This window comes from Leptosomus discolor, chromosome 1 (assembly GCF_034619465.1).
Source record: "Leptosomus discolor isolate bLepDis1 chromosome 1, bLepDis1.hap2, whole genome shotgun sequence".
Lineage (NCBI taxonomy): Eukaryota > Metazoa > Chordata > Aves > Leptosomiformes > Leptosomidae > Leptosomus > Leptosomus discolor.
Genome location: NC_141391.1, coordinates 175,773,642 through 176,350,357, shown reverse-complemented (window position 1 = coordinate 176,350,357; position 576,716 = coordinate 175,773,642). Strand labels below are relative to the sequence as shown.

Here is a 576,716-nt window from a genome sequence, read left to right as displayed (position 1 = left end):
AAAAAGTGTCATTTAAGCATGAAAATGAAAATGCTGCCCATTTAAGGTAACGTTTTCCTTCTTTACATTGTCAAAGATGACTGCAGATGCTGTGCCAACACACCTTCAAGGTGCAGCAGTAGTACTCTGAAATTTGACAGGTTGAAGTTTTGAATTGAATTATAGTGACAACCTTGGCCCTTTATATCTCCCTTTAAGGTAGCAAGCCAGAAAAAGGTATCCTGTTAATAATAATAGTGTGTGTTGGCATAATGTATATGCCTGAGAGGAAGCGAATAGAGCTGAAATGTCTTAAATGAGTATGAAATGAACTAGCAGAAATTGTCTGCTTAATAGACGTGGTTTTTAAACTACAGGTCAAACATAACCATCCTGAAAACCTTAAGGATACTTCAAAGTGGTCTCTTAAGATGATAGGCTGCCTATTAGGTGTGGTGATGTGAGCAATTTCAGCACATAAATGATCTGTTACCTAGGTTCCTGTCTTTCAAAGGATCCGGTCAATTGAAGGTCTCATTATGTTGCTATGTGGAAAAGCAAGATGCTAGGTAAGCTGCTTTTAATTTGTGGGTTTTGTTTGGTTTTATGTTGTTTTGTTGGGGTGGTTTGTTTGTTTGTTTTCTATTCAGAAAACCTTTATCGGGCTAAAGAGGAGGACTGACCATGTTTGGGGAATGTGATCAGTGGCAAAAGAAAATGAGAAATCAGTAAATGTTGCAGAAAAACTGAGTAAAAACTTCCAAGCTGTTGAAAGAATAGCAGGTTTGGACTTTTAGGGTTGTGGGTTGTTGGTTTTTTGTTTGTAGTCCTTTAGAATATATTCAATTTATGCCTTTGTATTTTTTTTTCTTTCCTTAAACTATGAGATCTGGAAATTTCCTTTTTAAGTGGAAGTTTCGGTGTTAACCGAATATTAGATAATATTAGAATTAAAATAGTAGTCAGTGTCACTCAAATTATGTTGTCTAGCTTAATCTCAGCTCCATTTATTTGACCAGACTTCCTAGCATCTGTTTTGTGTTGGGCCTGAAATGCTTGAGATGGCTTTTATTCTGCAGCGAGTAAACTCTGTGCGTGGAGAACCGGTGGGTAATATGATCCTATAGATCCAGATGCGGGGGTGCTTTTATGAAGGCAGCAAACGTGGCTTAGTCTTGTCGTGTACTTTTAACAAGACATGTCACCTGATAACTTTCAGATGTAAATCCCTAGGCCAGCCCAAGGTCTCAAGAGGCTGCTCTGACTTGCATGAGGTGTCACTCTGCCAGCCAGGAGCATCTGGAAAAGGAGGGTCATGCACTGCTTTTCATTAAGACTCTCTGGGGCTGCAGGACAGGTGAGATGAAGGGTGCAAAAGTGAAAAGTACAGGGCTGAGGAAGCAGCTGGATGCAAACTAACTTAAAATTGTATCAAACTAGTCATAAAAAGCTCTGCTTCATATAATAGGTGGTGCTTTTAATCTAGTTTTCCATGTAAACCTATGTGCTTAATTCCAAACATGATGCAGATGTGATCAGAAATTTCATAAGGCCATCTGCTTGGGTTTCACTCTAGAGTATCACCCGTGTGATAATTGTTTTTTTATTAAGCTTTCTAGTAAGCTTTATTCTTCCTAAAGATAAAGCAGCACTGGAAGAACAGCAGGTAGACTTTGTTTGTTGTAAAACTGCCTGTCTTAGCAGGGAGTTTCCTTCTATTCTGGTGGAGTGGCAATTCTGCCATGCTCTAAATAGCTTTTCATTGTCGCTTAATACCTGTACACAAAACAGTGTGAAAAGTGTGCTTGTTTTCATGCTTTTTGTCACAGTTATAAACCTGTTCTGTTTATATAAAGGTTTGTTATTCTGAACATGTAGTATACTTGAGGTCAATCTTGGCAGCATTATGGGTTTTTCTGCTTTTCTTGCTCCTACTGAATTTGAAGGAAGAAAGTTCAGGTTCTTTAAAATCTGTAACAGTGGATGTTTGCTGAGTGGTTAAGGATATTTCTGCTTGTTTTTTCTAAGTGTGGAGAACTTACATGTAGAAAGGCAGAAAGAAGATCATAGAGTCATAGAATCATTAGGTTGGAAAAAACCTCTAAGATCATCAAGTCCAACTGTCAACTTAACACCACCATGCCCACTAAGCCATGTCCCGAAGTGCGAGACCTACAGGTTTTTTTGAACACCTTCAGGGATGGTGACTCCACCAGTTCCCTGGAAAGCCTATTTCAGTGTCTGACTAGTCTTTCAGTAAAGAAATTTTTCCTAATGTCCAATCTAAACTTCTTCTGGAGCAACTTAAGCCCATTTCCTCTTGTCCTAAAATGGAAAAATTCTGGTCAGAAGTCTTGCTCTCAAGCTGAGAGACAAAAAGTTTAAAAATGGTCCTATTTCTTCCTCCTAGCAGATATTCTTTGTTTAACTATATCTTAGTACTGCCTTTCCTTTCCCCTGTTGCCCATGAGAGTGCAGGAAAAACTGAGATAAAAGTAGCTTTGGAGTGTCACAGATCTGAGGTCCCTGAGTGAAATCCAGATTTGCCTCTGAAGGTCCCTAAGCCCTCAGGTGGATGGGTCCAGGGGGATCATCTGTATTGCTACTTCAGTTTAGTACATCTGTGTTGCTATGAAATCATCCATAGGCAGCATTTAGATTGCTTTTCTCAGGTGCTGATGCTTGTCAGGGGACAGAGGCTGTTGGAATTAGCTCAGCTGCCTCTCTACTGATGCAGTCCTGAGGCAGTAGTATGGACATTGTCCTGCCCTATTGCTTCCTCTCTGAGCCTCTTTCACTTGGAGGAGATTACTCAAGTGAACCACCCAAAAATATTGTCTGTGCTGCATTAGGCTGTTGTGTTCAGGAGTAAAAGTCAGAGATGCCCTGGTTCCGCTGGAAGTGGCTCCATGGTGATCCCTATGGGTTTTGTCTCACTCATGCCTGGGTTCCAGGGAACAGTGCTGGACAGGCATGGTCCCTCTTTGTGTTTTTTTTCTCTCTCACTTTTGTTGGAGAACCCGTGGCACAGTTTTTTGTCTGGGCTAGGGAAGTAATTTCTGGGTTTAACGCAAGCTCCTCACACAAAATTTTCTCTTTTCTTAGAAGATTTAGAGTTAGTATGTTTTGTTATATTTTGCATTATATACTACACAGTACTGACTTGGTAGAGAATTGCCAAGCAGGACTTGCTATTGTGATTTTGATTTCACAGTTTGATGTATGATTTTTGAGTGTCTCTGTTCACTAGATGAAGAACTGTATATGAGTAAATTTTGTGCCTTTTTTGTTTGTTTGTTTTTTTTCCCTCCTGATACTATTGCTTTCTGACGATAAACCACAGTATGTGGGATTTCTGGTCATTCAGCGACCACGGCTCATCAGATAATCTTTGAACGTACCAGTAGCTGATGAGACAGGTACTTCACAGGCAATTTCATGACTCTATACAACACAAGATTTAAACTTCTTCAAACAACAAAAATGACTTGAACAATTTCAACGCTGAAGAAAGGCCATAGTGGCTGCTGAGCTGATTGAAAGAAAAAACATAAACTGACTTTTTGGTGAATGTGGGTGCAGTGTTGAAATTGTCAGTTGTACTGTGATAAAAAAGACTCAGACCTTGCAAAAATCAAAATCCTGGAAGAAATGCTTAAATATAGTGTTTAGAGTACAGTAAGGGGTACATACATCTTTCCTGAAAAGGATTACATCATATTTGTATGAATTAGCTGCTGATACGTGGTACAAATGTAAACAATTTTAAGCATCATAAATGGGAATACCCATTTTCCAACCCTTTCTATTGGAAGACAGTTACATTGCATTATCATGTCTTAAGTTGCCTGAAACTTTCCTGAATAGTAAACTTTTTTTTTGGCTAGAAATTTTCTATGGCTCATGTATGTTTCGAAAGATCTTTGAGGGAAAGAGGATTATATGAAAATTATAGCAAAAGCAATTCTGCTGTTTCTCAGAGCAAGTCTCTGAAAAGCGAGTTGTTTTGCCTGTGTTAGACTCCCATAGGAACATTGTTGAGAGACTTGAGCATAGCTGTTCTCTGATGGAAGTGCTTTTTGAAATTTCTGTCAAGTCGTATATCTTTTTGCCATTTTGTGAGTGTTTTTTTTTTTTTTTTTTAGGGTGTGGGTGTCATTTTTAACAGTAGCTCAAATCTGATTATGAACCTCTGGAATCTGTTTTCACAGCTACTTACTCACAATATTACAGCTGGATGAAACTTGGCATGCCTGTTTTCAATGAAATGCCAACACTGAATTTTCCCCTTTTGAACAAGGATGAAAACAAACATTAATTTGTCCATAAAACTGATTTTTCAAAAAAAACATTATTTCAGCTTCATTGAAGCACTATTTTAAGGAAATCAAAACATTGTGTTCGGCTTTTGACTCCTCTAATTGTTCCATGTAATAAGAAATAACGTTCTAAATGATATGTCTTTGAATGAAGCATGGCTTTTTAGAATGAAAAAATGATAGAACTCAAAACATCAATTTGTGTTATTCTACTTCTATTCTTTAATTGAAATCCTGAGAAGGAATTATCAAAATTTCAGAGAAAGAGCTGGAAAACTAGAAATGGGAAAGGAGTGTCTGGGTTAAAGTATGAAGTAGACTAACTGGAAATTAAAGAAGAGACAATTGGATGAGTTAGGGATGAGGAGTTGTGCTGCAATGTCACTGGGCGCCCTGGGTTCGGCCACCATCCTGCCACCGGCAAGAATTACAAATGTCACTGAGAAAGCGTGCATTGCTTCCCATTTGTGGCTCCTGGAGAGGACTATTTTGGCCAACTCAATGTGTAGAGTTTGGTAAAGTGGATCTAGCTATTGTCTCTGCTCACGTTCTGCCTTCGGGGAGGTAAGTAAGAAGCAGGTATTTCACTATTTGAAAGGCTGAGGGAACTGGGTCTCTTTAGCTTGGAGATGAGGAGACTGAGGGGTGACCTCATTAGTGTTTATAAATACGTAAAGGGCGAGTGTCAGGAGGATGGAGCTGGGCTCTTCTCGATGATGTCCAATGACAGGACAAGGGGCAACGGGTGCAAGCTGGAGCACAGGAGGTCACACATTAACATAAGGAAAAACTTTTTCCCTGTGAGGGTGACAGAGCACTGGAACAGGCTGCCCAGAGAGGTTGTGGAGTCTCCTTCTCTGGAGACATTCAAAACCCGCCTGGACGTGTTCCTGTGTGACCTACTCTAGGTGGTCCTGCTCTGGCAGGGGGTTGGACTAGGTGATCTTTCAAGGTCCCTTCCAACCCTGAACATTCTGTGATTCTGTGAACTACATGGAAACTACGCAGCAGTAAAATTTCAAGCAAATGAAAAGCAAACCTGCCCTACATAACACAGTGTAGAATTTGTTGCCGGAGGATATTTTAAAGGCCAAAACTACAAAGGATTTGAAAGGGACCAAAGCAATTTAATAGGAATGGAGGATCTCAATACAGTGTGGCTCAAAAAACTCCCGAAGTTACAAGTTATTTGAAGCTGTAGGGCTGCCAAGGAAACAGTCATTCAGCAGATGCTCTGCTGCTGTTTAGCTCCCTAAACTGTGAGTACTTGTGGAGTTGGGGTGCTGAGGTTGATGCATCTTTGGCCTTATCAGAAATGACTGGTCTTAGTTTTGTACAATGGGGTTTTTTTCTTTATGCTTTTTTTAAGGACCCAAAAAGTTTTTTAAAAAAAACACAAACAAACAAACAAACAAAACCAAAAAAAAGGCATTAAGAGTATTGAGTCAGCAAGCTGATGTCATAAGTAATGGAAAGTCATACTTGGAACTGCCTGTAAAGAGTGAATTGTCTCATCCGGTGGTTCTGCTTACGGACAGGGTCAGAAAAAATAGCATGAATTCACAAAATAGCATAATACTTGCATGAGAGATACTAACTAAAATCAAATGCTTGTCTTTGTAACATAGCTTTGTTTGCTGTTCTCTGATTTTCTTTTTAAAAAAGAAACGTGAATTTCAGTTGAATTTTCCTCGTCTGATGGTTTCAAAGTTTACATTTCAGTATTGCAAGCGTGGATCTTTGACATTTAATCTATAGTATGTACTGACAAGAGCAAATTGAAATTAAGGGCAATCATTTTGTTCTTAAGCTCCAGACTCTTTCTTAGCCTGACACAGAGTCAGGGAAACTGCCTAGTGCTCTTGTACCCTTGCTCTAGCAGCTGAGAAGAGGTGCCAGTGTAAGGGGTCCTTCCAAGGATACTCAATGGATGAGGACGGTGAGTATGGTCTTCTGCCCTTATAGCTCCATGTTAATGGCTCTGTGGTCCTCCCAGTGTCAAAGGTGATAACAGGAGGGTGCTTACAACCAGTTTAGTGGGAACCTTAGCACTCCTGCCTTTGCTTCTTATTTGGGCACTGTGAATACTCCCTTGAATGTGAAAACTGATTTCCCGCCCCTGCTGTTATTTGTTTCTTAGCTACACAGGAATGCAGTTTAATGGGGTGCAGACAGCTGCCTGTTGAATTTTGGAGATTTGTTGTGGGCCACTGAGATGTTAGGGTCTTTCTGGAAAGGTCACAAGGATCCTTTTGAAAATAATGTGTTTGACAGCCCAGATGCAAGGGCTATATTCCTCTTGTACTACAGACTTCAGTCCCACAGGACTTCTGGATTTGATAATTTTTTAAAAATGAAAGTGTCTCTGTTTTGCACACTTGAGTAGTGGTCATGACTAGATTGCTGATTCATTTTTTTTAATTTGTTCCTCAAGTTTGCTACTAAATTCGTTGTTATTTTGTCAGTAATGTTGATAGTGACTTGCATTATGTTTTCCAGAGTGCTCTTAGAACTAATGTTAAACTCAAAGCTTTAATCAAGAATGTTTGAATATAGGGTATTTGTTAAATGCAAAACTACTTCTTTGCTTTTCTCAAAATGATGTTTGCATTTACCTTCTCAAGCTGAAGGAAAAAGGGATTCATTTTCTATTATATAAATATGGCTTTGCTTTGCCAAATTCACCCTTTCTTCTACAAGAAACCCACAGGAGAGATCTAGGGAGACAGTAGCATTCCTGTGATTGACTTAAATTTCCTGCAGTGTATGTGATGAGAGATGTGTGAGTGTGGGACAGTGTGGTCCCACAGCCCTGCTTGTCTAAAGGACTTTTGGACAAGGGATTCCCTGGGTACCTAGAGGCTTTGAGGAAGGAAGTAGTGACATCCACAGAGCCAACTGCCTTTCTGAGCTGCAGCCTGGCCTTTCTTTTCCTCCGTAGCTATCTCACTCTTCAAATACGTACTCTTGTTGTCTGGATCCATTGGTAAAAGCTGCAGAAGGGATTCAGTTGCTGTTCCTGGAGGGATGTAAGCAGTGGCAGTCATTGCCTGTATTCCATAAACAACAGAAATAAAGTAAATTTCTCATTTACCTTTCCCCAAAGCTGTTGAAAATAATTTAGAGGAAAGAGAGGTAAAAATTATGTGCAAGACAGAATTAAAGCTTGTTGGAATATAATTCAAAATCCTCTATCTCATTAGTATTGAGAGACAAGTTACAGCCACAAATTGGTTATCTAAATGAAACTACAAATGAGGCTAATAATAAAATTTAGCATGGTAGTAAGATAAGAACTAAATACAAGATCACTATGTCAGTGGTAGGTTGTAGATATATTTTCTGACTTGAATTCATGTTTGCAGCTAGGAGTTTTAAAGGGCAAAATGGTGGTTTTCTACAGTGAAGCTGCACTAACTTTGTTCGAGGGGTGCTGAAATAATCTCTCGGAAGTAAACCTTGAACTACACTGAGGTCTAGAATCATTATACCCTGGGCTATTTTTAATTAAGATTTATCAGCATTTTTCAACTGGATTATGAAGTGTAAAGCTCCTAGGCACGCTTATGAACAATGCATGGTAAATATGCTGCAAAAGAGTTTTCTGTTCCCTTCTTCAAACCCTTCAACTCTTCAAGTCGAAAAATAGCTTTTTCTACATGTACTAGCTAACCCTTTGTTATTTAAATATATGGTGGTTAGGGTTCTATTTTTCTATTGCTTGCATGTGAAGTAGCTTCCATTTCCATGGAATTTGAATGCAACTTGTCATTATTCTCCTACTTAGCAGCTGGTGCACATCTCTGGATGCTGGCCAGAAGGAAAGGTGGGAGAAGGGGTATAAGCTTCTGAAGGGAGAGTATTGTGTAGTTTAAGCACCAGGCAACCACCTCTCCTTTCCCTTTTCCTTGTCACGTCCTAATCTTGGAAGATGAGGGCTCAAATTCGTATGTTTCAGGGCTGATTGCCGTTTGAGACTGGTATCTGAATTTAAACATTTATCATTAGCTCTTACATGTGAATTAGGTGTCTAACTCCCATTATGATCAGTGAAGATCTAGACAATTATTCAATTTCCTGAATAGGCAGTTAGTGCCTGTTCAGATAACTTTGGCATCCCTCGTGGCCTCCCACTGTTAGTCCAGAGGCACATGAGTCTTCCATCAGCCCCATCTGGTATCTGCCATCCCTTGGGCACTTTAAATGACATGAAACACTGATGTTAAGGCAACTGCACTGAGCTCCAAGTTGGGACAGGCTACAGGCTCCTAGGGAGTGATTCAGCTTTCCCTGGAGCAGACACTTAAGTCCTTTGCCTTGAGTAGTGACTATAACAGGAGCTTGAACTCTTTTCAGAGACCCTTAAATGTGGATGTTTTAATCTTGGATAGATCCCAGTCAGGGCAATTACCTTGCCTCTGACAACAGCTTGGGATTTTGGCGGCCTTAGCTGTTAATTTACATTATGAGAACTTAATTTTGTTACAACAGCAGTTTTCACAAATAACAAACCTTTAATAAGCTTTTCTAGTTTAGTGCTGTCCTTCTTTATTATTTACTAAATAATGTTGTGGCTAGAAAGCCTATATATGAATGTGAATACATAGCTTGAGAATACTTAGTTCAGTACTTGTTTGAGCTGAAAGTGGCTTGCTGGGAATAATTTGTACACAGGCATGCATCTACTCTCCCCATGCACATACTCACCATGAGCAGGTTTCTTAAACCATCTGATTTAATTTCAAATTATTCAAACAGCACTTTGCATTATTTTACAGTGTTTCCACAGAATAAGTTATATTGAAAACTCTTTATTGATGACTTCTTATTTGGTCTTCGTTAAAATAGTACATGTAACAGTAGAAATCCATCCAGGAATACCCTCTTAATCACTCTGACTTCTGAGAAACAGCCCATAACACTTTACTGGTTCCTAGGCTGGATATCACGTATTGCCTGGATTGTTGTGAATCAATACATTCCTATTTTGTCTCAAACAGTAACGTTATAAAAACCAAAGAAACAACAACAAAAATCCCACTTTGTTTCCTGTTTATGTTATTCCAATGCAGTAATATGGAAAAAAATAACTTTGACACGTTGAGTCCATTTTGCAGAAAGACTGTGGGTAAATTGTCAGTCATGGTACTCGACCAAAAGGTTGTGATTTAAAACTGTAACAACAGTATCTGGAAACCTCTTAATTCAGGGTGTTTGGATGTATGTTCACTATCAAATGACTGAAATCAGGTTTGTGAAGAGAGGCAGGAGAAAAATTTTATATAGATACAATTTAGATGTACAGCCCTAACAAAGGGGACTTTAATCTTTCCCTGTATATTACAGTGATGCAGGCTGAAATACTTTTGCTGATGACTAGCAAAGGGAGAGGGAAGGATTGGACTCGAGTAGAGCACTAAGGTTTCCTTCTGATATTCGTAAAACTTGATTTTGAAACGAGCACAAAATAATTAGGAGAACTGGCAGAATAAACTAATTCTGTAGTGGTGAAGTTGAGTAAGATATTCAAACATATGCTCAGCTTTAAACATGCAATATATTTTTGGGCTAGATCCACCAAGAAAGGAAGTATCTTCCTTCTACCTAAATTCAAAATTTAAAATTTCAGATTGTTTGCTCAGTTACCACCTAACCTGGAGGGAAGAGAAGTTTATTTGCAGAAAACTTGAATATGTTCCATGGGCTTCAAATATTTCTTATGAGAATGAGATAATTCACTGGCAGAATGGTATGAATTTTAAGATGATTTTGCGTTTTTGGCTTTTCTTACTGTTTAGCTTTGGAAGGTCCTACTCAATGTGACAGCATTTATGGATCCTGTTGGGGTCTAACTACCCCATTGCACTGAATGGGAGAGTTCAGGCTTTTAAATTAAAGTTTATGGATTAGACTGTACAGCTACCTGCTACTAAGCTGACCTTTCTTTCACCAAAGTGTAAGGCAATTAACACCTCATAAGTTGTTGGGGTGTTAATTTGGGTTTGAAGATGGGTGTTTTGTTTGTTTTCTACTGTTTGAAATAATTACCTGTAAGGTAGCTTTATTTTTTTAGACTTGGTGCAGTGAGTGCTTTGTTTACATTTAGATGATTTTTGTGATCTTCTAGTGGGAAAGTTATGTTTCTGTATAAGGATACAAGGCAAAACATGACAAAGAATGAAAGACTGATAGTGGAAAACTGATCCAGTGTAAGGAAAGCTGTAAGGAAAAATGCTGAGCTATTTCCTTTACAAAACATTCCTCGTTATCACACTCAATGATGAAACAGCAAGTAGGAAGGTAACAGTTATCACAACCTGGGTCATTCATTCAGCTTCTGCATGTCGAACTGGTATTTCTGGACTTTCTGAGGTTGAACTCACACAAGGTGCTATCTCTGGCTGTAGATTTCCAAGCAAGAGTCAGGGCTCAGGCTGTGGCTGAGGTTATCATGGCTCAGCTGGTCCACCGTAATCTGTGAAGTGCAACATGCGTGCTTAGTCTGTAGTCAGTACAGGGCAACTGTACTTGGTATAACCGCGTTTCATTGTGGGCTAAGTGAAGTCATGTCCTTAGCCCACACCAAATACAAGGTAGCATGTGCAGAGATAGTTGTTGGTCTGATGAGCATTGAGCTAGTAAACTGCAGTAACTTGTTTCTTCATTTTGAACCCTCTTTGGAGAGCTGAGAACTTGTGGTCTCATCAGTGATGCCCTGTGACCACTGCTGGCTTCTCCTTGAGCTACTTATGAGTTCAGAGATGATCCAGAAAAGAGTGTGCTGACAGGGCATCCCTTTAGGATCACTCAGCGAGGAAAGAAAACAGATGTATTTGCTGCAAAGGGTTCATCACTTCTCGTTTTAGAAAGTACTAGTTGTTTATTCCATCCTCACCTCTCTGAAGGGCTCTTTAGAAACTGGGCCAGGGTCTTTTAAGATCTTCTCCCTAGAACTTTATTTTTGAAAGTCTGGTTTCTGCAGATTGGTCTCTTCTTTCCTGTAGCTGACTTCTCTTACCTTGGTTGTTTCGTGTCGAATCTTTCCTATGTCCATCCTTTTTCCAAGTCTCTCCTGCTGTGCGATTTTTTTTTTTTTTTTTTTATTTTTTTAAATTTATTTTTTCCTCCTCTTCTCCAAAATTCAGTACATATAAGGGTATGGTTCTGCTTAGGAGAAATACCTACTTCAAATTTTTGCTGACTTTTCATTCCCACAAGAAAGGTGGCTATCCTAGATTTTACCAGCGCATTGTTTAAAATTGTGTTCACATGGGTGCTAATTAAAGTTTGTGATCTGTTGTCTGTCATGCCCCGTCATGCCTTGATTGCTGGTCAGAGCAGCTCTATCAGAGCGGGCATGTTGATCAATGTTGAGCCCTAAACGTGAAAGGAATGGGATGCTCTGGGAATCATACGTGCCATGTGCATTTCTTGGCAAAGGCTGTAACTAGAAGCACAGCCTAACTGCACTACAGATATTTGGTAACTAAATGATTCGATGATATGATACTGTGATAGGCTATGGATAGTGTATTAATTTGACACATCTTTAGTGTTTCATGTTGTGGCCTGTCTGACTCCGATGCCAATGTTGGCCCATATTTTCATTGTTTTTATACAGATTGCACTTGCAATCTTTTAACCTCTTCAAGGTTTATTGTCTCAGATAAATTAGTTGTCCAGCTTGTTTCTGGAGCCGGGTTTATGCCTGGCCAATTCACGATCAGAAAACCTCTCCCTCGCTCATTTCTGCCCAAGTTCTGTTCTCTTTTGCCTTTGACATCTCAGTAAATGGTGATTTGATGGGGGGAAAAAACCCAACAACAACACAAGAAGAAACAAACCAGCAAACAGACAGTAAAAGAAAAAAAACAACAGAATTTTCCAAAGGTGGTGCAGAAATCAAGGATGACAAACTGCCAGCTAGACTTTGCTTATAAATCAGGTTGTCTTTATTTTCATGCTTAGCAATTATAACCAGATGCTTCTATGTTTCCTGCAGGAATCGTCTCTGATATTTGGATTCTGGGGTTAGTATGGTACACTCGTGCTGTACCTCCATAATGATGGGCTTAGGGAGGCAGGGTGCTGCAAAGGCCCTAATTGCTCAGAAATGACACGCTAATTACCGATGTGGTGACTTTGTGCCACCGGACTCATTGTCACAGTCTTCAGTGGTGGGTCAGTGACATTGACCATGTAGGATACGTGTTCTGCCTGACAAGTTCCAGTACTGAGGAAGAAATATGTGGAGGACAGTTTCATCATCAGATCTTGTTAAACTGCTACATATCACTCTGGTCTTGGTTGTAACATTTTAATTTGTCTGGGTGAATAACGTCTGAGACTTCTATGAGTAGCGTTGCTTGCAATCTGTGGATTTGGACACATGTATGGTAGGATGCACATTTCCTTCTTTATAACCACTGATAACGAAAGACAGGCATCATCAGTTCTAGAAATGTTCTGAACAAAGGCTTGGTTTTTTTTTTTTTCATGGTCCACCTCTGTTGTGCACTGGGCTGCACAGTGTATGAACATACAAGATCACAGGTACTTGGCTGTGGGCTCCTTCAGCTGAGGCCTGTTAATTCCATCAAATAGACCACTTCTGCCCTTAGGAGAATATTAATCATAACTTTCCACTGTTCTTGGTTACATTAGAGCTAGCCACGTGGACGTGTTTTTGAGTATCTTTCAATACAGATGGACTTGGGAAAAGCTAGGCTCTTTCAATACCCCTCTCTTCCAGTCAGTCAACAATAGCAGGGTAAAGATAAAGCCACCTAGTTTTATATAAACATTAGAGCCCAGATGTCCCACATGAGTCACAAAGAAAATTCTCTGTGTTGGTTCACCAAAAATACTGTTTTTACTTTAACTCCAAGAAATTTCAATCTGTGCAGAACTTATAAAACTCTTAAAATTCAGCATAGCATAGGAGAATTACATCATGTCACACATGCTCTCAAAAATAGCATCTTGTTGATGGTGTTCAAGTAACAGTATTTAATTGTGCATTTTTTCACACTTTTTCAAGATGTTTGATGGAATTTTATATATAACAAGAAAGCTAAAGCCTTTTATATTCTGTATGCTGCAGGAGGTAGACTGCAGCCCAAGGACCTGGGAGAGGACAAAGCATTTCATTTTGCCCTCAAAACTTTATCTGCTTTATTTTAATTGGCACAGCTGTGTCCAATCTCCATTTCCCTGCCTCTCTTTGAAGCCCTCTGGATGGTAGAAAGCATTTCAGCTTGGAAGTGTTGCCCCTCAGAGCCAGAGAGCACATCAACCAGTATCCGCAATGGCTAAAATTACCACTTTTGAATGGAGGATACTGCTGCAAGTACAGATTTTTCTCTGACGAGAGCCAGGTTTTACACAGTGGGAATATGTTGCAACTTTAACTCTTCAAATAGCTCCGGGTCACTGGAGTAGGATGTTTCAGTAACAAATTTCTGTCGTAGAGGGGAGAACCAATATGTTCTTTGTTCACTCTAAGCATGTTACTCCCAACGCAGGACAGAAAACAGTTGAGACCAAGGCTTGGCATTGACAGATGTGTGCTAGCAGGAAATCTCCGGGAAGAGGGTTTTGGCTGGTGAAGTTTGGCAGGATAAGAGCCTCTTTTTGCTATCTCAGTTGGTGTGAAAAGACGATTCATGCTTGGGAATCTGTCCCCATGTCTTTCTATGCATGTGTAGTCACAGAGCAGGTGGCATATAGATTGTACCATGTAGAGATCAACACATGTAAATTAGAATGAACTTAAATACAGGGTGACTCAAGATGGAGGTGACGTGTACCACAGACTCTGGAGATGATATTGTTTCTTGTGGTTCTGATCTGCATGCTGTCACTCTATTCCTAAACAGACATGCACAATTATCCTTAGACTTGGGAAGCAATTGAGCCATCAACTCTGGTGTATTTGGAAAAGATTATAAACTCATATGAACCAGGAAATTTGACCCTTGCCTGGATTTGGAATGTAGATATGTTCTGAACATCTACTGGTTTGAACAGTAGATATGTTCTTCTATTCCCTCATTAAATTACCTAATCAACAAGAGAGATAGTTCTAAAGAACAGGAGACAGGCTTTTGATCTTGGGACCTGTGTTGATAGCCTCAATATGGCAAAATCCATATTGTAGCATTTGTCTATGTTGGTGTTTGAGCTTGGATTATGGATACATTTTTGAAGTCAGTATTTCTGTTTTGGTTCATAGAGCAGTATTGGGCCACTCCCTCGAGGATGAAACTAAACCAGATGAAGTGCTCCAGTCGCCAGTGTGTATCCATGGAGTTATTTAGAAACAGAAATATCAGACAGGAGTTATTTAGAAATAGCCACCTTCCCACACACTCTATGTGTACTGTGGATGTCATGTCCTCAACACAAGCTGTTTCACACTACAAGTCCCCTAATGGTCTGTACTGCTTCCTGATACAGCCCTAAAGCTCTGTGGGCAGGAACAAGGACGGGTGCTCCAACTTGGAGCACCGTAGCCAGGGGGAAGTCTCATCTAGGAGATACAACTGGGTTCCACTTTGGGGTCTAAACTAATAAAACATGCCTCTCCTTGTAAAGGTACAGGGCTTGCTTTGTGATCGGTGGAAGAGATAATCACAGAGTGCCTACAAAATCTGCATTTAATACACTCTGTCAATATCAAAAACATCTTGTGAAAGCCATCACCTAAGGTCAGAATCTTATAGGGTTGTGCTTTGGCAACTTAGAAATCTTTTTGCCTTAAACTGCTTTATGCAAATATGTTCCTATATATTAGTAAAATTACATCCACACATTCAATAAACGTAAAAGAGAAGCACTTTTAAGACCTGTGGCTCACAATGCATCTGGTCCTTTTGTCTCAGTGTTTCAGAGAAAAAGCTCAGTGTTAAGTACTTGGCTAATTTGGCCCTGCAGGCTTGAGAACCTGGCAAGGCTTTCATTTATGTTCAGGTAGATAATAATTTGGTTTCAAAATTGCACAGCTGTTTTGAGGATATTTTCATTATGTTTGTGCATATCCAGTTGAGTTCACCTTTCCATGCATACGTCTGACTCACCAGTGTGTCGTGCAAAATTGTGTACGTGTGCTGCTCTCTTTGTGTACTTAAATTAATAATTACTTGTCAAGAGAAAACAATGATGGTAACGGATCCCTAAGTAAGGCAACTTTTGTACAGTTATAGGAAACTGGACTCCTCGATGAGCCTGCAAATTTGCACTTGTTGGTCCTTCTTTCTACTGGCATGTTTCTTAAGCTCAAGATGGGGTGTGTTTTCCTCGCACTACCACTGTTGAGAACTACTGTGATTAAAAAACATTTATTTTTATTATCATCATCACTACTTTGAAAATGCTAGGGCCATGTATCTCCTGACTCTGAGGAAGTCTTGTCTGCAGTTGACAGGATGGCAGCTTTGGACCAACCACACCACTGTGGCTCCACAGTCCCACTCCCACAATGACCTCTTCCCGTCTTTCATACTTCAGTGCCTCTGCTCACATGTGAAACGGAGCAGATGCATGAAAATGCTCGGATAACTTCTGAAGACTTTCTGGCACACCCGTGCATTGCTTGTGCCTCCAACCATGCCTACAAGCACCCTGGCTGTTAATCCAGGGAGCTGCTGTTGAGTTGTGCTCTCACCCGTGTGAATGCCATATGAACGAGGTGCGTGCAGCCTGCCAGGATAGGCAGAGCAGGGGAAGAGGAGCTTGTTTGTACTGCCTGCTCCCCCTCTTCTTGCCTTGTTGATGCTCTAGTCTGTACTGCATCCAGTAGCAAACGCTTGATCGTTATTGGATTTTTTGAGGCTCTCTGAAAGTGGTATTTCTACTACTAATGTAGAAATAACATTGATCAATTCAAAGCCTTGCTCATTTTTCTTCAACAGAAGGAAAATTCTTTATGTAATTGTGCATTACTTTTGCTTTTCTGTCTGGTAATGGATTTTTTGTAAATAATACTGTTCATTGCTGCCACTGTTAACCCCCCTATTCTGTCACCCATTTTACTTGTCACATTACAATGGGTTTATTGAATCTTGTCTCAACTTGCACTTTAAGTACTGTAAGCCCAGTCCCTTGTTAACTCCACAAAATCTTGATCAGATTGGAACCTCTGTCTATTACCATAATGAAAATATTAAACAGTAATTTCCTCCTGAGATAGTAATAGATGTAGCATTACTGGGACTCTCAAACTGCTTATCAAATAAAAATTTTAACACCTGTAGCTGAAATGAAGTGAAATACTCAGTAGCTGCTGTGCTAATGTTTCCATGAAGGAGATAAAACTGAAAATGTATGCAAAACCAGTGACAATGCTTAGTGTAAATGTTTATTCAAACTTTATGAAAGGGTGAGGGGTAAATATTATGTTGATGTATAGTTTGATATTGAAGGGTTTTTATAGAGATACGATTTTTCTTAACGCTTTGTTAAAGAAAGAAACTCTCAAGCCCTCCATGCATGTTTCAGCTGTGGGTGTTACAAGATACTATGATACTTCCCTCCCTCCCTCTTTTGCCACTCTACAAGAGTTTGATTCTTTGATCTCTGTCAGTGCGGGAAAGCTAAATGCTGTCTGCAGTGCTGTTGGATTATTCCCAAACTAGCTTCTTCCATTGAGAATACTATTTTAAAATACGTTATGGACTCTGACCAGTGTTGAAATATCTTTTGAAACTAGAGCCATATTTCTGCCTTTACTAGCAAAGACACTGATGATGCTTCAAGTTTGCAGTCTTGCTCAGGTCTAAGAAACTTAATTCATTGTGTCCAGTGGAAGCAGTCCAATAGGATAGTCATTGAACAGTTGCTTCTTCATGATTACTCACCTATTCCAGAGAGTTATGCATTGTCTACAACAGCTCTTAATTTTAATTCTCCCGTGGTATGGAAATGAGCTACTATACTATTATAGTTTGATTCATGTTTTCCCTGTCATATTATAGAATAGTATTTATGGTGCTGTAGCAAGAACATCTTTTATGAGTATCCATTGCTCTGACTGTGTCTCGGTGTTTAATCACTCTACCGTGAGCAATATCCTTGAAAGGGTAACAGGATGTGAACGTCCTGGTTCATGAAGAACATATGCAACAAGATTATTAAACAATTAGTCTCCATAGATCATGTTTTCTTGGTATATTAATACATGTTTCAAGCAGTTTGGGAGGTATGAGACCACAGTAATAGATTTATTGGAACAGAAGCGTGGAACCTATGTCTTTAATAGCAAGGAAACAGGTTTAGTAAATACAGTTAATCTCTGTCTTTTGCCATGTTCTGTGAATCACAGTGATTGACAGGAAGTTCACCAGAATGATAGAATTGTAGAATCATTTAGATTGGAAAAGACCCTTAAGATCATTGAGTCAAACTGTTAAGCTAGCACGGCCGTGTCCACCACTAAACCAAAGAGCCACATCTACACGTCTTTTAAATACCTCCAGGGATGGTGACACGACCGCTTCCCTGGGCAGCATGTTCTAGTGCTTGATAACCCTTTCAGTGAAGACATTTTTCCTAATATCCAATCTAACCCTCCCCTGGCACAACTTGAGGCTGTTTCCTCTTATCCTAACACTTTTACTTGGGAGAAGGGACTGATACCCACCTCTCTACCACCCACTTTCACGTAGTTGTAGAGAGCAATAAGGTCTCCCCTCAGGCTCCTTTTCTCCAGGCTAAAGAACTGCAGTTCTCTCAGCTGCTCCTCATAAGACCTGTTCTCCAGACCCTTCACCAGCTTCATTGCCCTTCTCTGGACACACTCCAGCACCTCAATGTCCTTCTTGTAGTGAGGGACCCAAAACTGCACGCAGTATTTGAGGTGCGGCCTCACCAGTGCTGAGTACAGGGGCACGATCACTTCCCTGGTCCTGCTGGCCACACTGTTTCTGATACAGGCCAGGATGCTGTTGGCCTTCTTGGCCACCTGGGCACACTGCCGGCTCATGTTCAGCCAGCTGTCAACCAGCACCCCCAGGTCCTTTTCTGCTGGGCAGCTTTCCAGCCACTCATCTCCAAGCCTGTAACGCTGCATGGGGTTGTTGTGACCAAAGTGTAGGACCTGGCACTTGGCCTTGTTAAACGTCATACAGTCGTCCTTGGCCCATTGATCGAGCCTGTCCAGATCCCTCTGCAGAGCCTTCCTACCCTTGAGCAGATCAGCACTGACCCCAGTTTGGTGGTGTGACCTTACTCAATCAAAAGATCTTATATGTGTCAAAGCAAAATTTGCCAAGAAGTCAGGTTATTTGTGGGAGATCTTTTTAAAGTTTCAGTAATTTTTCTCCACATTTAACAATCAAAGAAAAGATTGCCATTGATTTCAGTGGTAGCTTGGTATAGAATGGTGGATTACACTTAGTAAAGAAATGGTTGCAGTACTTTTTCTTCCTTCCCCACTTCCTCCCTTATATATATGTAACTGAATGGTGTTCTGTCTGAGCCCTCTAGAGTTTTCCAATGGAGAAGAGGTAGAGCTGAACTCATTTTATGAGAAATATTGTACCATCCTGAAATCCTCATAACTTGAAAGAATGACAAGCTTCTTAAGTCTATTTTTCTAAAAAAATCAAGTTGGGTAGCTTTAATAGGAAATAGTATTACAATTCCGTTATTTTAAAATGATAAAAGTTCAGTTATCATTAATTGTCATAGACCTTAAGTGAACAATTCTAATCTAGACATCCATATCAATGTATCATTTATTATTAAAGCTAATTATTTGTTTAATTATTCACAGCACTGTCATGAATTGATTTCTCTGAGGTCTGGGGCTAGAATTTGATTCAAATTTTAAAATAAATTAGAGAAATGTTTCATACAATTTTTCTATTTGCAGCATATGTAATTGAAAACGTCACTTGTTTTTCCCTTAAATCATTTTTGTTTACTTGTTAATAACAATCTAAATCTCAAATGTAAAGAACATAGTCATTCCTATTTATGGATTGACTCTGAAGTTTTAAGTTGACATATTGCCTGGTATTAAAAGATAGTTAAAGGAAGATTATAGGACTTTGAATTAACTTCTACATTTACTGCTTCTGAAGGATAATATTAAGGTAACTTGACAGCCACAGTAAATGTAGACTGAGGGGAAAAGTTGAAATATATTAAAGATGGGAATCCTGCTTCTCTCCCTCAGTTTGTGTGTATACTTATTTCTGAGGCTGTACTATCTTGCTTCAGCTCTTTTGGTATCAGACATCAAACGTTGAGGACTATGCTTCTTTAAATTGTAGTATATTAGCTATCACTGAACTAATCCAGAGAAACAGGGATGGCAAGAGACCTGGCCATATGAGCAGCTTAAGTTGCTCCACAACAATGTCTGGAAGTTTTTTTTTGAGCGGATCGGGAATGACAGCACTTCTGCTGTTCACTTAGGACACTTATCCCAGTTTTATCCTTACTCCTAGAAAAACTTGCTGGAGGTTGCATGTGTTTGTGGACTGTGTCTGTTCACTTTTCTCTTTTTGAGTATCCTGTTTTATTCAGCGTTTTCTCATGAGTCCTGCTTTCTAGACCTCTGAGTATCTTCATGGTCATTTACAAAGCTTGCTCTGGAGTGTTCATATCTTTGTTGAAATGCAGCGCTATGTAAGGCTGGGCGCTGAAGACAGCAGGATTACTTCACATCTTGCGTAACTTTTGTGTTTCAAAGCACTGGCTAGCTTCTCTCAACTTGATATGGGTTCTGCATTTAGTAAGTAGCCTGACCCTACCTATATTAAAGAAGGAATCGAACAGTGCGATGCCTAGGATGCATTATGATAATCCTCACTCTATAGGTGATGTGTTCAGTCAAGGCTGTGTAAGGAAGGTATGCTTTTATTGTGCACCCCTCTAGCTTTTCCTCAATTTACAGGCTTCATGAACCAAGGTAGTGTCTGAACTTTATTGGATGCTGAGTTTTAATCAACAAGCTTCCCTAAAAGCTTTTTGGATCTATTTTACACTTCTAACATATGCCACATCATGTGTCACTATATTTATTTGGTCTGGAAAGAGTACATTTTTGGTTGGGTTTTTTTTTCAGACTTCTGCTTGCTAATTTAATTTTTACACTTCATGTCTCATTAGAATTAGAGACTGTTATGTTCTGTTTACCTCTCTAGATCATTCTCGATTGTGCACAATTTTATGTCAATTTTGTTGTCTTCTCTCCCACACTCAGACCAAACAGTGCTATTGTGTAATCCTTCTAATACAAAAGTCTTTTCCATTAATTTGTTGACTCCCTTTATTTGTAGTCCGAAGCTTCTGTGATGATAGTTAAAGACACCAGAACTCCATGCAATGTGCAAGCTGTGGGCATGTGACATGTATATATAATTTGTTCTACAAATTTTTTACTAATAAATCTTATTATTTTGCATTTAAGTTGCCAGAATTTTGAGGTGTACTATTTGCATGTGACTTCCATGACCAGTAGCTGACTTATGTTGTCTTATCAAACAGACAAACAAGGTGATTACTCTGTGGGGTTTTTTTGGTACTTCTGTTGGGTTTTTTGTTTGTTTTTGTTTTGTTTTGTTTTCCTCATTCCAGACCCTTGTCTTTGATCCCTCCTTTTGTTACAGAACATGAGTAGAAGAATTAGCCCTTCTCCAGCACTCCTGGAAAGATCATCTAAACGTGTTGTGAGGTGCCACCTCTACATCCAGCAGGCACACCACAGTGCGAGCTTCACCGGCATCGCTGACCCATCTGTCCGCTTACATGAGATATGCGTGTTACAGGGCAGATAGCTTCAAGCATCATATGTAATATAGCAAGCCAGAAAATGTGTAAGCTCTGTCTGGACTTGTATTTGTGTTTGCTTTCACCAGTAGATTCTGAAGTTCTCTTTGTTTTTTTTCTGTTTGTTCATCCCCCTTCTTCCCTTTTTCTTCTAGCAGAGTGCAGCCCTCCTCCCCTGTGCTAGTCTATGGGTGTGTGGTTTTGTTTGGGTTTTTGCTCAAGTTAAGAGGTGGAGGTACAATTAGTAGATGCCCAATTTCATCTGCTTACTTGGGAAAGTCTTGGCATACAATGCCTTTTGCTTCTGAATGCTAACAAAAACTAAGGCTTTATTATGCAAGTCTTTTTAAGAAGCTCCATGTTCTTCATAGTTGTTTTGTTGCTTTACCAGAAAGCTTTGGGGAAGAAAGTAAGAATTCAGTTTGTATAAGTGTTTAGATGAGTAGGTAGAAGTTAGAAAAGCAAGTCACCTTGGAGGTTCACAGCTTTCATGTCATTGCAAAACAAACAAACAAATAACATCTTATATAAGGGGATACATGCATGTTGGGTGCTTTGGGAATATTGGACGATGCTTGGAAAGGTAAGGAGTGAAAACATGACAGGATTAATACTCATGAAAGTATAAGTAGGATGTAGTTCTTCACATCGCAAATTACATTAATAAAATACAGCGCTGCGGTAGGCTCTTGTGGAGCTGCTGGGAGCAATTGCAGAACCATTGCAGAGAAGTCCCGTTGAGGCCAGGCTGGAGCCAGGACACATGCAGTCCTTGAGGATTTCAGTTGCCTACTCTTAGGAAGTCTTTGAGCATACATGGACCGAGACTCTCGGGAGCCCAGCCCTTCTGCTTGATGCAGATTTTCAGAGATGAGGAAGGCATGGTCTAGACAGCAGAGCAGCCACCTGGCCATTTTGCATCCTATGCCTCTCAAACAGTGGTTCCCAGCTTGGTGCTGCTGTTGGCTATATGTCTACACAGGTTCTCCACCCCATGCAGACTGCCCACCCACGCATGCAAGTTTCCTGCCAGAAGTCTGTGTCTTGTCTCACCTGAGGAGTGTCCAGACCAGAGTGACTGTGATATAGCACAATCTCACAGTGTGTTCCTGGTTATGCCCCATCCTGGCTGGTCCTCAGGATTTTCTCATCTCCACTCCTCCTGAGGATGTCCATCCAACATCTAACCAGCTGGTGGGGCTGATGCTCTGGGACCCTGGGGAAAAGAATGGATATGGATCGGCTCTGCAGACAGAGGAGTCTCTCTGGCTGGCAGAGGTGCCTAGGAAATCAGAGGGAGTCTTCCTCAGTTGCACAGAGCATTCTCCTCCCTGCTCTAATGCAATAAAAATGCTAAAGCTTCTCAGCCAAACCACTGCCAGCTCATTTATTTGCTTTTAGCATGGGTTAAGTAGTGGAATTATTAAATCTGAGAAGTATTTGGAACTCTCTACTAAAATGGTACATGTAAAATTAATGCATCTTAAAGTAGGTGCCCCAACTAGAATATTGCAGTTGAAATGGTTCAGATTGTGAAAGGTATAATTGACCAAAACCATCTTATAACAGATTGTACAATTAATTGCAAGTGGTGCTTGCAGCCTCACCTGTGTGTATATGTAGGTATATCTGAACACTTCTTTAAAAATAGTAGTATATTACTACTCCATAACTCCTCATTCTAGAGGCTCAGATAACTTTATATTCCTGGATGAATGGCTCTTCAAAGCCCTTGTGAACTGGACAACTATTGAGCTAATTTTATGGCATATAGAAGTTGCCTGCCTTTTCATCATCTGGCTGAGTGTTTCACTACAGTTATATTTTTATTAGTAATGTTGCTATTAATGAAAGTGCCAAGTTGTTACCATGTTCTGTGGCAGTGTTTCGTGGACATCATTTGAGAAAAGTGGAATTCAAACAGCTTATTGGCTGGAGAAAGATGTGTGTTTAGCGTATTAATAATTTGGAGAATATATTTATATCTAATAAAGGGCTTAATTAAAATATCCTACAGTCCTCTGAGACATTCAGATGCTCAGAACAATATATTTGGGGTTAAATAATAAAAAAAAAAACCCCAAAGACAATTGGGAGTATACAGTAATAAAATGTGAATGTATCCTATTTTATCGTTCAATTGCTATTAAACACGTGTTATGGAAGTGAAGTTCAATAGTACATACTGTCTTGTGAGCCAACTAAAATGTATTTTATATGTCGTTAGTTTTTTAATCCTCATAGTTTCTGTAAAGCTATCAGCCCTTTTTTCTCTAATTTGTCAGGAGAGTCCTAAGAAAAAAATGAAAATGTACCTTTAGCTGAGAGGATAAATGTGCTTTGGTTCTGAACTGAAACATGACTATAAAATTTGCACCTTTCCACCCAGGAGATCTGATCTCTATATTTTTAGTCTGTTTCATTCATTAATTTTAATGACTAAAAAGTCTTCTTTCACTGGTTTTTATCCCAGTTGGTTAGTAGACTGTCATGTAGCAAAAAATAGATATTATTTTGCTTTATACTTAATCACTGAAGTTGATAATTAATCCCCAGCTGTAGGGCCAAATTTTTCCAAGTTTGGTCAGTCAAGTTCTGTAGTATAAATGATTTTAAATGTTGAAGAATTGCATTTGTATAACTGCAAGGGTTTGTTTTTTTTTTTTTTTCTTGGTGAAAGTTTCTCTATTGATAACCCTACCGGGACAGAGAATAAATTAGCTTGTCCTTCAAAACCCTCTAGGCTGAGTTTTCCAGCTGCTAGGTCTGGACTCCTACAAAGAAACTGTTTATAAATTAAGGTGATCTGGTCAAAATAATTGAGTTACTCTCACAAGCATCTTCAAGAATGGAAGCTAAGGAGAGACTTCTTGAGGTGGGACCAATGCCTGGGACTTCAGTGGGATTTGGATCATGGTTACGAATACAGCCTTTACTAGTTATTAACGTCATAAGTAAATTTGCCACATAGCTGTTGCTTTCTTGGGGTTTTCTAGGGGATGGGGATATGGGAAGGGTTGGCATATTCTTAATTCGTGTTAAAATCAGATAAATAGTTTCTTATGTCTACTGCTGTTTTGACCACAAATGAGAAAATACTATAAATTAAAACCTACACTTGTGTTTTTCATTTATTTTTAATTTAGGCTTTCAAAGCTTTGCTTTTTGCCTAATTTCCTGCTTCTGCTGACCTATTTTGCTAATATACTTACCATCCTGTTTGCTCATTAAAATGAAGGCCCGCTAAATTTACTTTTATTTTCTGTTTATTCAAAGTCTTAGGGAAAGAAGCCGTTCTGTTTTCTCACAATGCCCCTAAAGGACTATTCAGACATGGTTCCAGCAATGTATGTTATGGAGGAATTTATACATGCAGGTGAACTGAATGAATAACATTTGGACTACGCTGTTGTAGTTATAACTACAGTCATTCTCCATAGTCTGTATGGAGGGAATGTGGGTAGAACTTAAAACTACCTGTGCATTTGCTGCCTTGACACAGATGTATTACTGTGGAAGGCAGTTACAGTCTGGAAGTGAGATCTACCCTGAAATATCAGGGATCTGCCTTAGTGTTTGACATGCTTTTCTGGAAGAGGGTATTCCTAGGTCTGTGGTGCAGATGTAGAAGGGGGACAAACCAAGAAGCTGTAGTCTATCGGCTCCCATTGCAGCGCATGATGGACACGTGGTGCCTCCAGCCTGCTGCCCCTTGCAGACCTCTGGCAGTTCCTGAACATCTGGCTGGGTGGTGACAGATATGCTGAAGAGCAGGAGCATGTGACAGAGGATGGGACTGCTGGGAGAGCCCAAAGGGTACCTGAGGATGCTCCTGTCTCTTGGAGATCCTGAGTGGTGCCCTGAGACTCATGTTGGCCAACGCTTCAAAGTTAATAAGTGACTTTGCTCCCTGCCCCCTGTTCACCAAATGCAAACTGGTTTCCCTTCCAGTGTGAGAGGTTCTGAAAAGTGAGGTGAAGGGGTGCGGAAGGAATCCAACATTTAATTTGATCCGTTCAGGAGACATTATTTCTGTTGCCTGGCTTGAAACATTGAAAGGTCTCTCTGAGATGGAGTACTGGGAAATGTTTCGTCTGTTCCTTATTCGTATTTGGATTACGGAAAAAGGGCAGACCTTAAATTTGATATTTCTATTCTGTGTCTTGTAAAGGTCATCTGTGCACGAATTTACAAAAAGATCTTATTGATTCCTTCTGTAGTATTCTTATGCTGGATAGGGAACTTCTAACACAGAAAAATGAAGCTGTTCCTGGGAGTTATTTCCATTTATTGGCCTGCAGAAGGGAGAGTTTAGTAAGATAATTTGTGAGCATGTATGTAGTTAAAAGACGTGATCAGTTTAATTTGTCTCAAGTAATATGTGCATGTGATAAATGTAACTTATACGACTATACAAAATAGAATAGCTGGTCAATTAATACATTTTTTTCTATGTCAAAGCCTGATTCAAATACAAAACTAATGTCTAGATGTAAGTACCCAAAGGAAGAAGTTACCACTTTGACGTACAGAGATTAGCTTCACTACATCATTGTCTAGCAGCTGAATGCTAGAAAAAATGTTTCAGTAGCAGGGTTGAGCATTGGGGAGTAATTAAGGACAAAATTTGCTTTCAGTTATTTCCATTAACTTCAAAATAGCTCAAACATGTTTTATGGAATTGCAGGGATGTGATTTATGGCCCCAAATACTCTTTTGTGTTCTCTTTAACTAGTAGAGATCTATTTCAGGTCTGTGTTTGCCTTTTGAGGCCCTACAGTAGCTTCCAATGTGAAATTTTTGGAGACTGCATTAATTCTAGGCCTGCTTTTCTGGTCTTGGCAGATGAGAGATGCTGATGCTCCAAGGCTGAGGTGGCCCCCGTATGGCTGCAGCAGGGATGTTCCTGTGTCTGTCCGGCCCTGCCTATGGGCAGAGCCTTACCATGGTTTGTCAGCCGGTGCATCATTTCTGAGTTGGTGTGGGAGCCAGGAAAAGAACTAGATTAATTAAATTCAGCTTCTTCCAACAGCTTGCAGAGAGGTGGGTAGGAAGAAATCATTGGGGATTCAGAGGGTAGGTTTCTGAAGGGTATTAGAACTTGACAAGTAAGGGGTAAACTTGGTTTGGTAACTCTGTTTAACGAATGAAAGCGGATACATTTGCTCTCTGGAATTAAGTGATAGCATCCTCAGTTTCCAGCAAAACAACAGCTGTTATCTAAAGCATTTTTACTAGTGTGGAGAAAGCTTGGTGACAGGATTATCATTCCTATTTTAATACCAAAAAAATTAGATTGCTTAGTTATTAAAGCAGCAGTTTCACCAAATCGTGAAGACAGCTACCTTATGCTTATGAATGCATGTACTGGAACTCCATACTGAGATCAAATATTCTGGTCAGCTTCAACTGATTTACTTAACTTGCTAATTTAAGCAGCAGCTGTGCTCCTATAGCACATCAGCGAAGGAACTCCATAGGAACCTGGCTTTGTTTGCACTGTCTAAGGAAGACGTGGTGGACTAGATCCGTTCCTGCTACATATAGAGCTACCCTGTATCATGCAGCTATAGGAGTTGTTTCTGTTTGTCAAGCTTGATATATCTAGATGTCTGGAGAATGGTTCTGATAAAACTCCCTAAGAATGCCCATATGTAATTTTGTTGCAAAAACCTAATGCTGTCTGTAAGGCATAACAGCAAATGCTGTGGGCATAGGGTGTCATGCAAAACGTATCCACACGCAGAATGTGATACAAAAGGAAGACTCTGGTAGCTGATTTGTACGTAAGGGAAGGAGTTGTATCAGAGGAAAGCGAGTGTAGGTTGGCTGTAGCTGGGAAGTGACAGGAGCAGTGGTGCCTGCAGTGGGGGCTGCAGGATAGAGACAGGAGGGCCCAGCCAGGGGCATTGGAGGAGCCTGGGCTTTGCTTCCCATGGGCTTCCTTGTCCAAAGCTCTCCCAGGAACTAGGGCTGCAGTTTTTGAAATCAGAGAAATGGAAATCATGCTGCCTCGTTTCTACCTGTTGTGCTCTACCTGTTACTTTTGGCTCCACACATTTTCTGTAATTTGCCTCTAATCTTTTTGCATTTTGGCTTTTAGTACAGAGAATAAGAGGTGAAGGAAGTCCCCAGATGCTTCAGGTCAAAATAAAGTGTGCCAGGTGAATCATTTTGTCATCCCTTTAAATGTACAGTTTTGTTCATGCAAAATGATTCACTACATTTAATTTGAATTTGTGAATAGTTTTGACCATCTTAATGGTATTTTTCAGTGAATGAAAATTTCGGTGGAAACATTCTATCTATATAAGTGACTTCCGAGATTCTAACAAAATTAGAATGATAGATGGTTCTGTGGAAAGAAATGCTCAGTGGTTATTATCTGGCAAATGCCCCAGATACTTCCAAGTTCTCTACAGGCAGTTTGACAAAGTACTTGGTTTTCCCACTGTAATTCTGTATTACTGAATTCTGCATAATTCAGCATTAGCTTTCTTAATCTGTTTTGATATGTCTTATTGTAATAGCAAGGCAGTAAAAGCAAGACTTGAACCATAAGCATTTGGTTCCACTTGTCAGAGGTTTTTTTTTTTTAATTTTTATTTTAAAAGAAGAGATGTGTAAAATGGGGAGGGTTTAAAAATAAATTCCTTCTTAAGGGGCAGGACCTGGAATCTGGGTTTGCTCAGTAGTTGCACTGTTTCAGAGATAGTATAAGCCTTACAGTTTTGTAAGCAGATTGGTTTGAATGCTTGCAGGTGATTTGGGTCTGCTTTCAGGCATTATCTTTTCATCCACGAGATGATCCTGTGGATGAACTGTGAAGGTCCAAGTTTCCTCTCCTCAGGCTGGTTGCAGTTCTGCCTGGGAGTGGCCCCAGTATGGGACATGGACTTCCGCTTAGTCTTTTCACAAGGATGCAAATGAATGCCGCTCAGTTAAGGTTTAAGGGAGTTAAGTTTTAAGGTGATTTATTTTGGTTTCTGTCATTTTGTGGGTGACTTGAACTGACAGAGAAAGTGGAGTACGTTCTATTCAAATGGGCTCTACCTGATATTTGATGCATATACTTGCAGGGGAAAGGATTAACGTCTATGTACCGTAAAGATCACAAGGTATCAGTTTTCCTCCATCTTGTTCACAAACTCAAGTTGTACCTTCTGAAATCCAAAGTAGCTGCACCTGGTTTTTAAAGGTTAGGGCAACCTTTAGAACGATGGTAGAAGACGTAGAGTTTGGTTTCCTCATGGCCGGTTTGGGCCCGGCAGCTACTCGCTCAGCAGGGAGGCATATCTGGAGCAGTCTGGCATTTCCCTGTATTTCCAGTTAGAGTGCTGGCAGTGTCCTGGAAGGCTCACCCAGTTCTGCCTTGTCCCCTCCTTGCCCCCTGCTCTTATCGTTGTGTCTGTAATGCTGGGTCCTTGCAGTATGTGGCTACTTTGATTCCTCACTGGTTAAGTCCTCTAAAAGCCCTCAGAGTTAAATGTGGCTTAGGCAGTATGCAACTCCATCTCAGTGATTTTTGACTGCTGTTAAGATTTCTTTTAAGAGAAGATCAGGTTTGCTGTTTAATACAAATTATGTACTGTATCCTAGAATCACTATCCAATTTTATCCATTCCTATCACATCTCTCTGTTGGAGGCAGTTTCTGTAAAGAGTTAATTTGCCGTTATTATCCTTAGTCAAGATCTGCTATAAATAGTATTTCCATGCTGAGTCTATAAAAGCCTTTGCCTTGGGTTTGCTATCTTCATTCTTTGTTGTAGCTTTTTTTTTTTTTATTTCTCTGAATGTCAAAATAACTTTTTCAGCAGTGGAATACCAATGTTCCACAGAGAAAGGAAATACTGGTAAAAAAGGATCCTTGTTAATTTCATAGAACACATTTTTTTATAAGCCAGTCAAATAGGCAATAATTAAAATTGAACATAAGAATAATCTACAAAACAAAAAGGGCCTGCATCCTTTAAAGGTGGTAGATATTGCTTTTATTAGCAGTGCATGTATCGGCAAACTTTCTAATTCAGATTGGCAGGATCAGTAGCAAAGCTGGTTGTTGCATCTGTGATAAACACCGGTATCTGGACTGACATGGGTCGCTCTGAGGAGGCAGCACCCTGGGTGCTCCCTGTGCCATGTCTATATCTGGAGTATGAAGGAAATGGTAAGAGAGTGTTAAAGCAACTCTGGAGTTGTGGCTTGTTTTTATTTATGTGTGCACCTGCCTAGTCAAACCACCAGAGCAGAAGCCATCTTTACGTTCAGTTTTGCCTCAGCTCAGCAAAAGCCCTGGATGAGAATAATTTTAAATATATAAGGGACTATGCTTAAAATTAGAACATTTCAATTGTCAGGCTGTAATGCTGGGGAAACTATGTTTTATTTAAATTTTATGAATATTGATGCAGACACCTAAGTTAATGTAGGATTATGGCTGAGAATTTAAATGCAAGGAGAAATAATAATAATAAAAAAGTCAGGAAATTCAAAGTGATGGTTACCAGAGCAACTATGATTCTTCTCCACATGTACTCCAGTAGTGCTGTACGCTTCTCAGTACCACTGAGCTCTGATGTGTTAATACGTACATGCAGTGTAGCTGAACCAAAGTTGTTTTAGATGCAAATCCTTTGTAGAGTACCAGAGATGATGGAGGGTTTTGCTTTTGGTTTAGTATTCGCTTTTTTGTAATGATCATAAAACAAGAGTCACTAAAGACAAATAATGGAAAATGAGGACATATAACCCTAACAGAAAGCAAAAGGCATGCAGGTCGTCTAGCTTAGCAGTCAGACAAAAGCACGGGGTAGGAGGAGAGGAACAGATTTTTCACATGGCAGGATATGATTATTTTCTTGCTCCTGGGAGAGGAAGTAAATTAAAAGGTTAGATTTAAACCTATAAATTAAAAATTGTGGTTATAGGAAATGGGAAAAGCTTTAAAGATAAGGGGCTAGCTGGAAGAGTAACACGCCCTTCCCACCAACACCGGGCTTGCCAAAGCATGGCATGAGGATGGACAAAGCAGGAGTTGGCTGAACTCTTCTGGTAGGCAAAAACACCACTCCTGACCAGTTTCTTCTCCTACATGGTGCAGTGAGAGCTCCCCCTCCTGTTTTCAGCCTTATCTGAGCTTCTAGATAGTATCGGTAATACTCATTAGCATTTTAAGAGTATTTTAAAAATCTGTGAGGCACTATGAAGCCTCTGGCTAACACTTCTGCATAGCTGAGCTTGGGGTCACCAAAGCAGGTGCTTATGAGTAAACATAAGACTTGCAGTGGCATTTGATGGAGCAGTTAATTGTTATTTTTTGCACAAATACAAAGTTCCTGTGGCCGAAGGGAAGTTCTTTATGTTTTATAACCAGAGCACCTTTGCTTTTTCAGGCCACTTGCATTTTCAAGCCTTCCCCAGTCAACAATCAGCCAGATACTGTAAGTGACCATCTGTTTACTAAGTCTTGCAAAGAAGACTTAATAAATACCTGTGGGAAAAGGGATGCTGTGGTGACATGAATAAAATCAGGAAGTTTGCAAGACAAGGTATTATGCCAGCCTCCTTGTATCTCAAACCTTTTAGTGGCAATTGTAATCAAGCAGTTGCATTTCTGTTATGTTAGTCAGAAAATACGATTGGGGTTTATTCTAGCTTCATAGTTTTTATGCCGGATACAGTACTTGACAAAGTGAGAGTATTACAGATAAGGTGATACTTTATCTAGTGTAAAGCAGCTGTACAAGTTGAACTGTCAGAATTGTTTGAGCTTAGATTAGATCAGTGATTTGTGTCTTGCAGTTTGGGTCCAGACATTAAAGTTGGATTTTCTATCCTGTCAAATTGAAGTTTCGGAACAGTCATGACAGAAAATAGGCAACTTAAACTTCCAGGATGAGCCAGTGTTTCCACACCTTTGCAACTCAATTTTTGGTAGGCTAAAAAATAGGATAGTATTCATCTAGTGTTCTGTGTACCCATCATAAAGATGACAGGTTTCATTAAATGTTGAAATTATTCTTTCCTGCTAATAATCCGGAATTTGTATACTTTAATTTGTTGACTTCACCTATAGAAATATAGTTCTATTAAGAAGTAGCAGTTAGACACACAACCACACAGCCAGCATCAACCTTGCCTTTCCATCTGGATCTGGGACTCCTCAACAGAATCAGAAAAAGCAATATTGAAGTTGTGGATGCCAACTAAGATCTAAGATATTCATCACTCCTTCGAGTTATTACTGGAAGTAGGTATCTGATCAACACCATTTGCTTATTTGACCATGGTAAGTAGATTGCAATAGTCTGGGAAAGGTAACAAGCCTTGTAGCTGTGCTGGTAAGGTAGGAAGTGGTTCATTGTCAGTACGTAAGTGAATTTGCTACAGGATTCTTCATTCAAGTGACATAATCGCCTTACACTTCTTGAGTCAGCTTGGGATATCTTCTTCAGAGCTGCTCTTCATGCAAAGTGGATCACCCGTTGCTATCCACATTTAGAAAAATATTTGAATAACAGTTGTTTGCTGCCTTGTGACAGGTTTCCCTCCTCTTGATTTATTTTTGGGCACAGCCTCATTCTGTTTCTCCTTGAGCAGCGCAATAGAATTAATTCCATAAATAACTTAGCACTTTTGTGTAGCATATCTAGCAGACAGATTTTTTTTTTTTCAGTGGATGTATTCTTGTGTAGGTTGCCACTGCTTTTTTTTTTGTGTGACTTTTGAGTGAAGCCACCATAATCTGATGTTAATTTAAATGTCAATTTAAGAATGCATCTATTGGAGTCGAGGATCCTACTCCAGCTAATTATTCACTAAGGGGTCTGCATTCTATGTTAATGAGGTAAAACACGCAAAAGACCAAATTGCTGAACATCAAAGCTGCTATAAGTGAACATGCAAGAGATTTGAAACTAAAAAAGCCCTGTACAGCACTTTCTCAACATGTGTAGATAAAAAGGGAGGTACTTAGATGGCTCAAAGCAATAATAAAATATGAATTCAAATCCCTAAATGTCAGTGCAGTGAGGAAAGACTTCAGCTATCCACAAATCAGTGGATAGCACATGGCTATGACAGCACAGCCATAAAACTGATGGAGCTATGCAAATGTGGAGGTGCAATGTAGTATTATCAATTTCTGAAGAGGGATAGGTCAGTCTTCTGAATGGGTGTGAAATTTAGACAACCTTGATGTACATTAGGGAAACCTGCACCAAAACTGCTGTAAGAATCCTCATTTTCATTTTAGTATTTGGGTTGGCAGTATTTTGGATAATGACTGTAACAAGGACTGAGCATCTTTCATCTGCCTAAACCGGTAAGTTAAACACTGTTGTCTGTTCGGCAGGTTGACCTTACTTTGGTCCTGCATGCATGTCTGCCACCTCGCAGTCGTGCTGATCTGATGTGTTAGGTAAGGGCAACAGTTTCCCAGTGGTCTCAAGCAAAGTCTGCCAAAAGCAGCAGCTTGGGGAGTTGTGCTGGCAACCTGCATGTTTGAGTAAGATCCTTGTTGTTTCTTGCCATCTGAAAGCTATGAATGGTTTGGGGTTTGGTTAAGAGGGACAGTATCTAGCCTGTTTCTGATAGCGTTAGCAAAGACGAGACTGCTTTTTGTAATGGTGAACAAGGGCAGGCAGTTTTTGCGGCGTTTTTGTGAAAGACTCTCTAAAATCACCGGTAAGGGTACGGGAGTGTTTATGTTCCTCTGGTGTTTTATTTGGTCTGTAGACCATTATAGAATTGTTTAGTGAGTACTGAGCAATTCTGTTTATTGCAATGATATTGTTAAGATTGTGAAATTGGCTGTTGCGAAGGATTCTAGAGCACAGAAAAGGTCCCTTTGGAATGGCTGACATCTCCTATAAATCTAAAGAAATAATAAAAATAGAAAATTTGTGTTGTGCCCAGAATACACGGACAGTAACTATTCACCTGGGAAATACTTTCTCACTGATTAACAGATTGGCAAATGGCTGATGGGATCAGAGAATAGTCAGGAAACGGTGGTGTAGAAAAGGAGTTTTCCTTCTTTGAACTCTTAAGTATTTGTCCTTTAGGGCCAGTTAGAAGATTTATCATGAATCAGAAGTGGATGCTTTTGTGTTTGTTTTGTGAAAAATGCAATAGACAAAGAACATTTATTTTTTGATTTGTTATGAAAATTCCCTTCTCTATTATATTAATCAGTCTTTATAGTAAAGTGTATTACCTTTATTTATGTGTATATATATTAGTTCACATTATATGCTATAATGTAATGAGGTAATAGAATTTTACTGGAGACTCTGGTATTGTTCATGCTTAAGTAAAGCAAACTAAAGAAACAGCCCAGCCCTGGAAATAAGGGCTTTGCTTCATGGAAGCTTAGAGCTGCCCATGAAGGATAAAAGATACCTCTGGACAACCAAGATAATGCCAGCATCCTAGCCCTGCTAACATGACTTTGAAAGCCTCCCAAGCATTGTGTATCATCATAGATAAGTACCTACAGCAAGACTGACATCCAGATCAATAGAGAAGTATAGAGAATGCTGCAGAAATGTAGTTGCTTTGCAAAGTTTTACTATAATTAGTAATCAGTAGTGTGGGTGCTAGTGATTAGTCAAATTGTGTTGCACCTGAAAATTTGAAGGGTATGACTACCCTGTGTAGAACCACATTCAGGGTGCCCCAATTTGCCTGGGACACCTCATGCACATTAATAAATATTTACTCTTGTAATTCTTTACTTTGCATCCTAACCTCTCTCCTCGGTCGGCGTGGACCACCTGTGAATTTTCATGACTGTTTACACTTATCACACCCTATACTTTTTCTCACCTTGTCCTTTCTTCTGTCTTTCAGTGCTTGGTGTTCTCACATCAGTTCTCTTTTTCCGCCCCTCCATTTGTTCTTCATCACTCCTGCATTGCATTCTCCTTTCACAGTCTCCAGTGATTTTTAATCCTTCTTTTCCCTTCAACCCCTTCTTAATCACTTCTTTCTTTGTTTTATCATAGCTTTTAAAATGTTGTTGTCCTTCCACCTTCTTCTTGCCTTCACTCTCCTTGTCAAGATGTTTACCTCTTCTCCCTGTATCCAATATTCCCTCTCCCCTCTCCAGGAACATTTCTATTTTGCCTTTCTTACCTGGGGTTACAACCTTCAAATATGCTTCCACACACATCTAAGAGAGGAAAAAAAAAAAATTCAGTTCTCTCAGTGCTGATTATGAACCCTCCGGCACCAGCCCTCTCCACCCTTCTAGTAGTAGGTGCTTTGTGCATGCACATAAAGTTGCACTGAGCAACAAGGACGGCTAATAATATTCCTGTGCACATTCTGATTCAAACAGTAGATCAGATATGCATTTAGGATCGGAAGGTTGAGAGGGATAATATTAGGGTCCTTTTTCCACCTCCTACTTTGAAATAACGTCTAACCTTTCTGGCCTACTCTGGTAATATGTTCTTTAATAAACCAAACCAAAGGAAAAAGGGTTAGAAGAGGGAGTGAGGTTGGATAGATATTGCACAAAAGAATGAAAAAATCCTGTTGTTTGCTACTGAAACAATATTGGATCCATGATTAGTTTAAGTGTTTTACTAGCCATGTGAGCTGCTATGAATGAGCCAGACTTTCAGATATTCCATACGCATATATTGTGCATGATTGTGACTTCGAGTTATACTTAGCAATGTACCTGTCCTCTTGATGATTTATCAACATTGCAAGTCAGTGAGTGTGGAAGGAGAGGGTTTTTTCTATTTTATTTTTTTCCTTTTTGTATGGTTATATTTTAGTCTGTGTATTTACATAGTCTAAATATATGTCCATTTAACATCTGTTACAAAGATCTGAAAAAACATATGAGACGCAAAGCTAGGCTGTTGAACGAAAATCTGTGATTTTTATTATGAACTTTTAGGAACCAATACTTGAGGAATTAGTTGCCCCAGAATGGTGAGCAGATCAGAAGCATAAATGCCGTCAAGGGAGTTTAGACATGCTAACAGATGTTTACAATAGATACTGATAGCACTGATTCAAATGTAACCCTAGTCTCGGAGGTCTCATGAAGACTGCTTGAAGCTGGCAGGGCTCATTGGATTGCCTTGTGCTTATAGTGATCTTTATTCAGTGAATGTCTGCTGTTTGATTTTGCCCCTCAAACAATGCAGACTGAATTTTGATGAACTCTTCTTCAACCATTGCATGCAGCATTTCTGATGATTAATATGTATTGACAAACCTGTGTTTATAGTCTACAAGTTGATGTAGGAGCTTTCATTTCCATACCTGTAGTGTTTGGAGTGTCTCTGAGATTGGCTAAATCCTGTCATAGTTCATGGGATTTAGGAAGAATCATAGAGTTGGCAGCACTGGGTAATATGTGGTGAGTCTGACTTTCCAGAAATATGAGCATTTATATGATTGGTTTTCTAAAACCACAGTATTTCCTGTTCCATGGCAGTGCTGGAGAGCATGAGCTAGAGGTTGCACAGGATGTTTTTCTCACGTGCCCCTGCCTGCCTTTCAAACTGACGGAAAACAGCTTGTGCTTGTATTGATCACGATATGCTTTCCCTTCTTCACAGAGGGAGTTTTGTACACAGAGCTTCTGTGAGGTGAGCTTTCTGTAATTTTGGGTGTAGTTACAGTTGTTTGAAAATGACTAAAATATATTTTTTCAAACATCTATTTCTCTGTAAGGGTTGTGTTGCCTGATGTTGATCATGCTTGTTTCCTAGTGCTTCTGAAGAAAGGTGAGGGTAGATCTCTTCTTATCAACCCCAACACACCGAACTGCAGCTCTTCAGCCTTGCTTACGAGCGAAGGAATTGCGAGATGGTCCATAGGATGGGAGACATCAGTATTGCTGCCCTAGGTCCTCAACAATCCAATTTAGATCCCGTTACAAAGCTTTTATGCACAGGCTTCAGCTGAGCTGAGCGCACTGTCACCTCTAAGCATGTGTTTAAATTGCCAGGACTGTGTGCTCTGATAGTGACCTTGAGTGAGGGTAACATCTCCTGCAGTATACCTGTCCAGGGATGTGTTGCAGCCCACGAGTGGATCTGCCACAGCCTCTGCTATGATTGGTTGATGCTGTGAAGCATGAAACAGCATTTTCTTTCTGTGCTACAGGTATCAGATGATATGCCCTTCTTATTGATCCAGTCATATGATAAACAACTGTATTTCATAAACTGGCGTTTCCAAAGGGGTCTCATTTGTTGAACTGAAGCTAATTAACACAAAGTTTAACTAGCAATGGCATGTAAAACTCTAAAGCTAATTAGTTCTAATGGTGAAAACCTAGCTTAAGGATGATTTGATGTCTGGAGCATTAATGTATCACATGCTTTAGTTTCATTTTCTGAAGCCCTGCTTACCCTAGAGAATACCAAATGTTGACCTTTATTTAAAATGATATTGCTTAAAGGTTACCATTAGTTAAACACAGGCTATATAAGAGATAGAGTTAGAAAACCATTTCTTGAGTAAGATGGGAAGAACTGAGGGTCTGTAATAGTTGGAAGATGCACCCATAAGCAAATAAGAAAAAGCAATGAAACTTAGTTTTCAGTTGTCTGATTTTAAGAGAAGCATATTTTAATAGTGTAGGAAGAAATAGGAGATTGTCTCCAATTCTGGCAAAGAAATATTTACAATGAGCTTACTTTTCAAGAGACAAAATCTTGGACCAAATCCTCAACACTGAGCAAACTTTCGAGTACTTTTTTGTGGGATTCCATCACTATGGTTTGAGTGACACTTGGTACTTGGTTCCCTGCCTTTTGGAAAATTTTCTTTTGAATTAAAAATTACTTCCTTGGTTTTGCTCAGGCAGTAAGTCCCTTAAGGGAATTTCATCGGCAACCAACCTTATCTTTTTCTGGAAGAAGTAATTACCCGTTGTCAAATACAGGTAACACATGACAACTCGAGTATCTAATATATGCGCTGTACGTGCTTGGCTTTGGAGAAAGACTACGTTTGTTTCAGCATAGAAATCCCGTAACAATAAAATCTTATGATCTATTCACATAGAATAATCTGTTTACATAGATTGCATTGGGTTCAGATTTTGTCAGTTGCTTTCTTTGCTAATTTTCTCCCAGCTTTACTCATGTTTTTCCTAGAGTGAATCAATTATGTAAGTTACAGTGAATATTCACCAAATTATTTACCTTTTAATATTAAAGTAATATACAGTGTGATAACTTCTTAGCTTAATAAGTTTCTGTAGTTTGAATGCCTCCAAGTTTTCCTTTTTATATGGCATAAGGCTTCTCAAGATGATTACATTAATAATACATTACTATAAAAATTAAAGTGCATCACAGAGAACATGCTAATAGGTTTCATTGATTTAAACTTGTAAATGGGTGCTAGCAATCAGAATCCAGGTGCAAATCTGACTTAAAATGAACTGATAGCGATAACAGTGCCAAAATCATCGGCAAGATTCATAGTTCTGGCGTTGAGGGGAAAAAAATGTTAAGTATAAGGAAGTTACTTAGAATTAAGCTTGAAGAAAAATGTGAAGTACATGCACTGGACTTTTGCACAGATGATTTTTTTTTTTTGCTGTTATGAATTTAAACCTCAATTTAGTAGTTTCACGCTTTCCTATTTAATTTCTTCTTGAATTTGGTTTCATATTTTAAGACTTAAAAATAGTTGTGGGGTAATATTGGTTTTATCCCATGAAGATGGTGGAATTAATTTTCATAAGAATGAATTTAGATTTCAGGGCCTCAGAAAAGCAGTGAATATTTAGCACCGCTTAAATACAGTAGCCTGCCATTAGATATTGTTAGCCTTACCACTTCTAGTTGCAGATAACAGTCCTGCTCTCTAAAAACAGGGGGGAAATGGTAACATCCTTCATCTTCCCAAAGAAAACAGAGCAAGCAAACAGAAAGCCTGGCTGTTATTGATATTCAAGGATTATTTTCTTTTGTTTACATATAGAAATGAATTCTGCTTTGTAGAGATCTGGAGTCATGTTCTTATCTGGGTCACTCCTGATTTACAGGTGCACTTTAAGGTGATTTCACACTTGAAAGTGACTTTGAACTTTCTAACTTGTGTATGTGCTGTTGTTAAAATTTGGTCTCGGAGACAATCTTTTTAAGTCTATTAATGTTGAATATTCAAATGTAAAGTTCACTGCTGCATATGAGAATTCCTTAAGAGTTTGCTCCTGTCCAGAGTGGACCATGTTCAATTTTGTGTAAGAAAAGTGGAAGCCTGAAAATGAGGATATTGTCAAGTGTTATCTGGTTGCTTCAGATGCTGTGATTTGGATGACTTTTGTTGTTGCTCTTTCGTCTTTTCTTGCAGACCCCTCTTACAGCTTTAGTATCATATCAACAACTTCAAGAAACCTACTTTTGCTTATGTTATCCTTTGTTTTGGATTTTTTTTCATAGTTTTGTTTTTTTTTTTTAAATACTGTTCCTGTCTCTGTCATAGCATAGCCCTTCAGAAAGCTTATCTGGAATCTCTGCAGGATGCAGGGGACTGTTGATACCTTAAGTGTACAAACCCGAAGATAGAAATGGAGGCTTGTGGAAAATCACAGAGGAAACTACTATCAGATCTGGAAATTGAATCCAGATTTTAGCACATAACTGTAACAACATACATCAGCTGGCTACTATCCATGTCCTTATTTCCTGTAAATTTAAATGTTAGGCAGGGAGCTTTGGAGACACTGGGCAAGATCAGACTATTGAGATTCTTGTGGCTTTTTGTAGAGAACTTTAAGTCTATAATATACCACTCTTCCTTTTTACAAGAGGTGGTTTGAATCTGTATGAAGGTCTACCCTGTGAACTTGCCAAGTAGCTGAACCAGATGTGTCTTGCTACACAGAGATAAAGCAAGAACCTCTTTGAAGAAAATGAGAGAAAAAAATGAAAATAGTAAGAGAATCCAGCGAAAGCAAATGTCGGAATGTGCATATTAAATGTGTCTTGAAATATGGTAGTTCATGAATTACTTGTTTGTTTTTTTAGCAAGGACGTGGAAAAGGATAGGAAAAAAAAAGACAGGTGTCACATATGGAATGGAGTTAGCATGGGACTTCATTGCTTATTTTGTGTATTGGATATGGGTATTCCCAGGGTCAAATCCGTATGTGTTGCTGTTTAGGTAGTAGACTAATAGTGAAGAGTTACTGGGCACTGTCCCTTGCTGGTGGGAAAGGGCTGCTGCTCAGCCATCCACCCCTCCCTCACACCTGATACATGCTCCTGCAGATTGCCAGCACAAATGTAAGCTTAAAAACTATAAGAATAGCTTGTGCCTGTTTTTCTGCTGCCAGAGGATTGTTTATCTCTGGGGTATTTTTGTGTCACTCGGATTCTACCATTTTAAATTTTTTTTTCTATGGGTGTGTGCTTTGGAAATATCCAATAGACATCTAACACGTCCTGTATTGTTAGCTTGGTAATATTTTATAAATTTAACTGCCTTGTAAAATTTGACAAAAGAATAAATGCAAATTACTTGGCTTGGCCACCTGCTTAGCTTGGGCTTTGTGAGCTGTCTGGAAGGCTGTATGCATGTGGGGGGAACTGCGGATTGATAGTAAAGAGGGTGGACCTTCAGAAACTGGCAATGAATGTCAGGACAATATATTAGGTCTGAAGTTCTTTAGTCTTAGTTAAATCATTCACTGGTAAAGGAATAAGTCTCTATTAAAGTGTCATGGGCTAGATAGTTATTTAATTCCTTTGTTTGCTCTCTCGCCTATGGTGGGGCTGCAGGGAAGAAGGCAGCTGCCTGCTTGCCTTGTCCTGCCTGCTGTGTGCCAGGTTCTATGAAGGCTGTGGAAGGAGGGTGATGGCTTGTTCCTAGGTGGGGAGAAAAGTGAATGTGCAGGAGGATGGGAATTCCTGGGAGCAGCAAGGAGAAAACGCATGGGAGGCTGCTGGAGTGACTTTCTACATGGTCCTTTTGGGTCTTAAGAGTCTGGAGGGGGGCAGTGGGTAAGAAGCATCTGAGAGAGTGAAAGCCTGAACAAAAGGATCCTTTTGGAAAAGGCAGGCTGAGCAGAGGGGAGATGGGTTTGCAAGTCTCTCTTACTGCTATCCCATCTTACCCACCAGAAAGGGGTTGCTCCTATTTTAAAAGGCCCTAGCTTATATTCTAATAAAACCCAGCACGGGAGACTCAAAGCCCTTTTTGTTTTCTTTGGGGTGCTGAGTATAAGAAAAGATGTAGTTGAGGTTGTCTGAAAGGTCATGGCTTAGTCAGGGACACATTGGGCAAAGATTCCCTGTTTTTGAGACCTGAGCGCATAAAACCACCATATTTCAACTAGTTCGAGTCAGTCCCAAAACACTGCAAATGGTAGTGACATAAGTACCTATAACTACCATATGTTATTAGTGAAAAGTTGATTTAAATTGTATTTTGTTCCTGCATTATTTATTTCTCTAGAAATGCACTCAAAATTCAGATCAGGAAGCAACTTTTTCTTTTTCTTAATCTTGTCCTGGAATGGGTTTTCAGATTTTCTTCTTACATAACTGAGGCTTGGCTAAACATGAAAAAAATAAAAGGTGTTTGAGAGTTCATATTAGAAAGCTGTGTGTGTAAAGGGAGATAAGCTGAGGTTTGAAAAAATACAACAGTTAATTACACTTGAGGAGGCGGTGGTGGTGGGAGACTATAGAGGGCTGGTGTGTTTACCTACAGTCTCCTGTTCTGTTGTCTACAATACACAAGGGAAAGAAAACAGGAAAAATGTTCCATGAGCATCATTTTTTTTTTGACTCAGAAGCATGTCTGATTAATTTCTAATACAGTAGTGGCAGTCGCATTATATATGCTCCACATGTCTCACTTGTCCTCTTTGCCTACTGATGTTCAAATAAGAATTGGTAAGTCAGTCATATTACTTTTTTTTTTTTAACACAAGATGTTCGTTGAAAGGAAGTTCAAAAACATGAATGCTAGTCATGAATTCATTATTATCAGATTATTCTCTTGTGCATTCTGTTTATGGCACTGACAGCACTGAATAATATTACTGGCCTTCTTAAGCAGCACCATATTATTATTATTATTATTGCCTGGTGTATTTAATTGTAATGTTCATTACAGATTTTATGAGGTGTGGATTAAAGGTAAAAATCTCTGGAGCTGAACTGCCAATAGTCATGCTGTGGGTTTCAATTATAGAATAATTCCTCCAATTATTCTGCTTAATTTTAGGAAGCAAGGGTCACAGGAATAAATTTTCTTTGTGCGAATAAACACTGGGGAAATTATTGAGGACCTAACTATTATCATCTGAGGTGACAGTCCATTCTGTCAATCTAGGTACATGCCGGTCACAGTGATGACAAAGCAGTGCAGTTTTATTAGCAATGACACTAATAGTCAGAAATTTTAAGGGAGCCTTTGAAAATACTCCCTATGTGGTTGGCTGCTCCAGTAAAGCCACTGCAGGATCCATAGGCTTTGCTAGAAACACAAGTAGGTCAACACTGAGCATTTTGGTGAATTTCATCTTTTTTTTTTTTTTTTTTTTTAATACTATGGGAAGGACTACAGTAGTGAATGTTACAGATATGTGGAAGCTCCTATAGCTCCTTTGCGGTCTCCTGTGTAAGACTGCATCAGTAGTTTTACTCATCCTTGATTTAAGAATTAAGATATTTTACTACTAGAAAAGATGGGGAGGGTTGATTGATGCTTTTAGATTTTTCAAGAGCCTCCAAGGGATGGCTATAATACAGGAATAGCACAGAATTTTACTATATTTTAGTATTTTAATCACAAGATCATGAGAAATGACTTCTTTGTGTCTAGTGATCCTCCTCTGCTTCACTTGAATGTTAAACAATCATGTAGACATTGTACTTACTACCTGTAATTTCCACAGCCATTAATCACATAAATGTAATATGTAGAGTGCAACGATGTCAGGACACTCTTCAGATGCTCTCTTCAGATACTGTCATTCAATTCCTCAGGAACTGGAGGCTGCTGCAGAGCACTAGCATGTCTGAGCTTGGTGCAGGTGGCCTGGGGAGGTTGGGGTGCCCTTGGAGGCCTTTGGAACACAACTTGGCAGGACCTGAGCAGCCTGGTCTGACTTTGAAGTTAGCTTTGCTTTATGCAGGGCGTTGGTCTAGGTGACCTGCAAAGGTCCTTTCCAGTCTAAGTCTTTTCATAATCATATGCCTTGGCCTAAAATATGCTTTTCTCCACTTCTCCCTGCCCTCTGTTCTATCTTCCTATGTGTTTCTTATCATATTTGCTTTGCTGAGAAAAGTATACATGTCGGAACCACCAGACTGTAACTAAAAGTGTCCATTGTCTCAATTAGTTTTGCTGTGAATGCTATCTGAGCATTGTGGACACGCATACGGAGATGTTCGTAATGGCTAATGGAATACAGCTGAGTGAAAATACATGATGTTATACAAAGACTGATACTTGGGAACATGGGAAAGGATAAGAAAAGATAAAAGGCATCCAGTTTTTCAGAAGAAAAGCTGTAATGGAGATCTGTCAAGAGGAGACCTTTGGATGGGAAATGAAGAACAGTTTTATTTCTGCGTATAAATAGAATTCACAGCCCCAGACACAGTGAAATAAAAAAAAGCAAAGAGATTTGTCACTTGGATATAAAGGAAATGTGGGTGATTTATGTCCCTACACTAAAAAATCTCATATATATAAGCCAGCCAACCATTTAGTTTTGTCAAATGAGAGGGGAATAATTATTCATTCTGGTTGATGTTCTATAAAGGAATGTGCTTATTCAAACTAGATGCATCTGATAGAAAATGAAAAGCTTTGCCTTTTTTGCCTATATAAAAATCTGGTTCCTGTCTTTATGGTGACATTTAAAAGGAAGGAAAAAAAAAAAAGTTAGTAAGGCTTATCCTAAAAAAAAACCAATCAAAAACCCCCAAACCAAAACTTTATTCAGAGAAAAAAAAAAAAAATAATCATTTTATTTCATTTTAACGTGTTTAACATGAAAATAAAACCCCCTAGGGAATAAGAATTGTAAGTGAAACCTCACTAGAGGTTTACAAGATGAAATGATTTGGGATATGCTGTGGGTCACCAACAAATTGAGATGGAGATCTTCATCTTTGGGAAATGTTATTTTAATTTTTCTCTGAATTATTCAAATGTGAACATATTTACACATACCTGGGACAGGAAAAATTCTTATGAGAATCTTATGAAAGATGGGCTGTGTACCAGAAGCAGAGGTGGTGGCTTGACTCTAACAGGTGCTCTAAAGTAACTGCATGTGGAGCCAGGGTTGGGGTCCAAGCAACCTGGTGAGAACCTAGGAAAGGAATTTTTAAAATGTGAGACTGCTGCTTTCCCTTATTTTTCAGAAATTTTAATGGGATGCCAATCCTTAGGTTTTCCTTGCTGGTCATGTTCAATTCACATCTCACTTATACAGTGTTTGGTGGAAGAGAAAGGCTGCTGTTGCCAAACTTATGCATAGGAGCATATTAGTCTCTCTGCAAAAAGATTTCTGTGTTTATGGGTCCTCCTGTCACTATCAGAGCCTCTGTATTTTCATATTGCTGAAGCATAATTTTCATACTTTTGGGATTTACATAACTGCTTTTTGATTGCGGCCGAAAAGTTGGTTCTAGGTGGCTTTCCTAGCAAATTAACTGTGTAGTTCATTATGATTTTGTGTCATGTACGAGTTGTTAGAGAGGAGATTACTTTTTATCAAAAAATTGTCGAATTTTTCCCCTTCTGCTTATACTTTCAAAATTGGAGTATGTGAAAATGAGTATTTTTCAAGGTTTCATAGAGGTGATGCTTTTATGCATTTCTTTCCTCATTGAGGTGATGACATACACTACGTATGTAAGGAGAGCTTGGCTATTACTGAGCATTATAAGGACATTGCATCTTGTTGTAAATATTGCTTATCCCTCATGACACGGGCTGAGGTCAGATTGCATTTCTTTCTTCTGTACTACTTGAGTGTGGGCCTCGCTGTGCAAATGAAATCTATGAATCAGTAAATAAGTAGCCTTGAAACTGTTTATAAGTGGAAGGCATCAAACAAGTTGCTAATAACTGTATTTAATATGTAATGTGTATTAAAGTGTCCTTATCGTGTGTGAGGTTAGCTGCGCTTTGGTGCATGCTGGGCAAAGTCCACCTCATGCATATAAGAAACTGTAATGAGATTAGTGGTGAATTAAGTTAAAAGAGTGAACCTCTTCAATTTGAAGGAGACATGTAAGGCTTCCTGTGACAGTGGGAAGCTCTAATAGAAACCTTTCAGAGATCCTTGTGATCTGGGGAAAGGAAAGAAGGAGGTGGGGGGTAAATATCTGTGAGAAACTGGTAAAAATCTCTTTACGGATTTTCTAAATAAATCCTGTCATGTCTCCAGAAATAATTTTATCAACTAGTTCCAACATGTTTTCTGACAGGATGTATCTGAAACCTGGAAATATTCTTTTATACTTTTAAAAGTCATGCTGACTTTGTTAAAATATAATAATGCCTTTTTTTTTTTTTTAATGGCATTGACATTCTAATAGTCTATTTCTCAAACTTTAGCTTTTTCTTAGTAATAATTCTGAACAATTTTTAAAAAGTACTGAACTTTCTTACTGTTTTGAAATACACAATAAACATAGTTAGCATTGCACATACAACATGATACTTCAACCATTAGCAGCTTTGAGACTCCATAATAAATGAGTAGAAAGAATCATAGCTACAGTTCAGTGTCAGAGCCTTAAAAAAAGGAGAAAATTTATATATAAAACCTTATCTCAACTGTGTTTTATTTCTGGTAAGTAATGAAAGTTGAATTCAAATGGCTAGAAATCTTTACCTAGGAGGGGTGAGTTAAACGGGTAATATGTGACAAACATTTATGAAATGTCTTCTTCTTGTGCTTCTCTTGAAAAGTCATGTGCTGTCATTTTCATGGCTGTTGTGATCACTGTTATAGGAAGTATTTCAACAATCTCACACTTCAAAATGTTTCCATGAATCTGACAGTTGGTACCCAAATAAAGTCATCACCTAAAGCAGCAGCAGAGAAGAGAATGTGCTGCTATTATTACTTTTGAGGAAAAGACTTATTTTTAAACTCTGCTCAGCCTGCTATTATGTGCATGCTGTTTTTACCTCGTTATTAAAATATCATAACAGAGATCAAATTCAGCTGTGATGAAGAATATGCCATCTGTATGTGATTCTATTGCTTAAAAGTATGGTATGGTAATAGTCACGTGTAGGAAAAAAAAAATCACCACTCTCCAAGAATTTATTCAGCTTGTACAAAGACCAGGGAGGGCTTAAATATTCATAGTAATTCCTTTTGGTATCATTAAGAGATAGAATGGAAATGCAAGTATTTAGCTGAAGTTTTCAGGTGTATGTGAAATGTACTAAATGCAAGTGGTTTAGGAATGTATTTTACCCCTAAACACGGGGCAAAGAGGGATTTGGTTAGCTCTCACACAGCTTGGGGTGGCTGAAGGCAGCTCTGGTTGATGCTAATAGTGACAGCCCTCTCAGGATGACTTGCTGTTCCATATATGTTTCTGAAGTATGAAAAAAGGACAGAATAAAATTCCATTACTTTGTCCTGTCTCCATGCTATTCTCTTATTCTCTTGTGTTACACAGATTTATGTTTCACTAAGCTCCGCTGAAACATGGAAGTTATCTAAGTTGCCGTTTCATAACCCAGGAAAAGACCGTTTCCTTCAGAGCAGGCTATGGGTGTGAGAGATGGCAGGAGGTGAGGAGGGAGGTGAAGCTTCAGTTCCCCGATGTTCTTGCAAGTGGCGTAGGAATAGCTGTGGTAATACCATAAGCAAAGCAATCTAATAGTTCTTCTGTGTCACTGGCTATTGCACTGGCTTGCTTTCTTTGTAATGAGCCAGCAGTAATGCAAAATTGTAGAAACTTGATTAAGATACTTCATAGCTGTTTAGCACCTTTTTAGGAGTAAAGTGGGAGGTTTTTGTTTTTGACAGAAGATATAGCAGATGTACCAATAATTGCTGACGCATGATTGCCTTAGTCTTCAGGAATTGCATTTGTGTGGGGGAAAATGTACATCTCGGCCAAATATTCCTTCACTCTCCCTCATTGCATGGTCACGCATAAATGTCCTGGTGAACTGGGACGAATGGGAAGGCCTATGGTAGAAGAACTTTGATCCGGCTCTCTGTGAAGTCTGTGGAAAGAGTCCAACCAACTTTCTTGCAAATTCGAAAGTGGATGAAATATGCAGTCCATGGGAAGCAAAGATACTGCATTTTCCTTTTCAGACTTAACTGAGACTGATTAAGCTTTTCTGTGCTCCAGTTTTCTTCAGAGAGCAATAACTTTTTTCACCTTCCTCCCCTCTCCTGCCTACAGAAAATCTGGATTTGCTGGTGTATCTTGTTTGGCTGGTTTTCTTAAATGCAAGTATGATGATACAACATATACCTGTCTTATTTGAGGGGTGATTGTGTTATCTGTTCAGATGAAATGGCCTTATTCAAGTCGTTACATAGAAGAAAATGTTAGAATAATCTGTATTTTTCTCTAGATAGTTTATTCCAGTGGCTTAAGACTAGATTGGAAGCTGTTAGTTCTAACTTTGTTGAAGAAGTGTGTAACCATTCATTCCATGGGATAACAGAACGGTAGCTGAGAGGACTGTAGATAATGCTTATTGTCTGAAAACACATTTTGTGCTTGCATGTAATAAAGTTAGGAGCAAATAAAAGAATGCGTTGCCTAGAATATGACACCTTGTGCAGTGGACACAAAACCAGTTTGATCTTCCTAGTTAAGCAAGGCAGGCCTGAAAACAGTGTGGACTGCTGGCTGAATATCTCTTTCAAGTGCATGCTCGTGCTGCTTTAAAATGCAGAGATTTAACATCTCTGAGGTGAGGGCTGAAGGTGGAGCAGGTTGAATGCTTGTATGTATTGGGCTAGACACAGACTGACCACTCTTGATCTACTTTGTCAAGAAGCTGTTGAGCCATTCCCAGATACTGTTACCCGAAGAGGCAGGAAGGGAGTACGTAAGTCAGAAGAGTGTAGTTGTTCTTCTTGGCTTTACATTCTCTTGCTGTGACTAGTACGTTCCTGGAGAGAGCAGTGAGGATGAAAGGAGGTACAAGGTGTGCTGTTGTTAGTAGGCTAGTGCCACGTGGGTACGTGTTGAAAGCTCTCAGCCTTAGAGTAAGAAGTCTGGCATTGTTGTTAGTACTTGTATTTGTTAGGGAGTATTGCTGGGCAACTCTGTGAAGAAGACAGTGCTTGGAAGTTCTTGTTTTGTGTGTAAGGGTGTTTAGTGAGCCTTTCCCTTACTTAGTTTTCTTTTTAAGGGCTGGGTATTTCTTTTTGCTTCAAGGAAAAGTTACAATCCAGAATACATAATATTATGAGGTGTTAGCTCATTGAGTTACCACTAATACAGCTTCTTATTATTTGACTTACATATTGAGGGGAAGGCGAGCAGCTGTGAAAAGGTCAGTCTTGGCAAATTTATCGTGATTAACTTAGCTGTGATGTGTTGACTAGCAAATGTTCCTGTCACCTGGAGACCAGGGTGCATTGGGAACAAATGATAAATATGAAGTGACAGAATAAAATGATCTGATAGGGCCTGACAACAGATTTGTTAAATAACCTTCCCTGTAAAGATTTTGCTTCTGTTTATCTGACTTTATTTCCAAGTGTCTAGATAAAACACAGCAGTGAACTTGGGAAGGGGACAATTTTTTAACTTCTTTTTCAAGTGCATCTCTCACGTGAGATATAAAGGTCAGCAAAAACTGCATGCAAAAGACGTTGTGGGAGAAATAAATAATACACATTTCCTATGAATCTTGTCTTGAAGTTCCTGGGCAGCTCCACCAACTGGATTTCTGGTTGGTGGCCTGGCTCTTACAAGGGCTTTGTCAAAGTCTTCCCTAGGTTTCTCCAAGTGGTTTTACAGCAAGTTTGGAAGTTCTTCAAGGCTCGAGCAAGTTACCCTTGGAGCCATTGATTAGGGTAAAATCCAACATCTAGCTTAAAGCAAAACCCCACCCATTTCTTAGTATTAAGTCAGGTAAAATCACTTGTTCTCCAGTATGCTTAAGTTCCTGTTAACCTCAAAATATCTGACAAGTTCTGCTATAGTTGATATGACGGGGGGGGGGGGGGGGGGGGGGGGGGGGGCGGAAATCTGATGTCTGTGAACAAAGCTATAGGATACTTTCTCAGGTACAAAAAGCAACATTCAAAATATGAGAATATGGGAGTAGCTTAGCTACGGGATATGACATCTGAGGGCATGGTACCCCAGCTGCTGAAAGGCAGAGGCCAGTTATCGCCTGCACTGTGAAAATGTTTGTCAGGTCTTTTCACAATATTCAAGTTTGTCTCCTGTGGAAAGAACTTAGTGGCCGTTTGCTTCAAGGCCACTTAAGAGGAGGTGAAATAGTGTATTTGGCAGCCAATGAAAGAAGGTACGGTGAGAAAAGCAACAGCTTGAACTGTGCAGAAGTTATAGTCAGTGCTGTTTGTAGTCTCTTTAAGTTCAAAGCTTCTGTTTCCAAGGAGCGCTGGAAGAGATTAATGATGTTGCACAACACAGCCAGATGTAACTGCAAGTGCTCGAAGCTGAGAGTCCCAAAAAGCTTCTATTGTTCTTGTAGTGGGTACAAATGTGTGGCTTTATTCCTTCTCCAATAAGATGGTGGTATTAACTTCGCATGCACTATAATGTTAATTTGATTATAATATTTCTAATTGTGATGCTTTTCTTGACAATGATAATGGGTATGAGGAGGACTTGATCTTTGTTTCAGATCATATAATGGCAATACAGAAGTGTATTTAAAATGACTGATGTCTTACTTATCAGGAAGCAACTAAACTGATGGGGTTTAGAGGCTGTTTCATTAAACTAGGTTATATAAATTAAATTATTTTCATGTTTTCCTTTATCTTGTACATAGAATTCACCTGCATTTAAGTGGAATGTAACCTCTGCTTAAAAACATTTAATAGAAATATTCAGAATTTGCAGGAAGAAAAGATATTTGATTGAGTGAAATCTGCAGGTTCGTAGATGACCTTACCCAAAGTAAACAAAGGTTTCATTACCAATTTCAATTTATCTTTATTTTCACAGTGGACTTACACCTCAAATTCTGTTTGAACTGAGGCTTCAGGGATTTCTTAAATGCAGTGCTTTGAATGACTTTCAAAAAGTTAGTTAAACTGGTGAGAAAAGAGCCAAAACCTAAATGTTTACATTCACTCCTACTTTTTATATCAAATTTCTCCTACCATATAAAAGTGAATTTTAGTAAGTGATAATGCCTACCGTAGGGTTGTGGGTTTGTTTTTTTTTTTTTTAAAAATTAAGAGTAATTTGCCTTCCATTCTTCTTAATATATTTTCAGAAACATGTAGTAACATGCTTATTTATAATATATTAGGGATGAGGAGAAGGAAATGAATAGGATAAACTTTCAAGCACTTGCATCTTGCTCAGACTCCTTGTATTTAAAAGTGTGAAAGCAAGGGTTTTATTTCCAGTCTGAATTGAACTCTATGCATAATGCCTGTTTATCCTGAAACCACTTACCATATGTGCTTGGGTCCCAAATAGTTATTAACAATTAAGCAGTATTTGGATATAGAGCAGATTTTAGGGAATTTCCCTGAACAGTGAGATATGCAGGTTAAGTAGCACAGGAGGATCTCTGGTTTTGATGATGAGGCCATTTAAAGAAGTTTCTGCTTGTCCTGGGCCACTTCTGCACAGAAGTTTAACATTTGTTCACTGTAGGAGTATTTATGGAGCTGCACTGTAAATGAGCTCCGTGGCAAAAAGCTGGGTAAAAAGTGGCACAAAAGGAAAAGGATCTCCCCATTTTCATATACTTGAACACAGTTACATTGGTTTAACAAAGCACGTTGGCTTAAGCAAGTGGGATGGAAGAGTTTCCTTTCATAGTATTGTACACTGATTTTTGACTTTAATGTTAGTGGAAGTACATAGTAAAACTGTCATACACAGTTTCATAAAATCAGTTGGTTTTAATGAGCTGCTATGTTAATTTAAAACATATTCACCATGACAAAGACATGCCATGTAATTGTTGAATCTCTTTTGTGATTCTTATAATTGAATATTTAATTATAATTAAAAAGATAATATAATTAGCATAATTTATTTGAGAAATCCATATTACTGTCCTTAATTACATTATTTCTAACAATACCACACATTAAAGATAGTCTGATAAGGGTTCACATGCTTCTATTCTTTGGTGCTTGCCCTCTAGACATGTGATAGTAATCCTTACATTTCTGAGGAAAAAAATCTATCATTTCAACATTATGGAAATGCATGTAGTCTGGCAAATCAATCCCATTAACCTCTGTTACCCCAATGGTTTTGGTTATTCAAAGCTTTTTGCATGAAACTGTAAAAGCATAAAACTAACACTAATGCAGGTTTAAATCCTTGCAATCTGTTCTGCTTTCAGGATGTTTGTATCACTGCAGATGTTCTGAAAGAATGTAATCCAAGTACAGTTTATATTGGATTGTTCACTTTTAAAGACTCATCTTTAAAGAAATATCTGTTCAGTGGTATAAACTTCTCGTCGAGCCAGATGTCAGAAACCTAAAAGCAAACTGGAGTCCCCCTACAGCCATCCTATTTATATCTTGTGTAAACTGGAAATATTTGGGGTATAAACATACCAGGAAACACTGACGGTATTCTTGAGGGAACTGAGGATGTGTTAGCTCTGTCACTCACAAAGGGACTGTCTGTGATGGAGCTGGAGTCGAATAGCCCACTCTCATGCTGGCTTTTGGGGCATGGGAGCCTGGCTCCGTGCACCAGCTCGCTCTCAGCAAGGGTTGCGTTGGGAGCAAGCAGCTTGCTTGCAGCCCTCCCACGGCCTCCAGCTCATGTAGGCAAAAACGATACCCCGTGAACTGTTTGCTCAGACATGGGATCTGGCACGTGAATGCCCTGGTGTTGCCTGTCCATGGCTCCCTGACTAAAAGTGGAGAGTCTTTGCTGCCTAATTAAAGCCATTGGTGCCAAGGAAGTGGACAGAGCTCTTCTGTGTCTATAAAAGATGTCTATATGTAAAATCTTTATTACAATTAAAAAAACAAATGCTCTTTTGTCTCATTGAACTGTTGTCTGTGTTCTCTCTGCATCTTTTTTTCTGTTTTTCATTCAAACAGAAGCTATATTTAGGGACAAATATCAGTAAAGTCTAAAGGAATGCATCAAGTTGTCTTTGGAGTGTAATAAACTTGGCTGTGGTAGGACTCAGACTGTCTGTGTCTGGTGATGCAGGCTGTCTAATCCAAATGTGATTGTGAGATAAAAATGGTTCTACCCTTACAAATAGCTAGTAACTTTAACTCAACGTGAGGCATTAACACCCCCCCCCCCCCCGCCCTTTTTCTCTGTGCTTCTACAACCCAGTAGGAAGGAAGCTTTTTTCTATTTTGTGTACTGCTACAGATGGAGGTTCATCAGAGCTCAATAGGGAGATAGTATAGCTTAACTACACTACATGCATGCGTACAAGCCATTGGAACAAGTCTTTTATGCTTCTGATTTGTGTATTTTGGTACGCTTTGTGATTATCATTGATTTTCTTTGTTACAACATACAAGGCAACAGCTCAAAGTACTCAGCTAAAGTCTAAGCATTAAACATTAATTAAATAGGAAAAAAAAAAAAAAAGGCCTGAAATATATTTTGAGAAAATAAGATTAGGAGTAAACCAAGAAAAGAACAAGGTTTTTTGGACAGAAAAAGAATTGGTAATCCTATGCACTAAAGAGGATAAGGTGAGAAGTACAAGGGAAGAGGTAATGAGAGTGTGGAAAATGGCTTGTTTAGGTACAGAAAGACCCAGGTTGTATGCAGAGGTGGCAAATGAGGGATTAGAGGGTAAAATAAGCCAGTTACTGGATCAAATGTTGAGGAATCTGGTTCAGTACAAAAGGGTGAAAATCTAGGCTGCTTGGGAAAGGATTAGTATTGAAAAGTGATAATTGCAGTTGAAAAGGAAGACAATAAGGCTTGCACAAGAGGGGAAAAGAAGGATAAAAATGAATCTGAAAAAGCAAAGTAAAAAAGCAGGATTTAGTGAAGCAAAAGTCTGCCATGTAATAGAAGCCTCTCATTTAATCCAGGAGGGGATGATGATGACACAAATGAATAATCAATTTGATTTCAGTTTTCCTCACATGGCGTGTGCCTCAGAATCTTTACTAGAGGACAGAGGCAAGGAGGTCATGGTTGTGATTACATGAAATGGATTTGGAGCACTTACCATTTTGAGCTGCTGCCAGGTATGCTCCAAGGTGTAAACTTTCAAAACCATAATCAGAAGACGTGCGTACAAAAGCTTGGGGTTTGTTTGGATGAAAATGGATTTGAGATGCATCTCTTTTCCATTGAGTTTGCATCCCTAAATCTGCCAAGAGACCTCCCATTCTTCCTCTGAGATACGTATTTGTTTACTTTTGTATATGTATTTGGACAGTGCTAGGGAATTTTTATGCAGCCAGTGTGAATTTTGGGTGTTTTTTTTCTTGAGTAGGAAGTTACGGTGCAAGAGTAATTTTAGTTGCTAATAATAACACAGAGTTTGGAGAAATTTTGGCATTTTTTACATGTAATTCAGTGAAGCAATAATGAACAGAGTTAGTCCAACACTAATAAAATATGTTTAAATCATTCTCTGACTGATTGGAGGAGTTATCATTGAATGAATTATTCATGAGGTATTTTTCAGACATAGATTAATGCTAAATGTATTCACACTTTATTTGAAGCAATATTGGAGATTTTAAGATATGATTGCAATTAATAATTTGAATGTGGGTAGGCATTGTTCATGATGATGATTGCTTCCTACAGTACGTAAGATATGAAAAAGAGTAAGTCAGATATAGTGATCCAAAATGAAAATGTCTGCTTACCCTGCAGAGCTGAGCTCTTCCAAGAGGAAGAAATCACTGAGTCCCTTTAGAAATGTCCTATAGCATTTTTATTCCGGTGTCCGAAGTTGATAATGCTGTTGGTTGAATGCACCTGCGTCTTTGTGTATTCTGAGGGTATGGGCAAGACAGCCCAAGATTTCTCATAGCAAATACCATCTTCTCATTTTGCTTCACAAAAAATGCATTTGTTTTAGGACAATAGTTTCCCAAAGTTTCTTATATTTCTTTTCACTGCCTGAAGACTGAATTCTTATGACTTCTGCATTTTATTTAAATTTTGCCCTTGTCAATGAAGTAGACCATGGAACTCAAGTGAATATCCATGTCTGTGTGTCTTGAAAGGATCAAGGTTGAATACATTTTTTAAAAGTCTGTGCTGGTCTGTCATAAGTCCTTGGTTGCATTCCCAGATCAACTGTGGTGGCTGGCTTATGTTATATGGGCCACTATACAGTAAGCCAGGCTAGGGGACCTGGTCTGGCCTTTCCCAGCCCTGAATTATATGAAACTTGGTAAATACTATCTGTCCAATGTGAAACAGGGGCACAGGATAGGCTGTTATTTTCAAATAATACGTATTACTCAGTAGAAGGTGGCCTTCATCTCTTAACAATTAGTTTATAATCATTAGAGGGCTCCAACTGTAATTGCTCACATTTTAAACTTTTGGCTATGATGCAGTAAAAGGCCCATGTACTAGCATAAGATCTTGGGATACTCTGCCACTCCACATCACAACTCTCCTTTGCGTGAAGACAAAGAAGCAGCTGAATACTTTGACATGTAATGCTCGTAGCATTTTCCTTGTAACCTACTGCAGTTTAGACTTTGCACACTGCTATCTGATGGAAAAACAACTGAGAGTTAAAGATGCCCAAAGAAAAGGATGCCTGCTGTGGTTTTTATTTCCCAAGAGACTACTTCTTACAAGCTTATTGCCTTATCTAGAAATTTTGTAAAACATTGTAATTTAATAAATGCCTGTAAGTCACCTTTCAGTGCCTACCCATATACTAATTCATCAAATAAAGAGCCAGGGAAGGAATAGCTGCTTGGCGTAGAAAATCATGTTCAGCTTTGACATGTTTGACTGCAAGACTGGAAAAGTATTTTGAAATAACTCTTCAGGATTCTTGACGTGTCACATTTGTAACCAATCTCCTTACTTTGCAATGTCAATCTGAATTTTTATAAAAATAATTCTTTTTCTAGTCTGTTTTTTTTCCCTTCCCTGAGGGGTCACTTGCTTTGATAAGGGTGACTTTGATTTCTGCTTCCTGAATAGGACATAACAGGTCTTTAATAGTCTTATTAGGCACATTTATTCAGAAATAAATATATTATTATCACAGGAGTACTTTTCATGCTGTTGTCAGAAAGGTGAAGGATGTATTAAGGGTTACTTGAAATGAGGAGGTGGACAAGTTTTGTCTTTATCAAAACAAGATGTGAAACCTTAAGTATATGCCAAGGAGCTGATTAGGAACAGCGAAGGTTGTTTTGGTCAGCAGAACTACAAAATTTCCATACTTGCATGTACTTTGGAGTAATCTTTTTCTCTTCCAAAACTCTGTATTGAGTGAAATTGATATTAGAGAAATTATCTGCAAGCAAGTTAGTTTTCTTTGAACAGTTGTTCGTGGTATATCATGATATATTCTTCTTATGAAAGCCACTCTACTCCCCTGGGCTGGAGATGAGAACCTTTGGGGTGATGCTGCCTTTGTCTATCTCCACTCCAGAATCGGAGTGTGATACAAAACTCAGCAAGAGGTGCGACTGGATATTTCCTTCTTCACTGCATGAGAGGTCTTGCACAGTCTCTTTAGAATTTGCCACAGACTTTAGTTGTCGAACGTTATATTCAGGCTTCTTTTTCACCTTGGCATTGTTATAGTTATTGGCTGTAGCATCATTTTTACTTTCACTACCCGATAGTTAAAGAGCATTCTATAAACTTCAGAAAAATTCCTGAGTTATTCAATCATCTGTTGACTGTGATCCATGACATTAACTATTTTCTTTACCTCTGTTAAGAAGAATTGTGGTGTCTGATGTGGGGTAAGGGCAAGTTCTTCAACCCTTGATAAAATGTGTGTTTTCAGAATTAAGTGTAGTTGGAAAGAAATGTGAATGGGCAGAACAAATATGATCTGGGTGCTGTTATATACAGTGAATAAAGTTCAACTTAATTTGTGACTTAATGACTCACTGGACTACATACCAACTTCAAAATTTAAAGCAATGCAGATGTTTTGAGGACACAAGATTCCATTTCTTAGGTTTCATGTAAACTATAGAAGATCAATTAAGCAGAAGATTTTATTTAAATAAAAAAATATGTTCCATGATCAGTGTCTTTCAAATGCCAGATATTCCTGCTGTACACTTGATTGCAAAATATTCAAAAGCTGTGTGAGAGATCTTAACAGAGAGTTGCAATATAATGTACTTCTGCATCTTGTGCATGGAAGTAGTGATGGATTGAAATACTGGCCTAGTTGACTGTGGTAACAAAAAAATTCACCCATGTAACTTTTGTTGCTTGTGTTTTCACATTAATATAGAGTTACTGTATTTTTAAATATTCCCTTTAATATTGCAAGTGAGATAATGCATATAGATCTATCACTTACAGCACAGATGCTCACCATTGAAATCCTGCAAAAAGGGTTACTTATCACAGTAATATCCCAAGCATTTTAATTAAATTAATAGTAAACTATCATGTCAAAGTTTGAAGCTAAATGAAAAAAAAGATTCAGCAGCCACTGGTTATTAAATCTTTATAGATTGGTGTATTGAACTATGTCTTATCTTTACATAAATGGGAATTCTCTTTAGATTAAATTATTAAATGTACATGCAGTCCGCACTTTCAGGGATTTAAAATTTGTTTGACTTTCTTCCTTCTCCATGGTCTTCTGATTTTACTTAAAGCAAAACGAAACACCCCGCCATCAAACTAACCCCCACCCCCAACAAACACCACCCCACCCCCCATTTCAACCTAGGACCGCAGATTCATCAAAACCCTCTTAGTATAGATATCTGAGTTCTAGTCACTATTTCTGCTGTTGAAGGAATAGAAAATACTGAAGGCTTAATATGAGATGCTCTTCCCCCCCAATCTTCCCTGCCCCCCCCCAATTATATGATGTTACATTAATACAATCACTATGAACTTTAGATGAGAGTACGGCATTGCCTTTAAAAAGTGCCAAATAGATTATCTTCATGATTTATTTTAACCTATGACAATAGAGTTAAGGGACAGCAAAAGATTATTTATCCATTTAAAAGTTTATCGAAATTAAATTTCCAAACATATCCCCGTGCTCTGGAAATACCTATAAGTTTACATGTTGTTAGTATAAGATAAAGGTCACTCTACTCAAGGCAAGTTCGTTCTGAAAATATTCTTATTGTAAATATATGTATTTTAAAGAACTTGTGTCTGTCCTTTGGGTCTAAATTCACACCTAACAATGACAGCTGGTAATTCTACAGCAATATTTGCCTTTGGGGAATTTCAGTGAGTATATACTGGATAGTTCTGATGGTCCCTCCTTTATTTACTTTGTTGTTTGACAGTCTCCATCACTAACTGCATAACTTGCTGAAGAAAAGCAACAACCTTGCTTTTCCCTATTAGGTAATAGAATTGCCTTTCATAAACCACTTTCCTTCTTATTGTAGAAAAGTCTGTTGAGGGTCTGGATTTGGTTGGCAGATGATCTGCCCTGGCTTTTCAGTGCCTTTGCAGAAGTAAGATCAGGTGAGGAGGGCAGGTCACAAAGCATGCATTTGCTCATCCAGTGCATCTGTTTTAAGCAGTGAGGCACACAGATGTCTGCAGGTGAAATGTGTACCTACAAGAATACCTGTTATGGGACTTTTCTGTTTTAATAACAATTGCAGCTACCAAGATGAAATACATTGGCAGAAATCAAAATCCTTTTTTTTTGTGCCCTGTAATTCATATTAGAAATGCTTGCCTGTTTTCAGACTTCTGGGGTTGAGGGTCTGGTATTTTTTTATGTATAATTCATTTTTCTAATTACATTGCATTTATTTCCTGTAACTAAATGTCAGGCTTCTTAAGATTTTAAACACTCAGGGGAAAAAAAAGTAACAAACACAAATGGGAAATTAACAGATATTCCTGTCAGCATGTGATTAATTTGATTTATGTGGAATTACAAATGTTTATGTAGCAAACATTTGGTCCACATGTTGTAAGCTAAACTCGTGTGACTGAAACCTTTGTCTGCATTTTTGCTTTTGAACATAATATGGTTACAGGTTCCAGTATGGTTAAAATGAACAATTGTTCTTAGCTACTCTTTTTCATGGCATTTGCCAGGTCCACCAAATAACCCCGAGTACCTATTGCTGTAAAGGTTATATTGTTCTTTGGTTCCTCATGGTAAGGAAATGATAAAGCTCAGCTGGCACTGGGTATGCCTCGGTTGGCTTTGTAGCCTATTTTGGGTTGAATACCTAACCACTAGAAAAACAAGTAAACAAAATTAAAAGCAAGGATTGTTTATGACTTAAAAAAAAAACCCAAACCACAACTCAAAACCAACAAAACCCAAAAGAAGTAAACAAATGAACAAAAACCACCTAAAGGTAAGATTTGTTCTAGTTTGGATGTAATTAGTCAGCACATGAATGTAAATCATCTGAAACACTTCCATCTGGGGAGATGTTTTTATTAGGAATGAATGCTATTTTCCCTTTATTTCACATTTCCTTGGTTTTGTTTCCAGCTTAAATGATTTAGCTGTTGAATATCACAAGGATAGGTTTCTTAAAAAAAAATAAAATTCTTTTTGAATTTTGGGCAATTCAGGTATTAATTTAGTGTTGTTCGGCACCATTTCAAAACCAGGAATTTTCGTCACTGTTATAATCTTCAAGCTGCCACAGTAAGGTGTGACTTCTCTGTGATCTCATTAATGGGATAGAAATTAGGACTTGGAGTGACTGAAATTAATTTCTTTTGCTGCTGCTTGGGACTGTGGAGAAGCGGAGTGAGAGCCTGCCTCCTCACATCCAGGGAGAGAAGGAAAATCCAGTTCCAGCAGAAGAACCTTTTGCAGGATGCTCACAACGGGAGGAAAATTGCAGTCAAAGCTGGAAACCTAAATCTGGGCTTTATCATTGTGTCAGATAAACAAACCGACACACAAGCGGGAGGTAAATAGACAGCACACGGAAAGGAGAGATGAAATGGGAGCGGACGTGATGGCCAAGAGTCTGTCTGTAGGCTGCTGAAGGAAATGGAAACAGAGCCCTGAAGAGATGATCGCCCACTACCATCGCCCCCGTGCCTTGCAGAAAGGCTTTCAGGTGAAAACATCACCTCTCATTCTCTTCTCCTGTTGTCAGGCATACTTGGGTATTCACCTTTTTTATTTTGCTGCAGAAGTCCTTCAGGGGGCTGGTGGTGGCATGGAGGGGAAGATGCAATTTTGCAAGGGAAGCGCATTATCCTGTTGCTTGTCCTTCCCCTGCTGAGTAGCAGCAGGCGACAGTCAGGTCTCTCCTCCACCCGATGCACCTTCAGCACCCAGTTGTTCCTCAAAAGCTGAGTCTCCTAAAGCAGCAGCCAAAGACTAGAGCGTGGCAAGCTGACATGGCGGATGTGGGGCACAAGGTGAATCGGGCTGCTTACAGGCCTGGGAGCTCGGCCAGGACTTGAGGCCTGGATAGGGCTGCCTTGGGCAATGGCTGCCCAGGCAGGCTCTGGCGCTGCTGCCTTCCCTCGTCGCCCTCGATGATCCTTGGGGACTGGTGGGGCCGTCGCTGCTGCTGCAGCCGCACTCAGGTATGGTGGGCCCAGGCTGCCCAGGAGCCCACCTGGCTCGACCCCTGCTGTCCTGGAGCACTTTTGGCCTGTGTCTTGCCAGGTATTGGTATGAATATGACTGCTTTCAAATTTGTCTTTATTAATGACAATGTCTATTGTGTCTGTCTATACCATAACACACAGTTCCTCCCCTCAGCAAGTTATGGAGATGTTGTGTGGAGAACTTTCAGGAGAGGCGTGGTGGTCCCACCGGTCATCTCCGTAGTTTCCTGGGGAGCGTGTGCCGGTTGGACTGCTCTCCATGAAGACAGCTCTGTTGCATGAAATGGCGACAGGCTTGAGTTTCTTCTTCATTTTACAACCCATACTTTTTGTCTCATCTTGTAACTTGCTGCTGCAATTTTGCAATTTGAAGTAAAAAAAAAAAAAAAAAGAAAGGTTAGTCCCAACCTTTTTATACATAAGTCATGAATCCACATGAATCCACATTGTGGACTGTTAATTAGTTAGCTTGTGCACCTTATCTACCTCATTTATCCAAATCAGGTTTTATTTTTTTTATCTATTTCTAAATATTTAAAAACTGAGGGTCATTTTTGATGTCGACATGTAAATAACTTGTTGCTGTTACCTTACATGCTGTTTGTCATAGCTGAGTGCTCGCGTACCTGCTCTTGCCTGGCAGCAAATGCAGGGAAATTTGAGGTAGTTATTCTGCCCAATCAAACATATTTTTATTATTTGAGATTTTCACAGTGTCATTTCTGAGCTGTTGAATCTGGTTCAGATGGTGTTATAATTAGGGAAACTATTTCTTCTCACTTAATTCAAAATGGATCTGCATCTGAAACAGAGGGAATCCAGTAAAATTTTATATTTATTCTTGTTGCATGTGGACAGCAATGCTGTAAGGAAAGGAAATTAGTTTCTCATCAGAGGTATGGAAAAAGGAAAAGTAGATCTTCCTAGCAATGCACTGCGGTTAAAAGAAAACATATTTAGTGGCTTGCTTTGCTAAAATTACGTGACTACAGAAAAAGATCTTTGAAAACCGAACATTTTCTTCCTTCTTTTCAGATGCCTCCCATATTACAAAATACGAGAGCTGTGTTGTTAGCCTCTAGCTTTAGGAAGTATTTTTTGAAACAATCCGTGAGAGCTTACGGACTTGTGTTTTAAATTTGGGGTTGTCTTGGATCTGGGTAAATGCAGTATTTCAGAGTAACTTATCTGTTCATGTCAAGTTTATTTTGGAGACTACGGCCATATGTTAAAAAAGAAGCTATGAGGTCATAAGACTTTCATGAACTAGGCCATTGACGGAAAAAGCTTAGGATGAAGCAGCTTTGATGTAGGCAGTGTTGGGAGTGGATTTTGGCACAGAAGCAGCACCCACAGCGACTGTGAAGATCAGCGTTTGTCTTCCATTTCGCTGTCTTGGAGCACTGCTTGGTAAGGAGATACCAGCTGGCAGTAATCAGGTACTGACACTTCTAAGATTCATGGATTTCTGGTACTGAGAGCTTAAAAAATATAGGGCTTTAGTTCTTGCCTTCCATTAAAAGGAATCTTATCAGAAGTGGTTACATTGTGTGTTCTCCTATGTTCTTTATTATTTCTCTCTGTTAGCGGTAGTAATATTTCATTTATTTGTTGAATCCAGTCTGACAACAGCAAATTATGATTGTGAGAGAGTCACACAGTAGTCTGTTACTAGTGTCAGTCATGTGAGTAGTGACTGTGGAAGGACATCGGGACATCTTCTAAGTATCCTGCATTCGTGTTTTGAGTGGTGTACTGGCTTGTGTTGAGGACTGTCAGGTTTCAGTGTAGATGAATGGCTGTTATCTGAGACACAGGACTGAAGTACTCCAATATGGTGCTACTTAAGGAAAAAAAAAAAAAAAGAAGAGTAAGATTTCTAGAAAATTGTTTTAAAAAACTCTTTGCTTGCTTATGTACAAGCCTTTTTTTTTTTTTGATGTAAAATTTATTGGCAGTTTAACTTTCTCCCCTTGCCTCACCTTTCTTCCTGGGTCTCTCTATCTGCTTTGGTTAATGTGATAGCTGTTTTCTCCTGTCTTCTAGTTCTCCTGCAAAGCCTTGGTGGGGTTAAGTCTGTACTTGCCAAAATCAATCTGTACGATTTACTCGGTTGTTCTATTTTTAGATTGCTTCCTGCTCTGTGGGAGATGCAACAAGCAGAACCCTCATTTCTATGCACAGTCATAAATTCTGTAGCATTTCCAGTGCATATGCTCGAAGTCAGGCAGAATAGGGAGTTGTACCTTTGCCCACTAGATCCAAGCTGAAAATTGGGCTCAGCAGGACACAGACATATGCTTTCATTATTTCCCCCAGCTACCTTTGGACATAGGTGTCAGATGAATAAGACCTGCTTCAGACTCGGAAGTGTTGGGACTTAGCTGTCTTCTGAGCACTTCCTTCAGAACTGGGGCTACCTTAGAGAGATGTTTTAGATTTTTTGGATCCTGATAGGGCTAGAAATTGTGAATACGTGGAAGGCTTTGCAACCTTTGACACAGGAAAACTGAAATGCTCTGGAGACTTGAGCACTAACAGGGCAGGATGTGCACAGAAACTTGGACAAAGTGTTTAGTGTGATTAAATACTAAATACTGAAAGTCTCTGCAAATCTGGGTCTGCCTGTAAGTGAATATCTTAAGTATCCTGAGGTGATGAATAGGAACATGAATAAGATTCCCACACATTGAGTGGATTTCTCCATGACTTACTGAATACTGCTATAATTCTCGGGAAAGGGACTTTGCTCTTTGTTAGGTAGCACTTAGCACAGGAAATTATGGTCTTGGCTAGAGTTTCATGGTGGTACCACAGAATAAATATAGAATAACTCTCAACCAAAGAAGCATTGTACTAGATGCTTTCCAGACCACTGGAGAAAGTGATATCCCAGAAGGAAGCAGAGAATTTCTGGTGATTCCAATAGGAGCCATTTCTTGCCAATGCCATTGAGAACTGCAGACTTACAACTTCTTTGAATCAAGCTGCATAAATACAGTTATAATTTACATTAATGGGAACTACTTGCACACCAGCACCTGTAAAACTGTTGGACAGCAATTTATCTTTTGGTTCTTGATGTGGCTGATAAAAGGAATAGCTGCTTAAGCTTCCAGAGTATTTATCAGTCTTGAACCTCTGAGCTATAGGAAGAAGTTTTGAAAGGGCCCAAATAATTAGGGAACTAACACTAATTGTTGTGAAATATCCTTCACACCACAAGTTATTCTCAAATTTGGGCACTAGCTTAATCTGTTGGAGAAATGGGTTTGGTTTTCTCAGCCAGTGTTGCCCTTAGTGAATAATATGGTCCATGATTCAGATCCTGCATTCTAAAATGCGACTGTGGTTCTCAATTACCATACAACCTATTGTGAAGGGAAGCCCTGGAAGCTTGTGCCTTGAAAAAGTACGCTTTGTAGGTTTGTATTTCAAGCACTCATGAAAATATTGTCCGAGTATCTGACAGCATGAATTTACGATTGGAGGTACCTGTTTTTATGGTATTCTAGACCTTGGTCGTATTCAGGTAAGTCTTCTGTACTTTTGATTATGCCTCTCTTGTACCTTTTCCATTATTAATAATCTAGCCTATGTAGATAATGGTAATTTGAAAGAGGGTTCCAGGTTTGGTTTTTGCTGGTATTGTAGTGATAAAGCTCTTGGCACCTGCCTGCTTCTAGTTAGACTTGTTCTAGACCTTTGTTTGCTTCTCTTCCGTATGGGTAACCAAAACTAGAATAAGAATAATGCTTGCTAGAAGCAGAAGATAGTTCTGTGATTTCCCTGAAAAAATAAGATTGGTTTAGTGCTCCATGTGATATTCTGTTTATGGCTAATCTATAAAACACATTCAAAGAGAATTAGCAATATTTTGGAGAGCTTTTCTCCTATTTTCTTTTTGATGGATTATTTCATTTAGAAATGAAGCTCTGTAGTAAGTTAAGTGCAGTTTGTTTTCTGACTATGCTGCTTCATGATCCTGTTCCAGTTTGGAACCTGATTTGAAAGAAGAGCTGTATTTTCCTCAGTTGTCTTGTGTTAATTCAAGTGTCTGTTTAAGGAAGCAGCTCCATAGCACAGAAAGGATTGGACTTTTTGATGGGAAGGGTGAATGAGCAAACCTGAAGTTATCTGCAATAATAATTACGATCAATTTCTGTGCCTGCGAAAATGACAGAGGTTAGATAAGCGTTGGGTTCTGCCAGAAATTGAGGCTTTGCAAGAAGGCTTAGTAATGTGTGTGTGTATGTGTCTATCACAGCATTTGATACATGTCAGGCTCTTGCATAATCTTTTCCTTGAATAAATAGGGCACTTCAAAATGTGCCAGAGTGAATAGGTACTCTGCACACAGCCAGAGTGATGGACTTGATGATTTATTAGACTCTTTCTGTTGCTGGTTTTATTAGACTATGATTTGCCTTATATATACATAGCTTTACTGTCAAAATAAGCCACCATAATATGCTGGCCCAAGAAAAATGATTTATGAGAGAAGGAATCCTTTTGTAGCTGTCTGCATTTCAACAAAGATCATTATAAAATACTGCTATTTGGCTTTGCAACTTTTTTTTTCCAGTTACTAGACTGTATTTTCATTTCTTAATATATTTTCTTTCTTTTTGAACAATAATTCTGATTTTAAATTTCCATTGTTGTAGTTCCCATGCAATTGAAATTGAGTGACTTAATAATATCTCTGTACAAAAGCTGTTTGTCTTCCCTGCTCCATAAAAGGAAACTTTCAAACTAGATTGAAACTGTTTTCTTACATACAAGAACATGTCCAGTTGACTTTAACACATGCTTAGTTTTAAACAAGTTTCTGTTTGCAGGTGTCACAATGCTTCAGTCCTGTGAAACAGTGTTTTGCTGGCTACAAAGTCCACTAAGACTGGTTGCTTAAGGCTTTTTCTCGCTCTACAAGTAACGTTCCTTTTTGTAAGGAATCAAAAGGACTTGCAGATCAATTCATCTAAGTGACACAGTAACAAACCTTCATCTCCTAATTATAGTTCTATCAGATGAAGGGGTGATTTTTGAGAAGGGTAGGATGCAAGTGATGGACCCTATTGTGTGCAGAGCCACCATCATGAGCTTTTATGTTTGTGCAATTGTAGTGTTTATGTATTTGTGTATCTGCTCATATCTGTATGTAGAAACAGATCGGTTGCATTTTCTGTGGGTTTTTTTTTTTTTTTCTTTTAAATACAGGGCTCCAACATGAATCATATTTTATGGATGAAGTTCATTTGCATTAGGTTTAATTTTTGTTCATTTACCCACAATTATCATTGCAATTTCCTGAAAATTATAGTTTAGTCAAGAGGGACTTCAGGATGAATAATAAAGGGTTGAATGAATGCAGCATGTATGTTGCAGTTCTAGCCATCTGCTACATGTTTATCCTGGGAGTTTCTACTCTGATTGAATCAGTACAGGCAACTTTGTGATCCCATACATCTCTGACTACAGAAATACAGAGAGAATTTCTGCTTTTGCATATACCTCTGCTTTTTTCGGGTTAGGTAGCTTTGGTGTCAAGTGGAATAGCACTTTGAGCTCCAAAGTTACCCTACCATTATGTCTGTCTTTGACTGTGGGCATTTTCTTTTAAATGAGCTTTTCAGATTTCACTGTTGATTCATGTCTTTGCTAAGGTTTGACAGTAGGCTACTGTGCCCTTCAGAAAAAGAAATCTCCTGATATAATAGAGAAGAAACCGGCTTTGAACTCTGCTTGTGTCAGGGCACACCAGGAAACTGCTATCTGTTCTGATGCTCCTCAGCTTGTTTGGAGGAAAAGTCTTGTAGCTGAACAAAATATGGAATTGCTTATGAATGCCGTATTCGCTGCAATAGTGGCATGCATTTTTACAAGGAATAATTGCTAGGGAACTTTTGCCAGCAATATTATGTCAACAGATTCTTTTATTCTCTGCTAGTGGTTTTGCAGAAACTGAAGTCACACATCACAGTTGAGGTGAAAGTCTGGTCTCTTGCAAGCAGCTTCCATCCCTAAAAGAGGGAGGAAAAAGAAATTCAGCCATAATAGCATTATCCTAAGGAGTAGAAGGGAAGTCCCTCAAAAGGAGCAAGCCTGTAAATACACCTAAAACTCTGTAAATATTGATCATTTAAAGTCAGAGTCAAAAAGTATGTAATTATGTTTTGGATTGTGAGCTCATCTCTAAAGTTAGTTGTCTAGCTGCCACATATTTAGAAGTTGGTTATTTTCCTGTCACATTCATTGAGAAGTGTGCTTTGTAATTTATTGGTTTTAGTCTAGTGAAAGTTAACATGGAACGCAAACACAATGAAGCTGACTTCACGCATCACAATAGTGCGGGGCTTTGCTGCTGATTACTGTTACGGCTTTCCCGGTTTTATGGCTGTGTAGAATTTACTCATTTCTTCTCATGAAGCCTTTTCTTTTCTCCCAAATTATTGGTGTTTTGTTAATGTAGTTAAATGCTTTCAAAGTCTTATAATGGAATTGTATTATAATAGAAAATTAACTTGGTTAAAATACCTGATCAAATCATGTTCTTGGTCTTCCAGTGTGTCTGACTTTTCACTTCTACAGACTTTCATGAATTTCTAGATTCTCTTTTGGTATGTAAACACTTCTTTTGCATTTGGTTCAGAAGCTGTAGGTAATATAACAGTAAGTGTGAAAGCAAATACATATTTTGCAGTGAAATGTAATATTTTATAGCTTTTAATTAGAAGAAAAAAGCAAATAGTCTCTTTTATATGTACATGAAAAAAGATGTGGAGTGTTTCAGCTTCTTATTCTTAAGTGTCATTTGCCAAATGGGGCTTGGTTTACTTTTAGTTTCATAATAAAAGCAAGATCATATGCTATTTTCTTAATACTTTAATATGACTTGTGAATGGTGCAGCTGGTTTTGTTTGCTTCTATACAAATCCTTGCTGCTTCTAGCAAATAAACAATTGATTCCAAATAAATGCTGTCATAAAATGAATGACATGATCAAGTACATAAAAAATCTAGGTGGCCAAGAAAGCATCAAGTCAACAAAGAAATGATTTTCTAAACCTTGAAACAAAAGCATACCAACCAATTATCAGATCTTTGCTTGAATACTCACCAAATTGCTTAGTTCCACATTGCTTAAAGTAAGAATTCAGTCTTAATGGGTTTTTCACTATTTTCTAAAATTCAACTTACTTTTAATGGCTTTTTTCCAAATTCCCATTCATTTAAGTAGTTCACCATTGTGAAGCACTTAGAATTGTCTTGTTTCAGATCTTCTGCTGGTGAAGTACAGGTGCAGAGTAACGATTCAAGCCCAAGTTAAGAACTGTTGACCCCTGTTAACAGTAATTAATTCTCGTGTTGACTAAATGATTTTCTTTTAGTGGGCTCACGAATGAGAGCACTAATATAGCTTCAGGGAAAGCTTTATTAGTGTGAGTACAGAGATATATACTAGTATAAGATTCAGGGACTTTTAAGTAATTTCCTAGTATGAAGAGTATTCTTTAATCAGCAGAAATACATGCTGAGATACGCATGTATGCCTTCTTTTTAGCCCACTTTCCTGATTTTTGCCTTAAGGGATCCTAAGAAGCATTCTTCCATTTCATGCAGACTAAAAGTTTCTGTGCAGAAATAATCTTTCTTTTTTCTGTCTGTCTCCTTGGCAGCTTTTTTTTAAAAAAGTAAATATATAATTAAAATAAAAAGTTGAAGGGGAAAATAACATAAAGCCTCAGAAAAATTATTAATAACAAATCTACTGCTATACAGCATGAAGTTACAGAAACCAAGTAGGATGTGTAATCTGTCTGGAGAGAGGTTTTATTTCTTGCTTTAGCCTGACTCCTGATTGGTATCTTCAAACTCTTGCATACTTTAGACCAGAAAAGACCCTGGCTCTATCACAGGGGCTGTTGGTCTGCATCCTTGTTTAGGGGGAATGGGACAACTCTGCACAGATAACTCTCTGTGGGGACAACTCTCTGCATGGACAACTCTGTGTGGGTCTGAAGATTCCACCAGTCCTCCCTGCAGCACTGTGCCAGTCCTTCCCACTGTGCCGGTCCTTGGCGCTGCACTGCACCGCACCGGTCCTCCCCGGCAAGCAGCGAGCTCTGTGAAGTCCTTGAACATCGGTGAGGCCTCTGCATGGTGCTGTAGGGAGCCCCAAGTGCCTGGCGGTGGGTGGTCTCTCACAGAAGGTGAAGAGGGGACGGCCCGTGAGCTCGTTCCTGCCATGCCTGCAGTGTACGTTACATTAGGGGGAGTAGGAGGAGGTGCGCAGGCAGGGGGGTGAGTGGCAGGGGAGGCAGGGGTGAAGCGGCGAGGGGAAGCAGCTCTGGGCACAGGGGGGAAGCTGGCCGCCTGACCACTGCTGAGCTGAAATGTCCCAGACCTGTTTCTACTCATGTATATTAGTTGAAATTTGGAAATGTTAAAAAAATGCAATACTAAGTGTAAGAGGTAAGGAGTTACACAATTAGCTAGCTGATTGATCACATGTCTTCATTGTGCTTGAACATCAGAGTTGTACACTTTGCTCTGAAACTGTTTTCAATGAGTCATTAATAAAGTAATATTTAAATTAACGATGAGATAAAGGCAACTAAATCAAACATAAAATAAAAAAAAAGTTTGACTGGCATAAGCAGTGCCAGCTAATGTGCAGGGCAGGTGGGGAGAGCTACAGGAGGGTTTTGCTCAGGAAGCTGGGGAGCAGGTGGCTGCTCCCGCTGCCTCCGACCACGCTCCAAGCCCCGTGGGCCGCTGGCACGGCTGTGCGCGCTGTGCAGATGGGGAAGCGCCGCAGCAGTGGGGATTGTTGACTCCCCATTTTCCCAGTTGCCTGTGGCTGAGGAGGATGTTGGGGTGGTGGGATGCCATGCCTGTAAGTCTCTCAATTTAAAAAACACTACCACCACCTCAAAAAAAAGAGGAAAAAAACCCCCAAACCAAGGCTGACAAAATGACAGGGTCTTCTGCCAGGCATTGCTCAGGTGGCCAGCTTCCCTCCCCCATGCCTGGAGCTGTGCCCGGAGCTGCTCACTCCACTGCTTCCCCACCACCCTGACTCCCCCACCACTCACCCCCTTGCCTACGTGCTGCCTCCTTCTCCCCCTAATGCAATGCACGCTGCAGGCATGGCAGGAGTGAGCTTGCGGGCGGTCCCCTCTACGCCTCCTGTGAGAGGCCACTTGCTGCAGGCACTTGGGGCTCCCCGCAGCGCTGCACAGAGCCCCCACCGGTGTTCAAGAACTTGGCAGAGTTCACCATGCGGTGGGAAGGACCGGTGCGGTGCCATGCAGCACAGGGGACTTGTGGTTTCTGTAGACCTGTGGAGAGTTGTCCCCACACAGAGTTGGCTGTGCAGAGTCATCCTAGACCCTTGTTTAGGACTGTCTGTGCAATCTGCAGGTCTCTTTTTTTCAGGTCATTTTGAGGATGATCTTCGGATGGGACAGATTGAGCTGGTGGCAGCAGGAGCCCCTCACAAGCATTGTCTTCCTGAGGAGCTTCAGTCTCCACAGCTATTGCAATGCTGTGCTCAGTGAATTCAGTGCAGTATTTTGTTCTGCACGTGCAGGTTAAAAGCTAGCCAATCTGTTGCGTGAATGGTAAACTGTTAGGTGGGGTGGGATGGTTTGCACTGCTGCTCTGGGCTTTACAGAAGATCTCGAGAGGTGCATCTTTCCTTGAGTCTTCAGGAATAAGGCTGTTAAAGCTCCTTTCCCATGTTCATTTGACAACAGTGAATCGCTGGTCTGTCTGGCAAGTCTGAAAAGCAGATGTAACTCAGCAGTGTGGTCTATCGAACACTTCTTCAGATAACTGGTTTGCAGGCAGAGAAAAATCTCTTCTGCCCATTTTCCTTGCTCGTTTGGCTTTGTCCGGTGATCAGTGTCTTGCCAGCTGCAAAGGTTACAGTAACGCCTTCTTGGTGAGGAGAAGCTGTAGCTGTTGAGTGATGCCATCCTGCCAGTTCCGCTTCGTTGCTACTCTCTTCTCCACCATGCTTTTCCTGTTAATTTATGTATTTCTGGGTATGTGATGTTGAAAACTACCTCAGACTCCTGTCCTTTCCCCCAGACAGGTACTCTGTTATGAAGAGGTGTTAACACTTTCTACAGCCCTTTCTGGTAATCTTCCTTTCTACAAAATGAATCTTGCATTATGAGATTTGAGTTTATTTGTCCAAGACACTTGTTGGTTTACCGCTATTCTTTTTGTGGGGATTTTCCCTTCCTAAAATAAGAAGCAGTGCCTTGGCTTTGCAAAAGCCTGAGAGCTCCAAAGCTGAGAGCAGTCCAGGCTCACACAAGTTTGTTTTATGGCAGAGAACAGCAGTTAGTTTCCTGCTTAGCAGCCCACTAATCTGTGCTCATGTTTGCAGTCTTCAGTGTAATCTGACCAATGTCAGATTAAAACTGAGTTCCATTTAAGTGTTCCAAAGTAAAATGAATTCTTAAAGAAATCTATAAATATTAAAAGTGGAAGAAAAAAAAAATCTCCTGTGTTAACATGCGTGCTTACTTTTTGTATTTCTGTTGCTTAATATTGCTCTTCTTAAGTGGATGTTTACTTTATCACTTAAGTTTACATTTATATCCTAGCTTTATTACATGAATGAGGCCACTGCAATTTCACTGTTTATTTTTGCTTCTAACAGTGTTATTTTGAATGCTGCAGTTTCTTCTTATTTTTCATCCTCAGCAGTATTGTTAGGTACTCAAATACGCTTTACTTAAACCTGTAAGAGTTCTTTGATTATTTAACATAAAGTTGTGGGTATTTGTATAAAAGATTTGCAGCCTTCTAGTATGGACCATTATACTTCTCAATTTTTTAACTGCTATTGGGTATTAATCATGACTTTTTTGTACAACTGATTTAGGTATATTAGCAGATTTTTATAAGTTTCCAGATTACCAGGTAGTACTGTTTCTTCTTTTTCACTCATTGAAAATGTCACTACATGTGCCAGCAGTCAGTCTGACAAGATTGAATTAATCTGTTTTGCTTGAGGTTTTTTGTGTGATAAGGTGTTTGTTGTTTGTTTTTTTTTTTAGTTTTAGTGGTCAGTTGCACGTATTTTGGAAAGTTTGCATACTGATGTTATGTGATTTCTTGAATTTAGTTTGTTTGCTTATAATGACTTTGGAATAAATGTACAGCTGTGGAAACTTGTCTTCATAATTAGATACTCATGGTATGTGTGGAGGTTGTTTATTTGTGTGGTTTTCTTTTTTTTTTAAAAACAACCAGACAAGGTAGACTTCCGTAAATAGTCTGTCCAAAAAATGCACAAACTGTTTTCTGGAACTTCATACAAAATTCATTAACTTCTCTTTCATATGGCATTGTATTTAATTGTCAGTTAATGAGAAGAAATTTCAGTTCTGAGGAGAAGCTGCTACTCTGTCTCTCTCCTGAGCGCTAATGAGAAATATACTCTCTTTCCACTTGACTGTTACATATTTATATATGCCTGTATATTTGCAAGTGCTAATTTACATGTTAAACCTGTATGGGTTCTGTTCTCACTTCAGAACGTATGCATTTAATTATGGGTCTGTCTCTTTTTGGAGCTACTTAGTCCTGGAACTGTCTCTTTCTAATGCTTCCAAAACCCTTAAACAAAAGCAATTCTGTAATATTTCAAAAAAAGAGAATGTTTTTGTGCTTAAACAAAATTAATAGATTAAAAATTGGCCTTTTTTTCCCCAGAGCTATACGATTTTTCATTAAATTTTTATTTTTTACGGGGGTTGACTCTACAACTGTTATAATATATGAAAGTTTTGAATGTTTTAAAGAAACTGTCATACAGTGGGGCATTATAGATATATGAAAAGCAGAAGAATGTGGAAGTTGGTTTACGCTCTTATTTTCAGCTGATTGTTGGACCTGTTGGTTTTCATGCCCCATATCCCATGTGAACTGTAAAAGGAGTCCTCCCAAAGCACCAACTGCCATTTCTCTTTCCAGAAATACATGTGAGAACATGTAATGACTTTTTTTTTTTTCTGAATGACAGAGCAATTACTTCTGACAGTAATTGCTGCATATGCTTATTTATAAAAGTATAAGAAATAAGTCCTCAGATCCTCAGTTTATGTGCTTAATTATAAAGAAGTAAAATTATGAAAAGTGTAGTTTTTCAAGTTGTAGTTTGTTATGGACTCCTATAGTTGATAGGGAAATACAGCAATAGCTACAAGCAATGTGTTATTAATAAATCTGAAGACATTCTTGCAAACAAATCAATTTCTGTTGTGAATTTTGTTTTCCTTTTTGTTCTTGGATTCTTCTCTAGTAGACATCATGTGAAAATGCACTGGTTTACCCTGGTATGAAAATCGCTCTGAGTACATAAATATAGCTTTATGTTTTTCTGAAATGAAAAGAACAGCTCAGCATTATGCTCAGATAGTTCACTGCACAATTACTATGAATTTTTAAACTATTAATGTCTTACTTGTAAGAATATAAACAGATATTCTTCTCCTTTGGAGCTATCAAGCATCATCCAGCCAGTGTGTAATGGACAGTAAATGAATAACCTCTTTGTCAGCCTACAGGATGATGCTGTTATTAACAACTTTGTCATGTCGTACATGTTTCTTGATTCCCAAGTAAGCTGTCACAGGCTGCCTCTGAAAAATTACTCGGTGCCTATTACATGAATGTACTTTATCAGAAGACACAACTCTATCCTGGCAACACATGACTTCATTGCTAGCAGTAATTTTCTGGACATTGTGACAATATAGAGCTGTCATCTTCTTTGTTTTCTGTTATTTTTGTTTGAGAAGCTTCTGATAATAGTAGTGTGTGCTTTATACTTTATATCACTGTAGCTAGTGAAGAATAAACTGCTCCATGATGATAGTCTCAAAACTATCAACATCTGGGGTGCTGCATCACATCTGACTTTTCTTGAAAATTTTTTTCTTTAATTTTATCGTATTTCCCCAGTGGAGGTGGGGGAGGAGGAGGGAGGGAACTATCCAGATTGAAATTCAGCAAGTCTCAGCATGGAAAAGGACAGATTTTAATTAATTTCCCAAGAGAATGATATTGCAAAAAGGATGGAAGAGAAATGCTGCTAATAGCCGTAGTTGTGACTCAGGGGAATGCAGTGCTGAACTTAGAACCTGCAAACAAAGTGCTGGCCTTTTGGTAGGAATGCACTACTTTTTGGTAACTGAATTTTGAGTTTCCTAGAACCAGGATCCCAAATGGACAAACCCTCCTCATTGCGTCTTGGAGCTGGCTAATCTGTCAAAAAAGCTGATTCACTCCATACCTGGAGCAGCTAGTGGCCAAGCAGTAGAGATTTTGAACAGAATGAGAAGAGAACCTACTATCCATCAGCGTAGTCATGGGACTAGTGCAAGCAGCAAAGAACAATCCTTGGATGACCTCACGGGGAGAAAAAAGTGGAGACAGTCTTGACCGTGCAGAGTTGTGTCAGGTAGACAGTTGTGCTGCTACCTTTGCTGCCTCTAGTCATGTTGCATAGTTTGATTTTCTGTTTTTCTGCTTGGGTTTTTTTATCCTTAGAGGAATAAACATGTTAAAACAACTTGATTCATCTTTGCATGTAACTGCACTCAGAGAGACAATATGAATCATGTATGATTTAGTCAAGACTAAATGACAACAATTGCTCAGGCTGTATGTTGTGCATTTTGCTGCTTAATTTTTCAGCTATATGAATACTTCAGTCACTTACAGCTAAAATGACTGGTTTTCCTTCCTCCTGTGACCTTAACATTCTTAGTCACATTAAGTCTTCCAAGATGGTTTTGTCAAATTTGTCTAGATGTTGGAGTCTCCAGGATGTTTATCTTCAGCAGGCTGTTCAGGAAAACACCGTTGTTGTCATGTCTAACATTAAACACTGTGAGAAGAGTCATTCATAAAATTAGAAGTCTCCAAGAAGGAAAAGGATAAATATGCCATAGTCCAGGCTGGCAGCATGGGCTGTTGAAGGACAGAAGTTGGGGGGGAGTATATGGAAAGACTCACCTCACACAGAGCCTTTGAGGTATAGGGTGGTTATGTATGCTCTTGTGTAGCAGAGGTTAGGCTGAGCTTTGAAGGACATTCTGATAAGGCTCAGCATCAACTGAAAACAAAGTAATTTTACATATTTTCTTAAAGAAGGCTTTTGGCTGTATCAAGGAAAAAAAATATCATTGTGACAGGAAAATATATGGGGTATTGGAAGAAACACTCATCTTTTTCTATGGGTACTTGGTTTTGGAATCTTCTTTCTGCTGAGATGGACTCTAGTCCTCAGTTTTCAGTAAATGAATGAGGACCATGAGAAGCTCTACCAGAGCTTTCCTGAAACATGGGGAGACTGATTGCCAGGCAGGACATCACGGATTATCTCCAGATGTACTGTGACAGTAGCACTGTGCGCTTGGGTATACAAATCAAATGCATGTCATTAAGTAGTGGCAGTAGCAGTTTGGTGATGTGAAAAGAAATTTGTGTGCTTTAAAATGATCAATCTTGTGCTAACGTCATACACTGTATGACCTGGTAAGAGACTGGTATAAAGCAATTGAAGCAGTAACTCAAACTAAAATCTGATGGGTGAAGAGTTCGGTATTTTTCTTCTGAACATTTCTTGAATGGTGTCCTATCCTCAGGTGTCTGCATTGACACAGGCAAATAGGTTGATGGGTCTTTATGCGTGTTTAGGCCTTTAAAAATACATGTTTATTAGTATTCAGCAAGCATACCTGCATGATGAAAATAAAATGGCTTCAGGACAGATGGATGGCACCAGAGAGTTACTGAGTCAAAACAAAAAGCTGGAAAAGTAATCTGTTCTGTGCACGTGAATAGGGCTCTAGTGACGAAATGATGCAGAAGAAACTGAGATGCTCAGATTCAGATGAAAAACTGGATATGAGCCAGCAATGTGTGCTCACAGCCCAGAAAACCAATGGCTTCCCGGGCTGCATCAAAAGAAGTGTGGCCAGCAGGTTGAGGGAGGTGATTCTGCCCCTCTACTCTGCTCTGGTGAGACCCCACCTGGAGTGCTGTGTCTAGCTCTGGGGCTAGCGCAAGAAAGACTTGGATTTGCTTGAAGAGGTCCAGAGGAGGCCCACGAAGATGATCAGGGAGCTGGAGCACCTCCCCTATGAGGACAGGCTGAGAGAGTTGGGGTTGTTCAGCCTGGAGAAGAGAAGGCTCCAGGGAGACCTTACAGCGGCCTTCCAGTACTTAAAGAGGGCCCACAGGAAAGGTGGGGAGGGACTCTTGATCAGAGAGTGCTGCAGTGACAGGATGAGGGGTAATGGTTTCAAACTAAGAGAGGGTCAATTTAGATTAGATATTAGGAAGGAGTTCTTTACTATGAGGGTGGTGAGGCACTGGAAGAGGTTTCTCAGAGAAGCTGTGGCTGCCCCCTCCCTGGAAGCATTCAAGGCCAGTTTGGATGGGGCTTTGAGCCCATGGAAGGAGTTTGGAACTAGATGATCTTTAAGGTCCCTTCCAACCCAAACCATTCTGTGATTCTATGAAGTATGGAGCAGGGAAAAGAATGGGAAAAACTTGTTTCTCAGGGACAGACTGCAACTCATGAAGTCAGGGTTGATTAGTTTTCCATGCAGCAATAAACGTGACTGTCAAATCATCATAATAGTGTGTTTTCTCACCTTTTCTGAAGAAGCAAAATCTGAGACTGAAACAAAGTATATTTAATAGGCACATACGATTTATATGTAGCATGGGATCCTAAATTTGTAATACAAGACACTAGTCAAAGAATCACAGTCTTCTGCTGTCTCTAATTCTCTTGATTTTGTGTGGTTTGGTACACTCATTACTTCACTGTCAGAAGCTGTATTATCTTATTTTCCTTTCAGTGATTTGTGTTTCTTTTGGCCTTTATATGTTAACTCAGTTCTGCTCCATTTGCTCTCTTTAGAGCTGAAAATTTAGCAATTCAGAGGCAGGTTGTTATTAATTAACAATCTTTGTCAAAATAACCTATAGAATCTATACTTAAAGCAACATTGCAAGCCTGATGGTCATAGATGTACTAATTAAGAATTCTAAACCTAATTCTGGTAATTCTTACTTACATTCTAACTCAGACTTTATGGTGTTGTGCTAGTAGAAGTTTATAATAATTCAGCAAATGGTGATTCAGTTGATTTAGTGGAAACCCAGGCTAGCTATGTTAAAAGACACTTCTAAAGGCAGTAAAAGAAAGGATGTCCAGTAGTGAAGAGCTGGAGCTTTTGGTTTGACATGCTTTGCTGTAACTAATTTTTTGTCCTTGTAGTTTTTTTTTTGTTGGTTTTGATTTTGGTTTTGGGTTTGGGTTTTTTTTTTTTTTTTTGTGTATGCTGTTTTACTAGATGGCTCTGTTCTTGATCTTTTATCTCTGCTGGTATAACTTGTTTGTTTTCTTCTCTTGGGAAGTTTCTGATGTACTGAAGTTTTATTTAGCTGTTGCAGCCTGCTTTGATGCAATTTCTTCAACATTCTATTAGATAGTGAAAACTTTCTGGTCTTAAAACAGCTCTTGCCCTGTCTATTTTCACTACAGAGCAGTCCAAAAATAGCTCAGTGCAAGTATATTTACAGTAATGCTACCTTATTTTTGTAGTCAGAGGTTAGCATTCTTTTGGGTTTCATTCTTCCTGTTAACAGTATTTAAAAATTACTTGTATATTCTCAATCACCAGTATTCAGTTTAGTCATTATTAAGTTAGTCAGTACAATTTATCACCTAAAGAAACATAGTTCCAAGAGACTTCTACCTGATAATAAATATTTCGGATGTAGAGCGTTATGTATCATAGCATACAGTTAGTTGCAAGCCCAGTTCTGCTCTGCTTCTGAGAAATGGGAGCTCCCTCAGGATTTTTTTGTAGCTCTATCTCATCTCTAGTCAGGTCATGATTTTGAGAGAAATTTTCACAGAATGGGACTTCTGGCCTGACTATACTTATACTTTCCAGTTCCTTGACTGATAGGCAGGCTTCTTTGAATTGCATGGAGTTGAGTGTAAGTTAAAACAGCCTCTAGACTGCTTTAATTTTCAGGAAGGATCTGTTGTGGCCAATGCACTGAGTGTAAATGTGACTTTTACCCCTTTTCCTCTGCTTGTGCTGGACTAGGTTGGAAGCTTTAGTCTCTACTTTAGAGATGCCAGAATTTTGAGCATCTGTTTTGAAGTGACCATAGTTTTGAAAGGGCCATTTTCCGTATTGCAATCTGGCCAACAGGGTTGCGATATTTTAAGTCAATTTCTGAATTTGCAATGTAACTCCACAAAACACAGATTGTTAAGTGCAATGGTGCTGCTGAGTGAATATAAAGACAAATTAAACCAGCTATTATGGTGCTCAGAAAACATCTGCTGAAGAAAGCCAACAGTAAAGATAAAACGGTTGAGTTCTCTTTTCAGTTGGTGACCCAGCTATTAAAGAGCTGTCAGAGTGACCTGTCCCTTAGTAGCCAATTTATGAGCCTTTCAGAAAACAATTTTCTGAGTCTTTAGTAATAATTTCCAGACAGCTTTCTAATCACCCTTTACTTATTTATCTTCTTGCAAATATTATGTTATAAAACCTGTCTGACATTTGATGGCCTGGCTGGAGCACGGGAGTGCATTACAGAGATTTTGTCTCCGTGGCTGAGTTTCAGTAGGCAGAACTAAGTGGAATGTAAACGTCATAGATCTGGCTCTTCAGTTTACATCTTTCATTATCAAAGGGCAGATTGAATGCCAAAAGACAATATGGAAGAAGTCATAAGAAGAGGGTTACAGCATTCTCAGTGATGGATCTGCAGATTTTGTTGCAGAAAGAGGGAAAGTCTCTCTCAGTAATTCACAACAGTGTGGAGTGTAGTTGTGTTCTCCTTAAGCAGAAGTGTAACAAAATACAGACATTCAAAAATTTGTTTAGTCAACACCCACCACCACCACCACCACCACCACCACCTTAGGAGTGTGAGATTTATGAATTTTCTGATAGTATGTGGTAGAAATGAAATGAATTTATAGAAGAGAAAGGAACTGTAAACAGAACTGATGAATAGGCACTGAGTGTGTTTAGTTTATTTATTTGTTTTTTATGGTCCATGAGAAAACTACAGGGACAGTTTGAATCATCTAATCCTTCATTTTAGTAATTTTACCTCATTTTTGGTAGCGTTAACCTTACTCGTAGAACATTCACTCTACAAGATAAAAACACAGGGGGTAAGGCTGATAAGGCCATGAGCAGATTAATTGGCTCATGTATTTGGGAAATAAATCACATTTGTCCAATGAGATCATTAAATGAAGCAGCGTAAGGGAGTTTGATGGTAAAGTAGGGGAAGGCTAGGTTGAGATGAAACCAAAGAAGGGGACCTGTTGAAACAAAGCAATTATGTACATGTGCATATTTTTTCATTTAGTTGCTTCTTTCTAGATTTAGAAACCTGTTTTCAGGCTTGTGAATGAAGTTTCTGTGGGTTATGTTTCTTTTTGCTAAATTTTGTGTTGAGGAAAGAGGAGGAAGGCAGCATGATATCAGATTGATGGACTACTTTATATGCATGGGTTTGTTGTTGCTTGCTGTGATTGAATACAGCAATGCTGAGATACCAATATAATGATACTGTCTTCATCCAAAGCCCACTGAGATCAACAGGGGAAAAACCCCAGAGAATTATGGTCTTTTGGTGAGGCCAAAATACTGTCGCTTGTAAGCTTGAAACATGGATATTTTTACACTGACCTAGTGCGAATAGATCTGTCATTACAATATCTCAACTCCAATTACAGGGCTTGTTGGAAGTATTATTGCTCTGTTTCTACCACGTGTATTATTATCTTATGTCAATTGTGGTGTAATCCCCATCCTCATGCATCGTCCAGTACACCATGGTGATCTTTGTGATGTGGGTTAATTGAAGGGAGACAAAGTCCTGGGAATCAGTGGTAATAGGCATTAGCAGATTATAATGTTTTATTGGCTCCTCATTACACAAGCTTTGAAATCTAAGGAAGACTTCTTTCCAAAGGCAGGCGAGTGGGAAGGAGGATCTGCATTTCATATCAGCTGCTACCCTCAGGCTATCATATTTGCTCTTTCATTTTTTGCATGTGTTCGGTATCTCTGTCTTAAAATCTAACCAGTTAATTTCTTTTTGAGTTGTAGCACAATTAATTTTTGCCTTTTGGAATAGTTTGAATACCAAGTGTTTTAAAGTAAGGCAATGAGACCCTGGTTTTATTTTGGGTAAAAATTCTTACTGTTGGAGGATGCTGGAAGAAAGGACGTAGTGTAAAAGATTTAGGATGCATCATTTAGAGCAACTGACATGTATCTTAATAACCCTTTGCTCTGATCAGCATTTTAATTAAAGATGAGCTTTTAATTGGTTATTTTACCAATTTAACTTGGTTATTAGCATCAGCTACTCCTTCCATTACTGATAATTCATCTATGCAATCTCCATACCCATACTAGACACTTTCAAATAGTATTTTGCTGTTCTGAAGAGTCTGAAATCCTTTTCTGCTGCTCCTTCAGTGTGCTTCCTGGTGCTTATGCTAAGGTCTGCAGTGTTTACCATTTAAAAAAGTAGACTTAGTGTATCATAATATCTCAGATGAACAAGAAAAAAAATCTTAATAGCAAATACCTATAAATTAATTATCATTGTTGGTACATTAAGCTTTTAAAATGCAAACCAACTGTGCAATATTACTTACGGTCTACCTGCCAGGTATTGTTTGGTTATGCATTTTTCAGACATTTGAAATATAGTCTTACAATTTTTTCCTTCATTATTCTTACTCTATCCTGGTTTTGTATGTGATCTTAATTTCATATTTTGAATTTTACATTAAGGAAAATAGAAAACATATTGCTAAGTCTGCGATGTAGTAATAGGTTACCCTTCTAGAAAGTAGGAAAGTACCAAATATTCATGGGGAACAAAGAAAACATAAGTACAGTGCACAACCTTCAAAAAAACCTCAAACAACCAAAAGAACAAGGATGGGGCAAAGGTATGTGCTTAGTAGGGTTTAATAAAACTGAGATTTTTGTTTTCTCTTTGGAAGAAAGAGCTTTGGGTTCATTAGGAAAGCTAGAATCTTCAAAGAACCCCATGGGAGCCCAGCTGGGGCCTTGAATGGGGCTTTGAAAATCTGAGCTTAAGAAAACTTACCCTCAGCAGCTTTAAGTTCTCCATTATTATGTTTTGCTCTTTAGGATGCTGTCACATTGTGCCACAAAGGATAGAAGTGTGGGTGAAATGATTGTCTCTATTCTTGGAATGCTTTATAGGAACCTTTTGAGAGCTAATATTAACCACTTAAAAATTGCCTGTTGAAAGCCGTGATATAAATGGAATATATGAAAAAAGTTATTTATCACGAAAACAGTGAGCTATTTTTAAGTAGTTGTGCAACAGAACCTTGGGCTCCTCTGAGATGCCAGATTGACAGTACTGCCTGATTTGTTACCCACAGAACATATGCACCGTGGGCAGCAGTACTGCAGGTTATCCTGCCCGTGCCTCTGCCCTGTCCTAGATGGCTTGCCTCCAGCTTCCAGCTCGCCTCTTGGCTCTGCTAAAACTGCCAGCTAATACTTGCTTTTGTGACAGTAGCTTTTTTTTTACTGTGGATGCCTGCCTGCTGTGAATGGGATGGAGACTATCTTTCCCCATTTCATTTTTCATTCTGTACTAATGAAGAACATGGTGTCAAATGGTTTATCCAGCTCAACAACAATTTTTGTGTAAAGGAAAGAGCGAGCTGACAAACCAAGGTGATGAAACGTGAATCTCATGGTCACCAACATTAATTCTTCACTGTTTCAGGTGGAGACAGAAAATTGCATTCTCATAAGTGCAAATGTCTGCTAAGATGCTTCTTACCCTGATTATAGAAGCGGGAACAGGAAGTGGTTTGCTTACAAAACATTGGCATTATTTTGATTATGTTTTGTTCTTGAAAATATTATGCGGAGAAATGTCACTGTAAGTACTTAATGAAAACAATTTCGGATCATAAATTATAATATTGGTCTCTGCATTTTGACTTTGTTATGCTACTAATATCTGCGTTAAACTACACAGATAAGGTATCTTTGTTACGACTGCTACTTTTATGAGGTGATCATGAAAATGGGTTGTGTTTATCTGTTTCAACTCATTTCATTAATGAATAAGAATAAAAAGGGATGGAGGAGAGGAGTTATGACAGTTTTTTTCTTTGCTTTTACGAATGTATAAGCATGTTCAGGAAAAACAGGTGCATTCATAACAAAGAGACCGTAGCAGTTTAACCAGATTTTTAAAAATTATTCTAAGCACGACTCTTGGGGTTTTTTTGGGTTTTGGTTGTTTTGTTTTGTTTTGTTTTGTTTTTTTACTTGTGAATAACAGTGACTTTTGTGGCTTATGAGGAGAGAGCCTGATATTGCTCTCAGTGATGTTTGCTTGGTGTATTAGTTCAGCTAAAGTAAAAGCAGAAGGTAACTGTTCCAGTGGAAGTATTGGTGTTTTGCCTGGGTGTCCAGCATTGCACTGGAGTGCTAATAGCATCTAATGCAGTATAGCTAAAACTTGAGTGAATTAATGCCTATCTTATAGCAATAAATATCAGTTCCTCCAGACTGCAAATACTAGACTACAGTTTGAACTTATTGCCAGTATTGAGAAATTATCCATAGAAATATCTAGCTGAGGTAATTGGGGCTGTTTTTTTCCTGAAAATTTGTTTACAGTCCAGAGGACTATGTTTTATTGCTTACAAAACTTGCTTACCCATCCCTTTCTCAAGCTCTTATAAAGCACAAAGCCTTTTGCTTGCTTCAGTTACGTTGACTGACCAGGTCATGAATTTTCATGATGATTCTTGTGCAAAAGACTGTGTTCTGCTACCTATTATCTGGGAATGTTGTGTGCGCAAATGCGTAGTTGCTGAGTTAGGCTGTCTTGCTTTCTGCTCTTGTTTTGGAGAAAGCTTATTCAAGTGCTTCTGTAACCCCAAATATTTCACAGCTTTCCCTTTTATTTCTGTACTCAGGGGTTCAATATTAGAGATCCACCTTCTATCGGAGGACGTCTCTGCAAAATAGTCTCGCGTCGAATCAATGCCACTACTAATCTGGCAGGATAAAGCTGTGTATTCCCTCCCGCTCCAGGGGGGCTGCCTTCGCTGCCTGTGCAGCTCCCCACCACCTGCCAAGAAAAGACCAGACTTGGCTTTGTGATACAGTGGTATGGGGAATTAGGCAGTGGGCTGCCAGGCTAGTAAAGGCAAACAAGCTCAAATTAAACAGAGATGTTCTCAATTTGTGTTGCTGAGAAATATGAGAAAGGTCTCTTTGTGTGAATTGCAGGATCTGAGCTAGCTTGGTAGGCTGCATGGTAATACTTGTTTCTGATGACAGCAGGCATGTAATGTGCCATAGGTTTAACGCTCTCAGGCAGTGTGCTTTCCTCCTGATACTGGTTTCTGGGAAGGATGAGCTGTCACCACTCTTGATGTGTGTAGAGAACAGAGGTCTCCTGAGATAAGGTTGTTCATTATGCTTCCTGAAGAACCATTAAATTTCTATCAGTGCAATGTGATCTACTCCTTGGGTAGAGGCATTGTTTTCTGAGCCTTTTCTTCTAACCTCCACTTCTGTGATTTTTTAAAAATTATTATTATTATTTTCTAAATCTACAAACAGCAAGAATGTAGAAATACGTAAGTCATAATAATGCAGTATTTTCATGCAGAATCTCACAGTGACAAGATGAAAAATTATGCATTCTTACTGCATTATCCGGTATGTATAAGCCTTTATAAAATGAGACGTCATTCGTATCTTGCTGCTTTGGACAAATTTGCTGGATTTTGGCTGCAGTGCTCTATTTGTAAAAACACATCAATATTGTGCCAGTATTTCAAGGTGGTTGTTAGTATTATAGGTAATAACTGTAGCAATCTTGATTTTGGTTGAGGTTTAGGCTGCTTCATCTGAACAATTAGAAGTTTGGGTTAGTTATGGAAAGGCAATTGAAGTAAATACAAACGATATATCTATCTGGGATCTGTGTGCATGCTATGTAATACCAGTCATTGAATGTGTGAGTTTGTATAAAATAAAAATTGGAGTAATTTTGCAAATAACAATAATATTCTGTGTATATTGGCTATATTTTTAGATGCAGTTAATATGTTCAGAATTAGCCTTTTACTCTGAAATGTTGTTGGCTGTTGAAAATTAACAGGACTGGGACATCTTTTTAGGGTGCAACTTTTTAATATTTGAGATAATTATATAATGCAAATAATTGCAGAAAGTTCTTCAGGTAGGTGTTGTTTCTGTCGTAGAGTACATAGTATATTTTACAGAATTATTTCAATCTTTTTGCCAGTCTGAGCATCTGGTGAACAAATTAATTAAATTTGCGTCTATAATTTCAGCAACCAGATTTTCTTAAAACACATACTCAGCCCAGCTGTTAAATCTCTCTTTCTGAGTTATTTCACACATGCTTTGTGATTAATAGTAATGCTAATGGTAAATTTAGATTATTATACAGATGAGATGCAGATATTATCCAGCTAAACACTGTTCACAGTCCTTAATAGACTCTATCTGCATGTGTTTGATCACATGAAGTAGCTGTGCTTATTTTGTCAATGCAGATGATCTCTGACCTTCACATTTGTTTATCTTTTGAATGATACATGTTCTGTGTCGTGATTACCAATTGCATCTGGGAGACTGACAATATTTAGATGTAAATACAGCAGTGCAAGTAGTGCACGTTTGTGGTCTAATTTAGCAAAGTGTTTGTGACATGAGTCACATTTTAATAATCGGAAGGGCAAATTACATGACAGCTGTCTCAACAGAGAAAATACGAATTGTTTGCATTGTTAATTAGCTCTTCTTTTTTCTTTAATTACCGCACGTTTCAAACATAGTTGGTTAATTTTTTGGCACTTTTCGAAGGGCTGGAACATGTGTTTGTTTAAAAAGAGGAACACGCTCTCTGGTAAGCTTTCAGACCAGGTGAGTTGTAGATCAGCATTACATGTGTAGCCATTGTGGTACCAAGCTGGAAGAGAGATTTAGCAGTATTGTTATCTGAGTTATTGGACTCCTTGAGGAAAGGCTGTTAAGGGTAATATTTGTTGCTCTGTACATGTGAGTGCTTATCTCTCTAAATATTGTTATAGTCTTAGGGCTAAATTAGTAATTTGTTAATCTGAGAATTCTGTAATGGCAATGCAAGGACAGGCTGTTTGTGATACTTTTAAGGGAGGATAAAAATATTATTCCTAGAACGCTGAACATTAGTGAAGCCAATGGGTAGTTTGAAATAGCCAGTCTATAGACTGTGTAAGTGTATTTCCTGAAATCCAAAATTATGCCCAGGTCTTTATCAGATTTGTGTTGTCTAGGCTTTATAGGCAAGCTAAACTTATCATCAGTGATATGGAGGTCTGCTACTTCTTTTCACAGGGTGAATTTTGCCCTAAAATAATGTCTGATGTAAATGAAAATAGTTGCACTAGTGAGGCAAAAAACAGTGTCCTTTTTTACAGGTGTTCTAGCTTTTAAGAACAATCTAAAAAATCAAGTTTCAAGTTTGGCCATATCCTTTTCAGCGACAAAAAGTAGAGAAATTAATAATTTCTAAATAATAGATCCTATAATTTGCTTGGATGAAGGTGGATTAACAAGGAGCAATTCACTGCTACGGCTTCACTTTCAAGATCTGAGGAAAATGTGTGGTGCTATATGTTTGCATGAAGTTAAAAAGTGCTTAGAAATGAGGAAAAAATAAAGTGCTACAGACAACACTAATGTAATTTATGCAGTAAGTAGTAGAAGATACTACAAAAGGTATTATAAAACATGTTGCAAACGGAGCCTTTGATTTAAATTTCTTTAATCTCACTGTGTGACAAAAAATCCTGGAACCTCTAAATATAAACACAGGATATGGGTGAGAAGAGAACTTGTAGCTAGGTCAGGGATCCATATTACTGAGACATAAGGAGTGGTATTTACACAGATAGAAATCATAGGATTGTCACAGTTGTTACTGCTGTTTTTCAGCGCAGGTAGATTGTTTGATGAAAAAAGATGATCTTCACAGTGTTATGTTACAGAAATAGGACAAGCTACATCTACCAAGAAAAGACTGTGTCAAAAAATATTTTGCATATTAAGAGGCAAAACAACTCTCAAAACTGTTCCCAAGGTTTAAAAGGCAATAGTGAAAGGCCTATTTTTTTTTTTGCCTTCACAAGGTTTTCATTGATTTGAATAGCTATACAATAAATTTTCTTTAACATAAATAAATAAAAAACAGGATAGTGTTTCGAGTACTTAAGAGTTGTATGTGTGCCTTTCACACTGAAAAGGAATCAGATAAGTTTTTGTGACACTCTTGAAAATCTCTTTGCCAAGTCAAAATTCAACTTTTGAGGAAGAAGAGGAACAGCTCTCAGTGAAGGGATTGTTCTAGGCAACTTTTTGTGAAAGGAGCAGATCCGTAGTTCCTCAAGACTAGCTCACTTTTTGGAGCAACCAAAATGTTCAGCTGTGACAAAGCAGAAAAGATCAGATGTTCCTGTGTTAAGATACCACTCTCCACTTTGAATGAAGAAATGCTAATGGCTGATAGATTACTTGTACGGAATGATTTCAGTAGGACTTGATCAGATGTATTAGTGTGTTTAGGTTTCTTATTTTTTTTTCTGTTACTTTTTATGATTTCCTAACATTTGTTTGAATAAATCAACCTCATGTATTCTGTCCCTTAAGAAATGTGATCTGAAGGAAGAGATTGCTCTCACTTGATTTCATACGTCAGTTGTCAAAGGTCTGTGCCTTACATAGTCACCATGTTGTCGTTCTGCAGTCAGTGGAAAGAGGTAGGGATTTTTAGGTCATGGTTCATCTGAGCTATTTTGGATGAATCCCATTCTAAAAATGCCTATTTATTTATTCAAACTACAGAAAGACCACTGAGCCATAGCTCAGACTTGTGCATATTCTTTTGCTCAGATGAATCCTGCTCAAGATGTCTCACAGACACTTTGTTCTTCCTGGAGATGCAAATCTGTTTACAAGTGGAGTGTGACATTGTACTTTGAGTACCTTACTGTCTTGACAACAGTAATTTTGGGACATTTGAGTGGACATATGCTCTGTTCTAAGTAGGCACAAAGTCATATACCTCCCATAGTGACAAGGAGCTAGTGTAGTTCGTGGTAATCATATGCCAGACAGCTATATAAACTTTTATTTCCAATGTCTTACCTCAAACCTTGTAGTTCTACATTTTCAGTAAAGCTTAGGGCTGTCTAGGTATTCCTGTATTTCTAGTCCCGTCTTATTTTATTTGAAGTTCTTTTAATGTAAGGTTGAATGGACTTTCAGCTTTGAGGTTCTTGGGAACAATTGAGAAAGTGCTTTGACATCTTGAAATGCAGTGGTACATTTGATATTCTCAAGGTCTATTGGAGCTTTACTTGAATGAATTGAGAATTAGATAAGCCAAACTTGAACCTAAATAAAAATTTTCTTAGATACGTTAACAGAAGAAACCTTTGAATTTGTTCAAAACTGTGAGGATACAACCAGTATGTAAAAAATATATGGAGTGAGCAATTGCCTGTGTTGGCAAAGACTGATACAGAATGCTTGAGGAATGTAAAATTCAGCTTAAAATTTAACTTCGTATACTTAGCCTTTAAGAAACTTCCTAGAGCATTCAGATCTATTGGGCTGTTTAATATTCTCCCATGAGAAACACTGTAAGCTGTGTCACTTGGGAATTTAAAGTAATGCCAGAATAAAGCATTAGAAAATACACTGAGGTAATTTATTCGACACTGGCAGAATCAGGAAGCTAACTTACGTAGAAGGGCTTTCCCAACTCAAATTTAAACCAGTTTTCGTGATCCTATGACTGTGAAATTGAATATACTTCTGCCATTAAAGGTCATCTTTTTACTTTATGGTTAAGATGCACGAGCTACTCTGCTTTTTGCCTTCAAACATTTTAATATTTTTTGTCACTTGAATCTGTTTCTGGAAAAAATATTTGTAATCCTTTTGCATCCCCCTTCCCCGCACCCCCCAGCTGTCTCATTTGGTCAGCTATCTCTCTGCTCTGCAGTGTCTGGGTGCTCTTTGTTGTTTCGGCCACATATTTGTTTGAATCAATTGAAGTAATTGCAAGACAGTAGTCTGGACATGGATAGAATACTGAGGCACCAGGCATAGTGGAGCATTGCTTGCAGTGTTTAATCAGCACCCATACGTAATTTCTTGGGATAAGTATGGGGTTCACCTGAAAAGGCTGCAACTAAACAAATATTGAAATAATTAGTTGGCAACTTTTAAAGCACCCGTGAAATTGTCAGAGACATGTTCTGCGAAGATAGGTATGATTTTTTGCTCTATCACTTGTAACAGGCATAGAGTTAAAAATGTTCTAAAAAAGCAGCTGGCTCTTTGATCCAATGTACTTATTTAGCCAGTCATGGTAGACCAAGAAAGATTGTGTGATTTAGTGGTATTTTTAAGATTTAAGGATTTAGATTTATCAAAGTGGGCAGTATAAGTCCTCATTTCCAGTAAGGTAGGGGAAGCGTATTTAACTGTTTCATGTAAGAGTAACTGGTGAATCTTCAGTATGCTGCTTCTGTGTCTGGATGTATAAATTGCTCAAAACAGCAACATATGTGAAACTAGTCTATGCTCCTGTTTCTCTTACTTGTAGCCTATGAACCAGAGAGAACACAACTCCCATTCATGGAGTGGTAGCAAAGTTTTAACATATGTGGGATATTGAGAAATACGATATATTAGTCTCCACAGAGCTACCATATATCTAGGTATTTCTCAAAGCACGTTGCCTTTTTCTTCCTGGAAATTTTATAAAGTGGACAAAAAGAGGTGTTTAGTAATTTGTCAGGGTTTTCTGGTGTCTTGGCAATCTGGATAGAGCAATAGCTGTAGATGATTGAAAGTCCCAGAAGAATGGCCACTGCTCAGGTACAGATCAGCTGCATCTTTTTTTCAGCCTGCAAATCAAAACTTAAAAGCAACAGAAAGGAAGGCTTAATAGCTCCCTAGGAAACAAAATTTCAAAGGTATGCAAGCTCTCTACTATTTTCAATTAGCCTTATTCTTTTTCGTAAGCCTCATAAATTTCTCTGTCCCATTAACTGAAACAGTCTCCTTCTGTAAGAAAACTATTTAAGGTCTGTATATGTGTACTTACGTTGTTTTTGTTTTTTTTTTTTGTTTTTTTTTATTAAATTGTATTTTTTGTCCACTCTTTCCATAGCATACCTAGAATATGAGAATATGCTTTGTATCTTCCCCTTTATTTCCATCTCGGTGCTGCCTTTTTTCTTATATCCCATCTGGCTTATTGGTAGGTTCTGCATAGTATGTGCCTTTTTTGTTTTTCAAGGTAGCTCTTTTGTTGCACATGCAGTGTTATAAATAATAATACAAATAAGGGAAACTATTTAACATGTGCACAAATGAGAAATAGTCATTCTTTCTATTGGTTCCCAAACATTATAAATGGAAAAATTACGCCATAGTATTTTCATGAGGAAACATCGTATCTATTTCAGCAGTACAGAGGAACATTCAAAATAACTTTGGACAACAATGGAGCAATATCCCAGTGAAATGAGAGGTGGAATTGAAATAACTATTCAAGCTGGAATTTGTCCAGTGCAGCACCTCTGCAGAAGTGCTGTAAGGTGCATTGAAATATAGACATTTTATGTATTTCTCAAAAGATTGCATATGTAGCAGGACAGTGCTGGGTAAGATAATCAAATTTCATTTAAGTCTGATGCTCCGTTATGTATCCTGGCACAGAGTACTGTGCATGCAACAGAACTGTCATCCCTCACATCAAATCTTTAGGAGAGACCGTAGCAAAAGGCTGGACTGGGCTATCTCTTAAAAATACGCTTTGTATTCCCTTTCTTATGCGTATCTTTGTCTCTGATGCTCAATGGCCAAATAATTGGATGATGGAGGAGAGAAGGCATTCCTGTCTGGTACTAGTTCCAAGTTTGAAATAAAATAGACACGTAATAGCAGCTCTAAATTCTGTACATAGCATTCAGCATGTTTGATGGAGGTTGCTGTAAAAATAAAAAGGATTTGAGAAAGCCAAAAGGATTTGAGTTGCTGTTCCAGTTACAGCAATGGTTTCTGAGCATATCAGGATCTGGAACAGTCTCCTGTATATACATTATATACATATATATATATACACAATTTTTAAAAATTATTTTTAACTTGCTAAATTGCTGTGTGAACCAGTGCTATCTTGTGCATTCGGTCTGATGATGTAGAGGCAATCAGCATCGTGTTTTGCAAAAGAGTGTTACAAGAATGTAAAGTATTACATTTCCCTTTTTTTTTTCTTTAATGTCTACAAATCTGAAAATAAATATTTTAATTTGCAGTGGCTAGACCCAGGAACAACACAAAAAATTATAATTCTATCCTGACTGATAATGCGATGAAGCCGAGTTTTGCACTATGAAGAAATGCAGAGGATACGATGACATCACTTACAGAAATAATACAATATATTTCAGCCACACATGCACTTAACAAAGGAAGTATCATTTTAGGACTTGTCTTTATGTGGTCACTTTTAATCTGAGTAAACACCTTTGCATTGATTAGAAAGAGCTGTATACACTGCAGTATTACTGTGTTGCTGTGGAGTGTATTTGGACCAGTTTTACTGCTGTTTGGACCAGTATTAATTTTGTAGCAGAAGAAATAATTCTGTAGGCACGCCTCACTGCTTAGAGATATTTTGTTGGCTTACCAGCTGCCTTCCCAGGCTGCTTTTATCTGGTGCGGGCAAGCCTTTCTATGGCACTTCTATCATATGGATTTGCAGAGAACAGATACTGGCTCTGCATTCTGAATGCTGGCTAGAAGCAGTGTTCTTTGGCATTGCTCTCAAATCCTCCAAGAGTCAACATCATCTTCTTTTCCTGATAACTGTTTGTGTGCCTGGTCATTATGTTTGCAGTTAGAACCATACAGGGACCCTAAATGCTTTATCCCTGTGGGAAAAGACCACAAAGAGAGCTAAGAAGCTTTGATAATTAGAGGTAAGCTTTTTTGAGGTCATTATGAAGCTATTGGTATGCGTAAGCTATTAGAGCCAGACTGGGGTGCCACGTCACCTAGAGGTTTCATAGGAGCATGTCAAGGACGGAAGTTACATCTCTGGTATCCCTGAACTGTCTGTCTTCGATGTGGAGGTGAATAACTTTGCAAAACTTTGTAAAATGTTAGTGATGGGCCTTGTTTTTATTGCAATAGCCTGAAGAATCAACCTCAAGGACAGTGGGGCAGAGGATGCCTTGCACAAGAGTGTGCCCTACTGCTCATTTCAAGGGAGTCATGGGGCCTTGATCTTCTCCTACCTCTTCTCGCAGACATGTTGCCATTCCTGGCAACACTGATGGGCAGGAATGAAGGTTGATTGTATCTTGCATTGGCTTTAGCTGTATATTGAGAATTACAGCTGACACTTGCTTTTAGTCCTGACATAGACACTATCGTTTTTGAAAGAGGTGAACAGTTATTGTGTTCAATTTCTGCTCCCTCCCAGCCCCCAAAGTCTGCTTCATCATTATAACTACATGTAAAGTGAAAACTCCATTCTAATAATGGGGTATTAACACTGAAAATTGATATGCTTTCCCTCTAAAATTTGCATGGCCTTTGCTGTCAGCATACCCAGAAAATAATTTCTATATCAATATTTCCAGAAATATGTTAATAAAACCATAACTCTCAAATGTTCTAAACCATAAAACCCTATCAGTGCAGCTGATAATACCCAGGATACAGCTCAGTAGGCTTATCATATACACAAAGAAGAAAAACTGAAAAGCACAAGTTGCAACCACAATTTCATATCTGCACCTGCCTCAAGCTCTACAAAGTCGCTTTAATGGTGTGGTAGAAGTTGAGATTGTTGATATGGGCAAAATAAGGTTCTGGAAAAGAGAGTAATCTGTGGGGGCTCTAAAGTACCCCTTATCCCCATCATTACTGAGGATAACTGCCACAGAGCAGTGTCTTGATGCAACCTCCTAGGTAGCCATCAGAATGCACATTATGAAGTCATGGAGTTTTAATACATTAGAAGGCCACTGACAATGGGAGGAAACCCAGCAAAAAAACCTTGTTACCTAGGTTTTTCCTAAAGTTGTAGAGCAACTTTTTCTTTGTAGAACCATGAAAACTGACAAAGACAAAGGAATTGCTTACAACTCCCCCTCCCTGCTCCTGCTCCCCAAACAAGCTGACTTGTGACATCCAGACTCTCTAAAGATAGTTGTATTAACTTCCAGCAAATATTTAGTGAATGTACCACTTAAGGGAAAATAATAATAACAATAATAATAAAAAAAAAATGGAAGATGCCTTCAGAGTGCTTGAAGATGCTGGTTGCTTCCTGAAAATTCTGTCATTGTAAACTTTTCAAGAACTACCTATGTTGATAATAAGGGTAGTATAGAAAGGATAACTTTGATTAATTCTTAGTGTATAATCTGAAGTTGTTCTCCACTAGTCTATGAGTAACCTGTAGCTCATAGTGAAGTAAACCAAGTTCTTTCAGGCACATTTCACCTGAATGAAATCCACCTGAATTTAGGCAGGTGATTGAGGTACCTAAACCAAAAGCTTCATCACCCTGAATGCCTTCCATAGTGCATCTCTAGAGGAGGAAGTCACTAACCCCCAACCAGAAATACTTCTGCAAAATATTTTCCTCCTTGTGTTGTTTAACAAGAAAGTGTAAGGGTGCTCCTAGCTTGAATAGCTTGCTCTCCTCCTTTAGGCCTGTGTTTGCAGTGCTAAATGCTTAATCTGCCAGACTATTTTATTATGAGTATCTGTAAATGATTAGAGGTTATTATTGAATGACTGTTATGTGTCTGTTAAGGGAATAAAATTGTGAAAAAGCTCTGATATATCTTGCCTCCTTTTACCCAGTAAAATCTATGTTGTTTAGTGTGTGATCATTAGGGTTTTTAGGACTCTGAGTATTTTATGCTGTGATTGTGTGTATGTCAAATATCGGTGTAAAACGTTGAATAATAAATTGGATGCCACTGTAAAAAAAAAAAAAAAAAAAAAAATCAAAAAAAAATCACGAATTTCCAGCCAAGAGCATTTAATTACAGCTGTTTGTGTTGAAAAAGCTGGAGACCATGGAACAGTATGCCGAATGGAAAGAACAAGAATTCCCACCCTGTGCTTTGCATGTTAAAAATAATGAGGGCAGTCCAAACAAAATTATTTGCATTCTGTCCAACTTTGGCTTGAAAACACCATACAGTTCCACAGAATAGCTTAATTGCCTGCTATAGCATAATTGCCAGGCATGGAGAGTAATATAATTTCCATGTCTGACCATGCAGTGAACCAGGGAAACTGCTGGGTTTTAACAGCTTGATTTTGACTTATCTGAGCTTTAAAGTTCTTATAAGTGTATATTCAAATGTTGACCGCTGCAGAGGTACCTGCATCATCTTCCTGCATCCCGGTGTTATGGACTTGGGGATTTTTTGGATCCCTGAAACCATAGAACAGGGCGAATTGCAGATTGCGCCTTTGAGGCCCTGGGTAGAGGTAGGGACAGTCTGTACCTGATAGCAATGTCTCGCTTCATCCTGCTGTACCTCAGCCTCTGTGGAAACAGGGTGAGAAAAGCTGTGTGTGCTTGGGGAGGTTATAGCACACTGCTGAAGCTGACACACTAGAATAAAAATTCTAAGTTACAGAAATTTTTAACAGTGTGGTTTTTAAAAGCTACTTTCTATTTTCTGGGCAGTTAACATGCATTACAGTCCTGTTATTTATTTCACTGACTTCCCTGGGATGCTCCAAATAATTAATAGAAAGATGCTGTGCAAGCATTTGAGTCTACTTTGATGAGTGTATTTGTAATACAACACTTATCTGCGTCATTTGCAGAAGAAGGTGATCCTCAAAAATTAGAATAGCAAACAAAATTGGTTATATGCTTAGGTGGGACATATCAGGGTAAACCTGTGTTTGGGAACAAGCTTCTGTCTCAGCATGTGTTCTCTCATGTAGTAGCTTCATGTACAAGTTTATATTCCTACGATTTCACAAGGCAGATGCATCTTCTGTTTGCTTCTGTTTTTGGAACAGACTTGTCATTATTGCATGATTAGTCCTTGTTGGTATCATGTTCAAATGTATGCGAAAGTAAATAGGGAAGAGAAATAGGTGCCTCACATTGTAGTGTTGGGAGTAACTACAGTTTTACTCATTGTTGGAACGCTGTTTGGTCTGAAGGCGAAACCGTCTCTCATACGGTAACGTGCTGTTAGTGTTTCTTTGTATCAATATTGAGCCCTTGATTTTGTCTTACTGTTGGGTTTGTCCCAGCCTTGTGGAATCACCCAACATGTGGAACAGCTGAAGTTCTCCTGTTCATAATGGATCATAAAAAGAAAGCTTGCTATTTTAGTGATGGTACTAGGCATCCTTGAGGTGTTTTTGTTTGTTTTTCATTCAATGTTATCAAAAAAGGTAGACCCTCCATGGACCACAGCATGTTTGGCTTTAAGTCCTGATGAAGAATGCAAATGTGGGAATACTCAGAGAAATCCAAGATACCGTTGACAACCAAGCCAAGAACTAAGCGGTGTGAGTTGTTTGGCATAGTATGAGCCTAGTGGCATCTTCTGTTAAAAAACATAAGTAGCTTCCGTTGCAGAGGGTTAGTTCAGATTGTCCTAGAAACAGCTGTCAGACTTGACTGTCATTTCACAGTCCTTGTTTCTGAACCTCAGGTTTAGGCAACTAGGGGAAAAAAACCCAAAACCATACATGCCTAAATACAGATTTCTTTCTTTAGAAGCAAACTTCAGCCAACGGGTTTACAATTTTTGGCCTAAGTATAAATCAGTTACGGTAGAGTAACACTTGCACCTTAGGTCTGATTAAAAGACAGTTTAAGATAATAGTAATATTGGTAATGACTCCACTGAATTTTGGTTTTATTTATTTTGTGAAGAGAAAATAACCTTTTCAATGTCATTTTATTAGAGACAGACTAATGACCTAGCATGTACCATTCAATACACTATCTAGACATATTTCTTATTCCATATGCATTAGTGAAGGCATGTTGTGAACATTATGCATTTAAAATGAACTGAAATGACATTCAAATTATTTTTTTACGTGGGCTTCATCTAGTCAGTTAATTTAGTTTAAACAAAATTGGCTTTCAATTACACTGAAGGCATGAATATTCTACGATTTTTATTCTCAAAAATGACAGAAGAGACACTGGCTCATTCTCTTGCTGTTAGCAGAACTTTAGCTTTCTGGCAAATAAACCATGTTTGTAGGTTTTTTTGTTTTGTTTTGTTCCCCCCTGCCATTTGCAGCCTTCAAGAGATCTTTTGCGGGGAGATGTTCTTTTTTTTTTTAATTTGTGACATTGGCTGGGATTTAGTATGCTGACTACAGGTTTTCCCTGTCTGAAACTGTCAGTGTTATACCGGCTATTAATTTTTGAAGGCATTGAGTAGGAAGTATATGATGATGATGAAAAATTTTTCATCTATTCTGCCTTTAGTCAAATAGCTTTTTTCTCTTCTCTTTCCTTTAACTTTTTCTTGATGTCTATAGCTTGAATTCACCTGCCGCCCTTGATGAATACTCTGTGTGCTCACTGTGATGAGTGGGATCATGTATAGGTTCATCTTGCCAAGTATTAAATCAAAAATGAGTATTAATCACTTAAAAATAAAATAAAATAAAAAAATAAACCTCCAAGACAAATGAACAAACAACCCCCCCCCCCACATACCTGAGGAGGACAGGTAGTCAGATACAAAGAGTGACAGCAAATTGCAAATCAATCGTGATGATTGTTTTTTTTTTTTTTCTCAACAGGTTCACAGTCAGGATGTAACCTTCTGTAAAATGGAAACGTGTGAAGAAAGATACAGATAGCAGCCAGAGTTAAAAGTAGCAGATGAATATTTCTCTTCTCAAACATCAGCTTTTTAAAACGCTATGGTGATTTGGAAAGTCCAAAGAGTGAACTGCAAAGTTTTCCTCAGCTCAATCGATGGGTTTCTTAGTCATTTCTGCAAGTCATTGATGTTCAGAGATGGTGTGTGATGGAAAAAACACCATGTCTCTGTTTTTGTAGCCCCTGTTTTTTGGATTAGTTTGCTGTATTGCTGAACCAATTTCATTTCGAAGGGCAAGGAGTGAATGTGATGGATTTATCTTCAGAGATGAACAAACATGGAAGGAATCCAGTAAGTCATAAATTAGAAGATCAAAAGAAGGTAAGATTATTTTTAATAATACTTAATTATATTTTAATCATTTTCAAACTCTTTGATGATTTTTAGTAAACTGGAAATCAATGTGCTTTTGAAGATAAAGTAGTCTGCTATGCTCACACACTATTGCGGTACAGTGAACAGCTGTTATGGGACACAATTTCTTCATCCCTAGTAATTTTCTTTCTAATACTCCTTGATTGCCTGGTAATTTTGTGTCAGAAGCTCCCTGAATTTGTCTAGCACATTGTTTGGCAAAACCTTTACTCACTGTCAGTGCTGAGTTCATGGCAGGCACACTGATCTGAAGTATCTGACTGTTTGAGGTCTTTGTCTTTTACAGTGGATGTGTGGATAGACCCTTCCCATTGTATCCTACTAGTAGTTCTGTATAATTTGTTTTTCTAATAATTTCTTGTTGCTCAAGTTTAACCCTTCATTACCCAAGGCAGTTTGAACATGTACATTCACACTTCCACAATATGGGAAATCTTTTTGGAAATCCCACTTCTGCAACAGACTGTCCCAAAAGGTTCACCTTTCCAGTTCATCTCCTTTATTTATTCATAATATGGTCACGAAATTTTTCTAATGCTTATTTCATGAACCTCAATTTGATGCTTTTTAATGTCTTTGGGTCCTCCTTCTATTTTCCCATGCTTTGTTGGTCTTTCAATATTACATTAATAGACTTTTCCTGAAAAAAAGTTTTGGGGTTTGTGGGTTTTTTTTCTTTTTGTTTGGGGTTTGTTTTGGTTTGTTTTGTTTTTAATCTCCAGTTTATTAATAAAGTTCAAGACTCTGTAATACTTTTCATGACTGGGCTCTAATGTAAGGTCTGCAACAAATGGCAGCCAGCAAAGAGTGTATTCTGGTGTAGCATTCTGTGGCTGTGGAACGCTTCATACTAGGCCTTAAAATGAGACTTGCTGGCCTCTTTGAATTGCTGCCTAGGTTCAGTGGGGCTGTTAATGTACAAGTCAGGTATCAGAGTGTAGTTTATGGACTTTATTATCATACAGTTTTATTATAATAAATGCTGCTGGGTTGGATCTTTTTTTGAATTTTGGTATGAAAGATGATGGTTAATATTTTAAATAATTTTGATCTTGTTTGGGGAAAATACAAATTGGGGAAATTTATGAGCAACATAAATGAAACAATTTTAATATCTACAAAATCAAATACTTGGGTTTAGTGCCTCTGAGATTTACATGTGTTAATCTAAATCATTCGGTCACAGCCAATAGCCCTTTAAAGTGCGGAGAATTGTAGGAAATATACCATGATAAAACATGTGACGAAATTATTGTGAAAATACAGTCAGCCTTTGAGTGGGTTCTTCGTAATGGAAAAGACACAGAGGTATGCAATAGGAGATAACTGGTTTAGAGCATGACTTGTTTAGAGCATGGGACTTTCTCCAACTCATAATTCCCACTCTTATGTGGCACAAAATAAAAGCTGAGAGATGTTAGCATTAATCTCACCATCTGGTGAACTGTTTTCTGAACCATTATTATCTGATCTGGAATCTAGTATGCTTGAGTTCCCTCTTCCCTCAACCTCCCTCTTATTTCAAAAGAATTTTTTTCCCTTCATGTCTAATACCTGTAGATTCACTTCTAGAGACTGACTCTTCAGATTGCTTAGGAGGAGGAAGTTTGTTTCAAAGAGGATCTGTTGTACCTCAAGGTCAAATGCTTTCTTTGAGCCAGCCTGTGGATATTTTATCCAGCTGCAGAACTATGCAACGACCGCTGAAGGCTCTGCAGCTGCTAAAAGACTCTGCTCCTGTGGTGTAGTTGATGCTGAAGACAGAAATGTGATGATAATAAACAGAAGCCTGGTTAATTTTCATTGCATTCAGGGATCCTTACTAGTAATTTAATATAATTGATATGCTGGTATCGAGTTCATTATAGAAGGCTAATATTTTAATAAAATAAGACTTTAAAAGTGATGGGGAAACAAAGGAAGTAATAGTAATTTGGCTGTCTTTCTATGCTGCATTGTTTGTAAAGCAAGTTTTGAAATATGTTAGGCAGAAAAGGCTGAAATAAAAAGGACCACTTTAGGAGATGTTGGCTGACTCACTGGCTGACATGGATACCTTAACAGTGCTGTACCTGGATCAGACCAGGCAGAAGTTAAGCTGAATCTCTTGGATAGCTTATGTTCTATAAAAAAACGAAAAATTTTGTGTTCTGGGAAGACTAAACTCTTCTGTTGCTGAAGAATGTATTGTCACTTGACTGTATTCTGCATGGAGAATTTAAAAAAAAAAATCAAATGGAGAAAAAATTTCCATGTTATGGAAGTTTTAAAAATGCAAACTGTGCTTTGGCATTTAGCTTTTCTAATAATTTCATAGCTGTACTATAAACATGCTATATAGTTGCAGAACTGTCAAGCTCCTTAGCCTTTCTGTAGCTGCAAGACGCAATGACAGTTTTATTGATTTCTGGCCATAGTCTCTTTATGTTTGTGGGACTGGTGCATGTCTCTGGGCTGGTACTTGGGTATTTGACCCTCTTCAGGACAAAATGAGGCTCAGGCATGAAGTGAGAGCTTTTGTTAGCTGTGTGGAAGCAGTACTCCAATTTCTGTGTCTGAAGCATTGGGGAAAGGAAGGAGACAGGCTAACAGAAGGCAGTGCAGAGAGGAAAAAGGTTTGGAAAGATCACTGTAATCAATTAATTTGACCTCCGTCAGAAAACAGGCATTGGTCTTCCCTCTACAAATTCTTCTAGCTGGGTGCAAAGCCTCAGTAAATTGGTAATGAGCTGGAATGAGCAGTGCTGGGATGTCCATGAGCTTCATTTACTTGAGGACTGTGTGTCCATGGTATCTCTGTCCAAAATGTGTCCTTCCTTCCTCTGTGCTGTGTGTTCCAGGCATACAGCCTCATCCGTGTAGAGATTTCAGGTTAAATGCTGTACTTCTGCATCTATTTGCCATTTTCACAGTGTACTGTAATTTCTTATTTTAAAAGGGTGATAATATTCAAGGCTTTAGGACATAAACACCAGTAAGTAGCAAATGCATGTATCACTGTTTGCAGTATGGTGTGAGGGTTCATGATTTTAGCACATGATAAATGGCAGAGAGAGCTATGAACTGGCAGTTTGAATAACAGGTTTCTATAGGCAACTTGCTGCAAATAACCATTTTAAACCCCAGAAATGTCTGCCTTGTCTATTTGTGTCATCATTCAGCAGGATTCTTCTGTTTTCCAAATCAACATAAAAATTTGTAATCTGCTGCCGCATGCGTGATTTATACTAGTCAAATCTGTAACACACATATCCAAAATTTCCTAGCTACTCCTGTCATTTAATTTTAATGTTTCCCTCCCACAAGAAAGTCCTATTGTGGCTGCTTCTTTGACAGACTATCCAGGTTAGTTGGTATCTTCGAAAAACACATGCTTGTTTCAGGCAGGCAAAGCCTAGCCTTTGAACGATGCTGCATCTGTGGCCTTGTTAGAGTCTGGAGACTGGGGGTGTGAGTCTGAGAGTGTACTTCACCGTGGGCATTACGGATGTGTGTGAGGTGACATGTAGGTAAATAACACAGGTTTTAATACCCTCAAGTGTCATTTATGTACTTGACCCTGTGTAAACCTGTAAAATTGTTTCAGAACTGTTGTAACATACAAAATGCTTCCCAGTAACAATAGCACTCCATCGCTTAAAGGTTTGACGTAGCTGCGTTGTCTACTAACTAATTTACTGCTTTCTGTTCCACAATGTCTAGGGTGTTTCAGACAAGCCCACTGAGTCCCTATCCTGACTCACACCAAAAGATGTGCGCCTAGATTTGAGATCCATTATGCAGAATACGGTAGTAATGATATTCTTGCAGAATTGCTAGTTTCCAAAGGAGGAACCTTTGCACCTCCACTGACACCACTGACATATGGCTTGGAGTTCTGCACACCCAGAATGCTTGCTATGGTCACAGGGATAGTTTTTCATCACATTTTCTTTTAAAGTCTCTCAATCAAACTCGGTCCTTCTGTTTACGGACTGATCCAAACCAAATGAAAATGAAGGAAAGTTTTTAGTACGTCACCACCACCACCCCAAGTACATGCTTTGAAGATAAATATGAGAAAGTGCGAGGATCTCAGTTGCTTTCAGAACAAATTGCATTGTTTCATTCAGTCTTTCTTTTTGTGGGCAGATCAGCCTCTGAACTCAGAGATTTTTGATAGACACCAAGATGCTATTACTGGGTAATAATTAATAAGCAGCAATACCAAATAAGCTTTGTCTACTGTCAAATGTTTTGCTGGTCTCCCCAGTAGCCATTTGAATATTAACTAAATGTCCAATAATCAGTCAGTTTTTGCCTGATAGGGTAATATAGTAGTTTACTGTCAAAAGCATCATGCAGTCTTGTCATGCAATCCTTTAAAAATCAAGTCAAGAGAGGAGGTTTAGAAGGGACAGATGAAATGAGGGTAATCAGCATGTACATCACACTTTTCCTCCATCCCTGCCTGCTTCATTTTAGTCGATATTCAGCACACAGAACAACATTTCAGGAAAATCAGATGTTGTCACCATGAGGCAGTTGGGCCAGGCGCACAATTTGTCCTCGTGAACATGCTCATACTACTGTGTTTGTGCTCTCCATTTTCATGTTTCAGTTCTCATTTTCTGACTAACGCTGTAGCCACCCAACTGTTTTTAAAAATAATGGCATTAAATATTGGGTAGGCCAGGGTGGTTGCTATTCTTTTTTAAACGCTCATTTTCATTTGGGGACCTAGGATCTGGATGATCTTGCTTGTTATCTCAACAAAAATGTTCATTTCTCCCACCCAGAATTTACTTCTGCCTTTGAGGCAGCTCTAACTGAGCTTTCTCTCCCTCTCCTCACCTCAGTCCGTCCTCACATATGTACATATATATATATATATATGTATGTATGTATGTTCTGTGTGTTTTTGTCCATCTGCCCATCTGTGTCTCTGTCAGGGGATGCTTTGCAGACAACTGGAGGTCCGAAGATCTAGTGAAGAGTCAGAGCCTCCTTAAGCTCAATGTTCACTATTATCCCTTATCTCACAACAGCTGGCAGGTTTTTTTTTTTTTCAGGACATATATTCAGTGTTTTAACCAAAAATAGCGAGATGAGGGGATAGTGAGGAGTCTTCAGGGCTGAGGAGAGGGTTTGTTCTCTTTTTGTTTTCCTGTTGTTTTTTCATTGCTACCTTTGAATTAGACAGAGATAGGACGAGCCCACCCAGTTGATAAGAAGAAATAGGCTATGGGAATAAAACTACAGTTGCTTTTGAAATTCTTTACTGTATCAGCCTGTCATATATTACCTCTGTATTTCCCTTAAGCTGTCTTGCTCCATACTCTATGGGTTTTCTGTTTCAAAATTTATGCTAGAAAGACTTGAATTATTTCCCTCTTTGTCAAACCTCCCTGGGGCCCCACCACCTGACTCTTCTCGCTCGCTGAAATTGTTCTGTGCCCTCTGCTAGTGCAGTTGTTCCAATTTAGAAAAACCAATCTTTACAGGCTCAATAAATGGTGTTAAATATCACTTTATGAAATATGAAACCCATATTTAATAATTCATAAAGTAAATTCATGTCCTCTGCTGCATGTTTACAGGGTTTTTTCCCCTCCTATTGGAGAACCGTGATGTAAATAAGATAGTACACATTTCTTTTCTATGCTTTTTCATTGCCTTCCCAAAGCCACTATCTGCAACAAAGTCTCAATTACACTGCAGTGTTTTGACCCGGTGCTGTACCAAAACAGCTGAGAAATTAAATACGGATTAATTAATTATTTTCTTTAAAAGATACTGGCTGGCTGTACCTTTTATATTATGATATTTCAGTATCATGCCGTGGTTTCTCAGCTGGTTGCTTTTCTTCACACTCCATGTTATCTTTAACCTGCTGCTGTTAATGTGTGCCTGAAAACTGAATAAAACTTGTTTAAGAATACCAGGTAAAAGCTGTACAGGATGTCATCAGTGCCTGGTTGGAAGGAGCTCAGCTGCTTTGCAGTTGTTTGTGCTGGCAGATTTTTGCGTAATCAGATAGCTGAAATGAATACCACTGTACATACACATACAACATGATTTTGGATATGTACTACAGACTAGAGTGAGAAGAAGAAGGTGGCTTTTCACTTGGGTTGGTTACCCTCCCCCCGCCACTCCCGCAAAAAAAAACCCCAAAACATACTATTACTTACTGGCCTTGGTCTTCACTTACTTCTAAAGGCATTGGATTTCTACCAATCACATTGCTATTAGTACATATGCAAAGGTAGATTTAGGCATCTTGTCTCAAATGGTCTTATCTAATTTGGAATAAGATACAATGGCTGAGAAGCAGAAAACAGTGAAATTTGTGGAGGTAATATCTCACGATTATACAGTTTGCTCTAGGCACCTTGATGGTTACAAACTATCTATAAGGTTTCCATGTCAAGTATAAAAGAAAAAAAAGGCTAGAGGCTTTCTACCATAAATCCTGTTTTTTGATTGCTGTTGCTCCTAGCTTTTTCAAAGACAGCTCTTGTTAGCCTCAGGACAAAGAACAATTTAAGTGATAATAAATAGCTAAACTAGTAGATAAAATCATATGACTTTCTTCTTTGTTGTTTCTCTGCAGTGGCATTGCAAAATAAGGAAATCACTGTAATTGTACTTTTAATTAATAATAATAAATTAAATAAGAAATAATTTAATTAATTAATAATACATTAAGGTTTTTTTTTTTAGAAGTGCTACAGAGTAATATTGGTTTATCTACATTTGTATTGAACTCATTATTGGGAAAAACTGCTGTACTTTGAGGATCAAATGCAGATTAGGAAGGGGTTGGGCTCCTGAAATAGTATGTAATCATGTCCTGTCTTTTCCCTTCTAAGAGTCACAAGCTTGAGAAGCAGTTGCACAGAGCACTGTACAGTGGAGAATCTGAACGGAGGCTTCTAGGTGATCTTGCACTGTGAGATTGTTTTCGGATTTTATCACCCAGCTTCATGAAGACCAATACCTTTGAAAAGGCCTTTTGAGGTTTTTGCAGTTTGAAATCTGATCTTTGAAACAGGGATGGTCCCATAATGACTTCATTAGGAGACCACCTATTTTCTTGTCTCCCTTCCCGTGAATTTTGAACTTTCCATGGGATTTTTTTCCACTTTGAACAGGTTGTGGGCAATAAACACTACAAAATATATAGCCAGGATTCCTCTCAAAATGTTGACAAAGGTGAGCAAAAATGATGCAAACCTCCTGCCTACTTCAGTTCTGGACTAAAGCTGATTGTCTGAAAGACTAAAACATGACTAGTCCAGTTTTAATATAGATGCAACTAAAGACATTTTTCTCTGCTTTGATGAAAATTCTACTTTTATGTTAAGTGAAAGGCACTGCTGTGCTTACGAACCATTTGGAAGATGCTTTGTTGTTGGTTTTACTACATTGGTCTTGGGCTGGTTTCTCTAAATCTTTCTGTATTGTTACCTTGAGATTTTAACTGGATCCTAAACTTGGGTCAAGCACTGTGCATCTTCCTGGTTATCTCTGCATTCTTGCAGTACAAGTAAAGTAATACAAATGCTGTTGAATCCCTGTGTTGCTTCTCTAATTCCCCTGGAAGCCTGAATAGTTGAATTTGGAAGGAGAAGCATCTGCTGCTGCTGCATCAGAAGACATAAACCAGTAATGAACTGCACTGCAGTGTGTCTTTGTAGGAGGGATATAAAGACCTTTTTAAGACTGCATCTTGAATATGTTAAAGCAAGAAGTCTCTTGTGAGACTGTGTTGTGTGCCTGCTTATAAAGCAGAATTAATAACCTTTTAAACTCATTCTAGATAGGTCTAACCTTAAGCAACATATGAGGGGACAACCCTGTCTGGTACTGTGGCTTTTAGCTTCTGAATAGAAACATCTGATGGAATCACTTAGTGATTACCAACAACAATTAATAGTCCTAAATAAAACCAGATCTTGTTTTCCTGGATACAGTATGTAAATATGCATTCTGAATAAAGAGATTGAGAAAGGTTTGACAATACTTCATACAAATGCAGAAATGATGCACAGGAAAGTTTAAAGCCTTGTTTCTATGACTGACTTTTCTAGGATTTTTACATGCTTACTAAAGGAAATACACGTGGAAGAAAAAAAAAGCCAAAACTGTAGAATTACAGTCAAGGTATATTGCTGGAGTTGCATTAGTTTATTACATTAGTTTCATGATGCAGGCAACCCTTAAACGTGTCTCTTGAGTCTGGGTATTTTACCAGAACAGAACTCTATTTTTTGTTACATCTTAAACTGAAGTGTCAGGGTGCATTCATGCTGCATCCCAATAAAAGAATACTGCTGGGAGATGCTTAATTTATTTTTCTAAATGCATAGGTACTGGTATTAGCTTTTCTCCAATGCTGAGGTACAAAAGAATGTAAAGACAGGGAAGAATTCTGGAAATGGTTATCATTTTCCTTTTAGGGCAAACTTCCTTTCTTTCACAGTTGGTTATCGGCGAGTCCGTGCATATCCATTTTGATTTGAATATAAGTATATGTATATACACGAACTAACATAGTTACGCTGTATGTTTTCTGCAGGTAAATGAGTAAAGCTTCTTTGCTGGAAGAGAACAAAATTTGGTAGAGCTGAGTTTAATACCACTATATTTCCTCTGCTTCTCAGCTATATTTTTTGTTTGGTTTTGTCTTGGGTTTTTTGGGGTTTTTTTAGTGTTAGTGAAATGAATGTTCGAATATTGTAATTTATTTGTGTGGATTTTTTTTTAGTGTGTTCAGATGTGATAAAATTGTATCTCAGTAGGCACTGCCTTATGCAAAACCCATACATTTTTTCATATTAAAATTCCTTGATGTCTTCTAGAATAGTCAGTATCAAGCACAACTATTTCCCTTAATAGAACTTTTACCTGAGCGTTCGAATGTAGGTTTTGCCAGGGAAAAGGGTAGCTCCTGGCATCCAGGGCTCTATCTGAAGGTATGTAGCAAAGCAGCTGCTGTTCCAGTTTAACGTTTATTATTCTTGAAGGAAAAATAAACCTGTAGTTGAAATGCAAGCCAGCAGGCTGTCTTCATCAGTTGGGCTCTTGGTATTTCTTTTTTTTTGTGTTCTCCTCCTTTCTTTTTATTGTTGTTGCTGTTTTCTCCTTTCATGGTCAGGTGTCTTCTCCTTTACTGTCATGTTCCCTCTATCCTTGCCACATGTTTGTTGCCCTCTATATGTTTGTTCTGCCTTACTCAGATTAACTCAGCTTATCATTTTTTTTCCAGTATATGTGCATATACAAACATGCGGATAATTGTGTGTGTGAATATGCTTATCTACACATATACTTGTGTGTACAAGTATTTTGAGTGGGTGCTTGCGTATAAATATGTAATATGGACAACGATGCAGAGGACAGTGTCTAGTGTAGTCACATGCTCACATGTTTTGCTTTTCCATTTGTTTGTTTATTTTTGTGGAAAAGCACATCCTTAGCTTAGGATCTTTGTGACTCCGTGCATGTGTATGCACGTTTCTACAGTGCTTAGAACAGGAGTCACCTGTCTGTAACTAGGGCCCTTAAGTCTTTTAAAACAATGGTAGTAGTAATTATATGATTTAAAATATTTATTTTGTTTATATTGTGACGTTTGCTACATTTTAAAGTCTGCATTTCTTAAATTTTGTTGATGAGAAATTTGTGTGTTCACTTGTTTCCTCTTGTAGAGCCTGTCAGTGTTCTCCAGGTCAGTCAGAAACGTGGCAGTTGCTCTTAGTTCCTGATAGAAGAGGCAGCCTTAAAGTATCATCAGTCCCTATGTCATGACTGACACGGAGCAGGGGGAGCAAACATCCCTCTCTATCTGAGTCCCTAAATTAATGCCAGTAATAAGTTGCATGGTAACTCCATGACAGAGGGTGTAGTTATTTGTAAGTATGGTGGAGGCATTGTACCAATAAAAAAACGACTAGGGGGCAGCTGCCAATAATCTCTCTCTTTTTTTTTTTTTTTTTGTTTTTTTGTTTTGTTTCTTTCTTAAATTGCCTGATGTAAACACTGTGTCCATGATTTGTCATTTGGAAGGGATAATTTCCAGCAGGTGTTCTTTTTGGCTTGATTGCAGAGGTCAGATGACTTTGGATTTATTGTCAGCATCGTAAATGAGAACCAAAGGACGCTACGAGACACAAATACACAGTGATTCAACATCATAACCTCTAGAACTCTAGCAAGTACCCGTAAAGCACTAATACATGTGGCCCCCCAATAGTGGGCATCATTTAAAACCAGCTTTTACCTGTGGTAACTACAAAATATGCTCTGATATCTTGAAGATATTTCCTACTTACTTGATGTGTAGTGATTGGGATACATATTGAGTTCTTGATGGTGATCTCTCTTTTTTTTTTTTTTTTAAATACGTTGACTTCTTAAACAAAAATTACTTTAGACTCCTGTCATTTTTAATGCTGTTGAGGTAGGAGTTCAATATTAGAGCCAAAATTCTGGAAGGTGTTTATTTAGTTTGCTTGAACCCACTCTGTATTCAGAGTGGAACAGTTACTGCTTTGTGAAACACCACCTGTATCAGTAAGTAGCTTATTAACAATATAATCTGCCTATTGCTATATTACAGTTGCTGCTGTATCACTTTTAGGAAGGATGATGTATGTACAGGTTGGGGCAGAAAGGCTAAAGGTCTGTTTCTCTTCTAGCTTTATTAATTTTCTCTGTACCCTCAGGGAAGTTGCTTAAAATCAGTTTTATCCACCTGTAAAATTAAAGGATCTTTGGAAACATTGATTTCTCTCAGAGCATTAAGATTGTCAGATTGAAGGTCAAATATATTTGCCTAGTGTTTAAAATAAATATGCTGCACTCATGGCTATTCATTTGCATTGCTGCAAAGGACAGGAGTTGGAGTCATGAATGATACAGTTGTGCTGCTGCTGTAGGAACACGGTAAAAAAGACTCTGTCTGTCTTAAAGACCTTACAGTTTGCTTGTCATTTCCCCTGATTCCACTTCTGTATTCAGTCCCTAAGAGTGGGATGCACCTTTTTCTTAGTAGAACGTGATCTCCTATACGAACCACCCGTCACTTAGGAACTAAGTTGTACTGTGTGTGAGAGAGGAGGGAGAACTTTGTGCACACAAAGGAAGGAACAGGCAAGTTTTTTCTTTCTGTCTTGCTGACCAAAACCTTATAATGCCTTAGGTGCCTGCATTGTAAATATATTTTCTCCTAATTTCCTGATATTTCTTCATCATACTTAGTAATCTAAACATGCTCTTGGGATTACAGCAGCCCATTTGGCTGTGTGTTAGCCAAGGGAATATATTCTTAATCTGTTTTCTTTAGGTGGTAGATAAAGTAGATGACACTTCCATGTCGTTGTCAGCTGCCACATAACTACTTCTTACAATGCCACTTACTCTTTCTATGTATTTCCAAATAGTCATTTAAAGAAATCATTGCAAGAGGAGCAAATGGATCAGTCAGGGAAATGGAAGAAAGAGATAATAGAAGAAAATTAAAGAATTTTCCAGATGTTTTCCTATGCAAGTTCAGATAACTGGGATTTTGTTCTTTTCTGAAAGCAGATGGAGCCGGTTACAATGTGCTCTGGAGTAGCATCAGTCCTGCTGTAAAATGAGCTTTCTGGCTCAAAATCCAAAGGAGCTCCCTTCTTAAAAAATGTACCAGTAATGCAAGCTGATTTGTAGAATTTCTGTACACACAAAAATTAATAAAATTATTCATAAAAACAACACTAATAATTCAAAGCTGTCTGTCAGGAGTTAACATTATATCCAGATTTAATTTACATGTCTTGCAGAAAGAGACTTCAATATTCCGTGCTATGTCATGTTCAACAGTAATGAGCTAAAATGGTATGTAAAGATTATAAACAAAGATGATCCCAAGAGCAAAATTCCTAAGTGGATCTGTAGTTTAAAAGTGCCAAAGAGTGTGGAGACCTCAGAGTTGGTTTTAGCCCATCATAAGCAGAAATAGTGTGTGTCTTCTCCTTTGCTTGCCCCTCCACTCCCTTAGTGTTTTTGTTCACTTTTGGGTTAGTATGCTATAAACAGTTAGGCATAAAAAGACGTGCAAAATACCTTTAACAGAAGTTAGCCTTTTTCTTGCCCTTTACTTATCTGTATATGTCAATCAAATGATAAAAGCAAACAAAATAATTCCTCCAAAATGTGTGTCTAATGATTGTGGCCAATGCAAATTTGATCTGTCAAAAATCTTGTGTTATGTTGATATGTCAGTTCACGGCACAGCTAGAAAGAAAGGCGGAGTTGTCATTTGTAAGCAGAACAGCTGGCATAACAGACTGGAAGTTGTGTTCTCCAGGAATTAATTTCTTACCAAGGTAAGTTCAATTGTGGATTTTAAACAGTTAAATTTGCACCTCAGGCTGTGCCGCTTGCCTGGGTAACAATAGAATTTCAGAGGAGATAAAAGGGAAACTGTGGAACATATGTTTGGGGGGGTGCTGGTCTTAATTTTTATTTTCCTCCCCTGTAAAGGAGGTTTCTGTGACTGAGGCTGATTGTTCTGACAGCTGCCCAGGGAAACCAGAGACTCTCCTGTGCGGGAGTCAGAACATGTATGCTATATAATTGTTTATTTTGTATCTTTTTTTGTTCTCTTTCTTAGCAGGATTTTTCTTAATAAAACCACAACTGAAACCTCATTAAGGGGAAGAAACGAACCCATTACTGCTATTTAATATTTTCAAGAAGTGCTTGTTTCTCCTTGTTATGAGATACTGATTAAGACAACGTATTTTGAGTATGTTGAACTCCATTTTTTCTTTCTTTCTTTACTGCAGCATATATTTAGGAATGCTATGGACACAATATTGCTAGAAGTATACCAATTGATTCAGGAGGGTTTCAGATAAAGAAGTGGAATGAAGGATAGAGAGTTTTTCATGGCAAAAAAATCTTTTTAAACTTGAATATTTATTTCTCTGTGTGTTTTCAATGATTAAAATTTTTAGCCTTTAATACCATACATGGAGATTGAAGGGACAGGGAAGCATTTGTTGCATTTGGAAGATGCTCTGTGACTGTCTTGGTGCTGTATCTACAAATGCATCCTGGTAAGTGCTCTAGGCACGTGCCATGAGTGTTCGTAACATCATGTTTCTTCTAGTAAATTATGCTATGAAACAGTTCTCAAAACCAAGTAAGTAGCTGCACAGGGATTTTTTTAAAGAGGTGTAGTATTGATGACAATTTCATGGTTAAAGTTGTGTTTAGATTTACACTAAAATACTTCACAGTTGTACTCTAAAGGTGTAATTACCCAGACCTCTTAGATAACAGTGGGAATCTTTCCAGTGATTTTTGGCAGGCTTTCTGTAGAGCCTTTCAATTTTTGATGTAACATCTTTTTGCAAAAAGGCCTTATAAAATTTTAAAGAAAAATCAATTAATATTGGTCTATTTCCTTTTTTTTTTTTTTTTTCTTGTTTTGAAAAATACCCCCCAACGAACAGACCCAAGTGTGGCTACTCACAGCAGGTGAGAATTACAGTCGCCATCAGCTGTCAGTTTATCCGTGTGCATGCAGACTGTGACAAAACTTGGGCCCTGGGGCTGCCTTTGAGAATTTAAAACTAAAGATATCTGTAGCTGTTGACCTTGTTGAGAACATCCTAAAGTCAGTTTGTCAGACAAAGCCATGTCAATTTGCCAAAGCTGCTGCAGGCCCATAGAAGTGCACACTTTTTTGTGTCGCCTCATGGAGACCATTAGTTAACTTGAGTGGAAAAAAAGTCCTAGTAATGAATCAAAAAATTCAACCATCCAAAAACTACAAAGGGAGCTCCTTCATGGCTTTGTTTTTAAGGCAACAGTGCGATTTGTTTTTAAAGACTGAAACTCTTCCAAGTCATGGCTTTTTTGAATGAGACCCCTAAATGAGACTGACTCTTCAGACAAGGATTGAATGGCCTCTAATATTGTTTGGATTGAACACTTACTGCCTCTTTCAGAGGAAACATTTTTAATGTCCCTTAAAATTCTTCATTGAATGTAGCTTGGTTTTAGATTTGTTTAACAGAAGGGCCAGAAAACAGAAGCTGAGCTGGTACCTAAGACGCAGAATATTTGGGTTTTACTTAAGCATTATTTCTCATCCAGTCACTTTGATTCTAGAAATTTGACAGATTTCTCCGTGTCTACTGTCTGTTGTTCCCAGAGTTTCCCATCTTATGTTTTAGAGAGAGACTGCACTGTTTCTGCACACAGTACACCCAACCTGCCTTCTTATAAAAGAAAAACCTACTAATTATACTGAGGAGGTTGACATGGGTTGGGGTGTTACAAAGGTTCTTCCAGTGCTGTGAGCTAGGGGAAGGGACTGCTTGCAAGTTACCTGTGCTTTGTATGCTCTGGGGTCCCCTAATCAGTGGCTACCCTACAGCCCATCTATCTGGTCCTATGTCTTGGGGAGTAAAGACTAAAGTCTTAAGGAGAGTGTAAATGACAGCAAGATATAAGAGGAGCAGCTTTCTCAGTCATTCTTCCTCTTATAAACTCCATCATTTTTTCATAGTCAAAGGTAGCTGAGCTATTAGGTGGAGGATGAGGAAGATGGATGAGAAATTTATGCAGGTGAAGTTTTTATTTGGTTTTAGAATTTGTGTAGAAAGACTGTTGGAAAGGTGCTCGTACAAAGTTTGGGTAGCATAATGAGACTTGTGTCCTTAGAGACAACTATAATTGTTGCTAGTTTTCTCAATATCTGGTCAAACTTTATTTATACAGTATTTTTATTTCATTCCTACTCTGTGATGCTTAAATTTTTGTGCTTGTTTTATATCACATATATTAGCTTTTAATAAAAGTATCAGCTTTTAACAGTTCAAGCCACCAATATAGTATCAGCTGCTGCCGTATTTTTCACATGCACATACATTAAATACTAGTTTTGAAAACCCAACTGCAGTAAACCTCAGAGCTTTGGTACTATAGATTACTCTGCATGAAAATACAAGGGCATATTAATATTTCTGTCAATTTCAGATACATGCAGATGTTAGGTTAATTTTTTTCTACTTTCATGGAGTTCAAGTTTGGGATTTTATTTTGTGGGTTGTAAGTGTCCAGGTTTCCATTCATATGGAAATAATTGCAGAAGATGAGAATATTTGTTCTACAGTCTCATGAGGCTGACTTCTAGGGAGGATTAAATTGGACTCTTCAGATGATGTGGCTCTAAAGGCCACTGAAAAGAAAATTAAACAGTAGATTATCAGGGAAAAAGAACAGATTGTCTTTCTTAAATGAAAAACTGTCATTTAACATGTATTTCATGTCTTTATCGACAACCTGGAATTTTCAGATGAGCTTTTACTTTTTATTATATTCTCAGCACAAATAAAGAAGCATTTGATTATCTGGTTTGAGTAAGGTTTAAAAAAGTGGGTTATGAAAAGAAAATTTATTCTATTAAGAGGAAATGGATACTTGCCTTTCCTTGCGGGTTACTGTGTTTTTGAATAGTAGATGCCTGTAAATGGTCTTGCAGTGCTAATTTTGATCAGTAATGCTGGTAGTCTTACATTATTTATGTGGTATCCAATATCCCCATTGTCAGTATTTTGACTGATGATAATTTGACAAATAAAAGGTTTGCTTTTCATACATGATGAGAAGAAATATATAATAGGGAGAGAGGGAGATTGTGTACTCATAGAATCGAGGAATGGATGAATGAAAAATTAGAATACTAGGGATAAAAACAGCACCTCTGAGTCTATGCAGTGCAGTACCTTGTATGACTGAGGACACTGACTAAATGAGGAAAACTGGCAATGCTCGTATGCTTCCAACATAGCACAAACTCCTTGAAATTGCTGTAATTATGATAACAGTTGTGACTAGGGTTGTCAAACATTCAGCTGACTATTGCTTATCTCAGGAGTATTAGTCTCTTTCTTACTGCATTCTGTTTTCTTTCTATGTTTTTTTTCTTTTTTCTTCTTTTTCCTCTTAGGCCCTCCTCCCGTGGCATGTCTATGCAGTGCTTGGTTAAACTAAGCCTTCAACCTAATGTTTCAATTTTAGCTTAGTTACCTTAATGTTTAGAAAATATGATTTTTATTTTTTGTTTTTAGTGCTGTTAAGACAATACAGATGAATCTGGCTCATTCATTATTGTAACACAGGATGGAGATCCATCTATTTTAGTGCTGTCATTTTGCAGGTAGGCACCCGCTGGATGTTTGTGCGCCACATGCAAATACCTGTCTTTGGCTTGGCCTTGACGGAAGCTGCCCCAGGGAAGAATAAGTAATTACTAGCATTATTGTTATTTCATAGTAATTTATATTCAGGAAGCTCTTTGGAGTTATAGTCAGGGCCAGGAAGTCCCATGGTGGTACATACTCCTTGTATACATACAAATCACAGGTTGAATTGAAAAACTGGCAGTCTAAACAAAGGTAAGCAGCATATTTTAAGCAGCTAGTCTACTTTAAGAGATTTCCAATACCAGCCACCTTCTTTTTACTTGAAATGACACATACTCCAAGTATATATAGATACATATGCTTGTAAATGTTGTGAATAAAGTGTAATATTTGAAGGCTATAAATCTTTCCATAAACTGCATATGTTCTAGCATATTTTTAGTGTAGATCCATTTGACAATTAAAATTATGTCAGTTATTTAGAGTGCTACAGAATGACACGATTTGTTGGTGGTTGTTGCATGTATAGCTGTACATTCATTTAGAGACATGGTCAAAGTAATGTGGTAGAAATGTCAGCTTTCTCTGGGGAAGATGCCATGTTCAAGACAGGCACTTACCAGATTAATTTTCACTGATATGGCTATTCCAAAGGCTTACCTCAATGTTTTTAGCATTTCCTGTACTTTATTTCATAAAATAAAACAAGTAGCTTAATTAAAGTGTCAGTTAATGTTTGTTCTTTCTTTCGTTCTTTCTTTCTTTCACTTTTTTCAGAAAAACTCCTTAGCCTCTGCTTTTCCTTTTTGTTTTATGTTGCACAAATAGTTGATAGCATTTCATGTGAGGGTTCAACATTAACCCTTTCAATCACAGAATAGATTTTTGTTGTTGTTTCCAAAGAAATAAATGTACTTTAGAGGATATTTATTTAGATGAGACGTGACACGTTTCATGTTTAACTGTAGTGTTGTTAATTAATGCTGAGATGCCATAAAAATATTTTTTTCTCTTCCTCTTTTCCTGATTTAATTGAGGATAGGTGTTGAAGACAATTAGACAGGAATAGAGTTTTCGAAGGAGAAAATGGTAATACACAGAAAGACTTAACTACCTTTTTGGGGTTTTGCATTACTCCAGCAGTGTTTGTGTTACAGTAATATGTAGCAGCCTCAATCTGAAGCCAGACCACATTGTGCTTGTTACCATACAAAATTATATGGATAAATTATTTCTGCACTAAAATCAGTGTACCAGCCAAAATCTATGGGAGCAGATGGGGAAGTTATAGGTAATGCCTATGATTCCTCAGTATCTTTGCATTTTTTTCAATGAATGGATTGTCTCAGTCATGATGCAAAGGGGTGGTTGTAGTTGGAGTCTGTCTGAGAAATGGCGATGCAGGGGACTTGAGGCATTACTGACTTTGAAACAAGTAACCGTGAGATACTTGATCTAGCAGGGAGGGGAGGAGGGAAGGAAAACTTTCAGATACTGTGAAGAGACAGCATATTTGAATCTACTGAAAAGGACCTTTTAATTTATCTGCTAGAGTACAGGATATGGTTTGTTGGCTGTCCTGTATTCTCATGACATTTAGCCACAATTAAAGTGACATCTGCTAGAATATCAACAGGTTTGGTGAACTTCTCTCTGCAAGAATAGATAGCTCTTGTGTTTGAAGGGAGACAACCCCTGAATTAAAAGCACATATAGAAGTTTCTCAAGAAATTCAAGTGAAACAGAGATTTTTGTAATTAATAGGAAAATGTAGTATGTTGTTATGTGTTCTCGGTTAGCCTAAGAGTCTCTCTAAAGCAAGAGAGAATTGTCTTGACATCTATTATATTACTATCTTGTAGGTGTTTCTAATGAAGGTTTCTTATTTCTCCTGTGATTCGTTTATGGAACATGTAGTCTCAAAAGCCTTAATTCAATTTCCTATAAGGAAGCATTTTGGTGGCTTGGGACTTGCACAGTAAATTCTGTCAATAAATGTTTCTTACCTCATTCTTCCCATGTTTTCTTCTCAGTGTTCTGAAGGCTGGGAGAGAAAGTCATAATGTTGAATAACAAACCATGTGAAGTTGAATTTGGAAAAGGTCAGCACTGAGGAGAATGAAAAAAGCTTCTGTGGGTTAGATCACAGTACAGTTTTGATGTTCAACTGCTTGCAAGAGAATCTGCCCTGATAACAGAAGACAGAGGTGCCATTATTACCCTTGTATGCAAGCATCTGCATCTTTGCTACTATACAGTTTTTGTGATTATTTATGGTTTTACAAATACAAATGAAATCATCTTTAGTGTTCTGGCCTAAGCGTTACTATACAGTGGCTCCTAAATCAATGTACTCTGAAGAATTGTTGGTACGGCTTTGAGAAAACTTTGCCTTTAGCTAAATCTGTGCGATTGCACTGGAAGATAAGAGCCTGTTGTCTGAGAACAGCTGAAGTCAAAATGTAAAGACCTTTAAGTCACGCATATGCCACTGAGAGTAAAATTTGATCTGCAGAAGTTATTTACTGCAGTTGGTGTTACACAAGCTGGAAACAAAAAATCCTTGATTTTCAGTTTCAAGATGGGGTGTAAAACCTCCCCCCCCGCCCCCCCGCCCCGGGTGCATTTGATGTGGATGTCATGGGAGAAGTCCGAAACATTTTACATTACATTTTGCTTTCAAAAGTGTTAGCAAGCACCATTATTGAATGCAGCAGTGGAAACATGCAGTATTTAGTATTTCTAGCCCTTCCAAGCATATGTGGTCGGCCGCTTTGTGCTGTTACCGTAACTGAACACATCAGCATCGCTGATTACAGACCCTGTCCGTGATCATATGAAAGTTCGAAGAGAGGACATATTTAAAGGACCTTTTGGGTTGTTCTGCGTTTTTCGTGCTATCTTCGCCCTCTCCCCTCCTCCTTAGTCAAGAAAGTATATACACATGTATGTATAAAGATTGCTTATTATCATTTATCTAAATGGCTACTGATTTAAATGTACTTTTTATAGTTCCCCTGACTCCCATCCCAAGAAAGGAGAGAACAAAAAGGAAATGAGAACTTTAAACACGCTTCTAGTCTAGGCTTCTAGCATTTAGAGTAGTGTTTTTGACCTTTGAGCAAAAGAACCAGGGTATTAATATCTACGCACACTTGACTATTTTAATAGGATTTGCTTCTGATCCTAATGAATTTATGAAATAGCGGTGAGAGTGGGTTCCATGTATTCAAAGTAAAATTTTACTTGGTATTTTTAAGCTAGAGATGTTATTTTCATCTTCAGAAAATTCAGTCTTTTGATTTAGAAGAGTTTTATGTTCTCAGTTTATTTTTTCCCTAGGGCTTGATAGCTACAGTCCAAATTGTCCTTTATTAAATGAATTTAACTATCAATTTTCAATTTTCCATGCTTTACACTATATTTGAACTCATCTGTATTTTCAATGATCATTAATCTGGAATGTCTCTTTCTAACAAAGATATGATGTTAACAATCTCTTTGCCATACTCCTAATCTATTTATGTGTGGCTGGAGTCTCAATGAAAAAAAAAAAGATTGTTGTCTTCTGTTTTTGGTTTTTGCTGACAGTCTTTTTGATCTAGTATTTTAAACTTTACTATTAGCTTAAGGATGAGATAAACATTGAAATAGAGATTATATTTCAGCCATATGAATATTAATTTAATTTTTCTGGAAAATTCATTTATAGATTTAAAATGCTTTGTAAATGCAGTAATTACTACAGTACTGGCCAAATAATTCATCAAAATTATAATAAGGATACCAATTGAACATTAGCAGGTTTGTGATAACCATTTGTTGTCTTACTGTGTTACCAGTGTGCATATATATGTTTATGTATATATACACTTAGATTTGTGTGTTCTTTCTTTACTACTACAGTAAGATATAGAGGTCAGACAAAGTCTTTCAGCATGACTGTGCTACCGTTGGTGGTGGTGGGTGTGCTTAATATAGTACAAGTTTTTTTGATCTAATTTAAATGTACTCTTTGGAAACAACTCTATCATCAGACCTGAAAAATAAATAGATGCATATAAAAACCAAGAATTGACAGGAAAAGAGACATTTGGAAGGCACTGAAGGAGATCGACTCAATTTGCTTATGCATTACTGCTATTCTGCTCTTGTTTTTTTTTAATGACTTTCAAGCAGGTAGCTGATACAGTAGGAAATTCATACAGGCATATCACATTAGGCCTATTCACAATGTACTCATAAAATTCATAAATATAAGATTCCAGAATTATGCCATTCAGACAGTATACTGTATTTTAATAGACATGCAAATAGGATTAGAGATGTTCAAGATCATTACTGTTTAACATCCGTGAGCCGCTGTCAATAGTGGAAGCATCCTTGGCTGCTCTAAGGTTGTCAGACTGTCTCCTACTGCCTCAAGTCATGTGGAGAAAGGCCATACTGGCATGAATCACAGCGTTGTTCATGATGCTTCTCTGAATGTCTCTGTGATGGAAAGAGGATGAGGGATCTCATGTACTAAAACACCTGTAATTTATCTTACTCAGTACTAGACATAACTGGACAATTTCTTCCACCCAACAGAGGTCTGTCTCTAAAATACTTACGGGCATGGTCTTGTATGAGTAGCTGTAACAGTCCAGGAGGAGGACACCCTGCAGGTTTTATCACCTTTGACAGTAAACAAAAAGGGTAACATTGGCTAAGATATTTCTGAGAAAGTTATAACAATTTAATTCTTATTTTAACTGTTCAACTGATGTGTTTCGGTTTTGAGCTTATGTCCTGCAAGTGCTTATGGCCAGACCCACCATTCAGACACAAATTCAGTCACCTGCCTCAGTAAAGAATCCAAAAGTACAACACAAAACTACGTTAATATATAAATGTTTCCACTCTAAAACACAAATGTGAAGCATCACTTGTGCCCTCTCTTGTCAAGGTCTCCACTAAAAAGAAATTCATCTTCCAACCTATCCTGAAAGGCAACAAATCAAATTTGAGCCGTTGGATCCAGTAAAGGGGTAGATTATAAAGCTGCTGGTTTCTCAAAGTGAAAATTCTGTGGAGACTTTCCTTTGTTTGTTTTTAACTGAGAGATGTTCAGTTTTGTCAGTACAGATTGCGAAGAGAATTAGAAAGGGGCTGAGGAGCCCTAAACGAAGGGAAATTTTGTAGCTGATCCTTACACCTTTAAACACCAGATATGAATGCTCAAGTAAATTGGGTTATTTTGTTCCAGCCTTGTTTTTCAAATAACTGTAGGCACTGTAGGGAATGGGTTGTGTCAGGGTAACGTGCATTCTGGATCATGGTGACTTTTCTCTGAAAAAATGGTTGCAATCAAGGAGCAAGAGGTAGAAATCAGAACTCTTTAACTGGGCACTCAGTGTCTGAGGAAGATCGAATCAAACCAATGTAGAAGTGCCATGATTTCTAGAACAGCTGATATGATACTCTGATGTACTGACTCTTTTCCTAGGCTGGAAAAAAAATATTTCTCCGGTTTAAGTTACTCTGTTTAAGATTGTTCAACATTTTTGTTGCAAATAATTTTCAGAAGTGAATGAACCTTCATATAAATTTATTCTAAACTAGGGTTTGGCAGACTTGTCCTTGAATGGGTGTTTGACCAGAGAGAATTTTTTGAGTCAGGGATTGCTGATAACAGTGTAATTAAATCCTAGGTTTGCCGTTTAATTACTAAAAGTAACTACTTTTTCATTATCAAGTGACAAATACGTATACAAGCATATGAAGTGGTGTAAAATATCCTTACCTGCAAAAGTGTATGATTTCATATACATTACTTTCAGCACAATCAGCTTAGATGAGTGGAATTTACACATCAAGAGTATGTGATTTCATTTACTTTTGAACTTTCTAATATTTCTAAAAGGTTACCTTTGACTGCATTGATCTTATCTCATATTTGTTCCTCTTATTTAGATAGAAGTTCTCACATTCTTCATTCTGTTTCTCTTTGTCCCTGCATCTGTGCCACTGTATTTCAATGCTTATGCTGCAAGAAGTCCCTCAGTTGGGCCTGGGCAAATAACATTGGTCCAGGCCCTTTATTATTGTTGTTGCTGTAGCAAGGCATTACAGTCTGCTGTCAGCACTGTGTACCTGAGTGAAACCAAGAAGTTTTCACATACAAATTTCAAGATCTTCAGCTGTTAAGGACAGTGTCACCTATCGATGCTGGCAGCTCGTTGATGTCTACAGCCACACACACAGCTGTGCTGCGGTCAGTTGCACAGCTTCCCTGTGTTTTTTTGGAGACAGCTTTCTGAGGCTTAGCTACATTTCTGTTTTGTTTTTGTCTATGCTTTGATCTGGCAAGATACAGCTCAGGATTAGCACGGCACTGTGCCTGTGTGATTATGTCCTGCAGGTATGACTAGGCTCCTAAATGCCATCTGGCAGTGCTAAAGGGCCAAATTATATCAGAGCATACAGACAATGAAATGGAAAAGGTTTTATAGCAAACTTGCTTCGCGTGGTTTTATATGCAGACACCAAATAGATTGTCTAACATGAATATAAGCATTACAAATAAGGGCATGGTGAGCTCCTTAGCCAGCTGATGTAACCTTTCTCAATTCTGTGGTGATATTCATAATTTAATGTTGCAGGCACATGGATTTATGTGTTTAATTTTTTTCTTAAAGTACTGCCTGCCTGAAGACCTAAAACCTCCAGTCTCTGCTGAAGCTGGTATGTTAAGATTCGTCTAAAACCTGAGCCATGGCATGTGCTTTTTGAAGTCTTTGAACTGAATATAGCTTTAGTTTGAGCTCTGTCTACTTCAGAGGGAAGAGAAGCACTTTCCTATTCTGCTCACAGACAGCCTGTGCTTTAGGGCTGCTGCCTCTCTTCTCACAATGACTGCAGCAGCTAATCATGTGTAATCCCTGTGTTACTGCTCACAAAGAAAATCTGTGGGCATCAGAAAAACATAAATCGGTGGATATACACATTTTACATGGGTAGATGATAGTATTTTATTTTATAAGCCATATCCTTTTGGATCTGCCATTATTCTGCTTTTTTATGTGGCAGATGTCATGATTTAATTTGTACCGCCTTGCTGTCGTAGGTTCCTAAGACACCTGTCTTGTAATGTTTGATGAGGTATAATGCTTTTTCTTTCTCTTTAATGAGATCCAGATATTTTGGGGGAGTTTTCACTTTCATTCTTTAAGATAAAATGCTGAACTGTTATAAACTGTTCAATAAAAGAGATGTTATATGTCTAGGTCTTCCAGGCATGTCTTTTTTTCCTTATGCAAATGCTGTTCCTGGATATGTCTTTGCTAGGCTGCCAAACATCTGGAAGCCTTGGACAAACAGCCATTGCAAATGGATTGACTGATTTTTTCTATTGCAGTGAGTCCAACTCATCAGAGTTTGTCAGAGTTGCTGCATATGAGTTATGCAATATATGTTTCCACCTTAATATCCAGCATTTGCCAGATAGAATTGTGAGTCCTGTTGAGTGTGATGGATTGCACTTTAACTTATAACATCAAGGAACTGGACGGTTTTATGCTCCTAAGCAAATGTGGGTGCAAATTTTCAACATTTTCAGATGGTGGTTTAGATGAGATAGCGTGTTTCCATAATTTTATTCCAAATTGGACAGAGCACACTTTTTTTTTCTTGATTGCTTGATAATTTAACTCACTGATGTTATCAAAACACTAGCTATGAGTTGGCATTTAGGCATACAACCTTGCTCCCTGCAGGAAACTGTAAAACAGGTTTTATCACAAAGATGCAGGGAATTTTTTTGCTTAAGTGTTTTGGGATTTGTTTTGGGATTATTATTCTTTTTTTTTTTTTTTTTTTTTTTTTTTAACTGATCCACTACTCTGCTGTTGAATTTTAGTCTGTCCTTTTGCTGTTGCATACAGTCAGGTTTGTCAAGAGTGTCCTAAGAATTCCAAGTAGGTTATTAAAGGATTCATAGCTCTTTCTGAGACATAGATATTCACAGAAAGATACTTAGATCCTGTACCAAAAAATACAAGACTATATACATTCCGAATAAGTATTATGTTTGAGTGTTGTGGACATTAACAATAAAGGCCCATCTGTGCATGCAGTTGTGTACGCGTGCTGCTCTTCAGGAGCAAGATGGGAGTGCCACCAACTTGTTGTTCATTATTGCTGCCGTTTATGAATACTCCAATAGGTCTAATTTTTCTCCTCCATGAAATCTGTCAATTGCCTTTGTAGTCACATGTATTTTTTAAACAAGGGGCAGCAAAATGGTGATTAAATCTTTCTATCCTCTTCTCTTCAAAGCAGTTAAAAGTTGATGGCTTTTCTGTTCTACAAGCACTCTTATGCCAATTCAGGATTTAAATTTTCACCTCTTCTAATGACAACATTAGGTCAAGCATGTTTCTACCCTATAATTACATCTGTAAAACAATTCTTGGAAGGGTTTTGGGTATAGCTGAGAGTGTTTCAGTCCAAACTTCCTTTTGCCAAAAGCAGACTTCACTGAATACGGGTTTTCTATTATCTGAGTGAAATTAAGGCAAAGGTGAAGATTGTTTCAGCTTTAGTCTACATCACATAGAAGTGTTTTTGACAGGTGAACAGAGTATTTGTAAATGACAGAAGAGTTAGGTTTCTTCTCCTGAAAGATTTTTACCAACCACTTTCAATAAGCAGAGTAATTTATAAGTCATAATGAATACTCCCCATATTTTTTCTAAAATAGATGCTTTAAATATGTCCTTAGTTGTACCTTATCTGTAAGGGTGACCTTTTCTTCCAGATCAGACTTTACAATGTTTGTCTCAATCTTTGTCACAGCCAGATTGGATTATGATGTTCTAGCCTGAGTTTAGCAACATCTAAAGGCCATTCAGAAATCTTGTTACTCAAGAATAAGTCATCTTTCTTGCTTAATCATGTCTCATATAGATCTGTGCTCTGTAGATAATGTAGCTGATAATTCATTCACAGCCTTATGAATCTCCTAGTAAAAGAGAGAGAAATCGGGTCTGCTGAGATTCATTGTAACAGCAAGTAAAACCACTGAAAAGAAAATAAAAATGAAAAGTACACTTGGCATGTATTTATTTACAGTCAAGTCTGATATTCGTAATAAATGAGGTGGGATAAAGAAGATAAAGCAAACCCACAAATTTAAAACATATGTTAAATAGCTGCAAGAGCATTCTGTACATAATTTATATTTAAACATGAAATGAAGATATGGAGTGAGGTTAAGAATGAAAAGGAAAAAGTTTAGGGTCTTTTCTGCATGTATTATGGTTAGTCTGAAACCTAGATAGTTTTTCCATGAGTAACTGAAAATTGGCTGTATTTCACATCTGTTTTGGCTTAACTAAAATACGCCAACTACTACTTGCACTCAGCGCACAAGTTATTTGTATCTTGTTCAAAGGTGTACTTCACCTATGCCATATTTGTTACATTCTGTAGATTGGAGTCCAGGCCCACATTCTTTCTCCTTTTCTTTAGCTATAATGCATAACCAAAATGATTGTTATAACTGCTGTCTTTAACCCATGTTCCTATTTTTGAATTCTAGAGTTCTGATATCTGTTATAAGGTACTAAAGGAATTATGTTTTTCCTATAAAGGCTGTCTTTATAGTACAAACAGACTGTTGTGAACACTGGTAAGGAAAACTGATCATCTTTAGTTTGCATTACCAGGCAGATCATGCAAGTTGATTTTATTAATTTACTCCTATCCTTTAAAAATCACTCATTGTCTACTTGTTCTTTAGATACTAAAAATAATGGAAAACTGAAACATAAAGTATCATAAAGATTTAGACTAGGATGTTTTGCATTATATTCTTGACATGATCTAATTCGATTTGCGCTTTTCAGATGTTTCAATCATAGTCACAATTAACTTGTGTTATTGTTTGCTGTTCATCCAAGATATACTCACTTTGTAATACAAAATTCAAACTGTTCTGTAGATGCTCTTCAGAATATACAGAGTAAACTTCAGATTTAAAAAAAAAAAAAAAAAAGGAAAATTAGTTTTGGGGGATAATTTAGGGTGAATTTCAGTTCTATTTTAGCAAGAGCCTTATGCTTTATGTGAAGCTTCAGAATTTGCAGAAAAGAAACAATCCACAAATCCAATTCTGCCGCATGTACTAAGGGGAGAGGTGCAGTGCCACATTTTGCAGTGTGGGCACTGTTGTCAGGAAAGGTCGTGGAGGAGATGGAGGAATCATTGACTGGTTAGGGGATGACATCATGGGTTTCCAACTGCTGAGTCCAATTAAAACTGTAATTGATCTACTTAAATATTTCTTGCTGAGTTGTTGTTTAGGTGTATTAATCAACTTCAATATTTAACTGTATTCATGACTTTTTCTGAACTTTGATATAGTTACCTGGTATTCCATCAAGCTGTGGTAGCTTCTTTGCTTATTGAACACCATTTGCCAGAAACAATCCAATCTCTGCTTGCTAGGGAGCATGTCCATGCGTGCATATACATGTCTGTGACTTCAAGCTAACTCTGTGGGGAAATGTGAAGTAACTGTCTAAATTAATCATCTCTCAGCAACTGTTCTATCATCTCAGACAGATAAAATGTTTCTGAAAAGGTCTGGAGGAAGGAGGCGGGGGGAGATTCAGACACTAATTGCCTTGAAATAACACCTTTAAGTAAGGTGCAAAATCAGCATCTGTACTCCAAATCCACTTCAAAGAATAAAGGACTACTGCAGTTCATGGCTGCTTCAAGGTCAGGAAAGAAAAAAAATAGAATCTCAGTTTAGAAGCAAAAAATTAAGAGAAAGTCGGTGGTCTCTTGTTTTCCCCTTCAGTTCTCTTGTGCTCTCAGACTGAGCACAGCCAGACCCACCATGCCCAGAACATGTACCTTCCTCTCCAGATCCTCACCCCCCAGGCAGGGCACAGGAGCACTTAAGCCTGGGGTGCAGCAGGCGCCTTTCCAACGAACTGCACCTGGACAATCTGGCTGTATCACAGACTGAAATCGGCAGTGGGACAAGACAGTGGAGAGCTAAAGATGTTGTTCTTCCCCACCACCTTTGCAACATGGCGTGACTCGTGGGTGAATGAAATGCACAGCCCTGTACTCCCAAAGATGTGTCAGTGTCCCTCTCATTTTGGGTGCAAAGAGCCTCATGCTCATTTGCCTCTCCTCCCATAAGGTACTGGTTCAGCCCCATCCCCTTCCTGTTACGACTGTGCTGTCCCTCATCACCGCTGGGACCTCTGAAGTGGTCTGTATATGCTTCCCTCTATAATCCAGACCTTTATTCAAAACACACAGTGAAGAAAAAGATGAAGTTGCACGCAGGTTTCAGCATTTGTAGGTGTGTAAAATATTAGGAACTCTCAGACAGAAATAGCTGTGCCATAGTCTGAGTTTCTACCAAACACAGGAATAGTCAATCAGCTGTCAGTTGTGAAAACCATGTTAAAGGTCTTCATGGATCAGAACAATGGAAATAAAAAAGTCTCATCAAAACCTTAGTTCTTCATTTCTACTCTTGATGCTAGACTATGTCTTTGATTCAGTCTGACCTCACTGGAATTATTAATGTGCCTCTGTTATGCTGCATGTAGAGCTTAAGTGATACCTTATACGAGAGCGGCCCTGCTTTTTGTAACAGTGATTTTTGCAGTATGTTTTAATTCTGTCCCAAATAAGCGATACTACAGAAACCTATTAATTTCCTTAACTGGCCACCAGCAAATCACAACAATGGCATTTGATCTTTGCATTTACAGATGTAAAGTCTTTTTTAATATGTTTGAAATCCATAGAAATTATTGTTCTGCGCATTGCTTAATCCATATGAACTTGTGCAAAGACTGTGCAGCTGCAATTTTCAGACAAGAATTAAATCTAGACAGCTTAATATTTCTGAATTTAGGAGGTGCTACTGAAATAATTGCCTAGTTTTAGATTGGAAAGATAGTATGTTTCAATAAAAAGAATATGTTAGTTGGGCAATCTGTAAATTTTTCAGCTATTGTTCTATGCTATTGGAGCCACTATTTTTGCCACATGCAAATCTGTTCAGAAAAAAGTTCTCTGACTAGAACAGAGCTGAAGAAGTATTAATCTTTAGAATCTTAAAACAGCTTTTCTGCTTTTATTTAAAAATAACCCTTTCTGTTCAAGTAACAAACCTGTCTATACAGTCAGTAGTTATTTCCAGATTAAGCTTTTGTAAAGTTTATGTTAGGGCCTTTCTGATGTTGCCTCAGTGAAGAGAAGCAGAAGTCACTTTGTGCAGGTGGGTGTATATTCAGCTGTATACCCTACATAAGCAGAAAAAAATTGTGTTTGTAAGCACCCAAGGTGCTTTTTTCCATCCAGCAGTAAATTTAGATGGCCAGAGACACAGCTGAATCTGAGTACTCTACCGTTTGGGAAGTTCATGCTGTTTGGAAACTTGGACATCACACCAGTGCAAAAATTAATGCAAATATGTTTTAATTCAGTCAACTCTATATGCAGTACTGACACTAGCACTGCAAATATGTTTTCTTTCTAGTTAAAATTGTTCTGACTGATGAAAAGGGAACAATTTATTTATTTATTTTCTTCAGAAATCCCACTGAGATTAGATGCTCAGGGAAACTGGTTTATAGTTCTCTTAATAATGCAGACAACAGTTTTGTAGAAAGCCAAGGTTATTCACAGTCCTGGAACTTGCCAGGAGGAATTCCAGCATGGAAACTGGACCACAACACCAGCTGAAATAGCACAAGAGAAAATGGCATTTTGCAAGTGACAGCTGGAAGAAATCCAGGATGCAGAGTCAACAGCTGTCTTCACTTGTCCCAGTACTATATTTCATCACTGCTTCAGAGTGAGACTTGCAATTTTTGCCAGTCTTTCTTAGTTTGGGAGAAAATAGCTATTTGTAGGAATGCTATAGCTGGACATTTTTGGATCCTAGGGAAAATCTTAGAATGAGAGTAGATTTTTGGCAAGGTATTTGATGATGTCTCAGACAACATTCTTGTGTGAGGGTATTTGTGGTCTGGTTTGTGGTCTGAAGGAACAAAAAATTAGTTTGGATCATTTGGTCCAGCGAACAAGATTAATGTGTCATACTTTGCCTGGAGGCTAGTAGCAAGTGGAGTACTACAGCAGTCTATTCTGGTTGTTTCAATATCTTCATCAATGACTTGGAGGAGGGAACTAAGTGCTTGCTCATACGGTTTGCATCAAATTGGGTGAGGTGACCAGTCAGTACAGTCAAGGACAGGGCTGCAATCCAGGGGGACCTAAAGGGGCTGGAGGGATAGGCTAAGAAGAGCTTTATGAAAATCAGCAAGGACAAACGCAAAGCCTTGCTCCTGGGAAGGAACAATCCCCAGCAAAGACACAGTTTGAGGACTGCCTGGAAAAAACACTGGGGCTGTGGTAGGTAGCAAGCTGAGCATGGGCTAGCAGTATCTGCTTGGCAGCAAAGGTGGCCAATAGCCTCCTCAGCTGTGTGAACTGGCACATAACCTTAGATCAAGTGAAATGATTACCCTCTTTGCTCAGCACTCCTTATATCCGACATAAATTATTGCTTGCGGTTTTGGATCCCTCTGTGCAGGAAAGGTGTCAATAAACTGTAGTGAGTTCAGCAGAGTTCTACCATAATGGTAGATGCTGGGACCACTTACCCTGTGATGAGAGGCCAAGGAGCCAGGGCCTGTTCAGTCTGGAGAAGGGATGGTTTTGGGAGGACTTAACGGCAGTTCCTCAGCACCTACCAGGAGGTCATCAAGGACGATGGAACCAGGCTCTTTGCCTTTCATTTTCCCGCCATGTTCAACAGGAGTAAATTGAGAAAAGAGAAGTTGTGCTGATGCAAGGAAAAGCTTTTTCACCATGAGGATAGTACAAGCACTGGAAACGATAGCGACTGCTCAAGCTGTGCAGGCAGTCCTTGGAGATTTTCCAGACCCATCTAGGAACAACCATGAGCAACCCGATCTGAGCAGACCCTGCTTGGAGAAGGAGATTGGACTAGAGCTCTCTTGAGGTCTCTTCCAGCCTGAATTATTCTGTGATTATCCAGAGGGGACACTTTATGAAACAAATGGAACAGCTGTGTCCTGTTCTCACCATTTAGAAACAAAACAACAAAAAACCCAACCAAAAAACCCCCACAAAAATCCCCCATGGAAAGGCAGGGGCATGAATAGACCTATACATCCCCAGAACAGAATGAAGAGCCCATTCCCCCTCAAGGGTAGCTCTCCATCCTGTTTCCAGCCATGCAAAATGAGAAACAAACATAGAAGAGCTCTGTTTGCAGCATCTGAAGAAACTCTTAACAGAGGCTTCTCCCTCACTCCACTGTTCCTCAGGCAAAGCCCTTGCTCTGCAAAGGTTTTTGTGTTGTTTGTTTTGGTTTGGTTTTTTTTTGCTTTGGTTTGGACTCTTGATTGTTTTGGGTTTTTTTTAATAACTTTGATCACTACCATTCGATCTGACAGGAGTTCTCCCAGAGCCTTTTCCAGGACCATGATAGTGTATTAATGTCGGCCATAAGGAAGAAGGAAATTAGCGTGTATCTGTGTATATGTATATATTTCCTGACTGGGGCTCTGCAAGTAAGGGACAAGGAACAGGATGTAGTTACTGTAGAGTCCTGCATCTGTGAAGAAAACAGACACAGAGTGTGAAGGAAGTCTGTCACAGGCACTAAAGATGCATGTTCAGTCTCATCTCATCGCAAAAGAATGTTAAATGAAGGTGACCGTAAGAGAAGACAAACGATGCCACAGAAATCAAGATCCAGCTCTTTGTGAAGCATATTGGGAATGCTGATCTCATATGCAGTCGTATGTTATTGAACTAGCGTTCCCATGCAGCTTCCTGATCTTCCTGATACCCCTTAAAGCTTTGTCTCTGTTGGCAAGGTCAGGGTCCCATCATCTATACTCGTGGCCTGGTAAATGCGAACCTGGAAGCTCCATTTATTAGTGAATGAGAAAAGTAATTTGTCTGTCAGAAACTAGCTGTACATAGTGGAGCTGGGTGATAAAGGTGGTAACAAACTTTTGTTGCAGGGGCAGAATAGTAGTTAGAGCGAGCAATGCATGTGATGATTTCTGCAATGGGGAACAGTCATTTTTAAGAGTTGCATCTTTGACCTGGTGATGACAGTTAAGAGACATAAATATTAGTAATGTGGAAGGGGTATGATCAGACTTTCCAAATTAAAACCCCCCAGGCAATTCTTGCCTGGATAGAACTGGGTTCCTTATTGTGGTTCTTTGTTCATCAGCTATTTGATGAACACAAATACCTACACATTGGATTGCAATGGAATCTGCACCTGGAATTTTCCTCCTTTCATCATAAGTCATTTTTATAGTTTCTTGCCATATGGCATGACAATAGAGTACCTTATGGCCTTCTCCAGCTATCAGCACTGAGAATACAAATTGATCAATCATCTCTCATGAAGCTGCTTTCAGGTTCTTCCTATTGTTATATACATTTTCTGCCTATGTACATTTTTCAGTGATTTCTAGCAGCATACAGAAGATAGAGAGAATACAAATGACACTTTCAGGCCTTTTCACATTACTGGGGAGAGCTGCTGTTGCCAAACACATTCAAAACAAAGTGGCTACTGCTTCGTGAACTGTAAGAAGAAATTAACCACTGAGATTTATTTTTTTTTCCTTGACTTGAAGCAATGTTGACTTTCCATCAGGTAATTTCCTGGTGTGAAAGCCAAAATGGTCATGTTTTTACAATACAGTATTAAAATAATCAAAGAAGAAATATAGCGTTATCTGCTAGATATTTCTGTAGTATCTACCCCAATTCCAGCTTTCCAGTCTCACAGAGAACAACCTTTGAACCTGTATTATTGTACTCCCTGCCTTATTCTGGAGACAAATGTGGTGACACTATTCATTGATTGCAGCTGCTCTCTGATAGTACCAACTCCAGTCAGACGAGATTGTTTAACTGGGAATTTTTTGCAGGTTAGGTCCAATGTTATGCCATCAGTTCAACAAAGCAGATCTTGCCATAGATGGAGGTCACTTACCAAGATAAATTTAATGCATATTTTTCTTTTTCTAAGGTATGAGTCCTCTTTCTAGAAGTATTGTCAATATCAAAGTGAAAAAGTCACGTCTCCTGAATGAGATCATAGAATCATAGAACAGAATCATAGAATAGTTTGGGCTGGAAGGGACCGTTAAAAGTCACCTAGTCCATGCCCCTTGCAGTGAGCAGGGACATCTTAGGTAGACCAGGTTGCTCAGAGCCCCGTCCAGCCTGACCTTGAATGTTTCCAGGGATGGGGCTTCTACCAAGCTCTCTGAGCAAACTATTCCAGTGTTTCTCCACTATCATTGTAAAAAATTTCTTCCTTATATCTAGTCTAAATCTACTCTTTTTTAGTTTGAAACCATCACTCCTTGTGCTATTGCAACAAGCCCTGCTAAAAAGATTGCCCCGTATTTCTTATAGGTCCCCTTTAAGTACTGAAAGGCCACAGTAAGGTCTCCCCAGAGCCTTCTCTCTCAGCCTTTCCTCATAGGAGAGGTGCTCCGGCCCCCTGATCATTTTCATGGCCCTCCTCTGGACTCGCTCCAACAGGTCCATGTCTTTCTTGTGCTGAGGACTCCAGAGGTGGACACAGTGCTCCAGGTGGGGTCTCACCAGGGCAGAGCAGAGGTGCAGAATCACCTCCCTTGACCTGCTGGCCACGCTTCTTTTGATGCAGCCCAGGACACAGTTGGCCTTCTGGGCTGCGAACGCACGTTGCCAGCTCATTTTCAGCTTTTCATCCACTCACCCCCCCAAGTTCTTCTCAGCGGGGCTGCTCTCAATCCCTTCATTCCCCAGCCTGTGTTGATATCGGGGGTTGTCCCAACCCAGGTGCAGGACCTTGCACTTGGCCTTGTTGAACCTCATGATGGTCACATGGGCCCACTTCTCCAGCTTGTCCAAGACCCTCTGGATGGCATCCTGTCCCTCAGGCATGTCAGCCACACCACTCAGCTTGGTATCATCTGCAAACTTGCTGAGAGTGCACTTAATCCCACCATCTCTGTCATTGGTGAAGATATTAAACAGCACTGGTCCCAGTACAGACCCCTGAGGGACACCAGTCATCACTGATCTCCATCCGGACATCGAGCCATTGACCACTGCTTTCTGGATGAGACCATCCAACCAATTCCTCACCACCGAACAGACCACCCATCAAACCCACATCTCTCCAATTTAGAGAGAAGGATGTTGTGGGGTACCACGTCAAAGGCCTCACAGAAGTCCAGATAGATGACATCTGTAGCTCTTCCCTTGTCCCCTGATGTAGTCACTCCATCGTAGAAGGCCAGTTTGGTCAGGCAGGACTTGCCTTTTGTGAAGCCATACTGTCTGTCTTGAACCACCTCACTGTCCTCCATGTGCCTTAGTATAGCTTCTAGGAGGATCTGTTCCATGATCTTCTCAGGCACAGAGGTGAGGCTGACAGGTCAATAGTTCCCAGGGTCCTCCTTTCTACCCTTTTTAAATATAGGTGCAATATTTCCCTTTTTCCAGGCACCAGGGACTTCACCTGACTGCCATGACTTCTCAAATATTATGAAGAGTGGCTTGGCAACTACATCAGCCCGTTCCCTCAGGCCTGTGGGATGTATCTCATCAGGTCCCATAGATATATGTATGTTCAGGTTCCTCAGGACATCACGAGCCTGATCTCCTATTAAAGTGGAAGGGACTTTGCTCCGCCAGTTTGCAGCCCATCCACTCAAGAGGTTTGGGAAGTGAGGTTGTCATCTCATCAGGTCCCATGGACTTATATATGTTCAGGTTACTCAGGTGGTCACAAACCTGATCTGCTCTTACAATGGAAGGGACTTTGCTCCCCCAGTTCCCACCTTGCAGCCCATCCACTCAAGAGGCTTGGGAAGAGAGGTTGCCAATGAAGAGAAGACTGAGGCAAAAAAGTTCTTGAGTGCCCCCACCTTTTCCTCATCCATTGTTACAAGTTTGCCAGGCTTGCTCATCAGGGGAATATGCTTTCTTTAACCTTCCTTTTCTGGTTGACATACCTTGTCAACCTGCTTGGCTTAACCATAAGTCCTTATTATTCTTTACATTCCTTGCCAAACTCAACCAGCTGTGCCTTGGTCTTCCTGACCCCATCCCTACACAACCGGGCAGCATCCCTATACTCTTCCCAGGATACCTGTCCCAGGTTCGCTGCCTGTGCATTTCCTTCTTGCCCTTTGATGGCCCAGCAGGTCTAGACTCAGCCATGCAGGTCTCTTGCCTTGCTTTCCCAATTTCATTCACCTGGGCATTGAGAGCTCCTGAGCTCTGTGGAAAGCATCTTTAAAGATATACCAGCTCTGTTCTGCACTCTTGTTGCTGAGGGCGGTTTCCCAGGGGGTGCTATTGACTAACTCCTTGAAGAGCTGGAATTTTGCTTTCCTAAAATTCAGGGTCCTTGCTTTACCCTTTGCCTGACCTATATCCCCCAGGACTGTGAACTCCACCAGCACATGGTCGCTGCAGCCCAGGCTGCCTCCGATCTTGATGTCACCGTTTAACTCACTTGCATTTGTGATCATCACGTCATGTATCACATCCCCTCTGGTTGGGCTGTCTGTTACCTGGCTTAAGAAGTTATCCTCGATGCACTCTAGAAGTCTTCTGGATTGCCTACAGCTCGTCGTGACACTTTTCCAGCAATGTCAGGGTGATTGAAGTACCTCAGCAGGATGAGAGCCTGTGAGCATGAAGCCTCCTGTAGCTGGAGTAAGACTTCATCCATAGACCCTACTTGATTGGGTGGCCTGTAGTAGACCCCAATCACAAGTTGCCTTTGTTGCCTTGATCTCTAATTCTTACCTGTAAGTTTTCAATTTTCTCAAGGCTATTCTTCACACTCTATCAATTTCTTGATGTAGAGGGCAACCCTTCTTCCCCTCCTTCCTTGCCTGTCTCTTCTGACCATCCTGTAACCATCAATAGCTGCACTCCAGTCATGGGTTTCATCCCACCAAGTTTAAGTAGTGGCAATCAGGTCATAGCTTTCTAGCAGCATGGTGGCTTCCAGCTCCTCCTGTTTGTTGCCTATCCTGTGTGCATTGGTGTAGAGGCATTTCAGCTGGGCTGTCGGCTGTGTCACCTTCTTAGAGGAATACCCCTGAATTCCTTTGAGGGATTTCGCTTGTGTTGCCCTGTTGACTCATATTACCTCAGGAGCCCCTTGTTTACCTCCGTAAGACTTCAGGCATGCTGCAGTGTACCCATCACTCCTCAGACCGACAAGGTGAGGGCCCTTGCTAGCACCCTGTCCTCTAATCATGGCATGTTATCCCACACGTTGTCACAGGCAAGCCTGATGTTATCGCCACCCCTCTTCAAGTCTAGTTTGTAGCTCTGTCAATGAGCCCTGCAAGCTCCTGCAAGATCCTACTAACTGGTTCTTAGCCACTCACATAAATTCATCAAAATCTCCTATAGGTCCCCTGATACCAATTCATATGCACTGTTTGTGGCAAACACCTTTTCTGTTTCTTATTATTGGTGTTTTGGGTATCTCATTTGGACTCTGATTTTGTTTTCCAATTGAGAAATGCACAGCTATTCAAGCCCCATTGTAACAATTCTCCAGACCATAGCCTGACGAATGGTGTATTATATCTTAACTTTACTTCTTTGAGTGGTAAAGCCCACTGATATGGCCAACCCCTATAACAAAATCTTTATTATCAATTGATACCCAAGTAATTAGTTTGTTTGGTTAAACAAATTGTATTCTGCAGCAGGAGGGAATTGTTTGAAATGGATTACTATGTACTAGAAACAGCACGGTATTTACCAAACAGTGAAAAAAAAAATCTTTCAACTGAAAGAAATTTTATATACATCAAGTCATTCCTATTTGCCATTGACAGACTGATTGCTATCCCCAGGGCTCAAGGAGACCAATGGGTCCTCTGTAATTTATGTCTAGAGTTTGTAGCCTGAGGAAAGAATTTTCAGGCATTCATATATAAATATTGCTGTTCTGTCTGTATGTAAACTTCAAAAATATCTGGTTTATTAAAAAAAAAAAAAAACAAAACAAACGAGCAAGCAAAAGCTTTGTTTTTACTGCTTTCATATTTTTTTTAAATTATGAATATTTTTTGTGTTTGTCTGGATTGCTGTGGTATTTGCGTTACAAATACATCATTAGCCACAAACCCCTAATCAGAACATGAAAGGAACATTTTGCCTCCTGTATTATTTTTTGTACTGTATTTCCCAAGGCTTCTATTGATTTTATTGGGTTTTTAAAATGTAAATATCTTTAAAGGATTTCATTTTAGTTGTTGCAAAGCTATTACCTTTAGTTTGAAAGGGTTTAATTGTGATTTTTCTTGAACACTCTATTGGAATTTCTTCTAGTAGTTTATAATGATTCTGTTTTAAATGAATTAATTATGTGTGCTTAAAAATATTGAAAGGTTTTTATTAGATATTATTTTTTTAAAAAAAAAATATTACCAGGGTTATACTAGGACTGTGTGAAGACTCCCAAAGTGTCAACTGCTTTTTGATGAAAGTTTTAACAGATGTGTTTCAGATGTACTGATATTTTTGCTTCCAAACACACTCTTATAAACAAATTTATTGATAATAATAGTAATTAACATTAAGTAGTCTGAGGATAAAGACTACGAATATATGTTTAACAATATGGGGATGTGGATTTAAACTATTTTTTTTTTTAAATGTATCAATTTTCATAGACTTCTAAGACAACTGGTCATATCTTGCAGCCATATGGAGAAGCGCATAGTGCCTGAATTATAGGGTGATATTTTATAACTACTGGTTTTAATGGTATGAGTATGTTTTAAAGTTGTATGGAAAGCTTTCATTGCCCCTGTATAAGGATCACGTTTCTTCACCAATTTATGTTCGAGTTACTATGGGATGTTTTCACCTGAGTGCTCCCCTTTGCCTTTTCAGCTAGATCTAATTCTTTCAAATTACAGAATCCTCATTCCTACAGGGTAAGAAAGCATGGACTTCATGTAGGACACCAGAGAGTTTTAAAGCTGTTCACTTATGGTTGCATAGTCTGAATATTATCAAATAAAACTCTCCTATGTTTTAGGTATTTCAGATTTTTCTGGGTGATTTACCCCTGAAATAAGGTATCACCTTATAGTAAAAAAAATTATTGAAATGCATTCTGCCATATTGAGAAAATACTTATAGGACTTATTTCTTTTCATGTACCCAAGTCATCAGTCACACCCCTGTCTAGTGTTGAGTGTCTTTCAATCTTATACAGGCTAAGGAAGCATGGTGATTATTGCAAGTGGCAGGATGAAGCCATGCGGTACGCAGACAGGGTGCCTATCCTGTGCAAAGAGCAAAGCTGTACTGGTGAATGAGCAGCACAAGCAGAATGCATAGCAACAATGGCCTGGCATCAGCTGCTGTAGTCCGCAGTCAGTGTGTCAGCTCTTGGCAGAGTCTGTGCCACTGGCCGCTGGGGTGGGGACCAGGCAGCCCAAATGCAAACCCATGGGCTGTGCTCTGCTGCCCCAGGTAGAAGGATGGTTATCTTGTAGCAGGTATAGCACTGATAGCTGAAAGCTCCCAGATCTGAGATTGCCTCAAGTGTACATGCTTCTTTTGATAACCGCTCAATCGATATCAATATCTCTGCCCTACATTCAGCTTTCTCAGATGAGGCACCAGGGACAGGCAAACTTGAATAGACAGACTACAGATACTTGGGACTGTATCCAGAGCCAATGAAACATGGAAATCTCTAGTAAATGGTTGAGGTGGGAGAAGAGCACCTAAGGTGACACTACTGTGGGATAGAAGCAGATGACCCAGTCTTCTTCCACCCCACATCCCTCCCAAATACTAGGGTTTTATCTGGGTAGGAGAGTGAAGGGCTTTGAACTTTGTTGCATCCCTTATCCATAACGCAATTGTGGATTAAAAAGAAAGTATCTAAGATAGTGCAATACATGTCCTTTCTCTTCAGAAGTATTGTTGTTCTTTAGTGACCATGAGTAACCAAGGCCTTGTTTTATGGCTCACTGTGGAAACAGCATACACTGGTATAGTGCTCTGTAGTAACATTCTTGGAGTACTGGCTCATTCTGGATTTGCAGTCAAGAGTATAACCTGCAAAATTGCCAGTGTCAGTCCCAGGGCACTCTAGATTTCTCCTGAAGTGTCTTGCAGCCCAGTACTGCCTAAATTCTGTCTTGTTTTTTCACCAAACTTTTTTTCACAGATTCCCACAGCACCTCTGACTGCCTGACCTTTTCAAATGCCAGAAGCAGCAGTAAGGTATAGGGCACGGGTATGGGATTATTTGTGTGAATTGCAAAGACACCCTGGTAAGGCTTCCTAGACTGGCCTGGAGATCCCCTGTGCTGAATCAGACATGGACAGTGAAGAAATGCAGCTCTCCCAGCGTTATCAGTCAGGGAATTCTGTGTAAGGGACAGGGAAAATTTCCAGTGCAAAGATCCTTTTGTGGGCAGAGGCAGTGGTGCTGCTCCCCCAGTCTGCTTCAGCAGCAAGCAGCCGCTCAGATGCTGAATCAGAGCTCCAGGATAGACCCTCTCTACTCTAGTTGAAGGCTGGAAATCTAAGGTATGCTTTATTTCTGCCTGCCCTGTTACAGCTATTGTTTTGGGAGGGAGGCATTGGTCTTCTACTACAGGTTTGGAGTCAAGACTCCAGGGATCCCAGTCTTTGTGCTTGGTCCTGTTTCTCTCTGTCCTTCCCTTTACCGTCACCTACTCAACCTCTTCCTCCTAAACATCCTTCCTTAAAAGGTGGCTGAAAGGTACTGTGCTAAACCACACAGTCCTTTTGGGGAGCTATGTCCTGTCCCTGTATACATTCAGGGACAACTTTCTCAGAGCAAGGTGTTTAATCTCACCGATTGGAGGGGGAATAATGGGGGACTTTTTTTATTTTTTACATAACAAAAGCTCTCCAAATAGTTTTCTCTGAGCATTTGCATCCTTGGTGAAGCAACTGTCCTTCTTTAAAACCACTTTTCCTTCAAGGCTATGACTTTTATTTTTTTAAGAGCTTTTGTCACACTTTGCCAGCCATTTCCATTCTCCTGTGTTTAGAGCCTTTGACAATATCAGTGGACTCAATGTTGTTTCAAAGGCAGCATATTAAGGCAAACAGCATCTTACTGTTTCTGGAAAGTGAGCTACTATGCTATCTGTAGCTACTATTTACTTTCATTTTGAAGTGACCTCATGTTCTTGTACAACAATCTCCTTGACAAGAACCAAATGCATAGCACGTATGGGATTTATGGATTCCTACAGAGCAGGACCACATCTCTCAAACAAATAACCCCCTCCTTCACTGAATGCAAGCAAGGAAAGAATGAAAATTCTACTGCCTCTTCAGCTTGTTACGGTATTTGTCTTCTTCCAAGTATAGTATACGACTGTGGAACTGTAAGAACTTAAAGAGCTCTGCAGCTGACCTCTTGATCCCAGAGAGGCTGTTTTTTTTTTTTTTTTTCCTCCCATGCATATCCTTAGTATGAAAGTGAAATGTAGGTATAGGACAATCTCAAAACTTTTAGGAAACCTCTGGGATGCAGAGCATTAGTGAAGATATTTGCTCCTACGTTAGAAAAGCTATTATTTCTCTTTTGTTTATATTCATGGTATTGTTTATGCTTTATGAAATATGGTATTTAGTGGATTTTAGTTTTTTTAAGTTGTGTGCATGTGTCAGCATCAGTAAGTTAAACTCCTGTTGCATCTTGTGCTGCATATGATGATAATGATACCCTGGAGAGAGGATAACAAGTTCTTTCCTTTTCTTCTGTAGGCTTTTACTCTGCAGTCTCTCCACTGATAGTATTTAACTTTGTCTTAGTACTTAGAGAGATTCAGTTCCTAGGAGATGGACTTGCTGTAATACAGGTATGCTGTGGCCATTTGCTTGGTCTATGGGCTTTTGCCTACCTGTAGCTCTGATAAGTACCCTTACTTAAACTCATTGGGTTTTTGTTTGTTATGTAAATAAAACTACACACAGATATGTAAATGTCTCGACTGTGACCACTACACACATCCTACATTGTGGCAAGATAGTATGTGTATTTTGGCACAAAACTGTCCATGATATTTAAGTAAAGCATGAGAATAAGTGTGTTTGGCGTTTCTAAGTTCACAATTCCGTTTTTTTTTTTTTTTTTCTTCAAGATTTAAGATATTATATCATATGAACATGGGATTTTCAGAAGTGCTTGCTTTGGCATAAACTTTGCTTCTGTCGAAATACTACCTGTGAGTTTAAAAACCATCCATGTTGTTGCTCAATATTGTTTAATGGTTTAAACTTCAGGAAAAAAAGAACACACAAAAGAAGCAGAGAGGTAAATTCGACAAGGTTTGCATTAGAAAAAAAATAGAAATTTGCACCAATATTAGCCAGTTTCTACCAAGGGAGAGACAGTTCTGTAGAAAGTAAAGAATATTTCTGCTGACTTCTAAGCCCATGTGAATGCAACAAAAATTTGTTAATACAAATTTGTTTCCCACTACTCTATCCCAAAAATCAAAAATCATTTGTCACTGAATGGTGATTCTTCCTCTACTGCCCTCTCTGCTTTTGGCTTTTGAATAGATGCTTACAGCATCTTTAGAGGTGTACATTTCCGTTAGCCTAGAATAAATTCTGGGGGACCTGGACAATTGTCTGTGTGTCCTAGTTTTAGGAACTGTTGAGAAAGTGGGGACTGAATGTTCTTCAATGACAAATGCCTTGTTTATAGCCAGATGGATTAAGTCAGCCTTAGTTCAAGCCTTGTTGAGGTAAAATGCAAGAAACCTGGGTTTTTAGAACATCAGAACAGATAATCAGACTAAAATATTTGATCCAGATATGAAGAAATTAAGGAAAACAAACCTTTATGAATCCATACGCATCAGTATACTCTAAGACCATGTAAAGAGGGCACTTTAGATTAGGCGTGGGTGTGCATTGCTTTTGTTTCAAATGAGCATAAGTAGACAATATGGATTCCATCTTATTTGTGCTAGTCTCACATTAAGAGTAAGGATGTGACGTTTGCCTGTCAGAACCCTTCCAGGGACTTTCACAGAAACAGTTTAGCGAAGTTACGAAAATAGATAGTTTATTAAGGCAACAGATCTAACGGAACTGTTGTTGATAATGCACTTACTGCAATAGCGCTAATATGCTATAATAATGCTGGCCAAATTTTACTGCAATAGCGCTAATATGCTATAATAATGCTGGCCAAGTTTCCCTGGGTATTCTTCACCAGGGCTGAAGGCGCAGTTCTTACCAAGAAGGCATCCCTTTCTTGGGTGGAGGAAGAGGAGCACACTCATCTCCCTTCTCTTCTAGATCTTCAGTCCGTTTCTCCCAGTTTTTACCCCGTATTCTCCTCTTTTTATTTCTAATTCTTTGTTTCCACTCTCACAGGTCACCTGTAGCATGATTTAGACAGAGAGTTGAGTAACATAGTCATATATGTATAGCATGGTCTCTATAATTCTCGTTAACCTAAGCAGGGGTGTTAACTGTACTATTAATTTTCTAGATAATTAAGCAAAGGTTTCACTCTGGGCATTGTGGCCTTCAAAGTTTTGTGCTGAAACTGTTTTTCTGCCTGGTTTCTTACTCTTTAGCCAATCAGAGCTGTCTTGCCACCACAAGGCTCCCTCTTTCAGCTGTTTTCTCCCCTCACAAGGTTTGTAGAAGGGAGAAGCAGATACCAGCATTATTACCCTTTTGATGCTTTTTTTTTGCCAGATGAGCAAGTTACTCAGCTCTCATCTTAGCTGTATCCAGGGCATGATAAACACATTGCTTTACTTTGCTTAAGTAGAACCTTACAAGCCTGGCATTTCTCCACAGCTAGTTATGGGAGGACAGACAGTACCTGGTTTGATTAAACTCCACTGTAGAAAGCTGTAAGTTCACACAGAGTTTTTACGCATGTCAGTAGCTATACCAAAAAGTGAATTTCAAGATTACGCAGACACAAATCTGGTTTTGGGCACCCTCTTCCTCTCCCCTCCTCCTGTAAATGAAGTCCTGACCGCCATGTGACTCTTTTTTCTTTCACAATGCAATTCCTGTTCAAAGTAACAAAATTATTCACAGAAATTTAGGTGAGACACTGACAGTAAATTTGGTCAGAATAATTGCAAGTGGCAGTTGATTAATAATTTTTGTTCATAGCTATACCATCATTTTGTAGCCAGCTGTGCTCTTTAAATGGACTTTTTTTAAAAAATAAAATCTTTAATGAAGATTTATGAAGAAAGTAAATTCTTAAATCGTTTGCTCACAATTTATGTGCAGAAAAAATGCAGTACAAAAACCTTTCCTTGTGTAAATAAATATACTTCTCTGTGTTTAGCAAGAAAAATGCTATCAGTGATTTTTCTCTTAAAGTGTTTAGATAATTTATTTTATGCAGGCTGTCTGGATTTGATAGATAGCAGCTGTATCATAATTTCTCAGAGGAGTAATGGAAGGTCTCTCGCATCTGGGATGTTTGCTTTGGGAGTAAGTTTTGGGAGGTCACTATGAAGAGAGATTTTATAAATCATGTGTGACTAACTGTGTTTTGGTGAAACTCTGGTAAATATTTGGAACTGGTCTGTGATTTAGTAAAATCGTTTATGTGAGAAAAACATATATTTGTGCTATTAGAAAAAAAATCCACCAACAGTATGGTCTACCACTTGTCATATGTTAGGGTGAGAAAAGCATGAAGACTATACAAGTCAGTAGCTAACTTAAGATCATTTGTTTAAGAGTGGTAAAACCTGAATGCTGCATCTCTGAAAGATCAGAATGTAAAAATTTTGCCATTCTTCATAAAAGTACTGAGATAAAGCTATCTTCAATTTTATGAAGGGAATGAAGTGTAAAATATAGTTATACACTGAGAGATAATTAGAACTTAATCTGGCTACTACTGTAAAAGACAATAAAAATGTTTCTATAAATACATTAGCAACAAAAGGAGGGCTGAGGAGAATCTCCATCCTTTATTAGATGCAGGGGGAAACATAGTGACAAAGGGTGAGGAAAAGGCTGAGGTACTTAATGCCTTCTTTATCTCAGTCTTTAAGAGTGAGACCAATTGTTCTCCCTCTGAGCTGGAAGACAGGGAGCAGAACAAAGACCCCATAATCCAAGCAGAAATGATTAGCGAACTTCTATACCACTTAGACACACGCAGGTCTATGGGCTCAGATGGGACCCACCCAAGGGTACTGAGGGAACTGGTGGAAGTGCTCACCAAGCCACTTTCCACTATTTACCAGTAGTCCTGTCTAACCCAGTTGACTAGAGGTTAACAAATGTGATGCCCATCTACAAGAACCAACAGGAAGGCCTGGGGCACTACAGGCCTGTCAGTCTGACTTTGGTGCTGGGGAAGGTTATGGAGCAGATCATCCTGAGTGCTATCACGTGACACATGCAGGACCACCAGGTGATCAGGCCCACTTAGGATGGGTTTATGAAAGGCAGGTCCTGCTTGACTGACCTGACCTCCTTCTAGGACAAGGTGACCTGCTTAGTGGATGAGGGAAAAGTTGTGGATGACATCTACCTAGACTTCAGTAAAGCCTTTGACACCATTTCCCACAGCATCCTCCTGGAGAAACTGATTGCTCATGGCTTGGACATACTCTTCATTGAGTAAAAAACTGGCTGGATGTCTGGGCCAAAAGAGTTGTGACGAATCGAATTAACTCCAGTTAGCAGCAGGTCACAAGCAGTGTTCCCCAGGGCTCAGTACTGGGGCCAGTTCTGTTTAATTTCTTTATCAATGATCTGGACTAGGGGACCAAGTACACCCTTAGTAAGTTTGTGGATGACAGCAAGTTGGGTGGCAGTGTGGATCTGCTTGAGGGTAGGGAGGCTTTACGGAGGGACCTGGATGGGCCGGATCAATGGACTGAGGCCAATTTTATGGGGTTTAACAAGGCCGAGTGCCGGGTCCTGCACTTTGGTCACAACCACCCCATGCAGCGCTACAGGCTTTGGGATGAGTGGCTGGAAAGCTGCCCAGCAGAAAAGAACCTGGGGGTGCTGGTTGACAGCTGGCTGAACGTGAGCCGGCAGTGTGCCCAGGTGGCCAAGAAGGCCAACAGCATCCTGACCTGTATCAGAAATAGTGTGGCCAGCAGGAGCAGGGAAGTGATCGTGCCCCTGTACTCAGCACTGGTGAGGCCGCACCTCGAATAGTGTGTGTGGTTTTGGGCCCCTCACTACAAGAGAGATGTTGAGGTGCTGGAGCATGTCCAGAGAAGGGCAATGAAGCTGGTAAAGTATCTGGAGAACAGGTCTTACAAGGAGCAGCTGAGGGAACTGCTTTTCTTTAGCCTGGAGAAAAGGAGGCTGAGGGGAGACCTTGTTGCTCTCTACAGCCACGTGAAAGGTAGTGAGGTGAGTGTCGGTCTCTTCTCCCAAGTAACGAGGGATAGGGCAAGCGGAAATGGCCTTGAGTCAGGTGAGGCTGAGATTGGATATTAGGAAAAATTTCTTTACTGAAAGAATTGTCAAGCATTGGGACAGGCTGCCCGTGGGAGCAGTTAAGTCACAATCCGTGTGGTATTCAAAAGTCATGTAGATATGGTGCTTAGGGACATGGTTTAGTGGTGGACTTGGCAGTGCTAGGTTAACAGTTGGACTTGATGATCTCAAGAATCTTTTCCAACCTAAACAATTGTATGATTTCATGGAGGAAGAAACGGGTGACTTTTTGCATTTTTATTTTAATGTCTTTCTTGATTATTTACAAAATGCTGCTTATGCTCTACATTGGAATTCAACTCATCTCATCTGCCTTTCTGAGTGTCTTTGATTTAATCATTAAATACACAGAAGAACAGGAATGAACTATTATAATTTGCCTGAGGAAGGAGTCTACAATGAAGAGTGTTTAGAGCCAAAAACTGCGTCTCCGCTGACATCATGGGAATTGCAGTTTAGGCTAGAAAATGCCATTGATCACAAGGTCACATAATAGAGATTACTCATCTGAAATGTAGTCCTTAAATCTCCTTAAGTCCCAAGACAGTTTTAGGACTGCAAATTACTTTATGTTGCTTTAAAATCTGAAGAAAAAGTTTTCCTGCAAGCCTGCAGATAAAAATTTTGGGTGAGGACAAAAGAGCAGCTGCAGCTAAGCTCTACTTAATTAATCTAACAAGTCCAGGTTAAATGGAAAATCATCTTTGGATATACAGTTGTATATATACAGAACTCAACTTGATAAGAATGTTTAGTAAACTGGATATTGCAGAAATTCAGGAAATGTGTTTATCTCTGACTACCTGATCATGGTGCTGGTTTGTTTTTTTGTCCCCCAGCCTGTCAAGATATAGCAAATAAAACTAATTTCTCCTTCTCTCACACCCCACACTTACCAGCCTCCACACCTTATACTGTCTAGAAGCTTATTATTTTATGGCAACATATGAAGAGTAAAATAGTGCACTAAAATCAGTCTGTTCTTCATCGACTTTCTAACTGTTACTGTTTTACAGTAGCGGACATAGCAGGTGATGGTTGCTTCCATTCAGTCTTACTAATTTTTTGGTAGCTCCTTGCTCTCTTATTGCTTTTAATATTGCTTATCACTCAAGCATTTTCCTTGTTTCTTCAGATTCTCCTGCTTTTTACCTATATTTTTTAGAACCCTGATGTTCCTGTAGGACAAGAATTCTCAATTCAGTCTCTTGAGGCTGTTTTAAGAGTGGGAGTCTGTAAAGTTAGAAAAACAATTACATGCACGCTTTATGGTCTGTCACACCCATGAGAGGCAGATCTGCTTGTTGGTACAGCAGTGGCTGTAAAGTTAGGTCAGGACTGCACTAAGTTTCAACTTCAAATGTCTGTCTTTGAATTTGTGCCTCTATTATCATCCCTAAGCTCCTGATGAGGAAATTTAGGATGTAATCACGCAGATTCATAATTTTAAAGATGTGCTATATGTTCAGGCTTTGAGTACTTTGATGATAGGCCCTTCAAAAATTCTTTAAATAATCACACCTTAATTTTCTCTAGAGACAGAAGGCAGGTTACACTACTAAGCTTATTTAAGCTGTAAGACATACCATATAACAGTCACTGGCAGTTTCAGTGGATGGCAGTCTGTTCTTTCAGGCTATTTTAGATAAAAATGTGAGCTGCTGTACTCAGCACCAGTGAAAATAGGGGCAGTTTCAAATTATCTGCTGACATGTTGATAACGGTTAAAAGAGCAGGTCTCCAGGCTCCCAGAGCTCAAAGGGGAGTCAAATCAACAGTGGAAGGTGGAGAGTTTAAATGTGAACTTAACACATTAACTTAAATATTTCGGTTTCTAAATTATGCATGGAGTAAATAAAATGAAAAATTACAGAGATCATATGATCACGACTTTCTCAATATTTAATTTTTGAATATCAGTCCAGCTATATTCTGCTTGTCTCTGTCCCTTTAAATACAAGAAACGTTATTAGGGCAGTCTGACCTTCTAAGAAGGGAAAGCAAGTGTACAAAGGGTTTTGGCAATAACACTGACAGTGCATTTTGCTGTAATATAGAATACTATCTGTTGCAACCCTAATGAGAAAGGTAGACATTGTATGTTTTTTATGACTATTTGGGCTTCATGATGTGAAGGTAATCTTAATTTCAGATTGAAAGCAAAATTGAGACACATGTTTTTTTCACCCTATGAATTGCACCTGATGCACCTTACTGTTGAACTCAGGATTGTAGTTTCGTAATGTCATTATAAACTTGTCAGTGTTGTTTGTAAATACGTAAGTCCTATGGGCTTTGCTCAGTGGCGTATTCTGACTTGCTTTTAGTATGAGATCAGGTCATACTCATTTTAGTTGTTTTTTGTTCCACAAATCCATTCATTAGCTAAACTAAACATTGAAAAGATACCATATACAAAAGGGAAAATACCATTTGCTTGGTGATAATTACTAGTGTTCAGTTTCTCACTTAAGTGATAGGGCACATGACACTGTTGCCATAGCAACCCTGATTCTGTCCCATTAACTGCCTAATGTGAATTTATGAATGCAAGTTTCAACGTGTGGAAAGTGGCTCAAAATAGAGAGTGATTCATCATGTACAGCACAGACAGCTGAGTTGCAGGCTAGGACAGGGCTGTCTGCTTTGGTTTTCAGTGTTAAAGTGGTATGCTGTGATGTAGGTATCCAATTAAAGATGAATGAATTTGATACTTAGCAAGATTTAAAACAAAGGTTGAATAGCTGTTTTAATTTTGGAATGTTCTGTGCTGCATTACAATAATAAAAAATATGATCTTTTTAATGAAAATTGGGGAAGATACTGGCTCTTTCATTTGACTGAGATTTTAGATGTTTCAAAGGTGAATCCCATTTCAAGTTACGTTGCTAATGCTGAATATGCCCTTGGATCCAGTGCTGTAATCAGAGTGTTTACTCTGACACTTTAGTTAGTATTTCTCCTCATTTACACCTCAAGAAAATAAGCCTGTGAGTAAGGAACTGGAAAGAGCTCTGGGTTCAAATCTCGACTGTCCCATAGACTTTTTGTGTGATTTTGAGGTACATGTTTAAGTTTGTTTCTCTGTGTGCTTTTCTCCATTAAAATGGCGGGTGAAAAAAAAAAAAATCAGAAAAAAACCCCTTCCTAGTGTTTCTCCTGTATGTCATAGCTATTTAGATTTGATTCCTGTGCTTATTTGCAATTTTCACACTTGTGATAAGTCTTAATAGATGTATTGGCAGTTGTAGGAGTAGTCTTCTATCTAAAATAGAAGTTGTGTCTCTACTTACAGTCTGTCTGCTCAGTGCCCAGCATCTTGTGGTCGCACCATTAATTAGCTGGGTTCAGTTCTGAGGGCTGTTATGAAATGGATAGTATTGAATGAAGAAAAATTGCATTAAGGAAATGGTATCATGAATATGATGCAAATCATTTAGAGACGGAATTAAGGTAACTCATGCAATTTTATTTTGCCCCTGTGCATCTGCGTGATGGTACAGCCCCTTATTACATGATTATATACTATTTTTAGCAAGTTTGTTGGAGTTAAAGATGTGCTGTAAGACTTTCTCTGAAAAGTATGTTAGACTACTCATTGGCAAGTGTAAAGGGATAAGAATAAGTGTTTAAGGTTACTGGGAATAAAAGAAATACACTTCCTTTTACATTCGCTACCTTTCAGGATTAAACTCATACTACAGGAGTATATGGTCAATCTTTTTTACACAGCACAGACATGGAGTCAGACTACAGACTTCATTTTCATGCTTTGCTTTTCTGTGTGTTATAACATTACACTGAATCATTCAGTTCCAGAGGAAGGTTTCTGCTTTATTGTAGTCGAGAGGTTTGCCTTTCGGGGTTGTTCTGTGTGGAAGTGAAAGACACATTATCTCTGCTGTCATGTCACTAATACATTTGGTCAAACACAACTTGCTCCCTTCCTCTTGCCATTTTTCGTGGCAAATTTCCATTGTTGTTGCACTGCTCCTGAATGTACCTAGTCAGGTCTTCCAGTCACCATTTGCTACTGATAGCACCATCTAGCAAGGACAATCCCCCCAACATTACTAGTCTTTCAGCCAGAAAAAAACGATTTTGCTTCTAAGTCCTTAAACACAAACTTTATTTTGAAGTTAGCAGTATCTGCATCAGCAAGAATGAAGGATTAAAGACAGTTTGGGAACCGATGATGACATATGGTTTCATAAATATGCAGCGTTCTCATTAAAGAAAAATAAAACAAAACCAAAAACCAAACTAACCTTTTAAAATCAATATCTCAAGTGTTTACATGGAGATTAAACACTTGACCAATACAATCATTAAAAGACTGATGTGAAATATGCTTGTAAATTACTAAATCCCAGCAGTAGTAGATTTTTATCAGAATAGATATCCACCCCATACAACTTTCTTAATAAATGTGAGAAAAGTAATTCTAACTACAAAACTTCATCTGCTTACGTAAAAAAGTAGGCTGTGACAACTGTTGACTGATGTCCAGCTCCATGCAGAAAGGAATCTGGAAGAGATGAAAATCCATCTTTCTAGTGTTAACCTCTTCTACTGAAACTTGAGTATGTGCATTTTGTGTATTTGAAAAAACAACAATGCAGATCTCCAGCTGATCTGGTAATTATTTTTCTGTCTTGAAAGATAATGGTCTATGGGTCTTTTGTTCATTCCAGTCAGAACCTGTAAATTGAAAAACGACATTTCTTTTTAAGGAAAAATTTGACAGAGAAAGAGAAGAAAGCAAAGCTACTTTGAAAACTATACTAGCAATAATCTATTAGGAAAACCCCTAAGTTGTTTCTCTTCGCTGGTCAACCGAGGCTAGCAAAACAGTCATCAAGTTGTCAGAAAATATAAAAATGGACATATGAAAATGATTCTCTGAATTGATAAAGGAGGGAAGAGCATGTTAATAGTGAAAAGATACTGTTTCTTTATCCACAGTACCACTTTACGGTGCAATTGGATGTGAGACTTCCCACTTCCACGTATGATGCAGGATGGAGTCTCCCAAATCCCACAGAAGAAGAGGATGTCGGGATGTTGGTCTGGGTTCTGAGAACCTGGAAAGTTGTATTAAACAGGGAGATGCTTTGGGTTTACAAATTACTTTCTAAGAATGAAATAATGCATTCTGGGATGGTCTGATAACTGACACCCTCACAGTGCTTTATAGGTGGAGCTGCGTGACATTTCAGTGAGTAGTAAGTTAACAGAAAACTGAAATTTCATAGATGCTGAAGCTACGTATGGATCTGGTTGGGATTTTGGTCAAAATTTTGAAGTTTATAAAGAGGACTATTTTTTAATTTACTCATTCTGAAAGTCAAACTAAAGCATTTCATTTCAGAAATGCCAGAACAGATCGTACTGTTTTACTTTTAACAAGGGTTTTAAAGTTGGTTTTGGAAGTACAGTTCTGCTAACAGAATTAAGAGGATTAGTTAGTTCCAAGTCGTCATAGAATTAGACACCCCTAGTTTTTGGGTTTTCCATTTTGCAGCAATATAAGCACAGATGCATACCCATTTTGAAGAAACCCCAGCTGAAATCAGTTTGACAGATCCTTTTTAATCTCTTATTTACTGGTTCAACCACTGAATGAAAACAAGATCTGTATTTTGCTCTGCCCTTTATGTCAACATCCTGAATCATCCAGAGCTTTGATGCAGATGTTCTTAGACCTTCTACGGTGAATACCTAAAGGATGGGAGAAAAAGACGTTTTAATAGAATATAAATTAAAGAAAATGTAGCTTTTAGACTAGAGTCCAAAGTGAGTGTGTCATAGAATTGAAATGGAAAAAAAAACAAAACAAAACCAAAACCAACCCAAAAATTTTGGTCATTTTGTTTTTCTAGGCTTCAGCTTCCAAACTTGTTTTCAACTTGCTTTGTGCCTTTTTGAGATTAAGCAAACTCAGTCCAGTTCTCTGTGGGTGCATGAGCTTTCTTCCCCATCTCTGAAGCCCACATGGCTGCTCATGGCAGCTCTTACTTTTGCAGCTTCTCACTTCAGCTGTGATATTTTTCTGTGTTTACACCTGTATCTTCGTGAAATACATGCCTTGATGTGTATCACAAGGAAACAATCTTCACAAATCACAAACTATTATCTCAAAGGCACAATTTACGAATGTACAAATATACAATTTCCATCTGTCATATCACCTTATACCTCCTGATCAGCTTTTGGGAGTATACAGTAGGCAGCATCGACAGAAAGGATTTCTGAAGGATTTTTTCCCTGGTGATACAAGGGGTGGGGAGGATTGTTTGAGAACAGAAGCAATCGTGGCAAGTTTGGCTCATTTCAATTGTGGTGTCTTGGGAAGCTTTTTTTCAGTTATGTAGGAAAGGTCTCGCTTTCTTTAACTCCTGAACGAGGAATTGCAGCAAGTGCTTTGAAAGCTCTTGGTCAGCGTATGCAGTGAAAATGTGTCACTACTTAAAGGATTAGAAAGTCATGTAGTCTTAGGTGGCTGTTCAGATCTCCAGATGATAGTTAGGAAGAGATATTTATCTCTTTGGTAACTTGCTGTACAAAAGCCATGATATTATTGGAACACAAACGTGTATGCCATGTTTAGGCATATACCTTTACATGTGTAGTCATGTATGTACGTGATTGCTGATACAGGGGGTTTATGGTCATCACTTTTTAACAAATAAAAATAAATTAATTTATGTCAATTTATTGGCTTCTTTGGAGTGTGAAATGTTGAAGTTTAATCCCAGAACACAGATGGACATTCAAAATATTTCAAAGGTTAACAAAGACATTAAAGGGAAACCCACTATTTATGCAAAGAAAACGTATCCGTTTGCTGCTAACTGGGTGGCCTTCTGCAATGTGTTGACCTCATAGCTAACATCTTGACTGCAGACAGTTCACAGTGCAGCAACACAAGGAGTTGTTGAAAGTATATTGGAGTTGAAAAGTTAAGAGGGGAAGGAAGTAGGGCACATTGTAAGAAATGCCAGAGAATTTCCTGCATTTCCGTTACTAGAAATTTTGTAGGGTTGGTTAACAAGTATGTCTGCCAAGGATATATGCTTGATGTGGCTTTTATTCATTTTTAATTATTGGAATTGACATCAGGAAAAAAAGTTTAAATGTTTAAAGACTGGCCGATGAATTGATAGGTTTTAAAGAGCACATTTTCTACTAGATGCTGCTGTATGCATATATGCGATGTGAAAATTCATGAAAGGTATTGCAGTTGACTAACAAACATTTAGCAAATGATTTATGGCATAGGGAAAACTTGACAGCAGGTTTTCTACATGACTTGCATGATTAAGAATTTGAAGTTTGATGTTTGGGGCCCAGAATTACTAATAACATAAGTATACTTAAGCCTCAAGTACTTAATGCAACCTAAAAATATTTTAAAACTTAAAGATATATTAAATACTGAGTACCTAAATATTCTGCTTGTCAAGATTATAATAATTTTTCACTAGTTGTTATCAAATTTATCTTAGAGACACACCAAGTAAAAGAAAAAACAAACGTTCTTCTTCACGTTGAAAAATACATCTGTGTTTACAACTGCTTGTACTTTAAAAGTACTAAGAATACTAATTAATAAGGGAGACAGTTACAAATTCATAGGTTGAACTGTGTTTTACATTTGATTCATATCCTATTCAGCATAACTTTTACAGGCAAATAGTGTTTCATTTGCTGTACATGCTTGCTCTTTGACAAAAGATGAGTATTTATAAAGTTTTCTATTTAATGCTGTGATTTAAAATCAATATTTATTTCTGTATCTTAAAAAAAAGTTAAGAAAAAATAAATGTGGACATGTTTTGTTCCAAATACTCTTAATGGTAGAATGACACATATCACTATACTCCCATTGATTTCTCTTACTGAAATCTAACGAAGTCTTTACACTTATATAATTTTTATGAGGATTATTTTCTTGCCTGTTCTTCTTCATAACATAAATATTTTTTTCAGTAGGAATTAAACAAGATTCTTCCACAAGCTTGCACAGTCAAAACCATGACCACTTTTGAGGACTGTTCTCATCAGTCTGTGTGTTCATCGGATTTAGGTCATCTTCAGGAAGCATAACAGTGCCTTGCAAAACGGCCATTATTTATTATGAAAATTATTCCAAATTACCTTAATGTTCATCGGGAACATTTGCAACTTTCCACAATTTTAAATGAAGTGTTTGTCTGTAGTTTTTTCAATAGCACAGTATTTTTCTCCTGTTCTTGAACAACGTGTTTTCTGTTATCCATAAAAATGACTGAAGATACTCTGCAATGAATTCTAAGCATTTCAAAACTATCTATTGTGAATGGTCTGCTTGCTGGTATCCAGAAGAATGAAGAGAGCAGGTGAGCAGAAGCAAGACAGGAAAATACAGAGGCTGAGATGGGGAGGTGGAGTAAGACAGCAAGGGACTGGATGTTTATTTTTTGTGAAAGGTTCAAAAAACACTTTTCACTTAATCCAGTATATTACATACTCAAAATTATGTTTAAGGACTAATCCTGAAGGTTTTTATATGAGGTAGCAATAATGGTACCCCACCAATACCCACTCTGAGGAATGTTAAATCTGAAGTCTAAGACTTGGTGAACATGGGGTTGCAAAGGAGGAAAGTGCCAATAGATTATTAACACTGAAGCTGTGAAACCTTATGAACACCTCCTCCGTCAGCCAGCTCTCACAATTCTTCCCTGGCTGCCTTTTCCGCTTACACCTGTGTTTAGAGCTGCTTAATTAAAGGGAATACTTGATTTTAAAGCAAACTTATTTCTGAGATCAGTTGACACTAAAAATATTTAAAAGTCATGGATTGCTTGGGAGGTTATGCTAAAATATGTGGATAGATCCCAGTGCTTGCAGAGACCAGGAACATAAGCTCAGCATTAGACTTGCTTTCCAAGGAAGCTGAGTTGAAGTTATACCCAGGCAAGATATGCTTGAAAGGGAGCATACATATGAGTCATCTCCGTATTCAGTGTTTGCTACAGGGCTCTACAGAGCAAGTACACAGCTGTTCAATTGTGTTCATCTCTCCTAATGCCTCTTCTGTAAGCCTTTGATGCTAATACGATGCTGTTACGAGAGATCTGTGTGGCAACAGGAGTCCCTTATTTTCGGGTTCAAACTGAAACTTGAGAGGAGCCTGTACTTTTAAAAAAATCAATGTACTAGGAAGTAGCCATGTGTTCTACAGATAATTATCTTTATTGAAAAGATTGTACAGCAATTTTAAATTACATTTAGTAAATAAAAGGTTTTCACAGATAATGGGTTTCCTTTGATAAACCAAGGAGAACCTTTGTCTTGCTTCTTTTTCAGCTTTTGCCAAGTTTATTTGTGTAGTATAGTGTAACATAGGCTAAGATCTCCTTAGGGGTTTATTCAGCTAGTGACTGTTAATTGAAAAACTCATTTCAGATAATCCCTGTGAGTGAAATTAACCTCTTGGTTTCGATGAAGTCATACATGACCGATTTCATTAAGAAAATATATTTTACATTTATTTTTAAATGTCAGGTTTGGAAGCTTATTTTTTCGTTAGCTATTATGACGTTATGTTCTTCATACTTTAAAAAAGAATACTGCTATTGTTTCTTCAAAATAAAAAGCACAATGTGGTTCTTTACGCTCTTACTGCATCACAAGCTTTGCAAAGACTGTAACTGCCTTTGCTTATTTTCTATCCCAGCAAAACTGTTCCTGAAACTGAATGACATAGCTCTCAATCTGTTTTAATCTCAATATAAATTACATTTTTCCACAAATAAATATTTAGAGTTAAATCTAGAGAGACATCTTTAACAATTCCAGCAGAGGATAGAGTGAGGTACTTAGGAGGATCCCCCTAAAATCTGTACGGAGAGCTGGTATCCTGAAGCAGTTCAATGGCATGTAATTATTTTGTAAAAATGAGCAGCAGTGCTTTCTTCTTCTCCTGCCGTGTTTTTAAATGTGTTAAATGCTGTACTGTATGCTTTCTCCAGTACTGTATGTATGGATTTGGTATCCAGGGTGGTGTTAGATGACTGCTGTTCAGTACCTTGCAGGTAAGAGACCACAAAACCTCACTCTTAGGACTACATGTTATAGATAAACCAGTAGCATTCTAGCTACCATACAATTTTTATACAAAATCATATGCTTACACAAATGTTGTCATATTAAAAGACCGTTGTCAAAATAGCGTTATCGTATAATCAGATGTTAGCAAAGATAGTGGTTAAAGCTACTGATTCCTCTGAAAGGCTTCCATGCGCCAGGCTGTGCTCTCCGGGAACCTGGTTACACACTGTTTTCCTCAGTGTCTGTATCACCCAAGGCACAGAATGAAATTACTACTTTTCTTGCGACTTATTGTCTGGTATTTGTCATTACAGCATGTATATTTGCCCTTGCAACCTACCTCCATAATAGTCTAGTGAGGGGGTGGGGTTTTTTGTTTCTTTGTTTTTAATATTTTATGGAGTAGTACCTTAGGGGCTCTAAGGTCAGTGTTTGCTAATTTTAGAAATCCAATTTGAGATGCTTTCACCCTGTTTTTTCTTAATATTTCTTAGTATTATATAGGACTTGCTACATGCAGATCACAGACCTTACTATTTTCCACTGCAGCTCTGCTAGCTCAGCACTTCTGCAGACCAGACCTTAGGATATGCACCCAGGCAAAGGATTTGGCTTATCTTATGTGACTACCAACATACAGGAACTTTGTAACACAGAGAGGAATAAAAGCCAGCTCTCCAGACGACCCTGAACTCATGTAACCATGACACCAGCTTCCAATTTAGTTGTCAGATGATGCTGGGGAAAGTGAAAATCAGTTTATCTCAGAGCCCATGTGTGCTGTGCACTTCATACTTGCCCGTACATTCAGCAATTTCCATCCTGTCTTGGTACTTGCTTTTCTTGGAGCTCCCACACACTGCAGTCATCATTAATTAATTTGTATGTAGCAGCTTATTAAGATATGAAAGTACAACGCTTTTTCCCTCATGTTCTTCACCATCTACCTAAGTGCTGATTTCAGTGGAGAGTCAATTTTAACCTCTTCTCTTTTTGAGAAGGCAGTGTGCCATTTTCTTTTGTGTTGGTGTTATGTGAAAGTAGATTTTAGAAAGAGTGATATGGTCCAAAAAGGCCGAGAGGTCAGGAGAATATTTTTGTGTAATATTTAGATCTCTCAAGGCATGCGGCTTCTCAGCGAGAATGCAGTCTTGGAGAGTGGTACCAGCAATGTCAGAATTATTTCTAGTGTGCAAAATCTGATTTACCTCATTGACTTTGAATAACAAATTTGGGCAAATTTTCACACAGAGAACAGAAAATGTGCCAGCTTCTACATTAATGCTCAAAATTATGAATACTATGGAGATCTTTCTGTAAATGAGATTTTTCCTAAATGACACCCCAAATTATTCTAATTGGGAAAACTGACCCAATCACTTACTGCAGAAACTAGCAAGGAAATTTTCAAGCTAAACAGCTGAATTTTGGCAAAAGTGCACACTATTAAAATACAGATTTTATAAAAAAATCCAGGCAATGTTAATACACTGTGCTGCCATCCTTATGGTTTGTTTCAAGTGCACTTTCAACCACAAACTCCTGTCAGCAAGATCATATAAGAAAAAAGAATTAATGAAGCTAGTTTGGGTAATTTTACCCAAACGTTATATTAACGAAAATGTCATGCAGTGCCCTTTGAATCAGAGGCAGAAGGACTGATCCTCAATCAGGCCCTTACAGTTGAGTGCTACCACCTGAACAGAAGCATCTAGATATCAGAATTTCCACCTGAATTCGTGTACTACTATGCATCAACATGGTCACAGGATATAGAGATGATATGGTTTGACACTGTAGACTGATGATGTGATTCATAGATACAATTGTACAGAAACTGTCCTTTTAATTTTATGATGTTCTTGGAGAGAAGAGGCTGAAATAGGAGTGGACACTATGGTCTCTCTGGAAATATTTTATCTGTATGTATGTTGGAATAGGAGGCAGTTTTGCTTATGTATAAACACATTATGACCCCCTAGCAAGGAAGATTTGGACCAGAAGCAAATTTAATAAAATATTATCAAGTAGATTACTGTTGTGGTGAGTTGTGCTTGGCTGGACACTAGGTGCCCACAGAAGCCATTCTATCACTCCCCTCCTCAGCTGGACAGGGGAGAGAAAATATAATGAAAGGCTTGTGCATCAAGATGAGGATAGGGAGATCACTCACTAGTTACCGTCATGGGCAAAACAGACTCGAGTTGGGGAAATTAATTTATTTTATTACCAATCAAATCTTAAAAAACACCTTCCCCCCACCCCTCCTTTCCTCCTAGTCTTAAATTTTTTCCCAATTTCTCTACCTCCTCTCCCTGAGCAGTGCAGGGGGCTGGGGAATCAGGGCTGCAGTCGGTTCATCACATATTGTCTCTGTCACTCCTTCCTTCTTAGGGGCAGGACTCATCACACTCTTCCCCTGCTCCAGCGTGGTGTCACTCCCATAGGAGACAGTCCTCCATGATTCTCCAGCGTGAGTCCTTCCCACGGGCTACAGTTCTTCATGAACTGCTCCAGCTTGGGCCTCCTTCATGGGGTGCAGTCCTTCAGGAACTGACTGCTCCAGTGTGGGTCCCCCACAGGGTCACAAGTCCTGCCAGGACCCTGCTCCAGTGCAGGCTTCCCACAGAGTCACAGCCTCCTTCAGGCATCCACCTGCTCCGACATGGGGTCCTCCATGAGCTGCAGGCAGTCATATGCTCCACCATGGACCTTCATGGGCTGCAGTAGGACAGCCTGCCTCACCATGGTCTTCACCACAGGCTGCAGGGGAATTGCTGCTCTGGCCCCTGGACCACCTCCTCCCTCTCCTTCTTTACTGACCTTGGGGTCTGCAGAGTTGTTTCTCTTACATATTCTCACTCCTCTCTCTGGCTGCAATTGCTCCCTGCGCAGTAACTTTTCCCCCTTCTTAAATACATTATCCCAGAGATATTACCACCATCACTAATGGGCTCAGCCTTGGCCAGCAGCTGGTTAGTCTTGACTGAGCTGGCTGGCATTGGCTCTATTGGAATAGGAGAAACTTCTAGAAGCTTCTCACAGAAGCCACCCCTGTAGCCCCCCTGCAACCAAAACCTTGTCACACAAACCTGTTACATATACATCTGACTTACCTAGGTCTTACCTTCCATAACTTCAAGGCTTGTAGATACGTTGAACTGTAGTAACTACCCTTCATGAATGAATGGATGGAGTGAGCGATATGCTCCTGACTCATAATTGTTTTGGTTATGTGGGGAGAAAGGAAGACATCTCATTTCCTTTCACTGCAGAAGATTGTGGCATTCCCGACCTGCTAGTGCTGAGAAGACAATATAGGCCCCTAGTCCATAAACCTAATTAGAGAGCTATTCCGCTCCCCTATCAACTGCAACTGCGAGAGGCAATCTCATTAGTGTGTGGCCTGCTGAATGCAGACAATGTTTGTGCCTTTTCAAGCTGTAATGCATTTTTGCTGATAACATACTCTTAGCAATTATCCTTTTCTCCATCAATTTTGTGAGTGTCTAGGGCTTTGGAATATTAGCTCTTCTTTATATGTGTCACTGTTAAAAACATTTTAAAGAAATATAGCATGCCAGCCTTTGGCTCATATGCAGCTGATGGCAAATTCACTGTCACTATCTAGTCCGTCTGGGAGGGCAGTACAAATACTTCCTACATTGATAAATGCAGTGTAGGTGTGTGTAAAAGTTTTTCAGTGTTTAGCACCAAATGAAAATGTTGTGAACTCCCTCCTGCAGCTTGTTTTTGGACGCCTGAGATAGGAGTATGATCTTAGAATCACGGCACGCCTGTGACTGCTATTGAAATCTGTGACATTTATTTATAATTTTAACTTCAGAAGTAATAGGTAGCATTTGTTGAAAGTATCTGACTTCATAAAAAACCCCACAACCACAAAAAAACTTCAACCAAACAAAAACAAAATGCCAAAAACCACTAGAAAAATCATTGGGTTTAGACACTTTTTAACTTTCCTTTAGTACTAAAATGGAGCTATTTTTAAAATTGTACCACGTTGTTGACGTGGCAAGAGTATCTGCTTGCAAAAAGAAAAAAAGGAGAAAATACAAATTCATCTCCTAATATTAGCTATTCTAAGCTCTTCCCAGTGTGCATGTTATTTTTTTTGTGAGTGAGACTATAAATTCTTTTGTTTCTATTATTTGATTTAGTGTGTTCTTTACTGAAGTGACAGAAACTGGTATTTACAGACCTAATTCAATTAAATAATAAGTGCTTCTTAGTGGATTAGAGAAATGCAGAAATTTGAGGATTTCAGAGGACAAAAAGGAAATAAAATGCTATTAGTGTCATAAGTAATGCATAAACCAAAGCCAATCTTATAAAAAATATTTGTAATTATAAAAGCCATATGTAATTTCACTACAAGCAGCAAAAATCAGTTTCTTCTTCTGAAACCTGTTTTCATAGTACCAGTAGTCCTTTTGTCTGAGCTAATGGAGGACCCACTTTGGTAATAAGGTGCCTCCAGAGATTCCTCCCTTGTAGCGTACAAGACTGCAAGTGTGCTAAATTTGCTCTTTTTTTTTTCTCCTACAATCGAAACTTATTAGTAGCTTAAAACAGTTACACACTAAAAAGAAAAACTAAAACCGGGGAGTTTCAGAACCGATTTTTACCTGCTAATGCTTTTCTCTGGTCTGATAATTTATTTTTAAACATACATTTTTGAGGCAAATAGCCTTTAAATTTCCAATGAAAACCTAGATTATAATTTAAAACCTTGTTAATATGCCAATATTGCTGTTGGTTGTCAGTGATAATGAAAGAAATAATAGCAGTTTTGATCTCCTTAATTAAACCAAATTCTTTTATAAAATTAATTTTTATAGATATATCAGTGGGCTTTTTATTGCATGGTGGAGAACAGTCCTCTTAAACCTTAAGTTCCTTCAGGTTTATTGTATTTTAGGTGGGTTTATTATTATTAATTACTAAACATATTAGTAATTAACTTTAATAATATGTTTGTTGTACTTAGGTGGAGACATAGATAACCTAAGCTTAGCTGTGTAAAAGTCAGGCTTCTAGTCTGTATTTGATGTCTAGCATCTCTGCATGGCAAACACAAAAAGATGGAAACCCCTCAGGGGGTGAGTCATTCCATCTCCCTCTTTCCATTAATTGTAAGAAAAGCTCAAGCATAGATGCTAAATTTTTGGGTGGCTGAAATTTGATAAAATGATGCTGTCATTAGTGCTGGGCTCTCCATGTTGATATTTTCTGCTTTTCCTGCTCAGCATGCATAAACACGGAGTAGAAGTAACACAGTTTTCTTTATCTTACCAGAACAGGCTGCTTCCCTTGATGTTTTCAGGGCAGTCAAACACAGCAGTTCCTGAGTTCAGTTTTCAGACTTTCTTGTGATGCTGAGTCTTCTTTCAAATTTTGCCTGGTCTGTTTTGGCTTGTGTAGTGGAGCTGATGGTATACGCTGTGATGGTTTACAGGCTGCACTTTTCCTCTTTCTCTATTCAGAATCAATTTGAACACCACTAAAAAAACCCCACAAAAAACCCCTGCAGGTTATTAAAATAATTTTAAACAACACTTTTGGCTCAACAAGAGCAAGAAAATAGTACCTGAGGATTCTGACTTTTTCACTAAATTTTCGATGGAAAAATAATACTTAGGTTCAAGCAGATTTGCTTGAGAGTGCCATTTATAAAAAATAAGCTTGTTGCTTTGCTGTTGTATCTCACAGTGGATCGTAAAGCTGGTTTTATACTGCTTTACCCATTGTGGAGCTTGTTGTTCATAAACATAACAAGATAACCACACATTTTTTAAGGAAGTAAGTGAAGACTGTATTAAAATACAGGACCAAGCTTATTTTTGAGAATATAGGCTTTACCTTTCTTGTCTCACCATTCTTGGTTCAAAATGTTACCCAGCAGTGTATTGCACTTGCTGAATAGAGGACATGTTCTACGCTAGGGTCACTCAGACCCCAAAAGGGGGAAGCTTTAGGGTGGCCTGATGATTAGTTTCAGAAGCTTTTTAATGAGCATGTCTTCTGAAAAATCATTAGTGAGACCTAAGTTATTTCTGAGAAAATATTCCTCTTGCTCTTTAGGAGGGACAAGTCAACTCCCTGAAAAGACACCTTGTCTCAAGCAGTTGGTGGGATTTTGCTGAGTACCGCCTGATACTTCTGCCTCCTTTCCGGGATGCAGAGAGCAATCCCTGAAGGTAACACTGCCACCTTGGGCTCCAGCACTGTAAAAACACGAGTAGGAAGTTCTGCCAAGAAAACTGTTTTCTAACACTTGGAGAGCTGCTTGTTACCCTAAGGCAGGGAGACACAAACCCTGATGTTTCTTCTCAAGCGTAGAGATGTATCCCTTCTCACAGACAGTTAAACAATGACTCATTACAATGAGATTTTCTTGCTCTTACTTTAATGCTTTCTTCTGGATGCTTTCTGGTGCCATTAAGAATTTTTTCCTCAGTGGATGCCTACAAAGAAGTTCTAATAGCTGTTTCATTTCCAGTGTCTCTGTAATTTAAGTGAGGTTTGTTTTTTTTTTTTTTTCCCTGTACCTTCTATATTTTCATGTTTATGGATGAAAAAACATATTTATCTTTTTTTGTTCTTGTAGCACCTAGGCAGCTTATTTGGCTTCAGCACGAAATGATGTTACAGCAAATGGTATGTGTGCAGGCAGAGATTTGTGAGGTTCTGCTTTCTAAAACTTTCACCATATGAAAAAAATCTCTTTTTGAGGTGAATTGTCCAATGTATACTTTGGGCGATATATTTCCATGTTCATCCCATAAAGTATGAAGAAAGAAAAAACAAGCTAGCGCATCAAGATTCCAGGATTTTTGTAGACTCTGAATTATGTCTCATTAAACTAATCCAATAGCTAAGGATACATCTACCATATCGCCAATTATTAAGAAGATATGGGGAAAAGGAAGGATAAGCACCTCCCTCTTACTCTGCCAACCTCCCTCCACATGTATGACTAAGGTGGAAAGGGGTGCACCACCTCAACTCCATGTTGAAGATGTTGAAGCATCAAATCAACCTCACTAGCATAATTCCTCTAAATTTTGCATGTGCATTATCTTACCACTTGCTGTTTGCACTGTTCTGGTTGTGATTTGTAGCTGTGAATGGTCAAGGACAAAAGATGAGCTGTCTGCAGGGGAAAGTAATTAGGGGGGGCTGCACCTGATGCAGTTGGGGGAAAGAAAGACAATTTTAAAGGTCAGGTATCTAATTAAAGATACTAATTACCTCTACAAAATGGGGGAAAACCACCTTTCCTCTGCATAGTAAAGCATTCTCTTTAACTGCTTTGGGAAAAATGAACATAAATTAATTCCTTTCATAAAATAAGTATGGTTTTCATATGTTGTATATAAATGATCTCTGGAAATTGCCTCATTTTATTTAAAAGGGTATATGAATAACTTCTGTATTTAGTTGAGGCATACTTATAATCTATATTCATGTTCTACAGAAATAAATAATACAATATAAATAGTATAAAAAAATTCCTGTACAAATGTTCCAAAATCTGTTTGATGGGATGATTATGCCTAATTGCATGCTTGTAAAGAAAGTGAGCTTCCCCGTCATAGCTAGTGTGATACAATAAGAATAGATATCAGAAACAAGAGATCTTAAATCTATTTTGAACAATGGAATAAGAAAAAGATAAGCATTTGTTGTCCTATAATTTGGGACAACTACGAGAAAAATTGTGAATTAGTAGTGGGGAGTTTTGACTGATAGCTTGCAAAGCACTCACGAGGGAGTTAATAAACCATTAACGTGATGTTCATTTTTCTTATGCTGGTCATCTTTTCACTTGAGTGCCCGAGACAGTCTGTCCCTATGTCACTTAAATAAGCCATATGTTTTATTCATTCTCTTAAAGAACAGGCATTACGGTTACTCTCATATTGAAAGAGAGTGGTGGAGTGGTGACATGTAAACAGTTTTTTACGAAGATGGAGATGTTTAGTTACATTTACATGATTAGGCAGATACTACAAGACATCCATCCTATAGCTTGAGACAAGTTATGTTCATGTCTGGAATAGCAAGTTGCAGCTGTCATTTTAATTGGCTTCACTTACTTTTATTTATGGGATATCATTGCAGAATTCTTATTCATTTTTACTGTTTTAGAGGACATTGATCTATAGTTATGGCTCTTGATTTTGTTTACCAAATGGAAGAACTACCTTCCTGCCCAAATGTGTGTGTACAATCTAGTGCCTGCATGTTACCTCAAATTTAATCTTGCCCACTGCTTAAAAAAATGATTAGCTGAATTGCAAATACAAGAACTAATCCTCTCTCCTTTGAAAAGCTGCTGTAAACTGGCTTTGAGCATGGCTTTGCTTTGCGGATAAAGCAAAAAGAGTGCTCCCCAATGCGTCTGCAGCAAGGAAATCTGCTCTTTAGTTGCTATTATGCTCCAGGAGCTTCTGCACCCCTTGCTGTGGCCTCAGGTCAGCCAGGAATGCTTATATCTAGTTTCAGCAAGTCATTTAATTGTGTGCTTAACATTAAATTCAGCAAGACTTATACATGTACTTAACTTCAACACTTGCTTGCCATTATCGGGAAAAGTGGTTTGCTCAATTGGGATTACAGGAAGGAAAGAAAGATTATCCTGGTGAGGTAGATATCCGTGGATGCCTGCGTCTATACCAACATCAAAGAGATCTTTTTTTCAGTTCAGAAGCACTTAGATCAAAACCACAATGATTCCTTTCCAATGATGTGGTTAGCAGAGGAAAGAAAGTGGCTCTTGCCTCTCTCTAAAAACAGCCCTTATCACTCCGCATCCTGGCTGTTCCATCAGGACAAGGGAGGGCACTTCGGAGTTGCCTTTCTCCCCCTACCTGATTTCTTCCATTGAGAAATGATCTTTCCCATATTGCCATACGCCTTCTTCCCCTTGATGTTGCCAAAGACGAGTGGGGAGGGAAGGGTTACAGCTGTGGAGAGAAGGCTGTAGTGACCCACCAGTCCTGCTGTACGATTTACTGTATTTCTGTTCTTCCTTCGGAAAATGTCAGGTCACAACGCTGTACCTGGCTCTTCTCTGCACCATTGCAACTTTGCAGATGCTCACTCAGTGCCTGTCCATTACTGTGCTTGGCATTTGTAGGATAGAGCCTACTGCTTCATTTATTAACTCAAAATCCAAATTAATGATGGCAAACCTGCATTGACTTTCAGTCTAATGCTGCTCCCAGCTCAACTACCACATTTTCCCTTGGGATCCACCTGAGATACTGCTTCAGTCAGCCCGCTGCAGAGCATGGGAGACCATAGCCATATAGATTTCTGACAAGGTATTTCATTAAAGGCTTCAAAAGAAGGTGAGTTATAAGGAATGCAGGAAAGATTAACAATTGGGATGGAAGCATATGGTCATTTTTTATGATAAACACAGGCCTGCAAATGATTCTTTTAAGGATCTGTGCTGATCATGTGTAAGTTAGGTCTGTAAAAGGGAATTAGCATTTAGTTGACAGAAGTCTGTATGTGGTACAGCGTTATATACTGTGAGTCATTGCTGTCAACTTGTTTTCTTCTTTTTATTTACTATCGAAGTAAATGGAACATTTAAATGCATCAGGTGTATTCTTACTAGGCAATAATGTTAGCCTTTCTGACCTGTAGATGTCCTTTATCGGTATTAATTCAACTGAATCCTGGAAAAGCCTCGTATTCTTTAATTAGAGAGTTTATGCATCAGAATTCAAATGTAAGTTACAGTCCATGTTTTGATGGCCAGTTATTTAGAAACGATAACCAGCCTAACATTTTTCCCGCTCGATCATACTGTATTACTACACACAGATCTCAGGAGCAAATTGTCCTTTCATTTTGCTGTGCTGCGAGAAGGAGGTTTGAATCCTGGGCAAGCTGGCACCAGAAAGTTGGCAGGAATTCAGAGAAATCCATCAATGATGATTAAAGATTCAGATTTCATGAAGATATATTAAAAACTAATTATATAGAATTTGTCTAAATGATGAAATAACAATATGCTGGTGCAAAATTATTCTCAGAGGAGAAAGCTGAGAGTTGCTAATGAAGAGAGGATCAATTTCCATTCCTCAAAAAAACCCTGTGTATTAGACCATTGCTTTGCTAGTCTACAGAAATTGCTTGCTAGAGGGCAGTATGATTTGCAGCAGGCAGTGCCCTTGTCTACATTACTTTGTATAACCAACTTAATGTTACTTAATTTATAGTTGTACTCTCATGCCAATTGCTGTCTCACACTTCTCTCATCTCACAAATTCAGAGTGAAATTCATGGTAGATTAGCCAGTCAGTGTGCACTCTGCCCACTGCATACTTTAGAAGCACGAAATGACTAGACACTTGATTTAGTACAGTTTTAAGCAATCAGTTGGAAGGTGGAGGCTGGAGTCCCTCAAACCTTGCAACTCTCAATCAGGAAAAAAAAATAAAATTACTCTGTGCAGTTGTTAAAAGACCTCCAGCATAATAGTGTTTCATTCTGATTAGGTGCCTGAGCACTCAGATAAAGTACCGAGTGTTTCTGGTTTGTTTTTTTTTTGTGGATTAGCCCAAGTACGGAGGATCTTGAAAATCATAGTGTAACCACAAGCTCGCTAAATAACAGAATAATGTTTGGTTTTGACAAAAAGAGCCTACAGAGAATAGATGGAAGGTTTTGCTTTTACAAATCAAGCTCCCCAGTGACATCCTGTGCTCCTAATCTAGGGCTTTTCCAACCTGCAGATGAAGTGTACGATGGAGGGGTTCTCCATCAGTATTTCAAGATATACCTGTGGCCCCAGTCAGCACATAAGTAGTTTTTTCTAGTCTACTTAATGAAAACTGAAGTCCTTGAGTTTGTTTTAAATTCTAAGAAGTTTTTTGTTTCATTTTCAGAGTGGATGGCTTGCATTGTAATATCTCAGAACTACGGAAAAACTTGCACAGTTCTGCCTGTGCGAAAGCTCATTCCATTTTATGCATATGCATATCCACTTCCCAAGGGATAACTCTTTTTAATATTCATATAGCAGTGTTGATCACAAGCCCTAGTCAGGATCCTGTTTGGGTTTTTTTTTCCTCTTTTTAAGAAGATGGTCTCAGGGAACTTAGCAAATGAAAGATAGGTGATAAAAATGGATAATTAGCCTAGGTGTCTCCGCTGATGTGAGATTTGACCAAAAAGAAAAAAAAAGTCTTAGGTTTGGAAAGGTAGTGTCTTACACTGTTGATAACAGCTGGCATTGAAAATGAAGACAGCACATCTTTGTGTGCAGTAAGAAAGATTTACAAGTTTCCACTCTGGGTTGTGTTACATCCTCCTCCAATGGTCATATTAGGAATGCGTATCTTCATTTCTTCTTTTTAAACTTGTTAAATGTGAAGCAAGTTCTGTAAGAAACTGATAATCAAACATCATGGGAAAGCAAGAAATCTAAACTTTGAACTTGATCATAGAACAAAAAATTATTTACAAAGGGGAAAATGCAATAAGGAAAGAACACAGTAACAAGCTTCCTAGCTGTTCTACAGTCATTCTCAGAAGCATGTTAGGAGTAGCTTAACTCCTGCACACACGTACTAAATTCCCTCTTGAGCACCATGTAGATGCCCATGAAAACAGGCATGACTGAAAAACAAAAGGCAATGAAGGGCTACAAAGGGAGCATGGAACAATCCAGTTTTTACTAGTTAAGTGAGTTAAAGCATGAAAGAGGGAGCTGAAACTATAATAATGTGAAAGACGTGCATGAAATAGCAAGGAATATTTTAGAATGCTAACAGTGATGAGTGGGCTGAATGTTTAAATAATTCAAGAAACAAAAGAAATAACCTTTAAAACTCCACCTGTTTAGCTTGGTTTGCTGTAATTTTTTAATCTGACCAAATAATCCACTCAGAAAGTGCTCATCAAATTACAGTTAATGTCAAAGACCATTTGAATAAAAAGCTTGAGTCATGATGGTTTTGACATTTTATGCTATAGAAATGCAATGAGATACTTTGAATTTCGGATTTTCTGGCTGTCATGATAGTCACTCGTGCCACCAGTAACTCTGGAAATTCATCAATTTTTTACTCAAATTATATAGTTCTTCAGAAAGAGGGTTTGTTGCAAGCAACATTTGGCAATATGTAGTTATACAAAACCAGCATGCCGTGATTTGAAGTAACATTGTTCAGGAAAGATGAATCAAAAATCGTAAATCACACTTAATATTGCTTCTGTTTGCTCTCTTACAATTTTCCAAAGACAAAGAAGCACCCTCCACCAAGCCAAACAATCCAGTTGCACTGACTAAACATGTGATTAAAACCTTAATATCTAATTCACTTTGTGAGAGAGGGAGAAACTAACAAATAAGCCTGGTTTCTAAGTCTTTAGATCTCCAGATCAGTGCTTAGCTGTCAATGTGAGCTGCATCTTAAATAGACAGGGACAACTTGATATATCTACAGTGTCTGCTTTGTATGATAAAAGAGATCATTTGACCTAGCTAGAATGTGTTCCTGAGCCACAGAAGATGAATATTGTTTTAATGGCCTTCAAATTTAAAAATTAAATACAAGTGATGTGAAAAGTACTATCATCTTTGCTGTAAGTAAGCTTTCAGTATCGTTACATCTTTACTTAAAAAAGAAGGGAATACTTCTCTGGGAAGCTAATGTCACAACAACAGTGAGGGAATTTACAAGTCCAACATCTGATTGTGGAGATCATAACTACAGCATTTGAAGGTTTAGTTGGCAGTGCAGGCTAATGAAAGGGCTGTTCTTCAGAGACTTAAAACACTAAATAGCAGGAATGACGAGTGGACGTTTTGTGCAGTGCCTGTTGTGTCCTCTGGAAAAGTCACCGTGTGGGGTTTAGGATAAAATCATTGAGCTTTATATGTGAAATATTTTAAAAACTTGGAGATCGGATCACCTTTCCTCTGACCATCTCCATGGACAATAATCTCTCTTGTGCTGGAAAATGGGCACAGGGAAGTTCTGGATTTTCCCTCTGCACCATGTTTCTGCTGCCTTGTTCTTCGAGGGAGATGACTTCTCACCCTCCTTCCAGGACTGACAGCAGATTCTTTAAAGAAAGATGTGCAGAGGTGTGGTGCCTCTCAGCCACTTACAGCCCTCACAGACCTTTAAGTATACCATTCTTGTGTCAGTCTTTCTCTTGTCTCAAATTCATTTACCAGAAGTATAGTCCCTAAACATAGGGACCCCAATACAAATGGGTTTCCTGGCATGGGTAGTGACATGCGAGATGTTCCAATACTTTATATTTGTGCTTCTTAGCCTACGTCTTGCCTTGCTGATTCAGAATTGTTTGTATTTCAGTGCAATGCATAGTGGGATGTGGTATTCTGATATACTTTGGTCACTAAAGAACTTCAATGATAGGATGTGCTTGACAGATGTGGAAATAATGCTTAGATCTGTTAGATCTGTTCAACTTATGATTAATTTTAAATGCTTGCTCTCTCTGAAGAATTTGCTTTTTTATCATGTACGCACTGTATTTTACTTTCACAGTTGCTCCCTTTTTCCACCTCTGCTGTATATTGATAACTCCGTATTTATATTTTCCTGCCCTTTATTTTCCCTGTTTGCTCGTTCTGTCCCCTTATATTTAAAGAAGACGACAATTCCAGCAACTCAGAACATAACTGCAGGCACCATATTTGGATGTTTAAAATATGACAGAGCTTCTGGGAACTGGCTTATTTTTAGCTCCCTCCTTCATTCATTAATTTATATTAGAACACTTGATTTGGTAGTCTTCACTTTTCTGTTTCTTCTTCTTGTATCTTGTCCCAACATCTGCCATGGTCTACGATCATGATGGGTCCTCCTTCTTCTAAGGCATGGACTGATGGTCAGTGGTCTCCATGTTCAGTTTCTTCCACTGCATAAGTTTGTGCAGTCTCTCACTGTTGTCTAGTGCCTTAATGTGAAAGATAGGAGATAATCTATGTGATGTTTTTATTGATACTGTTGATTGGTCCTGATCTCAAACTACAAGCCAACAGTGTTGAATGTTGTAGCAGCAGGAGGATATATCCTCTTGTGAGAATATATCTTCAAGATAGCTTAAGAACAGATTACAAGCAAACAAAAATGGCTTTTGCCTTTTCTTTTACCTAAGTTATTCTTGGCTAGTGTTCTCTGGCATATTATTGTTCTTCACATATCATTCCTGTTGTTCTTTTGAGTACTGTAAAATTCGAAGTGATACACATTTTCACTCTAAAATGTCTGTCAGTGCTAGAAGCCTGTCATTTACTGTGTACCAGTTGCTAATCTGTAGTATTGATTGAATTGGAGGGAATTATTGGTTAATTTATGGATGCAAATGCTGTAGTTTGACCTGATGACTATAAAATTCTGAGTCCAGTGTCAGACGTATTACTAATGAGATAAAATGCCCCAAGGAAGACTTTGATGATAGTCACAATTTATTATGCTATTGCAAATAAATTCTTAGACTGTGGAGTAATTAACTTGTCAATGTATAAGCCTTTACGTTTGCTGCTTAGAGTATTATCTGGAATTATGAAATAAAATCCTATTAGTCTAGGGCAGGAATCCTGCATATTGGAGGTATTGCCTAGGTGGATTCAACATCTTATGACTTTGAAGTACAACATTGTAAGGCCACAAACAAATTCAACAACTCAAGTGTAACCTCAGGTTTAAAAAAAGGAATAGAATGCTAAGGCCAAGAAATTTAGTAGCATGTAACTTCCTTTCTTTTTATTCTAATTTAAGATGTCTTAACCAGTCAGATATGACCAACTTAGAAAGTATGCTGAATTTTTTTTCTGTCTTTCAGGGACATCCCCATTAAATAATGATAATTCGCCTGTATATTAAATATGCCTGTAATAGCAATACTTTGTTATACACTAAGACTAAAAAAAAATCTAAATAGTTGGTAGTAAATTAAATATACATGTACTCTGTAATGGTCTCTGTAGCGTAACATAATGTTTCCCCTCACACAAGTTTGAGAAACTCAGTTTCTACCTGAAGATGTCTTCATATTTAAATGAAATGCAATATATTTTTCTATATGCAGATGGATTTCTTTCTGGATTGCATTCTGTAAGCAATATCTAATCATGAAAACATGTTCGCTAGCTTACTTGTGTCTCAATTTTCTCTCGCCCTCTTGGTTTGTTTTACTCCTTCCCACCCCTCCTCCCCCAAATTGTAAAAATAAATAAAGGATGAGCTTCTGGTGTTTTCTGGTGTTTTCTATAGAAAGTTAAGCTTCACTGACATTGAGTAATTTGTTTTACAGCTCACATGCAGTTTGCATTTAAAATTTAATCTGTTCAAATCAGCTTGCATTACCAGGGAATTGTGCTTAGCATGTTCCATGAATGATTCAGTAGATCTTAATAGCTACCTTAGTAATTTCTTATGAATCATTGAAAGAGATCACATTAGTAAACATTAGTGCTAAGTACTAAGCACATTTTTCATGAAATTGTACTTCTTGAGTACTGTTGATTCCAAAGTCTGTTGTGTAGGTAGGTGTCATATGAGGAATTGTATGTTGCATCTTAGATTTATAGTGTTTGAAGAAAAGGCTACTTGATTTCTTTTTTTTTTTTTTTTTTAACTCTGCAACTGATATGAACTGTGCGCCAGCACAACCACCATGGCACAATCCAGTGTGGTTACCAGCTCACACAGAGTGTTATACTCCATGGACCAACTGTAAAAGTGATATAAATGTACCTCTGGCTTCCACATAAAGCCTTTCTTATATTGTACTCACTTATCGCATACACTACTTCTGAATTTCTAGGAAGACAAGTGTTATTAGCAACTGGAGGAAACAAAATAGCTCATGGAAGTAATAATTATTAAGGGAGGCCGATGTTTCATAAACTTTATGTCCCAAGGATTTTGAAGTAGCTCTTAATTCAGCAGTAAGAAAGTGGAGTGCTTTTGCTTAATTATGGTTCCCTTGAATATTTAAATTATGAATGAAGAATGGCATTGTTCCTTGAAAGATGGTAATATTTATTTCAATTCAGTTCCATTAAAAAAAAAAAGAAGAAAGAAAAAATATCTTCACATTCAAGAACTTCATTAAACTGTATAGTTGTAGTTACTATCTATTACTTGTGCTTACAGTCTTCCCTTCTGTTTCGAATTTATGAAAATCCTAATACAGGAATTTTTTTAAAGTTTTGTTGTATTTAAGAAAGGTATATGCCACTAAGAAAGAATCTGTAGGCTTAATATCATCTAGTGTTTTGATGTTTTCAGTGAACTGTTTCAAGTGTGATTGTTATTTTAACATTATTATTACTGTAACTGAATACATAGACCATAAAGCTACAAGAACAAAGAGTGGATAATTATAAATTTAAACTCAGGAGTGTCAGTGTACCTACTTATTTTTTGCACATTTTTTACTCAGAATAATTGCAGTACAAATGAAGTAAAAATAAACCAGGCACGTTTCCCTTTGAAGTGTAAGATGGAGGGACAGTAATTCCTAACTCGTCAGTTGAGGAAGGAGCTCAGGAGGGCATCTGCTGGGCACTTGGAATTACATATGGTCAGCAGTGAGCAGGATCGGAAGATTGCTACAGAGCACATTGAACCTTTCCCTACTGTATACAGTAGCAACAATATATATGAATATATATAGCTGGTTTTGCAGTTGCATAAATATCCACCCTTCATACAATCCTATTTTGCATTTTTATAGTTCTTTTCATTTTGTGGCATCCCAGAATGCGATGCAAACAATGTGTGCAGAAACGGGTGCATAAATGATTCCGACACATACACACCTTTCGTATACAACAACCTGCACAAATATGAAGAAGAAAGACAATCTGGCAAGCAGTTCTCCTAAACTTCCAAAGAAACAGCAGGGAGAGCATGCAGATATGTTGTGAAGTGAGATTCCCTCCTTCTCCATGTGGAAAGTTGCTCTGTGGGTAAAGACTATAGAGTTTTGTGGTTGTCCTGTTCCACGTGACTGTCACTGAAATTTCACTTGTTAAAAGTACTGGGTTTGTCCTTGGGATAATGCATGTGTTTTGTTTTGTTTGTGGGACTTGTTTGTGGGACTACATTCTGGTAATAGGTACTGTGCCTATGGATTATGGTTTGGAAGGTTTTTCTCTAATGCATGACGATGCATTAACAACTAAGAGCACACATAAGCAAGGTGAATTAAGACAGGACAAAAAGGCATAATTCTGAGATTTCATAAAACTTTTAGTGTTTGGCTTTGCAACTACAATACTTTTTATGAGTTGGGCCTTTGGCATGTCATATTATGAATAACGTAAAGCAAAAAAAAATCTTTGGAAATGTTTGAAAGCTGTTAGAAGACACTTCTGTATGTCAGGCGTAAACTTTCCTCATTATTGGGAGCTCAAAGTAAATTACGAGAATCAAATTTGGCCTTAATTTTGAGATATAGGTAGCAATTTGAGTAAAATGAACCATGTGCCAGTTGACATTCAAGCAAGGCCTGTCCTTTACTATAACAGCTCCATTGTACTTAGCTTGAGAACAGGTGCTATATTTCATCTTTATTCAGGAATTTCCTGATTTTTTAGTTTCTATCATAATTCCAGTATTAATAAAAATAGCGTGATTCTCAAGAAAAATTTATCATGTGGCTATGTAAACAAGATTATATTTAACTTTTCTTTGGAAGGCTTATGTTGGAGACCATTGATTTATATAAGCATAATAAAGGTTAATGTAAGCAGCAATAAGATTTATCTCTGACCATAAGGAGTCATCACTTTTTTAAATGATACAATATACTCCCATATTGTTGACACAGTAATAAATCAAAGACTTCAGCAAGGATTGGGTTGGAAGGGAGAACTGTACTGGAGTGCAAAATTTGGAGGAAGATACATGAAAATATATAGGTACAAAATAATGCGTGACCACATCTTTTGTCTTCTGTTCCTATTTCCTTAGCCATTGCACGAGAGTTTCTGTATAGAAGAGTATAAATTACGAGTGTTCTGGTGTGGAGGCTGTAACGATGAAAAAGAGTCTGTCATTTATTTTAGTTCAACAAAACTGATCTCAATTCAATAATATTTTCTACAGCTTTTTTTAAAAAATGGGTCAATACTGAAATGAAAATCCCCTTTCGAAACAAAAGGTTGAAAAACTTTGTTTAGAAAATTGCTTCTAAAAAGTCAAAAAAGCTGTCTCAGGATTTTCATCTAGCCAGAATTCTTTGCCAAATCTGGCTTGAAACTGGGGGTAATTTGGCCATGTCCAAAAAGGGCGTTTTTAGTCAGATTTAACCTCAGCCAATAAAGTGGTTATTGTCAGCTCTGTCATTGTGTCCAGCTGTTAGCAGAATGAAGACCTTTAAAGCCAAGAAAAATGTGTCTTTCTATACTCTTCTAGGCCACTTAAAACATGCGTGGCACCACAGCCTACAAAAATAATAATGTTGTTTAAGGAACAGTTACAATTAGTTTTGATTACTGTATATAAAACTAATCAGAAGTAGAGCCAAGTGAGAGCTTATACATACATAAACCTTTTCAGTGTTTCAAATATGCTAAAGTAGGTGTGAAAAGCAGGAAAGATAAAGGAGAATTTGGGGCATTTTAAAACCACGTTAATCTTCAGAACAGATGCAGGGGCTTTCTGTTTGTTTTACTGAAGATGTTTCATCTACAATAAAAGAGCTGATTTTGCAAATGGCATTTTTGCAGGTAATTAGTCTGTGATATTTCTATAGTTCTTGTTGATATTTTGGAAATATATTGAAATAATTCAGCATTTCTTGTTTTCGAAGAGCTAATTGTAGGAGTTTTTTCTGCATTTATTTCACAATAATTTACATGTGTTACATTATCAGCATATAAAATCTGATTCATTTAGTTGGGATGCTTACAAACAGTGCACCTGCTAATTTTTCTCTTTCACACTCCATTGCATGTGCACTCATAATTTGCACATTGTTACAATTCATTGTCCATAATATCAGGAGTAACCAGTACCTTAAACTGCTCCTAAATTTTCAGAGCAGACTGCCGTGTTGTGTGCTATGAGTAGAGGATAAGAGTGCTACAGACTTGTGGTGACTGAAATGTCGTGGTAGTAGGAATTGAACAGAAGGGATACATGTAATGCTTGTTTCTTGTTATCCCGGCCTGTTACCCAAATACTTCATTACAGCCAGTGTGGTTCCTGCGCTGCTTGGAGGCGAGTTGGAGTCATGTCCCGCTGCCTGCACCTGCACTTGTGGTATTTTTCAGATTGTAGGGTGCCAGAGAAGCATGAGGGATGTCTAAGTGTACAGACCACATGTCACCAGTGCATTTCTGCATGTACTTGTACTTGTCTTTTTAAATTGAGCAGAATGAGAGTTTTTCTGTCCACTGATGCCTTGAGTCATAATCCCTTCATCTTCAAGCTCCTAATGATATGGGGAGAGCCTACATTGCCCTGAGGAGCAGTGATGCAGGAGTAGCTCCTTCTCATGGTGTGTGTGGTGTCAAGCCCCTCAGTGCTTGGCTTCCGTGGTGGGTGCTTGAGTCACATAATGCTGGCAACCAGAACGTGTCTTTAACATTTTTATCATGAATTTTTATCATCTAGCCTGTGTTTTACTTCCCCTTTTCAGTCAGATAGCTTGAGGATTACTCTAGCAAGAGCTGCAGCACATGATATTTCGATTAATTTCTTTCTTTTAAAGAGGTGTGTATGCAGCTATCAGCCTGAGCTGCAGTTTGGTGGAAAATATTACACAGAAACTGACCTTGGGAAAGTATTTTTTCACATGTTGTGTCTGATACTGATGTTGCTTAATAGGTAATGAGCTGTGCTGCATTTTCAAAGATAACTCTCACTGTAGACATTTACTTAAAACATCTTACATGTCATTCCCTTCCCAGCTCACAAGAGTTCAGAAATAGAGAGTGGGTGTAAGCCTCAGAGAACTGTAATTGTCATCTTCTCCCTTCTTGTTGGGAGGAACACCAAGCTTTTAGCAATTGAAAATTAGTTATTATCTTGCAAACTGTTTATTGTATGTGAAATAAGTTAGCAGTTGTGCTTCAGTTCTCAGTGGCCAGGTATCGCTACAACACAGACCACAATGCCAGTTGGTACGGACTGTCAATATAGTTTGGACTTTCAGTGAGGAGAAAACATAGGGAAAGAACTGACCTAGGCAGAAAATAATGGGTTTGTCATCTCTATTCGGCACAGAAGCTACAAGATGCTGTTGAGGAATACTAAGCCATTGTTGTCTTTTGGTCTCTTTGAACTCATCAACGAAGAGCTTCTTAGTTTTCGTAATTTCTTAAATAATTTTGATTATATTCCTTGACAACTCCTATTTATTCAAAAAGTGTTTTTTGCTTGCAAGAGTAGATGTTTATGAAATGTCAGTTCCCCAGAAAACACTACGCTACTTTGTTGCTGGGCTAATTATTTACAGGCATGTTGAAAATAAGGAGTCTTACTTATTAAAAATAAATGAGGTTTATCATTGACTTCTGTTTGCTGAGCAAAGAGATCATATCATTGTATTTTTCACCAAGGAAAACACATGCTTTATTCAAACTTGACTTTTATTAGCCTGTAGCAGCTAAGAAACATCAAAAGCTCCATTCCTGAAACTAGAAAAGTTGTTTCTTTAAAAAATAGTTTTATGTAGGTCTGAAAGAATATTTGGAAGCAAAAAGAAGGAAAAGAAAAAGATTCAGACAATTATTTTTAGTCCTCCAGTTGAAAAACCCTTAGGCTTAAGCAAGTCTAATGTATTTTACTCTTTCATCACCTGTACCCGCAACAGTTTTTCCGTTTCATAAATAGATTAATAGGTGAGCTTCCACAGAGTAGCACATAATTTTTCATTTCAAGTCCTGTTAAGAGTTACGGATTTTGTATTCTGATACATAAAAGTAGATCTTTGAAGAGTCTTGATGAAGATGGTATTAGAAACCTAACTCATAATCTGATCTATGCAAATTCATAGATTAAAGAGCAATTTTGCTCTGGAGGACAACAGGCTCAGTAGGGTACTTTAAACTGGAATAATTGGATTAGTGTAAATAGCAGCCATAAACTACTTTAGCTGAAAAAAGTAAAAAACCTGTTTTCTTAGTACTGATTAGTTAGATGTTTTTTCCTCAAGAATAATTTTGCTTAATTTAATATAGGCTAAGAAACATTGGAAGATGTGTTCCTTTGTTACAGAGTTTGATATTTAGATACATAGCCAGAAGTTCAGGATTCAAAAGTGCTTTTGGAAGGTTCTAAAATACAGAAAGAGGGACCTCCTTCTGTCTTTACAGTTGTGAATATGGACAGGTGGTACGGAGAGTCAAGTGGGATTTGAGAATTATGAAGACTGATCACACAAGGACATTAAAAACTCAATTAATGTCGTGAGTCATGGCTGGACAATTTAGTTGCAGTCTGTGACCTTCCACTCTTAATTACTTCTGCCCATGTTAGCAGAGTCTACATCTCCAGCTATTAAAAAAAAGTTGTATTTCCATTTTAAATGGAAAAAAATTGTGACAAACATCCTGTTTTAGCACATTCCATAAGATTCTATACCTATTTTTAAAGAGACAGCTGCATAAAATATTGAAGATAATCTTAACACTTATCTACCCTTGGAAGTAAGTGAATTTATAATTTGAATTAAATGTCAAAGTTTTTTCTTAACAATCTCAGTGTTCATTATGCTTTTATAAATGTTACAAAGTCCTAAAAATAGATATCAGGTTTTATAAAATCATTATAATGTCAAATATTTTTTTACTTAACTAAATGCTTCTTTGATACCAAGAAGGCACATGATGAATTGTGACTTGTACTGAAAGCAGTTCTGTATCAAGACAATACAAGAAAAATAGTTTCTGTTTTTTGAAACAAGTTTTAGGTTTGCCTTTCAGCTTTGCGTGGTAATTGCTTTGAGATTCTTCAGTATTTTACATAATTAAGAATTATATGTGAGGGCATGTTAAATATTATCAGTATTTTTCAGGCCTTTCTGCATTTGTGTAATTTCACTGTATTGCATGTGACACATGCCACCTTCTGGACTTTGTCAGAATTGCCAGTTCAAATGGAAAATGGTTTCATCCCCCATATATCTGTTACAGAAATGAGTACAGCTGATATATCCATGAACAGGTTAACGTATCAGAGAAAGTAGTTCACAATTCTCAGTCAGCCACTTTAGTGGTGTACAGCAGTTTTAGTCTGAGGCCTCGTTAAGTCTTAAGCCATGTTTCCATGTCCTGCATATTTCTAACAAATTGATTATTGCTCTAAAATAGTTATACATTTTGACCTGGCAGTGAAAAGCTACACTGGAAATAAAAGCAGGAAGCTTTCAAAAAAAAAAAAAAAAAAAAAAAAAAGATTGAGGAACATACACAGAGCTGTTCAGATGGGAGTAACATGCCCATGTTACAGAAGAATTGGAGATGTGGGGTGAAATCTTTTCAAAGTTAGGTAGTTGCAAGCAGCTAAATATTCTGGAAAGAATTCTCAGGTTTTATGTGCAGCTGGTGGTAAAAAAGGAAGTGGCGTTTGATTCACTGAGTCTAAAAATGAGTTAGAGTGCCTTGTCAAGGCTCAATAATTTCAGTGCCCTTTAGTCCCTGTCACAATTCAGTCTTTCTTCTACATGTATTAATTTGCAATAACCTTTTCCCAAATAGAAATACGCTCAGGTTTGTACACTGCCCTTCACTTCACAGTCCTCTGTTGGCATTGGAGGGGTCTTGCTACTCTTGTTCTACCTCACAGTCTCATGTGTACAAAATGACCACATGCTGCCTTGTTGGCTTAAAATGACAAACAGGAATGATTTCTTATGTTAAAGAATACTTGGATCTGGTTTCGAAATTAAGCTGCTACCTAATTACAGCTTGCAGTTTAGAAAATTAAAATTCCAGCTTTCTTAGTCTACCGGACTCTGTCAATACTTCATTTGACATAAATGAGATCTCTTGTTACTTCAGATTTTTTGCTTATTTTCATTTGTTGTTCTTAACAGGCTTAATTTTGTCTTTTGTCTGTTTTCCATCATGAGCTGTTCTCTTTAATAAGATTTGAGTTCTAAATAGGATTTTAGATTTTACACATGAATTATATACAAGCTTAAAGGTAATTGGAAGATGAGCTTCTTCAGGTCTGATGGGTAGCAAGGAGGCAGTCTGGAGCTTATAGGAAAGCTTGCAGCTTGACATGACACAGCAGAAATTGCAAGTGGAAATGTCTGAGAACAATATCAAATCTCAAAGCCGTCCCTTCAGATATTCTTTCTCCAACTGCTGTTGCTCTTCAAGAGATACTCTGTGCAGGCTGTCAAAGTCCTCATGGCAGCCAGCAATTACTTCTTTTAAATCTTTTCCAAAATATGTCTTCCCTGGGGAATTTCAGCTTCCAGTTCAGATAGTCAAAATGTTGTGTTGTTTTTTTTTTCTCAGTTCCCTAGTGGCAGTATGCTGCCTGATGAGCTGAAGGATTTTTACGCCCTATTAACTGCAAAAGAAGGGAAAAAAGCTTTGCCCTTGAGATTTGCTTAGGTGAACTCAGTTTAATTTTTTTTTTAAATGCGAAATGGGAAGCTAATGAAAGAGCCAGTGCCTTAAAGCCAAGCTATGTGTGTCTTTGTTAGTTCAACCTTTTAAAGCTTCAAGACGTACATTCTGAATGAAGCGTGAGTGGGAAGGAGAAAGATAAAAAAATGTATTATAAAGAATAGTAGCTTTAAAATGATTGGTGTGTAATTGGAGCAGAACAAGTAAACTCTATGAAAAAGCTATACTCAGTACTCAGCAGTTCATTTCAGGCCATGCAGTCAGAGTTACTGCACTTGGAGAGATTCTAACCTGAGACTACAAGAAAATTAAGCACTCTTCCGTGAATATGGAATTGAAGTAAATATCATAAGGCAAAACTATTCAGGTCAGATTACAAAGCACATCCTAGACCAAATATCCCTGAAAGTTTCTGCAGTACAACTCAAGCATTTGCTCCCTAGAGAAGATCTTCCCTCCTCGTTCTTTAAAGTTCTTTAAGCTAAATAGAAGGTAAAAGACCCTTACTCAACTGTACAGAAAAATCTGCAGCAAATCCCTACTTTCTAACATGCAATTCATTTACATGGTGGCTTCTCAAATGCAACAGTTCGTTTGAGTGTGTGTTTTCCGGGAGGTTCGGTTGCATTCTTCACTCAAATGCAAAACAGAATTCATCCCAAAACATTGTTAGCCAAGAGATACACAACCATGAAATGTAAACAGTTTAAAACACAGAAGTTAGGGGGAGAAACAAACAACATGTCAATTCCCAAACCACATAAATAGTCTTCCCATCTCAAGGGGGTGAAACAGTCACAAAGAGTTGTATTTTGAAATCCTCTGGAATAAAAAAGCAACTTCAGAAAAAAACAAAAACACACCCCAAAACCTGTTCTCAGAGGAGTAGCCAGTAAATATATTTTTATATACAGTCAACTCACTTGCCATTAACACTTTTGATGTACCACATGAAAGCAAGCATATGGAATTGGGTTCACTTTTATGTTATATTTAAATGGTATTTGCTTTAATGGGAATGTTTTCCCTCTTACCCTGTCAAAGTTAAAGGAGTCCGTACTTGTTTCCAGTTTAACTCTTTCTCCATGTTGCAAGCAACAGATACAATGACTAAGAGAGGTTTAATTCATACCCCAATATCACATAATAAATCATTTACAATTAACTTTTTTGTTGATACACTGCAAATTGTTCTTATTTAATGGCTTGATGGAAGGGACTCATGTGATATTTTTCTTTGGAAATGGGCACTGGGAGAGGAATTAATGACAAGGCACAGAACTCTATTGCTGATGGAGCGCAAGCATTAGTTGCTAAAACTTGCTGTTTGGTTTTGCTTCATCTGAATTAGATGCAGCATCAGAGGAATAGATTGTATCTGTTGTAGCTCAGATGAAAATATCAAGGTAATGTCAACTGAAATTTGTTTATGTAATAAGCATGGTACATGCACAATTACCAGTTATACAAGCTTAGATTCATTCACAGAAATAGGTCCCCACTGTGGATTGACTGAAACACTGGCTTAGGTATGAATACTAAGAGGAGCTTTAAAATGAAGTGAGGGAAAGAACTCAGGTAGTCTCCTTACCTATTTTTAATAAGTAGGAAGGTGATGAAAGAGCAGTAAGTTTGACAGAAAGCAGCAGCAAAGGTAAAGAAAACAAACATTTAATGGGGTTTTACAGGGTAATGATACAGATAATGAAAGGACTACAGTTAACACGGCCTGGAACTGGCTGTGCTCCACAAATCACGGCTCAAAGGTTTGTGCCTAAATGTGAAAAAATGTGAATTACTCTGCACTTTGAAACCAGGTATTATTGGTTTAAAAGAAATATGGTTGAGTAACTAATACAACTGGCACAAATACTGAAGTGTTCAGTATATACTAATTATGTTATAGACAGCAAAGGGTGTAGATAAAACAATTTTATTTGGATCAATATCACTTACATGAAAGAGTTTCAAATGGGATAGTGCCAAGATACAGATTTCAATATAGAATGTGGTACTTGAAAATTGTTAGAGAGAAAAGTACTTCTGAAATGTAGGTCATTATGGAAGATCAGTCCCTAGTTACAAATTTGAGAACAAACGTTACTAACAAAGGTAGAGCCCATTTTCTCAGAAATGAGAGCAGTGTTTTTTCACCGCAGTGCCACTGAACCAGCAAGAGGAGATTTTTTACATTTGGTTTTGGTAAGTTGGAAGTTGTTATAGGAGAACTGTTAGCAGAACAGATCCTTGGCTAATGTGGTCACATATTGATGCAATATAAATGAACTGTAGATTTATAGCAGCTTTCGTTTTTAAAGTAGCAAATTCTAAGGAATTAAGCAAGCTTCCTAGCAAGGTCAGCTAGACTTGAGGGTTGGAGAACTTGGGATTTCTTTAAGTCAAAAGTACAAAAGGATTTAGAACTTTACCCCCCACCCCCCCCCCAAAAAAAAAAAAAGAAGAAGAAAAAAGCTTTATGTCTTAACTGAGTAATTTGATAGTTCAGAAGGGATGTCTAGATGTGCAGAGAGCTTAGCGTTGAGTAGGCAGTAATGAAAGTCTATTTTAAAAGTCAGGAAGTACTGTGAAAAAGTCAGCTTCCTAAAGTGAAGCCGGGTTAAGCTTTTTCAGGAACTTATGAGAAATTGTGGTAGCTTATTTAGTCACATGAAAAGAGAGAGGAGAAAGATGAGAGATCATTACACCTTGACTGTAACATCAAGATTAAAGATAAAGTCAGGGTGACCTCACAACTAAATGAATACTTTGTCAGTTTTCAGTAAGGATACTGATGTTGAACATGGGGCCAAAGGCTAGGTGACTAAATAACTAGAATGAGTGCATACAATGGAAATCACCATATCCAAGAGGCAAGGAGGACTGTATTCTTGGTAAATGGACCAGAATTTTGTGATCATAAGGTATAGGATAGGGAAAAAAGAAGTCTGGCATATATGAAACTACAGGCCATGAGTTTTACTGACTATCAAACTAGGGATGTTACTGGATGGACAGAGAGTAGCAAGTGTTTTACAAATATTTAAAGAAAAAATTAACCCAAGGAACTTTAAAACTTTATAAAATGTTTTATGATATACTTCAGAAGAAAGAATGTGAAGGTAAATTAATGAGACAGAAGGTGACATGGATTTACCAAAGGTAGGTTATACCTTCTTGTCTTGACAAGACAGTTGTTCCTCTTGCTGAAGAAATATAATAGGTCACCAAAAGTTAGTAATATTCAACTGAGAAAGTATTTATTAAGTCAGAGAAAGTGGGAATTGGTATGTGATTAGAAAGATGTGAAAGGAACATGAATGAGGAAATCCCAAACTAGGGTTGGAAACAAGCTGCTTGTAGACTTGCTCTAGGGTAGGTTTCGGGGTGGATCTTGTTTAACTCTCATTAACAACTGTGGCACAACAAGGTTTTTGCCGGTGGCATTTGCAGATCACAAAGTTGAGATGCATCATCAAAGGAGAATCAAAACATCATGAAAGAGTATCTCTGAGGTCCATGAAGTAACATAAATTGGGGAAAAGATGTAAGTCAGCTTGCTTAGAGACTCTGTATTTATAATATATGAGATGCTTCATCTGAAAATAACAGAAGAGAAAATGATACCTGTTGATCATAAGATGAATATGAGCTCTAAGTGGGATGAAAAGCCAAAAGTGATCCTAGAGTTGCTGGACAAAGTATGTTGAATGGAGACAGTTGCATGAAAACTTCCCTCTCTGTGGTGTTGGTAAGGTGTTGTCCAGAATATTGTTCTCAGTTCTGGCGTTTCTAGTACAGAAAGATGAATATAAGCGTACTGTAATACAAATAGAGAGTTGTTAGGATGGTCAGGAAAATGATTGATTTCTCTTATGTGTTACATGAGAGCTTGTCCAGCCAAGTGAATCAGAAGTTGAGAGGGGATATAATTTCTTTTAATGAATGCATTGTGTAAGAGTGGAGGAATGAGCATTAGGGAAGAAGAAAAGCTGAATGACTGTCACAAGAAAAGAAAAAAATCCACATAAAATGATCCTGAAAAACATCATGGATGGAAATTAGAACCATCAAAGAAGTGAAGTTGTGGAACAGCTTTCAAATTCCAGTGCTTGGGGAAAAAATGATTTATTTCAAAATGGAGTATGGTAGAAACCTATGAAAAGGATGATGTGATTTACTGTGCTAGCAGAAGACTGAATATCATGACCTAGGTCTAATATACCATCCTCCTAACAGAATAGGAAATAAAATGTTGATTCTCTTAAATCATTGTTAGATACACTTCCAAAAAAAAGTTCTGTTATTCACTTTTCTTTCAGTAGGATTCTACTTATACCAACACACCCAGTCTTTTTTTTGCTACTCCTTCTATAAATGAGCTTCTGCTTGAAATATTAAAATGTTGTCAGCTTTTCCGAAAGTTGCTTTCTGTTTCTGTAATCCTACATATGTCCGTAATCCTGTTTGTTTCTGGAAGCTTTGAGTGTTTATAACTTCAGTTGTTATAACTCAGGAACTGGGTTATTGTGAACTCTGACACTGAAGAAAGGTGTAAGCACCAAGGAGAGAATGGAGCTATTTTATGTTTCCCTAGGAGAAAGCTGATAATAATAGGATAAAACTATGCAAAGCAAGAGAGGTGAATACCAGGAAGCTGAGAAATGCCCATCACAGAGCCATGTAAAACCCTGCTGGAAAAATCCCTAACATAAAATGTGGAGAAGAAAGATTTAGTCCTGTGGAAATAAAAAGTAACACTATATGATTTTTTAGTCTAATCTTGATTTTTTTTTTCCATAGTATTCTCTTCCTTTTTCTTATCAATGCATTGTTATGGTATTACAGTGTACATTTCCACATGGTGTGTGTTCATAACAGTGTAAGCACTGAGATGACTCAACTGATTCATAACAAAATGTGGCAGGAAGAAGGGAATCACAATGTAAGGTCATCAGTTAAGCTACAAGCAGACTTACTGTTTCGACCACCCTGTTGCTGCTGATACATATTTGAGGCATTAGGCCGAGCTATAAATTAAACAGATATTTCCCTTCAAAATCTTAGAGTAAACGGGTCCAATAAAAAGTTATCAGTTGGTTGTTTTGCCCCTAAACCTTCATTACTTGTTTTTCTGAGCCATTACTACTGCATTCCAGGGCTACTGTATGTCACTGTACTTTGTGCCTATTACTGTCCTGCTCTTCCACTCTGCTTTATTTCCTTTCCTGACCTAATTCAGAATGAATGGATGAACCTAAGCTTAGCGGATTTTTGTTTTGTATTGATGTGGATTCTTCTGGCAGCTACTTCCATCTTATTTGAAATATCTTGGCTTCACTTTTATTTGGATTTTCTGTCTTGGCATGAATATTATGCTATTATACTGGTTAGTTGATTTCCAAATCAAATGGCTTATGAAATAACCAAAGTAAAGTACTCTTATAATGCTGAACAACTTTGTACTGCACAATGAAATTTGGAATGAGCATAATTACCATTTCTGGAGACTCCTTTGTTTCATGAGTAATTGTTTTTTTCACTATAATTATTACAAAGCAAAGTAAAATTGTTGGAATGCTGGACACTTTTAACTAAGCTTTGGCTACCAAAAAGAAACTTGCATGGCAGCAGCCTCATCTTCCTGGGGTTATTTTGGTTTGGAACATAAACTCTGGTATCCAGATTTCACTGGCATGCCCAATAAGACTGTTTCTGAAGATCCTAGGAGTAGTCAGTGGTCTTTGCACCTAACTATGTTATTAATATCTGAGTATTACTGCTTCTTAACAATTTAAGCACCAAGCTGAGGACAGCCAGCACTAACCATTTGGTTCCATCTTAGCACTCATCCAAATCCCAGCAGGAGAAACTATAGAGTTTCTGTAGAGACAAAAAGTCTCTAAGTATAGAGACAAGAAAAAGCCTGAACAAACCCGTGCAGACAGGGCATTTAGAGGAGGCGCAAGAAATACTCAGAACGCTGGTCTTTGCTCTCTGGGCTTTTTTGATGTTACCATCTGATGGAAGTCTCATGTAAAATGCATGCAGTTCACAGGGAGCTGGGTCTGTCATCTCACAGCTCAGTGTCCTAATCCCGGGGTCAGGTTTTATTTGATCTGCTCTTCAGCTGACTACACAGTTTTTGACTGCACAGAAGCACAGGTGGGCTGAAGAATAGAGAGTGCTGTCAGCTAGTACATCTGCTGGTGGCCTAGTAGTTTAGGATAGTCCTGTGTTACAGGGGATCTAATTTTATTGCTATGCAAACTGTGTGCTTCTAAAGCCTAGAGCTTTCTACTTCAGGGGTGAGTTCTTTAGCCACAGTCTTGACCTTATCTGTTTTGGAGAGATCTTTCTGAGTGATTGGAATGCAACTCATGTACTTGTCTGGGTGAGCCTTGACAGGAAGAAAGCGAAGGTTGGAGTGAGACACTTGTCCTGTCAGGACAGATACTCTTGAGAATGAGCAGGTGTACACAGGGAAGTATGGTTACAGGATGGAGAGTTTCCACTTCAGTAAGTAGTCCCTTAAAACAGGAGGTTGCTGTAGGACTAGATAGGTTTTAGGTCCCTAAACCATAAGGTAGGCCTTAGAATCCACTTCTTGTCCCTACAACTGGCCTAAACTGTTGCTATGATTCCTTTTGCCCCCACCCTCTCCAAGATTAGGAAATAATGTCATGCTACACTCTCATGGCTAGTGAACAGAGATGTCCTGCCACTAAAATTCACTTTGACCATTTTCCTCCCGACAAAAATGAAAGACTGCCTTGTAGTTTAATTGAAATTTTAAAGGTGAATAAGTAAATTTTTTCCTCTCCTTGTCCACAATTAATTGGCTAATGCAACACAGCATTTTATGCCTTAAGTATATGCATACTTTGAAGACAGAGAAACTACTAGTATCTTTAATGTTAAGTAAATACTGTGTAGAATGCATCCAGGCTGGCCAACACCTAACAAACCGAGGTCTGTATCCCTAAGGGTATCTGGATTTGACATAAAATTAAATTGGTCTTATTAAAAAAGAACAACCCTATGAATAGCTATTACTATACCAATTTGTACAACTTTAAAAAAGCCATTTTGCCTTAAAATTGGTGTATTTTAATATACACAGCTATTTTAGAGTATCATATGACTTTCTTAAAGAGCACTATGGGATTAGTGCCAGTGGAGGATAACAATAAAAGTTAAAATGTGACAATTATGATACAATTCTTTCATATGTTTGCATTTTACCTCTGTGCTGTTTTTTAAAAAATTCTGGTTTCATAAAAACATAGTTCTTTTTAATGCTCAGTGCTGCAGGTGGTTGTGAGTTCAGTGACATTTATGTTTTCGTCAGATATTTTTCTCCTTCATGTTGTTTATGTTTCTCTGTGGGAAAGGCAAAAAAAAAGTCTGGCAGAAAAAGAAAGGAAATGTGCCCTGAAAGCTTCACCAAGTATGGTATTAGTTTAGAAGTCTCAAATAACATAATCTTTTGGCTTGAAATATGGCGTAGAATCAGCTGTATTCTTCTTTTCTAGAACAGAGCTTGTGTGATTTTCCTGAAACCTGTTGACTGATGCTTTTGTCACTGTACTGTGGGTTAGTACACTCTGGGACGAATACAGAATGGCCGTATGTCTCATGATTTGTCACCTGCACCTGCTTGCAATAATCCATATTTACTGTTAATGAGTGTTAGTAAGAGAGGGTGTGAAATCAAGACAGTGACTATCATTTTAGTAGTAATCAAAGGCAACAGATGCAATTAGTCATCACAAAAGAATAACTATCAACTTGAATTATTTTTTGCCAGTCATCTACAATGAGACAGGAAAAGAGCAAAAAGATATTAAAGCAGAGGTGTAGCCATTCTATGATATTTCCCTTGATGTAAATAATCACATATGGCATAATGAATTTCAAAAAAAAGAAAAGCATAGCAATGATTTATGTTAAAATTATCCTGTCACAACAGCAAGCATGAATGAAAATGGCATAACTGAAAATAAAAAAAAACCCGCAACCCTCCTTCCCCCCCTTCCCTTGTAGCAAGGTGTGTATGAATGTATCAACACATTATAGGTCTTGAAAAAACCCTACTTCTCTGTTTAGCTTAGTTAAAACTCATGAACACGTTAACAAATATGACCTGTTGTCGTGGAAGCATCACAACTGTTGATCATGAACTGAATAACTGACTATAATGAGTCATTACTTGTTTCCTTAATAAAAGGAAAAGAAATAGGATTATTAAAGGAGAAAAAAAGGAAATATAAAAGTAGGAATATTTTAATAAATGAAATAAAACTTGCTATTGCCAGGAAAAGGTGTGGTGTTTTTTGTTTTTTTTTGTTTAAATATGCAAATTATTGATCAATGACATTAATTTTTCCATTTGCTTTTCTTAATATTCCTCAGGGTATATCATTAACTAAACTCAGAACATATGGTCTGAATATCCCATATTTGCTGACATGGTTATATTAATTTCAAGTATTTTTGTTAACAGCCATGTGCCAGTTCTGCTGAGAATGAAGAACTGGATTATGATAAAGTTCAATCGTTGTTACTGGAGGCTTCAGCTTGTTTACATCCTGGCAATGTACAGTTATGCCAAACAACATTTGTTTTACAGGGCCTATTTCAATCCCTATAAAACAGAGTATCAGTAAGAAAACAGTGCAAAGTTTAGGAAGGGAGAATAAAGTTAATGTACAAGACCTAAGTGCAACAAGTATTTATAGTGTTGTATAGTACAACTTTAGGATGCTGATTATAAACTCTTTACATTTTGAAACACTTGACACTTTTCAGTGGTGTTACAAACCTCTGCATAATATATTTATCTTACTTTTCTTTGTTGCCCCTTTAAGGCCCTGTAGAATTAAGGCAGAGTTCCCCTGAGTTTCATGGACTTACTGTTGAAAGCCACTGCTTAGAAAACTAAGCCAAATCATTTAAAAAGAAAAAGATGTCTGCCAGCAACTAAAGCCATTCTCTGTGCTATAAACAATGGTAATGTCAGTATTTATATAATTATAAAAAGAAGATAAGGTTTTAGTCCCAGTTTACATGGTCACATCAAAATATTGAAGCTTATAAAAGTGATTTTAAAGTGACCTGCATTATTATGGCTAGATCAAATCTCAAACACTGAATGATTTAGCGCTTGCAAAAGTGTGTCAATATGTTAAAAAAAGAATATCAGTCTTCTCTCAGGCAATTAATTCAGAGACAGATGGGGCCTCTTGCTTTGTTGAATCTCAGTGGTTCCACAACTGTCTGCAAGACCAAGTTACGCATTAACTACAGGTGAATAAATTAGCAAGTATGGGAAAACCTGGTCGAAAACTCATAAATAACACATCACAAAACATATTTTGTTCGCATTGTTTGAAAAGTGTGATAAGTTGTTTGTTTATGTGAGGATTTCAAACCATGGTACTGAACAACCTGTAGTCAGATGGGATGAAGTCTTTGTGGAATGACCTCTGCATATAAATCTTGTACTGAGAAATGGTTGACTGAGAAACATGGTGAGAAACTCACGATTTTTGTGCTGTTTACCAATAGTGGGATTAACAAAATAATAACTCTTTTTTAAATGGTCATAAAATTTATGGAGAAGATACTACTTTTACATTCTCTAGCTCTCGAGAGTTTCAGTGATGCCAATACAGTTTGGGAAGAGTTGGAGGGTAAATTGCTCAGAAATAAGATATGTTTTCCTGTAGATATACTTTCCATTGCTTTCAGATACAAATGAGATGGAACCTCCATGAGGAAATTATATCACAACTAATCTGTGACCTCACCTATATGAATGCTGTCGTGTTTTAGTAATTACTCCTGTTAGTACAATTGATATGTGACTGGACTATAAAAAACTAGATGCCTCTAATTAATGGAACTTACCTGAGGAGATACAGGAATCTGATATGACAGTCTGTAACAAACTTTTGCTGATTATACTAAATAGATAAATATCTTAAATATACTTCATATTAATGATATATTACATTAGGTTTTGATTAGACTTAAAGAGATTTACTTCATGTCTGCAACAGTGCTCAAATTACATCAAAAATTACAGAAATGGAATAAAATGAAAATATTCTCCTTCAATTTGGTTGAAATGGCCTTAATTTATATTATTATGCAGCCCATTGAGTTCTTTGAAGAACATCCAAGATGTTTCCACACTTACTTTTATAGGGATATGGTTTAAATAAAAGAACTATCAGAACTGTTCTTGTATTCAGCCACATACATTGTCATTACTGGCAGGATATCATCCCATTCCTTTGAAATGAGAAATGTTTGTCAGATATCACAGGTTTCAGCCACATTTCTCCGTGAATTCTAATTAACATGTTATGTTTAATGAGCTGCCCTGAAGTTTTTGCATTTTTATACTGAATATTTCCACTACCTGTTTTAGGATTCAAAGCCATCATATAGAGGTTTTGCTAAAATCTTTCTGATTTTTCTGCATCAGCCCTCACTTTTTTCTATTTTTGTTTGGCATTGCAGTGACATATGAAGCTCCAGCTGATCAGTGCCCCTCGTGCAAGATACAGTTTAGTCCAATGGAGAGAAAATTGTAGCCCAGTCTTCTCTATAGAAACAGAACAGAAAAGAAAAAAAAATGCACACAAAATCCCAGCAAAACGCAGCAGACAAGCAGTAGGCAAATATTAATGCCTGGAGTCCCATGGCAGTCTAACCGCAAAATCAGTGAGTCTCTGCTCTCCTGACTTGCAGATTGGATCCAGCTCACTGGGATGTGTTTTTGGAGAGGCCCCCCAGGCACTGGCAGGGGCCAAGCTCTCAGCATGCTGGTTGTGGTTCTGGTGTCCCAACTTCTTTTCCAATCGCATTGTCTTTTCATTTCACACAATTAAATTCCTCCCCCCACCGACTCTTGACCGGGGTGTCTGTTTTGATACCGTAACTGGACATAAAAGCAGTCTCCGGTCCCTGGCTGACACTTTTTTGTCAGAGAAGAGGAGTTGTTTGTGCTGAGTTGCCTGACAGATGCACACCCAAGGTACAATGGTGAAAGGAATGTAATACCTTAGAACTGGGTCTTGGACACACTGGTCCTAAAGGAATCTAGTGCTTCATGGGCCAAGAAACAGTCCTTTCAAGGACTCTTCCAGGCAGCAACTTTAAGGTTGCTGTAATATATGGATCGGGCTGGAAGGGTTGTTTAAATTCTCTTCTCACTTCAATTACACAGTGCTCTTTATAACTTGTACACCCCTGATATGTAATTGGGGGGTGAGTTTCTCTGTCTAAGAGAAGTTACTTGAAGGGACCTTTTCCATTCAAATTAATTTGGATTTTGGTTTATTTCTTCAAAATACAGCTTGAATATACCTTTCATGCACTTATATTGCGTTTTAACTGAAAAGCTGATATAAAACTACATTTCTTATAGTAACATCAAATGTTTTCAGCAACAAACGCATTCCTCTTACAATTCTGCCTTAAATTAAACCATGTTTTTAGCCTTGAAAGCTTTTGTAAAGAAAATGTTTTCATCAGCTTTCCCTGCATACAGAAATTTCTGAACAACAGAGTGTGGTTTAGTCTGAAAGGAACATCTGCATCCATATGGAGTATGGCAACCTGTGAGTCCATGTTGGCACTGATTTAGCCAGCACACTGGGGAAGATGACAGATGTGCCAAGTTGTTAACAGGAATATGTTGATTCAATTGCCTGCTAAGGGGCAACAGCCACTATTTCTGTCCACAGCCAGCAAAAGACTGAACTGAAGCTGTGGCCTTTTGGTTAATTATAGACCAATTACTTCATCTTGGGTTAGGGAAAGATTCATTTCAGCCACAATATATTCCTTGGATGTTAACAAAATACCAGCCTCTTGTTTTATTTGTATCAGCATTCAGTTAAGATTCATTTCCTAAGCTAGAATCATTAAATATTCTTTTTTAAAATTCATGGGCTCATAGATTTTGTTGCTGTTATGACATGTAGTAACTTAACTTCTATAAAGACTAGAATGAAGCCAGGGAAGTTCACGGAACTGATACAGCAATTCTGCTCATAGCAAAGAGGGAACTATTGCCAACGTGGTACTGTTGGATTTTTGCTGCTATAAAGCAAACCCTGGTCCATTAAACATAACAAAATTTATTCACAAATTCTTTATTCTCATGGGTATTATCCAAGTCCAAAAGATTATTTGCTGTAATAGCATTGGCTGTGTGTAACTATTCTATCTTAAGATACGACTACTGTTTTTACATTGTCCAATAATTATCTGCAATTTTGCTGTCTTAAGAGTCTTCTTTTATGGTAGATATGATGAAGTACACATCGATGTGACCAATAACCAATTCAAAATGTGATCAATAACCACTACAGCTTTCATCATTTATACATCTTTTAATTCCATTGAAATATAAAGTAACATGTTATACTGTGAGAACGGTCAAGCACTGGAGCAGGTTACCTAGAGAGGTTTTGGAGTCACCATCCTTGGATATATTTGAAGTTGACTGTACATGGGCCTGAGCAACCTGCTCTGGGTGACCTTGCTTTGGGCAGGAGGTTGGACTAGATGATCTCCAGATGTCCCTTCCTACCTCAATCATTCAGTGATTCTGTGAAATTTTGTAACAACTGTAGGCCATTTCCTTTTTCATTTCCATTCATTCACCAATATGATACTTCATTATGAAAGCTCTACAAAGTTTGATAAGGAACAGGATAAAAGCCATGCATTTCTCAGCTTAGTAATTTCATGCACTATCTCCTCCTCATGGCAGTCTCAGCATGTTTAGTCAGTTCAACTTAATTTTTGAATAGCTTGATTTATTACCTGGTGCTAAAGCATAGCAGCTTTCTGTTCCCTGCTTTCTACTTGTCTGTCTAGATATTCATCCCAAGGTGGAAATTCACATAAATGTTTGGGAGAATGGAACTGGTTTTAAATTATATTTATAGATATTGAATTATTAGTCTTTCAGTATATTAATATAGTCAAATGTGAAGTCCTGTAGGAAACAGGTAATACTCCATGTCCTTCTTCTGCGATTTTTTTTTTTTTAATAGAGGATCTCATTTGCCCTTTCTGTTACCTATAATCTGAATGATGCATGTATATTTTAGATAAACCAAATGTCCAGGCCTTAATTTTCAAGTTTTGTTAATGTGAATGATAAATTCTTTTGTAAATTGCAAGACTTCTGTTGTTAGACAGGTGATGTTGGTGTTCTTCCCTTGGAGCTATTGCTACTAGACAGACATTGATAAATGAATGTGTGAAACTAGCAAAATATCTTTACATACCTGCTTAGAACATAATAGCTGGTTCTACATGTTTCCTGCTGATGACAGCATATCTTCTCTTTTGAACTTTTAAAAAGTCGAATAGGGGAAAAGAGGAAAAAGTGACAAATACCAAAGGCAGAATATTCCTTATTAGAGCAATGAGGGAGACAGCAGTATGTGTTTTCAAGCCACCAGATATCCAGGTACTCAGGGAACACTGAAGTACTACTAAGGTCGAACTTGGCCAAATTGTGCTTAATTTGATTAAATTTTGCCTGCTGATCTTCTGTCCTAAGCTGTTTTTGAAAGTTTCAGTCAAGACAGCTCATGTGTTTAGAAGAAACATGGAAAAAACATTGGTGTTTGTACTGTTGAAATGAGTTTGGTGGTTTCATTTTAAGTAATTTAAAATATGGTAGCCATGTGACCTTTGTGTCAAACACATGACATTTTCATCGTTGCGAAAACCTGTCCAGGTCTGGGAGATTAATAAACCTTTGAAGATTATCATCCATCAGGCATGTTCAGTAAAGGCTTCTGTGTCTATCTCCTTTGCTGGTACATGTTGTTCTCTGAAAGACTTGCATGTGTCCCAGCTGCACATGGACTGTTTGCCAGAGTGACTGTAGGCAGGTAAAGTAGGATTTTCCTGTAACTTCAGTGTTTTGTGGGGGCCAGCAAGGATAAAGCACTATTAAAGACCAGGCAACCCATCATGCCTGAATTCTCTGCAATGGTGCCATTCCTTCCTCTGCTAAAGGAGGAGTTTGCTTTAGGTAGAAGGCTGGATGGGGCTAAGATGAGACAGCAGGCTTGGGTTGGGAACAGAAGGGACTGGGGCTGGAAGACTAGACAATAGGAGGAAAACAAACTGTGCCACGAAATTGTGAGGGGGAAGTTTTGAAATCAGAAGAGACTGGTAGAGTTTGGAGTGGTTATGAGCAGGAAGGAGGGAGCTGTGAGCCAGCCACTGGTGAGAGACATGGAAATCAGACAAGCCTAGAGGAAGGGAAGCAGAGATGGGCTAGACAAACAGGCAGAGGTAATGAAGTTAGCTATACTTGAAATACTCCTTTACAGAAATAATGTTTTTCTTTCTTACTCCCTGTACATTGCATACATACATACATCCCCAAGGGAAATTGTAGGTACCAAAGATACCTTTCCTTCCTTTGCATTGCACATGTACATTTATAGTGTCTTGTTTTCGGAATTGCAGCATGCTTTTGTTCTCATTGTTTGCTTAATAGACAGCAATGTTAGGTTAAAAATATATATATATATTTTTATACAGGGTGAAATCATTAAAAATGAAGCAAAAAAGAAAATAATTCTAAGTTCCTTGTGCCATTTACAGCTTTTTCAGGTCTCTATGTATTCTTGCCTTTAGAGAAAAGTCTACCAATATTTCTGCAAGATGAGATTTGTACGTTTGCTGTGATTTTTATGGACACTTATTTTCCTGTTGCATCTTTGAAATGTCATTGCTTTGCAGAGGCAACCACTGCCCTTTTAAATAGTTCTACGAAAATATATTTTAGTTCCCCTGCAGCTTTCTCAAACAAATCCCAGCAATAACAAATTAAGCCCCCTTAATGAATGATTGACTCGGTAGACCTACCATTCAACATAACAGATTTTTTTTCTGTTTTTCTTTCTGTTTTTACAACAAAAGTAAATACCTGTCTTGTTTTTTCTTATTCCAGAGGAGTAAATTTTAAATGAAATGGAAATAGGTAATGTCATCAAAGAGATTGCCTTAGTACTAGCTTTATGTACAGGAACCTTTTTTTGTTTCCAGTAAGTTATGGTGATGGCAATGAGAGTCAGAATCTGATGTGATTGAAAAAAGGAGCTTTAACAACAGCTTTATTCATTGTTCTGCATCATTAGTATGTAGGATTACTTGTAATTACTTGTATTGCTTCCCTTTCTACTCCATGAACAGTAGTTATTCTGAGAAAATGCGTAAGGAAGCCATCCTTCTCTAAAGTCAGGGAATTTTAAGAGCTGAGAAAGGTCTCTGAAACGTTCTGGTCTCTTAGAAGATCTGTTATTTCCTTTTTATTTTTTTTTGGATACTGGTAAAAACAAATGGAATTTGGTTGGATTCCTATCATATGAAAATCAATATAATTGAAGACAAAACCAATATTTTTTTAATAGCTGTTGACATTAATAGAAGCATAGCATGAATTTTTCCAGAAAATCTGTATTCAATTTCCTTTTCCTTATTAAAAAAAAAACAAACCAAACCAAAACAAAACCCGAGAAAAGCTTGGTTTCAGATGGTTGATGATGCCTGGTTATGAACAGAAAGTATAGAAAATTTTACACCCTTAAAATCAGAACGTTAACCAAAGTAGTCAGATTAATTTTGGTATTTTTTCATGTAATCTTAGTTTAGTAAGTTATTTATTTGTGCGGCTTTAAACAAATGAACAATCTAATTTCATTTCTTAAACAGCTAACCAACACCTTTGCTGGGACAAGTACCAATATGTGCACATATGTGTACATATGTGTAAATACTGATCTGAATACAAAGTTTAGTGCTTTTCTTGACTCAAATGGTTAACTGCAGAAAGTGAAATAAATTTGGCATGAAATTTCAATAGTCTTACTTAAAATATTGTTGGAAGAAATATAATGGCACCAAACAGCATATCCTTTATTTAGATGCAAGTGAAACTCACACAAGACATCAAGCATAACTTTTTTTTTTTTTTTTTTTCTCCAAAATGATTGTATATTTGAGTACTTATTAATTTTGGATAAATATTAGGGAAAGGCATTCCAGCAAAATGTGTAAGAATTAAAAGTCTTCAGGTGTTCTCTTCTTTCTTTGTAACACTGAATTTAGATTTAAGGTTTGAGCAGAAATTGTAGCTAATTATGGTCATAGTATAAGGATGATTACAAAGCTACTCATTCACCTGCTAAAAACATCATTTCTTTCATCCTTGTTCCAACAGCTTTTTGATGTCTATTACAGACTTCTAAATGATTTTCTTAACATATTACAAATCACTTCATGTCCCTTTGCACTTAAGAAAGCTTTAGCAGTGTTGTGTGGCTGCAGAGAAGATTCAAATTTCTCTTTTTAGTCCATGCTTATATTTACTTAAAACTAAGGTGTTAATGCCAATATTTTGAAAGGAAAAATATTGGCTTAGCTGAATCCTGCCTTTGCTTATGCTTGTGCATGAGACAAATCTGACTCCATCTGGTAAACGTCAAGGCTGTCATGGAGTAGTGACAATTCAAACGAGAGTGAAAGAAGCAGCCACGCTCCCTCTCCCTGCAATTCTAATAGCATGTCTGCCTGTCCTTGTATTTTAAGCATCTCCCTCAAGGTTGACATAACAGGAATGTTGTTTCCACCTTATCCACCTTCATAAAAACATACTGTTGGGTTGGTCTTTTTTTAAAACAACATTTCTGTCATGGGAAGGATATAAACACTTTAAACTCAGCTGCATCTGTTAACTCTTACTGCACTGCCTAGATCCCAGTGGGAGGAGCTGATGAAAAACAGAGAGAAAATTGGCAATGAATTTACAAGCCAAATGTGATGAAGGATATATAAGCATACTATATCACACGAGATGAGTTGGGCATGGCAGGCTGCCCATTATACTGTTCTTCCTCCTCCCTTCTCCCACCTCTGTTTTAATGATCAGTGGAGGCTTGAGACTGAACTTTTGGATTCTGTCATCTGTGAAACAGGCTGTTTGAAGACCAAAGTGCCTTCTCTCTGTATCTCTTGAAACTCAACACTGTCTATACAAAGACAGAAGAATATAGCTGGAGAAGGCAGAAAGTCACTACTTTATTTGGTAGTCTGCATAGAAAAGAACTACTTCTTCCCCACCTCTTTTTACTATAGACCTTTATTCCTTTATTGAATATGAATCCAGCTGTGTATTCTGAATGAGCTTACTGCAAGAACGTGCACAGGCCTTTGAGACCTTAAATGGTAACAGCCATTTTGATGAAGGCCTGCTGCTACAGTTGCTGCAGCATGTGTCTGTGTAAGCACCTTTTTCCTTTCTGTACAATAACTCAGAAAAATATTTCAATACAATATCTTGTAAGACGGAACTCAGTGGCGGATGCTGTGTATCTCATGTCTGCTTTACTCTCACAGGACTTTGCTGTTTGAATATTGCACTCATTGCCAAAAGTAGATGTCTTATTACATGTGCTTTCGATGGCAAGATTGAGAGAGATCTGTAACTCCAAGATCCAGTCATTTTTCTTTATATAGAAGATGTTTACTCTTGCTCAATTAACTTAAACCTGGAATAGCTCTGTGTGGTGATAAACTGTCCCAACCTCTAGTGCAGCGAGTTAGAGTCCATAGAGCAGTGTATAGAATGAGAGTGTGATATATAGCAGTAAAAAAAAAAAATTAAAAAAAAATTCAAGAGCTCCTCTGTTTATCAGTGTAATATTCTTTGTTTATAGAGACTGTTAGCATGGAAGAATGGAATATTTTCACCAAAAGTTTATTTTTCTACTGCTAGCAAAACCCGTTTCTTTCTGTCAATATTATTGATAGTAGCCTTGTGACATTTAGCTGTTTAATGTGTACACTTGTTGAAATTGTAAAATATTACCTGAAATAAATTCTTAAATTTCAATTCAGAGAGGAAGGCAATAGTGTGATGCATACACTGGAGCTGACCCCCACTATGTCCTGCTGGTGCTGTCAGAAAGGTTAAAAATATAAGGGTACACAGCAACACAGATGACCCTTCTTCCTAGGCTATTGCCTTTGGTAGGAGCAATTCTTACCCTCAGTTTGCACTTCTGCAATGAGTGGGCCAAGTACGTAGGCATATAATCCTCAGAAGAGTGTATAAGCTATCTGCACATGAAATTCAGTAGAGAAGAGGGCAAAATGGGAGTTTCCTTCTGCCTGATATCCTCTTCTGGCATTAGGCACCGTTTTTCTTGTCTCAGAATGTAAAAGCAAATGCCCCAGAATAGTCAGCAGCCTTAAGGAAGACAGTCGAGGTTGGGGTTGCACTACTTTGCCTAACTAGGATTTTTAAACCATTTAACTATCAGACAGGTAGGCCTCTTCCTTCTGCTATTGCTTTCCTGATTTGTAGCCATAATTCAAAGTTCATGGGACCCAGGACATGAGAAGAGTGACTGTAGTCCAGAAATGAATGTAAAATTATTTCTTCAAACTGAAGCACATCCTAGAAGAGAAAGCGGGAGAATTTCCACAAGTTCCTGGATGCATATTGTATAATCTCTACGTCAGTTACCTAATACAAACTTAGCTGCCTTTTGTCTTAGATGTGCTCTGGAACAGAGCCATCTGACAGTGTAGAAGGAGAGCTTTTACCTTGGATATAGGCTTGACTAATAACTCTTTGTATATACTTTTTTTTGTGGAAATACGTTGGAGATTAGGCTATTTTCTACATATCCTCAGGTAAAACACAAAGTTAGCTATCTCAAAGGGCACTGGGCTTGGATGCTTAATTATCTGTCAGGAGCTGAGTTCATTATATACCCAGTGTAAAATCTTGAGCCATTTTTATAATAAATTAACTTTAGAGCTCTGCCAGAGAGTAACTGAGCCTCCACTATGGGCTGCAGCTTTGAGGCAGCCCTGCACTGACATTTTGCTCAGCAGTAAATGGATATAGTTGGACACAAATATTTGCAAAATGGGTTACCATAATCACAGATGTTGGGTCATTGAGGCTTGAACAGACATCAGACTGCTCTTTTTCATAGCTATAAGCTGCCTATTTAAAGCCAAATGAAGTCAGTGCACGTGATCAGGCTGATATTTAACTGTAAAAGTAAGAGCTATGGTGTGCTCATACTGTGAGGTCCCAGCTCAGGCTGGGCTTGAACAGGCTGTCTTCTAGGAACTTCCCTTTGACTATCCTGACCCTTAAAGATGCGGTACTTCCTTTCTTCCTGTATTTACTAAAAATAAACTTGACAAAATACTTTATACACTAGTGCTTATAATTACAATGCCATCTTAATGCTTGGCAGGATCCTTAAATATAACCTAATAGGAGCAAGACTTAAACTGAGAATGAATTAATACAGATGACTATGATAATTTTCTATCTCCAAAAATAATTTGTGGATTATAATAAAAATAGACATCATGGAATATCTTCTTCAAAATATATTTAGTAGTCTGTATTTTGTCAACTTAATTTGTTTACCGACATCTCCTGTTTGGGCAGGTGGTTGTATGTTGATTTGACTGGGAGATTTTCATACTCATGTTTCTTCTTCTCCAATGTGTGAATTGGTGGTGGCTCTGCAACCCAGCAGCGAATGCTTCTGCTGAACGAAGTGATATAAGAAGGCAGGTAACAAACTGGATGAGCGCAGCAAAATGGGGCTCTGGGGATCAGCGCCCCAGTGGGTGACATGTCTCCATGGACATTCCAGCACCTAGCCAATTCCTCATGTGGCTCAGCAGATTAAAGGTGCCCCCGATCAGCAGAGCAGTCCACAAACCAGGCAGGCCATGATACCAACATGACACTGTTGCATTTAGAGAATGAAAAGAAAATAACTCTTTTTTTTTTTTTTTTTTTTTTCCTTTTTTTTTTCATCTCTCTCTTTCTTCCCCCTCTTCCCAAGTTCTGGAAATGCAAGTGTTCATGTCTAGGCTTTTTAAAAAATCTTTCAGCCTTTTTTCTCCTAAGCTATTCCAAACTATGTAGGACTTGATACTTATTTTTTTCTGTCCTGCTTTCTTGCTACAGCAGTGAGAGAGAACTTTGATGTATGAATGTTCACTGCACTGTACAAAAATTTTATGAATCATTGCATTTATTTCTGCCTCCTAGAGTACAAAGATCTTACTCAGCCTATTTCATACCAAAATATACTATTACTCATACGTTCAGCTAAGACCTACAGTCTCAGCTAATATGAATCATAGTTCCCTTACTAAAAGGTGACAGAGCTTCTGTCACAAGCAAGTTTTAAATGGGTTTATAAAGTTTCTCTATTTCATTTGGTAGCTGTGTGTGTTATTTAATTGCATTTTTCCACTCCACTGTAAAATACATTTAGTGTTATTTCTCTGTGTGATGGTGAATGGGAAGACGTGATTTGTTAGCGTCTAGAAAAAACATGGAGATGAAATTCCTTTACCTATATATGTGCTATTTGCAGATAAATCCTGCCTGCTTTTTTTACACCTTTGCAGAATCACCATGACTTCTCAGCATTTTGGTGAAATACAGCACTAACATATCACTAGATGAGTACAAGTTTATTTAAGAGAGTCTTAACTTAAATATACAGCAATATTTTTCACAGCATTTTGTACTTCAGCTCTAAATATAGCCCAGTGAGAGGAATCTTCCAGATCAGTAGACTTTTGTAGGTAGCCTCGAGTTTACTGGGGAGAGGAGAGCATAGAAATTGTGAATAAGGATCAGACATCGTCTAATATTTGCATTGTTTGAAACAAAAAATCAGCTGAGTTTTAAAGTGTTTATTCCCCCATCAAAACTCATCCAGCATACACTTTAAAGTATTGTTCAACCTTTTACAACGACAAAATTCCAAAGTAACACGCTTAGGTTTACTTTTTCTCTTGTGTAGGGAGGGAAGGCTTGGGAGTCTTCTCCTGAAAGGAAAAGTGACATTACTGAACACGTAGGGACCTGACTCATGAGGAATTAGTTACGGAAGTAATATTTATTATCCTCTTTCATTTCAAATGGACATAATATCCTTCTGTCCCTAAAGGCATTACTGTGCTTATAGCAGAGCTGTGAAAAACTATTGTGGTTTTGCCCATGAGCCATTGGAATTCATTGCCCCCTTTCGTTTATGGTTCATCTGCTGCATTTATGGTTCATCTGCTGCACTTATCTGTGAAGTAGGGTAGCTGAGATGCAGGTGCACATTTGTTTCTGCCAGTTCTCCCACAGGTGTGATAACCTCTGGCAAAAGGATGAGGAAGACAATAATAAGACAATGGGGGTTATGTATTTGGGAATACATAAAAATAAATTATTACAAGATCTGCTAGGGCTTTCGAACTTGTAAACACTTTTCAGAGGTGTGAGGCAGGATGTGTTGGTGCTCAGCTGTTTCACTTCTCCTGACCCAGTGTACGGTATCTTCTTACAATTGGATTTGATGTGATTACACTCCTTCCAGACAAATGAATAATAGTGTTTATAAATGGCACCTTATGGGCAAAACAAGCCAGGAAGAAAATCTTCCAGAAGAAAAGTAAGAAAAGTGAAAGCAGGCATAGATCTTTTAAATTGTCTGGGGAAAAAAAATGTTTAGAATTATTGTTACCTTCCTAAGAAGAAATTCAGTATTTAACATACTTAGAGCTTATTAGGAATTTTCCCTTTTTCTTTCTTTCACTCTTTCTCTTTTTTCTTTCTCTTTCATTTCTTTCTCTTCCTTTCCACTTTCTTTCCTTTTTCTTCTTCCTTCCCTCCTTCCCTCCCTCTCTTTCCCACTCACTCACTTTTTCTGTATATTCTAATCATTCAATCTAATATGCATATTGCAGCTCAAGGCCAGCCATTTTCCTACTGTTCACAAAGCAGTCAGCTATTCCATGACATCAACTATTTTAAATGATCCTTCTGCTTGATTATTTGGTTGGTTATTTGGGGGTAATATTGGAAATATTAGACTTCTTTGAGAATATAAATCATATACTGCCAGACAGATGGAAGTTTGCCTTGTCCAAAAATATAAAATATATGACTCATTTTTATCTTTGGTTTTCCACTGTAAAGAATGAGTGTCAGCTTCCTGTGTAATTTTGATTTGTTTATCCAGCAGTTTTGTTTGTCCATGCAGTTTTCTTTTTGCCAGTTGTGGTCTATATTTGGTTTCCATAAAAGGTATGTTTTCTTTGAGGTTAGCTTTTTTTTTCGCCACTGCCAAACCCACAAGTGATGCACCATTACTTGGAGTTTTGTTCTTAATTTAAACTTGGCATAGTGTCTCCCTCTGGTGTAAAACATGAAACAAAATCCATTCCGACATAAAAGCCAGGAGGTAACTCCTTCATTTGAGATTGAGTGTGGGTTCTGTTGTAGGGAGTGAGCTTTTCTACTTTCCTTGTATTGGGAAGGGAGGAGATAAGAGATGAGGCTAGCTAGAAGATTTACCAGATGGCCGAATATTTACTGAGGTCAGTCCATCTTACGGAGTATACTGGGAAGTCTGCCATCAGGAATACAAAAGTTAAAAGTTGGGGAAGCAGCAGTTTATTTTAAAGAGGGTGTTCAATCAGAAAGTTGTACCAACCTTTTCTTGCTGCTTTTCCTAATCTGAATGACTTTGGTGTCTTGGAGAAAACTGGAAATATGTGAAAGTGGAAAAAGTCAGTTCCAGTTGCTAAAACATAATCGCATGCAGGTCTGCCCAGTAGCAATGATAATAACAAGTTCTGATGTAAAATACTCATTAGATTAAGATGACAGCAGTTGAAGAGGTTTTTTTTCCTTTCTCCCCTTTTTCTTTTTCCTTCCTTCCTTCCTCCCTTCCTCCCTCCCTTCCTTCCCTTCCTTTCTTTACTTCTCTCTAAGAACAAACTTGAGATGCCAAATCAGTATGAAGCATAACAGATTTGGAAGAGTGGATCACAGGGAACTGATAGACTTGGAGGCACAAAAGCTCACCATTTCACCTTGTATTGTAAATGTAATTTATTTATTTATTCACCCTGGAGATAAAGGAAATTACAATGTCATATTTTACCTTATGCAGTCTTAGCCAATGATATACAAAGCAGTTTGTGAGGAAATTATACAAACATTCTGTGGATGAAACTGTGAGCTTACTTGCCTCCCGCAGGCCATGGGGACCTGTTATCTGGTCATGGCTGTGTAGGCTGTTTGCAGTGGGTGTCACTGCAATCTCGGACAGCATTTGCTGCAATCTCAACCAGCTGAGAAACCAACATCCTTTGGCTTTTCACAGCCCTTCAGCACTACCGATGTCAGGATGAGTTCACTGTCTGTTCATTGCATTATAGATTGCCACAAGCTAGTCTTTAATCACTTACCTTTCTCTTTCTTCCCTGTATTTAATAATTTTTGTCCTGGGGGAAGTAGTAGCAAGGTATAGGCAGCACAAGGCTGTTGTTTTTTTACCTTGTGTTGTCTTAGCCACACGGAGGTAAATTGCTATGTTTGAGCTCTTCAGTGGCACCTGTATCTCGGCGTGGATGAGAGAAGTAGAATGTGGAGACTGGAGGCTTAGGTTCTGCAGTCTGTCCTGCTCTGTCACAGAGCCTCTTCCTTTCTTTGCCTGGTTCTGAGGTGGAAAATGTTGTTATCTCTGTATTCAGACAGGGGGAGAAAGCACAGAGAGCCCACCTTTCTATTTGTTAGAGCATCTGAATTTAGATAGTAATGGTGTCAGCTTGGGATTTAAGGCAGATGGTTCTATATTTTGTAAATAAAAAAGGTATTTCAGTCTAACAATTTGAACAACTAACCTAAAGCCCGCTAAGAGGTAGATCAAGTAGTCTGCTACTTGGCCTTGACATATAAATGTGGGTCTCCAGGTGCCTCTTTATCCTTGCTGTTGTGATGCTTGATGATGAAAGTCATTCTAATTTCATTCCTGCTGACACTTTGAACTAGTGCTTTTCTGAAATTTTTGAAGCAAAACGCACAAGAGGTTCTAGTACTAGCTGTACTAGATTTAATATCTGGACCTGAGTATAACAGCAGGATTGGATCTGTTGGAAAAGCAAAACTTCATTTTGTAGTGTACAAATTTTTTCCTATTTTTATCAGTATTTTCAGTTAGCTAGAGTCTGCACTACAAATTAAAGGAAAGAGGTTTCCCATTTAGGTAAGAACACAGCAAAATAGTGCTTTTGACATGCAGGGTATGATTTTCCAGTGTTGGAGTAGGGGTGATAAAGAATACAGGCATACAGTTCAAAATCCTCATTTCTGTGCAGCGCAACCGAGAGGAGCATGCCTGAAAAGCCTGAGGAAAGAGACCCAGAAGGCAGCGCTCTGTTAATTATTGCTCTGGCTGTGGAAGTTTCACATTTTGTATCAGTAATTTCCGTTGCTTTAGAGTTTTCAACTGTGAAAGTGGTGGTTTATTGCCTGCATCACAAAATACTGAAATGGCTAACTTTTGCAATGATACCCAGCAGTAAAAGGATACTAATACAAAATGTTATTATTTTAATGTTAAGATGGAGTGTAACATAAATGAAATAGTAATTTAGGTGTTTTTTTTTTTTTTTTTTTCAACAAAAAGGCCCACAAATGCTTTGCCACTTGGATTTCTTCAGGACTACCACGTATAGTTCATTGCAAAAATCACATATAAACCATGGTTGTGTACTATAACTTAATAAAGCGTTTCCTTTTTTGACATATCCATTTCTGTAAGGTTTCCGTATATGACCTAGATAGCAGATTTATGACAGCCACATTATATCACTAGGTGCTTTCATCATCACTGACAAGAATAAGAAAATTGAATTTTGCTTAACAAGGAACAATTAATAAAATAAAGAGGATAAGACTTTAAGCACAAGTCAGATGATGCTGAAGTCAAGTGAACTTCCCAATGTATTTCACATCTGCTTTGTTGCTCTCAAGTTCCTTGATTTTTTTCCTTTTAATCCCATCCAAGATGCTCTTCAACTATATAAAATGAACTTTTGTTTTTATGCTGTTCTTAGGGCTTAGTTGAGAAACAGGAGTGCAGCTGTGATGGCCTTGGCCATAGACTCTTTTTTCACTGAGACACATTCCTTTCTCCTTGCCTGCATCACTGGGCTCTTGTCCAAAACCAACTAGATTGTGTTTATATTGTGTCCTCCTTTGCTTTAGCCTTCGTTAGGATCCTGTCATGCTCAGCCCTCACACTATGTCACATTCATTATGGTGACTCCTTTATTCCCCTTTCCCCAGACTTTGTCGTGAGAACTGTGTCACATTACTTTGCGCTGAGCACATTTAACATTTTTTTTGTTAGAAAAAGGACAGAAAAATGGTTCCGGGGATACCATGAGATCAAAATGTCTTCATCAGCCAAAATTCTTAATACTCTTGGTAATTTTAGTCTCAGCTTGATTTTCTAAGAATGCTCAAGTTCTGTCAGTCAGAATTTCTGAAAGATATAAAGCATCAAATGCCAGACTGTCATACGAGTCTTTTCATTCTGATTGCTCAGTGCCATTTTCCACTCTTTTGCTTTTGATGTTGCAGCCCCTCAGTTCAGTGTTCTTCAGATTAAGCCATTTGTTTCTTACTCTCAGCAAGAAGTATATGGTTGCTAATGCAAAGGCTTTTTCTTGGCCCAGCAGATTAGTGAATACAAATCTACAGGCAATTCCAAATTCAGGTGCCCTTGAAAATATTCTTAGACACTTTATCCTTACAATGAAAGATAATTTCTGAAAGAACTGCACAGAACTGTCTAATCAATTGTCAAGATATGGAATTGGTGCCAATGTGTCTTGCTTCAAAAAATGAAGTTAGATTCATTTTCATAAAAAATTGACTCTTTCTTGGATGATTCACTTTTGAATTAACATTGCAGTTCAGTTTTTTAGTACTGTGAAAACTAAATGTTTTCTATATGCAAAACCGGATAAAACAGAATGGCTGAAAGTTATTGGAAGAAATTAATATAATTTCCACAGCCCTACCATTTAGTAAGGGAATGGTTATGTGCAGAGGATTGAATTAAGTGTTTGATCCTTTCCTTCCCTTTCCCATCCCCTTCCTTCTCTTCCATTTTCTTTCCTTTTGATAAATGAAAAGTACTGAAATACATTAAAATCTAAGTCTCCTTAGAGTATTGGGTCACATTTTGCCATGAAACCATGAAAGCCGATGATACGCTGAAGAGATACAAGGATCTCCCTGAGGCCCCATGTTGCAATTTTGTATCCAGTGTTTATCAGAGTGATTTATTTGACTGTTATGCAGTTGTCCATCTCTAGATGCTACAAGTATCCTTCCCACAGCTGACATGTCTCTTGGCTCATAAAATTTTCTCTAAATGAAAAATATTGCCAAAATAGCAGGAAAAGAATTTCACAGTGTAGGTTATCCATAAACAAGTTATCCACCACGTCTTCCATCAAGTAACACAAACGGAGCAGTGCATTATCCTATCTAGATATTCTGTGTGTTTTGTCAGCAGCATAAAAATACAGCCAAATGCAACTTAATGAACTATCTCTTTTTTTATTTTTAGTTAGGAAAGAAAAATATTTCTTCCAGTCTCTTGCCAATGATAAATCATAAAACATGGGAGAATTTTTTTTTTTTTCGTGTAGGGGAAGAAGAGCATCTAATGTCGAAATTTCAGTGACACATCATGGCAAGTGTATTTACAAGAGTTTTTTTATAATATATGTGTCTCTACACATATATATCTTTTTTTTTTTAAAAAAAAAAAAAAAAAAGCTTGAGATACTTTTAAGTCCCAACATTTGTATCAGGCTATAAGCTTTTAAGTAAGTTCACCTGAAGGTTTTTGCAACTAGAGGGAAGATTTTTAAAAGTACAGATAGCAGGTAGGTACAGGTAACTGTGTAAAAGTCCCTGTGGAAATCATCTACAATGTACTCTGCCTAGATGATCAAGCCACTTCAAGCCAGTTGTGTGGGTGTGTCTCTGCAGACCCAATTGCATGATTTAGACGAATGTGATTAATCCAAGCTCAGTCTGTTTATCAACACTCAGGAAATTTGAATGGAGGGTTGAGTTTTTACAATGAGAATTAGACAAAGTAGGATATCGTTTAGTGAAGAGCCAGATCTGGTAGGCAGCACTATTCCTGGTCCTTTTCTATGTCCTTTACTATGACCCCTATGTCACTCAATTAGTTTCACTAACAAACTGAGTGAAATCTCAGGTTCTCCTGCGTACAATTCTACCTCTCCTGTTCGCGTGACTTCTGCTTCCCATTCCAGCCGTATATGATGATACAGTCATCTATTAAAGCAGGCTTTTAGCACTTCTAAGCTGGCATCCTTATGGGGGTTTGCAAGATGGAAATTAAAGAGAGAGGCAGTGAAGAGAGTAAAGCTTGAATGAGATATTTTGGAAAGCGGAGTCTGAGTCCCTGAAAATTTATCCTGGGCAACAATTTATACAAGCTGCTATAAACCACTGTTGGGGAGCACCTGGCCGTAAGCAGCTTGCCTGATTAAATACAGATTTCTGTTAAATATTACACTTACTTAGATATTTTCTTGGTAATTGCATGGAAGGCACAAATGTGGACCATCCTTCCTTTCTTCCCATTGGAGAAATACTACTGGGCCTACTGATAGCCACAGCATGTGGTCACTAGGTGAGACATCATTCACAGAGCGAGGAAGGTCAAGACTCAGGGTAGGGTATAACAGGAATTTCCAGTCTCCTAGATTTAAACTTTAGGCATGGGATTACAGCTACCTGTAGAGGCCAGTTTGTAATACATGTTATTTGAATAAAACTGAAGTAATACTCAGGAGTTCCTGTAACTGCCTTTTGCACATAAACAGTGCTCAGAGCCCTCTGCATCCATACATACACATATACACACATTTTTATGTGTGTTCATGTGCATGGAGTAGCACAATTTTCCAGGAAATTCCCAGCTGAGAAATGACTTCAGGCTGCAGATCATGCTTCTGATCTTTCTTCTCATGAATTTTAAACCTGCAGGAGATGCATTCTGATACAGCTGAGGGCACAGAAGTAATTATACATTTTCTTTGCTTTGGACACACTTATTTCTCTGGGGGTTGCTTTCCTAAACATGGAGTGTAAGAACCGCCTAAATAAACCAGGTGTCAGAAATTGATTCGCATAATCGTTTTTATAGTGAACTGAGCAGCTGAGCCTTCTAGACTCCTGAACTCTGCTAAAGCCATAAGGATTCTCCTGTGTAAAATTAGGATATAAAGCATTTAGCATCTAAAAATCTTTTTTTCATGAAGTTAGGCCCAAGCATTTCAGGGTAAGTTCAAGTGTGTTAGGAAAAATGTTGTTTCTACTCGCTGTGATTATGTAGATGAATGAAACATTTATTTTTCATTTTACCTACTTTGCTGACAGTAAGTAATTAGATGTTCAGGTGGAGTTTTTTTCATTAATGCACAATTGCTGAAGTTCTACCCTCAGTAGTATCAGTTTTTTGGTATCATAAGTATGAAAAAAAATGCAAAAGATCTCTGGGCCATGCCAGAAAGCACTCCATCATCCTTATCCCATGAGATAGCTGCTGTCTAATCAAAAACCAGTATATTGCATTTTACACATAAATGGCTATATTAAAGGACTAAGATGACCCTTACATGCATTTTGAACAATGCTATACTTACATACGTACAGACTTATCCTGCTGCTTTTGAGAGCAGTGGGACTGTCACTTGGACTTGGAAAAGTAATTTAGGGTCCTTTTGACTCTTTCATGGATATTATTTCCATTATTACCCATAAAAGAGAGAACCTTGATATAAAATACCCCTTCACTGAGGTGATGTCTCACGTTGAAATAAATAGCTAAAAAATGCTAAAAAGCAGACAAAACAATTTTCACTTTTTTTTTTTTTTATAGTTTGAATGGGTGTTTTAGAGTAGAGGACTTTCTTGCCAAAAGCAGACTGCTGGGAACAGAGGTAATAGGGTGAGTGGGTGGGCAGGACCGGAACTGGTTTTTGGGATACATTTCTTAATTTCCAGTCTGCTCCTCTGAAAGAAGACTCTCATCCTTCAAGTCCATCCTGTTTTTCCCACTACAGGGTAGCAGTGATCACCCTGAAACATGTAACATCAAACTGCTGGGTGATACTTGCTGCTTTACAAGAAGATTAACATAGCAACACACAATTATGGCACACTTAAAAGCATTTTCATTTCTTATTTATTAAAATCTACATAGAAATCCTACACTTGCCAGCAAGAGCTGGCAAAAATGTCCCAGTGTTATTACCACTGGTTCAGTTTCCTTGCTAGAAGCAGCGCTGAATCCCAGTGTAGATCTGGTGTGGTACCACATTAATGTAACCTGTGCTGGCTACATGCTTATAACATTTGTTGATGAAAAGGCGTTGAAGCTCCAAGGACTAAAAGTGTTTGTGGATCAAAGCAGTTCAAAACATTTCACTCTTGCTCTCGGAACAGTGGTGCTATTGGCAATTTTATTTTTCCTGAAATGATTTGTTGCTTAAGCAGGGTGAATGTTGTATTAAGTATTAGACTTTTTAAAATTACCATATAAAATAGTTTAATGTAAATATAGTTATGGGTAATAAATTCTTCCCTCTGTCTTGTACAGTGTTGGTGTTAGATTTTCTAAGAGGTACTCTAAGAACTATGAAAGGATGCTGATTTTCTGAACTTTTACTTTCTACTAAAAGCTCCGTTGAGTCCACAATGCTTCTTCTTATTAAAAAACCATTGTATAGTGCATTCAGCAAGTTTTAGCCTTAGATGTAGGACATCAAATATTTCTCTATTATTAGAAACTTTTTTATTATTTAAGAAGCAGGATTAGCACACTCTTATCGTAAATTATGCATGAGAGTTAAAAAATTCCTAGGTGACTCGGGGTACAAATCCAATTAAAAGCTCACACTGTTGAGGTGATTTGAACATCTCATCTTAAATGAAGTACAGAAACCAGTGATGATCTTGTCGTAAGGATCATTAAATAAGCTGCAGGGCTTTGACATTTCTGGCTCTGCCATAAGGTGTCACGTTTGATTTCAGAGAAACAGTTTTCTCTGTACCCAAGTTCCACATCTCTAAAGTGGGAATAGCACTGCAGAGACAGGCAATGATGATAAATCAATTGGATTTTAAAGACAGTTCCTGTTCTGAATGCCATATTAGAAAATTATGAAAAGTCTTATAAAAAAAAAAAACAGTACGATATCTCATTATCTCTCTTTTTATTATTGGTCTTGACATAATGCTGCTGTATGTTGGCTTTAATTTGTTGGTTTTTTTTTTTAAATCTCCTTGGCACATACCAAATGCCTGATTGCCAAGAACAATCAATTTATAAAGAAACAAATGGCTTCCAGAACTGTTGATATTAAATGATGTCTTAAACTTTTTCTGTAAAAACATATTTTGGTTATGTTTGAATGCGTGAATTCTGACTGCTACAATCATTCCTTCAAAGAATTATTTAGTAATGTAAAACTTCTCTTTCTTAGTTCTTTCACTCTCTATTGAATGGGTGTTTTAGAGTAGAGGACTTTCTTGCCAAAAGCAGACTGCTGGGAACAGAGGTAATAGGGTGAGTGGGTGGGCAGGACCGGAACTGGTTTTTGGGATACATTTCTTAATCCAATTCCAGTTCTTAATTCAAATCCAGTTCTCATTAGCAGGAGCGTTAGTGCAACTGTTTTTGACAACTTCAGTGGAGGTCAGTGAGGACTCTAACTTAAAAAAAATTGCTAAACTGCAAATATGAAATCACTGTACTTAACTGTTTGGCAAAAATCAATAAAATGTGTGAAACTTCCAGCAATCCCTCCAGGCAAGATCCTCACAATTGTCAGGGCCTTCTGTTTCCCTCTTTCTGTGGCAGTTATACACCTTAATGTTTTTGAGAATTTGGGTTTAACTGATATCTCTAAAGCTCCAATTTACAAATCAAGGCTAGATTTTCAAGATGTCTTATCATGCAAATAGGAATTAATGGAGTTTTTCTTTGAAGGTCAGTACACAGGCACTTTTGAAAATACCTTTAAGCACTTAGCAGCATTTTAGGCAAGAAATGCCTTTAAAAACTAGACAGAAGTGACTTCAAAACTGGGATTAAACCCAGATGTTCAAAATTACTGACTTGACTCACTCCCGTTTATGTCAGTGGGAGTTAAGTGCTTAAGTACCTTTGCAGATTTGGTCATTGGGACATAAGAGTGCTTTACACTTCCGAGTCTGGATCAATGTCCCTGCATGCAGTCATCTAATTATCCATCCCTAAGGGTGGATACATGCTTCATCCCATGTGTATTCAGTGGATTCCTATGGGTTGAATTTTAAACTGCATTTAAATTGCAAGCTTCCAGTACTTTTTGTGGGAATTAGATACCAAAATACATCTGAAACCTTTAATGTTGTTCATGCTGGATTGCAGCTTGTCTCAGAGATAAATGAGCCATTCAGGTAAAGGAGCTATGTAGTTAAGGTATCTGGATCTGACAAGCTGTTACTTTGCTTTGCCAAATATGTTAACCCTTAGAAAGAGCCATACTGCTCTGGATCACTTTGGGCTGCTGCAGTCTCTTTTGAAAGAAAGATCTCAGTGCTTCCAAATTCTTTCTCTGTTTCTTGTATTTGTTTGCGCACCACAGTAACGAATGTTGTGTCAATATTGATGTGTTAGACATGTAGTAGAATGGCTCCAGTTTTACACCCTTGCAAATCGTGGTAACGTTATTTGTCATTCCTGGCGTAGCTAAAAGGATAGGCTCAGTCAATATTCTGGCTAAAAGGAAAAGAAGTGGGCATACAGCATCTGTAACTGTGTCACTGAGGGTACAAGCTAAAATGATGGAGATTCCTCCTAAAAAAATAGAAATATGAAGAGAAAACTATTACTATGCCATTAAGGGAAAATATTTGGTGTTCTGAACAAAGATCCTTCTATTTCAGGAGCCAAAACCCCCCCCAACACTACACAAAGGATATAAAATAAAAAGTAATACTAAAAAATAAGGAATCGATATTGCTCCAGAACTTCTTACTTAGGAAAACATTGGTATAAAAAAAAAGACGTAAATCATGAAATCGTGCCTTGCTTAAGACAGTATAAATCTATTAGAGGGTCCTGATTCTGCATATATTTATACATAAACTTAACTTAATGCAAGTGAAGAGTCCCTTTGGGTTTAATGGATTTACAAGTGAGTTTTAGGCTTCTAGAGCATAGATACTTGAACTATGGGGTAGAAGAAATTTCTGCTCTTGGAAAAGAGCTAATGAAAGCAGTATCAAGAAATACTCCAGAGAATCACTAGGACTATGTATGTGAGTGAATGTACGAAGACTTGTAGGATAAGGACATGGAAAAGTAAATGATGTGGCTCTCCAGTATCTTTACGTAGAGTCAATTTTTATATGAAGTTTTTTTGTTTTTCTTGGCCCTTCACAAATCCTTGCTTTGTTTTTGATTGGGTTTTGAGTGTATTTATTTTGGTTTTAAGGGCAGTAGTTGAAAGTGGAGAAAAAAAGTAATTGTCTTTTCTTTTTTGCTTAACATTTTAAGTATACAAAATAAAAACCATAATTACTCAGTTGGCTAATTGTATATTTTTTCTGGCTCATCGTTATGGGTGGACAATAATTTGTTGTCATAGATGGTCTGTTGGGAAAGAGATTTAGTCTAGTCCAATGGTGATAGAAGAGATGGGAAACTCTGAATTACTGAATTATTTCAGAGCATGTTTCTTGACTGGCTTAAAGCTTCCATACTTGTTTCCCCACTCTGTGGAATGGCAAATAGTGCTCCATGGGTAAAGTCAGTGAGAAATTGTCCTTCAGTAGAGCCAGGTTTTACTCCTGAGATTTACTCACAGTGAATTTGTGGCAACAAACTTAATATCCCTGAAAATCCTTCTTTCTAAATAGAAAGTATGATATAGTTTTTGTATATTGATTAGAATATCTGTTGTTCAGAGAACTTCATACTTTGAACATTTTATGCGACAGTGTGCAATTGTCACAGATGAGGGATTTTCATTCTGTGGTCTTGGGTTTCTTGGGGTGGCCTCCAATATACTATAGAGTGTTTGAAGAAGCGCTTCCAGGTTGTCCATACAGAGGCCTTCCCTGCTAGCAAAGTAGCAATGCTCAAATCTCTTATGGTTCCATTCATAATGCTTTAGATTCCAAAACTATTTTGGGAGATTACATTTTTAAATATGAATATTTCTTTGCTCCCTGTTCAATTTCTTCCATATTAGGACTATTTCATTAGTGTTAACTGCAGTCGCACTTTTTTGGAAAAGTCAGGAGAGGACAAGAAAAGAAGTGGTGGGTCTGTAAATGATGATGCGAGTGTTAAAATAAAATCCCATAGCCAGGGCAGGAAAAGTAAACATTATGAATACAAGAAAGAAAGACGGGTCATAACCGAGAAGTGTCACCACACATTAATACAAGCCTATTGCATCTAGCTCCCTTCACACCATTCTAATACTATTTCTGATGCAATCAAGCATGCAAGTTTCCAAAGGAAAATGTGTGTTGTGTGGCTCCAGGATAGGTGGCTGTAGGATATCTCTTTTGTAAAAAATGGTCTGCTATGTGACCACAGCTGAAAAGCAGTTTTACAGATTATATTTGGCTAGACATTGAGTTCAATTTAAACAAGTAAGAAAATAAATATATCTGCGTTAAAAATATGGAGAAAGGACTGAGTCTTGTCTAGATCCCAGGTGGTTAGTGGTCTTAGGTGATCCTGTAATGCAAGAGCGTGAGAACCATGAATCTACTCCATCTTTTGAAAGCCAACAAGGGATTCTTCATTTTACTTCACTAGTTTTTTGGGTTTGAGCACAGAAGGGCTAACCCAAGGGTTTCTGTGCCTCTTATTTCATGTTTTGAGGGCTTAAGTGGGACCTAAGTAGAGACTACATCTTCCACTGACCTTCTGTGCTGGAGTGAATTTCACACTAAATGCCTGTTTCAGAATGAACAGCTTTTATTGCCTTAAGTAAAAACAAAATTGCTTCTGATTTGTTGAAACCAAATAAAAGCATCCAAATCCATTCAGTTCTGTTTGTTTTGGGTTCTGAAGAAAGCCTTCCTCCCAGTTGGGTTCATTCTGCAATTTATTTTATGAAGACTTTTTACATTAGGGAGAAGAAAGGGGATGTGGAAGGGGGAGATAACTATGTTAATTCAGAAGCAGCTCTTTTTAGAATAGAGTTGAGAGTTCCTTTTTCCATAATTAGCACAAGTTTTAAACTGCTGACAGGGCTGCACTGCTGCTTATTATGAATAAAAGCTGGACATGGGCAAAGTTGGGTTGAAATCTTGCCAGGAAGGTTTTGAAAGCAGAACTATATTTTATGTTCAAATGTTATATTTTTATCTTAATTTTCTGTCCCATTTGACTACTATTATGAGATTAAAGTTAGATGGATAAAGTCATTTGAGAAGCTGGGTTAAAGTTAAATTGCCTGAGTCAGTTCAAACAACCAGAAACAAAGCTGCATTCTTCCTGGGTTTTAAGGATTACTGTTGATGGCTAAAATGGTCTTTTGTGACATTGAGATTAAGCAACGTTATATGATAGCCCTCAGTCTTGACTCTCTTCCTTCGACTGGAGTATTCCTCTTTCCTACCAGCTGTTACTTTCATCAATTCATCATTTCCAGGTTGGGTCTAAGAATCTTCTCTCATAAAAGAAACCTCAAATCGATCCTTCTGGGCATTTCAGCAGTAGCAAAATGTCTAATAATTTAATCAGTGTCATAATAGAGAATGTTTTTCTGTAGTCTGGCTAAACATGATAATAAACAGAAAGACTGTAACCATATGGTGCTGTTAGTCAAGCTTGGCATATGGTGGCATGGGGATGACGTGTGCATGATTTTTATCTGAATGCTAGTGGTAGCAGCAGCAAAAAACCATCTGGCAGTCTTTAAAGCTTGGTTCTACTCTTTGCGTCTTTACATCACTTACCTGCAATTTGAGGACTGAGGTAATTTGTTTTTTGTTCTCTAAAGACATATGCTATTTAATCAAGAATTGTTATTATCAGTGTTCAGGTGTTCAGTCAACATTATGTATTTTTTTTCCTTTTTAAGTCACAAAGGTCAAAAATTTTATTGCTATGTCATGAGCAAAATGCATGGGAGATGTGGAAGACTTGACTGAACATCTGAGAAAGTATTGCAATACTTCCACACAGACGCATACTCTGGTCTTCACATTAGTTCACCGGAAGTCTCTCTAGTGAGAGAAGGTATAATAAAAAGTTCACTTCCAGATGGAAGTGTAAGAAATACTTTGTCATCCCAATGGGTCTTTATGTGTAGTCTCTGCAGACACCTGCTAGGAGTGGTAAACCTGGGAGACAAAAGCAAAAAAGAATCCTTCGATCAGTACCAAGCCAAGGAAAAAGTGGGTGTCCACGAGGAAACTGAGACACTCTTAGTGACCAGAAAGTGAACGCTGAGGAACATGTTTCTCAGCTAGAATAAAAAGAGTATTAGGACAACATGGGAACCATAGCAGGACTTCAGCATTCAGGATTTCAGCCCTTTCAAAATTGATGGAGGTTTTGTCACTGACTCATCTAGTGCCAGAATTTCAACCCAAAAGTTGTTAGACCTGGTTGCTTACATAAATGTTTCTTAGCAGCAGGAGATAGTGGGAAACCATCTTCCTCATAAGTGATCATGAACAGTCCAGTGGGAAGCTGCAGAAGGGGAAACAGATGGGCAGCAATGTGTGCAAGTATTGGGAATATCCGAGAAAAAAAGGGCACCATGCAACGTTGCCCATTGGCCTGGTTTTCTGCCGGCACCGTGCCATGCTGCCTGGGGAACATGCCTGCCTGAGCCCTGAGCTCAGCTCACAGGAGTACACCGCAGCTCTCTTCACTGCTGAGAAGTCAAACCCTAGAAAACATGGCTAATGTTTGAAGCAGCATAGGTTCATATGTAAAATACCAAGCTGCGGCAGAGGAGGATGTAATTAATTTAAAATCATGGCAGGAATCTGGGCCTGTCTCAGCAGCTCACATTGCTGACCTCCCCTGCAGTGGAAGCATGGACTTCTGGCATTTTGGTTTGCTGTTGGTCAATAACAAAAGTGCTGCCAGGTCAATACAGGACGTTGCTGATGAGAGTCGAAATCCTGAACTTCTTGATGTCAATAAGAGTTTTATTGGTGTCCCTGATTCTGGGATTTCTGGCCAAAAGATGTCTTGATTACTCATACAGAGATAGCATAGAAATGCACTGAGGAAAAAACCCTAGCTAAAAAAGGGAAGTGCAGGAAACTCAGTGTTTTAAGGTTTCTTTTATTCTTTATTTGTTTCTATAACTATCTTTTCACTCCATCTGTGTTTTCTTGGTTTGGGGTCTGTGTTTTCATTCTTTCCCCCCTCATTGCTCTTGATAACCTTTTTTCTGACTCTCTCATTTTGTGTTTATGGGAGCAATACTGTTTCATTGCCAATTGTACATTTTAGTCCAGATGACATACAGTTTCTTCCTGTACATTTTCTGTGATGCTGAGGACAGATGTCATAAGCAGTTATTTGCAGTGGTTAGCTTAGACAAGTCCTTAGAGCTATGTCCCCTATGTCTTATGCATAACAGTGTCTCAGTGTATGCTCTTAATTGTCCTTTAGTAGGTCATCTGTCTAAAACGTGGGAGAACTGTATTCTTGGCTGTCTTTGGAATGAAAGAATTTCTTTCATGTACGTAACACAGAGACAACTTAAAGGGAATGCTCTTTTATTTCATTGTAAATCTTAGCAAAAGAAATATAGTTTTGTACAGTTGGGCAGTGCATCATCAGCAATGTAGTTCAAACAATGAAGATAATTTCTTTAATGTTTTGAGGTTGCCTTTACTGAGCAGCATTCTGGGTGAAAGGCAAACATCTTAATGGGAACAATTTATTCATATGAATCCCAAGTCTTTGCTGCAATTGTTGGTAAACATTCCAAACTGCCATTTTTCACGTTCTTCCAGATGATAAAATAAACACTTTTTTTCTATATTAGTTGTTCAGTATCTCAGAGGTTTCAATGGGGATATCACAAAATGGAAGCACTCTCAGGGATTAGTGTGTAACTGGTAGTTCCCTATGTCTAGCAGACGTCAGTCTGAGTAAAAACCCAAAGCATCTTTACTGTTTGATTGGAACACTTTTCTCAGTGGCCTTTATATGCCTAATCAGGAATATTTCACCAAAGTCTTCCTCCATGTATTTGATTTTGGTTTTGGTTTTGGTTTCACTTTTGCTTTTGTTTTGGTGTTTTCTTTTGTTTTGGTTTTTTTATTTATTTTAAATTATATAGCTTTCCAGGTGCAACTGGCAGTGTTCAGGACTCACGAGACAGATTTCTGCTTCGAAGAAACTGGTTAGATGACATGCAGTACGAAAACAACCCTTTTGCAGATTAGCCTGTGCATTTTTTGAGTAAAGCGTCTTCTCCTACAGGCATTGAAAAGTCAGTAACAAACATCGATGGGAGCAGGCTGGATAAATGGAGTTAGAGGATGTCATCAAGGGTGGCAGGTTATCAAGCTTTGCTAAGTCTGCTTCTAGCAACTTATGACATGTCAAGTCTAATTGCAGATGTTGGGGGAGGTTGTTTTTGTCTCTTAGAATACCTTAGTATTACAGTTTTATGGCAGGTTTTAGTTTTTGTTGGTATTTCTACACATATTCTGTGATGTTTTGCTTATTTCATTAATAATGAAAGTTCTTTACTAGAGCTAATGAGTTAGGAATGGGTGGCCTGTAATAAATATCCAGAAGTATATTTTAATGATAATGTGAAATAAAAAAATGAATTTTTGGGCTTGTTTATATGTGTAGATGTGAGGACTGCACACTTTGATTTGGAAGTGTCAAAAGTGCATTCTCATTTTTGTAATAGAAGCATCATATATCACTGTAAAGACAACAAAATGTTCCCTGTTGGTTTTTTGATCCAAAGGCTTGCTTTCAGCTCTGTATTGTAATGCTCTTTGTTGTAAGAGAGCTTGTCAGAGGGCAAAACCTCTTGTCTTCAAGCCAGATTCCCAGAAGGAATACAGTTTCCACGGTGTGATCAGAAGTGTAGGTGAAATTTAGCTTTCTGCACCTAGGATAAGACACCGTGTTTTCTTGCTAGGAACATACACACCGCGCTGGTACAGCTCATTGGCAGCCTTGCCATGGCCAACTTTTACAGCGGTTGTTTTACTGCTTCCCTCCAACTCCCAGATCACTTCATCTCACCAGCTGCCTCTTCTGCCCATGCATAAGTACGGCGCTGATGCACGTGCTCTGTGTGCCACGTCGCAGGAGATGCAGCACTGTAGCAAGCTGTGCCTTGTGCGAAAGTAACAGTTCGACCTAGTTCACTCACTGCGTAACAGGCTTGGGAAGTGCTGCTTAATGGGATTTTGGAGTGATTTGAAGCAAGACGTTGAGGTCACATTTCAACGCACTAGAGCTGAACCAGAGAAAACCAGCAATATTTTCTTTCCATTTCATTGCGGAGTACATTTCTAATGATCAAAGCCGCACTGTTCCATGGAAAGTTGAAATTTTGGGGAGCATACCTTCCGAGAATCATTTGGACAGAGTGCTCCCAACTGGAAAAATTTTTGGCATGTCCCTAAATTCTGCATCTCCATAAGAAAATAATGGGAAAAAAAGGTATTTTTGTAACACATGAGTAAGCTCCTGCATGAATTCTAAAATAGAAACTAATTTTATTTTTGTTCTACCATGCTGCAATTGATCTAATTTGTGTTCCTAGAAGAATAGAAGCCTAAAATGAAAAAAAAAAAAAAAAAAAAAAAAATTGGGTGTTGTTCAGTATTCCATTAATAGTTTCTGATTAGGAGAAAATTAAAGAACAATACAGTAGGGATAAATTATCCCAAGAGTGGCTGAAGCTTGTGCATATACTCATGGAAAATCAGGGACATAACTATGGTAGTTCAGATTGAAAAGAATTAATTATTTACTGGTCTTCCATCAGGGTCAGTGTGCTGCGGGAAAGAAAGAAATTCACATGCTTGGAGAGGAAAGACGTAGTTTATAGAGTCTAAGAAATATTTGTGACAGGATAAATTTATGTACTCTTATTCCCCAAATGGGACTTAAGTGAGACATAAGAAGTACACAAGTCTTGTGCCAGCGCTCTGCAGAGGGGTGAATTTAAACCAGAATGAATGAGTCTTTTACTTATTTTGTTTATTTTCTGCAGTCACTCTGCTCAGTTCCTAACAGTGTGTTTTTCAGACTGTTTTCGGACAGCAGTGCACCACATTTAAGTCAAGTACTGAGGGCAGGTTTTTTAGGAAAGTTAATATATTGCTTGAATTTAAATCAATATGTTACTTTTATGGATTACGCAAACGTTAAGAAGTCTACTGTTAATTTTTAAATGCTATAGTTTAGAGCAAGTGTTTAATATTTATGAACTAAACCACACGAAAAAAGAGAAATATTTGTTAATAACTGGAACAGAACTGGATTTTTCCTCATCAGCTGTGTAGTTTGTGGTCCAGCACCTGACAATTACTGGCCTTATTTGTTTCATGAGAGCATTTTGTAAGTGTAATATCCTGTTCAGTGCACCTTGTGGCTGCAGATTTTGCCACTGTTCCACCATTAACCTTATTTGTGAACTGTGATTTCAGCATGCTGAACTGTCAGTTCAACCTTTTAAACATGTGAAGTATCAGATTTTGAAATGTTAATAGGTTTCTTTTTAATACAACTGTTATAAATAGTGCTTACATAGCTAAATTCTCTTTTAATACTGGGGTTTTTTTTAATGCTTCCTTACTAATTTAGAGCCTGTGAAAAACATCTGTGTTCTTCAAAGGTAATTTGCCTTTTCATCAACAATTTTTTAGGTCTAGTGCAAGTAAAGTAGCTTACACTAAGGACCTAGGAGGCAAGTTTGGATTTCTGTGTTTGAAATAATTTGTTCATTATTATTATCAAGAGAAATATAATGGCCTTCAGTAACACAGTTGGATCATAATATATTTGTTTTCACATATTTTTCTTTTTGGATATTTCTTATGTTCAGCTAACAACTACTGGTTTTAATTGCTTATCTTTGTATGTGTGTGTGTGCTTGCATTTGTAATTTGTCTTTCTTTTCAAATGTAATTTATTGGTAGATATGCTTTCATAAAGATAGATGTGTACATGGGATTGGAATTCTTTTCAATATACCAGTAGGTGCAAAGACCACGAATCTTTGTAATGTAGGTCTTGTTTTCATTTTGGCCTCAGACATTTATTAATATTTCAGTAAATATTAACTGAGATTAATTCTTTGGTAGATGCTTAAAGCCAGATTCAGACATTGTTTCAATATATGCAATTTGTACAGATTGCAGAGGGGGGGGAGGAATAGCAATATTAAAACGATCTTGTTTGTTTATATGCAAGCAATCTTACCGCTCTGAAGATCAGGTCTGTAGTTTTACAAGGGCATTCTCATACAGGAGGTGGAGGTATGCATCTGCTTTTTTTTTTTTTTTTAAATGTCCAAAAGCATCCTGACTTTATGGAAGTTAGAAATCTTACTGTAAACATTTATCTAAGCAATGGTAAACTTTGCCTCAAGTGTTTTTTCAAAGCAAGTTATTTTCATCCTACAAGGATACCATACATTAAAAAAAAAGCCCATACAGCTGTTTGTCAGTGGGACTGTATTCAGGGAGACATTTTGTGGCATTAAGAAACTTAGCTTTGGGGCTTCTTTCAACTCACCTCAATGCAAAAAGTAGTGCAAATGTTTTCCTTTCTTTCTGTACTTTAGAAACAATACCTAAAATATTGGTATGTGGGTATGAAATACACACTTGTCTTCAGGCTTCTTCATGGAGATTGAAATGGCCCTGAAAAAGCCATGAACTTTGGGTATTAGACTATCATGTGCACATAATAAATAAGAAGTTACAGCTGCAGTCTTGTAATGCATGTTTTTTGCGATTCTTTATGCTTTTGCAGGAAAGTGTGCAGTGCCTCTTATGGTAACAGTAGCTGAGCCAATATCTGTGATACATGCAACGCAATCCCTTACACTTTAAATTGAGGGTCTCTTAAACCACTTTATTTTGTAACAGTAGCTCTTTCTTGTCAGTGTGTTTTTCAGGCTCATGTAATGGCCAATTTAATGACACAGATTAATGTTTCAGAAGGTGCTATTTTGCTCAACCATAATAATCTGTCTGCCAGGGTTTCTGGACAAGTTATAAACTTCTGGATGCAGGAATTTAAAACAAGAGCACTGATAAGTCCTTAACGACAATGGTCTCTGTCATGGGGCAGCTGTGCCATGGTAGTGCTCAGCAGTGTGCAGTTACTCATCAGTGACCCTTTAATAATCTGTTCTTCCTTGTGATCACACATGGCACCATTTTCCTTTGGTGATTTTACATCAAAGTTAGTGTTGGGAATAAACTAGGTAAGTACAAGCTAAAGTAAAGGGAAGTAATATGCATGTTACCCCTCACAGTAGAAAATGTGGCTGCTGAAATGCCAGGTTTCACATGAGGTCAAAGAAAGTTTTATGATACATAAACTCTTAAGCAATCTTGGAGTGTCAGTTCTCTCTCCTTCTCTCACCACTTCCATCTCCCTCATCTCTTAAAACCCCTGTAAATTACCTCTCATCAGACCATGCAAATGCACAATTTTTTTCTCCTTTCAGAAAACATACAGTCAAACCTGCCAGATTTGATGGCATTAGCAGGAAACTGGAGCCGTCACAAGGGCTAACGTTTACTCAGCTAGTGACCCACGCAGTGCTATAATGGTGGTGCTTGTCAGCCCCCAGCATTTCACAGGAATCCCAAAAAGATCTGTCAATAGCCTAATACAGTTTTTCTAATAAACTTCATAGGACGTAGGGAATATTTTCTTCTCAGTGTTACTATACTCCCTCTTTAAGGAAAACCTATGGAGACAGGTGTGAAGCTGTAATGGTACTCCTGGTGTCAATCTCCTCTTCCTTCAGTTGCACAGGGTAACCTGGTGTGACTCAGACTCCTTTGGAGGTGGTGGGGTCGTGCTCTGCTACTAGGAATCAAATTCATACCACTAACAAGGGGGAGCAAGGTGGACTCGTACCAGATGGGAATTGAGTCCCTCCCTGTACAGCCTGCAGGAAGATGAATTTGCCACAGGATCACACTCGTTACACATCATATTTTTCACACATTTTAATATGTGAGTGACTTGGGTCCAAGTAAAGCATCTGAAACAGTGCTGTTAATACACAGTATTTCCTGGTGTTCCTGGAAAAATAGGTCTTTGTGGCCTGGTGTCAATCTGCACTAAGAGTACTTTGCCCTTCAAACGCTTGCGTTTGGAGGGGGAGAAGATATTGTCACGATGCCTTCATTCCTCTGGCAGCATGCTCCTAACCTCGACTTGCCTGCGGCCAGGCTGTAACTAGCTCAAAGCATACAGAAACGGGCCAGACAAATCAAAGCAGACAGTCAAGTGTCAGCCTGGCTTCCTTTTTAACATATTTTCATTTGTTACATCTCTTTCTTTTGCTTCCACTATAATGGACATCTGCAGTCTTGGTACTTTTTAGCTTTTTTTTTTCCGTGAGATCTCATCAAGATGTTGAATGCCCAGCACTTGGTTCTTTTCAGCTTTCTGAATTCAACATTTGCCTTTGTCAGAGTGAAAACGGTGCACAGATATTTCATCTTCCATTGATGAAAGGAGAGCTTATGGTTTGTAGGGAGATGTGGTATCTTTTATTATAACTGCTGATACAGCTGAAGGAAAAGGCAAGCTTTTGGGCACACAGACCTAGTCAAAGACAAGCTTGTGAGAAAAAACTTTTAGTTACTGCTTGATCCACATTAAATAAAATGTGGATGAGTACAAGCTAGGAAAATCTCTAAGCAACAGCAGCTGCTCAGTCTTTTGCAGTAATTCAATACATAAATGTTATTTCAGCCCAAAGTCCCCACTTTTAACAGATAACATGAGAAGTGGTAATCTTGCTGTGTTCACTTGGAAAACAAGTCATCTCCCTTCCACTTCTAGAAATTTGCCAGTAAACTTCTATGTCAAAACATTAAAATGTTCTAGCGATATGTGTTTCAGATTGTTGGAGACAGGAATGTGTATAGAGATGTTCAAATGCTGTATTTATGACAGCCGTCTTCGACATTTAGAAAAAACAGCCTCCTCAGGCAAATATCTTCCATGCATGAGCAGATTGGTCTTGCCATAGGTTAATAAAACTACCACTGAGTCCTGGGATGGAAGTCAGTCCTGTGGCAGCTCTAGCCGTGCTGCAAATACCCAAAAATCTCTTTAAAGCAGAAATAGCCCTTCCCTGAATCAATCCATTTCTCCTCTGTGTTCAAAGCTGGAGCTGGATATTATTCCTTTCCTATCTACCTCCAGTCAACCAGGACACTGAGTCGCCAACTCAGGGTGTTCTCTACCCTGTTCAGAGGACTAAGAACAGAAAGTACATATTTTTGAGGGGAGGAATGCCTGTCTTTATTTCCATTCTGTGGTAGTCTAGGGAAATATTTCAATAGCTTGCGTCTGTGTGTGTTATATCAACTGCCTTTTTCTCTTGCTGTTAGAAAACAGAGGCTGTGTTTGAGTTCAGAAAGGTGTGCACTGTCAGAAATATGCTGCATGCACACCTAGCTCTCAATCTCTCTCCTTTACATTTATATCTGCTGATTGGCTCTATAATTGTTTCCTTTCTAAAACTGAGGTTACCTGACTCATTAGATGATGTGAATAATTTGTGAATATCTGATCTGGATTTCTAAGTCAGTCTGCAATAATTGTAGCTGAACTGTGGTCTAACTTATAGGGAAAGATTTAGTGTTACAGAAAAAAAAAATCCAGTGATGGACAAATCACCACAACCATTGATTGTTACACTGTTTTATTGATCAATTATTCTTACAATAAAGAAAAGTATATCTAATTTCTAGTCTTAATTTGTGAAGCTTCATCTTTCAGCCCTGCTGCACCTACAGCTGTTTACAGAAGACCTTGTGTGGTATTTGCAGTAGCTCACTTATCTGAATTATGTTGTGATAAATCTGGCCTAGGGAAAAGGATTTTTCCCCTCTTTGTGGATTAATCTGATTACAGCATTCATATAACAGGTGGAGAACCCCTCTCTCCTTTTCTTTTTTTTTCTCTGTTGAATAAAGAAAATAAATCAATCCACTCAAAGTATATATTACTTTAGGAGTGATAAAAGTCATGACATTAAGAAAAAAAGAAGTAGTTTTCTTAGGCTCACTATATGTTGGAAATGGCAGTTATGGTGATCTAGAGTTTAATATTGGGGAAAATTGGCTTATTTTTGAGATTTGGTTTGCTTTGATCTCTTATTTCCTAGGGATTTTCCACAGCTTCTGTGTCATAAAAGCTGCTTTGCCTCTTGACCTTAGTAGAAGTCATATAGCAGGCTGTTTCCTTGTGTTTGCATAGCCTGAAGTTTCTCTCTTTCCTGCAATTTTTGTTAGGTAATCCTTAACTACTTCTACTCTTAAATAAAAATTTTCCAACTATCCATCCTAAAGATCTACCTCAAAGGAATAAGACCTGCCTTGTCTTCTTTCTTCTTCACTAGACTCGCAGTGTCAGTTCTATGTGCTGTCAGTGGAGTAAGGTTTTTGCCAGAGGACAGAAGACAAGATATTAGGCAGAATTCTGTCCTTTTTAAACCTGTCTGGAACATATGCAAGCACCAAATCCATGTAATTTTTTTTGGACTGATTCCTCAAGTTTTAAACAACACATTTCAGACTATGCTGTTTCAGACAGTTCATTGCTTTCTTTGCTTCTCTAAATCTTGCTGGAGATAACATACAACCTCTTTTTATCTTTTATGATGGCATATGGTGATTCTGTTGTCTTTGAAATAAATTTCACATTATTTCTTCTTCTGTATATTTTAGTGTTTTTCCATGTCTTAATTAAAAGAAAAGAGATTCTTATAGCTTCTACTTCCCTTCCTGTATAAATAACACAAACATAGAAGAGAAAAATCTCAATACTCCGGAAGCAGGTGACCCCACATTACTCTTTGTGTTAATAATAGTTCTGAATGTACGCCAAATAGTTTTTAGTAATGTTTGACACATATAAAAAAGAAAAAATAAAAAAGAGATTTGGACATGTATATGCTTTTGGAAAAATACAAACATCCTGGATGAGATAACCAAGGAGGTCATTTTGTAGTCTGCTGGAAACTCTTGAAATGAAATGCAGCAGTTTTGACCCACTGCTGGCATGTTTATAGAAACAAAACATTCCTCATGAAAAAATGTGCCAAGGTAGCCCCAAAATGTGTCTCCTGTGTGGGGCGTCTGTGCGAATACTTCAACAAAGATTTCAGGAACCACTTTACTCCTTTGCCCAGGTAGCATTCTGAAAAAAAGTTCTAGGTAGATACCATGGCTGTGTAGGAATTTACAGTTTAAAGAAGGGGTGAAATTTCTTTTTCCCCCCTTTCTTGTGCCTGGATTTTTGCTCTCCTGAGCCTGAGTGTGTTACATTCTTTTGCTTATGAAATAAACTAAATCCAAATCAAACAAAGCTTCTTTGCTCTCAGTTCTTTCATTTTCTTCACTTTTTTTTTTTTTTTTTTTTCTTTTTTTTTTTTTCCCCCTCTCTTCTTTTCTTTTTGGACTCGATTGCCCAAATTGGGTTGAAATGCTCAGTCCCATTTTATAGCAAAACCACAGTTTTGTAGCTTTTTCCATGGTGAATTACAGATCAGTTTTGCTTTCAAGGATGACAGACATGGACTTGGTTAGATTGTTGTATCTGTCTTAACTTGGGTTCCTTATGTTCCAGTCTAGCAAAAAAATGACTTGCCAAATATTTTTATTGGCTTGTCACCTTTACTGTTATAAAGACATTAAATTGAGAATCTATTAAAACCAGATTTTTAAATGCCTGAAAAACTTAAATATGGATGGCAGTAATGTGTATGGGGTAATTTTAGTAAATATCTGATTTTTCTTTTTTTTTTTTTTTTAATTCTGAAAATCAACTTGCTTAATTTAAGATTCCTTAGGCACTACAAATGCTCCCTTTCACTGTTTCACGAGGGAATGGATAATTAGTCTGAAGTCTGTGAAAAGTTTCAGCTAAATTTTCTCTCTGAAACATCAGGGGAGGACGTGCTAGGAACTGCTCTTGGAGCAAGATGATCAGCAGTGTCACACGGAAGGCAATGCGTCTGGCAGAAAGTCTCCAGGAGACGCTAGCTCAAAATTTCAGAATGGGAAAAAAATTGCAGGGAGCAGCAAAATCCAACCCATTTGAACTGAAATGGAAATTGCTGAAATAAAAGTAAAATGAAGTGCAAATTTACAAGACCTCTTTGAATTTTGTCTGGTTTATGGGCCGGGATACTTCCTAAAGTTATGGTGGACTTATTCCTATATATAATAACTTGCCGAAATGTTAGAGACACATGAAGTTTATTAAAACTGAGCCTTTGTATAATACAGGTGAATTTTGATTTGCAGTATTCTCCTGAAAAGCATTTTGTAATGAGGGATATGATTAAATGGGATATCCTGTTATTATAACAGAGGTGTTTTAGTAGTGTTTTTTCTTCCTTCCTGCCACAGAGCTGTCTGTAGGCCTCCAGTGCCTTTCTACATGTATTTACTATAAAGGAACTGACCACCTTTGACCTGCAGTTACCTTTTATTGCTTCATACATGTCTTTTTTTCTTCTGTTATAATGACTTTATACAGTCTTCGATTGAAACTCAATAAGGTGTCCTGATAATCATTTCATGACATCACATGCATGCACTTCTGTTTGTAATGTATTTGGTGTCCAAGATGTTGCGTCTGGAAATGTCTACTGCTTTGGAGCAGGGAATGGGGAAGGATCTTTATCTCCTCTTATTTAAAAAAACCCAGTTGTTATAAACTAACAATTCCCCCTGTGCTCAGGTCTGCCAGGAGCTGCAGGGTACAATGAGGGCCAGTCTTGCCTTGTGTGAAACCAGTGATTAATCTATTTGAGATACTAAGACATGCAAATGTTTGACAGTATTAAGCTGCCAGGGCTACAAATAAAGTAATTATATTCTTAAAATAATTTTTAAAGTGTTAACCAAGGCTCTGAGCTCTGAAACATTTAAAAATAATCAGCAATTTATATGTACTGTTATTTAGTAATCATGGAAGTTTACTTTTTTTATTGCAGAAACCCTACATCGCTATATAAAACAGATGCAACTGAATCTCAAAACAGTAGCCTCATCAATTTATTCTTTTTTCTTTGACACGATCCTGTAGGAGAAATTCAAAGAGAATTTTAAGAGCCTTCAAAAAGGTTTAGTTGCACACTTCCCACTAATTAATTCATGCTGCTAAAACTTGCCACTTAAATTATAAAAGAGTTAAATATACAAATAAAGATTCACAAAATCAGGGACTTTATTTTTAAAATGTATTAATATTTTAAAGTATTTGTATTTGGACCATCTCTTGCTTTATTATATTTAAAACATTTTTGTTTGCTTTTCCTGTATATTGGTAAATTATTTGTTGAAAGAAAGAATATAGCAACATTGTATGAAAAGGAAATTTATTAATAGTAATCGAATTTGTTCCCACTCTGGCCTGAAATCCTGTGGAAAAAATTCAGTGCGAGATGTGATAAAATCAGTAGCCAAGGATTTAGACTTTTCAAAAATTATGATAGTGACAGAATAAAATTTGACTAAACTTACTGAGGTGTTGCCCACAAGAAAGATTTTAGGGCAACTTCCCAAGTTACAAAACCAACAATCCTGATACTTCCTGCTGCCAAAGGCCACCCCTGTACACTGACTCCCTTGTCATCCAAACCTCTCCTGAGCCAGAATACATGCTGGTACCAAAACAACGGGTGCTGGGAAAAGCTTTCTAAATGCTTTGAAGGTAAAGTACTGGAACAGGTTGCTTAGCAAAGCTGTATAATCCCCTTGGTGGAAGATGGTGATGAAATGCTCAGGCAGTGATCTGATGTGTGTGGCCCATGTACTTAATCCCCCTCCATGCTTGAGGGTCAACCGGATACCCGCTGGAGAGCCCTTCTTAGGCACATTTCTAGGATTTTTGTGATGGTAAACGGATAAAATCAGCATTGATATTCCTTATATTATTGGTGTCGCTGGAGTTGAACCAGTACTTGGGTTAAGTGGGAAATTTCCCTAAAGCCCTTAGCATAGACCCAGTTTGACTTATAAATCAATAAATGTTCCAGTTAAGGCTATACACAGTCCTGTGGTCCTCAAACACATGGAATGACAGGAAGGGGAATTGTCCTTCTAGCTAGAGAAAGTAATTTCAGTCCTTTGGCTAGACAAAAATACACATATCCTATCAGCAGGTTTTGCCATCAGTCATGTCAAGCCAGCTGAGGTCATATGAATTGCAGTCATAGTGTAACAAATATTCCAGGTAGCTCTGCGCTACTTCTGGGGTGATATTCTTGGAGCTGTTGTACCTTGAGCGCAGGAAATAAATAAAAGAGAGGAAATTTAGAGTGAATTTGCACCTTTGTGCCTAAATATACTGTAAGGACCAACCCCAAACAACAACGCTGAAGGATATATGTGTGGGAAGAGACTTGGTAGTATCATCCTATATGCCTGCTTAGGCAACCATTTTTAAGGAGTGAGTGTGTGCATAAAGAATTAAATGGATAAAGCAAAACCACAAGTGGAAAAACAGTCATTTGATTGACTATTATTTTTTTTTTCCCTGCTAAATACATACAAGCTATTCCCAAGACAAAAAAAATCCTTCTGTTTTTTATATATAAATACCCTTTGAAGTGCTTTAACGAAGTTTTCCTATAACTAGGTGTCCTTCAGCCGCATAAATTGTGAAATACATTGATGTAATTCTGCTGTAATAGTCTGGAGCTGAAGTACCCTAAATAAATCTTAAAGGTTCAACAGATTCTTTAAATACAAATAGCGATTGTTGTTGTTTGTCTAAGTACAGCTATTCCTTTTGCTACCTTATTACTACTTGAAATGCTAAAAGAGTTTTGCGTGTGCATACGTTGTTACTATGTGGCTAGCAGTAAGTGGTCAACAGCATTAGTGTTGGATTGGAAGCACTTGGGGAACAATTTTCTGTATGAATGAAGACAAGAATTGGAGATGATTTCAATTCATGTACAGGTGTTTTGTGTTGCATGTAAAATTGTTAGTCGTCAGTGAAAGGTGAGAGCTTGTTGTAAGGCTATGGCTTTAAGCTGCAGTGGCACCAATTATTTACTTGCCAAAACCTGTGGGTATATAGAAAAGTTGTTGAGACTCGATACTGATTTTACACTCTGAGACTAATTTTTCCTTCACAGGAATTTTGTGATAGAATGATTCTGTTATCCACTACTATTATTTCTAACGGTATTCACCACTTGAATGATCCCATATAGATGGTGAAGAATGAAATCCTAGCATTGTCTTTTTATTGCTGTTTGGTCTTAGTATTGTGCTTAAGTTAAACAGGTCTCATTGTGCTACCTGATGCAGAACTGTAGTTCTCAGATTATCACACAGGTTACAGCAAGGCCAGCATTATGTCCAGCACTGGTCTGTAATATTTGTATCATGTCTGATTCTTAGTTTCATAATGACGGTACATGGAAATCTGCAGCAGTATTGTAGGCTAAGAATTATCCAGTCAGTTTGGGAGCCATCAGTTTAGAGATACAGAATATGAGGTATTGACCCAAAGAACTTACAGTTCAAGTGTATGCAAAGGATCTTCTGTCTGTGGCAAGTGGGACCAATTGCTCCCGTCTCAGCTGGCTTTGGGTGGAACGTAGTCACTGTTTGTACATCTGGGACTGGTGCACAGTCCTAATCTCAGAAGACATCTTTAATGACTAGTGATGTTGGATGCTTCTGACCATGGTACCAACGTTTGGGATGTGTCTGATAATTGGAGTATAACATGAAGCTCATGTTATTGAGCTTGTAATTGTTTTAGATTGACCAGCATATACTGTCAGTCTTTTTTTGCCTGTGCAAGCAAATGAAAAAGAAGAAAAAAAAAAAAGTGGGGAAAAAATGGTTTAACTTTCAGAAATACACAGTCCCGGGAGTGCAAGACATTTGGTTTTGACATAGATAAGTAAATCAAATAAACAAAAATATTATTAAGTTCACCAAGCTGGCAGTGGCATAGGGACTTTTATTTAGACAGAACACAGGGCTTGGGCTATTTGTCCTGGTTCTGGCTGGTTCAAGTTTAATTCTAGCTTCTACAAGACATGATCTGAAGTCATATCTTCGATTCTTCACAAAAAGTTATGGGCTATGCTGAAGTCAGATTAGGCAATTTATTCAACCCTTAAAAAACCCACAAACCCTCAGGAAAAAAAAAAGCTTGTTTTTTGGTTTTTTTTTTTTTTTTTTTTTAAAGGGATCCATTCAATTCATAAACATGATTGGCACTGCCAAGGGGCAGAGGGCTGTGGCATGGAAGTGGGAATGATGTTGAGGGCAGGAGGACAAAGGCATGAATAGTTTAATTCAGTGTTTCTGCGACATTATTTGTAACTTGAAACTGTAACCTTGAGTGTCTGAAATCCAGTCATATCTAAGGGAGACTCACAGTATGATCAGTGGAAGGAAACAGGCATCTCAGGAGGTTGATTAGTCTCATTCTTGAACCAGACTCTAGTTTTTGTCTGTTAAGCATAATTACAGCTGGGGCTGACTTGCTCAGACTTAGATCTATAAAGGTGCATGAGATGAAACCCTGCATGTGTGTGTCCTAGAATAGGCAAAATCCCTTCTACTCCTTTGATCTTCTTACTCCCTGGAGCGATTCCTTTCTCTCTGTGCAGACCAGGTCTTAATTGGGACTTCTGCTGGTCTTCTCTACTGCTCCCTTGCCATGTTCAGTTGTCTCTCCAGTCCTACTGTCTCCCTGCCTAAAATTAAATAACTCTTCCATGGGCTAATGTGGGTCAAACAGTTGAAGAAGTAAGTAGGCTTCAAATTGCAGCCTCGATGGTTTTTCAATGTTATTTTTCCACTAAGATGTCAAGCATCTTTTGCAGGAAGGGCAGCTGTCTGATAAGTAATTTGATAGGTTTGCTTTGGGCAAGTTCAGACATGTGTTCTAACACAATACAAAATGTAGTTCATAATTTGATAGAGACATCTTCCTTTCTGTAACGGATACAACAGACAGATGGGGGAGCACAAGTTTCAAGAGAGACAATTATGATTCGTTTGCAAAACATGTGTGTTGCACAACAGCTGCTTGCCAACATCAGCTATTCTTCTTTTGCCCTACAGCTGTGCAAATCTATTTTAAAAATTTTAAATTGTTATAGAGAGAGAAAAATATTTTGTTTGATCTAGTATGTTTTAAATGTTGTTTTGTTTTTTTTTTTTTGCATCCTGAAAGAAAACATCTGGAATGTTTTGAAATGAAACACTTTCAGAATTAAGAGTTAAATATTTGGAAGAAATGTAGTGAAAACATAAGTTTTTCAGTGCTTTTTCGGCTGTGATTAATCACTCAAATTGATCACTGCCTAATTTAAACAGGTCCATTTGAAAGAAGAATTTTGAAAGAGAACAGATTAGTTTACTGACAAGAATCATAGAATCACAGAATGGTTTGGGTTGGAAGGGACCTTACACACCATCTAGTTCCAACCCCCTGCCGTGGGCAGGAGCACCTTCCACTAGACCAGGCTGCTCAAAGCCCCATCCAGCCTGGCCTTGAACACTTCTCTGGGCGACCTGCTCCAGTCTCACCACCCTCACAGTAAAGTACTTCTTCGTAATATCTAATCAAAATCTACCCTTTTTCAGTTTGAAAGTAGGAGTAAAACTAGTTTTAAAAGTAAAGAAAGAGTAATTTGCCTTTAAGAGTTTTCAGGATGAAATGTGGATTTTCTAAACATACTTTATCTGTTTTTTATTGAAACTTGTCCTTTGTTGCCATCTTTCTCCTTATATTTTTACAAATTATCTTTGTCAAGTCCCACTCTAAGTGTAAAACTATGATGTCTGTATGGCTTCAGAGTTGGAGGAATATCTAAATTAATTCCCTAATGAAATTTTGTTATCTGAAATACAATAACCTGTGCTTTTACAGTTATCTATTAAGTCCTCAATATGCATTGTATTGCCCAGTGGATAACAACCAAACTTACTCTGCTGTTGGAAAGTGGAAACTTTATTCCTTCTATGACAATTTTTCTGGCTTTCTTGGAGAACCAACTAACATATATACATTATAGTAGTAGTTTTTAATTTTTTCAGAACGTTTCTGGAAACGTGGGATGATTTAGTATTTCATGTGGTTTCCTTTCCTGCTTTTGTGCTTCAAAGGATGGTGAACAAATTAGCAAAAACCTCAGAACCAGCTACTGTCCTATATCTGCACAACTCCCACCCGCTTCAACTTGCAAGGTCTCCTTAATGGCTTGAAATGGACACTTCTGTATAGCCTGCATCTGATGATTGAACTCCTGATGGCAAGGAGAACTGAGTATGTGGTAGACCTACAGGATCAAACCTTTATTCTAGTGTACAGCTGAAGACTACTTGTATGTCTTAGCTTATTTCACTGTAATTGAACTCATGTATTGTAATCTATAACCCATCAACTTTGACTTAATGTGAGAAAGAAAATTAAAAATACCTCATTAAGTACAGTAATTTATGCATATATCTAACAAACTCTGCAAACACACTGATTGTGCTACAACCAGAAAAAATATCCGGTGACTTTCAGTTCTCCTTTTAAGAGCTGCTTGTTAATAAAACTTTGGATTTAGTATAGAATCTTTAAAGTAAAAAAAATGATGGCAAGTAAGGAATTTTTTAAAAGGGGAAGGAAAACCAAGTATTAGTTTCAATCTGGGCACATAATAGTTACAGGGTACATTTTCAAATCCATATAATTAAGGGCTTTAGAAGGATTAGAAGGCAGCTTAAGTCATAGGATTTTTAACTAAGATGTAGTCATGGGCTGTGCATAATAATCTAGATTTTTTCCTACACTGATCAGCTGTAGGACAGTAGAATGGGTAATGATGAAACTGTCACAGAATCCAAGTCATGACTCATAAATACCCCTTACTATAAGCATAAGAATACAGTAATACTGTTTGCTTGTTCAATACACAGGTATATTAACAAAACGATCATGAAAATAATGAATGGACAGGGTCTTATAATGTTTTTGACATACATGGATGGATGGATGGATGGATGGATGGATGGATAGACAGACAGATAGATAATATACCATCTTTTCCTATAAGTAGATACTTTTTCTGCATATCTACTCTGGTCCATCTGCATTCTACTGGCTGAAAGATCATAATCACTCACAGTAATCTTTGCATCATAGCTGTGATGGCTTACTGGTCTTCTCCTGTTTCATAGTTCAGATAGACTGGCATATTAGGCAAGTGTGAGGAATAACCAGCAAAATCCAGATGACATCTCTCACCACTGCTATTCCCTAGGGGATGACAGGCTCTCTTTTGTTCTCTGTGCAGCTCTTTATGACTCTTATCTACTACAGAAACACACAGAAAAAAGAGTATTCAGGTTTGCTACTGTTTTCCATTGCCATTATAGTGCAGTCTTACCTATACAAAGTCAATATCTATAAGAAGATTTCTAATAGACTTCAGAATGACTCTAGGACTCTTACCTTTAGGGTCAAAACTCTGGGACATGGGAGTTGGAAGTTGTAAGACATTTGGAAATAGTTTTGCTCATATTGTGAGTATCATGGCAAAACCCCCATGGCTTCTCTCATTGATATTCAGCAAAAGGAGAAAACCAACATGTTTATATTGATTCAAAGTAATATAAAAAGCATCTGAGGCTTTCAGGTTTTAAATCTTTTCCTGATTTCTCAGACTGGCACTTCCAATGTAATGTTCACAGATTTAGGTATGGACAAAAAGTCTCAGCCTTTACATAACACTCTGCTATTCAAATGATATTTTTCCATTCACAGATGCGTTTTGACTTCAACTTGGCTGCTAGTAGAATAAGAGAATTTGAATATATAAATTTTTAAAACCGTCCTTGATATTTTTTTTAATCAGGTCAGAAGAGCTTCTGCTTAAGCCAAATTTGTTTCAAAGAGTTCATAGAAGTGATGCTGAATAGTTTGGCCTGCCAATTTAAGCAAATCTTGTAACGGTCCTAAACTTTCTACCATTCTCACTAATTCCTACATTTTCTTTGAACTGATTTACATAAATGAATAATATAATCCCAGCCTCAGAGTCCTTGAGTGAGAACTGTTGAGCACATGTGGCCATTGAAGTCTATGGAAAGATTTCTGTCTGTAGAAAGATTTTTGTGGAAATTGGGCTTGGTTCGTAGGTTGCCTGAGACCACTGCAATTGAGGATGGATTTTTTCCCCTCTCTTTCATTTAGATTAGTGAGAATTGATTACTCGGAGACCTTTAAAATTCTAGCCTTTCAACAGCCTCGCTTGAAGCTGTGTTAAGGAATAGTCTGTCTGAAAAATTTTGCTTTCATTTGTACTACGTAAATCTAGATATAATTAATGAGAACTTGAGGTTGCCTAAACTGAAGTCTGAAATGAGCGGGGGTATTCACCATGCTGCTAGTATGGTCCAAAAGGTATGGTGCTAAAGTCTGGCTCACTTTAACTCTGTTTCCTGCTGGGAAGGCCTCCTGTTGAATGTTTTTATTTTTTTTAATTGAAAACAACTGTCTTTCATCAAAAGGGGCGGGGGAAAATGTTGGACTCTTGAAATCCCAGATCAAAGAAAAGTAATTCTCTAGTCCCAGTTGGACAATGTTGAAATTTCTGCGCTCCAGGTACTGTGGTGTTACATGGACAAACAGGGTGGGTAGAAGCCACTGGCATGCACAGGCATGTCTGTATGACCCTGCTGGCTTCTGTGGACAGCAAACAAAGGGTGATTTTATCAGCAAAATTATTTCAAATAAAAACCGACTGGGATAAATTTTTAAACAGAAGTTATGACACAAGAAGGATTCATATTTTGTTAAATATACCAAATTGTTGGCATATAATATATACAATAAATTCTTTCCTGCTGGAGGAAAACTCACTGGAATTAACTTATACCAGGGATAAAGAGTAGAAAGTACATTTCATTGAAATGATTTTTGTTTTAATGTACAAAATAGTTGTATAAGAGTTTTAAAAATATTGATTCAGAGAGCTTTTTGAGCTGCCTGCTAATCGAACTCACAGCAGTCTAGAAATTAATAAACAATAATAATAAAAAGTACTGCAGACTTGAAAATGAGATGGACAGTCATGCCTGTTGCCTGTGTCAGTGCTGAAAAATGCTTTTTCTGTATTGTTCTTAAAGATTTTCCCTGGAAAAAAAAGCTTCTCTCGATGTTTGCATTCTCAGTAGTTACATTTTGCCTAGATTTGAAAGTAAAATATTTCCAAATATGATTTGTGTTGAAAATTCCAAATATTTATGATGTCAACTTCTAGGATAGCCTAAAGGAAAGAAAAAGGTTAGTGTAAAGAACTGGAATGTTCACAAGTGTGTTGGAGGATAGAAATCTTAAACAGTGTAATATTTATGAGTAACCAAGAGGCTACATTCTGCTCTCAATTACTCTGGCATAAATCTAGAATTACTCATTGGAAGTTCAAAGTTTTTGCTGCAGATTTACACCCATATAATGAGTAACAGAGTTCAGTTCTGTAAGGGTGGGAAAGTCAATTTGGCCAGAATGTAACTAGCTTGGAACTCAAATTCTAATCACATAAAGAAACCTATTCCAGGTTAGATAGCAGACTGCACATTGTGTGTCTGCCTTTTTTTCTTCTTTCTTCTTTTTTTTTTTTTTTTCCCCACCTTCTTTAGCTAATATATCGAAGCAAGTACACAGCCTTTTTGCTTGCAGTAGCATCCCATGGCATGAGGCATTGGGCTGCTTCAGTTTTATCATGTAAGGCAGAATGAAAGTGCTCGGATATGGTAGAGTCAAGAAGCTCCACAGAAAGCCAAAAGAAAGCAGGGCGATATAAGCAAATGTTGCTAGATTATGTTTTGAGGGAATAAAGTGTAGAAGCTTGCAAAGGGCAGTGCGAGGGCTCAAGGAACCACAGGAGAACAGTAAGAGGGAAAAGAGGGTCAGAATCAAAATCCCATATTGTGGGAATCTGGGAAAAGGAGAGGTCTTTCCTAGATGAAAGTAGGTTTCAGAAAAGACCAGAATCTTTTGATGAGTTATCAGAGTGGACTTTTGAATACCCTACTAGTTACAGATCCCCATGTTGCTCAGGTGGTTTGTACTGAAGAAATTGTAAAGCTGTGCTATGATGGTTTCTGAAAAGAAAATAAAAATACTGCTTGCACATCTTGTTCTTATTCCGGAGAAGATTCTCTCACTGGGTGCAGGGAAAGGAATGGAATGAAAAATAAGACTTTCAAAGACAGCAAAGGAAAACAATAAAGGAATAAAGAGGAATAATGTGTGGAATCTAATTATACCTTTTCTAAACGTAGAGAGTGAGACTGTACTAGTATGTCTTAGACTTGGCTGACAAAAGTAGCTGGAATTAGGCAATTTTGTAGCAGCTGAAAATCTTTGTGGGTCTATCAACAAAGTTATTGAACTGTTGGCTGTGATGCTACATGAACTTCTAGTGAAGATGTTTTCTGTAAATAATGGTCTCTGATGTTGTCACCAGTGAAGGTGTGCATGCCGCTGCTGATATTTTCACTAGTGGATGTTGACTTAGTATTTGCTGATTTTCAGCTAACAGTAACTATTTAGCTGTATGCTCCAGCTAAGTAACCAGCTTAGTCTCCCTTCTGGTTTTGATAAAACTGTGCTTTCTTCATAGCTCATCCTAGGGTTATTGTAGGTGGAACAAAATTATTTTGGCTTTCTATTTTATTTTTTAATTTGTGAATGCTGATGTTGCTTTTATGGCTGCCATATGCTTATTACATATGTCAGTTCTAAAAGCCCCACTGATGAATGAAAGCTGGGAGAGGAGTTTTATCATTTGTCTCCCATCTAGTACTTTTCTTGCACTTGAAGGTAAGTCCAATATAACAAATAATCATAGCTGCCTTCCTTTTTTAACATGCTACATCTGTAAGGTAATATTTCTCCCCAGTATGCTGAGAAGCAGGAAGGAAGTATCTAACATCTGCAGGATTTGAAGTTATTTTTGACAGCTGTGTGCTATTGAGTGTTTCTCCTTTTTTTCTTTTTTTTTGTGAAAGATAAAACAACCCAGGTGAATTGCTCAAAGGGCATTAATGGCTGTCAGACATGTTAAACATGTGTACTTATATGTAGACAAAGATACACACAAAAGATAGTCATGCATCTATAGACAGAATGGTGGTAAGAAAATATAGTTTGCTGACCTGAAAAACAGCTATTGTAATGTACTACTAGATTTCTGTTAAGATGGCGCCAGGTATATGGCGTAATATAGATGGGAGGTGTTTGGTAATGAGAAACAGCAGTTCATCCTTGACACCTATTGATCAAAAAACTGGAAGGTTTGGTCTAGTGACATACAGAATCCATTTCAGCAGTTGGCCTGGACTATGCTCTGATCACAGCAGAATGGAGCAAGGCACAAGCTGTCAAGGCTAACTGTAGGAAATGTTCACATATGGCCAACAGGAGACAGAGGCAGATGGTTCAGATTTTTAATATGTGCATTAGGCCAATTTTTATTTGAAAGAGAAAAGCACCCACTTACAGCTAAATTGTACATGGTCAAGGTTTTTCATTCATTGACGTACAAGGCCGGTCTGCTTAATATTTTGCAGGTAGAGATGAGTGACCATCTCTGCTGGAGCTCTAAGCTGGCCAAGCACAAGTCAAGGGCAGGAAGCCACAGTGAGTGTGGCCATAAGCCCTGGTAAAGAAACACTGCTAAAAAATGTGGGCTTTGTGTAGTGTTATCACAACTCCTCAATCACAGCAGGCAAATAGCAAAACAACGTGGGCAGAAAGAGCATGTCTGTTTATCAAAACAGAACAAAAATGCTAATGTGACTTCAAGGTACTTTATACTATCTGTTCTTCATCTAAGAACTTGAGATCCAATATGTCAGTACCGGTCAGAGCAAGGACCCATCACTCGGTATTCTGCTTCTGACCATTGGCAGTAGGACATGTGCAAGGAAAATGTATGGAAGTGAGGTATATAGAATCATTTAGGTTGGAAAAGACACTTAAGATCATCGAGTCCAACTGTAAACCTAACACTGCTATGGGGCGTAATGCTTTCCCCAGTGCACCTGATCAGCATCAGAGTATGGTAAATGCCAGATTTTCCAATGGGAATTGCAGCAGGGAAGGTGATGTAATGGTGATCTTGTAAATCTTCACCAAGAACTACAATGTTTGTCCATACTTTATGATGAGATGTTAGGTTTGCCATAGGAAATCTTGCCTTTAAAGATGCCTGTCGGTATATCTGATCTAATAGAGTTATTGCAAGTCACAGGAAATGTAGGATAAATATGTGGTTAAAGAAAATTAAAATAATGATGTGGGTATTGTAGGAAGGCTTACTTGATAACAAAATTAGTTACAATGACTATATCTGCAAAGACCAACAGGAAACCGAAAACATAGCTTGGATCATTCACCTATGCTGATAAGCAGTGAGGAATAACAGGCAATATTATGCAATACTTGTGACTTAGATCAAGGTAGGGGGAAGTTGATGGGTAGAGGTGGTATAGCTAGCACAGTAGATATTGTAAATTGTGGATGATGCAAGCCAGCATTGAATGACTACAGTCTCAAAGCAAGAAGGAATCAGATAGTAGATTGTGAGTCAGAAGTGCTCCTCCAGCTGCAGTGCAGCTTACACTTGTTTAAGGTCAAATATCAAAGCTAGTCCCTGAAAATCTATCCATCTTTGTTTTCATGAAGTATTCTTTAAGTATTAATGTACTCCTTATTTTTGTTTGAAACACCTATTGCTAACCTTTCACTCCTAACCATTTTCCTGATTATTAAAAAAATTGTTCTTTTCTTCACTGCCAACTATATGTGCTTTTGGCAGAGCAAGTTTTTTTCATATCTCCCAAACTCTCTGTGCAGTAATTTCCATTGACTGCAGGGGTATCTGCTGGTGATAGCAAAGCTGATTGACTTCAAAGTCTCATACTGTTGTTGCCGCACTTGGCCAAGAGTCTGCTCATGACTGTAGCAGATGTTTCTAAGCTTTTTTTTAAAAAAAGTTGCTTTTTTTTTTTTTAATAGACCAATGGGAACCTTATGGAGCAGTTTTTCGCTACAATCCTGAAGTGAATGCCAGCATCGCTATGGTTTTGAAACTCTCTGTCAGATCCACAGTGCTCATAAGAGGGAAGTTTCCCTTTCCAGCAGATGAAAGCAGAGATTTGCCACTCTGCCAGCTACCTGATGGCAGATAATCAGCAGATTCCTGCTTAGTCTCAGGTGGTTTTTTTTATCTTAATGAGTTATTTTTTACAGTTCATCAGAAAATTTCATAGTAAGTTTATTCTCTGAAGAAATTTTGGATGAAAGGTCGGAACAGTTCATACTTAGTATCAAGAGTCCAGCTTTGATTAAGCCACAAGTATTGCCAACATCGTTCTTCTCTAATTAGAACTTATAAATGTCTCCTTAGCATTGTAAAATATTCTAGCAGGATTTTAGGGTGTATGTGCATTGGGAGAATTTTATTCGAGGAGGATCTGTCTTGAGAGCAGTAGTGATTGGAAAGAATTTATGAGGACCATTATTTTGGGGGAACAAAAGAGAATTTAAACCCTGGTCAAAATTTCAGATGGAGCAAAGCTGCTTCCATTAATAATATTAATAAAAACAGGCCAGGAATTCTGTTCCTTGCCACTTCCAGTGAAAGTAATGTTATTACTTGAGAACTTATTCATACATTCTAGAAATGTCTGTTTTTGTGGTGTCTACTTTAGACATTTCTCCAGTAACTCTAGAGAGAGCTGGAACACTCTTAAATGCCCTGAGAAGTGAGGGAAATATTCCCTTGGCAATGCAGCATTGCAGTCATGTACCTGTAATGTGTTCTAAGACAGAAAGATATAGGGCAAACAGGAGTTGAAATCAGTAACTCACCGTGGGCCACCATGGCGATACAAAGCCAGAAATCCTTTGAGAGATAGAAAGTGCAGAGAGCAGAGATGCAAGAGGGAGAAGGTACCTGCCAGTGGCCACAAGGATGCTGGAGAAGCCAGTGTGTCTGCTATCGCACACTGTGCCTTGGGGAGGGTTTGCAAATGGGGAATTGAGGAAACAAGGAAGAAAGAAAAGAAGAGCTTGCACTTCTATCCTTAGAATGAGTATAATATTTCAGAGCAGTTTATGCAGATTGAAATAACTTGGGGGGGGGGGGGGGGGCAAGTTCCTCGTTAGCTGCAGTTAACAGCAGCTTTGAGAGTCTTCAGCATTTGTTGTTTGCTTCATTTACTTAGAAAGGAACAAATGGATTATCCAAATTTTTTTTTTTTTTTCTTTTCCTCTTCCACCTCCCAAAGAGAAAAGCTGATGCTTTCATTAAGCTTTACCAGCTGGCTGTATGGTCTAGTCAGTAGGTCAGTATGTAAATACTTACATAGTGTGTTCAGTTGCTATTAGGCCTTTATTATCCTTACAAAATTTTTGTTTACATTTCCCAATCCTATAGTATTTAAGCTTGATTCCTTTGAGCCAAATACTTCATGATTAAATACAGTGCATAACAAAGAGAAATAATTATAAATTTTAACCCACACAGAAGTATAAACTAAAAAAATCCCTACTTGAAAAAGAGAGTACTGAGGTCCCGTATAGACTTGGGAAGGTCATTTAGCCTCGTGGTTCCGCTTGACTGTATTTGAATGTATCTTATGTACTTCACAAGGAGATATGGTACTAAATTATGCATAAAGGTTTGAAACTATCTGACGGAAGATGCTGCAAGTAAATGAATAAATATTATAAAAGAACTGGTCACTTCTATCAGTTCATGCATTCAAAACCATAAAGTCCTTGCTGAGCTTTGAAGGGCCAAATTGTTCAGAGGATAAAACGATATCCTTATTTAAAAGTTGTCCTCTTTGAAAAACTTCCCCAAACATTTAGTCAAAGCAGAAGGATTTCCTTTAGGAAGCCGGATGCACCTTTTTCTGTGACTGTAACTGGCCTTTGGATTATATATCTTTGGGAATTCCAAACTGTTAAGAAAAACAATAGCAGCTTACTCAGTAGCATTACATACTTGCAGATAGGATTAAATATGTGATACATGTCTTACCTTGAGACTAATGGATTCACCTGACTTTTGTAACAACAAAAATAGTGTCAGTAGAATTATGCTGTGAGCATGAGTCAGAGCTGAACAATTTGTCTTGTCATTATCTGTCAATTGAACTTATTTTATTACACCAAACAGGCACACGGTGTGCCTCTTACTTGTATTATAAAAATTTAAACCTAGCTTACCTGGATTTATTAAAAGCCATTTCAGGTGCCTTCAGTATTTTAGTATTGTTGGTGGCTTTTTCAAGGGTTCTCTGTCCCCAGCTGAGGAAAACTTTCTGCTCAACCTGAAATCAGTGTGCACAAAATCGTGTGATTGTATCAGCACATTCAAGCTCATTGAGAAGTTGGCCTGCCTCACATAAGCTATAGACACAGCTGTTACACCAGCGGGATGAAGTAGGGAAACAGCTCAGAAGAGACCTCTGCGGTCTCTGCACCCCTGACATTTCCTGTTTGACCCTGGACACATGCAACAGCTTCCTTGTCGAAGATCATAGACCAGAAGGAGCAAACAAATCTCTTGGCTCCATTTTTGAGGCAGGTGTCCCCTCTCTTGATATTTCCTGCGGTCTGGGAGACACTGCCAGCTGTCTGCTCGGTTCACGCGAGCAGTTTGTCTGAGAGCTGGGGTTTCAGAAGGGGAGCAGTCTTCATGGGACTCATTCTGCTATCAGATGCAATGAAAGAAAGGAATTTTATGTAGAGGTGTTGTGCTGTGAATAGTTATTCCTGTTAAGAACAAAAATTCACCTTAATATTACAACTGACAGATTCCTTCTTTTATGAAGTGGCTTGGATTTCAGTTGTGTTTACTCTTGTTACATGAAATAAATACTATAGCTTTTTCTGGGATGTGGGGATTATTATACTGAATGCACACGTACCGTCTTACTTTGAGGTACAGATCATTCATCTAACTCATAATTTCTGTAAAAACATTGATGGCTTGATGCTTTCACAGTCATGCTTTATAGCCAGATTATCATCATTTTTAATTGGCATTAGCTAAAAAAAATGGTCGTGCCTTCAACATTTCACTAGAACTGCCACTACTGTTGACAAGATTACTAAGAATTGTGTTTTGACCTTTGCTCTGTTTTCCCATTTTTTGGTCTCTCTTTCCGCTTTTATCTCCTTATCTAACATCCCACTTGATATGTTGCCCTCTGTTTTTTTCCACAGCTCAGTTGTCTTCTAGCTTCCTCATAACTCTGTAAACTTTCCTCCACAACTTCATCATTTCCCTTGTGTCAGGGCTACAGTCATGGTCTATGTTCATCGTCCTGCATCCCGAATCCAAATGGTGTCCTGTACCTGCTTGGCTTGAGTATGTCTAGGCTGATAAATATCTAGGCAGGTAAATTAGAAACCTACAGGTCCTCTTTCTGTATGATATTTAGCCTGACCTATTTCTTTGCAATCCCTTTCTAGATATGTCTCTATCAGCTTCATGTAACCAAGTGAAGAGATGTGTCCTTTGTTTGTGTCAGCCGTATCTTTTTACTCACTACGTTCTCTATCCCGCCAACAATACATGCCATCCTCGTGCCAGGCAGTCTGGTGTTGTCTTTGATTTCAATTGACCCCAGGTTATAGCCACTGCTTGCAACTTCTCCGCCCCTGGTTTCTCACAGATATGCCTTCTTTCTGTTTGCACACCGTTCACACATATTTAAATCATCCTCCTTCTGTCTTTGGATTCTCCCTGGCAGCCCTGCTTGATGGTCACTTAGCTCAGCACCCCAGAGCTACCGAGGAGAAGCCCACCAAACTCACGTTGCCAGTGTTATGCCTAACAAAGCACCCTTCTTTGCAGCTTCCAGCTTTGCCCTTTCCCCACAGTCACGCCCTGTTCCTCCCTTTACAGAATCCTTGTGGGCCCAGACACCTTCTACCGTAGGTGCCATCCCCTGCTTGTCCAGCTCCACCACCAGCACCTGCGTCTGGTGCCAGTTCATGCATATTGTCCGCAGATGCTTTACCCTGTGGCTTTCCTGTTTGCGTGGAAAACACTACTGAAGCTTAGCTGTTAAATATGCTTTTCCCCTGACACTCTCCATGAAATGCACATTCATCATGAGGTATACAAATGCTTTTCAAGAAAAAATGTGGCTAAGTGATTTGGAAGGATAGCAGATGTTTGTTTATTTGTCTTTTGCTTAAAATTAGAGAAAACAAAAAAGGAGGACCAGACTTGCAGCCAGGCTGGTAACCACATTCTTACCCGTGGAGTATTATTACTGTTTTCCTCCACCACCTTTCTCAATTCCTGCAAATAATCTTGTAGATTCTTCTTTGTATCTTTGGTAGACCAGAAACATTTCTGGGGTTTATCATTGTGAAATTCTAGCTAAGTCTGGTTCTGAAGTTGGTGGACCTGACCTGGTACTAGTTTAGAAGTTGTAATATAATTAATAATTATTTTGAAAGAGTAACACCAGCTTCACATCATTGTTTCCAAACCCTGTCGGTTATGTATTACAAATGACCCTCTCCTAGTCAGCTTGCTTACTTATTACTTTTAGGGTTTCTGTGCTGGGAAAATGGGTTGCAAAAGAGACTGTGGGTATCATGACCTCATCATTCGTATTCAAAAGTAGAACTGCAAGATTACCATAATGCATTACTTTGTAAAATTATAACCCTGAGAAGTAACAAGATTCAATTACATTTTTTTGGCAAAGTTCTTTTTAAAAAAGTATCTGTCTTATGACTCTAATTTATTCTTTGACTTGATCATTGATTAACAGTCCTCATGAGGATTTTTCATCTCCTCAAACCTTGCAAGAGATAAATCCCTCTTTTCCTGTGGTCCGCTTCAGCCTTTGCATATGTGCACTTTCTAAAGCGTTAACTGTTAACAGTTGTGTCTAAGAAACCTAAATTCCTTACACAGCCGCAGTACTTTATGATGCTGAAGAACAAATGCGGACCGCACAAGGAGCTTGCTTCCCCTTTGCTCTGCACAAGACCTGAAATGTCACACCAAACGAGAGTATTCCACTTATTGGAGTGGAGTGGTAGGTCCTGTGGGCTGAACTTGTGTAAAAGGCAGAGCAGTTACCTCTGTGCAGTCTTGTGTAAAGCCCATTGTGGCTACTGTTAATGGTGGCAAAACCAAAGAGAAGGTAAGCAGAGGGTGCTGGAATGGGTTTGCTGATCCTCTGTACACACACTTCAAAATTCAAGAGATTCCTAAACCAGGTGAGATTCGCGCCTACAAACTATGAACAAGAATGGAATAGTTGTTAGTCAATATAGAGAGCTGATTTTTTAACTGTTGTGTCACTGTGATCTTTGTAAACAAAATGTGGAGAATAATACTGTGTACTACAGTTTTATTCTGCAAAATAATTTCGGAGAGTGATTTAAGAGGATCCTTTTAATCTGCTTCTCATCTGCTCTGTTTTATTTTCAATGCTTTTTCTAACTCTTGCCATCCTTAATTTGACAATTTAAACGTCCAGAAGTCACTTATTTTCTCTTGGGCTTATGTCTATAGTGTTAATAGTACATACTATTCAGGGAAGGCATAGTTAGTACCGTGTAGGATGTCAGTGGCAGAATAGGGTTCAGGTCATCCTATCTCTCTATATTTTATTTCAGAAGAGATAACAAGAAAAACATGTGAAGCATTTTTGTTCGTAATGCTGGGTGATAAAATCCCATAGGAGTTTAATGATGTGGCATTTCTGCACATTTTTTTCCTCACATCGTAGCTGAAAATGGGTTCCCCTGCTAGAGGCTCTCAAAGGAATTTACAATTGTCCATTTAAGTAAGCGTTTATGCTGCTCAGCAATTTGGACTGTCCATCGTGACTCATTTTCTAGCCTGCTCTGCTTGCCTATCTGTCTTGTATTTCCATGTACAAGGATTTGAGGTTGCCAGCAAGAATATTTCTATGAGCCACAAGCTGAAATGATGCTTTGGTCATGGACTTCACGGAGCTTTCAGTGTTTTTAGAAAGGGAAGTGTTAACATTGAATAGATGACGTTAGCACCACCACCAAGAAAGAAAGAAAGAAAAAAAAAGCTCTGAAAAGCTGTATTGACTAAATCTTCTAACAATGCTCGTGATTTTCCTATATCCTGCTCTGTGTTTTTGTATGGATTTCTCATAGCACAGACAGACGTTACCCACACTGTGATTCAGCGTCTGTTCCTAGCCACGCTCTTGCACGATTTTAACCTGATTTCACGGGAAGAACAGGGAATGAAACACCGTAGCTCATGGTTGTCAGCAGTGAAAAATAGCCAGGAATCAGACAAACAGCTTCATTGCTGAGATTATTTCCGGGATAAAAACTCTTCCAACAGCTGTTTGCTTTGGCCACTACTCAGGTCCTTTTTTTTTTTTTTTAAATCAGGAAAAAAAAGAGGTTTGTTTTTTTTTAAGATGTGGGTTGGTTATTTATGTAGTCAGGAAGAGGTCTCTGCTTCCAGTGTTGTGGTCTCGGAGCTGTTTTGACAGTTGGAGTACAGGGAGGTTTCATCTCTTCCCTCCCTCCTTTTCTCCCGTCCTTCATTCACTTAATGCACAGACCTGGAATGCTGTAGGAAGAAGAGAAAGCAAATTTATGAGTTCTTTAATCCCAGACAGGCAGCTCTGTGGCAGTTACCTTCAAGAAAAGTTCACGCCCCAAAGGAGTGTTTAGTCTTACAGAGCCACTGACTCACTGAGCAGCGCATGTGAGTGGCTGCGAGGGAGAAGGGGAGAGATGAAGGAAAAGTTTTGCTTCCTTGTGAAACTTGTAATATTATTGTTTTAAGACATTTTTGAAAAGATGACTGCTACTTTTGTTTAAAGTATTTGTTCTGGAATTGCTGAAGCTGGAGTCTACCAGACTGAGGTCAGGAGCATTTTCTTTGGCAGAAAGAAGATACTTTTATAGAAGCCATGCCTGTACTTGGGGTTGCCTCCAAGCTAAGACAGCCAGCCGTAGGGTCAAAGCCTGTTCACACTGCCCTCCCGATACCCAACCTTGGCCCCGCCGGCTCGCAGCAGTACTCACCAAAGTCTTTGGAGCTTACTGGGGCAGAGAGCTCGATGCTTTCTTGTCAGCTTACGTTAAAGTCAACCTGTGATTTTGGAGAGAGAAGAGCGCTTCAAGGAAAAACCCAGGAGATCGAAGACAGCAAGGTTAGTTGTAAACTTTACCTGCAGATCTCAGTTCTCAGAAAATGTTGATTTGCTCAGACAAAAATCCGATAGAAACCTACTGCATGCAGAACTCGGGGGTAGCTGGGTAAATAGACTTTTGCTGTCCTCAGTGAACTTGCATAGCAGCCTTGGAAATTTGTTTTGCTCAGTGTTGCTGTTTGAATAAATAATCAGTTTTTAAATGTTAGTGTTAGATGCTTCACAGATGCATTTTGATAAGGATCAGTAGAATCACAAGTAGAGAAAAATCATTCCAGCACCCTGTAAGCAGTGCAATGACATGACAGTACTTTAAAAAAAAAAAAAAATCTTGGCTGCTTCATGTTATATTATGAAGTTTTAAAAGAGCTCTCACGCCCACACCTATTCCCACAGGGAGGCTCTTTTAAAATAAAAACAAGTAATTTATTTTATTTTCACTTTTCAAATGATCTGGCTACTCTTGCTGCAGAACTGCTGAACCAGAAAAACAGCTTCTCAGTGAAAAGTACCTGTGTTTTTCTCTTGTGCAAAATAGCTTCTTCCTAGCCCCTATCTAGCTCTGATTCATTGTGCTTTTTTTTTAACAAAGTTTGTCTGAAGTAGGGTGCCACAATGTTTTCTAGACTGCTTAGGGTTTTTTCTTTTGTAAGGGGGCTCTTTTTGAGTCTTAATTAACAATTAAAAAGCTTCTACTTGATTTTCTACTAGTCTTTGTTTTGTAGTTGAAATAATTTCTCATGCTTTGAACACAAGTATTGAGTCCATTCTTGTCAGTAGCATATATTCCTGTAGATCTTTCAGTCAGTATATGACGGCTGCATGTGTGGTTTAACAGCTTCAGCAAGCAGTGTTATGTGAGGTTATTTCCCCTTGCTTTTCTAGTACTTTTGGTTTGTGGAACTGATTACCACACTGGGATTAAACATATATTTGTAGTTGCTTCTTATTTAGTTTGAGGACACTTGGGTGTCATCAGAGTTGTTAAAGTGGCAAGATACACGCAACATATGTACATGGTTTTCTTTTGTTTTTAGTTACTGGGTTAATTCAATATTAGTGAAGAAAGTTGGTTTTGTGGTTAAAGCATGGGGTTGGGATTCTGAACATTTGGTTTCCTTTTTAATCCCTACCACTTATTTCCCCATGAAATTTTGTTCATATCACTTATTTTTTCCCTTGGAGTTTTTTGTATCACCTCTCCCTGCCTTCCAAAGGTCATGCATTGGTGGACTCTGACATGCTATATAGAAATATAAAGAAGGAGCAGACTGTTCATCTCTTCATTACCAGAAGTGATGAATAGACATTTTCTATGACATGAGTGTGACATGGAGATAATACAAGTTTTCAACAAATGTGATTCCTGCTTGCTTGCTTATTTTTAATAGAAAATATTCTTTGTGTTTCCTCTTTAGTATTATCCTTTAATTGATATTGCTAGAAAAGTAAATCAGGTTGGCAAGTACAATTTTCAGAAAAAAACGAATATGGTTACATTGCCTTTGCAGAGATATTTCCTAGTTCTTTAAAAAAGTGTGGAGAAAGATGTAAAGCATCTTGCCTTCAGTGTTTAAAACACTTGGGAATTATTAGTGATTAGCATAAGACCTAATGGGAGTTATATCCTTCCAAGGCATCTGGTCCTGAGCACTGCTGAAGTACTAGTGAGTAAAGTAACAGTCTAGATGGACCCAAACTGTGATCCCAATTTGCCATTTCATGTGTCATGGGTTTGACAATACTTGTAATCTTAGAGACTGTTTTTTAAAGAAAAAGGTACAAAACAAACCAACCTCCAAAGAACAAGCTACCAGCCATTAGATCTCACTCACTCCCTTTCTGTTCTCAAGGGAGGCAGTTGAGCATGTTTAAAAGATGATCCTTAAAGAGTAAGGCAAATTTGGGCACATGATGGTCTGAAAACCTCCTCTGGGCACCTGGGTTTACAGAAGTGCTTAGCATTCAAGAAGTTACTAATTTCTGCCGACTTTCTGTGTTCCCCCCTTACATGTCCAACATTCCCAGTAAAGCCTATTTGCAGCCCTTTGCCCAGTTTTCTTCCAAGCACGTTTTTTTGGAAGGATGCTCTTTTTTATTCACCTTTTAAGCAAGTTTCATGAAATCTCTTTGCCAAAGTGGTTTGGGCTAAAAGGTAGGTGGTTATGATGAAGAAATTATTTTTAGGCTCTTCTTACTACTAAACTTCAAAGTATCAGCCTAAAAGTATTAAATGCTGTTTTTCTTCATCAGTGATGGAGATCCATGCCACCCTGTTTCCCAGTGCCTGGTAGCCTCAGCAGTATGTCCAGCTTATCTAAGCAGCGGTTCTAAGCACAAATTTGAGGGAGTTGTTAGGGTTAGTGTCTCCTCAGGTTTGCTGAGCGGATGCAGGTTCTCCATTACAGATTGTGTTGTCCCAAAGCTTAACTATTTGTGAGTGCTGTTTCCAATAGACCTTTGATTGACTTCTTTTAGCAAACATGTTAATCAAACACGTGATATTCCTACCGTGGTTCTGTGGTATACAATTCTGTACATTGGGAATGTTTCATTATAACAGTGATCAGATGAAAGGTCTTTCAATCAAAATTTAATTAATACCTAGCCTGAGTTTTCAACCTCGAGTAAAATCTGCCTATATAGCATACTGCTTGTATCATTGAGTATAAGGCAGCACTGCTTTTGGGGGGAAAAATAATGGATATCTATTTGCAAAAGACAATGGAACATATGAATTAATCATCTGGTTAACTTTTGCCCTTGGCTGTTGGATTGCAGCCTTTAGTATTGCTTTCTGTGGTATTTTACATATGCTGCACTGTGGGTCACCAGCTTTCTCATCCTGTCTGGAAGGCACTTAGATTGACACATGTAGTCACTGTGACATATCCTGTTGCTATCTATAAGTGCTAAGGATTCCAAGATAAATTTGGGTTATACATGTCAATACAGTAGGTCATTGCCACCCAGCTGTTTCCTTTATGGCCTTCAGTCTTACCACACCTGATTGTTTGAGACTTTTGACACTTGTGTTGGCTTTCTCACACAACTGCCTTGCCAAGACTGGTTAGGAATACAGCTGCAAACATCAGTTCTCTTTTCCCTAGGCATCTCTCCCATCTCACATGGTTTTGCTGCACTTGCACATGTAATCTTGGTTGTTTTCTTTTTTGTGGACATGATGCAGCTTGAAGTTTAATAAAAGTGATATTATTATTTTAGTAAAAACTGTGGTAGAAGTTTGAGGTGATTATGTTCAACTTCTTTCTTAATTGGCTAGAGCACAGTTAAGCCTAGGAAAGCAAATAGTAAGTTGCTAATGATTTAAATTATTCTGTGTGTACTTTATTCAACTACTCTTTTGTTCAAGATTTTCATAATTTGCGCTTTGGTACCTAAGTCACATACAGGTCCATCTGTCCATCTGCTTTCTTGCTAAACCACTAAAGTTTAAACTCACTGCATGAACACTTATGATGTGAATAGTCATGCAAGATATTTGAACACAAGCATTCAGAGCACATTCTTTTTCCCTGAGTATCATATAGACAAAAGTTTATTCCTATATATGTACACAGGAAAGGATTCCAGCTGCTGGATTCATGAGGTGAAATGCTGGCTGTCTTTGAAGCAGATGGAGTTTTGCTGTTCAATTGGACCATAGAGTGTCTTTTTGCAAACCCATTGTCTGAAAACACCAGTATCTTGTAATGTTTTTCTAAATGAGGGTACAGTATTATTTGTATTTCTGTGCCACCACTTTTACACTGCTTGCTAAATTGATGCGACCAAAATTATCAGATCATGCTAGGCTGACTTGTGATACTGTTCTATCTGTAGAATGGGCTGTTAAACGGTAACAAAAGTGAGAAAATATCAAGCGATATTGTAGAAAGGTAAATGAAGCAGCGGCATAAGACTAAAGGAACAAAGAAAGAGTTTCTTTGCAAAACCAACTTAATTTGCTCACTAAATGCACTCTGCACTATATTGACCCAATGGCAATAAAGTTTTACTCCAGGTCACCATGATTGATTTCAGCTGCCCTCATACATTTGATGGTGCAGTCGCAAGGACATTGCCCCGAATCCTCTCTGGCACAAAGCTGAGCAGCTTCTGGGAGTCAGCACCCCTGCCAGGCACACTGATCTTCTGCCCTGGCTTCCTGGGGCTGCTCCTTGCAGTGCTCTGCTTTATGCTCCTGTTGTTTGCCTCCCATCATCAAACTTCCTTTTTTCAAGAGCACTGCACCATGCAAACTGAATTTTCTATAGGCTGAATCTGATATATTAATTGTAGTTTTGGTTATATGACTTGGATGATAAGATTTTAGCCTTCTTTCCTAAGTTAGTTCATTCCTTTACTGTCATATGATCTTCTTTCTTTTTTTTTTTCTTCTTGTTTTCAGTTTCTCTTTATCCATGCTATCTGTCTGCTGCTGTCTGCTTTATCTGCTTTTTCCTTCCTTTTGGCAGACAACTTTACAGGCTTTTGCATATGACTTATTTTTCTCTGTATCCACTAATCAGGTCTTCCTGTCATGACTGTAGCATTTTTCATATCACTGTTCATTATTGGAAACTGCTAGTCAGGCTTTCCAGCCCCACCAAGTTAATCATTAAACAACCTAACTTTGATACAGGAAGAACTCAAGAAACAAATCTGCTGCAAAGCCTTCTGGAGGAAATGACAAAGAATATGATGTGTCCACCTGAGGAAAGAGACACAACTGGCTTCTTCTGTAGAACACAGAAATCTGAGCAGTTGGGCTGGGGAAACAGTCTGTAAATCTGCAGAACAGAGAATAGATGTGTTCTACCTGGGGAGCATGGCCAACAAAGAATGGGGTCTGAAACACTTACCTCTGTACCACTGTATCAAGTGAACATCTCTAAAGTAGTCTAAAATGAATGTCCATGTCACAAAACAAAGCTAAATACTTTGATATGGTAGGAAAACCATGTACTTCTGCTATTAAAGTGACTCTGAGGTCAATTTCATTTAGTATCACACTATTGCATCCCATTCTTGGTCTGAGGGCTTCCAGTGTCATTTAGCTAGCCCTTTTGCAGTAGGACATTGGAATAAGGATGGAAGCCTGCCATTTTTTCCTCATCAATTGTAAGAAGTTTGTTGGTGATATGGTAACTCCTGCCTGTCACCAGACACCAGACTTGGACGATGGCTAGGCTCCTCTATCCAGACAGATCTCAAGACAAATATTTTTGCTTTCTGTACATGGGTGGAGCTCATGCTTACGCCAACGGGAGTACTGTGCACATTGGAAAACCAGATGTGTGCCATGAATGACTTCCATAACTCCGTCTTCCCTCAGCTGACCTTTCCACACCATTTACTTAGGTTCTGTGCAACCCTTTCCCACCATTCCCCAGATCTCACCCGAGCAGAGCATCTGTTGCAATCCCACATCTCTTTGACCTTTCAATTTCTTGGATACCTTTTTGTCTGGTCTCTCAGGGCCAAGCTCCACTGAGTTTCTTGACATACTGAATCTAGGGAACATAAATAGATGAGTTTATTTCACCATTTTGTCATACCCTTCCTTTTCGCAGTGCTAGTACATTGGAGATGTCTGCCTTGTGGGTTGGCAAGAAAGGAAACTGCTCATTGTGCCGAGCGTTTCACTTACAGCACTATGGCCAAGGCAACAAAAAGGGCAGCAGAAGCAGCCAGAGACCGCCTATCTTCTCCCCATAGTGACCGCTAGTGATGGGAAGCCAGCACTGTTTCAAAAGCACTGAACTAGCTGCCAGAGATTTCAGTCGGCACTGCTGACACCTGGGACTATGTGTGTTTCAAATTCACACAGCCCCAGTGAAGCCAGGACAGTTGGCAGGAGTTCAGATTGTCAGCAGTTTCAGCTTCTTGCCTTGTGCTCTGAATTATTTCTTTATCAAACAGATAACAGCGTCTTTAATGTGCTTTATGTATCCAGCACCATCTGTCTACGCTATATTGTAATAGATTTAAGAGCCTCATGCTGTATGAGCTTGGAAGCAACTTCACTGTTACATGTTTATTTTTTAATCATCTGTACCAAGCACGCTTTCATGCAGTTGAGGTAAGTGTAGAGTAGCACAACATATAACTCTCAAAGCTTTTGTATTTATGAGCAAATTGTATTGAGTGTAGGTTGAAAGTTGCTTTTTGTTTGTAATTTGTAATTTGGATCATGGATAGGAGGGTATTTACCAACCTGAGCTTAAGACCTCTGCCTACATTTCTACTGCTTTTGTTTTATTTCTCTCACAAAATGGTAACGTAGAACTCAATTTCTTTCATATCAATTTCTGTGTTGTGAGCTGGTAGTAGACATCAGCAGAAAACAATTGTTCTTACTCTTTTGTATTGCATCTGTGCCTAGGGAAGCTGCTCGAGGATTTCCTGACTAAACAACTTTTCATTATAAAATCCTCTTTCCTTGAAAATGTGAGTATGCCTGAGTGTGGATTCACAGATCCCAGTATGTGTGAAAACCAGCAGAGCTCCAGAACCTGAAGCAACTCAACAGCATTTGCTCGGTGCAACACCAGAGCTAATAAATGCAGCGTCTTGGGGTAATCTCTTCTCCATGACCATAAATGGAAATAAGTGGTCTCCATCTGTAGATAAAAATAATGGGCTTATACTATACCCCAGGAGGTTTTAGTTAGGCTTTAGTAAAACTTCCCAGGAGTAACAGTAGTTAAACAGAGGAACGCTTTGCGTGCAGAAGGTATACTATCTCCATCACTGGAGAACATTAAAAAACAAGCACGTGTGCACCTGCCACTTGTAGCATTACCAGCACTGATCCTTCCTCATGCAAAGGACTTGATGGCCATCCTGGTGGTCTTCTCATTCTCATTTGCTATTAGCTGATTCGGCTGAGTGCAGGTCTGTGGTAATGAAACCATGTTACTCCGGGAACCTGAGCTGACAGGCCTGTGGCCCGCTGGAGACAACTTTGCTACCTTAGAAAAAATGCTGTTGTACAGTATGGCTGTTTCCAGAAGCATTTCACTGAAGTATTGCAGTTCCAGTTAAGTTTCCCAAAAGCACAGATAGGGTATCATTGGAGACCAGCCAGCTAGTTGCTTGCTTGGAAACACCAATTTCCCTGGCATATAGGATATCAATATTGGAGTGCCCTCATGCCTCAAGATCCTGTGAGGTCTGGCAGTGGAGTGACTCTCAGGGACATGGTGCTTTGCTCTGTAACAAGGAATATAGTAGCCCTGTGAACCCAGTTCAGTTTATGGCTCGGAGATCCTTTAAAAATTCCTTGAGGAGCACTGCAATGAATATTTCAGCCGGCTGCAATTCATAGGGACTACATAGTCTGCTCCTTAGAAGACAGAAGTACCCCAATGCACCCAGCAGATTGAGGGGTACCACCAAGACTAGGAAGTTCAGTTCAGCTGAAAAACGTTTATTCCCTCAAGTAAAAACATATGAGAATGTCCTTTCTGTAGATTTTTTCTGAGTCTCAACTAGACCTCGATCCCAGAATTTTTTACTAGGATGATGTCTTATCATGGCATGTAGTGTGCGTGCGCACAGCAGACGTTAGTTGCAGCCCTATAAAATGTGTGGCTGAATTATACAGAGTGTGGGAGAAAAGGAAAAATATTATCCCCGCAGTGCAGAGGGAGAGGAGAAATTAAAGGGGAAATGGATGATTTTCCCACACTCAGGCTGGGACTTTGTGGCAGAACTAGGAATTTCAAGTCATATGTATCTTGAGTCCCAGTCCACATAACCACAGGCCCATCCTTGGTCTTTTCTAAGGGATCAGTTAAGAATAAACCATCCAGATAATGAGTTATTTTTCCTGCTTGCTTCATAAGGACAGTTTTGGCTTCTTCTTCATTTCAGTGTCAGTGGCTAGCATCAGTGTGGGCCCAGCTCCGAGCTGGAGGTGGAATCTTACTCCAGGAGCCACATTCTTTGATTTTCGTATATCCAATCAACACAGACTCTGGCACGATTTATTAGAGATGCAGAATATGTTGTGCCCTTTGTGGAGCAGTATAACACTCATCACAAGTCCTGTGTGCAAATTGTTGATAAGCTTTTCACTTATTAAGTATGATGTGAAAAGTATAAATAGTTATGGAATAAAAGCAGGCCTTTTCTAAGGAGAAATGACCATTTTGATCCTAGTTTCTGCCTTTGAATACACTGTCTAGCTTCTTTGTTTCAGAAACTCTTGTGTTTAGTAAATAATAAGGCACCAATTGCAACCCAGAGCTGCTAATCTTTTTAACTATGTGTTCATTCTGGTCTAGGTCCACTGTCTTTTTTTCCTCTAGTACACTAATTTTTTAAGTGGCATAGTTTTTCTTGCACTTGCATACAGGGCACGCAAAGAGGAGTTCATTTAAAGCAGCTCTGTGTTTCACTTTGACCTGATTCACAGGATGTGGTCTTGGAGGAAACCCATGCCTTAACAATAGCCTTTTGACAGCAAGGGTGTTTGGGGATTAAGCTGGAAGAGAAGGAAGTATCTATCTATTCTCAAACCTACTAGTGGAATATTTTGTGCGAATCTTCACTTGCCCATGATGTTTTTAAGGTCACAAACCTCTCTTTTTTTTTTTTTGTTTTGGTTTTTGTTTGTTTGTTTGTTTGTTTTTACTGGCCAGAGGATGTTGGCTGAAAGATAGCATAACTTACTTAAAATTCAGAAAAGGAATGCAGAGTGTTTTGTCTGGTAAATGCAAAGGGATAATTCCCCTGTGTAAGATGTGCAGATTTCTGATGGCTCTTGTATATGTTCTGTGTAAACCAAGCTGAGAGAAATTGGAAAATAAGCAAATCAAAGGGAAGCATAATTTTAAAGTGGTTAGGGCAGGATCGTAGTATTTCTGGATATATAAACTGAGAAGGTGCCAGCCACTAAACATCTGTACTAACTCTGCATAAAACATGAGAGAAGTTAACCAAGTATAATATTAGTATTGTCCTAACCTACTTTCAGCATGACATTTGGTCTGACTTATCTTTTTAATTGTGTTTATTTTCCTATAAACCTTCCTTTACTGCTCTGCCCCTCTGATCTTAATACAGCAGAAAGCATTTTATCCTTCCATGTATCTCTCAACAGTAGCTCAAAATATTTTATTCAGGTGAAACTCCAATTAGTGAATTGTAGCAAAATTGAAAAGCTAGAACAAAAGTAGATGTTGAGCTCTGTCTTGTGTTTTCCATTTCAAAATATCTCCCTTCGACAATTTTAACACCTGGCTGTGTAGCATGTTGATGCAGTGTTAAACTCCAAAGTATTTTGCAACAAAAACTTCCTGTTGTGCCTCAGGATTTCATTTACAGGGCATGTGTAAAACCATCACAGCTTAGTAATCAGAGTGGTCATGCACAGAGAGATGACTTCCTAGCAAGTGTTGTAAAACATTTGACCACTTTCATTAATCAGGAAAGGCTACATGGCTCATACATGATTTAGGGTGAGTAAGACATAAGTCAGGGTGCAAAACTTTTACTCACCACTACAACAATGGGATTTCCTGGCAACACATCTATGCAGCAAAGCTTTTGGGGGTGTTTTTTTTGTTTAGGTTTGGGTTTTGGTGTGTGTGTGGGGGTGTTGGGTTTTTTTTATAAGCTCATAAGTTGTTTTGTTTTGTTTTTTTATAAGCTGTCTCTGTAGTGGAAATAAATAGGCATTAAATAAGAATGTGAAATAACAAATAAAAGTTCAAAAGGAGTTTAGAAATTTCCTCAGCTGATCAGCCTGTCTGCTTTAGTCATTGCTGGCCAGCTCACCAGCCAGAGACAGAGTGCTGGAAGGAAGAGCTGAAAGAATCTGTTTCTCATGAAGGAGCAACACAAATCTGAAAGCTTAAGAGCTGCAGGTTCAGATTTGCTTTTGAAATGCTTCTGAGAGGGAGAAAGGCCTAGCAACCCACATGGGAAGCCACAATCTAGCTTCACTTCTGTTTTCTATCGAGTACCTCCTTGAACTCAGCTCTTATGTGAAACAGCAATAATGACAGTATTTTTAGAGTTGTTTGGTGGCTAAGTACTATTTAATTTTGGATTTCTTTTTAATACTGAAGAAATCATCTAGTTAGCTGCTTTAAAAAATGTTACTGAAGTTACTTTGAATGACCTTAGAAAAACTGGTGTTTTTTACCTAATCAGTTACTTACTGATGTTAACATCTTCCTGTCTGTCAATTTAATAATGCATCCATTCTTTGTTCTTGTTTGTAATAAGAAGATGAAAGTAAAAGGCATTTTATATACAACATACATTTTTTTCCTGTGTAAATTTGCAATTCTGACAAAGGTAAGGAGAGAATGACAATGTCTTTGCTGTTTTCTTTACCTCACTGCAGTGTCACACTGAAGACTGGTACGGTTCTGTATTATTATCTGAAACCTAAGGAGTAGGTTGCTCCACAGAGGAATTATGTGTAGTGATTGACAGTCAAATGCTCTGTTCATAGGTGATGCCAGCTCCAGGAACGTTTTTTTAAATACAGTCTAATTTGCAAAACTTTCAGATACAGACTGCTCTTAAGCAAGAACAAGGTTTCTTCAGCTGGGTGTCTGGAATGGGTTGGTGGTTGTGTCACTGATGAGTAAGGTCAAAGAAGCCCTCTCAATCTAAGACATGCATGTCAGCCACAGCCTTAAGAGTTTTGGTTTATAAGATATGTTATTAGCACAAGGGAATGGGGAAAAAAAGTAGAATGTGTGGAAATGAAAACAAGGCTTTCTTCCCAGGGCCCCACCATGTCAGTGCATGATTTTTCTGGGTTATTCTGCCTTGTTTGTGGACATGATGCAGAGAAGATGTAGAGTCATGAGGAAAGCTGAAAAAGCCAATCAAATTAAGTTTCAGAGAAGTGAGCGCACAAAACTGAGCATATTGGGAACCGGTGTGTCGGACTAAACACTGTCATGAAAAAAAAATACTTAAAAGGGTTTGGCAACAGCAAAAGAATGTAATACAGGAGATTTAGGTCAGCAAAAAAGATACTGGAGAACTCAAGTCCCTAAAAGCAAGAGGATTAGGGACATATTTGCATCTATGGAAAATCTGATCCCTTTTCTCCTGAACATTGGAGGTGATCTCATTTAATTTGAGGGAAGCTGTAAGATCTCATTGTGAAATACTGATATAAATGCCAGCAAAGGCAGTGTGATAGTGGTCACATTTCAGTCTAAAGGGACAAAAGTTTCCTTCACTTCCCATTAAAAATTTCAGCTTTGATGACAATAAATTCAGTTATTTTCAACAGTAATTTTCACTCAGATGTACACATGTCCTTAAGGATCTCAGTGACCTTTGCACAGAATAAGCCAAGATTCACAACACAGTTCTGACATAAACAAGTTATTTTGTCCTAATTGGTTACATAGAAATATTATGTATCGTGATCAAGCCATAAATCAGTGGCGTAGCCAAGAATTGGACTTTTGGAAGGTGAATATTGGTTCCTGTTGTATTAGCAAACCTATATTTGTAGTTCACTCTGCATGGATGCAGTAGTTAACCTGAACTGCAGGCTGAGTGGAGGCTTACAATGTATACATATTGCCACCATTTCAGAGCAACAAAATACTTCGGGTCTTTTGGAAAAAATTGGGATGTTTCTTCATGTAGTTCCATTATGAGGCAAAGCATAAGAAATTGGTAATTCCTGAGATGGTATCCTTCTCTTCCTATGACTTATGTGGTTCTGTCGTTGGCTGCAGTCATTATACAACTATTTTTTTAGTGTTGAAACATTTTAACAGAAATAAACAAGTAGACACTGGTTACAAAATAAGAAACTCTAAGTGCAACAGCAGTCTTCTACATCTACCTTTGGTTATCTTAATTAAACTTGGGGAATGGTGATATTTTAACTAATACTTGATACATTCCAAGTGGAGATTTAAAGACTGTGTAAGGCAACACTGCTTCACAGTGCTTTTCCATTTGTCAGATCGACCAATGTCTTCGTTTGAGTGCAGTTTGGGGTTTTTGTCCTTAAGAGTTAGTTAAACTCTTCAGAAGAGCTATGTAACTTGTAATTTTTTTGCTCATCTACTTAATTCCGTTCTGCAGGGTTTTTTTAGGATACTTGCAGATGTGTTACAGTGTGACATGCATTGGTGAGCGCTAATGTTTTCAGAGCAGCAGGACTCTGATTGGAGTGGAGATGACTGGAAATGTTGAGACAGCAAATCATTGAGTTGATTACTACAGCTCCTCTAAAGCCACTGAGAGATTTAATTTTTATAGCAGAGGCAATAAATATAGGTTTAGCATTCTGGCACCAGTAGTGCATCCTATGTAGAATGAAACCACTGCAAATACTTAGTTTATGGTGCATATTAAAGATAGGGATGCATATGCATGCTCATATACAGGTACCTGTTGGCATTTATCTGCGTATTTACAAAAGTTTGAAGTACACCCAATAAAATATTTTTTAAATATTGTGGAAGGTGATTTAGAGACTTATTTAAGTGTTACACACTTTAATCATTTTTTATTGATACACATGTACCATAAGTCACATATGTTACATATCTGTATTAATGCATATAATAAATGTGTACTTATATATACATGTACACGTCACATATGTCATGTATGTTATCTTTTTGATGCAGACTTAGAAAGAGTAGAATTGCTGCTCATAGTAGTAAAACTGAGATGTACAACACTTTTTTTTTTTTGCTCTTTGTTACTTGTAGCATTAGTTGACTAATTGATATGTACAACACCGAAACAGGCAAAACCAACAGAAGCACTTAGCCTTGCGTGGTTTAGACCACACATTTCAGTCAGTGCATCCACAGCACTCTTAGCAGCAGCTCAGCAGCCCAAATTCCCAGTGGCAGGCCAGGGACAGTGAGGCAGCTCTGCGGTCTGTCCCTCCTCTGTCCCTCTCCCAGGCTACATTGCCTCCTCCGGTTCCTCTGGGGTGTGAAGCTGCTTCAGCAATGGTGAAGAGACTGATGCAGAGACAGCAAATGAAATGTTTAAGTTTTGAGGAGTCGGTTTCCACACAGACTAGAATTTGTTGCCCTGTATTTGTATGCTTCTGCAGCTCTCTACTTTTATCATGTCCCTGATGTCCTTCAGGGACATGTCTGGTTTTTGCTCCATCACTTTAAATACTTCATTTTACAAACAGGGCAAAATCAGCCTTCTGAAATCAGAACTTGCTGTGTTCTTGTTGAAATCAGTGGGAGTTTCTCCATTTACTCACTGGAGTAAGACTATCATCCTATTTCATTGTGGTTAGACAATTTGTAACCTCTTACATTATCACAAGGTAGTTTTTCAAGCCATACAGGTCATTACTTCTTCCACAAAATGGCACGGTGTTTTTTTTAAAAAAACAAACAACTGCATCCTGTCGTGAAGGGTGTTATGTCTGTAACTTGTTCTTATCACTCTGGTGTATTAAAGCGTACCTAATTGCATTATCAAGTAGGCAAGTAAAAAAAAAAAAAAAAAGTGAAGAAGTATATTCTGTTATCATGAAAAATACGAAATATCTTGGTTCAAATTTTCACATTTTTAAATGCTTCATAGACACGTGTTTGTTCTTGGAGTATTCCAGCCTCAATCAAGACCCCTAAATTCCAATAAGATATGTGCTTAAAATCTCTATGCTCAGTTTTCTTCATAACACAAGAAATCCATCCAGTAGTTGGTTAACTATCAGGCATGGCCTCAGTGTGAAGTTGCTTTTTGAGAAATTTATCTCAATTTATCTCTCTATGGATGTATTGATGTACTATTCCCTATTTGCTTGAGTCACATAAGTTGTAAATCCATTATTTTATGGGTGCCTTGCTGGTCATGTGCAGAACTACAGTCTGTGTCAGGGTCCCTAGCACTGTATGGGGAAAGAGATTCTCAAAATAAAATGCAGTGCATTGTAGGTCCAGGAGAAAGGTCTCATTTTGGGGAATGTTAGGCTGTGTTTTATGCCAGATGACTGGTATTTTCTGATAATCAGGTAATCTGAGACTTTTATTTGTGGAAATTATGGATTTAAAGAGAAGAAAAAGAAGTTTTTGTGCACTGAAAACAATCAGAATGAATTGTTTTATGAAAGCTGAGCTTCTTACAGAAAAAATAAAACTCTTCCCATCTCTATTTTTTCTTATATTCTGTCTGTTAAGATGACCTATGGAATATGGCTAATTAAAAAATACCTAAATATTTAGATTATGCTTGCTGCTGAAGTATTTGGAAATATAGATTTTTATTATGAGTGAAACAATATTGTGTTTTTGAACAAAAATTTAATAACCATGATTGACATGTCACTGCCTGTAATTTCCTTGTATGGTACAGTATGCAGTTCATGTCCATTTCATGCACTGTATAGCCAAACTTGAGTATGCACAAACAGTATGAGGAAAGGGTAATCAATCTAACTGTGTGAAAACTCTGAGGAAATACTGATAAGTAAAACAGCTCATAAATTCTGCACAGAGAATTGTTCACATTCATGGCTCCAAAGATTAAAATTGAGGCTCCTTATGTCCCACCCGTAAATGACTTTTGGCAGTGCTCAGTAAAAATCCGCTCACAATCCTTATTGCCAATTCATATCTGCCTTTCCTGTCTTATTCTATGTACTGTCCAGTCCAGTCTGCATAGACCATTGCTCTGAAATGTTTTATTTCTCTAATGAAATATTTTTTTCCAGTTTAGTAATATTAGGTCCTGATATCTGAATGCTGTTGTTAAGTCAGGATTAAGTGCATATGATAAATAGTCAGCATGAATAGAAGATGTGGAACAGGGGACAGGCTGTTCGGGACTGCTTTTTCCTGTCTGCAAATAACTTGGGACCAATGGAAAATATCAGGAAAGTTCCAGAGAGTCCTAGCTCTTTTTCCTGCATCACAGATCAGTGAAGTCCAGCATCAGCATAGAGTGGGGAGCACACAACAAGAACTGTTTGAGGAAAACTTGTTAATGCTCTCTGGTAATTTTTGCATTTATTGCAAACTGAAGCAATATTAGTTATATCTGTCAGACTAAGAAAGGGTGGAGGACTCTGCTGGAGGCTGAGAACAGACAGCACACAGGCAAGAAGTTAGTGTCCAGATATGTTCAGAGACCATATTGAGGCTCCAATCACAATGGAATTTATCTTGCCTCATTATAGCCAGTGAAAAAGTTGGTGTCTAGTCTGAGCTAGTTGCTTGGCCAGATAGTAGAGATAAACACTTCTCAAGGGCAATTCCTTTCACTTTTCGGAGATATTTATGTAAAGGTAGAATGACTCACCCTCTGGAGGTATGTGCATCTATTGCTTAATTAAGGGGAGATGAACCATCTAGTTTGCGTTGAACACCCAATTTTTGGTGTCTAAAACTAGTTGAGATTAATCTTACCCATAGTCCAGCACTTCTATTTAGGAAGATACTTTGTTTTCATGTAACTAATGTTATCATTATTATTACAGATTGTACATCTGTGTTCCAAAGTATGTTATTTAAATCTTTCAAGGCTACTATGAAAGCTAGCATAAATATAGCCTGATAAGGATGAGACATATGGGCATGCTTTTATCAGAGGAACATCCTTTTTCTGATTTTTAAAACAGATCGGTGATGTAAAGTTATGGAAAGTCCCTGAGAAGTGCTGAGGAGGAGTGACGGACAAGCAAAGATAGTGCTAAGATGAGCCAGTTGCATAGGAAATGGAGATATCTCTGTGAAGGAGACATGTTTCACTTTGATATATTCTCATAGCTTTCTGCTTAGTGCTACAGAGATAGTAGAGATAGTGAAATGGATCACTACTCAGAACTACTATAATGAATTAGTTTACTGAATATATGGCAATGCAGCTGTGTCTATACACATGTAGGCCTTATATGTATACCCAAGGAGAAATACATAATGAGCTGATGGGCAATTGGTGTATTTCACATGTATCAGAAGTTTAATTTCCTATCTCAGTAGCATCTCACTACAGATTACACAGTGCTTGCCTTCAGCTGCCAGCACTAGACTCCCTCCTTCTCCACTTGCTGTAACAGCATTTCTGAAGAGAAGGGTGACATCAACCTAGACACTACTCAGATACTTAATGAAACAAGATAGGAAAACAAATAATTCAGCCAGTATGAAAAAAGGATGTTCATTAAAGTGTTCTCACACTTTTGCAAAATACTGCATATATTGTTTTAGGAAAGGTTTTCTTAAGGATTACCACCTCCCTCACGTGAGTTATTTTCTTCTTGATAGGAACAGAACCACATCACTGTGACGTCCACAGCCATTGTTTATAGGGAAGGATAGCATTAAGGAATTGCAGTTGCTGCTTGACAACTTGAAATAAATAGGAAGGCTTACAGCAAGTGACAGGGCTACACGCAGCCTTAATCAAGTTGGATGTGTACTCTGCAAAGGGTGCTGCTCCTTGGCTGTAGTCACTGTAATCTCTCTGGTAAATCCCTTCTTGAGCTGTAAGCTACTTTGCTTGGCAAACTATCTTGAAGTAGAAATGTTTGGAAAGCACTGGAACTGTCACCTGCATAACCAGTCTGATTATTTTCACTTTGGAGGTTGTGCTTACTGTCTTAGCTAGCGGGGATCTGCAGATTGCTCTGAGCATTCCCCGCAGATGTGTGTTGGTGCTGACAATTTGGTTGCCACCATTAGTATTTCAAATTAAGCTGCCCCAAGAACACAGTTGTAGAGCCTTATACCACAGTAAGAATGAGAAGACTTCAGGCAAATTAGAACAATATCCTGGAAAACAGAGGGCAAAAGGTAGCTAAACGCCTGCCGTCCAAAAATATTAACACATAATGTTACAGGCATATGGGAAGTAGGCCTATTAAAGGCATGACTGATTTGTGCATTAAATTTCAATTGTATATTGAGAGAACCTGTGGTAATTTAGTTCCCAGGCTGACATGTACAGTTAGGTGCAAAGAATATGGGGCTTTGCTCTTAAACAGGGGATTTACTTCTAGCAGCTCACTCAGCTCACCCTGTTAATCTCTTTTTTTTAAGGATTATTTACATTTCCATTCAGTGCAATCAAACTCTTGCTGAACAGTCCAGTCTGAAATGTCTTACAAAAATCAGTTAATTTAGGAGTAGTTTGTATGCCCAAAGAACTTATGATAGTTCCAAGGAAATAATCTATAAGGCTTTTTAATGTCAATAATTTTAATAACTTACCCAGCCTGTAGGTCAGTGGAGGTTAGTCACCATTTGTACCTGACATGTTGTTCCTCTTGTCACTTCTTAATCACACAAAACACTATTGATCACCCTAAAGAAAGTGTGTAATACTATGTTATTTTCTCTTGTCTTTCACATTACATTAGAAGCGAGAATAAAACAGCTTAACTGAGAGAAAAACAAATCGCCAAGTTGTTAATATTTTCATGTTCTTTGGAATCAGTTTTAAACCACAAACTTAATTTAAATCATAGCAGGCTGCACTCAGTCCTTCTTAACAGTTCCTCTGAAATTTGTTGGTTGCTTGCATGAAACCAGTGGGTTTTAACTTCCTGTCCACTGTGGCAGCTGTGGTAGAGCTATTGTGCAGCATGGCTTCTTCTTAAAGAACTCCATTTCTTGCATTAAGTGTTCTGTGTACCTGTTTTCAGGGTTTTTCTTAATAGTTCTTCCAAATGAACTTTTTAAGGTTAAAGAACCCATATTTTTTATTATTTATGATAATAAATTTGACAATGTCTCAGATAAAAATGTAGCATACTGTAGACAGCAGTTTGGTTAAAAAGAAACTTGCATGTTCCACCATCTTAAGACTTACCAACTGTTAAATTGAAGTACTCAAACAAGGATCAGTGATGCTAGATGCTGTGCAAGTGGGATAGTGATCTAGATTTCATTCTAACCCACTTGTGATGTAAAAAGAGCCTCAAATAAGTGAGGAGAGAGGGAAGCAGCTCACAGATACATATAAATTTTTATCTATGTTTATGTTAGAACATAAATGTTTAGATGTTGAACTTCTTTTGGCCTTGCTGTAGTATGCTAACTTATTTCTTGTCAGATACTGCAGCAGAAATTGCTCTTCAGAAGGGGCAATGAGAGCCCTATAGACTTTCAGTGCCCTAAGGATGGGGTGAAGAAAGCGTGTATGTTTGGGAGAGGAGTGGATGAGTGAGGAGCGAGGCCCTGTGATTGCTCTGTGGACAGTGGAGCAGTGTTAGTTGTTGATGGATGTGTGAGGGCTGTGTGTGTTTGAAAGAGCTTGAAGTTAAAGGCTAGAAATTTGCACTCAACTCAAGTGAATCAAAGGAAGGATGTTCAGAGAAATGGACAAAAAAATCTTCACAGCCGTCTCTTCTATTTGGCATGCCCTAATTGCTAGGATTGTTTTTCATGAAGTGCTTTGATGATTAGGGGAATCTTTTCCAAACAAAGTACACATTGAGGCTGATACTGCAAAGTTATCTGGAACTGTTTGTATGAAAATGGCTGCAACACAAATGCCACAGTCACTGCATTCACTTGCTTGTCTAGGCAGCCAACAATTTTACTTTCTCATTGAAAGAGACCTTTTCTTCCTAACTCCACAGGAGGGAAGAAGCAGAGAAAGCATAAAATTAGTACAAATTCTCTTATCTTATTCTGTGCTGTGTCTGCCAGCCACTATGCTTACAACTAGCATGTCCTTCCCGAAGATTTCGTTGACAACTTGTAAGACTCAAACTATTAAAAAGGCTGCTAAGAAGGGGTGTGCAGGGAGGGAGGATGGGGCCCCTGAGGAGACAGGGTGAATCACATCTACAAAGGACAGGGCTGTGCATCCCAGCGCGCAACAGAAAAGCTTCACTCGCACAGTCTGTGCCATGACAGTGTTCATAGACACAGTTCAGCAACTTTTCTAGTGACTCCATATGCATGTAAGATCCCACCCTTTCTATATTACTAGTTACAGGCCTTATGATGTTAATCCTGAAAAATGCAGTGTAGATATTTGAAAAGGAAATTAGAGCAGAGACTCTTATCTGATTGTGTACCGGAGTAATTCCACTCATCTGTTGGAATGTTTTACACTTGTATAACTGACCTAATTAGAGTCATGATTTAACTAAACAATGAGGTAAATATAATACCTTTTGCTGATTCTGCTCCTCCTCTGTTTCTTAAAAAACTCTGATCAAAAGTTGTCTCAGAAATGTACTATGAACCATCTGTCAAAATTTACCAGCAAAAGAATGAAAAAAGAACTTTTTTCTTTTACTTTTCCGTTGGCTGGTGTTTATATGAAATGGTGAAAACTTGGTAAATTCTTAACAAGTTAAGGAAAGGTATTTTAACATGCAAAGTAATGAAACCTTAGCTCATGGTCTACATAACAGCACTGGAGCCAGCCAGTCTATTCTTTGTAGGAGGATGTCCTTTCTGACTCCTCATTTATCCTTGCACGAAATACCTAGATTGTGGTCCCATCTTTACTGCTCTGGAAAAGCTAGATAGGGCGGTTTCTGAAGCACATCAGTGAGCTGTTGGTTCGGTTGGCAAGGATGAGTTGGGAACAGCACCAGATGAGTCATCTTCCCTCCCTGCCTTCAGGAGCTGAACATTTTCCTTACCCTGCACTTCCAGACCTTGTCAGGCTGCTCCTAACAAGTCAGGCTGTGGGAAGCATTGCTGGCATGGGCTTCTCCATGAGAGGCTCTGTCTCTGGATCTTCTGTAGCACTAAGAATGTTGTCAGTTAGAACACATTTCTTTTCCTGAGGCTAGTGAAAATTTCTCCAGCAGTATAATCTGTATCTTTGGAGTCCTTTACACATGGGAAGGTGACTGACCCCAGTCTTTGCAGTTTGAGTCATACCTGACTGGTACGTAAGCACTCATTGGTGCTCTGCTAGATACTGCGGTAGTGGCATCAGTGGTATTCTGTTTTCAAAGCAGTAATAAGAGAATATAGTTTCCACGTACGGTTTTAAAATAAGAGTTTTCAGCTATGGACTTATCTGAGGATAGTTAAACCAGCAGGAGTTTGACATCCTACAAAGCTCATGAAGTATGTATGATGTTTATAAAGCTATTTATCACCTTTTTCCCGTTACTCATTCCTATTACTTCAAATGGTCATAGACCCTGTAATAGTGATACGTTTTTATGTAGCATATTGCTCATGAAAACTGTGGGGAAGTCTGGTTTCCTAGTATTTTGTGCCTTTTGGTGATCACTTGTTCAGATAAAGTGTAGCCAGGAGTGAGTTCACACTGCAGTCTTCATTGACAGTCCTTTTTTGCCTGGTTGCCTATTTCCATTTGTAAGGGGGAAAAACAAAACAAAACAAAACAAAACAAAGTAAGAATGTAAAAATCTTTGAGAACTCTCAGTTTCCTTCAGATTTCATTCAAATTAGCCAGCATGTTCAAAAGCTGTTAAGTATGTACATGAATGGAATACAATACCATAATACTATTTGCATTAGGAAATCAATTTAAAATCTAGTGTCAGAGTAGTATATATGTAAGGAGAAAAAAATCCACTCTATTTTCCTTCTCCCCCATTTTAGGCCATCTTGTCTGTATACAGTATCCACACTGTATATGGAGATGTGTATGTATCTGTATAACCGTATATATATTATACATATATATAGTCTCTACATCTTTTACAGTTCCGATTTTTTCTATCCTCCTCTCAGCTGCTTTGCTATTTATCAAATTTCCTGAAAATGTCTTTCAACATTTTTCTGCATTTTCTTACTTATATGCTTGTCATAGAGCGAATTTTATTTTTGGTGTGAATCTTGAAGATCTTAGAATTTGTTGAGGGAAAACTCACACTCTAAATCTGGCTAGACTTCATTAAAGTTAACAAAGTATCTGGCTTGTGGAAAGTCACGTATTTTCCAGAGCAGTAACAAGTGAAAACTCTTATCTGCAAAGTTTATATCATTAACCTACAAACCTCGTTCTTTCTGTTATATTTGTCCAAATCAACAGAAATTCCTTAAGCAATGTGAAACCCAGACAGAACAAGTGAAACAAAAAAAAAGCTAGGCAAAACTGTTTGACTTCTCTTTCCTGTAGCAGTATAAACCTTAAATCAAGGTAGGCATTTTATTTTTGGCTTTTCAAACCCAGATATATACTTTTTGAGTATTCATTATTTTGCCTGTATATGGTAAAAGCTGTACATAATGCCAACATGAACAATGCTTAGCTAAATAGGCAAAGAACTGCTTTTAGGGACAACTATTCAATTTTGAATCTAGAAATACAAGTTTTAGTTGTTCAGTTGCACAGTTCCTGTGTTTGAATACGGCGGTATTATGCAAGAGGCCAAAAAAACAAAACAACATTAACTGTTTGGCATACTTCATAGCAATTCAGTTGGAGAGGAAGAAGAGAATTTAACGGTCAAAATATTAGAAGCAGCTGTGGATACCTCAAGCAGGTTTAAAACTTTAAGAGACGTGCATATGGCTTTAAAAGCGAACAGGGAGGAGTGCTGGCATTGGCTCATACAGTTTTTGAATGGCAAGGAACATAATATTTCAGTAAGTCTTAGTCAAGCTGTTTTAATTAGCCTACAAAAGAAAAGAGATCTTATGAACTGAAAACATCTTGCACTGAGTGGGTAAACTTGATCAGTTTAGTCTGAATTATTTGGCTTCGGCCTACATGTCTCATTTGATGTTTGTTGGCCTTTGTACAACTGCAGAAGAGTCATGTAGGAGAGAGGGATTGGAAGCTCTGTAGACTGTTCTTTTCAGAGACATTTGTCCCTCAAATTTGTGTACTTGAGCCAGAGAGTTCAGGGTAATGCTTTGAAAAATAGTGCTTCTTGAAGCACAGCCATATTTATTTGGCATGAATTCATATACAGTGGATACAACACTGGCACACTTACAAAAAATGAACTGATTATAAAAGTGTATGGAGTGGTGGTTTTAATAGGGTCATGGTTTATTAAAATCATAGCAAGCAGAAAAGGAAAACTCTTTAGAAAATTTTATCTTTATTTCTCCTCCCTCCAACCTTCCTCCTATTTATCTATTAACCTATAACTATCTATATTTTTTTAAATTTTAAATCCAAAGAGGAAAAAAAATATAGGAGATCTTTAAACATTTCACCTTTATCAGGCACTTGGCAAACAACTATTCTTATGAGGGCCAAAGTGATGAATATCAAAGTTCTGGAATATTAAAATTAATAGTCTGTGAAACGCTATCAATTGTCCTTCCTCAGAATAGCATACATCAGACAGCATTCACTGCATATGTAAAATCTGCGGATACTCTGAAAGTTACCTACTAGTCCCAGCTTTTCTAGCTTTTTAGGGCCTAATTTAAATTATTAGTGAACTGAGGCCGAAAGTCCAATGTATATATATACATACATGTATGTACCTCTGAGTTAGAGAAGACTTTGGATGTCTGCAAGTACACAGAGACCATCTGACTTGAACTCTCCTGACATTAGCCACCTGCTGCATAAGCTATAGCACTAGTAAAATGCAGTTACAGCAGCATCCTGTTCTTTTTGCTTTCCATACAGAAAAGCACTGCAGCCAATTTTTGAAAACTGAGCGGGAAACAGAAAGGAGGCAAAAAGAAAAACCCTCTAGAGATTTGAAGTGTTTTTCCTCATGGTTGTTTACAGTACTGTCAAAAGGTATAATTGTGCTCTTATAGAATAGAGTAGAACTACATTCCTCCAAGGCATTAGAAAAATTGTTACTTGGACATGGTCCAAAAATCTATTGTAAATTACGGGTGGACCAGTTTTATCAGCTGATCAAAGGGGCAACTGGGCTTGAAGTTATTTTAAAGTAAATCTCTCATACTTCAAATCATAAAGTAATTCACTCTTAATTCCCAAATACATTTATATGAATTAAAGATTCTTTTTTTTCCTTTCTTCTTCTTTTCCCTTCTTTCTGCTGTTTTCTCAGAAGAGATTTGGTATTCTTGCAGGTTTTTCTAAGCTTGGCTTTCTGTAACTCTTAAGGGGCTTCTCCAGATGTTGAATGCTCATTAAAATGAATTCTGTTCCAATTCAAAAGTCTTTGGAGAAGCACCGAGTAAGGCAACAGTCCATTGATTCCCTCATATTAGACTCAGTGTTGGGTTCATTTCATGGACTTAAGTTCAACAAGTAAAAATGTGCAGCTGTTAACTCATTTCTCAACAGTGCTTTTGGCCAAGGAAGACTTTTATGTACAATTGCAACTACTTACAGTTTTTTTGTGGTAAAGATAAAGGATGCTCTTTGCTTCCTTCAATCATTGTTGTCTGAATCTGATGCACCAATGATGAATTGCTCTTAAATCCACACTGACAAAATTGAGTTTTCTGCCATTGGTGAAAGAAGTTCAAAACAACAACATGACCAGACTTTGCTGAGTCTGCTGAGTAATTTCAGCATGTTTATATTGGCTTGTTTTTATGTTTGGGAGAAGGAAAAAAGAGAACAAGAGTCAACTTGAAAATTCATTTTAAGAGCAGGGTAATCCCACATAAAGTAAGAACATGTTACAATGGAAGGAAGTAAATTCAAGAACACAAAGGTTATATCCTACTTCCTTTGCTTTTTACACCGGCACATAGTAATTTAATAGACTGTGCTAAAGAAGTGGATAGGGGAAAAGTCTTTTTTTTTTCCTAGGGAAGACATACAATTATTTTTTCAGATTTTATTGCTAACTGCAACCTTATTTTTTACCTAATGCATGCATAGTTAATCAGGTGTGTAATTTTGCGGTTACTAGATTGTTCACTCCAGTAAATTGCTTTATTTCTAACCTAAATGCTTTTTCCATCTACCAAAACAAAGTGATTCCTGTTATCTTGGTGAGATCATGATAATGCCAAGGGAATTGTCCTTTTCAAAACACTGCATGTTAAACAAGCTTTTAGAGTGTAGAGATAAACATGACACATTTATAATTGATACTCAGATATTTTTAATGCCATTTTTAAGTAATCCCCATGCAAAAATTACAGATTGTTGATTTGCATGTGGATTTTATTTTAATCTTGCTGCTTCACGACCATCAAAAGAAAAACCTGGTTCATGTTAGAGCTGTTTCCATCAAATGGAAATAGTAATGAAAGAAGGCTTCCTTTTTTCCTAATAGCTGAATTTTACCAGGACTGCTCATGTGTCCTTTACTCACTAATGCATCACTATTGTAACCTTTGTAAGCTGTGTAGTGTAACAATCAGCGTATCTTATCTGTTAAATCTTTGTGCGCTAAACTGTATTGCATTGTTCTTTAATTTTGGCCTGCTTTCATTGAAATGAGAACCTTTGGATTTTCTTATTGGGAAAGAATACAAATTCCCTTGGTGTAAAATATACAAGACGCTTCTGGCTGGCTGACTACAAGCAGCATTTGAGGACACTGTTAAAGGCCTATTTGGCATGAAGAAAGTTGGAATGTGTACAGAAGGAAAAGAAGTTATTGAAATGAAAACACTTATATTTAAAACAACACACAAAGACAGTATGACAAAGCCACCTAAAATTAAGACATTTGGCTTTAAGGTTGAAAATGTAGTTTGAAAATAACTTTCCTGTAGCTTACTCCATTTTCATGGTTTACTGGGAAAAGTATTTGATTGCTCAGTGAAATCTATGATAAATTCCTAAGGCATTGCTACAGATAAGGCCAGTATTCATTAGTCCTGAAAGAATCTAAACATTTATCTACATGAATAAATTATGACAATGCTAATTGCCACTAGTCCAAGGGTTCAGATTTACACTTCTTTGCTGCACTGTGGTCACTCTGTATGCACGTCTTTCATTCTAACATAAATGCAAGGAACATTAACCACCAGCTAACTTCACAGTAACTGGTTCTTCTTCCCAACCTTAATTACAATTACTTTGGTTTTACCGGGGCACACAGAGTGGATAGGAACCACTGTTACTCTATGTAACTGTCATTAATATCAAAGGCATTTTTCCAGCGACTTCAGGGGGCCCTGGATTACAGCAGATGTGAGATGGGGCAAAATTCACACCACACCTGACATCACTTTGGGCTGAGTATTTTATCTGTGAGTACATCTGGGAGCCATGCATGTCGAAGGACAGAATCTGGTCCTTTAACTCTTTGCCAGAAGGTAAGGATTTGAAAGTCCCAGTGGCCTTATGGTTGTTATTCATTCTAATGAAACTATCCTAGCACTTAGAGAATTTATTTATAACACATATTAGGAGCTGTCTTTTTACTTCAAGAAGGCCGCACATGTGCACAGCAGCAGTCTTATGGTGGTTGGCAGGTATCCTTGCCTCACTCAAGCATCAAACTGTTGTTTTTTTTGCCTGAAATTCCTGCACAGGGAAAGATTATACTCATGGTTGCCATCTGGTTGGCCACGTTCTTTTATTTTCAGACGGCAGGGAAAATCTATATCAACTGGATAAGGAAAGTTTTTGAAACCTGATTTGACTGTACTGCTTGTTGTGTGTAGTTCTGTGTTTCAAATCATTATAGTGTTTTTTTAAAAGTATACTACTTTAAAAAGTATACTACTACTTGCATTTCAAAATAGTTTTTCTTGGAAAACTTTCTTTTCTGCTTTGGACAAGGAATTTTTTTTCTGATAAATATTAGGATAAAATCTTTGTATTGTTCCCCTATACATCTTGTACTGTCTCTTTCAGTGACACCTGTATTTTCCGCACTTCAGCAGAGCCTTACAGTGAAATTTTTCCTCCTCAGGTGTTCTTTGTCAGCAGTAAGGGCACGATCTTTGAATCAGCGCGCAACTTCCATTAGCCAAATGTGTGTTCTTTATGGCAGCTGTTATTCTGTAGCAAATACAATTGAAACTAGTTATGTCATGTCTTCTTAAGGTTTCTTTCCATGACTTTACCTCTCAGATTGACTTCAGTTTGTTAAAAAGATATTTTCATTTCCTTTCGTGTGAATGTATGGCCTCTACTTCGAGGATAGGATATGATTCAACTGACTGCTGTGCCATGGATGTCTGTACTTCACCATGACTCTCTATCTCAGTCTTATGAAGAGAGTGTTGGAACATGTCTTTGCATGCATGACCTCTATGTGTACATCAGGATGCCAGAAAACGCAGGTCTCCATGTGTTAAATGGCACCCTGTAAAAGCCAAGGCCTTGGTGTACACGATCAGGGTACTGCAAATTTTGTACGCTTAATAATTCATAATTCTACCTAAAAGACTTCGGAGCCAAGTCTTTTTCCATTCCTCGGCCAAAGAATAAAATTCTATTCCTAACAATTTTTGCATGCCTTCCTCCTGAACAGAAGGAAAACTGCAAGTTTCACAGAGATTGCCATTGCAGCAAATCAGAAGGGCTGATGGACTTTGATCCCTATAGTAGCCTTGGGAGGGAGCAGTAATTCAGTTTCTCATTACTTTGGGCCAAGTTAAAAGACAGTCTGCCTCACCTTGCTGCAGATGGGAAGATGGATGACCTTAGCAGGCATCAGCCCTTTCAGAGTTCCTGTATGCTGGTGACATGATTCCCTCTTCTCTACCACCCACTCACATCTGTTTAAAGATTTGGTGTAATTTCATCTATCAGCAGAACTCCAGAGACAGCTCAGAGCTTCCCTTCATGGTGTCTTGTGAGCTAGAAGGAGTTGCTTTGGCACCTTCTATACTTGCTCCCCACTCAACAGGAAATAAAAGAGGCCTCAATAAAGGTGTTGGCTGCTTTTCTGGTTTTTGTCTATCCCCTACTGAGAGCCTCTGGGGAAGCTGGCGTTGATCTTGGAATGGAAGCTAGTTGTTTGGGTCACTAACCCTAATTTAGACTTTCTAAAGCAGACTTCCTGAAAGACAGCATGAGGCATCATTTTGTATTATAAACAGCATGGCAATGTTATCTAAAACAAGCAAGCTGGTATGCTTTGGGTTGAGTCTAGGTGTCTCTCTTCATCTTAAGTATTTCCTCTTAGATCAATAAAGTAGTGTTTCAACTTCATATATTTTTATTTTATTTTTTTCTTTCGTTTACATGGGAGAGGATAGAACTCTGACCTTTGCAGAAATGCACTACAAACACTCATTGTTGATTTTTTCAGATGTCATTTAGCCAAAGCATAATCCATTTAAAGTGCGACAGAGATGAAACACAGCTCAGATATTAAATGGGACAAAGAAAACATGATTATTAATTCTGAATTCTGAATTTCCTTGTTCCAGTTTTCTTTTTTTTTTGCTATCAATAACAATGAATCATGAACAGTTTACTCTTTCTGAATTATTATGGCCTTCATTCTCCTGAGTGGGCAGGTGAAAAAGATGGTGTAATAGACACCAACTGGTTATGCTAAATCTTCCATTAGCATCTATCATTATAGTATTTGTTCAGATGTAACAGCTGAGGAATGTATGGGTTTGACCATTTTGGTCAACTGGCATTTTCTGGCTGATACGTACTGCTTCTGTCATGGTGCTGTTAGATATAGAAAAAGGAGGCTTATAGACTGGCCTCATCTGTCCATTTGAGAACATTACTGCTAGTTCTAGTTACAGGGTTTTACATAGAAAACCACTCAGGCATGATCTTATTTTTAAAAGTGAAAGGCCCATTTGATTTTAACAAGATTGTGTGATGCCCAAGAAATTTCATCAAGCAACATCCTAAAATGTTTTTTTATCCCCACAGGGGTTTTATACCTTACAAGTCTCACTGAAGTCAATGTCAGGTTCTCTTCAGCACCCATGAAAATTGGGAAGGCAGGTACTGAAGATTAAAATTTTGGATTAAGAGCTACCCTTGACAACATATCCATATCTTTTAAACAGATTGAAGTGTCAGTGCCTCTTTACAAAAGCTGCCTATCATTAAAAAAATGGTTTTATAAATGTGAATTTAGGAAATACCCTGGCAATCACTGAAACTCTGTGGCTTGTTATGTCTTTTAACTACGAGATCCTGCTGGATATATAGTGTGTGTAGTCAAAGTTACCAAGAAAGAGCAACATGGTTTTATTTCTAAAATTCAAATGGTGCTGTCTTCAGTAACATTTATTTCAAATGTACATGTTGACCAAATAGTTTCACGATCAGCCTACGACCTACACATCTCTCAAAGACTACCTAGCATCCACATGCTACTTTGAATATATGCTGAAGTCATGTGCAATGCATAAGGTACCTGCATTTTCTAGGTAGTGATTAACCTCCAGTCCTGCTTTTGCAAACACTTAAACGTGGCTGTTATTCTGCCTTTGACTCCTCTTACCCTCAGTCTTGCATTAGCACAAGTATATGACTAGTCATGTAGACAAATAGATCAGAATTCATAGACTTATACCAGCAGCTAAATAAAACATATGACACAATCTGGATCTGTTCTCTGGTACTGTTCACAGACCCTTGTAACAGGAGATGAAGGGAGGAGTAAGTGGTGGGTGCAGGAAATGGATGGGACTTCTGAACCAGTTGTCAGTTTATATCATTTTAAAACATTCCTTAGGCTAAGACTCAATAGCCTTAGATTAAAAATAAAACCACCAAAGATAAATAGGGGAGGCTTTTTGTGACTGTATTTATGTCTCTGATGGATAAGAAACTACTTTTTGGAAGCACTGAGTAGACATTAAATCACTTTACTGTTATTTCCTAAATTTATCTAGAATCGTTGAAAGATCCTCTGCTAATCAGTCTGAATTTGAATATCCTTGATTTGATAATTAAGCATTAGATTTATACAAAATAAAGCCATGGAAGAAGAAAATCATATGTAAGAATTAAATAAGAAAGGAATTCTACTGATGATGAAGGATACTGAACATTTCAAGCTTTTCATAAACTGACTGCCAGACAAAATTACATCTCTAAAAGGTCAAGAGTTTATTCTATCTGTGCTGGTTTACCTATTGGCATAACTAAATGACCAAAGCCAACTTCGTATGACTTTTCCAGGGATGGTAAATGTATTTCTATATGTCAACATATACACACCACACATATTTCTTACATATATACTAGTGACTGGCCTGATGTAGGTAGTAGGAACAAGACTGACAGAGTTTTTAGCAGGGCCTGTAGTGATAAGACAATGGGTAATGGTTTTAAACTAAAAGAGAGAAGATTCAGGCTAGGTATAATGAAGAAATTTTTCATGATGAGGCTGGTGAAACACTGGAACAGACTGCCCGGAGAGGTGGTAGAAGCCCCATCCCTGGAAATGTTTAAAGTCAGGTTGGATGGGGCTCTGAGCAACCTGATCTAGCTGAACATGTCCCTGCTCACTGCAGGGGGGTTGGACTAGATGGCCTTTAAAGGTCCCTTCCAATGCAAGCTATTCTATGATTCTGTGATAATTCTAAAACTTCCTCCCACCTGCTGACGCTGTATAGTCAACTGTATGAAAAGATGTAGCTGTTGCAACCAATAAATGCCAAAACTCGTGCCTAAGGTTGTAAATGGATGTGATGTATACACATAAAACTGAGAGAAGAAAATAATGTAGATGAGAATTACACCAATTACCTCTGCAGCAAAACTACCACCCTCTGTTTGTTTGTGCATACGTTCATGGTCATGGAAGCACTTTGGGATGATTAACAGATAAACAGCTCAGATCATCAATATACATCATATTTGAAGAACGGCATTTATGCCTTCATTTGAAGCAATGCAGGTAGTTTGTTTCTTAGAATGTGTTTCTAGGGTTTTTTAATGGCCTTTATAATTGCTGTACAAGCATATCTGACACATATGAATGTAAAAACATTCTGAAAGAGTAAGATGGTATTATAACCTTCATTTACTGAATTCTCACCTTGTGCCAGTTGCCCTCAGAACTGTCATTCCTTTTCTTTGTTTCACCAAAAAGGCATCCTCTCTGTTAATTAATTTATCTTCCAGCAGCCTCTAAGTTTGCTTTAAATGTCTTCTGTCCCTCTAGTTTCAAACTCTCTTTTGTCTAAGGTCCAGTGACACTACGGACTTTAAGACTGCATAACTTTAAAAGAAATTTGTCACAAAACAGCCAAGGAGAAAGGGGGGGCGAAATACAGATTCCTAAAGATTTTCTTCCCACAGCATGCAAATTGTTTAAGTGACTGCAGAGTCCGTCCATGAGACGCAACTTATTTAAGATCAGGACTTCAAAATGTAACCATGAGAGCTAGAATGAGCAGAGCTGATGAACACGAGATTCATAATGTCTCAAATATTAGGCACAAAGATTAAGAAGCTATTTATAGTATGCTAATACAGATGACTTATAACGTATATAGATGGATAATGAATGAAAGAGGCCTAATAACAATTTTTTTCTTCTTTTACAACAAACTAGACTTAAGCCCGTGCTAAGTCTCAAATATTAAGGATAAATTTTCATATGGAACTGACATATTTAAACTAGCGATATTACATTCATACAGTTTTGTAGAAAGCTATGTAAAGAAAGGAGGAATGTTAAATCCTGCTTTAAATAAGAAACATAGTGATGCTTCCAAGGAAAAACACACACGTATTTAGAAGGAAGGAAATATTTTAATTGCCTGACAATGTCTCTTTTAAATTAGCCTCAAAGAGAATGAAAAACAGGTATGTGCTTTTATTTAGGAAACATGAAGGGAGCTATTTCTGATCAATAAGAACAGGTCAGCAATTTCCTTGGCTGATCAAATTTATGTCTTTTATTATTATTCATTTTATGAGAATTATTAAGGAGATTCATGAAACAAATAATTATTTTGAACTTTTATTGCTAAATCAAGTTGAGATTTCTCCAAAGACAATATCATCCCTATTATTGTTAATATTAGGGATTTTTTATTATCTGACCAGAGATCAGCTTATTTTCTTCTGCTCTACCCCAGGTTTCTCTTTTTATTGTCCATATGATGATTTCCTCAGAAATTCTCACCTTTTTCAATTCACTTGACTGTTCATTCATTCAATACCTCTCTTTCTTGCCTCCTGAGATCCTCTGTTGCTTCTGAAACAATCCTTGTATACGCTCTTTATCACATCTATTACATGACCGTTTTTTTTAGTCCTCTCACAAATCTCACCTTCTCCTCCACTTTTATGGTGTGTCTGAGCGACGAAGAAAGATGGAGGGTTTTTTATGGACATGTGCTTTTGAGGGGGAAAGAGTATTTCTGATTCTGTAAGAGCTTTAATATTTTTCAAGCATGTCAGTCATAAGTGGAGAATTATATGATCTTGGAAGTAATTTTTAAAATAGAAGACAGAAAAAGAGAGAGAGTATTGTGGACTTTGGCTTGTTCAGATTTTTCCCCATTGAGTTTGTTTGGAGGCTCCTGGACTTGCCGGTTGGCATGTGCTAACTTTTTGTCCAATTAATTGAAATATTCCGCTCTTCATCACAAACAGAAACTACATGACAAATACCTTATACAACAGAACAGTTTTCACTTAAAAATGTGACTCTTACAAGCATAAGAGAGTTTTGAACTGCCAAATAATGTTTATGGTCTGTAATGCTCATACATATGTAAAGAATATGCACTGTGAAGAGGAAATATCACTAAATTATGATATCAACATAACTTTCTGAATGCATATATTTGTTTAGACTGTGGTAAAACTAATGCAAAAACCCTGTGTGAGGATTGGGCACAGAATGAGGTTGCTTTATTTTATTAGAGATATGATTAGAAATCCCAGAAGGGAGCGAAGAAAAGGCTTGAAGAGGAACTGAATAAATTAAAGAGTAAGTCAAATGCAGAAGTTTTTTTCCAGGAGGCAGATGAGACACTATGGAAGGCAAATTAATCCCATTCAGTGGCAAGACAAAGAGAGGTATTGGAAAAAGAAGACATCTGTTGGTGAAGTAGAACATAGATTGGCAAGAGATGAAGTGGGACAACTGAAGGAAAACTTTTTTAACATCTCAGAGGAACATATTTTAAATTGTATTTTGGAATGGAACAGACTGAGGATTGCAATGCATTTTGATCTGAATATGGAAAGATGATCCAGATTAGGAAAAATTTGACTTTCTGGAGTGGAATTTAATATTAAGGAATGAATATATTCTAGATGAACAGTGGAAAAGGTTTGGTTTTTTTTTCAGAGTTAGGCACGTGGTTGTGAAAGTGAAAACTAAGCAAGATTATGGATTGAAGATAAAGGTCAATGTTCTGAGCCCCAGGTATAGAAGTTAGGTGTGACTTCAGGAATCATAGAATCATAGATCAGTTTGGGTGGGAAGGGACCTTAAAGATCTAGTTTCAACTCCCCTGCCATGGGCAGGGACATCTTCCACTAGACCAGGTTGCTCAAAGCCCCATCCAGCCTGGCCTTGAACACTGCCAAGGAGGGAACAGACACAGCTTCTCTGGGAAACCTCTTCTGGTTTCTCACCACCCTTACAGTAAAGAATTTCTTCTTAATATCTAACCTAAATTTACCCTCTTTCAGTTTGAAACTGTTACCCTCGTCCTATCACTAAACTCCCTTATAAAAAGTCCCTCCCCACCTTTCCTGTAGGCCCCCTTTAAGTACTGGAAGGCCACTATAAGGTATTCCCAGAGCCTTCTCTTCTCCAGGCTGAAAAACCTCAACTGTCTCAGCCTGTCTTCACAGGGGAGGTGCTTCAGCCCCCTGATCATCTTCATGGCCCTCCTCTGGACTCGCTCAAGCAGGTCCATGCCTCTCTTATGTTGGGGTCCCCAGAGCTGAACACAGCACTCTAGGTAGGGTATCACAAGAGCAGAGCAGAAGGGGAGAATCACCTCCCTCGACCTGCTGGACATACTTCTTTTGATGCAGGCCAGGATGCAATTGGCTTTCTGGGCTGCAAGTGCGCATTGCTGGCTTATAGTTAGTTTTTCATCCACCAGCAGCCCTGAGTCCTTCTCTGCAGGGCTGCTCTCAATCCACTCATTGCCCAGTCTGTATCTGTGCTTGGGATTGCCCTGACACAGGGGCAGGACCTTGCACTTGGATTTGTTGAACTTCATGAGGTTTGCACAGGCCCACCTCTCCAGCCTGTCAAGGTCCTTCTGAATGGCATCTTCCCGTGAATGTGTCGTCCACACCACACAGCTTGGCATTGTCAAGAAACTTGCTGAGGATGCACTTGAACCCACTGTCCATGTCACCAACAAAGATAAACAGCACTGGTCCCAATACTGACCCATGAGGAAGGCCACTCGTTGCTGGTCTCCACTCGGACATCGAGCCATTGACCGCAAGTCTTTGAGTGCGACCATCCAGCCAATTCCTTGTCCATCAAGTGGTCCATCTGTCAAATCTATTATCTCTCCAATTTATAGACAAGGATTTCATGTGGGACAGTGTCAAATGTTTTGCACAAGTCCAGGTAGATGACGTCTGTTGTTCTTCCCTTGTTCACCAATGCTGTAACCTTGTTGTAGAAACCCACCAAATTTGTCAGGCACAGTTTGCCCTTAGTGAAGCCATGTTGGTTGTTACCAATGTCCTCCTTACTTTCTCCTTGATTAACAATGTTGATTAACAGTGGCCTAATTTCTAGCTGGTGGGACAATGATTTTTGATAGGTTAAGAAGTTGTGAAGTGATCCATCTTGACATGAGGAAATGCTTATACAGTAAAGGTGTGTGTTTACTACCTGTTTGAGATGCTAATCCTTTAAACAGAGGACTTCACCTTAAGAGCAGTCTTCAAAAAATGTCTAGGGGTAGAAACAAAGGACGAAGTAGTTAAAGCTGAAAGGTACTATATAAACACTGAAATCACAAATTGCATCACCCCCCAGGGATTTAAGAAAACAATCCAAACAATTTTACCTCACTTTGTAGCCAGTGACAGGTGAACTTCAGTTTTTCCTCCAAGATGTACTTAAGTGAAAAGTTCTGCAACTGTGGATGCCTCAAAGTGGTTCCTGCTGGTTGAACTGAATAGCTACGTCCCTGTTTTCTTCTTGGGGCTTTCAGGGATTTGCTAGTCCCCAGAACGCTTTAGTTCTTTGCCTAAGCTCCAAACACATCTCACAGCACACTGACCACAGTGACTTCAACATTTAGCTATATTTTCTTTTTTCATGCTATGACAGAATGAGGACATCTACTTTTTGCTTAATAGTTGAATGTTGTGCTTAAATTTTGTACTTACACCAAGAACCTGCAGACATTAGTTTTAGACTGCACAGGGCCCAACTTCCTTGAAGAGTGCACCAGCCATGCTGCTTTGACTGGGAATATCCATCAGTCTCTCTGTTGAAGTGCAGTGGATCAAGGAGCAGAGGTTACTGGGAACATCCTTCTGACTGCATTCAGAGAATTTTTTTTTTTTTTCTATTTTGTGAGTGAATAAGAACAATTTTTTTTTTTTTTTGTAAGCTCAACCTGTAGGAACAAGTGTAAGGTAAACTGGATTTTATTAAATTGCTGGGTGAGAAATGTTAACAAAAGGAAAAGACAAGTCTCCCACCAGGCTGCATCTGCTGGCCTGAGCAAGATGGCAGCTGCAACTTGCAGAGCATAGACCACGCAGCACATAGCTCCTTCCCGTCATGGGGGACTACTCAATGCACAGCTTATGTGGAGAGGGGTTTGGTGACTAATTAAAAGGTAAAGAAACCCCATTCCCTTTATATCTGCTCCCTGCAATATGGAGAGGGGAAATCGGTGTATTTGAATTTCAGTGTAGGCGGTATGATCCCTAAGTTCCTATGTAATTTTAATAGATACTTCTACAGAGGATGAAATGTTCCTATTGACTGAATATATTAAAAAAGTCCTCGGTATAACAAATGTGTCTGTGGAGGAATAGGTGCCTGACAGCCAGATATACAAAATAACAGGATAAGAGCCCATAAATACTTCTCCTTTTGAAAGCTGGCTTTGCACGGTAAAAGTGAAGGGGTAGACCACCAATGAAGAACTTGAGAAGATTTATAGCAAACATTACTCCTGCAGGATTAGATGACGTGACAGTTTTTATAATACTCTGAACTTTGTAAGAAAGAATAGAAAGGGACAGCTTTCTTTGTGAGAACAGAAATTTCCACAACCAATCCCTCAGTTTTCTCTTTTGTTTTCCAATAGGGCAAAATGGATTTAATATTAGAAATATGTTCTCTCTGGATCCAATTTCAATCTCAGCCACAGTCCTTAAATAAGAATCTATAATCCAACTGACCGCTCTTGCAAAGTTCCCTCTAATATATCTGTAAACGAAAATATGTGTGCGAGCACAGACTGCATGAGTTTAACTAAATTGGCTTGAAACACACATATTTTAGCTAAGCGAGTGCAGGATTTTGTGCAGACAATGTCTATATCACCTGCCTATGTGTTCTGTTTTAGTTAGGAAATATCGGAATGGAATGTCTGTGAGGGGAGGAGAAAATTCAGTTATAATCAGTTATTAGAGGGTTTTTAATGCAAACCATATTATGAAGAGAATAACTACCATTCTTCAACTGGTTAGCGTGAAGGCTACTAAAAGTCTGGGACTTTGGGAAAAACAAAACAAAACCCCTTCTTGCTGGGAAATAATTTTCCATCTTAATAGGGGAAAATAAAGAAATATCCATAGAGATTAAGAGAAAATAATCTTTGAATTTTTAACACTATAATTTATAGCATTTCAAGAAAAAAGAACCAAAATCTGCTCATGATTATACATGACTTTCAATGAGTCAAAAGGGTTATCACACACACATCCAAAGGATAGAATTTGGCTCATGGACATAAGGAAGAGACTTAAGAAGTGCAAGGTGTATATTACCATCATCATCATTATTGTAATAACACACGTGGTTGAATTTTAGAAAGTGTTTGCAAATGTGGTGACAAATGGTAAATAAATTAGAAAAAGTGACAGAAAATACGGCTGAAGATTATTGCTGTTCAGTTAACAGGTACAGTTCAGGGTCCTGCAAATTTACATGAGGGACATCTTTTGAATTTACTCCTTCCAAAATATGTGGCAGTTTCCATTGAGGTATTGATGTGGTTTTTCTAAATTACATGTTATAAATATATTTAACTCATAAGTTTTACAATAAAATCTTATTTAAAATGTCAAACTTTACAATCACTTAAAAGTGTGAATTTGTGCACGAAGAACTGTCATTGTATAATCAAAAGAACTGTGAATTCCTTTAAATACCATATCTTTGTAATTCATACTGCACCTGTGTAATTTCCGATTGAGAAGACACTGCTGTGTCTGTGTCTGGTTGTGCTTATGACGCCTTAAATGACCAAGTGTCCATGTTGATAATTACCAAGCCATAGTGAACTGGTCTAAGAGCTGTTGGCAGAACTGTTCTACTTCCTTCCACCACCTGCAAATGCAGAACACAAGAGAGAGCTAAAGTGAAATAAAAAGCAGCTGTTCTTTTCCCTGCTTGATAAGTTGGTCTTATACCAGAAATCTCCATGAGAGTTCAAAGTATTGGAGACAGGAAGATAGGAAGGCGTCATGAGCTGTGTTAACTTGAACATAGTTCATAGAAAGGGTCATGTGAACAGAAGGACTGTTGATGACTAAAATCTTGCAATCTGGTTTTGTGGCCCTTAGGGGAAATTATGGTAGTTCATCTTCCTGGAATAAGGCTGGGTACTTTATAGCAATGTTTGGTAACTAAATACACTGTGTGGTTGTTATTAACTTTTAGATAACAAAAAAGATCAGCTAGATTATAAAGAATTGTATTTTACAATTCTTATGAAAATCAATACTGTCTTGCTTTAAAAGTACAGACGCATCTGTTTAAATTCGCTTCCCATAGAAATGCAAAACTGGACAGTTCCATAAAGCTATGGTGAAGATTTGTAATCTTTTGGGTTTTCCACTGTAATGCAAAAGTTAGTCCTTCTCTTCAATAAATTGTGAATTCCTTTTTAATGTAAATATATGTGAAAATTGTCTGCATATGCGTATTTAGAATTTCAGACTTGTCAAGCAGTATTAAAATTGTTATTCTGAAAACAACAGAAAGTGAAATTAATATTTAAAAGATGTGTTCAGGATTCACTGCCCACAAATATATAACATATCTTCCAACACTCTGTGTTTTATGCTACTCAGATTATACACTTTATAAAACAAAGACAAGATCTGAATTATAAATATTCTATAGTCCTCCAGTGAAAGTATGCTAATTGATTCTGAGGATTATAACCTATATCTCAGACTAGTTCCTTACTGAGAAAAAAAAATTGTGCTGAAGAGAGAGCTTCTCCAGAGGCTGATTGTCTGTCCAGCTCAGTGCCCAATAAATCTCAAGATCAATCCTCATCTCAGCTGCATTCACTGAAATCCTGAATATTTTTATTTTAGAAGTCAGGCATATAGAGCTGGCAAAACCTAGCATTTCTTTGTTATATTTATTCTCATAAGTTATAGTACTATAATCCCGTTAATCAGATTAACCTTTATTTATTTTCTGAGACTTGAGTCATGCTTCTCCCTTCACATTTAAAGTCAAAATTGATAGTGACTTATGGAAAGGAAAAGCAAGTAGGCTTCTGATGATGATTCAGAATTCAAAAAAGTGGATGGGCCAGTGGATAATCCTACATGATTCATGCTGTTCTTTCAGGATTTCAAGAGTGCTTGCTACACTTGAAAGGAAGATCAGAGGCTTGGAACAGAAAAGACTTTGAATATTCATTTCAAACATACTGGAACACAGATAGCAAATATTAACCACACCATCCTTAACTTCAGTCTTCATTTCACAGAGCTCTCTAGTTGCTAATAACCCCATATTTTTCAATGTGTTTGATCTTTGGGTGCCTAATGGAATGCCCCCACTTGGATCATGTCTGTTATTGCTATTTTTCTTGAAACAGAGAACACTGATGTGAAATTCCTGTCAAAACTAAAACCACCTATATTTTTTGAGAATATCAGTTGCTGTTTTTACAAACACTCATTTGTAAAGTGTTCTAAGAGTAAATAAGCTCATCGTGCCTACTCTCTTTCTATATAAGTGCCAGGGATAAACGTTGGCTAGCTCTGCTGGCATGACTGTAGGAAACAGAACCCAACAGAAATGGCAGTGTACATCATTGGTATTTCTCCCTTTTTTTGAGTCTGAGCAATTTCACATGCTATTCACCAAGGCCAACATTTGTATTGTTCCATGAATGTGGAACCATGGCTGGTTGAAATGCCCATTATAGCTGCGGATGTAGTTTTACACTTCAGTCGGTTTGTTCAGTAAAAATGTATTGGTTTGGCCTTGCCTAGGGTCAAGCATACTTTTTTCATTCAGTATAACAGCACAGTGTTGAAAATAAGACAGTTAAAAATAGTTGATCCAAGAAAATTTAGAGCAAAAATTCTGGAGAATGTTTCTATTGTTAATAGACTGCAAAACCACTTTCTTTAAGGAAATAGAAATGTTAAGTCCAAGCCAAAATATCTGGTATTATCCCTATGTAGATAAAAGCACTATATTTTTTTCCCCCAAATGATAATTCAATTTATTGTGGTAATTTAAATTATTAACATGTAAGGAATTTGGAAACCTATTTGCCATTTGCTGGCTTTTTGCAGTTTGAGCTGTACTTCATTCGCTTGCAGAGAGTATGCATATGGCGAAAAAGATGTGTCCTAGGAAGGCATTGTAAGGACAGTTCATAAAACTTTGCCTGGGCCACTGCACAGAGGTGAAGTTGATCCTAGATGAAATGTATAGGTCTTATTCACACTGAAAATTGCTTGATTATTTGTAGAATCCTGATAGATAATGATTCAAATGAGCCAACATTTCTCAGCTGCTAACAGCTGAAAAAAATAATTCTGCAGTTCAAACAACAGGTATGACTGCTCTGTCATAATCAGGAAGCAATGCTGTTCCCTTCAATTTACCAAGTGGGCTTGCATTTGCCTTCCTGAGAAGGCAGACAAATACCCTATTTGCACACACAGAGTCACACACATGTACACTATTTTAAGTAAAATTAAAAGAATTGCAAGTAAAATTAGAGTTCTAGTAATGCTGCTGATAATAGTTCCATTGGTCTGTAAAGCCAACAGGTGGTCAAGATATAAGCGTTCAGAGAAGATAATGTAGCAGAAAAGCTACACTGATTCTTCTCATCTTCTGGGTACTGTGGAAAACGCGAGGAGGTGCTTTCACCAGATCCCTTCTCTGTGTGGAACTCATAAGAACTTCTGTATGAACCTAGTGTGACTCTAGAAAACATTATTATGAATGAAATGCACAAAGTGCACATTAACAACCTGACAAGTTCAGATATTATTCTCCGCAGAGTTCTAAAGAATAGCCTGCAATGGTATGTAATGTCTTGCTTAAAAGTGCTTGGGAACCAGGGGACTGCATGACACCAAGTACGGCAACAGTTTCTAAACAAGCTTGCAGGAAGAGCTGAGGCTCCAACATCAGTACTGGGAAGCTTAGCAGAAATACGATGCATTTGGGCTGACTCAGCAGGAAGACCAGCCTCCCAAACGGTCTGGAGTTCTTCGAAGGGGTACAAAAGTTTGAGGAGGAGGTAGATCTAGCTGATACAGTCCACATCAGTTTCCAAAAGGTTTTCAAGATGCTCCCTAATCAAAAACTTTTGAAGAAAAAAAGCAACCATAGCATGAAAGCTAAGAACTCTTACATTTTATGACATGCAGTTGGTTAAAGCAAGGACTAGGAATATATGGTCACCTCCTGTGGTGAATAGGTATGGGCATTATCTGTGACGTTCTGCAGGGACTGGTGCTAGAGTAATGCGCATAAAAGGCCCAAAGAAGGGATGACAAGTTACCTGACAAAGTTATGTTTGCAGTGAAGTTATTCAGGCTAGGGATGACTGAAGAAATTGCAAAACATTGTAAGACTGATCAGCTGAGCAAAGAAATAGCAGATGAAATTCCACCACACTTCACCCTATTGATAGGGTCTATCATTAGTGCTCAGGAGTGAGACCTCAGGTTATGGTCAACAATACTGTGGAACTATCAGCTCAGTGTTCAATACGGTAAGAAAGGCAAGTTAAATATTAGGAATTATTGGGAAAGCAACAGAGAAGGAAGTAGCAAATATAATTTCACCATCCATGCCATTGTGCCAATTGATACTGTCTTAAATATACGTCTTGAATACTTTTTGCACTTCTGATCTTTCCATCCAAAAAAGGGTGAAGTAGAAATGGAAATGCTGAGAACAGATGATCAAAGATACAGAATGATTTCTGTAGAAGAAATGACTAAGTGAACTTCAATCTGCGAAATACATGGCTGAAAAAAGTCTATGAAATCAAGAATGGTGTGGAGGGAATGCCAATGGCTTAGGGAGATGGAAGAGCCATTCTCTTTCTCTTCTGACAGAATAACTAGAAGGCCGCAAGTAAAGCTGTAGAAGCCAAGCTCAGAACAAACAAAGTAATTCTTCATGCAACCAGTATTTGAGCTGTTGAACCACTTGCCACAGGATGTTGTGGATGCTGAAAGTTTACATGAGGTCAAGAGGAGACAGAACAAGCTCATAAAAGATAAATTGACTGAAGTTCACTAGCTACCTAAAAAATACATCTGGCTAAAGTTCTTCAGCTGAGAATGTTTGGCAACTGCAGATACAAGGAAGGGGTATTATGTATAATTGTGTTGGGTTTTTTTTCCACATACTTTCTTGAGCATCCTGTTTTTAGCTTCTGTTAGGGACTGGTTAGTGGACTAGACAATCTTTTGTTCTTACCAAATATGGCCATTCTTATATTCATACCAAGTTTTAAACTTCTTATTTTGGGGGAAAAAAAGAGATTTCAAGTGCAAGAATACTTTATTTCTCTCCCTCTCTCACATTTTTTATACAAGGTTTTCTGTTTAACAGTCTGTCTGGGCATCTCTTGTGTTGGCTGGTGAACCTGATTAAAATAAATATTGGTTTTAGCTTAAGGAAGTTAAATTTTAGATGTGCTTTTCAGTCACTTTTCCAGACACCAGGGAAAACTGCTCAAAGTTTGTGTATTCAACCAAAAAGGGAAGAGACTTATTTGCCATTACAGTCAGTTAGATAAAGATGAACTTTCTGAAGTCTGCTTTACAGATTCATGTCTGCCAGTGATGAGAAATGTACACAGCATTCTACAAAAGAATTAGAATGACTAATAGGGTAAGATTTCATTTTTAAAATTTTTTATTCCATTTGAGTAAAAGTTTTGTTTTAATTAAAAGGCTAAGTGGAACTGGAGTAAAGTAAAGAAATTCTGTTGATTAATTCTGTGCCATTCTTAGTGCATTGTGGGTTACAGATGAGTTCTGCTCTGAACAAGATGAATGAAAAAATTCCTAAGAATTGTTTTTTATATGTTATAAATGAAAAAAATATGGGTTAACAGAGTTCAACATTGAAATATCCTCTTAATCTCTCCCTTAGTGAAGTAAAACATTAATTACTTGCTGAAACTGAACATAGAATCAAGACTCATAAGTGTCTCACCAGGTTGATTTGGCTGGAAAAATCAACTGAAAGAGAGAATTGGAAGTGTGCACATAAATGAGCAATAAAGACAGATTCTTAGTGAACATGAGGAAACAGCCTTTGGTTTGTTCTTAGTAAAACGTCATGATGGGTGGATTTTGTCAGGCAAGGAATTTTTTTCTGCAGAAAATGGAACGGCATGCCAGGCTAGATCAAACAAAGAATGTAAGTGTCTACAGCAGGATGACTGAAGTCTTTCAGCCCAGCATCTCCTGACACCTTAGCCTTTAGTACCTTAAATTTACCAGGTGTCTCTCAGTGTAACTTTACAGTCCACTAGGAACCTGGCTTTTGGCTCTGGAACATGCCCAAACTGTCCTATTCTTCTGCCTGAGACTAGTCAGAGATTAAAACCTGAGCAAGAGAGTCTGTATGTTTTCTGGTGGACCAGAAGGTATTCCCACCAATCAGAAGCTCTTAAAAATGCATTTTGCATTTTTAATGCAAATTTTGCGTTTTTAATGCAAATGCATTGACCACCTTTGGGGGGGGGGGGTTGTTTTAACTAAAAATGTGTGAAAATTGGTATGCATCCTTTTATAGGAGTCTGGTGATTACAGACACTTGAGAGGAAGAGTCTGAAGTTCTGATTCCTACTTAGGGAATCAAACCCGCCTTTCCTGCTTCTTGCAGGAGAGCTGAAATCACCAGACTGTGGGCAAATGTGGAGTGAGGTTACTCTTCTTCTGTTGGTTTTGAATCACTTCACTGCCAATAGTTGAAGATTTGGAGAACATAGGTTACTATATCTCACTGAGTCCATCCTTCATTTGAGAAAGGTGGGCCCTGACTTTCAGTCTTGCTTTAAGGCCTGTTTACTTAGTGTCTTTTTAATGTGCAAGGATAAAGAAACACTGGGAAAAGGAATATGCAAGTCCTTTCAACATACAGAGGCACCATCTTTCCTCCACCAACTCAGCTGAGACAGAAAAGTGTAAGCTTTGCTTAGGTCATGAATCCTATTAAGATCTCAAGAAAACAGAGGCTTCTCTGAGCCTCAGTCTCCTGGACGTGCTCCTTTCTGAAGTATATTTTTAGGCAAGCCCTAGGCAGTTTTAAGTCTGATATGTGGATCACTTAGACTGGTTTTTGGTGATGCCTGTTTTTTCACAAGCATTACACAAGTAGCCTGGATGTCTCAGAAATATTTATGGTTTCTACTTTGTAGCAAAAGGTTTAAAGTTAGGCAATTTAATACCTGAGTTCATATACTTTTGTCATTTATTGGAGCTGTTCTGTTCCCATGCTTTGTTGGGACTCATTGTGTTTCAGCCTGATCATTTCGAATATGCTGTAGTATAAGAATTCTGGGAGATTGTGTTGACTAATGTGTTCACACCTGTAAATGGGATCATAGATACTACTCAACAAAACTGATAGTGGTAAATTCAGCAACAAGCTTAGTGATGCATATTTTTTTTCATTCCTTGCCCAGATTTTTTTTTTTTTGGATATCAGATTTCCTTGATGTGCTCCATATATGGCAAACAATGAAACTTCCCTGTACAAATGGGTAGATGTTGCCCACTTTGTGATAATTGCTTAGGAAACATGATGCTTCAGCTTAACCAGAAAGCTAGGTCGTTAAGGGACATAACATATTTGTGGTTGGATATAGTGTGGAAAAAGAGGTACAGCAGGTGTCTGTAGTAGAACATGATGTGGAAAAAGAGGTGCAGCAGGTTTCCCCTTTGTAACTGTTATGGTGGATCCTGGAAACTCTGCATCATTTTTAGCTAGAGGCCACCCAGCTGCCCTAATGAGTCAAAATCTTGTCATCTGAACAGCCCAGGCTGTTCTAATAGGGCTTTTTATTTCCTACTGAGTTTTTACTATCATGTTGTCTTTTCTCCTCGGTCCAATTTATCAGGGTTGAATTGCTGTGAGCACTTGAGGGACCAAAAAAAAAGATAATTTGATGCATAGTGTTCTAGGTTATATCGGCTAATGCATATTAATGACTTCATGCTTTTGTAATCAAGCTAATAGTGACCTCAAACTCTGATAAACTGGCAAAAGCCAGCTAAAACAGAGCTCTAATAATTGTGCAGACAAAGTGGAGATTTTTACGTTAGGAATTCCATTTGGGGCCTATTCATTTTGGTGAATTGTGCTGAAGAGTGAGCACGAACACAGTATTTATATTGAATATGAAGGGGGTTTTTTTGCAACCTCATATTTTTTAAAAAATTCAGTGATTCTTATGTGTTTAAAGAGAACGATAAGCTCTTGAAAAATATAATCTTCATAATTCTGACAGTCTCAAACAAAGAAAAAGCTGATCATGCTTAGATTCTAACTTATAACTTAATTTAACCCATTGTTTCAAGTTATGTCCTCTGTACCAGTGAAACTTAATTTTGTGTTTTTGAAATGAAATTCAACTCTCCCTAAATACTGTCATTAGACCATATCCTATTACAAACTCTTGTTAAACAGGATTTGCAAGAGAATTTAGTGGGAGGACCCCCTTTATTCCTAAATTAGGAGGTACGTGCCTCTGCAGAAGCTTCCAAACCACTCCTTCAGGAACATCTCTGTTACTAGGTTGTTATATTTCTGAAGATGGCATTCATTTGGACATCTACTGTGCATACATCCATTAATTTCTGTCTGCAGATCAAAGTATTTAAACAGCACAAAAAGGCATACAGCTGGATTTCTATAGCCCCTTAGTTCCTAATAAAAATGTCCTTAAGAAAAACTCTTAAACTTTATATTAGTACCCAAATAAGGTTTAAACTCATACACCATTTATCAGTGCCAAGTACATTGGTTTGGACCTTTCTGACTTAGCTCAGTGTAATGCTTTCTTATTTGTCTGGTGCTTTAATTATCTTTGTAACTGTGTTTAAAGACATTCTCAGAGAACGTGTTAAGACAACCCCCTCCAAGAACACATGTCAAGAAAAAAAAAAACACAAAAAAGTTTAAATAAGTTATATAATTAATAGAAAGTCAAACTAGTGAGAAGTGCACAGAGCCTTATATTTCAAGGAAGCTGTGATTCACTTTAAGTCCAGATCATTCGTAACTAGCTACACAATGGCTATGTAGGGTAAGTGTGTGGTCTTGCACATGAACAGATGTTGATATTTCAGAAGTCCACACTGCAACTGGAACCAATTAATACCATGCTGGAGATCACAGCAAGGAGGCCAGTGACTGAGATAAGCATGGAGACTAAACTGTCCTCTGACCCAAGAAATGACTTTGCCCATGGCAGCTATGTCATCATTAAGTAACTTGTGATCCTCCAAATCATATGCATGCTTTGGGTAAACAGAGAAATTCCACATTTTCAGATTTCAGAGGCCTTTGATGACTGTTAGAGTCTTTTAAAAATATAATGTGTAAAAATCATAAACTTCAATGTCCTTGGCTTGATTTCATGCAACAGCATTGAGGTTAATGATTTCTATTTTTATGGTAGTGTTGCCAGATCTTGCCAACCCAATTACTTATAGGTGTTTATTTATAATGATGGTGATAAAAGTCCCACGGATACTTTACCTGTCTTTAAATGTATGTTACTTTTTCAAACCTCATATCTCTACAGAGAGGTGTAAAGTGCAGCATCTTAATAGAGATCCCTTTGTACCCAGAGACAAGAAAAGCTGAAATTATTTGACTGGAATACCCACTCTTTTAGGGAAAAGCTCACAGTCTTGTGAAAGATTTCAATGTGAAGAAATTAAGGTGCTTCACTGAATCATTTGTGCACAGTTCCATACAGTGACTTACAAATTTTGGACCTACTTCAAAAAGCAATGAATGTGCAGGATAGCATATAGATAGCAATTCATTGTTGTTGCCAGCGTGTTAAATTCCATCTTGCTCATTGGAACCTGAGGTAATCTGTAACATTTTCAGGATGCTGAGGAGGTCTTCATCTGTCTCAGTTTTGTATTTGTGTAGTGAGATGCAGTCTTCCAGTGGAACACAGATGTATGATAGAAGATGGGCTGATTTTCTGTGTTAGATTAGGAGTTATGGGTGTCTCCCCACTATCTTAAGCAGAGGTAATTATGAATTGCCTGTCTCAGCTGCAATATTCCAGAGGCAGAGGGTGACAACTGAATACACCCGCATTGACTGTCAGAATAAGGTATGCACTTCTAAATGCTGTGAGACAGCAGATATACACATGTATAAAGTAAATATGGAAGATGTTTTGAAGTAGTTAGGATTATGATGAAGTGATTTTGTGAAATCTCCGTTTTGACAATGGGATTCTCAAACCAGTTTGGAAAATACTGGTCATTGTATGTGAATTATGCTAAAAACTATGAAGTTACTGTCTCTGGCACTATTTGATTTAAACTATAAGCCTGCAAAAACTTACTTCCTTCTACTCTGGAATATTTCTTTGATCATGAGATTCATCATAAAGTTATAGCTGTAAGAGACACATTAGATCCTCAAGCCTCTCTTTTTGCACATGGAAGAGTGTTTCTTAGTGTATACTTTATCTTTTATTACTTGAACAAGTTTGGGGAGACTTTAATTACCTGTGTGTGAACATGCTTTGGCCTTTCACATAGACAGGCACTAAAGAGGTGTGTAAACACTGCAATGGAAAAGATGCTAATATTGAGGAATGAATACCGCACTTCCATTGGTGAACCAACCACTCCTGAGGTCCTCCTGTAAAGCCCTGATGATTTGTGCAGTGCTGGCTGATCATTGGCATTGCTTCTGGGTTCTGTGACAAAGTACTTCAAAAACTAGTGAAACTCTTATATATGTAACCTTTGTAATGTTCTGTAAGTGGGAAAAGAGAAAGTTCTCAGGCAGTTAATTTCTTTGTTGAGACCTGAACCGCATTTACCATGAAGGTCCCTTTTGAAATCTTGTTGGAATTACTTTTCTCTTTATTGCCAAACATTTGTCCTCTGCAGAAGGAACTAGGAAAACCACTAATGGACAATCTTATCATTAAACCTTGCTTTCCTAGCACCGTTTTCTTTGTCCCTTTGAGTTTTCAGACAGAGCAGGGAACCATAACCACAGGAATCCTCAAGCAATTCTTTGATGTAAATCATGACAGTAAAAGCATTTTAAGAATTAATAGCCACAAAAGCATTACTTTTTTGTGTTTAAAGGTACAATCAAATTTTAAAATGGATTTAGACATCCAATGCAGGTGGATGCTTTCTGTTGTTATTTTCTTGCAATCAGGAAGTCTCACAGAAGCCTAAAGTTCCTTTTTATGAGTGCGTGTATAAAGATGAAGTAAAGGTTGGTAGATCTGTGACCCTAAAGGCTCATCAAATTGTAGACCATGGGTGAAATCAATGCTATAATAAACATTCAATTAGAATATGGTATCATATATAACAGTGCAAAAATAATTGTTTATTTCACATGGCAATGGCATGCTTTACCAAAAACCGATAGCAATGGACATAAGGGTATGAGCATGCTGTTTTTATGGTAGGTCCATCTGTAAAACCATCTAATGGAAAAAATTATTAATTTCAAAATCCTGCAAAATACATTTTAGATGTTGAAGATTGCCGTTACCACTTCTCATATCAAATTTTATAACCTTGTTATAAAATACATGCTGGGCTGTTTTACTGAAGTTAGATCTGACACTGTAAGTCTGGGTTAGTGCCATACACCTGGCTTTTGCATTATTATAAGCTTCTGAGCTTTGAGATGGAAACCAGCTGAGTATTGTGTTTTAGAGTACATCACTGTTTACATGGTATATAATTATTAAATAACTTTTAGTATTTCTTTCTGAGTATCAAATGAAGCCCACAGAGCCATAGAAGTCTGTAACCTAAACCAGTTGTGTCTTACCCAAAGCTCATTAAAATCCTTGAAAAAATTCTGATTGATTTCAGCATGCTTTGAAGGAAGGACATTTAACTAAATGTTGTTCGAAACTCTACTATTATGTTTAGGAGACATTTAGGTTGTTGCAGTAAGTTATATGTTGAAGGTGGTCTTTACTCTGTCTTTCACTGCAAATTGTTAAGCTTAAGGAAAGAGAGGAGAAAGATTTTTTTTTTAATAGTCTGGGTCACCACAGCAAGATAGATAGGTAAAGATAAGGGTCCTTAAGATTCAGAAATAACATATGGCAGTTGCTCGGGTTAAGGAACAAAATGGGTTTGATTGTACACAGTTAGTCATTTGTTGGGTTACATCCCATCCTTTCTAACAGACAAGCCAGAGAGAGAACAATTGGGTGGAAAAGATATAAACAAAGGGGTTAGAGATGGCCCTGAGGCTTTCCCATTTAATTGGTGTGTGCATTTTGGATACACATAGATGCTGTTCCCTCTTCTCTTGTGTGCATTCATTGTGCTGTGCTTCACAACATTTGCTCAATTGTGTTGACTGCACGTTACAGTGCAAGGATCAGAACGGGAAAAGGTAACATTTTTGTTATTTAAAGGTGCTAATCTGTCTACAGAAGTTACATTAACTGCTACTGTTATCTGGTTTTAATTAGACTTTTCTCTCATTTTGAAAAAAAACTATATAAGATCTGAGCAAAGTGAGTGTTGTATTTCTTCACCCAGTTTAACTGGAAAGAAAGTGTGAGCTTAAAGCTTGTACACAAGTAATAGTCACTCTCTATTCTGAAAGCATGTATTTAAATATGTGGCAGGGAAGAAGAGAGAGCATATATATGAGCCCAAAAGTTTAAATCTTATTCACAGGATTCTTTGCCATTTACAATTTTTTATGCTCTGTACTGTGTTCTTATTTTCCTTGCTAATACATTCTTTGCTGACGCTTTTCTGAAAATTCTTTGAGGACATAAGCTTTTACTTACTAGTACTTTATAATCTGTTGTCTTGACCTTTAACCTTGCTTCAGAGGTAGTCTAAAGCTAGGAAGAAGAACAGCAAATACATAACATTATCCCAAAGTAGTATTTGATGATAAAGCTTCTGCATGGAGAGGACATTTTTCTGCTCTTTCCCTACCTTCTCCCTCCATTTCTGCTCCAGGCCACATGTTCTCTTCTGCCTGCTCTGGTGTTTGCCAGACTTGATGAATTGATTCAGCTTGTCCACCTTTTCAATAATTATTTCCCTTTAGTTGTCAGGCTGGTTTCTGCTGTATTGGATTAAGTTTGTCCAGCAAGGTGGGCAATGGTTATCCAACTCTGTGGAAGGATAGCAGTGGCAAATATAGTTACAGGAGCAGGTGACAAGGTAGAAATAGAACAAGATATAATTTTGTGCCATATGATGTAACTGAAGTCGTGATGTTTTCTCATGCATCCATGTGGTTTAAAAGCCACAGTTTAATTTCCTGCATGTAATGTTCATTATTTGCTATATAATCTAAAGAAACATGGAGAATTCTGACACACATGGATGTATGATATATTATTTAGCTACCCATCTCTTTAATAATTCTTATTTTCATTTTGTGTTTTTATGTGCATAAATATAGAAATTTAATATTAATTTAACATGGCATTATTGAATGCAATTATGTTTCTAAGAAAAAACAAAGAAAAAGAAACTGAAAAATATCAGTACTTTAGTAACTTAAACGAAACTTTCAGCTCAGTTGAAAAACATTAAAAGAACAGTGTGCTGGGAATAAATGTCACTTATTGAGGAATAAGAGAATGTACTATGAGCTTTAATGAGATATTTTAACCTTCTTTAAACTTACTGATCTTGCTGCAGCACTTGAGTCCTTTCAAAACATACTTGTTAGAGCTGGGACTCCCAACTGTAGTATGCACACTGCAGTGGCACACAGGTGCCTTGGCTCCCAGGAAGACTTAGGTTTCTGTACAGATGATGTTTTTCTCTTCCTAAAGTGATTTTAGTTGTGTTCTAACTGCTAGTCAAAGGCTTACAGAAACTCCTTTTGCAAAACTGAGATCACAAAGATCTTGTAAATGAAGTCTTAAATAGTGGCTTTTGTCAAAGTTACTACAGAAAGTCAGGATCTAGGAGCTACCCAGCGTGAGCTCGTATAGGTAGCTTATAGTACTGAGTGTGCTGTAGTATTCTTTCCCAAGTAGAGTTTGATGACTGCTCAAATATTTGCGCATAGTAAAACAGTATTTGTAGGATCCAGCTGAGAAGCAACTAAGGTAGGAATATCAGTGATTAGGGCATTTTCTGCTGTAGTGGATTTAGCTAACCACTTGGAGGTGATACAAAGGGAACTCGTGGCTGGAACTATAGCTACTGCTGGAAGCTTAATGTCAGCACAGAGCCCAGAAGTGCTTCTAAATCAGGTCTCAGTCAACAGTTTCACTATGGCCATAAATTCTTCTAAATATGATCCCTTTTCCAGCATGTGACCTCCTGGTTGCTGAGCTGATCTTCCCATGCAATGGAGCATTTTTGAAACCACGGTGTGACTCATAGTTAATATAAGTGTGTGTCATATTGCTAATTGCTTGAGTTCATATTATGTGACCAGTGCACTTTTAAGTTGGCAAATGGTTCAGTTTGGATTTTTGTTTATTTTAAAACTCCCTGCTTGCTCCACCTTTGGAAGAGTTTAAACATTTCAGTTTTCTGAAGCTTTGTATTCTACTCTTGCAACTTTTCTTCAAGATCCTAATATACGTTTTTATGCAATTGCATCGAAAGATAGACAATGTGAAGGAAGAAGTTATCGGTTTATAGAATTGGTAAATAACAATAGTGAATTCAATGTCTCAAAATGAATTTTTTCCATATAATTTTATCTCTGTTTTTAAATGTTTTTAATGTTTGTAATTAATTTGTTTGGCTTGGGATGTTGTGTTTAACAGAGTGCGCTGATGATTTCGTATTTTCACATTTCTTTCAACATTGTACATGAAAACTGGAGCAATGCACAAGTCTTATCTCGGAGATCACTTGGATATAGTGATAATTTAATGGCTAAAGAATCCAACTTTGGAAATTAGTAATAAACAGTTATTTCTGTGTTTTTAAAACATGCCAGAGTATGTCTTCAAAAAGAATAATCAAGCACAAATTTCTTTTACTTGTTGAGCAGAATAAAAAGCAATGTCCTTTGAGATCTTCAGGTAAGGATATGTCAGGATGAAAAGCTGACTATGGGCCTTCCTAATCCAAAACAGTATTCCTTATATTATCACTTCCTCCAGCTTTCCGTCAGTTATAGTCCTATGTTGTTTAGTCCCTCTCTTTCTCTTACACACTATCTACAGCTGTTGTCACCAAAATACAAATTTAATCCTGTACAGGTAAATTCAAACTGCATGTCAAAAAATTCCAGACTATCTCTTTTTCTTCCCCTTTTGTAGTTTCCTTGGAATAAATATTTGCCATTCTTCCTTTTCTCCTAGATACGGTAAGACAGGCAATAAGATATACTTACACTACTTATTGCACTTTCTGAGGTATACGTTAATTTGTGAGAGAACTTCCTAATAAACAGCTAAGCATCAGTAGGTATTAATTATTTTTCATATTATTTTGGAAGCAATTAACAATGTGCTAGGTGACTGCATGTAAAATTTTATTGCTTGATCCCCAGAGGACTAATAGCAGCTGAAAGTCTAAAGGTTAAGAAAGGGCAATGATAAAGCAATGAAGAAGTGTGATTTTGGTGACTCATTTCTCTCTTAAATCACCTTAAAATTAACAATACTGACTATTTGATACAACAGTGCATGTCTAGCATCAAGTGAATAAAAATTATAGGGAAGAATTAGTGAATTGAGATTTGTGCAATTCTCATAACAGTATCACCTGCAATTTCGAATAACAGATCAGGCTGAATGTTTTCTTGACAGATTTTCTTCATCAGGGCACTATATATAATACTGTCCCAAAAGATCCACTTATGCATATTGTATTTAATTATTTTTACTTTTTCCTTTGAAGATTAATTTTCAGTTACTAATAGAAATTATAGGTATTATTATACAGCTATTGAGACTTATATAGGAACTGCATCGCTAAAATTGTAACAAGACATTGTCTGCTTCTAGTTACATCACTATAAACACAAAGCAAAAAATTTAAGGAGTTAACCTCAGCTATAAAACCATGTACCTGCAGAATACAGTCTCTTATTTTGAAAAGTCATGAACGAGGACTGACATTGTATATGATCTCCCTAAAACAGTTACCCACAGAAGGACAATGAAAACAAATTTAATTCAGGAAATACACAGTCCCTTTTTTTTGCTGAACAAATAAAGCATTTAATTGACTTCCATATGGTTTTGTGGTTCCCCCTCCCCCCTTACTTTCATATAAAAGAAGACGGCTTTTATGGAATTTCCGTTTTTATTGCTGTATTTAAAAAAAAAAAAAAGGCAGTTATTACGAAGGAAAAGCGTAACAGGAAAACAGATTTGACTACTCTGAGCTGGAGTGTTGCTGCCTCTATTTGAATAAAAACAAACCCCAAACCTTCCTGTGCCTGCAGTCTCATGCCTGCTTTTGCTTGAGCATTGTTTAAACTCCAGGGTTACTGTGAGTACTGTAAAACAAATGATACCAATGAAATGACAGCATATTTTTCTCTGAAAAAAAATGCTCACCCGCTGTTGTTAGAATCTGCCAATCCCTTGTAAGTCAGTTAATGACACAGAATAGCTAATTGTGTTTAGGATCCTAGCAGGCTTCATGTCAGCTGACAAATGGCTTCAGCGACTTCTCCAGTAATAAACAAATTCTTCTGATGTATTTCTTGGGCTTTCGCTAACTGTTATTTTTCCCCTCTTGTGCTTTCAAAAGAGTTCAAAGTGTATGCTTGCCCAGCTCTGCTTCCATTTCCAATCTTCATTCATTTTCCTTAACGGTGACTTTTTTTCCCTGAGGCCAATTTTTTCATCTGAAGTTCCCAGGCAGCCCATTACAACAGTTTACTTGCCCATAACATGGTTTATGACTCCAGGTAGTTTCTGATGCTGCAGGTAATCTACATTCAAAGGAAAATCAGAACTTGTGGTGCCTTACATACCCCAGTACAGGACTGGAGAACACCTTTTGGGGGATGTTTTCTTTATGAGTAGATACACAAGAAATACTTCTGGGAAAGAAGTCTTTTGGAGATGGCTATTTTACTTAGGGAATCGTTTCATTTATAGGCCTATTTTATAGTTGTTCGAGAAACTTGAAGAAGACCTGTTTTTAAAATATGGGTTGTGGTTCTGCTGGGACTGAGAGAAAATTAGAACTTGTATTTTGGATGGAAAAAAACAACCCATCCTACTTGCTATATGCTTAAAATGTAAGGAATAAAATACCCTTGCTGAACTACGGGTTGCACTTTGGGACTATATCACTCCATTTCCGAGTGTCACGGTGTCCATGCCAGAGACCCCATAGCGAAGCAGGGTGCAGTTACCCCCTACTCGGGAGCCTGGGCTGGGGCCTCGCCTGAGCCTGCCTGGCAGCTGCAGGATGCTTTTGCCACATCTGGCTTCCAACTCAAGGGCTTATTTATTATTGTTCCTCCTTCCAGCCAGCTAATTAGTAGGCTGGACCATTAATATGTTGTGGATTTTAGTCCCGATTTTATTTCTTTTTCAGGCAGAGGTTTTTTAACTGCAGACAGATGATGTATCCACTGCAGTTAGTAGTCAGGTCCTGGAGGTGAGATATCTGGTCATGTACGCTCCCTGATGGTCTCACTGAGTTTACAGTTTAGTGATATCCACCCTTTAAAGGAGACTGCAGAAAGGAGACAAGAACACCATAATTGGTCTCTCTGTTTCCAGTGAGGAGATAATCACAACCCCCGTACATATTTCTCTCCAAAGAATAACAAAGCTCAGCTAAAGCTTGTGAACAAATTTTCAAAGTGATTTGGGGACCTAGATTTTCAGTGCAAATCTCCCAGATATATTGAAAGATGCACGGATGGTGAATCATCTCTGTCTATCATAGGGCCTTGTTTTCAGCCATTTATAGATTTGTCAACTTTAAATATATGGGCTAATACTTTTAAGGCAGGTGCTGACCTTAAGCAGAAGGTTTAGAAGAATATCGATAAAATGATGCTTCATTTATTTCCAAGAATGAAGATGAAATTAAGACAGGCACTGCTGTGCTGGATAAAATGAGAAGAGTCTTGTGACTATTTGACTAAGAAAGTACGACAACTCTTTTGGAACAGAGTCTTCAAATTTGGCAAGGGAATGCTGAAGGGTCAGGAAAGTGCTTTTCTCTCCTTCCCTGTGAAAAATCTTCTGAAATTTGAACAGGATGTGAGTGTTGGAAAGTCTCAGTTCACACAAGCTTTCTAAACTCAGAGTTTAGAAAATAAACCACCCGTAATTATACTTGTACTGGACATGTTCACTCCTTGGGCTTGCTTTTCCCAGCAATGAGAAGTCCCTGTGATACTGAACATGGGCACATAGAAAATGAGAGCTCTGCCCTAACCAATAAGATTTATGTTCCTCAGGCTTGGATGGAAAAAAACCAACCATATGGTTGGGTGGCATATGGGGGACACAACATAAATGAAATAATGAAGGGGTTGTACTTCAGAGCTGGGCTGAGGAGGGAAACCTGGGGCGGGAAACTGAGGTTGGGAGAAAGCTGGGACTAAAGGAATGGATAAGTGAGAAAAGGAACAGGCAGGGTCTGGAAACTTGGATGAGAAGACAGAGGATGTGCCATAGGTGAGAATTAGGATATGATGTTAATCTTAGCCCATTACCAGGGGCCACACCAGGAGCGGAAGAGGAAGCAGTCAAAACTAAGCTTTGGGAACCCTGATTTGGTAGCATAAACGTCCTCTGAGCCCAAAATATTTGGGTAAGTTAAGACATTGCTGATAATCCTTATTACTGAACTAGAGACTGAACTATAGAAAACAAGAACTGTGGCTGAAGCGCGAAAGATTGGGATGATATTACCTATGACTCCCCTTGGTGTCTCACCACTGTCACCGGAGCTCCAAATCCTCTTGGCACCACAGGACTTGGAAGCCTTACAGTTCACTGAACTGTCACTGCTGCTCTGGGAAGCACCCTTGTCCCTGCTCTGGGGCTTGCTCACCCTCACGTATCCAGGCCAGTACCCTTTCTTATACAGGCAGCGGAATTTCTCTGCTCGGGTGATAAGAACATTCTGCAATCAAACAAAAAAGCTAAGTATATTTTTCTGAACATCTGATTTCTAGGTTTTGTAGGATTCTTAGTTGTGTTGCTTTTAAAATTTGTGAGGGAAAAGTCTGGAAATTGTAGTGCAATTTAAACAAAATTCATAGTACAGATAATTTTTCAGTGGCTTCTGGCACAGAGTCTTGACACTGGTTCCTAATTAAATATGAATCTGGTTCACCCAGCTGTTTCTCTATTAACACACTAAGTAATCCAGTGCTTCATTAAGTTTGGTCACACATCCGTAGAGCTCAAAACATCATAAAAGTTTTCCCTTTTGCATAGTAATTGCCTTAACTTGTGGATGGTCAGCACATCTGGCTGTAGGGACCGACCTCTAGCGCCAGATATTGAAAGCAGAGCACATGCACGTTTTCTTTACTACCTTGCTGTATTATAGAAGGGATTTAGTTTCCCCTCAGAAAGGATATGTATTTATCTTACACAGCAGTGTATTTTGACTATTGCATTTAATTTTGTGACTGAGTCATGAATAATTTGTCTTACAGTTAACCTCACTCACTGGGTGAGTATTGCAAACATTTTCTTTTGTAAATTGTGTATTTGTAAGAGGATCTTGAGGCCCTTGTTGGGATTCATTTGGATCTGCATGTAGAGAATAGTGATTCAAAAGGGTGTAAAAAATAGAGTAGCTCACAGAGCCCTCTGTGCAGGAAACACCACTGGGATTATGTCTTGTAAGCAAAAAGGAGGAGTTGCAGAAAAATAAAAGCTCCCTTATGGCTATTTAAATCACTTTTTTTTACCCTATTCTTACTTTGTTCCCTGAATGCCCTTTTCTACTGTCTGGTGCCTAACACTTGCTGAAGAATGAGTGGTATTCATTTTTCTCTGTTTTGTATTTTTCTTACTCCTCTGCTCTTTACACATATTGTGTTCACTTGGCTGCCCAGAGACCTCATCCCCACTTCTGAGCTCGGTGGAGCCCCTCTACCTGCTGGAGGAAAAGAGGATCCAGCTTCTTGCTATCTCACAGTTTTCTGGCTATTTGCAGAAAGCCAAAATAACAGTCACAGTGTGTCTCTTCCTTAATTTAGAAGTATGGAAGAGCTACAAGGATGAACAGCTGCATTGGAGGGAGGGTAGGAACATGCTTTAAAAGACAAACTACTAGAAGAATTTAGCTCTTTCTGAAGCAGTCATTTCAGGCAGCCATTCTCCAGGCAATTTAAGCTTCGTCCTTCAATAATTCATTTGAGAAAGAAGGAGTATACAGACTTTTTTTTTTAATAATGTATTGTTGATAAACAACTTCAGTGGTGATTTCTCAGATGGTGTACCAGCTGGGGTTTTAGATCTAGGATAGGCAGCCACTGCTCTGGAAGAGGAGAATTTTCTCAGAGTGCAGCACCTTCAGAACTTTTTTTTTCCAGGAGACTTGCTGTTTAAGAAGCAGCATAGTTGTTTTCCTGTTTTTTCGCCTTTTCCCCCTTGTTTTTGTGACATTCATTCAGCAAAGTGTTCAGCAGAATCTCAGCATGTTAATTTTTGGTGACAGATTATAAAAATAAGATATATTTTTAATTAAATGACATACTGTTGTTAATCCCCTTTCTGGCTTCAGTTACCAATATTTTCAGATAATAATTAAACTTTGTTCAGTGCCAAGCCACTCATGATGTGAGAGTTTGAATAAGTGAAATGTCAAAAGATTTCAAAGTGTAGTTGAAAGAATTCTAGATGGTCTTTCTCAAGAGGGCAAAATAGCATTTAAGTATAGTGGAAAAATGATCCAAAAGAAGTGAGAGAAAACATGAATTAAATTTCGCAGATCAGCTGACAAGATTAATGTGCTAAAAGATACACAGTAATTATTCCTGTGAGGAATAGAAAAAAAGAATAAGTAGAATACTCTTAGCTAGGAATCTATTATGCATTTAAGTCCCAACAAAATAGGTATGAATTAGTTTCCTTCCAATTTCAACATGGAGCAAGAGGAGGATTTTTTTGACTGTGTAGGAAATAAGATGTAAACCATTTGGAGTTTTCTTATATTTATCATATTAGCTCTGAAAACTGCCATCTAAGCAGGCCAAATAAGCTATAGGATCTTGATTAAGCCTATATGACTTGAGTGTTAAAACATGTTGAATATGATGCCTAAAATGAACCCGATGTTCACTGTGCTGGTGACATGTGGTAAATATTGTCTACTATAGTGACCTACATTACTGCCCTGTGCATGCCCAAAGGGTGCTGCCCTCCGCAAGGCAGAGACCCTGTTCCAGTGACCTGACTCAGTACTCCCACATGGTTCTACACTTTGCCATGTGGATTAACAATTAAACACCAGAAAAACATGCAAACACCACAGCTGGAAACTAAGATTCATTCCCTGAGGGACAGGACATGTACTCCTCAAGAGTGTTTCCAGGGAAATACAGTTTATTTGATTGTACCTGCACTTCCAGTGTATACGTGTTCAGCGGTCTCCTAGATATGTCTTTTTCTATCCATCTGCAATGTCATCTCTTGTAGCTGGATCTTATACTATCTAAAGCAAGAAATACCTTTTTTTTCCCTGTTTATATAGGTGCATGGAGGATCCTGGAGGACTCCTTGATGCTTTAGTACTTTAATTAGTTACATACATGTTACTTTGTTTAGCTGCTTCTAGAATATTTTGAAATCTCCTGGAAGGGGGAGTGCTATTGTTTAAAACATTGTGTCTGTTGTTTCTGAAGTGTAATTCAGAGGTAATGTGGAAGTTGAAATCCTCTAGTTGTTTCTCCTTGTTAGTGGTGCTGTACTGGCTCTAAGAGCCATTTGGGGGACGTAACTGGTGCCAAAAGGAAAGGACTTGCTGCAGTAATGGCAGAGGTTGGGCAGGCTACTGGGAGGCAGAGGTAATTTTTTGTGCAAATTCCAGGTGTTAGAAGACCATTAAGTTTCATGAACCATTTTCCTTCTTGCTAAGTTAAGATGCTTTGGACTGTCCCTTGTTCTTGCAGGAGATAGAATAACTGAGCTTTTATTTTTGTCAGCATTTTAGAAATCTTGATTTGCCCTACAGTATGTTAAGAAAGGAATTTGGGGCTCGTGTAAATAAATAAATAAAACATAATAAATAAATCTGAGGCTCGTGTATGAACTGGCAGAGTAGAAACAATGTAATTACCCTGAATTGGATTTTCTGACACTTTATTTATTTTTACCCTGATTCTCGTATAGATTCTTGAGATTTTATGTTGGAAATGGGATGCTACAATTACCTGAATGCTCTGAGCTTTCCCCAGACATTGTTTGCCATGCTGGCTCCCTCCCCAGTTCTATGCCTTATTCTGTCAGCCTTGCCTCAGTGCATCTGATGGGCATTGTCTGAGATGAGCTTGCAAGCTGCTCAGGTTAGAACTCATGCTTTCCTTTGCCTTCAACTTCTATGCAATTAAAATGAATGATACACCTAGATGGTAAAAAGGTGCAGGCTGCTCTTGGGAAAGCATGGACGAGCTGCATACATTCAGGTGGTTCCACAGGTTTCCAAGCAGAAGACACAGGTCCTGCCGTTAAATTCAAGCTGTTGTGCTGCCAAGGCAAAGTGCTGTTAGTGATGAGAAAAGCTCAGGAGCTTTTGTAGCGGCAGCAGCTGTTTAAGGAGCCATGTTGTCTGGCTGTGTGAGGAACCTCTTCCAGTCGGGAGATGACTGATGCAGTGTGGAGGCTTTAGCGGAAAACGGCTGGTATGATGTGAGGCAGAATGGACTCAAAACATGTACAGTGCGTTGTTAGTTTGCTCCACCCAGCATTTGGCCTGCTTTGAGAGGCATTTGAATGTTGCCATTGGATAAAACAGGACTAATTTTTTATCAAAAACACATTCTTGGCATAGTGGTCTAGTTTCCTCCCCTTCTTCTGATTTGTTTTCTTACTGAATTGTGAAGCTGGTGGTATGGGTAGGACAAGAGGCTATAGGAGAAGAACTAATATTCACAGTTTTACTTTTGCCTGATTCGCTTCTGTCTAGCTGATGCTTTTCTTACCTTGATACACTTGCTATTTTTGATTCTTTCTGCTTTTGGTTAATGCATTTTGTAAAGGATTTTTTTTTTTTTTCCCTAAATCCCTAAATTGATGGCTATTTTGATGATATTACAGTTTAACGAGTATAAGATAAGTCAGTCTTAAGAGTATAATATATTCTTAGTATTTCTAGAGCAGGATTTTCAGTTCAGCCTTCGCTGCAGTTCTTTGGATTTCCATCATACTTTGAGAGAATAAAAGCGACATGTTCACCTTTTATTATTTGTGCAGCAGATATTCCTCGTACCCAATAAAAAGAAAATTATAATTTTTCTGTATTTGAATATGCTGTGATATTTGGGCCTGTCAAGCACCATGCCTCATCTGCTTTGGTCACAAGTTAAACAGGTAGAGCTGTGACCAAGTTCAAAGACTGAGGAGGGATTTTGAGGCAATAGACCAGTTAGCCAGTCATTTAGTTTTCCTCTCAGTTTTTTGCCAGAAGTTTTTCTTGGAAAACATTTCACAATGTTTATGCCTCTCTTTCCCCAGGTATATCTCCCTTGTTTGTTTCATTGTTGACATTAATATTTTTGTTTGTTTTGGTTTTCATCTCCCTGTCTGCAGCACTTCCCTTGAAGACTTGGAAATTTTCATCATTTCCTAATATTGTGCCACTTGTAAAATCACTGTAAAAGACCATGTATGGAGCACTCAATATGTAGGAAAGCAGAATGAATTTCAGTCCTCTATATAATTGTCAGTGAATTATACATTCCAATGTATTAAACATTAAGTTTCAGTCTACCATTAAGGATGATTTCTGGCATAGGGAAAGATTAATTTAAAATTAATTTGTAAAAGATCACTGGCTGGCAGAACAGTGTAGGACACATCTGCAGGGACTTGCTGATTTTCGTATTACCAAATGGAATATCATTACAGTAACAAGCGATACAGAAAAGACAAAAAGACCAAATAGACTGGGGTCTGCCTCTGTCTAATGGCAAAGTATCATTCCCTGTTAGCTGAGTAGGTAGAGGGAAACTACGCATTTACTATAAGCCAGTAAAGATTTTGATCAGAAAACTTTTAAAAGCGTAACTTGTACTCATTATCAGTCTTTTTAATTGTTTTGCTGTTAAAAATGTAACAAGGCAAGACTACCGAATTCCTATTATTAATATGCAAATGTGAAATGTTTCTTATTATATACACCCTATGTGTATATTTCTCAGAATGAGAGATAAACCTGTTTATTTTACAGTGCTCCTTTCATGGTGCAAGACTGATTTCTTGCTTCACAATCAAAAGGCAGGAGCTGACAAAGCAGTTCCAGCCTGATTTGGGGTAGCTTTTCCTTTCTATGGCTTCTCTGTATTCATATCAACTATTTCCAGGCAGAGAAGCAGGTGCTCTGCTAAATTTTAACATCATCTTTAATGAGATTCTGGCTTACAGTATGTCCTGGGAGGTTTGTCAATAGATTTATTCATATGCCGTTTAGGTACTTTTATTAAACCTTTTAGCCTTGTGGAACAAAGTTGATTATCTCATTTTATACTTGATTTTGGTCTGATGCAAAAAGGGATGGTATGTATTGAAAATAAAATAGGCTTTTTTTATAGGATGTCACGGGCTATACTTTGTATTGTTTAAGTTGCAATGGCAAATACACCCTGTTGGCTAAAGGCACCTGTTTGGAGTATGCTATGGCTCTGAGCTGCTTGTGGATGCCATGCATTTTGTTTACATAAAGCTTCTCTTGAAAGAGTCCCTTTACAGTTAATAAAGTTTTGTAAACATCTGTGGCTTTGAAGTGCAAAATGACTCGACCAAAAGTGCTCTTTAAGCAATAGTGAATGGGGTGCGGGGATGGTCAGGAGAGCAAGAGTCTGCAGCAGGTGGAATTGTTGCTGTTCAGAGGATGCCACTGTTTTGAAAGGGAAATTGAGGGTAGGAAAAGGATTACAGCTGCAAGTCAACAAAAGCCAGCATATGTCAGTAAGTTACCTCTTCGGTATCTCTTGGGATAATACTGCCATTCTTTCCCGCAAACTGCAGCATAAGTGAATGTTGACATAGCATACTTCTCCTTGGATGTGAGCAATCTGATGTAGTTCTTACCTCATATGAAACACTCTGCGATTGAAAATATGTAGGTAGTCCAGATTTTACCAAATAAACCTTTCCAGATTCTTTCTGCCAAAAATCCAGGCCAACCACTCCCATAATGCTCTAAGATGCCACATAATAGTAGCTTTTATCATGTTCCTTCCAGTTTTCACTGTCATTTAGGCATTTGAGTGGCTCTTTCAAGAGGCAACAACAAATTGTACACAGTTTCCTTGTATACAGTGTAACAAAGAAATGCACAGCAAGGACTCTACAGTTCCTGTTCGTCTACGAAGGTAGTAATGCTTGTAGGAGTTTTCCCTTGTGTAAATAAAATGTATGCCTAGAAACAAATGTCCTAGGAAACCAGGCTGGGAACATTTCTTCCAGTAAATTATTGGTGTATTCAAAAAGTTGGTGTTGATGTTTGAATGGATCACAGCTAATTGCACTGATAATTCCCTACCCTTTCTCTCACCAAGGATTTACATTAAAATAAAGCTTACCAGCAGCTTTAGTTATGTATGTACTCACTGTTTAAATGGAGCTGAAAACACTGCACCAAAGTATGACCCTTTCCCTGAATGTGTTCTCCCAGTGCTGGACTCTGAAGGGTATATTATTGTATAATCAGATGAGTAATGATATATGCAGTTTAAGTCAGACTTGGCAGGACCCAGAGCTGCACTAGCACCAGATAAGCTGGTTGTCAGTCAGTGAGGGCCCTAGGGAGGACAGCCAGTCTAGCGGGCTGTTGACCATGGAGCACTATGACTCCTGGTAGGTGAGGTAGAGCCGGTCTAACTGGGGATTGCTTGCACCCCCATCATTCATGACAACTACAGGATGCTTTCGGCAGCTGGCAAAAGGTGCAGCAGTTTTAAGGCTACATTAATTAATGCCAAAATATTGGCCCGATACAGAGCTGGCTCAGGATCAGAGGAGAATGAAAGCAATTTATTGTGTTCATCTGTATGTGCTTTGAGTATGTCATATAAATGTATTAATACTGCTTGACATGTTTATATTTTTATATTGAAAGCATGGATAGCTCTAGAATAATTTACTGCTCTTACTTTATTTCTCATATTTAGTTTTTTATTTCCATATATGGAATAAACTGGTCTTGATAGAAATCTTTGACTGCATTTCTATGCTTTATCACGCGAACACTGTTGACAGTGTACTATTTGACTTTTGCTGCAGTGTGGTGGTGTTTTGGCTGTAAGATTTAATCTGTGTTTCCCAAAAGGTGGTCTAAGTTTAATGCATGCCTATAATAAACTATATGTAGAATAGGAATAGCCTGGTTGTGTTTGTCCAGAACTGAAAGCAGTTAGAATTGCCTGAAATAGAAATGGCATACTGGGCCTTTGCAGTGAAATCTGGAAACTTGAATAGGATGTTTTAGCTTCCATAAAGCTATGGTGTAAAGATATATTTAACACCTCAGAATGGGACCTAGATCATGAAAAGCCCCTTGTGTTGTGCCTTATTATGTATAAGATGTTTCTGTATCTATCTTTAAAACAGTAAGGTTTTTTTACCCTCAATATTTAAATTTTATGTATTGGCTTCGTATTGCATTATATTGATGTATTTCAAATTCTGTTCCAGTGCCTTTGCTAATCTTAAAAAGAAAAAGTTTTAAAAAAGAGCTGAATTGACATATAGATGAACTGGTAATTCTCAGATATTTTGTATAGATGAGGACATGTGTTACATCTTTGTCATCTTGTTTTTCTGATAAGCTACAGTAATACTGAATGGGGTTGGGTAGCTGGCAAGGAAGATGTTGTGAGCAGCAGTGTGCTTGAGGCCAGAGTGCTGGGATGCCAGAATAACAAGGAGCTACTGCCATCGGGGAGGGAGGGCATTATTTAAGCATTGATTTAGTAGGAATCTAGTTAGATGTGTATGCATCCTCACTTCATTAGCCTCAATATCACCTCCTTCGATGTGATAAACCCCCAAACAGAGATCTTGCCACATTATGAAATCCTATTCTCAACTTTTCCTGTATTTTTACTCCTAGCCTTCAGTTCCTACTAAATTTGTGTACAATTATTTGTATGTGTGACCAGCTTGTTTATACCAATATAGGTGCCAGGCCTGGGATGCTTTTTGATTCTGCAGCTAGAAAAACAAAAACAAGTTAGTGAGATATGGATGTTTAGGGAATCAGTGTGTCCCTCCTGGAATAGTTGTGTCTCTACAGACTCCTGCTTTGCAAATTCCTGCTGTTCCTCTGCAGGAACAATTCAGTCCTGAACAGGCATACTCCGTTCAATCTTGCCCCAGTAGAAATCAACAGATAAATTCGCACAGATTTCACTAAAAGTAAAACTGTGAGGAATGGGATCTGCTGTGCACTTTTTCTTTCTACAGATACTCCTATTTCACCTATAAATATTCAGCCAGATGCCTCCAGACTCAACCACAGGGTCAAAGTTTGAGTTTAAAGATAGTTATGCACTACAGGTAGGATTAGTCTCACTAATTTTCATCATCTAAAAATTAGAGATTTAATTTAAACTACTCCTCTATGTTGATTTCATGGTTATTGAAAGGTGTGTTCCGAAAGGAGTTAATTCTTCTTGTATTAGGCTCCTGCATGTGTTAAACTTCTTCGTAGTTTCCTGTTTCTCTGGGCACTGAGTGTTGATGGAGCCTACATGCTCACCTCAGGCTAGATGCCTGCATTTTGAATGAAATTATCTTGTCCCTAAATACTACTGACTTTAAGTGATCAGCTGTATTTATTTCCATACCAGACAAACTGGTATGGAATATGCATATATGCATATATAAATATAAATATAAATATGCACAACTCAGAAATTTTGCAGCATAGTTATGCAGGGTATATATTCTTTGATACATTCCGTTGCAATTAGTTGGTGTATTGATCGATCTGAGCCGCTCAGGTGCGGGAACAGTGACTGAGCTGGGAATATGTACCACTGCTGGACGCAGACCTGCTTTTCCAGAGGTCCTTTCCTGTGTAAATGCCAGCTGCTGTTGCTCCCCTTTATCTTATGTGTCACTGAGCACTGGGAACAGTGACTCCCATGATGTGGGGGTGGGAGGAGACATTCCTTCCCCACCATGGTTAGTCACCTCCTGTCCTGCACCTCAGTGCTTCCCCTGAGTCACTCCGTGGCCTCAGTGCCAGCCCCTGTCCTGAAAGCTCCCTTACCAGCTTTTGCCAAGCTTCTGGGAGTGTTGGGCTTCTTCTGCCTGCCTTGAACTGATTTTGATACCTGGCAAAGATGACAGTGTTAGGAAAAGCAGTTCACACCACCTAATTCCGCATGAAAAATGATTAGGGCAGCACCAAGTTTTGAATGGCATTAGTGAAACAATCGATCCAATGTAGCAACAAATCAACTTTTTAAGTATCTGCAAACAAGACAGGGCATCAGATACTCATTAGTACCAAAAGCTTACAATAAGCTGTGATGAACACTTCCATTTGTGCAGCAGTGCCGAAGGGAGATGTGGTTTGTTTGTTTGTTTGTTTGTTTAGCTCCAGGCCCTACTTCTTAACTTAAATGCAAAAACCCTTCTGTTTACGTGTTGTTTTCAGTGGAGCTATTTCTGATTTCTTGTGGTACAGGTAGAATGCCAAAACCCAGAAATTTTAGTGAAAGATCCATCTGAAAACAGATAAATGTGTTTTAGCTTCTTTGTGATGAGAGGAATGTTGTTTATTTTCTGCATCAGTTTATGCTGCAGTTAGACATTCTTGATGGAAGTGAAGAGGATCTTGCCTGTGATGTGATAACATTGAGTGTTCTGCTGGTAAACGGACTTACTGAAGTAACATTGCTAACGTTTTGACTTGAGGAGCGGTAAAAATGTCAGAACTTAGTAGATTATTCCCAACAGAAGGAAAAAAAATGAGGAATTCTTAAAATCTTAAGAATTCTGTCTTAAAAGGAAAAAAACAAATAATCTGGGGCAATCTCCTTACCCGTATCCTGAGATTGTTTCAGCCATAACCTTAACATGAAATGCTTATTTATTCTACACATTGATACTATTCAGGTTATTCTATGATTTTTGTTTTTCTGCAGTGGTTTTTCTGTTCCTGAGTTTTGTCTCTGCTTCTTCTAGTCAGCTCTTTTTTTTTTTTTCCATCATCTCAAACAAAGCAATTTTAACAAAGTCATTCTGCCAAACTTACTCAAATCTCTGAGAGGCCTTGCACTTACCTTTGCTCCAAGCAAAACTCTATGCTTAACTGTCCCTTAGAGATATAGCTTATCTGTTAATTTAGAGAACTCTTCAGAGAGCTATCTGAAGAAATATATCTGAAGACATATCAACCTTCTCTTGTAAGGGAAAAAAAATATAATGAAACCTTTGATATATGGACCTTTGATGAAAGGATTTCTTCTTTCTTAATTATTTTCTATCTTAATTCTTGATATTTGGTAACATACAAAATACTACCTCTTTGTGTTGATATTTACAACACATCATATATCAGACCTGCATGAATCAGTGGACTGCTTTTTAAGGCATCTATGAAAAGTAGCTGAAAAAAATACTTACAGTAAGTAGGCTTACATGACTATACAGAAGTCAAAACAGTTCTTCATGAAGGTGTTTTGAGGTGAGCAAAGTGTTTGAGAGCTGAACTTATTCTGGTTTAAAGGTAGGACCAAATACAAGTTCTGTCCTCACTGCAGTGCCATAGCTCCTTAATTTTCTCATCAGATAAGAGTATGATGAGAAGTGTTGTTGGTTGGTTTTTTCTTGTCTTTCAGGTGCTTTCTATATTTATGTACAGTTTACAGCTTTTGACTTGAATAGGCTCCTATATCCGCTGCTAGCTAGTTACAACTATAAGGTATTTTTTTAAATAGTATTTGACCCTCATGTTACCTTAATGAATGCATAAAAGGAACAAAGTGGCAAAGGCAGTCTATAGATAAAATAATCCTTCGTGCAAAAATAGAAGGAGTAATTATTAGGAGATATTTTTCTATACCGATTCTCTCCAGGCTGAGGGCAGTTTACCCCTCCCAAAACTGAGTGAAAAGAGTGGATCAAAGGGCATCCTAAAGATAGTGGTACTAGAAAGGAGAAGCGTCACTAAGAGCTAGTAGGTTCAGAAGGACACAAATAGGATAAATTTTATTTTTGAAAGGTTGCTGAGGCTTTTTAACAAGGCAGATGTGGTGCTCAAAGGGACAGAGCACTTCCTACCCACTGACCCAGGAGAGGTGAATACAGAGGCCCTGCAGCTCCAAGACCCCCATGGGCTGCTTCAGAGTTTAAGAGGCCATTCCCTCTGTGAGGGGCATGTAGGCAGGTTTGAAGAGGGCCAGGACACACTGCATCTGGCATGGCCCTCTAAAAACTCCATGGTCACAGTGACAGGAGGCCAGAAGCCTGCACCTTCCAGCCAGGGATACAGAACAGCCTGTATAACAAATGCTTTCAAGGAACATCGAAAACTTAGGCAATGGAAAAAAGAAAAATGTTTGTTGCTTTAAGCCTTTGTTCTGCCTCCTGACTTTGAATGAATAAATATATGACGTTTGTTTAGAAGTGTTTGGGTTTCCCTGCAAACTGAGATTCTGACAGCTTTCCACAAAAAAAGCTTGCTTGTGCCAAATTCAAATGTCCAGTCAGTTGAATAAACGGCATAAAAAACTGGGCAAGGCCTAACTAGTCTGAAGTGTTTGCACTGCGTGTTCCCATGAAGGGCACCAAGAGGGGTGTGCACACAGCAGAGGACTTGCACAACCCTGCAAGTTGTGCTCCAACATCATACCTTCTTTAATTTTCATAGCGTCTCTGCCCATGGGTTTGCTATTCATTCAGTTGTTAGATTCTTCATGAACTCTGCTTATATAATATGTATTCAGGGATTGGAATGTATATAGGTAAAACAGTTACATGATAACCATACCTTCTACCCATGGATTTAAGAAATTTTCTCAAGTCTTGGCTTTCTTCTTGAGTCTAGGTTTTCACAGCACAGGATGAAAAATCCACTCAAATGCGAAGTGGAGGTTGGGTGGGGTTTTTTTGGGGGTTTTTTGGTGTGTTTTTTTTTTTTTTAAATGTTTTACCTAATAATATCTATCTTCAAGGAAATCATCCCCCTGATCTGGAAGATGGGGATGGAGGGCAGAATAAACCCCTTGTAGTTCAGGAGGAAGCAGTTAATGATCTGCTTTGCTACCTGGACATCCACAAGTCTATGGGGCCGGATGGGATCCACTCGAGAGTACTGAGGGAGCTGGCGGAGGAGCTGGCCAAACCACTCTCCATCATTTATTAAAAGTCCTGGTCAACAGGAGAGGTCCCAGACAACTGGAGGCTTGTCAGTGTGACACCCATCTACAAGAAGGGCCAGAAGGAAGAGCCAGGGAACTACAGGCCCATCAGCCTGACCTCAGTACCAGGGAAGATTATGGAGCGGTTCATCTTGAGGGCGCTCACATGGCATCTGCAGGACAACTGGGGACTCAGGCCCAGCCAGCATGCGTTCATGAAGGGCAGGTCCTGCTTAACCAATCTGATCTCCTTCTGTGACCACATGACCCACTTCATCGATGAGGGGCAGGCTGTGGATGTCATCTACCTGGACTTCAGTAAAGCCTTTGACACTGTCTCCCACAGCATTCTCCTAAGAAAGCTGGCAGCTCATGGCCTAGACAGGTGCACACCAAGCTGGGTTAAAAACTGGCTGCCTGGCTGAGCACAGAGTGGTGGTGAATGGAGTTCAATCCAGCTGGCGGCCGGTCACAAGCGGTGTCCCCCAGGGCTCAGTGTTGGGACCAATCTTGTTTAACATCTTTATCAATGATCTGGGTGAGGGGATCGAGTGCTCCCTCAGTAAGTTTGCAGATGACACTAAATTGGGTGGGAATGTTGATCTGCTGGAGGACAGGAAGGCTCTGCAGAGGGATCTGGACAGACTGGATCAATGGGACGAGGTCAATTATATGAGGCTTAACAAGACCAGGTGCTGGGTTCTGCACTTGGGTCACAACAACCCCATGCAACGCTGTAGGCTTGGGAATGAGTGTTGTATCACTGAGTATCATTGTGAACATTTTAAATACCATTTTTAAGATGTAATATTTTTTACTGGCTTACAACACAAGACCCTTTATCATCCATATGCTAGAGTATGTATTTTACATTATTTTCAGACATTTTACAGTGTTGCTTGGGGATCCAAATCCTGCAAATTTGTTTGATGGGCACCAAAGTCACCTGCTCTGCACTGTAGTATAACTAACTGGTTATAAGAGAATACTTCTGTGGATTTGAAGCTGAAGAAATATAGTACATTTATCTACATAATATAGGGATACATAATATTTTGGGAGACACTCATTTAAGTCTATCTAGCTGAGTTGGGATTGTTTTACTATAAAACCACACACTAGAGAAGACATTTGTCCGCTTTCATTCTTCTTTAATGTATGGAACATATTTTTCAGTCAAAGAGACACAGTTGAAACTTAAGTAGTTCAGCAGATTCTGTCAGAGCTTGAGACTTAAAAGAGTTTTACTGCTGTGACTCAGGAATAAATATTAGGCAGATAATGCCAATACCATTATAACCTGTAACAAAATAATGACAGTAACATAAAATGAAGCATTGATGTAAGTGTGGGATTTTATTACTGATAGTGAAGTAACACTAACCTGCCCAGGGAAGTTGAGAACAAGGCCATGTGATGCAGTGTTTGAGAAGCTTTTCTGTGGGACTGCGTAACTTGAGAGGTACATTAGTTTGATAAAATTTCAAACTTCACTTTCCTCTCCAGCTTGTAGCTCCCAAATCTATAAATTCTTTTAAAAAAGGAATAAATATGCATTAGGGTTCTGTATGTTTCAGGAAGTTCCTCCAAAGCATTTCTCCTTACATTACCATCAGAAATGAGAGCTATTCAACAAGCCCTACTAAAAAAGGCAATCCTCTATTATCAGAGGCCTTCAAGAACAAGCATAAGAATTTAGGAGAAACTTGGTTTAAGGACTATTCTGTTCCATACTTATTTTTTGCACTAGATAATGTAGTAAATGGTCAGACTTTTAACAAAGGATATCCTTCATACAGTAATTCCTGAAATATGAGACCTTCCCTTGTCCCCCAAAGAATTTATGTTCCTATGACCTACCTCACTTGCATTTTAGGTGCTTATATCCATCATTCTCATCCTCAGAACTCCCACTCAGCAGCTGCCTATTTTGGCAGCACTTGTAGTCTGTCCATAGAAATCCCAGGTTTTTACATTAAGGATCTGTACAGACGTGAAATTTTACTTCTGAGGATGCTCAGAAGCTGCGTTGGCTCAACAGAGTCAAGCGCCTTACCAGCAAGGTTTATTTAAAGGGCAGGTGAAATAAGCACCTGCCTACTGTAACAAAAAGTTAGAGCTGGGCAAAACAACCTCAGTGTTCCAGAGGGAAATATTTATTATTCATTGGCAATAATAATTTCCTGTTTAAAAAAAAAAAAAAAATAAAGAAAGATAGTGTGATTAAATTATTTTTCTTATTATTTTATCAGCGAGTTAGGAGGTTACTGAGAAAGGTCAGAAAAAGCAGTTTTGCTTGTTCTAAAAAAAATAGATTAAATGGAGAGCTGTCAATGGAAGTCCCCAAAGTAATACTCCATATGCCTCTGCACGATTAAAACAGCTGTGTGGGCTCTCCTGGAGTACCCGCCTTCTCAGACAGAGCTGCCTGAGGAGCTAGTCTGCCACTAGTGTCTGAGAAATCAGTGTCTGTAGCGCACCACAGTCTGAGAAAACAACTGAGCATAATGTGGAATGGGACACAAGGTGGTAAGCTACTAGTTTAGGGACTCATTTGAGAGCAGACATGATGCACCTTTTACTAGGATCATTTCTGTTTCTTACTTACATTAGTAGGAAAAAATACAGAAGGGCTCTTGGAAGGAAAGGCTGGATCACAATCTCCTCTGTCCAAAGTGAGCACTGTAATCTCTAGCCAGCAGAGTTATTTGTTTGTGTTTTCAGTGAGTCCCTTTCTTCTTCATCCTCGGCTTCCTGCTCACAGCTTCCCAAATCTTGAATTATTTTCTGCATAGTGGTGTGGCTGCAATGAGAGTATCCCCTTCCTTTACAGAAGCCTTTAGTCCCAGAGGTGATTATGTGGGAGGCAGAAGACATGGATTTAATTAAATTTAAAGGCAGTGGCCCTTTAAAGTGAACTAGTCAATCCCTATCCTTCATTTCTAGTCTGTTATCCAAAAGACAGTGGTATCACTAGAGTTTGTGTTTTTTAAAGGAAGCATAGGACAGTAAGTGAAGAGTTGCAGATGTGGAGAACAGTCCCTGGAGGAAGAGGATGGTGGATGCCCTGTGTGGGGCCAGTCATGAGGACCCAGAGAACAGATCTCAAACACAAACACACGAACTTTTTTGTGTCACAAGAAATATTTTTTTGGCCTTGAAGCAGAAAAAAGAACCAATGTGTCTAGAGGTGGTTATAGGTGGGAAGAAAAACAAAAATGTCAGGTAGTTACTGAACTTCCACTTTCACACAGCTCTCAAGACCTTTCTCTTCTTCAGGTATCAGCCTCTTGCTATTCCAGATATGTAGTAGAGCCTAACAGACAATTTGATTTGCACTGAGTTTTAAGACATTTGTCTGTGCCTGGAATCAGTGATGAAAAGCCCTTCAGTTTGCATCTATGTCCAGGACTAAGAAGTGTTTCTAGCTTTCAGTCCCACATCATCTGGTCAAATTCATGTTGTATTATTGTAATATAACGTTAAGAAGCAAGAAATCTGCATCTTGTTTGTAGAAGGAGAGATACAGATATCATAGTTTGGGTACTAGTTTGAAGCAATAGGGCCCAGTGCTTATGCAAAGGTGTTTGTATGATGAGAGCTATAAACTTTCCCTACCTCAAAGCTTCAATTGAGTTCATATCTGTCAGGGTGGATCCTTACATAGCTAAGCCTTGATTCTCATAAATGGCCTTGAATATAATGGAAGATACTATGTATAAACTTCACATCATTATCCATCTTAATAATTATCCATTATCAAAACTTCCTTTCTTGATCACCAGGTGTGAGTTCACATACCGCTATGTTAGTAGTCAACATAAGAATGTTCTAGTTTGGTATTAAAAACCTCTTTAATTGGAAGTGGTGCATTTATCGGTTGCGATTTATTTTCCTTGTTTCTGGCAGGGGGCATGGGGGGTGCTTGAAGTTGCTATTTTAATACTGAGCTGAGGCATTTTTCTTCATCTTCAGAGATAAATCGTAGGTGGAAAATTTTCAAGTTATGACTCACATATATTTGATGTTACTTTGGGGAGAGGTATAGAAGTGTGTAGCAGAACTCAAAAGGTGGTATACACGTTAGATGATTCCATGGGAGATTGCAGATGAAGGGCAGTCCCCAGGTCACAGGGACCTCCCTTCTTGAGACACTGCCTCTGTCCACATGATGTGCAGCCAGAGGCCTCACTAGAGGTGTTCAGGCAAAACTCCCCTGTTATAATAGAAAGTAAGAGTGTTCAGAACATGTTTAGTAGGAATCTAGAACATTTTTCTTTCCATTGTATGGTCATTGCAGATTTGGTTGTGTTGCAAAAGCTGTGTATGAGACAGGTCTTTTCTTAAGAAATGAGGAAAAATATAATGTTGAATCTTATTTGCAATGAAAAGTATTCTGTTGCCAAAAACTACAATAGAATTATTATCATCTCTTTGTTATTTAAGATTACTGTCTGACAGAACTTACTTTATACTTAAAATTGTTGGGTTTGTTGATTACTAATTTAAGTATTATCATCAGAACGGGCAGAGCTTTATTTTGAGCAGTGCTTTCACTAGTGATCAAAGGGAAATAAGATCTAAACTTGTATTTTTATTGTAGTGACCTATGTCCTTAGTCTTTCAAGTCCTAAAGCACTGTTTTACATTTCTTGAACTGAAGAAGTATGTGTATAGGCTGTCATCAGGCATAGTTTCATTTCCCTAAGATCCAGCTACGTAGCAAAAGGTAAAATGGTTGTCACACATTTACCACCAAGACCTGTTTTAACAGAAATTAATGACAGTAAGAAGAACCCCAGATCACTTATGCTTGAAATCTTTAATATATTTACTTAATATTAGTGTCACATTACCTTTTTTCACCTGACTGGTGTGCTGAATGTGCAACACATTTATTGATATTAAAATTACAGTGTTGGTGAAACAACTTGTAAACATCAAAGCCCAGAGAAAAATTAAGCAGGAGTTAAAGTTTCTTGTTATAAAATATATAAAATATGTAGCTCAGAAAGCAAACAGTTTATTTTGTTTATTTTGATTTGCGAACCCATTCTTCCACATGAGAGGAAACCAGACAATCCAAATCAGTTTCTAAGCCTCAAAAAATACAAGCTAGATGGAGACTTTATATTTCAAGTTAGTTGCAGTCTTATTTGCCACTGTTTTCTTGCAACAAAAGAACAAAAGTATATCTTCTTAATTTTTTTGCATCTTTACATATCAGAAATTTGCCTTCCCACACTTAAAAAGAAGTGCTGGAAAGAGGGTTATTTTGATCCCTGGGCCAAGTTCTTTAATGGCAAATCACAGTGTGGAAAGAATGTCTCAGTCCAAGTCATAAATCCTTAAATGAGCTTTGATGGAAAATCTGGAGTAGTTTCTCAGTGGAATCTCCACAGCTCCATGTGAGGAGCTCTGTTGCTGCTTTGCTGAGGCATGTGCCCACTCCATCCAGGAATGGTCTGGTTGATACCGAGAGTAGCTTATTGCTTGTGAACAAAAAAAGAATCAACAAAGCAAGGATGGTTTTGTTCTGCAAGTTACTTAATGATTTCCAGTCAGGTCTGAGAAGCTTTTTCTCTGTACTTCTGTGTTGTCACGATATTGGTGAGTCACAATGGAAACCTATGCAAATTCTGTTCATTTTTCCCTTTACAGAAAACTTACCTTTGCTTACCTTACTGTGGGCTTGTTTATTAAGGTGAACAGAGGACTAGTCATGAAACCTATCCTGGCTGTGACAAGACATGTATGAGACATAAGATTCATGCAAGCTTAGAGTATAGAAAGTCTCATTCAAGGGAATGGAATGGGACCTCTGGTGCAGAGAGCCATCACTGCTATCCTAGATGCCCAGAAAAGTAGAAATATGGGTTTCTTTTTTACCCTTCCTCCTTTGGACAGACACAGGTGCTCCTTCCCAGATCACCTCTTTTTTCCAAGGGAGATCTCTTTGGCCAGGAACTGTCAGAGATGGCCGCAGATCAAGTTTGGGCAGGCTTGGATGATGTTCAAGTGTGCATGTACACTTGAGCAAGAGGGAGCTTCATATATTTCAGCTCATTTATTTCTGTTGGAGAATGCTGGCACTGTAATTTTGGTCAAATTAGTATCTTTACACATCACCACTTTCAAGACCAAAACATATCCTCCTCTTACATTTGACACTACTGTAGCATCACACCAGCTTACAGAAGCATCTCTGTGTATGTCTCTACCCAGGATGGCCAGCAGCTTTTTCTATCACATCCTCCCTCTTCCCCGTTACTTCTGGGACACACGTATGTCAACATTAGCATGAAGGGTGGCTTTGTAGGGAAAACCAGTTTGGTACTAGGGACCCAGCATCTCCTAAGGTACACATTTTGGTGGTGGAGGGTTGCTTGGATTAGCTCTCGTTTTGTTGCATGGACTGAATGCTGGTCAGTAAATGGGGTGCATTCACTGTGCTCTCGAAGCTCATCTCTCTGTTTCATTTCATGTGAAAAGGATCTCTGACAGAGCACAACAAGCAATAGGAGACTGCCTTTAGAAGCACACTCCTTATCTAAACTGAAATGCTAAAAGACAGATTCACCTTTTGAGTGATGTCTCTAGGTGTAACACCTATGCCCAGTAGGGAATCCGGTTCTTCCTCACTCTGATTTTAAAGTGAGACATTAGTCTTAATCAATGTTTTATGTAGGTCCTGTATTTTATTGTATTTTTTACTAAACAGATGCTGAAATGCACTTTAAAGTTGAAAAATGTATCTAAGAAATAATTCCAAAGTTGCACCAAGTACATGGAGTATTTATAACAGAAAGTCTCAAGGTTGGCTATTTTGGAGGATTACTCTGTGTGCCACTTAAATCTTGTCCTCTGTTAATTCAGGAAGCTCGAGGCCAATATTAATAACTGTGGTCTTGTTGCTCCCTTAACAAGTATCGCTTCCCAGCAGCACAAGTCTGCAGAGAAGCAGCTGTCTGGCTGGGTCCTCTGCAGCTGCAGGATGAATATCTGGCTCCTTCCTGTGGTACTTTACTGCTATTGCACAGAACTGAAGAGTAGCTGCAGTAAGCCAGTAAACAAAACGACATGATTAAGCTGTAAAGCAAATCGGTTTAGTCCTTTTCAAAGGATCACGAGTTATTTCATTCTATAAAGCGTTGGATTTTTAACTGTGCAATATACAAATCACTTAGCAAACCTTACACACAAATACACACACAAATACGGAAAGAGGCTTGTGCTGTTATCTTTCACCCAGCACAGATGTGTCAAAAGTCTTGCTCTGTGCAATTGGTGAAAATTGGGCTCAAACACGTGTATTAAATTAATTCCGAGTTGGGATTTGGGAAGAAATGGGAAGAAAGAGCACAGTAAGTCAGTACAAATGTTACTTGGGTGATTAGATCACAAACTGTAAGTGAAACTTGGAAATATAAAACAGCCCCCTTAAAGCGGGGTAAATCATCTAAAGCTTGCCAGTGATTGTTGAAGAGTATTGTTTCTATTCATTTTCTTAGCTAGGATTAGTGGAGTTTTATTTAATTGTATTTTTATCTGAAAATTACTGAGTAGTGTTGATGGATACATGCTGCTATTTACAAAATAGAATCGTACTGTAGGGATTCTGACATTTTGATTAATTGATATGTATCCCTCTAAATGGTTTCTATTCCTTAACTCATAATTGTTCTCATTTGCTCAGTGGGATTCAGAAACAGGGTTTGTGGGATGTCATTTAATACTTATTTCATTTTGTTAAATTAAATGCATTGGTTTTCATCTTGCCTATAAATTAAGTCATTCTAGTTTCATTTTCTGGCCATATATTTTTAATTGTGCAAATATTTTTCCTTCTCCTGTAATTTGCTTAATCTTACAAAAAGTGCCACCCCCAGACCCCAGCTTTACTTTATAGCAAATGAGTCACAGTGTGTTTTCTATAGCCAGTTAAATCCACACATAAATCAGATGCTTGATCTGTCTCTTATGGCAGTCTAAATGTGAACCATTGTTTTTAAGGTTAGCCCTTTTCCTTGCTAAGTGGAGGACTGAAACGAATAAATTATTCTTTTGCAACCCAGAGAAATAACCTTCAATAAGAAAATGCTTGAAAGGTCAGATCCTGCCTTCCAGTTAATTTTCCTTAGTGTAGGGGCAGTGGGAAGGAGTAAGGCATCTCATTGCAATCTGATTTCTTCACCCTGTTCTAATGCTAGTCAATGTGTTGCCCAGCTTCCCTTTACAAATACAAACAGCTTCAGGGACACTCCAACACGTGTTTTGCTACCCACAATTTATTAGCCAAGAATAGCTACATTGAAATAGAGTTGTGGCCATGCCCTCTCCTCTGGCAAATCCTCTTCATCAGGGACTCTGGGACTGTTGTGTAGGCTCTGCTGGGTATTCAACATCCAGGGTAGGCCACACACTGGAAAACCGCCCAAGAAATAGATATAAAGCCTTTACGGCCCATTTCGTAGCATACTGGAGAACAACAGAAACAAGTCATCAATCTCTTCTTATACAAGCGTGGTTTGAACGAGCGTCTATGGGTGAAAAGCTCTAAGTGCTATCAACTATCAGTTGTCTCCAATGGCAACATTTTAAGCAGAGTATATACATTACACTAGAAAGCCACATAGCCCTTTTCTTAAGTTAACAGTGCCATATTTCCACTTTGTCTGACTGTTAAAATTCTGGTGTTGGGGCTTTTTAATAGTTTCATTTTCCTTTATTCCAAATTTTTTTAAAGAAAGAAAAGAATTGTGAAATGTGTTGGTATAATCCAAACAGAATAAAAGACAAAATCCTGCTGTGCTCAAAAAATATTATTGTATATTGCTGTGAACCATTGCAAGCTAACAACACTTTCTGTAATAGATAACTTTTCCTTCCGTTTCTCCAACTCTTGTTTGCTACAAGATAAAGAGGAAAGAAAAATCTATGGGAAGCTTGCTGTTGCCTACAGATTCCTTCTGGGAAATAGAGTTCTTAAAAAGCCTCTCCACCCCCAAAGGTATTAGGCTGGTATCCTGCACAGAAGAGAGCATGGGAGCGAGCACTGGGGGACAGCATTTCAATTCCTTCATGCTAATGGATGAGGATACAGTTGTCTCCTAAAGAGTATTTTAAAGGGCAAGTGATGAGAACTGAGTACTACATGTTTATTCCCACATATCTAGGAAGGAAACTTTTGCATATAGTGGACAAATATTTAAATATTTTTCAGATATAACTCATCCTCCTAAATGGAATGGAAATCTGTCACAAGGTCCTGGCATAACTCAGTTGGCAGCAACTGTTGTTCTTCCTAAGCGGCAGCATTGGTACATAAGGGAGTGACAGCAACATACTCTTAGTATGGAAAGCTGTCTTCTCGATAGCAACAGGAGACCATTTTCAGATCTGAAACTCTATATTCTGTAGCAAACAAACAAAAATATGCAGAAGGATCCTGATTCTTGGAATACGCTCTTTCCCACCAAGCCTATTTATAAAACTGCCTGATAAAAAAGCATATAGAAGAAATGATTGCAACTCAGAATATCTGGGTTATATTCCCAGCTCTGTTTGCCCTTGGGTGAGCCACGTTAAAAAAAAAACAAAACTGCTGCAAAAGCCTTCATACCTCAGTTTCCCCACATCTATAGAAATGTTAAATAACAGGGATGATCTCATTTGTGTCTGGAAAGCATGTTGAGCTGATTTAGTGGAAGACACTAACGAAGTGTCATGCATTATTACTGCATTAGGCTGACTGTAATTTTGAAATCCATCTGACATTTCCCACTTGGCATTGATTGTGGGTGGTAACATTTCTGTATTAATTTTAAAGATGACACGTTATAGCACTGCCTGATGTATAATTATATGGTGTATGATTAAAGCATTTTCTAAGAAAGGCAGTAACCTGCGCGATCCTCTCTATTTTTCACTTCATTAAACTACTGTGTTACGAAGTGTATTGTTTCATCATGGATCCTGCCAAGCAGCTCTACTGTTCTCCTTTTAGCTACGTGTGAAGTATCGAGGTGAAGCTCATAACTATATTTGGGTATCAGAGTTTATTTCCTCTACTCTCTTGAAGGTTAGCGTGACGAGCAGTTGAGGAATGCTAGGGGAAACCGTCATTAACATGAGCAGGCTGTGCCTGAGCTCAGATTGCCCCGCTGAATCTTGTTTCGTGTTGCAAGCAGTTAAATCACCAGGCGCCGGGACGGGGCTCGGACCACACAAACACAGGATCGGGTCTGTTCCGTTATCGCGTTGCTGAGACTGGTCCTCTGCGTCGCAGATTACAGCGGCTCTCCCATACGTTGTCAGCGGCCGGAGCCTAACGCTGAAGTGGAATAGTCCTTGGTCAGACGTGCCTGTAAAGCAGGGTGGTAGGAGAGGAAGCTTGGAGAGGAAATGAGTAAGTCAGCAGCCCGGCCCAGTGTGTAGCTGTAAGGCAGGGTTACTAGAGCAAGCAGTGGAGCGGGGAGGAAGTGTTGCAACAACTAACCCTCATGTGTGTGTTCTTCTCTGCAGCAGCCTCATCATTGAAAAATCTGCGATAAGAGGATTTTTGGGAAGCATTACCGCACAATTAATGCAAGACAGAATGATCATTGCTAGTTCTGAAAAGAGGGGAGCATGCACAGATCCTCTTTAGAGGTGCTCAGCACCCAACGAAAGGGGAGCACCCATAAAAAGCAGACTGTTGCATGAAGTTACTGATTTTTTATCTTCTGTTCTGCATGACTTTTCTATCCTTTGCAATAGATAAGTGAGTCAATGACAATGCACACTGGATCTTTATGTTTTCCCGAGGAGTTAAAGATAAAATTTCTAAGAGGCGCATAGTTGCATTGATACTTAAAAACTGCGGAGGAGGGATTCTCTATTTCTCATTATATTTGCATCCCAGAATTTAATCTAAAAGGAATATAGTGGCATGTGTACATTCTTATAATTTCATATGTCTGTCTACATGCTTTTCATTTTTTACAACTGACTTCTGAGCAGTTGGGTCCCTGGAAGAATGAGATGAATGAGAAGGGCATCCTATAGAGAAGGGGGGAAACAGAAGCAAGTGGTGGTCCCTACAGAAAGAGAGGAAATGAAATGTGACTTTCCACTGCCGACTGGGTGTTCATTTGCTATATTGTCTCTGACAACAATTCTTCGCCTTTTTAATTTTTTTAGAATACTTCTGAAGTGAAAAAACTCCTCTTTTACCACTGCCTCCTCCCAATATTTTTTTCCTACCATTGCGTGACTATGAAAATACTGACCATCAGTAAAGTTTTAGTACAATGTGAATTAGCAACCTTTGTTTACAAAACACTTGTTTACACAGTGTTTACATTCTTTATGCTTGTCACTTTTAAATTAATGAGAAAAGAAAATTATAAAGGGGATGGATGGGTGGGTGAAGTCCGTTCTTTGAATACCAGACACTTGCAAAGCAGCTGCTAGAATGAAATTTCCCTGGCTGCTTAGTGAGAGGATAGTTCGAATTGTAGTCAAAATTAGGATTGGTACACCAGATTATGTGTGGGTGTGACAAAAAAAAAAAGGAAATGCTTGGTAGTATTTTTATTTGTAATGTGAAACTAACCTAAAATAATATTAGTGGGTATTAAATTCTCTGTGTTCCAGTGGATCAGTATCATTGGAATACAGAAAATAGTTCTGCTTACAGTAATAGCTCAGAGAATATTTCTAAGACCTTACTTTAGAAGAATGCCTGAAGTTGAAATACTAGTAGTCGGGAATACATGATGCTATGGGTGCGGTATGCATCTTTTATCATCATGATTTCATATTGTTCTAAGTATGTGTTCATACATCTTTAGAGACTCCACATTACATATGGTTATAGAGTTGAAGAGACACTTTCTTAGCTACAGTAGGCTTTAAAAAGCATTTTAATGGAGCCATTCATGTCACGTCTGTAACAGTGAAAAAAGGATATCAGTCAATAAAAACACAGGTGACTGAAGCAGGGTTCTGGGTGCAGCAAGGAAATTTAGGGCCCCATCTAGCAGCAGCGTCCTCTGGCTATGCGAGAGCTGAATCCGCTTCCACAGTTTGATTCTTTGGAGTTTTCTAAAGTTCTAAAACTATGGCAAAACAGCTGGTGAACCGTCTGCAGGAATATGGGAAGAAATAGGGTAGACCAAACAAGTAACAGTTCTCTGTCTCTTTTAATGAAGAGGGTGAAAATCTGACAAAGGTACTCAGATAGCGGAGCAGTCCTCAACATGTGAACGTGGACTGAGTGGTGGTACTTTTGCTGGGTAGGAAGTGGATGTTGGTTCTCTGGGTAAGACTCTGGACTGGCCATTGCATCCATTTTCCTGCCCTGGCTCTGCCAGAGATTTCCTTGGTGAACTAAGCAAGTAGTTAATGGCTTTGGCCTCTGTTTTTCTGTTCACAGAATGGGATTCTGACCCCTTCCTCCCAGGGGTCTGTGAGGTTAAATAAAAGGATGTTTATAAAGTGAGCTCATATTGGTTTTATGCAAGAGGTGCAGTTTCAACATTTTCAAACAATAATCTCAGCAGAGAAGGAACCTTAGATATTATCTTTACTTACAGAGTGATGCTGTTGAACATATATGCTTTTTCTCAGTGGTGACATCCCACAGTAGTGGGAGGTTCTGTACAAATCCTTTTTTCTGGGGTGGGGAGAGAGGCCATGGACACCTCACAAAAGGAAGCCAGCGCTGGCTGCCAAGGGCCACTGATACCCTCCAGCTGTGACAGCCCCGTGCCAAGCTCTGCTAATCCAAGCTGCCTCTGCATGCTGGGACACCCCGGGGTGGTGTGAGCACCTCTTGGGGTGCACACTTCCTTCGGTATATGGGTGAAGGTGTCTTCCTTTTATTTCACCCTAAATGAACTTGGTTCCCCTTGTGTGCGTGCTGTAGGTGTCACCAAATGCTCTCTCTGTGCACATATATGCCTTATGAAATGCTGACTACCTCCCTCTTCACCTCCACCCCCTCTTATTTTGACGGATGTAGATCAGCTGGTCCTTTTCAACCTTTTGGTGATAAGTGCCATTTTTATGCAGCCTTTTGCTAAGTATTTGGTGCTGCTCAGTCTCACCCTTCCCCCCCTCCTCTTTTGGCGGAGAAAGGACACAGCATATTTCCAGAATATATACTCTAATTCAAGCGAGGAGACTACTGTACATCTGGTGCTCTCAGTCTCCTCTATGCACATTACGGCATGCTGAACTGTAGGCGAGGGGACAAACAACCTGTCCCTGTGTGGTGGGACATGGTGATTACTGCAGAAAGTGTCGCAGAGTCCACACCAGGTGCAGGATCACCAGTGACAACCCGATGAACTCTTACCAAAACACAGGCACACGTCTCTGCTATCACTTTCTCTTAGGCAGCCCCAGAGGGTGGAAGTTGGTGGCGGGGTGTGCTTAGAGGTAGAAACACGGTGGGAGGTGGAATTGTGGTAGATGTGACTGATTTACGACAGGAGTTTCCTTTACAGTCATAAGGGGAATTTTGCTTGGTCACAGCAAGTTTGAACCCTCATGAAACAGCCTGAATCATTTGAAGTTAAAATAAAACAGGGAATGGCAGGGGGAGGGGCATGTCTGTTTAAAAAAAAAAAAAAAAAAAGCGGGGGGGGGAGCAAAAAACACAACGTTAAAATTGTTTCCTTTGGTGCTGACTTCTTAAATGGGAATGTGATCCAGAATAGTTCTGGTGTGCAAGCCAACATTTGTTTTAAGAATTTTTATTGTCTTCTTTTCTCTCTTCCCCCTTTCCCCCTTGCCCTGCTCCTCTGCTCTGCAGATTTACACTGACTGGGCTAACCACTACCTAGCAAAATCTGGCCACAAGCGGTTGATCAAGGATTTGCAACAGGACATTGCAGATGGAGTTCTGCTAGCAGAAATCATCCAGATCATCGGTAAGACCAGGGCTGAGAGAAGCACTGCAAGCTGACTCCTTGCATGGGGGAATATATAATTCAAGTTGAATGTATTTAACAATAAGATGAACCCTGAATAATGCAGTTTGACTGGGTCCATATGTCTCTGATATTTGTGTGGTTCATCCTTGTCTTAATTAAAAAATATGTTTATGTGAGCATGTTTGGAAGTGGCTGTTTAACCATACTTTAAATGGCCAGAACTGTATCTTACACACTTTGAATTGTCAGAAATGAATGCTCCATTAAACCATATGTCTCCCATGTGTGCATTTTGTTAGTTGGAGAGGCTCATACTTTCTGGGATGCCTTGAAACTGTATCCTGACCCTGCAAAGACAATTGTGGAAGATTTCATGTCAGCAGTTATTTTGCAGGGGCTGAAGAATTAGCAGCGACCTCCTTCGCACTTCCCCCTTTGCATGATTTGGCATGTGGAAGCAACTGCTGCTAACAAGAGTGTTGTTACTGTACGACTGAGCTTTACTTAGAAAGGAGCTCTGTGTCAACAAAACCCCGTGCACTTTATTGCTCTGTCTTTTCTGCTCTTCTTTTGGATTTTTTTTTTTTTTTTTGATTTTTAGGTCTTTTTTTTTTTTTTTTTTTTTTTGGTCAGGGTGTGGAAAGAAAGGTTTTTATCTCATTGTTTACTTCTGCTTTTATCCTCAATGTTTTTGTCTAGCAAATGAAAAGGTTGAAGATATCAATGGCTGTCCCCGGAGCCAATCTCAAATGGTAAGAATAAAATATACTTTTAGTCTGTGTTGGCAGCTCTGCACTTTCCTAAAACGCTTTTTAATAATGATTTATTTAGACTGTGAGTGTTCTGTCCCACATTTACCATAAAGTCCTGGTTCTCATATAGTGTTCCTGGTACCTTTTTTTTCCACGTGTGCTTAGTGTTTGTTATTTCAGTTTTGTGCTCAATAACTTTGGGTCTTGAGGTAACCCAGCAGCAAAACTTCATCACTGTTCTTCTGATAATCCAGATAATTTCATTTAACTTCATTCTTAAGGGCAGTAAATCCAAGAAAAAAATTTTAAGTGGAGTCTTTGTGTCTGGAAAACTGTTTTGATGAACAAGACTTGCCAAATTATTTTTGAATATAAATAGGCTTTTGGATTGTCCACTGCAAAGTCCAGTTAGATGCACTGACTCCAAGACTTTCAGAAATAGCGCCTTAGTCATATAGCTCTCTGAGCTATAGCTGGCAGCTGCTTAAAGACATTTTAATACTCTCAGGCAAGAAGCATTTTGTGACTGTGATTCATACAGAGTCTTATTAATCTTTTACTGTGTTTATGGCTAGTCAACTACATTTAATAAGATAAAGCCTTAGAAGGCTGTGGAACTGGCAGGTACAAAATCTGAGCCTCAGTAACAACACGATGCGTTTACTGAATCATTTGCAGTTCCAGTTTTGCTCCCCCATGCTAAGGACTTTGTCTTTCTGTTCACATCCAAATAGCATGTGAATAAAGTGCATGATTGTGTAGCTGGCAAGGATTTTGGAGTATAATGATTTGGATGAGCTTGCATAATAGCAAACTGCTCAAGCTGAGCTTAAAAATGGAAATGGAGTAGAAAAAAAAATTGCATTTCTTCTGTGCATTTTTTAAAGGTGGAAGGTATCTGAAGCTTTTTTCTGAAAAGTTGCAAAAGGTAAAAGGAAAAATTTTTGAGTACCAGTGAAGTGAATAACCAGGTCTTTGGGTTCTTGCTTTTCATAAAAGCGTGCAGGTTTAGAATAAGAATTTTCTCTGGATTTCAGGCTTTTTGAAACAGTCCATAGTAAGAATATATGCTGTTTCCTTAATAATAGTTATTATGTTAATTACTCATATTACAGCAGCACCTAGTGGCCCCAGCTGACAACGTTGGGAACTCCAGCACAGAACTCTAATGTTACACACACAGATCGAGAGATAATCATTCTCTACTTTAATCCCATTAAAACCTGCCATTCCAGACAGACAAGACAAACAAGAAGAGACAAAAGCACAGAAAAGTGATATGGTTTCCCGAGGTTGTGTAAGGGGTTAGTGACCATCTAGGATTGCTTAGGGACCCACCACCCTGAAGTCTATCGAGCTTCATTTTCATGAGAGAAAGCCAAGCTGCAGAGAGATCTATTCACTCTAGCTATGTCTGCATCTCTGGACAACATTTGTGTATGTTCCCTGTGGACAGGTAAATCTTTATGTGGCATAGGGATTCTGGATTTTATCTCTAGCTCTGCTGCAGTTAGGAGGGAAGCATGGTCCATGCATGCCCATGCTGCAGCAGAACCTGTGGAAATCTCTGTGTCCGTCTTCCTCCTCCCATAAGCCCATCTCTCAGCCCAGCCAGGCCAAAAAATATGTCTCAGGTGCTCTGGGTCTCAGAACAGCTGCTTCAAAAACTCCTGTACATAGTCATGCATCAGTCTTTGCACAGTTCTAAGGTGTCATGTTTAGCCACTTTAACTTGATAGAAAGATATTTATTTACCCTTCTTTGATTCAGTCTCTTTACTGTATTGTTTTATCTCTACAGTCTGATCAGAGTATTTTCCTGCCTTTTGACATACCAATTTTATACTGCTGATTTCTTTGAGCTAGAAAATTTAAAATGTACTGAAGTCAAAGCAGTTCAAACTTGTCAGATTTCCTCTCAGAGCATCTCAGAGACCCCAAGTTTTGAGTCTGCTCTGCATTTGTTCCCTTTGGGTTGTGCACTGATCTAGCCTAGCTGAAGGCACCATCATCACATTTTCAGGTAATTTCCCTTGGCAGCATTCAATTTTGTTAGCTGGCTCAGTTAATAATAGGCAAATTCTGTTCTTGTAGCAGTAGACTCTTGGGTGCTTCTAATGTGCAAAAAAAAAAAAGTAGCAATGGTCATAGCTGGTCTACATGTTTGACATATGCCAGTATGTATCAAGATGTCCTGTCAGGATTTGTCACAATATCAGCCATCAAACCAGCAACAGTCATGATATTCCTATAGCATGTTTGTTAGCCATTCATTCACTGCTTTCATTTTAACATTTTTAGTTAATAAAACTCAAGAATCCCACCACCCTTTTCTTTCACATACGTTTTCATGATCCCTGCTCTCATAACTTGAACTTAAGGAGAAATGTTTTCTGTATTCATCTGCCATTTGATACCGTTGTCAGGAGGTGACATCTAAGACATTTTATTACCTTAAAAGAGCCTAGGGAGCACTGACATGGATTCTCTGCTACTGGAAACAGTTGATACACCCTGTAGATTATATTGATATCAATTCATAATTAATCACTACCAATATTACCAAGTTCTGTTCCACTCACCATTTGGTTTTCCTCTTGCCAATGGCTTCATCTTTTAAGTAATTTTTAAGGCATCTCAATTCGGCCGTTACCTTAATTTGTAAACATCTTCTAATGTTTGTTTTAAATATGTACAAAATGCTTCTTTTTTAGTTAGGTCTGTTGCAATGTCTTGCACTCTTTGCTCATCTTGGCAGTGACGTATAAAGTACTTGTGAACAAGTTGAACTGGCTTCACAGGTCCAAGTTCATAAAAATTAAAACCTGCAAACCTCAGCAGCATCCAGTTTCTGCATAGTTAGCTTTACCAGGATCCTCATGGCTGTCATTATGCTCACACATATGATGTTGCACAGAATTTGAGAACCTGCGATATACTGGGGAATAAATTATTTCATATGCTGGCAGTTTTGCTTTATTCTGTGAGACTGAAGAAAAATTGTGTACTTTAGCAAGAAAAAGATGCAGTTAGTGAATCAGCCTCTGCTTCACCAGGGAACATTTTTGTGATGGAAAGAACTTTCTCTGACATAGTTAAAGAAGTGTGTGGAGCCTGAAGCTGAAGTAGGACAAAGTGACAGTGTCTATACTCGTAGGCATTGCTTTGTAATTTATTGGGTAGATATCCTTTGTGGTATTCCTGTAGTCCCACAAAAGCCCCTGGTGGCTCTCTCTCTGCTCACATTTCCTCTAGAGGAAGCCAGGTTTGCAAGGAGATGAGGTGGATGCACATCTCTTCTTAGCAGGGAGCCAACCTGTGGACGGGATGAATAGGTGGAAACTGGAACTGCTGTGTCCCACAGAGTATACCTGTCCTACAGTATGTACACTTCCCTTCAGTACAGACACCTGCCTTCAGACTTCCTCTGACAGGGATGTGCCGGGCAGACACGGTTGAGTAGCATCCCTCGGTATGCAGGAATGTCAATATTCAAGGACAAGAATATCAGCATTAGCATTCTGTGTCTAAAAATTGTTCATGAAAAAAAGGATCATTCTGTATAAAGTAAACATTATAAGGCCCATAGAATTTCATATGAAAATGTGTGGGGTATGGTTACGTGGAGGATTGGGAAGCCTGAAAACGTCATCCCTAAGTTCACTGTCAAGTGGACCCACATGGGAACTCATTCTCTCTGCATAGTGTTCAACTGTGTAAGAAACTTCTGGTGCAGCTGTTGATGACATTGGCTGTATGGATTCAATTCAAAGCACTTTCTGTGCTTTGGAGCAACTCCACGTGAGCCTTCCACACAAGTGTGACATGTTCAAATATATATGGAAATTTGGCTAGGTGTAGAAATACTATCCCTTACAACTGGCAATTCAATATGAGTTTTGAAAACTAATCCCAGCTCCTTTCCTTTGCAGGCCAGTTTCTTCCTGTAGTGACACCTGTCTGAGGTCCTTTTGTTTAAATTCAGACTGTCACCCCATGGCTATCAGTGGATCTTCACAGATTTCACAGCTGGCTGCTGTGAGAGTTTCATGAAAATACAAGGGAATAAGAGACTCTAGTTTTGTCAGCTTAAATGAGCTTAAACACAAGACAGTAGTCTCATTGATGTATTTCCATGGTGCATGCTTACATACATAATTTTCAGAAATTAAGTGAATAGCCTGAAGTGTACATCACTGTTTTGAGGAAAGTGCAGTTTGCGTAAGAGATAGGTCAAGGCCTAAGAAAACAGCCTTAGTTAGTACAAACCTCTGTTTAAAAGTGTAGTCAAAAGGAATGGCTTCTCACAACATGGGCAGGACATAGTAAAAAGCTCATTTCCCTATCCTCTGTGATAGGTAAGGGGTATCTAGGATTTGATAATGAAGTAGCCTTAAGAAGGAAAAATGAAAGTACTTTTAGAAAAGACAGATTCACAGCATGATCTCTAGGGAAGTGATCTGAGTAAAGCCAGAGGGAAAAAAATAGTAGTAATTAAAATTTGAGTTCCTGTGAGAGGTTTCCTCTGTTTATAGATAGGAAGCTCATATTTTAGCTGTGTTACATAGAAAGAATGTGCAAGACATAGTCATATCTTGTGTGTGGGTGTTTAGGGGAGAGCAGACTTGAAGAATATGCCCAGGAGTTAGGTAACACCTTTCCTGCATGGAAAGGATTAGAGGACGATTAAGAGTTTTACTCACATTAGCAACTTGTTAGAAAGATAATTTTAATTTCGATGAGAGTATTCAGTTCTGGAACAGAGAAAGAGACAAGATTCTTCTTCCAGTCACACTGTATCGTGTGTTCTAGATTATTGTAATTCTGATCATTGGCTATTTGGCCTGCCTACATCAGGAATATATATACTTTTTTTTGTTTGCCAGATAAGTTTTCAATGATGTGCAACATCAAAATCAGCACACATGGGCATTTACTTTTTGTACACAGCATGTGTACAGCTATGAGAAGGCTGGTAAGCATGGTTTCTTCTCCGTTCTGTCAACATCCTGGCAATACAAACCAAATGCCATATCTTTTGCCTTCTTGTGTACACTTAGCATGGGAATTTCCAGTATCATCTTAAAATTCCTCTCTGCTCTGCAAGTCTCCCTGTCTGCCAGGTGCATTATAAAGAACCCAGGCACACTGGAGATGACAAATCATGGTTGCATTACAATGGGAACTTTCTCTTATGTGCTTCCTCTGGTAAAGTAAAAGATCCTCTCTTCTGGAGACCTGTTACCTCTTGGAGAAGACCTTGATCTGCCTTAATCAGAAGTTTACATTTGGATTTCTGTTCCATTGATGAAGGCAGAGTTTGGACAACAAAAGAGATCAAAGGACTCCAATTTGCTCTTGATAATTGCCCGTACTGTCCATACCTTCATGTGGCCTCAAGCCAAGCTGTTATCCAGAGGGGAATTTTTTGAGGACATTTTGCCCTCTGTCTAGCTGAGCCTGTCCCTGCATGTTACTCAGCTCCCAACAATTGCAGCTGTTCCTTGAACTTATAATGGTGGCAGAAGTATCATGCTCCGCATCCCCTGGGAAGAGTTTGTCATCCTAATGCACAGCTTATGTATTCTTTGGTGTCCCTTCTCCTCACGGATTTACTTACCAGTTAATTCTGCATTTCTGAATCTGGCTTTTGTGGTTTGGCAGGGTGAAGCCTCATGCAATTCTTTTTTTTGGGGGCAGTGTGGATAAAATACTCATTGGAGTCACACTGATGACAAATACTTCTCACTGTCTACTCTTTCCTACTTTGCAACAGTGGCAGCTCTGGACTGAAGCAGGCAAGGCTGATACAGCTACATTGTGAAAGGATCTAAGCAGATGCTTATCTATGCAGGAGATAACCCTCCTTAACATGATACATATTCAGATTTCCCATTTTCTGATGGTAGCTTCAAGTAGACGCATAGAATTTTTTTACATGACTAGCTGTGCTTTCTGAGATTCCTCACTACATAGGTGATTTACATTCAGCTTGTATCCTCTGGGATTCCCAGGGAAGTGCTCAAGTTTGTCATAGCCAGGAGCATGTCCTAGCTGTCCTTCTGGAGATGTTTTCTTGGACAAGCCCTCTCATTTCCTAGGTAGGTTCAGAGTGTGATCTTCCCTTTGAGGATCAACCCCATTCCCACACCCTTCCCCAGTGACTGTCAGCTGTTCCACGGAAGGCTTTGTTTGACATGTTTGACACATCCAGTCACTTGCACTCCACTGTACAGTGCACAGTGTATAAGATGGATTCAGAGCTTTTACAAATTGTTTGGTGTTTACTGAGTGTTCAAGCTGACTACCTCATTGAGGTCTCCTGTATTTCCCTGGTTGATGATAGGAATGTAGCTACTAAGATGCATTTTCATTTAGCTCTGCTCCAGGTTTATAAAGCCCTGAAGCTTATTCCTGCAGTCTGAGAAACCCTGAGGCATACAATTCATATGGCATGTCCTGCAGCTCAAAGTAGAGAGACATTATTATCAAGTGTTCTACACATGTATTCATGTCACCAGCTAGAAATAATGGGAGCGACAGCAGGAATCTATACGAGATCCTCTTCCACGTGTGGGAAAGTGGCCGCTCTATTGAATCAGCATACTGAGCATCAGGTTATATCTGACTGCGTGTAATTTGCTCAGGGCACTGAACAGTTTGGAGAGTGAAATAAGCCCTTTCAAACTCTTGAATCATAAATGATAAGTGCAGGACAAAATTTTAGAAGCTGACTTTCAGGACTGGACTCTCCATCTTTGTTTTAGACACCAACAAACCCTTTTTATAAACTTGTGCATACCTTATAGGGGGGGCCATGGCTTTTCTGTGTAATCATGTATGTCACAGAATTTAAAAATTATCTGGCTAACAGCAGTCCATGTAGTTTCTACAGTGTAAATATACAAATAGATACTACAAATTGAAAAACAGATATAGGAAATAACATCTCCTTCATCATTGTAGAAATTTAAGGTTTTTTTTTCTTGGCAGATTAAATGAACGTGACATAAAAAGTAGAGTGAAAATGAAGATGAGAGTATCAAAAATAGAGGTGTGTGGCACCCCAAAAGAAAAAATTAAAGGGAATAATGAAGGTCCATTTAAGGGTACATTATGGGAATAATTGTGACAAAAGGAATGGAGGGAATAAAGAAAGGAAAGAGGATAGAATTTCTGTAAGGGTAAGGTTAAAGTTGTTAATGTTAAAGATGGTTGACATTCAAGGATGAAGATGTTGGAATTCTGGTTCCAAGTTTTGCTAAAAAGAGATTGTTAATGTTATCAACATAGCCAGTCTGAATAAGATGAGAGGGGAAATTGGTTTAGTATGGAACTGGCAGAGGAGGAATTCTGACTGCTTTTGTGAGCTCTAAGTTTTCTAAAAACTCTAGAAATGGAAGAGAAATAGGTGGGGTGAGAGCTGGACAGGCAAACAGTAACAGTTGCCTCTTTGTGGGAGACTTTTTATTGTGAGAGAAAGAGGAAGCTAAAGAAGGGATGGGAGAAGTGCTGCAAGTATTAGATTTAGTTGAGCATAACAGATGGGAAGCTTCATCCATCCTGCCTAAGGATGTTACAGGCTTGGAAAGGAAGGGCAGGAGAAGGCAACAAAATCATCACTTTTTTGATATGATTTGATTCTGGTTTGGCTTTTTGTTAGACCTCTTTATTTTGCACTGTAACAAGCAGTTCTCTTTACATCCAGAGAAGATCTGAGAACATTAAAAGGACCACAAGATTTATGACAATCCTTCTTCATAGAACAGCTCAGAATTACTCACTCGCATCAGGCAGTGAGATGCATATTCCCCTGAGTCACTCGCATTTGACTGTCTGAACTCATAAATGAAAATGCCACAGAAACACATCCTGAGTATTATTTTACTAGGCTGGAAGAAGTACATTATTCATTAAATATAAATTGTATGGAGTTATTAGCCTTTGTGTTTAGGCTTACAAATTCCTTGTCCTATTAATGTGAGGAATCACATGAGAATAACTCATCTAGATGTTAATGGAATAATCATGTCATAAGAAGTACTTGTACTGTGATGATATCTGTCTCCATGAAATCTACTGAGACAGTAGATTGGGTTTGCTTGGTTGGGGCTGGGATTAGGGTTATGTGCATTTTGCTTCTGTAGACCAAGATTGCTAGATTGCTGAACACAAAAAGATCTTTTCATTCCTTAAAATCAACTATTTACCTTCACACTCCCCGCCTCCCCAGCAATTCCTTGAAATCTGCCTCCCTTTAATCTATATCTTGAATATTCCAGTACCTCCATGCCATTGAGGCATGCCCATTTCACCCATCTCTTCTCCCTGTCCCTCAACTATGTTTGTCAGGAATGTCATTCAATTGCAAAGTTGTGTTAAATTGTAGTGGGAGGATACGCAGAGATGAAATACTGAAGTATACTTGAAGACTAATGGGTGACATACACTTTGAAGTATTTATTGTTTGAAGAGATGCAGTTGACAGTACTCCGTTTCTCTCCTTCTGTAGTAAGCTTTCTGTGCTCTTCAATTTTCTGTTTGTTTTTTTCTCCTCAAAAATGTCATGTGATCGTTCCCTGAAGTTTTGGAATTGATCAAATATATATTTGTGATACAAATGCTTAGACAAAGAGATGATGAGTAAATGGCCTTGAAACCTCCATTAATAGAAATGCACTGAAAAGTTTTAACACAAAACATGCATTTAAAATACATACACATAAATTGACTATGACATGCATTTTAGAAAGCACCTGTTGGTTATAGCCATTAATACATTTTTCCCAGATAGCAGCAGCAGGATTACAGTAAATATGTGTGCTTCATGATGATGTATTTTTATCATCTTCTATAGGGAGAGTATTTTATAAATATTAGGAATGTCTAGAATGTTTACTGGATTTAAAAATAGAGAAGAAAGTGCGTGATGTTTAGCTGAATAGCAAAAATGCATATTTAAGCTGAACAAGAAAATAAACAGTCTCTGAAGTGGTTTTATTTTACAGTATATCCAAACAAGGCCTTTTGGTAATTTTGAGATTTTATCAGCTTTCTAGATTTTTATCAAATGTCTGATTATTTTAGAACTGTGGCAAAATGCCAGTTCTCTTACGGTTACAGTTGAGGACTTATTTCTATTTAAAGATTTTCTGTCCACTCCCTTTACAATACTTCTGCTTAAATTGTCTTATAATTTTGTGTGCTGTATGTTAGTTAGAAAAGGTTATCATTCCATGTCTGTGAAGCCTTGAATTTCCTCAGAGAGGTAGACTTTTCACAAAAAAAAAAATTTCCTAACATTGAAGCCAAGTCCCAAGGACTTTCACTCATCCTTTTCCCTAAAATAATCTGCTACTGCCTATCTTGACAATCGTGATTTCTTCAGCTTCAGTAACATGCAAGACTCTCAAGACACAATCTGGGCCTGTGTTTTGGTGTGTAGCGCACACACATGGACATGCATCCATGTAAAGTACCTTTTGGAGTTCTGATGAACCCCCAATGATTTTTTTCATTTTGAAAGTCATTTAAGCCACTCTCCCTGCCTCTCATTTGTGAATGAAAGTTTGTGGGAGCTTTGAAATTCTGGGAGCTTTCGTGAACCATTGTATATTCTGGACATCTGTGAGTCTGAAATGGCCACTCTTCTGTTGCCAGAACTACTACCTCTATTCCTCAGGGTGAGTCCAGATTATGTGTAGAAGAGAGGTACTAGACATATTTTGAGATTTAAGCTTTGACATCTGCAAACAATAAATGAGGGCACACACCAAGTATGAATATCATCATGTTTTATTTGGTTGGGCTGGGAAATCCAGCTACTGGGAAGATGTTTTAATGGAGATACAGGGACTGTGCAACTGTCCATAAAACGCTGTCCGTGGTGTAATGTGTAAAGCAGTAGAGGGTGCCAGAAAGCAACAAGTTGTGGCTTCCATTGTAATTAATGGAAAAGGAAAGGGATTGTAACTGGCAATGTTAGGGTGGAGCAGGTTTTGCATTGTGAATTCGGCTGTAGAAGAGAGGGAAGAAGACACACTTCTTGTAATTTTAAGCACTTACACGTGCTTAAAATAAACACTGTCTAACAAATTGTCAAGCTTTTTGAGGTATTGTGTGGTACATTATGCCTAGGTGACAGTGCTTGTCACTGAATCATCTTTTAGCAGCTATACATACCCAGTATTTCAAAGCTTGTCCTTATAGCAAAAAGGCTACAAGACAAGAGGGTAATAAAGTAACACAGAATGTCCTAACAACGTAGTATGTTAATTACAAACCAACATGGTTACAGAAACCATCCTGTCCTTTTACATTTGTAATTGTTAAGTTCATTAAGAAAACTTGACAGCCTTCCCCTGCTCTCCTGATGGAAAACAAAATACCAAAAATTTGATGCCAGAAAAAGTTTTTTCAGCAATATTGCATTACTTCCAGAATATAATACAATTATAGTGTTAGAAAACGAAGAGAAAGAACAGAAAGTAAGTGCATACTGAAACTACTGTGATCGGTCCAGATGTAGTTTCTCACTCTGCCCTTGATCTTTTCTGGAACAGGAGCTGCCTACATCTGGTGCAGCTAAATGCTAGCCTGTTTCATGGAAAGAATGCCAAATCTGCTTGATTTTACAATGTCTTTTACAGACTCACCATTTTGGAGTTCCTTGACTTTTATGCACACTAACCTGTCTAACCTTGCTCTTTTATTTGGCAGAAATTATACTCAAAGAATAAACTCCTCTTTGAACCCTGTTGCACATCCCTTCCACATACAGCCTCTCCCCAATGCCCTATTGCTAGCATATGTGAATGGGTGCGTACAGCAGCATCAGAGTAGTGGTCATCAGGTCAATATTCCCTCTGAGAATGACAATGCGAGAGGTGACATAGCAAGAACAAGTGACTGGCAATTTTTTTTGCTCCATTCTCCTCCTCTTTCCCTAATATCTAAAGTTATTGTATTGGGGGATTAGAGGATACTTCTTTGCTTGCTCTTTCGGTATTCATTTATGCACTACTGTTGTGATCACCATTTATTCCATAACATGTCAAAATGGAGCATGCTGGATTTCTCAGAAAAAATCTTCTGTCTCCTGTAATCATATACACAGCCATGGGACCAGGTGCAGAGTAGGAATGTTTTTTCATTGATTGCAATTACTGCTCTGCCAACCTGTTCTTATTGTCAGGAGCCCATGGGTGCAACTGATCTGGAATGGTATGAGGTACCATAGGGCAACTGAAACTCTGTCTAAGAAAAGATTTTGGCGACATTGAACTGGACTTAAATACTGATGTTAACTCTACACATAAACTCTATTACAGCTGGTGACCCTGTTATAGGCACTACTATTAAGGTACACAAAGGTAAATTGGCTTAAGCTAGCAGTAGAACAGGCAAGTTATCACAAAGGCTGCTTATTTCAACAGTATTAACTAATCCCTTCTCATGTAAAGGCTCTTGATCAGGTTAATTAAAATATTAACATAATCTTCTTATGTTTGGCGTGGGGGTTTTTTTATGTAACTTGTCTGTTTAAATCCACTGTGACCTGAAACTTAATATACAAATCATTAGAATACAGTACAACCATTTTTGTTTCAGCAGAAATAAATAGTATAAATACAGTAATCTATTTGGCAGCTTTCTAATGTGCAGGAATTATTTAAAACACTCCCAGTCTGAGGAGCCTGCTGACCATATGATCAACAGATGATCATACGACATAAATCAGAGCTATACTTATTTTAAGTTGAACTTATTTTAAGTTGGCCCACTGTCTGGATATGAATTAGTCTGGGCAGGGTTCAGTTTCAGAGTCAGTCCAAGATACATTTTTTTGTTAGGACTAGATTGTATTCAATATCACAAACTGATCACAAATAATTTTTGCTTTTCAAAGAGTTTATATCAACTTAAAACATTTGTTTACTTATGCAGTTCTTACCAATTCTTTCAGGTGGCATCCTGATTAGCATCAAACCTGTAAAGTCCTTAAAGCTGAATCTGAATAGTCTTCCTGAAATAGAAATATGTTTGTATTTTAGGTTGTAGCTTTTGGCAGTCTTCAATGCTATAATAATTAGAATATGCTTCGTTTAGGCTTGTATTGTCAGCTAATTGCAACCTTGTTTGAATTATTCATACCTCTTGATTCTTCAGAGTTTCATTGGAATTACAACGGGAGTATACCAGTGACATTTCCCTTTAGGGAAAAAATACCACAAGAATTTTTTTTGTCCCAGAGTTTCCGCACTTGAGAGTTGAGACGTATTTGCATGTGAAATAAATAGTAGTTCATGAAGTTAGATAGCTACAGTTTCATGTATGCTAACTGCACACGTAACTAGCTAATCAGCATCCCAGTCTAGTGGGCTCTTTGGCCTGTCACTCACAGATTTTCTCAGTAATTCCTCCCAATAATAACTTTAACTTTTTTAAAATCATTATTTATTTATTTAAAAAGCTTTCGGTTCATAGACAGATCAGCAGTAACAGTCCACAGTAAACATATGTGCAAGGGTATCTTCACAGTTCTTGTATATATAAGGCTTCTACTTGGGTATCTTAGCATAAACAGTTCTGAAAGATTTATGTTGTTACATTGTAAAAATTAATGTATTTGAAGATATATTCCCCTCCAAAGCGCAGTAAATGCTTATTTTGCAAGTAATATTGGCTGTGTTTTGGAATTTGAAAACACTTGGATAACTATTTAAAACATTGTTTCCTCCTACACTTCACACTTCATTGGCTACAACTGGAAGTGAAGTGACAACAAGCAGTAAGTGCTTGTTCAGGCCTCATTTTATAGCCTCAAGCACTTCTGATGTTTCTATTATAACATTTGCTAAGAATGCAAGAAAAAATCTTGGCCCTGTTGAACTTCAGAGCAGATATCCCATTGCCTTCTGTGGTTCCAGGTGCTTTTATTTTCCTTGTCTGAGTATCTAGACACAAGATCTTGTGAAAATGCGGAAAATGCTTCCCATGGTTATGAGTGTAGAGCAAAGAGGTGACTGTGACAGCTGTTTATAAGCACAGTATGAAAACATATACAGCATGACCTAATATTTCTTTGTATATTATGCTAAATGTGATATAAGATGCAATGCTCACGTGTATTAGCAAAAATGAAAGCCTGAATCTGAGTCTTTTTCTTTAGAGCTTAGATCAGTTTAAGTCAGTAAAAGGAAGGCTAAACATAAAGGAAAATCAGTGACTTATGTTACATTCTCTCCTGCATATAGTTTCCCAAGGACTTTAGGCTCCAAATGGAGGACAAGACACATAACTTTTAGGTCTACAGAAATCTCTGGGCTGTATTTTAGAGGTTCTTAATAGCAAGTATTTTTATCATTTTTCTTCTGAAGAGCATAATGTTCTATAAATATTTTTCAGGGTAATATGCAAAATGTATCTAATAAAAAAAAAAAAAATCAGAATTTTTATAAAATGAAAAGGCCGGAAGGATAAGAGGAAATTCTCAGTGTCTCTCCGTCTCTCCTGCACATGCTGTAACGTTATGACTTCTGGTGTAGTCAAGAAAGCAAAAAGTGCATTTGGATGGATTCCATTTTCACAGTTCAAGAGGTGCAGTGAAATGGTCCATAGTTTATCTGTTTACTTATCTTTTAAAGAATTCATCCTCTCACTGGTTGTAATTGCCCTTATTTCTAAAAGCTGCTTTTTTTGATGAGCTAAATGAAGTTGCTATGTACTAAATAGTAGTGAAGGAGAGAACTGGAATGCTTTCAAAGATTTAATTAAATCTAGTAAATGAACACTCTGTTGTAGCCTCTGTTTTGACCTAATGGAGAGAAACTCCTCTGTTTTAAAGAAGCGTGCATTTTCATACTTCCCTCCAATTTTTGGAAGTTGCCAAGTCCCGTAAATATTTAGACGTTGGTACCTTGCTGACTCAGAAGTGTTGCATAACTAAAAAAAAGATTGTAGACAGGCTCACTAAACTGATGCATTGCTTTAAAAAACACTGAGCTTAAACAGAGTCCTTTTTATCATTACCTTAAAAAATGTCCTGCCAGGGTAGTATTTATCTTCAATTTTGAGTTCTTAGTGCATGTGTAGGGCTCTTTCACAGTGGCCAGAAGCCTACAGAGATGAGAGCACTGAAGAAGAGAGTTACTTTGAGAGTCTGGAAGACAACTTTTGCCTGGTCTTTTCTTTTGATCCATGCTGCTGTGGAGTCATATTTTAGCTTTCTAAGAAATTCATGCAAGATATTGAAATACTTTCATGGTTTTCTGAATCCAAATCCAGGAGTCTGTTCAGCACTAAATCCAGCATTATATGCCAATGGAAAATCCTATACTTTCTTCTCGTAATTGCTATTATAGCAGCACAGAAGCACTTCAGAAATTACCTTTGTTGTACTTTACAATGTCTGCTGTAGAGGCTACTGTATAGATATGGGCAGACCAAATGCAGACAAGACACAGAAGGAAGAGTGGGTAAGAAAGGAAGACGAGAGAAGCAAGATAACACCATTATATAGATTAACAGAGTAAAATTTTGCATTCTTCTCTTATGTGTTTTTTGAGGTGTTTATGGATAGAGGGTTTTTTTGTTTTTATATGAAAATGACCAGCAGATGTTCATAATGGTCTGTTTGGCCATCTAAAAATTGTGATTAAGATTAATGCTTTTATTTAGAATAACTGAATTGTTCGTTAATTTATTGATGTGTACAAACAGAAAAAAAATACCAAAGAAATTCTATTTGATGTTGCAGAGATTATCTCACATTCACCCCAAGCTTTCCAAGCACCAAGTCAGGGGCTGGGTGAAAAACCTACAACACCAACTGTCACTTTCATGTTCCTGACAGGACTGACAATAATACATGCCAAAAGGGATCCATTTCCCACTGTAGCATTTTCTTAAAAACAATACACACCCCAGCTCAAACTCTGACCTCAACAGTGACCTCATACATTCTTTTATCAGCAGGTCAGTACATATGTCTGTTGAATTCTCCAAGTATTTGAGAAGTTAATTTGTTTTCACATTTCTGGGTTTACTGGTCATATTTCGTGTTTGGAGTGCATATTGGAAGAATTTGATGTGCATGTTCCTTAATATCTGTTGGAAAAGGAAGTGGAAGGTATGTCAGTTTTAAATAACACCATCATCTTTTCCTCAAAAAATAACTAATAATTAAATAACTCCAGCATCATTTCCTAAAAATTTTTGCCTGGGAGGCCTTCTACATACCAGTAGTTATTATCCTCTAAGGTAAAATTCTCCCCAAATGCCTCCAGTAAATCAGTTTTCTATTTGCATATATGATCTCTTATTGCAAAGTCAATGCTTAGTTTGGAACAGTTTTTTGGACTGATGTTACATGGTTCAATGATAGTTATTTTTATTAAATATTCCTTAAATTGTTCTACTGCAAGTAATGAGGAGTTTGTTAGGAAAAGGTTAAGCTGAATGTGTGTGCGTGTCACTGTATGCTGCTTAACACCCTGAAATGCATTATAGTTTCCATAGAAAAATGGAATGTGCCTTGCATCTGGGTGAGGTAACAAGCCACGTGCAACAGCAAGTCAGCAGAACACACTTAATATCTCCCAGCAGGACTGCTAACACCTGTTTTATCTGGGTGGGTTTTCAAATTTACACCACCCATGGAAACTTGACATTGCCTTCCAGTATACTGATAAAAAATTATTGCAATAAGCTGTCACGTTAGGAGCTTGTGGGAAATATATTATCAGAACAGAAATAATGTGATTTTTAAATCTCTGCTCTTCTTTGTACTTTTGCAAGTTTTACCTGAGAGCTTATCTCCCAATTTTCTCTTTCTTCAAATTTCCCTCATTCCTACAAGTTGAACCAAGAATTCATGACAAATTTCACCCAGACTCAGTAGTCTGGTCAAGGGAACAGTGCAACATGCAGCCTGCCACACCAGCATCTTGCACAGAGGCTGCAAATTTGAAATGAAAGAGGTTCCTTAGTTGGGTCACTGTAGGTTTTGCATTGCTCTGGGCGATATTTCTTCCCCTTGCATTTACTTCAGAATTTGGAAGAATTTGGGTGTATTCTCTACTTTTCAAAGTGTCCTTTATTAAGTAGCAGTAGGAAGAGTAGTAGTAAAAATATTTTTTTGTTACGTAATAATACTATGTACAGTTTGCTCACAGGGAATCTTGATGAAAATATATGACTTTCAGACAGTCTTGCTCAATTAAAAAAATATTTTAGTATTAAATTAGTATAACCACCTATATATGTTAGTGAGCATACCTACCCAACTTCAAACATGCAGGAGACAAGAAAGCAGATGGCTTGCTTTCAGACGTGTTAAACTAGTTTAACCTGTACACTATCAAAAGAAAACAGTCAGCTTGTTATAGTTCAACCATAATACACATAAAATGAGTCCATAAGAATTTATTTCACATTGTTCCCTTTGAAAGTCTTTAACCCTACTCTTTTGTTCTAGCAATAGTAGAGATAAATTTGAGAAAAAAAAGTTTTCTGCAGCAGGATCCTCCCTTTGGCCTACCTAGGAATCATCTAGTGTAGATAACATACAGCAATACAGCCTGATGAAAATACTACAAAGATTTTGTAAATAAAATTTCATGACAGCTTTTCACAGAAAACAGGTAGATCAACAACAATGCCAAACTGAACAGAGTGCATGGCATAGGTCTTTCTTATAATGATTGAGGTTATTGGCCGGTGCTTTTATAAATAATTTTAGAAAATCTTACCATATGTTATAACATATAAATAATAATTGCTTACTTTTTGTAGATTGGATACATTTTGTCCTGCAAAATATGGACAATTATAATGGCATTAGGGATTTTTTATAATTTAATTGCATTACCCTTTGAAAATTTTTCTGAAGAGGTGAGCAGAACTTCAAGTGTGCCGAACATCTGTTTTCAACCAAAGAACAGCAGGGGTTTCTCAAGACTAAATATTGTTTTAGTGATTATTTAAAAATCACGTAGACTCCAGTGTTGAAAATGTGACATTTGAAGAATGGATAGGCAGAGGGATAAAGTCATTGGACTGGGTAACCTATATAGGTACACCAGTTTTAATCTTGAAAGATGCTTTTGACTTCAGTTGAACCTCCTTGGTGTAAGCCAGTGATCACAAATGGGTGTTTGGGCCTAATAGCCTGACAAAATCATAGTACATGTAGATATGTACAATGAAAGCATGATAGTGAGTAGAAGAGCAGGCAGTGTATTCAGTTATCACTTGTTTGAAATGGAGAAAGCCCTTGAGTTATTTGATTTTTAGTTTTTGGTGAAGGAGCTATTGGACCTGTGCCTACTTTATACATAGTGAAAAAAGCTGAATCTCCACCTGCCTAGTTTATGAAGCCTGGCTTTGTTAAATTATCTTAGTGATAAAACTGAGGATGAAAACATATGTCAGTATAGAACTGCAAGTATTTTCTCTTTGTTTCTCTATCTTGTAGCTTTCTAGCCATTTGCTTTAAGAAGAGGCAAAACAGGAATACAAACTAGTAAAACCAGCTGGGAAGGAAACCCAGAAAGAACAAAGTTACAAGGCAAACTAAAAATCTGGGTGTTCCCCACACCACAAGTGAGTTGTCAACAAGTGACAATGTGTGCAATGTATGAGTCAATTAAGAACAGAAAGTGAAATAAACTTGTCCTTCTCAATCTCTGAGAGCAGCTTTAGGTGTAGCAGGTTGTGCAAGACTATACATTTAGCCGAAGAGTTTACCTTTGTGGTTATGTGTGTGTATGAGGTTTAAACAGGTATCTGTGTACAGGACTAATTCTTATACCGTTCTTTATTAGCAAGGGAATATCAGAGTTCAGGCCATGCTGAATATATTGGGTTTGCATGGCAAGGTTTTGGTAGCAGGAGGGCTACAGGGGTGTCTTCTGTGAGAAGCTGCAAGAATCTTCCCCTACATCCAATAGAGCCAATGCCAGCCAGCTCAAAGATGGACCCACCGCTGGCCAAGCTGAGCTCACCAGCGATAGTGGTAATGCCTTGGGGATAACGTGTTTAAGAGCAAAAGGTTACTGTGCAAGAGCAATTGCAGCCAAAGAAAGGAGCAAGAATATGTGAGAGAAACAACTCTGCGGACACCAAGGTCATGAAGAAGCGGGGGACGAGGTGCTCCAGGTGCCAGAGTAGCAATTTTCCTGCAGCCCGTGGTGAAGACCATGGTGAGGCAGGCTGTCTTCCTGCAGCCTATGGAGGTTAATGGTGGAGCAGGTATCTGCCTACAGTCTGTGGAGAACCCCATGTCAGAGCAGGTGGTTGCCCGAAGGAGGCTGTGACCCCATGGGAAGGCTGCAGTGGAGCAGGCTGCTGCCAGGACCTGTGACCACATAGAGAGAGAAGCCCACGCTGGAGTAGATTTGCTGGCAGGACTTGTGACCCTGTGGGGGACCCAGGCTGGAGCAGTCTGTTCCTGAAGTACTTCACCCCATGGTAGGGTTCCATGCTGCAGCAGTTTGTGAAGAACTGTAGCCCGTAGAAAGGACTCACATTGGAGAAGTTCATGGAGGACTGTCTCCTGTGGGTGGGACCCCACACTGGAGCAGGGAAAGAGTGGGAGGAGTCCTGCCTCTGCAGTGGAAGGAGTGGCAGAGACAACATGTGATGAACTGACCGCAATCCCCATTCCACGTCCCCCTGTGCTGCTCAGCAGAGAGGAGGTAGAGAAATTGGGAATGAAGTTAAGCCCAAGAAGAAGGGAGGGGTGGAGGGAAGGTGTTTTTAAGATTTGGTTTAATTTCTCATTACCTTTCTCTGATTTCATTGGTAATAAATTAAATTAATTTCCCCAATTGAAGTCTGTTTTGCCTGTGACGGTAATTGCCGCTTGATCTCCTTGTCTTTATCTCGACCCACAAGCCTTTCGTTATATTTTCTCTCCCCTGTCCAGCTGAGGAGGGGAGTGATAGAGCAGCTTTGGTGGGCACCTGGCACCCAGCCAGGGTCAACACACAACACCCACCTTGAAATATTTTCCGGTTTCTTCCAGAGCATTCTGTATAACTAAGTCTACCATGGACATATTCATTCTCTCACCAGCTCAAAAGTGTGTGCCAAAAATGCTTTTATCCACACATGAAGGCATCTCAATTACTTGCCTGAGTCTCTGGGTTTTTTAGAGCCTGCAATCAAGACCAGAGCACTGGCACTTCACCTACTACTAAGAAAGCAACAAAGAACTCGAAAGCTAATGTGTCTCCTTCCATGCTCGGTTCGTGTGAAAGTCAGACAGACAAATAGTATCTGTTCTTCCATTTTTCATTTTATTCATTTTATACACATGTGTATTTTGAATATTTAGAGTCCTAGATGCTACCTTTAAGGCCTGAATTGTATTTTTATTTGATTTTGGTTCTACTAGTGCTACAGAACTTGAATGAGAATGAGCTATGTAATAACAATAAATTATTTTCTAATTCTGCATTTATTTAAATCCATTGACCTCCACAAATTTTGTTAGTGAGGAATATCCATGGGAAAGAAAGAGTCAAATACAGGTCTCCCAACTCATTTTAATACTCTGGGGAAATTTAGGAAGAAATCTTGCTGGTAAAGTGTATTTGAAATACAGTTACTGTGACACAGAATATCTCATGACATAATACTGATCTCAAAGGACTACTCTTTAATATTGGTAATAAAAAAAAAAAAGGCAACAAATACTGAAGAGTTTAATGGAGTTTCTGTGCTCTGGAAGGTGAGTGTATATGTGAGTCTCTGGGTTTCTGTTACAGGCTATTTCCCTGTTTCCATGAGTGTCCCTAATCAGCCATCAGCAACATTAGAAAGTTTCTACAGAACAAATACTTCGCCAAATTTTATCTGGGACTTTGGGTCATGAATCAGAATGTCAAAACACACACACAGCTACAGAAGATAGTGCTGAATGAAGTGCTAAGAGAAATTACTGTTTTACTTTTGCTAGCAGAATAATCAAGAGTATTTTAGGAGCATATATGTATAGAAACACTCTATAATAATAAGGTGTTGTATTTATAAATGTGTCCCATTCTTCAGCAGGAGGAATCCGGATCCAAGTGGACAAATAACAACTAACCTATGTATGTGTCTATATGTTGTTGTAAACTATATTGTCATACACTTACAAAGAGAGAGTTAGTCAAAACAAGATATTTTTCAGAGCTTCTCATAAATTCAGAAAAATATAATGTTCTATTAGTCATCATTACTTGTCTTCTGAGCATCCCACAATAAAATTTATGTTTGGAAGTCAAGAAAGTGTTGTCTGCCAGACAAAAGAGATGAAAGCTAATCTCGGTAACAGCAAAAATAATTATAATAAATAGACATATTCTATACATTGAGTCACTGGTGAGTACTATCCCACAAATGATCTCTTCCTGTAAGTCTGCTAAATGCTGGATATTAAGTGCTACTGTTTATCTACATGCAAGTCCCACAGTCTGGTTTAGTGATTTATTTCTGTCAGTAAAAATTCAAATAGCTTCCAGTCAAAAGCAGATTACCCACAACTACGCGATGTAATATGTTACAGCGGATTTGCGATTTATCTTCTTTGTATGCCATGTAATGTATTAATGGTATCAGACTCACGATATTGCTGCTTATTTGTATATCACAAATGGACTAGAAGCCCTTAAAATGTGGGTGTAGAAATATCTTGGGGTTCACTAGTATTTATAATGTAAGTATTTCAGATGCTTTTTCCATAATGCAGTGTGTATGAACAATTAAAAGAATTTGATTTATGAAAGAATGTTATGAAATATGTTGTAAGCTTAACTCAGTAGGCTTAATTTAAAAAAACATTAAATGGTGTTGTCTACCTCATAATGCCCACCAATTTTCATTCTTAAATTACCATCCTCTTAGCTGAGCTTATCTGCACCCACAATACTGGAGTTACATTTCACAATTTGACATATAATTCTTGAATTTTGATAAGGAAGTGATTGCGTTATCAGAGAGAGAGCTTTTTACCTCTGCAAAGCAATCTCATGTATTATTGATTAACTTTCAACGTGGTTAACTGAATAGCTAAGTGGACAAATATCTACATGCCAATGAAGGTTTACTATATCATTAATTCTTTACCCCATCTATAAGTTTTCAGACTTTCAATGTGGCAGATCTGCTTTTCAATGTACTGCATTTCTTCCACTCTTTCAAACCTTTAACATAAGTGCCTTGGAATGAAAAAATTATGGGATTTACAGGAGTGGAGAGCTGTTCATAACAGTCTCATCTTGGCAACATCTACCTGTAGAAGCAAATTTGCAAATTTGAGTAATTTTCTGTGTCTTGATATGTAAGACGTGGAGTCAATCTGTATATCCTGAATTCTGTACTGTAATGAGCTATGTCTTCTGCTGCAACACTTTCTAATTCTGATGATACTATTCACACTGATGGGGAACATCAGCTCTGTTATAAACTGGTGCTTCTTGCAAACAAAATTCACTACAAATTTGTGGGCATATGTAAGATACAAAATTTGTCTGGCGTCTGTGTTAAGTGTTACAGTGCAAACTCTTCAGCCCTTGATATATAAGCAGGTAGAGTTCTATACATGCAGTGTCAGCTCTAGGAAGAGTTTACCCCAGCATTTAATAACCCCACCACTAACTACTTGAATAAACATGGACTTCAGGGATTCATACCACTCTTGATTGAAACAGTATTGAGGAGTGGAAGCTGCTTGAAATCTCTTAGAACTTTTGTAATTGCAAAATTACTCTCATCTGTTAGAAAGTTTGAATAAAAAGTGTTTGGGGCTGCGAGGATTTGAGTTCAAAGAATAACTGTGGTTTGCCAAGGCAAGAAGTAGATAATTAAAACAATGTTTAGAGACACTGAAAGCTTCGAAATGAGACAACTTTAAGGCTAATGCTTTCTAGACTGGAGAGGAAAGAAAGTGAAAACAACCCAAGAATGTATTAATGCACATGTCATTGAATTTCCTAGCAGTTCCTGAGAGTTGTATAGTAACAACTGCAGTTATTATCAGAAAACTGACTGTAAGAGTCATATTCTGACATTTCAGTGTATTATGTGGCTAAGAGTTGCCACACCAAACTTGCTCAATTCACAAGTCAAAACAAGACTTTATTATAAGGCTAACAGTGCAACCACAGTCTGTTGTCTGAAAGTTGGCCGCTGCTGTTACTGCATACACCACCACCAAGAGGGCTGACTTTGGACCTAGGGCTTCTATTACAGTCCTCTTGGTGAACCATGAAGGAAAACAGAATTTGCTTTGTAGTTCTGCAGCATACTGAGTCATTGGTGTTAATGCTAATGACTAGTTTTGTCTGGGGGTTTGAGAGATGTGACTTCAAAGACACATACTGTAGTAGACACACGAAGTAACAAGGTGCCATTTCTATAGGATATTTTTCACCTTAAATTCACCTAAAGGTTTATGTATTAGGCTCACTATTTACTAAATATCCAGTACTGCAGATAGATATTGAGATGTTTTCACAGCACATTAAGGCTTATATTTTCTCTAATAAATATGATTTCATTTATAGCTATGGTCTCCTAAACTACTGCAGAGGACACATGCCCATCATGAAAAATGGCTTGGTTACACTCGGAGGTCTGCTAGGAAATATTGTTTCAGTTATTTGGAGATGCTAGTGACATCAGTTTGAATTTCCTTTTTTTTCCCCCTTTTTTTCTTTTCTTTGTCTTCCAGTACTTAGTTATAGACAAAAATTTCCCGTCTTTGAAGTAGTTGATTCTGCATTATGGTTGATTTGAGAGTTCAGAGAGACACTCAGTTATACAGCTAGTATCCAAACAAATCTTCATTTCTTTTAAATTCTTCAGGACAGGAAAATTTCCATTCAAATTGTTTTCTTATGTTGTTGACATTGTTTAAAGGTCGAGTAGAAATATTCTTATGTGCGTTATTTTCATGACTGATGCAGGGGTGTAGTTGGAGGTCAGGGCTGAGCCACCCCAGTGCCTTGCCGTTGCCATCAGGAGTTGCACCATCTGCCTGTCCCTCCTTCCCACATCCCCTTTCCTCTCCCAAACGATGCCTTACTCAGGCTGGGACGCGCCCTCCCCTCTGCTGACTCCTGTGCTCATCTGACTGCATGGGAAACCAGTGACTAAAATACGTTTGCCTTTTTTGCTGGGCGAGTTTTCTGCGTGGAGCCAGCTTCCAGTGCGCTCAGAGAAGCGCTGAAGCCCAACAGAGGCAGCAGCAGCAGGGCCCCGCGCCTGGGAGGAAGAGGAGGTGAGGAAGAAGCAGCTCTTCCTATTTTAGCTGCAGTCGGCTTGTAACTGACTTAGCTGTGTCACATGTCTACACCTTATGAAATGACCTCGTTAATTTGGGGTTTTTTTCATGATGTAAAACTACATAAACATTTAGGAAAATGACAGAGTTAATGCCTGAGTTTCTGCAATTACTGTGCTGGGCCAGAGTTGGAGGAACCCTGTTGATCTTAGAATGGTTATTCCTCATTCACAGCTGTGCAAATTGGTGACATCCACCAAAATGATTTATGAAAGCTTTATGGTAAATCTCAATTTTGGAGTAAATTTATTTAGTGTTAGCTGCAGCATTTGGGGTTTGGGTTTTTTTTTAATTGATCCAGGAGAGAGATTATTTATCTTTCCCTATAAATGGTAGCATGTCCTTGAAAATGAGTGTTTGAAAAGACTTTTTAAAAGATGTTTTTACTAATGCTTTGGAGTTTATTTGGCTTTAAAAGTGCATCTCAAAATTTTGTAGGTGCTTATTTATGTTTATAAATACGTAAAGGGCAAGTGTCAGGAGGATGGAGCCGGGCTCTTCTCGGTGATGTCCAATAATAGGACAAAGGGCAATGGGTGCAAGCTGGAGCACAGGAGGTTCTGCATTAACATAAGGAAAAACTTTTTCACTGTGAGGGTGACAGAGCACTGGAACAGGCTGCCCAGAGAGGTTGTGGAGTCTCCTTCTCTGGAGACTTTCAAAACCCGCCTGGATGCGTTCCTGTGTGATCTGCTCTAGGTGGTCCTGCTCTGGCAGGGGCGTTGGACTAGATGATCCTAGGTCCCTTCCAACCCCTAATGTGCTGTGAAATTTCTCTGAAATAACCTTCTAAGTACTACCTATGGATCAAGAGTCTGTGAGCTCATAATATATACTTCTAGGTTCAGTAGTAAAAAGTATTTTTATGTTCCTTTTAGCTAATATCACTTTCTGAGAATAATGATAGAACTGCAATCATAGAAAGATGACACTAATATAAGGCCCACCTCTTAGGTTAGAAAAGATACTGCCAAGGATCAAGTACCTTTTATTCAAGGAAGGAATTTACCCCTCACATTTTTGTGGTTGAAAACTGTGGATATGAGGTACTGTAAAATGTGTAAACATTCAAATAAAATTAACTGTGTGGACTTGATCTACTTCAGGATTATGTTTTTAGTATTGAGTATTCCTTTCTTTTTTTTGATGTTCTGCAATTAATATAGGTATTTAAAATACATTGTTAAATATTTTGTTTTATTTTTGTGGTCCTAATTGCCTTGAAAAAAATCAGTCAACCTAAAAAGTGTATTTTAAAAACAAGTGTGTTGAAAGCATTTGACGTAGGACACCTCTCTATACATCATTTTTCTGTTTTCATAGCAGCATATTTCTATACGAACTTGTAGTTAAAAGATTTTACATGTGTGGCTGGATATTTGCTTCATTGATCCTGGGAGGGCTGAGGGAGTCAGCTGGAGATGGTGACACAAGAGAACCTTTTGGAAACATTCTGGCTCCCTAATTTGTTAGAAATAGACACACGAAAGTAGTTAAAATAATTCTGTGATTGCTTACTTTAGAGACAGAAGTTTTACCCTTTTATTGATCCACATTTAGGCTACGTGTTGTTCTCTTGTCGAAAGCTCTCTATGGTAACAGGAGATTTCTTCTAAACCGCCAACAGGAGTCAGCACTGTGTCCTTCAAGAAGCAAGCACTCCTCCGAGAATCATAAATATTAAATAAATTAAAATTATTTAGCATAAGATTTGAAGGGAAAAAAAACAGAGAATAAACCACTGCTGTGGCATCATTTTCACAGAATTCTACATCATCCCAAGGAAATACCCTTGCTAAAATACTTGTTGGATGTCTTTTGCTTACATTTTTTAGTTAACTCAGTCACCCACATCTCCAGACATACACTCAGTGTCTAATCCTCTATGGATGCTTTCATTGCTGCTTGTTTGTAGTGTAAAAAATCCAGTTTTATGTTAAGTAGGTGGGTTGCTGATTTGCCAGCATGCCATTCTGGGTCGGGCATTTATGAATTGTTTTTAAGCACCAAAGTGGACAATGAAAGCTTTATATCAATTCCCCAATTAGCAGTAATCATTCTTGTTAAACTTTGGTAAAGAGCTGCAGTATGCAATGAATGTAAAGTATTCATTCCTGAGCTATGGCTTTTTTTTTTTTTCCTCCTGCTTTTCTACATTTTGTCAAATAGTCTTATGCTGCTTGTTATTTCTGTTCGTATTGCAGATTGAGAATGTTGATGTCTGCCTTAGCTTTCTGGCAGCCAGAGGCGTAAATGTCCAAGGTCTTTCTGCAGAAGGTAAGAGAAACAAATCATCACAACAAATAATAGGAATTTTTTTCTGAAAACTAATTTTCTTAACACAAATTATTTGCACCTAAATACCAAACTCCTTCTGTTTTGAGCAGCATGCAAATATAGATTAGTGATAGCGAATGAGAGAGAAGTTTAGATTTCCTTTTAATTTTCCCTTGAAATTGAACCAAGAAATTCAATATGTTTCTGAGACATTGTTTTAATATAATAATTTTTTCAGTAGTACTAATCTTTTCATGTTATCTCCACAATATTAGATAGGTACAGGGTTTCCTAAGCATACTTTTGAACTTGTTTATATATGGGATTCCAAACAACAAAAATGAATATGAGAATCTGGCTCAGTTAAGTAAACCCAGGGAAGACTATTTGTTTAAGCAAATTTATTATTAACAGTAATGCCATCAGGATGAGTGTGAAAATTATTGTATTCTTTTGGTGTCATGTATTAAGTGAAAGAGTGAATGGTCTTGCTGGCTTGTTATAGCCCTTTTTGCTGTATTAGTCACCTCAAGTAACTGTCTAATACAGTTACAACTAAGTTAAAAAATACATTAAGTCAAAACCATAAAAATACCAATTGTCTTAAATAGTATGTAACATTTGCCTTATTAATGTAAAATAAAGTCAGCTGGATACTTTATTTTGTAAATTAATAAAATGTATACAAGCATTTGCCCTGTGACTAATTAAGCGGTTCTGCAAGGTGCTGTGCACCTTCAAAATCCCTCTGACTTCCATGGAAGCTGAAGGCAATAGGTATTAACAAGACACAACCCTATATTTTTGTTTTCCTTGTAGCACAACTAAAAGCTAGAAGGAAAAATATTTTTTTTTATCCAGAGTTGATGATTTCAGTTGAATTTTAGAAGATCTCCAGAGAAAAAATTTTGAATGCTAATAACTGTTTTATTTTAAAATTAACTCAGAATTGCAATCTTTCACCATTTCCATGTTTCTAGTACCTTAACAGAAGTGTGACATGGGAACGATATTTACTATCTACTCACTTTGATTGTCTACTTCTGGAAAGCTCCTTAACTGATTTAAAAGAACCTTTGTATATGCTGTAGATATGCTGGTGCATGAGAGCACTGATCATTTACGTGTTACCATTCATCTCAAAGCTGTTTAGAACTTGGATTTTTTTACTGCAGCCCATTTTTACTTGCATATGAAATAACAGTCAAATGTGTGAATAGCATGAATTTATTTCATGAGAATACTCTTCATTGTTTAATACCATGACATGGCACATGACACTTTTTTCCTGTACTTGTTGAATCAAAATCTGAGTGTATTCTGTAATATATTCATTTATTCATACCTTTGTTTTGTTATGGAAAATAATTTTTGATTGACAGGATATAAGCTTCAACTGAGTTGCATTGTTTAAATGCTACTAAAAGCAATAATACTACGCAGTGTTAAATACAAGAACTGTTTTTTAAAACTTTCATTAATCTTTAAAACAGAATTTTAATAATGCAGACCTTGAGTTCTGAAATAAGATTAAAACTAGTTTTGCTGTTTTGCAGTTGGTCATGAATCTGGTGTAAATCTGCTAATATGTTTGTAATATTTGTTCAAAGTATAACAGAAGTGTGATTTGGTTAAATATATCATTCTTAGCATGTACAATCCTGAATATAACAATTTCTCTTTAGGAGAAGAAATTGAGAAAAACAAACTTTTTTTCAATCATGAAATTGTCAAGTTATCTTTGTAGTGTTTTGTCAGCACATTTATGTTTAAAATCAATTAAGTTTAGAAACCGTAAGTCTGTAATAGGCTTTGGTAAATATCTCTTGTTATTACTGGGCCATTTAGTAATGACCAGTTTCTGGAACAGTAAACCACGAGCTTAACGAGGACTAAAGATTTTACAACCAATTTCCCACCTCATTTTCACACTTGAGCAAGGAGATCTAGAACAAAAGTAATTTTCAAATCTCGACTGCAACATCTCTACTGGAGAAACCAAATGATAAATAATAAGCCAGTTGCTACAAAGAAAAATACTCTTCTCCTCTTCCCTGCAAGCGTTTAGTACATATTAGAAAATTCCGGATATTTTCCTGTTTAACACAAAAAGAACAAAATTTTAAGTTAAAAAACGATGAGTGAGGTTTAATAAACAAGGGGTTCTTTTTCTCAGCATCAAGTAATGTAAAATCATAAGGATAAATGAACTGGTATCACATGAAGAAAATCTTTTAGAATCAGAGCACCCTAAAGATGGGTAGATGTGTGGTTTTACTGTGTTTTTTTTTTAAGATAATTTTAAACATAAGTTTTCTGTGTTCCTTGATACTGATTTTCCTTGAAATCAACATGACTGCAAGAGTCATTGTAGCTTAAAAAACTTCCTAATTCTGAGAAAGTTCTTCTGTGTATCTCTGGTAATCTCGTGGGGAATCAAATATCCTGCAGCATCTTCACTGAGATGATGAAAAAGTATGGATACTTAGAACAAATTTCCATTTTGCAAAGTATATTCCAGTGTCCAGGGTTCTGTTTGCTTTTGAAGATTGGTTTGAGAGCATAGGGATTCCAGTGTTTGCTGGTCTGTTAGCATATGTACTAACACTTCACTTAATCTTACTGAAAGAAAATTAATATGGTTTAAAGGATGTGACTATGACAGCCATTGTTTATAAATTCTGCTTTAAAAATTACCTTAAGAAAGTCTGTGTAGCATATACAGCTCAGGATTTAGATTTGCAGGGAAGGCAAAAATATTACAGTATTGCATGTTAGATTACAAGGCTATAGGCCTAATGAAAACCTTTCACAAAAGGTTCAGTGCCAAAGATGATTAATAATGATGTTATAAACAGACCTAAGTGCTGCAAATAATTTCATTGACGCCTGAGAATTCTTTGTTGCAACAGAGATCCTTTATGAGCAAAGAATAACATTATCCTTTTAAAACCTTCATGTCAGGCTGAGGAAAGACAAAGAAAGGAATGGGAGACATGAATGGCTCACCAGAAATTCATACCGGTAGCTATTTTAGCATCATGTAAAAGCTGTAGTTTTGAGGTCTTCATTAATCAGTAATAGCAGTGTAAAATAGAAAGCTAGAAAATCGTGTCATTGGAAAGTTCAAAGACATAACCATGAACCTTATGGAAACCTTTTTTTAATAGGCATTTTTTCATTAACCGTCTTCTCTCATGTTCCTTGAAAATTCTTGTGAATGGATACATGCTCATCCACAAGCCTGTTACCATCTCCTTTTTCTGATTTTTCTAGAAGTCACTGTTTATTCCCAGTGTGCACAGAATTTGCCCTAAAAGCAAGAAGAGTAATTTAAAGCCATGACACAGAAGGGATGTGTACCTAAGGCCAGAAAGAATTCAGACTTTTCTAAATGCCCCTCTGCTTATTGAGAATATTTGTACTGTATTGAGGCAGGAGTGCTCATTTCAGATTATGTATATTATTTAAGGTTTGGTGTACTTTTCTTTATGACCATGAACATGTGACTTATCATGAGGACATTATGGAGATACGTGTTTATTTCAACAGTGACACATAAATAAGCAAAGATCATGACAAACAACAAAGTATCAGTGATACCTAACATACATGTCTATGATCTTAGAGATAAGTGAAAAGATAAAAGGCATAAGCACGTATAGCTATAGGTAGGTACAGAGATGTTTTAGTATAAAACTAACAAAACTGAAGCCTAAAACCACAGTGTTTTCACTTCTTTTTCTTTTTCTTTTTTTTTTTTTTTTCCTTAAATAGAAATAAGGAATGGAAATTTGAAAGCCATTTTAGGGCTGTTTTTCAGTTTGTCTCGGTACAAACAGCAGCAACATCATCAGCAACAGTACTACCAGTCTTTGGTGGAGCTACAACAGCAAGCCCCTTCACCTGCAGCTGAAATCAGCCAGTCCAAAACACACCAAGATATGCAGTCGAGGTAGGTTAAGAAGTTAATTTTCTCAGGTGCAAAATATTTTATTTGTCTGTTCAAAAAATACAAGTTTTTACAGAAAAATTAAGTTACTTGCAAAAGACTTAAAAGACTGGCATTTTGGGGTTTTTGGGTGTTTTTTAAGCTGTTTTTGCAATGGGTATAGGAAAACAGTATATTAAGAGTTTGTTTGGTCTTAAGCTTGCATATCTTGTGAGGAAAGCTAGAGTGAGAGAAGAAAACATTCCAAATTAAATTTAGTTCTAATTTTAATTAATTTTAAGGCATTCTTTCACTTTATTATTGATTCTACTGTTCTTTGCACAGTAAGAGATAGTTAGCACACCATGTGATTAATATACTTGTTATTTTTGTGGTTTCCTTGCATACCCAGTTCCACATCTGAATGAACAATTTCAGACGATTAGCAAAATACGTGGTGAAAAGGCATAATTAATAATTTAATTCATTAGAAACTCTTTGCATCCCCATGCATTCTGTTTTTGAGTGCCTAATTCTATTTGAATGTTTTTTGAAAGAGAGTAGAAATGGCCTTGATCTAATCTAGTTGTTTCTTTTAAGTGGTCAGTTTATGATTTAGTTTTAGGAAAGCAAAGCATTCAGCAGAATCCTTAATTGCTGAATTACATTGTTTTCAGACTGAAGCTGAACACGTATTTTGAGAAGGTAGTTGCTTACTGGCCGTGACAAAAGAATCAGTTTTAAACACAAATACCTATTTAAACAGAAAGAGTATTAGCAATGTATATTTTATTGAGGAAGTTAAAAAAAAAGCCATTCACGTGTAGGACTATGTAAAGTGTAGTTTAATGAAGAGCTTCATATATTGCTGTGTTGGGTTTAATACTTGTTCGATTTATTATTTGCTCGTTTAACACATTTTGCATTGCTGAACAATTGTATGCCCAGAGTGTGATGAGTCAATGATCTAGGATGGATTAAAAGTATCAGACTACAATAATGAAATTTTGGTTCTTGAGTCCATTCATATCTAAATTACCCTTTCAGGTTTATAATAAACATATTTCTTCCTCAGCTGAGAAAACTTTTCACACTTCAGCCCAACAGAAGCATTTGTCTTGAAACTAGGAATGTTGTAAAAATATGTTTATAAGAAAGTGTGGTTGATGGCATTTTTGTTATCTCATTTGATACAAAAGTTAAGATACACTTCCATTTGCCTTGGGCATTACAATGTGAAATGCATTTTTTTTTTCTCTACTACTGAAAATTAGTGTCTTTGAATGCTTTCTCCCTGAAGTTTACTATTAGCATGTAATCTGTAGAATTATGGTATGATCCTAGAAGAATTTGACCACTCTCAACATTTTCTGTTTTTCTGCTTTCTGGAGGATATTTAATACTGCATAAGAGGCAATAACGTCTTGGTATTCAGAAATTAAATGTTTTTCTATCATAAGGAAGATATTTTGAATATAAGTCTACAAGTGTTCTCTGCTTTAATCAGTGGAATTAAAGGTTTAGCCAGCTTAATGTAAATACCTTTGGTTATTGTTTTTGTTTATAATTTAGTAAAAGAACTGAAACATTTCCAGCTTTTCTAGTTTACCCATGGTGAATTTTTAATTAAAAAAATAGTTACCATTTCCCTTTATACATCACCACTATTGCAAGGAATTCTGTTAGTCAAAAAAAACTTGGAGCAAAGTAGTTGCTTACTCTTTGGAAGACAACGATTGCATACTAGCCCATTGTCTGCTCAGGAATAGTAGGCAAAGGGGAAGAAATTTTAAAGAGCTTTCTTTTCATTATAATTCCCCAAGATCACATGGTCCTTTGGCACCTTTTTCTCCTCTTCTACTTTGCTTTGTTTAAATATATTTTGTTACGAGGAAAGGCAATCATTCCATGTCCAGAACCCCAGCATTGTGCCTTTGTGAAGTGACATCTAAGGCTGCTTTTACAAAGTTTCTACTTCCATCAGCGCGCTTTAGACCTACTTTAATGCCAGTTTAAAATAATTTCATTCTTTGATTAAATTTCTGTTCATAGCTATGTTTCAGCTCCATATTATTTCTATGTAGAAAATGATTACACCACAATTGATACCATCTTATTTTCTGTCTATAAACAGAAAGCAAGAATTTTTCTGTTTGCTTTCACATATTCAGAAGTTCACTATTTGTCATGATAAACTTCTGTACTGCCTGAGAGAATATGATTTTCTCTATCCAAATATTTTTCAGTAAAGCTTTTAAAGATAAAGAAAGGTCCCTACTTCTAAAACCTTTCTTCTGTATGAAAGATTTCTATCTTCCGCTACAAATGCATCTAGTATTCTGAGCTGCTAGCAAAACAAAGAGCTCCAGGACTTAGAAACAAACAGAAACATAAATTTTTCAAATACTAATTGGCTTTTTCGTTTGTCACTGTTTTGAAGTAATACTAGGAAATTAGCATAAAATAATATGTCCCCTTCTAAGAAAAAGAACTACGTTTGGAAAACAGGTTTTCCACAAATAAGTGGGCATATACAAGTATACATTCATACGAACTCTCTGTGGTGGACTTAGCAACCTTTCTCTTCATAGGAGCCATTTAATTTAATTTAATTAATTCTTTTTTTTTCCCATCAAAACAAATATTTTGGAAAATAAATCAAAATTATTTCCAAACAGCTTTTTAGTTTTAAGTTGTTAATGAGTAAATAAAAGCTTCTGTTTAGACAGAAGACAAAATATGAAATCAAAAAAGAAAAGAAGCCTTTGATGGGATTCATCTTGCCTCTTTTCTGCCTTTTGCTATTTGAAGTGTGGACAGGTAACTTATATGACTCCCAAGACTTAATTTCTGACATGATTGGTTTCATGGCAACTGTGTCTCAGCATTAATTACAGCAGGAACCAACACAACTGACTGATTTACGGGGCAGGAGTTCGTGATTTAGAAGGTCCTAAGGAACTCAGATGGCTGCTCCATGGGACAACTGAAACCTTTAGGAATTTTTGGCAAAAAATAGATTCATACAGATACTTAAACCTTCCTCTTTCATTGAATGAAGAGTATAGAAAAGTGATAGAATCTAAGGGGTGTAATGTCACATTCTTCACCTTTTCCAAGTGAAATTATTAACTCGTTAAATAATATTTATTAATAATTATTAAATAATTATTATAAGTTAAATAATTAACTTATAATAATTCTTTAATTATTTTAATTAAAAAATAAATCTAACTACTATCAATAATAGAATAATTTTACTTCTTTTCTAAAAGAGTGGTGATAAAATGAGCTATTTCATCCTTCCATAGCGGATGCTAATCTTTAAGGCAATTTATTAATACACATTATTGTGCAGCTATGCCTTACTGTTAGCCTGTTGCAGTTCTGAATATGCATTGAAAAATTCTTAATACTTTCTGTTTTCTAACATTTTATACTGTGAAAAGGGTTGGCATGTAGAAACCTTACAGCAGCAAATTACTTAAAGTGTATATGTTGGAAAAATTATTTGGCAAATGCATGTAACAAGTTATTTTCCATTAATTTGTTCTGTGGTCCTTTATTACCTAGAAATAGTTCTTTCAGCTTTTTGAGAGGAACAAGAAAAATTATCTTATTATTACGGCAAAAGCCAGATAATGAATATAGTTGTGAACTGAATGGCACATTCATCTTTATTCAGCAACGGCAAAACTTTTCAAATAGAATTTGAATGAATTTTCAAGAGTGTTGTGAAAATTATCTTCTTATAGGTATTTTATTTTACTTGAAGACTCACATATTTCTACTGTGTTAGACACCTGAGAAATAAAACTGTCTTTGTGAGGTGTTATATCATAGTATACATTTAAGTGCATTTCATATGTATGTGTGCAGACATGTAAGGAAAAGCAAAACATATACACTGAAAAAGGTGGATGCCTTTTATAGACTTTGTACTTTTCTAAAATGTTCAGTAAGCAATCAGATTTCGTGTTGTAATTTAAATATTTGAAACCATGTCTTAATAACTGCAGTTGCTTTAGGTTAGATTATTCTGTCAGAAAAAAATATCTTCTTTGTTGCTTCCAGCTAAGGTAGAAGAAGCATATTGCTTAATTTCAGCTTGATTTCCTAGGAGGTAAAAAGCCATTGTGTGTGCTTTATTAAACAAGTATGAAAAGGTGATGCTTTCCACTGTTTCAGAGAGGAATACAGATTATGCAGAGGGAGAGAGAAATACCTCTGACAGAAGATGGTCAGGATACAGAAGTGGTAGCATTCAGGCCCTGCTGAAGGCCAAAGAAGTTTTGTCCTTGTATGTGCTGGGCTAGTGTCTCATGCTCCTAATTTAAGAGACCGGTCCTGATGGTGATTATGACAAAGACAGTGCTTCATCCTGATTTCCAGGTTATGATGTCCTCAGTAATGATCGATGTCTGTGATCATTACTTGGTTTGAGCCCATTCCGCATGCCACCAAAGCCAATCTGCTTTATTATCAATCTCAGTGAGAAAGTGTTTGGGCCCTTTGTCAACAAAACCTGAAAGAAGCATGAAGAATTATGTTAGGACTCTACAGCTTTCATAGCCAGGTTGTTTTTGTATGGTCAACAAACAGAAGCCCCAGGGGCAGGTTATAATCAGAATATCGTCAGACTGACAGGATTAGGTTTGTGCAGAAATTGGGAATTCAGGAGACTAGTTCAGACTAGTTCAGGAAGCTAGTTGTGCTTGGATGACTAGGTAATTGGCGTCTCCTACAGGAGACAACACAGATTAACAATGTAATTAAACTGATTTATGGAGAAGCCTCTCTCCCTTTAGAGTAAAGTTTACACAGAAGGACAACAAATTTTCTACAACAGGCTCCTAACAAAGTTATCTAAAATTAGTCAGTGTGGCAATACATTAATATTCCTAATCCCGTGTATTCCGTCCATAATCAAACTCAGAATTGTGAAAATTGTGCACACAGAATGCAAGCAAGATTCTGCATGTGAAAGAGTACCATTGGCCTATCTAATCCTAGGGCCAAAAGCAACATTTAAAGTTAAAAGTAAAAAGAATGAAGAAAGTAGATTTATGGTAAGCGAAATTTCATTGCAAACAATATACTTTATTTATGGAAGATTATAATTTCATACCACTAACTATAAAAACTCTTAAAATTATTTAGATTAGTGGAAAAATGTGTGGTAAATAATAAATGGTAACCTAAGGGAGACAATGGTTTTAAATGTGATTTCTGATTTCTTTTTATGCTAAAATTTCCTATATTCTTGTATGACTAACTGTGGGAATTGAATACTTCAAAATCTGAGGTAGGCGCTTCAATCTTTACTTATGACTTTGTTGCAGCTTTGAGATTTAGTTAAAAAAATACAGTGCTGGTGGCCTTATTTATATCTGTCAGTACAGATAGATGACAACAATGGTTACATTATATTTTTATGCTTCGCTTTGCTAGTGGATTCCATTATCACAGCAATACATCTAAACTTTCTGCAGTGATGATCTTTCAGCCACCCAGATACTAAGAGGAAACACATGTGGATGAAAGAAGTTCTGTCTCATTTATGGATTAGGCAGTAACTGGTTTCAGTAAGCTGTCAGCAAAATTCCCCAAGACGGACAAACTATTTTATCACGTACAGGAATGATGAGCACAGCTTGAGGTCCAGATGGATTTTGTTAAATTTGTTATATTAAAAGAGCACCCTGGTTTTCCTAGGCATATAAACAAGGTTAGGTAGCCGATTTCTACAGTCAGATGCATATATAACTATTGCAAGGAACTGGGTTTCAGGTTGCCTCCTGTTCAGAAGTACTAGGGAAAAAATGAAGCACATTGGACATGCAACTTATGCTGTGTGAAATACAATAATGCAAATGTAGTGGTTATGATTAGGAATTTAAATAAATCCATGCCAGAATACTGGCAATCTGTATGCCAATCTTGGTTACACCACTCTCAATTTAGAAAAAGACCTTTGTTTCAGTGTTCTTGAGGTTTAAAACACAACCTTAGCAGCCTACACCAAGTGCATCTCACTGACATAGACTGAAAAATTGAATGTATACATAGTTGTGTGTCTTCTTTGGTTAATGGAAAGAAGAGCAATGAACCAAATCTCTTCGCTGTCCTTAGCTCTTGCCATTGCTGGTCACTTGGTTTTATTGAAGTAAACAGGTAGGTAGTTTCTGTGTTTCCCGCTACAGAATCATTCTCTAATGACTGCAAAGAAGAAAAATAAGGAAAAGGTATATTTCTTCTTTCTGTTCTCTGTTTTCTAGTAAGTGTCTAAGCAAACACACTGCTATTAGTCTAACCTGCTGTGGTTTTATGCTTCTGGGAGATAATGCAGAATGAATTGCTTAATGTGATTGCACCAGGATCTGCAGAAGCTGACCTTTTAAGTGGACCTTAGGGATTTAATTGTACTTTAACAGAGCTATATTTCTATCTCAGAAATCAGCTTTAGCCCCATTTTGTTCTACTTCTCAAAGACACTATCATTAACAGTCCTCATGGTTCCCAATGAAAGAAACTTCAGAAGAAACTACTTTCATCTTCATTGTCCTGAAGTCCACGTAACTAAACTATACAGTATCTCTGCATACCCATTAAATCAGTTGACTGTGTACCTAAGCAAATAGATGATATTTGATAATGATGAGTTGCATAAATTAGAGATTTGCTCTTGTGATAAGCGCTATATAGGTCATCAGAAAAAGTGGCTCTTCTTGCACATGCCATTTATCTCTCATAACTATGAAATTAATTTATACATTTAATAGAACTGTCATTACCTGCTGGGAATTACTGCAATTTCTAGGCTGCAGCTATGATATATTGACAGAACATTGTAAAAAATACACCTTCATAGCCTCTTACATATTATTACTACTGCCACAGCTTCATTAACAATAATTTTTTTCCCTAAAATTCACCTTAACAACTATATATTGAAACAGCATGCAAAAATGCATCATCACTATTTGAAGTGCCATAATACTTTCCTCTGTTTCATTTCAGAGACTTAGAAATTACGGTACACAAAAGGGTTACTTTTTGATGGTGACGGATGACTAACCTTTCTAATAACCTTCACACAGAAAAGGCAGAACAATGCAATAGCAAGAATGTATTTGTCACATACATCTCCCCTGTAGCCCATCCTCTCTAAGATTAGAAAATATCTAATAATATTTCTTAAGCTTAAAATAATGGGGAAAAAAGGTGGGTTCAAAGCAGACTTTCAGTTTCTAAACAAATGGTCTTTTCTATAGCTATGGTATAACACCTACTAGATAGAAAATATAAAAATGTCTATTATGAAGCATTTCATAGTCTCTCAATAGCTTTTAAGATTTTTTTAGAAAACTTTTCATTTCCTATTTAACCATTTCTCTACCAACCTCTCAGAAACTGCTTTTATCTTCTTCCATAATTCTGTGGGCTGGATCCTGAAAAATTTGTCCTTTACTGGTTGGTACCTGCCCTTGTGTGTTATTTAGTATGTTCCACAGTTCTTCCTCTCTGCAAAGTACCTGATGTTTGCCTGAAAATTTTCTTTAGGAACCTGTGGCACGTAGTTACACTGTTTTTTCCTGTTTACCTCTGCCATCTGCTCAAGAATAAACTGTATTACAAATACTGGGACCAGGGTGGGAGAGGTATGGTCGCTGTGGCAGACAATTCTTTCTTATTACATGTCACCGTGTTCTGCATGAACATAAATGTTGATGCAAAACTGGGCTATCTGCTTTTGTTTATGAGCTGTGAACAACAGGAGAACATTGAAAGCGCAATTTTACTTGTACCTCCAAACCTACATCTGTTGGAGACAGACTTCTTGTGTAAGATGCCAGAAGTTCAAAAAGCGGAAAGGAGAAATGTCCACCTAATATAGAACAGATGATATGGTATGAGCTAGAACTGCCTGAGCCATAGACCTTTACTCTTGTGAGTGAAAAAATAGATGTGTGTTTCTGTGTTATGTTTATATTAAAAATATACATCTATAAAATATAAAGTGTAGATATATCTATATAAAATACACATCACATATAACATCTGTATATAAATAATCCACATTTTTAAAATATATATGTAGATAGATACATACATACATATATGTAGATATAAGCACATATTAATTCATCAAGACTGGACTAAAAAGGTAAAAGAAAAGTCTGAAAAATATTGTTTGTGGGAAAATTTGAGTTTTTTGGTTTCCTCCTCAGTGTTCCTTGGCTGTCCATTTGAGGAATCAGGGATCTGTTGCCTGCCCAGACTGGTATGGTGAGCAGCCTGGAAACTTTTGTTTCCTGTGGCATCTCTCCAGTCACATTTGGAATAAGGTGAACCTGAGAATATTATCTCTTGTGCTTTTTGCCGGGCAGGCTGATGAGAATTATGCAGCCAAGGAGCTTGTTTAAAAAAAAAAACCAAAAACCAAACAAAACCAAAACCAGTGTACAGCATAATCAAGACCTTCTGGTGAAATTTTTACATTGAAAATGCGTTCTTTTTAAATTAGTTTTTTATCAGGGAATCATTCTAATAGAAAAGTCTTGAACAGTTCTGGAGTCCAGTCACCCCAGCAATATAAATGCACTTTGTAAGATAAACAGCATATTAAAATTCAAGTATACCAGTAAGGTAGAAGGACTTTGATTACATACTACACACCCCTTTGCCTTTTGTCTAATTTTAATAGATCACATAGCTGGCATTTTAGAACCACCATATGACTCTTAACATTATAGAAAAATGACCATATGATGTAACATGATCCTTTTGATCTTTCAAAAGACTGTTAATAAAAAGTAGATGATATTCAGGGTGATGCTGCATGGGTTACTTTTTGAAGAAGGAGGATAAAATATTTTCAGCTTGATTCATGCTCTGTATCCGAGTTTATAGGAGCTCCATCCTTCAGCTTTACACCGTGTACACACTTTCAAGGAGCTGCTTCTTTCCTGATATACCGTGCTGTTTCGACAGCAGCAAGACAGACTTTCTGGCAGTTTAGTCCAGTGTCGAGCAGTCTCTTGCCTTCCCGCTTCATCTTTGATCTTCTTTGCCCGTTTCAGTTGAATATTTCACTTCACTTTCAGTGGGAGAGCATTTGAGAACCTTTAGTATTATAACTTATACTGACTTACTAGGTTCCCCTCCACCTTTGAGGACCATTTCTTAAGTGTTTTATCCTGCCTGCAACTGCACACCTTCCATCACCTCCCTGTCTCGGTGGAACACAGCATATAGCTCCCCAACACCACTGACTGTGCTGCACAGCCACATGACACAGCACAGAGTCCTGGTTCCTGCAACCAGCATGGCTGTAGTACAGCTGTGGTGTTCCCCATCAGCACCTCAAGGTCAGGACAAGCTTTACTCTTTCTGTAGCTTCCTTCTCAATACTACCCCAGCTACCTCTGTGCCTTTCTGGGCAGTCTCAGCATGTTGATTCCATTTTCTCACAGCATTTAACCAAGGGACCAGCAATGGAAATTACCCACTGTCACCATTTCATATCTGCTGTGTTGGCTGGTGTTTCCCTGGTTTGTGAGAGAAAAGGTCGGGGCTTGATTTCCACCTGGAAGTCAGTTTGAAAAGTCTAGCTGATTTCTAAGGATTTTGAACCAAATATGTTTATATCATCTTACCTCTGTTGAACAGGATTTGCTTGACCAGCAGCATCTGCCTTCCCTTTCCCTATGCATTAGGTGGAAAGGGAGAGCTCAGCATGATACCGGAGGCCAGAAGACCTGTTCGTGGCCCAGGTCCAGTGCTGCAATTGCCTCCAGGACTGCAATACAGGGCTGTAGCTTCAGCAGCAGTGGGATTTCCTGCCTGCTCTGCAGGCAGGGTTGATCTCCTCTGTAGTTCATATGTTCCTTCCCTGCCAATGCACTGTGGCTGGGCTTTTTAGGCGACTGCCATGGCTCCTCTGAGGAGTCAAAGCTGTGAGACCATATCGGGGAAGACTGCTGGTGGGAGCATTATGGCCGTGGAAAGGGTCTTGGGAGCAGACAGCTGAGAACTGGAGGCTTTCAAAACCTCCCTTTCCAACCCTCTGGCAAATAAACATCCTAAATGCTGTGGTGTTAAACTTATACTGTCTGGTTTACACACGTCTGCTGCTTTAATGCAGGCACATATTTGTTAAACCTTTGAGTGGATAAAAAATTACTGTTTTAAGCAAAATCGGTTTATTTTCGTGATTGAAGGATGTTACCCACAGACAATTATCTGGTACGATGGAGGGCAGCAGGTACATATTTGTTTATACGTTTAGAAGAGTGGCTAGACTTTAGATGTGTTACAGTTCACATCTGTAATAATGGGACAAGCAGTAAGGAAATGGGCATCCATGCAAAGCTTTAATGGGTCCAGCATATCCAGTGCTAATTGAGAAGGAAAACCCAAAGTCATTAGGAACTTGATGCACCTGGTTTATGAGCTGTTAAAGTTCTCTTTTTTTTCCCTTTCATTTGTCACGTTAATTTGGAAACTAAATTTACCCAGTCATAGTGGAAATGATGCTTTACTGACGTTGACACATCCATCAATGCTTTCAAGCCTGTCTGGAAAGTTTGAAAGCAGTCTGTAGGCTGACATTTCATGAATTTGCTAGTGGATGGAGGCCCAAGTGAGTAACAAGCACAGAGGGAAAGCATTCTAGCAAGCATTTCCAGACAGGGGCTTTATGTAAAAAAACAAAGTGCCATCTGTCTGTGGGCTACCTTATCAACAACTCGGCAACGTCACTGAGATTAAGTTGTTTGATCTTTCTAATTGTTTTGTAATTGTGTTGTTTGCGGTAGAAGAGCTACGATACAGTACAGCAAGGCAGAGCCTCCAGCCTTTTCAGCCAGTGGTTAAGATGCATTCTATTCATTCTTTTTTCCAGCTCACTGTCCGTGTTGATTGTACTATGTATCATTTTACCCTTTACAATATAAATGCACTAAGGTTTTATTTGACATATCATTTTTCTCACAAACTTCTTAGTTTAGTCAATGCAGATAACCATTTCTAGATTCCGTCATTTCAGATAAGTTGACAAAAAAATTAGTGGAAGACCTTATCAAAAGATGGGCTATTGTGCCAGGCACAAATGTAGCAACTTCAGCAAAACATCCTATGTCACATTTGCACCATATGTCCAGACATTGTTAAGAAAGGTAGCTGTAAGTGAAATATAATGCAATATACTAATGACTAGATAGATAAAAATATAAAAACTGTAATTATTATGATATTACTATAATTTATTACAGTTCTCAAAGAATTTATGGTCATATAAGAGAGCACTATGTCAGCATTACTCTGAAGTTATATGTCAGAGAATTGAACTCTGCTTTTATATTGAATGATTCCTTTACGCCCTCTTAAGACTGAAGTACTCTTCTTATTATATAGTCATCATGTGCAGATGTGCTATTTATAATTGGCAGGCACAGAGGCAATGCTGAACCCCTTATTGGTATTTAGTTTGGTAAAGTAGCAATAATCATGCATCCCATTCAAGTCTCACGTTGCCCCTTGGTTTGAGCCTTCTTCTTGCCTCTCTTCAGGACTGCTGTGCTAGCATGGGAAGACCTTTCTCCCTTGAAAGCTTCTCCCATCTACTCTATACTCATGCTATCTGCTTCAGTGGACTAGCAGAAATTGCTTAACACTTCTCTGATAGACTGAATACCATCACGTGTTTCTTGTAAGTGCTGCCAGTCTATAAAGACAGGACTAGAGCACTGTGGTTTCTGCTTCTACTCAGAAGAATTGTTGGAAAATGCAAAACTGTAAGACACAAAAGCGATCTGTGACTATCAGAGTTTCTGCTTTCTCCGTTCTCTGCCACTTCCTTAATAATGCAAGAAATTTGATGTTGTGTCAACAGGCTTAGGCACCTGTTTACATCCTTAGGCTGTGTGAATCCCAAAGGATGCACCATTTTATAGTAACTGAAATTATCTGGCAGGAGGCCTTACCCTGGCCGTATATTTGACATATCCCCTATGCAAATGTCTAAAAGAATAGAGGCATAAATTTGCTGTTTAGTAATGATACATTGTCAGGTGTCAAAAGCAACATACAGGTTTTAGCCCTGTAGCACAGCATATCTTCTGTTGCAGAAACACTACTCAGCTACCTTAATAGACAAAGGTGCATTTTCCTATGGAACTTAACAGTGAGTCTAAGCACGTCAGGGCTTTCCTAATGAAGCCTCTGATTCATTGCCTGGGTAATGCATCACATACATGACCTGTGCTGCTGTAACAGTAATAAAAATCATGATGGGATGCTTCTTCCATATAACTCTGCTATCAGGAGGGTCACCTTTCTTTAGTGGGAATTTTTCTGAGTCCACATTGGATCTAGTATAACAAATTTCTTCCTAACTGCCAGACTGTGAACCCAGTCAGGTTGCTGGAGAAACTAGTAGCTGTATGCTTGCTCTTAGTACGTTTTGTGGATAAAAAAAAAAAAAGGCAAAAAGTTTTGAGGTGCACTCTGAATTGAGCTAGACTTCATTAATTCAGTCACTGTAGAAATTTGCCCGTATTGTCTATTCCTAAGAGATTTTATAGCAAATGAGACAAGTTATAGCAATATCCCTTATTTCATAATCTGTGCATTGCATCTGTCATAAAAATCTGCATGTTTGCATTATTTCATATTTTTGCCAGTTATTTTGTGTTTTCTATCCATGTTCAATTTGCATTCATTAACTCATAGTTTGCTGGTAAGTGTGTTCTTTCTATACATGTTCAAATAAATTCTTTAATTCAATTTCTCTGTTTCTTCTCATACAGTCTCACAGCCAGATATGCAACTCAGTCTAATCACAGTGGAATTGCAACCAGTCAAAAAAAGGCTTCTAGGTCAGTTAAATATCTCTAATTTATTGCTTGTTAGTGATACTCAAGCAAGTATATGCCCATTGATATTTTATCCTTTGGACAGAAGCAGACATTAAACAATGTGTATTTATGTTCTGTGTGCAAGCTTTTCAAGAATGAGCTTTGCCATGGGAAAGCCTTGTATGGACTGGAAGGAGCTGATTTGTACTGTATATTAGTAATGTTTCTGGTTGTTATGTATCCTGCATCTTTGTATCCTGCACGTAAAATATTGGATGTGAAGGATTAGTTGGTGATTTTAGTGCTCTCTACTCTCTGGCTCAAATCCTTATTTTAGTCGCGAGTGAAAAGAAGTTTGGGAGTCCGTCCCAGTTCCCACTAGATGTTTTGCATGTATCACAAACCCACCTGAAAAGTTGAGTTCACAGAGCCAAGTTCACGCAGAAGCACAATAGAGCAGAAGAAAGGAACCACTTCCAAGACTTCTGCTCCATCAAGACTAGCCTGCACACAGTCCCCACTACGAGATGCTTTGTTTTGGCAGTGAATTTGACAGAGCTGTGTGTAGGAGCTGACCCGTTTCAGATTTCATCAGTACTTTTAGTTTATCATTTCCATGAGCACTAAAATCTACAAGCCAGATTGCAGAAGAAAGAAACTGAGGTCTAAAGTTTCTAACTTTTTTTTTTTTTTTTGGGGGGGGGGGGTGTATAATTAATGTGATCATTAATTATGCGTTTGCTGTACAGTTCATTGGTGAGAACAATGAACTCTAAATTGCGTAATTTACGATAAAGATTGCATTTTGCGGTACAGCGCACTAACACAATTCGAGTTGCTGGTGATAGCTTGGAATGAGCTATACCATGGTCCAGTTGCTTTGCACCTGCATTATAGGTCTTCAGTTTTCCTTACTGCTGATGCTCCTGTCTTGTCCACATTCAACATGTCGGGGTTAACAGTCTTATTGTCTAATACTTTAAATCTGTGGCAGTGTTTCCGAAGCCTGTTCAGAGGTATGTGGTTTGTCCCTTATTTGTTACTCTCCTCTTTGCATTTCCTTAGCTGCTTAACATGATTCTGCAAGAGCAATTTAAAACCTGATTTCAATTAAAAAAGATAGCAAATGAGGTAAACTGGAAAGTGTGTAGAGCAAATGACCTCATGTATAATGTGCTTACTGTGGCAAGTTCTCGAATTCTGGCATGCAGAATATATGCAGAACTATTTTATATTTTAGCAGAACAGATGATTTTCCAGTGTTGCACATGCCTTCTCATTCCTTTTTTCATTACCTTTGACAAACGATCTCAGAGCTCTTACTGCCTGTCAAATTAGGGTAATGAGAAGGAGCAAATGGATTTTTAAGTTTGTTTTAGTGCATTCTTCAGGGAACAGAAGATCACTCGAATTCATGGGTCACAGTAAAGGTTAGCGTGCTTACAGCTGCAGAGCAGAGACAGTCTGCTCTGAGCTCAGCACAGAGACTAGCAGGGCAGGCTGGCGGCCAGAAGGAGCCATAAAAATAACTAATGGATTAGCTCTCTGAGGCTTAAATTGGTAAAGGAAGAGAACATGGAGCTGTTTACGTATGTCCGCTAATGAAAATGAAATTATTTGAACATTTCTGTTATACCAGTATATTAAACCAAAAAAAGTTTGGAAGAAATCTAACATTTTGTTATTCTTTGTAATGTGATCTTTTTCTCCCTTCTGATGCTGCTCTACCACAATATAGTGAAATTAACAGAATTCAATAGCTCTGGTATATTTTGTGTTGCCACTATTAAAATCATCATATCATTCCAGTAAGTGTGAAACAGAAGATAGATATTCTTCTCCTACGGCAAAAGCCACTTGCTGATTTGAGCATTTAATTTTGTCTATCAGATAACAAAACTGGAAAGGAGTAGGGGTGCCCACAAAGATGCTGCAGAAAGTCTGAAGTAAGCACATGTTAAAGAATCTTACCTCAGAGAACAGATTGAGACAGAAAAAAAGATGTAGGCTTACACACGCCAGGGACGACAGACTCTACATTTTTTTTTCATTAGTATAGCCACACAGCAAAGTTCAGATGGTGGCAGCAAATACTAGCAAATGAACTGTATAGTCTACATTATATACTTCTATGTAAAAGGTATACATGCATCTGTAGTGTCTACCTAAAATTTGTGTTTTGAATATTTTTCATTTAAAATAATAAAGTGGAAGTGCTTCAGCTAATAACCAAAGAAGGTAACTAATAGCCAGCTTTTATGCTAAACAAAGCTGTGAAACATTTACTAGAGTAAAAGATACTAAATATTTCTCAACTATGTATTCTTGTGCTTTCTAATCAATTTCTGTAACATTTCCTCTTCAGAAGTGACAAATTTAAATAAAAATTGATGTTGCACTTTAATGGTTTGTTAGGCTGAATCTGTTTTAGCAATGTTAATGGCAAATGCAAAGCATCTTTTTACATGTCTTGTGACTCTAGAAAGCATCTTTTTCCCTTTTGTGTGTGTAAGGATAAGCTTTTATTTTCAGTTGCGGAGTCTGACTAATTTGAATCCTCCTGTTCATTGTTGCTTACCTGAAATCAATGTTTTCAGTTGTTGGTTTTAAATTCTGGTCTGATATTTGCATACTGCCTCCTCTATATATTGCATTACAGCAAATGACCTGGTTTCTGATTATGCCATTCCAGGCTCCCAGGACCCTCGAGGGTGCCAGCTGCAGGCAGCAGTACCAAAGTCCAGGGAGCTTCTAATTTAAATCGAAGAAGCCAGAGCTTTAACAGCATTGACAAAAACAAACCTCCACAATATGCAAATGGAAATGAAAAAGGTACGTGATTAAAAGTTACTAAGCTTACTCTACATAACATACAAGAGGGGAAAAAAATCATCAAATAAACCCATCCACAAGGGTCAACGAAGTGAATGTATTGTTTAGATTTGGTAAGGAAGATCTATGGAGATAGGGCTCTGAACTGGGACTTGTGATTGAGTTGGGATTAAAGTTTAGAACTGAAAACTTGCAAGATGCTACTACATTTTATCCCTCTTTGATGGAAATATCACCAGGTGATTTTTCTGAAGTAAAAATGAGTCCATATCAGACACTTATAATCTTGGTCCATATTCAAGTCTACTCATAGACTACCCAGAGCAAGACTGCTGTAATTTTCAGGGGACTTTGAATCTTAGCCTCTAATGGAGAAGAATCAGAATATTATAGTTGCATCAGAATATTACATGCATCTATTCCTTCAGAACCTTACCTAGCATGTATATATAAGTCTGAATAGAGGATTGGAAATTAAGTCAAATGTAATGAAATTTTGCAGGGATTTGAATTCAGTGTTCATGTTCTATTACCTCCTTTAAATATGAACTTGCATTATGGAAACAAACTTGAGTTTGGTTCCCTGGGTCCTTCCGTTTCTCCCACCCTGACACTGTTTCCTGGAAAATGTGCCTCTTTGGGCTTTATCTCAGAAAGAATAATGTAAAAATTCAGCTTTCTGAGTTGTGTAACTAATCCAGCCCCTTCCCCCCGCCTTCTTTCTCCCTTTGTGTAATGAACAGCATTTTATTCATATCTTTGGGTTAGAATACAGTTGAAAATGATACAATATACATAGTACCCGTTTGCATCCTTGGGGTCTGTGGGAGGAACAAGTATGCAGTGAATGTTCTTCATCCAAGCAACAGGCAGCTATCCAGATTTTTTTACAAAATTCTGATGAACACACTTTGCCCCTAGCTGTATCTGAAGATATAAAACCATCCTTTCAGTTGTTGTTCTTTATTTTTACTATCAGGGTTGAATGTTTTAGATAGTTCTATAGTGGGATTTATTTTATCAAGGACTTGTTTATGCCAAGACATCCAAGCTAAAATGAGAAAGTGATCAGAGTGAAAACTTAGCAGACACTGTATAGTCACAAATGCAATAGTGAAGTTATGAAGTAGGAGATGTGGCTGCTTCAGTGAAGGTATGTACAGCAGTTTAGGTTTTAGAATTGCTTATGTTGACACAAGTTTGCTACTGAAATATGTGAGAGTGAAATGATTCAAGGTGAGACATGCTTGTAGATATCAATATTCTTAGCTCGTTACTTGGAAACTGTCTTTTGACTGCTAAGGTTTGCACTGTGTTGCACATTTATGTGGCTTTTTGCATGGTGGATTTCTTTACTTTTCCATTTCTTTGCAGCAGAGAATGAGAATCTAGATGAGATTTTTAGTGAAGTCATCACTTGGAAGAGGATAAGGGGTGGCTTTGTTTGTGTATAAACATTCAATTCATTTTACAGGATATAGAAAACATAATGTTGCATAACTACAGAGTACTATATTTGAGATGTTTCTGTCTGCTCTTTCTTCTTTCAAAACAGCAGAATGGATGAAAGAACATTGATTTTATGTGAGAATATAAACAGAATATGAGTTTATTTTCAAGTTTAAAGCAAAAGTTAATTAGAGAAAATGACTGCTGTGAGTGCAAGGATAGCAAATTGATAGTTTTTTATAATACCCTAAAAGAACACATGAGAACCTGTGTTTGAATTCACCATGCTACTTCTTTGCCTAAAGAGAAAAACAACTGAGCCATGCTATATTTTAAAGTTAATGCCTATAATGGCTCATTTTTTAGTGTTACAATGAAATTTCCAAGTAATTTTTGGATTTTTTTTTAAAGTATTTGAGGATGTTCTGTAACCTGATTTTTTTTAAAAAATTTGTTTAGAAACAAACTTCAACCCTCACAATAGTAATAGTAATAATAACAAAACTTTTTTTTTTTTTTTTAAATGTCACTATACATTGAAAAACTGATTTTTCATTACACTGTGGCCCACATAATAAACCTTATATTTCTAATTTTGCTTCTGATACAGATGCTTGGAATAAGACAACTTTAACAGCTTCCATTGAATGGATGTACAGTCCATACACGCAAATTTATGAGACCTAGACTATATAGTAAATAGTTTGTAATTCTGCACTAGTGTTGCATAAACTGAAGCAGAAGAAGAGATGACTTGTGCTAGGTAAATAGTCATTAGAGGTTGGGACCTCCAGACCTCTTCAAAGGCAGACCACTTTTGTTATGTCTTTCTGTGCTGTACACCTTCCCGTATGTGCTATAAGGAGACCTCAGGAAAAATATAGAGCATAACGGGTGTTTTTTAATCCAGTTACATGCAATACTTGAAATCCATTCCTGCATAACGCAGTTTCTTCAAACTCAGTCACAGTGGGGAATAGATATGTAGTCACAGAGTTAAAGGAGACCTGAAGGTGATCCAAAATAAGATGTGATATGGGCCTTTTATTTTGTCTTTCATTATTTAGTATATCATTAATTTTATCTCCATTAAATGTTGCTTAGAGAGTAGTTCACACAGTAAAAAACATAGCTCCCCTGAGTGAATACAGGTTTGCCCTTTGTTGGGTACAGCCTGGTTTTCATGCACAGACCTGACCCATTGCTGTGGCACAGGTAGCTGTGTGTAGCTGTGGTTAAGTCAGGAACACACCTGCACTAGCACAATAAACATGCCTCTAGCTGAAACTCATCTGTGGAGCTTTAGTGAGCTGATTTTTTTTTTTTTTTGATTTTTTTTTTGCTGGACTTTGCAGTTTATGAATGGGTTTCAAAGAACACATATTTTTTACAGGTCATATCACATCTATCTGCTTCTTACTTAATAAAATAAAGATGAAAATAAAACGATGAAAATGAAAGTATTTGAATGAAGTAATTATTCACATTTCTAATAATGTGGATACCTAGGGCGTTTTGAGTCCGGCAAAGAAGTAATGTTCTAATTCAAGTCAAATTTTAAAAACAAATATTATAATTTAAGAGCTTAGAAACATTGTATCTGAACACTGATAAGAGTCTCTATGTCATGGAGTTTAATTGCCCGCTTTTCAATATAATTTAATAATATTAAATGGTGTTTGTGTATTGTCCAAATTCAGTTTCAACAGTATTTGGTTATTTTGCCCATACCGATTCTGAGAAACTCTGTCCTGGAACTCCATTGTCTGATGATGCAAATCGTTGCTCATCTGTCGCCAGTACATATATCTGTGGTGCTGTTCTCCTCCTGTGCTGATAAGGGGTAGCTACTTTCTCATAGACAGCTGGAAAGGGACAGTTGAATGAGCTGAATTCTTTTAATCTTACCAGACAGACCTCCCATTCCTCCAAACATCCTCATAGCAATCCTTGCATCTCTTCCGTTTTCTACTAACCTTTTTTATTGCGAGCAACTAAAATTGGATATTCTAATCTGGGCACCTGCCTGCTACAGAATATTTAATTTATCAGTACCTAAGTGTGCTGCAGTGGGGGAGCTGTGGGCACAGAAGTCCTGTCTTCTCCAACGACACAGAACACAGCAAAGTTCACAGACAAGAAGACAGAGGAGGTTAATTTTATATTGGGCCAAAGTTTAACCCCTAATGAGTCCTTTGTTTGTGCAACAGCCTGTGAATGGAAAATGTCCATCCGATTGTCATGGCCTTGCTGGGTTGTGGTAGAAATGTCTCTTTTTGAACTGAACACCTGGGGGTGTTGCTGCTCTGCTTTTCCAGTGCAGGTTGCGCTGGGCGTTGAAGCACTGGGCTCTCAAGAGGAATACAAAATCGTTTTTACCACAAGCTGATTATGCATCTCAGCAATAAGGGGCTTAGGCCCTAAACAGAAGCCTATCTTCTTGTAAAATTTAGGTTATAGAAATATGAAAACCTTGTCATAGGTTGGGTTCACTCTGTATCAAAATCACCACAAGGTGGGGACAGATTTCACGTAATGAACAGCTAAAGCTAAGTCCAACCGAACGTGCAATGAGCGATGTGCAGCTTCAAGTAATGCAATTGGGCTGGGGAGGAAATAAATCTTTATATCCCACGTCTTTAAACATACAGACAGGTTCTCAATATTTCTGGAGAGCAAGTGTGCCGTCCACATTCTTTGTGGAAATATTAAGGATACAGTTCAAATAGAAGATTAAAGGCAAGTTGAAGTTCTCTGTAATTTTTTGATGCCATTTATAGTTTGTGACATCGAGATCAAATAAGTACCAGTGGTTCCAGGAATCTGTGTTATTTTGCTATCTATGTAGAAGAACAAGCTGTTGATGAAACAGAAAATACTCTTCCTTTTATATCCTCCCCCCACACCCCCCCCTCCCCAATGAGTTTTAGACTATATAGAAGGAAATATGGCAAGGCACACATTCTTCTTTTTAATCAAAATGCTGCTTTTTTTTTTTTTTTTTTTTTTTTTTTTGGCAGTAAAACTAATAGCCTGAAGCCATACAAATGTTAACGCAATTAATACAGCAGAGTGTAGTGGCATCCCACTGTTTACAGAATGTTGCATGTATCCTGCATTAGCTTTGCATATTCTTATAGTGAATTGTTCTTCTACAAAACCATTGGGCCAGCTAAAGACCCCAATCCTCCTGTGTAATTAAGGCAAGCTTAGCGCAAGGCAAGATGTGTGCAAGACAGTCCTTGTGCACACCCAGTCCTGGGCTATCAGCCATGGGACAGATCCCTGGTATACATTAAGGAAGCCTGAGGCCTGCCGTAATTTCCAACAGCTGTCGTTGGCCCCAGGCTCTCTTCCAGGATCTGTGGCTCACTAGAAAATAATAGGGGCCCAGCCACAATTCCTGCCTTAGTCACAAGGGAGGGATCAGCTTTGCAGCTGCCCACCAAAGCTGCTCCACGTGCATGGTGCTACCTGGAGCATAGGGAATAAATTGTAACTTCACTCATCCCACCAAATGCTCTGAGGCAACCCTCACTAGTTAACGTTTTCTTGTCTGGTAACTGGACACAAGCAGAGCTGCTTGTAACCTTCTGTGAAGGTAGACTGAGCTCATGTAGTGCTGTGGGGTCTGCATATCAGGCTGAGGAGCACATGAAAAACTCTGGCCAGATGGAATTATACAGCATCTATTGAAGGTGGAGGCGAATGGCCTGCTGGGGTTTAGTCATTAAGAAAGTCAAAGCTGTTACATTTCTGTCATGTAACTTCAGACTTCCAAGTGGGTGGTCTAATCCGTACTAGGGCCTTAGGGCTGAGACCGCAGAAACGAAAATCGTGCATAACTTCAAACTCTACGCTGAAGGGACAAATGTCTTCAGTGTCCTTATCTACGACATTATTCAGACAGGGGGGCCCTGAGGCATGACTTCAGCTTCTTGTGTGTAGGCAACACATCAAGCACTCTTTTTGTCGTTACATGATGACATAAATGTAGTGAAGGTACCAGAGCCATGCAAACACGCCTTCTATACCTGCCTCAGCTCCGGGACCAAAGCAGCTATTGTTGTACCCATGTAGGTGATATATCACTGTAACTTTCAAGCACTGACACTGGTGAAATTGTTGATATATTTTTGCCCACCTATGAAGGTGCACTGGGATAAGTTCCTGAAGTCAGCTATCAAAAGTTGTTAACTGTACTGAAAATCAAAGAAAGTATAGTGACCTGCCATTTTTTGCTTTTATGAATATTGATTGTATCCATTTAATTTCAATAGTACTCAGTCCTCCTCCTCCCGCCCAAAACCTTAGCTTTCTAGCACATATTTTGCTTTCACTAAACATCAAAACCATCTTTCTCTGGTTTTGTTTTTCTTCCAGTATTATAGCTTTTTTTTTTTTTCTTCCATATCTCAGTGTTTTATTATTAACAAGTGATTGGAATAATTTCTTTATGACTTATTAAAGATGAAATCTTTAAATTGGAAGGCTCTATTTGCATAATGAAATGGTTACAAGTAAGGTGTTTCCAAGGCTGTCTTGAGCTCATGGAAGTTTTAAACAACACAGTGATGGTAGGAGGAAAAAAAGGCATTTTCAATTAGGATCCATGATCCATGCGCATGTAAATTGTGTAACTGTGTTTGCATGTCATAGGAGTATGGTATCACCTTCAAGCAGGAGATGGGAGAATAACTGTACCATTATGGTTCTTTCTGGTTTTTAAGCAGATTCACCAAAAGGCCCAAACCCATCTGCAGGCATGAATGGAAATGTGCAGCATCCCACCAGCACCGGGCAGCAGCAGGTCTCTGCCATACCCTCTCCAAGTGCCAGCAAGCCTTGGCGCAGCAAATCCATGAATGTCAAACACAGTGCGACCTCTACCATGCTGTCCGTGAAGCAGCCTAGTCCTGCAACCTCCCCTACTCCGTCTTCAGACAGGCTCAAGCCACCCCCTTCTGAATGCGTGAAGCCCCCTTCATCTGGACAAAAATCTATGCTGGAAAAATTCAAGCTGGTTAATGCTAGGACTGCTCTGAGACCTCCTTTGTCACTGAGCTCAGGACCCAGTGACAGTGGGAGAGAGGATGATACCTTTTCAGAGTGTGGTGAAATGGATGTCTTAAGTGGTGGTGTGAACAGTGGCGGCTCCACAAGCAGCAGTCCTAAAGTATCACCGAAGTTAACCCCTCCAAAAGCTGGAAGCAAAAATCTCAGCAATAAAAAGTCTTTGCTACAGCCAAAGGACAAAGAGGAAAAGAATAGGGACAAAAACAAAGTTTGCACTGAGAAAACGGTCAAGGAAGAGAAGGACCAGGTCACTGAAACATCTACAAAGAAGAGCTCAAAAATTGCAAGCTTAATCCCAAAAGGAAGCAAGACGACAGCAGCCAAGAAGGAAAGTTTAATACCGTCTTCTAGTGGGATCCCGAAACCTGGATCAAAGGTGCCGACAGCAAAGCAGGGCGCTTCATCCACGTGCACGGGAAGTAAGGAGGTTGAAAAACTGAGGACTACAAAAGGAAACCAGTCCCAATCAGCACCAAAATCTCAACTTAGTGAGAAGGCTTCACCTTCCTCTGGTCTTGCTTCTTCTGAAGGGAAAGAACCAAGCGCAGCTCTCACCCCGGGGTCCTCCGCGGCTCTGTCAGCCTCTATGGCTGCAAGCAGCGGCCAAGGCACAGGAAATGGTGTCGTCCAGCTTCCTCAGCAACAGCAATACAGTCACCCCAACACTGCCACAGTAGCTCCTTTCATTTATAGGTAAGAAGAGAATTGGGTTTGTGTTACCATTTAGGAAAGAGAGATAAAACAGATAGAGCAGTGGTGGATCACACTGTTCTGTTTCTTATCTCTCAGCTTCTGTCACAGCATCATGCATGTGTTTTCTTAATATTATTTTTTAATTAATGTTACTGTATGAACAATTTCTTCCAAGGACTCTGAGTCTCTACCTTGTACAAAAGCAATCCACTGCAAGTATTTGCCATTTAAAATTCAGGATATTTTGGTTAGAAGTACAAATCACAAACACTCTGTGCTGCTTTTGAAATGTCACAGCTGAGTCAGGTTTCTAGTGCGAATATTCTACTTTGCAATTTAAAAACCTCAACATTTATCTGCTGGTTTTCAATAATATTTGCTTAAAATACACTGTTCGCTTAAAAAATCCTAAAATAAACTGCTGATGTATGTAACAGTACTAGTAGGATATTAGAGGAAAAATCATACACAAACTTTTGCAAGTATTCAAAGACATTTCAACATTTTGGGTGTTTCAACTTTTTGGGCAGGGAGAAAAGGTTGCTGTTTGCAGGTCCTTTTCCTGTTTAGTTTTATACCTGAACTAGGTATAGATTAACTCAATGGAGTTAGTTAATTTTGAAAGGTGTTACAAACTTTCTGGATGGCCACGGCTCTTGAATAGATGAATGAACAGTTAAATGTATCAAACTTTGTCTGAATTTGTTTTGCTACATGATAGAGCAACTGAAGAAAAGCTGAGAGATTTCATTGTTGTACAGCTCAGAAGACAGAGTAAGTGTAGAAAGACTGGCAGGCTTGTTTGAGTGATGGTTTCAGATGTCAACTGTTAGAGGGCTTTAGCTGCAGTTGTGGGTAAATTTAACGTCTGATAAAATGATAAATACATTGTTAAGCAAAATATACTGGCAGTTTTTGTTAGTGAGTAGTACTCTAGATAATCTTGGCTAAAGATTAAAGAGGTGCTGAAGTACGCTCTGAGGGAGTATATATATCGTTACACACAACTAAACATAGCATCAAAACCAATCTGGATGAGTGATAAGCTGTTTAAGTTAATTCTGAACAAAAGCTGTTCAGAAAATCATATGGGAGGGGAAAAAGGCATAATATAGGTTCTATTTATTCTGATATGCAGTGGGTAGCCTCTTGAGTTTCAATTAAATATATCACTGAATGTGCTTAATATGCATGTTTCTTTATATCTATCTGGAAGAACCTCAGTGATACAGACGATTTGCAGCGTGGTACATAGGATGGCCTACATATATGTTAGGGTGCATATATAAGGAAAGAGGAAAAGAAGCCATGTTTTGCCTTTGGATGCATGTGCTATTTAATGGCAATTTTACCACATATTGATGTCATTTCATTGCATGACAGAGATATCTTACAATTCTTTTAAGCTTCATCATGAAGCAAAATGTATTTTGAATTTTAAAGGACGATAGAAGCAGGCATCTTCCAGTAAAATTTGGTATTAATAATCATCTGTTTGCTTCAAACAAACAGCAAAGGAGACTGTATTTGAAGTTAAATCCGACATGAAAATAAAATTCTCAGAGCCGAGGCCTCATCTCAGAATGCCATAAACCCAGAGTAATAGACTGACTTTGATGAGGTTGCTTCAATGTGTATCTCTGTAACTGAGAGCAGAATCTGCCCCAAAAATGCACAGTATACTACTTCCTTACAATTCTCAAGGGCTTTGTAATAGTACACAATGATTTCGTAGAAGAGTATAGATATAACTAAGGATAAAATATCCGAATTTCCAAAGTCAGCGTATTATTTTTGTGGACATATGGCAAGCGGAAGTGTGCATGATGCTGGGGTACTGTATTTACATTTTCTTGCTCTTAAACATAACTGTTTTCTGAGCAGTCACCACAATTTATACACAGAATTTTCAGAAACGCTTATTAGCTGCTAGAACAGCTTTATAGATCAATGAGTTCATAAACAATAGTTACCATTCAGACTAACGGGGGTTTTTACAGCTAGAAGAATACCTAGGCTCTGTGAGTTTGTACTGCAGTTCTTGTAAAGAGTTTCAATACAACTTAGTAAAAATGCAATGCATTTTATCCAGAATAATAATAGTGCAATATACTGCTGTGATCAGTTTAGGCTATTAGCACAAGGCTAAGTAAGCTGGTGCTTTTTCTGGTTTGTTGCTGATAGCTGCAGGTATCATGCATTTTGCAGTGTTTGACTATTACCCAAGAGGATATTACTGTAGATTAGTGAGTAAAAGAAAGTATTCTGAAGAGTTTCTTTGTGGCTAGCATGTATTTTGCTTAAATGGGGAATGCAATGCTGTAACAATTATCAACTCTTATGTTTTCAAGGAGTTGTGTATTTTTATTAATGCACAGTAGATAGAAAATACTGTTTCACTAGGAGGTTCTGAAATGATACATTGCACGATTCAGCTTTGCACTCTTGGTGCTTTGTCCTATCTGATATCTCATTGTATTTTTATGCCTCTTTAACACCATGCATGGAAATTCATGTGGGATTATTACTTCTCTTCAAAGGATAGCAGCAACAGTCAGAGTTGCATTTGAGATAACCTAAAGGGTATAATTTAAATTCTTCCATCCTCCTCAGCAAGTGATTACTTATTTTCAAATGCAGTTTGAATGTGTTATTTACAGCCCCTTATCTGTCCCCTCTGAAGTTGACTGCAAGTTCCAACTGATATAAGAAAGGCTGAAGTAGATGTAATTTAGTTGCCAGAAAGCTTGATAAGAGAGATACAGTGGGAAAAACAACTAAAAGGAAGGTGTAAGAGACTGTATAATTGTTTAACGTATACCAGTCACTACTCTCAATTACACATTCTTCTACACAGAAAGAATTGGAGAAAGATAGAAAATGTGCCGTATGCCAGAGTCCATTAGACTTATGTTGATATTTGCTGTAGAATTTAGTTATCTTCCTAGTGATGCTTAGATTTCAGATGGAAATGAGTGATGCAGAAGCTTAGTGCTTACTGGATTACAGTGAAAACAGGAAAAACAAAAGGCATTAACGAAAAAAAAAAAAAAAAAGAAGCCTGAATCTTTCTCTTAAAATCCTAGCAAGAGAATAACAGGTTAATTGCTCAGTATTTGGAGTTCTTAGCTTTCCTATACATTGCTCAAATGTGTAATATAACCCATAATTCCAAACATTTTCTTTCACAAAGAGCCTGTTGTATGCAATCATTGCTTTTAGTGAGCCAAATTGTGTAAGTTTGTGTTATTTCCATAAAATGGGAAACAAGAGTTAATAGCGACTTCAGGAGTAACAAAAATGTCACTTCACTCCATGGGGCAGATCCTTAGTTGCTGTAAATCATCATAACCCTATATGAAGTATGTGACGTTGTCAATTAACATTTGCTGTGGATTTGCTCAAACAGTAAAGGAATATTTCAATAGGAGAACGTTAATTTGTAACTGGATGCATGTACTGCAGTTTAGCTTTATTGTGTTGACTCCTCCAGTAACCGCTGTAGGAGCTTAGTGGGTCTCTTTTCCATGGCTAGAATATAGAATCTGAAGTGCCCAAATCCCAGGGGCTGTGCCGCTCAGGAATTGCTTATTGCCTGAAATGCTGAAAGCATAGAAACTGCTGGAGAGAATTAGCTGACCACTTACCACCCTGAGCTGCGCTTCTATGTTGTGCATTGCTTAAATTTCAGTTCTTCAGCTAAATTTGTAGTTGATAGCAACATCTGGAAGAAGTTTCAGCACTGTCTGAATCGAGTCCTTGCAGAGATACTCTTTCAGTGCCAATGCTGGACTACAAAAACCAGTTTGGCACTCCTTTTGTCCCTGAAGAACAAGAAACTGGTGACTTTAGGTACGTAATAGATTGGTATAGAGAAGGTGGGACTGGATTCTTCTCTCAAATGAAGGGTGAAATGATAAGAGGTAACAGATGCAAGCTGCAGCAGGGCACATGCTGATTAAAAGTTAGAAAAGATATTTTTACCTTGAGGACGTGGAAATACTGGAACAGGCTGCCTGGAGAGGTTGTGGAAACTCTGCCCTCGAATATATTAGACCAACCAAACGAGGTTGTGAGCAACTTAATGTAACCAGACCTTCTTTGAGCAGGTCATTGGACCAGATGACGTCTAGAAATCTTTCTGATCTGAATTACTTTATGATTCTGTGAGGACTAAAGTATTCACTAGATAGAAGCAAAGAAAGGAAATATCAGTATAATAAATAAACACGTTACAAGGTACTAAAATCTTCTTCCTATCTTCTTTGCTATATGGCGATTGAAACAATTCTATTAGTAGACCATAGCTTCAAGGGGGCATGGGAAGTGCAGAGCGGTGACAGATGGGAAGGAGAATATAATCTTGTTGCACCTCTGGAGGCCCAGTGAAATTCAATTCCAGCTGCCTGTTCAGGATGTTTTTATACTGGCTTAGGGAAAAATTTAAACTACTCTTCAAGGATCCTGCTAACACAGCATCTGCAGGGTTTGTTGAAGCCATATTTGTGTCCAGTTTTAATTACTAGAAGCTACTTCTGGTCACTGATTGTGGAATGAAAATTAGGTTTTCAGTAAAAGACATTCTATCAGTTAATTGTGTTTGTTAATAATAGATTGTGCTGCTAAAAATACTGCAACTCTTTCTTTTAAAATCTGATGATTCAATGTTATGCTGCAGTGCTTTATTGATTTCCATTATTTACATTACTGTTGTGAAAATAAAACAATGGTCACAACCAAAATTTTGCAATTATAAGTAGCACTAAACATTACCACTCACCAGCTTTATTTGGAACAAAACCACAGTGTTTAGAAATATCCTCCCATTTTCTCATGCTTGATTTTCAAGTAATTGTGCAAGAAAAGTTTCCAGTGTAGAGGTGTTGGCTTAAGGGATGGTAAGAAGGATAATAAGCAAAGAAATCATTATAAACACATACTCGATTAATGCTTAGTTAAAACAGTAGTTTGATAATTCTGTCACTGGCTGTTTATGATCTGAAGTTATTCTTTTAAACTTCTAAATAGACAAATGTGGTCTTATTCCTTTGACTAAATAATCAGTAAAATGTAGGATGAAGGACCAAAAAGGATATTCTGTTCAGTCTGCTGTCACTGGTGCCATACTAACCCTTTCATAAACCAACTAAATTTTATTTTAAAACAGTTAATCCTCACTTATCCAATGGGAAGGTTCCTCCAGAAACTCACCCATCTCATTGTTAGAAATTATTTACAAGCCACATGATGAAATTGCATCCATTTATTACTTTGTTAATATTGTCCTTTAACTTAAAAGGTTGCTTTCCCTGGTTTTGATCGCTCTTTTTAAATATATGCTGGAATAATCCCATCCCCTTCCTTCTCTTTTGCAAGGCTAAACAAAATCGTCTCTTTCCTTTAGGAAGGGTTTTTACTTCCCCATGAGCAACGTAGTAGTCCTTCCCTGCAGCTGTTCCCAATTTAACTCACGTCTTGAACACGGGTGATCAAACTGCTCATATTCCAGATGTGGTCCTGCCAGTCTGTGACACTGACAGTGATACACATTCAAGACAGCTGCGCCTCAGAGAGATGTCAGAAGAAAACCCAACATATTCATCTGATATCTTTTGGAATGTTGAGTAAAAACCAAACAAATCTTTGGTGTTATCTGTGTTTATCTAAGGTTGGCTATTTCTTTAAAGACAGGAAATGACTGACTGTGTTAAAGAGCTTATTAAGTAGCGTTCCAAATTCTGTTCTTAATTACTCCTGTACAGGCTCATTTTAATCAAACTGAATGAGCTTGTGCAGGTGTGATTGAGAGCAGGATTTGTCCTATTAAAAGAGTTTGATGCTTTTACAAATAGGTAGCATGTAACTCAGTGGGTTGGGGACAAATATATTCTCTGATTGCCATGACTGAAATAGAAAACAGATTGTCCTGTTTTCATGATAGTTGCCTAAACTGGTGCATATATACAGCACTGGAAGAAATATCAACGGAGTTGCTTTGATTAAACTGAAATTCTTTTCACTTTCATCGATATCAAGAGAGATGCAAGAACTATTTTTTTTTAAGATGATGGGCTGCGAATGGCTAGAGGATAGAGGGCCATTCATTAAGGCCAATCTGTAAGGTTAACAAGAAGAACTTTTAATTTGCTGTTTGCTTGCCTTGAGCTTAATCTCCGTGCTGCAATCCTGCAGAGATCACTTGAGTCATTCATAGGATTAATATGTCCCACAGAAAGTAAAAGCCAGAAGTATAGGAGAAGACAAATATCATAGTTTCACTTCCCTTTTTTTTTTTTTTTTTTTTTTTTTTAATATATATATATTAGAAAGGTTGAACTAAGCAAAGAGGCATCTACATGCTTGGACCAATGTATGACAACCTGTGACAGGCCTAGAGCAAAGCAGCTTGAAGTTTTAGGCACCCAGTCTATACCTGGACCTCCTTGTTCCCCAAGACCTGAGGCTTCTACATAATTTTGCTTGGAAGTCTTTCACCCTTAGACTATTCTCAGCCCATATGGGCTAAGCTCAGCTCCAGAAAAAGAGCCTTGGCCATCATGCACCAAAAGGCACAGCTGCCTGTGGAAGTGCTGGCAGCTGGCAACCCAGTGGAGACCTGGTGGGAGGAAAGCTATTGATGAGAGCCCGGTCCCCAGGTTCCTCCTTGGGGTACCTCCATCACAGCTGCCCAAGGGCTAGGCAGGTGCCTTTTGGCCCATTGCTTCCACAATAAATAACCAACTTTCTCAAGTAAGCAGAACTTAGACTGCTACAAAACCCATAGTCATCTGTGGGATTTCTGTTGTTACCTCGGATAATTAGAATCATCGATGGTTTTACCAAATTAAACACAAAAATGCTGAATTAAGTCAGTACAGCAGTTTCTTTCTTATTTGTTTTGATAGCAAATCACATTTATTTTACATTATATTTAATCTTTCAAGTTTCAGTTAAGATAAAAGGGATATTTCACACATCTTAGTTCTGTTATTTCAGGCTGCCTATAAATTTAAGAAAACCGCATCATATGTACATTTGGTTTGTGTTTCCATGGTTTTCTTTCTGTGGATTAAAGCAAACATTTTTAAATTTTTGGCATTATATGATCTTTGCTATTCAATATTTTTCCTTTAAGGCTTAGATTCTAATGCCGTCTTATGTCCCAGAAACTGAATTTTGTTTTGCAATTAATCCCACCAATCACATTCCAAAATTTAGAATGGGAATCTTTGCAAGTACCTCTCCTCACAGTGCTTTTCCACTTATCTTCCTTGGTTATAGCTGCATCAGGTTTTTGAAAATGGAAAAAAAAGAAAAAAAAAAAGAAAAAAAAAACAACGAAAGATTGAAGAATAGAAATGTACTTTAATTGGTATTTGGTATGTCTCTAAAAGTTTTGGTGTGACCCAGGCAAGCGAAGTTGTGAACAAGTGAAAACTTGTATTCATTGTTATTTTAAGTAAATAGATTCACTCATCACGCTGAGGTGTACATAGTTGCTGTAAGTCACTCATTAGTTGTTTGTACTCTTTGAGGGAGATCCAGTCCTTTTAAAATAAGTATCTGCATTCCTGTACAGTCAATAATGAGTTATTTATTGACTTTATAGGCAATAGTCACTGCCGGAAGGCAATCTAGATCACTGAAGTTCTGTTTTACCTAACCCCATTCACTAGATGGAGAATCAGTGTAAATCTTGGTTATCAGTGAGCAATGAAGACCCACACCACTTAATCCTTTTCTGATTATGCATGTCCAAATAAACATGAATGGATAATTTCTATACTTTCTTAGAAGATCACTTACGTATGAGGCTCTTTGTCACTCCAGGAAGGGTTTGAATCGCCCTTCTGGGCTGATGAAGTGATTGAAGAGTTGTAGAATAATGAATGCAACACCATAGGGTCATAAGGAGAACAGGCAAAAAGGATCTCTTAGTGTTTCTAACCAGAAATAGACTGATGTAAACTCCGTATACATTTTGTGGAGAATGCTAGGAATACTTGAACTGCACTCACCTAGCTGGATGCACTTCCTACAACACCAAAAGCAACCTATCCTTTTCCAGTGTTCCTCTTAAAGAACTCCAGCCTCCCTCTGCTCTAGCCCTGGCAGCTCCATGATTTGGGTTTAACAAAAATAGCACAGACCACCTCAATTATCTTTACCGTTATTATAAGTCACTTTTTCTGAGATGTGTTTTTGGGCTGATGATATGCCTTGGCCTGATCCAGCACTAAGTCTCAGTACTAAACTCTCAGCATTCATGGCCTCTCTAAGTGTTTTTCAGTGAGAGTAAACATACCCCTTATTCGTTTTGATGGTTTGAAGCAATATGGGAAAGCAGGTGGGACTGGAATTTTGATGTATGTTCACTGGGGAGGGATAGAGTGGGCTTTTTGTTACTTAAGACGCTGTCCTCAAACACCAAATGTAAAATTACATTCAAGATCAGTAGGACGTAGTTAACCTTGCAACACGTGCTGAGCTTGTGTTTCCAGTATGTACATATACCTCCTCCTTCAGTTACTGTCATGAGTTACTGAACGAATCCATCCAGTAAGTAACTTTCAAGAAAATGTTACCTGGAAAGTTATTTCATAAAATTAATTGCCACAAAATTGTTTTGAGAGATAAGTCAGTGGTTTTGTCAGTTATATTTATAAAATACACGTTCATCACAAAATTAAATGCTTGTGTTTACAGTTTAGTTGATCATTGGAAACACTTTATAGTGAATTTTGAGAACCGAACTATAAATGTAACATTTTGAAATTAGGATATAAGATTTCACTAGTGTTTTAAGAAATCAAAAGACTGAGTGTGCTATTCATGTCAGGAAAGCTGGAAGAACTTAAGCTCTAAGTAAAGACTTCTTTCCATTTTCTTTCAAAAAGTGACTGGTATATTTTTTGATGTATTCTTTTACTGTATAGAAATGTGGTTCACGTTGCTGTTTAATGACATAGTTCAAGACTTCCTGTGTAAACTAGATGCTGCAGCTGTTCCTTAAGAAAAGACAATAATTGTGTGATCTATTTGGTATTATAATCCATATTTTTATGTATTTTTTGCTATTTACCGTTACGCAACGGCAAATCACTGTATTCAACAAAGGGTACTCATTATAATTTATCAATGATATCCACAGAAATATACCATCAAAGAAAATATGGGCTATTTGTTAGCAAGTTAATGGAAAAACTTGCATTATCCCATTTCCCCAGAGTTATATAAGGGGCATTATCAAAAGAAGCTGCGCATAGATTTAAATATCTGGGCCAGATTTCCATTCCAGCCTTGCATAAGCTTCTTCCCACATGGCCTTTCTCGCTTAATATTTCAGCAATTACAAGTTTTCATTTCCCTTATATACATGCAGGGATGTGACTTAACCAATTTAAATGGATTCTGCCTATATCTGGTTGACATTTCTCGCAGAGAAAAAGCAAGGGATCAAAATGGCTCCAAATTTCCCAGTATTAACTCCAAGTTTTTCCTGAAGAGAGAGATAGAGTTCCTAGTTGCTTGCAAATTTGTGTAGCTGAAGTAAAACCAACAGAGTAAGAATGTGACATTCATGGTATTTTCACCATATAGTGATATGATTCTAGATGGAGCTGCAAGTAACATTTGTTTCCATTAATACGTGAATGACAGATAATAATCAATCTTCTTGCTTGATTTCAGAACTCTCTCAGAAAATGACAGTACCTCTTTACCACATGCTGACTCCTGCACCAGTCCTACTAAAATGGATTTGTCATTCAGTAAGACTGCCAAACAGTGCCTAGAGGAGATATCTGGTGAGTAATAGTAAGTCGGGAGAAGCCTGTAAACATCTGTATTTACATCTGTTTCTTTTGCAACTGGTTGAAATAATACTCCTGACCTCTACTCATGAGTGGTATTAAATATGCAGAAAATTCGGGTAATGCATGGTTAGGGCTTCAAATGCACAGTTCACTTATATGAACTGGCTCCTTCTGTTCAAATAGCCTCTTCATCATTTTGCAGAAACTGGGCTTTCACAAGCTGGAGTTTCAAGTCATTATGATATTGTAGTCACCCTGTGTGTTCCAAGACGAGTGGTGGAAAGTCGACTTCAGAATGCTTGACATTGTTGCATTTAAGATCATCAAATTAAATCATAGCATCAGAACTGAGACATAAATTACATAAGATATATTTTGCTTTTTTAAATGAATCTATATTCAGAAAATGAACAAGTCCTTACTATTGTACCTGATTTTTAAGCTGCTGCTAAAGCTAATCTGCTCAAGGTGTTCTGGAATTCCTTGTAAACTTGGAGTAAAGTCCTTATTGAGTTACAAATGTGAGGAGATATTTTTTTTTTTTTTTTATCATATTGGAGTAATTCCTTCGACGTCAACAAAGCCATGTTGATTTCCATCAGCCCAGGACCTGGCCATAACTCTGCCTATGGATGCAAAAAGCAAAGTGTCTCACAGCTGACTTTCTCATCGAGACTTAATTGCTGTTGTTTTGTTGGTTTTTTTCATTAGCAACCTTATTCTTATCATTCTTACGGAAATGAAAGTTGAAATCCAGTCCCACTGGATTCACCTGTAATTTTGCCCTTTTATTCCAAATTTTTAACATTCAAATGGATTTACAAGTCATATGGTTCTTCTTACACAGTGTATAACTGACTTAAAGCACTAATTTGACACATCAGTTTAAAATTATCTCTCCACCAGAAGGGAAATCAGATGCCCGAGATTTGTGGGACTGTCTTGGCATTTAGCTGACTCATACTGAAACTGAGGTTTTGTCCTGGTTTGTCTCAGTCCCTTTGGAAGTTTTCTGAGTCTAACATCTCTTATTTGCACAGCCAGCTTTTGCAATAAATATGTCACCCTGAAACATGGTGAAACGCTCCCTGGAGGTGTTGCATGGCTGTTAAAATTAAAGTAAAAAATCTTTTTAATTAATCCAGCAATCAGACTTACTGGTCTTGCATGTATAAAGTGTCTAGTTGAAACACAGAAATCACAAGATGCTTCAAGGAATTATCCACAGAGATGCTAAAAAAATGTAAAAATCGATTCAATACCTGCTGAAATGATCAAATGGGATATCATGTCTCCTGGCCTTTTACTGTTCTGAACAGAAATAGAACAGCATCAGAAAGAAGAAACTGATATAAAGGGCACTAGACATCAGAGATGTTTCTAATCTGATTATGCAGAGTCTGGCATTAGCAGTTGACTGACATAACAGGCAGCAAAGCAGAACCACTGGGAAAATGTGGTCAATGGTTTGTTGTATACAAAGGAAAACAGATGTATGTCACCCATAATTGGCTGCTAGCAGCAAAAGAATGAATGGATCAAGTACTACATTTACTGAATAATTGTCTGCGTTGGTGAACTATCACCAAGTCATTGCCGATTCTGTCACTGATGAAGCTGCATGAAAAAAAACCCTCGTGTGATGGCTGTTCAGGGGAGTATTCCATGGTGGATTAGCCCTAAGAAAGGATAATTAAATTCTATTACTTAGGATCATCTTTTTTTTTTTTTTTTTTTTTTTTTTTTTTTTTTTTTTTTTTTTTTCTGATATGATCAAGGGATTATACCAGTAGTAGCAAGGAGATATAATTTCCTTGATCTGGTCACTTACATTCAGGGCATTACAGATGAATACAGTTTCTTGCACTTTGATATTACCATTTTCCTGAAATCTTCCATTGCTGCTATGGATGAGCATCATCTTTATATTACCTCAGGCTTCTTTTGAAACTTGGTAGCCAAACACACTAGCACAGTATATTGATATGCAGTAAGGATCAATAAGGATCATGCAAGGGACTGAGCATCTGTGGAAAACACTAAACAGCTTGTACAAGTGCCTGCATAAAGTGTTGTATTTCTGCTTTGTTAGTCTTTATTATTTTTACAGTACCAAATATTTGCAACTAAGGCTAACATGCTCAGGACTAAGATATCTTAGCCTGTATTATTGTATAAACTGTTTCTTTACTTTCAGAATTTTTACACACTCATGTTTCTTGGCTGAAGTTTACTGCTCCCATAACCAGCCAAGCAGATCGTGTCAGAGCTCGTAATCCAATTCAGGGCAAAATCAGCCAATCAGTCTTGAACAAAAGCACGAGTGGGACAAGACTTCTCCACAATATAGGCAAAACTTGGATGCAGAAAAAATAATTTTAAAAAGATTTAGGAGTGGTAAGGCACCATTCTCCTTGAGTGATTCAGGATACTAAAACCAAGCTGATTTCCTTACTGTAGTGGCGAACGGGCATGGCTCTGTTTTCTGTGCCCAGCAAGGCAGCTTACATCCCTTTGCTACTGTCTCAACACTGGGGATGGGAAAGCAGGGAGGGAAAATGAGTCATTGTAGGGGTAGTTTCCAGCTCTCCTCTGCTCTGTCTTCCTCCCTGTTTCTAAGGGAGCTGGTTACCTTTAAACCTCTCCTGTCTTCCAGCTCAGAGCTGGTGAAAGGATGGGGCAAAGTCAGAGCACAAGCCACTTGTTTCCTGTCCACTACTCTGCAAGTCATCACTTGTTTTTACTAGCACAGCCATGGGAGGAGGATGGTTGCTGGAAGGTGAGAGAGATGGTGAGGCTGGTGTAGGCATGGACCAGAAGTGTGTCCCTGATAAACAGAACGACCTCTTTATTTTTAGCTTGTCCCCATAAATCTGCTGCCCTAAGTAGTTTCCTACATGGCTTATGCCTAAAGCCAGTTCTGCCTCCTGGTAGAGCTACTGTAAATCTGGGTTTCTTCACGATTCCTCCATCTCTGCTGAAAATTTGTTCCAGATGTGATCTGAAGTGCTTCAGACTTTTTTCCTGCTTTTTTCCCCCTCCTCTGAGTATTCCACAGCTCAGCCAGAGCGATCCCAGATGTTTCCACAGTGCACGTGCAGATCAGCAATACAGCACATGCGCAGTAGTTGTGAGGCTTCCTGCACACCTTAGAACCCCTCTGTGTGCACGGTGCTGGTGATATTTGTACTCCCACTGAATGAGTCCCAGTCGTAGGCACGAGTCACCTGTGCAGTAATTTTGGTGCAGTCTGCGTTGCACATGTGGCACACAGATATGTAGACTTCTGTCCAGGAAATCCCAGACAGAAGTTTGGGAGTCCTAAATAAGACCAGTTCTGCAGGCATGTATGAACACCCTGTCTTGTGTGTACTTTAGGTACCAGTTGCCTCAACAGGACCACTCAGTATCTATATTTCTGCTTTCTGCAAAATTGGAGTATAAATTTATAGACAGGATTTTAAAATGAGAGTGAAAAGAAAGGCTAATAAAGTAATCCAGTTTGGCTCTTGTTTTTCATGGTATGACTAGGAACAAGTTGTTCAGACTTTCTTGTGCAGTATTTCTACTTGTAGTAGCTGTGACATTTATCAGTCTGTGCTGCAAGTTTATTGGAGAAAGATGTCAGTAAGTTAATTATTTAATAACCCATTGTAAACTGTACATGTCAGTAACTACAAAGTAGTATTTTATGAAATCAGTGATAGCATTTGGCTTTAACAAATGTTTACGTGTTCAAAGAGCTTAATGCAGAGTGTTTGATTAAATAATTATTCATGAATTTACAAATATTGACTAATTATAAAAAATCTGAGGGATGAAACAGAAATGAAAGTCTAATTTTAAGAGTTATAGGCCAACATCAATGGCAGGATTAGCATAAAAACATTAAATTTTCAAGCTTCTATGTTTACTGTGTTTCACTTTTTGCTCTCTGAAAGAAATAGCTAATTAATAGGTATGGAAATAGTTTACAAATTTTTTTTCAAGTGAGCTTGGCTGAAGACATTCATAATCTTATGCATTTGCAGATCTATTACATAATTCATTTGTGAGGATCCACACTACTCACTGAGACTTCAAAGAAAGTCTTATCTGACAGCAAAATTTGTCCCCAGGTTATTAGGTCTTAAAATCATTTTTATAATTCCTTTTATGAAAGAAACAGAAAAATAAGGTAATATGTTACTCCAGCTGTCATGGGTTGGGGAAGTTCCCTGTGCTGTTCTTGATTTACATGTATTCCTGTGTGGTGGCTGGGGAATACATTGAATTGCAAGGTAGTTGGGGAATAATGCTCTGTCATGACATTTGCTTTCCTCTGGTCTCCTATATTGTTTATTCTTAGTTTAGAAAGATAGATTTGCTTGTTGCTGTATTTCATCATTTTAAAATGAACTTTACAAAAGTCTTTTTTCAATAAATAAACCTGAGAATTTTCCCCATTACAATTTTATATTTGTCAAATGACACCCTATAGAGAGGTGTGTTAAAGCAGAAGGATAGATTCAGCATTCTTTCTGCTGAGCACTTGGTCCAAGATGTACATATGTATCTGCTGTATCTGAGGATGATCATGACGGCCTGTCTACCAAATGAGGCAAAGGGATTAATGGGAGAAAACTTGTATAAACTTGTAATTAGGGGCTGTAGTATAGGATTTGTACACACAAAGGCTGAATGAAAGTTGTGTGATTAGCCTCAGTACCTCCATATCCCAGCATTTGACCTGTTGTTTTAATGTTATGTAGAAAAGGAAATGAGACAGGTGGATGCTGGAGCTGCCAGCTACCCTCACGTGCCTCCCACACAGTTCGAGTGTCATTCCCATGCCTGGATGATGGCCCATTACCTGTGTCCTGCTGGAGCAGTGAACAGCTCAGGCAGGAGAAGAAACAGATCAGCAGAGACACTGAGACCCACTGGGTTGCCCAGGAACCTGCTGAACCCCTCCCTACCAGAGATCCTTCCAGCCTGGACTGGTGTGGCACCTGTTGCCAACATCATAAATGAGGTTTTGGCATGGCTTGTTGGGTGAAGAATGTCCTGCCATAGGTTTTTCTGCTCCCAGCTAGAAAAAGCTAGATTACCTGACCAATTTTGGCAGTCTTGTATCTGGTCTGTTCATGCTCAGAGCTGCATTGCTTCCCTAGCAGAACAATGCTTAGCATGAGGGGGGTACACCTTGTCCATGGGGCTTACTGAGGCCAGATACAGCCCGGCAGTAATGACTGCTACATATGACCAGGTATGCATGCTGTGAGCTAGGCATGGAGGCCGAGCAGGTCCATACCTGCCTACAGCTGACCATGGAGACAAGCCACTGACTGTAGCTGTTTGGGCATGAAAAGGTGGTTGAGGAAGTTACCATTCATTTATTTGGAGTATCAGGGAGAGATTCAGCCTTGCTGTTTATGGTGAGAAAAGATCTTGTTCCCTTGATCCCTCTGCGCCACAGTGCCACACAGGGCCAGATCATCGTCCTTCCTATTAATTTGAAACACAGCAACTGAGAATACTGTGCCAATTTGGTTATAAGTTGAGGTCATTGAGTGGGAAAAAAGAGAGACTACCCTCCATTGTGCAAATTCCTTATTGTAAATACAGCCCTGTCAAGTCTTTCTACAACATCAACAGCTTCCTTGGCCATGCTGCCCAGGCGGTTACAGGGCATACCGGTGCGGGAGCACGTGGGTAGCGCTGGCGATCTGCATCTTCAGCCAGGGCCGCGCCAGCGCACGGGCTTTGCTGGAGGCAGGCACCAGCATGTTCATAAAACCTTTCAAGGGCCCATATGCCGCTGCAACTGGCAGACCCTGGAAGTAAACACAACAGTCTTACTTTTTGTTTCCATGCAGAAGAAGTGACAGGCATTTAATATTTGGGATGATTTTGTACTTGGGCTGATAGAGTATTCGTCTTGTCTCTTTTTACTTTGACTTTGTAGGCTAGGTGGAGAGGGGAGCAGTATCTCTTCTTGTTGTGGACCTTGTCTTTCTAGGAATGTATCAGTGATTTAATATGGAAAACCATCATTGCTTGGGAGTACTGCATTTTTTTCTAGATTCTGTGTTTATGAGGATTACCTGGGAAAAATGTACCCTTCCTTTAAAATTTCTAAGAAGTTTCTAACATGTATTTTTTTCCTTAAATCTTTAAAAACTTTGAGCTGAGCCAGCAAGAAGGAAGAAGTACACTGAGGCTTCTGTTAACACGCATTTATTCATACAGGAAATCTGCAAACAGTCTGTAATTCTTAGGGTGGCATTTTTAAATGTTACTTTCCTGTCAAGGTTTCTCAGGTACAGATTTGAGATGACCATGTTTTCACGCTGACAAAAGCAGTATATTATTATACAGTGATTTTCATATCTGTAGATTTCTACTTAACGTTTTATGGAATTAATTGCCTTTAAATACAAAGTTCATGTCTAAAACATTAGAATGCAGTTCAGCTAGTTCTTTGTTCATCTGTCTGTGATTTCTGGGGCTAATATCTTTTTCCCTGTGAGAAAAGGTATATATTTAAACATAAATATAATTCTTTCTCTCTGGATAATGTATTTAAAAACAACATTTAGAACCGGTGAACTCAGTTCAGATAAGATATTGAGTTGCTTTATAAAAAAATTACTATTCCATTAGTAGGTTTTCTTCAGAAGATTGTGAAACAATGATTTTATTACAGCTTTTTAATTCCATACTAACATCTGAATCGCATAGAGATGCAAACAAGGTATATTTTAAGGAGAAAGAAATTAAATATTTACTTTTATAATCCTTACTGGGTAGGTACTGTTGTGTTCCATTTTTTAGCTTTTTTATGATCTTAAATTATTTTTTTTTTTATTTAGAGCAGAAATTACAAGACTGAAGGTTCATTTAAAAATCTACTCTTAGGTTCCTGCATAGGGACTAGCAGTGATATTGAAGAAAGAGTTTGTCATCCTTACCTTTTGGGGAGAAAAATAGGATTTGACTGTGAGCTAGGTCTGTTACTGTAGCATCCCATTCAGGTGAAGCTGTGTCTTGAAACCTGTGGCACTGTAAACTGGGCAGAGGCTTCTGTGTCTCTGGTTTAATTCACCAGGATGTTTGCTGCCATGGCAGCCAGCAGCTTTCGCTGCAGTAGCAGAGAAGAGTCATATATCTGGGAATGCAGGTTGAATACTAAAATGTAAGGAGGCTTGTACAGAGCTTTGCTTCAGTGGTTAATTTTGGCTCTTTATTGCGCTCTGACGTGGAGGCTGTACTTGCAGTTCTGTGTCAGCCCATCTCAAGTGAAGAGCTGTGCACCGGGATCAGTCATGATCCGGTGAGGAGGAGGGGGGGGAAGCCTGAGACAGCACTTGTGCCTACTTCGGATTTCAGAAGGCAGCAGCTGTAGACAGAGATGCAGGCCCACCGCTCCGATGAGGCTGGTGATTGGATGGAGAGGGGAAAACACAGTTGGCTTTTGGGATTACTTCTGTGCTGGAGCAGAGTGTTTGATCAACTCTCTTCTGCTTGAGAGAAATCCAAGTGAAAATGACTGTAAGTACTGCAGATTAATGTGATGGGAGAGAAGTGGCTTAGCAGCGACAGCAACATAATTTTAAAGAAAACGACTGTGCCTGTCTAGTCATTTACGTACACTGCATGTTTCAGCTGTGCTTTTCATTGCAAGTGCAAATATGTGCTACCTAGGATGTACAGCGTGTGGTGCTGGAGGGATCACCTCCCAGACCTTTCAGGAGAACTGAACTGCTGTCCATCTCGGAAATATGAAATCCAACTGAGGGGAAGCCCCAGCTGGAAAGATGCAGCGACCTGCTGAACTGTCAGTGTTCAAAGGCAAGGAGGTTAGAAGAGGGTGTGTTCGTCTTCAGAAGCAGAAGTCTCTAACCAATCTCACGCTCATCAGTGAAGGGGAGAAGAGGCGATACTCATACAGGGAGAACTGGTTTGGAAATGCCTCCAAGTCCAGCCAGAGTTACCATCAGCGGGAGGCAGAAGCTGGGAGGAGAAGCTCCCTTTCCAAGGCGCTCTCGCAGTCGGTGCATTCTCTCTGCCACTCCAGCCTCACTGCACCCCAAGCATTTCAGGCGATACCGGTTGCTGGAAGCAAGACATCCAGGAGCTCGGGAGATCAGTGTGCAGGTGAAGGCTTTGAGATTGACAATGAGGAGAGGGGAAAATCAGATGATGAAAATGTGTCCTGCACGTCCCGTTTCCCCAGTAGGAACTGGGCAGAGGAAGAGGAGGAAGGATGCTTGCGTGAAGGGACCGCGCACCTGGATGAGGATGTCATAATAACAATGCTGGGGGACCTAGAACAGGTCCTTTATACAGATATTTTAGGTAAGTTAACTTCGACTTGATAGCAGGAAGGGCAGGAGGAGACCCAAGTGTTAACACATATCTGCATGGAACAGCTTTTTGATCTTGACAGTGATTTCACAAGACAGAACTGGGTTTATTTGCAATAGTATGCAAAAATAAGGTCTAGCCATTTCTTCCTTACCTCTAAAGACTGTATGAAATGAAGATAAATGTCTGAACCACTTTTGATGGGTGCATGGGCAGCAACAGCCTGTGAATAATTGAACATAGTTTGCTTAGCTGTTTGAAAAAATAAGGTGAAACATTTAAGTGCTATTAGTTTATTCATTTAATTTTAATGAAATTTGTTCTCATGTATTTAAAATTTAAATCTTGAATCCGAGGTTTGGTTTAGATAAAAAATGCCTTGGCCTACCTACAAACTGTCCCTCCAGTATTGCTTCCCCCTTCCCTCCTGCTGATAATTTCACCCCTTTATGTGGAATTGTGAGTGCCAGGATTTCAGTTTAGTTTAAATAACCAGTTTTGTTATATCAGTGCATGCCAGTGAGCATTTGAAGTCCACAGCCATAGGTGCTTCAAAAGGCTTCTGTGTTACTGGCTTTACTTTTCATCTCTCAGCCCTTTATAAGAGTGCTCAAAGTGTTCATTTCCAAAGCTTTGTTCTTCAGCCAGTCAAATGGTTGAAGTGGCTGCTTGCTTTTCCAAGGTTATATAGCATGTGTCTAGCCTGGAGCTTCTTTGCTGGTGGATGTGTTAGCCCTGACTATGTTTAAACATTCAGGATAAAATTTTTGCTGTGTATGTAATGTAAAAAGCTATCATTTCAAAATAACAAAGGAACAAGAATTCTCTTTTTATGCATACCTTTTATTATTAGTCTATACTAGTATGCTGAAAGGGGCTTCTCCTAAAGATTAGAGGCTTGTTAGCAAAGGAAGCTGAGCTCTCCATCTGCCCCTGCTCCTCTTCAGCTGCGTGTCACTGAGCAAAGCCCTGTTCTTTTGTAAGCCTCAGTTGCCCCACCTGCAGAGTAAAACTGTTACTTTCCTTTGTGAATGGAGTTAATATCTAAGAGTGGAAAACGCTCTGGGGAGATGCTTATTATTTGTAAATCCTTTTATGAAAAGCAAACAATTAATGGAATTATTTTTGTCCCGTTTATCTGCTTTGGGCTGGTTTTATTTACATGTGTGGAAGTACTGAAATTATTATGAACAGTATTATTAAATGTGCAATGATGAGTAAGCTTCAGAAATGTGAATGTAGAAGTTTAACCTAAGTATTTAGTGATTTCTGTAAAATGTTTATTTTGATTTCTGGTATATGTATTTCACACAATGGAAGAAATGAATGTGTTGTCTTGAAATTTATTGAGACAACCAGAATAACTTGAGCTGACAAGCCAGGGAGCATTTCTGGTATGTTAGGTCATGCAAATATGGATAGTCTACTGATAGGCAGTCATAAGAACCAAGGTGTCTGGGGGAGTCTGGGCTCCCTTTGAACCCATAAACTGTGTCCCAATCCTGCTGCAATAAGCACCATAGTGTCTCTTCCAGCAAGTATGGTGTAGCTAGCTTTCAGAAAAAAACACGTATTCGCCCTCCCTATTGTAGTCTGTACAGAAGGAGGCTTGATGTAGATGAGGAGCCACAGTGCTGTCCTGAAACTGTAGGTAATGCCAGACCCAAGTTAGGTCTGAGGATGCTGCACTCAGTGCAGAAAATTTCTCAGTCATCGTGTTCAACTGTTTATACTTTCTGACTTGTTCATCCATGGTACGGTGTGAGTCCATTCATACAGCCTTAAGAGAAGGACAGAAAGAAAAAAGAACAATTATATTTAAAACACTTAATAGTTACAGTTATGAGGATTTTGTATGTAGTACTATGTAGTATTTCAAGATCATAAAACTGCACTTGGAGCTTTTTTAGAAAAAAATGGTGGAAAGGTTTTGAAATTATCCTTTGTGTCACTGGGAGATCAAAAGAGATTAGACCTCAAACTTTTCACCTTTCCAGGATAGAAGAACACCATTTTATGGTATAATTTGTCTGAAAGTGAAATATTCTTCTCCATGAAAACATATTTTGGCAGTTTGCCATATATATGTACCTTTGTTTTTGTATTCCAATTATACCTTAAGGCTTTGTTAGACTATTTACTGTATAATATATATTTAAAAAGACAGTTGCTGTCATTTTTGCTGCAAGAATTTGCACTGTTAACATACAGCAAAGGACAACTGACAAGGATAAACAAGGAAGGAAAGGGCAAAGTCATTGCAAATATGAATTAAATTCAGTTCCTCAAATAAATATAAAGTATTGCTTTGCCTTTAATTCTGCCTGCATATACCCTGGAATTTGTCTTTCTGTGTATAACAGAAAATTGTCTTATACCAACAAGCTACTGTTTCACCTCTGGTTTGAGGTAAGACAGGTAACAAACAAGTCCTGGGTCTACCCCACGTAGATGTTGTGGCAGGAATACAGTGTGCTTCTGGAAGTGAATTTGAGTGCATTTTGCAGAATGGGGAAAGCAAATGGCAGTGACAGTGAGGAACTGAGAGCACCACAGGGAACTGCCTGGAGGCAGGCAGGGACAGTGTGCCTGGGAACTGTCTGGGCTTTCAACAGCAGGTTCAATCTAAGTGGACTTAAAGGTCTCCAGCTTAGCTTTGGCATGAGTCCTTTTGCCTCATGGAAGTCTCCAGGATGGTGCAGAAACCTCTGCAAACAGTACCAGATCCATGAGTACATTGATCAGCAAGGTGCTTGATTGAACACGTCTACCTTGAAACACAGGAGTGGTGGTAATTTCCGTTTCAGTGCGAACATTTGCCTCCTGCAAGGTATTACATGTAAGAAGGCACACAGGTAATTTATTTTATGGAGCAAAATCTTGTGAATGCACATGCCCTTGGGGTGCCGCTTGAGAAGATGGAAAGTTTGGCAGCAGTGCTGGGCCTGTATCCCCACTTCTTGTCTCCACCCTCTCTGGATGTTGACCCCGCTGTCAGTTCCATGGTGCCAACTCAGAGGTTTATGGACTGTTGTGTCATTAAACCACTGAAGAATTTATTTGGGGTAATAAAACAAACAAGAAAACAGCAGTTCCTGAAGGACTGTTTGACTGCAGCAAAGAGGACAGAAGACATAGCCAGGGCAGTGTAGATTGGAAAACATCAAACTGGAATTGCTGTGAAAGCTAGCTTGACATTGAGCCACAAAAGTGGGGTACATTGGCTAGTACCATGCACCATTTGCCTATCAGGGAAGAAGTAAAGGTTATATGAAATGTATATGGAAAAATTTATTTCCATTTAATGACAGGAGTTGGGATTTTTCTTAACTGCCTGCAGAGTGTTTGGGCAATAGGATCAGAACTGCAGAAATTCCAAAAGAAAAACAAACTAAAATTCCTTGATATGTGAATATGCTGGAAAACATGCAATTTTGTTTTCTTCATATGTGACTTTTGGAGGTTGCTTTGAGGCTTATTACGTTTTCCTTTTGTGACACAGAATATGTAACTTTTTTTTTCCTTCTGTTTTGTTTCTTTTTTTTTTTTTTTTAACCGTGTGAAGTAAACATTGTTCAGGATGTTCCAGGTGAAGTTCTGTGGGCTTCACTATTCAACGTACCAGACTAGCTTTTCACAATGGATCCCTGAAGGCTGTTAAAATCTGAAATTGTACAAATGACGCATGTGCTTAGAGTTTTCAGATTTTTATCCCAAGAAGAATATTTTTTATCCCATATGAAGAATAATCTCCCCCTTCAGGAAACCATTACTGTTGAGGAAAGATGCTTTATTAAGTGCCTGACTTAAATAGTACTTTGAAATAGCCTGGATGTTAAGTGCATACTGAAGAGTTGTTGTAACAGTCATCCCAATTCTTTCCAGACACAGATTTACTGTGGCTTGATTTCCTACCAAGTCATGTAGAATGTCAAGGAGGAAAAAGGGGCTGGGTAAAAATATATCAAGTGGTCTGGGGCTGCGTCGTGCCTTGATTATAGAGGATAAAAATCTCAACACTGTAAATCTGAGTTTCATTAATAGATCTGGGCCCTAACACGGATACTTCACCAGGATTCTTTTCAGTGGGTTTTTTACATACCACATGTTATTTATAAGCATGTGTGTGTTTTATTACTGAAAGGATGAGGTTTTATTTTTTAAAAGATTAAAGGGACAGTCCTATTTACAGTCATATGTGTGTGTTCTCAGCTGCGTATACATGTGTGCACTTTATTCAACTTTATACATTTGTGTGCCCTAAAATTTATGCTGGTTTTGCTGTTTTCTTCCAGGGGAAGACCCTGAAACAAGAAGAATGAGAACTGTAAAGAATATAGCAGACCTGAGACAGAATTTGGAAGAAACTATGTCCAGCCTTAGAGGGACCCAGATAAGCCACAGGTACACTGATTGTCTGCAGAGTGCTAAAAATCTGGGCCATAGGAGAGTATTACTATTTGTTGAATGAATTAGAGACTTGCAAGGGAAAATTAACTATGACACTAGCCATACTGTTTGCTAAAATGCTGCAACAACTTAAATGTGATTTTACTATACTTTACTGTCAAAATGTCTTATGCAATCATTCACAAAGGTGGTTATTGTTTCATATACATCTACTTAGAAGCCTATAAAATTTATTTCAGGTTATTTTATAACTAGACGTTATTGTACACACAAACACATGTGTACACATGGACAAACACACATACACAGAGAGCTCTAAAAAAATGCATACGTTCTTCCAGCCTTTGCTTTTCCTTGTTTCTCAGGAACAGAGAAAATACTGCTCACTGACTTCTCCATTTTGTTTGTCAGCACATTGGAGACAACTTTTGACAGCACTGTGACAACTGAGGTGAACGGGAGAAGCATACCAAGCTTGACAAGCCGGTCCACCCCGGTGACTTGGAGGCTAGGGCAGGCCAGTCCTCGGCTGCAGGCAGGAGATGCCCCGTCCTTGGGCGCTGGTTATCCTCGCAGCAGTGCGAGTCGCTTCATACACACAGACCCTTCTCGGTTCATGTATACCACCCCACTTCGCCGAGCAGCTGTTTCTCGCCTTGGAAATATCTCGCAGATCGACATGAGTGAGAAGGGAAGTGGTGATTTGGACATGTCCTCTGAAGTTGATGTTGGTGGCTACATGAGTGACGGGGACATTCTTGGGAAAAGCCTCAGAACTGATGACATCAATAGTGGGTACGTAGCACTTTTCCCCCATTTGAACTAATGCATCATTGGCAGGTTTAATAGGATTTTTCTGACAAATTCTGGCACACAAGTGGAAGTTGCATCACGGTTGCAACATAAAAATGTACAAAAACAAAAATAAGCCCCTAAACTGCCAGTGATGTTCTCAGCAGCGTTCAAATGCAATTCTTTAACATCAAGATGACTTTGCTGTGAACTTTGATAAGAACGAGCACAGGTACTTCTTATTACTTACTGGAATTTCTTAGTTATCTGGTAAACCATCATTTTGCACTGCTTGCCCTCTGATGGGTCTTCTTTTGGTATTTTTATGTCTTTTTGAGATGGTAGATATGGTGTTGGATGTAGTGATGAAAAGCAGTTGCTGACAGCACAGACTTTCTCTGTTTCCACTTCAGATATTGTGTAGTATAGTCTGTGTGATAGGCCTGTATTGCAATTTTTCAACTGTGCATATCATCTGAGCTGTAGGGATATCTTTCCATAAAACAATAGATCAGTCACTCTCTTAGCATAGCTAGGAGGAAGAATGACAATTATTTTTATTTTTGTTTGCTTAATCAGTTGATTGACTTTGGGGTACTGCATTCCCTGTGTTTCAAACTACTATTTAACAATTCTTATGTCAATCTTGGAACATAAGTCACTTCACTCCTATGTATGTTAGAACTCCTAAAGCACCATTTAAAAAAAAAAAAAGCCATGTTACAGTTTTACTGAAATTACTGTTCAGTGCTGTTGTTGGCATCTCAAGGCTGCTTGATGGCTAAGGTAACACTGGGTTGAACAGCAGTCCTATAGAGTATATGGCCATGTCACACCACACTACGTCATTCTGTATAAATTTAGGACTCTTGCTGTCAATCTAATCTTTTAGTTTGAAGTATAGCTATGATTAGAGAATGGTGGCTGATGAAATTGGATATGATATGTTCCTAAGGGCAAATGTAAGCCTGTGATCAAAGCTCTCTAGAGTAGTGTCTCACCTCAAACGCCATCCAAAGATAGATCTCTAGAAAAAGCATAACTAGAAAGAAGGCATATTCCTATATCTCCCTGGTGCACTGTCTCAGTGATCTGTGAATGGAGCACTGCTGACAAGGTTGTCCACAGCACAGCATTAGTGGCTGTCAAGTAGGATGCCATATTCATGTGTGCTAGAACAGAGAAAAGGCATATGGAAAATGTAATACTTTAATGTCTGAATGCCTTTTATCATAAAGGAAATATAAATGCTGCCTTTGATGGATGCATGGATTTATTTAAAAAAAAAATAGGGGAATCCTTTGCAGTGCCTGACGAGCTGTATTAATTCGTTTATTACATTAGAGGATGAATATAGTCATCTTGTGTGACTTTTCTTTGCATCTGTAATAAGGATGACTCAACAGACAATAAGTTGCAATGTGCTCAGTTAACATTTTTAGGTGCGTTAAATGTTATAAACCAGTTAATAAGCTCTGAAATTTCAGGATTCACTGAAGCATGTAAAGTCTTATCTCCTTTATGCCTCTTCCATTATCAGTTTAATTACTTTAAACACTTGGGGACAGGAATGCAGAAGTAATTAGAAATTAACGTGAGGAAGGCCTGTTGCACTTGTTAAGTCTCTCCATTCAAGCCTTACTTACAAAGGAAAAAATCCATATAATCTGGATTGGATTCAAACCACAGCTAAATTTAATGTGCAATTCCAGAACCTTGGAACCTACTGCATAATTCACCCTTAGTAAAATAATCTGTCAAAAAGTCTAAATTTTGGCTTTAATAAAAGGATAGATCTAGCGTGTGTGACTGTTAATTTACCTTTGAAAACAAATGTGAAGTTACCTTCTGCAAACTCCAGATACCAAGGTTTCAGAAATCCCTTGCTGAACTGCCAGCTAAATCTTACCAATGCGTGAAATTCCTCAAGAGTTTAGTTAAAAATAAACAAACCCATACTTTGTGTTTTAATGCTCTTGAGGTTGCCTTCTTCATCCAGATTGCCATCCAGGTCACGATGCTGTCTCAAGCTGTATCTGTCACACAGGGCTACCCTACCGCAGCTTTGCTCTCAAAAGCTGCACTGGTTCACCCACCCCAAACTGTGGGGTGGAGTCTGGTGCTCCCGGGCTGCCGTATTAGCCCCGCGGTCTCTGGGACAGTTGATTTCAGTTAAATCAGCTCCCAGAAAGAACCGCAGAGAGGGCCAACAGAACATCTGGAGCACTGGCAGTGTGTGTGTGCCTTGGCTTGTGCCTGGGATTCTGTGTAGAGTTATTAAAGTTAAATGTTTGTGTACTTGCACACATGCTCCAGCTGAAAGACAGGTTTGAGTGGCACTGTCTCATGGCTCAAGGAGAACTTGTGTTAAAGATTATTTGAATTGGGAGTGAACTCCAGTATATCATTTCAACCATCATCCTAGCATTGAGACTACACTAGTCCTGTAGTTTTGCTTTGTATAGGTTCACTGAGGTATACACTAAATTTTTTTTCTGTAGTATGTATACTTCTATGTTAAGTGCCATGCATGTGGTCCTTCGCTAATAAATTTGTGCAAGCTCTGTACTAGGTCACTACACTAAAGTTACCAAAAACTACAAGAGGTAAATGTGAAAAACAAGTCTAAGGGGAGACAGTTTAATGAAAGGTCTTTTGAGAAAATAATGGAGAGGTCTTGAGAGTAGGACAGGCTTGTGGTACTACTCAGTTATAAGCACCAAGACCTCTCATAGAGATTACTAGGCTGTAGGTAGGCATTCCAGAAATTATTACTGCTGCTTGAAATTCAGGAGCTTTTAATGGTTCTGTAGTGACTAAGCAGCACTATAGTCACTGTTCGATTCATTAGTCATTCATTAGAATGCGAAGTGGTGGGAATCAAGAAAAAGGAACACAGGGACATATTCTTAAATGTCATTGTAAGGGCTTCAGTGGATATCTCTTTCATATCTGAATAATTGCACCCCAGCAGGGACTAGGGATTTGGGTTCTCAATTTCTGTTCCCATTTAGATGGATGCTACTGATTTTTTTTTTCCTCTTTTTTTTTTCTTTTTTAGCTGGAGTTATGCTTCTTGCATCTGGTGCTATTCTTTGACAAAACTGCAGTACTTAAAATATACTTAAAATTTTTGAAGATACATGAGGGTTTCAGTTTATATATATTTTAGCAAAACAGGTTGGCCTGTAAGCCATCACAGAAAAAGGCAAATGATCCTAGAAAACAGGCATATATCTGACCTCCCTGAACTGGGACCACAAAGTGAGAATATTTAGTATAAGCCTACCGTCTAGTAGGACAGCCCGTACCTTAAACATTCGAATTCCTCCATCATTAACTTTGGAGTGAAACATGGTTGCCAGATGGTTGCATTTCCCACAGATTGACCGCACATTTATTTTCAGGTACATGACAGATGGAGGACTCAACCTATATACGAGAAGTCTGAACCGAATACCAGACCTAACTGCCTCTCGCGATGTCATTCAGAGAGGGGTCCATGACGTGACTGTGGATGCAGACAGGTAACAGTGCTTTGCTAAGTAAAAAGCTATCTGAGCTTTACAAGTCTTTTTCATCCTTCATACCTGCTAATATATCACCATTTTGTTCCTAAGGAATAGAAAGAGAAAGCAAGCTTCTGAGGCTGCTAGGTTTCTGAGCACACAATACACCACAACAGGTGGGGAAAAAAATTTCTCACATAGGAACGGGACTAAGGAAGAATTTATAGTTGAAGATATAAGAAAAAATATTAATAAGCCTGGGCCTTACTTGCAATCTTGAATCTCTAACACGGGACATGATTTTCACAGGTTGCCTTGTCAGTTGATGAGTGTAGGGAGAATACACGTGGTCTCTAGGCAGCAGAGAGCTTGCGTGCCTGACGAAGGGTGTCAGAACACGCAGATGGAGTCGGCTGAAACTAGACCCCTGATCTTCTCTACCCATTTTGCCCTCTGCGGGTGTCAGAAGAAGGCAGTACCTGTGAGCAGTGGGAAGCGAGAACTGGGGTTGTATCCTTTTGTCTATGCAGTGTGAAAAAAGAAACAACACTATCCTGCCCTTATCCGTGTATATATGGGTGTGAGCACAAAAATATTGTCCCACTAGTACTTCTGCAGGTTAGGCAAGTGTTTTCTGTTTCTTTTCCTTGAGCTTAAAGTAGATTCATATTGGTGGCTTGTATCCATGTCTGAGAAATAAAAATTCATAACTCAACTTTTGCAGAACTTAGAGCCATCAGCTCTGAGATTTTGGTCAGACCATCATGGAGATAAGGAGCAGCTGTGAAAATTGGCTGTCTTCAGTTTTAAGGGGTTGATTTCAGTCCCGTCTTTTTAAAAGATCCTTTAAGGAAAAAAATATTTTTGATCAGAAAGGGAGAAAATGTTCACAGAGTGCCTCTGGTTTTACAAACCCAGCAAATTAGTTGAACAAGTTCTAAGATATTCACCTAGGTATGATATAATTTTTACTTTTCACAGTTTTCTGGTGCATATATGCCTGTGACACAAGTCAGGGGTAGTCTACATTAGTCAAACAAGGTATGCAGTGCATCAGGATAAAGAAGATAATTTTGATCTAGAAAACCAGTTTCTTAAAAAATAAGGTTGCTTTAGCTGACATATTAGCATTTGTTGACCTTGCAAAAAAGCTTACTTTAGATAGCAGTTCAAAAGAACGCGGTTCTGTGGAACACGAGCATTGACGTGATGCGAAGACCAGAGAAAGTGTGCAGTAGGCGTTTAAGAAAATAATTTGGATAGAACTCAGGCAGTAACAGAAGGAGAAAATGAGAAATGAGATGTGGGCAGGGGGGACTTTTGTGGAGCTCTGTATGTGAGAACAAGAACCTTAAGCTCAAAGTGGGAGAGAGGGTGGAAAATTTAGAGGCTGGGAGTCATGTAATTAAAAGCAGAGAATGTCACCAGCACCCACGTTTTTGTATGTCTCTATATCTTTTTTCACCTGAGAGTGACGTTATTAGACCTCTTCCCACCATGCAATATTCATACCCAGGTTTCAAACCATGTACCTCTTCCCTGGAAAAAAGAGGTCTAAATTAAGGGATTTTAAATTTTTTCTTAGTATTCCTCAAGCTCTAGATGACACTCAAGCATGTGTTTATTTTGCTTCGTAGTTATTTAGTAATGTATGTGTTAATTGGTTCTATATAATGTGCAGGTACATACACATTTTGTGTGTGAAGCCACAGTGATGCTATCATCGGCTCTCAATTAATGAGGTTGTACAGCATTTCCCAGTACACGAATCTGTTTTGGTTTGTTTATACAACTTTGTCAGACTGGCTAAAAATATTGTGCTAAAAACTACTTTGCTGTATCTGAGTCTTTCATCTCTGAGTCTATCGCTTGTCAGGTTGTGAAGCAGTGACTTCAAATTTGTCAGGAGATTATTTTGGGTCTTGAGCAAAAAGTTGACCAATTTTATGCAAGATACAAGGCTTTTTAAAAAACAAAATTCATGTGTATTCAGGAAAGATTTATTTGATCTCAACAACTGAAATCTCAATATATTCCGTCTTCACTGTGCATTTGCAAACCACTCGACATTAGCAAAATGCATGAGCAAGCCTCAAAGTAATTTTTGAGCTTAAAGCCTACAAATGTGAAGTAGGATTTACTTTGTAATAACTGCTTTCCCTTACACAAAGAATGAAAGCTGGACCCTGTGCTCTTCTAGACCCTTTAAACAGGGTATCGTGGAACATACTATGTGCTATCATGTAATTAAAAACTTCATCATAATGCACAGGCATGAGGGATTTAAATTATGGATGTTCAGACAATTCTGGCATTTGCTGACCTTTCAATGCTTGATTTTTACAACCTTAATCGTGCTTTGTTGACATAGATGGTTAAGTGTATGCTTTTCCTTGAAGCAGCAGAAAGGTGTTTAGGAAGTGGAAAAAATTAAATGTTTTTATGAGTTCTGATGATAACAAAACACACGCTTGACAAAAAGGGTCACAAAACCCCTGTATTAGGCCAAACACACACACACACAAAATTGTTTGTGCTGATCTTCAACAGTGCGTGTCACATGTATGATGTGAAATCAGGTTGTAAAAGCAATACGGAGGTTGCTGATACTATTGCTTTGATTGGCAGAATAAGTTTTGGTGCTTCACAACCGTGTGGGTACCTGAGATTTCATCTTATCTCATGTAGCATTTTAGATCTTACTTTTTCTACTCTGAACAAAAAGTAATAGGATTTGTGTCAGGGCTTCAAGGTGTGCCTTGCCACTGTTATGATGAACTTCCATGAAAGAGGATTATGCTTCTCTCTATCATCCCTGTAGATATGTGAAGGACATATGCATTTTCTCTATGATATCATTAGTATAAATCTTCCTCATAATTGGCATGATTTGTCCTGGTCTTTCTGTTTTAAAGGACTCTGCTGGCATCTCTGTGCAGGCAGAAAATAAATGATATTCTGCTATGTTGTGGTTTGACCCTGGCTGGATGTCAGGTGCACACCAAAGCTGCTCTATCAGGCTCCCCTCCTCAGCTGGACAGGTGAGAGAAAAATATAACAACAGGCTTGTGGGTTGAGATAAGGACAGGGAGATCACTCAGCATTTACTGTTACGGGCAAAACAGACTTGACTTTGGGAAAAACGAAATTTATTTCCAATTAACTGAGAGAGGAGTAATGAGAAACAAAACCAAGTCTTAAAAACACCTTCCCCCCACCCCTCCCTTCTTTCCTGGGCTAAACTTTATTCCAGATTTCTCTCCCTCCTCCCCTGAGCAGCACAGGGGGACAGGGAATGGAAGTTGGAGTCAGTTCATCCCACTGTTGTTTTCTGCCGCTCCTTCCTCCTCAGGGGGAGGACTCCTCACATGCTTCCCCTGATCCAATGTGAGGTCCCTTCTCATGAGAGACAGTCCTCCACGATTTCTCCAGCGTGAGTTCTTCCCACAGGCTACAGTTGTCCATGAACTATTCCAGCGTGGATCTCCTTCATGGGGTGCAGTCCTTCAGGAGCTGACTGCTTCAGTGTGCCCCCCCCCTGCCCCCCCCCCCCCCCCCCCCCCCTTCCCCGTGGGGTCACTAGTAGCAAACCTGCTCCAGGGTGGGCTTCCTTATCTCCACGGGTCCACAGGTCCTGCCAGGAGCCTGCTCCAGTGCAGGCTTCCATTGGGTTCACAGCTTCCTTCAGGCATCCACCTACTCCAACATGGGGGCCTCCAGAGGTTTAGGCAGATACCTGCTCGACTGCCTATGGGCTGCATGCAGGGGGACAGCCTGCTTCACCATGGTCTTCTTCACCATAGGCTGCAGGGGAATAGCTGCTCCAGCGCCTGGAGCACCTCCTCCCCTCCTTCTTCACTGACCTTGGTGTCTGCAGGATGTTTCTCTCACATATTCTCACTCCTCTCTCTCACTGCAATTACTGCTGTGCAACAACTTTTTCCCTTTCTTAAACGCGCCGTCACAGAGGCGCTACCACCATCGCTGATTGATTCGGCCTTGGCCAGGGTCCATCTTAAAGCCGGCTGGCATTGACTGTATCGGACATAGGGGAAGCTTCTAGCAGCTCCTCACAGAAGCCACCCCTGTAACCCCCCCACTACCAAAACCTTGCCATGCAACCCCATTACATGCAAATATCTGATTTACATTATCAGGCAGGAGAAAAGTTTCAGTATTCTGTCCATCACCAGAGCCAGCAACTTTTGCTGACAGCAACCCCATGTTCTTCGTGAAAACTGAACTTGGGTTTACTCTGACAACCTAAATTACACCTTCTGCTTATATTTTAAAACTTTTTCTTTTTGTGAGCTGTCAGTACAATATTCTTTAGATAGGTGGGCTGGTGATATCTCTAAAGGTAATGCCATTTCTGGCAAATATATGCTTTCAGACTGATTCTCATTTGATGGATAAATTTGGAATAATTCATTGAAATTAAGGGCATGGAACTGGTGTAAAAAGACAATCAGGTCCCCAGTTTGATTTCACTCTAAATTGGTTTCCGACAGCACCTGCATCTCCACTTGTTGCCAAAAAGGAAAGGATTGAAAGATCTCTATATGGAAACTTAGCCTGAGAGAGCTCATCCAAATCATAATATTAGATTGTTTTTTGAAAAACTTTATTAAAAGTTAAATTCATGAATGCAACATAAGCCAAGGCTTAAGTGTTGTTTGCATACTGCTCTGGAAAGCAGGTTGGTGTAGAAAGGAACACGGTATATTTGCTTGTTCTAGGGAAAGAATTGTAATGGTTCAATGAAAGGCTGAAGGGACACTGACAGCATTAGATATCAATAGCTGTATCATTCTTTTGATTTTTTTTTCCCAATTTGCACTCTTTTTTTGATCTATAAATGCCTATTCCTTGCAACTTACCTTGCTTCAGATACCATAAGAAATTAATTAGAGAGAAAGATGGATTCTCTTCAGCGGGTGTAACTTGGGATGTGGCTGAGAGACTTCTCAATGGTATGATATTACTTTCATTTATTGTTCTGTCTTCCTCCTCTACACTGTAGCATTTGCCTTCTGGGACTCTTGGAGGGAGTATTTGAGGAACATTCTTGGAGTTCAAAACCCATTTCAAAGTAAAATGAGCCAAAAGAGATTAGACATAAGCGCACAAAATGAATTATGTTCTTGGGAAAAGTAAGGTTTATTGAAAAGTAAGTTGCAGTGTTTCCAAACCACCCTGTGTTGTCCATAAAAACTGCTAGGGAAGTTTAAACAAGCCCTTTTAGAAGGGGATATAGCTTCACTGAGTTCAACCATTGTCCTTCCACCCCTTATAGCTGCTGAATCTGGTACACTGTATCAAAAGCCACAGCTTCCTTCACTTTTATCAGTCAACAGTCAACACGGGTTGTGCAACCACTTTCCCCTCACATCCCTTGAATGCACTGTTCTGTTTTTTTCACCTTTTCTTAGGATGAAACCCAAAGCTTTAAAGGTAGCCTATGCTGCTTACTGTGCTTTTGTCATGACCTGCTTCATCTACTTTGCTGTTGCATTGAATCTGAGCCCCTCTTACACAGAGTTCTTGTGCATAGGGAGTCTTTAAAATGCTTCCACCATCTGTCACATATGCAGCAGATTTGGCAGTTATCTCCAACTAGCTCAGGCTGGCCTGTTTGTTCTCAGCCAAACCATAATCACCATAATACATTATTAATTATAATTATAATAAAATAATTCCAGATTTTGCCTGTAGTTTGTTACCTAACTTCCTGCATGAATGACTAAAAGTTGTCTTCTGGTGTTTGTCTGAGTAGACGAGCCTTGAGCTGGACTATTGTACTTTTGGAAAATGAACTTTTCCAGAATTCAAAGGGGTATTGAACTGGGAGCCCTGTTATGTAAGGTTGGTAGTATCAGAAAAGGCTGAGGGACATCATGAACAGTAACTTAAAATCATAATAGGATACAGTGCCTGTTCTCATACTGTAAAGTTTGGGCAGCACATTGAAAATGCTAATGTCATTTGGAATTTAACCCCTTGGGATGTTGTTCAGCAGACAGGCATACTTTGTTTTGCCTTTCTATCCAGATGTTTCTGCGTAATGTGTATTTCAGCACTCTACTAATACTGTGCTTTCTGCCATGTGTCTCTGCAGTTTGGTATTGATGTGATCACTGTTCTGCCATGTTGCAACTATTACCTGTTCAGTTTGGTGCTTTTGGTAGCAGAGCAGGATTTACTACAGGTAGTTAAAGGCAAAGGATATGCCACATTATTGAACTATTCACTGTGTGCACACATTCAGCCTTCTACCCTTTCCTCTGTCTCCCAACATTTCAGCTGTGTCCAACTCTGGATACCAATGTCTATGTCAATAATATAAATATTCATCCCATAGATATAAATAATAAATAAGAAAACACAAAATAGATATACCTGCTTCTGGCTGTCTAAAACTTTCTTGGACAAAAACTGAGTTTTGCTGCAAATCTACCGCGGTGAGTAGGAAGGCTTCCTATACCTTTGCACCTGCCTTCACCACTAAGTATGCCTGTGATTGCTATTCTGTGCACAACCTAAGAAAGTTATAATAGACCTTAAAGTCAGTGTGGTTCATACAGTTATGTGGTCTGCTATAATTTTCCTGGCTGTGATTTTACAGTATTAGTAGGTTCTTAGGACAGGGAAATAATGATAAATATCTCTGCCTCAATGTTCTTGCAGTTATTACTCAAATATCTCCAGAAGCCATAATTAAAGAATCTCTCTTGTGAAACAATTGAAATTTTGAACTGGTTTTTACTATTGTTGCTCTCTTCTATGGTTTTAATCTTCCATAATTTCTTTTCACAGCTGTTGCTGTTAACATTTCCCACATTTTATTTTATTACTCTCAAATGATCCTGCATCTTCATAATCTCTGGTGTAAATCTTTCCTCATTTTGGCATCTGCTAGGCTATCGAGAAGGTTACTGGTTAGAAGTGTCTGTTTCGATGTGTATCTCAGTTTTTATTGTTTCTGCAAAGCACAGATGCTAAATTTAAGTACCTAAAGCATATATATGTGTGTATCCATGCATGAAGAGCAGAATAATTGTGTCAAAAGGAGCGCTCTTGGTTTTTTGGCTCATTACGTTGTTAAGTATTCAGGATCCTTTGAGGATGAATACCTTATTTTCAAAAGCATAATAAGAAATAAAATTTTCAGTAACATGATTTTGTACACCATTATTAATTTAGAAAGAATGGTGTTTGAATTCAGTATGACTTTGTTTCTTGTCATGGTTTCAAAAGTCAGGATCTGGACAATAGAAAATAAGTAAAGCAACTGGACTTTGATCTAATTTTGTGAGGTTGCCCCCTTCCTTAGTTGCTTTAAATGTCTACAGAAATTGCCCATAGAACCACAAACCAAAACATGGAAACATTTAGCAGCTGCATGGTTTTAGGTTCAGATACTTTATTAATATCAGTGACATAAACAAACTGCATTGTTAGCATGCTGTCATTAGTATGTTAAACTGTCATGATCTTGCAACATCATGTCTGCAGACACATTTCTTTGCACCCAGCTTACATGAGGAAATGACATTCAGAAAAGGCAAGAACAGTGCATGGCAGATGTTTACTTTAAAACAAGACTGAACTGCAAATAATTACATGAAATGATCGACAAATGAAGCTTTCTCCTTTCCAATTTTTGTCAAGTGGCAGAAAGAGGGATGAAATCAACTAATTTCAGTTTACATGAAAGAAAGTATTGATGGAAATAAGCTTTTTAACTTTTGCAAGGAGTGGAAGTGAATTACATTCTTACGCAATGCTAAATGAGCTGAGCATATAGTTTGCTGTAGGGTCATTAAACCAAAGGCTGGCTGTTTACGGCTGACACATTTGACATTCTCACAAAACTACTTTTTTTAAAGTGGACGGTGTGGAGCTAGGTGTTAATGGCATGGCATCTATTTGCATTCTTTATTTATCCTTATCTCAAAGTTTGGTTTAGATACTTTAAAATTATTTGACGTGAGGGTAGACTTTATTATATGTTAACAGATTGCTAATACTTCACTTCAGGATAAATGCAGATGGTTTATTTTGATTGTAATCTACTGAAGAGAGTACCAATGTATTTAATAACTACCTAAAACTCAGTATACAGTTGCAGCAGCAGCAGCATTTTTGTCCACTACTGTACTTCATTGTTATCAGCAAAGACTAATGTAGTGCTCCTTTGTGTTAGAACAAAATATGGGTAGCAAGATTTAAATCATTACCCAAAATACCCCAGGCTCAAATATAAAATTGAAGAACTTCAGTCTCCAGTGTGATACATATTTGTGTCCTGAAGTCAAGAAACATATGAAATGCTTTAAAATGTCTTGATTTGTTTGATGGCTGGAGGAAAAAGTGTTGTAATTTTATACTCCTGCATGTCTATTAAAAAAAAAAAAAAAAAATCATACTGAAATTTGCAATCAAATGGGTGCAATTGAAATTACAGTTCTAACATTAACAAACATGGCATATTTTAGACAGATGTTTCATAAACTGAATAGAAAAGTTGTGATTTTGATGATTTAGTATTGGAGATGCAGCATCTTGTGATCACTCTTTTGTTCTAAATTGCCTCAGAGAGACCTAATTCCTTGTGGTGTAAAATATTCTTGTTTCTTACTTAAGTGATTTATTAAAGAACTGTTTTCATAATAGCTACTTAACAGACTGAGACAGTTCATGATATGCACATACACACATGCTTGGAAAACAAAACATATGAATTATAAAAACATTCCAATTAACACTTTCATAGAAAGTAATTAAATTTTAACACTGTAAAAATCCATTGCCTTGGATTTATTAGGTATATGTTCACTTTAAAGGGTATTTGGATTTGGCAGCTTCAGCAGACCTCTAAAATGGTGAGAAACAGGAAAAAAATGGAGAGCCACATCATGGTGCACTTTTTTGTACCCACCAGAGGTAATGAGAAAGGAGTAAAATGACCTGCTCTAACAGCTGCTTGCTGTTGTTTTGTATACCCACTCTTCCTCCTAGTTGGCAGGTGGACGAAACAGGCAGGTGAAAGGAAGAATAAATGTAAATTAAGCTTAGCATCTTAAGGGTGCAAGAGCACATTTGTTGCTTGAGCTGTAGGGCTGCCTACAGTGCAGAAGAGGAAAATTGCAAGGTTTTGACCCTTTCCCATGCAATATGCTGCTTTTAGGACAAAACAGTATTGCTCTCTGTCCAGGGCTGCAGGAAAGCAGTGATTGATGTTCAATACATTTTGGATTGGCAATTGTATTGCAAGGTAACTTCATCATTAGTGGCTAAAAAAGATAGCCGGAATCCAGCTGAAAGCTAGTCATGGGTTATCTATGATTAGATAAAATCAAAAGAAGGAGGTATCTAAAGCTGTGCAGGTTAAAAAACACGAAAGCCTTTTATTTTCCAGAAAAAGAAATGTGTTGGCTAAAGACAGGGTTCAAAAGGAGAGAGCATGAAGGGAAAGCTGGGAAGAATACAGCATGGCAGAAAAACTGCCAGCCAGTGCAGAGCATACCCTTCGCTGCGGGAGGATCGCTGTGGAGTGCAACATGTGTTAACCTTCCTCTTTGAAAAAAATCCCTCCGTTTGCTTGTATCAACATTTTACTTATAAATCTTAACTATGTCACCTCTGAGTCTTCTTTTGATGGAGGGAGGAAAAGACAGTCCTCCCTCTTCAATCTGTTCTCCAAGCGCTGTTATGGAGGCTTCCTGCCCCTCCTGAGCCCCTTGTGACAACCTCAGCTCTGCACAGGGAAATGTTTGGTGCAGCAATGTGCTTGGAGTTTGTTTTCTTTTGAAGTTACAGCACTAATCTCATCTGTATCTAATTGTTAAAATATTAAGTCTTCAAAGATTTCCTTTGTAAACAAAAGATTGTCATAACAATTTAAGCAGGATCAGATGTGTAAACTTAGAGTGGAACTCTCAATGCATTTTACAGAAGTTTTATACAAAAGGATACAGTATAGTTATAATTCAAAGCTGCTTAGTAGATTGAATAATCTTAAAACACACTATTTGAATGAAATTTTAAAAATAGCTTTCCCTAATTACAATTTACCTGAATAAATAAGCATTTAATCTGTTATCTTTGTGCATCAGCTTTAATTTCCAATGTGCTAAACTTTCTCGTATATTCCTTTTGGATGCATAATGCTCTAAATCTGTTTCATACTGCAGAATAGAATATAAAATGGCTGCTTACTCTATTAACTGCTGCGGAGGTAAATTCATGAAAGCAAAAATTGCTTTAATGCGGTTTAAAAGCATGTGTATAGTGATGGAAATAGTCGCATTGCCCTGGGAAATACAATAATTGACAGAACAGGTTTTTGTCATTCCTCACAGTGTTTTAGCTAGAAATAAATTTTATTGATATAAGCTAGAGTCTTTTATGTTATAATATCCAACAATTTTTGATCAGACACTCCGTGTACTGACTTAAAAGTGAAATTAAGATATTTCAGATGGGTAGAATTTGAACCAGTTTCTGGATAAGAAACTACAGAGACAGAAAATATTGAGTCATGTGTTACGTATCTTCTGACTATTCATCAATGGACAGATTAATATTGATAGCCAGTGCCTAAAATCTGAAGATTCTTTGATTCAAACTAGAAATGCGCACACAATTTTAGTAGCTAGATTTAGTAGCACAATTTTTTCAGCTTTGAGAACAAGACATGAGGAATAAAAGTAGGCTGTTCTTAGCTTCATTTTTTTTTTAAGTCAAGCTGAGATCTTTCTATTATTTGTTGCCAGATTGAAATACCAAAGTGGAAAAAAATTGATGAGTGATCTGTGTCTGGGGTGACTGGAGTACATGTAGTGCTTTATGAGGGACAAGTGATCAATAAAGGTATATAATCTTCGTGACTCATGAACCATCCTTTGGAGGCTCTTATCTCTTTCTGTTGACTGTACCAGGAACATAGCTAGACAGCTAGCTTTTGGTTTATGTTAAGATGAACCATGACTGTTTTGAAGAATTAAAAAAAAAATTAATAAAATTTCAAATAAAAGAAATTCTAGTGGAGCAGTGCAGTGAAATGACAAGCCTCTATGTAGTTACATCAGCACACCATGACATGACATACCGTCATCCAGGGGTAGTCCCTTAGTGGAAGGAGTTACTTCCAAGGGATTTAAGAAAGACTCTATTTTAGGAAAACCAGTTTCTGTTCAGCAAAGCTATTGAAAGAGAAATCAGCATGTTTCTTTAAGGCTAAAGAACTATCATTTTTCCTCTTTGAGTTAAAATCCTTCCCCTCTATGAAAAGAGTTGCGTCAGTGTGCCACATATGACCCAAATCTTGTCATATGTAAAAAATAACTGAATTGGCTCTGTTTTAGAAGTATTTTCCCTTTGCTCAGGATAGAAAGAAATTTATGATCCTCTGTTTTATACATCTCTCTCTCTCTCTCTCTTTAATCATTTAAATTAATGTTACCAGCAATACTCTTGAGAAGTGGTTGAGTATCAAGGGGATAAACTCAATGGAAAAGCATGTAGGAAAAATAATTTTTTGTGTATGAAAACAAAGTATGTTTATGATAATACTTAAATGATAATTTAGAGCCTTAGAGATAAATTGTGAAAGCTAATATCCTAACTAGATTTTCAATAGCTTTCCTTAAACAGCTATTTCCCATAAAATTACCCATCACATTTTCTTTTCAAATGATTCCATTGGATTGGCAATGTTGAAAATTTTAAGAAGACTGGGCTTGTGTGTATGAGTGTCATTGCAGTGTGCCACTGAATTGCTGAGTAGAGGTAAGAGAGCCCCAAGAACTCCAACCCAATTTCCGCAGATTTCCAATGTGGGCAGTGAGAACAACCTGCATCACAGAAAATTTATGATAGATAATTAATTTTGGATTGCTGCTTTGGTGATATTTTGTCAGATTCTTGGAACTGCTGCAGCTATTTTGTACAATTCAACACAAAGGCAATAAATATTGAAGGTAGCTGGTCAGCAATGCTACATGCAGTATTGGTCCTCCGTCTGTGGTGAGTTTGTCTAGTGTGCACTGCGGGAGCCATAATGATTCCTTTGACAGGACCTCCATTTCTTTCACTAGCCATGGCTCTGATACAAGGGGGAACTAACTGAACAATGTGATATTTGTAGTCTTAAAGCTGCAAGCATCCTCTCTACCATGCCACACTCTAAAAACATTAGCTGTTGTCCTTTCTCCATGAAAGTACCAGTGAAACCAAAATACCAAGGTCATTTCACCGAGTATTGAATCTCCAAAGGAATAAGGTCTTTGAGCTTCTCTTTCAAGAAGATAGCAGTGCATTTCTGGGCTCACAGTTGTGGCCTTGCCATAGGTAATTTTTAGGATGCCAAATTGCTATCAACACTTCAACTTTTTAAAATTGAAGAAAATGGAAAAAAAAAAGTTTGTTTTTTATTTTTCAGTAGAACACGGGTTTTGAAAGAAATTTCTATCTTGATAATATATCCTATGTAACATTAAGAATTGATCACCAGATGCAGCTTCTTATAAATATTCTCCAACTAAAGGCAGCTCAGGTTTTTTTTGTGGATGATCCTTCTAGAAAATAAACACTCCTTATAAAGCTGGCTTTGAAGGGTGTCTCCTGCTTTCCAACCTCCTGCCCTGTTCCCTCCCCACCACCCATATAGTGAATACCCCTAGAGGAAAAATCATAATGACATATACCAAGATATTCACTTAAAACTTTAAAAAAGGCCCTGTAAAATTTTCTGGGTGTGGTGTAAAACAATCTAGTGGCTGCTCTATACTACATGGACAACCAAAGCTGCCTCCCAACAGTCCCATGCTCAATGAAAATACACATGGGATATGAAGTCATCTTTTTTCCTCCTCTCTGGCAGCTGTGATGTTTTAGACCAGTGTCTTAAAAATGAGGATTAATTATCAGTGCCACGGTAAGAGTCATTCAGATAATACAGCAGAGGACAAAGGAAAGTGTCATTTTTGTATGAAATAATTCATATATTTGGGAGCAGACTAATCAAACTCCAAATTAATTTCTTAGGAAATTCTGCTCTTCATGCTATCAGTTTCTGGGGAAACCACCTAGTCTTGTTTGAATAGCAGTTTTTTGTTTTATTCCTGGTATCTCAGTTGTATTTTGCAAGAAGAAGGTGAGATAAAAGCCCAACATAAATCCTAGAAAGAGTGAACCAACTTAAATATCTCACACTAGGTTTTATAGAATTCGTGTTTGAAAACCTGAGCCCAGCTATCAGGAAATGGATATGGTCTAAAAACGAAAAATAGGAAAATTTAGGAAAAATAAATAAGGACATTTTGATTAAGAGAAATGATAACTGCAAGCAACCTGATAAGTTTGGGACGGCTTGCACCATGGAGGTCACAAAACGGCAAATAAATCTAGATTTTCAGAGGACAGTGTTAGATTTTTTGCATATTTACTATTCAACTTTTACACAAGAAGAAATACACCTGAATGATCTTAAAACAACGGAAACTTCCACAGTTAATTGTATTCTATTTTATCTTTGACTGGTTTTGCAAAATAGTTTTTTGAAAACGTGTGCCATAATGTAGAGATTATGCCGAACATGTTGTCAGGTCTTCCTGAATGGTGCGTGATTAGATTCAAGAGCTGGATGCTTAACTTGTAGGTTTAGCAAAGTAATATCTCTTTTCATTTGGCCCTGGAGAATTCCCTCAGGAGAAATCTGTGGATTAATGTATGTGTCACAGAAAGTCTTCACTCTTTAAGGAAAGTCAGTTAGATAAGAACCTCACTCTTCTTCCCTGTCTTTTTCTGTTCCTAATAGGAGAATAAACACCAGTACATTGAACCACTATAATTTTAAAACATGTGTATGTATTTTTGCTGGAATAGTCTCATGAGAATACCGTGGGTCTGTGATATATTTAATCAGCCTAACATTTATTATATGCATTTTAATTCTTGGCCCCAATGAAAAAGATGGAACACCTGCTTCACTGGGCCTCCCATAATGCCTGCTTTCTTGTGGGTCTCTGGTGCATACCCTATATGCAATACTGTATTTGCCATTAAAAACTTCCTGAAAAGGATTGTGTTAGCACACTCTAAATTTTCTTTACAGTTGGCCAGGGAGTACTCAAAATGATTTAGTGCTTTCCTAAGTTCTTCAAAAGGAGTATATGTTAAAAGGGTAGTCAGAAAGTGACCTGTCGGCCAGGCTGAACCCAGAGCAGGAAGCCTCTGGAGAGATAGCAGAGAAGGGACTTGGTCATGAAGATAATGCAAACCATGTTACAAATTGTGTACCAAAGGCGAATTATCATACATCTCTGAACACCTTAAGTTCTTCTAAAGAGACTGATGAAACTGCATAAAAGATATCAGAAAGATACTGAGGAAACTGCTGTTCTCAAGAGTATAGGTACCATGACAAATACAGTGTGCATGCCTGTGTGGCTGCCATTTGGCTCTGGTTAGTATGCCAGCAAAATAAGACCATGCAACGTCCTCATCCAATTCAGCTGTGATACTCTGAAATGGTTTTATACGCTATTGACTGAAAAAAAAAAAAAAAAGCAACTGTTGTGTCTGGTTTTGGCATGGGTGCTATGATTTCTTTTAGAGGAATATGATCAGCCCTTTGTTGCAGAGGAAGATGGCCAGGTGCAGAGAGAGCCCTAAGTGTCCCTGCAACGCTGTTGGCAGCTCAGAGTGACCTAAGAGCTCAGCAGAGGTGGTGTGGCTCCCTGAGGTTCATGCTTCAGCTTTTGCCAGCTGCTATGTGTAGCCAAATGGTTGCTCACGAACCCTTTGAGATGCTCTCAATTATAAGAAGCATTTCATTAATTTCCATTCATCCCCAGATTGTGGAAATCCAGACGTGGCCTGGACGCATCGATGTGTTCTGAGTGCGGTTGGGATGGACCGGGGAATTTAACCTGCAGTAGCTGAGTGTTGTAAGCTTTAGCCAGATAAATGAGATAAAGGAGAAAAACTGTATTAAACCTAGATAAATCAGTGCTATATTGTGTCAGGAATGGAAGGACATTTATCAGCATAGTACTTTAGAGTAATATGTCATAGTGGCAAAAAAGTACTGTTGGGTTTCCTTTGTGCTGCAGTTTCAAAGTTCTCTGATACATATTTAGCTGCCAGTTTGTAGTAAGTCTGTATGTCAGCACCATCAGGACTTTGTGCAAGCCCTAAGAATCAGCTGGCTTCGTATTTTAATCAAAGCAAAATCTTATGAAGCTAATATCAGAAGCTCTACAAAAATGTATGGCAGCAACTGTTTTTCATAAAAAATAAATAATTGAATGTGAGGTGTGCAACAAATTGTAGTCTTTATACACTGTTTCACTTCAAGGCTCAGGTTTCTTTAATTTTCCACTAGTTAAACAGGTGCAAGACTTTTTTGGTTTCCCAGTATATTTTAATTTTTATATTGTTAAAAGACTTATTTTTGCCAGAGACAAAAATAATTTGTTGGACAAAAACATATAGAATCATTCGTGCATTTCCTGAAAGCTAGTATTATGCTGATGTTTCTCTATGAAGGTGTTCCATCTGATATTTTTCTGTAAATTTTCAGAGAAATCTTAGAAATCTTTTTTAAAAATTAACACTGTTTTTTTAAGGCCAAACTTTTGCCAGAGCTTTAACTTTTTCTTGTTGGAGATGGATTTATTAAAAAAAGCCACTACCTCAGTTATTTCTGAGTCGCCGCTAATTTAAAGTCAGACCCGCTTCCTTAATGGGTTTCTCATACTAGTGCTAGTTTTTTCCTCTGATATTTTTATAAAAGCCTTCTGTATTCCCATTTGGATAGCATTACTTCACGATGCTTCTTCTCAGGCGTTATCTCTTGCCTGCAAGACTTGGCTGAAGCCATGTTATTAATTGGTTTCCTCCCCGTTTTCCTTTCACAAGAAAGGACTTTTTTAACCTTCGAACTTTGAAATCACATTGGTCATTTCTTTCTCCTTGCATTTTTTCTTTTGAAGCAGTATTGAATTCCATTATACCTCCTGGAGTGTCTTTTAGGTTTCACCAGCTTTCCTGTACTCTAGGAGTTGTGTTGTTTGGGTTTGAGGATTTTTTTTTCACATTTTCCAGCTACTTTCATTCTTATATTCAACATCTCTTGGTTTTGCTTGTTTGTTGTTTGTTTTACCAAAGAAGAGAATGTAAAGCTCTTTCCTGTTCACCTATCCAGGATAGACTATAATTCAAAATAAACTCTGAGTCTCCTTGTTTACAGCTATTTGATTCTATTTGTTACTCGGCAATTAGCTATAAGACTTTCCCATGGTGATTTCCCTCTTCTAAATTTATCACCACTGCATTTTTGATGGTGAGATTATAGCTCAGTGATGGTTCCATTTTGAAATTTCGCTATTTTGTCCCTCCCTTACCATCACTTCAGTAAATATGAGAATCTATTTTTGCTGACCTGTTACATTTATGAAGACGATTGTCATTCATTTTCAGGTTTGCTTTCATGGTCTCATAGGTTTGTCCAGTGTACCAATGTCAATAGCTCTGACTTTTTCCAGCTTATCTTTCAATCTCTTCTACTGATCTTCACAAACTCAGATTCATTCTGGTACAGTTGTGTAATGAGCACTGGCTGGACTTTGGGAGAGAGGAACAGTAGTCAGGAATAAGAAAAAACAGCAAAAGGCTGTTGTCAGTACTCAGTTTGGAAAGAAGCCTTTGACATCCTGATAAATGCTGCTGATGTGGAACATTCAAAGAAATGACGTCAGCTTTGCAACGTGTGTGGTAACAAATGCGAAAGCCAAGACGGCTGACGTGTGAGAGCGGGACAAAGTTTCCCAAGTTGGCAAGGACTTGCAACAAGCTTCAAATGTTTTTGCTGTATGCAACTATATTTTAATTTAATCTCTCACTTGCCAGTCTGCTCTCCAACTCAAGTATGCCACCATCTATTCATGTAGAAAGTGGGGAAAGATTTTCTTTGCAATGAGTGGGTTTTGTTTTGTTTTGTTTTGTTTTGTTTTTCCCTATATAGCGGAGCCATTTGGGGCCATCTCCATTTTTATGTTAGTGATCTGCTGCTGAATCTTAGGTGTCTAACTGGAGTAATTTATGGGTTAAATGAGATGTGCCATGTTGGTCCTGTGTCTTCCTGAGGCTTTCTAGCTGATAGAGGATTTTTTTTTTCATTTGTTTTGTTTGGGCTTATGCTTTTCTGTGTGTATGCAGTTTCAGCCAAGCAGTAGCCCTGCTGTTTTGGTCTTTTCTGGTTTTAACTCAAGATGACATTTATGGGAGATGAGAGAGCTTCAGGATACCAGGGGGAGATCCAGGGTGATTGGCTGCTGTTTGCCAGTGATTTGTTAAAGCAGGTCTCCTTATCTCCTTGAGTGAGATCCTAGTACACTTACTGCTATAAACGCAGCTAGCCAGAGGTCTCACTACCTTCTCAGCAAAAGTTTGTTGCGTATGACATTGACATTCAAGTTCAAAGCCTAGGAATTATTTCATTTTTAATATAAAACATTAATAGGTTACAACTAAACTGTGGACCTTCCTTGCAGCAATCAGCTGGTTTGGATGCATATTGCCCCTTGTATAATTTCAGTGCAGTCTGCTTTGCTTTCTCAGACCAAATAACATATGTTCTGTAGTATTTTTGGAAAAGGATGAACACTCTTTGGGCTTCAGCCAGACTCTTTTTATTATGTGCAGGTGCTTTGGGGCTTTAATAATTGGGGGACTTTCTAATAGAAGAATCGGAGGACAAGGCAGGAAAATTACTACAATGTGGGTTGTCTTTGCCTCTACAAAAAAATAATCTTTTGTCTTTTAGCTAATACAAAATAGTAAACTTGCAGCTGTGTTTCAGCCCATACTTATAGGAAACACATCACAGAACTGACGGTATCATTAAATCATTATTAAGTAAATATGCTGTATTTCAAGCTACCTGGATTTAGTTGCTTTTACCTTAAAATAAATCACCAAAACCCCAACACAAACATTAACCTGTAATTGAACAGGCAAACAGGGCAAAGGTCTGAAGTTCCTGGGTTAATACAATTTCACTTACTGTTTTTAAATTGTCATAGTATAGTAAATCTACATGAACTCCTTTTTTTTTTTTTTCCCAAGGCCAACCAAAGAAATGGGTGTGTTTTTTGTAGTAGGTAAGTTTGCAGTAGGCAAAATCTTGGCTTTTTTCTGTACCATGTCCCCCCTCTAAGCCACACAAGATTTGAATGAACTCAAAATGTTACTTTACTGTTCTGCGGAAAGCCTGTCAGAGGAAGTCACCAATCAGTACATTATACACTTATCAGTACATTACAGTGGGACTGTTGAGAGGAGCCAGGGTAGGCAGAATATATCTTTCCAAACCAACTCACCTGGAAACTCATTATATGCCTGCAGGTGTCCTGCCTGCAGGTGTTTATCCATGTGGTGTGAGCATGTACTCATGTACACAGTTGCATATCAGTGTCTCCCTGTATATGTAGAGTGTATGAGCACGCTGTTAGTGGAGGAAGCAGTGGTGTTCACAAGCTGTGCTGCCTCTTCATGCTGTTGCCATCCATGTAGGCTCTGTGCCTAAAGCTGGTTGACTTTGAGTATCACCTAGCAAACTGATGGGAGTCAAAAGCTAAGAGGATGTGACCTTAAACAGTTAGCAATGACAAAGCGTGCTAAGATTTTAGCTCATGAAGGATAAAGTGTAAGAGTCATCTTAGGAATCTAGCAGATAAATAACGACACTATGAGCCAAGAGGACAAAAATGCAGTGAAAACATTCTCCTAGTGACAGAGTAAAATTATTCATCAAAGCATTTTTTACAAAGATGCGTTAGGCTCAGGAAGCTGTTTCGGCTCTTACAGTCTGATGAACCAGATAATTAAAAGTTTACCCTGACAGTGTTCAGAGCTGCTAATTATTTACCAATTTTTGCTTGACAGCATGGTGCTGTATATTAGACCTAACTGACATTATATCTTACTGTATATATCAGAAGTAGAAATGGACAATCAGCATATGTTGATATTTTCCTTTCATTACAAAGGCAAGGAAGGAAATATTCTGTTATACTGTCATCACCATTATAGGAAATATCCAGGAAATATTTAATATTTTATATTGTCTTCATTTACAAACATTCATTGATATTCCAAACATCCCACTGCTGAGTATTTGCCTTATTTTGCCATTAGGGAAATAGAGGAAAAAGGGTATTTTTGTCTTAAACATAGAAGTACTGAGTCTACTGGTTTGTAGACTGGCTATCCATCCTTTTAGTCTCTTACTGTTAAGTTTTCAAAAGCTTTATATGCGTTTTTGCCTCAGAAACATCCATATATTACCTGTGCTTTATTTCTGCATCGAGAAAATGTATTCTCCCTATTAACTGTGATAAATCTACCCTTTACACCTTTACTTCTCATGTTATTGATTAGGCAAACAACTTCTGTCTCGCTTTTTCGTCTGCTTCTTTGCTCAGTTCTGCATCTGGTCACTAATGATGCTTCTGCACTTGCCCTGGCTGTTTTCTCATCCTGTCATGTCCTGAATGCTATAGAAATCATAATCTTTCTGGGGCGAAGACTCTTATTTGCATATTGCTCCAGTATGCAGACATCATATTAAACCAAGATGTCTGAATATTATTTCTAGAAGATATCATAATACATCTTATAGTAATTATTAGTAACAATCACCCAAAGCAACCTCTACAAAATTAACTTTACAGCCGTTGTTCGAATTCAGTCAAAGCCATCACTTAATGCTATTCCTTAATGATTCAGCCATGCTCTTCTTTCAGAGTACTAAGTGGGGTTTTGTTGTTTGTTTTTTTTTTTTTTCAGCAGAACTCCTTGAAATAGCCTGCTTAAAATAGATGGAATGAAACTGTTCATGAAAAAGTTAATTGAGGCTATTTTGTACTGAGAAGGTGGGGCTGTGAAATTAGAGGTTTGGATTGGAAAGTCCCTTTGTTGTTCCATCTAGTCTAATTCTGAATGTTGCTAAATAGCAATATTTGGCTGCCAGTTCTCACTGTGGATATTCTATTTCCCCTAGTAACACTTTTATGGGCTGCCCACGACATCTTGTTAAATTGCGTCTTCTCACTGAGTTGGGTTTTTATATAGGTTTTCTCAAATGCAGTAACAAAAAATACTAAAAAAAGAAAATAGCAGTAAATGTTAGAAGGCAGGAAATTTAAAGAAATATATGTGAGATAGCTACCAGGAAAGCAGTCAGAACACGCAAAGCAAAATAATATTAGAGCCAGCAGTCAAAGGAAATGAGAATATAGTCTGAGTTCAATAAAAACAATAATGAAAAGATCACAATAGAATAAGAAAAGGGATAGATTTCATAATCTTACTAAAATTGAATTAGAAAAGGTGCTTTTATCAGATAGTAATGTTTGTGTCCATTTTGACAAACCATTCCACTGATTTTCTGTAAGGCAGTCGTTAATTATCAAGGTACAATTAGCACTTAGTAACAATGACAGCAAGAAATGTTCCCTGATAACTATATAGTCTGATGTGTCTGGACAAAAAGTATCCTAGTATTTTGAAGGGAAAAACAGGGAGACGCTTTAAAGCGATCCTTAGTGAATTCTTGAAGGCAGGCAGGCAGTATCGGTCAATCTGAGAAGCTAAGCGCAGAACCACACTGTGGGAATACAATGCATAGGGAATCAAGAAGTCATTGCTTAGTACTCCTGGCACTTTATTCAATATATATTCAACTGTATATTATTTACAGAATCCTCATGTGTGGAGAGGAACATCTTTTATTTGACAAAGAGCCAAGATGTGAGGAAACAAAACATCCCAAGCATATTGCTTCTTTTCAGTAGTGCTGCTCCCTTGCATTTGCTGTAGATTTCTGGAAAAAGCTATTTAATAAAGCTTTCAATACCCTCTCGTGCTGATAGTTAATTTCTGCCATAAAATAACAGAGAGGCCTCCCAGACCTGCTGTGTGAGAACTCAGAAAGAGCTCCTTATCTAATCAAGGAGAAGAATCTCCTGACTCACTTTATGGTATTATACAACTGTGTGCACACTGTAGGTGGTCTACCTTTTGAACACTACCCCCCAGAGCACTTTGTAATAGAGGTTTTGCTAGACAAAATAGTAAACTCAAACAAGATTTAACAATTTCAAAATTCTCTTTGGCACATAAACCAAAGGAAATAGGAGAATTGCGGTATTTCAGAGTGATCATTGCCACTGATGATGCTTTTAATATTCTTTGCACTGTTAATATATCATTAAGTTAATGGAAATTTTCATAGAATAATGAGAAAACATTCACTATAGTAGCAGAAAAATGTTTAAGAATGTTTTCATCCATCAAATATCTGAATATTGAATTAAATTAGATCAATTCACAGTAAAATCGTTAGAAAACTGAGAACGAAGTTAGGTAAAATAATTCAACTTAAATCAAAGTAGGATAATTTTTCAGAACACCTCTCCGGTTCCATTTTTCTGCAGGCACTTTCTTGAAAAATAACTGCAGCCAGTTCTTTAAAATCTTTTCTTTTAATCAATATTTTTTACAGCAGTTGAGATTAGGTTATTCATTGTAGTGACAACAGTGTCGATGAGCTCATTTGGCCTTAATGATTTTAAACTGGCAGCAGCTACTAATTCTGCTTACCACAAATCTAAGGTTTTCATATGAAGGTTAAGGATAAAAGTGGCTCCTGGGATGGCTGACAGGCTGGATTAGTGCTGCTGAGCCCTGTAGGAAAAGGTCACTGTTGCAGTACACAAGGGAAGGTTGTCACTGAGAGAGGTGAAGTCACATCTAGCCTACAAAGAGAGGTTTGGACTTGGGTAAGCTAGTCACTGGCAGGTATAAGTAGGAATTGCTTATTGTTTCCTGCTTATCTTTGCCTACCAACACAGCTCCTGGCATCTAATCACCGATGACAGGCAGCCATCACGTCAGCTGCTCTCCCTTCTTCCTGCTCCCACATTATTTGTTTGTGATGTTTCCAAATAGAAAATCTTGAGTAAGCTGGGTAAGCATGGGAAAATGAAAGACCTTTAACTACTGGCATAGGTTTTTAAGCTATGGAAAGCTCCTTTATGTTTTTCTTTTATTTTTTAAGTCGTATACAGTATTCTGCTCTTATTTATATCTCCCTGAGAATTCACGTTCAATCCTAATAACTTTTGCATCCCATTTAAATGGGAGTAGCTGAGGGTCTCATTACTTAGGACTTTGAATGATTAGTTCTCTAAAGATTCATAGAATAGTGTGGCATATAGTGGCCTTTGGAGACAGCTTCACTCAGTTGCACAAGGTAATATTTGCTATGAAATACGGCTTGCTAGAAAAACTGTGGCTCTGCAGTTCACCCTGAAATGTCACGCCATTTCAGAGTCTTATCTTTCACAGTGCTGCATCTTGCAAACTTACCAAGCTTTACATTGAAGCCTACATACAGAGTAAGGTTATTATATATAAATGAGAGTGCATGAGAAAGTGACAATTTGCAAAATGACACCTGAATTATAAGAAATAAGAAGTGATTACCAGCTTTCAATTTAATGCTGCACTAGATTCCTCCACCTGGGCTATGTTTTTTCTTATACCAGCTTCATGCTATGTTCTCTCTTCAGTCATTCAGAGGGTCCAGAATTTGGGGTTCTGTACGCTCCTGTTATATCACAGTACATTGCAACATAAAATAGGCATTTTCTTAACTGTTAGGAGATCAATTGCAGACTGCTATATGTGTTTCTTCCCAGTCTCAAAAACTGAACTTCACTGTGGAGAGTGACCTGTTAAAAGACACGTATCGCAAACTTCTGCTGATTTTAATGACATTGCAGGTAGATAGCACACATACGTGCTATGCGAATGGTAACAAGAGTCCTCAAGGTTTGCACACAGCTCCTGAATCAATTTAACTATATAATCATTTTAGGAACTAGCCTAGTTAAGCTGTACACCATTTGGGTGGATCCACATATATGTTGCAACAGAACTGTAGAGCTTAATGCAGGAGAGAATATCTAGTCTTGAAACAGCAATTTAGTGTTTCTACTTGTTTTTCACCGAGCCTCTCACCCAGCTCCTCTCTGCAAGGAGCACTTAGCACACATTACAAAAGGTAGAGGAAACCGAATTAATAGTTTGAAGAGCTGAGATGCAGTGAATTTAGGTTTTGAAGATGAATATTCATCAGATCTTGCTCCCCTAAAATAATCATCAAGCACAACCTTTCTTTGGGAAAAGCTGTCAAGTTTGACGTACCGCACATTCAGAACCTGACTTAGAAATTATTAACTTTGAAATGGAAGAATCTTTTCAAGCAGCATTAAACAGCATTTTAGCATTTTCCCATTAAACTTTCTTCAGTATTTGTAAAGTTCATTGACTTCAGAGAAATAAAAAGCAGCAATGTGTAAAAGATGGAGGCTTAGTACTCAGGAGTGAACCAACTCCTCCCCCCTCAAACTTTAAAGATAGAAAGAGGCTAAAAAATGCATTCAGCTAATGTAAAGGGATAAATTAATCTGTCTCATAGCTGAGAGTGCTAGATAGAAGCAAAGGCAATAGGAGGCCTTCCTGCTTTCCCTGCTCAGCTGTATTATTTGTTATAATTTTAGGCAGGCTGTCGCTCAACAGAATGAAGCGTGTGAAATAACTGGGAAAATCAGGCCATTTGATGATGTCCTTAACTGCTTGGGTGTCACATTTTTAGACATCTATGCTTGAGAATTTTGATCTTCACCCAAATCCTACACATCATAAAGAAAAATGATGCTACATAATATCGTCAGATTTGGTATTCTGAATCACTCAAAAATAAGTGCTGAAAGCCCTCTAAGTTATGGTTTAACAACAAAGAAAATCTCTTTTCTCTGAGGGAAAGTCCTAACAAAATGCTAATCCTAGGGAAAGGATGTTTAGGGATGATTTATACCTCAGACCATGGAGAGGTTTTTTATGTTTATTCTACTATAAAAATATATATTTGCATTATTCTTATGAATTCCTAATTCCTTTAAAAAGAGTAGCTAGGCTTAGACATTTAATTGTGCATGGCTTTATGACATGTATGTCATTTTTGTCAATTGTTATTGCTTTTAAATTTCAAATATGTTTTGTCAAGTTGGTTTATATCTCAGTTTGTTTCATTTCGTCCCTAAGAGACTTCTGCTTTTGCAAGTGTCCCAAGTAAGGGATTTTAAAAGAAATTACTTTCAGTAATAGAACTATAAATAAAATAGTGAATATTTCCTTCAGACAAAATCTGGTAGATGTTTGTGTATCATAAAAAACAACCAACCAATAAGTCAGCCAAAAATCTGTTGTAAAAAGCTAAACTGAAGTACTTGATAAGATAAAAGAATAATAAAGAGACAATGAAATATCAGTAGATGTAAGATTTATATATATATTTTTCTTTTTTTAACAAACATATATCCTGACGTCTACTGGCAGACTATTTTGGTAATAGAAATGAAGAAAGATATAGTGAGATGGAATCTAGGGGAGAGCCCTTAACGGCTTCTTTATTTTCCAGGGTTGCACACTGCAGCATTCCCAAATGTAATCCATCGCATTTGACAGATTTGAGTATGACCAGAGGCCTGAACCAGCAGCCTGTCACGTTCAACTATGTCGAATGCTTTTCGTAGCAGCATTACAGCGAAAGAGTGGACGCAGAGCAGCTCGTCAGTCTTGGGAGAGTTCTAGACTTTGCCATGTTACAGGCAGACCATGACTGACTTGTACCCATGTCTTAATAAGAGGAAGGAGAAATCAAATTTAAATTTTTCCAAAGAAAATCCCTGAATAGGTGAATAAAAAAAACAAGAGTCGGCCTGATTGTCATAACAAGCGGGAATCCTGTTTTCTGCAAATATCTGTAACAGTCGCATTCTCTTTTCAGTACATGGGAGCACCTGCCCAGAGCTGGTCAAGCCATGCACAAGTCTGTTTGCAGACTACTGCAACTGGCTTCGGACTTGGACTTTGGTTTGGGACTCTCTTGTTTTTAATCTTCATCAGCATTAATTCCAGTGATGTATTGGCTCAATGCCTAGGTTCCTGAAGAATGAATATGAGGCCAAAAGCTAGTATGTGCCTCCAGTACATGGATCAGGTCCCTCAGCAGGGAAAGAGAAGTAATACCAAGGAAGAGGAAGCCACACACAGTGATTCACTGCTGAATGTAGAATACTTTATGGCCAGTTTGCTTTCGAAGAGCGTGTACGTTCTCTCTCCAACCTCTAGGTATTAAAAGTGAATCTTTAAGTCATTTAACTATCACATTTGTAATGATGATCTGTATTTAAGTATCTCACAGTCAGAAAACTAGAATGGCATTACTTGAGTACGACATGAAGTTCACATGAAGTTCTGTTAGATGCAATGGCAGCGCTAGAGGTGCCAATTGAAAATCAGATATTTGAACGAAGGACAAGAGACCAAGCATCTTTATTGAGCCAGTGATTTAGCAAAAAGTGGAGAAGGGTCAGAGGTCGTCTGTTCTCTCTGATTTTCTCCTCCTTTGGAAAAAGTGGAAAAAGTCACAAAACGTAGCAAGATGATTGAAGAATTGCCTCCGTGGCACTGCTGCTCCTTTGCCTTTGCAGTGACTGAGGCAATATAGTCAAGGAAAGGGAGCACTGTGTTTGGCAGGTATTTCTTCTGCACTGCTGCAAGGGAAAATGGTAATCTTTGTTTATTTCTTAGCAATTACATACTTACATAAAAGTTACTTCTCTCATAGTTGGTCCTATCTGTTGTATTTTACCACAATGGTCATGATTGCTACCCAATATAAGGTTAGCTATTCCTTTACCCCAATTCTAGTCCTTCAAAGCCATTTTAGGGCATTTTGTGATTTATATTTATGCCAGTGAACCTGTACCTTTCCTAGGAATTGAAACTGGGAGGGGGGTGGGGTGGGGGGGTGGGGGGTTGTATGTGTGTTAGCTATGGAAATGAAGACTTTTAATAAAGGAAAAAGCTGTAGATATTACAAACATTGGTTAGTTGTAGAAGAGCTGTGATCAGTAGTAGTACATACCGTATGTGTTGGGGATTTTAAGAGGTAAGTTTACACTGGAATTTCCAACCTGCTGTAGCCTGTTCTCACTGTTGCAATACCCTCTGCCCATTGATTTCTGCTGCTTCTAACAATTTTATGTGGTCTGTCAGAGAGCAAAGATTATCTGGTTTTTAGGTTAAATTGGAGAGAACGGGGCAATTTCAGGTAAAAAGTAAGTACGCAAAGTACTTGAATATGTAAAGACGACAGACTTGCTTTGCTAGAATTGCATGGGAGGATTTTTACTGCAGGCCCTGTGCTGCTGTCTCAGCTGTGTATGTCTAGGGTAGAGACGATGCAGCAATTCAATTCCCCAAACTCTTTGCTCCCTGCTAATGTCTAGAGCTCTGACCTTTGTAGGTACCATCTATCCTTTTTTCATGCAGGATTTGAGTTTGGTGTCCCTCTCTTCCGCAATCCATCATACTTCCACAGTCTCTTGCTGCCTGGTCTTTTGACGTCTTTCTTGCATCCTAATTCTTTCTGCCACATTGCAGATGAGTATTTTCATTCTTAGTTTTCCTAGCAGGTTCATCTTTTTCCAGCAGAACTGCAGGCTTCATGTCTATCCATCACAGTATTTTTTTCTCTTTTTTCACATGGAAAAAACTGCATTGAAAAAAACGTGTGCATGCATTGTTTCTTTTTTTTCCTGATAATTTTAGATTCCATAGCTTGCCCAGGGTTGGGTTTTTTTGGGTGGTAACAATAAATACCAAACTTGCTTTTTGTCTTACTAAAGTTAATTAAAAATTCACACAGTTGCAAGAATAAGTTGCATTTAAAATGTGTCTTGTTTGCAGCCCCCATGTAATCATCATTTTGGAGAGATGTTTAAACTGGCTCTGAGATTAGGCATCCTATGCAGGGAAGTGAGCTGCCTGGAGGGTCCCTGCCCCCAGGGTCTGGCAGATAACTGTGTCTCTAGCAGGATGCAGTGGGCCTGGCACAGACTCCCTAGCAGGTAGAAAAGGCTCCTCAGGTACCAAAGTCTCCTCCACTACTGTCTGTATCTGCTGCTACCACTACTCAAGCACATGTGCATGGCCGTGGTGGCTGGGGAGGACCAGCCAGAGGCCTTTTGTCACCACTACTCACCACTTATTCACCACCTCTTATTTGGTCCCATCCCAAATCCTCTTTCTGCACCTTGGTGCTGACCTCAGCGAGTTCCCCAGTCACCTAGAATTCCTGAGAAAAAGCCAGAACAAAATTCCTTAAACATCTGATAGATCCTGACGTGTTAAGGGAGTAAATCCACTCAGGCAGTTGTTTATGTGCCAACAGGGAGATCAGGCATTGTTTTTCTCCTGCTGCTGATGCTTAGAGGCTGAAATGGTCCCCTTTTTAAAACCTGCAATCCACACCATGCTGACAAGCTGTGTCAAGAGTGTCTTGAATCCATGAGCACCATTTTTCTCTTTCAGTCAATCTGGCAATAATAGTAATTTTGGTACTTTCATCCCTTGGAAGGAGAGGACTCATAGTGAGATACATTAGTGCTGCCACCTTTTCAGCTGAGGCGAGTGCTTTTAACGTGCCGTTTCTCTGAACTGTGAGCTAAAAACAGCCAAGGGAAATATTCTGTTATCCAGAAGAAGGCTACAACTTTCTAAAGGATTTGGATTCTTCTTTTTTGAAGAAAATTGTTTACAAAAGAGAATGCAGCAATGCCTTCAGGAAACATCTGTCACTGTGCTAGGAAGAATACCAAAAAGTTTAGGATGCATAAAAATTAGTTATTTTTGTTGGTTGCATATCTTTAGAGATTTCATCAAAATTTGCTCTTTCTTTCTAAAGGAATTTCGCAAATTTTGGCTCTGGTTTTGCATTAAATTATGAATGAAATGTTTTTTTAATTTGTCACAAGAGAAATTGAAATATATTTGATTTAAGGAAAAAGAAATGATCTTTTTAAAGTTTTGTTTCAAGCAATAATTTTATGTTATCCTTTGTTATTTTGTTATCTATACATTTTTTCATATGATTAGCATATGGCATAATGTTTCATTAAAGATGCTTCAATTTAGAAAAAGGTAGTTTTGTTCAGTATTAGGTAGAGTTTTCCATAATGATTTGAAATATCAAATAAATTGAAACATCTGAAAACTAAGATATTAAAAGAATATTTGCAGTGTCCTATTGCACCTGTTTGCTCAGTGCAAAAAAAGTGTTATTTCTGATTTTAATATTACAATGTAAGTATAGATTGACAATTTATAAATTAGTTCCTAAGTTATTCAATTTTTTGAGTAAAATGTGATTTTTAAAAAAATATTGTAATTTATTTCATTTTCTATCAAAACAAAAAACCAGTGTATTGTCAAATATGTTGTGATTGAAAATTTCCAGCTAGCTTTACGTCAACATAGCTCCATGATATTTTGCCCTTTTATAGTCCAGAAACCTGAGCAATTTAACTGGCCTGTAACTCACTCCTACAACCCTCTCTTTGCCAGAACCCTAAAACTGGATAAGGATTAGGTGGAAAACTGAAGTAACAGTTCCGTAAATGCTCTTCTACCCTCATTGGCAAGATGACAAACACATGGCGCAGGGATTCTTTAAGAGATTATGGGACCAACAAAGATTGGGTACACTGGTATATGGAATAACAGATATATATATTTGGAAACTTCTAGAATCAGTCCAGGTTGTGATCTCTGAGCAGAATTACAATACTATGGTTCAATGATTGGTGTTAACAACCATATGAAAAGCGGCAATGTAACATAAGGTGCAAATGAATAGCATTTAGAACTGCTGCAAAAGTCTGGCACGTCAGGATTAAAGATAACATTAAATTCTTCAAACAGAATTTATCCAAAACTGACCAATGTCAATAATCTAAATGCCCAAATAGCTCTTTAATGCAGAACAAGAAAATCTTGAACATTTGGGGAATAAAAAAAAAGTATCAAATAAATGCTAGGATGACTAAACCTCTGCAAAAAACTTTGTTTCTGAAATCCGTGTTTTCTAAACTCAGCAGCCTGACCTTCATGAGGGAAAAAGCTAGAAGGAATTAAAAATCAGGAAAAAAACTTCAAATCTCAAACCTGAATAAAAATGTTCCATGAACCTATTTATTAAAAAGAGACTCAAGATATACCTAAACTGGATGAATTATTTTTTTTTTTTTTTTTTAAAGCAGTCTGGTTTTGTGTACAGAATATCGTCTATATTTAATTTATATTGCACATTTCCTCTCAGAGAGACTTCTACTTTGCCTCTGTTTTCATATGTCTCTGTATTTGCACGTGAGTTGCAAACTAGAATTTTTTGACATTTTATGTTTTCTGCAAAGTTTGATTAAAATCAGCCAGCCGTTTTGCCCAGGCAACAGTAATGAGCAAGGGCCTGAAGGCCAGGTGTGCAGAGAGCATGAGCATTGAAGCCTTCGTTACTTATTAAATGATGTTAAAGATCAGGTCATGCAGAAGTGGGAGAAAGTCCCTTCCTACTTTCTGCTAAGGCAGTAATCTGGGTCTTTACTCAGCAAAATCTGGGAAACGAGCAACAAGTGTGAGTGACAGTCCTGGCAAACAAAACCAGGAGAAGAAACAGCTTTGTGTTCTGCTTAACTTGTCCTTTGTCACCCAGGTTGTTGTCATGATGCTAACTGCAAGCACATAAGCCTATTAGGCTTCAAATAATAGGCTTACCCTCTTCTCTGAAAATATTTGTGTGGATCAAACTCTAAGAGTTTCAAGGGTGAAGATTTTTGTTAAGAATCCTTTAGGCATTGAACTAACAGCTTTTCCCACAGTTGCAACTTGTTGCTGAACTCAGAAACCTGCAGAGAAAAACTACATTGAATGAGGGCATGCAGGAGGAAGCCTGTTGCTGGCAGTTGCTTCCCAGATAAAATTCATCCCACACTTTTGGAAGGGCTGTGTTTCTGACTGTGCTCACGCGTGGTGGGAGGCATCCTGCTCCCGGGGTGTTCTCCCCATTCCTCAGGTGGCGGTGCTCTGAGACCACATCATGCCAACTGGTAAGAAGGAATCAGGGAGTGCTGCAACAAAGTGACAAGGATTGGAGATGTCCCGCAATAATTGTTGTTTTCAGCTTACAGTTGTAAAGGACAATTTAAAAAAAAAAAAAAAAAAAGGCATAAAATTACAAATGAGATATAACAATTTTGGTCTAGTCTCTGCCTGCCACACCTTTTCATCAGCAGCAAAGGACTATGTGGGGCAACAAATGTCTCTCCCAAGCCAAAACCAACTCAAAATTTTGCTTTACCCCAACAGCAAAGCTGCAGTGAACTGCTGGTTTTAGATGTTGCTATTTCATGGAGAGTTATAGGATGAATATCATGACCAGAATGAACAGAGATTTACTTCTCATCATTCTGCTAACATAGTTATGTATGGTTTTTTCTTCAGATTGAGTTTAATCAGTTGCAAGCAGGAAAAATAAATCCCTGCTTTTGCACATAAGCAAAAATAGGATAGATAGTTCTAGCAACAAATATTCTTAAAAGTGAGAGACTACACACAGCAGAGGAGGTTACCAGTAAATCAGACTTTGACATCAGACAGATAATTACTGGGAAGAGTTCTCCTCTGAACAATTATCAGGAGGATCTTTTTGGTTTCTTCAAATGCTGTAAAGACAAGGTTGAGTAAAGAGCTTTGATTTTTCAGTATCTCCCTGCTGAAGCTGTGACTGGCAGTTTGCAAATGTGAACGGCAAATTCTGCTTATCTCAGAGTGTTTCAGGTGCTGGTTTCAATACGTTTTTTGTTCGAATACAAATGTGGATCCCATGAGATGTTTCTTTATGATCATGGGATTTTGTTTCTCTCCTCACTTTTGGGGATGTGAATTGACCATATACAAAGTGAAGAATGACATTTTTACTTTTTCAAGTTATGAGGTAACAAGGAATAAAGTTTATATCGCTTTTGTATCTTCTGAAGAACTATATAGGCACTGTAATTTGTTTATTTATGTCCATTCAACTGATGTTAATTAACTTGTCTGAATCTGCATTTGAAAAATCTAAACAACTCTTGGATCCAAACAGTGTATTAAAAACATAACAAACAGCAGCAGGAAGATAATTCCATCAAAAGATTTTCTCCCTTGGATTGCTATGATATTGTCAACAGTTCTTGATGGAATTACTTCCTTACATCTTACTTCAGCTCATATATTACTATTTTCCATAGACTGTTTGAAATGTAATTAAAAATGGATGCTGTTTATCTGTCTCATACAAAAAAAAAAAAAAAAAGAACTGTGCATTCCAGGAACAAAATATCTTTTCTAGTTGGATATTTATTATTTTGTTGAAGTAACATTTGCCTAAATTCCATTTTACAAAGTTCCTTCTTCTGATTGTTGATATATTCTGTTATGAATTTAGAGCTAGTTAATGACTTTCTGCTGTCCCTATCATGTCAGATTAAGTGTTGTATTCAGAAATAAGTGGAAACCAGAAGGGGTTCTGGCAAAGACTTATTGAGATCCTGAGGTGTAGGTATGCAGGTTTTGCAAGGTATGTATAATTATCACGAGAAATGTAAATCTTCCATCACTTATTTTTTTGTTCCTGCAGGCTCTAAAATCAAATTATTTCTTGAAGCACTTATTAAATGCTTGGAAGAAGAAATATGGAAATACATTGACCTTGCAAAAATGCGTTTTGCTCTAATTGTGCTCTTGGGCTAGAAGTAATTTCTGTAGTAGGACGTAATTTTCTAATTGGATCTTCTTATAAAAAAATTTGAATGTGAAATAAAAAACCCTCCCAAAGTGATACTGTGTGAGAACAGACGCATAAATGTATTGCTATTCTTTCTAGTTGTAAACAATTTTCCTTAGAATATGCTGAATGCATCCATTTTGAAAAGTACATGGCATGATTTCCTATCCGTGACCTCAAAGTAATTCAGGATTAACGCTTCAGTGATTGCCTTGTTTGGGTATGACAGGTAATGCATTACACTTGCTGAGGAAAAGGTGGTGAAGTAGGAGTCCAACTGGCTGTTTTCATTTAGCTATAAGGATAGAATAGCTGTAATGAAATTTATAGCCCCTGCAAGTTTCTGCTTTGATTCAGGGCCTGGGCTTTGGCTCTCACAGTCTGTGGATTGAAACAAAGTATTGATTTTATGAACTCTATGCCATCTTGAATCTGTCTGTGAAGGCTCGGTGTAGCTGTTTTATGAATCATGAGCAGCTGAGTTCACAGTAAAAGATTTAAAACGGATTAATTCATGATGAATTGAACTTTGAAGAAGAAAGTTTGCCAGCTGATATATTGGCACACTAATGAGGAGTTGCTTTGAGTAAAACAGTCCAATTATTTTCTTATCTTTTCTTCTTAATGAGCTAAGAGATCATTTCTGTTCTCAAAAGTCAATTAGGGGTGTAGCTATAAAGTCTTTATTTTAGGCTGAATCCTGCCTTACTCTCCTGAAATGTGTTCTGAAATATGGGTGTCAGAGAGGATGGTTCATGGCAGCAGCCTAGACTGCATCTTAATACTTACTATACTGGTGTGCTGTAGAGATGCAACATCCACCTCTATGGAGTGTGTTGTGGAGGCTCATTTATGCATTGCATTCTCTGTTTTATGGATATTATGTGTGGGGGACTATCTTAGGCACAGAGTGATGGTTAATGACTTCTTCTTACAGGGCTTGACTTGTTTGAATATAATAAGGAAAGGTGCAGCAAGTTCAAGCTTTCTACTGTGGGTATCTAGTTTAAGTCCTCTACCTCGCCCATATCTCTCCAGTCTTTCCTGCTTACCCTTTGAATGTACCTGTCTTTGTCTGCTGACAAAGTGGGGATTAAATGCCAGCTTTTGATTTTCTAACTCACATTTAATGTAGATTCCTTGCACATCACTGACATGAAGCTGCTCACTTCACAGGTGGCTAAATTTGGGGATTTTGCTTTTTTAGGAAACTATTGTCTAAATAACTATCCAGTATAACTGAGGGTCTCCCAGTCCTAGGCACTGCAGTAGACTAGAGTACTAGCATCTTGTTTGGCAAACATGGAAGTAGGATATACTGATCAAAGCAATTGTTTGTGTTTCTCATACCTCTACTGTTTCTATGAACAACTGTGCAGAGACATCCAGAGGCTGTAAGAGAGGGACATGGAGACCTGCATCATCTAAGAGTTCATTAACAACAAACAGCCAGCTGTGTGCAGCCAGAGGAAGGGATAACACCTTACTGTTAATCTTTGATCTGCTTTTAGTATGGATTTGTGGATCCTCAGACACTCAGGAGTTAAGTTTCTGTTTAGCCCCAAATTTTACTCTTTAGTCATGATCTTAGTTGTCTTATCTTATTTGTCCTCTAAGACCATATGCCCCCAGCAGCAGAAGCACACGTGGACACTGCCCTGTGTGTACTTGCTATGGTAATGAACAATTTAGAAGTGTTTAAAAGTGTTTTCATGTTTTGAAAGGTCAGAGTTGCTAGAAAAAGCAAGTAAAGGTTGTTCTGCTAAATGCGTTTGTTCAGATTCCCTGAATCCAAAATCCATGCACAAGTCCCTGGGGATATATGAATTCCACTGCAGTAGCAAGAATGTGACTAAGGATTTCTCATTCCTAAGCAAGACACGCAAGGATCATGGGTCTACTACTGTGATCTAAAGTTCTTCATGTGCAGTACAAAGCATGTGACAAATAAAGTTCAGAGCTACAAACTTCCCTAGATAGAACAGTTATTCTGATTAAATGAATGCTTTAAGAGGAAAGGTTTTGGGTTTGTTTTCTAGAGCTGTATTCTACAAGCTGTAGTTCCTGCTTCTGCTTGCAAAGATGGGTAATGAATCAAAGAAAAAAATGCCAGCAACTTGTCAAACTATGCCAAGGGCTGGATGCATTGAAGAAGCCATACTTTTCCAGCAGACTCAATACCACATTGACTGGAGTCTTGCTGCCTTCATATGTCCGATGATCTCCTTGTGAAAAGATTTTTCATTTGCATGCTTAGGCCACTTTGGCTGGAGGTGCTCTCAAAAATTAGTGAAGTAAGTCAATGTTGAAACGAATTCCAGGCATTGACCCAGCTTATCAGCATGGTGGACTGCACTGACTGGCAAGTTTAAGGGCTTGTAGGAAAATGCCGAAAATAGAAACAGGAAGGGTGGAAAGAACAATCATTGTGGTTGGGTGCTCCGCTGTGTCTTGTCTGCAGTTAGAGACTGCTTTGATTTTCTGAAACAAGTACCGCGAAAGGAAAATATTTTAGGTATCCATGGTGCTAATACAGTAGATCATTAGCACCACTTATCATGTATGTTCAGGATTCTTACCCTCCCAACGCAGTGCATTTTGTATTTTCAGCCATGATGTAAGACATCTAGAAAAAATTTGTTGCATATTTGTACAGTCTTCTTTATGTAGAGTACAATCAAGTGTTATCTGGCTCGTTTAATTGCATCTTTGCCCTAGAGATCTGTTGCTTGCCCACCTGCTGTGTGAAATAATGTCTTATCCCATGTAAAATATTCCTCATTTGGTTCATATACTTCAGCTTGTGAACTTGGAATTGGATTATTTTCAAGCAGAGAAAACCAAATACTTGTGGAAAGCAAACACAGAAGTGTCATGAGCACAGCTGAGTGCAATTTATCTTTCCATTTGAGGGAATACTTGTGGGAATACATTTATAATCTCTGTTCAGCTCTACATACTGATGTTAAGCACTGGGTATTTTGACTTCAGACACCTTGCTATTTCTAGAACAACTATGCAGTAGAAAGGTCAATGAGAGGATTATTATGGAGAGATCTTTTCAGTCTAATGCACACTAATGAAAGCGAGACAAAGAGTGATGGTGGAGACTAACCAATTGTATAGATAGCAAGTTATAGATTCCTCAACTTCATGGAGTATTTGACATGATCAAAGAATTGGAATTTTGCTGAAAATATTTGGAGCAATTTGTGGAGCACTGGGATGTGTACAATATTCATAGCCACCTTCAGCAATTAGAGACAATGTAGAAGTCTTCTCCAGCAGAAGTGTTATTTCTTGCTTCAATTAGGGCAAGATCCACTCAGATTTGAAAGATGCAGGCTAGAATTAGAGGATCAGTTTTAGCTAGTGCAAATAATCTCATAGGCACACCTGGTGCATCAAAGAAAAACACACATCTTTTAAGCAGAAAGAATATTGGTAATGCTACTGCGGAGAGCCTGGGCAAACTCAAAGAGGTGTGTTTCTGAATGAAGGTTGTAACACAGTGGCCATAAATCTAACCAGGGGATAGGAGGGAAGTCACCCCTCGGTGCCTATCACGTGGTTGGGAATACTTCTTCTAGCTCCCAAGGTGAAGGGGAATTCCTGCTGCAGTACCCCTTCCCTGCTCAGATTCAGTGCTGTGTATGACTGAAGTGATGGAATAATTATCCGAATTATAACGTTGATAAAGCTGAATGTTACTCATGCTGTGTGAAAAGAACTTAATGAGGTTGTAAAAGCACTCAGAAGTAACAAAAGCTTTGCCTGTGTAACCTTAATTCAGATTTCTTGTGCACATATTCAGGCAATCGTACTTAGATCAACAGCATCCCCCGATCTCTAGAGTCTTTATTTTATATAATGTGTAGATTGAGGATGTTCAGTTTTAAAGCAGTTATTCATCATTTTGTGCATTCCTTGTTATGTATCATGTGTGGCCCCCTATTTTATTTATCATATGCCATTTGAACATTTTTCTAAAGAGAAAGGGGCTTTTTAGTGCCTGAGTATCCACAGTTATCAGAGACTGTGTTTTCAAACTCATTTGTGCATGTATTGTGTCTATTTTACAGATGGAAAGCTGAGGTACAGCAATAGTAAGGCCAAAAATAGCTGCTGGTTTTTGACTTGCAGTTTGAGTTGCTGGTAATCTAAATTTTAAGATACCCCTGCAGCAAACTGTACATTCAAAGCACACATTTGCATGCATTACATCTTTGCAAGTCGGATTCTAAGCACTAAAGAAAATTAGAAGTCCTTTATTGGTGTCCAGCTTGCTAAAAATGTTGGTTAAAGCAGTCACCTAATACCTTGCAGCTTGCAGTGAGTCTGGTACACCAGGGGCTTCAATCATACTTCGCATAGTCCCTTTTGTTACAAAAGTCTTTCAACTTCTTTGGAAAACGACAGAAAGCAGCTTGCTTTAATGCAAAATTCGGATTCATCCCTAGAGCAGACCTCTTATAAGCACTAAATTAATGAAGAATTTCTACAGGAAAAATAGTATGTGGCTGTGTTATCGAAAACTATGTTGTTACGTACATTCACAATGAGAGCAGTGACTGCTGGGCTGCTTGATGGCTTTCATTTGCTGATTTGAACCCAGAACTAGGCAGCACACAGCCAGCTGAGCTGAGTGAGCTGTGTAGGGTAGGGAGGAACTTTTGACCAGTTAGCTGAAAAAAATCTCTGTCAGGCGTATGCAAACAAACGATTTTGAAGAGATTTTTTAATTATCCGGGTTTGAGATAATTTCTCTTAGAAACAGCAAAATGCATATCCTTAATGTGAAGGTTATGGTGTGCTGAATTTCAAGGTTCTTCTCCAGTTCCTCTTGGGATCCAGGGGCTTCTCAAAGAAAAGGTTGCCAGAACTTGTCAAAACAAGGCATTTTTCTTTTAGCCTCCATCTCCCAGATAGCTGAACTGCATTTGCTGACATTTTCTTTTAAAGAAATGAACCTGAGATTGACACCCAGTGAGAAAAAAAAACCAACAGATTTCCCAAAGTTATAGGTAGCTAAAATGTAATTTTAGACAAGGAAGTGATGTCGGGCATAAATAAGCAGCGGTATTAACCTCACCTGTCATAAACTCTGTAGGATGCATGAAAAAGAGAAAAGTAAATGAAAGATAAAATGAAAATTAAAAATGAATCTTAGCCAGTGTATTAAAAGCCTGTATTAAATCCCTTAGGTATAGTTTGACAATGAATATTGCTTTGATGATGGGTAGGAGGATAAAGAACAAAAATTACAGTGAGAATTTGCTGCAGACTCCCAAGAATGGGTTTTCAATCTCAAGGTGATGCACATCTAATTTTTCCAGATTTGTTTGTCATACATTTGCTAGTTTAAAAGAGAATTTAAGATAAATCATCAAGATTTTTTTCCAAATCATAAATAAGGCATGACCCAAAAATTATATTAATTCATCTGATGGCAACTATACTGTCTAGACATGGGGAAAGAGGGCTGAAAAGGTGGAAACTAAGTATTGAGAGATAAAAGGTTTAGCCACAGAACAAGTTAAAACAACTCTGGACAATGCACTAAAATAAGCACAGAACAATGATATTCTTTGCCAAAAGGATGGCTGATATGGTCTGTTTTGTTAGAGTTCTCCATTTTTACTATGTATTTTCAAAAGTTTGTTGAAAGCATTGTTTCAGGTAGGTATCAGCTTCTCTAATAGTCCCTAGAAAAATGCCATACAGGAAAGAAAGAGGTTTGAGATATTATTGTTTTTTACAGGCATACTGAATATTAGCAGAAATTTGGGGTTATGAAAGTCCCCAAATTTAGAATACATCTTGAGCATCAATCATAAGGGAAAAAAAATCCAGACAAGTATAGTGATGACTCTGAAAGGTCAGTAGTGGAGGTGTCAAAATAATCTTTTATATATCTTACAAGATGGCCATGAGTGTTCCCAGAACCCACTAATAATCCACTGGTGAGTGAGGTGTGATGAGTGTGAAACACCACAGAGAAGCCATAATAGAAAGGAAACGTGATCATAGCAATTTTTCCCTGAAAACTTCAGCTGTAGAGAATATGAATGAGTCAGCTGAACTATTTCAGAATTTAGAAAATGTGAGTCTTCTTACAGAGAAAAATGAGCATGAAACGAAGTACCGAAAATTAAAATAGAATAGCACACAAACATAAAGAAACAGAATTAAACATTAATCTAGAGTAGACTCAGAAAACTGATGGTCAAGTATTAATTGACATGAATGTCATACATTGAAAGTTCATGTTGTTTGTGAAAGTACCCAATATATCTCATTTTGGATAGGTTATGATTTTTTTTCCTTTTTTAAAGTACCTTTTAATGAGGGCTTTTTTTTTAATAACTAATCACATTTAATATTATTTCTACTTTTATCCATTTTTACAGTTCTCACTATTAGCACTGTTATACATGGCCTATACATGTAGTACCTATCGCCAGGATAATGGCTTTTAGCATCAATGAAATTCTGTATCACATTAGCCAGTGAAAAATATAGAAAGTATAAATGACTAGTGCTTCAGAGATGGTTCTTAGATGAATGTTGGCAGCCTATAAAATTATGATATTATTATTGCTTAGATACTAAATTTTATTATTAAATAACTCGTGTGCATATTACCTGGAAATGTAGCAGAAGATGTATTTATTTGTAGTCACTGTACTCAACGGTGGAAAGTGCAGCACTGTAATAAACTCTTTCCCTCTGAAATACGTTTATCTTGTCACTGAGCTGGCTTACTAATGTGATTTTATACCTTTTGCAAAATGAAGGTAGTGCTTGCTGCAGTTGCTATGATACAAGACTAGTGCACTGAACTTTGTTGTGCATCAGCACACATTTCGTACTATGCAGTTCACTGTCACTGTTATGACTTTCTAAAGCCTTCCATGAAGAAGTGGACAAGTGAATTTAACCTCCCAAAACAACACTTGTAAAATAAGGATTCACATCCATTTTCCTTCTTTGCTCTGAATGACTAGTAGCAATAGTACTGAGCTTTAACCTGGCTGTGCAATTGAATCTCAGATTTTTTTTGTAAAAGGCAGCTCATGACATAGGCTACAGCAAAACAAGGATATGATGTACACTCTCTTGTGTTTTGAACTTTACCAGCCTGAATAAACATGTCACCTAGCTTTGTCTCTCCAGAAGTTATGTGTCTAGAATAGGCTTTACCAACCTTCTCCTCGGTAGGAGAGGAAAAGTCATAAAGAAGAACCTTCAGTGAACAGTTCATCCCACAAACCTGGGACATTTCAAGCCAAGATGAATTACATCCTAGAGAATCCTTCTTTTTACTGGTTAGAGAGGGCACATAGATAGACAGCTTAAATGAGATACCTAACTTTTATATAGCTAAAACTACAGGAGATTAATCCCACTGTAGGTGATAAAGTGAATGTTTTTCAAATTCTATGGCCTGGGAATAATCTGAAACAAGATTAACAGGTGGAGATGCAGCAAAACTGGGAGTATACTGCTGTATATGGCAATAAGCTAAGACTCATAACGTAACACCATGGAGAAGCAATTGTGTAGAGAAAGGTCTGAGAAACACAGATCAACCTCCCTTCCATGCAAAAGGAAGGGTTTTGTGAGAGTAAGTAAATGACATTTCTATAAGAGTAGCCTTTCTTTCATTTGCATCCTCTGCCTAAATCTCCCTGAGCAGAAGAGTTGACAGCCTCTGTTTCCTGATAGATGTATAACGTGTTCTTTGTCAACTCTGGTGACTGTATTGTCAGGGAATTCTATTTTGATGACATTGCACCCACTAGGCAGAGGCTGAAGACAAGAAAATAAAACTTTTGGAAATACTGGCTTCCTGCTGACAGTTGATTAGGCTGCAGAAGAGATACTCGTTTTATTTTTCTGTAGTCTGGAAATCCATCAGGTGTTCTTCAAGCTATTAATAATGCTTTAGCTAGCAATATCAGGTAGGTTTAATGGATTTCCCTGCCAGCGTACTGAATGTGACTGCAATGAAGCATGAAACAACCTGTTTTAATGACTTACACTAGTGCTTGCTTAGACCTGATGCTAATTTTTTTAAAGGCACCTGGGTCTTTCATTAATTGAACAAGCAACCACTTGACAGTGAGTGAATAATTAATTAAAAAATCTGAAAACTAATATTCATTGTACATTAGGAAATATTACTGAAAAATTTCTGGTAAACCTCTTGAAGAATAAGTAATCTCATCTATTGATGTTGGGATGCTTTCTGCATATTGACACACAGTATGTAAAGCAGATGTACTCCTTTCTCTACAGCTGGGATGACAGCAGCTCAGTTAGCAGTGGCCTCAGTGACACTCTTGACAACCTCAGTACGGATGATCTGAATACCACCTCATCTGTCAGCTCTTATTCCAATATAACTGCCTCTTCAAGGAAGAACACTCATGCCCAGGTGAGTAGCTTTTCATTGCCATTTCTTGCAACACCCCACAAGCGTGCAGGGTAACAAAGAAAAAAGTTTACTCTCAATGTCTCTGAAAAAAATGAATATTCATATTTTACAAACTCCTCTATCACACTTGTGTGCAAGTAGCCCATGGACCCCACTGACCCAACCCTGACCTGTGAGCTAGTGCCTCAGATGCCCTGCTCCCAGGGCATGTTCCACTGCTGAAGGTGCTGACTGGTGAGACCCTCTCTGCCTGCTCTGGAGGAGCTTCCGCTGGTCCCAGACCAGGAAGACCCCAGCCACTGCTGCACCCTAACACAAAAAAACATAATATGACTGAATCTGTGATGAGTGGATTTCTACTCACGCCATCCCATTCAGAGTATCTCTTTTAACAGATAGCACGATTTAAAATACAGTAGTTTTTGTCTTTCATGAGCAGACACATACCAGGGAAGAAATACCTAGGCTGTACTGTCCTTTCCCTGGTCTCTCCACACGAAGTCTTTGTGTCAGGCATTTCTGCCCAGCTCCCCTCAAAATTGCAAGTGATAAAAAAGACAATACAGAATGCTTGCAGGACTTAGTTCTCCTCAAAAAAAAACCAAAAAAAAAACCCCAAAAAAACGGGAAAATGGGTTAGTCCCAACAGAAAAGTATTCTTTGCCATGTCATCTCCTGTTTACAAGCAGGGAACTTCAAGACTGAACACTCAGCAGAGGGGAAGAGTTGTTGCCTCCAGTGATTCGATGTCAAGTATTCAGGACACAAGACTGACACTCCAATTCCATTTAGACTCCCGCAGGCAGTCAGTGCCTGCAATTCAGAGATCTGTTTTGTAGATGTACATTGTGGCAGACTTTGTCAGCAGGAGAAAACCACGTATTTTTCATTTTCCCCAGACAACAGGGAAATAAAGTTACTTTGGGAATGAAGATTACTTTAATCTACAGCAGGATAGATTTCAAACTGATGTGATACTTGTGCAAAGATACTCGCACAGATGCAAGCACTCTTCTGCCCTTACCATTGCCTTTCCAACTGCAGCATGGGTCTCACATGGCTGCTAACTGGACCTGAGCCTCTTCCCTGTCACATCAACAGTGATGGCCAGCTAGTCCTGGATTACTTGTTCCACTGCATCAACATCATCATGATTGGGAAATCTCAGGCTATTTAACTCTGTGGGTTTTTCATTTGAGTGATCTCATGTTCTAGCTGTTCAACCAGATATTATTTGCAGTTTGTTCAGCAATAGACAGAGATGCAGCACATGTTTAAATGTTGCTTTCCTGCCAGAGCTGCTTTATGTTGTGAAGGCTAGGAACAGACCTTTATCAAGTCTGCCTTTACCAGGCAGATTAATCATAATGCTCTATACTCCATGCTAGCCTGCAATCTCAGCCAGAAGCTGAGATGAGCAGAATATAAAAGCGTTTTGCCAGCTGTTCTCCAGGTGTAAGACATGCTCATGCAACACAGAGATCCTTTTTGCAGTCTTTTTAAGTGAACGGAGCAATGCAAGCTGGCTGTAGCCCGAGGCAGAGTATGCATATTTTGTTGTTGTTTTCTTATTAAAAGAGGATTAACACGGCTTTTCGGATCATGTAATGGTGAAGAGAGGTTTTTAGAAAGTATTATACTTGTCATTTCTTGGAAATGATTCAGTTTTCTTTATAAATTTATAGTATGTGTTTGTAACCATTAATTTATGGGAAAAGTTCTGGGACCATTACACATATTGTAACAATTGCACAAATGAAAACTTTCTTCTGAAGAACCCTGCAATATTTGTGTAGATGTTTGCTTGGGCTCTTTTCCCATCAATCCTTACACAAAATCTGTGCTAGTATCTCCAAAGCATATATGAAATTACAGAAGTGCAGAGAGCCCTTTCATTTTGTATGCCTCAAATGACAAATATGTAAACAGCAACTGATTATTCTGTTGGTCGTTTAATCAGTATTAATCCTACTTACGATAGCAGTGCCTAGGAAACAGCCACAGAGGGGTCTCTGTGGAGGAGTTGTGGCAACACAGACCAATAAATAGCCCTCCCCTGAATGCGACCCAGTGTGCAGTCCCACTTAGGCTGGCTATATGAAGGTAAGGCTGTGGTGATACCTGAAAGCAGCACTACTTTTTTGCTGTTAAAGAGGGACAGAGGTAAGGAGGACTGGTGAGGTGAAGATGTGCAAATAAGGCTTGAGGCTGAGGTTAGGAGCTGCAGGAAAACACAGGAGGAAGCATTAGACTGAACAGCCTGTCAGCACAAAGAACACAAGTGTTGTCAAACACAGAGGTCAGGGTCAGTCTCCAATGTTTATATTTAAGCCACTTTCATAGTTTCTACGTTGTCTGTCTCCTTGCAGCACGCCCTTATCAGCATGCCCCAGGGAAAGCAGATGCCACAAGGGTGTTAGGTCCTTCCCAGAGTATCTTCCACATGGGTCTGAGTTACCTTCACTCCGCTGGTGGGTAGTGCTTGCATAAGCCTCTCTTCTAGCTGCTCTGCTAGCTGACATAGGTAGAGCGAGTTTCTTGTTGGCAACAATTCATTTCAGTGGAGACAAACCAGTAGAAAAGCCACCAGGTGTAGCACTGAATTTTGCTGAAGGTGTTATCCTTGCTCAGTGGTGGCACAATGTAATCAGTGCTGCCAGAGCAATATTCCTAATTCAGTCAGTGCAAGGCTTGGGTAGGAAAAGGCAAGAAACCAGACTGAGGTGATTTTAGTAGTATACTTAGGAATTCCCTCATTCAAGCTTTTAGTAAAACCTTCAGTGCAGTGATTCATTTGTGAAATTCAGAGAGAGCTGAGGAACAATAGAGTGTCACCACTGATGAACAGAATAAGTTATGTTTCACTTCATTATGGTTTCTGTATGAAGGAAAGAGTTGAAGATTTCTGAAAATAAAAGAAAAATATCTTCCCCAAATGGGAATGTTTTTGAACTTTTGGGATCAGGATACTAATGTTTTAGAAGAAAAGTTTCCATGGCCCTTGCTACAAATAAATCAATATACTTATTCTCCTCCCCTCCTGTGATTTAAATGAGCAAATACTGAAGATGCTGAGACTGACCATTTCTTATGCAAATCTGTTGCAGCTGAAGACAGACTCAGAGAAACGCTCAGTTACAGACAGCGAAACTTGGGGCAGCACTGAAGAACTGAAGAAACCAGAAGAAGACTTTGACAACAGCGTAGACAGCAGCGGCAAGTGGAAAGGCCTTCCCTCGGGGTTGTCCGAAGAGTCAGAGAAGGGGGGGCAGAAAGCATCCCTCTCTGTTTCACAGACTGGATCCTGGAGAAGAGGCATGACTGCACAAGTAGGAACAACTCAGTCCAGGCACAAAGCAGGAACAAGTGCGCTCAAGACCCCGGGTAGGAAAATTCTATAGTTCAGATTACATCCTGAAAATAAGGCTTTATACTTAGAATTCATCTATAAGCAGAAAGGAATATTCAGTGGGCTAAAAATTATTAATGGATATTATAAACACGTGACAAACATGAGAAACTGTAAGCATTTTGGTGGTTCTTCTCATAAATGACTGCAAGCCAAGATTGTAATAATACACTAACTTGTTCATCTGTATAGCTTAATGTGCTACAGTGCATCCTAATAATTTATTAATTGCACAAGAATGTATCTATAACAAAAACTGTGATTGCGTTTTGTTTTGCTATCATTCGAGTATGACAACTTTATTAAGACATTCTTAAAAGTATTTTTGGACTCATCTATGCCTTATCTTTGTTCTCTAGAAAAACTGTGCCTATAATAATTGAACATATGCATAGAAATGGCCAAGTTGAGATAAAAAGATTTAACATTCAAGTAAGGGGACTCAAAATTAGTGTTTATGAACTAAAGCTGAATTGTCACATTCCAGGTACTGTGGCCATTCTACAGACCACTCTTAAGAGACAAAACGTTTTAAAAATATCTTTTTACACACTTTCTTCACTGCTAGATGCCTTCTTACCTAATCTTGAAAGGCTCTCAGAAGTAGTAGCCACTTCTGCAATCTAGTTTTGAAGTAAAAAATCAAAATTTGGTGGAAGACATCATTATTAAGACCATCTAATTCATAATTTTACTAGGGAAATATCATTTCTTTGTAGGACATTTTCTAGAACTTTGTCATGTCCTGGCAAAATACTGTATGAGCATGCTTTAGCCCCCATTTGTAAAGGCAATTAACAAATTTCTCCTCAGAATAAATTCAAATCCTTTGTGAGCCTCTTGTTTCTTTGCAATTTGGTCAGCCTCTGGTCTATAAGATCCCTGAGGAGCATTGCTGTGGTCAGTGGTCACATGGATGCAGAAATGACGCTCCTGTAATAGCAATTAAAAAAGGGGATACTAAAAGGTTTACTGTATGCCAAGCTAATTTTCACAGGTTTGTTTTGCTGAAAATGAGCAGGCAGCCACCGTGCAATAAAGAATTGAGGCCTTAATTTTTTAAGCGTATACTAATACTCTGTGTGTTTGCCGTGTAGGAATCTGATCTGTATCTTGCCACGTGCATGTGTTTGTATAGCATAAAATGTGCACTGGATAAAAACGTGAGTGGATTTAGTTCTGTCTTGTAGGTGTTGCTCTTTATTAAAGTTCCTTAAGAGAAATTAGTCCACCCACCTGCAAAACTTCCATAATCACTTGACGAGGGAATTAAAAACTTCTTACGCTGAATATTTGTTCCTTAGGCATATACAATAGATGCTTAAAGACAAATTAAAACAGACATTTGGAGAAATAATGGAGAAATATATGGTATATAGGTATGTGTGTGTGCAGTACTGAAGACAGACTCTCAGAAAATCAAAAATCTTGAGAAGATATCAAAGATATGACAAAGACTATTAACTCATGTAACTGATATCATAGATCAAGAAGATTCATACCATGACAACATCTCTCCCTGATAATTTTGTATAAGTAAAACCAGAACAAACGTAGTTATAAGCTAAAAAAATTTAATCAGTGAAATGCAAAGAGCTCAATAACTATCACTAATTTCTACATGCATAATTAATGTCATACATTTCGAAATGTTAATTACATGTCATGTTTTATTTTCAAATATTATTTCTGACATATAGAAATATTATTAACAGCAAAAAAAAAGCCAAATAAAGTTCTTTATATTTCATTGAGGATAATGTTCTACATCTGTATTCTCCAGCTATATCTGAAACTGGAAGTTCCCAGGAGAATTTCAAGCTTTTAAAATTTAATGCTTACCTGTAATGTATTGTACCTGTTACTGACTGCTGATGGGGGACTAAAGACTAAATTGGTCTGTTTTCTTAGGGTAATTTTTCCATTTGTGTATTTTTTCGTTGTGAAATGGCAACCATATGTTAGACTAGATTAGATTAGAAAATTAGATATTGAGACATTACAGCTTAAACACAAGTGACTTTTTCACATATACTTTTATTTAGGAAAAACAGATGATGCAAAAGCTTCAGAAAAAGTGAAAACTCCCCTGAAAGGAGCCTCCATTCAGCGCTCTCCATCGGACGCAGGAAAAAGCAGCGGCGATGAAGGGAAAAAACCTCCCTCTGGAATTGGGAGATCAACTGCTACAGGGTCCTTTGGATTCAAGAAGTCCGGGATGGGATCTTCTACCATAATCACCACAAGTGGTGCGACCATCACAAGCGGGTCGGCAACTCTAGGAAAAATGCCAAAATCTTCAGCTATTGGCGGGAAGTCCAATGCAGGGCGGAAAACGAGCTTAGATGGTTCTCAGAACCAGGATGACGGAGTCCTGCATGTGAACTCAAAGACGACTCTGCAGTATCGAAGTTTGCCTCGCCCATCTAAATCCAGTGGCAGCGGGATCCCTGGCAGGGGCGGCCACCGCTCGAGCACCAGCAGCATCGACTCCAATGTGAGCAGCAAGTCTGCAGGTGCTGCTGCCACTAAACTGCGGGAGCCAAGCAAGATCGGGTCTGGGCGGTCCAGCCCTGTCACCATCAACCAGACGGACAAGGAAAAAGAGAAAGTGGCTGTGTCCGATTCCGAGAGCGTCTCGCTGTCCAGTTCCCCCAAATCCAGCCCAACTTCGGCGAGTGCCTCTGGCACGCCGGGGCTTAGGCAGCCGGGATCCAAATACCCAGATATCGCCTCCCCCACCTTTCGAAGGTTAGTGCTTTTCTATGAATTCCTGAAGTTGCAGTACATAAAGCAAGGATTTTCAGTGTGTTGAAGTACTGGGCAAAAAGCCTTTTCAATGCATGTTCTGGCACAAACAGAGAATGAAGTACAAAAAGCCTAAAAATGTAATATTTTTTCACACCAGGCAATTATTTCTCTAAGATCTAAAGACCTTCCCAGACTTGAAATGGCTGTTCCTTGAGCTTTGAGCATTTTAGGCACATTCCCCTAACAACAGTTTGAAGGCTAGAAGTTGGACTTGATGATCCTTATGGGTCCCTTCCAACTCAGATATTCTGTGATTCTAAGTTTAGGCACATGGGAAGTTCCCTCTCAATACTCTGATAAACCCCCAAAGGGAAGAAGGACTCTGCATTCAGGCACATTCTGTTACTGGAACAGGCGATGCCATAGCCTGGTCAGAGAACTGAAGAGCTCTATATAGTATAATAAAGTATTTGTTTTCATGGTGCTGGTAGCCCCAGCTACAAAAGTTTCATTATTTTAACAGCTTTGTCCCATCTTTCGCCACAAGCATAAGCAAAGCTAAATTTCAATTAGAAATGCCCTATTGTGACTTTTCTGGAAATACAAATCTGGATGAAGTACAAACTGAGCTGGAGCACTTGCACTGCTGGAGACAAAGCCAATAGTGCCCTCTTGTGCCTAGTTAGCACAACAGCATCTCTAGGCTGCAGGGGAGCTGCAACTGATTTTTGTGGGCTTGGTAATAATGTAAAATGGATTCTTATGTTATTAGCCATGCTTACTTTACATCACGATAAGTTTTGCATTTATTTCTTTTTCATTTATGAGCTGCACCTTAAATGCAGCTTGAAATATTTCCAGTAAGACATTATCACATGACCTTTCATTTCAACAGTTTTAGGGGATTTGGGGTTTATCTTTTCATCATCATGGTAGAATTTTCTTCTCTAGAATAAGTGGAAGCAATTATATGAAATACACTTCTTTCATAACTGTCTTTGGAGACAAACTGAGCCCATGTAGCTCCAGAGCAGCTTATTCTGTCTGAATGGTCCCTACATGACCGATGACCGCCTGACAATCTGTGCAAAAGAATGAGAAGGAAATTTTACACAAATACTTAGATGTCTATTAAACTGTGAAGGATTTTGCAAGTGTTTGTTGCAATCATTTTAGCTGATTTGAGAAGTGAGGGGTTTAAAAGCTAATGACTTAGTTGTGGGAACGCTTAATTACTGAATCTGGGTGAAAGTGTAATCTGTTTACCCACTAATAAGACAAAAATGTGACTATTTTACCTCTCTCTGGGAGGGTCTGTACGTGCAAAGAGCACATCTGAACAGGCGTGAATGAGAGCTGTTGCTAATGAAACAAACCCTGATTGTTGTGATATGGTTAAGTGAATTTAATTTTGCGATGCAATTGATCAACTAGGTAGGCATGATTTTAGTAGTGGTAATTGAAAATGTGTAGTTTGGCTCTTAGGATGTTACGCCATGAATGTTTAATGTGGCTATCAGTTTCTCTAAAGCTATTTGTTTTACATTTAGGTTGTTTGGTGCCAAGGCAAGTGGTAAAGCTGCCTCTGCACCCAGTACTGAAGGTGTGAAACCCACATCGGCAATGCCCAGCCCTAGTACCACATTGGCACGGCAAGGCAGCCTGGAATCGCCATCCTCGGGCACAGGCAGCATGGGCAGTGCAGGTGGGCAAAGTGGTAGCAGCAGCCCCCTCTTCAGTAAACCTTCGGACTTAAATGCAGATGTTGTAAGCTTAAGTCACTCCTTGGCTTCCAGTCCCGCCTCAGTGCACTCTTTCACATCAGGTGGTCTTGTGTGGGCTGCAAACCTGAGCAGCTCTTCAGCGGGCAGTAAGGACACACCAAGTTACCAGTCCATGACTAGCCTTCACACCAGTTCCGAGTCTATTGACCTTCCTCTTAGCCATCATGGCTCTCTCTCTGGACTGACAACAAGCACTCAGGAGGTTCAGAGCCTGCTCATGAGGACTGGAAGCGTCAGATCTACTCTTTCGGAAAGGTGAGCTTGCCTGTAGATACAGTGACCACGAAACTAGTGAGAGGCAAAAGGACAGGAGCTAAAAAAAATAAATCCTCCACCTGTTTTCCTAAAGGGACACTGTTTAATTAGCAGCTTAGTCCTTTGTGTAAAAAAGGAAGGAAGGAAGAAAAGAAAGCTGAAAGGCATTGGATGTGGAATCAACTGCCTTTTAAGGTTTCACAAGCACTTTTTTTATCCTGAGAAGTTTTTTTGGTTCCCTTGTTCTGGAAAACAACCAGAGAAAAGGGGAAAATTATCTAATTAAAGGCAAATTTAAACAGCTACGTCATGATTCTTGCATGCTGGATCTACCTGCTGTCCCAGCAATTGGCAGCTCCAAAGCTGTTATCACTGCCCTCTTGCTAATAAATCTTTTCCAGCAGTGGGACCCCACCAGTTTTCTTCCCATTAGCTCAAAACACAGGCAGAGCTGGCAGGCCCCTGCCTTCAGCTGGCCAGTCTTGCCTAAAAATACTAGTCCTGACAATTTGCTTCTGACATAGTAATCATTACACAGGTCCTTACTAAAATGCAGTTTCACTGGCAGGGAGACAGTTTACAAAAGGAGACCCTCACTATGTAAAGTCCTGGCAAGTGTCTGGAACAGACAAAGAAAAAGCAAGAAAGGGTTTTCCTCTATTTGCTCTATTAAGGATCTTTTTGATATGCAGATGTTTTAGTATTTAAGTTATATTATAAAGAGATGCAACCACCCTAGCACAGTTGTACCAAGACTTTTATTTTTTATCTTTTTTTTGTGAAACATTTACTTGACTTTTGAAAGAGAGAAAAAAATGATCTTTGCTAGGCAGTAAGTAATTTTCACTTCCTGTGAAAATTTTCAAGATTTGACAATGAAACTTATCTCACACGGGGACTGAAAAGTCAATATTAAATAGTTCATTAGCCTATGATACAAAAAAGAAAATTATACTGAGTCAGTCAGAAATATTTTAAATGTTTTAAGGTTGAACTTAGTTGTTTAACACCACAATCATTTAAAGGAAAAAAGATCTTTATATAAATGCTGAGGGTTTTTTTCCCTTTATATAAACCCAGAGATTTTTCAATACCAATCCTTTCCATGCAAAGATTTCACTTTCAGTGAATCAGCATTAAAAAAAGCTACCATAAACAAAACCCCAAACCCTAAACAACTCTTTGCCAAATCTTGATGGAAACTCTCCACGTATTTCTTTCTCTTATCTTACATTCATAAGGATTACTACATCAGCTAAAATCACACCTCTTGTTAATATAACTACAGCACTATAAAGTATATATGTACCAATATAATGTGTGCTAACACATAGTTAAAAATACACTGATACATGAGTATTTTGTAACTTGCACTGTGCCTTTATTTTTTAAATAGTAATTCTCATTGTGTGACATGAACTGAATGTGACAATATTTCTTAGAAAGTTAATTATTAATATTTAGCTTAGAAAAACCTTCACTAATTTTCAGTGTTACATATATGGATGGTGAGGTCAATAGAAGGATGTGGAAAAGTATGAATTCATGCCAAAGATCATATTTATTCAGAGGATGTTAAACATCACATTTAAAATGTTAATGGTTTGGCATAAGCTCCTGAGCAAACCCCACTACTGATACTTTATGTATTTGTTCAGTGACTTAATTTCAGCGGTTCCAAATACTTTGCCTTTGGCAATATTTTCAAGTTTCAGATTTGTCCGTATGGGGATTTTATGAATGAGTCCAGAGAGAACCATTTATCATGTTGATCTGGCCTCAAAACAAATATATGTACCTAGAGAAAATGGTGTCATTTCTTGAATTATAGCCCCCAACAGGGTTTTTGCAGTTTGATTTTTCTGAAAGATCTATTACAAGTGCTGTGTTATTTCTAAGTTGTTTCATACAGTAAAACCTACATGTAGCAGTATTTTTTCACAACAAAAGCATTGGTTTGCAATGTTAGATATCTTTGGCAACAGATTATGTCCTTTTTTCTTTGTAAACTCAGATTATATTTGAGATGCCTCTGGCTATACTAGTTCTAGCCTGGAATGCCATAAGAAATGATCTGCAAAGAGGCTTATTCTTTTTCTTCAGTTACTCTACAGCTTGCAAAAGACTGAGCGAGCAGTCTGTACACTGTGAGGTACACTAATATAATGTAGAGACAAAATCAGAAGACCAAAGCACAAAATGAGATACCATAGCAAGCACCATAAAGCCTATGCAGAAAAGCCTAGGGAAAGGTAAAAGAGAAGAGAGAGCTAATAATAGATGATACAAATAAATATAGTTTTGCTTCACTGAAGCATTAACTGCAATTTGATAGCTAAACATCGCCAATGGAAAGCATGCTAAGAGGGAATGAAAAGGTTAAAGATTACTCCAGTGTACTGGTCCTGATGAACTTTTCACTTCCCCGCTTCAGACATAGTCTGAAACAACCCTGCAGTCATTAGGACTGAAGATGTTTCAAAGGGTCTGTGCTGAGGAAGGAGTGAGGAGGAGGGCTGGGACGGAGGATGAGGGGGATTATGGGCAAGGCCACCTTGCCTCGGTTCCTGGAAAGATGCAGAGGATATTAAACAAAATGGGTTAAATAACAGAAAACGTGCGGTTATCATTAACGGCCTTTTAAATAAGACTATTCTAATTCATTTGCAGGAAAACAGGCTTTGTGAGTAGAGGAAAGGAATTAGTAGAGATAATAATAAATCCTGAACTTAGTAAAGCTTTAGGTGCTATTTCGAATAACATTCTTAAAAGCAAATGAGGTAAATAGAGTAAGGTGCTTGACCAGTTGGTAAAGAGTTATCAAAGACTAGTGATCAATGGTTTATTAGCCTGAACAGATGAAACAGGCAGGATACATTAGCACGGATATAAAATGGAAAATGATGAGACTATTTTGCAGAAAGGAAGCAGTGTCTAAGGGATTGAAGTGCTGTTGCCGGGACAAAGCAATTTCTCAGTATTTTGAAAATGAAGGTATCACATATAAGTCTTAAAAAGTAGTTATCCCATTCTTCTTTTTCATGTTAAAGTTTTCACTTGAAGACTTTGTAACATCAAGTTTTAGGAAAGATTTGATGCAACTGGGAAGAACCCAGAAAATGAGACCAAATCTCAGGGTACATCTATGTTTCCTGCTAAGGAGAGTAGCCCTTGACTGCCTCCAAAAAGGTGATCACCTGCCACGGAGACAGCAAATCTGCAAGGTCCCTGCTACATTTGCCCACACATCCCTCCAGGGATGGGCAGATGTTGCCCACACTCAGTCTTGAGGCTATCCACCAAGCAATGGTACAGCATAAACACACAGCTCCCTGACACTGCTGTATTGATGCAATGTCAAAGTTTACTCCATCCAAATTAAGTGTCATTCAATGAGATTCTTTTGCATTTTAACAACCAGAAAATACATTCAGTAAATACTAGCAAAATATTTGCTTTTTCACTAAAATTTGCATCTCCCTCAGGACTTGCTGGTTTTGCACTAGCAGGATTTATGTAGACAAGTCTACTTCTGCTGTCATAGCAGTGTAACTCCCTGTATGGAAGGACACTTGTATTTTATCTTATGACAATTTAGAGAGGTTAAAATGAATCGTGCAGGTACTTATACTCTAAAATAAAACCATCTGCTGGGGTTAATTAGTGAAATATCACTGCTTTAATTGATAAAATTTTCCAGGTGGACACATCACCAATAGTTCTTTTGAACCCTTAATTGCTGTTGGGCATTGCAAATTTGTGTCTTTCTTCTGCTTGGTCTGAGTGACACAGCAAGGGATGCATAGAAAATGCAGAAAAATAGGAATTAACACTGGTCTCATCAGCAATAATGGCTGCATTTTAAGATTAGCAGAGTGGAAGTGGTTTCTAATTACATGGCTGGCTTGCTCTGGTTTACTTTAAAGGAATGTTTTGTTTTGAGGGCCATGAAAGTGCATAGAAATCCACTTAAGCTCTTCAAGATTTTCAGTTGTTTTGAATCATCATCATAGTTGATGGCTGTGGTTTTAAGGTGTGAAACAGTGCATCATGTGTCAGATTTTCTTCAGTGCTCAGCCATTTGTAGAAAATCATTTATAAGACCTGTATCAGCTTGGCCCTGCCTGTCCTAGAACTCCCTAGGTGTTTCTTAGCTTGCAATAATTTTATTCCCTAACAGCTCTGCAACAGTTAGATATAGCCCAGGGATATGGCATTGTGGCCCTTTCCCAAGTTGACCTCAACACCAAGGGCAGGGAGGAAACAGAACTGTAAGGCTTCCTGTAATTTCCCCCAAGGAACTTGCAGACAGCTTCAGCAGTGCAAAATAAACAAAAAGGAAAGGAGATACAGTGGGCTTGATAACTCCAGCCTACACCTGCATACATCTTCCTGCAAGACTGCTTTTTTCAATTGACATGGTAAAGGAAAATCTCAGGAATACTACGATATTCTCATCCTCACTTTATATTCGTATTTGTTTTGAGCCAAAGAGACAAATTTCCATGCATGCATTGCTTCTTTCAGGAGAGGCATGACTTTTTTTCATATCATCTTTAGAAATCTTTTGAGCGCTGAGGTCAGTTCAGTTCTCTTTACCAAAAATCCAGTTTCTGCAGGAGTAATATACCCAGCTTTTGATGGAGGAATGCCTTCAGATACTAAATAGATATGTGCAGTTACTGGTCTGAATTAATAGTTACATGGAACCATGTTAATGGTTGCATACAATGATCTGAGATCTAGTAGCATCTTTGCAAGATTTAGTATTTTAAAAAACACAGAATGAATGTTTGCTGCATTCACTTTTATGCAGTTGCAATAACTCCATGCTCATGTTGAGGAATATTCACCCTATTTCACTTGAGTATCTGAATTCAAAGGTTTTGTAGCAAAATCATATGGTCACTATTAGCCTATTTATCTGACAGACTTACACCTTTTGGCTTATGGATTGCTCTAAAGGAGCACTGATTGGCTTCTTTATCTTTAGATAATGTGCTATAGATTATTTTGAAATACACAGAATTTCAAGTTAAAGTAATATTACAAACTACATTGTTCTTTAGAATGATTGAGTATTTGCAGAAGAAAATTACGTTGTTATTATGATCATGTTTATTTGTTTTGAAATGTAGAGGTGCATAAAGTTACATAAAGGAACATGAAGGCCCCATTCTTCTCTGTAAGGAACTAAAAAATATGTGAATCATGCATTCAAATTTATGTTCTCTTCTTAGCAACCGTTCTTGGTCCTGTTAGTTGTGTTGGGGGCAAAACGCTGAAAATGTAGTCCTCTGATAGAGGACTACTCTCAGATGGACCATGATAGCTGGGCCTGTGCTGAAATCCTGCTAGGTTTCTCCTTCCATTTGCTTTCTCTCCATGTGGAACAAGGCCCTGATTAAACTAGTAAAACTACCTATAAAACTTCCTGGTGGTAAGAGTGGTTTACTTCCATTAGCCTGAGCCCTAATGGTAATGGATTGTTAACACAAAAGTGATTTCACTGCCTTTACCTACTTGGATCAAGGTTACATGACAGTAGGGCACCCAGCACCCCCAGCACAATAGAAAATGACCTTTAACAATGGAATGAGAGTTTTTTGGGGCAGGAAAGGTCCTAAGTTATTGTTGCTCTCAGAGATGTGATTATGATATGTAATAAAGAAACTTTCTAAAGCCATTTTGCAATTTAATCCATACAGTGGCACTAAAGTGACGCTAAATTGTGTTCTTAAGGGAAAAAACAATACAACCCTTACTTGATGATAACTAGTTGAAATTCAACCCACACTAGTTGGGGACTGATCTACCAAGTAGATCCATTTATGAGGAAATGCCCAAATGACACTTATTTGAAGGAAGGCTGGTGGGTGCCCGTCTGGTGATAGGGTTTAAATTAGGAAAACTCCAGCCATAGATTTCCATAGATTTTCCAGCCTCTCTGACACTGTGTGTGCATGGATATGGAACAACATTCCTCTGGTGCCATTTTTCATTGTCCCCACCATCACCTTACTGTGTGAGCCCCACAACAATAGAATGCCAAGAGTCTATATATTTAGCATGTATTTCTACACACAGAGCTGTCATTTGGCTTCTGGCAAGGCCATGCTGTCTCTTAGCAGGTGCCACAACCTTCCTTTCTTTTGGAAATTATTAGCATATCATAATCAACTGTGAAAAAGAAAGAGTCATACTGTGACCATATGATTCTCGCACAGATTGCAGGTTGAAGCTGTAGGAAGGTTAGAAATGGTAAGGAAGGACTTCTTTCTAACTTGGACAGTGTCCAAATTACTATTGACCCAGCTCAGAGCATATCTAGATGAAAAATGAATGTGCAGCGGTCCATGTCCTATTGTCCCCCCAATGAGTTGGGGATTTATCATGAAAGATATATTAAAAAGCATTAAATGACCTTCTGTTATGCACATAAATCTAGACCTTTAAAATTTGTAATTCTGACCAGTACTGTTTACTGTATGTCCTTAGGGATTTTTTTTGTTTTAACAGCATGCAGCTTGACAGAAATACACTACCCAAAAAGGGATTAAGGTATATATATTTTTTGAGCATGACTGCTGCTTCTCTGTTTTCCTGTAACCTTTTCTACACTGTCTTACCTTTTCTTTCTCCTTTTGTTGATCCTGCTTACAACAGAGTTCTTGGTATTTAGATTCAAAACAGAAAACATAGATTTTAGCAATGGACATTTTCTTTCCAAGTTTGCCTAGTGAATAAATTCCCCTTCGAGATACATCATAGAAAGTGAACACTGTTAAGGATAGTTCCCTTGTGCAATGAATCTTAAAAGGCATTGAGTCCTGGAGAGCTGAAAGAGAGAACAAGATATTTTTTGCAATTTAATGGGACTAATTGTTGAAAACATTATTCTGAAAAACAAGGTTTTAGACGTGGATCTGAACTTGAACTCTAAATGCAAACACACAATTTGAATTGAAGATCTAGTAAAGGGTAGGGTTAGAAAATGCTAATGTTAATAACTAAGGTTTGTAAATATAAAGTGAGCCCTGCTCCAGCTAGTCTTCTTGGTCCCTATCCAGCAATACTCAGAGTCCAACTTTGCTACTAATTCCCCACTGATTAGAGGTGTCTTCATCACACAAAATAAGTCACCCACCCTCTTCTCCACTCCATGGTTAAAAGAGGGGATCATTAGGTAACTTATCTGATCTCATCAGGCATGGAAGCCTGTCTCTGTAATCCAGGAAGGAGATTTGGCAAGCAAGGACGTATGTGCATGCACACAGATGCTCTGTAGCCTTCCAGTCACTGACATTGCACAACTAAATCTCTTGAATTATTGATAAATAATATTTTATTAAATTTTAAGATAGTGCTAAAGTGTTGTCACTAGGAAGGATCTTCTGCTCTTCTTCACTAGCTGCTCCTTAATAAGAATTTAATCAAATTTCCTGTTATCCCAAAACAGTCATGTTGGATTTGGAGGGAATGGAAAAGGTGAAAGACATGAAAAAGGCATAAAGGGGACCCTGCAAAGGTACAATAGGATGATTGAGGTTTATGGCTCTACAACTGTAATGGTGGCTGAAAGCTAAAAGAGAAATGGAGTGGGAAAACGGCTTATGGGCATGTAAGCCCGATCAGTTATCCCAGAAAGACCATCAGTTTGATTTAATGTGCAGAGATCCCAATCCAGGACCCAGATCCTGAATTCTCATTTTGCCATCTTTCTGCTCTGACAACCACTGGATAACTCTGCTCTACCACATCTATAAGCAAAGATCATAGCTGTCTTTTTGAAAGGAGAGAGGAAGTAAATATTTAATCAGGACAAGATGTTTTAATGCTGTAAAATATTGTACAAAACCCCAAGCAGAACATGAGAACTTACATGTTCATTTAATCTGCTTTCTAAGCAGAAATACTTGTGCCTCACAAGCCTGAAGCCAGAATATCAGAAGCACTTTCTGCTCTGTTGCTTGGGGAACACTGATGGCTCATGACAGTGGTAAAGAAGGTGCTCATTTCTCAGCAGGAGATTGTGCAGAACGAAACAGGCTGTTGCAGACATTGCTGAAAACAATCTCTTGATTAAGACCCACACTGCCTGCACATTTTAATGTTTAACCACTGCCAGAATTGCCCTTCTTCCAGCCCCGCCAAAAGAGGCTGGGACAGTGAATACCAGTTCTCCCTCTTAGCCCATGTGTCAAGTTGCACTTGTTTTATTGATTTGCCATAGGAAGCAGTTGATGAATGATTTGATTGTCAGACTTCTTCCTTCCAGAGAACTTGTTTCTAATTGTGGATTTTTCCTGTCCCTTTCCCTCTGCCCAGTTTGGGGCAGGACATAATGCCAAGTAGCATTCAGAGTGGCAGAGCGCGTGTATTACCATGAGTAGCTGTCATTACCGATGCAAACTCCTTTTTCAGAATTGTTGATCTGTTTTGCTCCTGTCATCTAACCAATTGCCCACATGATCTGTGGCCAATGTCATTTTGTAAGCGGCTACTCACATTTCTTGGCTTCTAGTCTGTGCATTCCCCATCCTAGCCCTACAGCTTCCGAGATTTTGCATCAACCTGTACACTTCCTATAGCTTTGAAGTCCTTTCCTGTCAACTCAGTTGTCTGTCTTCTGTGGTTTCTCATCATATTTCTTCAAAGGAAAGGAATACTGTTTTGGGGAGGGGGATGAAGAAGAAAGGGGTTTCAAGTCCTGTACTTTTTCTGTCATAAAAAGATGGTAAATTTTACCTTGTTAAAATCCCCGGTGGTAATCACTTGACTAGACTTGATGCTTTCCAAGGGCTTTGTTCTATCTAACTGATGAAGGGTATTTATGTTACACCTATTTCTTTCCAAACTGTCACCTTGTCGTTGTTTTGAGCGTGTCAGCTGTGGTTTTGCAGATATACTCCATCATCCCGGCAGACGAGTCAGGAGGAAGGCAAGGAATGGCTACGCTCCCATTCAACTGGAGGCCTGCAAGACACTGGCAGTCAGTCCCCGCTTGTTTCTCCTTCAGCTATGTCTTCATCTGCAACTGGAAAATATCACTTTTCCAACCTGGGTAAATGCTGTTTCCCTTCACTGTTTCTCCCAATCTAGAATAGAATCATAAAATTCAATTGTTCATATTTCTTAGTTTGTCAAACTAGATAGTTTACTTTAACATCTCCATCACCCTATTTTAGTACCTCACTAATGAAGGGAAACTCATGGTGTTTTTCATGGAGTAGACCAGAGTACCTCCTATTTTGCATACAGAAAAAAAAGCACAGATTCTCTATGACTTGTCCAAACATAAGAAAATCTGAGGCAGAGCTGGAAATTAGCTTCTAGTTCAAAGCAAGTCATCTTTTAGGATTTGCAGTCAGTAGGATTCTTTCTAGTGAATTTAGTGAATGTCAACCTGGACACTAATCATTGATTTTTTTCTGTATTCAGATTTGATTTGAGATAGGCCTTTCCAATGTGTTTCCGTGGCTGGACCTGTCTATAGCTGCACTGGGCCCAATCCAGATCCTAACCTTGAATGCAATATAGTATTTTGTGATGTGAGTCACATTTCAGATTTATTTGATTACAGGTCAAGATCTAGATTTGGTTCTTCTGGATATTGTTTCAAGTTAATGCAACACAAATTTAGTTTTGCTAATAATTTTATTTTTTCTTTAATGCTTAATAGAAAACCATTTATTTGCATGTAATGGATGCATACCTAGGTTCACAATGAGCTTCTGTGTTTTAGGCTCTTACTGTGGAATTAGCAGCAACCTTTGAAGCGTTCACAATTCTGTCACTCTGTCACAGCTTATGGCATCTGTAGCTTACAATCACTCAAAAGAAATTTGATCAGACATACAAATGTTAGTCTTTATTACATATGGGAAAAGAAGTTGAACAAAGCCACTTTTAAAATGGAATTGGATCCTGGCTAAGCAAGCCACTGCTTTGGATTTCCTCCATGTACTTGCACTAGTTTTAAACACAGCTTTTTTTAAAGCAGTGTTTCTTTCACTCTATTATTTTCTGCTTACAATTATATTATTTTTCTTTTTGTTAATAGTTCTAGTACTCACAACAGAGAGCAATAACATCAGGGTTTTTTTTAAATTTGTTTTGTCATTGTCCTTTGCTTCTTCCCATTATCATAACCCTATGGAATAATTTGTTCTCACAACACAGCTGCTCTGATAGTTTATGACTTAAGGCACATCTTGCATGAACTAAAATAAAAGTCCAAGCACTGAGGCTGAATTAGGATAGACAATTAGCTTTTTCTTCTAGGCACTGAGTTCATGTGGTCCAAGCGAACCGTAACTAGGCTTTTTTCCTACTGGCAAACAAACTTCACAAAAGCTTAAAGTAGGTTCATCAATGCTGTTCTGGATTTCAACCATGAGTGAGCAGACTACTCCTATTTATTATGATGAGATTCAACTGGCCTGTGCAGGAATTTTAACCTAATATAGTGATAGGTACTGTAGAAAATCAAAGGACAAATATGTCTTGCATATGCCAATAAACTTTGGTCTTAACAGCAGTCGGTGATATAGGTATATAACCATAAAATACAGATACTGGTTCATTAGAAGAGCTGCTTATAAAAAATACTTACGACTTCTTATTCCTTTTTAACTTTTGAATCTCTCCCATCAATTTTCTGTCTTGGGCTGTCAAAGTGAACAACTGTGTATTCAGACACTAGTGTTAGTGTTACCATGTGTTTTACAGGATTAGTCTCATCCAGTTCCAGCTCCTTGAAGATCATCTGCTTCACCTTTTTGTAGTGGCTTTGCATGTAGGAATTAAAGCCTTTCATTTTCTCAACAGCATTAAGTCCACCTAACTATGCTAGTCCTTATAATTTCGTGCAGAATCAAAATTCATTTAATGGAAATGTACTACATTAATAAAGCTTTGTATTCCAGTGAGTCCAACCAACCTATCTCAGTTTAACCTTCCTGGACCCAGTATGATGCGTTCAAACAGCATCCCTGCACAAGACACTTCTTTTGATCTGTATGATGACTCCCAGCTGTGTGGCAGTGCTACATCCTTAGAAGAGAGACCACGAGCAATTAGTCATTCAGGTTCATTCAGGGACAGCATGGAAGAAGGTAAGACCGAGTTGTTATTTGAATCAGAGAATAGGCCCTAAAATAGACCTGCAAAGTGTAGTAAAATTTTAAAATATTTCTTCTGCAACATAAAAACTTAAATAATTTTGTGAGCTTTTTTTTTTAAATTCAGTTGAGCTGGACTCACAGGACTTCCTTACCCTAAAACATGGAAGATACTTCTTTCACACAATAATATGCAATGCTGTGTATGTCATACATGTATAAATACTTTGTCAGAAATTTTGGAGAAAAGGAAGCTGTTCTTGGAGGATTATTTTATCCTTTTTGCCTCTAAATTTGAAGTGTCTGAGCATACCTTGACTACTGTCATTCCCTGATTTCTTAGTCCTACTTCCATATTTTCTTTTTTTTTTTTTTTTTCCAAACACCAGTACTACTTAGCACCCCCTTTCTTTTATAGTCATTTTTTCCCCACTTTGCTTCAGCCTCCTACAACAAATGTTATGTGAATTTCTGTATTTAAACTCTGGCACTTAACCTGACCTCACTACTTTCTTTATGCAGATTATTACTGTTGTTCTGGTTTCTTTAATGCTGTGTACAACACCTGGAATTTGGGGAATATTTTTTGTTTTGTTTTTTGTTCTTTTTTAACCACAGGGCATCTAACAACTCCTAATTAAATGCACTGTAACATTTTCTTCTACCTCACATTTCTAGTAAATCTGATTGTTCGCAGAATTCCCATACATAAGCACAAAGTTCTCACACCCTGTAATTAAAAAAAACCACCAACCAAAAACAAACAAAAAAACCCAACCAGCAGACACACACACAAAAAAATAACCACAAAAAACCCACTAAAATTTCATGGAGATTCATTCTACAACATCATCTCATCAATCTTGCTCACTGCTAAGTGATGACAACAGAAATGTTCTTTATAACAAGCAAATAAAACCGTTTTCCCCTAGCCCCAAAGCTCATAGCTATGAGATAAAGGGGGAAAAAAGTCCTAGATCAAACAACAGGCAACTAAAATTTTTACTTTTCAATTCCTTCTTCTGTATTTTAGATGATATGTCAGGCAGACATCTGGGTGTGTAATACTATCAGTAGGGTGTAGGACAGATCAAGCTGTGAGTTGTCAGCACAGAGAGGATGGCTGACTGCACAGGAGCAAATCGCATAATTCAAGGACAGAGGTGACTACAGACGCTTTGCTGAGGAACAGGGAAATTACCAAAGGAAACACCGGAATAATAATAGAGAAAACAAGACAATTAATTTATGCATAGAAAAAGAGGTGTTAAATCTAGAATTTCAGTAATGGGTCACCGGTGGCTTTGATGAAAGCTTTTTCATTGGTCATGGTTCATGTCCAGCTGGAGTGAATAACCATGATCAGCCTGAGTAAATGAAAGTCAGTGCAGCGATAATAAACAGTTTTCAGCAGTTTACAGTCATTAGAGATTAACATGAAATGATGCTCTTGGAAAGCCAAATGTATTTTATTTAAGACAGGAGTTGTGTGGAAGGTTGTAGTGAAAGAAGTGAGGTAGTACATAGAGCCACTGTGTATGAGAGCAGAATGGGGATTTAGCTGAGATTTAAAGCAGAAACTGAAAACCAAAGATTGAAAGCAATAGACTTTCAATGGTCCGTATGCCACATCTTTGTAAATATTTGTCCAGTTATGAAATTAGATGTAAAGACTATTTGGCTAATCCGAGTATTCTTGTACTGTCAGTTTGGCATATGGATGCCACGTAGCTATTAAAGCAAAACAATTTATTTACAAACCCCTGGTGGATTATGAATATTAAACAATTTTCTTTTGAAACAAAAATTAAAAGAAGTCATGTAATAAATTATCTTTAAAATTCTCTGTTGGTGTATCCTTCCTCGGGAGAGTGATCAGTAGCAGAAGGGGCAATTTTGTTTCAGTTTAATCTTCACTTGCTGTTTTCAGAGAGGCCAGGAACCCCATTTTTTAAGTTGAAGTCCTGCAACATTCACTCAGTGCTCTTGAGGCTGACTCTACTGATGATTAGTGGAAACATGGCACTACATCTTTCAATAACCCCTTCACGTGGCCTACAAATACACAGGTCTGCATTGTGCTGAGGGGGACACCCCAGCTAAGCAAAGCCTGGGAGCTCACCCCAGGGAGTGTGAACTGTTTTACAAGGCATAGTCTCTTATTAAAGTCCACTTGCTCAGCTTTGGACAGGTGTATAAACAGCTCGATTTCAGGTTTCTCTAAAGAGTGTATTTATCGAGTGATTTGTTGTGAAAATAACAAAAGTGATGCTTGATTTGCTGGTAACAATACTGAGTTTCACTGGCTTGCTCTCCTACCTCATACACAGGAAAGTGCTTTTTCTGTACAAAACAAACTTTTTAAGTGCAGGAAAAAACATCAATAGTTTTTCTATACTGACAGCTCACAGTTGCTCTTCATGGAAGATTGGTTTTCATTTTAAAAAGATGTTTAGTTATTGAGCTACATGGGGGCAGCTTAATGCTTTCATCAATATTTCATGTTATTTTCCTTTTTTTTAAAGTACACGGGTCCTCATTATCACTTGTGTCCAGCACATCCTCTCTCTACTCTACGGTGAGTATTGACATTTTAGAAAAAAGTTCTGCCTGCCTCTGTTCTTGTTCATTGTTCATGAAAATTTCAATATTTTGAGGTTTAGAAGGATTAAAATTGTACCTCAATAAAGCAGGAAAAATTATTTGCAACTTTGATATTACTGTCATGCTATTTTAGAATACATTATTTTCATCTTTTTATGGCACTTGCTTAGAACTGCTTAAAATCACCTAGTGCATACTTTGAAAGCTAAAAATAAGGTAATGGTCTAGGAGACTATCTTTAAGGGGGTCCTTATGCTATTGTAGTTGATAATTTTGAGTGATTTTGCTTATTTTCAGCTAGTTTTCTAATTGCACAATTTACAAAGTGTTTTTGTCCTGTCACTGTTTGAGGTACACTTCTTGAAAAACACAAAATTGCTTCAGGGTAAGGGAAATGCAGTTTGCAGTTTAAACATCTACTGATCTTTGTTGCAAGTGACATTTAGATGTTATTTCCAAGATGAGCGTCTTTGAAAAAAAAAAATTGTCTTAGTTAATTAGATTGAGTAATAATTGTATTCTAGCTCAAGCAGAAGTTTTGGGTTTGATTTTTTTTCTCTATTTTATTGGTTTGTTTCTTTTTTTCTTGAGATCTTCTGCATAATTTGTTGCTTCAGTTGTTCTGCTAACAAGAAATTATCTATATGGGGGGAGTTAAACATGTTTGGACATTTCCTTGCTGATACGCAACAGTCGCTTTGAAACCTATTCGCTAACTACAATTACATGTTGTAGTAGCCCTTTTTCACAGGAGATCAACCCACTTATCTGCTTTCGTACCATGCATTCATGAATAGCCTGTCTCCTCTCCATATTTTCAGATGTTGAATAGTGTCAGCTGACATCTCGGGAATGATATGAACTCCTCTACCCAGAGCCAACACCAGTTCTTGCCTGGGAATACCAAGCCCATGCAGTCTGATGCATTTGTACCATTTGGCAGCCCTATCTCAATGCTAAACTCATGGTAGCTCGGTAAGCAGGTTGCATCCACGCACAATGTTTACCACCACGGTGCCTCTCCTAGTTCTGTTTAATCATAAAAAGGGCTATAGAAAAGCATGTCTAAAACATCAGGTATGCACACATTAGATTTGTCCAGACCTTAAGCAACAAGTTGCAAGCAATTCCAGTCCAGACCAGTCCTGAATTGGGGGGTAGAAAGTATATGTAGACTGGCTGAACGTGAGGTATGACTGGTGTCCAAAACCAAGCTTTGATGTCAAATTTTAGAAGGTTATGAAACTGATAGATGGTAAAAATCAAATTAAAAGTGACACAGAATGCTTTAAGCACTCGATCAGTTAGTAAGTCTGAAATACCTCTGCTCTGATGCTGTGTAACATATCAAGAGTTTACCAATACTTTCTATTTATATAACTCGCTATCATTCAAGATTACAGAGTATATTGGAAATATTACCTAAACTCCATGATATTAAAGAACAGTATTTTTCCTGCAAAACAAACTTTAAACTGTTTACCTCTACTAAGTTGATTATCTTCTGAAACGTTTGACTGTGAGTTCACATTGCAACTAAGACCTGCTCCTTAAGTTGTGGACTATGTAGACAAGATGATGGAATTTACAGAAAAATCTGACATACTAATTCATTAGTAAGTCAAAATTACTAGGATTGACCTTTAGGGAAGATTTTTTGATCAGAATTTCTTCCCTCTCATCTTGTGAAAAGAGTTTAAACTTTCCAGCAGTTAATCAGAGGATGATGCACAAGTGGAGTATAGAAACGTAAAACGTTGGCCATAAGTATCACATCAGCTGAAAACAAAGAACAACATTTCATTGTTCAATGATACGGTGCAGTGCCCCGCTTCCTCCAGAAAGGGATAGCTTCGCAGGGTTATGGCAGACGTCACTCGCTTTCAGCTGTTACTAGATTCAAGGAGGAGTACAAGAGCTCTTTTACCTTACTTAAGCAGGCCAAAATCACTAAGCAAGAATTCCAAAGCAGCTGCCTTCCTATAAGTATCTCAATCGAATATATTTATCAGATTTCTCAAGCATTGCCTTAAGCATTGGTGCTAGTGGTTTTCTGCAGCCTAATCACTGGAGAGATTCAGAGTACTAAATAAAGATCAAGACCTTTATGTATTGTTACCAAAGTATAGCTGAAAATCTTGGAGTTATTCTCTGAAGATTTCTTCATTGAGAGTTAGAATATGAGACTCAGAAGAGACATTTCATGATTTGCTGCCATTACAACGAATAAGTCTAGTGAGACAGAAGTTCTGTTTTCACTAGTATTTTCTGTATATATTGTCTTTCTTCTTGATTTGCATTTGAGTTTTCAGGACTTGCTTGAATAGACTGGAAATCTAGCTTGTAGAGATATGCATGTAGAGACAAACATTTGGTTTCACAGGAAAGTATGCCATGTAAGAGGACTCAATAGACTGTAGGACTGCAATACTGATTCAGTTTTAGCTCTCCACAAAGTTGAAAAAGATGTGTGTTAGTGTAAATTATGATAGGCTGTCTCTAATTTTAATCTCCTCCTGCTCAGTAGGTGAGACATTGCAATTTGCACATATTTAGTTAATTGCTATATTTCTCGCACTGGCTCTCAGCATTAGCTACACTTAGATTCCCTAAACTTCATTAACTTTGCTAAGCCAAGCTCAAAGGAGATGTGTAAGGACATGACATTTGTATGTTAATATTTTAAGTCTTCAAAAAAAGAAGAAGATAATCATTACAAGGATGGTATGCATGGATATGATGGTGAAGTAGAGGAATAAAAAAATTATTTCCTTTTAGAGCCTTTTGAACCAGTGTCTGAGAGCTGGGTTACAATGGTGTCAGTGTGAACTCTTAAGTAAAAACTGCTCAGATGTATTTGGTTGTCAGATTTTATATTTGAAGTTGATAGTATGCCCAGAATCATGTTCTTTCTCTCTGCCCACAAAAGTTGACTTGTGGGAGACACCTCTCTGAATTCTGGGAGAGAGGCAACGCTTCCTGGTACAGTGAGGGAGTCATCTGGTAATAACATGTAGGCCTGCCTTCATCAGCTGGGGCGGTGGTCTAAGGATGTGGGACCATGTCCCTGCATGGCAGTTTCAGGAAAAGGTCACCAACCCTACATTTTTATTTTTTGCTTTTCTTGGCACAGTAGAATTCGTATGGGGACATGGTCTTTCTTGATCCCTTTGTGACTTTTCATGCACTACATGCTTGAAGTAACAATAATGAGAGCAGAAACTCAATTCTTTCTGTAGGCAGATTTCCTTTTTGCTAACATAGATCAAAAAGTTAGTATCGGTATGTGTGTCACATCAGTGTTGGCAAATCATAGAATCAGCGTACTAAGTCATTCCCATGTAGTGATGTATCAGCTGTTACAGTAGTTTCAGCCAAGAAGAGTTCTAAGTGTTGCACAGGGAATATCATAGCATCACAGTCTTTTTAGTGACTGTTAACAGATAAGCATGTATGGAAAGAGGCATTTTCTAAAAGCCTTCTCCCCTTACACCAGGTAAATTAAGAAAACATTTCTATAGTAAATTATTAAAATTCTAACAGCACAAAAATTGTGCTTAATACAGGCTTAAAAAAGCAATTATATTAATTTGTAATAACAGAGATACTGCCTGATATCAGGGAATCTTCTAAGGAACTCTTACTTTGGGTTTTCTTAGCCTTTCTAGTGTTATTTATAGCTAATTATTCTACTCACATTTTCCTTTTACAGCTTACTTATCTTCCAGACAATGCTGAACTGCTACTCTGAACTTGGCCCACCTCAGATCATGGGGTGGATTGCTTTCCAGTACATAACTGATTCTTATTTTATGTCATGAAAGGGTTCCTCTCTCATGGTACCCCATTCCTTTCCATTAGAGTCCCACTGAAGCAAGATTTCTTTGTCCACCAAATGCCTCCTAAACTAGACTACTCTCATGCTTACAAATTTAATGACTTTCAAAGGTTTGCCTCATGATGATTTAGTTTCTTAGCTTGTTGAAAAAGACTGCTGAGTAAATAGCATCATTATATGACACAATATATAGCAATATGGAAAATATCTAAAATTATTAAATATTACTAGCAAGTTTAAGCTGAAACTTTAACATGCCTTGACAGCCCTTAATATTTTGGTTAGTACTCTGTATGGAAGAAACTACTTTAAAGTGCAAGTACCCTTCTCCCCTCACCTTCCCCCCATATATGTTTTACTGGTATGCTGCCGACTTCTATTAGCAGGGATTCATCTATTAGGAATATTGCTTGGTATACAGTAAAACAAATACAGTTCCAGGACTCATAATAATCATTACAGTGTAAAAATTTGCTGGTAACAGACTAAGGTCTATGTAGTGACAGCGTAGCAAATTTTCATTTTGTATCTTAGAAATGTAGCTGCAATTTCTGCAGTTCTGTTGCTGTTCTCCCTTTATCCGCTGTTTCATGTTATCAGTATGCTGGCAAACTCTTTGGGGTTTCAGCTGGAGCCTTGCCAAGTAAGTTGAAAAGAATTCCATTTATTGTTTTTACTGCATACCTTCCTTAAACGTAATGGATCCATGAAGCTATTCATCTCACTTCAGTGTAGCTGGCTTTTATTTTCTATTACCGCAATTATGTTGCATACTGTGTGTAAGCCACGTCTTTGTTTTCTTCCAGGCAGAAGAAAAGGCACATTCAGAGGTAAGAACTTTTCCTCATTTTTATATTTATATATTGTATTATACTATTTTATTGTTTACCTGCTATGGCTAAATTGCTGAGTTGCTGGGGAAAATACACCCTGTGTCTTTGCACTACTTTTTAAGAAGTATTGGAAAAAGTTTCTAGTGCACTAGAAGGTGTTTTCTTAGCGTTATGCTGAAGAATACCTCCTGGCTGAGGTTTTGAAAAGGTGAAAAGAATCAATGAGAATCTGACTTCTGAGTGGAGGAGTTGTGATACATCTGACTTCAGACTTAATACCGCTCTGTACTGGATCTAAGGGACTGTGCAATTCAAGGTAATGTCCTGCCTTTCAGGAGCAAAAATACTTCAAATGTTCACTTTGAACTTCTCTCCCTTACATTTTGCATTATATTAAATTTCTGAAACTGACCACTTTGATGGATTTCAGAGCAGTGCGGATTGATTTCAGATATAAATCAAATCTGACATGGAAAACAGCTTCTTTCTCCTCACAGTGTATAAGAATGGGTGAGAAGCCTAGGTCAGCAGCTGGATGCAATTACAGCATTTCTCAAAATCAAGTCCTGGTTGTATTAAAAGGGCACCAAGGAGTAGCAGCAATAAAATGCAGCACCAAGGGGTGCACTTCCACTTCACAGAGCTACATGCCTTCCAACTCCTGCATTTTTGCTCCTCCTATTTTTACTACTCTAATCAAAGGCAACTAAAAGATATTTTGAGGAAGTTGAACAAGCAAACACATTCTTCCTTACTTGCCACAGTATAGTTCAATATAATTTCTACCTGAATTTTCTAAGCTCCTTTCTCTGAAAGTTAAAGCAAAGGAGCTAAAGAAGCATGCCACAGTTCAGTAGTGTAAGTGACAATCCCTCATTTCATTGCCCTTTATATAGGGCTGTATATAGAGGTGAAACAGCATTTCTTTGTGTTTCCACATGATGTTTTGATAGTATCTAGGTTTGTTCTGGGATGCTCTTGCAGGAGATGTTGAACAGCACTTCATGAGAACTACCTTTCTAAAGCTGTAGGAATAAGATGAAAGTGTACTTAAGCAGGAAGGTCAAACAATTGCTATTAAAAACCAAACAGAAAACTTGGAAAAGCAAAAGTGGCAGTTCAGGATGGAGAACAGCTCAGTAATCTGTCTCCTTTGCTCTGAGCTAGTGTAAATGACGTAGCAATTTTTTTATCATAGATGTACATGAATTTGCTTATTCTTAAAGGTTGTGCAATATTCCCTGTTCTTTTTCATGGGAGTGATAAAATTAAAGTACTGCAATAGTTTTTACTTATGTATGTCATGTGCTCCCTTTCCTAGGCTAGTTTTGGACATTTTACTACTCTAGTCTGGAATAATTTCTTTTATGTCTGAATATGAAAGGGCTTTCAAAGTGAAACTCCGTGCTGTGCTTAGGTTCAGTGTGATGCCTGGAGTCCCTGTAAGATCTCAAATAGGGTTCAATGAGCTTAAAATGATGCGCAACCTTCATTTTAAAAATCTATCCTACCTGAAATGTAAACAGATATTTTTCTTAAGGGTTCTATTTTTCATTAAAGGATACAAGATTAAGTTTATTTTCATGTGCACAAGCACATTTAAAGCTACATTTATTTTTTAGCTATTACATTTATTTAATTTTTGAATAGTATATAAGGTTTAAAGAGGCTGCATGTTTGAGTCACAGGGACTGTAGGCAGTATTGTGTTAGAGAAAAAAAAATATTACTGTACCTCATCTAACTTTAGACATCCATGAAGTAAAAATCTGTGTCTGAGGTAGTCGTCAAAGCATTCTTCATGCCAGGCAGTGGAGGAGTATTTTTGGCACTTTATCTGAGTCTAGTGGAGACATTTAACATATGTCGGTTGCATCAAGTCTGCTGTCAGGCGTAGTGAACCTCACCCAAATTCGTTCATGTTTCATAATTTCAGGCCTCGTCCAGGGCTGCTATCCTTGACTGCACTAAGGATATGTTTGGAATTTACAGGGTTTGGTAAAAAAAACCATGACATTTACATGTGCAAACGGAGGATATGAAGTAATTAAGCATTTGCCCATATGTGCTCCCTTAACTGGAATGCTAGCTCATACACTGGTTAAGTGCAAGACAACATCTGGAGCAGCACTAAATGCCAACTTCTAATAATTTGTATTTCTAAATAGTTCTGAGATTAAAATGTGAAACTAAGACATTGTAAACCTATTAGTGATCTCTTAAGGAAATCAAACAAACAAACAAACAAAGAAAAATTGAAAACCAAAAAACCAAACCAACCCACAACAAAAGGAAATTGCTGCAATACTGACAGCAGTCTTGTTTTTTTTCCAGCAAATTCAGAAACTACGGAGAGAGCTGGTTGCATCACAAGAGAAAGTTGCTACCCTTACATCTCAACTTTCAGCAAATGTAAGTGTTTGTCCTTGTGATCATAAACAGTATCAAAGAATACATTGTCAGATTGGCTAATAGCTCTTACTTAACACATGGTCTGGTAGACTTTCACTATTTATTTATTTTGCTGTTTTCCAAATGAATTATTTCATTAAGTGTCTATATTACCTCAACTTCAAGCAGAAGAAATCTTGTAATCAAACACAGTGGAAATGGAAAGGAGAGTTTCCACACTTCGGATGTGACAACAGACCTATCCAGTTCAGTTTCACTCTTTCCTCAGAACAAATTAAACAAAAGCCCAAAAGTACGGAGACACACCCAAAGAAAGGGCAAGAATTGCGTATTCTGGTAGAATTAATCCTAGTTTCATTTCACAAAGATAAACCCTGCAAAATGCAGATAGATGCAGAGGGAAGCACAGTATACAGTTGTATGTAGAATTCATATGCTGCAATAACTGTGCTGATATATAACTAATGGAAACTGGGCTATTTCACAGAGAGCTCCCTGGTGTTCCTTCCAATTGTCATACCCTGGTAGTATGAGTTATTGAACACGTTATCAGAAAATAATGCCAGATAGGGAATGTGAGCTACAATCCTGTCTGGTTACTATGGTTTCATATGAAGTCACCAGGTAGTTACTGAACAATCTGTTGTATAGTGATTTTTAAATGCAATTTGGGATATAACTATAGTTACCATTCCCAAAGAAAGCTGAGGTGCAGTTGCAAGAGAGTTGCAAAATGCAATTTTGCATTTAAAAAAGCAGTTTCCTGATGTCTTGGGCAACCTATAGAATGCCTTTCTTTGAAATGTAGATGTACTAAGTGTTTAGATCTATAAATACTGCCATTATTTTCAAGAAATTATTTCAGTCGGTGAAGTACTGTGTTCATGTTGTGAGAAAATAACCTCTAGCTTTGTGAAAGCTGCTTGTTCTCTTAGGGCTGCTACACGTGAAAATGTGGAAGAGCTACTCCTATCACCTTCTGCTCTGTTCAGGTGGCTGTGGAACACCTAGGGGTATTTGTACCTCTGTAGTGGTACGTGTTGCCAGTCTGTTCTAAGTTCTGAGAATTAATTAGTGAAGCAGACAGTATTGGAATCCTGCAATGTCTATAAGTTCAAAAGCTAGATTCTGAGTCGATTTAATCATTCAGGAATTTATAGCCAGCATGCCTACACTGGGTACAAGGTTCCTTCACTCCTATATCTTAGATACTGATCTTTATCTTTGCCAGGTTGGGCAGTTCTTCACTCACCCATCCTGAGAGCAACAAACTAAAACCAACACCGAGAGGTCAGAAGAGCTAAGCCAGCATGCCTTGGGTAGTCTATTGTTCTCTGCAGGGCATTTTCCACCAAGAACGCAGGGCTGCAGCAGCTCTGCCTTGTGGTGGGGAGCACAGGGAGGCAAGGGACACAGCACAACACAGACATCCCCACATCTACTCTGAGTGCCCTTTTAATGCCCACACAGCAGCAGCTGGTATTATCCAGAGGAGTTAGCTTGATTCCTTCAAGCCACTGACCTAGTGAAAGATGTCCCTGCCCACAGCCACGCGGGTGGACTAGGTCTTTAAAGGTCCCTCTCAACCCAAACCATTCTGTGATTCTGAGCAGTGGGGCATGTGATGGGCTTGGGCTCAGGTGCCTGTACTAGGGCTGGTGTGGGAGCCACTCTGATGGAGATAACTCAGGCTCTTGGTACCATTCCTCACTTCACTCTGTGGGCAGAAAAGCAGTTTGCCCTTCCACTTGCTCTGAACAGAAAACACCAGCATACTCCTTCTTGCTGATGTGTTGAAAGGGAGAGTTGAAAGATGACTCTATTTACTCTCCATCTTCTTCCAGTCACCCCAGCAATGCTGTAGCCTATAATACAGGGACAACTGCACTAGAGTAAGGATGGCATGGCATTCTCCTCTGCAGCTGAGGCAATGAGGCTATTGTTTGGTTTGTTTGGGCAAATTGTGTCCAGTCTCTCCCCAGCGTTATTTAGAAGTCATCGGCTGTATCTCTGGCCAGTGTTCCTTTGTGTGGAGTAAATACCATACAGACTGCTTTGTAACAACATTACCTATTCCAGGCAAATTTTTAAAGTCAGCTCCAAGTTACAATTAGATGTGGTCCATATTTCAAAGGAACTGAGTCAAGCTAAAACCAGAGAGTTACATTTTGACTGGGTTTTCACTCAAACTAATTCTGCTGCGTGGGTGAGAAGTAAGTTGGGTTTAATATGTGTAACTCACATTGTGCTGCTTGGGGATCTGGTCCCATGTACTGCCTCTGGACTTACGAACACCTTATGAGAATGCCCGTAGCTTTTCTACTGATCTAATTGGAAAGGTAATGTTTTCAACAGGACAATTGAAAAATATATACATGTGCATCTGGTTTTGCCTATCCAGAAGTACCACATTTGTAGACATGTGTGCTTGTATGCATATATATGTGTGTGCATGCACACCGTATGTTGTATAAAGATTAGTTTAATCAAGTTCTTTTGACTGTCACTCACCTTCTAATCCATCTCCATGGAGACACTCTTTAAACCCTAAACCTATAAGCAACCCTAAAGCTGATCCTTTTAGCACTTGGGGGGTTTTAAATGGTACCAGAAAAATCTTTCCTTTTTCCAAATCCCCAAGATGTGGAAATTCCCTCAAAATGAAACTTGTCAGGACCATGAAACTTAGAGGCTGCAAATTCTCCAGGCATGAACAAGGGAGGTAGAGACCTTCACAATGAATACAAATTTAAAAGAAAAGTAGGTATTATGATATTATAAGTGAATATTTTTGGAGATGCTAACATGAGATACATACATTAGAAAATGAAAAATTGAAAAGTATTTCACAATAAGCCTGATTCTGAGTTCATTCTCTGCTATTTCTGGTACAGAAGATGTAAAGCATTAAAAAACCACTTCTACATAAGTTCAAAGGACCGAAGGACACTGGTTAAAGGTGTGTTAGTACTAATTCTGTAAGTCTTTTGAGCACTTTATGTAAATAAGTTCTATGAAGTATCACTTAAACATCAAGAATAAAATCCAGCTTGAAAACAGAGCGTATATACAACCTTTTAATTGTGATATGGCCTCTGAAATTTAGACTAATTACAGAATTGATATTTAAATGCCAGTGATTATATACTTTTCATAAAAATTATGAGACTAACTAACACATACTTGATTTAATTTGACAAACTTACGGAAAACCCAGATGGGCTTCTAATTTTTATGAACTTGTGCTGTCTTAGCAATGCATTACTTGCATGCATTCACTTATCTCCTGATCTAAGAGACATACTTCACCAGCCCCTGGCATTTAAAGGAGAAACAGTCCTAATCATAAAAGCTGGAATTTATGCTCAGAGAAGAAATCAAAGTCATGTTTTACCCTCCAAAAGGATAATACCACTGTGACCCTCATTTTGAGTCACATTTATACACCAGTAGGCTAAAACCTGAACAAACAGTAAATGTAATGCAGAGAAAAGTTTGATTGCTACCTATCTTTTCTGTAGATACATCCATCTCTGGCAGGCAGAGAACTGTATGAACAGAATATCTTCTGCAGTGCTTTTGCTGTCCGGAAAATTACTCAGTCCTTTCTGATACCTTTGGTATAAATGCATTCATCTTAGCCTTAATCCTAAACTCCTCCAAATTTCCATACTTTCAGTGTCTGAAAATAGGCAGCACTTTTTGTCTCACTGTGGTCTGGAGAAGCAAACTATTAATAGCCAGAGATCTTGTTCCCTCACAGTTCATCTTGGGCTTGAATTTGTTGTTACCATTTCCCTTTGTGGAACTGGACAAAAGTATTGTATGTGAGCATCTTATTCATCTGACTTCAACACTATTCAAGTCTTTCTTTGCTTCACCCCAAAAAGACTGCTGGTGACAGTACTACATGTGTCGTTAAAAGACTGTCAGGCTGAAATTTAACCTATTTCATCAAACCTTTGCTTCATATATATTATATCAAAATCTGCCAAATGGAAGCTAAGCATTTCTCGGGCATTTTGGAAACTTCTGCTAAGACTTTTGTTATTTGGTTTCATTTATTATTCAGGTTTTGTTGGCTGGACTCAAGGACTATGCTTGATTTCAGCAGTTTATTTCGTTTGATTAACCCCAAAGTGTTTTGCCTGCATGTGATTAAATTCAAGCAGGGCCCAGCTGTTGTTTGGATGCTTAATTTACAGTTTTTTTCTGAGATTCTGGCTTTTCCTCTGGCGCCAGTTTAGATGTTGCTGAAGGGCAAATCTCAATTCTAATTAAGAAAGGGCCTGTTTTCAGTGCAGAAAGTGTCCAACCAGCAGACTTCCTATGTGACTGACAAGGGCTCAAATTCCAGCGAGCAGCCTGAACCCAGCCTGTTCAGAGGGACTTTGATCAGTGCTTTGTACTGTATAAAGCTGAAGGGTGCTTGCTTGCAAACTGTAGTAGACCCAGGATGCCAGTAGAAAGCGGAGGGGGTTCGCTGGCTAATACTCTTGTTTGGCCAGCTCTGAACCACTATCCTACAGCCAAACAAGAAGATAATAACAGGCGGCGAACAGAAAAGGTCACCAGATGTACAGTTGCTTCTTGCAATCAGCCTGATCCCTTCTGGCCTCTCACACCTCCTTTCATTCAGCCGTGTCAGGTGGGAGGAAATTTATTTGTTTACGTTTGTTTTATAAACCTGACCACCACAGGTCAAATCACAAAGTGTGTCAGCAGATAGTCTTTGGATATGCCAATGTCATGTTCAGGATGGGCTGTAAACCTAAGAGCTGAGGTATTTGGGGTTTGGCAGGCTGGGATCATTTGCTAAGAAGGAAATGTTTAAAATCAAATCAGTCATCTTAGCACTGAAGTCATTCCCTGAACTTATATCTCTTTGAATATTTCCAATGGGAATTTCAGATGTTAATAGAAGTCAAAATTAATCCGTATGTGATGGATCTACAGATTAAGAGCTGTACATCATCTATGTATCTAATATGTATATCATGTTAAAGATGGATATATTTTGCTGTAGGCATATTCCAGTATGCCCAGTTACTTAACTCTGACTCCAGTATATCTATCTCCAAGTACAAATGCTGCATTCAATTGTGAAGATACATTTTTACTTTAGAGTAAGTGTTATTTAAAGCCTGTGCAGTATTCAGGCTATTTTGTATGGTATTCAAATGACGTAAACCATGAATGAAACTACCAAATCTAACACAGATAATTCTAAGGTGAGAGGGTATGGCTGTAACTTTAAAAAAACCTTCTCCTAGTTATTTTTATAAGAATGAAAGAATGTATCCTTTTGTATGAAGGAAATAATCCTCAGAAACTGAGGATTACCAATTCAATCAAACTCAATTAGCAAATTTAAAAGTGTAAAAGAAGTACCTAATTAGAATTTTTAATTTCTAATTACGGGTTTTAAAGTCATAATTTCTTCTTTTTATTTGTTTAAATTGTTTTCTCTTCTGAATTTTTTGCATGTAAGTATTTAAATGCAAAATCTGGTCTTAAGTGGCAAAATATACATACACATGTTTTATACATACTTCCACACACATATAAATATAGTGATAATCTAGCCTTTTCCAAACTTACTTTTATTGTTTTGTTACATAGTATTTGTTTTAGGACAAATCTGCGTAAGATTTCAACAAGTAGGAGTTCCCTAGACTGATGAATAAATAAATATCTGCTACCAGTTTATTATTCTGAATGTAAAATTAGCACTTTCAGAGAAGAGTTTTCTGTTATAATAAGCATTAAAGTAATGAACAATGCAATTGCAGGGGTTTTTCTTGATTCGTTTTCCATGGTGGGCATTTGAATTATGTTTCTTTATTATTAAAAAATCAAGACCTGATAGTCTTTATCTCAAATGAGTTGGGAAAGATCCATCATTTGATCCAATTACATTTACAACACAAAAATTTTAGTGTGCTACTCCAAGAATGTAATGTACTCTATCACAGGCTGAACTTCAGTAAGAACGTATAGGAGTGCCATGGCTGTCTTTCTCTAAAGACTATCGGACACTTAATAGTTTCAGTGACCTTTGATGACATTTTTAATTATGCTTTCTAGTTCTTTATTTTTCTTATGAGTTCCTTAATTTTTCCTGTAAGTTCCTTGTGGTTTATTCACGTAAGCTGAAATTGTAGCTATTGGAATAGGAAAATACTTTGCACAAGTATGCATAGTTAGGTACTAAAGATCTGTGGTTATCACAGTCTTAATTGTGAGAAATGGGCAAAGGCAATGCATAATTAAGCAAATTATTCCTCTTTTCAAGCCCTCAGTCCCCATTGTTATTCTCATGGTAAAGCAGAACCACGGGCCAACAGCCAAGCCACAGATTTTTTTATGAGGCAGGGAACAGTGAGCTCCATTAGTTTCCTGTTAAACACATGCAATGAAGAGACATTTGGCTGTAATTCTGTGGTGGTGCATCTACTTTGTCTCTAATTGTGTTCTGGGTCACTGGTCATCATCTTTGGAACTAAAATGCCACAAAATAGTCTGGATATTTTTAATATGTACCTAATTATTAAAGTGAAAAGTAAGTTTAAAAACTAGTTACTTGTATCTTCTCAGATAAATGAAATTACTTCTCAGAGTAGTAAAAACAACCAAAGGCTGTAGTTTCCAAACTAGCTAGTGTAACTTTACATTGATTGACAGGCTTCAGAGGTGCATTTGACACATATTCCAGGTTCATTTTATTTAAAAGAATAAAGCCGAAGTTATGAATGTTAAAACAAGAATATACAAAACTACTAATTAATGCTTAAGAATATACATATGTATCTAGTCCTGTGTTTGTCAAAAGTTAGTCCCTGGGGTCTGTATCATTTACTAAAGCCATTATCCCTAAGGCTTCCTTGCAGATGCAGAAAACAGGTGGATTGACCTCTACCTATAAGTAATTAAATAATTTATTTACTAATAATTTAATTTGCAAGAAGTAAACTTGTAGTAAGTTTAATAAATATAAAATAAGGAGTTTACAAGATACTGAAATGTTTATAGCAATCCAAAATTATTTACAAAACACAGAAGCCACTTATCAGTATAACAGTAGAGACGCAGAAGTGGGCCACTATTTTATGTATACAATAATCTTTTTTTCATTTGAGGAATAGTATACAGAGCAATGTGGCAATAAGCTCTTTTCCTTCTCTTAAAGTAAAGTACATAACAGAATCCTTTTAGGACTGTGTTTTTTTCCTGATTGTACCTCAGATTCCATACAACCACATACTCAACTATGCTTGTACTAGCATGCAAATCTGTAACTGAAAAATCTGCCAGGCACTGTGTTTGTCTGTACTGCTATATAATAAAAAAATAAATTTTCTTGGTGAGGAAGCTCAGTTAATCCATTTGTGCATATAAATATGTCATTTCTGAGTGATAATTCCAAGTGTGTTGTTGTACCTGTATTTGAAAACTGTGCCTATGTTTGAAAACTGTACTTATTATCACTTTTGAGATGGTAAAGAGAAAATACATATCTTCTTCTACTTTTACTATTTGGTGTTGTGAGAGGAGTGGACGGAATTTTATAGAATTTCATAAAAAATAATTTCTTACTTTCTCTTGGCTGTACAAGCTGGCTTAGCTTATTGATTTCTTTATGACCACTTGCCCTTCTTTGCCTACAAAGCTCAATATTGGTTAGAACCAGAGAAGAGCTGATGTATTGTCTGTATAAATTTTGCTTGCATATAGGGTGAATGTCACTAGAAAATAAAATGAAGTTTTAATTTTTAAAAATGTTTTAATCAGTTTCAGCTTTATTACTTTTCTTATTGAGAAGTAGGACTTCCAATTTGCAAGACTTTTTTATATATATTAATTTACACACATGAATAAACATTATAAAAATCTTATATAAAATACAAATATTGCCATTATACACACAACACACACTTATATGTAGTCACTATGAGATTAATAGATCAAGTAGTGACCTTTTATAAAGTTAATTGTGATATATATTTTGTTTGAGTCTCAGGATTCCTCAGGATTCCTTTATTTGTGAGGTTAAAACGGTTTAAGAAAAAGTACTTGAATTCCTGTTTTGAAGTGTTTTATTTTCAATTACCAAACACTAATTGAAAATAATTGTTCCTGGACTTCTGTTTGGGAGCAGACTTCTGTTGGCCAATATGTCAGTAAGCTCAAAGCAGGGCATTAAATCCATAATTCATTTCCAGGCAGAGATACCTGAGCTAATCTCCTTGGGGTCTAAGGATGCCTGAGGAACACTGGGCTCACTCAGCTGCTTCACCTGTTCAAGTTAGCTCAGTCTGAGTTTAAAACTAATAGAAAATAGCTGGGTTAAGATAAGCTTGGAGGGAAAAAAATATTTACAAAAAAAAAAAAAAAGAAATAGATCTGGGAAAATGGACCCATTGTCATGACAAATGTTGTTTTCTGTTTCTTTCACAGGCTCATCTAGTAGCAGCTTTTGAAAAAAGCTTGGGAAATATGACCGGCCGATTGCAAAGTCTAACAATGACAGCTGAACAAAAGGTATGTTTACCAAAGCGGATGCTTTAATGTCGAAAACCGTCAGCATATTACATTAGAGTTTTGTTTAACACACACTGAAAGGAATCAGGGGCAGCTGTGAGAATAAGACAGACAGATCTTTCTTTAATGGCCGTGTGATCAAATCTTCATAAAGCTCCAGGAGAATTAAACTGTGCAGCATCAGGTTTACACAGACAATGTCATGGAACAGTTTAAAGATAAAATCTTTCATTTCCAGATCTTAATTAAAACATGTGGACTCTAGGTTTAATCCATACTGAAAGATCCTGTAACAAAGACTGATCATAACCTGATGCGTCATTCCAGCCTGCCAGAGTTGTCAGAATAATAGAATTATGGGAAGGGAAGAAATTTAAGTAGAGAAAAATGACTCCATTCAGAAAGTTAATGCAGGTTAGGTATCCTATTCATGAGTAAATAGTTTTGGTTTACACTGTGCTGTTTTGAGTATCGGGGGAAAAAATCTAAACCTGATAGGTAGTAAATTTAAAGTGAGCCTTTGTACCACGTTCAGGATTAAGGGGCTGCTAAGCACCTTCTGGGATTGAAATTCTGCATCTTTCTGCAATTATACACTTTGAACAGTATCCTATAAAAAGTAGGGGCCCGTTGAGCCAAACTGTGAAAGAAACTGTGTACCAGTGTCCTTTTAGTCACCACTGGAGTCAGTGTAGCTGTCTATAAAAATAACATTTCACAGTCTAGTTCAGCACCAGCAGATGAACTATGGTGAGACTCATTGTGAACTGCATAGAAAAATATTTGTGTTGCTTGCTTTTTTTCACCTTTAGCAAAAAAAAAAAAAAAAAAAAAAAAAAAAAAAAAAGTAGTACAAAGAAAATTTTCTTAAAATCAAAACTTTTGACTATTTTACAAAGTATAATTTCACTCAAAAGGTTTTCTTTCTGGAAGAGGTTAAGCAGTGACATTGAAAGAGATCATCTCCAAGCCTCTTTCTCAAAACATTTAGAATATGTTCTTTTCCTTCCCTTCTTTTCTCTATTGTTGAGGTTAAATTCCTTTAATCCTCGTTGTACAAACACAGGCTGTAAGGACAGGTTTAATGCAGCAGTAATAAAAGCTATTTTTTTAAATTAAAACTGTCTGTGCATTCTAATACAGAACTTCACTCAAATGGCAGAATTTTAGTTCAACTTGCAGGGCAGTTGCTATTAAACAGGGCTTTTTAAGTGAATTATTTAACAAGTTAAATCTTTTGAAAAAAACCACAAATTCAGGTTGAGATTCATCCATTATACAGTAGCCTTACATACTAAAGGATGTAATTCAAATGGTTTTGTTGTCTTTCACAATAAAACGGTTGGATTTCTCTTAACTTTATGATGACTATTCAGTTGAGACCCTTTTTAGATTAGTCTTTATTAAAAATGTTTTATTCTCCTTAAAAATAGCATCATCTCTTTATATAGAATAAATGCAAAATAGTATGTTAGTTCATTTTAATATCTTTGGAGAGAAAATATGCATTCTGCTTAGCTGTTGCCCTTATGTTCACCCAAGCAGTCCCATGAATTCTGGTTTGAACACTTTTATCTTGTAATTTTTTTTAACTTAGACAAATATTGTTCTTGTGACATATATTTTGAGCTCTCTTTGTTCTTCCCACAGGAATCTGAGCTTATAGAGCTAAGGGAAACCATTGAAATGCTGAAAGCTCAGAATTCTGCTGCACAAGCTGCTATTCAAGGAGCCTTGAACGGTCCTGATCACAACCACAAAGGTATGTTTTTGTCACTATTAAAATAAAGACAGAGTTTTTCCCCAGAAAAAAAGCTAAGTCACCACTTTTCTGTTGTTTTGGGAACCCTGTTGCAAGGGCAAACACATTCTGCAGTGCATGATAGGCATACTTGTGGATTTCCAGAGCGGGAAACCTTGCATGAGCTTCCTGTTTGCCAGAGTTCCTGGAGCCTTGTCTTCTCAGAACTGGGTGGCCAGGAATTGATTATTGGGTGTCAAGACTTAACCCTTTTGCTGAAATTGTATATTGAAGTACACCCAAGACACTAGTGAAGTCTTATGGTGGAACATGGTTATAGCTCGGAAATCCTGTGTAAATTGTAGCTCTGAAAATTGATGTACTCATTGTTGAGAGATGGATTGACAACAGCTTAGCTCCTTCACAAGGTGCTAAATCAGTGCAGAAAGCAGGCATTTCAAATTTCAGATTCTGGATAATTTGTCATTGCAGTTAGGCAGAAGTCACATGATAAATGTATACTTCAAAAGTGTCTGTTGATAAGCAACAGCAGAGGAATTATTTGAAGAAAAAAAAAAAAGCAACATTCATTTTTGAGAGCGTCATTGATCTGTCTTTAGAGGGGTCATTATTTAGATGTTTGCCTTAAGGTCATTTCACTGTGCGACTTCAGTATAGCAAAGCTAATTTCTAGGAAGTAAAAAATAATCTAAAAAGTAATTTCCCTTGGTATTAGTGGGTGTGTTCTGCAAAAATACTTTCCAGTGATTAAGATATAGTTATCAGACACTTTTAAGAAATTTAAACTCAAAAGCCTCACCAACCATTTCTAATGTTCTCTACTTCCTGGTTATTTTGTTTCATTAATTTTTAATGGACTCCTGCCTGCTTATTTCCATCATGGTATATTAGAAGGTAACATCTGAATGCTGATTAGGCCTGCTACAAGTCAGGTAGTGCCTATACTCCTCAGAAAAAGAACTGTAGTAATCCATCTGTAATAGAAACTGCTTAGCTATGAGGTTACACCTGCATAGATTGCTGTGCAGGATCATTGCCTTCATGCCAGTAAGACCGCAGTTTGGGTGAGCTCCTAAGTGTTAGCCTAATTGTGTGCATCCCCATTGACCCCAAAGTGGATTCTCACAGGCTGCAATAGGCTTCAATCAATGCCATTTATGTTCATTTAGGCTCCTTTCAAGGGTGAAGATGCTACATAAATACAAGAACAATTATTATATTGAAACAGAGACAGATGGATTTCACAGTAGTTTCTTTTCTTTAGATTTACGTATAAGGCGGCAGCATTCTTCAGAAAGTGTTTCCAGCATCAACAGCGCTACAAGTCATTCAAGCATTGGCAGTGGTAATGATGCTGACTCCAAGAAAAAGAAAAAGAAAAACTGGGTAAGTGCTCAGCAGGTCTAAACGTATCTTTTAGCTGTTATGTTGTTTCCTAATGCCTGAGTAGCATAAATAGTCCATTTCATCTACAATATTCTTGTGGGGCCAGATGGATATGAAGCAATTCACATGTATCCATACTGTGACACTACCAGCAAACTAAAAATTGTTGAGTATTAGCGGGGAACTATTTGCGTAAGTCAGGATAATTCAAAAAGAAAAAGAAAAAAAAAAAACAACCAAACACCAGAAAATCTTGAAATATCTGTTGTGATCAAAACCATCTCTGAGCCACATTGAAACCCTGTCTGATTTTTTTTCAGTCAGAGTTTGATTGAAAGGCTTGACTCAAATATGTTACCCAGCTATGAAGGGAGTTGAAATCTGTTAAGAATTCTCATGTAAAAGTAGTATGGTATTTAAAGAAATTAAGATGCTTGTCAACTGCAACACAAAAATACCACATAGTGCTAAGGGTTTAGTCAAATACTTTCAGTAAATGATCGGAAAATATGTTTTTGTTGTTTTAAAAATATTATCTGCATAAACATTTGTTTTAAAATACTTATCAGCCTTCATTCCCTTGATGTGTAATTCCACACTCTTTCATGTTTCTGCAAGGTGAACTCTAGAGGAAGTGAGGTGAATATAAACCATGGAAAATTTGGCATGCATCTATAAAGAACCCTATCTTGGCATGATTGCTATTTATTTTGGCAGTAGGCTTTTTTACCTTCTAAAAACAGATTATCCTGTATGTCTTCTCAGTTTTTCTCTATTCATTTTGAGCTCAAAGTTTAGACTGTAGAAAGGGGGAGTGTAGCCAAAATCCATTTCTTTCTCAGTAGATATCATGAGCTGGTAAGGCCTTAAATAATGTTTCCCTGATCAATGGTCACACTCCCCGCTATCCAACTATACCATGAAAATAACAGTTTGAATACCTCATTTTTTATAGAGGAACCAGTTTGTCATTGAGTTTTATACAGTTTTAATCAGAACAACTTTCTGAAAGTAAAACCAAAAAACAACCATATTTTTCCTATGAACAACTTCTGTATTTAGACAAAGGTATCAACAAATGGGCTAGTTAAAATTCACTGCAGACAAATCTGTTGTCATCTTGGCTCCTGAAATAAATGGCTCTTTGGCTATTCTGTCCCTTTTCAATACTGGATAAGAGCTTCTAGAGTGAAAAGGCAACGCTTGTACATTCAGAGATCTTACTACTCTAAAGGAAACTGCAGCAAAGAGTATAGACCTTTCAGCTAACATTCTTCTCAGCAGTACAACAAAGCAAGCCTTGCGTCCCAGCTTAAATCCTCTCGCTTGTGATCCAAACTACAGCATTTGCGTAGTTTGGCCATTTAAATTTTTAACAGGGAAAGTAAATTGGCAAACCCAGTAAATTGGACTTGTCTTTTGATTTCAGCATTTAGTAACAGCAAGTTCTGCCTGTATCTAGATGCAAAGTGGTTATTTAAAGCCAGCCCTTGAAGGGAATGCCATGGGAATGGGATTCCACTGGGGCTTAATGGTTTTAAATGAGCACCCCTCTCCCATAGCTGTACCACTCAGTCCTGCACTTTTTCCATAGCATTACGTTTGCGCTGCGCTGGATTAATAAAGTCAAAACAAAGCACTGTATCATGTTTTTAGAGATACTGTGTTGCATATGTTAATACCTTGCTTCTGTATACTGACCTCAGGCAGTGGCTAGGATGGCATCTGCAAACTAACTCTTCGAAACATGAGCTGCACACAAATTGCCATGACAAGGAAGATAATCTTGCTCTATGTTTGTTTTCCAGCTAAGAAGCTCTTTCAAACAGGCCTTTGGAAAGAAGAAGTCCACCAAGCCTCCTTCTTCACATTCGGACATAGAAGAGCTGACAGACTCCTCTCTTCCTTCATCACCTAAATTGCCCCACACCTCAGGAGAGTGTGGGGCAACGTCAATGAAACCATCCCAGTCAGCATCTGCGTAAGTCTCTCTCTTGGCAAACCTTTCTTCCCAAATGGGAAGGACTGTGAAACAGACCTCCTCAAGTGTGGCCATTTGCAGTTCAGAAACCATTGCCAACAACTGTGATCTTTTAATCGCATGCTCCATCCATTTGCCAGATTTCTTGTGAGCTTCACTCCACTTACACGCTATTTTTCCAGCAGCTCTTTCTTTGGTCATTCTCTCCTTTCACAGCCGTTACCCAAAATCATATAGCAGTACAAACTTCTTTCCAAATGCATATCTAAAAGCTTATGTTGTGCTCTACCTGTACCGTTAGCAACTTTATCATATCCACTTAATAAAGACCAAGTACTACAGTTTTGTTTCTTCATGACATACTAAAGTGTAATTTTATTTTCAAGGTAGCTATGAATTTTTATGAGATACTTCACCCTTCTGTTATTAATTTATCTACTTTGTAGCTACTAATTTATATAATTTTAATCTATTTCCCCTCTTTTATCAGCTTAGATTTTTTTGCGGGACTTTTATTTTTTATTCAAATCACCATCTTTAAGGTTACAGGGCACAAGAAGTCAGCAGTCAAAAGCTGTACCATTTCTTCATCATTTTTTTGTTGTTTAATACAGTCTTCTTACAGAGTTCTCAGCTCCCATTCATATTCTTCTACCTAATTTTTTTTTTTCATTCTGCTGAACTCGTAACTTTTTCCAATTTAAGGAGATAAAACTCTTTGAAACAACAAATGCCAGCCTTACTTTCCTTGTCCTAACTGAGAATAATCGGGTCACAGCCACTCTTCCTTAAAGCACCCAGGGAATTATAGGCTCGTGGCTGATTACTGAGTTGCAGAATAAAATTTCCCTGTGTTAGTTTAGGTGCCTTTTATGATTAACTTTTTATAGACTCTAATGATTTTTATATACTAGGTTTAGGAGTTGGACAGCAAATATTCCCACAAAAGAAATCCTTCCACAATAAATGTTTTTCTTTCCTCACATTCCGTACACACTAGTGAGGAATATCTCATCTAGATTTCTAGTTTTGTTGGGTTTTTTATAGAAAGCTCACATTTTTATGGTTTCAGGTATACATGTGTTTTGGAAGGAGGATTTCTACATGTTTGTGGTCTGATTTATTATCAATTTAAAAATCACTAGCAAAAGCCTTAGTAGAAAGTGCCTGAACTTAAACAAAACGCTTTTATTCTACAGAACTATTTACTCATGATTCACAGATGTGCTCTCATAACCTCATCTTTTTTCCTTTCTGCCAGCCATGTTTTTTTCTCTGTCTCTTTGACTTGCTCTTTAGGTACACTGGTGTTCCCAGAATGCATCAAGGGCAAAACTACATATCTAGTCTCTCATCCCAAGCTCTTCCCATGACTGCTTGGTCTCTGAGCCTTAACTTCCTAAATTCTGTCCAGTTCACAGCATTTTGGTTCTGCCTCCACAACATTTTTAAACACCTAATTTTCTGAAAATACTATTGCATTTTTTATTATTGTGACCTTTCTACACAGGATAACAGATTCTTTGCTTCCACAGAGAGGTCGTGTAAAATATATTTATTCAGATTAATTTCTTTGTCTATTATACTGATAATGTTACCTTATTTGGAAAACTCAGTTTTCCATTGTGTAATTTAAACTTGTCACCTTCAATACTTTTCATAATTGTCAGCAGCCTCTGTTCAAAGAGCACGACTTACTCCTTTTACCCAAAACTACCTATTGATTTAAAAATCCTGAGATTACAATGAAAAAAAAAGTAAAGCTCTTTCCAAATACTTTGAACCTTTGTCTGAAGTCTGACCAGGCTTCTGAGCTTCTTTCTGTAACTGCTTAGGAACGCTTATCTTTTTGTTTTTCTTCCTTTTGATGAAGCTTCTTCTTTTTATGTAAATTTACAGTTGTAGGAGCTGAGTGTTGAAGAGTTCTGCAATCTGCAAGAGAAAATTCAGTCCATACTTTCTGCTTCCATTCTGCTTATCTAATCAGTCTAGACAGCTTTTTCCTGCTTCTTCTAGAACCATAGCCCTGCTTTCTGCTTCAGTTGTAACTCCTTTAAAGCTGGCTTGCCAAGGTCTTTTTGTCCATCTGTTCTCAAGATGTACTGCAAAAAAGCCAGAAAGTAAATGGTGAACAAACAGATATGTGACTTCCCAGTTGTCCAAGTTGTCGTATGAGATAATATGTGCATGTAAATAAAATTTGATTTCTTATTTGGCTAGCATAGGTATGGACACACCAAACCAAGAACTGTATCATACTATTTGCAAAAAAATACTGGTGTGTGCATTTACTCATTTTTACTCACATTTCAAATATTTGTGCATGTTCTGAATAATATTCATTATTGTCCTTCTTCAATTTGCCATATTTTTTTTTATTTGCCATGAACTTCTTCATCTTCCCTTTGCTTACTTTTTCGTTAAATATTTTCTTGACCTGACTCTCATGTTTTAAACCATTACCTTTACTCTCTTCCAATTGCATCTGTCTAATACGTGTGTATGCAGGTCATCTCTAGTCTGGGCACCAAAGAAAAGGCAAAACGGTCACGTGGTCTACAAGCATAGATCCCGGTAAAATTGAGTGTGGGGCATGGAGTTGTATACCCAACTGCTGACCTGAAGAGTGCTGCATCTTCTTTCCCAAAATGCATTTGCATGCATTCTGGCAATTAAAAGTTGACCTCTGTTTCTTGTTTGTATATTAGTAGTGATAATCACAATAATAATACTTATTATTATAAAACATTTTTTATATTTCAATTGTTCTGCAAATATTAACTATTTATAGTGACAGTAATAAAGAACAAATAACATTTAGTGAATTGACTGAACATATTGCTTAGTGTAATGATGTAGCCAAAATTCAGTGTTTTGTTTTCTACGGGTTGTCTTATGCAACAGATCCTGGTCCGATGATGACACAGAGAGGCAAAACAGTCTGACATGAAAACTGGACAGTTGTGGGTTCTTGTGCCAGTCATGTTTTGATCTTTTCTCACAATATAATGGTTTCTTCCCTTAAAGTTAATGTTTATGAAGGGTAATCACACAGTGATTACTTTTAATACAGTCTTTAAGGAAAAAACAGAACAAAACAATACAAAACTAATCAGCATGATTTCAGATACCATACAATAATAATGATAGGTTATAGGCAAAAAGTCAACATTACAAATCAAAACCATTACAGATCAAAATCTTCTAGATCATGAAGTCGAGAACTGTCTCTTCGTGTCCTGTTCAAAACAGAGAAAACTGTTAATACCTAACAGATAATAAATATCAGCAGTACAGTTTAATCAGGATACTTCAGTTCTGACTGTTGCCACTTGGGAAAAGCATAACCTTTGTACCAAAGAAATAATGCAGATATAAAATCAAATTAAAACCAATGGGTGATACACACTCAAAAAAAGATTCCTAAAAAGTTTTTAACTCTTTTTTACCATAGTGAACTAGCTAACTAAACTGGAAAGGTATAAAGCAAGCTGATCGTTTCATCTGGAGAGGGCTTTTTTCCTTTTTTTAATTTGCAATTTGAGCCTTTTCATGCTTCTTTGATAAGATTCTTTCTTCACTCATAGGTTTCACCAACAGCAAGCATTTTCTGTACTTTGATATTTAGTAATGACACTGCTTTGGGGGGAGAACCTTCCTTTAATCTCCTGCCTGTTTCCTGCTACTCTTTAGGATCTGTGAGTGCACAGAGGCAGAGGCTGAAATTATTCTTCAACTAAAGAGCGAGCTGAGAGAGAAAGAGCTAAAATTAACGGACATTCGTCTTGAAGCCCTCAGCTCTGCACACCATCTGGATCAGATTCGGGAAGCCATGAACCGCATGCAGGTCAGTTCAGTAGCGTAAGCGATGACAGAGGTGCACACCAAAGGCATGCCTGGAGTATTTCCTTTCTCAGTACTTCGTTTCAGGTACCAAAAAACTGTTGATACAAAGTAAATTGCTAGATTGACAGTACATCCAAAGGATGGGTATGATAAGTGTTCGCTTTATAATAATGATATTCTTAGCATTTATATTAATAGCTAAAATATGTTTAAGAGATATGGAAGGAGACATAATCCCTGCCTAACGGATATTTGTTACCTAAACCTTGTGACTGGGGAAAGCAACATGACAGACAAGCAGATCAAGAAGTGATTTCTACTGAGCTTTAAATCCTTGGGCCACGTAGGGGATAGGGGTATATGTGCATACTCTCTCTCATCATTTTAGATTCCTAACCCAGTTGTGGCTTGCTGAAGCAAAGAATGAAAAATTGAATTATTGTATCCAGCATCACTAATATTTCACCACATTATTTTGTGACACTGCTGCAAATCCTTCCTGAACACATTTTTCATCAGAAGATTTTCCCTTTCATGAGGCTGAAAGGATGCAGAAAGAACGGCAGTGTTCTTCAGTGAAGCATGGAGCTTCATGGGACTCAGCTTGGTTGCCCCCATACAAGTGTCTAGTATCATGCTGGGTCAAGTTTTCCCAAAAGGACAGGCAGCCCCCTTGGAGCTGCCAAACTCTGTGACATTTTGGAGAATTGATGATGATTGGTAAGGGGGAAAAGCAGTATTGGTGGGAATGATATATGAATACTGTGTGTATTCAAAGCACCTTAAAAATCTAAAGCTCAGCTGGATGGAAGACATCTAAGGGTCGTGTAATTAATCAGCATAAATTGCAGAGTAGATGGAGATTGTGTGACTCATTTCACCATAGCTCCTGATTTGAACCCCAGGCTAAACTGGTGCATTCATCTATTGCCTTCCGTGGCTATTTTGCTGGTTTGTCCCTTCACTTTCATTATTTCCTCGCCTTTGCCTATATGATCTAATCTTTCTGTAGCTGTTGCAGGTTTTTTTGTGATGCTATCACTTATGTTTTTACTTGTATAATGTAGCTGTATAGCCTTCATAAAAGAATAGGACTTTTAGCAGAGTGTTAGTGAAAGTGGATTAAATTTGATGTGCAAAACCGTCTGCAAGAATAAGCAGTTGCTTTGTACTGTGCTTCATGAAGCGACTGAAAGCTAGATTTAGCTGGTACCAGGCTGTTCTCAGGCTAAGTTTTCATTTTATTATTGTACATTCAATAATCACTTGGCACCACAGAGGATTTAGCTAAAGAAAATTCCTAGTTGTTCTGATTCATCTGTCACTGTATGTTTTCATCAAAGAGGGTTTGCTGGCCGTTATGTGAACAATCCCATGTTTCAATGATCAGAAAGTTGTATCTGATAGCAAGAAGGGTTATGAAACTGTTAAACTATCAATTTCTAAATGTCCATTTTTAATTTCATTTCTCCTCTTCAAAATTACTGCTTAAATTTTACATTCAGTGGCAGTAATAATTTTCTGTGACTTTGGAGACATTGACATGGCCAAGATTTTAACAGTAACTTTCTTAACTGTCACCTAAGCTGTTTGACAAAACCTGGGGATAGCTGGGAAAATTCTCACCATACTTGTATTATGGTCAACTGTACAATTAGCACAGAAGCTTGAAGCTTATGTTGTCTAGGAACTGTCTTGAGGCAAAAGCTAAAACAAGTTTACAGGGGTTTTTTCCCTTCATTTCAGAAGTGAAGGCAATCCAGTTTTCACTGGCTGCATTATACTTCTGACATGGAGTGCTACATACTGCTGTGAAAGTGGTAAACCAGTTAGCTCCTCCAGGCAAACAGCAAGCACCGTAATAGCCACCCCAAGTGGTTTTCTGAAAGAATAACCTCCTCTGCTTTTATGTTGATTTCTTTTGAATACAGAATGAAATTGAGATATTGAAAGCTGAAAATGATCGTTTAAAGGCAGAGACTGGAAATACTGGAAAGCCTGCCCGGCCATCATCAGAGTCTTCAAGCAGCACATCATCTTCTTCATCACGGCAGTCACTAGGACTTTCTCTGAACAATTTAAACATCACAGAAGCTGTTACATCAGGTAAACATATTTTGGGCACATGCATGCCTCAGCAATTAGTAAGAATTTATTATTTTTGCTCTCCTAATGGGCCATATATAAGAGGCATGCTTGAGAATTAAAACACCTCATATCACTCAGGTAAACTTCAGATTTACATTCACTAATGGAGATGAGGAGGAATGCTGGCAGTCATGTCTGAAAATGTAGCTTTTAGAAGGCTATGATAATAGTAACAGACTGTTCATTAGGTTTGCTTAGTTCTCAGCTATGATACTCTCTACCTACCTAGTTTACAATACTCTTTTGTCATCTAGTTTACAATTTATTTGAAAAGGACGATGTCTGTTGTAGTATAATGGACCACTGTATGGATAAATTCTCTTATCCCTATGGGATAAATATGAGCATGGTACATGAAACGTTATTTTTTGTGTTTACAGATCTTTCATCATTCAGTTGGCACCCTTAACTTCATTTCGTATTTGCAGCTGGGGCAGAAGGTGATCTCAGTTAGCTTTATCCCTTACATTTTTTTAGTGTGATATAGCTAGTTAGCCTATGTTGGACCAAATCACCATCTACCACAGGAGCCAAACCCCGCCTGGCTTATTAAGCACTCTCATTGTCTTCAGTGAATGAGAGAAAGCAAGCAGAATTTTGGACTGCATCCTGAACATTAACATTTGATTATTTTCCAAGCCATAGAGTTTATGATAATACGCCTTCTACACTTGTTTTGATAATGTAGCCAAGAAACAGAAGTGCTGTCTCTAACATTAGAACCAGGAGCAGAGCAGAAGCAAAGCAGCGCTCATTAGTGTAGACTCCACAGAAAGTATAATGCAGTCTCTGGAAGCAATAAAAATGTGGCTAATAATTGTAGAAAGAGTCTAGGCAAAAGTACAGCTGGGAATGTGCCAAACTGCCTGACTATAATTTGGATTGGCAGTTGGTCGTATTATCTTGCCAGTCATTGATTGCACAGATATTTGAATATTTCTTCTGATTAATATCAGATTTTATGGCAAAATCGGTATATTTTTTATTTACATTCCAGCCTATTTTTTTGCCAGGTTTAACTTTTAGCATGGATAAGCCTAAGCTGAGCCTCAGTATACAAAAAAGCATCACAAAACCAGGGAGAAAAATCCTTTCCACACATCACACACATTTAAAAAAAAAAAAAAAAAAAAAAAAAAAAAGAAATAAAAGCTGCAAGAAAAATAGGAAAAGGGGGGGGGGAGGGGGAAAGGCAGTAGGAGAAGAAGAAGAACAGGTAGACTGGAAGAAGTGGTTGGACTCAAATGACCTTAAGAATCTTTTCCAACCTAAATGATTCTATGATTCTATAAGCTTGATATGATTTTCTGTGTTAGTGGTTCTAAATGTCTTTCTAGCACGCAAAGTAATTACTTTTGGTTATGAGAAATTAAAGAAATAAGGGTGCCTAATGAGGAGTGCAGGATTTCATTTGATTATGAATCTAGATTTTTTTATCATTGTATCATTTTGTTGCTGTGCCAGAGAACTTGCAATTGTGACAGTCTTGTGGGATTTCTGCAGCAGCTGGAGTACTATTGAACAACAGTTCCTGAGATGTGGAGAGGTTGATCATGCTGGGGACTAAGCTGAGAGAGATTATGAGGGCTTTGGCTCATCATATTAAAAAATGCCATGGCACTTTCTGGGAGATCAGTGTCTCCAAATGGCCGTGGTCATCTAGAAATGACCAAAGCTATCCATTGCTACTTCCTAGGGGTATGACCACCTCCTCCAGATAGGTGTGACTGGGAAGCTGGAAAGGGGCTCAGTGGTCACAGACACCCGTATTTCAGTCAGTTGCTGGAGTAAAGAGCAGCAAACAAGGACCAGTACAAGACTCTGTCTGTACTGTCCAATGGAAAGAGTGCCAGAGCTCAGACAAGAAGTGAGCTAGTGCCACCATAGTGCACCTGAGGAGGCGGCCTGGCGGGAGGAAATTAAAGCAATTAGCACCACCATGAAATTAGACACCCTTGGGCATCTTCTCAGCTCCTTATGTCAGTGAGAGGGAGAGCTCTTACAAAGTGGAAATTTTTTTCTAGCCACAGAGTGGTTCCTCATTCCTAAAGATTTGCAGAAGAATGTATTTGAAAGGCTACGTGAGGGTAATTTAGAGATTGAAGAATTTCGCAGGGGGATCAGTTATATTGTAAATTGCCCTCAGACAAACTATGACATTATGGAAACTCTTAAGGTTTGTCAAATATACTAAAAGACAAAACAAGTGCAGTGAAACATTCAGTGTTGGTGGCATAGAAAAATTGTCTGCCTGGAACAAAACAGTCATGGATTGTTTCAAGCTCACAACAAAAATGCTTCTTCATTAAATCAATTTAAAACAAACAGACAAACAAAAGCAACACCAGAATCTGCTTGCTACATCTGAGTATAAATTACCGAACATTTTACATGAGGACTTACTTTTTAGTGCATTCATTGAAGTAATATTCATAAGTCTTCTTTGATTTTGCTTTGAGCAAGTGACTGAATCTTACTGGCACCTCATTTAATTTGGGTGAAATCTGACTTTGTGCAGACTATGACATGAAATTGATACTTTTCTTCAATCACCACAATAAGAACAAGCCAGACTTAAGGTGGTGGATTACTGTGCTGGCCTTTGAAGAAAATGCAAATCCATAATCTCTCCTAATTTGATAGTTAGTTTAAATATCTAACAGTAGAATATCTGAGAGAACTTCTAGAGGAAGACAGCAGTTTTATCTCTTGCAATAAAGCTGCAGGCTCAGCCTTCTCTAAGAAATACATTCATCTGCTTTCTCATTTTAGGAGTTAGCGAAGAGGTAGAAACACAGTCACAGAGCAGATCAGAATCACTCTTTACCTCCAAGAAAAATGAAATCTTTTCTTAGAGGAGTGACTGAATACAGAGTCCCATATTCTGGAGGACTGCAAAGTGTTTTTCTAACAGATACTGTTTGTAAGCCTGTATTGTGGTGATAAAAAAGACTCTACCCATGCCATGTGAACAGAAGGTAAAGAAATCAGCTGGAAAGGGAAATTAAATGCTATTTTACTTAGCAGCAAACACATCAACGCAACGATTTCTTGTTTTTCTCTTTACAACATTCTAAAGGGCACAATGAGTGCCCAAAGATGTAAACTTAATTTAGGTTTTAAACAACATTACTTTGTGGACGGATAGTAATTTTGAACAAGTTCCAAGAAGGAAAGCAAAGGCAAGACTATAATGCAAGAATTAATTCATTTCTGGATTCCTTATTCATTTCTACACAATTAAAGCTCCTAATATTGCTTCAAAATATGACAAATCTAACTTTTTTTTTTTTTTCATCTTCAACAGAAAAGGCAAATTAGGAGTAAGCACAGATTAAAATGATTGCAAGCTGTGGTGATGGCAGCCTTTCTTTTTAACCGAAAAATCCTTTGAACAAATATTGAACTGATGATGTGAATATGACTGATGTGATTTGTCAGGTTGATCACTTTACTTCCCCTCTTTTATTGTAGATATTCTGTTGGATGATGTCACTGATGGAGCACTCCACAAAGAAGGTCATAGCGTGAAAATTTTAGTCACTATAAACAAGGGCTATAGTCGAGTCAAGGTAACTTCTTTACCCAAAGGTCTAGATGCAGAATTATAAATCAGGCAAATCTTGCAGTAAAGTAGCTCAACTTGTTTCAGTATTTTCAGCCAGGAACTACAGTGAAATATCCTAAAGATAGCAGCTCCCTTCACTGTCATCCATGCTCAATACAGTTAGGCACTCTCCATAGACTAATGTCATATGGCCTCCTTCTGCCTTTGTGGTGTCTCAGACACTACCAATTCTCAGTTTAATTAGTAGTAGGATGTTCTGGGACTTGCTATTTCCATTTAAAAGTCATTATAAATTAGCTCTATGCCTTGAAACCCTTAGGGTGCAACTATGAATATGCTGCTGAGGTAATCAGTTTGGAATTGCATTGTCGTGTTTTCATGTTCTGTGTTACAAAAAATTATAAACACAGTGCAACTTTTATTTATATTCAGCTCTTTATAAACTCAGATGCAATCAAAGAGCAGAATAAGACACTGTCTTTCCTTCCTTATAAAGAAGTACCAAAGTAATCTCATTTATACCTATTTTTGGCACAGAGATTATTAACAAAAATGTAACATGACATTCTAAATAACATTCATTTTGTTCATTGGAAAAATTATGAATCTTTATAGAAATTTAATTACTACCATTTTTAGTCCAGTTTCCAAAAATCTCTCTTTGCAGGATCAAAAACCACATGCATATTTGATAGGATCAATTGGAGTCAGCGGAAAAACAAAATGGGACGTTTTAGATGGTGTAATCAGACGTCTCTTCAAGGTAAGACACTGAAAAATTAGCTCAAGTGTTACTTCAATTTTCTTTTTCACTTAAGAAAAATTCTGTATTCTTTGAGTTGTCTTGCCAAGTTAAGTTTTTGTTTTGATTTGGTTTGGTTTTCGACATACACCTAATACCACTATTATATTTTATCCTTAATGTTGCTGTTGTTTTTTTCATGATTGTAGGCAGTTCTCTATTGAATGTGACTGTAAGAATCTCCTTGTCAGGTGACTTCACCTATACCAAAATATTTCCCAACTGCTTTCATTCAATAACCACTTTTGGTTTTATGTCTTACGTTTTCATATAATTGCAGGAATATGTTTTCCGAGTGGATCCGACTACTAGCCTGGGTTTAAGCTCTGACTGCATTGCTAGCTATTGTATAGGGGATGTAATTAGAGCCCATAGCCTAGAAGTGCCTGAACTGCTGCCTTGTGGATATCTGGTTGGAGATAATAACATCATCACTGTGAACCTGAAAGGTAAAACCCCAAGAATATTTTTGCAGATACTGTAGAGTTCTTCATTGCAGTACCCCAGCCCTTCATATTTTTTCATCTTACGCCTGGCCTTTCTGTATTTTGTCTCCAGTTCAAGGACTCATTTATCACATAAACTCTCTGTATGACATTTACAATACCTAACACAGTGCAGCAGTTTGAGGCAAATCTAAGAATATCTCTGTCCTTCTCTGCCGGACCGCTAAAACACAGCAAAGTACAAATTGCTGAATAGTGGCAAAAAAAACCAATCCCAAACCTAAGATTATGGTGAGAAATGTTTATGCCTTACCCAGTTCCACAGGAAAAATTCCATACGTTTCAAAAGCATTAGTGATTGGAGGGAAGGAGGGCCTTCAGAACTGTACATACATTGCTGTGGCAACCGGTAACCCTTGTGGCTGTCACTTTAACCTTTCTTTTGTCATGGTCGCCTGTAGTGTCTGAAACATACATCTCTGCCTCACTGAGCCTACTCTTCACGTTTACTTTGATTTCATCTCTCCCACCCATCTTATCCCACTGCCACTGTTTAATTTTTTGGTCCTGTGGAAGGACATAAGCATTTTCACAGTAATGAAGCCCTTGATAGGAATTTGATTTAGGCAGAAGTATCTTACCTTGACTTTGAGCATAGCACTTACACCATCAGGTGCTGGGCCAAGCCTGTACCTGCCTTAGCAAGGATGAAGACAGGCCATTTTTCTTTTCTTTTGTTCCCAGGAGTGGAAGAAAACAGTTTGGACAGTTTTGTGTTTGACACATTAATTCCTAAGCCAATTACCCAGCGGTACTTTAATTTACTGACGGAGCATCGCAGAATTATTCTGTCGGGACCCAGTGGCACAGGAAAGACCTATTTAGCTAACAGACTGGCTGAATATATTCTAACTAAATCGGGCAGAAAAAAATCTGAGGATGCAATTGCAACTTTTAACGTAGATCACAAGTCAAGCAAGGTAAGTTACAGTTGAAAAGATAACCTATTGCCCAGTTGGTAGTGACGATGCAGAGCAGATGCTATTAATTGGCGTACTGTTTTGTTGCTTGGTTAGCACTTTTTCCTAAGTGAGGAACAGAGACCAGATCTCTCTCTCCTAAACAAACCACTGAAGCACTGTGAAGGAAGTCTGAATTTTTCCTCACTTGAGGAAACCCACCTTAAGGATAGATGCAAAGTTGGCTTCCTATATATATTAAATTCTTAGACTGTCTGTATTTCCTTTGTCAGAAAGGTTGGAAATATAGTAACACTAGTCTAACTTGCTTTTTTATAGTGATGATAGCAGCTGATGGTTAGCAAACATTTCAAAATGGGGATTTTGAATTACTGTCTTGGGTTCAGCTTCTTATTCAGCACTGGATAAATACAACTGCTGCTACGGTTTCTGGCGTGCATTGGTCAGGAAGCTGACCATACTAAAATTGCCTCATGCATCATGTCACTTCCACAGTGATTTACATAGCTCAGATTGTCAAGCTTCTAGCATGACTACTGTGCTAGTCACGGATAATACTATTCACTTGCTGTCCTAAATTGGGTATGCACCTAACTTGGTACCCAGGGAAAAGAAAATGAAAGGTTTTGCCCAGAGCTTTCTCATGTGCACAGAACATAATGAGTGTTAACACAATATAAGAACGAAGAACATACACAGCCCAAAGGGGCAAGAGGACCATTCCAGTAAAAACACTGCTTTCCAGTGTCTTTATACAGAGGATTTGTGATGCCATTTTCTTTAGCAGGGGATGTGTATAGGTTTTATTGGTATACCATATACATTTATAATGAAAATTGCCCCACAAAATAGCAAGCTTTTGGATTTCTGGTAAATTGCTTGTTGAATGTGTTTTTGCTTTGGGTTTTGGGGGTGTAGTTTTCCTTTGTTTCTATTAAGATAAATATAGAAGTTTTCAGTTTATAGTAAAAAAGAAAAAGCAACATTGTCAAATACCAAGTGTGTTCGAATAATACAGATGGTGCTATTCCATGGAAGAAACCCATGATGTTCCCCTAGAAAGCCAAACAAAAATCTTTCTTGAAATAAAAAAAAGATTGCATGTTCCCATTAAAGAAGAAAAGATTCTGCTATCCCTGATCCTGAAAGTAAAATGGCAATAGGAATGTTGTCCATAAAACTGAGCATTCCCAACACTGACAAAATTGGATACCTCTAGAGATATAGCTGTAAAACTTGACTAGCCCAGACCCCCAGAAGCAACAAAGTGTTGAGAAAAATATGAAATGTTTTGATTATAGAAAGCTCTTTTACTCCAGCATTAAACAGCAGACTGACAGATAGCTGACAGAAAAAAGGAATTTACACAACAAATTTTATTAGGAGGTGTGATATAGTATCCCCAAAAAGTCAAACAGATTTTCAGTGAGCATGGTGAAAGGAGATATCTGAAGGAGTATTTCAATGTGCCTAAGTTGTGTGATAATTTGGGGGGGATTTTTGGTATATAAGTGCGGCATTCATAAGAATGGAGGTCCAACAACCAATGTGAGTATCTCAGCCTATTGGAAATGGCATATTTTAGTGCAACCTATTTTCCTCTGGAGATAAGATATTTTATCAGCAGGTTTCTAAGTAAAGTATCCCCCAAATAGTAATGTATATGCTTCAGTCACTTGCCTTATGTTTAGTGCCTTTGTTTTCCCTAGCGTGTGGCTTCCATGTTGCCCTATCTAAGAAGCAGGTCTTCCTGCATGTTCTGATCCAGCTGAACGATCCACAGTGGGGAAACTCTGTAGCAGCCTCTTTATCTTTCTGAAAATCTTTTCCACTGAAATTACATGTATGGTCTAATTGGGTTAATCTTTTCTGGGTTTTTTTGTTAATTCTGCTGAAGGATCTGAGACAATACCTAGCAAACCTAGCTGAGCAATGCAGTGCTGACAACAATGGTGCTGATCTCCCTGTGGTCATAATTCTTGATAATCTCCACCACATCAGTTCACTAAGTGACATCTTCAATGGTTTCCTCAACTGTAAATATAATAAATGGTAGGTAGTAGCTCTTCTCTTCCCTTTCACACACGTTTTGCAATTAAACCAGTAAAAGCTGTTTGTTTTTGCAAAATAAAATGTTCTAGTGGAAACTTAGACTCCCATAGGCTGTCAACAAAGCCCTTATGTGCTTGAACAATTTTAACCCTCTTCAACCAAGTACTTAGGTGTCTGCTTCACTTTATTTATATGACTCCCATGTATTTCAGTGAGATGCAAATGTACCGCAGGATTCAAGAATGTACTTAAATGCTTGACTGAATTAGGGTCTCAACCCTTTCACCCTGTCAGATCACACAAGCTCATTAGTACCATGAGGAGACTTTGTGGGAGAGTAGGAAGAAATGCATTTTATAATAGAGGAATTTGGGATATGTGTGAAGCCATGAACCATGCTGTGCAGAAGCAGCTGTGTATCTGGCAGACTTGCACTTCCTACAGTTTTCCTGTAGCAGCGCAGAAGTATGAAGTTTCCTGACTATCCTTTATTGCCAAGCATGAATAAAAAGAATGGTTTCTGGCCTATAATATTGGCTATTTCTGCTGTAAAAGTGCTGTCATAGGGACTTGCCTTCATAAAATCACTGCATGCTATGTCTTACCCACGAGATTCACTGGCTTCTGAAATTAAAACTCTCAGCCTACTGCAAAATCATGAGGTACATGAGGACAGCATTGCCTCATTTATTTCTTTATTACAGATGAGTACTAGTAAATGACAAATGTGCCGAGAGGGAAATCATACAAGAATAAACATTTTTTAAAAGTCACCTCAGAATTATTTTAAATCTAAGACTACAATACACTCAGTGACTTTTAAAACTGGCCTAGCGCAGATAAGTAGAAAGAATATTCTTTGAATATCTGAGTGGATTCTCCCTCAAAAAGCCCTACTATTTTTTTCTTTTCAGTCCCTATATTATTGGAACCATGAACCAGGGAGTTTCTTCTTCACCAAATCTGGAGCTGCATCACAATTTCAGGTACATTCACTCTGTATTTATTGTTGCCATGTTTGCACAGCTCCCTGCTTCTCAGAGCAGTTCTTCAACAAACATTGATCTTGTGTGTCTCATCACAGCAAAGTATTTTAGCTTCTGTGTCTGTCCTGTATTGATGGGTCTCTGAATGGTGTTGGGGAATGGTGAAAGAAGTAAGATACTTTCTGGCACCTCTAGCAGGTTGCTGAAGACAATTGCATTCTTGCATTCCATTTGTTTTCAGCAGTGGCTTGAATTCCTGCTGAAACCTGTAATGATTGTGCTCTAGCAGTGGACAGTATTGTGGTTTATTGGAGCAGTTTTATACTGGGAGACTAACGAGACTCAGAAGCTTATGACATTACCTTCATCTATATGTTTAAGAGGAAATTATGTGTTCGCTATTCATTGCTGCTTGACATTTATCCTTTCTACCCAGGTGGGTGCTGTGTGCTAATCACACGGAGCCTGTTAAAGGTTTCTTGGGCAGATATCTGAGAAGGAAACTGATTGAAACTGAAATAGAAAGGAACATACGCAATAATGAGCTCATCAAAATAATTGACTGGATCCCCAAAACATGGCATCATCTCAACAGCTTCCTAGAAACACACAGCTCTTCGGATGTTACCATTGGTGAGTCCCTTGGTGGAGTGGTTTGAAATAAGCCTGCAGGCTGAGTATTTTAGAGATTTGTGAAGGCTATGTTACATTTTTAAAAGTTGTCATCTCTCAATGGGAAGTACAACATCAGTGTGGGGAATTAATGTCTAGTTGCCAGCAAGAATGAAATGAAAATGGAAAGTTTAATGAGAGAGTATGTATATTCTGGTATTTCTGCCTTGGTTTTAAAGATTTTCAAGTAAATGAGCATAATTTTAAAAAGTTAAATTTACAAAAAATTACCTCAATAGTAACTTTCATAGGCTTAATTTTTTTTTTCCCTGCTTTCACACTGCAATATAATTACAGTAACAAAAACACTTGAACCGTTAGTTCAGCAAACTAGCGGGTGGGAGATATATATGTACCTGAGGTCTTTTAATGGAATAGCTATGTTAGCAAAAAAGTCATCCTTTTACATAGCTTTGCCTGTAAAACTTGTAAGCGCTCATCGGGCCCTAGAATTGGATAAAGTTCATTTTTAGTGACAGGAGACTGTTGACTCCCTTATTGTAGTCCTGTTTTAATGTTCTCTTCACTTCAGTTTGCTCCAATACTACTTTTTTAGTTCTATGAAGATTGTTTTGAGTGTGTTCCCTAGTTCTACTTTTTTTAATACACAGTTTGACTTCTCAGGTCCCCGCCTCTTCCTCCCTTGCCCTATGGATGTTGATGGCTCTAGAGTATGGTTCACAGACCTCTGGAACTACTCCCTAGTGCCGTATCTTCTGGAAGCTGTGAGAGAAGGACTTCAGGTATGTCATTTGTTTCCCAGCAATTTTTTTTTTTTAATTAGTTTCATAGGCTTTCTCCAAGCTGCTTTTAACCAATGCATCAAAGTATGAATGCTGTTTCGTTTCAAGAAGAAAATCTGTGGAGGAATTATAGAAATCAGCCTTGAACTCCTTTTGACCTGCCCTTACTCTGATATATAATTTGGCTTTGTCTGCTCCAGCACTAGCATATCTTGTATTTTATGAAGTGGGTTTCTCCTCTGTGACTGGAGGAAGGTTCTTCTTTTTCCACTGTTTAAAGAGTTCACAGCAATGCTAAATACAGCTCACATTGCTACCCTGAGTTAAGGCATTCTCAGCCTACCCCTGCATGGAAGAGTTAAGAGCCCTTACACTGGTGCAGGAAAATAGCTTTGGTCTGTGTTAATCTTCTCCTACCACACATGTATGCACACAGGCTTGTGGAGAAAAGCTTGTGAACAAGGATATTTTCACCATTAAGAAAAAAAAATAACGTTTACTGGCTTATCTAACCAGATTGAGATAATTTACTCTTTGGCCCTGCTGAACATGAAGGTCTGTCCCTTTTTGCCCTTATATCTTGCAGCCCTGCTTGTATTTCCCATAGTTTTCTTTCTCCATTTTTCTTTCTTTATATGGGCTAAGTTCTCCTGACTGTAATTCTCATCTTGAGTCATAGTGCCATCAGATGAGAGTGCTTCAAGGTTCCCTTTATCCTATCCTCTCCAAAGCTAGGTGTTAGCAGCAGTTCCATTGATTGTTAATGAACTATTAAAATTTCTTCTACTTTAATAGAAAGAGGGTTACAAATAGATTTGCTGTAGATAGCACTGTAAGCTGTCCCATACAGGTTAAGATTTCAGACCGTTTCACATCTTCGAAGCAAACCTAAATCTTGAAATTAATCATTTTTTTTTCAATCTTTATTTGGCTTGCTTCCTTTTTTTTTTTTTTTTTTTTTAATTCACTGCAATTCTCTGTCCTCTGAAAAGGTGCTTTGTGGAAAGGCATTTTTTTGCCACACATGACACTGAAGGAAATTACTGCGCAGTGCAGAGGGGATTGTTATGGACTAGTCAAAGAACTGTGTAAAAATCTGCTGTTTCTTTATCACCTTGTGTTGACATAGTGACATAGTGATGTGATGGAAGTTTAGAATCTTGCCTGTTGAATATCTCACACTTTCCTAAAACTGCTTATCTCTCTGGGAATTACAGAGTGTTTATGCCTTGTGCAAAAACCTGCCAAACATCTGATAGAACAGCCACAGTGAGATTAACAGAGCTTGTTTAGACCAGCTATAAAAATGCAGGGTTATTCTTCATGCTTATATTTTCCCAAGTATACAGTGTACTTACTTAGATGAAAACTTCAATTCTGGAGCAGAAGATGGCAGCATACAGAAGAAAATATGATTTTTCTTCAACCGTTCCAATTTTTATCTGGTTTGGATGGCTTCCATAGAACAACATTATTAATAATAAACAGAAATCTTTTATATTGTATAATTAGATGTTCCTGGAACCAAGGACAAGTAGAAAATGCCTTTCTAGCCTGGTACTTTGCAAACCCACTTGTCAGACACAGAATTTACAAGCCTTGCTCCAGATTCCAGAAAAGATTTAATCACTTTTAGATGAGGGGAAGTGCTGCCTACAGCCTGGAGTTAGCCTGCTGCCTCCCTGAGAAACACTTCCTCTTGGCTTATTTAGCCAGATCCCTGTTATAGCATCCTGGCCTTCAGTGTAGTACAGAAGGAGTCTGCATATCTCTGTGCATAAAATAGGGAACTTGGCTGCCTAACCTGGAACTCTGATGCCTGGGAGCAGGTGTTGCAGTGATAAGCACAACTCATCTCTGGCTTTAGCGCTAAAATTCTTCACTGTTTTACTCCCTTTAGGAGTGGAGCCCATCTAAATGCTCCGTAAGTGTATGCTCTGCCAGTATTATGCTGCTCCTTGGATTGCATGAGGCTGTTTGAGCTGGGAGAAATCACAGAAAGCCCTGGTCAATGGCTCCCCATCCCAATATGTCATTGTCACAGCTAAAGGAAATCTGTAAAACAGCAACCAAGGGCCTCTCAGTTAATATGTTGCTTGTGAACAGCAGTGTGGAGAAGGGTCCATTATTTTTAGAAGGAAACTACCAGACCTCCTAAACTTAGAATATTCATTCTTCCTTCATCTGTCCTCCATTCAGATTCATAAGGATTTTTATGCTTCATAGTAGGGAAAACCTATTCTGTGTGAATTTCTTCTCTTAACCTAGTGAAAGATCTCAGCCTTAAGGTGTGGACATATGTCTGCTTCTGCATCCCATTTTGCTAGTAGAAGAGAACAATCTGTACTGGCACTTCTTAATTCACTTCAAACAAAATCCACTTAACTTCAGTGTTTTAGATAGGTCTGAGTTAATTTCATGGATATGCTTTAAGCAAATTACCTAAGGGTCTCATTTCACATTGCATCAAAAGCTTGTGGCTCCCACTGTTGCCTACAAGATACAGAGTGCTTTTCAACTTGCAGCCACTTGTCATATTGAAGGGGCATTAGTGGAGATGATGTCTTATGAATGTCTTACCATATCCAAGTGCTGCGCACAGCTGAAAACAAAACACTTACTAAAATGGTTTAGATGTTTTTGATTACTTTTGTCTGCTGTTACAACTGGTACTGAAAACTCTGTAGAATACTTACCTGTGTTATATCCATAATATAGATGTATGGTAAGAGAGCACCCTGGGAGGATCCCTCCAAGTGGGTAGCTGATACCTATCCGTGGAGCTCTGCATCTCTACAGCACGAGTGGCCATCACTTCTTCAGTTAAGACCAGAAGATGTTGGCTATGAAGGTCATGCATCAGCGAAGGAAGGAACAACTTCAAAGCACGTTCCACAGACTGATACAGAGGGGGATCCCTTGGTAAGATTTAAACTTTGGGGAAAAGGCTTTTCAGTATGTACTTTACTGTCACATGTTAAATTGTACATTGTACAGTAAAAAACCTGCTGTGTACCTGTTCCAAAATGGGCTTTTGAAATGAATCCTACTAGAATTTAATAGAAAGGTTGGAAATAAAAGGAAAATCTAGCAGGAGGGCAGGTATCACCATCATGTAAATACATCCCTAAATTGTTTGTGGTTTATGTCTGCCCAGAAATATGTCTGGTCTTCGCCATTGTAATGTTTGGGTACCACTTTTCAGCAACTTATTAATCAGTTTATTCTAAAAACACCTTCCAGGTTGGGCAGTTCTTCATCTACTTTCTACAAATGAAGGACTGAGAAACTCACGTTATCTAACTTGTCTATCATAGAGAATTCAGTGGAAATGCAAATTAGACAGCTATCCTCCCATTCCTCAGAACATTTCAAGATAACTGATGACTGTATAACAGTCTTAATGTAAAAGGAATGCAAGTGTGGTGGCATTAAAAGATAAGAGGTTGATTTCCCTCAATGCCATGTATTGTTTTATTTAAATATGATCCCAGACATTTGGGTTTACCATTGCCTCCTCTGATAATGAACTATTAAACTGCATATATTGAACTGCTATTCTTGTATACTGCTTTCTCTATAGACTGTCTTTATCGCAATTCAAAATACCATTTTAGAGAACCTTACTTCTGGAATACAGGCAGCCCTTGCAGAAGGGAATGTCTCAGAGGAAAATGCATTTAACGCTTATCAGTACTAAGAAAATGACTCCTCAGCCTCACTGAAGTGTTTGATATTCAAAACCAGACCTTGCATCCTGAAGAAGTGTAGAAAACTGGCTCGTTTGATCCCGTGTCTCCCAGTCCATAAGCTTCGAGGTGATTGTTTGACCCTGCAATTTGGGCTGCCAGTGAGCATATTGGCCAGGCTTCCAGCATATATGCATCATCACACTAAGGTGAAAATACTTGGGCAGCTCGAATTCAGTGTCCCGTCACCCTTGCTCCCTGCACACTGTGATCAGTATTTATATCTGACTTAATATGACAAGTTTGAAACTTGTGAATGGAAGGCTTGCCCTTGCCTCCGGTGGAGCTCACAGGGAGACAGACACTGTGCTTGTGGAAACAGGACATGTCATGTGCAGGCTGTATTCCACACCCACCACATGTATCCTGTATTCTCAAACACGGATACCTATTAAACCTTCAGCAAAACTGCCTGATAGCATTAAAGAGTATTAAACGATGTTCAATGCCTAGAGAAAACTTTGCAAACTGTGCAGGTTGAAACCATAGAGATGTAAAGACTCCTGAGCAAACTGAAAAAAGGGGCTTAACACATAAACACACAAGAATACCTCTTTCTCTTTGGTTTTTCATTGCCTGCTTTATTGTAATGACAGAGTATTTGTTCCTTGAAAACGCTAAAGCAATGTCAACATTGCTTGCAGCCCTGAGCGTGCTGGCAGAAGTGGATGTTTTATAAATAAAATCCTGATCATTACACAGAGTTAGGCATCAAGGTTCCAAGTCATTTTCTGGAGCTTAATGCTGCTTTTTGATGATTTTTCAGATGGGTTTCAGGTTCTAATAATCCCCAAATTATGTGTGGGCTCTCCTCTCCTGGGTAGGAGGGTCTGTTGCTGCTTCCCTGCTGAGGTCAGGCCCTCGACAGCAGATGGGACTCTTATATGAAGCAGCTGGCCCTGGTCCACCCCTCTCTCACTCCCTCCCTGTCTCTCTCTTGCAGAGGGAGTACGTTAGTGTGATTATGTTTTCAGTTGCTTTTCCAATGTAGTGTGTCTACACCATCCAATAATTATCTGGAAGCTTGAATGTCTCCAAATATGGGCCCAGATGTCCAGCTGTGGTATGGCTTCCTTCCCCTGCCAGTGTGGCAGCTGCAGCCAGCCTCAACCCTGAATTAAAGGGAGTTATCAGGCAGCTCCATTGTATCCCTCTGGCTCTTTGGACCTTTAAATTTCTATTTAAAGACCAGAAGGCAATGAAAAGGATGCCAGGAGGAGCTGCTGACATCGTGCCCTTTCTGAAATTTTTTTGTATGGTTCCCTCAGCTAGATGTCACCACACCTCGTACAGCAGGGGAGCTTAATTAAATTTTAACATGGTCACTGCAGCATTAAATGAGATGAGATTATGTAAAGATTGCTTTCTTCTTTCAGATGAATATGCTAATGAGGCTTCAAGAGGCAGCCAACTATTCGAGCGCACAAAGCTGTGACAGTGATAGCACCAGCCACCATGACGACATTTTGGATTCATCCCTTGAATCAACTCTCTGAAAGGGACAAACATTGGTGGAGGATTATGGTAAAATCTGTTTCCACTAGACCACTGCCAGTATTAAAGCAGCACGCCGAGGTCCCTGAGTGAGAATGGTGTGTTGTAGGTAGGCAGGAGACCCAACTCTGCAAAGTCAGGAAGAAAAATTGAGGTGGAAAGCTTGAATTAGTTTAATTTCAAGGCATTTCAATACCTATGGAGCCAAGTGAGACTCCATTTGTCGACTGGAAAGGGCCCTAGACCAAGGGCATCTAAGCAGATTGCACACGTGTTAGCCAAACTGGAATATATTTTTTTTCCCCTTTTCTTTTTTCTCTTTCTGTCTCTCTCTTGCTCTCTCTCTGTTTCTCTGTACAAGTTTACAGTGCAACTTCTTCTGTTTTTTTTTTTTTCCCTTTACTTTACCCTGAGGTGCTGCATGAACAATGCGGTCTTCTAATTCTCTTCTAACCTCTGTTGTGCCACATGGTGCTGGTCACAGGACTGCAGTGGTGTTTGTGTTGTACACTACTGCCCATTCCAAAATGAGTCAAAGATGATGAAAGTAACTCAGAAAGCACAAACAGTATTGTGCAATCACCAGAAAACATGACTGTGATATGCTGGATAAGTGCCAATTTAATTCTAACTGCCATGGTCACGGTGATGCGCTCCATCAAGTTTTTAGTACACAAGTCACAGATTTTATAAAGTTGTTTTTACCACAAAGATCTTTTTTAACCACCTGCCCACTCCTTAACAACAGTTTTATACCAATTATTAACCAACACTGACTAAAGGCTTTTTAGGGCTTCATTTGTTTGAGCCTTTTCAGTGAAAGAAGGAACATTTCTTATGGTGCTGTCTCACTGCCTTAAAACAGATTTCTAGAACAGTTTTACAGTTGGTTTAATTCCTAAACCATTGGTAATTTACACTGTTTTTTTCTTCATTTACTAACGAGAAAACGTCAGTTAACACAGTAGCCTCATATCTGTATATCATGATTTTTTAAAGTAATGGATAGGAGAAAGAACAGTTGCTATATAATATTTTTATCTTGTGAATAGATTGCTCTGCCTACCCTCAGAAATACACAAGGAACCCAAACCCACTTCCACTGCCAACTAAATGCTGAGAAAATCGGCTCAAATCCATTTGGTCCCATGGAATGGAGTTTTTGGAGGATAGATGTTTTGAATTCTTATCCAGCAGAGCTGGATGCACTTGATGCAGCATGAGCACAAATATATGGTTTTGTTTTTTTCCTTTTTCTAGTTTTAGCATGTTGTTTTGATTGCTATTGTTGTACATGAAGAATTCAGCATAAAAGAACACTGAAGCAGTGATGTCCACTGTGGAAGAGGAAGAGTTTATACTGTAAAAGTGGGTTGGTTTTGCACAGTCTACTGGGTGGGTATTGTAAATATTGAAAAAAAAAAAAAAAAAAAGAAAAAAAGAAAAAAAAAAGCCTTGCACAAATCAAATCAAAAACAAACAAACAAAAAAATTGTATTTTATTCTGTTGGTGTTAAGAGATGTTTCACTTGCTGAGATTTCCTGTATGTTGCAAACAAATACAGAATGCAAACCTTAAAAGCTGTTATTACCTGGTGTGTTTGTCCTGTACTTACAGTTGTTATGACTATGCAGGAGCTATCAATGCTACAGTCAGCATGTTTCAATATCTATACGAAGCCAATATCTTTTGGGGGGGAAAAAACTGAAAATGTTTTAAGTGCATATGTCACGGCAGGCTACAACCAGATTGCATTCAAACTGCTCAGAATAATCGGAAAGGCTCTTTTGCCACAAGAGGCATCCGGTTAAAATAGGTGCATATAAACAAGAAGGTATCTAAGGGCTTTGGCATTGTGTAGACATGTACTGTACACCTCCACGGATGTTACCTTCAGGATGTGTATTTGGTGCTATTAACTCTTTGTGGCCACCCTGTGGTCGCTCGCTGTAAAACAAAGATAAATCAATGCAGTTTCCAAATGGCACTGAGCTGCATCACTGAATCTAGAGGTTCCTACACGGTGCTATTGCCCTAATAAAACTCCAACTGATTTTATGCATGTAGGATTCAGTCAGACCAACATCATGCCCCCCAAATCTGGATCCATTTCTGATGCAAAATGTCAGCGCATACACCTTGACTGACTCAAAGAACTAAAGGAAAGCTGCTCTTTCCTGTACCTGTGCTCTGAGCAAACCTGCAACTCTTTTCCTGCCATATTTAACACGCAAACACACAATATTACATATACAAAACTTCCTGCAATACATCTCAGTGAGTCCACCTAGTTTACAACTCAGAAATTGTTTGTGAAACATTTGTCTGTACACATTTTATATTTTGTACATTTTTGATGTAACATATCATGTAAATAGACAGAAACAGTGAAATAAATCATCTGAAAAGTTTTGTAGTCTTTGTAAAGCCCTAATAATAAGTATTTGGTGTCATCGGACTTAACTGGATGATGTATTTTCTATTGGTTTATTGTTCCTCTAGCTTGTAAACCAGCTTGCGTATATTTTTTTGCAGGTGTGCGCACTGTATCTGTCTAAATTATTACTTTGCCATTAAAGTGGAATTATTTATTGAAAACACAGTCTGGTGTTTTTGCAGTTAGGACCACTTAACGGTTAGATATTATTTCAAATATAAAAACATATAAACAAAATGACAAACTGAAGGGTGTGATTTTCTGTATTTAGAAACAAAATTAAGTACTGTTTCTCATTACAATGATTCAGTATGGTTTTTTGAATGGCTGTTTCCATGGTGGGAACAGGTTATACAGTTCAGAAACATCTTTACAGTCTCACCGTTCTCAAGATTATTTTCAAATACAAGTATATTGATTTCAGTGGTAATAAATCTGTACGAAACTGGTGCAGTATTATGCCTTATTTTCAAACTTGAAGGACTTAGAGCTGCTTCCTCGGCAGGTATACATCAATATGATTTCATAGAATTCAAATAAAGGAAGTAGAATTATACTAGTCAGCTAATCACAGACTTCGAGGCTGGAAGAGATCATTACGATCCTACAAGTTGTAGCACCTCAGCTATGAGTCTTAGCAGCAGGTCTGTAATTTCTCCTGAAATTGTCACATCCCTGGAAAGACCTTTAGACATAACAGTACGGAGTAGAAGATCCAGCACCTCACTATCAATGTGGCTAATTATTCACTGGGTGGGTTTGGGTTTTTAAGGACTTTGTTTGCGGTTAGGTCTTACATATCTCTTTCTTTTCAAGAGAAAAATACCCCAAACTATGTTTTTTTATGCCCTTTCCTCCTATACTAAAAAGCCAATCACGATCAAAAGTATCTTTTACATTTAAGTAATAGTCTTCCTTGCTGTTCTTTTGATAAGACAAGCAGCTTGCTCATTCTTAGCTTTTTTCTAGGCCTTTCAGACCTCAACACATTTTTTGCAGGACTTTTGGACTACGTTTTGATTTTTCAGAGTCCTTTCTGAAGTGTGGGTATGAGAATTGCATACAGTATTCCTGTGATGATTTCACTTTTGCCATCAACAGAACTAATATCACCTTCCTACTCCCACTTCATATTTTTCCTGCTTAGGCTTCAGGGCTGACATTCACTCTCTAATTGCATCATCCTACTGCAGGCTCATGTTCAGTTAATTATCTACCAAGACCCTGACTTCTTTTCATGTTGCATCATTTTGAAATACTTTGTCCAATCCTGTCTGTATAAACTATGCTCTTTGTTCCTTAGATGTATGATTGCAAATTTGTCTGTATTAAAACAGGATATTCAAATCAGCCCACCCTACCAAATGATTCAGGTTACTCTCTACAATCAGCATCTGTCTAATTTACCACTCCACCAGCTTCCCTGACTTCCAAAATCTGCAAACCATCATCTTATGATGTCTTTCAGTTTGTAAGTAAAGGTCATACATAGTATTTTGTCAAGAACAGACTGCTGTTGAATCCTGCTAGGACCTTCCATGAAGATTTCTGTTTTACAGCTACCTTTGTAAAATGCACAGAGGTCACTTCTGTCGTGAGTATATTTGTATTCCAGTTAACGTGGGTAAGAATACCAGAACACCATACAAAACCATGTGCGTATAACATGATAGGAAATATATGAAGAGTTACATGGCTTCTCCGTCACTATAGGCCTCCAAGGATGGATTAGATTAGTTTCTGTTGAAAATTACATATGTACAGCTGATCTTACACAGAAAGGGGAATAGAATAGATGACTTCAGCAATCTCAGTGCGGCTTCCCTATAACTCAGTGCTGCAGTCTCTGCCCATGATCCAGCTGCCACTACTTAAGGGAAAAGATATGAAATTTAATTGTCAAATTCATTCTGTGTCTACTGTCTCAGCATACCTACCTGTTAGCCTTCATCTGGAGACCTGCCTGGTGAATGCTCAGGTTCTCGGGACAGGAATAGGAACAGGAACAGGATGGTGCAGCCTCAGAAAGAAAAGTGTTTTTAGCAAAGTACTTGAGACATTGCGGTTGTTTACAAGAACTCATTTTTTTATGCTATCATTAGATAGCCACTGTGTTTCTCAGCATGCGCTACTTTTTCTTGATAACTGAATAATGTCACACAAATTAAATGCTACCACTAAGTTTGGCAGTGCAAGAGCCACAGATGCACTATCATGGGAGAAGTGTATTGCTGGATAATAATGCTAGTAGCAGAAAATAGAATCTGTCATGAAAGATAAATTAACTAAGACCCAGGCCATGTGACCTTGCCTTTCTACACTAAATTGCATTTACTGTTCTTTGTTCAATTGCAACCTCAAACAAACTCTGATCAATAACAATGAGTGAGCACACTGAATGAAGTAATGTCCTGTTTTTAGTAACAAATTTCATAAATGAAATAGTGTTATATCTGTCAGTGTATTTACTTGTTTTGTAAGCAGTTTTTATTAAATCAGATTACATAATTTCGGAAACTAAAATGCATCTTGACAATTAAATGCCAAAGCTGAAAGAAAAGGCACCTGGTAACTGCTATGTAGCAAAATAAAGCGTTACATGGTGACACATAACCAACACTAATGATTTTATCATATCATAAATGGATGACTCTGAAAGAACAAAGCAGCAGACAAAATACGTATTATCTGTATGACCAAACCACAAGGACTTAGTGAACTAAGTCATTTAAACTAGTGAACTCGATTTTAGCTCTGATAATTCAATGCACGTCAAATACGTCCAGCTGTGTTCTGCACTCTACAAGTGCAATGAAAAGACACATGCAGACTGAAAAAAGATTCTTCAGTGCGACTGCTAATGCATGTTAGCTGTTCCACTCATGTAGGCCACATACAATAAGGAGATATGGCTTCTATACAGCAGTCCCTGAGCTACCAGAAATAATTGGGTGGCAGAATGAATAATTTAGCTTCATCATTACCACACTCTTCATATAATGACATAATCTTTAGTGTACCCTGTCCCTGCTTATCCAGGTCAATCTAATGGCACTGTATTGGACTAGTGGTACTGACTCTTGATTGTGGCTGGAGAAAGTTGTGCTGGAGGCAAAAATCTATCTTAAACGCACTAATGTTACAGAGCAAATACACTTTTCATCTAGAGGAAATAAGAAATCTAAAAGCTATGTAAGAAAACTTTATTGTCTTATTAGTAATTGCTGTGATTAATCTCATTATTACTTAATGTCTTTGTATTACTGTTTTTCTAGTGCCAGTGTGCCTCAAATACTTTGTAAATAGTTTTCTTCTAAAAGCAAATTATCCTTCCAAGTGTAAAATTATACTTGTTTGAGAGCTGGTTAATACCTTGTTTCAGACTGCCAGCGTATTTACCAAACTACATCCACACACAGTAAATTTCATCTCTGTCTTAAGGGTCTCTGACATTAAAGAACATGTTTAGTCTTACTATGTATTCTAAGTAAGTGATCTTTAATTTCTGCCCTGAATAGTGTCGAGCATCTGAAGTGCTTTCCTAATATAGCCTTCAGTGCCTGGAATTCATTCTTCCACAAACCACTGACTTTAGAGGATAAGATAGTTGGCTAACTGTTGCAAAATTCAGCTGAACATTGTTTGCAGTGACTGTGTGGAATATTACACTCAAGAATTATAATTTAGTTGCATGCTTAGACACAGCATTCAGTAGGATGCCATATTGCCTGTTGTAATGATCTCTGAAGTTGAATAAACCTTCAGACTATGTTGCTAATCAGAATGGAGGGAAGCCTCCTCCTTTTCTGGAGCAGAGCAGGTGCTAGCAATAAAACCTAAGTGCCTATTTGTAGCTGCAGGACAATAGAGAGGTTATTCCACCTAGAGCAAGAGAGATAAGCTACAGCATATGCTACAGGGCATGTTGAAAGAAATCTTTCATTCTGGAAAAATACCAGTATCATTTAGCTGTTACCATCCCTTGCTATATATCAGAATCTGACAGGTAATTTATAATTAATCATAACATTATCTTACCAGGTGTCAAGATATGTGTGGGGTTTCTGAACTATGCAGTAGTCAAAATATAAAATATAGGACTGAAACTCAATATGAGCCTTAGAACAAATATCCATGTTTTAAAGGCTGCATTATATTGAAACTCACTGCCTAATGATCAGAGATATACTATAGTGAGCAGAAATTACACTTATATTCACAGAATCCTCCACATTTACTCAAGAATACTGAGTCCTCTTCTTGTCCTTCCTCTGAGGGAGCAGGATAAAGAGAAAAAGGGTTTCCTGGTTCATTTGCCTATTCGTGTTCAGAAAAAAATCCCCTTGCTGCTGACTCTCTCTCCTCAGTTTTGTTATCAGACCTGCTGAATATCAAACCACAGCTTGTCAGGAAGTTTCCAACTAACAAGGCTGTCCTTTGAAGCCAAAATGATCCACCAAAGTATATCAGAGTAAGTAAACTTTGGATGTACCACAAGCAGAGGATATTTTTGGCCTTGTTTCCTGCCAGATGACCAGGCAGCTGCTTCAGAACCAGAATTACAATGGTTTGCAGCTCTTGTGAAGATTTGTTCAGGACCCACAGCGTGAAGCTTCTTGCTGCAGAGTCAAAGATGCTCATTGCGGGGATTCAGCTCCTAGCTCCCCCGGCAGCCTTGAATGCTCCCACTCCAGCCAGAGTGGGTAGGGTTTCTTGGCATCCCTGTGATGCTGTGGAAATATCCATGCTACCCTCAACTCCCATGGAGGAACACCTCCTAAAGCTGAAGATGGTCTAAAAACTGTTGGGATGTGAGGAAGGGGCAGGGGACAAAGCAGATGGTTGCTCTGATCTCTTCCAGACAATGTGAGTAAAACCACTTACACTTTCTGGAAGGAAAGCATGGAGCATCTTTTGCTAGTGGAATTTTTCGGATAAGCTTTTACAGAAATTATTCCAAACACACACAGGCATGCACACAGAGGAATTTCCTGTAAAGGTCATTTCTGTATGAAACCAGCTTTTTGGTGTTAATGCAGGTTCCTTAACGGTTTGTTTAGGCTGGCAATGTTAGCTGCAGAGTGGGGTCGGATTAGCTTTGCTGAGGCAGACATTGCAGCTTGCTTTGGGAACTGCCATTCCCAAAGCAAGGAAAGCATGTGCTCAGAGAACCCCAAGCACTTGGATTTTAGCCTTTTTTTTCTCTTGGATCCTTTTTTAGATAAAAAAATGGGTCCTGGCTCCATCACAGGTCTTTTTTCTCCCTCTTCATTTTGCCCTCTCCCCTCTCTGCTCTTCTGTCATTTAGCACATCCCTTTCTCCTCTTTTGCCTTTCTTGTACCTGTTCCTCTTCTCATTGTATTCCCATTGACACTCAGTTTGGCTGCCCTTCTCTCCCTGGCACGTTTCACTTGTCCATCTCCTCACTCCCTAGAAGGCTGCTTGCTGCTCAGAGTGTGCAATGACAACATCATGTCCCTTTCTGGCTCTGAATGCCGAGCATATGCTGTCACAGCTGAGCAGTGTGTGGCGATAGCGATCCAGCCAGCGACATCCCCTCCCAGTCACTGCCTGAGTGATGGCTGCTCTGGCAGCGCTGTGATAAGACCCATTGCAGCAGCAGGAGAGGACAGCAGGCTCTGGGAAGACACCCCTTACCTTACCCATGGCAATACGTTTGCAGTGAAAAAGCTGAATGACATGTGAGGTCATGGCTCCTCAGTGCTCCTGTTCATTTCTGTATACCATTCTCACTGCTGACTGAGAAATATTAAGTTAAAAAACAACCTTTCACTGTTTTTTTGTACTTTGCCAAAATTAATAGCTCATACTTTGTAGTGTAGAGGAAGCTTCTGTGCGATGTAAGATGGGAGACATGCGGTCAGCTAGGATACAGGGAAGTGGGAGCAGAGGCTCCAAAACTCCTCTTTGGCTCTCAGACTGAGTCTTTTCAAAGCAGGTTTATTTTCTTTCTTTATTGCTTGCCAGAGGAAAAGAAGGATATCTGCACTGCTGCTTCTGTGACCAAGAAAGGTGAATTTTCACTGTAAAAACTGGTGGCATTTCTATTCAGTTTCAGAAAGTGCAAGCAGAAACGTCTCATCTTGAAAGTAAACCAAAGTCTCATTGGCAATTTGGAAGAAAATTGGAAATAGTCATGTTACTATAGTGATATTTGTTAAGTAGTCATTAGCTCTAAGCAAATACAGAAAACATTTTTCCATAGCTGTCGCTGGAGTTACAATAATCAGATAATATTATTTAGTACTTGCTTAGTGCTTTTCAAGCATCATCTCAAAGTACTTTACAAAGGTCAGGACGAGCATTATGGTTAAGGAATGAATGGAAAAGAAATCGCATTAACGGCAGCGGGGTGCAGATGACAATATAGCACAGCTTCATGCATAGACCTGTGTCTCGAGATGCTGCTAATGAAGAAAGCCCTAGAACTGATTGACATTCCTATTATCTATCATCCCTTATTTGGGAGGGGGATGTATATAATACATAGCTTCAGAACATTTTTTTGAACTGTTATCATGTAAGATACTGCTTTCAACAACTGGAAAAGAAGAGGGTGGGAAAGCCTTTTAGACCCACATAATTGCTCCTAGAAAATACAAAACATTTTGTTGTCTGTGAGAACATACTCAATCATATGTTCACAGAGAAAGAGAAGGGGAAAAGAAATCATCGGATTTGGGGATTTTAGAAAAGCAGATTTCATGGGGCTGTTGACATTACCTAAGTGATGAAGTAGCCTGAATTCTATTTTCAGTAGTGACTCTAGACTACTTGAGCAGACTTCATATGATCCCTTGATAGTCTTTAAATTTATGGTAGTTTGTGACAGTTTTCCTCAAAATCTCAATGCTTAGGGTTAAATGTGACAGGAGTAAGCATTTCAGCTTAGAGTCCCAGCAGCATTTATGTCTCTGAATTCCAAATTTCAGCTTTCCCAGTTAGCTGGACTTGGAGGCCTCCATGGCTCAGTAGAGCAGGGACTTCCTGTGTGCCTTTGGGAATCAGAAAAGATTAACCACCTCATATACTGTGATCTAATGTTATGTCTGCAAATGAGATTTCCAGGCAACTGGTAGATATGTGGGTTTGGGTCCTGTATTTTTAGTTTGATAACAGTAATCTTAGATATAACTCGTTTACAGACTACTCTAGTCCAGCCAAAAGACTCCATTTTATTAGGACACAGTTAAGCAGACATTCTGGCAGCAGCAGCAGCTTCTCTAACTCCATTAAACATGCTCAGCCTATCTTTTCTCAGGAGATGGCAGCAGCAGCATTCCTGAGATGGCTGCAATCATTTCAATTTACTTTGGGGGGCATGAGGTGCAAAGCAATAGTTGGGTGGGAAACAAGCCCTCCTTCCTTTAGCCATGCGAAGTGTTACACTTCGAAATACAGACCTGTAAGTATTTCACACAACACAAGTGATGGTTGAAGCGGTACAACTGAAGAAATATTAAAGTTTGAGTTAGCTAGACCTCACCTGAACATATCATAGGTAAGCCAAAATAAGTGATTCCTTTTGAGTAAAATGAACAGACACTTTAAGCAATGCTGTGGCAGGGTAGCACCATTGCATGTCACTGCTACTAACTTGCCTACAAACATCCCCTCTGTAGACGGAGCAGAGCACTGAAGAAGAAAGGTGAGAGCAGGCTGACAGTGTTTGTGCTGGGTGGTGAGCAGGATTTCACTTTGCCATAGGAGATGCAGGGGAGGAGGGGGAGGAAAGAGCAGAGGGGCAATAATATGGCAGAAGCAGCAGTGTGTAGAGAAGGCTATTTTATGTTTGAAACGGTATGTTTTTCCAATGCTACATTGAGAGAACTTGAGCACTTATGTATAAACATCTGTTATGTCCTGTTTGTAGTGCAATCCTTCCCCCACTGGGAGGAGCAGGGACAAAAGGACGTTTTGCTTTCTGAAGACATTTTCATTTGTCTTGCTTGAAATATATGTGCTGCTGTGAGACTGAAGTGGGTCTTAAGCAGAGCAGTAGGTAAGGAGCTCCATCGCAGTGCGAGGCTCCCACTGAGACTTACATGGGCAGGACCCACCCTGCTCAGATATCCTGTGCACCGAATGCACAGGGATGTTGAGGACTGTCTTCCTCTCAGATGTACAGAGAGGATTTTTTAGTATCTCTTGCACACAACTTCTCAAGCATTTTGATTATGTCAATGTGTTTAGCTTTCTTCTAAATGCTATTGAAAGCCTGCATGGAGCTCAGAGAGAGGTTTCTTACATATGGAGCATCCTGGCTTGCTGACAAAGGCAGCTATAATGCTCCACATTACCTGGGTTTTTCTAGGGCTCTAAACTTCATATCCAGATATATCACAGGGCCCTAGTTGAGCTCACAGGTGACAAAAGCAAGAATAACCATTGTCCTGCTTTTACCCTCTATTCTTTTTGCCAATTGTATTTTCTGTTCCATTTCAGCCTGCCACTTAACTTTGGTGCTTTGATCACATCCAAGTATGAGATAGTATTGATAGCAATGATATAATTACCTGTGACAAAAGATGAGCTATATGTGTTGTTCACATATGGTTGCACATGAGTCCAGACCATCAGCTTATTATTCTTGGTTAGGAAACAAAAAATAAAAGTGTGTCGGATCATTAATGTAATAGCTACTCATTAAAAAAAAAAAAAACAAAAAAAAACAAAAAAAAACCCAAAACCACCACCAAAACCCAACCAAAAAACCCCACCCCAAAACCAAAACCAAATCCCAAACAAACAAAGAAAAAAACTAAACAGAAAAGACAATACTGTGCACCCTGATAAGAATCTCACCCAGGGAAGCAAGTTTTCCTACACAAAGATGAGCACTTGTCTCAGATCCATAGCCAGTCCCCCCATCCATTTCTGCTGTCTTGAGTAGGCTGTAGGTTGCCCTGAGCCAAGACCAGGGCCTAGACATTGAGTGACACTTGGGGCTGCTTGAGTACATCAGCCAGGTTTAGATATTTAACACAAGTTCTTGTCATTGTTTCCTCTTACTCATTCAAGAAGGGTAGCACATCCCAAGGGTGGCTACACAGCCCTCTTCTGCCTAATACTTGGAGAGGGTGGAAAGGGGAAGGTTTTGTGTAGCCCCCAGCAGGAAACCTGTAACCTGTAGATTTTAGGTACACCTGTGACCTTAAAAAAAAAAAAAAAAAGGGGGAGGGGGGATGGGGAGGAGAAAGGAGCTGCAGACAAACCACATCTTCAATGTGGAGAAACTTGAAGGGTATCTGAGTTATTTACCCATGTGCTTGGGACGCCAAGTAGTTGAATAAGGAAGAAAAAGTGGGTTCCTTCAGAGAAGGACTTCTACCTTTCTTCACAATACTCCTAAAAGAGACAGCTCCTTGGAAGGTCAAGGACATAACATGAATATGTTTTCTAAAACAATATAATTTACCCCCTCTCTAGAGCAGGTATGTCAAGGGCTAGACTTGACACCATGATGTTTATGTGACAGCTAAAGAACTATGATTTAAGAAGGCCATAGCCAGGACTGTGACAGCAATTATCTGGAGGGCAGAGGAACACGAAAGCCTACAGAAGCAGAGCTAGTGTGTGGGAGCAGCAGTCCTTATCTAAAAACTCAGGAGTGTTTCTGTACTGCCTTTCCCATCACACCCTTCTGATTTCAAATGGTTGATGGTGTGGAGCGGTGAGTGCTCTCTGCTTTGTTGTTTCCAGGTGGCACAGCTGGAATCTGTCTGGATCTAGTTGTCTCACTGCAGCTGAGAAACAGAGGTTATTAGTAGTAGAGGAAGGTTTTTGAAAGAGTAGTTTAAAGAAATCTGAAGTGCTTGCTATTAACAGCTGCTCTCAATTGTCAGGCTATTTTACATTCTTGTCTGTCTTTAGAAGTAAAAACTGAGCAAGAGAAAAAATTTTCATGTGTCCTTTTCCCACCTAAAGTGGTAAATTGTAGGATGAGGAAGGTGAGTAGGGATGAAAGTGAAGGTGGTGAAACACTGGAAGGGCTTGCCAAGAGATGCCGTGGGATTTCCGTCCTTGGAGATGTTGAAAACCTGAAAGGATATGACCAGAATCAGCTTGCTCCGACTGCTAAGTTAGACCTGCTTTGAGGAAGGGGTCAGACGACATAACCTTCAGAAATGAATTCCAACCTTAGTTATACTGTGATTCCAGGAAAGAAGAATCAGAACAAAAACCAAGGAACCAAGGCTGGGTCCATAAAACATGCCTTTAATTTAGTAAAATGAAACATTGCAGCTAGCTGCAGCCAACTGAAATTCCACTCTAAAGAGAACAAGTGGGAGAAGCAACAACTCCTGTGTATGCTGCTTTTCAATATCTCTTCACTACAGTCCAGTAAGAAGAACTCCCAGATAATCGTCCCATCTTCTGAACAAAAGCATCTGCTCTTTGCTGTAATCCACCACCTGCAGCTCAGGTGCTCTCTTTTTCTTTACCAAATTTTTAGCTTTATTGCAAGACACACTGATTGCTCCCCATGGTCAGAGCTATTGATACTCCTTGATTATTTAAAGGTGTGTGAGATGGATGAGTGAACCTCTAATGGAAATGTTCAACATTGAGAGTTTACAGTTAAATTTAGTGACTGCGATAGATGACAGCCTGACAGCTTAATAGACTCGTGTGCTCTAGTAGCACTCTGCATCTAGGAGGGGCAGCATCTAGGACTAGCACTGTTTATTATGATTGTTAACAACTTGGAAACAGGTTGACCTTTGAGATGTCAACATTTGCAGGTAACAGCATTACTTGGACTGCAATGTCTGAAGCTGGTCCCCTCCAAATTATGGAGGTGATAAGATCTTCAGAGGGTTTAAAAAAAAAATAAAAGGGCACATAATGACAAATGAAGCATGCATTAGCAAATGTACGTAATTCAGCTTTTAATAAGCATGTGGAATTATTCAAACACTTGCTAGATTCTCAATTAATTGTAAACACTTGGCCATCTGTGAAAAACCTCTGCATGCTTCACAGTGGTGACTCAAAGTCATATGGATTGCTGGGAGATTTGAAGAATGGAATTGAAAATAACACTCAGGATATTATATGAATAAATACTTTGCATTCAGCTGGTATGATGATGATGATGATGATGATGATGATCTCAATTCAAAAAGGGTAGTAGAATACAAACCGCAGGTAAGTGCAGGTGAGATAGCCAAGGAATTCTTGGGGAAGAAAAGATCAGTCAAAGAGTATAGCCATATCATAAGCCACGAACAATAACAGAACAAAAAATTAACACTTTTAATTTCCTGTTTCTGTATTTCAAGTGGGGAAGGAAAAGGACAACCAGTGAGTCAAATCATGTCATCAACCTGACACTGGTGATAGACAGGATGCATTACACAAACACAGCTGGTAAAGGATCTCAGCCACAAGTGTCCAAGGGTCAGGGTAAAGAAAAAAACAATGTGCCTGAAAAAAGGAGGTTCGCAACTGCAGTAGGCCCACGTATAGTTATCATGAAGTGAACTGCTGGAACACGGTCACAGTCCTCACCTCAAGAACACCAGCACTATTTAGCAGAATATTGGTCTCTATGTCCTTTTATTGGCTTTGGCTGAAAATGACTGGCCTACCCATTGCAAGAAAGGGCAAAGCTAGAAGTGAAATAGAACTATATTTTTAACGTTGCTCTGGAAAGCTATATAAGCATAGCAAAGCACAGCTCTTACACAGCCCTGGGATGCTGCCTGGAACATTAAGGAAGGCAAAGCCTGCACGTGTCTCCACCTGCTGCTCCTGGACAATGTGCTCTGCGGCAGAACTGGTGTCTCAGTGGAGACAGAGATGGCCTCCTCCTGTCTTTGCCCCACCACACAGCTCACCAGAAGATAAATAGCTAAAACTGATCAAAACTCTCCTTGCTGTGACATGAGACTTTGCTTTTGCTGCATGGTTGATTTAAAGGGGGAGAGGAGTCCAAAATTGATAACACAAAGGCAGCCAGGACTCACACCACCTGTTTTCCCCTGGTGCTTTTGTGTAGTGCTTGACTGGGTAGACTTTGGCAGCAGAAATGTACATTCCTTGACACAGCAGGTGGTTTTAACCACAGTCTTCAACTTTGTTTAGCTGTTATCACAGAAAATCAGATTTGCTATGACTTTGTGCATGTAATATTACAGCAGTGCACTGAATTAGATACAGTAACTAACTCTGGACTGCCTGACGTCCTTCTGGATAGTAAGATCAGCCAAAAGTCTTGTGTCCATGCTAAGTATTTGAGATTTTATTCTATCAGTTTGTTTAGCATGAAGATGTGCTGCAAGCAGAACTGACTGTGTGCTGACTCTGGCTTGGTGAAAGTTTTACGAATAAGAGATAACAATAAAATTGTGGTGGGCCTTTACTTGTGCTTGACACAAGCTCATGACTTTAAAGAACAATCATCAGTTATTGGACCTACTTAGGCATTCTGCCCACTCTGCAGAAGAGCTTTCACTTCTCAAAAGTCTCTTTCTCAAGCATGTAGTCATAAACTGTGCCTATGCCACTTCTTATCTTCCTCATCATATAAGTTCCCAGAATCTTTTTCAAGAACTGGTTTTTTTACTCCTTTAAACCATCTCATGGTTCTTCTCTGACCCACTTCTGGTTCATAAGCCTCCATCTTGAAGTCTGAGCTTTAGAACTGGACAATCTATTCCAGGCAGTGGCATCAGTGCCACCTTCTAAATCCATACAGTTTATCCTGGTCAGTATTACCTTATGTGTGCAATTCTTGTTCATATGTTTTTAAACATTTTTAATATCATTCATGTCACCATTTATCTGAGACTGCGGTCCTATGGAAGTGTTCAGAATTACTCAGTTTGCCCCATTTATTCCTTTTAAAGTTAACAGAATTTCTCAAGTCATCTAAGTTTGCTAAAAATTACTGTGATCAGTGTTCACACAACTCATTCAAAAAATTCTTGTATACAAGAATTCTATTGTTTTACAGACTGCTCCTAATTGAATCCCTGCTGTTTGACAAAATCCTAAATTACTCCGGGAGAAAAAGTGTTTTATCATTGTAAGACATAATTGTATTATTTGTCATCTTTTCCTGCTGCAGATAGATAAATGTATTTCTATGTTCTGTCCTGTGTCTATGATTATTGACAATTCTATAATTTCTGTTAGTTCTTGGAATTTTCTTTGTTCAGACTCTCTATGAATTTATAATTAACTCAGATTTTCCTGCAATAGGCTGCTTCTCCTTTTGCCTTCATTCTCACTGTTCCTCCATTGCTTGCTTCTGATTCATGTCAGTCAAAATATCAGAAAGGCCTTATTTTGTGAATATGTCTATAATATACACACCAGAAGACAAATATTTCTAATTTATAGATATAGACATATGTATACACACAGAGAAACACATAAATAATGGTTTTTTTATATATTATTTTATTTGCATATTTTTCTACTTTGTCTTTTAACCAATTTTGTTCTGCCATTGTTGCTTTCATCTAAGTAGAGCGATCACCATTTTTGGTGTTGATTTTAAGTTCCCAGCCATGTTCACATAGTTCTGTCAAATTACTTTTTCCAAGTTATTCATTTCCTCTTTGTTTACAGTTTCAAGAACACTATTCATTATCAAAAATATTTTTATTTCTTGTTCTGTTTGCACAAAACCAGTATAAAAAGTCATGATTACATTGGTACTGTGCGATCACATCTGCACAGCCACATAGATCACAGCAAGGCACTTTCTGTGATGCCAACACCTCACATGCTATTGCTAGTTTCTGGCTCTGTGACCCAAATTCTAATTACCTGTCAAGATGAGGCCTAATACAAAGTTCCTTTGTGTTGGATGAACACATCTTACTTCAGACATGAACATACAAAGATAGTATTGGCAGTGGCACACAGAACAAAAGCCCTCCTGATAATGCAATATTCCCTCATGACTCTAAGTTATTAGTACATGTGTGAGATGGTGCATGTCCTGTTTTCTATTTCTGTGTCTTTTTCTGTTTTTTTAATGATCAGAAGCGAACACCAACTACAGCTCTAAGTCTTGGAATAGTTCATACCTAAGAATCCAAGACACTGTGTTTCCCAGATATGAGACCAGTAATTTTTAACCCTGTCAAACTTCTGCCCTTCAGCCCACTTAATTTGCCTGAAATTGGATCTACCCAATAGCCCTAGTATGCTGGCCAAGCAAATGTTCCAAGATGTCTCAGTAACACTAGGTGAAATGTATGCTCTTTAATGAGCAATTCTGATTCCTTTTGTTCATTAACCAGGTCCCTGATATTGCTTTATAGGCAATTAGAGATTTTTTTTGCTTCTCATGTGCTTTGATGTCTTGATTAATTTTGTTCACAAACCTAATTTTGGCACTCAGATCCTCTTCGCTTTTCATCATTCCCCTTTTTTGTTGAATATCTTCAGATTTGTTTAGCTGGGCTGTTCCCTCAAAGTTTTCATTACCTTCACATAGACCCCAGCCAAATCATATATCCCCTTTACTTTGTGGAAGGCTAACCAAATACACTAGCTGAAAAGACATTATCAATCTTACAATAATTACCTAGGCAAAAAACAAGCAGACAAAAAAAAAAAACCAACCAGCCTTTCTCTTTAGGTGATAGTGAAAGACAAATGAATTCCAGGAAGACTATCTGTCTGTGCTCTTCCTTCAGCCCGCTTCTGAGTTTCTCTAAAACAGTCTATAGACCACAAAGATGCTGTAGTGCGGCATCATTAGGCCACTGTCTTCAGTGTATCCTTATTACTGATTTCTCAAGCCTATTGAATCTCAAAGTACAGCAGAGGTTACACTATAATGTAGCCTTAAATGAACTCACTTGATATTACAGTCTGCAATGGCCATAGCCCTACAAGTGTAATTTACTGGGGAAGGAGGAGACAATTACTTTACTTTGACGTCTTTGCTGCTTGCTTTCCTGCTTCCAAGACTCAAGCAAACCTGACCTTTTTTTTTCCTTCTTCTTTTTTTTTTTTGCATCAGTTCTGAAAACTGGTTCTGATACTGCAATACCTCACTGCAGACCTGCCAGTAGCTGTGTTTAGAGAGTGGCACCTTGTGTCTCTGCCTCGGGGAGATAGCATACCATCTGCTGTCTCCTTGTCCTTTACAGGATGTTCTCTCTATTCCGTTTGGGGGAGAAGGCATCACACTAAACTACATTCTGATATGCAAACTTGTTTTAAACATTACATCCCTGAAACAGAAATTAATCCAAACTATTATTTGAAACCTTTGTTTTAACCAAACACTGTCAAACTGACTATTTTTTCTTGAATCCTGATTGATTTTTGGAAAGTCAAAACCTTGATCTGAAACTTAAAACAAAACAAAAAAACCCCAAACCAAACCCATAAGCCTTCTATCACAGCTAAGTTCAAAACAGGACATTTTGGACAAGGCTGCCTGACTTGTTTGGATAGATGGAGCTCTCTTTTATGGGTGTACTTAGTTTTCCTATAGCTGGGAATTGTGCAGATGTGTCTTACTTTCCCATTTCTTTAGAGTAGCTTTTCTTCCTTCTTGGCCAACTGGCACCTATAATATCAGCTGCAGTTACCATGTCAACAGCCTAATGATCTAACGAGAAATTCTTCCCTTTTCCTCCTTTTGGACCAGAGTGCAACCATTCTTCTTTAACTCGCTGTCCTGGTACTGGTCTTCTCATTTCCTTTAGCTATGAGTCACAAATATCTCTTTCCCATTCCAATGTGACCAGTTCTTTCTCCTTTGAAACTTTATCTTATCTGAAGCTGTATCTCATCTCTACTTCTTGGTCTAATTTGTCACTCTTCTGGAACAGCCATTATTTTGCATTTTATATACAGCAAGTATCTTCTAGCTTGTGGTAGGAAAAACCCCACAGCTCATCCTTATCAGAAGCAACCATTGTGGTTTATGATTTCTGAACTCCCTAGCGAATCTAGCTGCTAATCATATTTTTAAAGGAAATATTTGAAAAGATGTAATAAATCTGCATGCTTTTGCATATAAACCAAGGACCTACCTGGTGCTATGAAGAATCTCCTCCTTCAGTTGTTCTGTTTTTATAATTAATCAGATGCAATATCTAAAATTAGCCAGTGGCCACTTGTAGAGGAAAAAATACCAGGTTAGATAATGTCATTGAATTGTAATGTGAGTAAATTTCTAAGCTCTGTATGAAATTCCATAACCTTGGCAAGTCATTATACCCCAAAATATTTTGAACGGGTTCCCAAATGAGTTGAAGAGCAAGCTTGTATTATAACTGATATTTTTTCAGTCTCCCTGTCTACAGCAGTAACAAGTAATGGTAACTATGGAAAACATTTTAATGGCATAGACAGCTGGATAGAAGTCATCAGCTAATTTCATGTTGTCATAAATATTTTTACATGTTTTCCAGTTTAAATAAATTTATTATTCCCTTACAACTTGGAATTAATAACCACTTTAAACAGAAAAGACTTCTTAATAAGTATATATTTGATGGGATAAGAATAAATCCTTGAAGACAAGAAAAAACATTGTAAAGATATTTATGAAAGAATGTAACATATTTAAGCATTCAAATCAGTAAAACTACAGAAATAACAAAGTAAGTAAATAGCAGCCAGGATTTAAACTCCCTGTAGCACCTCTTCGTATTGCAAAAGCATGATAGCACTGATGTGGAACAGGACTGCACAAGCTTCCTAGCTCTGAGGATCCACCACTCATAAAATTTTAATAACCTCTATAACATTCAGCTTTTCAGAGATAAAGAGCCTGGCTGTAAAATTACAAACAGTCTTTGTGGAGTAAAGGCTAAAAATGCAGAATAGCATCTGGACTAAGATGAGCTACAAGGAAATACACATGCTCACTCCAGAATTAATGAGGATACGCTGTAGAAATCATGGCTTTCAATGTATATTAATTGGGGGATCAGAGGTTGCTGGGTTTCGGTTCATGACACTCCACAAAACCTGATTCCTGCCAGACCCCCTTTGAAGTACAAAGGTGTTGCTATTAAAGCCATAGTCCTATTTTGGTACTCTAAACCAGCCTCTGCTTCAATTATTCATAGGTATTCCATATAAATTGTACTTCAAGGACTTGTGCTTTTGAAAACAGAGGCTCTTTAGGATAATTTCTTAGCCATGTCCTTCATGATATACGTATAGTCATAGTTCTTTAGCATAATATTTTAGCCCAATCCTTTGTGATATGTGCATCTGCATAGCTTTAATTCAGAAGGAAGAGATTAGAAAAGCAGTCATAACACTGAGGACGGTGATGAAGAAAAGGCAATTTTTGAGAGAGAGAGAGGCTTCTTGGCCATGTAGAGGTAATACAGGAGGCAATGTTGAAGGGGAAGACAGAGCGGAAGAACTAGAAGAACGGAAGTCGAAAAGAAGCAAGGACACTGGTGAGGAAATTGGGAAGGACAAAATAGCTGGTAAAGCACAGATCTTCACCAAAGATGAAGGCAGGAGCAATCAAATGCCAGAGGAGAACCTGGTCCCACCAAGAACCTGCCTGCCAGCAGAGAAGCTGGAAGGGAAAGGAGGAATGAAGCTGATGTCTGAGATGCTTGTGATTAAATGAGAAGTTTGTTGGCAGACAGCAAGTCCACATTGGTGCTAGAAAAGGTCAGCCAAGATGTAAGCTCTTGGGTTTTGTACCAATTGATTGCCTTTCTAAGAGGGCCTGCCCCTCTCTTTCTGTCCTGCAGCTTTCAGCATCCTGAAACTATATGTACTGCTCTCCATATAAAGGAATTATGTAAACCCCTTTTTTTTTCCTGTTCAGTCTCCTACAGCGTGCCAGGTGGCATGGAAGGCAGAACAGTTGCACAAAATGCCCTTTTTATATCAGGCAGCATTAAAATTGTGCTGTTCATTGAGTGTGGCCCCATTCCCACTGAAGTCAGTGGGTGCTATTGAGCAAAGCTACCACGATGAGATTAGGCCTTATGCTTGTGAGGCACTGCCCCGTTATAGTCCACACCTCAAATAGCATCTTTCCTCTAACAAACAAGCAGGGATGGATGGGAGCAAGCTGCTTGCCTGGCTGTTTCCTGCAGCACTATTTTATACCCACCGTCTGCCCACCCATCTGTTCAATCCCCGTTATGAAAACTGAAAACATTCCTGCTTTTTAAATGGATTAAAAATGCCTCAAAAGAGGAATAGGTACTGTGAGATCTCCATTAAATGACTGCCATGTTTTTCCCAATTAAATGAGACAAACCTAGGAAATTAGGAAGATTTTACTTGTTGAATGATATGGTCTTTTCTGAGCATTTTGTGAAAGCAGCATATCTTGTCAAGGATTTATCAAAAAGCCAGCTATAAACTGTGATGCCACTCAGTCTCCATTTATGGACTCCTAGGCTAATCTTGAATTGCTTAGTGGAGCAAAGCTGCTGGCTGATGTTTCTGTCAGCCTTTGCCTGTAGAGTGAGCTGCAAAGTTCAAGCCTGAGTCCACAGAGGAGCCACAAATATTGGGAAGCCACCAGCCCTGGGGGCCGCTTCACAGCCAAACCCCATGTGGCGGCACCATCAGTCATTGGGTAGCTCTGGCCCTCTATGGACCTGGCTTTAGCCACAGGTAGAGCTTTGGAGCTTTTGGCTGGGCCCTGGCTCACACCTACCTTGAGGATGGCAAGCTGGTCTTCTTCTGACTTGGGAAACAAAGATGAGACAGAGCTCAAAAGGGTCAATGAGGGGCAGTGAGAACTGCTGCCATGGGGGACCCTTCCCAGTCTCCCAGGCCCAGGTACAGGCAGCTCCCAGTGGGAAGCAGTAGGGCTTGGTAACCCAGGGTGATATCCGCTTTCCTGTTTTATCAGGGGGGCTGCCTCCCTTAAGAGGGGACCACTCCTTGCAGTGACTGAGGCCAGTGCCTTAGAAAGGCATCTTCAGAAAAGTCAGCGGATGATGCCAAGGATCCCCTTTTAGTAAGGTTGTGATCCTTCTGTAAGCTGAGAAAGGAGAAAGTCTTTAAGGTCAGAAAGCAGGAAAGGGATTTTCTACAGCAGCCAGATAAGCAGGTCCATTAGGTAGCTCCTTGAAATGATGAGGTAAAGCTACTTCGTGTTGTGCCATAGTTTGGAGAGGGGTATCGAGCCAGCAAAGACTCAGCAATAGTCCTCAAGCAGTGAGAAAATTTACTTGCTTTTAGATACAGTCATAAGGATCATCTTTAAATAATCCAGACTCCTAACTTGAAGTCTTACTGCTGGCTTTGCAAATAGCTGGGGAATAATATTTACGACAACTCCAAAAAGAAAACTGTAGTGGGAATTAGATCTGGCTATGCTTGGGGAGTGGCTAATTATGTTTTATGGCCCCTAATTTTGCTTTTCTGGTACTTAAACCAGTTTATTCATCAGCTGTTCGGGAAGGGGAAAAAAAGGTAGACTGAAGACTCTCCCTGTGACATGAGGGGACACTGCTGCTAGGGCCACCTTGGCTTGTGCCCAGATGATGGTGGGTGGAGATGAAGAAGTGCTTTGGTGAAAACAGACCCATCTGGAAAACAACCTCTAGAAATCATTTAGTTCAGAGCTGTATTTGCTTTATTGTAAAAGTAGCCAAGTTCAAGCAACATCTATCTCATACAGCATCTAGTCTTAGATGGGGACCTGCTACTAGTCACAACTGTATCACAACAATTTTCATTTAAGAAAAAAAAAAGGAAGAAGATACTTGCTGTTTGCCAGAGTGGGCTGGTGCTGAACTTCGTCTTTTCCTGACTTTTTATAAAGCCAAGACAGCTCGGCACCCTGGCTGTTTTTCGTGCTGTGACTAGTGCCAGGTAGTGTCACTGAAATCAAGGTTTATGAGAGTCTCTTCAAACGTTCCTGTTTGAAGCGTATGGCTTAGGCTCTTATCTGAGGAAAAGGAGTTGTATACAACGTGGAAATGCATTTTAGCTTAAATTACTGAATGTAGATTCAGATTCCAATAAAAACTAAGTCACTGGAATTTGGAATCTTTTTAAATATGAGTTTCAAATCAAACTGCTTTCCCTCTGTTGATGATCTTTTCCACACAAAGAACATCTTGCTGCATTAAAGAACAGGCTTATCAGCAAAACATGTATCGCAACAGAGACTTATTCTTTTCCACTAGGCTTCTCTCCAATTAGAAAAATAAATATTAGAAACTGCTGAACAGCTGCACTGAGCAGGAAAAGATCTAGACAAGCTTCTAGCTGAGAGAATATTGTCTACCATAAAGTTCAGGGTGAAAGAAGGTTGAATAGTGCCTCTGGTACAGATGGTGTTAATATTAATCGTAAAAGATTGATCCAACACAATTACTCTCATTTTGTACCATTTGTAGACTACAAGTCCCACTCTGCAGTGCTTCACAGTGCTGCAGGGCAGAAGGCAGCTTGCAAGATGTGAAGTTGAATGTTGGGAATTGTAGTCTGTGCACAATGCAGCTCCGTATTAAAGACAATTAGGAAATACCTGTTTTCTGCAGCCAGATTGCAATGTTTCTGACAGTTTCTAACCTTCAGTTTGCCTAATATTACAGCCTTCTCATGCTTAGTTAAAAGGGAACATTTTTCTGCAATTTGAAGACAAAGTATTTTACAAAAAGAAGTGAAACAATTGAGTGTTTCTTAGGTGATGTGAGAACTTTCACTTTTATAACGTTAATTTCTCGACAGGGAAGCAAAAAGAGATGGAATAAGACAGACTACTCTTAAACTCTGTGTAAGGAGTTTGTGGAATACGTGGTTCAGTCAAATGTGTTTATCATTTTCTAAACTCAAATATCCCTGCACTTCTGTCTGAGCCTACAGAAAGTATAGCTGGCCAAAAGGTGCTCCAAATACTAGAACAAAATAAAAAATAGTGGGGATCTGGGGAACTGGAGCCTTTTTCGCTCTTTCTGATTGGTATTTGGACACCGAAGTCAGGGTGTCCTTGGTACGCCCGTGCCACGAGGCCAGGCTGCTGCCTGCCAGCCGGAGCGGGACTCTGACTCCCCGGTGCTGAGGCCACTCCTTGTGCTGCCCGTGCTCTTCCCAGGTCCACATAAAACTACTGCTCATACCCGAGTCCCACATGGCTTGTGTAATCTGTAGATAATGGAGCTCAGCAGTCGTTACAGACCCAGAGGCATGCAGTTTCAGTCCCAGGTTCTGGTGTGCGTTATGGGCTAAATGAGATCTTGCGCTCTGTGGCTAAGACTGTAATTGCCATTGTCAGCACTGTAAGGCTGCAGCTACCATCCATCTACCATACCAGTAGATATAAATATATGTGCAGAAAGTAGTAAAGAATGTCTTAAGTGTGCATAGAGGAAAAAAAAAATAGCTGGAAGTCTTTAAAGAAAGATGTGTATTAAGATAGAAGCTCCTGACTCCCACAGCAAATAACAGATTTTCAAAAGGGTTTTCTTTTCTCCTGTCTTGGCAGCCACTTTGTTAGATAATTGCTGTGTTCCAGCCAAATGATACTGCTACACAGCTTCTGGAGATTGTCTGGTGCTTATTAGGGCAGGGAGTTTGTCCATTTTACAAGGGTTACAGGCAAAATAATAGGAAACTCCTAGCATTCTGTCTTTACTGCTGTACATACTATTGGGACTTAGAAATTAGTTTTACTGGTGAGATGTCTATTTTCCAGTATTCAGCACAAGTGGTTGTGCTAGAGATGTATTTACTTTCTTCTGGAAGTGAAGGGTTCATTAATTTGTCTTTGTTATTGAGATAGGATTTCTCAATTAAGAATGCAGGGAAGGGAAGACGCAGTGAAGTAGTTTTCTTCTAGACTAGGGGACTATGCAAGCAAGTAAGGAACTGAAGCGTTTTTTCTTCTTCTCACTGGTCTGCTGCTATTATAATTGTGATGGAGGAGTACAGTCTATCTTCTTTCCCCAGACTCTCTGAGTGGTTTTATAGGAAGCATGTAGTGTGGAGAAGGACAGGTCGTACAGTGTGTTTTCCAAGTTGAGACATGAAATTAAAGAACAAAACAAGTTGCAGCTCTTTTCAACAGCCTCCTAATAACTTCATGACACAATGCAGAGCGGCAGTCCAGTATCTCATGTAAGACTATTTTAATCAGCTAGTCCAAATGCCAAAGTAAATCTCTACCAATTTGGTAACAAGCTGGTTTAAATGCAAGCAGTGCTCAGTTTGCTCAGCAGAACAACGTAGAAGACCACAAGGGGAGGCAAATTTGTCACTTTTTGAAGTTACGGCAAAGTCTGGTACAGCAGCTTGGTACCCTGATGGGGTGCTGGGGGTGCCAGGCTTTACTAGGGAATCTTCCTGATTCGTCCCTGAAAGTGTGTTAAGGCAGCATTTCTTTCACTGCTTCACTGCAGCAAAGCACTGGGACCACAGTCTGGATTCAGCTGGTCAGGATATACTTGAGATTTTTGTCCTCTTGACTCAAGGTCAAATCCTGAGTCCCCATATAATGCATGCCAGTGTGATCTTCCCTTGTCTGGTTACATAAGGTCGCCTGAGAACACTTTTCTAAAAATGACATGTGGCAGATCATCGTCGGTGACTTCTTAACATGGTTTGTAGAGTAAAGATTTAGGGATTTAGTAGGGCAAAGGATCTCACCTTCACCTTTGAGTCTATTTTTCTGAAAATGGAAGGCATTTACTTTATCGTAATGCAGAAAACCAGCCAAAGTAACTTTCTTCCAATGATAGGCCATTAAAGTTCTGATATCTAGTGTTAAGCTAGCTACCATTGGTTCCTTTTATAGAAACAGGTTTTTCTAGAGAGTGAGTCATCTCATCTGAAGAAAGACATCTAATGTAGGTCAAATGAATTGCTCTTTGGAGGCACTTATTTTTCTTCCTTGACTATAAAGGGAGCTCAGGATGAGTAACTCAGGTGCCTGAAAGTGAAACATCTGAGCTGGGGGGAGATGGATCTCACTTGGAACAGCAAGGCAGAGAAAGCTCCGTGGCAGGGAAGTGTGATAAAATTCACCCAGAGACAAACTTCAGCAGTGTAAATGCTCAATGTATATACAATCAATATGTATTTTATGATTTTGTTTGACATGCTAGTAACTCCTCAATACTGAGTTCCTGTCTCTCTGGCTTTATGGTGTCCATATTTCTTCTCTCTGCATTCTTGGATGATCTCTTCCTTTCCTGTCTAACAATTCTTGGCTTCCCCTCTCCCTTGCTCTTCCTTTATTAAGTTTCTCCTGACCATCTCTTTCTCTCAACCTCTTTTGCAGACAAGAAGGAAGAGGAACCCTACCGGTGCCTAATGCAGAACTGCATGAGCTCACAGTTCATCCCTTGCTGAAGAGCTTTGAGGAGTTGTAACTGCACAGAGGAGGACCTGGGTGTTTGAGCACTGTGGGCTGTCCTTGGCGTTGCTACCAGTGCACCTCTATGAGAGACTGGCTTCTTTCGTTCCTCGTCTGATTTTGGGTTTTGTATCGTATTTTTCTGTCAAAGGGAACTACACCAGCCTCCTGCTTCTACAGATGGAAGCAGCTGCCTGGGAAACTGGCAAAGCCTGCTCCAAGCCAGAGAGAAGCCAAGCCTGTTCAGCAGGGAGGCAACAGGGACTGCTGTAGACATGTATTTTTCAGACCAGGGACTCTTTAAGCAAGCCACTACTCAGGGGCGAGTATTTCTCTTTTACTGTAACAACTTCTTTGGAAGAGTTTTAGACAGTGAAACTTGCTTGTAATTTCACTTGCAAGTTCACTGTACTTACTGGAACACCCATTCCACATGGATCATGAGTTTTGCACATTCATGGCGTAGACCCTGGGAACATCTTCCTCAAGGTCATCCCTCTTATTTTTAAAGTAATCTAATATCCTGAGTGCCAAATGGTATTCTAGTTGATATTCTTTGACTTAACTGATTTGTCACCCCTACTAGAATCTCACATTTAGAACAAACCAGGATGCAGTATTTTCCCCCTAGAACAGCAGAAATATGTGAATGAGAGAGAAAAAGTCTTATGTTCCCTGTAATACATTTGTAGAAGTGTTCTGTATAAATCCTTGGAGAGTCTAAGTGGATGATCGTTATCTTAAGTTTTAATTGATGCTGCTTCCTAAGAGATAACACAGTCACAAGAGAGCCACATCCTTCTGGGGTGTAAATCACTATAATTTCATTGACCACCATTGAGCTTCGCAAACTCACACAACCTGAGAATTAGGTCTATGAGGTCTCACTGAATCTTCAGAGTTCACTGTAAATGGATCCTGCTGTATTTAAGACTGGCATTAAGGTGCTGTAAGTCATTTGTTGTAGTGGGAGCAACCTTATTATAATTTTCAACTTTTGCTTTCTCTGTTATTCCCTAGTCCATTAGTTTATTTTTTCTTGTCTCTGTCTTTGTTCAGTGGCATTGATTTTGCCTATTAGTAAAAGTCGTACTGGAAGATGTTGAAATGGGGGAAGTGTCTCATGCATAACATAGTTTTATTATTTGCTACAAATGAAAAACAGTCTCTTATTACTTATTTGCACCACATTAGCTCTTACAACCTTAACTAGGTCAGGGCCCCACTGTACTGGAGCGGTATGCCATGAAAGAGAGTCCCTGAAGCAAAGGACCTAAAACTGCAGAGATAAGAAACAGCAACTGGGGGGAAACAAAAGAACAGGGAGGACATGAAAAGGTCTAGATAGGCATGAAAAACAGACTCTAATTTCTGTCTGCACAATTCCTGAGTGTATTAAGCCGATCAGTAGTAATGATAACACCTCTGTTATTTACTTTTCCAGTAAGGCTAGGCTGAACAGAATTTAAATTTCAGAGCACTGCATACTAATTGTGTTTATATTACCTACTTACCTTTTTTCCTGGTTTTGGAATGCTTTGTCACAGACTTTGTATTAATTAAAGCTTTTGGCTGAGTGGGATTGTTTGGCCTGGACAAACTGGACTTAAAGGATCAGCCTATTTCACAGCATCAAGGAAGTCAAGGCCAATTGCTTGGATAATGACCTGCAGAACAAGGCCCTCCCACCATTATGGTACACAAGTGAATCCTTTGCCCTTCTGACAAACAGCAATGGATCGACAGCAGTCAGGCTAAAGCCATCGTAACTTTCCATGACTGTTATGTCACTAAAATATAGTTGCTCCTTCTGCTATGAGATACACAATACTCCATGGTTTTAGTGATTGCAGACAGCATACCTTTAAAAATAGTATAATAACGAAGAGATGGGTAGGACACCACATTTGGCAGATTGTTTAATTTCTTAAAGCTTACTGGAGGATGGGGCAGAGTTAAACTGTACATAATTAACCTCAATTTAACATTCAGGAAGATTTGTCCAGAATCTCTTCTCATTTTCATTGATGCCACCTGCTAATTCCATTATTTATTTCAATAACCAATATGTTTCATAAAGTCATCCTTCCTGCTACCCATTTTCCCCATCATTAACCTCACAGACTTCTACTCTGTGTGTTTCTGGTAGCAAAAATATTGAGGTCCTGGGCTTATGAGATTACTATCTAGTCCAGCAATGTTCTGAAAGAAATAAGATAACAAGTGATTATAAGAATTAGCATCGCAAACCCTATTTGTTATTATCTATTTCATGAACCAGAAGGTTGCAAAGAAAATGTGTTACCTAGTGTATAAGAACACTAAGGTCAAAGTAGTTTTAAGGTGACAAAGAAGCATGAGTGAACTAACTGTATCTCCATGATTTTGCATCTCAGCTAGCAGCCATCACCAACATGATCTTCCCAGAGCTGTGGTGTACTCTGTGACATTTTCCAAAGTCCACACTAGCCTTCTTCCTTACAATGTTACCCCAGTCTGTAGAATCTTTGTGTCTCTTCTATTATTACAACTTTTTAATGGCTTTGTATATAAATGCCTATGCCTCTCACCAGCATCTTTGGTAATGGGCAGTTCTTTATGGAATTTGTATTTACCAGGGTATAACATCTGCTGATGTTAGTGCTTCAGAGGAAGGGCAGGTTTCTTGGCCGAAGAGGAAGCATTTTAATTTGTCGTTTTGACACAGCTGGAGATGCATGGCAGCAAGAAAGTGATGCTGTTTGTGCATAAATAACTGAATCACCCAGACAGATATCTTCGTAACTGATGCTGCTTCAAGACCAAATTTTTATTGTTTTTTTTTTTCTTTGTCTGTAAATCAATACTTACTTTATCTAATGCTGCAGAATTCAGTAGTCACACATTTACAGCTTGAAAAAGCTTCAGAAACTAAACTGATTGCTTTCCTGAGCTCCACAGAGGAGATTTGTTTCCTTCTTAAATATTTTTAGGAATGTAAGGCCATACATACTTCTCGATAGAGATTAATTGTTCTGCTTCAAGACACATGAAGTGTTCACTTCTAGAAATTTATACAGCTATAAGTTTAAGCATTTAAAAATGTGGCTTTTTTCTCTAGCAATAGGCCAATATTCCATTTACATTTCCATTCAGTAACTCTTCTCTGAGGTTTCTTCAGTCTCTAAGGATACCTTTAGAAATATCAGCAAATTCTTACATAATGAATGAGTTTTGCAATATCATACCACAGGAAAAAGATAAATACAAAATAAAACCCCATACAACCCTAAGCTCAAATGACCAGATCTTGAATTTCCTTATTGGAAATTGGCTATATTTTGTTTCTTAAAGGAAGGAAAAGTTTCATGTCTTACTTCTGGGAATTATGGTACAACTTCACCTCACATTTGATCTAGTACCTTACAGCAGTAGATCCTAACCTATGTGCAAAACAGGAAGAGGAAGGAAGTCTGGTTGGGAACAGACTTGTTGAAGTATGCTAAAAAAAGCCTTGCAGTTCCCCATGGTAAAGATTTACTCCGGGATTTCCAAATTCATTCCAATTCCATTCCCAGTTTCAACTATAATGCAGCCAGAAAAATCTTTTTTATTTCTTGTATTCTTGTAGGCAGTCTTAAAACGTCCCTAGGAAGATCAAATCTCTGTTTCAGAAGTAATTTGCTAAGATAGATGATTTTCCATTTATTTATTTATTTATTTTCCAGCTCACTCAAATGTGCAACATCAGTATTATCAAATCTGTGTGGACATAAATGCTTTTAATTCATACTTGGATAGTAGCCAAGGTCATTAACATGCTCTATTATTTGGCTGCAACAGTGGGATTATAACAAAAATCACTGATAAGTGATGTTAGGGCAGACTTCATTATTGGAAGAATCAGGAATAGAATAGTTAGTAGATGTTTGTAATAATGATAACAATAAAAAATCATCCCCTCAGAAGTTCTGTGCTACTTTCATCAGTGTCAATGTGCTTCTCAGATATCAACTTGTGAATGACCTTTTGTTTCAAAGTGTGATTGCTCTATGGCAAGGTAGAATGATTTGTCTGCTAAACTTTTTGTGCAGCAATTCCCCTTTCATTTAGGTGGTATAAATTCTGAAATTGCTTACAGGAGTTTACACAGTAACAATGCATCAGACATTTGTGAGACAGGCCATACATAGACTCAGAAATATTCTAGGTTGCATGTTAAGTCTAGTCACTAGTGAGCTGTACTGGTTCTGCTTCCAAAATATACACTTGGGCTCGTGAGGGTTTGATCAACAAGCAAATGAAGATCACATACACTTATCAAAAGGCAGACATGATTTGGTGTCATCGGAGCAAATTCCATCTTGGTTAGATTTTCTCTTCCGGATTCTAACCTTTTATCAGCCCATCACAACGTAAAAATAATGCTCCTGGTCTTTCAGGCTTTATTATTTAGCAAAGGCTTAAGAGGAAATTAGAATCTGCCTTCTTGTTTGGAGAATGATCAAGACAGGACTTACTTCATTCTCACCTAGTTAGGGCCTGAGCATTTTGTGTCAGTATTCAGGAGCTTTACATTAGTCAATATACACACAAATGAAAAAGCAGGGGATTTCAATAACTTTTCACTGACTTTCAAAAAGCCTTTAGAATATCCAGTTGTCCCCAAGAAGTCAGATGAAGGTTCAGGGACAAATTCCAACACAACTGCATGTATAAGTGTTGACACTAAGGCACTGTTGTCTCAGTGACACAAACATTAAAGAATATGAAAGAGAAACCAGTATTAAAAAAAAAATGCTGAGAAAAAGGTTTGGGCTGATAAAATGATAAAATTCTGCAGACAACTGAATCCTTAACTATTGATTTTTCCAGAACCACAAATTTCCAGAGATTATGTTTCCTTTAGGTAGTTACAAGCATATACCTGCCTTTCAGCCCTTTGGGAAAGAAGTCTTGTAAGCTATAAGGCAGCTTCCCTAGTGAGGGACTGGCTTCTCTCACTCTCCAGGACCTCTGCCTAATGGAGGCATTTGTCTTCCTCTGGGGAGAGAATACCATCACTCCATTAGAAGTAAAGTCAAACAATTGATACAGCCTTGGCATTTTAGAGATTGAGTAATGCTCATGGCAAAGATAGCCACATTTGGGCTGTTACGAACATTTCCTGAGGCATAACCCTACTGGATATGGGAAATTTTTGAGAAGTATGTTCTCCGCCTTTAATTGTAAAACAAATTAAACATTTCCATGCTGTGTACTGAAACTGTAGGAATGGTACTGTTAAATCATAAAAATCTTGTATCTTACTTTCAGCAGGGAACCGGGTGCAGTCATATGCTGCTGGAGTGCGGCACTGCTGGCAGATGAGGCTGCTGACAGGTCCTAGGAGCTGGACTCACAGGAGCTCTGCCTTAAGGTTTCCTTCTGAAGTGTGTGGGTGCTGGCTGCGCTTTGCTGGACCTTCTTTTGTAATGGCATTTTTAAAGTGACATCAGGGATGAATAAACAAGTAGTCCTAACAGTGTGAAGTCTTGCCATTACTTTACTTAATGAGGGAGTCTGTGTGTGAAGTACTTGCATATGTCTAACCAGTAAATCTTTTTCTCCTCCTCAGAGGAAAGCTCAGCTCTGGAGCAGGGGAAGCAACGAGCAATGTAAGTTATGGCACCCAACCCCTATTTGCTTCCTCTTCCCTTTTTTTTCTTTTTATGTTTTTCTCTCTCTCTTTTTTTTTTTTTTTTTTCTTTAGGCCAAGGAATGGGTAAATGGCATGTACCTTAAACACAGCGCATTTATAGACCAGTGACCTTAAGAGCTTTAAATGACTACATTGTTTAACGTGAAGGAAAAGAGTACCACAGATCAGTGAAAATGTCAGCAGTATTTTTAATGAATCAAGTTTGTTTTAATCGATATCCAAGTCTTCTTTCGTTGCCCTGAGATTGTCGTGCTTTGCCAAGAGATAATAGTAAATGTCATGCTCTGAAAAAGCAGCAGCTTTGTTGCTATAAATCAATGGAAGCATTGTTCTACTAGATGTGACATACGAATGACAGAAATGCTGTCTTTCCAAGAAACCAGTATTTCCAAACCCCATTAGGAAATGGGTTCTGGGGAGTATTACTTACAGCCTCAGCACTCTGCTCTCAGATGGACTCCACAACAGCTGAGAGAAACATGGGAAAACACATGCAGGATGCCAGAGACTGAACCACTTACACCTTTTTGTTTATGGCTCTGTACTGTGAGTTTTGCAGCCCAGTTGAGAGTTTAGCTCACAGTTGAGAGTTTAGCTTTTAGCTCAAGAGCTGAGAAATAAGCTCACTCCTTTTCTACATTTAGGTGAAATCTGAAACTGCAGAACCATACCACAGGGTTTTCCTGGACAGGCAGCTGAAGCTTATCTCTAAAGGAAAGTCTCTTTGCCTTTTCAGGTTTTCATTTTTTTTCCTCCCCAGCCTTTATAAGAATGGCTATAACTTGTTTGTTTGTTTGTTTTATTGGTCATTCTGACAAGCTTTTCTGGGGTATAGTTAGGAGTAAGAGCCTGTAAATTTAATAGCTGAGCATACAGATGTCTGACTTCATAAACTCAGTCCAGCACTGGCCCTGCCAGTGAAATAAGTGAGAGAAGTGGCCTGTCACCTAGTTCAATGCAATATCCAGTGACAAGAATTCATTGCTCTAATGATCAAATCAGGCAAAAGTATGCTAAAGTATAAACTAAAATATATTACATTTAATCTGGACCTTGAGACTCAGGCAATTTTGATTTTACGTTTACTTTCTCAACCTTAACTTTATACCTCCGCAATTTATGCAGTTGTGTGTAATTTGAATGGGCAGCACATGTCTAGGTTTGTGCTCCAGAAGCTTTACCAGCTTTATGAGCCCTTGAAGGGAGCTCCTCTCAATGTCATAACCATGTCCTTTGGTTAACACCCTAACAGGCATGATGCTGTGTACCACTGGACTGTTCAGGAGGTAGCAAACTGGTTGCCATTGGCTGCTTCTCTCTGCTCCCACTAGTGGTAGCAGCTCTTCTTCCAACTTCTCCTTGAGCTCAGGATACTGCCCCAGCAGAATTACCTCTTACCCACCTCTCTCTTGCCTGAGGCCTTTCTAAGAACCCTTTACTTCATATCTTACTGTTATGTATTTGTGAGACCATCACCCTCTCTGCTTGACAACTTGACTCTTTGGCCGTGAACTTACACTGGTGTTGTTCATGCCAAAAAAATAAAATCCCATCAGGAGTGGAAACTTACAGATGGATGGAAAAGCCCAGAAAACAGTAATGCAAAGTAACATCTGTATGCATGGGACTGCTGCTATTCCCTAGGAAACAGGCCAGTTGTTTGAACTTCTTGACAACTTCTTCAAATTTTGCTGCCTGTGTTTACCCGTGGTGGTCTGTACTGACACTGATACCAAAAGCCCTGAAGCAAGGGGGAGCCTGGGACTGAGAGAGGTCAGGTGTGAGTCAGCTTCTTGTCTGTGCTGTACCAAGATCTATAATGTTAGCTTTTAAATTTAGATCTATTTGAACAGAATTTTCTGTCTTCTTTTTCGTCTTTTGAAGATAGCTTCTGTTTGACTGCAGCGGAAGGATAATAAGGACCCCAGGCAACGCAGCTCTTGCTGACCTATTTCTTTAAGAGTAGGACTGACATCAATTCTGGGATGGGATGGGAAAACATTCCTTTAAAATTCTGCTGAAAACACCCAGACTCCACCACAGACTGCATGTTTTGCATCCTTGTTTGCTAGCAGACAGATACTACTGACATGGTTGGTAGCTATGAAAAGAAAGTGTTGTAAAGGTGATTTTCTGATTTGTAAGTGTTGCAATAAATAGGATGTGTTTGGGGAGCTCATTACATGGATGAATATATAAGACTTTAGGCAGGAAAAAAAGCAGAGACATATGACTACACTGCAAGACTGAAAAACTTAATTCTATATTTTATAGAGAGATTGCAGAATTTGAAGAGACAAAACTTCAGTAGTTCGAATCTCACTGGAAAATCATAGAATCACTAGGTTGGAATAGACCTCTAAGATCATCAAGTCCAACTGCTGACCTAACACCACCATGCCAACTAAAGCATGTCTACAAGTGCCACATCAACACGTTTTTTAAACACCTCCAGGGTTGGTGACACCACCACTTCCCTGGGCAGCCTGTTCCAGTGTTTGACTACTATTTCAGTAAAGAAATTTTTCCTAATGTCCAATCTATACCTCCCCTGGTGCAACTTGAGGCCATTTCCTCTTGTTGTATCACATATTACCTGGGAGAAGAGACTGACACCCACCTCCCTACAACCTCATTTCAGGTAGTTGTAGAGGGCGATAAGGTCTCCCCTCAGCCTCCTCTTCTCCAGACTAAAAAGCCTCAGTTCCCTCAGCCACTTCTCATAAGACCTGTTCTCTAGACCCTTCACCAGCTTCGTTGCCCTTCTCTGGACACACTGCAGCACCTCAATGTCCTTCTTGTAGTGAGGGGCCCAAAACTGCACACAGCATTCAAGGTGCGGCCTCACCATTGCCAAGCACAGGGGCACAGTCACCTCCCTACTCCTGCTGGCCACACTATTTCTGATACAGGCCAGGATGCTGTTGGCCTTCTTGGCCACCTGGGCACACTGCTGGCTCATGTTCAGTCAGCTGTCAACCAGCATGCCCACGCCCTTTTCCGCTGGGCAGCTTTCCAGCCACTCGTCTCCAAGCCTGTAGCCTTGCATGGGGTTGTTGTGACCGAAGTGCAGGACCCGGCACTTGGCCTTGTTAAAATTCATATAATTGGCCTCGGCCCATTGATCCAGCCTGTCCAGATCCCTCTGCAGAGCCTTCCTGTCCTTCAGCAGATCAACACTCCCACCCAATTTAGTGTCATCTGCAAACTTACTGAGGAAGCACTCGATCCCCTCACCCAGATCATCAATAAAGATGTTAAACAAGATTGGTCCCAATACTGAGCCCTGGGGGACATCACTTGTGACCGGCCGCCAGCTGGATTGAACTCCATTCACCACCACTCTGTGCTCAGCCAGGCAGCCAATTTTTAACCCAGCTTAGTGTGCACCTGTCTAGGCCATGAGCCGCCAGATTTCTTAGGAGAATGCTGTGGGAGATGGTGTCAAAGGCTTTACTGAAGTCCAGGTAGATGACATCCACAGCCTGCCCCTCATCAATGAGGCGGGTCACCTGGTCATAGGAGATCAGGTTGGTTAAGCAGGACCTGCCCTTCATGAACCCATGCTGGCTGGGCCTGAGTCCCCAGTTGTCCTGAACATGCCATGTGAGTGCCCTCAAGACGAACTGCTCCATAAACTTCCCCGGTACCCTTCTTTCTGAGTTCTAGCAATAGCTCACTGTTCGACCAGGCTGGTCATCTTCCCAGCCGGTTCGTCTTCCAGCACATGGGGACAGCCTGCTCCTGTGCCTTTAGGACTTCCTCGTTGAAGAATGTCCAGCCTTCCTGGACCCCCTTGCCCTTCAGGACTGTCTCCGAAGGGACTCTCTTGACTACTTTCCTGAACAGCCCGAAGTCAGCCTTACAGAAGTCCATGGTTGTGGTTTGGCTGACTCTCCTCTCCTAACTTGACCAAGAATAGAGAACTCTATCGTTTCATGGTCACGAAGACCAAGACGGCCTCTGACCACCACATTTCCCACCAGTCCTTCTCTGTTCGTAAACAGCAGGTCAAGCAAGGCACTTCCCCTGCTAGGCTCCCTCACAAGCTGTGTCAGGAAGTTATCTTCCACACACTCCAGGAACCTCCTGGGCTGTTTCCTCTCTGCTGTGTTGTATTTCCAGCAGACATCTGATAAGCTGAAGTCCCCCACAAGGGCAAGGGCTAACAATTTCAAGACTTTTGACAGCCACTTGTAGAATGCCTCATTTGCCTCTTCCTCATGGTTGGGTGGTCTATAACAGACTCCCAGCAGGACATCTGCCTCGTTTGCCTTCCTTCTCATCCTTACCCATAAGCACTTGGCCTTGTCCCCACAATCATTAAGCTCTACACAATCAAAACACTCCCTAACATACAAAGTCACCCCACCGCCTCTCCTTCCTTGCCTATCCCTTCTGAAGACCTTATAGCCAGCCATTGCAGCATTCCAGTCCTGAGAGTCGTCCCACCATGTTTCCGTGATGGTGACCAAGTCATAGCTATCCTGCTACACAATGGCTTCCAGCTCCTCCTGTTTGTTGCCCATGCTGCCTGCATTGGTGTAGATGCACTTGAGCTGAGCTACCGATTTCCTCCCCAACATCAGCATGTCACCCCTAGGTTCATCACTGGTGGGCCTTATTTTGTCTCCTTCTCCCTTAGAACCTAGTTTAAAGCCTTCCTGATGAGCCTGGCCAATTCATATGCTAGAATCCTTTTCCCCTTTCCAGAAAGCTGAATTCCATCTATCGCCATCAGGCCTGGTGCCTTGCAAACCTCCCTATGATCATAGAAACCAAAATTCCACTGATAGCACCAGCCTCTGAGCCACGTGTTAATCAGGTATGTTTCCCTCTTCCTGTCAGTATTCTCACCTGCCAGTGAAGCAATTGAGGAAAACACGACCTGTGCTCCTGATCCTTCAAGCAATTGGCTCAGTGCCCTGAAGTCCCTTTTGGATCACCTTTGAACTTCTCCCTGTAACCCCATCGCTACCAACCTGCATAACCAGTAATGGGTAGTAAACAGAGGGCTGTACCAGATTAGGGAGTTTCCAAGTAACAGCTCTAACCCAGGCCCCAGGGAGGCAGCAGACTTCCCTGTGGGATGGGTCTGGCTGACATATTGGGGCCTCTGTTCCCCTCAGAAGGGAATCACCTATGACAGTTACCCTCCTTTTTTTCTTAACAGAGGCAGTCACAATGCGTGGGGCTGACTGACTCATACCAGGCAACTTCATCTACCTCCTCATGTGCCTGGTCTTCAAGTTCTAGAGCCCTGTATCTGTTGTGTAGAGGCAACTGGATAGGTGAGGGAGGCTAGGTGTGGATTTGCCTACTGTCCTGAGCAGGGACCTGTTTCCAATCCCTCCCTCCCAGTCTCTTAGGTCCCTCCTTCTGCCTGGTGGCAAGAGGGTACGGGGTCCCCTGCTACTTGTGGAGCCTTCATCTGATGCCTTCGCCTCAGGGATGGCAGGGTGGGGCTCCACCAACCTATCTCCCTCTCACACTCCCCGATGCTCCTTAACCTTTCCACTGCCTCTCTCAGCTCTGCTGCCAGGCTGAGCAATTGTCCACCTGGTCACACCCCACACAGGTGTTGTCGCTGCCGCCCTCTGGCACAAGCGACAGGCTCAGGCACTCCCTGCAGTCAGAGGCCTGGACGGCTGCATGCTTGTGCAGGAGATCCATCTGGGTCACCACATTCTTTCTGGCAATGGCTTCGGGCCGAGTGGAAACCATAGCTTCACCTTTTCTGGAAGGGCGATGGCCGTGAGGGTCTGTTGGTCTCTAAACCCAGAAGAGGACCGCGCCCTGCCTGCGCCGACTGCCGCACCGCACCGCGTCCTGCTTGCCTGTCCTGCCCGCCACGCTCCCTGTGGGCTACTCTTGTCTGGGAAGGGGGTTGGCTGCCCTCACTCTTGTCCCCACCCACGGTGCATCAGAGCTGAGCCTCGTTGGGACCTCAAGCTTCCCTCTTGGGGGGGGGGGGGGGGGGGGGGGGGGGGCACCTCTCTCTCCCTGTGCTTCTGTTTCCTTGGTTTTGGCGCTTCCCCCGGCACCATCTTCTGCTCTGGAGCTCTTCTCCTCAGTGACTACAGAATATGGAATGTAGTCACTGAGTACAGAAATGTACAGAATCTCTTGATTGAATGAATGGAGCTTTTTTTCTGGGTCTTGCATTATAGGAGGCATCCTTGAGCTATGAGGATAAGTCTACCAAATCGTAGGCCAAACCCTGACCTTCTGCCTTGCTTTGGATGTTCGGATTGAACAAGCACTCTGGGGCTTGGTTCTTTGGGAGGTGGGGGGAGCAATCCTGATCATAGACATTCTTCGTCTTCATAAGCCCAAAGCAGCTTACAGATGTCTTTTCCCGCCAGCTCCACCACTTGGGAGAGTCAGGCTTGTGCTGTCATACTTCATTAAAGGTGTGGCTGAATTCCACTGTACTCTTGAAGACCTCTTGTTCTGATGTGTCCTAACGCCATGTGTCCAGGGAAATTGCTAATTAAGTATGTAAAACTTCCTTGATTATCTTGTTCCAGTCATGAAAGCAAAAATACATTCATGGTAGAATAAACATGACTGGTCTGCATTTTATACTGTAAGTATAAATACAGCCCTATATGTCTGTGAGTTGAATCCCTTTTTCTGGTGGACCCGTATGCTCTGAACAAATGATTGAAATGAGGGATTTTAGGGAAGTCTATGTCTAATATTTTTTTACATTTAATATGAATTATATATGCCATATAATAGAAAACGATCTTGTCCTTGCACACTTGCAAAGAACTGTTAGACTACTGAAGTAAGAAAAAACAAATTACTAGCACTCCATGAAACGATAAGCATGCTGAGGTGCCCTCTGTGATATGATTCCTTTTGGATGTGTTAGACGTTTTGCTGCGTGCATTTGCTCTGAGCGTGCCCTCTGAATAGCTTTTTCTGTCAGCAGGCCCCATCATGTTTGTAGGAAGCTCTATTAAGGGTTCTGGGAAAGCTAAGAAATTTATTTGCTTCAAGCATAACGCAGGGGGACTTGTTAAAGCAAATAATTCCCATACTACTACAATATGCAAAACTGGACCACAAGATTACAGTTGGGTTAGCATCCTGAAATTAAATAGCTGACTGAGGAAGAGAAAATGCAGTTTTTTGAACATTAGTAAATTGGCAAGTTTGATGAAAGATAACGGGGTCAGGTAGCATCCAGAGTCAGCTTGTTAGGAAGGGGGCTACTTTTCTCAGGCAGTTATGTACTTATCTATGTCAGTGTCCTGCTATCCAGACCTAGAGTGATCAGTTCAGTCTCAGATCAGGCAAAATAGTGATTTGCTAGATATTAATCACTATATAACAACGAGTTTTCTGGAATGCTTTACAGCTGACCACCAGGAGCTAAATGAGGTTTCTAGAGGAGACAGGCTGCTGTTGCCAGTCCACAGGGAAGCCTAACAAAGCACCATCAGTAGCTTTGATTCAGTTTCCCCCAATCTAGACCAACATGCTGACCCATTCTGTGATCAGCAACTTTTTCAGTTTGTCCTGATCATTTGTGACCAAGCCTTGTGCTCTTCACATAGCTGCAGAGGCTCCCTACCTCCTTCTACAACTTCTTGCAACTCTGCTTCATACAAGTTTCACAGGATTATTCACCAAGCATGTCTGTGTTAAAAGAAAGGAAGGAAGGTGCTGAAATAGAGTCTGGCTCAATAAGGCATAAAAATCCTTTACCAATCCCCCTGTAAAAAAGAAAAAGCATAGTTGTGTGCTTGTGCACTTGCAGATACAGGCCAGTTCTCAAGAAAGTAGGGTAGAAAAGTTAGAATACCCACAGAGGTGGAGCTAGTGTTGCATCTGACTTCGAAATATGGCTTACTGATTGACAGGGCAATTGCTGGCATTTGAGTTGTGATGGCTGAACAAAGTAGGCATGCAGAAGAGGTGTTTTGCCTACTCACCAATGTGGATACAACTCCTGGCAACACTCCTGTTGTAAGGTGAAACTGAGGCAGTGGAACAGTTTAATGTTGTTAATAGTGCTTAAAACCATTAAAAGAATTGGCTTTTACTCCTGATCGGTTTCTTTTTTACTATTGGATTGTGATTGTGTCATTGGGTGTGTTCACAAGAATACAGGAGGGAATCATACAGCAGATGGTGGTAAAATAAAGGACCCTTTACATGGAACAGTAAAAAATACACATATAATAAACTGTAAAACCATATGCAGAGTTGTTTAGGAATATAGTCATCTTCAAATAATCCGAATTTTATCAAATAATACTAGATCTTAGCACTTGACATAAGCCAGAAAATGCTTCTAGTTTGCTCTTGCAACGTCATTATTTGTCATCCCTGTCTTACCCTGTATGTCTCAGAAGCTGTAGACTCCATATATGAGTCAATTAAACATGCCCAGGAACATTCATGGGCCTGGAGGCACTGGCACAGCACACCCTGTGTCCAGACCTGGGAAACGAAGTGTCTGTGAGCCTGCTGCCTGTGGGAGTGTTTCCTGGAGCGTATGGCATCCAAGTCATGCTGAGGAATTGCTGGGGATAGTGTTAATTGTTACAGGTCAAAATAGCACAAGGAAGCATTATAACAGCTTATGAATGTAACCAGCTGAATTTCTGCAAGGTCCTGAATACTTTATTTACTAGTTTAGTTTCAGCTGCATTTTACTGTGAGGCTTAACTTTGCTTTTCACACATCATAAATGTATTTGATAATCTTTAGCAGAGGCAGTTGGATGGCATATAGTATATGAATACATCACTCACTTCTTCATGTTAATTCAGCAATTCACCTCAAATTTAGAGATAATTTCTTGAATTTGCCAAACTCATTATCATGTTTATTACCTTTTCAGTTATATGCCGTGTTTAATGATAGAAAAAATTAAGAACCAAATGTTGCTTATGTTTTCTTCTCCACTACTCCTCTTCAATGCAGAAAAATCTGTGTTGCCTGAAAAAGAGATTTCTGTCCCTTATCTGATAGAGATTGAGCCTTATGTATACACAAATATACCTGTTTCACTCTACTTAAAAAAACACTAAGCTATCTACAATTATCACATGTAGGAGTCTGAAGTAAAACCAAAGGGGATAAAATCAACCAGTTAATCCTGTTAGCTGATGCTGTGACACCAGATCATGATGTATTTGCCCAAGTTCATTATCCCGCTGATGGTACCCTAACGGAGATTATCCATTTTCCTGTTTGGCAAATGGCTGATCATGAAAATTCGTTTTATGAGATACAGACTACAGTGTTGTGATGCCTCTCAAAATGGTGGTATGATTTTACATGCTGCATGAGGTGCAGGGAAAACAAAGAAAAATTATTATTTTGTTATCAGAGACAACAGGAGAGCAGACTTGCTTGTGTCAGAGCTAGCTGGCTTCTTTCTTCCCTTGCAGGGACCTTTGTTGTGCTTAAACCTGCGTGTGAGCACTGCTGATGGAAATCCTCTGCGAAACTGAGGATGTATTTGCTTGTATTGTTCAAGAATAAAGTGCTTATGTTTTATATAAATACGTTTGCATATACATAATATATAATGCATATTATGTATACATAATATATAATACATATACAATACATAAATGCCTTGTTATATATAAATGCATTTTAAGATCTCCATCAGAAGTGTGAAGTTGCCCCAAAATTGTGAGCAGAGGAGATTCTGTCTGTCCATCTGCTTGCCAGAGGTGTTGTCACTTCTGATTTACTGTACCTGGGGCTTAGACGACTGAATCTTTGCAGCCAGGAAAGAATTCAATAAGACCCATATACATTCTTCCCCTCTGTTATACCATGAAAGTTGGGAAGAAAAAGAATCCCCACCAAAATAAATAAACCCAAGAACTTTCACAGCATGGGGATATCCTGATACAACCATAAGCCCATCCAGTTCCAAGCATAACTGCTACTTTAAATAACTGTCATATACCAATGTGGTAGACTTAGTAATTAGTACTATGGCATTCAAGAATAGAAAGGGTTATATGTAATGAAAATGTATCATACTTCCATTGGTCACAAAACCATCATTCCACATTAACAAAGCCTGATCTCTGGTGTAGATTTACCAAATTTTATAGCACTGTGGTGTATGTTAATTAAATATCTGGTACAGTATTTGTACTCATAGAAAGATTAATTTTGTTGAGAGCAGAATGTACTATATTCCTGATATTTCACCCTTTGTAAGAGTGCTTTTCAAAAGAATTAATAAACCCCATCTCCCTAAAAATGAAATACATTGAAAAACAGCAGGGTGCTTTCTAAGTAACCTAAATACTACAGCAATATAATCAAATTTCTAGAACACATGATCCATGATGATGGGCAACAACTGTTTCATGCTGTCATGGCAACAGGATATCTTAGGGTTTCAAGTCCATAATTTAAAAAGATTTTCTTGAGAGTGCAAAGGGTTCTTATACTGCAGCTGCAGCCATAGTATACACAGTATACAGTTGCTGGCTACTTCACAACATCTATATATCTCTTTTTTTAGTTTGTCCTACTTTTCATGGTTTTTTAAGCCTCATTCGTGTGTGTGATGTTCTTTACTTTAAGGATATGTTTGTCTTTCATTCCACCATGAAGTTTTTATTAATCTGATTTCATGCCAGTTTATAAAATGTTTTTTATGAGATGTCTAGGAGTTTGGCCACCCATTTATTTTGTAATAGCAAATTCATCTCTTCTTTTAAGAAGTATGTTGGTTTATGTCAAGACTATTTTTTTTAATTTTATGTTATCACTGTGTATTATCTTAGAATTATGGATATCTAGACACTGTTCCCTTGAGTGAAATATCCTTTACACCAAACACTGCTAATTGCTATTTAGCTATGGGTGGTTTTCTTATTTTTTTGGTCCCCCAAAGCTTGGTAAGAAGTAAGCAAGGAATAACAAGAAGTTACAAGGAGTAGAGAGGTTTTCATGCTTTTTCTCTAACAGTTACTCCTGTGATTTCAGGAGGTTGCCTGACTTTTCCAGTGTTTGCCTTTATATAATGTTGAATAGCTATAGCATTAACCATAGAATACATGGATTGTAATACATAAAAATACGGTTGCCTTTTACAGTGATCAGTAACGAAATTCCTATAGTCTTCTGGGGAGCCAAGATTTTAAAATAAAAGGATGTTCTGTTCTGAGCAAAGGAGGCAAGAACAAATTATGTAATGTTCTCTCTTGATCTAAGATGCAAGATTGCTCTGCTAGTCACATGGAAGAGAATGTCTCCCCATCTTAAATTTATCCTTAGATAGCAATCATGGAGGAGGAACATTGTCTGAATAGATGTGTCGCGTTAACGCATTTCATAACTCTGAAGGGAACTCCTGGATACATGCCATCACCAGAAATTGTGTCATAAAGTTAATAAAGCTTTATCTTGAATCTATGCAAGTTGTTTGCCTCTTCATTACTCATACTGAAAGGCCATTCCTGTAAATATTCCTCTGACTTCCAGCCTAAACTGAGTCATAACACATACACATTTTTTCTTGTGTTAATGTTGTTCTTCAGCTTTAACAGGTCTTCTCTCTTCCTGCTGTCACCCTCTAATGTATTTAGACAGAAAAATCATATCTTGTCTCAACTTCCATGTTGAGAGCTGAGCTCCTGATCACTAGAGCCTGCTTTTTCTGGATTGATCTAGTGTCTCTTTTCTGCTTTTCTTCCCATTTGAGTTTAGCTGTCCTGAACAAGGGGGAAGGCAGATCAATGCATTTCACAGGGTAACAGGTGCCACACTTGGTACACATGGCAGAACTTGCATAAGATCCATAACTTCAGATCCACTTTATTCCCAAATATGCTTTTGTTGTATACATCACAAAGTGGAATTAATTTCTTACATGGTTACATCTTCAACACCTCTTAGGAGTTTGCCTCTTGCATTATAGTGTCACTGTGTCTAGAAATAAAAACAAATCCATATTGCCAAGAACAATACTCCTGATACATGTGAACAGATGTGGCCTCATGTGAGTCACAAGATACTAACAAGCAAATCCTTATACAGTCTATACAGTGCATCGTATGAGGTGTCAGTAATATGAAACGTTCAGTCCCCTTGAAACACCAGTATGGCATGGTATGGACCTTAAGCTGAAATTTGTTGGACAACTGTTCTGAAAATAAAGCTGAAAATAAACCTCTAAATATTTCTGGACTACAGGTCATTAAAAATATGAATAAAATTCATTTGTGACTATGTTCAAACTTATCTAAAGAGCTCATATCTCCACATAATCAAGGTATCTAAAAGAACTGTGTACATTAAGAAATAATTATTTTGATTTTTTAAAAGGTAGGACTGAGTTAGAAGGCTATAGCTATAGGTTCACAAAACTAGAAGTCTTAGTGAAGACTCACAGCGAAACTTTGAAGTGATAAATACTGCCATAAGATCCTTACTGACTAGAGGACAGATAGAGCTTTATCTTTTTAAGTTCTTATCTGGAATAACACATACAGAATGCAGAATAGACACAGCCTAAGTTTATCTTACACATATTATTTCACAGTGCTGTGAAAAGTTATAAATTAGCTCTTGAGACTTCAGGGATTTTCCAGAGCACAACTGAGGGCACACATCCTGAGGCTTTGCTCCCTTGGCATAGCTCTAGTCATAAGATCCACGCAGAATCACCAATTCATTTTGGCTGAAAAGGACACTGGAGGTCTCCTAGACAAACTTCCTGGGTGAAGTGGGGTCAGCACTGAATTTGGAGCAGGTTGCCCAGGGCTTTTTCCGCAGACCCCTGAGAAACTTGTCCCAATGCTTAGATTTCCTTATTGACATTTTTATTTTCCTATATTTTAAGTCAGAAACTCCCTTTTTAATTTATGATCATTGTTGTCATTCTGTCATCATGCACCTCCACAAAGTGTTTGGTTCCATCTTCCTGGTAATCACCTCTTAGGTATCAGGGGGTTGCTATCAGGTCCCCCTGAAGCCATCCTTTCTCCAGGCTGAACAAGCCCCGTTCCTTCAGCTGCCCCTCACAGGGCAAGTGCTCCAGTCCCCAATCATCTTGGTAGCCTTGATGATCAGATGAAAAGATTGATTAAAAATTGCTTTACTTATGAACAAGTGGGTATCATAAGAACTATAGAGTGTCTGTGTGATCATGATTGCTGAGGAACTTGATATTGACTAGTATTTAAAAACACTGATATGCCCTGAATGCCAAGTTGGTGTTGAGATGAAGGGCACTGGGGTGATTTCACTTTGGAGCTCATAACAACTTCAGTGAACTGAACAATGCTGGCACAGTAGTTAAGAAAAGAGTGGTCTAATTCATTTCTGAATCCTGTTTAGGAAAAAAAAAAAAACCCACAGGTGCATCGCAGGAAAGCTTAAGATACCTGTCTCTGGCTAAGCATCCTACCTGTCATAGGGGATGCCTGGCCATTCCTCCCCTCTCTGAAGAGAAGCCTTGTGCAAGCTCTAAGTGCAATGGGACCAAGGATCCCGGGACTGGACCAAGAGCCCAGCCCTGTATCTCACTCCCTGAAGAAAAGCGTGAGACTATAACTGGTGTCAGCAATGCTGGTTCTGATGTCAAGCTCAAGTTTCCCCTTTGCTTGTCCTTTCTTGCTGTTCAGTGTTTCAAGGCTGTGTGAACTCAGCTGCTTGTCACTTCTGTTTCTTCAAAGCCTTGCTCCTGTGGCTGTTCAGTTCTGTGCGTGGAAGCAAAGCTTTGAAATCAATGCTGTGTGACCACAGCATCCAAGTAATGAGTATTTAAAAAGAAGATATGTGAGCACTGGGGAAAAGGAGGAGAGGATGGGCTGAGGAAAAGGCTCGTCTGTTTAAAATGCCAAGGCTTAAAATACTGCTCCCCAGGAAATTTAGAGAGCTTTCAGCCCAGCCAGGAGCTGCCTGCTTGTCCCACTTCAGGCATTTTGTCTCCACAGAGCTGTGACCTGCTTAGGATAGGGACATTTTTTCCTCTTGTTCTGGATTTGCATGCTCCTTGACACTGCTTATGTGGAAATTCTGATTTATTTCTTTTAAATTATGCAAATATTCATACAATAGTATATACTCCTGAGTCTATATTTGTCAAGTTGAACCTAAACTTACATGGTCTATTGAAGTGTTTACATATCCGATGGGTACACATAGACCTTAAGCCGTTGAATAACTGTCTTCCCACTGGCACAGTCTTGATGCCCCCTTCATCCCTCCTCCCCAGTTGACTGGTGAACGCATTGTGTATTATTCATTATTGCTTGTAACATTCATATTACTGCAATTTAATTAAAACAATTAATATTCATGTAGTAATAAATAGTAGCAGCAATTTTGTGAACAAAACAGTTTGGAAAGTACCCTATGTGCATACAAATGGTTTAATTTAAATAAATATTATAATTAACAACTTATTTATAACATAAATCAGGAAATGCGTACAGAGCTCTGTGTTGTGTAGCACTTTTGAAAGACAAAGCTCCAGGCATCTGCAAGCATGCAAAGAAAGAGGGGTGAGGAGAAGAACGATACAGCCGCTGTACTGTTTTCTACCATTTAATCCTCCAAGGTAAATATAATTATGTAATAAAAAGCAATATACAGGACCAAATGAAACAAAGGTAAAGATGGGAAACTGAAAGACAGAAATCACCCTGGTGTGACAAAAAAGATTAAACTGAAATTACTGTGAGGAGGTGCCGAGTTTGAATCCTCTCACTTGTCACCATTTCATTGTGTTATTTTCAGTGGGAAGTTCAATATGAAGCCTTTGCTGGATGACAAAAATCACTGCCTTCCTGCAGATCTATAATTCTAAGCTATCAGGTGTGGAAAAACAACGCACATGCACAAGGACATCCTGTCACTGCGTCAAGGTGGGAGAGCACTTTGAATATTAGTGCTGTGCCCTGCCTTCCCTATAAAGATCTTGTTGGCAACATTAAAATTATTCTCAGCTAACTAAAGCACCATCTACAATATTTTGTTGTTTGAGAGCACTGTTCATTAAAAGTATTAGTAAGTAGTGCTGGGACCTGGGAGAAGGGGGCAAACCCTTTTCTGGAGCGTTCTTTCCTGCTTGCTTTTATTAACAAGGCTTTCTGCTGATCTGATTTCTCATCCGAGCAGAGATGATCAGCAGAGGTGATTCTCTTTGCTCTGTGTTGGTTTCCACTAGTGACATGACTGTTCCCTGTGTGGGAGGGAATTTTTTTTTTAATATCCCTCAAGATGGCCTTTCCAATTGTCACCTGTTCTCTTTCTTTCCTTCTGCTTCCCTCCCCTGTCCATTTGCTTATTTCTCCATCTCTCGTACATCACACCTAGATTTTCAGAGACAACTGGATTGGATCCCCCCAGTATGTCCACACTGCTACTCTAGGAACATTTAGGCACCATACCAAATAAAGAAGGAATAACTGCCTTTTTTCTAAGTAAATATTTCAGCTTCATGAGAACAATTCCTGAAAGGCCACAGCTGAAGGTAGGCACTTAGTAAATACCGTAATACTGCATGGATCTAGAAGGGATCCCTTTTTCCTAGGAACATGAAACACCTGTACCCCGCCGAAATAATGATCATCCCCAGCTGCTTGTCCTAAGTAGCAAGCAGCACAGAGGTAGGGAATTTGTGTCTGCTGTTGTGCGCATTCTTTTACGGACACAGGCTGCAGAGTACTGGAGTAGAGGAATTATCTTCATGCCATGTGAAAACCTGTATTGGGACTGTGCTGCTCTTTAACCAAGTTTGAAAATTTTAAGAATCAACATACAAACAATTAAAAGCCAGTCTAATCTGCAGCCCAACAGTTAGGATATTCATATTGGGAACTAGCTAGGATTCTGCTCCGTCCTCTCTGGCCTTTATCTAATATGAAATGGGTAAGTTTAAAAGCCAAAGTCCTGACTAGCTCACAGTCTCTGTGATAAGAGGTAGCAATTACATCTTGAGTTTTCCGTAACTGTGAAAACTAAGGTAGACTGATAGTGATATACCCAGAAATTTACATACAGTTAGCTACTCATCAGCCTGAGGATGGAATTTCAAGAAGCTGATACTTTGCTGAAAGGGTCATTGTGTTGAGTATGGCTGCATCCTTATTCAGGTTCAGTATTACTATTTAGATTGAAAGTCTATTTTCCTGTGTGGAAAGTGCATGTTTTCTAAATATGCAACAAGAAAACAATCCATGTTCCTTGCAGATGGGAGGGGACTGTAGGTGATGCCTTCCTGCAGATGCAGAAAGGTTCGTAGAAGAGGTACCTCCATCACAGTGCAGAGGTTAAACAAAAAGGCATCTAAATAAATATTATCTTATTACAAAATATATTTGATACACTATTTATTCATCTTTCATGGAGGTTTATTTACTTTGGTTCTAGTTTGGAGTTATTAGTGTTATTCTTTGTATAATTTGTTGTCTGCTAGTTCTATACCTTGTTAAGAAACAGTTCTTGCCTTGTAAAAAACTTTCTGGTTTTCAAGTTAGTACCCTTGTATGATGACAAATGTATTGTCAGGCCTGGGGACTTTGAGGGCAATACTTCAGAGAACTGGAGTACAGACACAGAGCAGAGAAAGTATAGAACGCTGTGGTAGACAGAAGAAACCTTTGGAGTTAGCAGAGAAAGGATGTTGGATGGGATTCATTTCCCAAGAAGCCTCTCATCAGGAAGCCTGTGTGCTTTTAATGCTTGAACTGTTGTGAAGCAATTTGTAGGTTGTGGTTCTGCCCTCAAGGCAAGGCTTATGTTTAAAGCATCAGTGTGATGTTATGAATAGATTTCATTTAGAAGGAAGGCCAAATAAAAACATCATGTCTATTTATTTCAGGAAATTCTGATGCATCTCTTCATTTATACCTTGTCTCATCAGAAAATTTATTGGCCCAAGCAGAACAGCCAAGATTTCATTTGGGTGAATTCTTCATTTTTTTCTTCAGTAAAATTGCTTAGCAAAATATAATAATTTGCTATCTAATTTTGTTTCTTTACCTCTTTGCAGTATGCAGTTTCCAGTTATAATTCTGGAAAGTGTTGTTTCAGGACAGCAATAGGCTTCTGTTGTTGTTCAGGTTTAACTTGAATCACATTGCTTCTTCAGTACCAAAGGCACCTCTATTAATGGTCTTGTAACAGTGTAAAAGGAGTTTGGCAAGTGAAAGAGTAATTTCAATGGTCATTATACAAAAGTGCCGTGGATGTCCTGGAAAATTGTTTTGGCTGTATACCAAATCATTAGTCATTTGAATTACTGTTCTGACTTCTGTACTCCAGTAAACTGTACCATTCATAGTAGCATCTACTTCAAAGAAGTTACTTGATTTTTGTCCACTCTAGCAGGTAAATATGTCACTAAATCTGCAAATCTGTTGTATACAAATCGAAGTGGAGCAGTGCGTGGCGCTATGATAAGGAAATCAGACAGCTAATAGGCAGCTTATTCAAAACATTTCTCTTGCAGAGTGGATGCAAGACACAAATTAAAAATTAAGCCAGACACATTGGCTTAATTTTTAAGAATTTAAAGCAGCACAGGAAGGTAAAACCCAACCAAAAGTTGAGTGAAAAGTGTGATGAGCACTTCAGGCACAGGAGGTCAGTCAATGGTACTATCTGAGAAGACATTAAGCAAAGAGCTGGAAACAGGCTGCAAAGCTATAACACATACAAACAAAACCAGTTAGGTGCTCCCCACAGGTCAGATAAGCCAAGGTTATCCCTTTAGCCCCCTTTTCATGTAGTAGTAGTGGTGAAGGCCCTGACAATGAGAATAAAGGTGATATTAGGAAAAATTTCCTCACCGAAAGAGGTCAAGCAGTGGAACAGGCTGCCCAGGGAAGTTGTTGAGTCACCATCCCTGGAGGTATTTAAAAGACATGTAGGTGTGGTGTTTAAAGACATGGTTTAGCGGTGGACTTGGCAGTGCTAGGTTAACAGTCAGACTTTATGACCTTAAGGGTCTTTTCCAACTTAAATGATTTTATGATTCTACCATTTCCATAAAGGTACAGCACTGAACTTCCTTCTCTCCAGAAGAGGGGGCTTAATGTGGCCTGATGAAATCTTGTTAACCTCTGAGTCCCGACATAACTTATTCTAGATCCTTGTCTCAGCTACAGCAACCATCTTCGTGGTACCTACAACCCAAGGCACCGCTCAGAGTGGTCGCAGCAGTGCCTACTCTTTGTTCCAGCCTTTCCCCTGAAGTGGTCTCCTCACTTCCCTCCCCACCACTAGCCTCAAGGTCAAATTTACCAGTGACTTGGAGGCTGAGGGACTCCTCCAGCTCCCACCAGAGTCAACAGTTTCCTAAATCCTTTCTTTATTCATCAACTGCATAACATTGTCTACGACACTACGTTGACTGATACTTTCCTCTACAGTCTGCTTATCGATCTTTCAGGAATTCTTTCCGAGTTTTCAGGCTTTCTTCCATCCACTTTCTGCTGCATGAAGGAAGTGGTGAAAATGAGAAGGCTAGCAGGTGGTTTGTTTAAAACCTAGCCATCTCATCTGTCATTCTGCTCTGGGTCTTGCAATGCTTCTGTTTTAAGGTCTTTCTATTTTCTGCGTACCTTTCACACTTGGTAAGTAGCACCAGATTTTGAATTTCCCTGTTCTTAAATATTGTTCTGTGTAGGAGTCTTTTAGTGCCCTGAAGATCATGATGATTATGTCATGCTTCTTTCGAGAGAGGGTGGAAGTCTCCATTAATATTTCCTGATTTTCTTAATTCCAAGGTTTTCCATTTGCTTTAGACTCACAGTTTTATTTATTAATGATAGATGCAACTGTTACATCAGTGGTTCCACTGGTATGTTGGCAAAAATGGTCTAGTGAACACTGAGATTGTAATACACTGAGAAGGTGATAACAAAAGTTGTTGAAGCACTTCAACTAAGCATGATGAAAGTAATATAGACATTATGGATAAAGTGATTGCTTTTCTTGTTATGGTATTTTGTTAGGTTCTACTCTTAACTCTCTAATATGCCTCCTAGGATTTAATGGATCTTGTTCAAAACCTCATCTTACATAGTTACCAGCTTTTTGCATCAAGCAGCAGAAATAGATTCTCAATATAGTTTAAAATAGTTTAAGAAAGCATTGCAGTTATATCCATATAATTGTGTGATGTGCTATGTAACACAAACAATTATTGAAAGTGCAGAACAAGATAAGACAATTGGATTTCTGAAAACAATTAGAGACATTGACTGGATTTCAGTGGTACTTAAGCATATAATTTCTGTTTGAAATCAACAGTACTCCATTAGTTCTCAGTGGACTGTACACTTACAGAAGAGCTAAAAAAGCTTTTATTTTAGAGGGCAGAGGATATTTCATTTTGCAGTGGCTCTCAGAGGTTTGGATGTCACACCCAGGAATGTATTCTGCCTCTCTAAGGAAAGTCTCTGTATTGGCATAGGACCTCTGTTACTTGAAGAGAAGGTTGCATGAAAGAGCCTGGGCATATCAAGAGGAGGTTCCCCCTACAAGTGCTTTCCTACAACAGGTAGTTCATACTCGAAATTCACTGACAATGCAAGGGATGAGGAAGGGCATCTAGAAACGGGTTAATGTCTTTGTATGTATGTGTGCGTGTGTGCATGCATAAGCTGATAGCTGTGTCAGTAGAGTTAAGTATAAACTACTTAAGGCAAACCCCTGCCTGGTTTTATCCTAGCAACATGGGACATCAGTCCATCTGAGCAGTAAGAGCAAGTAAGAATTTTTTTGTTACCATAAGGTTCTCTGTGGGATCCCATGCTGTGATTCCTAAAGGGATGAGGCAGGGGGCGGGGGGAGCAGTGTGAAATAAAGAAGCACCTTAATTCTTGTTTATCACTTATCCAGGGACAATGATCGCTACAACAAGGCAATGATCCCTCATGTCTTGAAAGTAAATTCTATTCCTTCTTCATCAAATGATGTACTTTATCTCCCTCCGGAACGCTGTGTTACTATCCAGCAAATACTAAGAAAGTAAAACTGTTGGATTTTTCATAGATGCTCATTAGATCTCTGTCTTTGGTGTCACATACACCAATTGTGAGCAATGGCAAATGAAAAGATAAGAGAGAAAGGTGACTATTAGCATGACATTTGCATTTTAATTAGTGTCCTTTAGTGTTCCAATTATTGTAATTTAGAAAATAACTTACAGGTGATAATTAAAGAAAATGTGTTTATTCAGTTTTTGCCAGGACTGTAGAAAAAGTCAAAGGGATTTTTATAGCAAAAAGGGAACAAGAAGGACTCTTTCATATCGAGTTTATTCTCCTCTCATCATTGCTGTGTTCAATTCAATTCATTAAACAATGGCACTTAAGCTCTGTCTTAAACACTAGTTAAATTTCTGTCCTCTTTTGTTCCTGTTATAAAGCTGATCACTCTTGTGACGGTTAGAAAACTTTTCTCATTTCCAGCCTAAATGTATTCGTGACTGCTTTGTACTCATTTATTCTTGTGCCAGTACTGCCTTTGAGTTTTAAAAGCTCCTGTGTCTCTGCATTTATTCTTTCTTCCCCCACCTTATGTATTAATAGATAGGAGTCTTATCCACCCTCATCCTTCATATAGTTTAGCTTAACAAGCCAAGTTCTGCTAGTCTCTTCTGATAGCTGAAGTTTTCAATGCCTCTGCCAGTCTAGGAAAAGTGTACTGCATCTGCTCCATCTGCAGCATTTCCATTGTACATCAGGTATTGGACATACGGAAATAAAAACGACTGTCTTGCAGATGGGGTCCTGGTAGGAAAATGTATGTGAAGCATACAGAAAAATTAAAATGTATAATGTATCTCTGTCCTACTGGTTTTTAGCAGGATATCTTCTCCCGTTTCTGTATCTGTGTAAATTATAGGTTATAATTTTATTACTTTGTTTTTCTTACATCTTTTTTGTTCTAGAGATACTGGAGCACTCTTTGAGGACGAGCACCCCATCTTGTTGATGTGAGATCTTGTGTCAGGTTTGTCTTTTTTTCCCTTGTTTGCAACTCATCATTGCAGAATGATTAATTCAGGTACCTTGCTTCTACCTCAGACCTGATGCTTTCTCTTCCAAGCCCTCCAGATCTCCCTCTAGGAGTCTATAACAGTTTCTCCTAGGAAAAAAAAAAAAAAAAAGCTTCAAAACAGACTTCTTAGTGAAATGGTGGTGACTCAAACAAAAATCTTCTTTGTCTGTGTTATTCTTTCACCTCATGTCTCATTACATCATTAATGCAGGTTATATGAACACCTTCATCTCAGTTTCTCTATTTCCTAAAATCCTTTGACACACCTCTTTCTCTTCCACCAGGTTTTATTTATGTCTGCAACATCAATTTTTATATTCTAAATTAGTGGTTAGAGTTGCTCCTTGCAATAGCATCCTAGGAGCCTGCCCAGACCCAGTTTCCTTGAAGGATTAGATGTAGCAGTCCAATTTACAGCACTGTCTATCTGGCTACTGCTCTCACCCATATGGGTACCTTCTGCTCTTTTCAGCAGGTTTCTGTTCTTCTCTCATTAGAAGCCTGAATCAAAACCCAGGGCTCCTCCTTTCCTAGCTGAAGGGAGTTATAACAACAGTGACATAAAATGAGAACTAGGTACAAGCACAGATGGAAATTTTCGGTTAGAATAACAATTGTGATTAATCTGCATTTCAAAACTTGTGTCCTTCTGTCCCCTGTCATTTCCCCCACCCTGTGACAAAGGCCCCAGGAGGTTGCTACAGCTCCATGCTACTGTTTTACTGTTCTACACCTCTAAACTATCATAATTAAAAGGGTGATCTATAGCTCAGTTACAAAAGAGTTTGGAGGGAAGGAGAGGGTTTGCTTGTTTGTGAGCCAGACAGCTCATCTCATTCAATGAGGCTGAACAACTTCTGTTTGATGATCGTCACGGATGGGTGAAGTGGAGCAGGGAGGGAATAAATGTCTTTCAAATTAGATTGCAAAACTACAGGGGGAAAATGCCTGCCTTGAATTTTTAACCAACCACAGATCTGGTTAACCAGAATCATGTCTTTATTTAATTTGATAGCTACTTTCCTAATTTAGGCTTAAATTATTCAAGTCCAACCCTTTTCAAGAGGGGCCTGTTCTGAGGCTGGTTTTGCCTGCATGGCCCTCGATGGGGACCACTAAGGGCAGCTTTGCCCACCCTCTCTGCCTCTCCCAGCTCTTGGTGAGTGCAGTTATCTCTGTGCAGGCTCTGTAGGAGTCTCTGGCAACATCAGAAGTCAGCCCATGACATCGTAAACCACTTAAGCCTAAGACACTCCGGCACCTGGAATGTCAGATGCTTCAAAGGGGGCAAATTCACAGTCAGGACAGGCTGCACCTCATCTTGAGAGGCAAGTGGAGGGGGCGCTCAAAGGCCAGGGTAGACATAACCACTGAATTTTAGTGGAAAGGCTGCCTTACTGGGTTACAGATCGGCAGCCCAAAGGCTTTACAAAACTTCTGTTTGCTTTAGCAAAGTCTAAAAATGCTCTTGAATTCATCGTTGAACCAGGACCTCTCAGATTTGGACAATAAAACTGAATAAGCAGAATATGAGGTAAATCTCGTATGAACATTGCTTCCGACTATCCTATTTCTCGATGGTCGCAGTCAGTTAATTTACTGATGTTGCTGTTCTAACAGATTAATTACAAATATGTTTGCTTTTCACAGTAACTTTGGGTTATGCTGAATATATCATATTTGCTTTTGATTGAGCCATGTTGCCAGTCATGCTGTTTACGTGAAGCTTTTCATCATCAAAATTTATACTGTGCTCTTCATTGGCAACAGTTTACAAGAGTGATATGTGGAAATAATCACATGATAGAGGTCAGGCATCTCTTCAGAGTGGCAGCGAAACCTTCTCTGTAGAAGCTTAGGTAAAATTGTGAATGCTGATTTACATCATTTAACAAGCTGGCCACTCACTTAGTGAGTGAGACAAAAAAATTTCTTTAGAATAGCTATGATTCATCAGCAATGCTCCTATATTCCTAGCTGCTATCCTCCAAAGGAGAGTGAATGACTTGTATTTGTTGTGGTTTCTCCGTCAGGAAAAAAAACCACAGGACAGGTAAATGGGGCTGCCTCTGCCATCAGCGAGAGGTGTCAGGATCAGCGTAACGGAACGACAAATGACCTGTTATGACACTCTTGGGGACTTGGAGGAAATCATTTCAGTGCCTACCACTGAAGAAAGATTTAGGGTAAAAGAACCAATTTACCCCACACAACTTAGGCCTCAAAAGAATAAAGCTGTCCTTTCTAAGTCCCTAGAGGACAGGAGAAATGAGGTGTCACTAATCCTCTTGCTGCTTTCGCCGGCTGTTTGAGGATCACAGATCTCTTTTTAAAGGCATCCTGTGGGCAGGTCTGTTGCAGGCAAGTCCATCTGTAGTGACCGTGGGTCTCTGCAGTAGTACCCACGTAGCGAGGCAGAGTTGTCCATCTCAGGGTCTGGAAAAGGTCGGGTTTTGGGAAGAAAGCATCCTTTCAATTTCAGGATAAAAGTCTCTAAATGCCTTGTTTAGTTGGGTTAGGGCTTAAATTATTTTAAATGGGACAGGTCAGCTTATTCAATCAACAAAAAGGAGGAGGCCAATCCAGTGGAGGACTAAATGCTTTTTCCAAGACTATATTTGCTTCAAGTTCCAGCTTTGCTTCAGCCAATACCATTAGCACTAGATTTGGTAATGGGACCACGAATTTTATTCCTCCTTTCTTCTGCTGCTTTTGTAAACTTCACAGTCTAAGGAAGGCTTAATCCTTAGCTTACGATTTTCAGCCTTGTGTGTTGGATTATTTTTTGTTATTGTTTGGGCAAAATGCCACAATGCAACTGAAAATTACTAGCTGTGCTGGTTTTGGCTGGGATAGAGTTAATTTTCTTCATAGTAGCTAGTACAGGGCTATGTTTCGGGTTTGTGCTGGAAATGGTGTTAGTAACACAGGGATGTTTAAGGTATTGCTAAGCAGTGCTCACACAGAGTCAAGGCCTTTTCTGCCTCTCACACCACCCCACCAGTGAGCAGGCTGGGGGTGCACAAGGAGCTAGGAGGGGACACAGCTGGGACAGATGACTCCAACTGACCAAAGGGATATTCCATATCATATGACATCATGCTCAGCGTATAAAGCTGGGGAAATAAGAAAGGAGGGGAGGATGTTCAAAGTGATGGCATTTGTCTTCCCAAGTAACTGTTACGCGTGATGCAGCCCTGCTGTCCTGGAGATGGCTGAACACCTGCCCGCCGATGGGCAGGGGTGAATGAATTCCTTGTTTTCCTTTGCTTGCATGTGTGGCTTTTGCTTTACTTATTAAACTGCCTCCATCTTAACCCACGAGTCTTCTCACTTTTATGCTTCTGATTCTCTCCTCCATCCCGCTGTGGGGAAGTAAGCAAGCAGCTGTGTGGGGTTTAGTTACCAGCTGGAGTTAAACCACAAGAGTAGGACAGCATAAGCTAGGACAGTTTTACGAATAGTAATTGTAGCATGCGTTTCTGCAAGATGCCTTGCTGTTCAGAGTGGCTGGGGTGAACTAACCTGGCTATGCACTGGGAATGACGGACAGCTCTGCATGCAGGGTCTGTGTCCTGCCTCATGCCTTGTCTCACCTTCATCAGAAATTGTCTTTAAGAAGTGTCCTGTTTGGACTTATTTCTGCTGGACCAGCCACAAAACAACCAAGGCACTGGGAGCAGAGGTGGAGGGGTGATGCATGTATATGCAAGACTGAACTCTGCAGAGACAGCATCCAGCTCATGGAGAAAGGCATTTTAACAAAGCTAGGCCAGTTCTTTCCTGCAGGCCCCCATCAAGGAGCAAGTTCACGACCCTTGTTCTTTCTCGAGCAGACGTATTTTCAATTAAAGCTGCCTCCTTAACAAAAAAGGATATATATTAGAAAGGGCAGGCTGCAACATGTGATGAATCCTCCAGGCTTTTCCCCTGCAGTGTGACTAGAAGAATGGCCTCTGGCAGGGCTGCTTATGAGAACAGGGAAAAAGTTTCTCTTGCTGCCTTTCAAGATAAAGCAAAAGTGAAGGACTTTTTTTCCTCTGTGAGTTGGGTTTTTTTCCTCTATATAGCTATTCTCTGTTACAGTTCAGGCAGCATTAGTGTGTCCATTATAAACCAGCTTGTGTGAAACATCCCATCTGTTTTATATAGTATCTTAAGAGAAAATAACACATAATTTATAAAAGCATGGATGAAAAAACTTTTGATATGGGGAAAAAAAAACATACAAAAAAACAGAGAAGCTGTAACATTTCCTTCCACATGATGTCCCACTGATATCAGTTGAACATCCCCTTTGGATCAGGTTACTGGTTCACCACTGTTTTGGCCTCATCAGCTCTTGAGTCTTGCTTGGTCTGAATAGTCTGCAGAGCTGTCACTTTTCAGGGCTCCACTGTCATACTTCCTGGGACAGATCTACCCTCAATAAATCTTTTATAAGAAAACCCTTGCACTTCAGTTTCCTTGTTTCTCAGGAACTGCCCCTCCATTTCGTATTTTGATTAAGTCCCGTATTAGTCAGAGCACTGACGTCTCTGAATTCTTTAAAGGCCCACAACGGTGGAAGTAAATGGATGCATAGATTCATCCTCTTTGCTCTCATTAACCAGTACAAGTACGCAGATCGTGGCACAACAGTAAATGACAAAAGAGCAGCTGCAGAGGGTCAGGCCAAAGGCCTGTCAAACCCCATATTCTGATCCTGACAGTTGTCAGTGACCGATCAGACTCTGATGCTTCTCTATGCAGTCTACAGCTCTCCACTCTCGGGACAGAGCCAAAAGTCCTGCTTCCTTCTTCTCTCACTTCTCCTTCAGGTCTCTACTTCTCTGGACGCTCTTTTGCTGCTCCATGATACTTTCTGCTTCTGTTTCCCAAAGTCCTTTAGTAGTTTCTTTACTGCTCTTGTGTAAATTTGGCAGTGCTTTAAACCCAGCTCATGGGAGAGTTCTTTATAGGTGCAGCTGTTTATGGGTGTGAATTGGTTTCACTACTTCCACTGAGAGTTTTGAGTCTATTCCACAACCATTCAGCTTCCCTGAGAAGGGTACGCCACTCCATTTAGCTCCACAGGATCAACCTGCACGTACCGTTTTAACTTTTCCCAATAAATTTTTCAATGTCTCCTGTAACACAGGTGAAACTCTGCACCCCACCTGTGATTTGCTACATTTCCTGGTCCCTTATTTTCAAAGTAAATGCAACTCCCAGCAAGAAAAAAGTCACTTCAAAGACCCTGGAAGCCACTGTGTCCTACAAGATGCTGTCTGCAAGGCTGGGGCTCAGATGCAAAAGCGAATGACAGGAGTGTGTGGAGGATGATCAGAACTAGTAGATTATGATTGCTTTGACCCTAAGCCAAAACAGACATTTTCTGAAATGTAATGCCTAAATTTTCCTTCAAATAGATAGCTTCCTCTGGCTGTGATTTTTTGAAAGTACAGCAATGTCCTGTAATATGAAGCAACAGAGAAAAGAGAACAGGTTCTCTGCTATAACATGATAAGGAAGTAGGCATCTAACAAATCCTTCAGATGTAACTTGAGTTATTAGTTTATAGTGGTTACAAGGAAGCAACAGTTGTATGGGCTGTGAATAACACAACCCCTGATGCTCCCAGAGTTTGCTGTTGGTGTCCAGCAGGAAATGCCCTTCCACTCTGCAAAACTGCAGTGTCTCAAGAGCTATGCTGTCACTGAATGTCTGCAAGCTTTTATTCTACTTAAAGGGCCAGAATATTGTCAAATGAAAAGGAATGCTGTCACAAGCAAATTTAATGTCTGTGTGTAAAGCAAGCAGTTCTTCCAGTGCTAATTTGGACATGGCTACATCTGTCTTTGGATGGTCACTCCACCATATTTTGTGGAAGGCCTGTGTAATTTAAAGGAAAACCTAGATTTGAAAGGAAGCTCTAATTTCCTCCTTGTACAGCCTTTTCTTTGTCTGTACCCAGTATTTCTATTCCTTTTGATTCCCTGATTCCCACAAAGCAGAGACCATAAGACTGTTTTATTTTACTGAACAGGCAGTTGATGCATCCACTTTAAAATGACTTAAGGTGGGTTTTTTTGTTTGGTTTGGATTTATTTCTTCTCCTCAGCTGTTAAAAGCCTTCAGACACATTGGCTTGTAGTCCAGCTTGGAGCTTTCATAATAAGTTACACTCACTGAGTTGAAACAATAACTTAAAAGTACCAATGTGGAAAAAACCCAATGTAAAACCTCTTTCTATTTGGATTCCGCTCAGTAGATAATGATGGTTAGACTTGTTTTAAAGTATGAATATAAAACCCAGGTATATATTGGCCACTTCCATAGGTGCTACCACAGCACAAAATAACTTCAGCAGACAGGAATTAATTGGCTTAGAGGGATGTAACAGGACACATGTAACTAAAAATCATAAACAGGTAATATTGAATTGTGTACCCATGCGCTTATATTTTTTTCTTTAAATCCAGTACTGTTAATCATTCTTTTGCACAGCACTGTTTTCTTTGTGAAGCTCTTCACAGCAGCTCTTATCTCCCAGTTCTGTACTTTAATAACAATACCATCTGGCTGAGGTTTTCAGACTTGCCTCTGGGGGTTGAAAGCCCATTTTTCCATTATAATTAATGAGATTTGGGTGTCCAAAACCCCTGGGCAGCTTTGAATACATCACCTGTATCTTCTTTGGTTCACAAGTGCTTTGAGACTTTCAGAAGAAAAAGCCATTAAGCTGACCTGAGATGACAGGATGCTATGCAGTCTTAATGCTCGACACACCAGTTTCTGTGTGAAGTGCCCAATGCTTGCTTTATTGTACCTGAAAGGAAATGTTGTTGGCTTGTTTAAGAATGAACGAAACTCATGAGGACCTTACCAAGTACATTTATTTTTTATTCCTAAAATACTTGACTAGAAGGCCAGAACGGTTTTTTTTTTGTTGTTGTTCAGTATTAATGCAACATTTTTAATGTCTTACATTAGCGCAAAATTTGTTAGTCATAAAATTCTGGCAGTCATCAGTAGCAGCAGTTATCTGTGGTATGATAAATATGCAGTAATTTGCTTCAAGATGATACGGACCAAGGGTGGCCAGCCTTAATATCAGGTTCCAAAATCTTCACATGATCCAAACCAACAAAACCTCTTCCATATTTACAGGAGAGATGAGAAAAGCAGGCAGCCAGTGCTCCTAGCCATCTTGCAGGCTGGATTTTAGCTGTGAAGGCAGATCTTAGCTGTCCCTCCTGCATCACTTCCGGCAGCTGAGGGCTTGGAGGCTCCCACAGCTGGAACAGCTGGACCCAGCTGTGCTGGGGACTCACGCTTGAATTGCACATGGCTCAAGAGCCACCCTCTGGTCACTTCGTTCTTACGCAAACTGCCAAATAACTCGAGAGCAGAAATGCTGCACCAAAGCACTTCTGTCCTGTGGGTAAGTAACGCCTGTCTGATGGCAGATGTATTTCATGAAGATCTGCATAAGAGGGTCTTCAGTGTTTATTATGCAGCTTTGCTCCATGAAAAATGTGTAAAAATTGAGGTTTGTAAGACAGAATTAAAAATGCTTTCTGTACGCTGCAGGAGAATCCTTTCAGCAGAGGTAGGATAGATGGGCTCACTAAAATAGTAAATGATATAAAAAGAAAGTGGCTTCGTGCAGAGGACAGTCATTTGCAGTTAAATGTCAAATAAAAAATAAGTGGTGAGTCAGTTCAAATAATATTGTTTGGGGTAATCCATTTGGGTGAGCTTATATAATCTATTTATGTAAGAATCTACATAAAAGTCTCTGCACTCAGTCTTAAGAGTCTTGTTCTGTTTTATGTTGTTTTGAACTTATAACAAAGGTTCCTTCTGTATGTTTTACAGCCAAAAAGTGAGTTTGTTCTTTTTGAAAACTCACAGACTATCAGAATTTTATGCAATAATCTTCTGGATTTAAATATGTTACCTCAAATATGACTCAATTAGTAGATTTTTAAACAGCATATGGGTTTGGTTTCATGCTCAGTGTAAGCAGATACGTATCTTGTACCATCTCTCAAGACAATTTTAACTGGAGGATCTCAGCTTTCCCTTGTGCCATTGTTAGCAGAGAGCGGGTCTGGCTGAAGACTAACCTGCATTTGGGAAAATTAAAAAAAAAACCAAAACCCACAAAGTTTTCAGCAAGGTCAATTCGCCTGGCTGAGCCAACGCGATGAGCGGATGGATACACAAGGCTAAGGGCAGAGCAGGAGTGGGAAACAGGCTTCTGTCCTCTGTGTGGTCTCAGGTCGGCTTATGCTTCTTGTGCCGTCATACTCTGAGTTGATACGAACATGCTCATGCAGAAAACATACAAGCAATTTAGGACATCAGAAGCAGCTGGCTACATGCCAGCATATCATAATTGTTGACAAATCACATTGCTGGCTTTTGGGTTTGTTTTTTGTGTGTGTTTCTGAGGTTGCAAGGGTTTTTTTAAGACTGTTAGCTCTGTATTCTACAAGGACTTTAGGCTAAATCAGAGAAATAATTAGCCATGTAAGTATGCACAGCAATTTCTCTGTTAGTGAAACAGAAGGAAATCCTGACAGACCTAGATGTGAGGGAAGAAAGGACAGCAGTTTTCCCAGGAATAAGACACATGTTTCAGAATAACTGCTGTGTGTAAAGGATATGACAGTAAGCTCAGTAGGATGTCAAAAGATATGGGTATGGTAATGTCTGCATTATTATTTGTTATGAATTTCAAAGACTGCAGACTGGCTTCTGGAACAGTTTATTAGCTGGGCTCAGAAAATCACTTCTGCTCTTGTTTACTGGTACAAGCGAGCAAAAAGGGAATAATACTGTAATTCAAGGAATTACAGGGAATTCATTACAAAGTGTTTGCACCATGTAGCCAGTTGTTAAATGATAGAAACATTAAAAACGCAAGACCCCACTTATGCTTCTGGAAGGGTAGAACCTTTGTATTAAAGTGAAAAATAACGTTACCCAATTTGAAAGCAATAATCCAAGAGGGGATTGTTGATTCATGTGTACTGTAAGAAAATCATTGTCAGCTGCTGCAGGCTTCTATTTATTTTTCGATGTTTCCACCACCCCCCCAACACAGTAGCCGAACTGTGACTGAAACATTGTTTTTCCATCCCCCAGATGGCAGTGCTGCCTTCCAAGATAATAACACTCAGTAGCTCCCGGACAGAAATATGTGCAGGTCTCTGGCTGGTTTACATACCATGTTTCTTTGTTTCAGGGGAAATATGCTACAAATTCTCACGTAACAAGACGAGAGTAATCATGACGGGCTTGCTCGTCCAAGTCTGACACAGCAGCCATATTCTGTTAGAGGCACCCACCAGATCACAGCCCATTCATAAGAAATGACGTCTGCAAATGTGAGTTGGAATTTCTACTGAACTTTACTTTAAATATGCAGTTTCTGATATCTTCTATGTGGACTAGAAAAGAAATAAGTGAGATGGCAAATTTGGCTCTTGAAGGAGTTGCAAAAGAAGACCACGTGTGCTAATCTTGATCCACAAGCCTTTGGCATCGGCCCTAATCCTGCTTCCATTTTCCTTACCAGCACAACCCTTGTGGTCCTCAGCAGGATAGGTGCTGAGCAGCGTTTTAGGTACTTCATGAGGCTGTTAAGTCTCACAGTAGCTTGCAGGATACTCCCTTGATCCTCCTGTGCTTTACTCTGCATATTTGCATGGTCCCTTCAGATAACTGAGTAAGAACTGAGCTCACTTATCTCACCTGCAACCACCCCCACTGAGGCGTAATAATGCACCTTTAATGGTCAATCTTTAATGTTAATTAATTAATCAATCCTAGACATAAAATAAAGGTTTTAATTGAATAAAAGAAACCTGATGCGTGAGGATGGCTGCCAGCTCCAGTGGCACACTGAAGAGGGAACAAGGATCTCTCAGCCCCTTGAGAGGACCCGGAAGAGTCCAGTCATCAGAAAGTGAAGCTTTTTTAGCAATTGAAAATCCAGCTGAATAGTCTAGCATGTTCCCTTTTATTTTGGAAATTATGAGAAAGGTCCTTCCAGGTTGGGAAGGTATGGTCTTTTTCAAGCATCTTCACTCTCATTACAGCTTTTTTTTTGTGGCTGGCAGGCAAGAAGCAGAAAAAGGACTTTGTGGCAGTGTTTGCATCTTGTTCCTTTCCTTCACTGGAGATATTTGTGTGTGTCAAGCCCTCTCCAGAAATTTCTGCTACTTCTTGAAGATCCAAAATCACAGGTGGCAAAAGAATACTTTTAAAGATAATACTCCGAACCTCTTCCCTGGCCATGCGTTTTGTGGTTTACAATTCAGTCAGGAGAGGTTTTTTCCTACCTTTCCGGTCCACACGGTCACAGAGCTGGTGAGGAAAGTTTAAACCCAAGCAGAGCTGGGATGTGCATTGCCCTTCCCCTGCCAAGCCCAGGGGATGTGAGGGCCCACGGCAGAGGATGACAAGGGAGCTCCCTGCGTCAGAATTGGGCAGGGAGGGAGAAAGGGAGGACAGCAGTAACCTCAGAGTCTGTGGCAAAGGCTTCATCTCCGATCTCTTCTGAAGGTAGTGCTGCTCTGTAATTGGAGCAAGTGGTAAATATAACCTGGCCTTCCTGGTTAATAGGATAAGAGAAATGCAGATTTAGTTCAGAGCAGCTACTGTCTTGCTAAGGGTGCTTGAGTCACGGCTTCCATCCTGAAGCCCTCCTTTATCCTCTTTTATTCCCTTTGCTTTTCTGTCTGTAAAAAAAAAAATAAAATAAAATAAAATAAAAGTCCCTTTTTCAGGAAGGAAATGTTTATTCTCCCTTTTCAGGTTTCTCTAATCCTTCCCCCCGTCCTCATCCCAAATTTCTGTCATGTCTGGAGTCATGATTTCCGACCCCTCACCTTCATGACCACCCCTTCTGCTGACCTCAGAAATTACTAACCCACCCTGCCTAAAATGAAGAGTTATCAAACATAAATTGTGCTGTGTTCTCAGCTCTGCCACAGCTGGAATTTCTCTTCTTTTCTCTGCTAGCTGTAAAGAAGCCTGTGGAAAAATATCAAAAACTTAAAACCAAAAAACTTAAAATCAAACCCCTAAGCAATAATTCTTTTTTTTTTTCCTAGTGAGAGCACTCAGCCCTCTAGCCTACTGACAAATCCAGGACCTCTTTATCACTCCAACACACACATAGTCCAACAAATAAACATATTAGTAAATCAAAAGCAATAGAGATGGTATTTGAAACAGAGAGGAAGAAGCTGTCCTTTAAAATGGGGTCTGGATTTTACAATATTTTATCAATCGAAAGCCCTCTGCTTCTCAAACATGTTAGCACAGAAGAAAAAGACAGTTTGGTTTAAAAGCTGTATTATCAAACCCTTAAAATACCTTTTTTTTTTTTTTTTTTCCTTAAATCTGCATACACAGGGAAGAGGGAGGAGGAATTCAGCCATCTCAGCCATTTAAAGAGACATCTACTCATCCCCAGAATTTGATTTCAGCTGTTACCAGCTCACCTGAAATGATTATATGGGAAACCAAGCTTATCAACTCCAGTTTCCCGTTTCCAGTGATTACAGCACTTTGAAATTCTGATATTTTTTGCCTGCAGGCTGAAATATAATCTTGGTTTATTTTTTAAATAACCAGATTGCTCAGTTCAAAAGAAAACGAACACAAAATAAAAACTATTTCTGCTGCTTCAGAATAAAGATCTTCCATCTTTTAGAATGAGTTTGCTGCCAAACTGATGATTTTTCCATGGCTAGAACATATTTTTCATTTAAAAGTTAAATATGTAAAGTTTACTGAAAACAAGAGATATTTTATCCAAAATTAAAAAAAAAAAAACCAGAAGAGTCCTTTTCCCTCTAAACAGAAGAGAAAGTTTGTAACTGCTTTTTGTGATTTCTTTTATATGTGTACTGAAAAATTATGTTTGACACAACTTGGAAACAGAATCTTGATCTTATTTCTAATGTACTAAATTGGAAGACACTAGCAAAACTTGTTGCTGTGGTTGGATTAAATCACCCTGACATGAATTGTACACGTCCTTCATTATTAATAGATAATGTAAAAAAAAAAAAAAAAACAAAACCTTTTGGTATCTTCTACTCAAGACCAAGGTGGTACAATGCTTTCTAGGATACAGCCGTCCCTGTGGATACTTTGCAGGGCATACGTGGATAAAGGGGTATGGTTAAGCATTTCTCCTTCTTGTGTAGAGAAATTTTGTGTATTTCTCTGCCTCTGTGTGTAAAAAAAAAAAAAAGGCAGGAGTAACATTAAATAATATAAGAAAAAGATGTAGTTAGAAGAGCACTAAAGATTAAGATTTGTAGGAGCGAGGACTAAACAAAAAAGAGGCTGTGAACTTCCTCATGCCCAAGTTTTATTCCTATTTCGACCAGGGGAACCTTAGTCAGAAATGCACAGGTTGCGCAGGTGAGATGTCTGTCTAGTCTTAGATTTTCCTTTGAACCAAAATCCTCTATCTAAGTGCTTGGGTCAAAAAGGTCAGCTGTGTTTTACAGCTTAGCCTGCAGAACTTAGTTAAATGTCTGTCTCCTGACAAATCAGTATTTTTGAAAACAGAGGTGACTCGGAGACAGGTGAGGCAGGAAGGCTGTGCACCTCAACAACTGGCAGCCACTTTACTTTCCAAATCCTCCCAGGGAAGGTAAACTTAGAAGGAACATTTATTTTTATTCAGTGGCATGTATTGTACATATGCATACTATTAGGATAAAGGGTAATAGCAGAAGCCCCTTATCCAATTTTCCCGGTTTGAGTAAGCAGGAATGTGTTGCAGGTCCCCTTCCACAGCTGGGCATAACTGGGAGCCCTCCCGCTCCTGGTTTTGTCTTTCTGCCATTGACTACTATGCAGCTGGAAGATAAGGTTTATTACAGCCATTTTAATTGCAGTGTTCATCAAGACTACTAGTAAACATGAACCACCACAGTGGCACTCATGTTTCAGAAAGGTCTCACTCTGTCTTGCACGGCGACAGATCTTGTTTTCTTTACTCATGTGAAAAATATCTGATTCAGCCAGTGAGCAACTGCACTGATTTTGCCAGGTGAGCTGGAGGGAGACATCTCTCAGCACTCACAAGGACGAATCAGCCTGGCCCCCTGTGTTCCCTATCAGGGAGCAGGATTGTACTTGAATCCAGATTGCGTTTCAGCCAGATATTATCAATTCCATTTAACTTTAATTTTTTATTTATTTATTCACAATTACTGTCCAGAACATTCAACCTGGACCAGATTCTGACATTCTGAAGGCCTAATTACTAGTCTAACAGGGAAGCCTACATTAATTGTCAGTGAGATAGTGTGACTATTATCGAAGTAACTGCTGGCAACATACCCATATGCCTGTTATCAGCAAGGGAGAAAGTCTGCCAACTTTATGCTAAAAAGAGTTTTTACTCAGAGTGGGTTTTTGATTCTGGAAGTCAAATCAAAACGCAGAGAGCATTTCCAAAAAGAATTATTGTGAAGAGATGCTGAAAAGCAAGGTTAAGTGGGGAGGAAAAAAAAAAGTTGAAGCAGAAAATGTGATTTTTTTTTTCCCTGGATGCATAATTTGATTGGAGGGAAACAGAGAACGGGCAACAGAGAAGAGGAGTTGTCTTTGCTTTTGACACACTGGAGACAGGTTGTTGGGAGTGGTACAGGAGTACTCCTACCGCTTCTAAAATTTCTCAGGGGCTTGGTTGGTGTAGCTTGCTCAGGTTTAAAGAGACTGACTCATTTGTGGAAAGGGAAGAATATTTCCATAGGGCAGATATTTGAGACCTGGTTTATTTCTATTTTTCTTGCCGAATTTCATAGGGCATTACCACAGACAGTCCAGGAACCCAGCTTCACAAATTTATTCCTATTACAGAGACCTTTGATCTCTTCTGCTCTGTTTTGTGACACATTGTAATAATGTGCTTTTACTGTTTAACAGTGCACTGAGGGTACTCAGGGGTATTTGGTATAGATGTTTATGTAGTCCCATAGACCTCTCTGAACTAAATTTTTACTGTGTTTGCCTATGTCAATGAGGAAGGCAAACCTCTTGGAGGAAATAACCACTTAATGGTAGCTAATGCCATCACACATAGAAAAGTTTGCCACAAAATCACATGCCAGCTTGTAGCCTGCTCCCTGTGGAGCACTGGATGTGCCCTCAGGCAGAACTCCTAGCCTCAGGGCTTCGTACCATACAACCATGGCAAGTATTTATCTCCATTTTGTAAGTTCTAGATGAAAGTAAGTAGGCTTAACCAGCTCCCACCTAGTGTACTTACTTCATTAAGAATTAATGTTTGACCATCATTTATCAGAGTGACTAGTCCAAAGGGAAAGAAACTGAGGATAACTTGTTTAGTGGTGGTTTATTAGATCATTTCTGAGGAACAGTTATCATGTAGCCCGTAGCCCAGCAGAAAATTTGGTAGTCAGTACAAAAATGGGGTCATCTTTCAAGTTATCCTCAGGGATATATAGAAAAGTAAAATATGTATATTGCTCTGGAAAGTATTCGGTCAGCTCATTTCTGTTATCTTTGCAATGCTTCTTTCTGGAATAAGTGCTGGAGGGATCTCTTTGTGGCGTTGGATATTTCCATGCACTGAGGCAAGCTCAGTTGTTTGAAGATGCTTACTCCACTGGCAAATGTCTTTTGATGTACATTCTGTGATGCTTTATCCCATTCTGGTAAGAAGATCTTAGGATAGACTTGGTAGGAGATGGTAAAAACGCTTCCAAGAGAACCTAGTAAAACTTTCCAGAAACATACAAGTTTTGCCCATCTTGGGAAAGTTTTAAAGATCTAGACAGTGTTTAGCAAATCCAATTGAAAAAGACATTTATAGTCCAGATTCACGGGAGCAACTGCAATGGGATGTGAGTGCTGAGTCGCTTACAGGTGTGGACTGTGCAAGATGACAATGTTGGAGTGAAGTGCTTTTTCTTGGGATTTTCGACATGGAAATCTATATGACCCTAGCTTTGAAACTCTAGTCATACCACCAGGAATTCCTCAGTAACCACTCTTTTTTCTTATGGAACCAAGATCATCTGATCCTCTTAGTATTTTGCTTGTAGTGAAGGTTCTAATTGTCTTTTTCCTCATTATTCAGGGTCTTGCCTGTTAAAAACTCAAGAGCTGGTACAACTCCATCCTGCTTCCTTAAGTGTTATGGCTTGAGTTTCTCAAAGGTACTTCTGACTTTCTTGATTGCCTACCCTGCTGAACAATCTATCACTGAAGTGTAATTGCAACTATCACTTCCAGGCTCCTAATCTGAAAAATAATCCTAATTTAATTTATAAAAGAATGTTTACTAATTTTTCTTGGCACAAAAGATTTTGATTGAGAATTAAGGTTTTTTTGATGTTGAAATTCACAATATTTTTTCAGTCATGCTTTGAAATACATTTCTTCTTTTTCCCATAATGACTCAGTTAAATACAAACAGTTTGTTGTGGCAAAGTGAAAGCATGGTTTCTAGAATGTTTTCTCTTTCTGTGTCAGCTGGTGCATCTTTGTTAATGCTTATTATAGGCCCGTACCAAACCCTAACAAAGCAAAAGGAGACGTTTGTCTTGGAGGCATCTGACTTTGGATGAGACTCCCAGTCTGGGTTTAAATGGCTTCTCCTTCACCAACCCTCCCACATCTTTGCAATGCGTTAAGGAAAGGAGAAAAGCCAACACTGTAGTAATATCCTTTGCTCATTTAAAAGCAATGCTTTTAGAAGGAAATAAATATGATACTGTGTAGCCACTTATAATAGCCATGGGTAAAATTATGCTGCATTGGTTATTGTTCTTTACATATATTACCAATTGAAAAGGAAATTAAATTTGAATTAATGGACTCATTTGTATGAACATGATTGTTAATATTAATATGCAGGGTAAGTCAGTTGGCAAGAACAGAAATAAATTAGTGGGTATCTCAAACACAGTATTTCACTGGAGACTAACTGTACAGATGCTGAAAATACAATCCTGTAGTTAAACCGGTGTGCGGGGAGACTCCTTTTGGAGTTCAGGGAAAATATCGAAATACAGATTACCCGCAGTATGCTCTTATTGTCCAAAAGTCTACATACGCTGCCGGGAGATTATTAGTGTTTACTGAGAAAAAGCACTCTGCAAAGGAAGGAGCTAGTGGAAGTAACAACCTTCCCCATTTCCTTCCACGGATGCTGGGCTCACACTACAGCTGCAGGATATTCTAGATGGATTTTTTTAGTTGAAAAAATAGCCACAGGGAGTTTGTTTTTTATAAGCTCAGGCAGAATTGTTAAAACCCAGGTTTTGAACCCTGCCTGTCTGGGTAGTGCTCAGGCTGACTTCCACGTGCCTCCACTGTCAGGGCAGATATCACAAGAAAGAAAGACTGCAGGTACATTTATTACCCTCAGACATGCAAGCTCACAGGATGAAACTCTGTCCCTAGTTAAGAGGTAAAGCTTTGGAGAGCTCACTGGGAATCTCATTAGTAGATTAGAAGTTTTGCTAGTTGATTATTCAAGTTTCTAAACTATTCCTCTAAAGACATTCAATTTGTGATCTTTCATTATGATGCTGAAAGCCATATTTTTGTGCATCAAGTCCAAATTTCTCTTAATTACTAATTATCTTCCAGGAAATGAGCTTTTTGGGAAATGGAATGCCACTCACCATAACTACACATCCTTGTTTGCAATATCTCCTTCATTATCTCTGATTCTTTCAAAAAAAAAAAAAAAAAAGTATGGTAGTTTTGCTGGCCCATTTCAGAGTCAAGTTTAAACAACCTTATTGAGAAAAAGCTGTACATCTCTTAACCTGAAGAAACTTTGCAGATCAATCAAAAGATGTCTTTTTATAAAAAGGAAGGGCAACTTTTCCCAAAATCAAAGAATCCTCTTGGAAATGTTTTTTCTTCATTTCTGTGGAATACTTCACATGTTCTTTCATTTTATCCATTCATCAAGCTTTTCAAATGTAACAATGTAATAACAATGTTAGAAAAAAATGGGACAATCACTAAAATATTATATTCTACATCTGAATGATAAGAATCCCATTAAAACTCAACATTAAAGCATTGTTTGCTGGAAGAAAAAATTATCATGGCTTTGATAAAGAAAAGCAAAAACAACCTTGGCTTTTCCAGCTTTAATCAAGTAATTTGTGACCCAGTAAGAGCTCTGTACTGCTGAGTTATTTTCGGAGCATTTATCACAGGTGTTTCACATGTGTTCAGCACATCCTGATTCTAATCCTCTTAATACGCTTAACAATAGTAGGGCAGCTTCTGAGAACAAGCGAACTGGCTCTCCTGGTTACTTTGGACTTTGTTCTTATACGAGCACTATTTATTTGGGATTTCAATCCCTTTTCCATCACTCATTTCATCTAAAAACCAACTCCACCTGTGTAGGAGGGCTTCTTATACTTCACTAAGCAGAACAATTCCTGCTTTATGAAGACAGAGAGACATTCACAGACAAATCTAAGACTTAGGCCAGTTCTTTCCACACTCATACAACGTTCAGTGTACTGGATATCAGCCATTTGAAGGAACTTTCCTCTTCTGGGTGACCACCATTTGGGGTCTTCTCATGCAGTTGACTGGCACCTGGGCCATATTGTGGGCTTCAAACATGATGTCATGCAAACAGGAGCAGAAGTAACCCACAGTTCTCTAATTAGCCTCATTAATTCATTACTTGTGAGAGCTCCTAGCTTCACTGGTCCTATGATGGATTGCAGCAAAGGCGATGTGCATCACAAGCCAAAGGCGAGGGCATGTAAGAGAGCAATGTCCATGAGATGATTTTCAGATCCAGCAGCAAATATTTATGTTTAAGTATTGCATATTTTTTTAAGTACTTCAGATCATTTTTCTTCAAACAATTATGCTTTTAGTGTGTGATAAATAAGACTGCCTGAAGATACCAGAGGGCATGTGGCACCAGAATAATATCTCTGCAACATATTTTGAGTAGTGATCACACCATTTCTAGCTCACCATATGGCTTAGTGCAGATGTCCTAGCATTAAAATGACCTTCTTCATTACATGAAGGTCACAGATGCAAAATTCAACATTTTGTAACTGTTGGAAGGGGTACAGGCTATGCAGGGAGCACACCTGTTGCCTTGCCTGCAGTTCAGAACTGACACCCAACAATTGACTGAAATATAGGGATTGAAATTTAGCTTGTATTGCTTTTGGTAGCATTAGTTCATAATCTTAGATATTATTAAACAGTTCAGTGTGCTGAGATTAACAAATAAAAATGCTAACATACTACAATCTACTTCTATATAGGTTTTACTTTGGTAGCCCTAGTAACAAGAAGCATCACATCGTTTTTTTTCTGAATCTCTGTCAACAGTCATTTTCTCTCTTCAAGAACAGAAAAAATAGAAAGTAAGTCAAGGCAATGGTCAGGGGTTTCTGTACATAAAAGAGTTAAATTCTACTCCACTCAAAAAAGACATTTCCTCCATCTTAATTTTGGAGTGGGAAGACTGCCCAGCTTTAAGCACTTCCCCCTGCCTTGTCCTGCAGAAGCTACTCTGTTACTGAAGGGCTGAGCTGGGTTTCCCTGCCCTTCTCCCAAGACTTTTTACCATCTTCTGTTTCTCTGACAGAAAAACCTTGGGCTGTTCCTCAGCATGTTTTTCCTGCTTCTCTGTGCTGCTTCAGTCAGGCTGCATCTTGAACAATGTGGAGTACTTGGCCTCTTGGTTTAATCAGGATTGCAAAGGTCAATAAAGGGCACAGATAACCACCAAAACACACTTCTCTCATAGGAATGTTCAATAGTATTGTCTTTTTCTGGTTATCACTTGAAAAAGTTGTAGTTTACATACAGCTCTGAAGAATTGTTACATGAGATATTTTAAACAGCATATTCTAAAGTTACAACAGAACAGAATAGAACAGAATACAATAGGACTATTTCAGTTGGAAGGAACCTACAATGATCATCTAGTCCAACTACCTGACCATTTCAGGGTTGACCAACAGTTAAAACATGTTTTTAAGAGCGTTACCCAAATGCCTCTGAAACACTGACAGGCTCGTGGCATCAACCACGTCTCTAGGAAACCTGTTCCAGTGTTTGACTGTCCTCTCAGTAAAGAAATGTTTCCCAAGTTGTGCTTGACATCGTTCTTTCCAGCTGACAATCCAAAAGTACTTTTACACAGCCACTGCAAATTCAGTAGTCCTTTTGGAGAGATTTCACCTGTACAATGCTAATATATTCAGGAACATGTCAAAATCGTGTTCCCTTGGCCAGTGCTCTGAGACTGTTTCTGTCTGCTCTGTTCATCTTCCTTAGCAGTGAGCGTTCACGAAAGCTACCAATTTAGTTTGTTTAGAATACAAGCAAAACATGCTCCCTGACAACCTAATTGAACTAGGAACACCTGACATGGGAGCATTTCATTAAAAAGGGATACCAGGCACTGAACTGGGATGTGACCTTCTTTTGATTATTAATAAAAAAATCCTAAGGCATATGAAAAGTTTACCAAAAAAAAAAAATAAAAAAAAACCCTACAAGACTGCATTTTATTTCCACAGATA

General features: G+C 38.5%; 1 protein-coding gene across 6 annotated transcripts; it reads left to right on the top strand.

Annotated features, from left to right (window-relative positions):
* Window positions 1–94,321: 94,321 nt before the first annotated feature.
* NAV3 (neuron navigator 3) lies at window positions 94,322–504,690 on the top strand. 6 transcript variants are annotated; one of them, XM_086471485.1, is made up of 40 exons: window positions 239,175–239,417; window positions 320,084–320,201; window positions 320,904–320,956; window positions 346,492–346,564; window positions 350,342–350,519; window positions 363,308–363,376; window positions 366,048–366,187; window positions 372,370–373,405; window positions 383,096–383,211; window positions 395,865–395,973; window positions 396,391–396,774; window positions 400,179–400,298; window positions 440,386–440,518; window positions 443,632–443,908; window positions 445,979–446,684; window positions 448,235–448,723; window positions 455,243–455,284; window positions 457,627–457,787; window positions 459,652–459,840; window positions 462,372–462,424; window positions 467,095–467,118; window positions 469,455–469,532; window positions 477,990–478,073; window positions 479,724–479,835; window positions 481,100–481,221; window positions 481,840–481,860; window positions 483,030–483,202; window positions 485,711–485,776; window positions 486,896–487,049; window positions 488,980–489,154; window positions 492,671–492,768; window positions 493,432–493,527; window positions 493,847–494,015; window positions 494,757–494,992; window positions 496,890–497,044; window positions 497,959–498,030; window positions 498,467–498,663; window positions 499,327–499,445; window positions 502,164–502,367; window positions 504,571–504,690. In XM_086471485.1, the coding sequence occupies exons 1-40, from the start codon at window positions 239,175–239,177 to the stop codon at window positions 504,688–504,690; spliced, it is 7,164 nt and encodes a 2,387-aa protein (XP_086327611.1). The 6 variants fall into 6 exon arrangements, with proteins under 6 accessions (XP_086327641.1, XP_086327611.1, XP_086327636.1 ...); XM_086471510.1 differs by lacking the exon at window positions 485,711–485,776; XM_086471493.1 differs by lacking the exon at window positions 485,711–485,776 and having other exon boundaries at window positions 372,367–373,405; window positions 440,386–440,524.
* Window positions 504,691–576,716: the final 72,026 nt, after the last annotated feature.

Excerpts from the sequence above, each read along its gene's own strand:
- NAV3 (XM_086471485.1), top strand. The coding sequence starts at position 239,175 with ATGCCTGTACTTGGGGTTGCCTCCAAGCTAAGACAGCCAGCCGTAGGG. Across the intron at positions 239,418-320,083 it reads AGGAGATCGAAGACAGCAAG|ATTTACACTGACTGGGCTAA; the intron begins GTTAGTTGTAAA and ends TCTGCTCTGCAG. Across the intron at positions 459,841-462,371 it reads CAGGGACAGCATGGAAGAAG|TACACGGGTCCTCATTATCA; the intron begins GTAAGACCGAGT and ends TTTTTTTTAAAG.